Source organism: Camelus ferus, chromosome 23 (assembly GCF_009834535.1).
Source record: "Camelus ferus isolate YT-003-E chromosome 23, BCGSAC_Cfer_1.0, whole genome shotgun sequence".
In the NCBI taxonomy this organism is placed as follows: domain Eukaryota; kingdom Metazoa; phylum Chordata; class Mammalia; order Artiodactyla; family Camelidae; genus Camelus; species Camelus ferus.
In genome coordinates this window covers 9,667,293-10,244,008 of record NC_045718.1, presented here as the reverse complement: position 1 = coordinate 10,244,008, position 576,716 = coordinate 9,667,293, and the positions used below count along the sequence as shown (strand labels likewise).

Here is a 576,716-nt window from a genome sequence, read left to right as displayed (position 1 = left end):
GAATTGGAAATTCGGTATTTGCAAATACTAATTACTATACGTAAAACAGATAAAAACACATTTTTTCTGTATAGCACAGGGAACTATATTCAATATCTTTAGTAACCTATAATGAAAAAAATATGAAAACAAATACATCTGTTTATGTATGATGGAAACATGATGCTGGACACCAGAAATTGACACATTGTAAAACTGACTGTACTTCAATTAAGAAAAAAAAAAAAGATACTGTTTGAAATTGGACTTTTTCTTCACAAGTATGATTACATGTTTTGGGCACATCTCTCCAGTTCTTTTCAACCTCCTCCTCAGCTTTCTCGTCCCCGTATCTTTTCGATACGTTCCCCCATCTCCTCCTCATCATCCTGTTGTTTCTCTGGCTGCATCGTTTTTCAAAACGTCTCAGCATTCATGCCTCTGTCCTCACCAACACCCACCCTGCTAGGACGGCTTCCATTTAAAATGCACGCACATCAGATACCAGTCCACAAAAGCTATTTTAGGTACAATGTTCAACCAGCACATTAAAAACAACAGAAACAAGCGCAGGCCGGGGAACTTTTATGGAATGGTAAAACATTTGGGCAACTACTTCCACAGAAGTAAGCGGGCTCGGGGAGGCCATGTCTGCTCGCGCAGGAGCTCAGATGTTCTTAATTCTTTTCCTCTCAGCACATTGGATAGCATGCCTCTTTCATTTCTGTACCCAACTGCCAGGCAGGAGGCTAAATCAGACTCTCAGGGCCAGGCTGTCTCTGAACTCACTTTCCTTTCCTTCAGTCTTAGCCTCCATCGGCACAGGGATATTTTTTCCAGCATTTTCTGCAACACTGTTTCTATTTAGTTGCCATGTATTCTGTACGGTTGCACGCCATTCCTCTTGATAAACTTCTGCAGTTTTCATTGCTGTAACTTAGCATCTGCAGTCTTTTCAGGGAAATGGCTAACTTTTTAGAGAAATACATGGTCTGGCTGTCATCGCACAGAAGTAGACTTGATCACGTGTCCGTTGAGAATTTTCAGACAACTCCCAGAGCAAGTATTGTGACGCTTCCTCTGCCTGACTGAATTCTATCAATAGCCTTTCCTGGGGCCCAGGAAATATGGAAACTGATTAGAAATTATGAAAACAGTGTGTTTAACAATTTTTAAAACACCCTCAAAAGAAAGGCACTGTTTAATCCATTGTGCAGATAGCTGGAGACACAAAGAACCCAGTGGCTCAAAGGACTGTCTTGCATGATGTTCAGGTTTCCTGCCATCTCATCAGTCAAATGTCCGAAGGGAGCTGATGTAATATTTTTAAGTGGCCTAAAATGCCAAAATGATCATTTTTCAAAGAATTATTTCTTCGCTTAGACACACTGCCCGGGGTCCTTTCATGAAGGGGTCTCTCATTACTGCTAGAGAGTATTCCTTTCCAAATCTGCTCTGAAAGAAAAAGATTATTCATGAGAAACTTCTAATATTTTATAGTGTATAAAAGTTTTCATGGGATTTTGAATGACTTCAGATCAAGAAGGCTGCAGAAGAACACATCCCTGTTTAACCCTAATTAACCCAGAAGAAACTGGGTTGAAATGTTTCTTGCTGTTTTATCCATTTGGATGCAATGAAATTTGAGACAAATACATGGGCTTAGGAGTTCAGGCTCAGGGTTCAGCCAACTACTGGGCAATCCAGGACAGGTTTCCTCACCTCCAGAGCTTCAGTTTCTCCATCTGTACGCTGGGGACAAGACAAGCCTTGTAGACTTGCTAAGGAGATAAAATAAAATAACACACTCAAAGCAGGGATCACAGTGCCTGACACAGCAGGCATTAACCAGTGGGGTTCACGTTACAGATTTAAACCAGAATGTCCCATAATTAAAATGATTTGGCCTCGACTTTCAAAATTGAGAGAGAGATTTTTAAGAAAACCTTACAGGGCTCTAAGCTTGGTCTATCAATATGTTCATAAACTTCTGTATATCACCATTATAACTTTTATATAAAAAGTATATGAAATAAAAACAAAACTGTTTATCTGTGGATGAAAAATGTCGCCTGCCTTATCAGTAGAAAAGGGTGCTGCAGCCATCAGCCATCAGCCGTGACCACCGCCCCCGATGGTGATCCGGAGGGAACTCCGGGCAGAGACAGGCAGGGAGCCCAGCCTCTGCAGCCACCCCCAACGGTGCCCCGGGGGGAACCCAGGATGCGAAAGAACAGGGGACCAGCCCTGGGCAGCAAAGGTGCACATCAAAGGGACGATTTCAACAAGTCCAGACTTTTGCGTCCTCCCATACACAGAAAAGCACTAAATTCCTTAACTTGAGGTATCTGATTTTCCTTAACTAACAGTAATAGAGACACAACATTGTAAAGTGACTATAACTCAAAAAAAAGTTAAAAAAAAAAAACAGTAATAGAAAACAAACTTATGGTTACCAGGGGAAGGGGGTGGGGAGGGATAAATTGGAAGTTCAGGATTTATAGATACTAACTACTATATACAAAATAGATTTTTTAAAAAAAACAAGATCCTACAATACAGCACAGGGAACTATATTCAGTACCTTGTAATGGCCTATAATGAAAAAGGATATGAAATGTAATATGTCTGTATGTATGTATAACTGAATTGCTCTGCTGTACACCAGAAATTGACACATTGTAAATCAACTATAATTCAATAAATAAAGATAGATAGAATTAAAAAATGGTAATTTTTGGTGATCTGACTACCTGGTCTTTGTTGCCAAAGCCTGTGCACCAGGACGCCCCCCCCCTTTCTCTTCGCAGCAGTCTCTCGGCGTGATCCGAGAGGCTGCGCCCCCGGCTTGAAGTCCTCAGAAGCGTCCACCGAATAAACCTGTCAGCCTTTAGGCTGTGCATTTTTTTTTCAGTGGACAGTAATTGAGCCCTAATTCCAAATGGTTTGGTGTGAGAAGGGGTCCCGTGGAGAATCTCCGGGTATTCCAGGTACGTGTCCTTGTCTTAGGTGCCCCAGAAGCAGACGCCGCCCCGAGATGAGGAAGTTCGTACAGGGGGTTTATTAGGGAAGCCCTCCCAGAAAACAATCCAGGGAGGCGGGGCGGGGAAGCAGGACAGGACCGGACCCTGAAGCACAAACGGGGTGTGGATGGGCTCGTGCCTGCGCGAGGCGAGTGGGCGGGGCTGGGCATCCTTCGGTCTCTGGCCGCGGGCTGCGGCCTGAGGGTCAGAAGGGAACGTAAACTTCAGGCGCTTCAGCCTCTGGGACAAGCGGACAAAGCGGCTCCAGTGGCCCACAGGCAGGCCGCCAGGAAGAACGGCAGGTGAGCTGCACAAGCCCCAGACACGAAGAAGGGGGCGGTGGGTCGTGGGGGAGCGGGCAGGGCGCGGAGATGGGCGCTCAGATGGGGCGCAGGGATGCAGGGATCGAAGGGAACCTGGCGGGGCCTGACGGCGTCCACGCCCTTCACACGGCTAGCCTGGCGCCGGTGAGCCCAACTCATAAAGGAGCAGATTTGCAAACATAAGAGGTTAACTGTTTAAAAGTCAAATAAGGAAATAAAGTAGCATATTTTTCCTGGCTGTCTGCTTTGCAGTCCTTCAACAATGCCCTCCCTTAAAGAAAAGACTGAAAATAAAGCCGGTTCCTGCATCCACTCTGGCCCCGATGTGCCCACTTCGGTTCCATTCCAGTCCGAGGATATCAGCCAAGGTGCACGGCAGAGCTCTGGCGGTGACACTGGAGCCTTCCCATTGCAATGCGCTTTGTAATTCACAAATCATCACCAAACGTGTTACCTGACCGTCAACAACTCCATGAAACGGGTGTGACAGGCATGACACGCTACGCCATTCCCCATTCTGTAGATGCAAACCGGAGGCTGGGAAGTTAAAGGCTGTGCCCAAGTCCTAGGGCAAATAGAAGAACTGGAACTCAACCCCAGGCTTGCTAATTCCAGCGCTTTGTCTAACACACTGGCGTCTGAGTGGGGACATGCCAGGCAGCTGTAAGGCAGTGCTGCAAAGCAGGGAGGGTGCAGCTCAGTGGTGGAGCGCCTGCTTAGCATGCACGGCGTCCTGGGTTCACTCCCCAGGCCCTCCATTAAGTAATAAATAAATAAACCACATTACCTCCCCCTAAAAAAAACATTTTTTTTTTTAATGGTGCTACAGTAGGGAGCCTCTGCTGGCTGCCTGACTTTAGATCCACTCTGGGCCCTAAACAGTCCTACTGGTTGGAGACTCTAGATTGAGTTCACTTGTAGACGTGAGAGGGGGTCAGGTCCTCTGGGGCTTCAGGGTCCCCTGTGATGACCCCTGGTCCTTCACCTGCTCTTTAAAGGCAGGCTTTCTGCCTTTATCTCTGGCTCTGGGTACCCTCCTGAGGTCACCTTACCTACTCTCAGCTCTCCACCCTTTCAACTCTTAGCAGTCATATTTTGATGACCTCTGAATCCATTCTTCTTTAGGTGAAACTACTCTCTGGTCCTTAAGACTTGTGTATCCAGCCACCTACCAGCTGGTCCAGTGGTGCCTAAAATTTAACATGGCAAAATAGCTTTTTGCCTTAAACCTGTCTTCATCCCGAATCCCCGCTGTCAATGACTGCCGCATTCAGTGACTCCAGGCACTGAAGCCACAGACCTGGGAGGCATTCTCAACTCCTCACCCGCAGGAGGGGATCCACTGCTTCAGACGCTGGATTCCACACTTCCAGCATCTCACTCATTTATCCCTTTCTTCCCACCTGCAGTGATATTTGCCAGAGCAGCAAAAGGCAGCTCTGGTCATTTTGTTTCCATACTTAAAATCTTGAAATTCTCAAAACTAATTCAGAAAGACACATGCACCTCAGTTTTCACAGCAGCACTATTTACAATAGCCAAGACATAGAAGCACCTAAATGTCCATTGACAGATGACTGGATAAAGAAGATGTGGCGTATACATATATATTATATATATACAAATGGAATATTACTCATCCATAAAGAAGAATGAAATGCCACTTGCAGCAACACAGATGGACCTAGAGATGATCATACTAAGGGAAGTAAGTCAGAGAAAAACAAGTATCATATGATATGACTTATACATGGAATTTTTTAAATGACATAAATGAACTTATTTACAAAGAGACTCACAGACATAGAATACGAACATGTTTACCAGTGGGGAAGTGGGGGTGGGATAAATTAGGAGTTTGGGATTGGCCGATACAAACTACTACATATAAAAATAAACAAACAAGTTTCTACTGTAAAGCACAGGGAACTATACTCAGTACCTTGCAATAACCTGTGATGGAAAAGAACCTGAAAAGAATATACACATGTATAACTGGATCACTACACTGTACACCTGAAACTAACACAACATTGTAAACCAAATATACTTCAATTTTTTTTAAAGTTTTTTAAAAAGTTAGGTACTAATAAAATTTGACTTTCTTTAATAAAAAAATTAGAATTCTCCATTGCTCCCACGATCTAATGTCCGGACATGGCACATTCTCCAAGGCCCTCCATGGCTGAGCTTCCGTCTACACCTCCAGCCCCAGCTACATACACCACAGACAGTCCCCAAACACACCTCTTCTCACACTGCGCCTCCTCTGATGGTACTCCCTGCCCTCCCTCATCTACCTGAAGAGCTGATTTTGTGATTTACTTTGAGGAAGTGTCCTTAATGTATTTCAACATAGGATGAATAGCACCTGTACATTTATTTAGTTCACAAATCTGCCTCCTCTTTCCTCTCGTCTCGTTCATCTGTTGTTCCTTCCAAGGTGGGAGTTTAGTCTTATTTATTCTTGCACTCCCAGTGTCTAATGCAGTGTTGTCATTGGTGCCTGATAAAGTTTTATTGAATTAATGACTTAAACATCAACTTAGAAGGCTAGATTGGTTACATAAACCATCTGATGAAGATGTGACATGTTACAGCCACGGTCTTATCAAAGTCTGCATTCTGTCCACTTAGAGGAGAAATATCCCCGTCCTCGTAAGGGACCGTGCCCATGCAGGGGACCGTGCTAAATATCTGAGAGATGCTTGGCGTCCATCTCCCGGTAAACAAATTCTTTTTCTAAGAAGTCACTCTTGGTTTTCAGGTGGCAGTTCATGATGAGAGAGTAGAGAGATTTTTAATAAACATTTCTACCGAATGAGATAAACACCTCTACAACATCAACTCCAAGCCACAGCTTCATCTCAGCCGACAACAAAGGCTAGACCCTGCCAGTTCCACAAGACTGCCATGTGTCCACGTCCCTGCTCTGTGACAGACCACGTTAGTCATCCAGTTCTTCAGACACCACATGTTATAAAAATTATGAAAAACTTGTGATTTCTTTAAAAAAAATCATATAAGTTGGGGCCACTAGGAAAGCGTTAAGGTGTGTTTATATGTTTCCCAGTGTGATTTAACTTCACTTTCACTGGGGAGTGGGGCATCTGAATGGTCGGTTCCCCTCTTGGTCCTCTGCATGGCCCTGGTGCCCAGCACGTGGCTTTGACCTCGAGCGCTCCCTGCAGGAGACGGCAGATAAATTAAGAGCCATAAGAGGAAAGTCAAACATTGCCCATCATAACATGCGTTTTCAAGTATTTGTCTCTAGTGGAGGAATTAGGACAGCTTCTAATGTATCTTAATGATTAATTTATCCCAAATCTTGATTGACCCCAATTTTGTTGAACACTGTAATTTCTCACACTATACGTCAAGGCTAGACCTCTAGTCGGGTGCCGTGTGGGAGGGAAGACGAGTCAGCCTCATTCACACAGTGACCCAGGCCTGTTCACATGTCCCTTCACAGGGAAAGCAATGACTTTGTTTTAACTAAGACCCCATTAGACAAACTCTTTTTCATTTCCCCAGTCTTCTGCCCTGAAAGTTCTGCAAAGACATTGCAGTAGGATAGTGAACACCCGTAGAGCCTCACCTAGGTTCACCAGTTTCCAGCGAGGTGGTATTTTGCATTATGTCTCTCTCAAATATTTATGTGTAATTCATAGGCAGATATACACACACATGCACCCATACACATGTTTCAATTTTTTCTCAACCATTTGAAAATAAGTGGTAAACATAATTCACCTTAAGTTCCCCAGTGTTTCCTGAGTAAAGACATGATGATGACACCACAGAAATACATACACAGTAACATGTTCAAATGTAAGTCCTCGCTCAAACTTCCCTATTGCCCTCAAAATGCTCTTTATAGCAGCGTGTGTGTGTGTGTGTGTGTGTGTGTGTGTGTGTGTGTGTGTGTGTGTGTGTGTGTGACATCCAGAACCCAATCAAGGAACACACCCTACTTTGGCTGCCACGTCTCTTTTTAGTCTCCTTTAACCTAGGGCAGTCCCCTGCCTCTCACTGTTTTTCATGACACTGATATTTTTGAAGAATCCAGCTGACTGTCTTGTAGGTGTAGAACGCTGTGAGATCTGGACTTTTCGGATTCTCACCTCATGACAGCGTTCAGGCTGAGCGTTCTTTGGAAGAGCACCACGTGGGTGATGGCATATACTTCCCACGCATCACCACAGGAGACACGTCGTGTGAGTCAATCTCATCATGGGTGACCGCACGTTTGATCTCTTCTCTAACGTGCTCTGAGCCAGACTTATATCCATTTTCCTGTTTGTATTTAATTCATCATCTGTAGGTCACATGTTGAGACTGTGTGACTCTCATGTTCCCCTACACACGTTCACATAATGGGTTTTCTAGCCATTGATAATCCGTGCCCGAATTGCTGATGTAGGTCGTTGCAGAGCAGTGAGTTTTAAAATTCTATCGTTCATTTACATTTGTAAGCTGGCCTCCGTCTGCAGAGAAGAGTCCCTCCCACCCGTCTCTTTAAGCATCCCTAGGCACCCACACATTCTTTCTCATTCGAGGCTATGACACAGCACATTTTCCTTTTTTGGATGCTCAGCTTGTCCTACGTTTGGCTTGTTGGAGCCTTGTCCCACCAGCTCCATGTCCCGTCCACACATACCCCTCATTCTCCGTGTTCTCTCTTGCTTGCTGAAACAACAAAATGTTCCGCATCACCCTGTGCTTTTCCCTGTTCCAGGCATGGAGTCAGCCCTGTCTCAGCAGAGCCCCGATTCCTTGAAGAGGGTAATGGAATCGGGAAACCAGGAGCTGCTGGCGTGCTTACTGCTACCACTTACACTCCCTAAAAACAGAGAAGGCATCTGGTTTGCGTGTCTCACCAGAGCCGAAGCACACAGACTCTACAGCGCACAGCGCGCTGACATCCCAGCGAGACGGGCCCGCTCGCCACAAGCGGTGCGTGTTTCCTAAGGGCATCAGGGTTCGGAATATCTTTTGTCCTCAAGGTCTCTGATCACACTTCCCTACATGATGCCAGCAACCACAGACTTAGACTCTTCAATGACCTTACTCTTTCTTTTCATGAACATCAGTCAGGTCACAGGTGTGCTCCACCGGGAGCCATTTTTAACGACTTTCTCTATAAAAACACAAACATGTCAATACAGGGGACCGGACGCACATGCAGCAAAAACCAGGCAAAAGAAATCTGGGATTTCATGTTAAATTGTCTCCCCCCCAAATTTACAGATTCTAGCATTTGAGGTCGCCCATTCGTTCGTTGTCTGCTGACCCTCCTCTGTCCGGATACAAGTGACAGAATGGTATCCGTTTCCCTTTTTTAACAAGAGCTGAGTTCTTTAAAATTATTCAGTTCGAACGGCTACTCTGGAGGCTATGACGAGCCTCCGCTTCCAACAAACGTTGAAAGGGTTTTAAAATAGGAATCTGGCGTCTTTTCTGCTCGCCCACTGCTGCTGTCCTTACCTTACACCTCGTTCCAAGGGGCTGAGTGAAATGGCTTACTGGGGTTTTTCTTCTCTCAGAAAGCTGCAGCTTTCCACAATGGCAGGCTGCCATCTAAAGCAGGGCTGTTACGCGTCTCTCCTGTGGATTTAAACTGGCTGCTGATAAAAGCTAAAAGAGCCATTTTTCAAGCAGCCCTTAGGTTTTAGGAGCCAAGAGGGCCCTAAAATCTAAAGTGTCTCTACTTTTACTGGCAGAAGAAAGCTAATTTTTTTTTTTTTTTAACCAGGAGAGAGGAGATGTTTTCCCTGGTATTTCTTGCTCACAGTCATCATAATTAAGAAAACCAGTCATCACAGGGCTGGGCTGGCCCCTCCTGGCATTATCAATATACTTTTCTGAAAATGCCACCAGCTTATAAGCCATTCTTCACTATTCCTGTCTGAAGCCTGTATAGGGCTGCTTCAAACAGGCAGCTTTTAGGATTTTGATTTTGCCGAGAATATTTTGTGTAAAACTTCAATATATAAATATAATGCATTTTAATTGCTTATAAGGGCCTTCATTTGTAAGCCAACAAAATATACATTACTGACATTATAAAAAGCATTTTGTTTACATAAGGAAAGGTGCAGCCTATAATGCTAAAACAACATATTTTAAATAATGTTTTTGCTGTAATGTACTGCCTATAGCCCACAAGTGACCCCCTAGGACTTCAACACCTTATGAAAGGAGCGAAAAGAGAGCCTCACCTTCTTCTAAAGAAGACACGGAGATGACTATGATTCTAGGCCAAATACATTGATGCCATGCTGTTATGGTTAAATGATTTGAAGAAATCGTTGCATGCATGTGTAATCTACAAACAGCAACCTTCATTAAGTCTTCTGGACAATTCAGCTATTCCTGGTGGTGTGAGTCAAGACATTGCCTGAGCAGAGGTGGCTCAAGGTTAGAAAGTCATCGTTCATACTGTCGAGGAACTTCTTCCTGGGTTCAAATGTCTCTTATCAGAAATGGCCTCTTCTGGGGGAGGGTAGAGCTCAGTGGTAGAGCACAGCTTCGCATGCACTAGGTCCTGGGTTCAATCCATTAAAATAAATCAATAAACCTAAATACTCCCCTCCCAAAAAACCCCCCCCCAAAAAAAGTAATAAGGTAAAAGAATTTTTAAAAATGGCTCTTCGAGTGGTATTTATCTCCTGGGACTGCTCTTTCTTGGCCCCTATCTCTCCAGATATGCCTAAAAAAGTTCACTAAAAAAGGCTGTAGTTGGCAAGAATCTATTGACTATCAACAGGTACATCCACCTGCACCAGCTGCCTCTGATCTCCGTTGCTTCTTTTTTTACTGCAGTGAAACTGGTCTGTCTGCTTTAGCTAGAAGCACTCTGCACTTTCTAGTGATCAAACGCCTGTCATCCAAGGGGAGTTCAGCCTGAGCCTTAATTATAAACCCCAGCAACAGTGGACCAAGGGCTGAAACGTCCTATTACGACTTGCTGAGGATGAGATAATGCTTCTTGATTATCCTCAGTCCACTTAGACCTCTCAGAATCAATCTAACACGTGGTAGGTTGGGATGATTCAAACAAAATTATGCAATAGAAATTGGGATTGGTTTATTTTTTGTGACACACAGAAATGATAAGAAACAAACATTCTAGGAATTACAGAAGGAGTCTCTAGGGACTATATTCCACCTGAAATGCTGTCATTCACGCCCAAAATATTTGATCAGCTATTCATTTGGCAATCTTCGCAAGAAAAAAGAATTATTAATAATGCAAATGTCCATCTGTTTATGGTTAATTCCTAACTATTAATTGAGACTGATTCATGAATAATGGTCTACCACACAGCCATGGAAAAATAGCTCTATATAAATTGACTGGTTCAAGGTACAGTCTGTAGTGAAAAATGCAATTTATTAACTAGCATGTATCATATGATCTCACTTCTGTTATTATATGCGTATATAATTATAATGCATATTTTAAATCTGAGATCTAATACACAGTTAGGACATACATGTATACAAAGGCAGTGCTTACTTTCCACACATACACATAATGAGCATGTATTATTATCATAATCCAAGGCAGAAATCAGTTAAGATTTTATAAAGAGGATTCTTTAGTGTCATGATAAAATACTGACAAAACATCAACGCAGGGGGAAAAAGTCACACAGCAGCACACACGGTGTGATCCTAACACTGCAGAAGACACGTGCAGCGTGCGTGTGCACATGCGTGCAAGCAAGCAGAGGTACCTACAGCGAAAAAGCTGAAATAGCCACCAAGCTGTGGGAAGTGTGGGCACTTCCGTTTCCGGAAGGTGGAGTGCAGTCAGATTTTTCCCCCTTCCTCGATATTTTCGTCTGTATTTTTAATTTATTTTCTTTTTATTTTCCAAAGCTTCTATAATAAACATCAATTATTTTGCAATCAAAGTAACTCTTTTTAAAGAAAAAGACCATGTGCAAGGGAGTTTATTGAAGTGTTGTTTGTAAGAGCCAAAACCTGGCCAAGACATACATGAGACAGGCAACGCTGGTTACCTTGACGGGGGGGTGAGGACCGGGATGGGGCAGGAGGACAGGAAGGGCAGAGAGAGATTGCACAGTGTAGGGGTGTGTGTGTGTGTGTCTGTCTGTCTGTCTGTCTACCCTGTATCTACCCTGTATGCACACATAATGCATGTTTCAGCTACAGGTTAAACACGCCAGGGCCAACATGCTCTATTCTCTCCGCCCTGCACACTGGAGTCTCCCCTTCCTAATAGCAGGGGTAGGAGCTGATGAGGTGAGCTGGCTCAGTCTGCCCCTGGACCGTCAGTCCCTAGAAGTCTTCCTGATGTTCAGGGAGTCAGCATCTCCAGGCAGCCCCCTGCACAACTCCCACCAGCCCATCTGCTACCTAGCCGCTCCTTTTCAGCGCTCCCACCACACTGGGAAATTCTACTTGATGGCCGGCCCAGCTTGTACCTTCCCCAGCACACTGTGTCACCTTCATCTTCGTTGGATGCCCACTACCTGCACGGTGCAGTGCGTGGTAGGAGCTCATTAAAGACAGGTGTGGATTGATCGATTAACTGAATAACTGGATTCATTCATGGAGATGCCTGCCAGAAGGTGGGGAACTCACAATCACTCGTGACAAATTTAAATGCCAAAGTCCATCCCAAAAATCATGCCTAAAATCATGACCTGATATCTCTCTAAATAAAGACACCAATTCAGATGTTACACGTCAAGGCCTGAAGTGCTTTAAAGTATGTGTCCTCACCTGGGGAAGCAGCATCCCAAGAACAAACTCTGCTCCCGGATAGGGGTGAGCAAAACATCCAGCTGTTACAGCTTCCAGGCTTCCACGTCTTCATTCCACCAGACAAAACCTTATTCCTCTCAAGAAGAGGAACTTAAATTAAATGTATGTTTAAATTAATTTTTAAGTTACTTTAATTGATCAACTTAATTAGTTCTCATGAAGAATCACTGATCTAAAGTCAGCTGCACTCTGCCTGAATGAGGACCAACACTTCCCTCCATGGTAAGAGATAAAAAGTAAATTGCCTAGTTGATGAATTCCCACGTAGTTTACTTTAATTAGAAGGAATGTAGACTCCAAAGTGTAGATCTGGATCTACAAAGTACTCGTGCATTTTGGGGGAATCTCCTTGTCACACCTGCCACAGGGGATCAGCAGGACAAAGACAGGGACGTGGAAGAGGCAGGAGGCGGGACTCCACAGAAGCAGGAACAGAACACAGGAATGGAGCAGTGGGCTGAGCAGACGGTCCAGTGAGAGATTTGTGTGCAAACGAAGTAACAGGACAGGGCTGTCCTGAGGCCAGCCCAGGTGTTCCTTGGATCATGTTCGAAAATATTACATTAGGAACCATGTTGTTGCCACTGTCTTGACTTCAAGCATCAACTCTGCTGGGAAGCCGTGTTTCTATACGTCCCGCTCCAGAGTGGGCCAAGAGGAACGTGCACACCACGGGGGACCAACACTCATTGGTGTCTCTGACACATTCCTAAGGGGACAATGCCAGTCGTCTGGCCTGATTGTTCCTCTTGGCCTTAATTCTCCCTGGTCTTGGCTGCTTCCTCTTTTCCCCCTGCCCATCCCTGACATCTCAACAGTCCAAGTCTTGGCACTTGAAGGCCCTTCCAATTACGAGATGTTTATTGGGTGATACGTTCCTTGGTCATTTCATACCACGCGAACTCTGCCCTCTTATAAATGATCATGTGTTACTCATTCCACACATTCTGGATGTTAAACAAGTGAGGGCTTACGTTCGTCTCAAGTTCGTTATTTCCCAAACTGTGTTCTGCCGAGAAACGTGAAAGGTGTTTCTTCAGCACAAACAAAGGACGTGTGTGCTAGCTACCTAACGGGCAGTCCTGAGGACACCCCTCATCACACGGGACCACAGGAAGAAGCTGTCCAGGGGCCCCATCTCCACGTTGTTGTGATTTCCCAGATGGTCGTGGGCAGATCCCTCTCCTCTCTGGCTCCTGCTTGCCTGCTGCAAAGTGACAGCTTGAACCAGGTCCTCTGTGGTCACATCCAGCCAGGAGTCTCCAGGCATTTGAGTAAAGTCCAGGACAGGAGCTTTTCAGATATCTTTCAGATAAAGAAATTTTTTTGAAAAGCTGTGTGTAGTTCCCACAAAGTCCACTAAACATCCTATCAGAGCATCTGATCTTTAAAGAGCAAAGCGTGGCCCTTGAGTAACAAAAAGAAATCTGAAAAGCGAGTAACCAAAGCAAAAATGTGTTTTCCGTGACGTATTTAAATTAGTCTATGAATCTAGATGTAATAAATATTAACTGCTTGGTCAAACCCTTGAATTTTCTGCAAGCCGTGAAGTTTTAAAATCATGTTTCTTTCTTAAGCTCATATAACGACGCTATATCCAACTCTGCATCCTAAAAACCAGATTTCAGAGAGATTTACCCAGTCGCTCATTAATTCATTTGAGAACTAGAAGTGTGGAAAACTGGGTTTGATTCACAAGTTCTTACACTTGGGAAATCCATTCAATTCTTTCCACCCAAATATCATCATTGTAGGAGCAACAGTGTCAAAACCTGGAAGAAACTAGCTGAACAATAAATGGTACTTGTTTAGACAAAAAAAAAGATGCTTCTTCAAAGAATTATGAAGAGATTCAAGATGCCCATATTGTGGGAAAGTTTCCATAAAGTCTCAGGGTGAAGAATTGCCAACCCAGTGATTCTCAAGCTTCTTGTTTATTAGGAATAACTCTTCTTTAGTGCATCACCTAATACCTTATGGGACGCGAGGGTGCCTTGGAGCATCAACTGGAAAACGCAGTTCTAATTTTGTCACATAACCATAAGCTCAGGCTGCTGAAGTCCAGGCCTCAGGTGTTGACAGGGCAGGGGCGAAAACCCTTAGTACCATCCCAGACTCCGCATCATTTCAAATCCCCTTTCCTATTTATAGTCAATCTCCCTGTAAAATATGACCCACTATCCTGACAGGCCAAGAGTAGGAAAGATTACACTAATAATATTCTTATGCAGGTGTATTAATCTCGGTATCCTAATCTTCACACTGCATTGGAGTTGGTTAATAAAGGAAGGGCTACCCTTTACCTTCCCGCTCTGATCCTGCCTGAGACACTTTCTGACAACTCATCCCCCCACAAGAGATGTTTTAAAACTATTAGACGAAAAACGGAATCTAGCATTCCATTATTTAAAATATCATCACATCAACACCATCAAACACAAACGAAATGCCTTCCAAGCATTTGAAATCAAAGAATGAAATCACAGGGAATTTCACAGTTTATGTCTTGCTTGAGGACAATGTTTCAAAATGTGGGGACCATTTGGTTTTTTAAAAGCTTCTTGGCAAGATAAATAGATGAGCCAAAAGGCGTGCAAAACTTGGAGAAGAAAAACAATTACTAAATTTTATTGCCAAAATCTACTAAGTGAAAACATACTCTATTACGAAAAGAGACACTCCCCTCCCCAGCTTACTCTCAGCAGAGAGGGTGTGTGAAGCATCCCAGCCCGCAGAGAGCAGTCTTTGACTCACAGCAGACTCCACGGTTTCACACGTTTGTCACCAGACTAATCCAAACAGACGCAGGAGCACAGCTACTTGTTTGGTGAAGGGTTTCAAGGTTATTTAGGAAATCCAGAAATCTTCCATTTAAAAAAAGCAATGTTTTTGGCTTTTTGTTTCTCATGTTCATGGCATAGAAACATGCTCCTAAGTGGGCCTGTGGTCAAATTCATTGAAAATCTTTTGTGCTGCAGTTTCCTCAAATATTTAGAAATGTATTGAAACTGACATATTTAAGTACATGTTTAGTAAATTGGTGACAATATGCTCATAGATAAAAGAAAAATGAACTTTCCCTCAGTGCCATCCGTGAACCCACATCATTGCACTCGAGGGGTCGGGGTAGGGGGGTGGTTCCAGAAGGCAACCGGACCCTTGTTTACTAGGGGTGGGCTCTACGCATTAAGACCATGTCACCCAGAAGGCTTCTGAATACGAACAGCGACGCACTGGCAAAAGAGCCCGGCCGAAGCAGCAGTTAGCCACGACCTACGGCACCCCCAGTCCTCGCAGGTCTCAGGAGAGCTCGCTCAGCACGTCAACAGGATCGGAGTCGTGCGAGAATCGAAGCACAGTGCAGACTGTGCATCTGCCCAGGTCCAGTTCAGACCAACCTAGTGCTTTAGAGGCATCCACGTTCTCGCTCGTGGAGTGTCGCCCACCCACCTACAGGGAGAAATTCAGCCTCTGGTTTGCACCATGTGATCCTGCCTCCCTGGTGTGGCCCTGACCACAGTGGGTCCAGTCAGAATCTCTCCCCTCGAGTCTGGAATTGGGAGACAGGTGAGTCGGCCGGCCACTCTGGTCCTGGATCCCAGCACATGCACACACAGGTGCATGTTTGTCACATGTCCAGCAGCCAAAACCCAACTGGAGAGAGAGAAGCAGGGGCAGAGGCCGCGACCTGCTTCCTGGCATCACCCCTATCTACTTCCGGCCCCCTGACTCCGTCTTTCCTTCCTCCACTCCCACCTCCCTGGAGCCGCTGGCCTGCGTCCTGCAGCTTGGTCCAGCGCAGCTCCCTTCCCCTCCCCTCTGAGTCCTCATCCTCTCCACCTCCTGCCCCCGGGTGAGGCACATCACCTTGAAATAAGAGATTCTTCTTTCCAACTCCTGCCTTCTCATCGTTTTTTGCTAGGAAATCTTTAAAAAGGTCCCCCTGGGTATCTATTGCTACAATGAATGAGGCCAGTTTTAAATAATCAATCTTTGTCTTCACTCCTCTCTTGCACTGGGGGCTGTTTGGACCCCTTCACTGAAAAGTATTTCCTTTTCAAATCGACTTAAGTTGAATCCAAACCAGAAACCTGCAAACACCAGACCACAACCACGATCCCAGCAGCAGCCACAGGGCCTTGAGAAGCACTGCTCCCCTTCCACTTTGATTTCTGGTTAGTCTGTGTCTGGGGTGCTTGCTGCCAGCCTTTAAAAAAAAAAAAAAAGGAAAAAGAAAAGACTCTCTATCTAACTTTCCATGTTTTTTTTAATGATTTAGCACATTGACCTGCCAAAAAGCCCAAGGCTCAAAACCCTAATAAGGCCTTATAATAATAGAGTTTCTTCTCCGAACAAACTTCCCCTCAAGAGCACCTGACTCAGCTCGCTCCCTCAGTAACACGTCCCTAACAAGCTGTCCCGCCACACATCCCTGCAACCCCAGAAGGAGGGATGTGTCCCCAAGCTGGCGACCAGGCAATTCCAAGGATAACTCAGGCGGATGCCAAGAATTAGCAAAGAGACAGCTCCAAACTTTGACACCATATGCATTATTTTTTAAAATATAGTAACATTAGAGTTTTAAACATTTGAATCTTACCTTTTTTTGAGACATGGGGCCTCTTGATTTTTCGGAGTGAGAGTTCATGCTATTGTGAATGCACCTGAAGTTCATGAAAGTGTTTTCTGTTTTAACAAGGAGGAGTGAGGCATTCCCAGGTCAGAGCCGTGTAATGAGTTTCCTCTTGGGCCTTCTGCCAGGAGAGGGCTCACTCCACCTCTCGGCCAGGTGAAAACCTTCTGCCGGGTAACGAGCCGAAAGAACCAAACTCTAATTGGAAATTGCCTCCCGGTGTTTAAGGGCTATTAAGCAGATAAGAGCCTTCTCTTCTCTTGCTCCCCTAGAAGGAGAAAACATCTGTAGGCTTTAACTTCAGTCAGAGCACTTTACAAAAGCTATAACCTCAGAGACTTCTAGAGAAAGGGACTGAGTGCGGTGTGGCCTCTCCTTGCCAAGGCGTTTGGCGTTGGTGGGAGGCTGCGAGCTGCCTGGCCCCGCTGAAGCTGCTTCCGGGCATGCGGTCTTATTTTAATAACTTCCAAGAATACATTAACTGGTTTTTTTGCCTGCCCTCTGTGGAAATAGTCACAAATAAGAAGTCAGAGCCATGGGGCACTTTTAGATGTTATTTAAAACTGGTCTTAGTGAATGAGCTTTCCCTGCTCCTCAGAGGCCCTCCTGTAAACTGGATGTGGAAGATTCTCCATGTCATGCACACCATCTCCATTCTAAGAACCTCGCTCTCCGGCCTCCACCGCCTCTCACACCAGCTGACTTCCTCCACGACCAGGACTCCGACGATTCTTTGCGGGGCCAGGGAACCTCAATCTGTTGATTCTGCCGCCTTTTTGAGGTCCCTCAGCCCGTCCTGTCATCACTCTTTCCCTGTAACAGCTCAGCTTTCGTGGTCCATTGTGGTCCTCACTCCCCTGGCCAGGCCTTCTGCCCTCCCAGGACCCACTCTCACTTCGCCTTCCTTGGCAAACCGCCAGCTCCCGCCTAATCCGCGCCTGCACCTGCCCGGCTGATGGTGTCTGAGACAGGCCGGGCTCTGTTTCAATTCACCACCATAACCTTCGGGGTGGGGGGCCCTTCCGGCCAGCAGGCGAGGCTCCCTCACTTCCCAGCCCACTCTCCATTCCCAGCCCCCGTCTCATATCTTCTTTTCCAACAAGCGTCCAACACCTCCTTCCCTGGTGTCTCTCTCCGCTGGGCGCCTCACTTCCTTTTCCACTGAGAAGGCTGAGCTGATGGGTGGAGAACGCCCACCGTGACTCACCCCGACACGCGTGCTCCAAGCCGGCCTGCTTTCCCACGCCTGCCAAGGCGCCGCCGGGCTCCTCGCCCCGGCCGCAGTGTCGCCCCCAGGCCTCCCACCCCCACCCCGCCCCCGCCGCCGCCAGCGTCCCCGTCTCCGAGAGGCGTTCCCGCCAGCAGACATGCAGGACACTGGCCCCGTGCCGCCCGCGCAGCGTCGGTGCTCCCGCAGGCGCTGCGCACGCGGCGGCCGCACTCGGGCGTGTGGTCCAAGTCCAAGTCCAAGCGCGCCCCAGGCCCGGGCACTGCCCCGCGGCCGCGCCAGCCCAGCTGCGGCTTCCCCCTCCTCTAGCCTGATGATGAACATTTTCAAGTAACTCCTGACCCCTTGCCTTCACACCCCTTATCCAACCTGTCGACCCGTCCTTTCAACCGACCGGAACACACCGCGCCTGCCCGCGTCGCCCCGGCCCGCCGCGTCCGCCTGCCTGCGCCCGCCTGGCACCCCAGTGGGACGGTCCCGGTGGTCTCCGGGCGCGGCTCTTCGCTCTTGCCCGTCCCTCTCAGCGTAGCAGCCCACGCGACTGTGGTGCAGCGTTAGCCGCGGACACCTCTGCTGCCAGCCCTCCCGCGGGCCCCCCTCCGCTCCTTTCCGCGTCGGGGCGCACCCAGGGCGTCTCAGGCCAGGAAGCCTCTCCCGGGCAGCCCCGAGGCCCTCGCCCTCCCGCTCACAGGCCTCGGTGCGCCCCCGGCTCTGCGCGCGGCCTCGGGGTCCCTCCGGCCCTGCCGGGGCCCCTTCCTCGCCGCGCTCCTCTCGCAGACGTCGCCGTCCAGCGCTGTCTCCACGGGGACCTGTGTTTGGGTTGGTGCCCTCTTCGGCCCCAAGAGACAATGAATCGGAGTGCAGGCTTCCCGAAGGCGGGGGTGCTGGCTGCCCGCTGCTTTATCCCCGGCCCTGGATCCCAGCCTGACTCAAGGAAGGCCCTCAGCAAACGTTTGTCGAGTGAATTAAGAGGCACGCGAGGTCACGGCCTCCCCTAGTTTGCAGGGTATCCGTGTCCTCCGGGCTGCCCTTTCGTTGCCTTTAAAGCAAGAACAGTGAAGTGTCACTCCCACCAGCTCACCTGGGCGGGGGTGGGGGGCGGGATAGACAGAAATTAGAGCAGAGGGACGACTGGGAATGTTGGTGCCACGTGGCCGTATTGCACGGCCCCGGCTGCCACAACGAAACACCGCAAAGTGGGTGGCTTAAACGACAATCTGTTTTCTCAGTTCTGGTCCACGACTGAGGTTCTCGCTGAGTCAGTTGCAGGCGAGAGCTCGCTCCTTTTTGCCTTCTCCCTGCAACCTCACATCCTCACCGTCTGTCCTTGGTGTGGCACTTGGGACAGAAAGCCGTTTGGTGTCGCTTCTTTATAAGGGACCCCAATCCCCTGGAATCAGGGCCCACCCTTATGACCTCATTTAACCTTTACTTCCTTAGACTGCTCTGTCTCCAGTGACTGCCCCGCTGGGGTCAGGGATCCAGCGTGTGAACTTGGGGGGATAAACGTTCGGTCTACGACATGGCCCCGTTGAATCATCTTGCCTCAGGTCTAGGACAGAGTAAACCCACCTCGATTTTTCTTCGTAAGTCTCCATGCGTGTGCGATTCAGTTTCTGGGATGTACTTCCATGTGTCCTCACACACATCTTTTTAATGGACATGATTACGCCTTTCCCTCCTGATATGACTATTACGGGTCTATTTAATATTCAAATCTGTCACAACGTCTCATTCAGAAAAACAAAACAAAAGCCCAGCCTAGTTGACTGATGAGGTTGGGGTCTCAGTCTCTTTCTGCCTCTAGACGTCAATGGAAAGGCAGTGCTTTCTGGATCCTGAGTCTGCGGGCTGTCAGACTGGCCCGCCCACCGTCAGCCCTCCAGACAGTGGGACTTGCCAGCCTCCCAAATCATGTGACCCATTCCTTCTAATAAATCAGTCACCTTGTCGCTGTCTCTATATCTTATTGATTGTTTCTCTGGAGAACCCTGACTTGTACACTCATATATTACTTTTTTCGAGTTTTACTGAGATAAAATTGACATATAACAGTTGTATTAGCTTAAGGTGTACAATGTAATGATTTCTCTTGCAGAATGATCACCACAGTAAGTTCCGTTAATATCCATCATCTCCCATAGTTACAATTTTCTTTCTTGTGACGAGAACTTTTAAGATCTACTCTCTTAGCAACTTTCAAATATATAATTAAGTATTGTTAACTGTATTCACGCTAAGGCTCATTTTAAGTCCTATGAACTGTTTCTATAATCAAATCAATCTCAAATGATCTTTCCTTTTTATAAATACCAGTAGCAATTATTGGCCCTAAAATTGGTCCAGCAACCAATAACATGCATCAAAATACACAATAGGAGGGGAGGGTAGAGCTCAGTGGTAGAGTGCGTGCTTAGCATGCATGAGGTCCTGGGTTCAATCCCCAGCACCTCCATTTAAAAAACAAAACAAAACAAAAACAAAACTTAATTACCTCCCCCCCAAAATAAATAAATAAATATATTTTTTAAAAAACAGCAGATCATGACATGTCTTTTCCAGTTCTGCCTTCCACAATTTTTAAATTCTGTATTTTTAATCAAACTTCTCTTATCTGCCACTTGCACCTGAACAAAAATTGTAAATTTCTTGAGGACAGTTGACCATGTCATAATCATGCATTTAATTCCCTAAAGCAATGGTTCTCAAATTGTGGTCCCTGGCACAGCGACATCAGCATTACCCTGGAATTTGTCAGAAATGTAAATGCTTCTGTGACACCCATGGCCTGCTGAATCAGAAATTCCGAAGTGGAGGCCCAGCAAACTGAGCTTTAACAAGCCTCGAGATTATTCCCTGTGCTAAAGTTTCAGAACCAGTGCCCTAGAGCATCTAAAACGGTGCCCTGAAACTAGTATTATTTATTCAATCCACATTCATGCAATAAATATTTATAGAGTGCCTACCGCATGCCAGGCATGATGCTAGGGATACAGTGCAACAGTAGAGACGTCCCTGACTTCATGAGTTTGTAGGCGAGTTGGGCAGACTGACGTTAATTAAGTAATCTCACAAATAAAAGATGGCAGCTGTCACAAGTCGTATAAAGGAAAGGCACATGAAGCTAGGAAACCTCACGGTGGAGAATTGATCATGTCTAAGGTGTGCTTCTGAGAATGCCACGTACACTAAAAATAAAGGCTAAGGATGTGTGGGAGGGATTGAGGCACATTCCAGGCTGAGGGAACAGCATGTGCAAAGGCCTGCGTGGAGGGAGGATGTGGCCAGTGGGGCTGGAGCACAGGAGTCAGGAGGAGAGCGACAAAAGATGGGCTTCCATTCCCAATTAAAAACCAGTCTTTTTTCTAAAATAATGTGCAGCAATATGAGAAAGGTCTACAGCAGGAGGACAGGGGTGGTGCCAGGGTGGTCACGTGATTGGAGTTCTGTGTTGAGAGGATCACACGACCTGGAAAATTAATGAGGGGACAGGACCTGCGGCAGGACCCGCGAAATGCAATTGCTTTCATCCAAAACAGGGCAGAGCTTGGACCACAGTGGGGGCAAAGGGGAAGGTGGGTTTGAAAAGTATTTTGGAGTAAAAATTGACAGAATGTGATGATGGTTTGGATGTTAGAGATAAAGAAAACTAAGCATTAAGAAAATGCTGGACAAAGGAAACCATAAGCAAAACAAAAAGACAACCTATGGAATGGGAGAAAATATTTGCAAAAGATGAGACTGACAAGAGCTTAATCTCCAGAATATATAAACAGTTCATATAACTTAATAAGAAAAAAACAACCCAACCCAAAAATAGCAGAAGACCTAAACAAGCAATTCTCCAAAGAAGACATATGAATGGCCAATAGGCACATGAAAGAATGTTCAGTATCCCTAACTATCAGAGAAATGCAAACCAAAACTACAATGAGGTACCACCTCACACCAGTCAGAATGGTCATCATTTAAAAAATCCACAAACAATAAACGCTGGAGAGGCTGTGAAGGAAAGGGAACCTTCCTACGCCATTGGTGGGAATGCAGTTTGGTGCAGCCATTATGGAAAACAGTAAGGAGATTCCTCAAAAGACCAAAAACAGGCTTACCATATGACCCAACAATCCCACTCCAGGGCACATAGCCAGAGGGAACATTAGCTCAAAAAGACACATGCAGCCCAATTTGCACAGCAGCACTATTTACAACAGCCAAGGCATGAAGCAACCTAAATGCCCATCAACAGATGACTGGATAAAGAAGTTGTGGCATATGTGTATATAATGGAATACTGCTAAACCATAAAAAAGAAGAAAATTTTGCCATTTGCAGCAACACGGTTGGACTTGGAGGGCATTATGCTGAGTGAAATCAGTCAGACAGAGAAAGACAAATACTGCATGATATCACTCATATATGGAATCTTAAAAGTACAACAAACTAGTGAAGCAGAAAGAGCCAGATGCACAAACTAGTGGTCACCAATGGGGAGAGGGAAGAGGGGGACATTCCAGGTGTAAGGGGATAGGAAGTACTGTTGGGTGTAAGACAGGCTGAAGGATGCAGTGTACAATACAGGAAATACAGCCAATATTTTGTAATAACTGTAAATGGAAATTGCATAAAAAATTTAAAAAGAAAAGAAAACTAAGCTTTCAGGTTAGTCCAAGTTTTCTGGCTTGCATAATGGATCAATAACAGTGCCATTCCCTAACATGAAAAGACATTCAGGAAAAGGGGGTGTGGAGGGATAAATTGGGAGTCCAGGATTTGCAGATATACATCACTATATGTAAAATAGATAATCAACAATTTTCTCTACCATATAGCACAGTGAACACTATTCGATATCTTGTAATAACCCATAATGAAAAAGGATATATATGTGTATGACTGAACCACTATGCTGGACACCAGAAACTAACACACCGTTGTAAATCAACTCTAATTCAGTGAAAAAGTAATCACAATAAACAATCAGATAATTTGACAAGCAAGAGTGAGGAGGAATGAACTGTTGTGTACCGCCCCTGAAAACACAGAGAATATGGATCCACAGATGGAAAGGGAAACCTCCTTTACTGTGACAGGAGGGAAGGGAGGCTGAATCTTGATGTGGCTTGGTTGGTTCGTTTTAGCGGGGGTTGACAGAGTTCCCATTCTAATGGATTCCATTTCTAGGAAATAAGCCAGGTCTTCTGTTTATACAGAGTGGAATGTCCAGTGGGTAGTGTCCTGGGGGAGGTGATGTTAGAGGTTTGACAAGAATGGAGCAGCTCTGTAGAGTCATTGCAGAGGAGGAGGGAGGAATTCGATCACAGGGATTCTTGGGCGGCCAGGAAATACTGAGGTTTTGTTGTGAATTTATCACAACATCCATCTGCAAGATCCTATCATGCAAATTTCTCCAGCAGGGCTCCACTGTTGAACTGTGATCATGGGGGGAAAATAACACAGTTAGGCTCAAACAAGCTTGACTTTTTGTCACTCGAATATGATGAAAAGACAGAGAGACCTTGGAGGATTAGCAGAAGCATGTGGATGAGTGGATGAAGGAATGAACGAGTGCATGATGGAAGGGTTCTACTGCATAAATGTTTTAAACTTGGAAACTGATGTATGAAAATAACCGTAGCCAGAGCGCATCACATATGATTGTATGTCATTGTAACCTCGCACTCCATCTTCTAACCTTGCTGGCAGGCAGCCCTCATCTAACTATCCCATCATTTGCTGGGGATATTGGCTGTCACCTCCCCTCTTCATATATTCCATCTGATGAGCCAAAATTGCAGTGAGCTGGACTTTAACATCGGGGGCTGACCCTGGGGAAAGGTTCCAGGATCTCATTACTGGTGACCTGATTGGGAATGAAAGGGCCTTGTGGCATTGATAAAAGCCGCTGTGTCCCTTCCAATGCTGCCCACATCTCAGCAGGGGTTGAAACCAGCCTCGGCCTCACACAGGTTGTAGGCAGCTTCGCTCTGAGTGAGAGAAAAACAGGAGTACAGCCCTAGAAAAGTTTTTTTTTTTTTTTCCTTTTTTAAAGTTGAAGAGAGAGGGATGGGAAACCCAACAGGCTAGGGATCACCTGAAAATTCATTAGGCAGATACACAAAAGTACAAAAATTCAAGTTCTTGGTATACTCAGTTCTTCCATCCCTTCCTTCTGTCTGGCTCGCTCCTGCGATGTGAAGACCCAAGCAGAAGACTTGTTTTTGAGAGAGAATATTCCAACTGACAAGGCATTTCTGAGTAAATGTGGGGATTGGGGGTGTTCAGCTTTCAGAGCACAGCTTCTAGACTCCACAACAGCCTTCACACGCCGGGTCCTCCTCTGAATGACCTTCGGGTACCACTACTGTGGCTTATGCAGTGATCTGGGCACATCCTGACTCCTCTGGGGTCCAGACAGCACAAACCAGAGTCATTCCGAGAAGAGTTTCCTTCTCCCTTCCTGTGGAATCCCCCCAGCCCCTGTGCCCATGATCACCACTGCGTGAGGAATATAAAAGGGTGGTGGGTGGAACCTCTCTTCTGGACTCTTGGACCACCCTCATTGGACCAATCCCCTCCTCCACTCCTCCGCGCCACGTCTACTCCCAAAGCACTGAGATCTCGTGTAGATTTCCTAAAGATTGCCCTTAACTGAAGCAAAACGCATACAAGTTTCCATGAAAGGGAATCATGTCATAGCTGCAAATAAATAAAACAATAAGAACCCAAAGAGTCCTACAGGCAGGGCAGGGTGGTCACTTTTCGCATTCCTGATGGACATTCATGTGACAAATGGTCACAGAAACGTAGAGTCAAGGGAGGAATGAGAGCGACCAACCTGCTCGAGGAGGAAGTTTTGCTACGTTGGTAACCTTTTAGAACATCTGTTCTCAGACTTTTTGGTCTCAATCTTTCACTCAATATTTATGAAGGACCCCAGAGGTCTTTGTCTTTTGCAGGTTTATATCCACACTTACTGTGCTAGAAATTAAATCTGAGTCTCACACTTGCTTCCGTTTTCAGTTACAGGATGTTGTTTTGGTTGCAGTAGATGAAGAAAATTTGGCCTCATTAGGATATGTAACTGGAAAAGAGGAACATTTTAATAGCCTTTCAGAGCATTGTAAATAATCTTCTTTGATCCAACCCCAAAACTTAACAATGGTAGTTTCTTAGAGGTTAGCTGTGATGCATGATTAGTTGCAATATACGCTCTGAAAACATTACCACGAATTTCTCTCACTCTGTACACTTGCGAGAGAGTGAGAGTGAAAATGGCAAATGACATCCTAGTATTATTACGCAAATAGTTTTGACCTTGTGGTCAAAGCAAGCACCTAGGGAACCCCCAGGGGTCCCGGCACCCCACTTTGAGAACCACTGCTTTAGCATTTCCCTAAAGAGTTTGTGCAGTTCTGACCTGGAGCAGATGGATTCAACTGTAACATAACACATTAGGTATCATCACCTCCGTTTCTAAAAGGCAAGTTTTCACCGACTAGGAACTGTCATAGAATTGTGAAGCACTAAAGTTGAAAAAAACATTGAGCTCATCCCATCCAGATCACTGTTTTTAAGAGGAGAAAATGAGTGTTGAGGGGGGTCAGAGCCGAGGTAAATGATAAACGTGATTCTAGCCTCTAATTTGAGAGACTCAAACCCACTATCCAGTCCTGGGTGGACTGTGGAAAGAACACGGGAAACCATGATTATGTGGAGAATTTTCATTGCCTTTGCTACTCTGTTCACACACCCCAATGAGAAAACAACACACTCTGGTGTTACTACAATCCTGTAAATCCTAGAGGAACAAATATTTCTTTAATTCATATCATTTTCAGCCATACCCATTGGTGTAGGTCTGACCCTAAAAGAAGCCAGCTTAGAGTTAGTTCTGAATGGCAGGAAAACTAAAGGAAAAGTGGGAAAAAATTAAGGGGGACAATGTGTTATAATCATAATGTTCTCTGAAAGTCTTGTCCTTGGACTTGCACAGTGCACAGCCTGGACAGTCATCTGTGACATCCCTTCCAACAATCTGGACCAACAACCAATCTGGACCAAGCTTCCAACAGTGACAAAATGTTTATAAAATAGCACAATGCAAAGTTACAGCTTCCAGATGATCACAGCAGTGTGAAAACATCGCGTCCCTGTGTGGTTTGTCCAGCAGAGACACGTTCCCAGTCTTACTACTCCATTAAACAAGCCTCAGATAAAATCGCGCGTTTGAGGGACCAACCGCGTCGCACTGTGGGCTCCTAGTGAGTCTACCTGGGAGTAAGGCTGACCAGGCTGTTTTTGCATCTGCTCCTGCTTAGCCGTGCCCCGTCCTCCCACCCCCTTCTCCCCTCACCCACCCACTCCATCACCCCAGAGTCCAAGAGTTTTCAAACCACGTTTTACGAAACCTCCTCCGGGGCCGTGAACAGAGGTGATGAGGAGTTGGGGGCTCCCCAGTTCCTCCACTCCCCCCTCAACCAAACTAGATTGCATCTTACGTAAGAGAATCTTGGTGAGCTACTGTGAGATGAAAGCGATCCATGACAAAGTATGTGTGAGGACCTCTCCCAGAGCTTGGACTTGTGCGGGTGGATTTAGGGTCTACATGTTGCTTTACATTTTCTGCCCCTGAAATTTTCTCTCTTAGGTTCAGATCAGCATGCTAACTTCGGTATCTTTTCAGTTCGGATTTTGCCGTTTGCTGTATTTTCTGTCCCTCCCAGCTCTGCACCATCTGCAAGTGTGGCTGTCTTGACAGCTCCGTCCCAACTCAGTAATGAAAATGTTGGGAAGAACAGAGTCCTTCAACAAGCCCCCAGGCACCTCCCTCGGAGGGGGTAGTAATTCGTTAATTGGCACTCTCTGGGATTGATTTTTCAAATCAGTTCTCAGCCCACACAGCTATGTACAGGGGCTCTCCCGCCCTGAGCCCAAATTGAGATTCAAATATGCCAAATCAGTTCTGGCAAAATGGGCTCCAAAGAAGAGGAGATTTGCAGGAGTTGGTTGTCTCGGGACTTTTGTTGGAGGCTAAGAAGGAAGGAAGGCTTCGCTCATCACAAGTGTTAATGAAGACAATTTTCATGGAGATAGAATTAGAATAATTTAAAGAAATGATAGTTTTGAGGTTCAAATACATTGCCATTTATTGATGCTTATCATGTGCCAGGTACCATATGATAAACTTTAGCAAAATTAGTGTAATTTTGTAAAAACAACAAAAAAACAAAAACTGGAAAAGAACTTGAAAAAAATAGAGAGAGATATTATATGATGGTTTGGAGATTGTGGGTGATTGTATTTCTTCTGAAAAATTATTCTTTACTTGTATTATAGATGCCGTAAGGAAGGAAGAAAAAAGAATTTGTAAGATACAGGAAGATAAGAAGTAATGGGAAAATTTTGTAATTAGAGAAGATGCTGTGTTCAAAAACAGGACAGGATACAGCTCATGCTACAGACAGGGAAGGGTTAGTTTTGGGGAAAAATAAACCAAACAAGTAAGGCCGTCTTTGTCATAATCACTGAGGCCCTTGACTGTCTTGGGGGGAGGTTATATTTGATCACATGCACACAGCGAGCTCATTAAAGTTCCCGGGAAGGAAGGCCATAGCTGAAAGACATGCTTAGGAAGACTGCTCTTACAGTGGACAGGAAAGTTTTCAAGCGGAGACACATCAGAAGTAAAGGACCCACAAAGCTGTGATTGCAGCTTGAGGAACATGAGCAAATCAGAGTGTGGACCAGAGCTTCGTGGAAGAGGCGGAATGTGGACTTGGGCCCGTGTGCCCGGAGTCCACGCTTCTACCTCTTCTCACACCTGCCCCATGTGGCTGGAGCCACAAAGGACCTCGGAGACCGTCACCTCCTCTGTGTCTCAACTCGCCCACTAAAGCACTCCTAGGGACCTGAGCTACAGCCACGTGCAGATCAGAATTTTCTTTGAAATAGAAGATTTTACGATTCCAGCAACACTGACTTTCTTCTATTGCAGATCCCATTTGTTTTGATATGAAATTAACATTTTTTGCCACATAAAGTAAATGATAGGTGTGTTCTACTCTGATTATACACTGACTGCAAAGCCCCCTCCAGCTGTCCGAATAAACGACAACTGGGGTCTTTCTGAATCCCCACAGAGAAGAGTCATTATCTTCTAGATCATAGGATTCTACGTTAGTGAGCAAGCTATTTCTAGAATGAGTTTAAATATAATATTTTAAAAATTGCTGACCATTGGTTCTACTCATATGGGGGATCAGGGTGCAGGGATGGAGAAAGCAAAACAATGTCTGGAAGAATTCATGACTTCCACAGAGTATCTTCCTACGAGTCAGTTCTGGTTCTCCTCCCCACAAGTTCTGGTGAGTAGAGAGGTGGCATGACAAAAAAAAAAAAAAAAAAAAAAAAAGTCTGTGAAGAGGGTTGATCAAAGACATAGAATACAGAAAGGATCAGTAGGATTTGGTAACAGAATGCTACAAAATGTTGGGTTTTGTAAGGGAAAAGGTAATGGAGAAATTGATGATGGTGACTTCCAGTCTGGGTGATGGGAGTAGAAATTAAAAGGCCCAGGAACTTCTTAGCCATTAAAAGGAATAAAATAATGTCATTTACAGCAACATGGATGGACCTGGAGATCGTCATTCTAAGTGAAGGAAGTTAAACAGAAAAAGAAAAATACTATATGATACCACTCATGTGGAATCTAAAAAAAAAAAAAAAAAGACACTAATGAACTCACCTACAAAACAGAAACAGACTCACAGACATAGCAAACAAACTTATGGTTGGGAGAAGGGGATAGGAAGGGATAAATGGGGAGTTCTAGATTTGCAACCATTAACTATGATATATAAAATAGATTTTAAAATTTCATCTGTATAGCACAGGGAACTATATTCAATAACTTGTAGTAACCTATAATGAAAAAGAATATGAAAAGGAATATGTGTACATATATATGTATGACTGAAATACTATGCTGCACACCAGAAATTGGACACATTGTAACTGACTGTACTTCAATTAAAAAAAAAAAAGCCCAGAAGTCAAGTTTGCTAAAGAGAAAAAAAAAATTAGTTCAACATCATTTCTGCTGCACTTCAACTGAGAGAACAGTCTGGGGAAAATAGCCCAAGAGATATATTTGGAGTCATCAGTAAAACGATGAAACTTTAAGTAAGAAGGCTGTTTCCAGGGAGGCCCACCGAGCCGGGCAGAGAGGCCCAGGAGCTGCACGGGAGTCAGCGAGCCCAGGCAGCGTCAGCAGGTGCACTGCCCGTGGGAAACACCGGCCGGGCATCATTATAAAGAGACGTGAATAATAAGGGCATAAAATCTGGCACAGAAGCAAAGGTGAATAAAGACAGGGGGGATGCCATGATTTTGGTAAGAAAAAAAAAATCCCTGCTAACTTGAAGAAAGATGGTTTCAGGAGTGTGATGGGAATGGAAGTGAGATGAAACAGAATTTTAGAGGCATCGGGTTGAGTGGCTGAATAGATGCTGTGAACGGTATAGAAAATTCCACGAAGTAAAAACCATCCGTATTCTGTTACCATCGTCATCTATCTAAATGGCACGTACGTTGCACTAACAAAGCAGCAGCAATAAATAGGAAATCCTAGTAGTGGCCAAACTGCGGCAGTGACAATGTTTCGGCATTGGTTGGAAAAGAAAAAAAAAAAAAGTAAACCTGCAGAGATTAAACCCAAACTCTCGATGTCCACATCTTTCTGAGGGATGCCCACCCTTGTCTCTGAACTAAAAACAATGCACATCTGTCCAGGTGCTTTCTGTTTCCACCGCAAAAGAAGGTGTGCGTAGGATTTGAACCAATTTACCAAGATTCTTTCCAACACACAGTGATTCCATGCATTTATTCATGTCTGAGTCGAAACTAGAACAAAAACAAAGCCTACAGTGATCATTTTTGTTGGTGATACATTCTAAAGCAAGGTACTCTAGAAAAATAGAAAATGCCAGGGTTGATACCAAAATTTCATAATCCAGCCCTTAGCAGGTATTCGGGCCACGGGAGTTGCAGAGGTGGTGAAATGGCTCTTGGTAAGCCTCAGAGTCCAGCTCTCTCACACGATATGCATACTGAGCAGACTGTCATGGATATTTACACGTCCCCAGCTATGAATGTATAGAAACTTCATGATCCCTATTGAACGCATTGAGGTCTAGCCCCTTTAACAGACTCATCCTGCTCAAACCAAAATATCTTCTTTAAATTGTAAAAGAACCTTTTGTTTCTAATGTGCCTCTTTTAACAGACGAAGGTAAGTTAAACTATTCATTCCAACAAAACTTGCCTTTTTGGCTGTGGTGGTGGTTGTTTGTGTTGAAACGTAAGCATTAGTCAAACTTTGTTGAACAGAAAAGTCCGAACCAGCAACATAATTCCAGTAAAAAGCTAAGTTATGGCCAAGCTCAGTGAAGACTGTCACCTGCGTGGACCCCACAAGGGTCACTGGCATCAGCAGGGACGCTTCCGGGAGTGCAGCTTCATGTGAGGCTAACAAAAAGTAGCCTATTACAGTATCTCCAACTTAAGGGAAATGGCCATTATTTTGCCTTTTTGTTTTGCTTTTAACTAAAAATTGCTTTGAAAGAGCTGAGACTTGTTTGTTAAAAATATATGTCTTTTCATGGGTGTTAGGAAGAAAAAATACCACATACACACTCACACACTCATGCTGCTCAAGAGAAAAACTGGGTAAAGAATTCTATTAGAACCCTTGGAAATATAAAGATCTCTTTGCCATTAAAATATTTAGGGGGAGAACTCAGATCTGCACTGAAATAATAAAATCACCATGTGATTTTATTCATAAAATAAGCTGTCTCACTTTACATGACAGAAAAATACCGCCATTTAAATATTTACATCATAACATTTTGGAGGTCTTTATGGCTCTTTAAAATTCCTACAGAGTATCCAGGTACAACCTGGTAAAATGCTACAAATATTATATTTAAAATAATTTTCCACTATATTTCTCTTCTGGAAAACCACTCGACTTGTTTGTAGAATTCGAACTGCTTCAGTTGCTTGAGGTGGTGAAATACCTTTGTGCTTTGCAAAACTCACGTTTCATAAAGGGCATTTACCTCTCTATGGAATTAAAGTTTACCGAATAATAAATATGACTTTAAGTGATGCAAATTGTCAAGACCCCTGAATGTCAAAGTTAAAGCAGGGAGCCCTCCATGATTTCCTCTGCTTTCAAAAAGGAAAAGGCGCAGAAAGAGAATGATTAAAGAAAGGCAACCTCACCTTTGGATTTCTTCATCTTTATGTATTTATCATAAGTAACAATTTAAATATCCTTTGAGGTCAATATTTTCTGGTTCAGTGGGAAAGTACAGGAAAAAATTAATCTATTCATGCATAATAGGAGACAGCAGAGACTGGTGTGTCTTATTTGTAGCAAATTTTATTTTCAAATAACCATAAAAGGTATGCAGTTACTCTTCAGATTAATGTATACAGGATCATGCAAGGTGTAAACATGGCATTCCAAAGGAAAGTTGTTCCCGACAATTTCAGTAGGTGAGGAAAAAGCACACAGAGATGCACCAGGGACTTCCTATGTGTGGCTGAGACCTGGGTCTTCATTCTCGCCTGCTTTTTGTCATTTCAGCACATGATAAATGCAGTGCAAGGAAGCAAAAATTAATAATCCGAGGGAAGAAAACCTTGTCAATGTGATGCACGGTGAAGGAGGGTTTACTGTGTCAATATTCACAAAGGAATGTTGAAAGCAGGGAGTGATATTAGATAAAAATATCTAGTTTGCAACACTGTTAAAAAGAGTTAGTTGTAGTGATTCTACTGCTACTTACGTCATATTTATAGGCTTTCCTGTGAGTGCCATGCACAGTTCTGATTTTTTTTTTTTTTTTTTTTTTTTTTGCTATGGGGACTGATCAAATGAAATGGAAATCTTTCCAGAGGGCATTCAAAATATCAAAATAACATATTAACTTAGAGTTATAATTTATTTTGAACATATGGTAGACGGTAATATTATTCTAAAAAATGGTTTGTGGGCAGAATAGGTATTATAAAAATATTTTAAAATCCACAGCACACTGGAAAGAAAATCACTTCCTATTTTTGACATTGACTGCAACACAAAGGTGTGCAGCTTTACATCAGAGGGTTTTTATTTAGTTGAATATCCAAGTCGGTTCCTAATTACTAAATGTATAAAATAGATCCAAAAGGCCAATCCAGAGTCTACCTATCGATACGCATGGTTTCAAAGAAAACACAATGCCACTTCTGCAACTTGGACTAAGTCCCAGTGTCCTCATCTAACCCCAGTGTCGAGCGATCATTAAATGTAAAAGGTTCTAAATCCCCTCGAGAGGACGCAAACTCTCCACAGGTAAAGCTGGCTTGGTTTGCAACATAGTTGAAAATTAAATAGCAAAACTCCACACAGAATCAGTTGTTTACATTGATCTTTATAACATTATCCCTAGAATGTTAAGGGATTATTATCCCTTAAGACCCTAGAATGACATAACTCCAAGTTTCCATTCCAGAATTTCCCACTTCGAATGCTTCTCCCCATGACACCCTTGTAAGCACACTGCAGCCGAAAATGAGATGTTATTTATATATGTGGCTTAGAAAACGCTCCAAGTCCAAAAAAAAAAAAAAAACCAACAAAGGTTATTGTAAAATAACGTGCAGTAGGTTCTACAGGGATTTGTTAAATAAAACTGTCTACTTTGTAGGTGATGAAAAAATCACCGAGGTTTTAAAAGTGTTTGCTTTGGGTCCTTTACTACGGAATTTTGTCCTTATCTGAGGTATTAAAAAACCTACCCACTCTGTAAAGTCGCAACTCACCAAAGCTGACAGACGCTCTCAGTGATGCTTTTTTTATTTTTTCCCCCAAGATCGATTTGCAAGCAGTTGGGCTATTCCAGGCCTCAGGGAAGCAGAAGCTATGAAAATGTAGTGCCCTGCTCCCAACTGAGAAGCCCACGTGGTTCTCCTCCAGGTCAAGGCTCAGTGCCAGCTTCGGGAACTCCGGCCACCATGCTGTCCATCACAGAAAAGCACCGCGGACCTTCGAGTATCAGCATCCTGGGCTTTGTTGCTCTTCTCGCTCACCTAATGAGCGCTCCTTTCTTTGACACTTTAAAAATGTGCCTGTTTCAAATTTGTCTCATTTTTTTCAGATGTCTAATTTCAGTCATGTTCTTTCCCTCTTTGGTCTCTTCCCACATTTCACATACCAGACAAATATTTAAAGGTCTGTAAAACCAGGCGAGGTTCCAAAATATTTCTAAACGAAGCTGCCGTAGGTGACAGTGCAGGGAAGGAAGGCAGAGCTGTAGGACAAGGACTGGAATGAACGGGCTGGAAATGTATTGGAAAATCTATTTAAGTTGCTACAGTCATGGAGGAAGTTTCAATGAGGCATAAACATTCAAGTTACTGACAAAACCAACATGTTTCATGAACACTCAAAATAGTCTGTCATGGTGTATTGCTTTTTTTTTTTATTAGAAAGTTGCTGTCTATTTTTTAAGTTCTTTTTCCTTTTTTAGAATTCAGGAAGTGAAAGCACTGATGAAAACATTCAAAATTCTGCGAATACATGTCAGTGAAATATTTAATGTCTATCATTCATAAAAGTTACATCATTTACATAGGGTTCATTTGTATATAATAAAAATTTCATCATACTGAAAAATTTTCTGGAAAGTTATGTTAATTTGTTTAACATATGCTTTGGATACACAGCTAAATATGAATAGTTTAAAAATTCTTTCTTCAAATATTCCCTTTAACAGTTAAAAAACCTCATTCCTAAATACTTGTTTTTCCTCCCACTCACTCATTTGTTTGTCATGTCATATGTAATTTGAACTATGTAAAGACTGAGTCTTGTCATAGTTCAGAATATATTTGTATACTTTCAATAAATTTGCTCATTGCATAGTGAACATGTAAACTTAGAGAGGATCTATAAATTTTACCCTAATCATCTAAAAAAGTGAAATTTTACATGACAGCTTATTCTGAGGTTTATTTTTGTTGTAATTTGGGTTTTCTTTGCACTTTTTACATTTTTAGTCCATGTGTCAATTGAATACAACAAATAAAAAGCATGAGAAGTTAAAAACCAAGTAAATAATTTTATCCTAGACTACCAGAATTTAACCTCATTCTATCCTTTGAATTTTTTCCTAAGTGTAAGTTGGAAATGTGCTGCCTCTTAAGACAGTGTTCAAAATTAATTTCAACAGTGTGTGTTTAACATAAAGTTAACTATATTTGCATCAAATAAAATGTTTATTAAGGAAAGCTATTTATCATACAAGAAACAGCAAAGATAAGTCATCATACAGAGATGTACACTGGGAGTGACAGATGTCAAAGTGCATGCAGAGGTTTCTGTTTAAAAAGGAAGTAATAAACAATAATACTCAAATTACTGGGGTTTGATCCCTATGCTCTTAAATGAGTGACAGCTTTTCTTTGAATTTACAATTGGAAAATGCCATTAGCAGACAGGACTAGTACACATTAGCAAGCAGGTGAAATGGATGTTTTTGGACTTTATTTTACAGTTATTGTGCTTGACAAATGTGTGGGATTTTTTTTTAATAATAATTTTCTTCAAATATGGGGTGGGCATATTACTGCCTGGTTAATCTGGTTTATACATGGTTTCTCTAATTTTGTTTAAAACCACATAATTTTAAGCCTCCATTTGTGTTAGACACCATAAAGAACAGAAGTTTTGTTAACATTCAGTAAATGACATTTAAGTCTCTCTCTCTCTCTCTCTCTCTTTCACTCTCTGTCTCTCTGTCTTTTTTTTTTTTTTGGCTCAATAGATTTTTTAAATGTATGATTATCATAACCTAATATTGTCTTTGTCTTCACTGCAGTGGATTTCCGATCAAACTTTTCCCCTTCTTTTAATACTTTAGGGAATTTTCAAACGTCGGGATGTTTGGCTGTAATGCCCCAAGATTTGTTCTCCCTGAAAAAAATCATAGTGACAATTTATTAACTACAGAGCAACTTGGCTTTTAGGGGTCTGCAATTTCTATTTAGATTTACAAATATCCATTTGTGCTCAATAGACCTAACATTAAACTTAATCATATTTAAGATTTCTTCCCATGCAATTACTTTATCTGCTAATTATCTTTTTTTTAATTCTAAAAATTGGACTGAGTCAAATCAGTGGGGCATTACTTTTATTGCAGGAAAATATATTTAAACGTAATTCACAGTTGAATTACATTGCATTGCAATGGTGTATAACTTAAAATGAATCAGAAGTTTGGAAATCTAAACACTATTTGTATGCTTGCATATTTAAAACTTTTCTGCATTACCACTTTAGTACCTTTTGCAAATAGGTATTAGAAATACACTAGTACAGTTAAGCTGTAAATAAAACTGATGGGAAATAAAACTCCTTAGATTCAAAATGGTTTATTCACACAAATTTAATAGGATATATCACAATTGATTGGTCCATAAATATTTAGGGGAAATAGTTTCTATACAATGCATTTATCAATAAACAAAGAAACATGGACAATTCTGCTAGACCACTTACTGTACTATAAACACGAAGCTCAAGATATAAGAGTATTGAATTTCTCAACTATATTGGAAAGAGTGCACAGCTGCTTTCTATGACACGTTTGTCCTCTCTAACAGGTACACCATAAAAAGAGTTTCAGAAATAAGAGGTAAACCAGTACAAAACTAGTGAGGTGTCAAAAGGGCTTAAAACAGTTAATTTAACAAACAACACATATATCCTGATTTTTCACAAACTTACTTCCAAGTTATATCATAAGGCACGTAGGAGAACTGAGTTATAATCAGTCTACTTAATAAAGTAGATCTATAGTACCATATATTGTTCTGTCAAAGAACAAAATTTATAAGTATCAATATTTTACCTGTAAAAGTGTATTAATAAGATCTCAGCCTTACCAAGGTTGTTTGGTCTGGTTAGTGGTAAATGCCCAAAATGTAATAGAAATATGAAAAGTCAAGATTTAAGCTCCACAGAAGATGATAACCACACTTGCTAAATATATAATGGCAAACACACCTTTCTTCTGTTACAGTGTTAACTTATCTTCCATCATCTTTTTTTTTTTTAAAAAATAAGCTACTTTCTGTGCTAATTTTCTAAAGACCCTGAGCAAAAGTTACAATAATGCACTTTAATGTGGGCAGTGAACCTCAATATGTAACCACACATTTATACAGCCAGAAGGACACCTTTAAAATCTATTAAATAGCCACTTCGACCGCCAGAGGAGATTTAAGGGGTCCAAAAAGTGGGGAATATGTGCAAAGTTATTCTTAACAATCCACTAAAGCAAGACATTTATCTTGACTTCTTTTTTATTTTTTATTTTTTTAGGAAATCCACAATCTAATTGGTATTTAACTACAACAGAAGCGTATACATGAACATTCACCACTGCCCAGACCGTTAAGATTTTAGCTTCAATTAAAAGGAAAAAAAAAAATGCTACTGTAAACTAGGAAACATATTCAGATCCGCATCCACGAGGCTTCTGAGTTTATCTAAGTTTAAAACTAATAAGTTCAAATCTCTGATGTCAGAAAAGGGTTTTTTTTTCCTGACAAATATATCAACCTGTGTCAAAGTAAAAGGAAGCAAAACAAAACCAAAATAAAATGTTCACTGTTAGTGTTAGTCTAAGTTCTTTTGAACATTATTCATATGGAATGCCAGGTACAATGTCATGGTACAGCGGAAGCCAATTAAGAGCTATTAATTACACTATACTGATTTTTTAACTTCTTAAAAAATTATATTTTGCTTATTTCCATTTTCCCTGGGGAAAAAAAAAATTTAGAAAGAATGGTTTTGTAACTATCACTTTTAGCTTGAGAAGGTTAAACGTGTAGAATTTCAAATTCTATTTGGAATTTTCATGGATACACGAGTTTTAAGTATTTTTCAGATGTTGAAAAGCAAATAATTAAAAATGTTTTGTTGAGATGTACATCTGTAAGAGAAAAAAAAATCATATTCCTGGAATAGATTTCCCACCTAATTAGTATTTAGATTTGCTACAGTTAATATTTTTGTTTAGTCATATTCCTCATTTGTAACAAAAAGAAGTGATCAACACATTTTTTTCAGTTTTAAAATTTTAAAAAAGCAATGTGAAGGTTTCCAAATTCCGTCAGTTCACATACAATTGCAAGATCTGAAAAAATAACTTTAATTAATTTTTGGATTCTTTATCAACCTAATTATTTAACTGCAAACATGACTTTTTTTGCCCATCGTAATACCACTCTTTTTTTCTTTTTTCCTTTGAGATTCTGGAAATAAGTAACATACAATTTTAAGAGGCACTTATTAGATTCCAAAACTCCCCTTACCGACTGAAAGATCTAATTAAATTTAAAAGGAAAAAAATCCAAATACACTTTGTAGACACCTCCCCCCCCCAAAAAAAAACACTTCGTAAAGGAGACAATACTGTAAACTCATTCGCCAAGTGGCTGCAGACGCTACACACCAAGCTTGTTGTTTTTATTTCCCAAATATCTTGTGGGTTAGGGAAAAAAAAAATAGTCTCGTAAATAATAAAATAATTCGAATAATAATAAAAAGAAGAGGAAGAATTTAAAAAAAAAAAAAACCAATGTTAGAAAAGGTTCGTTAAGGTAGTTTGTGAGGGGCTTCCGGATTCGTGGCTGTCCATGTTAGAGGTCACGGCTGTCACTACAGTGATAGTGGGATTGGTCAGGTCTGTTAAAGTGGTCGCAGTGCCGGGTGGACTGAGAGCGCCGCTGTCTGCTGAGGGCGGGGCGGGCAGCGAAGGGCCATCGGCTTTATCAACACCCCCGTTCTCCTGCCGCAAAAGGTTCCTTCTGAATTTGGCTCGTGCGTTTTGGAACCAAACCTGCAAACCAATCCCAATGTATTTCTTTACCGATGTTTATTTTTAGACTTCTTTCTCGCTCTTTCTTTTTTTTTTTTTTTTTTTTTTTTTTTTCTTTTGGGATATAAGTTTCTCTTTTTAAATATAATTATTTGCTTGGGAGAGACGTGCTTTTTTTTTTTTTTTTTTTTTTTTTTGCTTTCTTTTAAAACAGGAATTTCAGTACTACTACGGGGAGCCTGTCACCTGCACGTAGGCTCCCCTCCCCCAACATTAGTAAGTGCCACTGGGGGCCACAGATGTCTATGTGGAGATACCATGGAAAAACGAAGGCGCAGAGAGAACGAGGGGAAAATACAGCCTGATTCCTCAGCTGCTGTCTTTTGAGAATGAGGACCAGCGAGGTCCTGGAAAGTTTCACAAAGTAAGAGTCACTCACGTGAAATGAACATCACTGAAACAGACTTCATGCTATTCTGGAGTCTGACACGTGGCAAGTACTCCTTGCAAAGGAAATACCTCCAGGGCCACAGACTCCAAGCAACCTGAGACTGACTGGTGGGCGGAGTTTAAAATGCCTGCTGTTTGTCGCCGGGAAGTGACCCACAGCAACCCGCTACCATTTCGTTAGTTGGGCATTCTTACCACGGTGAGTTTAGGAAAGGCATCGGACAGCAGATCTCACTCCCAGCATTTAGTTGCTAAATGGGGTTTGTTAAAATAGAAAAATACTGGCTCCAGTTGGTTGCCGAGACCCTGACCCTACTTGTGGCTTTTCAGGAGTTGAGGGAAAGGGTCGACTTGAATTTGAAACCTCATAATACGCAGTGAGGCTGCCAAGAGTTGGTGAAGTCAGACAGCACCGGAGGGTCCCCCCCACCCCCACCCAAGTCTTTGCACTGAGCCTAACGCGAACGGAAGTCCTGCAAAGCCACAGCTCGCGCAGACAACGTCCCCTGCGTTTGCAGAGCAGTGAGAGGAGCTGAGCTGGCTTTGATGGACCCAAAGCCTCCCATCTGTCGGGAGAATGTGGCTGCATTTTAAAGGACCCTGGGTCTCTCTTTGGGCACTCTCCGGGAAGCCCCTGCAAAGTCTCAGGACGCTCTCTAGGGAGGTCACTAAGGGAAAGCAGCGAGAAGCAGTGCAGGAAGTATCTGCAGCACTCCAGACCGGGAGAACTGTTTTCACAGCAAGGGGAGGTGAATGAACGCACAGCTGACGATGGAGGTTTCTTACCTGCAGAACTCTCTTGGTCAGGCCTGTTTTCTGAGCAAGCTGCTTGAGGTCCTTGGCATCAGGGTTGTGGTTGATGGCAAAGTAGGATTTCATGGTCCGCAGCTGGTGGTGCTTGAAGGAGGTGCGCATGCGCTTGGTCTTCTGCGAGGGCGGGTAAGGCTGCTGATCCCGGTCCAGGTGGTCCGCCTCGTTCTCGTTACAACCTGTTGCAGTGACAGTGGACAAACAAGCGCTCAGTGGAAAGTCCTGCGTTAGCTGAAAGGATGGCAGGTGGCACAATGATGCTCTGACAAGACAGAAACTAGGGGAAATGCTGTCGACCCAGTTGTGAGCGGGATCCGGACAAAAGAAAGAAGTTAATTGCCAAAGTCCATCAAGCTAGTCTGTTAATGTGGACATAACCCAAATTTACCTAGTAGAAGAGTACTAGATAAATCCTCTCTTTTGCTTAATGGTTGCTAGAAAAACTTGAAAAAATGAAATAACCTGTAAGTGTCAAAGTGAGAGAAATCTCAAGAGTAGGAAAAAAAAACTTTTCTAATATATTTATGGAGATCAGCACATCACCCCTCCATATACACAGTTTTGAGAGACTCCACATTTTGTCCTTATTTGTGAAATGAGATATCCTCTCTGAAAGTATTGCTTTTTTGTCTTGTGGGGTATGCAAACAAGTAATTTCAGCTTTCTCTCAAATCTGAAAGTTGCAGAGAGAGACACTCCTGCCCCTCAAAGGAAGAGTGTAAGTCAGTTCCAGTTTTTAGCTTTTTCTGCTATTCCTGGAATCTTTTCCATCAGGAAAAAGTTAAAAAGTGGCTGCAGGAGGGAGAAAAGTTACAAAACAAAAAATTTGCAGGAGTCTTATGTAACCATAAGAATATTACTTTTAAGGGCTTTTAGCTATAACTGGTTCCCATAGGGCTAACCAGGGTGAAAACCATTTTCCCTTGAGTTATTTTAATACTTATTTCTGAAAGAGAAGGAGCCCAGACTTGTCTTCACTCGGTTCGTGCCCGAGCACTCCCCACAGCTCACAGCTCAGAGGCACTGCGTCCAGGCTCAGATCTTGGCCCTTTCTGCTCTGGCGGGGGTGTGGGCTGTGCCCCAGACTGGGGGGCCAGGAGGAGGGTGGCATCTCCACCCCCACTGTGCAGCCCCCTTAGCACTGAAGGCCAAACAACCCAGCCTTTGAAGCCAGCCTGAAAGTCATTGTCCCCAGGATGTGGAGATGTGCATTTGAAAGGTCACCTCCAGTAACCTACTGGCTCTGCATAGGAAATATGATTACAAAATGAAACTGTTTTGCTAAATATTTACTGATTCAGCCAACTTCACAACTTAAAGGGCATGGCAATTTTGTCCTGTAAAATCTTACTTCAGATGTTTATCTGATGTACATTCAGTCTGCTCATCTTGCATTTTAGTGCATTGTAATGGAATATCTAAAATCAACCTGATGGGTCCCTGGGGGAGGGGTGGAGAAACTTGGATCTCAAAGAAAGTGAGCCATCCCTTACTATTAGCTCTTCCCTTTTGCTTGATAAAATATTATTTGCCTGCTATGCTCTGGTTAGAATTACTTTTTAAAAACCCTTGCAGGGGGAAGGGTATGGCTCAAGAGGTAGAGCGTGTGCTTAGCATGCACGAGGTCCTGGGTTCAATCCCCAGCACCTCCTCTAAAAAATAAATAAATAAACCTAATTACCTCCCCCTGCCAAAAAAAAACAAAAAACAAAAAACAAAAAAACCTCGCAGTAAATCAGTATATATACAGAAAAACAGTAGTTTTATAGTCCTCAACAGGAGGTCAGCTGCATCACAAAAATCCACTTAACAAGAAATTCTCCCTAATAACAAGACTAGGCACAAACTAATGTCTCCTTTGTTTATATTTCCATAAATTCCGCAAGGAGGGCACCCTTGGCCAAAGAGCAGGTGCGTTCATTAAGGGGAAGACTATATCCTGTTCACCGCTGGGTCCCCTAAGCCAGAAACAGGGCCAGGAGCTCAACAAACATTCAATCAAGATTTTGAATCTTTGTTCATCCATAAAATCATGAGCGACTATTAATGCAAAATCAAATAAACTTCAAATGGAATGCAAGAGAGAGAGATGCATCCAAATGTTGAACAAAGCCTTCTTAAACTCCACCAGAAAGGGTGACGGGTACCCAGAAGTAGGAGAGAGAATATGCTTTACATTTTATGTTCTTGCATCCCCGTGGAGAGATGTCAAGTTCAAATATTCTACAGAATTGCACTCTCATAGCCTCAAATGGATGAAATGGCATCTTATGACCTACTATAAAACTGTACTTATCTCCAGTAAACTGAGCTGCATCTCACAACCAGATTATAGATGGAGCCACACCAAAACAGTCAAAGAGGCACACCTGAGTCACTGGAGTCTTCTTCAAATAAGATTTCAGTCCTATCACAGCTGCGTAACATGTAACCCTTCCTGAACTGTATATTAAATCTAATGTTACACTTGAGGTAAAAGATTTAATTGGGTACTGAAAAATGCCCTTAGCCATCCCCCTACAACAAGTTAATATTTCTTAAGAAATGAGCGTGATTCCTAACTTCACTATATACTCATTAGTCTTTAAAATGAAGTTTATGGAAAGTAATTATAGGGAGTTTTGGTAAATTTGCTTTTCTGAATATGCATTCTATATCCATTATAGATGTTTCTATATTTCATTATAGATGAAAAACTCAGCAGAGAATTTCAGCTTATGGGACTGGTTTTTACATAGAATACAATTCAGTGTGTACAAAGATTGTTAGGACTTTATTAAACGGATATTAAGATAAACAGATAAACCATGCAATCAGTTATATGAGGCAACTTGATAGAGCAATCTGTATCGTCTGCAGAGTAACTGAGTGTGTTATCCTAAATTACTTATGTTTAACTACAAATGCATTATGTAAACTTGCAAGTGACTGTGGTTCCCCAGAGTCTACTTTTAAAGGTGTAGGGTTTTCCCCAAAAATTATGAGACAAAATGACAAACTGCCTTAAACAGACACCTGTAAGTACACATCTGGCATTATAAAGTTAATGAGAAAAATATGAAAATGAATATATGTATGTATATGCATGACTGGGACACCGTGCTGCACACAAGAAATCGACACATTGTAACTGACAGCACTTCAATAAAAAATAAATAAATAAAGTTAATGAGAAGATCTAAGTATCTTATTCTCTGGTCACTTGTGAAGTGGTCCCCTACACTGAAGTGAGTTTCTGTTCTGAAGCTGTGTAACCTTCTGAGAACTGATCCCTGAGAGACCACTAGGGGTCAGTGCCAGGCTAATTTAACAACTACCAGGAGCTTTTGAAGTTTGGAAGCGAAGAAAAGAACCTGAGGGAAATTTTGAGAAGCGGCAAAAATTCAGGTTCTCAATCAGTGCTAAATTACCCAGACAAGAGCTGCCTGTCCTGGACGAAACCTTTTCACCTTGCAGGGCTTTGCTTCAATACCGCATTCCAAATAAACTTTCCATTTCTCTTTCTAAAATATCTGCCTAAAATCTCTGCACAAAGAGAGAGAAGCTAAATTAGGAATATTCTCATTTAAAGGCATGTGCCTTATATCAAGCGCTAACTGATCTTTGCCAAGTTTTACATCTCCGGAACTCTGAATCACAAACATATTTTGTGTACACGTTTTTGAAAATACGTCCATGTGTAAGTTATATTTGTTTCATATCGTTATTCTTTTCTGAGACTAGTTTACGTTTAAGCAGAGACAGCAATCGAAGATCCAGAGAAAGTTAAAATAGGGAGCTAAACCTGTGGGTCCATTTTCTTCTCTGCCCTTTAACATGTTTTTAATTTACTGAAACATTTCCTTGGCGAGTTTTCTAACAGCAAGTTGGTATTTGATTCATAAACTCTTTTTAGATGGCGGGTTGATTTCTGGTCAGGCATCTCTAACCCAGTTTCTCTAGATTATTTTCACCTGATGTTAAAGAAATATATGCTATTTACTCATATCTCTGGGCAAAAGTCCAGAGAGGATAGAGTGGCCGTTAGCTAAGAGACCCCGGCTCTGCAGTGGTGACGTGCGAACTCCCTGGGGGGAGGGAGGCCTTGGCAACTTTTCCCTCCTTGACGAACAAGGGCCTTGTAGCAGCAGTAATTTACAAACTAAAGATCTAAGTGGAAAGAGATTTTCATTCTTTTTAAGAAATAAATTTGTACTCTCTATTTCTCCTCGGAGAAGCAGGAATAGCAGCATTTTATTGTCCTTCAGTCTCCTCAGATCTTTCTAACATAAAGTAAGATCCAAGGTGAAACCAAATTTAACTAATTAGGTTAAACAAACAAGCATAAAACTCGGCTTGCGGCGTTTGGCTAGAAGTCTCCCCACACTTCTGGACCTTCCTGGGCTGAGGGCCTCTCTGCAAGGACTGGCTGTTTTCTCTCTCTCTCTCTCTCTAATTAGGGCCTTGGTGAGTGGCAGAGATTCCAATGCCATCTTCTATTAATGAAGAACAATTAGTGCCCTGCCCGGCCTGCCCCGGGGACCACGCATCAAAGGAGCCCAAGTAAGCACACTGGGAAACGTGGCCCTGAACCAGAGCCCCTGCCAAGGCACAGCAGGGGTGAGTGCAAGGCCCCGACCCCGGGGCGGGGGGTTGGCAAAACCGGGGGATGCGCCTGCCGGGTGACACAAACCCATCCGGGTGGGGTCTGCAGCCAGCCAGCGGCCCTCTTCCTCTGTCTAGTGACCGGGGCATGAACTCCCTCGGACAAGTGCAGGGTCCTCACTCTCCTTAGGTCCCCATCCATGGAGTCTTTTCTGTGAAATTGGCTGGAGAACCCAGGAGGGAGCTGAGGGGAGGGCTGGGCTGAGCTGCTCAGCCTGCGGGGCTCCCCTGGAAGCTGTGGGCTCCCAGGTGAACCCTGAGTTCCAGATCATTCACAGTGGCTGTGTGACCTTGAGCACATCATTTATCTGGCAGGACAGGGTTCCTTTACCATTGGGCAACAGCAGGCTGGGTCCCCACATCAGATACTTGGGGTCCAGAGGGAAAAACAGGCAAGATCGATGCTCTGGGACTCCCACCTTTGGCTGGTATCTGGGTGCTCCAAGTAACAGAGTGGGGTTGTCGCCATGAGGTCCCTAAGGTTCTTTCCAGCAGAAGGGACTCCTCTAGCCTGAGCCTCCTGCCTGCTGAGATGCCAGCCTGGGTTGGACAGGAAGTCAGAGCCAGGAAACCAGTCCTTAGGTTTCTGAAAAGTCAGCCCAGGGCATTCTGAAACCTCCTTTCCCAGTGGGTAGGACTCCTAAAAAGAGTTTCCATCCTGCTTGGAGTTAGACTGTGGTCCTCAGGGTCTGTCACCATCCTCACCTGACGGGTGGCTGGTGGGAGCAGGCTGCCCCCAGTGGGAGATCGGTGAGTGAGAGATTGACAAGTGATAGGTGCGCCCCTCAAAGCAAGGAAGAAAGCATGCTCTCGCCTGCTGCCTGCATTTTGTTTTTAATTAAGAGAGAAGGCTGGCAGGGGACAGCCTGGGACACCACTAAGCCTCTCGGAGGCCCTGACCTGGAGGCTCTCCCAGTCTTCTGGGCGGTCTGGGAGTTGGGAGGGTTTATCACACAGGGGATGAGTTGGCTGGACCAGTCCCCTGACCCATGGCACGGGCAGGCCAGCTCAGCCGTGGAGAGTGACTCCCGCCCCGCGAACTGCTTTCGCCAAGATCAGGGATTTGGTTTTTCAACACTCTTGCCAACTGTTCCCCTGATTAACTCTGGGCTGGTGACCACAGCCTCTGCCCCCTCTAGACAGACTGGGGTTGGGCTCTGAAGATTTCTTTTCTTTTCTTTTTTCTTCCGTATTTAGGAAAACCTCCTTCAGGATCTATAATTTGGCCTCCACACAGGAATTGCCCTGGGGCTATTTTGCTCCAACTGAGAGCCAGAAACTAATGGGCTCATTAACTAACAGGCAGCAAGGAGTTGGCGCTGCCTGTTTGGGGGAAGTCACTGCAGCCCATGGTTATGAATGTGTTTTTTGCCACAAACTAAAGAAAGGTCTTTCTCCTTCTCCCTCACCCTCCCTCCTCCACCTCTTCACTCCTCTCTCTTTCCACTCTCCATCTTTCCTTATTTCTGAGTGAAAGGGAGTGAGAAAGGGGACATGCTAAGGAACACACCCTCTTGCAGCCAGGTCTTGGACAGGGAAGGAGCTGGATGGACTTCCCCCGGGCAGAGAAGGTGGGGGCTGCGGGGCGGGGAGCGATGTGTGCCCACCTGAGTTGTAATTGACGATGTCCACTCCCAGCGCTGGGCTCTTCCGCTTCCGGGGCCGCCCCTTCTGCACGGTGCCCGTGCCGTTGAAGTAAGGCAGGGCCAAGCCGCCGCTCTTGGCCGCCAGCTCAGTGTAGCTCAGCTGTGGGGGGTACTCCCCTTGCAAGAGGGTCTCGAAGTGGGCGCGGCAGTACACCAGGCTGTCCTTCATGCCAAAATGGTCACCCGTGGTCAGGGTCTTGTTGCAGGTGGAGCAGGTGAAACAGCTCAAGTGGTAGACGGAGTCTCGGGCGCGCATTACCATCTCGGAGGCGGAGATGCCAAGGTGGCAGCGGGCACATCTCTGCACAGAGAACCTTCTGGAAGGAAACAGTCGAGTCAGAGCGTTGGTGGAGGCAAAGACAACTGGGTCTTGGTCAGCAGTGGCCCAAGTCTGAGACCTGGGAGGGATCCGGGAGGGGGAGACCTGTGCCCACTTGGACATCAATTTGATTTGCCTATTGACCTGCTCTGGTGAACAAGACAAAGAACCCTTACATTAAAATCAGAAGACGCAGGGAACTGATCCTCAACTTTCTTCTCTGTAAATTTTCAAAAGCAACCCCCCCCATAAAACTCTGCCCTGGCTAACTCACTATACTATGTTAAAAATATTACATTGCGATGCCAAGTGAAAACGTTACCTCGATTACGGAGCATACAAACGAAGGGTGCTGTAATTATTTATGGAAGTGTGAGTGTGCCTGAAAGCATTCGGACGGACAGAGCCTTGGCAGGGGGCAGTTTTGCAGAGGAAAGCACGTTCATTTTTTTAACCACTTCTCTGTCTGCGGCGGAGAGCGGAGCTGGGTCACCTGCACGTAGCTCCCGTTCCCAATCCAGAAACAGAACTGGGAAGAACTAACAAACACGCGGCCACCGAGTTTGCTGTCCGGCGTCTGGCGTGTGGCGCGGGCAGGTTCTAACCAGCGGCAAGGGCAAATCTGAAGAGTGGCCTGGGCTTCGGCAACGGGAATTATTCCTTTCATGGTCATTTACTCGATTTCCCACCACCCTCGCGAAAACCTGACAACCAGTTGCTGGTGCCCTGGCCACCGGTTCAGTTCCAAGGCACCGGCCTTGCCCAGTTCGTAGTAAACGGAAAACAAAACCGCTTTAGTCTCGGTGGACGCAGACGTGTTCATTTACCCTCGCGCGATTTCCCCAATTCCCTCAGCTGAGCTGCCAAGGGCCGCCAGTGAAGGACAGTCACTGATCCTTGCTCTAGACCTGGGGTGCGCCCTCCCCGCCCATCCTCACCGCGCATCTCGGGGCGGGGGCTGCAGCTTGAAGGCTTACGCGGTGGACTTCCCCGGTCTGGGGACTGGCAACCGTACCACCGAAGGGGCAAGGGGCAGGGAACAGGGAGGGGACTCGGGGGCTTGGGCAGGTGGCCCCACCAAGTGTGCCATAAGTGGTAAGGATGGAAATACCTGTAGTAATCCTCCTTGCAGTAAATGCTACCGTCCTTGGCGAAGCAGGTGAGCTCGGACTCGAGGGCCAGCTTACATTCACAGCACTTCAGGCACCTCAGGTGCCACTGCTTGTCCACCGCCAGCAGGTAGTACCTGTCGGCGATCTTGCCCCCGCAGCCGGCGCACAGAGCGGGCTTCTCCGGGCTCAGCGGGGGCATGCCCTGCAAGGAAGCACGCGCACGGTCAGCGGGGCGCGGGGCCGCCCCACGCGGGTCCCCCCAGCGTAGCGCGGGTCCTCTGCACCGGCGAGCATCGCAAGATCAGGGCCACTGCGCAAAGGCAAACGTCCGGGGAACGTTGGCTGTTATTCCCTCTTCGACTCTCACCCTCTCTGCCGCATCTGCCTGAACCCGGCATTCATGTCCTCCTGGGACTTAACCTAAAGACAGGCCGGCCACCTCCAGCCTTTTTAAAAAGGCTAGGAGCTCATAGGTTAGAGTTTGGTGGATGTTCCCGAATTCGAATAATTAAAAGCTAAAAATCGTGGCTTTCAACGCACACGAAATAAAAACAACGGAGATTGTTACTGGAGAGTGGAAAGGAGATCTGAACAAGCATGTATTGTTTTAAAATAAACGCTATTACATTTCTATTTCTCTAAATTCTTACAAGCAACGTTGAAATTGAAAGGAGAGGTTTTTACACTTGTATTCATAATTCGGTCAACATTGTTTTGATCGGGTTGTATTGGGCAGATCTTGCTAGTTTCAGGGATATTGGCCCTTTTCCTGGTAAGTGTGTGCAGTGCCTGTTCCCGGGGACAGTCCGTTGTCACGATCCCCTCCGCATGGTCCCTCTTTCCCTGACATCGCTATAGGCAGGAGATCTTTGTCCTGAAAATCTGTTTAATGCCCAAATTAAGCTTCCCTCCTGCGTCGCCACGAGGCACGAGGATGGGGAAACTTCCCCGTAACAAGCGCAGCCCCGCGGTGAAATTCAGGTTTGGATTACTGCTTTTTGTTTTTAAACAGTATAGCCACAAAAGAGGGGGGGGGGGCTTAACCGCTGGACATTTCCCTCAGGACTAGCTGGAATGGGTTGGACTTCCCCCACGGAACTCTGGCGGGCCTGGAAAAGTAAAGTCTCCCCCTGTGATCGGACTGGGCCTCCGCACTGAATTCGTGTTGCAAACGTAGAAGCGCCCACCGACTCGCTACTTGTGGACGCAAGACACCGCTGACCCGCCCGGGGCCGCCTGCCGGGTTAGTTTGAACTACGGTTCCCGGGCGATGCCTGAGGATCTACTCGGCTCTGTTTGGCAGAAATCATTTCCGGAGACCTTTGCAGTTTCCCCCCTCCGGCTCGTTAAGTGGGAAAGGCAAGCACATAGATTATTAATTGGTTTTCTTTATTAAACAGGCATGATTTTTGTTCTTATGAATAGTAGTAACAGAGGTGGTCGATGACAGCGTTTAGGGTTAGAAAGTTCTCGCGCTTGGGGTGGGTGCCCCGCTTCTCCGGGTTTTCTATTAGATTGCCCTGCACGCTACAGCCACCCGGCCCGGGAGCTGAGCGCGGTCCTGTCTCACTCAGGGGCCGAGCCAGGCGGTCGGAGACCCGGGAAATTGCGATGTTTGGAGGTTCTGCGTCCCGAGCGTCCGGAGAACTGGAGGGAGCCCCATCGGTCCTAGTCGGCTCCAAAGGTCCGGCCACCAGACCCAGAGACTAGAGGCACCGGGCTTCAGCCCGGCCCAGACGCTCGGCCTCGCGCCGGGAGGCCACTGCCCGCACCCAGCTCGCCCTCGGGCTGCAGATCCTCGGCGGGGAGGCGCCGGGAGCCCAGCCGGCCCGGAGACCGAAGCCTGAGGTCTGCAGAAGAGGATGTCCGCATCCTCCCGCGCCGGGCTCTCCCTGCTTTCCCGGGACCAGCTGCGGCAGAGGATAGCGAGCTCGGGGTATCAGCAGTGCAGACAATTCAAGGCAGAAAGGGGCCGTTTCTTACCTCGCAGACTGGCAGACGGGAGATAACCCACCCGCCCGTCTGGAGCGGACGCCCCTACGACCCGCCATCCTCGCTCGGCCGGCCCGGGAGGCTCGCCTCGGCTTCCCAGCGCGCGCGCGGGCGCCCGGCCACCGCCGCCGCGGGCCCTTCCTTACCGCGTCGCGGCCGTTGAGCTGGGCGCCTTTGGCCAGGCGGGCCTCGGTCTTGGATCTGCGCTCCATCTCCTCCATGATGCCTTGGATGTGGCCTCCGGAGATCCCGTGGAAGAGCATGGCTGGTGGGCGGAAAGGACACGAGTTGTCTTCTGCTCGGCACCCCACTATTTCCATATACACACGCCCGGGGCTCTCAGCTCATCCGAGGGAAGGAGCAGAAGGGACCGAGAGGCTGCACGATGCGGGAGTGCGGAGACGCTCGGGGACAGAGGGGGAGACGGAGAGAGGGAAGAAGAAAGGCAGACGGAGTGGAAACTGGTCTGCTCGGAAAAGAAAAAAGGAAGAAGGGGGGGAGAAGCCCCAGCGGCTCCCTGAAGGAGATGTGCAGAAAACAAACAAGCACTGGCGGAGGGGAAAGGAGGCGAAGGCAAATCTTACTGCTCTGAGAGATCGAGTTACTAATGAGAAACAACTGCCGCGGGGGGAGGAAAACAAAATCTGGTGAAGAAAGAAAATAGTTTTGAACACAAAGAAAGAAAAAGAAGTGCTATTTTCAGCGGTCCCTGCTTGCTTGCAAGTTCCCAGTGCCTGTAGGTTGGGTCGGGGACTGCTCCTGCCGGAGCTGTGTCCAATTTGTTAAGAGACTAAAGCCAGCCCATTTTTGATAATTTAGTAGGAGGAGTTCTCTCCCTGGAGCTGCCACGGATTTTTATTCAGACAACAAAGACCTGTCATACTCCTCTCAACCCCCTGGTGATGGGCCAGCGGGGACAAACATGGGGGGGAGGGGGAAGGCAGGAGGAGGGGGCATTTACTTCCCCCCAACACACACACACACACACACACACACACACACACACACACACACACACACACACACAAACATCCTTCCAAGAGTTCCCAGCAATCACGTTTTAAAGGGGAAAAAGGAGCCCTTATTGTCCACGCCCTGGCGCAGGAGGCAGAGGGCCGGCCTGTTTGGTCCAAGTTCAAGATCAGATCCTGGCTCAAGTCGGACAGAAGGTCAGCTCCAAACTTTAGGTCTCCTCCTTGTGGACTTTCTGGTCCCCAGCTGATGGGGACCCCAAATAAGTACATATTTGGGGACAGATATTTCTTTCCTCCCCACCACCGCTGTCTCAACTCACTTTTTAAAAGCAGAGTGGCTTCACCTCCTCCTAGGGCCCCCGACTCTCCCAGGGGCTGAAGCCACCTCCAAAGTGAAAAGGAGCTAGAAGAGCCTATTATTTCTAGAGTTTCCTTTTGGCCAAAAGATTTTCTTTGAAAAATTAGAGGCCAGGACATGGGCTTGGAGACGTGAACCATGACCAAGGAGCGATGTATTCTCTTACCCAGTTCAGGTTTGAAGGGAAACGGCTGGCGATTCCACTGCCCCATAGAAAACTTGTCAATGTGGACAGTGACTCGGAGACACCCACGAGCTGGGCGCCGCCCCCGCGGGACCGGGCGCGCGCCCCACGCCCCGGCTGGACAAGGGACTTGTAAAGCTGGACGCACTGCACACTTGGGAGGATGTGAAGGGGGCTCCTCGCCGTGGAGGAGGGGAAGGTGCGAGCTGACAAGCAGAATGGCAGCCCTGAGCCTCACAAGAGGAGGGGTTGTTCGCTCTCCCTCTGTTCCCATTAGCCTGGGCCCCTCCTTGGCCCTATTAAAAAGTGGCCACAATACTCTGATATTGTCGATTCATTCAAACCACCTGAAGCCCCCTGGGGACCCGAAGCGGGGAGCAGCGGCAGGAACCCACCCAGCTTTAAGCAGAGAGAGGAGGAAGCTCGAGGCTGCGCTCCGTTCGGTACACCCCCCACCCCCACCCCATCCTGCCTGTTTCCCACCGCGCCCTGGTGGCTGGCTCTACCAGAACCACCGGCTTCTATCCGGATGGTCCTGGACACCTCGAGGAGGTCCCTCGTGGCAGGCTCGCTTCCCCTCGGGAGGAGCTCGACATGGAACAGTGTTCAAATCTAGAGAGATGAAGGGAGAGAGGGAGGGAAGGAAGGAAGGAACCAGAGAGGGAAGGAAGGAAGTAGCCTGGAAGGGAAGGAAGGAGGAGAGGAAGGAAAGAAGGTAGAGAAAGCATGGGGTGGAAGAGGGAGTAGAAAGAAGGAAGGAGACAAGAATGGTGCAGCCTGACTTCCTGCTTCAGAGCATCCCTTCTGAAGCTGCTGGAGTGACCTCTGCCATGAAACCCAAAACACCACTGCTTCCTTCCCCCTTGCTCTTTTATCAGGGTCAAAAACAATGTTATTTGCAGACTGGTCGCTGTTATGGTCCTCCGGGTGCCAGAATACAGCTCATAAAATACAATTTCACACAAAAATGAAGCCAATCAAGTGAAGTAAGCTGGAGATCTCCCCCCTCACTTTGGCAGCTCTACTGGACAGCAGGGCTGCTATTTACTGTAAGTAATGTAATTAGCCCCTTTGGATGGAAATCAATGAGCTTTTCAAACCCACGTGCACAAACGCAGGGGCTGGGGGCAGCAGCTCTTTCAGAGACAGCAGGTCCTCTCACAAAGGGGCAGACTGCCTTCCCACAAGACGGTGACTGGGACCCGAGGAGGTGGGGAGGAGGAGGAGAAGGAGGAGAAAGAGGAGGGGTCTCTGAGAAGAACATCAGTCAATTAACCCAAGGATGCTCAAAGGAAAAAGTAAATATGGGACCTCAATCCAGGGACCTGCTTTGTCTAGTTTCCAGGCTAACTTCTCCCCGCTCCTCCTCATGGGGATGTCTGGAGTTGGGTTTGGCTGTTGTAGGATTTGGGTCCTGCTCGGCAAAACCAACAAAGAACCTAAGAACACCACCGCCTCCTTGCAAGGGATGAAACTTTGGAGACTTCCTTAAGTGAAAGTTTAACTAACAACTCCAGGGAAAAGCCAGAACTTTGTGAAGAGTCTCCAGCGAAGCCAGGCACAGACGCCCTCCCACTCTTCCTTCCTTCCTCTGTCTACTGCACACATATTCGTTAATCACGAATCAGACACAGGCAGGTCAGAAGACCTCGCGCCATCAGCTTCCAGGTTGGAGCCCAGCTATCCCTGCTTTTTCTTATAAAACTCGGGTTATAAGATGCAGCACCGGGTAGGATTTGCTATTTCCCATAAAGAAGTGAACTGCCAGGATTCTTCCTTCTCAGCCAATGCAGGAAGTTTGCAGAGAGCTAGGGGGTGGGACAGGGGGCCGCTGGAGTTTGGGAGGTCCTTGTTAGTTCTGCAGAAATCGGAAATCGCTCCGCATCGGTCCAGCCTCTTACAGTTCCGGAAAAAGGAAGCCCATAGGGAGGTCTGGGTAGGGGGGATACTCCAAGAATTGGGGGTGTGACCTGGGACGTCCTAACCTTTTTGTCTTGCAGCCTCTGGGAGGTTGCGTGAGTGCCCCCACCCCCACTCCTTCACTCTCAAAGGACGGTAAGCACTTTAAGGAGAGCGTCTTTGTGGCTCTTCCTTCTTCCGTGTCTCAAGAGGAGGGGCTAGGGCCCCGGCCCGCGGAATAGCCCTTGAGGGCTCGGTAAACGTTAGAGTGCTGGCTTGCTCAGTTTCTGGGGCTGAGCCGCCGCATCTCTCAACGGGACAGGTGCAGGGACCTCCCCGCCCGCGGCCTGGAGTGAGAGCTCCGGTCCCTCGTCTAAACACAAAGCTCTGTTTGGAGCAATGCGGCAGAACTCTGGCCAGAGGCTGCCCCCCCTCACGACTGAGCGCACTTCATCCACTCTTTTTTCTGCTCCGCCAGCCACCCAGCCGGTTACTGTTGCCGCTTTGGAAAAAAGCAGGCGGCTTGGACCCCGGGGGCAGAGAGCAGGGATCGAAGGTCAGGGTCCCGGAATCTCCACGAGGGCGGCAGCCTTGTCCCGGACTCCGGCTCTCGAGAGGGGATAAGAGGGAAGTAAAGGGAATGCATAGCTTTACCAAGGTGCAGAGGAAGCTTTCGTGTCCGGAGAGGAAAACCCGGCTCTCTTGAGAACGTTGGCGATTCAAGGGCTCTTTAGAGGATTTTGGAGGCCACGATCCTGTGTCCTGAATCTGCCCTTAAAAGGGCAGATGGCACCTCTCCTCCCTAGTAAGCTGGTTGAAGAGCCTCCTCGGTCTGAAAGGCGCAGCTCTTGAAGCGGTGTCCAGCTTTTGGCACCGTCCTGAGCACCCCAGGGCCCTGTAGAGTCGGCGCCTTCCTAGGGGTGGGAACCGCTCGCCCAGCCCTGGATGCCGGGGGTTCTGCGCTGGGCGGGAGGCGAGAAGACGACCGGAGGCGCGCCAGCCTTTCTCTTTCCTGCGCGCCGGGGCACAGGAAAACTCTGCATGCGAACCTTCTCCCACCACCCAGGGTGACAGGTCCGGACTGGCGCCGCCGCGAGGGCTCACCTCGGATTCAGTCTTTCTAGGAGGGCCTCCCTCCAGACCAGATGGGAGCGGGCCGAGCGGCGCTGGGACGCGGGAGCAATATCGCACCGAGAGGCAGGCCCGCGGCCGCGCCGCTGCGCACCTTGGCCGGGAGCTGGTTTCGCGCGGCGGGCGCAACCTGCCCTGCCCGGGGTGCGCTCTGTGCCCAGGAACCCCCTTCGCCCCGCAAGGCCTCCGGCCCTCTTCGTGCAGTGCTCCCTTCAAACCGCTTCCTCCACCGCCCTCGAGCTCTTCTCCAAGGGACTGCTGCCCAGTCGCCAACACCGCGCTTCTGAAATCTGAAGCCCTTTTACCTGTGTTTTGCTGGGCGGCGGGCACGCAACCGCCGCAGGAATAAAGGGAGACGTCCCGCCCCGCGTCCGCGGAGATCGCCCGCAGAAACGGCTGCGGGACTTCAGCTTGAACAGAAAAAGGGGGTGAAGGTAGTTTCCAGTTAAGGCCTACACGGGTGAGAAACGGTGTCTTCCCGACCCCCGGCCCCATCGCTTCCAGTGAGGAGACACCTCCAGCAGCTCCGCGAAGGACCCGGAGCGCATCCCCGGCGCCGCCGGCAAATCGCGGCTCAGTGGCACCTAGACCTCCGCCCCCAGCACCTCCACCCTGAGAAACTCAGACATTCGAGAGAAGTGCAAGAGGAGGGAAACCGCAGGTTTCAGGAATCCTGAAGGAGACCGTGTATTTCAGAGCCAAGGAAGCAGTTTAATTGCTAAGACAAGCGCAAACCCGTCTTCCTTCTACCCAACGAAGGCGTGCACACGCGTGTGCGCACACTCACACACACGATATATGTACTGGCTTAAGAAAAAAAGCAAGAGAAAGAGCCTGGCACGGAACTCACCTGCCTCTAGGGTGGTGCCGTTCAGCATTCTGACAGAGGGAGTTGATCACGCTGTGATGGTGGCTGCACCGCAGAGAAATCAACCCATCAGCTCAGAGGTGCGGCCCCGGGCCCCGAGCGCCTCCCACCACCCGGGGGAAGCGTCCCAGCCGCTCCTCCCTCCGAGGCCACGGGTACCGAGCGGCCTAGAAGGAAGCCCGGCAGCCTCCGGTTGGTGCCCGAGACGCTCCTGGGCGCCCGGCGGTCAGGAGCACACCCAGGGTAGAAAACCGCTCCGACTAGACAAACCCCATTGGTACCTTGAGGTCCGGAAGTTCCCCTCAAGAACCTGGTCCCCGGCGAGGGAGGGCGGGAGGCCAGAGGTGCGGGCGGGTCCCAGGTCTTGCCAAGGAGTCCTCTGCTAATCCAAATAAATAAATAAACCGGTGGATCGTTCTCTCTCTCTCTCTCTCTCTCTCTCTCTCTCTCTCTCTCTCTCCTCTCTCTCTCTCTCTCTCTCTCTCTCTCTCTCTCTCTCTCTCTCTCTCTCTCTCTCTCTCTCTCTCTCTCTCTCTCTCTCTCTCTCTCCGCCTCCCTCTCTCTCTCTCTCCCTCCCTCTCTCTCTCCCTCTCTCTCTCAGTCTCTCTCTCTCTCTCTCCCCACCCCCCACCTCTGTCGGAATTGACCCGAATCCCTCACCTCTGACCGGCAGCTCCCTCCACCTGTCTTTTATTTTCTGTTTATATATGCTTCCAGATCGGGAGGGGGAGGAGGAAGGGTTGGGCAGAGGGCACAGACGCGGACCGATGCCGGGAGACAAGCTCTGAGGCTGCGTTCAGCCCTTCCAGCCTTTCAGTAATCAGGGGAGGTGTTAATGGAGGACTCGGCCGTAAGGGAACCTCATAAAGCCGTGAGCATCTTGAGCCTTGGGCGCAGCGGGAGAGCTGGAGTCCCGCGGCGTGCCCTGGGCTCCCAGGGCCCCAACCGGCCTTGGCCTTCCCGGTGTTCGTACCTCAAAGATGCTGCTGCCAGCTGGTGCCTGCATAGACGGTGAACAGGCGGCAGCTCCTGCGGGGAGCTGGGCTAAGCCATTGACTGCTCCCTCGCCACATCTCCGCCTTTCCCTCCCGGTCCTCCCTCCCACCTCGGCGTTCCCGGGCTGGGCGCCAGGAACCCAGCACTTTGAGGTGCGTTCTGCGCTCGAGAGTGGCGTTCTCGGCCGGGTCAGCGCGAGGACCCGAGGTATCTTTGCAGCCCGGCTCCGGCTAGGAAGTGGGAATGGCCATCCATCCGGGAGAGAACCAACTCAAACCCTCGGAGACGAACGTTCGCGGGGACACAGACTCCACACCCGGGACTGGGCGGGCGCCGGGTTACCTGGGCTCAGCTTCCCGAGGGGCTGCGCTGCCCCAGCAGCCCCGGGCGCAGTCAGGCCGCGGTGAAGGGGAGGAAGAACCAGGAAGCCTGGCCCCTGGCCAATTATTTACCCGCTCCCCCAGCCAGTGCGCCCCTCGCAGTCGGGGTGGGGGCGGGGGACTCCTGGGAGGCTCCTGCGCGGATGGGGAAGGGGTGTGAGCAGCGAGACTGACCTCTCCAGCGCGCGGGTCCGTGCGGTGCTGCCGCCCTCCCTACCTGCCCCTTCCCCGGGCCACAGCAGAAGCTCCTCTACAGGGCGTGGGCCGAGCGCGCAGGGGGCCCGGGAGCCGCCGGGGACCCGTCCCCGGGTAGGGGCTCGTGGGGCTGCGTAGGGGCAGACCCACCTCTTCGCCGGCCCCGCAAGCTCTGACACACTGTTTAAGCGGGCAAGGGATCCAGCTGGAGCCTCTGCCTTTCTCTTTCCGTCCCAAATCCCAGAATGGAGCTCAGAGCAACCCAGGGAGAGCCCCTCTTTCTACTCAAACCCTTGGTTTCACTAGCCAGTCCCACCAGCCAACTAGTCCTACTGGTTTACCGTCTAAGTTCCCCTCACCCCCGACTCTTCCCTTCCCATCCCGTCCTCTTCAGTTTTTTTCACTCCTCGAGAACCCTTCGAACCGCGGTTCGTTTTCGCAGCCGGGGAGGGGACCCGCCTCCCGGATTCAGCTCCTCCGCTCGCTGCCGAGGCCATCGAATGGAAGGACGGTGACACCGCCCCGAAAACGTTCAGGTGCTCCCCCTCATCCCTGTCCAAAGCAGTGGGTTTTATCCTCTTTGGGGTCATGAACCATTTTAGGCATTTGACAAAAACATGCATTCTACACACACACACACACACACACACACACACAGCCTGGAGCTCACTGAAGCGCGCAACGAAGCTCACACTTCAGAATACAAATTTTGGGTGGGAAGATGCTGTCGCCAGGAATCTGCCAATACCCCAGAGCCCATGATTCCAGGTTGATAAGCTTTTACACCCACAGTCTCAGGAAGGGGGTGGGGCGTGAGTCTGGAGGTTTCGTGTTAATAGCCCAACCTGGAAACCGTTTGTAGGGGCGAGGATCAGCCTGCGCGAGGCTCGGGCACCCCGCGGGACATCCCGCGGGCCTGGGTGGGCTGCGCGTCCCAGTGACCGCCCACCCCCAGCAAGAGATAGTGGCAAGGTCTTCCACGACATTTTCTCAGCAATCGGGTTTTCCAGAGGGTGCCGACCCCGACCCCGCCCCCACCCCCAGCCCAACACACAGACACACACACACACGCACACACACGCACACACACAATGACTTTCTTTTGCCTGAGGGGAGGGGATAGTTGGGGCACCCAGAAGTACCTTTTAATTGTTGCAGGGTAGTGGAAAAAAAAAACAGCACCGAGTTTTAATCCTCCATCACGGGCAGACAACCCGTCCACAATTCAAGCCTTTGCTAGGAGGCAAAGATGAAGAGGCAGGTGTTGGCAGGCAGTGGAGGGGGGCTCCTTCGGGGAGGCCTGAGAGTGCTCACGGGAAGGCGACATGCCGATGGCTGTTCCCCGGGGTCCTGAGCCTCCTTGCCCAGTCTTGTCTGGAGACCCCGCTGGAGTCTGGCAGAGGAACTGGACGCGCGGGACAGACTTGGCGATCGCCTTAGGACACCGCGCGCTGGCGGAGGAGAGACGCGGTGGGGATGGGGGGACAAAGACCCGCATCGCATCTCCCCTTCTCGAGCCCCCCCCCCTCAACTAAACACACTGGTGTGGGAGCCCCAAGTTGCACTCGGGGCGAGGGAAAGCCCTTCCCTTCCTTGCTCAGCAAAATCATGGGGCCGGTGTGGCTTTTGAAGAGAGAGGAGTGTGCAAGTCATCCACCTGCTGCGAGGACGCCCCGCAGGCAGGGCCCTTCCCGGCCAAGGGAAGGACCGCCCGGCAGGAACCCATCACCAGCCTCCACCCTGCTAAACCCCGCACAAGACCCCCAGTTTCCCTTGGGTCTTTCCGCATTAGAAACAGTCTGGAAGTCAATCTCCCTTGGTTTATGGTGCCTGCCTTGCCGAGGCAGGAATCTCCAGGAATCTTGAAGGTGGAGTAGCACCAGAGTCAGGCTTAATCTGCGAAGTCTCTATTTCTCGGCGTCCACATGCGTTTGGACACACAGACCCCACAAGAACCCTGACTTTTTGCTTTACAATGTCCGAATACAGTACAGCTCGAAGCTCTTGAAGGGAGGCCCATCTATGTGGCCATATTGAGTTTAATGTGGGAGGACTCACGGCCGCCACCCCTGACCTATGGTTCCGCAGCATCTCCCCAGAACCTCAGACCTTGGCTCTCTGGCTCCAGAAGCAGGAGCGAGTAAAAGCGTCACCCCTCCACCCCCAGCAACAGCTCCGGAGCTGTTGATGTCAGGAAGGCTAGAAGTTCCTCCAGGAAGAGCCAGGAAAGTCCTATATAAAGATCCTCCCTGATGGACCTGGAGTCAGTCCTCTCTTCTTCAGCCAGTTCCCCACTGCAGGAAGTGTCCTGGGACTGGGAAAGAGCTGCCTCCAGGAGGGTGGCACTCCTCACCGTCTTTCCATCTGCCCAGGGGCTTACTCAAAATACACTGTCTTACAAGGGGGTGATCTTCCTTTCCTTTTTCTCTTGTTTCTCCAGAAGGATGGCCTTTAAGACTACATTTCCTTCTCTTTTTCCTCCTGGGACTGCTGGAGCAAGTCCCAGCCAGCCGGCCAGCCCCTACCCAGAAAAAGGCTTGGGTAATCTTCAAATCTATTGGGAAGGATGGAGCTAGCCAGCTGCTCCTTGACCTAAGAGTGGAAAGGAAATTGGCTTCTGGGAGTCCATAAGCCTTTCTGGAAACACTGACTGCCTCCTCTGTCACAATGCCAGGCCCCTAATCCTTTTCTCCTTCTTTTCTCTGTTGCTGGAGAGGGTGACACCAGACCACGGGGACGGCTCTTCACATCCATGGAGGCTGCTGACACTTCACAGAGTCCAGGGAGGGTGTTGCTTTAGGGTACCCAGTTAGAGCATCAGAAAGACTGGGGTACCAAAACGGCTGACAATTTTGGGAAACAATTTAATTTTTTGATATAAAATGAACAACGGAAGTCACAGGGCGTATCACTTACTGGGCCCCTTTTCACTTCTACAGTTTAGAAGGGCTTCTGTTTTGAATTGAACAAGGGAGCAGGCACCAGACCCTTCATGTCTCTTCCGATTGTTAGAAATCTTTAAACAAAACCTTTACTGGGGACCACAAGCAGAGGCTAAGGCAGACCCCTGAGAAGTTGGAGAACCATTCAGATTCTGTCAGGAGAGAAAGCTGAGGGTTCGCTCTGGGTAAAGCCAGCCTTCCATTTCACTGACCAGCACAGAAAAGGCGTCCTGGGTGTTGCCGTCCTCAGAGGGAGCAGAGGAGGAGGTGTCGACATGAGTCCCAGAAACCGGGTTGAAGACTGAAATCTAGGGGCCTCGCAGCAGTGAATGCAATGGGGGTAAAGCTAATAAGATGTACCAAGACAGATTTGCCTGCAATGTGACATCAGAGCTGGAGGAGTAAAATGTGGGGGAGAGAAAAGAGAATGGTTTAATCGAGGCATCTTAAGTGGCCTGACCCTCAAGTCAGAATGATTTAAAGTTTTTATTAGGAGAACAGATGGAAGATGAGAGCATTGCTGGACGCAGACTGGCACTTCTTGGGTCCTCACATGCTGCGTGGTATAGCCTTATATCCACCTTCTTATAGCTCCAGATATAAATAAAATGAAGAACGTATTCAAACTGTTCTATTTGCCAGCAACCTCCCTTGGGTTGTTAGCACTGAGGAGAAAACAGTAGGAGAACTGAGGCTATAAAAAAAAAAATGAAGAGCTACTAATGTGACCCGACTGCTACCATTTATTTAGTGGAACAGTCATTATTTTCTGTCTTCAACATATGTCTGATAATGAAGCAAAAAGAAAGGAAAATAACTATCAATGTGCCGCTTCAGAAACACACAAACATTTGCTAGCTTTTTCATTTTATTGATGTTCTTTTCGTATATGGACTTCTGATTATGCTAGTTATCAAGTGCTAACAGCACAGAAAGCAATCCTGGATTAGGCTTTTATTTATTTTTTTAATAAGGCTCAATTAGATGGAGAACAGAGATGAGACTGTTGTCAAACATAAAAATATGAATTGAATTGCTTCTTTTTAGATGGGTCTTTAACGTTGATTTGACCATATGGACACTGCAAAAGAAATAAAATACATTATTGTTGAATTATTTCACAACCATCTTGAAAAAGTACACTTCTCACGGTGAAAAAAAAAAAGAGACTGCTAATAATGCTGTATAGAATATTTGATCCATCTCCTGCAGGCTAAGAGGAGAATGATGGCACCCTCTGGCAAATGATCCTAATTAGGGTCCAAGAATCACCTCCTAGATGCATCCTTCCAACGTTAAGAATTCTACTGTCAAAAACTCACCCTTCAAAAATCCTCCAGTCCTCAATTCAGGTGAAGCTCTTACACATTTGATTAGAAACAGCCAATGTCACAGGCACAAAAGTGAAGGCTTAATTTTTCAATACTGGTTACTGTTAATTACCAGCATTTAGTGTCTACTCCTTGATTATAAAGTGGGTAAGTTTAAGGAAATAATACCTTCTTGCCCCAAAACATACAAAGTGGTCTACAATCAGAGGTTATCTGTTTCTAATCTTAACTATATCACAATTTAACTTACTAGTATGCTTTTAAAAAGTTACAGTGAAGAACCCGTTCCCATTTAATTTTTGCTCAAAATAGGGAAGGATCACATAGTTAGTTCATCTTAATCAGCGAGCTCAGAGGTAGATGGTCACTGAAATGTACATTGTGGGAAATGTATGGCACTTGAGTTTAACGCAGCGAGTTTCATGGTTATTTTAAAGGCAGAGTAGAAACAACCACAGAAAGATGAAATGGGGTGGGGCTGGGGGGGGGAAGAAAAGGAGAAGCGGAAGGGGAGGGGGAGGAGGAGGAATAATAACAACAACAATAACGATAATAATAAAGAAGGAGGAGAAAGAGGAGAAGAGGAAGGAAGGAAGGAAGGAAATCATTATCATTTAAAGAAAACCCACTTCTCAATGTTGGGCAAGTTTCTATTTATTCAGCTAAAAAATGAAAAATAAATGCTTCCTGGAATAGTTTGCAATATTCTGAATTTCTTTTCCTGCCCTCTTTGTACTTGCCCAGTGAACACAACTTATTTGCAACCTTGTGAAAAGTTGCCTTGTAATAAAGACCTGCCATAAATTTCCCATCACAGCCTTTCAAGCAACTGATGCTCACAGTGAAATGTTACTAAATTTCATTAACTTAAAAAAGTCCTGTGTTGATCCTAAGGACTTCAATGTCCTGAGCTAGAGTAGCTTGTGAAAAGTGCACTCCTGGTCTATTTAGCCTGGTAAATATTTGATTGGTTTTTCAACTACTAAGTATTTACGAAGTCACAGAAGCACCTAAAACGGCCATAGTCCTGCAGAATTGGTACCCACGTGTCTGCAGGCGGAGCCGCAGCATTCGCCTCTCTGCAAGTGCGCCAGCTGTGTGAGCACCAGGTAGCCGGTAGCCGGGTCCTCATAGTTCAGCTGGCCGGCCTGCAGAGTCAGGAAATCAAACCATTCATTCATCTCAGTACTCATCATATCTCGTCACCAGAACCTCTACTCATAAAACGCCGCCACATTTTCTTTAAACAATATTAAACTTCTTCCCCAGAAATTTTAGTGGCACTTGCAATTAAAGACGGAATGCATTCCAACACTAGACACAACCCAACTTTATGTGACAGAAGGAGAAAATATACAGTTCGAGAAAAATGAGAAGTTGATGGAAAAACAAGAAAGCCTCTATATCCAATAACTATACAGCCGTGGCTCCGGTATTTTTCATTCAGTTTCTAGGGAACAAGTTTAATAACAGGTGATTTAGATGACTTGAAGAGCTTAAGAGGCTGAAAATGAACTTTCACTCAGAAGTTGCAGTTGCAATTTCACTACTTAAAATATGTGGATAATGATTTAAACTTACAGAAAAGGTGCTAATCAAAACCAACCGTCCTCACAAAAGAGTATTACCCTCGGTTTTATGGAACACTTTTCCTTACCTTCATGATGTGTTACTCCACTGCACATTTTAACACTATTTTCTTTTTTTTTGGAGTGTTGTTAGTGCCGTCTTTAAGCAAAATAAAAGTATTGTTTTAACATGTTAACACTCACTGCTTTCACAAGTTTGATCAAAAGCAACTTTCCCTGCAACACTTCAGATGCCAAAGAAGCAGGCTCTACCTACACTCAGACATGGTTTTTAAAAGGTGTCGCAAGATAAAGTAAATAACGCAGGCTCTTCTGTGGATCTGGGCCACGTGGGTGATGTTATTTAGTTTAGCCTTGAGATTCTGAAGAGAAACTTTCTCCTGGGCTTTTCATATAACCCTTCTACCACGCAGTCACTCTGCACGATTCCTGCATACAGCCTCTTCATTAAAGCACATGTGACACTCATATGTCTTCTAACATATATTTTTGCATGTGACAAACTACATCTTCAGGGTGTCTTCCTTAATGTCTGGATATTTTGCCCTAGTTCGGGTTTTAATCAACTACGCTTCGTGAATAAAGCGTGGAGCAAAAGGACAACTGGAGTTCAAGTCTAGGTCTCCTCTGAGACCCTCCAGCAGAGCGAGCCCAGGGCAGCAGACACGCAGCAATCAAGCCCCAAGGCCAGTCTAAGGGGCCTTTGTGACCACAGAGGCAGATTACTTGAAACCAGGAGCACTAAACACTACTTTAGAATGACTGATTGTCAAGACCTCACTTCTTTATTTACCAAGCCCGCCTTGGAAGACTTGGAAGAAAAACAAAAGAATACTAGGAACTCTGTTAGCCAGCTTCTTTCCACGTGTCAGGCTGGGGGTCTTCGGAGAGCAATTACCTGGAACCCGGGAGTCTAACCAATTGCTTCTGAGCCTGGGCCTCTCTCCTGCTTTCCATGTTGATGGAGAAACTTTGAGCTCACTGGTGGCCCACACAAACTTAATTCATCCTCAGTAAATGAGTCTTAGGTAATGGCAGCAAAGATGTGGCAAGAATGCCAACAGTTTGACTGCAGAACAGACGTTCAGGGATGCACGTCAGCCCAGGGAGACAGGTAAGAGAGCTGCCTGGAAATGTGGAGGAAGGACCACTGGGAGGGGGCCCTGATTTGTGGACAAATAAAAACAACCTTGTTATTGGGTTTACTTACGGTCTCCTGGATGGTCATTTAACCTGCAATACTGACACTGATCAAGTAAGTGTGGATTCCCCGAGTGAGAAAAAGTTTCTTTCCTTTCCCAGGCTGATTGAACCTCTTTCCAGGCCACTGGTGTGTGCTCCAGGGAATAAAACTTCCTGCTCTATTTACCACATTTATATCGTGAAGAATGGAAGCAAATTATACATGTTATTTTTAAGAGTATAAAAATTAAAGAAATAAAAAAGTATAAACAAGAACAATCAAAAGCTGTCAGTCATTTTCTAGAGTCTTTGTGCGGAATATTCAACACTTGAATGAGCCCAACAGTGGATCTCAGGGATTACTGTCAGTTAAAAAAAAAAAAAAAAGTCAACTTTAGGTAACCTCCAAGGTTTTCTTCTCTGCTCCTTTGGCTCAAGTTGGACCATAGAATACTAGCCCTAACAAGTACTGGCCACACGCAGTGTATTCAACAGGCTACTTTCATATCTCTTTTGTGTCTATATTATAGAACTCACTTGCTCTCTCAAAAGGATAAAAATATAAACACGCTACCTTTAAACTTATTAGTCTGAGGTGTTAGAAAGCGTGAAGGAAGATGGTAAGTTTTGATACTAGTGCTAACAAGCAATTGTCAAATCCTCAAAACATAAGAAAACATAGTTCAAGAATTCTCTGGGAAGAATGGAAAGGCCTGATTACAGTGTCCTTTGTAACTGTGCTCCGTGAGCGTGGAAAGGACAAAAGGATGGTAGCAAAATTAAAATAAATTAAAAATAAGAACTTTTTTCATTATTGAAATCACTGTAGGCAGTGTTTAACTGATCCTGCAGATAAACACACGACATATTTTTCCTGTGACTTCTCGGCTCCTCTGCCTCCTCCCCCAGTGCCACACACACACACCCCCGCCCAGAAACAGTCGCATTCATACGAGTCGAATTCATACTCAGGACGGATACAAGTTAACTCTTTGCGCGGAATAGGAAACCGTGGCCAGTTTTCAGGCGAAAAGTTCTGAGCGGGAAGCGTGCGCGCTGTCAGAGGCCTTCGGCCAGGACAGTCCAGCTCGGGCCTCCAGCAACCTCTTTCCCCGCCGGTACGCGAAGGGTCCCTGACCCAGGGGGTGCTGTCTAGGCGGGGCTTCCAGGAGGGGCGGGGCTTCTTGGAGGGGCGGCACTGCCTAGAGGGGCGGGGCCGCTGGGGCGGGGCAGGGAGGAGGGGCCTCACCGCGCAGGCGCACGGCTCCCCCGGCAGCCGTCCGGGGGGGGAGGCCTGGGAGGGGCGGGGCGGCCAGGGAGGAAGGGGCGGGGCCTCACCGCGCAGGCGGCCTCGTGAAGCTCCGCGATCCGCCGCTCCGCCGCTGTTAACTCTTCGCTCGCCAGAATCCCCGCCGTCGGCTTCGGGCCTCCCTGCGAGTCGGGCCCGGAGCCGCCTCGGTCCCCCTCGGAAGAGGAGCAGAGGGTGAAGCTGAGGTGCTGTCGGAACTTTGCTCCGACCCGGGGAGGTTCTGCTGGCGGGGCGGCGGGCGGCTGCCTCCGGAGCGCGGCGCCCGCTGACGCCGGGACCCGCCTGACCGCCATGGCCGCCGCCTGTGGGAGGCGGGGCGCGGCGCCGGGGTCGCGGGGCGGTGCCGACTGCGCCCGCCAGGTCCTCGTCCCAGGCCCCAGCCCCGGACCCTGGAGCCCGCCCCTGAACCTCGCCGCCGGGCCCTTGATCCCCACCCCGTCCCGGCCCTCTGGACCCGGACTCCGAGACCCGACCCCGGACCTCGACTCCACGGCCCGACCCAGACCCCGCCCTCGGGTCCTGGATCCCGACCCCAGCCCGGGCTCACTGGATCTGAGCCCTGACCCCCTAATCCCGCCCTCCGATCCCTGACCCCGACCTCCTATCCTGGACCCTTGACCCGGACCAAAGCCGGCGCCTCTGGACCCCGCCTTCCCTGACCCCGCCCCGCCCCCGCCCTCCGGTCCTGGACCCCCGATCCCATCCCCGCCCTCTGGACCTGGACTCGAGCCCCCGCCTCTGCATCCGGACCTCGACTCTCCGGACCCCGACCCCCGGGCTCAGGCCCGGCCAGCCCTACGGGGCGGTCGGCGAAGGGCGCGCGGACCCGGCCCTGCCTTAGAGATAAAGTGCAGCTGGGGAGGCTCCCACAGGAAGCGGGGACGGGGAAGAACGTGCCATTCCCACTCACGGGACCTACATTCCAAGTATTCCATTGGTCTTCTGAGATGACACGTGGACATCTTTTCTCTTGTCAAACTGGACTTGGTATCTTTCAGCATAATCGCCACAACTATTAAGATTCCAGAAAGTGATCAGAATACCCCAGGTTTGTTTACCACCAGCTTGGACATACCCAGAAAGGCTGAGTATTTACAGGTGGTCTTTGCCAGGAATGAGGCTGGGAGCCGAGCCTTCCTTTGCGGCTTGGTTCTTTGGCCCAGAGTAAAGTGAGGACCAAAAGCGAGGGCTAAGTATTTGCGAAGTCCAAACTAAAATCATATTTCCGGTCTGAAAGATGAACGTTATCCTGCTACCCCCACAAAACAGTATTCGAGAAAATTAGCTCAAACCCAGGAGGTAATTTCAGGCGTTAGAATTAAATTAACACCACTCCCGCCTCCCACTCTCAGCCTGCGTTTCAGGCTTGAAGAGTAGTCGGTGGTTAAGTGTTCTTCAGTTTTGGAGGAACCCAGCGCAGGAACTGATCCCTGAGGACAAGGGTAGACTTGAGTGATGCAGGAGAGGAAGAAGAGACCATCAGCACCCCTTTTCTGACACCAGCATTTACCATACAACCCCATAACCATACTTGGATGTTCAGGAGGTGCAGATTAAACGGCCCCGTTGGTCCTTTGTAAATCTCACAGTGAATGAATACATTGGAATCCTATTTTGCAAATCTGTTTCCTTTGTGTTAGAATAAAAAATCAGCTCTCAGGCTCTGGAGACAGCTTAGTGATCTGAGAAGAGTTTAAAACCTGGAAGGCTGAAGAGGGACCCTCAGTAAAGCTAGGGAAAGAGCAGCTGTGAGTAGAAAAGGGAATTCACCATAAATCACCTGTGTGTTTTCTGTGTTATTTTGCCAAACCGAATTCTCAAAGGAAAAATCTAGAAGTTCTGATTGATTGTATTGTTTTTAAAATTGAGGATGAGGACCTATTAATAGTTCATGACATTAATTCAAAGGATGGGAGCTGAATTTTACAGAGATGAAATAGAAGTCTTGTTTAATCGTATTCATTAAACAGCATTGGGCCCTTTTTCTGACAAACTGGACAGGTGCACACATTATCGGACTGTCTGATCTAAGCCCCAGAAAAGATGCCTGCCTGTCTCGCAGAGTCAGCTTTTGGTGAGTTACAAGTGTTAGCGTGCTATCAGTGGGTGAACTGGTGCTGGAGTCACAGAGTCACCCGAAGACATGTTGTCCCCATACTGCCTGTTTTGCACAGTTGTTTTTGGACACAAATTTATGTATTTGATGTTTTTCAAACAGCCGAATGGTGTGTTATGACCTGTTATGCTCCTCAGCCAGCGCATTTCACTCCCAGTTCTTGTGATTGAAAGCAGATGTTACACGCCCCCAAGGTTGCCTCTAGGGAACCTTTGTTTCATTTAATGGGACTTCCCAGAACACACTTTGTCACAGGGCCAGTCTTAGAAAAGTCTTTGGGGGAATGATAACCATTTATGTTTGCAAGCCCCCCCCCCATCTTGGCAGGAGGGCTGCTCTGCCTGCCCAGAGCTATCTGTCCTTGGCCCCTACCTTCCTGCTTTGTGTCTGTCCCTGGGATGTGCTGTGTATGGGCCACCTGAGCAGGTGATGCAGCTGTCTTAGGTCCTCCTCCATCCTTGGGGTCATTCTCTACCGAGAACTGGACTGGCTTCCCCCCCACTGCCCACAGAAGGTTGCAGGCTGGACTCCATTGTTAATTCTCACTGTACTCCGGGTCCTTACCTGGTTTCATCTTCACTTCTTATCTGTTACCTGTCTGCTTACAACCCCCAGGTCTCTGTGTAGGGGTCGCCCCTACTGCCCATCTACCTGCTGTACTGAGCCGCTTACATATGCCCCCAAGCTCAAAACGGATTCAGTCATCATTCCCTTCAGAATCCTACTTGCCTGTTTATTTTCTCTTCTAAAGGCACAACTAATTCAGAGATTTTTTTCCCCAAGAGTGGTCCTTGACTCTTCATGTCTCCCCATCCAGGCGATCACCAGGTCCTTCCTGCTCTCCCTGTGTCTCAGCTCTGTCCTCCTCTGCTATCATCATTGTTCTAGTTTGTTATCATTTCTCTCCCCACGGAGAGCAGGGCTCATTGATGTAAATACAAATGACAGGGACTTAGTCTGGACCAAACCCCTCTGCTAAGTGCTGGGGATACCTTGTTCATACTTGGTGCGTGACATTTATTCTGACAAAAATCTCCCTCATCTCCTTGGAGGGGTGAAGTTATACCCGTCCTTAAAGCCTCAGCCCCCATGCTCCCTCCTCTGGGAAGCCCTCCGTGACTGCTCACTTTCCTCATTGTTTCTTCTGCAGGCCGGGCTGGATACCACCACCTCGGTGCTCCCGTAACATCCAAAGCATGTCTGTATGTTTGCCCTTTCTTACTGTATGGTTTTGTGTTTGTGAGGGCTTTTATAATGGCAGAGTGTGAGGTCTTTAAGGGTGAAGGTCTATCTTAATGATCTTTGTGTCCCTAGCAGCACAAGGACACAGAAAATGCTTAAAAAAAAGAGAGAGAAATGCTTGTTGAAATGAACAGATGAATGAGTAAGGGCAACCCACATCTGAGTCGCACAGTAAAGAAATGATACGAATGCACCTCCCCCCCAATATTTTATGGTTAAGAATCAGCTTTGGGTTTTGTTAACACATCAGTTGATCTCAGTCTATTGTTTTCTGAGACACAATATACTAGGATAACAAGGTAAGTGTGATTTTATTAACAATCTATTTAGTAAGTTCCCCCCAAACAGTCATTGAATTAATGGTAAGTGCAGTGTACGGGCTGCATTTCAAATGAAGTCAGTTTATGTTGACAGCGAAGTACAGCCTTGTTAACCCTGAACAATCACTCCAATTATAAACTCCATGCACCGTCACTGTCACAGAAAATATCCAGACTAATGACTTCTGGCCCCTTTGTTATGCAAGTATTCGAGAGGAAACCCACTCTTACGTATATTCAGTATTAACTGTATTTCCCAGAAAGGACACTGCCAGAAAGCTACCAAGAATGTAATTCCATTTGTGCCTTCTTACAATACATGGATTAGTATCGTGCTTTCAAAATTATACGGGCAGCCACTGTTTTGTAGGATTTCCCACATACCAACACAGGGGCACAGAGATCTCGGCTAAGGCAGTAAATACAACATACAAATCAGAGCCTTGTTCTCTGCACTCGCTGCTGCCTGAGGGAGAAAGCACATCCACTGTTCCATGACGGAATGAAAGGCACACTGACTTTCAGGTCAAATACCCGTGACATGGACGCGTCTGACTAGTCGGCTGAGTACCATCCATGTTAATATCTTCCCAGTGGTGGGCACGGGGCTGCGCCTCAGTGATCAGCACAGCACAAGCATTTAGGTCTCCTGCAGGTGTAAACTCGATGCACCTGTGGAACCCCGTGGACTGTGGATCGGATCTTGATGTGCAGTCTAACGGCACCGCTGCTGTGTGAATGGCTGCGTTTGTATAATTCTGTACAGATGTCATCACCACGATTGCTCTATCGGATGCTGTCTCTGGATGGCACATTTCAGACAACATTGTTGTGAGCTAACCCTGTTAGTACCACATCTTGGGACCAAGGGTACCCGAAAAAGCAAAGCATCATGACTGAGCATTGCAAAATCACAGCACTCGCTCCATAGCAGGATTTTTACATCGCGGCACATTTGGAACACGGGTGGGTGGGGTCATTCACCCACGAGTCTAATCTCCATGAGAGTAGAAACATATATACTCTGCCTGACATTTTATTCTGCCATCGAGAACAGTGCCCACCTCATAACCCAGTGAGTAAATAAATCCTTCAGTGGTAGCAGGGCATGTGGAAAAAGCACTGTGTGTGAAGGCACACAGACTGTAGTGGAACCTTACCCTATCCCCATTCTAGTTCTGTGACACTGAGGTGGTTGAAATTCTCTAAGCCTGGGTTTCCTACTCTGGAATGTGAATAACATCTCAGAGCTGAGTTCTTGTGAACCTTAAATGAGATGCTGTATATAGAAGACCCAGCACAGTGCCAGGCTCACAAGTGTTAACCTGTGTCATTACTGAGCCGGGAGGCCACACTCCTGCTTTCAGCCCTTCTGCATGGCAGCCCTCAGCTGCTTAAGGGTTCAGTTGCCTGTTTTCGCATCAGTCCTTCACGACATGAGGCTTAGCTTGGTCGAATGATGACTAATTTTTACTTGTAAATGACAAAAACTTGCCAGATCTGAGCATAATTAAACAGATTTTTCAATGAATTAAAAGAAAAACCTACCTCAAACGAAAAACCTTCTGTACAGCAAAGGAAATAATTCACAGTATGAAAAGGCAGCCTGCGGAGTGGGATAAGATATTTGCAAAACAAATATCAGATAAGGGGTTAGTCTCCAAAATATATAAGGAACTCATACAGCTCAATAGCAAAAGACCAAATAATTCAATTAAGAAATGGCCAAGGGCCTGAATAGGCAATTTGCCAAAGAAGACATAAAAATGGCCAATAGGCATATATGAAAAGGTGCTCAACATCGCTAGTCATCAGGGAAGTGCTGGTCGGAACCACAGTGAGCTATCACCACACACCTGTAACAAGGCAAGAACTACCAAGCGTTGGTGAGGGTGTGGACAAAGGAAACCCTGGTGCACTGTCGGTGGGAAAACAGTATGGCGTTTCCTCAAAAATTAAAACTAGAGCTACCATAGTATCCAGCACCTCCACTTCTGCGTATTTACCTGAAGAAAACAAAAACGCTCCACGGAAAAGACACACGCACTTCCACGTTCCCGGCAGGACTAGTCCCAGCAGCCAAGACGTGAAAGCAACTAAGTGTCCACCGATGAATGAACGGATGAAGAAACTGCGGGCGGGCTGTACACAAGCGGAAGACCACTCGGCCGTAAGACAGAGGGAAATCCTGCCATCTGTGACAACACGGAGAACCCGGAGGGCATCCTGAATTCTTCCGTTACCTTCACGAGATTTGTCCATTAATTCATGTGGCTCCAGAACATTCATCTTCATCATGTAGGGGATCCTATTGTCTAAATAGACCTCAGTTTATTTCATCGTTTCATGTCGATGGGTTTAGGTTGTTATTAATTTATAGCCACTATAAAATTATAAAAAAGGCTCTTTGGAGTATTCGTTTCCCTGTCTCCGTAATGCATTTGTGGTGTGATTCACACAGATCACACGCCTCCGCGTGAGCGGCGAGCTTGCAGGTCTGTGCGTCTGTGACTTCCCTGGTTATGATCAAGTTGTTCTCCTAAATGGTTTGCTACCTTACCTTCCCACCAGCAGTATATAAGAGCTTAGAGAACTTACTAGATGTGAGGACGAAACGCATACACATGCTACTGGTGGGTATCGCTGGGCGGTGGGGATTGTGGGTGACTGCTGTCTTTTAATGTATGCTCTTGTGTGTTCCTGATTGTCTGCAGTGAACATGTATTGCTTCTAAAATTTGAAAGAAAAAATGTCATTAAAAATGAAAAACAAAAGAATTTAGGTAGCCCTGCATATTGTCAACTCAAAAATTTTTTGCTTATCTGATGGGTGTAAAATAGTGTTTCAGTGCAATTTCAATTTACATTTCCCTGATTTCCAGTGGGATTCAACGTCTTTTTGTGTTCCTTTGTCCCGTGTGTTGTTTTTCTGTAGAATACTTGCACATAGTCTTCACCTATTTTCCTGCTGTGTTGTCTTTTCCTTACTTATTTGGAGGCATCATTTACATATTTGAGATACTAATTCTTGGCCAGCTTTATGTGCATGGATATGTGATCTGTTACCTGTTACGTGTGTGTTCGTCTGATTGTCTCTTTTTAAAAAATAGCATTATGAGGTACAATTACCCTACAGTGAACTGCACATACTTACCGTGTGCAGTTTGATAAGCTACACCCATGAACCTGTCACCACCCTTGAGATGTATCCATCACCCCAAATTCCTGGGGCCCTTTTGTGGTCCCTTCCCCCCACCCCTCCCTCCACCTCAGACTTGAAGAGATTGTGGGTTCTGCCTTGTTATTAGGTGGATTGCTCTATAAATAACCATTAGGGCAAGCTATGTGTTAGTGGGTTCAAGTCTTCTATATTCTTCATAATTTTCTATTCATTCTACCAATTACTAAGCAATGAGGACTGAAATCCCTGGAAAGAGTTTTGGATTCCTTGCGATTTGTTCAGCTTTTCCTTCATGTTCTTTGAAGCTCTGTTTTTAAATGTGTAAATATATGGGAATGTCATGTCCCCAAGATGAACTGACCCCATTATCATTGAAAAAGTTCCTTTTTATTTCTATTTTTCTTTGTCCTGAAATTTACTTTGTCTGATATTAATATAACCACTCCAGCTTTCTTTTGAGACGTGTTGTCATGGTATGTTTTTTCCTATCCTGTTTTGGGGGGGAGGGTTATTTATTTATTTAATTATTTATTTATGTATTTATTTTTATGGAAGTACCGGGGATTGAACCCAGGACCTAGTGCATGCTAAGCACGTGTTCTACCACTGAGCTATACCCTCCCCCATCTCTTTTCCTATCCTTTTAATTTATTTGTCTTTAAAGTGTATTTTTTTCAGATTCTTTTCCATTATATGTTATTACAAGAAGTTGAATATAGTTCTGTGCTATACAGTAGGTCCTTGTTGTTTAGCTATTTTATATATAGTAATGTGTGTCTGTTAATCCCCAACCCCTAATTTATCTGAAAAGAAAAAATTCATAGGTATGTATATGTATAACTGAATCACTTTACTGTACACTTGAAACTAAAATTGTACACACTTCAATAAAAAATTAAAAATTTAAAAAATAAGGTGTGTTTCTTTTAGCATCAAATAGTTGAGTCTTTTTTTAAATCCAGTTTCACAGTCTCTGATATGCCTCTTCCACCAAAGTACATGTCCAGGTTCTAATCCCTGGAACCTGTAAAAGCTACCTTTTTTGGAAAAAGCATCTTTTCAAGTATAATTAAGCTAAGGATTTTGAGATGAGGAGATTATCCTGGATCATGTGAAGTGCGAGTGCTAAATCCTCGAACAGGTGTTGATAGGACAACGGAGTCAGAGATTGAGGCCAAAAGCCCAGGAAGCTGGAAGAGGCGAGGGACGGGCTGTCCCATGGAGCCCCTGAGGGATGGCAGCCCTGCTGGATTTCGGCTTCTAGTCAGTCCCCCAAACTGTCACTTCATGCCTAAGTTACCACGAAAGACTCCTAAATTGTAATTACTGCCTCTGCTCCCAACCTCCTCTACTTCATTCTTAACACTGTCGTCAGAATAGCAGTGCTAACACACCATTCTCATTGTCATCTTCTGGTTCAAAAATCCTTAGTGTCACAACTTTACATGTAGGATAAAATATGAACTCATTAGCCAGGCATTTTTGGTACTCCTTCAATTTGACCCCTGAAATACCTTTCTAGTCTTGTGTTCTGTTACTCTAGGTCAAGCATTCTGTAGTCAGACTAATTTACCCAATCTCCCCTAAATTATCCACATTTCAGGCAGGATATTTTGTCTCCACAATAGTTCTTTCCTCCTTACTCCCCAAATTTGTTTCATTGTCCATTCCTCCCCCGTGGGGCTCTGTGATGAATTCTGACCAGTCTAAGGCAGTCTCGGAAATCCCATTCTTCCTGCGCTGATGGATTTACAAAGGCTCCCAGCCAATGAGATGTGAGGGAAATTCCGCAGGAAAGCTTCTGGGAAGGTTTTCTTTATAATGAGACTAAGGGGACCTCAGTTTCCAGGCATATGACATAGTAGAGATCTTTAAAAGTATTCCTTACAAAAAACCTAAGTGGAAATATGAAACAACTGTACTTTTAAATGCACTGGTAAGCCTGAAAAAGGAGGAAAATTCTAGGTACCAAAACCTGAAAACTGAGCTGAACACCAGGGTTGTCATTTGTCCCCGGCACTGCTGGTGTCCCGGAGAGCTTTCCAGTCTTGGTCCTTGAGTTTTGTGGCTGCATGGAGTTGGGAGATGTGGCCTTGGCCTGCACTGGATGAATGTTTGAGCCGAGGTCCTGCTGTGGAGTTGGGACATGCTGAGAGCCGTCCCCTCAGGCCCCTGCCGTTACTAAATGGGTGGACCATCCAACACGTCTGCCCACCAGAAGGGAGAGAAGGCAGGGCTCCTGCCTGCCTCTGCCCAGACTTCCTGGGAAGCTTGTAAAGAGACGTCTGCTCACACACAAGTCAGAGGTTAAAGTTTTGCTTCCTAAGACGCTAGTCCGCCAGGATGGCCATGATGAAATTCCACAGACTGGACGGCTTAACCGAGAGAAGTCTGCCTTCTCACGGCTCTGGAGGCTAGAAATCCAAGTCCAGGTGTTGTCAGGTTTGGGTCCTGCTGAGACCTCCCTCCTGGGCTTGTAGATGACTATCTTCTCCTCCCCCAACCCTCCCACCCCCGTGTTCTCACACGGTCTTCCCTCTGGGCGTGCAGCCCTGTGTCTCCTCCTCCTCTTGTAAGAACACCAGTCCTACTGGGTTAGGGCCCCACCTTTATGACTCACTGAACCCTAATACTTCTTCGAAGGCCCTGCTACAAGTACAGTCACAGTGGGGCTTAGGACTTCAACAGAGGAATTTGGTGGGGGCACAATTCAGTCCATTATACCTACTAAGTCCAGTAAAACCCAAGCCAGGGTAAGAACAAGAATTTGCCCTAATACAGTACAACCCCTGGTTGCCTAATGAAGCAAAAGGAGAGAAATATGTTCTTTCTAGAGACATAAAACCTCAATCCTGGTTCCATAAGATTCCCACAGAAGAAGTCCTGCTGACCAGGACGTCACAACACAAAATTATGAAGCAGAGGAGGAATCAAGGTATTGCAAACAACAGCAAACACAAATAGCAAATGATACGATCTGACCAACCAAGACTTCCAATTATTGGTTAGAGGATACAAAACAAGGCCTAAAATGTTTAAGAAAATAAAAATTAGAATCGAAAATATGAGATGGAAATAACACAGGAGGTTAAAAAGCAGAACAGATTGGAGAGACAACTGAAGGGAAATTCACAAATGAAAAATGGAATAGCTAACATTTAAAACGCAACGTGTTAGACAAACTACAGAATGGGAGAAAATATTTGCAAACGAAGCGACTGACAAGAATATACAAACAGCTCCTACAACTTAATAACAAAAGAACAAACAACCCAATCCAAAAATGGGCAGAGGACCTAAACAAGCAGTTCTCCAGAGAAGACATACAAACGGCCAATAGGCACATGAAAAAAGGCTCAATATCACTAATTATCAGAGAAATGCAAGTCAAAACTACAATGAGGTATCACCTCACACCAGGCAGAATGGCCATCATTCAAAAGTCCACAAACAATAAATGCTGGAGAGGGTGTGGAGAAAAGGGAACCCTCCTACACTGCTGGTGGGAATGTAGTTTGGTGCAATCACTATGGAAAACAGAATGGCGATTCCTTAAAAAAATAAAAATAAGTCTATAATCCAGCACTTCCACTCCTGGGCCTATATTCAGAGGGAACTCTGATTGAAAAAGATACATGCACCCCAATGTTCACAGCAGCACTATATACAATAGACAAGATATAGAAACAAGCTAAATGCCCATTGACAGATGACTGGATAAAGAAGTTGTGGTGTATTTATACAATGGAATACTACTCAGCCATAAAAAAGAATAAAATAATGCCATTTGCAGCAACATGGATGGATCTGGAGAATATCATTCTAAGTGAAGTAAGCCAGAGAGAAAAAGAAAAATAATATATGATATCACTTATATGTGGAATCTAAAAAAAAAAGACACAAATGAAGTTATTTACAAAACAAACAGACTCAGACATAGAAAACAAACTTATGGTTTACCAGTGGGGGAAGGGGGTGGGAAGGAATAAATTGGGAATTGGAGATTTGCAGATACTACTATGTATAAAATAAATAAACAACAAGTTTCTTCTGTATAGCACAGAAGAACTATATTCAGTACCACAGTAACTTATGGTGAAAGAGAATATGAAAACAAATATATGTATGTTCCTATAGACTGAAGCACTGTGCTGTACACCAGAAACCAACGTAATATTGTAAACTGACTAGACTTTAATAAAAAAAAAGAGAAAAAACCCTCAATGTGTCAGTTAAAGGGTAAATTAAGCATCACTGAAGTGAGTGTTTTATATACATATACACATACATATATATGTATGTATGTATGTGTGTGTGTGTGTGTGTGTGTGTGTGTGTATCTCCTAAATAAATGCATAGAAAGATCAAGAGATGGGAATTTGAAATATAAGGAGACACGGAAGACAGAATCAGGAGGTCTATCAGATGTCTAATTGGAATTCCAAATGCAGATAACAGAGTTGATGGGAAAGAACAATAAGAATTGTTTCCTGTAACTGATAGAAAATGCAAATTCTCAGACTCAGAAGTACAATGAATCCCAAATAGGATAAAAAAAAAGTTGTGATGAACATCATGGTGAATGTCCAGCACAAATGTTAAAACAGGGAGACCTTGAAAATGGCCAGAGAGGAAAGTCACCTCCCCACTCAGGAATCACAATTAGACAACAGTCAGCTTGAAATCAGCAGCCTTAGAAACCTGAAGGCAACAGCTTAATCGTTTCAGAATGCTGGATGAAATCCCCGTCAACCTGGAATCGTACATCAAAGCACACTAGTGTGTGAAACAAATATTTTTTCAGACAAAACTCAAACTACTTACCATCAGTAGAAATGTAGTGAAGGAACTCCATGACAACGTGCTGCAGAGAGAAGATGTGAGGAGGGAAGATGAGCAATGAAACATGAAAGTCTCTGAGTAAGGCAAGCTAAGCAAGGACTAAGTATTTGCAGTTATGATACTAACGTCTCATTAATGCAATTTAAAAACACTATTGAATAAAGCTCAAACAATGGTCAACAGGAGGCTGTAAGCCAGGTGGAGGAGAAGCAGAACTGATGTATTGTGTGGGAGGAGGAAAAAGCTCTAGAGTAATCTTGATCTAGTTAAATATGCTTACCAAATTCCAGATAACCACAAAGAGAATAAAATAGAGTGTATAATTTTGAAAAAAAAAAATGACATAAGGGGAAAAAAATCAATCCAAAATATGGCAGTAACAGAAAGAAGCAGAAAAAAAAAGTAATCCCTGAAAATAAAATTACAAAAATAAACTCAACTGTATCAATAATCAAATAGAAGTGAAGTAACCTCTCACTTAAAAGATAAAAATAATTAGAATGAATTTTAAATCTATATACTGCTGAAAAGAAACATAGTTATATTCCATATCTCATAGCAACCTGTATAAAAAAGAACATGAAAATGAATATATGTATATATGACTGACACATTATGCTGAACTGACTATACTTTAATAAAAAATAAAGGAAACATAACTAAAATATTAGTGCAACAAGGTTGAAAGAGAAAAGATAAAAATATGTATCAGACAAATTCTAACCAAGAGAAAGCTGCTGTAGTTACATTAACATCAGATGAAATAAGCTTTAAAGCAAAAAAGAAAATTAGAATGTAAAGGGATATTACATAATGATAAAAAGTCTAGTTCACTGGGAAATTTTAATACTTCTAAAACAGTAGGCACTTGGGCTTAGAAAATCACTTTCCAAAACTGTTTAAATGTAGCTCTAGAAATCTACAGCAAATACGATACTAGATGGCTAAACTTTAATCTCCTTTGAAATGTGAAATAAGAAAAAGATGTCTACTATTGCCACTTTTATCAACAGTGTACTGAAAGCCCTTATCAACATTAAGACAAAGAAGAAAAATAAAAATCATAAACTTTGGAAAGAAGTAAAATATTACAAAATTGTCATAAAAAACAACATGAAAGTTTCATTTCATTATGAGAACTAATGAGAGAATTTAACCAATTATGATCAAAATCAATGTTAAAAATCAACTTTATTGTTTTTATGCATGTTATAAACAATTAGAAGATAAAATTTTAAGAGAGAGATTTATAATGCGTCAGAAATATAAAGTACTTACGCAGACATAGTAAACAATCTTATGGTTACCTTAGGGATAAACGTGGGAGTTTGAGATCTGAAAATGTTAGCCACTATATATAAAAATAGATTTTTTTTTTAAAAAAAGCTTCTTCTCTGTAGCACAGGGAGCTATGTTCAATATCTTGTAATAACCTTTAATGAAAAAGAATGTGAAAATGAATATATGTATGTATATGCAGGACTGGGACATTGTGCTGTATGCCAGAAATTGACACATTGTAACTGACTGTACTTCAAGTTAAAAAAATTTATATAAACTACCTAGGGATGGATATAACAAAAGCTGTGCTAGACCATTACCCCATAAGGGGTAAACTATAAAACTTCGTGGAAAGAGATAAAAGGTGACAAAAATTACTGAAGAAATATTATGAACAGAGACTCCATATGACAATATCAGTTCTTAAATTGATCCCTATATTCCATGCATTTCCCATTATACAAACCAACAGGGGTTTTTATTGAACATGAAAAGCAGATGATTGAAAAAGAAAAAGGAATCATTTTAAATAGAATTATTTTATAGGGAAGGAAAATGAACTGATTACCACAGAAAATTTTGAAAAGAGATGTGGATGGGGCTGTCCTATCAAACACGCAGGCAGATTGTAAAAGAAAGCTATTAAGACCATGTGGGGTTGGAGAAGTGATGGGCTAGGAGTCACAGGAACAGAACAGTCCGCTCAGAACAGCTGGACACAGATACTGGGTACAACACAGACGTGGCTCGGAAGATCAGCAGGGAATATGTGGACCAGTCAGTCAACAGTCCTAGGACATTTAGATAGGTGCATATATGCGAAAAGCAAAGTAAGATTTCCATCTCACACCATGAGCAAAAGTCAGTTTCTGATGAATAAAATACTTCAAAGAACTTAAGATAGAAACCTATAATGAAAAAACTATGGACAGGAATATATGATGTATATACATGACTGAAACATTATGCTGTACGCCGGAAACTGGCACAGCATGGTAAACCGACTATACTTCAATAAAAGTTAAGTGATAGTAGTTATTTTAGCTACTATTTATTTCTGTACATATCATGTGCAGGAACTGTCCCTGCTTAAAGTAAGGGCTGTAAAACTGTGCTGCTCAAATCTCCAGGGAGCACAAGATGGGGCGCTCAGTCGGGCATGGATAGTCCTTTCCATAACGGTGGCCCAGTTGCTAAAGATTTCACCTGTAGTGACCTTGCAAGACATCACCAGGGAGGGAAGTGCCCTGGCAGGTGTCCTGATTCAGGTATTTGAAAGGTCTGGGGGAAAATACTCACAGGCAGTGGTGCTAAGCTGAACTGGTGCTCTGCAGAAGGAAAATGAGAAACTGAGAGCCATTAACAATGGGTTAAAGGCCGAGTGTGAGAACCAGAGGGACTGTGGACGGCTTCCTTAGGAAGAGGTCCTTATCTCCTGCACTGGAGGAGCACACACAGCTGAGCAACAGGCTGCGGGTCTCAGGAGCCGGTTTGGATGCTTCGCCCAGGCGGACTGAAGTCAGTACTCTTGCTGGGGATCCCCGGGACCCTGAGACACAGGGCGGTAGTATCTCCGTGGGTGCCCCTCTGTGCTCAGCAAAGCAACCTGAAACCTCAGCGCTTGCAGAGGAGCCCGTCGTTCTCCTGTAAGAGCTGGCAGTTCCCTCGCGCTGGAAGATGCCCTAGGAGCCTCTCCTCCACAAGGCGACCGCGTCCCCTGCCCAGGAGCTGCCCTGCCTCCTTTGCTGGCTACCAGGTTGACGTGCAGGGTTACACTTCAGCATAACCCAGCTGAGGACAGCCTGATACGTGAGGAGAGAGGCTACATCCCAGGAGGTGAAGAATTGTTGACAAGATGTCCCAGGAGAAGCCAGGTGAGTATCCCCGGGACTGGATCTTCACTGCCAGAAACAAGACTGGGTAAGTAAGAGTCAAGTCATCTTTGACTTGAAGGATGACCCTTCTTGGAATTTAACACCCTGTCAAGGAAACTAGGATGTGGCAAACTCACCAAGAGGGTGGCTTTTAAAGGCCTGAAAAAAAAAAGTGAAAAACAGAATAAATTCTCATGAAAGCCCAGAAAAAGGAATAAAGCTGAGGGAAGTGAATGAGTTACCGACCCTCCATAGTCGGTCCCCAACAAGGGTCCTTCTGCTCCATGTCTTTCCAGCCCACAGAACCAGACCGAGTCCAGTTCAGAAGCAAAGGACAGCTTCCTTCTTTGATCAGAGGATGGGGAACTGTCAGCTGGGGATCCAGAGCACGGGGTCTCCCCACAGGCGGGGCGGGGGAAGGGGCGGGGCTCCCCGGCAGGCGCAGCCGTGCTGACCACGCTCCAGCGCGCGCACACGCGGTGCTGTGCGCAGGCGCAGCGCCTCTGCACCCGCCCACCGAGCAGCCGTCCTGGGCACAGGCGCGCTGCCCGGGGCTTCTGCCCGCGGCCCAGAGCCGGGGCGTTCGCGCCATTTTGCACCGGGAACTCTGGTCTGGAGGGCGGGGGCGAGGCTTCTGCGCACGGCCTCCTGTGAGCCAATGAAACTAGACCAGACACAAAGGAAAAGAAAAAAAAAAAAGGTTAGATTTCTTTATTACCCAGATTCTATTTTTTTTTCCCGGGGAATGGTGAATGGGCTTTGCTGGTGACAGATGTGCGGGAATGGGGATATTTTGTGAGGTCAGAAAACCCAGGAGAAGAGTGTGTTCAGCGGGGGTGACCAGAGGACACCCTGTTCCCGGAGGCGTTGGGCGTGCCGCTGGGGGGTGGGGGCTTGGCGGCTGTCCTCTGCGACCAGGGGAGAGGGAGTGACATCCCGGACCCGCACTGCTGAAGTCGGCGGAGACGGAGGCGCTGTGATGCAACAGAGCAGCCAGCGCTGATGCTTAAGCGCCCGGAGCCGCAGCGAGGTCACGATTACGGTGACGTCTGGCCTGGCTGCAGGGGCAGCCCAGAGGGTGTGAACCACAGGAAGTGGTAGAGATAGTTGCTAGAACATAGCACCCAGAGGGACAGGCAGCCCCCAAACTGCTTTTTAAAATGTACAAACAACAAAAAATGACAAGAGCGGAAGGGAGGAGGCTGAGAGTGATCACCCCAGCAACATGTTCCATCTCTTGCTCAGTCCCTGGACCTGAGCCCAACTTGTATCCGGAGTTCATTGATGAAGCGGTTGCCAGGTTCCTAGGAAGAACCCTGCAACCCCATGACAGGTGTCCACTGTGATGACTTGTCCTCCCCCCATGGGGCCATTTCCTTCAGTGAGAGGACACTGGGTAGACGTGAAGGTCTAGAGATTTTTGAGGTCTGGTGGATGCAGGGTCTGAACTGCCTTCACTAGGTAGATCTGAAGTGTCGTCGCTGTAACTGGGGAGAGTAACTGCCCGACAGCTCAGCTGCTGAACTCCAAATCCACCCCCATCTTCCCGCCGAAGCTGTGCTTCCCCCGCTGCTTCCAGCCAATGGCTGAGCATGGCAGCGATACGAAGGCAGGACCACTCCTGAGAGGTGTGGGACTTCTCCGAGAGGCCACTTTTGGCTCAAGGATCCCCAGGGCCTTGCCCACTCTGCTTAGGACTGCAGGGCTGACACTTCCACCAGCTTACCTGCCCTCTCTCCTTCCCTTGGCGTCTCGGCTTTATTGTCTGATGGTTCTCCAGGCCTCTCCTGGCTCCCTCTCCATTTTTTTTTCCTTACAAGTTGTCTCCTGAAATAAATTTTTGGCATTTTTTAAATGTGTGCTTTAATTTAAAATATGCATAACATAAAATTTATTATTTCAAACATTAATTTTTTAAAATTGTGGTAAAATACAGGACCATAATATTCAGAATTTTACACAGGCATTAAGTATAATCGCATTGCACAACCATTACTGCCATCTGTCTCCAGAACTTTTTTCATCTTCCCAAATTCCATTCCCGTTGCCCCGTCTCCCCTGCCCCAGGCAACTTCCTTTCTACTTTCTGTCTCTGTGACTCTGCCTACTCTGGGTATCTCATGGAAGTAGAATCATGCAGTATTTGACCTTTTGTGATTGGCTTATTTCACTTAACCAATAATGTCTTCAAGGTTCATCTACATTGCACGTGTGTCAGAATTTCCTTCCTTTTTAAGGCTGAATAATAAACATTGTATGCATGCGCCACAGTTGGTTTACCCACTCATCTGTCCATGGCTGCTTTTTGGCTACTGTGAATAATGCTTCTATGAACTTTGGTGTAAAAATATCTCTTCAAGAACCTGCTTTCAGTTCTGTTGGGTTTGCACCAGAAGTGACGCTGCTGGATCATATGGTGATTCAATTTAAATTTTTTGAGGAACCGGCATGCTGTTTTCCACAGGGGCTGAGCCACCAGCAGTGCACGAGGGCTCTAATTTTTCCACATCAGCAGCCTTTGCTATTTATTTAACAATAGCCGTCCTAATGGGTGTGAGGTGGTATCTCACTGTGGTCTTGATTTGCGTTTCCTTGATGTTTAGGGACGTGGGGCATCTTTTCATGGATTTATTGCCACTTGTACATCTTTTCTGAAGAAAAGTCTACCCCTTTTTAAATTGGGTTGTTTGTTTTTGTCACTTACTTGTAGGAATGCTTTATATTCTGGATACTACGTTTCCACAAGTCCCCACCCTCCAATGGTTTAAGATAATAATTTATTTCTCTTTCATGTATTTTTTTAAATTGAAATATAGTTGGCCTGGAATATTCTGTTAGTTTCAAGTGTATCACATAATGATTTGATATTTGCATACTTTATAAAATGATCACCACAATAAGTCTAGGAACCATCTGTCCCTGTACAAAGTTATTACAATATTATCGGCCATATTCCTTATGCTGTGTATTACATCCCTGTGACTTCCTCATTATATACCTGGAGGTTTGGACCTCTTAATCCTCTTCACCTAGTTCACCCTCTCACCCCTCTCACTTCTAGCACCTACCCTTTTGTTCTCTGTATCTATGTGTCTATTTTCATTTTGTATTGTTTTGTTTTGTTTTTTTTAGATTCCACACTTAAGTGAGATCGCACAGTATTGTCCTCTGTCTGACTTATTTTATTTAGCATAGTACCCTCTAGATCTATTCATGTTGTCAATAATGGCAAGGCTTCCTTTTTTTTTTTTTTTATGACTGAGAAATAGTCCATTGTCTTACATCTTCTTTATCCATTCATCTGTCAACACTTAAGTTGCTTCCATATCTTGGCAGTGAATAACTGTGTAATAAACATAGGGGTGCATGTATCTTTTTGTATTAATGTTTTAGGGTTTTTTTGGTAAACACTTAGGAGTGGAATTGCAGGATCATATGGTAGTTCTATTTTTAACTTTTTGAGGAGCCTCCACATTGTTTTCCATAGTGGTTGCACCAAATTACATTCACATCAACAGTGTAGGAGGGTCCCCCTTGTCCACATCCTCTCCAGCATTGTTAACTGTGTTCTTTTTGATGATAGCCATTCCAAGAGGCGTGAGGTGATATCTCCTTGTGGTTTTGATTTGCATCTCCCTGATGATTGGTGATGTTGAGCATCTTCGTATGTGTCTGTTGGCCATCTAATTTCTTGCATGTTTAATACCATCTTGGTTTCTGCTTCTTGGAGGAATTGTACCAACACAATTATCATGTTTCTGTTTGAGTGAGGACATTTATAGGAGCTAGGTGGCTAAGTGTGGAGTCACGGCTAAGTCTGGCTCACAATGGGTCTGGTCCACTGTGGAGACAATGGTCTGAAGATCCATCCAATAATCATTTCCCCTAGCCGTGAATGTATTACCAGCATTGTTGTACTTGGCAACTGGAGTAACGTTGGGTTCTAAGTCTGTGGGGTAAGAGCTGTTACAGTGATGAAGGCTAAGTGGAAAACTTTGTAACAAAGCCCTCTCCACTGAAATAATTAACCAAGAATATTATTGTCAGGAATAAAGCTCCATGAGCCCTCAGCCTCACATGTGTGCAATTAATTCAGCAGAATAAAAGAGCTACAATGTTAATATGGTCTGGATTCCAAGAGATTAATTTTATTTCCCTTTCTAAAAGTGCAAAAAATAGAGGAAAATTAAGAAAAAATAGTCCTCTGATATAAGAGATTATAAATGAAAAATACAACCTAAATCATACGTGTTTTATCAGTGAAAGAAATATGGTTAGAGAGAGGAAAACTTTACGTTAGTATTTCCTTGCTCAATTTGACCGACATACCAGATACTCATGGGTGTATTTTACCTCCATTGTGCCATGTGATTTTGCTTTCAATTTAAATTTCCACTGAATCGACTCTCTTGTGATAATGTGGAAATTTTTGTGCTATGAATGAATGCTACTTTTATTATTGTACTTCCCATTATCTTTGAATTCCTGTAACTGAACCTTATTAAACTTGTCCCTTGTACCATACTGTCACTTATTATTATTATATTCCTAAAACATTTAATCCTAGATACATACAGAACATCCCATCCCAAAGCAGCAGAATACACATTGTTTTCAGGTGCAAATGGAACATTCTCCAGGTTAGATCACAAGCTAGGTCATAAAACAAGTCTCAGTAAATTTAAGAAGACTGAAAATGCAATCATTAGGTATGTGAGGTATCTCATGGGGGTCTTTTTAGGAGCATGCATTTCACGGATGGATTTGACTGAGACTTCAAAAATATAATGGTATTATGTTCATCTTTCCCATTAATGTTTTGTGTTCTATTGCTGGGTACTTGACCCTTCCTCTGGAAACTTTTAGCCCTGTATCTCATAAAGACTCACAGTTGGCTTGAATTGGGGTCTGTAATAAGTAGGAGTTACAGGCATGCCATTTTCTCTCTGTTGCCATTGGGTGAGTTCTGTGAGCTGAGCTTTCTCAGGTTTCCATTAAACATACTCTGAAAATATGAAAATGAATATATGTCTGTATATGCATGACTGGGACATTATGCTGTACACCAGAAATTGACACATTTTAACTGACTATACTTCAATAAAAAATCATAATAAAATAAATAAACACACTCTGGTTTCTAGAACTAAAGGCTCATGGAGAACCTCATAGCAGCTTTCAAATATTTGTAATATTTTCTTATGTAAAAGATTTTAGGAGAGTTTGTGGAAATTAGAACTAGAAGCAGTAAAACAAAACTACAGGAAGAAATGTAGGTCTGTAATGAAAAAAAGGTTGGCGTTCAGAATTTTATAAACCTGCCTCTGGGAGGCAGTAAGGTGCAGAGATTGAAAACGACTTCTCATGGACTTCAAATCAACTACAACCATCGCTGTCCCTGTGACGTGTGCCTTGTTGCGTCATGTTGTTCCCTGATGTTCCAAAGTCAGACTTTCATTCTCTGTCAGGGACAAATTACGTCAAGAGCTATTTCTCAAAATATAGTTGTTATTGCTAAACATATGTGGCTTTGTTCTAAGACCTTGGGAGTCAACCTTAGAAATATTTGCTCCAGTGTTTGACAGCAGCATTGTACCTGGTCATAGACTCTTGAGTACAATTAAAGCTTCTGGATCGTAAGGACCCTTGCATTACATTTTTTGTTAGGTTTTCATTTGCTCTGGGACTCATTAAGTCTTCAGCCTTTTGGTCAATTCAGTAAATGGATGGGGAGCAGTGTACTTAGATACGGTATATGTTGCTTCCAGAATCAGAAGATATTTACCAAGCACTGCGCCTCTTTCTTAATGTAGACGGTGAAAAGGTGCAGGAACTTCTTCTCTTCAGAGAGGACAGATAGACGTGCTCAGTTCCACTGGATCCCCAGGGATTTTACTGGAGTGGCTAATCTCTGTATTTTAGTGGAACCCATACCTACCCCTCGGCACACAAGTATTTTATCAAGACACCTTGGACAGCTGCCACCACATGCTTTCTAAAGCCTATCAGCATAGTGTCGTCAGCGCAGGGACCAGCACGAACTCCGCTGGTGTGATGCGACAATGCACGCTTCTGTGGTCTCAGTAACAGCACACAGTCCGTGAGTTGTCACCACTCTGGGGCAAGACAGTAAAGCTGTCCTGCTGTCTGGCCAGGTGACAGAAAACCGCTGTTGTGTCTCCCCATTGTCAGCCAAGGAAAAATACCTACCACCTCAACAGCTGGCCTTCACAGGCCAACAGTATAAGTTTGTTCCAGGGAAGAGACACATCTGTAGCAGTTGCTGTAATTGGAGCGGTGGATTAACAGAAACAATGTTTTATATATTATATAAAACATTAAAATGTAGTAGACATTTTAGACAATTAGATACTGAAGTTTTTATTTCTTGAGTTTTTTCTCTGATGTATGTGTTCATTAATCTGAAAGTTTTCAGAGTAAATTATATTTGGTATAAATTATTTAAAAACACACCAACAACAGAAAAACAAAAAACAAAAACAACAAAATTATTAATAATTGAATTTAACATAAAGAAAATCAACACAATCTAGGGAACTTTCATGTCATCTGGTTCGTTGTCCTGTATGGCTCTGAGAGACTACTATGAATGGCTCTTTTTAATATCTATTTTGAAATGATAACTCAATGTGTATAAAAAATGTAATTCTCACAATATAAATTATATCTTTTTTGCTTTTATTTATTTTCTGATTATTTTTAGCACATATTCAAAGAGTTAAAGTTGTATCAAACAGGAAATGAACTTTAATTATCAATTTTAAGAAACACTAGTTTTAGGGCAGAGGTCGTTTGTTTATGTGTTCAATAGCAAAAAATCTGGTTGATATTTCTCTAGACATTTAATATAATGCAATTCCTTACAACAGAATGAGTTTCCCCTGCCTGGGAAAGATGAATATAGTCATTTACCTGTGCTGTTTTTTTGTGGAAATACACTTTAATCTGGTAATATTTTATGATCTAATGCTATGGTTTCTTCTACTGTACTTTGTTAAAAGGACTTCTAACTGGGTAGTTGGATTGTTAAATAATAATAATCTTTCATTTTCTGTGTTTTCAATTACCTTGCTTTCAATTACAACCCCTGGTCATAAAAATGCAAATTTAAGGTGCAAATTATATTCACTTTAAAATATATTCACAGCAGCTTTAGGTGAAAATGTAACTGCCTTTCAGCTAATGCCAAATGTAAATCATGCCACTTATAAAATGAGTATCCATAAATATTTTTAGAAAATGGAAATATGCACAAAGAAACTAACTCTGATCTGTCTGGAAACTGACATTTGTGAACGAAAAAGGGCGTGGATTGAAATTTAGATAAATTGAACACACTGATGAGCAGACACATAGCTTCAGCGACTCTTTGGACAGGCACAATGTTGAGCTGTTGCAAGAATACAAGTAATGGCTAAACATTAGAACAAAAGCTTCATAAAAAAGCCAAGTGTGTGGGCAACAAGAGGTGCTGTCAACAATACCCAAAATGGCTGTGCCAATTTAACAAACACTTAGTGGGGGAGGGTAGAGCTCAGTGGCAGAGCACGTGCTTAGCATGCACAGGGTCCTAGGTTCAATCCCCAGTACCTCTACTTAAAAAACTAACTAAATAAATAAACTTAGTTACCCCCCCAATCCCTTGTCAAAACAATAAGTAAATAAATTACCAAAAAAGCCCAAATATTTATTGAACACCTATTAGATGCTGAACTGTGTTGACACTAAGAATTCAAAAATGAAAAAGTCATAAAGTCTGTTTCTGAACAGCTTATTTATCTACTTAGAGAGAGAAGCATATAATAAATACTTAGAATTCAGTGTATAGCGATCAGATGTTAAGTTTATGGCCATTGTGGGGAGGGACTGACAGATTGCATGGAGAAGTTTGTAAAGGCTCCAAAGAGGTTTTGGATCTGAGCACTGGAAGATGCAAAACTATGGCAGACATACTGTTGCAGATACCTGAATCCTGTCGAGAGACCAAGCGACACTCGGAAGGTTGGAGAACTTAGGTTTATTACACCGGCTGGCTCAGAGGAGTTAACACTCCAAGCTCTGGACCCCGTCTGTAGATTTACACAGGCTTTTATAGGGTTTTAGGTTTCAATTAAGTTCGTGCCATATGCAAATGAGGCGTTAGAAATGGACCAGTCAGGAATGAGCTTTTGGGAACCAATGGAATTTTAGGGGTAAACGCAAATGAGGTGTTAGAAATGGACCAATGAGGAGTTAGCTTTGGGGAAACCAATGGAGTTTTAGGGGTAAGTTTCATTTTCCTAGAAGCAAGCTGTTTTACAGAAGCGCAAAAACGGGAAGGCAGTGGCCCTGCCTGGGAGGTCTTGCTGGTCCCTTTGTGGGTTTTTCCCCTTCAGTACTCCATGCCAGCATTTAGAAAGGTGTTTACATAAGGCATTAGAGGGGTGACATGATAAAGTGTGTCCCTTACACTCTTGCTGCAGAACCAATCACCCAAAAGTCCATCGGCTTTAAACAAAAATCACTTATTATTATAGGTAATGTATCTATAGTGAATATCTACAGAATTACCTTCCACAGAAAGGTAATTACTGTATTCTCTATTCCATGTGATAGCCTTACACCAAAGCCAGTTGTTTCTTTTCTAGACAAGAGCTCAGCAAACTATGGTCCACAGGAAAAAATCTGACCTGCTACCTGTTTCTGTAAATAAAGTTTTATTGGGTGACAGCCACGTCCATTCCGTTACTTAGTGTTTACGGCTGCTTTTACCACGGCAGGGTTGAGTAGTTGCCACAGAAGCCATACGGCTCTCAGAGCTTTTCTGCAAAAAACCCTCTAGACCAGTGCTGTCCAGAAGAACACTCCGTGGTGACGGAGATGGGGCTCACAGAGCGTGAAGTGCGGTCGCTGTGACTGAACAGCCGACTCGTACCTCTCATTTAGTTTAAATTAATTTAAGTTTGAATAACTCCACGCGGCCAGCAGCTGCATCTCAGCCCACCCACCCATTTCTGGACAATAAGTTCCCCGAGGACAAAGACGTGTTTTGGATTATCTTTTTTTACCCAATTATATTTTATCATGCCTACTCTACTAGCAGGCTCAATAACTGTCTCAACAAAATTTTTGTATTTGTGTGTGCGTGTTTAATGGAGGCACTGGGGGTTGAACCAGGACCTCATGCGTGCTAAGCATACGCTCTCTATACCCTCCCCCTCAACAAATATTTATTGAGTTAAATTTATCATGGTTGTTTTTCCCTTACTTTAGGCAAACTTTATGGAAGACGTAAAGCTAAAATATTTCTCCTGGGAGAACTAGGATTGGGCTCTGCTCAGACACCCATTGGGTTCTTCCCAGTATCTCCAAGTGTTCTGGTCTGTGGGAACTTTGCTCTCTGAAGGAGCAGCTGTTTTTGAGGGTCTGGTCCATAGCACGGAAAATCCCACTAAGGCTTTGCCACTCTCTCAGATGCTGGACAAGGCACTGCCCCTCCAGAGTCCCCTAGGAGGAAAGGTGACTCCTCAGGAAAGAAGAGCTTGCTTGGGACCACAGGGCCAGGCTGTGAGTTTCCACACAGTCGTATCCCCCAGAGCTGAAGTCAGCCTCCTCTGTGCTGGCTGCAGCAACCCCAGAACTGCACTTCTCTGTCTCTCCAAGACTCAGACTCAGCACTGGAACTGATTTTTCATGCTCTTCCTTTGTCCCGGCATGGAAGCTTTATTTCTAAACCCTTATCCCTCTGCGCTATCCCTGGACCTTGGGAGGAACCAATCCATTTTTAACCCCCTACAGCTCTAGCAGACTTTGAATCTCAGAGAGTAGAAGTTGGGGTGCAGGTCATTCCTTCTTGGGGGTGTTTAATGCAAATTGATTTTTTTTTTTTTTTTTGTATTCCAAGGGGAGGGGCAGCCTTGTCAAATCAGACAAAAGATGCTTGAAGTTTCCCCAAGGCAGGGGCTTTCTTGCCTACATTTGCATAACTAAATGGTATCACTCAGAAGACCTCAGAAGAGCAAAGTTTGCTTGGAGGCAAATTTTTTTTTTTTTTAAGTCTGTATTACAGATGCTTTAATGGGTGAAACTTGGCTGGTTCTTCTGCTCTAGGGAGGGGCGGGCTGATAGAAGCGAGGAAAGAAGAAAAAATTAAAGAAGTAGAGGAAAGAAAGAAAACTAAAAGTGCTTTCGCTTAATGAGTCTATGTATGTTCAGCTTTTTCTCTGTCATTCAGAGAGAATATTGCTAATGTTTTCTTCACATTTTTTTAACCAAATACACTTGATACACTGATGGTGTCTGAAACTGCACAGATATACATGCATCTGTTCCTGCGTGAGATTGTAATACTGACTGAAATAAAGGTAGTGTGGATTGTGGGTTTATCTTCCACTATCCTTTAGAATTCATGACCCCAGCATCTCCAAACTTATAATTGGACTTGAATCCCTGAGGCACTTGTTTTCAGTTTTCCCCTCTTGTTGTGTTTTTATTTCTTTATTGAAAACCTTAGATGCAGTCTATCACTGGTTCATTGATGGGCAACTGAAGAGTTGACCTGAAAAAACCACGAGGAGATACCACCTCACACCTGTTAGAGGGCTTTTATCAGAAAGACAGGCGGTGGTCAGGATGCGGAGAAAAGGGCACCTTTGGGCAGTGCTGATGGGGTGGCAAATTAGCGCAGCCGCTATGGAGAATAGTGTGGAGTTTCTGCAACAAAATTAAAACTAGAACTGCCGTGTGATCCAGCCATTCCACTTCTGGGTATTTTTCCAAAGAGAATAAAATCACTACCTCAAAAAGATACCTGTACCCCCATTTCACTGCAGCGTTGTTTGTAATAATCGTGTGGAAACAATCTAAGTGCCCATGAGCAGATGAAGGGATAAAGAAGATGTAGTATATACAAATAAAATGGAATATTCCTCAGCCATAAAAAAGAAGGAAATCTTTCTATCTGTGACAACATGGATGAACCTGGAGGGCATTATGCTAAGTGGAACAGCTCAAGCAGAGAAAGACCAATACTGTACGATCTCGCTTGTATATGGAATCTAAAAGATATAACATCCAAACTCACAGAGAAAGAGATCGGATCTGTGGTTATCAGAGGAAGAGGGTTGAGGCAGGAGGCACTGGAGGAAAGTTACAGCGTCCAGCTGTTAAGATGAAGTTCTGAGGGCATGACGTACGGCCTGCTGGCTGCTGTCCACGCTGCTCTTCGGTGCCATCGGAGGTTGTTATGAGAGTAAATCCTAAGGACTCGCACCACAAGGAAAACTTCTTTATCTTTTTATTGTGTCTATATGAGAACAGTGGATGCGAACTGAACTTACAGCCGTGATCACTTCACAATATATTATGCGCCGGTCAAGCCGTCATGCTGCACACCTTACGCTTATGCAGTGGTGCATCTCAATTATATCTCAATTAAACTGGGGAGGAAAAGCATCCTCAAGTAATTGTATATTTTTTGTCAGTAGGTTTTTTGGTCTTTTTTTGAAAAAAAAAATGTGCTTGTGAGTCTTCTTAGCATAATGTTTTACTTAGTTGATACATGATGTGTGTTTAATATGTTAAATACTAAATCATAATTTCTGTCATTTCTTTGGTCTTCAAGTACAAGTTTTATGTGTGTGTCTGTGTGTCTGTGTGCTTTAAACTATTCTGACATACTTCAATGAGAACTGCTGAAAATACAGTGTTAAAGAAAAGAACTGTCAGCCCAGAAGCACTGCTGTAAACTCACTGCGCATTTATTGAATCAACCTTTATACGTGTGTTGGTTTTGCAGGGAGAACCTTACACAGCGCCACAAGCTGGATGGCTTAAACGACAGACATGTGTTCTCTCACAGTTCTGGAGGTAAGAAGTCCAATATCCAGCTGTCAGTAGGATTGGTTCCTTCTGAAGATTTTGAGAGATAGTGTTGCACGCCTGTCCCCTGGCTTCTGCTGAAAACCTTGGCCTCCCTTGCCTGGTAGATGGTTTACCACACAGTCTGCCTCTGTCTTCACAGGGAGATTTCCTCTCGGTCCGAGCCTCTTCTCTTCTTAGAAGGCATTAGTCATGTTGGCTTCAGGTCCACCCTAATTCGATCTGACCCCCTCTTAAGTTGATAACACCTGCCAACAGCCTGTTTTCAAATCGGGTCACAATCACGGGGATCAGGGTTAGGACGTGAACACGCCTTTCTGGAAGACGCAGTTCGACCCACAGCAGTAGGCAACACTGCACTGTTGTGGTTACTTTTAAGTTTGTAGTTGGCTTTGACATATGTTTTCTCATTTGATTTCAGATGTGTCACTTCTTTGACAGTATGTCTTCTGCCTCATGATGATATGAAAGAAATGATTATGACTCATGTGTTTCGTGTTTAATCCTAGAACCATTAATATTTACTGTTGGTACCTGCTTAACTAGTTACCCCAATGCAACGTGAAGTTGTTTAAATAGTCTGAACATTTACATCAAAATGTTAATCACCTGATACTCCAATTTAACTCTTCCGAATCTCTCTCAATCTCTGGTTGGAATCGCTCAATATAGGAACTGGACAATTACATTATTTTCAATTTCCTTATTCTTAAATATCCCAAAGCCATGTAGGCTTTAGGTTAAATTTCCTGTCTTGTTGCAAAGATGGCTTTCTTAATAGCGCAGGATCTTGGTAAGTGCTCAGACACAGGAAAGACTAGCTGTGTGGTAGGAAGGGCACAGGCTTTGGCAGGACTCGGATTCAAGCCTTTGTTCTGCTACTATGAACTTTTCAACCTTGAACGAGTCATTCAACCTCATCTGTAAAATGGTGCCAGCCATTAGGAGCATGAAGTGACACCAGCTAGTGTCCTTTACTAGCTTACGTGCTATGCTAGCAACGTCTGTAGCATTCGTTCCATGCCAAGCATTATTCTTGGTGCTTTATATATGTTAACTTTAATTTTTACACAACATACCTATGAATTAAGTACTATTGTTACGCTTGTTTTAAAGAGGGGCAACTAAGACGCAATGCAGTTTAGCAGCTTCCCCACGGTCAATTAGCTAGTTGTGACACAGCTGGAATTTGCACACCAGCATTTTGGTTTCAAAGTTCACACTCTTAATAACACCATCCTGCCTTTCCAGTAAGTCATTTACTGCAGAGCCCAAGCCAGTGGTCTGTGTGACTTTTGGCCATTCGCGTGGAGAAGCCTTCAGACACCTCTTGGTATCTGTGAATTAATGGAAATTTGGTTTTTACTGGAAAACTAGAGCAATCAAAGCACTGAAGAGCCTAAATTCAGAAAAAAAGATTTTACATTTTAGGAAAAATCAAGCATGGTATCTTTGGAAGAACGTGTAAAGTGTTCTCTGCCTCTGACCAGTACTGTTTTCTTTTTAATTAATTTAATTTTGAAGATGCCCAACTTCCGCCACGTCTTTTGTGAGTGGCCACCAGGAGGGGGTCGTACAGTATTCAATATGGACTGATGAATATGAGTGTGTGCGCGTGTGCACATGGGGGCGTCGGGAAGGATATACAGTTTGCATGGAGAATGTTTAAATCACCCTCAAAAGTTTGGAAGTATTCAGCAAGACTTAAGTGGCCTGATAACCTACAGACAGAACAGATCAGGAAGACACCCTCTTCACAGACACAAGAGACTGGAAAGGAAATTTACCTGGAAGTGGCAGCCTCGCGGCTCCGCTGAGCAGCCGTAGAGCTGAGGCTTGCTTGTTTCAGCGCAAGGAAGGGTTAACTTCTGGCTCCTGGCACTAGACAGCGGTGGCCGCTATCTGAGGGGGGCCGCGGCAGTCTGGTGGGAGGTTAACTCAAGGGTCTGGCACGCACGAACGGGAGGCTGTGCGAAGCCCCAGTCTCACGGCTGATAACTTATCTCTCCTTCCCCGGAAGCCCGATCGTGGTATTTAAAATATCGTCAGAGTAAATTTTGTTTGTGATACTTTGGAGGTATTTATGCAGATTTAAGTCTTTTAAAAGTTTAAGTTAGGTTGTATTTCAAACTAACCAAAACATACAGAAGATAAAATGACACTCAGTTAGATGTAATAGATGTTAAACCACCTAGTGAACAGATTGTTTTTCTTGTTTTTTCCCTTCCTTCTCCTCTAAAAAAAAGTATATAAAATTTCAAGCACATAGAAGGAGAAACAACAGTCCTGTTTCACCTGTATCTCTACCCATGTGCCCCAGCAGCCCCCTCCAGATCATTTGCAAGCAAGTCCTAGCCATCATTCCATTTCATCCATGCATTTTTTGAACATTAGTATGTAAAAAATAAAGATTATTTAAACATACCCACAATATCATTAGTTCACCTAAATAATGGATATCTTCCCGTGTACCTTCAGTTTTCAAATTTTCCCATTTTCTTCCTTAATTTTTAACAGCCTATTTGTTTGAGTCAAAAACCAAAGTAATGTTCTTACATTGCAATCGATTGATAGATCTTTTTTCATCTGTAGATTTCTCACCCTGCTCTCTGTCGCCTTCCTTGTAATTCATTGGTTGAAGAAACCCGCACTCCAGGTTTTGCTGACTGCATCCCAGTGGCCCCATTTAACATTGTCCTTTGTCCCTGCTTTTCCGTGAATTGGGAGTTGGGTCTAGAAGTTTAAGCAGATGTAAGTCCTCTTTTTTAGCAAGTATATTGCACAGGTATCTTGCATATTTCTATCAGGGGCACATCATGTCGGCTTTTCTTTCTTTGTGATTAATGCTCAGATTATCATTTTCTCTTTAGAAATAAAATGTTACAGACGCAGTTAAAGTTCCCGCCCACCTCTCATTCCCTCCCCAGAGGTAACTCCCATCTTGAACTTCGTGTGTTTCAAATCTAATTTCATAAACTAGATTTAAAATATGTTTGTGTGTTTTAAATTTTTGCACAATTAGTACCATACTGCATGAAAGTATTTGCAGCTTCTTTGGGGATTGATCTATGTTGATAAATGAGGATCTAATTCATCTTATTTTATTTTTAACCAATTTTAATATGGCATTATGTGAATGGACCCAAGTTTATTCATCAGTTTGTCTCATTGTGAACAGATATGTTGTTTCCACTTCCTGTGTTCTCTCGTGCCTGAACCCTCGTGCTTCTGTGCTCAAGTTTCTCCAGGATTGGCACCAAACAGGGAAATTTCCAGTTTGTAGTGAACTACTGGAGCTGGCTTGGGCTGGCTTATGAGAGCCTGTTGTTAAAATTTTCAAAAATTTTGTGAACCAGATTTTAACCACAGACATCATTAAAGGTTAAATTATATAAACTTACAGGTTAATTACATTAAAAACAAAAGTAATAAATACCCAAGGCTCGCTGACCAATGGCTTTGCTGTGACTGACTGAGCTCCCGTTGTCCGTGCTCCCGCTGTTCTGCCCGAGGTTGTTTACACCTGCTTCATCTGCACGGAGGAGACACTGCACAGCAGTGTCCTCCTGCTGTCTCCTCCCAGCGCTGCGCTGAGTGGTACCACACTGGCAGCTTGAAGTCAGTCGTGGTGGGAGTGTTCATGCCGCAGAAATTGGACATTACTGCAAATCAGGACTCAATTTATTGTTCTGATGATGGTCTAGACGTAAGAAAGTAAAGGGGGAAGCATTCATAATGCAGACTGATCTGAAAAACGTATTATGTCTGCAGCCTTTATTGTGAAGAGCCCCCAAAGTGAGGAGGGCTTCTTCCAGCCTTCAGGAACCACCGTCCAGTAGCACATCCAGAGTCGCAGTAAATGGTCACATTAAAGTCCGTGGAAAGCGATGCGCTTGTCAGTGAAAGGGCACCATTTAGAGGCTGAACGCACACCGCACCCGAAAGTAAGCTCCTCGTGGATTAAAGCTCTCAATACACAATTAGTTTTCTTTTCAGAGGAAACGTAAGAGAATATTTTTGTGGCTGAAAGAGGAGACGGCACCCAGATCCATTCTGGAGGAAGATGTCATTGGCGGGCCACCGGCACTCTGGGCAGCTGTCAGCCCCCAGCCGGCAGCTCTGTCTGCACCCAGCTCAGCTTTTGACCCAAGTGCACACGTTCTCGAGGGGGCCACCAACCAAGGACTGAGCAAGGTGGTAATTCCAGCCACTTCCACCCAACCAGGGACTCCTGGGATGGGCCGTCTTTGCCAGGACTTCCCGTCAGGCTGGTGGCGTCGCTGTCAAATCTGCATCGTGGCCTGATAGACCCCTGCCCAGTCCTGCTTTCTTGTTCTTTCTTTCGTAGGCGTTATGCCCCAATAAAACCTCTGCACACCTGGCTTCATCTCAGGGTCTGTTTCTCCTTGGGGAGCCCAACTGCAATGCTCTTTATGACTGACTTAGAAAAGGGTTTTCCTTTATGAGTTAAACAGTTCTGCAGTGCAAGTCCATCCTATTTTTGTTGGAATTACTGATCATGTTATAGTATGGCTTGTATTCAATTCCTCTGAGTTTGGAATTCTGAACCCCAAATTTAGACTGGGTTCTAAACACTTGTATTTGCCAAAATGTTAAGAGTGGTTGCCTTTGGGTGGTGAGATACTGGCTAAAAATGTTCTATTTGCATATCCGTGTTTTTTCTTTGCTTTACAGCAAACTTATTCTACTTCTATATGAGTTATGCAAAAAAGTATATTTCTTTGCTATGAGTGTTTGCAGCGGTGGCTGGGAGCTTAATCATTAATTCTACTTAATTAAGGAAACATTGTTGAGAACCTACAAGTTGTCAAGCCTTGTTCTAAAATAGCAGGAGAATTAAATACGAGGAAGGTTATCCTTGTTCCCAAGGGTCCTACAATCGAGAACAAGACAGGAGATACTTTGCAGGGCTGTTTTGCTCAATTGATTGTATTTTATTCTAATTTGTTTTGGTCAAATTAATTTGTGGAGAAACTTTTTGTTTCAGTTTTAGGTGGTAGCAACATTGCATCTGGAAACAACCTCTGCATTTACTTAAGGGAAGAGGTCACTCTTTTCTGGTGAAAAGTCACGGGGTCTTTCTCACTCTATTTCAAAATAGCAGTAAATTTGGGTCTGTTGTGCGAGAGGGACAATTTCTTCCCGGACGAGGCCGGTTCGCTGGCGCTCCCCTGTGTGCGCCAGCCACGTCCCCGTTAGCAGGGGGGACTATAAATAGAAAGTCTGCACAAAAACACAGGGATGCTCCTCTTCTGAGGCCCTTTTCTTCATCTCCCATAAGATTAAGCCCTTTCGGTCCTGCAGTGACAAGGTGAGCCCCATATGATTAGAAATGAGAGAAGGAACGAACACTGCAGCCATGCTTGGCCGTGAAAGACGACAAGTTTTTAAAGAACTATTTAGATTCATGAGGAATGAGGAATGTGCAGGAATGAAAAGGAAACAGTTGTGTTCTAAAACTTGGAAATCAGCTGACCCCAAATCCCTTATGACAGAGAGAAATATGTGTCTGATGAGGCCAGTGGCACTAGACTAAACTGAGTGATAGTGATGATTTAGAGCCTGGCGTTGCAAAGTTTGTAGTTTTGAGTGTAAATTGTAACACCCCCACATGCACTGGATGTGAATCAGGAAAGATGCTCTAACTCATCTCAGCCAACCTTCAAAGGAAAGCTAATCAGAAGGCGGGCTGGGGGAGAGGAGAGGGGCCTGGGCTCATGCGTCACCTGTCAGGGCAGTAGTCTCCGAATCTCGTCTCTCCAAACAGAAAAGATTGCTTATTGTTTTCCTTGCAGACCTATCACACATCTGGCAATGACCCAAAAACTCAATTTATTCTCTCAGGTTTTAGAACCAGAAAAAGACAAAGAAGAGCCTTTTTTCATGGTCACTCAGAGGAAATGGGATGAAAATCTGGTGCAGCTGTAGGAAGAAAGGAAACCCCTCGAAGCCTGAGAAGACGTGCGCCCGATGTCTGCGTCTGCGCCTGCGCCGCCGCCGAGCGTGAAGCGGAGGGCCCTGAGCCAGAGCACCAGTGTAACTAGTTCAAGGGCCACCTGCTCTAGTTGCATTTCGCTGCATTTTGTCGAAAGTCTCCTGACCAGTGTCCACTGAAGAAGAACACACAACGTAAAAGGTGTGAGTCGAGTTTATTCGGTATCTTACTGGGAGCCAGGCGCTCCGCAGCTCTGAGACTCTTCCTACAAGGTTGGCGGGGCCGGGGCGGGGTGGGGGGGGACAGCCAGGCCAGGGGCACACGTGCGACCAGCATGCGTCTTGGTAGAAGGTCGTCACAAGGCTTGTCACAAGGAACAGACATCTTAGCTAAAGCTTTTCGTGCTTTTCTAAGGATGGAAAGAGGTGAGAACCCAGGTTCATAAAACGTTTCTCCTGAAAACATTACCGACCGGAAGGCCTGTCCTGCCAGTTCTCCCAGAGCACCGAGTGCCTCGCTCCTGACCTCCGCCCTGGGCGCCTGTCGGCTGTGCTGAAGGTCAGGGGCTGCCGTGGACAGTGACTCAGTCCTTGCTCGGACTGATGGTGGCTTTCTTTTGTTGGCACCAGATAATTGGGGAAGAGGCAGTTATGCCAAGCCATGAGTCCCTGGGAGCTTCCCGTGGGGCTCACGGGGATTAAAAGGGTATCCTCTCACATGGCCAGGCGTGACATCTCAGAGTCCAGGGCCTGAGACCCTGACAGGCCCAGGGACTGCCCTTCACCCCTCTGCAGGCTGCCTCCACCTCCCAGGCCCGGAGCCTCCCCTGGAGGTTCGCTCTTTCCTGATCCCTTACTTAGCAAAGCGCGTGTCTTTCGTCTAGTTGACGCTTTTTCCCCCCCACATCCTTGTTTATCTGAAAAGCAAATATATCTTGTCTTGCTGGCCTATTATTATGTAATTGACAACATTTCTTTTTGTCTTGGGGGTAAACAATGGTTCCTTGTATAACAGATTAGATAAATAATAAAATAATAATAATAATATCAGCTCCATTTTTGAGGACCTGCTTTGGACCAGTCACTGTGCTCAGTGCTTTGCAGTTAGTGTTTATGTAACGCAACTCTCACAAAAAATGTATGACGATTAGCTTTATCTCCTGTCTCTGAGAACAGACTGGGAGACCCTTACCTTAAGAGAAGCAAGGGCTTCCAGAATCTGGGTCTATCTGGATCCAAACTCTATTCTCCTTCCACTATGTGATGGCTCCTCTCGGGACAACAACAGCTGCTTTTTATCCAGCTCAAATGATGATGATGATGATGATGATGATGATGATGATAATAATAATAATAGCATAATTATGATTGCAGCAAATACTCATGTGGCTTTTATACAACGTGTGTCTGTATAAATATATATCAACGTGTGTGTATATATATCCTCATTTAATACAACACACCTCCATAAAGTCCCACTTGCCACTGTTACCCTCATTTCACAGAAGAGGACACTGAAGCACAGAGATGCTGCCCGGGGCCCAAGGGGACACGGCTCCTCCGGAGCAGAGGCAGAGCTGATTTAGGCAGGCGCTGGGCTCAGGGTCTGGACAAACCCACCTCGCTCCCACACCGGGGTTAACAGTCAACACTGGGGAGCTCTCCTGCCAATAAGAGCTCACAGCCAAGCATCCACAGGCTTTGAGAACAATCCACTCACCTGCTTTCAAGAAGCAGATCAGTTTATATTCTAGTTCATTATCTTTTTCCCTCAGGACCCATATGCCTCAATAGAGAGGCTCTGTGTAGGTTGCAAAAGAAATGTATATAATGCTAGTCCTTCAGAGGATTTTACTAAAGTGCCAGGGTGTAAATGCATCAAAACAGCAGAGAAAATTATAGGGTAAAAGAAAATGGAACTAACATATTTTGTACTTAACGTGTGCTAATAATTATTTTTTTATGTTACACCTGTAATCCTCTGAGCAATCTATCCTTCATCTCTCGATACAGACGAAGATGCTAAATCAAGGGAGACATGTGAAATAATGTGGACAGAGTCACATCAGTAGTGACAGAGCAGGTCTGTCTGTGGCCAAAGTCGTGACATGCTTGGCAGCTGAAACTTACAGGGTCAGTGAGGGGAAGGGTAGGAGGAGAGAGAAATCTGAGTTGGAACAGAATCTGGGCCCCTGTGGTGGGCTTGACTCAGTCTCAAGGAGAAAGGGGGTTTTCTGGGAAGGTACAGACACCATATGAGGAAAAGCAAAGAGTAGGAGGAACCTGCCATGTTGAGGAGGACCGTGGCCCCACAAGGGGTGAAGCTGTTTTGCACAAAGGGGAAGTGAGCTCAGCTAACATTTTATTTCATGATGCTCAGCTTTAAAAGACCACATAGCAAGTCTGAAGGTGATGAGAAGAAGTGGGGGGCCATTCATGCAAGTCCCCAAGGAGGGTCCGAAGGCGGATATCCTAACTCATGAAATGAAATGCTTAGTGAGTGAATGTGAGCAAGCCCATCCATTCAGCCACTGCTGAGATCAATGGAAATTTTACAGTTGCATTTCAAAACCTGGCAAATGACACAGACAGCTTGGCCAAGCTTTAACCACAAATCCGTCACCTTTAAAAAAACAGCCAAATGTTAGCCACTATATATAAAAACAGGTAAAAAAAAAAAATTCTTCTGTAAAGCACAGGGAACTATATTCAGTATCTTGTACTAACTTTTAATGAAAAAGAATATGAAAATGAATATATGTGTGTGTGTGTGTATATATATTTATATATATTTATATAAATCTATATATATATATATATATATATATATATATATATATATATATATATATATATATATATGCATGACTGGGATATTGTGCTGAACACCAGAAATTGACACATTGTAACTGACTCTACTTCAATTAAAAAAAAAAAATAGTAGCCAAAGATCTGCAAAATAATGCCCAGGCAACTGAAAAAGCCAGCATGTGATTTACAATATGCCACAGCATTCGAAGAGCCTTGGAAGGAGGTTTGCATAAACCTCATGAAGACAATGATTTAGAGGAAGGAAAGGAGCCACCCGTGTGGGCAGAAGTGGGAAAGGTTATTGCAAAAACAGCCTGTCTGCTCTTGAGTGGAGAGAAACCAGAAGCAGGGAGGCTCTGTAGTCAATCAGCATGTCTAAGTGACACTATCACCCTAAAAAATGCAGGTCAACCCAGCACTTTTCAAAGTTAAAATGGATTTTCCCTTTCTTCCTCCCTCCTTCCCCAGCTCAGGGCCCCCGCACCACCGTCCTCCGTAATCACGACAGGACAGAGCCTGCAGCGAGCTGGAACTGAGATTTGGAACAGAGCGCTGTAAAAATCAATGCGCCAGCTGGAGCAGAAAGTCCAAGAAACATAAATTTCTTGGAAAATGACCCTGGTTTTTGGCAATTATTACTGTGAATGAGAATACTTAACAATCTCAACCCAGAACAAAGTAGCAGGATTTTTTTTTTCCCCTCCAAACTCCTCTGCAATGTGTTTTACTCTTGTGTTCATCCCTGACTCACAACTGCAAGGAAGTTTTAATAATGCTGACTCCCGTGTGACTTTGAAGGGGTCTGTGCTATAAAACGATGTCAGACTTTATTGTTCACTGTTTATTATTGAAAATCTAAACCTTTGATTTTCTCACTCTGAAGATTTTTCTTTTGAAGAAAGAATGTTGTCCATGTATTTTCATGGAATGTTTTAAAAATAAAAACAGTAATAGTGGGGTGTATGTATCTTTTTGAATTAATTCTTATTTTGTAGTTGGCTTTTTTCCTTTGATAACTATGTAAGTTTAAAAAGCTAAAGCTCTAAACGTTCTTAGAAACAATGTGCAGTACATATATGCAAATTTTAAAAAATATGTGCAGTATATTGTGTATATATATTTACATGCAACATATTGTATATGTGCAGTCAAATTGTAACAAGTCCACCTAATGAAACTGAAAGATTAAAAAAAATAAAAACACAATCAACTTAGCATCCACAAGTGTTCACAGTGCAAACATTTCCATTTTAGGTGTGGTATTAGTATAGCAAGTCGGCCTAACCTAGAACCTCCAGTAATCAGGACCCCTCAGGGTAGACAAGAGAGGCCAGTGACAAGTGACATCCTTTGGGCATTTTGCTGACTTATTCCTTTGGGCAGCGTACAGTAGGGACCCTGAATAATTCCACCTTATTCTATAGTAAATAAATTGTGTGAATCCTAGGATCTTTCTCCTGCAGAGTTCTTCCTTAAAAGTTTAGAAATAATTTTTTGTGACCTGGAGTTTGGGCAATTAGAATAAACGTCCCGTTTTTTCAATGTAGGGAATTTATTTTTTGCCTCCATGTATTCTTGGATTCTCTCCATTGACCCGTAAAAAGCAAATGGTGAATATATGTGGAAATAACTTAAGAATGGGAACTCCTTTTGTAGTTAAAGACCTGAGTTATACTCACAGCCTTGCCATTTAACACTTTGGTCTTGGGCAACCTAAACCTCTGAGCCTCAGTTTTGTTTTTATTTTTTATTTTTTTTATTTAACTTGCTTATTCAAGCTGCATTTGCTGTATGTCTGCTTGTGCCAGGCCCTGGGTTACACACTGGGGTTACACAAATGAACACTGTGCATGCAAAGTCCGCCTTCATGAATCTTAAGAGCCCAGGGAAGCCAATAGACTTACACAAAAAATTGCGTTAATAATCAGTTGACTAGAGATTTGGTAAGTGTTAATAAGGAAGAGTAGAGTATAGATTGACACCTCCCAATGGAGACTCACAGTCTTGCTTTGTGGGTCTTAGATGATAAGATGGACCGATCAGTAAGTGCTAGCTAAATCTGAAAACATGCCGTTTGGCTAATGGAGAAACTGGCCAAAAACCAGGATCAAAGTTCTCTGATTCCGATTTCATTCCTCTTGCTTATACAAAAAAAACTGATAGCAATCTTATTAGAGGGCTGGCAGAGGAAAAAGGAGAAATTTCACACAGGCTGTGTTTTACCTTGAGGGAGAAAAAAGGACATACATCTCTTGGTAGACATAAATCTGGAAGAATTCATATAAAGAATTGATATAATTTTTTTTCTTTTTTTTCACATTGCTTTGGGTTCTTATTCAAAACTTAAATCCTTTGACAATGGTTTTGGGGTTTGTTTTGGGGTTTTTTTGTTGTTAAAAATAAAAGCTTAGAACATGAAGTCACGATTCACGTGCCATTGGGCAAGGGATTTAATTCAAATGAATTTAACTCAGTTCTGTGCAACTGACCACATTCTGATGTGGAAAAAGAGAAGAGCAACCTGTCCTGGTAGCGGAATAGAGCCTTGGGCTGGCACTGCTCATCGCGCACGGGTACTGGCGCTGTCAGCCCAAGTGAGAATGGATAGGCCGCCGAGGCAGCGTGGGGGGCGTCGCAGCGGCCCCCCCACGCTGATCCCTGAATCTCTGAGAGAAAATACTGCTTTGTGGGCAATGGTCTTGGTTTGCATTTCACTGGCCTGAGATGTTTAAGATATCTTGTGTTTTTGTGGCCATCTTTAAGATCAAGAAAGCCAAACAAAAGAAAGGAAGAAGTTATTTCCTTGGGGAAACATTATGTCAGAAGTAAAGTCAGAAACATCGTTGTCTGACTCACTCTGGCTTCAGGAAATGGCACGCTGAAGTCTGGGGGAAGGGATGGGAAGAAAACAGAAGCCCATGCAGAAAGAGAGGAGAAAAAAAGCCTCTGCCATATTATTTTACAGTGGCTCATAATGCTTTCACAGAAATTTCAGTGAAAAAAAAAAAAAACTTTCGGAAAGTCTTTCTTTTATTGTTTCTCTGATTGTTTTTGAATGAAAATGCTGATTAATCAAAGGTTCAGATAAAAACCCAGAAAGGGTAAGTTAATAGGATAGAAAGTAGAATCAAGATTCAAAAAATTTTACAGGTTGGAAAAATTGGGTCAAAACCAAGAATATAAAGAGACAGCAAATGCTGGACGTGGAGGAGCGGGAACCCTGTGCGTTCTTGGTGGGGATGTAAATGGGTGCAGCCGCTGTGGAAAACAGTATGGAGGTTCCTCAAAAGATTTAAAGTAGAATGACTGTCTGATCCAGTAATTCCACTGCTGGGAACATACCCAGAAGTAAAGAAAACACTGACTCAAAAAGATATCCGCACCCCCATGTCCACAGTATCTTGTTTATAAAAGTCATGACGTGGAAACAACCCACATGTCCATCGATGGGTGAATGGAGACAGAAGTTGTGGTGTGACAATGGAATGTTATTTAGCCATAAAACCCAACAAAATCCTACGATTTGTTACAACATGTTCAGACCTTGAAGGCATTATGCTAAGTGAAATACGTCAGACAGAGAAAGACAAATATTGTATGATCTCACTTACATGAGGAATCTAAAAAAAAAAGAAAGAAAGAAAAATGCAAACTCACAGAAAACAGGATGAGATTTGTGACTCCCAGGGGTTTGGGTGTGGGGAGGGGAAAGGAATTGGAGGAAGATTGTCAAAGGGTGCACACCTCCAGTTTCGGGGTAGTCAGGCCTGAGGCTGTGATGCTCAGCAGGGTGGCTGGAGCCAGCGCTGCTGTGTGTTAGACATGAGCGTTGTTAAGACAGTGAAGCGTGAGCGTTCCCGTCACAAGGAGAAATTTGTTTTCCCTTCTTCTTTTCTTCTTATGGAACCTACATGACAAGATGGATGTTGGCTGAGCCTATTTAGAGTCATTTTGCAATATTTGTAAATCAGATCATGCTGTTGGCTTTAAACTTATACAATGCTGCATGTCAATAATTTCTCAAAGTACTAGTAAGAAAAAGAATGCAGAATGTAAAATTGATCACTTAAAATTTGACGTTCAGATTCTGAGTCTAAGGACACAGATCCTGCCGTCCTGGCTTCGTTCAGAGACCAGGATGATGATGTCTGTAGGCTCTGTTCACTTTCTGCTTGGCCTCCAGGGCTCATGAATATTAGACTTGATAAGGTGCTTGTAGCTCCTTCCATCCTGCCTGAAGTGAGTGCAGGTCAGTGCGCCGGAGGATGTGCTGCATCTCGTAGCTCAGAGTGTGGGCTTGGAGTTCAAAGAACTTTTCTTTGAGTCCAGGATCTACCTCTTCACCTTGTAATTTGTTGTATGATCTTGAGAGGAATCGCTTAACCTTTCTACTTTCTGCGTTTCGGTTCTCTCATTTAGAAAGTGTGAGTAATGACAGTCCTAACTTAGAGGGTTGCTGTGAAGATCAAATAGGACTGAACACCATAGTCCAAAGTGGACTTTGGAGCCAAACTGCCTGAGGCTGAATTCTAACTCTGCTCACCGCTGTCCACGTGATGTCCGGCACATTGCTGCCCTGCTCGTGTGCCAGCTTCCTCCCATGCAGTACAGAGGCGATGGACAGTGTCGACCTCGTAGGTTGTAAGTGCAGCATAAGGGATCACAAGGAAAGCGCTTGGAAGAGGGCCTGGAGGGGAGAAAGCATCCAGTAAGGGGTGGCTTTTATTATTACATAACTGATGAACAAATGCTAGCTACTAGCAAGTGTCTTTGTTTCTAACATTATTATTACCTCCCTGAGCGCCAGTGGGAGTGCGACTCACAGCCTCCCTCTCCAATGACTGCTTTATGTGGCAGATTTCAGTACCTCTCTGCCTTATTTCTGACTTAAATTCAGTTGTCTTCTGGTCCAGGAGCCTTGCCAGGAACCATAATTCTTCCTCTCTCAGTTGGTCCAGGATCTCAGTTTCCCTCATCCCAGTTGTAGACACTAATTTCAGGATCCTCCAGCTACGGATTGGCCCCCACACCCATGAAGACAGATGTCCATGCGGTGATAACTCAAACCCTCCTGATGACAAGAATCTTTCTTCCTTAGAAAGCCAACTGTCTTAGTCCTGTCAGGGCTGCTGTAACGAAGCATCATCAACCAGGTGGCTCAAGGACAAGAGGCGTTCATTTCTCAGAGTTCGGGAGGCTAAGAAGTCCAAGACCAGGTGCTGGTGGACTCCGTATCTGGCGAGGGACTGCTTCCTCAACGGCTGTCCTTTCACTGTGTCCTCACATAACAGGAGGGGGAGGGAGCTCCCTGAGGTCTCTTTTATAAGAGCACGAATCTCACTCATGAGGGCTCCACCATCATGACCTAATCACCCCAAAACCTTACCTTCTAATAACCACGTAGGGGTCAGGATTTCAACCTATGAACTTGGGATGTAAACATTCAGTCCATAGTACCACTCACTCCCACCCATTGTAGCTTTTGGATGTGTGTGCTGGTCCAGACCAAAGTCAAATTCCAGAGGCTGTAATTTAGAATTCTGAACCTCTCTCAGGAGCCCTCTCCACGTTGGGGAGGCACGTGGCTGGTGAAGGGTGAATTCCTCCTTTTCACCCACTTCAACTTCTAACAGCCATTGCTAATATCCAGGTGGTTCATAGTGACCTAAGAAAAGGTGTGTGTATATGTCATTTGTTGGGGGAGGGATGGTGGATCTTAAAAGATCCTGTACATAAATTCTCAATTTTAAAATTCTGAGCATCAGTTGGACCAACAGGAATGATTATCTAGGAGTGTATCTAGTTCACTTTTTATATAAAACTTGCATAATCATGTCCAGGTCTTAAATATCAGTGAAGTCATTGTATTATCTTCATTTGTCTTTTCTTGTCTCTAAAATTTTGTTGTGATTTATTTCTTTAATATTCCATTTTGAAGTTTCTATAACCAATGTGCATTTATATTGCTTCCATGGCAATATATTGGAAAAGCACTGAAATCCACTGCCCAATCACATTTTTACCTACACTCTATTTTGTTAAGAACTTTACCATAATTTTAAATACTTAAAATACTTACAACTTTTTTTTTTAATGTTTCTACATTCAAAAAATGAAAGTCCCCAAAAGAAGCGTTCTTCATAAAGGAGGCAACTTTCAGTTTGGGTCAAAATAAATGTTTGGGTAAGGTCATGTCACAGAGTACAGTACCTTACAGTAGCATTTTTAAGGATGTGCTTGCAATGTCTTAGGTTAAAGGTTTAAGTTTGGTGTAGGTGTTCTTACATTATTTTGTTCTTCCCTTAAAATTATACTATATTCTAATTGTTTGGTTACTTTTCTGTTGTTGTTATTCAGCCTTCCAATTTAATTCAGTTCAAACAATGCTTAGGTAGCTCTAACATTGTCATAGGCGTGCCCAAAGAGATTCAGGAGGAAACTTGGAGTGAGACATGTTTTCCGCCTTTACGAAGCTTCCATGCAGGAAGTGACCAACTGCCCCACTTTGCTTAGTTTTTTAAAATAAAATTTCTCCCTTAGTAAGTTTTGGATTTACAGGAAAATTGTAGAGATAGCACAAAGAGTCCCCACATAGTCTACACCTAGTTCCTTTTACTAACAGCTTAGCTTAGCATAGTACCTTTGCCATTAATGAGCCAATACTGACACACTACTAATAACTAAAATCTATACTGTATTCAGGTGTCTTTTTTCTTTACCCAAGTCCTTTCTGTGCTCCAGGATCTAACCTAGGACGCTCCATTCTATTTATATTCCTGTCTCCATAGGCTCCTCTTGTCTGCAACAGTCTCCAACTCTCCTTGCTTTTGATGACCTTGACGGGGTAAGCATCACAGGGCAGACGTTCTGTAGAATGCCTAACTGAGGCTTGCCTGATGCTTTTCTCGTGAGCAGACTGGAGTCATGAGTTCGGGCGGTAAAGACCACGGCTGTGACGTGCTGGTCTCAGCCTGTCACACAGCCTACGTGCTGTCAGCTAGACTGACCGCCTGGATGTTGACCTTGATCACTCAGCTAGGGAGGTGTCTGTCAGGTTTCTCCACTGTACTTGCTTTTTTCTTCCCCTTTCCTTACAGTGCTCTCTGCAAGGAAGTCAGCATGCATGCACAGGTCACTCTTAAGAAGAGGGGAGTTTTGCCTACATAGGTTATTTGGAATTGATTATCTACATAAATTATTTGGAATTCTTTTGAACGTGAGGTTTAGCTATTCCTCCCCGTTTATTTACTTACCCGATCATTTACTGTATCGATATAGACTCACGGGTTTTTATTTTATACTTAGGTTGTCACTCAGCGCAGCTTTGTCTTGCTGTTTAAGTTGTTCCGGCTTTTCGGCCGCCGGGGGCTCTTTCAGTCGGGTTTTTAAAATTTTGTTTATTAAACATTGTGCCAGTTTCTGGTTTGCAGCATAGTCGTTCAGTCGTAGGCTCGTTTACATACATTTGTTTTCATTTTTTTTCAGTATAGGTGCCTACACGACTTTGAAATAGTTCCCTGCGCTCTACGGTATGAACTTGTTGTTGATCTATTCTATATGTAGTAGTGAGTATCTGCTGTTTCCTCTCAAGTGCATGTGGAACTTTCTCCAGGATAGGTAACACAGTAGGCCACAAAACAAGTAGCAATACATTTAAGAGGACTGAAATCATATCAAGCATCTTTTCTGACTGCAACAGTGTGAAACTAGAAATCAATTACAGGAAGAAAACTGGAAAAACCACAAATATGAGGAAACTAAACAACATGCTACTAAAAAAAACAATGAGTCAATGAAAAAATCAAAGAGGAAATGAAAAAAATACCTTGAGATGAATGAAAAAAGAGACATGACTTTCGAAAATCTATGGAACAAAGCAAAATCAGTTCTAAGCTGGAATTTATAGCAATACAGACCTCAAGAAACAAGAAAAATCTCTAATTAACTTCTTAAATTTCCACCTAAATGAATAAAAGAAGAACAAACAAAGCCCAGAGTTAGCAGACTGAAGGAAATAATAAAATCAGAGCAGAAATAAATGGAATAGAGACCAAAATAGAAAAGATCAATGAAACTAAGAGCTGTTTTTGTTTTTTTGAAATGATAAAAAAAAATTCTAAACCTTTATCCAGACTTATCAAGAAAAAACAAGAGAGGGGCCCAAATAAATAAAATTAGAAATGAAAAGGGGGGAGTTAACAACTGATATAATAGAAACCCAGTCATAAGAGGACACTGCAAACAGTCATATGCCAACACATAGAACAAACTAGAAGAAATGGGTAAATTTTAAGAAACATACAATCTTCCGAGACTGAATCAATAAGAAATAGAAAATGTAAACAGACTGGTTACAAGTAATGAAATTAAATTGGTAATAAAAAGAACTCCCAGCAAACAAAAGTCCACAACCAGATGGTTTCACAGGGAAATTCTACCAAACTTCAGAAGATTTAATACCTAGACTTCTCAGACTATTCCAAAAAATGGGAGAGGAGGGACCACTCCCAAACTCTATGAGGCCAGTATTACCCGGATACTGAAATCAGACAAATATACTACAAAAAAGAGGAAAATTATAGGCCAATGCACCAGATAAACATAGATGCAGAAATTCTCAGCAGAATATTAGCCAACCAAATCCAACAATACATTAAAAGGATCACACCCCACGATCAAGTGGGATTTATCCTGGAGAGAAAGAATTTTTCAGCATCTACAAATCAAACAAGTGGCTATTATCAAATCATAAGTGTTGGCAGGGATGTGGAGAAATGGGACCCTTGTTCACTGCTGGTAACACTAAGTTGGTACAGCCACTGTGAAAAACAGGATGGAATTTCTTCAAAAAAAAAAAAAAAGTGGAACTACCGTACAGTCCATCAGTTCTACTCCTGCGTGTTTATCCAAAGGAAACAAAAACACTAATTCTGAAAGATACATGCAGCCCAGTGCTCATAGAAGCTTTTTTTCCACAGTAGCCAAGGTATGGAAGCAGCCTCAGTGCCCATCAACAGACGAAAGGATAAGAAAGATTTGGTACACACACACACACACACACACACACACACACACACACACACACACACACAGGAATATTACTCAGCCATAACAAAGAATGAAATCTTGCCATTTGGGACAACATGGATGGGCCTGGAGGATATTATGCTTAGTGAAATACGTCAGACAGAAAAAGGCAAACACTGTACACTTTCACTTATACGTGGAATGTAAAAAACAAAACAAATGAGCACATGTAACAAAACAGAAACAGACTCACAGATACAGAGAACACATTAGTGGTTACCAGAGGGGAGAGCAGCAGAGAGAGGGGCAAAATAGGTGAAGGGGACTAAGAGGTACAAACCTCCAGTCGTAACAACAGATACGTGCAGCACAGGAAATACAGTCAACGTTTTACAGCAAGTTCATATGCTGTGTAAGCTACAAAGGTATCAAGTCTGTTGCAGCCCTGAAACTAATGTAATATTGTGAGTCAACTAAAGTTCAATAAAAAATGACTAATAAATAAATAAAGTATGGTCTAGTAAAGAAATCAGTAGACACAGAACATGTAGAGAATTTTAGATGGTAAAAATTGCTGTTTTATTAATCTACTTGATCTCTTTTAGTTAAACTTTTTTGATCTAAATTTGGACAAGACTCATTTGACCAACTAAGTAGACGGGAAAAGTACAAGAATAAACAGAAGATGGGTAAATGTTCTCGGGACTCCATTTTTCCCTGACTTCCCCAAATGTTTTCATTTCTATTCTGTGCCCCGCCTTTCCCTCTAGGATAAAGCCCCTCTTTAACCCAGCAAACAAACATTTAAAGGAGGGATTAAGACCAGATATAAAGAAAGGCATGAGAATTAACTGAGAGCCCGGGAAAATTTTGATTGCCAGCCTGTATTTCCCTAAATTAGAATGTGGCCACAGCCCCCACGGTTAAATCCCAAATCCCAGAGTGGCAGCATGGTAGCATCTGGGTGGGGATTATCTGATCCTGGGTTTATGCTGAAATCCACCTCAGGGAAATTACATCTTCCTCAAGGACTCTGAAGCCATGTGTGAATTGTAACAAAGATCCACATAGCAAGATTTTTTAAATTATAAAATTGTATTATTTTTGTACAGATTAGACAGGAAATATTTAAACTCTGCCTTAAAGCAGAAAGAGGGCTAACACTTTGACCATTGCAGTGTTGTGGCTCTAGGTATAATGTATCGGTTGTACACGTGAGTCATAAAATTGGAAAACATCATGTACAGAAATTTAGGTAAGAGATAAATTAGGGAGTAATTATTTGTGTGTATGTATGCGTATATAAATATGTATTTATTTTGTTTGTTTTGCAAAAGGATTCATAGTAAGTAACTGAAATATGATACTTGCCTAATTGGCGAGTAACATTTAAAAATCCCTTTTTCCATCCCCCCCCCCGGATTTACAGTCTTGTCTGAATTGTGGGCTGCTCAGGGGTGACTGCACACCGGCTCCGAATTTCTAGCCCAGAGATCTCACCCACTGAAGATGCCTTTTGCAGAACTGCTTGTGTTGGTCAGAAGGAAAAGTAACAGGGGTGGACGGGATACCAGCATTAATTACTAGAAAAAGGGTGTGTGGATTCAAAGAAATACAAATGGGTTACCAAGTTGGCGGAGGAGGACAAAATCAGGAAGAGAAACTCTAGAACGCTTGCTTTCTTTGAACCACAGACGTTAGGTGAGCGAAATATTCAGGTAGGTCAGACTTTCAGTAAAGACTGAATTTAAAAATCCTTCTCTCCCAGCTGCCGTGGCAGAGGCCCTCACCCTATGTTAATTATATTAAAATGACAAAAGACACAATTGCAACATTATTAATAGCCAAGATAGGGAACAACCTAAGTGTCTGTCTACAGATGAATGGATAGAGAAGATGTTGCATGTATATACAATGGAATATTATTCAGTCCTGAGAAAGAAGGAAGTCCTGCCATTTACAAGGACAGGACCTTGAGGGCATTATGCTAAGTGAGGTAAGTCCGACAGGAAGACAAAGACTGTAGGATCTCACTTGTGTGTGGAATCCAAAAAAGCCAAACTTGTAGGAACAGAGTAAAATGGGAGTAACCAGGGGCTGGGGTGGGGGAAACGGATGTTGGTCAAAGGGCACAAGCTTCCAGTTATAAGAGGAATCAGTTCTGGGGATCCAACGTGCAGTATGGCTTATCATTAATAACAGTGTATTGTTACATAATAATATTTATATTCCACATAATTGACTATATATAATTATGGTTAATAATACTGTATTATATACTTGAAAATTACTAGGAGAGTAGATCTTAAATGTTTTCATCACAAAAAGAAATAGTACTTACGTTAGCTAATGCTATAGTGGTAATCATTTTACAATATAGAAATGCATCATATCAACACAGTAAACACCTTAAACTCACACGGTGTTATACGTCAATTATATCTCAACAGGGCAGGGGGAAAAAAGAGAAAAGATACACGCCAATGAAGCAACTTGTTGTTAGAAACAGAGCAGCACATGGTTTAGTTGGCTACCTGTTGAAAGAAAGTCTTTACAGGGGTGTCAGTCCGTGAGAGGCACGTGCTGCAGACAAAATGTTAAATCATGAAGGAAAGAATTCAAGTTATGGAAAAAAGGGTGAAAGAAAGCCCGCATGCTTCAGTGCTTCTAGGAGACTGGAAACGCTGCCTAAGTGGTAGTGACAATAAATCTTTGGGTTCAGTATGCATATGCCTTGCCTGGACTCGGTCACCTGCACTTCTGCTCGGCAGTAACCTTGGTCTGGAAAGTTGAAACTCACTCTCTTGGAAACCGGAGCAGTTCGGTGGAGGGTTGCAGAAATTGTCTCAGCCTAGGGCTAGCAGTGTTCTGTCTGCCCCATATGGTGTCTCCCAGAATTGTACCAACACCCCCACCATTCACTGGCCCCTTCCTGACCGGCTGGGGGAGCTTAATCCTTAAGGTGAGCAATTTCCCAAAAGGTGCCTCTTTGAACCCTGATGTTCTGCTCTGGAAGTCTCTCACGCTCCCCCAACCCCACCTCATCCTGTTTCGTGTGAATTAAGGCTAAACCTGTTGTGAACAGAAAACAAACTGTGTGTGGACTATGGACCAAGGGTTCCTCCTTACTGATTTTTGTATGTTCATACTTTTGTAACCAACTATTAGGCCTTTCCACCTTTAAGCGGCTCTGACAATTCTGGAAAACATCTGTCACTACAAACTGAGCTCTTCCCCTAACTTCAGTTGTGAACCTCTGCATGACAACTTGGGGTGTAGAAAGCAGTAGCTTTGTAGTTAGAAAAGCATGTATATGTGATAGTCTTTTTTTTTTAACTTAGTAAATATTTATTGAAGTCATAGTATGGGCCAAGTATTGCATGTATGTGAACTACTGGACACATTGTTGCCCAAAGTCTTTCAAGAACATACTTTCAAAATTAAGTAATTCTTTATAACAGCACATTAGTTATGGGAACAGGATTGCTTCCAAAGTATTTAAAATATTTTGTACTATATAATAGTTCAAGCTTTCTCTTCTAATTTTGTTTATAGTATTAAATGTTCATGAAATTCTTTTTGTTTTTTATAGATAAAATAAAGGGACAGTCAGCCACATCTTTACTGGAATTACCACAACTTCTAAATTTTTGAAAAGAGGCCTGCATTGTTACAGTGGCTTTCTAACTGGTCCTGTGGTTTCTGCTCTTCCCATTTGCAATAAACCCCACCCTGAAGCCAGACACTTTTCTCATAGTATTAGTTTACACCACTCCCCTGCATAAAACCCCCCATTGTTTCCCAGTTGAAAAAAATTTTGAATCTTTATAAATATTTTAGGCTAATAACATTTTGTTGTGTGCAGAATATTTACCAATCAAACAAAAAAATTAAGATACACAAGAATAAAATTGAATCTGATTAACAAGCACCTCTAGCGCAACTGGCTACTTAAAAGAAATACAAAATCCTGTTAATCTGCATATGTTAAGAGTTTTGAGACATCGGTCCAGACTTACAATGGATCCAGGAAAGACATGTGGAGAAAATCCCAAAATTTTAGAACAAAATCCAAACGTCCAACCAGGCTTCTGGGCTCCAAACTGTAGAGAAAGCGAAGTGATCACCCACTTCTCGCTTTGTGTATTGCTTCTCTGGTGATCATCTCAGCCTTTGTACCGAGGTGTTATTTACAGACGGCACAGGGCATGAATAATTAAGAGCAGAGGTGAGTGAATTTCTGCGCGCACGCACTCCCACGCGGCCGCCAAGTGCCCTCCAGATGAGACCGTGTCCAGCCCTGCAGACGGTTTCCTCCTGCCCCGTCCCAGTCGCGACTCCCTCTCTTCACAGTTCCATCTCCATGGAGTGGATTTCTCTGTCCACGGGAAGGGAATCAGAGAGAATTTTCTCGAATCTGCATTCTCTTGCTCAGCATGACGCCTGTGAGATTGGCCTTGTCGCTGGGCTCGGCCGTGGTGGAGTCTCTGTGTTGCTAGGAGGCTCCCATCGCACGAATGCGCCGGGGTCGCGCTAGGCCGGCTCCTGTGCGCTGACGTTTGGGTTGTTTCCGGGCGTTCGCTCTTGCGGGTGAAGCTGCTGCGAACGTTCCCGGACGCGTCTTTGGTGGACAGTGGGCCGGTCTCTCGGGGGGGAACGCCTGGAAGTGGAGTTTCTGTGTCTCAGGGTGTTGGTTGTGTGTACGCTGTGCGCTAGCAGATGCTGCCAAGGAGCTTTCCGAAGGGGCTGCGTGTGCCACGTTCCCTTCGCGTTCTCAGTGCCGTGAGGTCCCGGCGTTCAGGTCTTTTCCAGGACTGAGCAGTGTCCAACCTTTCATAAGTTTAGCCTCGTGGTAGCTGTATTGTGACACCTCTGTGGTGTCAGTTTGCGCTTCTTTGTGACCAGTGATGCCGAGCACGTGTTCGGTCGCGCCACCCGCAGACACGCCGCGGTCGGAGGCGCTGCCCTCTCCAAGCTGGCCCTTCTCTGCCTGCCCACGGCTGCTGCCTTGCGATCTCTGCCACCGTCACTCTGGGAATTCCTTTAACGTCCCCCCATGCTGCGCCCCTCGTTCCCCAGATCACCTGGCCCCCCCTTTCTCGGCTACTCCAGTCAGTGGGGCACGTTCTCTAGTAGCTTTCTGAAGGTGGGTGTGTGGGGGTCAACTTTAAGACCTTGCGTTTCTGAAAATGTCTTTGTTCTCTTTTCGTACTTGGCCGGCAGCTTGGTGATGTATAACATTTTAGAGTAGGAACCATTTCCAGGGAGTTTTGAAGGTACCTTTCCATTGTCCTCCAGCTTCAGGGATGCTGAAGGGAGGATCCTGGCCTTTTTATGGGATTTGGTTTTTTGTTTATTTGTTTTTTGTTCTTTTGTTTTTTGATTCCTGGATGCTTTTAAAATCTCCACGTTGACCCTGGTGTTCTGCATCCTCATGGTCGTGTGAAATCAGCCTCTTTCTCCTCAGTGAACTGGGAGGGGCCCTTTCAGTTCTGAACCTCACATCCTTTCGTTCCAGGAAATTTTCTCGTTCTATTTCTTTGGTGACATCCTCTCTTTATCTCTTTGTTCTCTCTGTCAGACGTTGGACTTCCTGTCTTGACAGTCTCCGTTCCTTGTCTATTCTCTTTCTCTTTCTGTTGCTGACTCTTCATGCTGGTTAGGGGTATTTTCTCAATTTTTTCTTCCAATCCTTTTATTGATTACTTTTTCACTTTACTTTTGCTGTTGTTTGCTTTCAAGAGCTCTTTCTTATTCTCTGAATGTCCCTTTTTAAAAATAGTATCTAATTTTTGTTTCAGAAACTTGATAACTTGTCTAATAATTACATGTCTTAACAATTTTTTCCCTGTTCCCTCTTTGTTCCATTCTTTCATTTATACTGTTTCTGCCTTTTATGTTGGAGACTTTCTGCAAATGTTCATGATCCTTTGCTAAGCAATTATTATTACTAAGAACAAGGCACTAAAAAGCTGATTGGAAGCTCTGCGGGCTCAGGATGGAGCTTGTCCGCTGGTGGGCTTTACCATCAGGCTGTTTCGTGAGCCTCAGAAGAGTCAGTATCTGTATGTGGTTCATCTCCCTCGGGCTAGTGAACTTTCCTAGAGAAGAGTCTTTTCATTTCTGCTTGGAGGTTATATACCCTGGCGGCTGAGGTTTTGGGGAAAAGGAGCTGGAGTTTGCACGTTCAACATGTCAGCCTTTTTTAACCCTCCTCCTAAGACTGCAGTCTCCCCTCTCCCCGCCCCCAACCCAGGCACCAGCTCCCCCTGATGCACCTGAGTCTCAGCGCCTCTGCGCCTCAGTTGTCCCGGGGAGGGACTGTGTCTTCTCTTTGAGAAAGCGTGTTTGCCTTGTGGCACGGGGTGGGGGAGAGCAGAGTCAAAATGCCATTTTTAAAAGACTTTCAAATAGCCTTGTTCTCGTCAGCCTCACCTGCTTTCAGAGGTGCCCGTCACCTCTTACCCCTTTGTGTTTCCACGAACCTGTCCTGGGAACTGACTTGCATCCTTTGGACGTAGAGGTTGAGATTTCAGCTTTCTCTGGCTAGCTGTCAGTTCCCTTCATTTCCAAGATTTTTTTTTTTTTTTTTTTTTTTTTTTTTTGGTATGCTGGCATATATTTTTCCCAGGAGAGGGTGTATGTGTGTGCGTGGGCACCATTTGTCCTCTTTGCAATCATTGCTGTAGGGTTTAGGGAGGGAGTGGAGATGATATATTTTTATTCTTTCTTCATGTTTAAATGGCATCTGAGGGAGGGGACAGGGAGCGTCTCATTTTCTCAGGGCAGCCACGAGAGCACTACAGAGAGTGTCGCTTCCACTGAGAAGAATACGGACTCCGATGTTAGTGACCAGCCTGGTGATTCAGTATGATTCCGTGTTAGGTGACTGTGTTGACTTAAACCTCCAGTTATTTCTCCAGCAAACGCGGGTATATTTGGGATCAGCGGATAATGGAAATCTGCAACCATAGTGCGCCACGTGCAAGTCCCTAGCAAAAATGAGGAGAACTCTTTGATAGAGGGAAGGGAAGGCGGGAGGGCCGTGTGAACAGAGGTCGTGGCTTGTCACTGGCTGAATCCTTAGCCCGGAGGGGCGCCTGTCTTCTTCCTGTTGGGCTCTGCTGCTGCCACAGGGCGTGAGAGCTTCCGCTTCTGGGCTCCACATTCTATTTAATCGATGGTCCTGTTTATTAATTTTTTACAGTTGTTACCTAAGAAGGCCCCAAAGTGAGAAAGTACAGGCTAGATTAGAGGACAGCATGATGTTCGACATTCTTCAGGTGATGCAGAGGAAGCCTGCAGGACATGAGGATGCAGAATCCAAAAGGACAAGTCGTAGACTAGCCCGTCTGAGGGCTTGAAGGTGCAGCGTGAGTACGCACACCAACAGGAAGACGTTTGCCCCGTACCTTTCCCCCTGGGGCCCTGCCTCCATGCCGGCTGACGAAGAGGGTGAGTTAGACAAGCGAGTGTGCTGTTCCCACTGCAGTACACTGCAGCTCAGGATAGGAGGTGGTTCAGTGGGTGTGAAAATACGAACTGGGCGAGGGGCTGAATAGCTTCTGTTTTCCCCTCCAGATCAGTTCTCCACCCTTCACTCTGCTTCTTGCCCTGGGAGACCGACTCAGACAGGTGACGTCAACTCGGGTCTTGGGCCACCTGGCGTTTTGCTGGATCCCACCCCAGGGAAGCACAACAGGAGACCCAAGGTGGTTTTTCCCCGACTCCCTCCTTGCAGTACCTCCTCCAGCTTTCTCACTGAAGCTGACTGCTCTTTTCAAGGCACTGACTCTACAGGACTCTCTCCTTCCCCGAGTCAGCAACTGGGAACCCGCCTGCTCTGTAATCCTGGTGGGGAGTACAGCCATGACCCTCCCTGAACTTCCAAACAAACGCATAGTGTTGAAACAGAAGAGTTTTAAACAACTTGAGCTGTTTGCCTTTGGGGCTGAAATACTGCAGGGTGGGAAGGGCCATGGTTTTATTTGCTTGGGTGTTTTTGTTGCCTCTGGGCTCTTGACTGAGGGATAAGTTGCCAATATGTGAATTTAATGAGTGTCTTTTAAGGACCCGTCTTTCACATCCTTATACTTAAAACCTAAACTAAATGACTGTGCTTCCAGTTTGCTGACACTGGCTGAGGACTTAGTATTTTGCAGAGTGTTATATGCACTGATGTGGCTGAACTAAAGAAAGGAAAAAAAGAACTGTCTCTGAAACTAACACTGTAAATCAACTACACTTCAACAAAAAAGAAAACTAAAAAAAAAAAAAAAAGGAAAAGAAGTCTCCAGTCTTGAAGATGTGTCATATCCCAAAGAGGAAGTCTTGCCACCTGTTTCTATATTTACCATCTTCTTAGAGGCTTAGAGGGGAGGCTGAAGCCACACTGATCCACATAAATTATGCTGTACATCCTGAGAATCTAACATCATGGTAATGAAGCCAATATCCCTGTGAACTGATCTGAAGGCAAAGTCTTGTTAGAAATTCGAGACTGTAAGACAGGATCCTGGCAAAGTGAGGCCTGAGGCAGCCTAGATGAGATGAGTGGTATTCACAAATGATTCAGGTCAATTTCCAAAGCCTCAAAAGCTTTTCCACATTCTCTGTGTAGGCTATTCAATACCATAGCTAGTTTTTCAAAATAATTAATCTGTAAAAAACTTTCCACAAAAACATTTGACAATTAGTAGATGCTAACATATCATTTAGGAGAAAAAAACAAGTTAACATTTAAGTTGTGTTAAATCAGAAATGAGAGGCCCAAGCTGGAGTCACTGCCCCTGCCAGGACAGCAAACCAAGACTTAATTGCAGTTTCCAATCTTCCGCAAAAATGAAGTCTTAATCAATCAGTCTGGAATTTTCTGGTCAGCACCAATGAAGGAATCTGTAATCTGTCACGGGGGCCCTCTCCACCCGTGGGCCCCCTTCCTGCAAGAGGCAGTTTGCTTGCAAAAACCCTTGCTTTCTCTTTCTTTCAAAAAGATGTTCTGACCTAAAAATAATGCTTTTTTTTCTTTCTTTTCCTAATGGCTCCTTTGCCCCACCCTTCTTCCAGTAAAGACCTTCTGTGCGTACAGCCCCTGGGAGGACCCGTCTGGCTGCTAGATGGGGTGCCTTCCCATTCATGAATCATCAAATAAAGTCAACTGGATCTTCACATTTACTCGGCTGAATTTTGTTTTTTGACCATTGGTAATTTTCAGCCCAGAAAGTGTGAGTTCAGGCAGTGATAGAAATACTGCTTTTTAGAGGTTTTTGTTTTTTTTTTTTTAAACTGCCAGGAACATACCAGGGGTCTGATACATTGTTTGTGCATGGTTATCTCGCCTGGGGATGGGATGAGACTGTATTCATCCTGTCAATTTGTGAATATAAAACTCCATGGATCGACTAACAGACACACATTACTACATATGAAATAGATAACCAACAAGGACCTACTGTTATATTATAACTATGTATTCAATTTCTTGTAATGAGCGCTAGTGGAAAAGAATCTGAAATACATATATATATGTATCTCTGTGTGTAACTGAATCACCTTGCTGTACACCTGAAACTAACATTGTAAATCGACTACTTTTCCATAAACAGTAAGAATTAAAAAAACATGGACCAGATTCACAGACGCTGTCCGGTGGACAAGGGTTTGGAGCGCAGACCCCACGGCTGGAGGTGACGGGTGTGCCGGGAGCGTGCGAAGCGATGGACCTGCTCCGTAGTGCGCGGTGAGAGACCGTGGTCCCTGAGTCGTGCTGCGCGGGGAGCAAGGCTGAGATGTCCCTGCAGAGGGAGAGGAGAGTCTGCGCAGTGAAGTGCTGAAGAGAAAGCAGTCTTCCCACACACTGGGCGGCAAGGGCAGGAAGGCTTTTGTGCCTCAGAAACAAAGCACCATCTATGTGCAGGCACAAATTGTCAGTGGTCGCATTGGTCAAAGTTCCCTTGAGGGTTGCGTAGGGTCCTGAGGTCCTGAACGTCAGAGCTCGGCTCCTCTGCCCATAACTCATGATTGTCCTGAGAAACCACGAGGGGGGGCGGGCTGCAAGCTCCGAGGACCCTGTGACAGGAGAGGATGTTTCATTAGCCCGCCTGGAAGAGGCAGGCAGCCCGGGAAGCGCGGGGGTCCCGCCTCTGACGCGGGAGGCGCTCCTCCCCGCCCCGCCCCGCCCCGTCCTGCCACGTCCCAGGGCGGGGGCTCTGGGGTGAGGCGGAGCAGCGCCGGGATGCCCCGCGGTTGTGCGGTTGTGCGAGGTGGCAATTCATTCCCTGCTTTGTGGAAACGCAGAAAGAGCATTTTGCAAACCAAATTTTATTGTTCTCTAAAAACAAATCCTAAATCCAGGCAGTTCACAGCCACCATGGTCTTTAAATGCCTGGGAGCCAGGGAAACAAGCCCTCAGAAGCCTGTGTCATTATTGACTAGAGGAAGAACTGAAGCAGGCAGGAGGATTGGTAAATCTCAGGAGGTGGGAGGCAGAGTGTGGGAGGGACCGAGCCTCGTGCTAGACCACGCCCCGGGGGGAGCCCCACCTGCCAGGGAGCCTCCCTCATCCCCTCCCCTCCCCTCCCTCCAATTGTTGGGGATAATATAATTTCTCAAGGACTCACATTCGAAGCCATTTAAACTTTTCACAGACCTATTTACTCATGTTGGATGTATTTTTCATTTTCTTTCAGCTTTTTCATTCCTTCAAGCATAATTTTATATATTGAGGCAAATGTCTTTTTTCTATCAAAATCTTATGGAAACAATAGTTTTGCAGATGGACCCAGCCTGAGAATAGTAACATCTAGAATCTTGAGACTTCTAGAATAACAATAATGTGCAGTTAATCCCTCTTCTCTTCTCTCCCTGGTGGTCATGGCATCATTGTATCAGGCAATCAGTAAATACTTACTGAAAACCAAGTGGCCCCCACATTCTGGGGGGTATTAGAGAAGGCCTGCACACACACAAAGCAGAAACTGCAGTTCCTACCCTTGTGGTGTTTATAGTCGGAAGCGCTTAAATGATCACATGTGAAAAAGAGCTAAGAGTAGTTAAATACTCAGCAGCTGGAAACTGGCTGAAAGTGCCATGGGGACACAGAAGGGAGACATTCTTGTGGACCAGAACCAGTGGGAGGAGTTTTCGTAAAGGAGGCAGGACCTGAGCTGGACCTTGACGGTAGGGCAGGAGGGAGAAGAGGGGTGCCTCAGATGGGATGGATAAGCAGGTATGAAAGATGGAAGAAGAACAGTGCTGACAGTGCTTACATCCGTGTCAGAAGCCAAAGTAAGATGTGACTGTCGCAGCAAGGAGCAGGCTGTAAGGACCAGGCTCGCGTCACCTGAGGAGAAATGCTGCTCAGGACAGTGACAGGTGGCACCGTTGTCTGGGAATTGATATGAGGCAACGTTTTGTGCCTGCAACAGGTGTGCTGTGGAGACTGCTGGTTACAGTCGCTCACGGGGCGTAGCTGAGCTGCTGGGTGTCCTGTTTACAAAGTGGGTGAGGAATTTAGAGCGCTGGCTAGGTTTTTGACATTTAGGGAATTCATTTCTTGATTTCTGATACCATCTGGCTTGCTTCTTTAGTCTCACTGTGCTGCACCTCGTAAAATCCTGTGTTCTAATGGCTTAGGATCCAGAAGGATTTGGGTTGGAAGCCCATTTGCGTAACTTCGGGGAAGTTCTTTTTCTGAGTCCAGTCTGTAAGAGAGGGAGAAAAACTGGCCTCACTCAGTTGTGAAGATGGAAGGAAAAATATATTCAAAATACGTAATAAGTCTCTCAGCACATTTTTTTCGTTTTTCAGTTCAAGTAATAGGCAACTATATGCAAGAAGACCACAGAACTCACCGTACAAAGCCGTGATATTTTCTGGTGTAAAAGGGAGCATTACTGGGTAATTACACTGGGAAATTAAAGTATTTAGTTAAATATTAAGCTGCGACGGACCCTCATTACACTTCTTTCTGAAAAGCGGACAAAGGAAGGAGAAAAAACTTTTTAAAAACCTTACAAGCCATTGAATAAAAAGCTAAAAAGCTTGCATCATGAGAGGTGGCCCATGGGTTTCTCTACATGTATGTCGAAGTCGAAACCTCATTGTGGGGGTGCCTGACAGCTGTCTCTGAAAACAGCAACGCGCACATCGATGAACTGCAAACCCCACTTCTCTGTCGCATTCTTTCTTCTCAGACTTTCTGGCTGATGCATCATGACTGTCCTGAGAAATTAGGGAGACTAGTAATCAGGGCCTAAAAAGGCCAGGTTTGTGCCTACCTAGATTCCAGAGTGAGTAAGTCTGGGGGCAGAAACCAAATTCATGGGCTGGCCTTTGCAGAGCAGGGCGGCAGGGGCTGCTGTGCTATGTGGTACGGTAATGCGTGGGGGTCTGGGGTCGTCGTCGTTGTCAGAGAATTTCTGCCATGTCAACGTTACTGTATTTTTATGCTCTGAATTCCTTCACTGGAAGCAGGGACCAGAGATATAGTGAGATTGCCACTGAAATACTGCTGCCTCCTTTCATGGGTGCTGCAAAGCCTCCTGGTAGCATCTGGTAGCATTTAATACTGTGTTTATAAGCACACCGCAGGAACCTGATTCTATGTTTGGCAGACAAACTACACGGAGAATCTCAGCCCAAGCAGCTTTTGTCCTAACAGGTTAGTCAGCACAGGCCCGAGTCTCACCCGACAGCCCCGGGCACACCGAGTCCGAGGGCTGGGCTCCCACCCACTCTGGGCTTCCGACAGGAACCCTCTGGAACAGGGGCATCGGGTACAGTGTGGGGACGCCTACCCTTCGGTTCCTAGCACTGAAGGACTGATTTCAGGACATGTGGCGGGTCATCCTACGAGTCACTTCCACAGATCCTGTGCTGATTCCATAGGTCCTGTGATCCCCAAGAGCCTGGCCTGGGCCAGGAGGCTGCCCGGCTCCACCTGCGGGGCCGACTCAGTGCCACAGAATGTGGGGCAGCAGGGAGGTGACACAGCTTCCTGGTGAGTGCCAGGCCACGGCTCCCTTCCTCTCCTGCTGAATTTATGCCAGCTTTTCTTGCTCTGTGTTTTAAGCTTTCTGTCACTTATCATCAAAATAATTGGACTGTATTTTTCACTTTTGCACAGGGTCTTCTGGGGCAAGGAATCATGAAAAAAGTCCAGAGAAGATGAAGAAGCCACTAACCTGAGTCTGAAATTTTAACCAATCCCTGGGCTCCGAGCATGTGGGTCATCTCTATACAGGGGCCGAAAGGACACCCCTCCGCTTGAGTTGGCTGCCTCCAATGCCTGGGTATTGTGATGGTGTGACGGTGACAGCCCAAGGTCATGGGCTGGCAGTGTGGGCTGGTTCTCCTGAGCAAGATCTGCCTAGACCCCCTGTGCATCCCGGTGTTTGACAGGCTTCAACCTTTCAATGTTTGAAGCAGAATTTGGGGTTCCTTCCTCACCCTAGACCATCACATTCCTTCTGTCCCTCACCAAATGGCCCCAAAGCTCAGAGCTACAAGCCTTTGAAATCTGACGACTTACCGTTCTCAGTGCAGCAGGAAAGCAGAGCCCGGCTTCTGCCGTGGGTTGTAGCAGCGGCCGGATGGAGAGCTGCCTCCTGTGCCTGTATTCCTTTAGTAGCTTCACTGAGAGGAGAACACAATTCACAGGCTTTACCATGACTTGCAGAACCCCTTTGCCATCTGGCCCCTGCCGACCCCTCTGACTTTCTCTCTCACTACTCTCACCAGCCACCCTGGTTTTCCTGAAATGTGCCACACTGGTCTTCAGGGACTTCAGGGACTCTGATCACCTGTTCTCTTGGCCAGGAAGCCTCCCTCCTGGATCTGCGGCTCAGACGTCCCGACCTGAGCGAGGCTGGCCTTGGCCATCCCAGCTGACCTGGCCCTCCACCCATCATCACCTCAACGTTCTGTTTATTTCCTTCTTAGTGCGCATTACTATCAGAAATTTTATTATTGATGCACTTACATGTCTATTAATTAGACCGTAAGCTCTATGAGGGCAGGAATCGCATGGTCCCTAGTGATAAAAATGATACAAGCTTAGGCAAAGAATCCGAACGTCACCAAAGAGCAGTGCCTTGTAACCAGCGAGAGAACACGCATCACATACTCCAACTAAGTCAGCTCGGAGCCAGGACGCACAGAGCCCTCCGGGAGGGGCGTCGCACGCGGGGCAGGTACAAGCCAGCTTAAAGCAAAAGGACAGCATCTCGACGGGCTTTGCTCACTTAAAGGAAGTGGGCAAGACTGGACAGCACAGTGGTGGCCGCACCTCAGGAGAGAGCAGAGCCTGGAGCCGGACGAGGAGCAGGAAGCCCAGTGGATGCTCGAGAGGAGATACGAGTTCAGGGGGCCTCCGGCCCAGCCCACCATCAGATGATCACCAGTTGCAGCCTCCCAGGCAGCTCTTCCGAGTCCCCATCTCCTGTGACACCCAGCTTCGCAACGTAAGACAGCTCACCTCCACTGGCTGTGTTTTTTTTCCATAGGTTCCCACCTCACATAGAAAATTCTCACTGCAGAATTTTTTTTCTAATACGTAATTTTAATGTAGTAAGTCAAAAGCCTTGTGTTGAATGGAGACTCATACAGCAAATATACAATCTTAAAATAATAGGAATCCTAAGGTCTATTTTGGATTTTGATGGTTACAGAGAATTAAACTTTCGTTTTGCTTTTTTATCTTTGAGAACCAGGAAACCCAGTTTCTAGACCAAGACGTTCCCTAAGGACCTTGTTTGTCTATGAACAAATTACACTAAGAAAGGTTCAAGTTTAGCTTTCATTATCTATAAAATGACGGAGTAGTAACAAGGCTTTCAGCGTATTTTAGCTCTGTGTAACTCAGTTTGTTATAGAAACGCTTTTGATTATCCTACAGCTTGTCCAAAGGGCTTTTAAAGAAAGGTATGACCACAAAAACACTTAATCCTGCTTATAATTTAGGTATGGAAAGATATCAGGGAGGGATTTGCTATATGATCCTATGTTTGAACTGAAATATAGACCGGCTGAAGTTAAGCAAATGAGAGAGAGAGAGAGAAGAAATATGTGCGCTTTATAAAGAAATTTGCTTTTAAAAATGGCTCAGCAGTATTTTCCAGGCTGACTTCTATTTCCTGGTGCCTCCGGCAAGCAGGGGAAAGTGCGTTCTTTCACACAGGCTTTCCTGGAGTAAGATGTCCCTGGAGAGTTTGCTTCCTGCCTCATCCTGTACAGGACCTGCTTTACCTTCTAATCTATACCTCACAGGACTATGGAGAGACCCAGCTAATAAAAAATGGTCATAAAGCACCTGGCAAAATCACAACAACTATAAAAAGGATACATGCAAATGTGGAAAGGCTTGTCTTTCTGGTACGTACACAAAGTCTTTGTGCGTGAAATGGTCGAGTGACTCAAATGGGAAGGCTTTTTTTCCCCCCGCTTTCATGAATTGGAAGTCGTTTTGCCAGCTGGCTTGCTGGAGTGAGTTGTTTTGAACTCAGTCATAGGTCACTTGATTTAAAACCTTCCTTCTAATTCTAATCTTAGGCCTCTCCTCCTGAATTCAAGCAGGCATGGCTTAAGAATTCATACCTGCTTGTTTAAAGGGGAAGAGGAAGATGTGTTAAAAATCAGAGAGGGAAATAAATGGGTCGTGTGGGGATCATGGCCTTGTGTCATCATGGAACAGGGATTACTGGCATCTATTTGGTAGTTTATTAAGGTACTGTGGTGAGAACACAGCATAGTTACCTTGCACAGGGCACCTACTAGTGTCCTATGTTTCTGATCCACAGTTCAACCCAGGGGAGGTGAAGGGACGTCCAGGAGGTGGCTGTGCAGCGCCGCTGGCCCACGCTGGCACAGGGAGAGCAGGCGATGGGGTTGGGCCATGGGTCCTGGTCCCTCCTCCATTCCTACCAAGCTCAGCCATCCTGTCTCAAGAGGATAGGAAAAGGCTGCTGGAATTGTGCACTGAGTCCTCTTTGCAAAGGAAGCAAAATTCCCACCAACCTAAGAAGGCCCCGATCAGCTTCATAAGCCGTTCGCTGTCCCCTCCTTCCCAGCGAGGACTGCAAGCTGAGGTGGTCTTACCAGGAACCTGCCGGTGTCCTGAATCTGCGGCATCAGAAACGACACAAAGATAAGAAAGACATCTGTATTTTGAAGCCTGGGAGAGACCTCTCCGTCCTAGCTTATCTGTGTCTTGTCCTTACTTACACCAGTAAGGAAAGGGGTCAAACATTTCAGAGTTCTGAACCTCTGTTGATCATTTCAATGAACTTCTGCCGTGGAACTAGCCCTTCTGACCTGATACTTGACGGAGTTCTTTCCGCTGGCATGTAGCATTTTTCTTTTTCTCCCTAGAATGGATCAGATATAAATGCATGGACTGTTTGCCTAGTTGTCTCCTTGCATTTTAGGAAAGGAGAACTTGCTGTTCAGGAATGTGTCTGGATTATTTAGATCAGGATTAGGGCTTCTTAGAGGGGATACTGATTTTGTTGAACTTTTTTTTTTTTTAATTTCAAGGTATTTTATTTAGTTAGTTATGTACTAAAGAATAGTCAGTTACAACGTGTCAGTCTGCGGCGTGCAGCATAATGCCCCAGTCACACGTACACTGTTGAACTATTACCACCACCTCAGATGCACTTGTGTGTCCTTCCAGTAAATTCTAATGCCATCACTCACTGGCTGTGACTACTCAGGCTCGGGGAGGATTAAATGGGCGTTAGCAGAGCCGCCAGACAATGCAGATGGCTTGCTTTGTGTGGAGTATCTGGTGGGTGGGGTCAGGAGAGCCTTTCCCACGCAGTGCCACAGGGTTACACAAACACTTCTGGGTTTCTGGCGACCCGAGTGCGGCTCCTGAGTCACGAAGAGACTCCATCTCCTCTGATCACAGTCTGTTGCTGATACTTTGCTTCCAATATTCTTTTTTTCCTTAACTCCAAGGACTGTTTTGAGTTTTCCAATGTCTGGCAGATTGAGGCACGAAGGTACAAGTGGACCAAAAGAGGTCGGTTGGAGGTAAGAGAATCTGATTTTATAATTTGGGGTAAATCACTTGAAACAGGAAGGCGGGGAGGGGAGAGAATATCTTTGCTGTGTTATTGTTGAGAATTTTACTATCTTTTTCACCAAAGATTTAACAGCAGAAGAAACAAATACTGTCATTTCCCATTTGCATTTTATAAATATTGGGATATGTTTAGATTTGGTAATAAAGATATTAGGAATGACCCGAGCCCTTTGTCTCCAAATTGGAAGACAACTTTTTTCCTTCTTTTTTTTTTTTCCCTTAAGACAACTTCTTTTCTTGAAGTTGGCTTTCAAATTAATATAGAATGCTAACTGTGTAGGCTATGCGGTGTGAGAGCCACTCAAGGGAGTGTGGAAAGATATTGCTCCCAAATCTTCCCATCTCTCTCTCTCTATTTTAAAAGTACTTCATATGTCACTTTGAAGGAGAATTTTACCTTTAGAGTCAAATTCATGATAGTGCTGCTGGGGATAAAAAGAATAACATACTTAGAGAATGTTCTTTTTAACAACACTCTGAGTTGGCCTTAAAAAGCAGGTCCTCCTGAAATATTTTCAAGATGGTTTTCTAAAGATGTCAAGAAATTTGGCTTGTTAAATACTTTATATAAAGGATTTTTCTTCCACAACAAACGAAGGTGGTGCCACTATTGCTGAATTTCTCCAGGGAGGCAGTAACAGGCGGCAGCGCAGGGCGCGCCTCTGGGATTACCTGACTTGGACGCACGCTGACTGTAGCTCACCAGAGGGCTGTGTCTAAAAGCTCGTTTCTAAGCTAACTGTTTGGAACTCAAAACCTTGATATTAATTGGTGAAGCTCACAGCCTACATGAGCCTAGTTAAGTTGTATTAAATTTGAAGCATTATTACAGGGGTTATTTTTGAAAGTACCATCCTAGAGGTGACAATACTGCTTCCCACTCCAAAGGGGGACGAGCTGTCAGGGAAGGCACTCCTGGGTATCAGAGTCTCTTCATTTCCGTCGAAGGCATGTTTCCTCATGGATATGGGGTGTGAGTGGGGGCTGGGGGCCCAGGGGTTACCTTTGCAGTTACTATTATACATTGGGAAGCAACACAGTTGGCTCACTAAGGGCCTGAACTCACATTTCCCCACACCCCTAACACATAAGGATGGGTAAGTCAGGGACCCTCTGCAGACGGGCTGAGGAAGGTGGATTACTAGGTGGATAAAAAGCTGTTTATTAGTTCATTTTTACATGATCGTATAATCAAAACTAATCAATCATGATGTCTAGTCAACACTTCGACTGAAATTAATGAAAGATTTAGAGTGAAAGATTTTGAAAATTATTAAAGGCATTTGAGGGCAGTCAAGGAAGTGAGCAATACTCGGGGGTGGGGGTGAGGAACAAGGAAGGTAGCCACCAGAGCCACCTTTCATCCAGAGGGGGTTTGTTACACTGCATGAGCTTGTGGACTTGTTAGTGTGGCCGGAGCAGAAGTAAGGCCCTTCCTAATGTGGGAGGTCCAGTAGGCCACCCGTCAGAGAGAAAAGTAATACAAGCTGAAAACTAAATGGCTGACTTAACTGAAGGTGAGACAAAGCCAGAGAAAGAATTAAGGAAAAGGAGATATTTATGAAATTATCCAGAATTCAGCCTAGAAAAAGAAAGAAAAAGAAACTGTGAAAGACATGTGAAGAGAGTAGTAAGGAAGGCAGAGAACCTGTGTGTGATCAGAGATCCCGAAGGAAGGAGGAGAAGGCGTGGGTGCAGCATCTCCCAGAACCGACGAAAATCACCCGTAGAGTCAAGAAAACCAAAGGAACCAAGGAGGATGGAATAAAACAGAAACTTCATCTCGATTGTCATGCTAAGTGAAGTAAGCCAAAAAGAGAAAGAAAAATACCAAATGTTGTCGCTCATATGTGGAATCTAAACAAATGAGACAAGGGAACTTATTTACAAAACAGAAACAGACTCACAGACATAGAGAACAGACTTGTGGTTACGGGGCCAGGGAGGGGGAGTGGAGGGTAAGTCGGGAGGCTGGGATTTGCAGATACTAACTACTATGTATAAAGTGAATGAACAGCAAGGTCTGACTGTATACCAGTGTATACCGACTATATGTTCAATACCTTGTAATAGCCAATAACAAAAAAGAATATGAAAAGGAATATATATATGTATGTGTGTATAACTGAGTCACCATGCAGTACACCAGAAATTAACACACTGACGTTGTAAACCAACTATATTTCAATTAAAAAAAAAACTCAGGCAGTTAAGCACACACACAAAATCTTCACGTCAGTGCTTCACTGTGAATCCAGAAGACTAAATACAAATGAAAAATCTTAAAAGCAGAGAGAAAAGGCAGATCACACTTCAGATTACTTTCAAAATTGTAACTAGAGATGCTAGAAGACGGTGTAATGACATTGAAAATATACAATTTGGAAGTCTTTATCATTTTGCAAGAATGGGAATGAAATGCATACATTCTTCATCCAAACAGAAAGTGAGAGAACCAGTCAGCAGCCACGGCATGTGTTTTAGGCAGAAGGAGGGCGATCACAGATGGGCGATCTGGGACTCAAACAAGAACGAAGAACAAAATAAGCTGTAAACTTCTGGGTGAATCTAAACAAACATCGATGGCCTACAACAACATCAATGATGTATTGTAGTCTGGGAGGGTTCTGACAGGTTCTTGTATTGTTTGGCAGAAGGGTTGACATACTGCTAAACTCTGGATTTAATCAGATAAATTTGCCTGTTAAAATTTCTAGGATAATCACTAACTGAATAGGAACGGAGCACATAACTTCCAAACTAGAATCGAAGAGACGAGGATGCATTAAAAAAAAAAAATCAACCTTAAAGAAGGCAGAGGTGAGAGAAAAAAAAAACCGACACAGATCTGGAGAAAACAAATGGGAAGTACAACATTAGAGAGTAGAAATAAATTCAAATTTGTCAACAATTATAATACCTGCAATGGTCTAAATGTGGGATCTAAGAGTCAGTGATTATCAGACGAGATTAAAGTCACAATTAACATTTCTTAGATAAATCTAATGACTTGCAAAGGTTTGATGTAAGAGGATGAAGGGAGGTACACTAATACTAGGTAAATGCTAATCAAAAGAAAGCTGTTTAGATACTAAGGCAAAAGCACTGCTGGAGTTTAAGACAGTCACAACAATGATACGTCTACCAGACAGATGTAATAATTATGAACCGGTTTGCATATGTTAACACAGCCCCAAACTCTAGAAAGCAAAAAATGAAAGAACTACAAACTGAGGTAAGACCAATCTACCATCCTATTGGGAGATTTTAATTCTTCTCTCCCATTAATCGAATTGTGTCAAGCAGATGCAAATCCAGTAATGGAAGATGTCAACCACACAACCATAAAATTTGATCAAGGACATATTTTTAGAGCACTTACCCAAAGCTGCAGAATATATACACACAAAACAAGTTAAAATATGCTCAAAACATTTTAAAAGATTACTAGCTTATAGACGATGTTCTTTGAGAACAATATAGACCAAAGCCTTTGACTACTGCAGTCCTGAAAAATGTTAATATCAATTGTCAAGCAGAAAATTTTCCTGAAATATGATCTTGGGAGACTTTAATACCAAACTGAAGGCTTGCCCTTTTAGACTTCTCTACCAGTCATGTTAGAAGTTCTACCAGAAGAGAGTACTGCTGAAATTTTACTACTGGTTTCAATAAACATCTCACCAAGATAACTGTATACAAAATTCTTTTTTCAGTAATTTTAAACAAATCAGGCAAATTGTGTTCATCTGTGTTTCTATTCCTTTTAGCTCAGTAATATCAGAATACAGAATAGACAGATAAACCTCTTACTATGGTCAACCTAAAAGCTGGTTTAAAAAGATTTGTATGTACATGTGTAGTATTTCCCTCTCATGTACTTAAACGGAAAAAAAAAATATATATATATATATATATATATATATTATGCAGGGGTATGACTGCCACTTAAATCCCAATGAATGGTTGGGGAAAACAGCTGTGTTAATATTTCTTCAGCACAAATTAAAAACTCCTGAAGCAGGCATCCTAGGTAGGCTGGCTGGCTGGCTGGCTTTCTTTTCTTTTCTTTTCCTTTGGTTCCTTTCTTTGGAGAAGAATTAATTATGAAAGGGGAAGTTTCAGACATTTAGTGACACTTGGAGCAGAAGTGGTTTTTTCAGTTTACAGATTTTTTTCAAGGCTTTGGACTATGGTAACTTCTTAGGTAGAAAAGAGTTTTATTTGGGGAAAAAATGATGTGGTATATTTTACCTCATAGTGAAACTGAAATCCACATAATGATTTCTCAAAAGATCACACAAATTGGTAGCACTTTTAAACTTGAACATCATATTGTTCATGTAATGTACAAGTAATAATTCCCATTTTACAAATGTAGGAACTGAGAAACTGAAGTTGTATGTCACCCCAAGTCAAGCTATGACAACACATAATGCTAAATTTTTTTTATCCTCCATTGTGTCCTGACATCATTTTTGACTGTTAGGTCTGTGGCGATGCAATATGTCTTGTTTTGTTGACCAGGTAACAACCATCTTTGGCAAGAACGTTTAAGATGGGTATAATTGAGTTTAATTTTAGGTTCTTGATTCTAAATTCTTTATTTAACTCCCAAGACGTCTTGTTTGACTTTTATGTCTCATGACTCACACTCTTCATACCACATTCGGTTTCCTCTCATCTCTTACCTTTTGCATGAATAAACTCTGAAGCAACCCCTATTTGGATAAAATCCACCGAGGCCATGTGTCAAGGGTGGTAAGTCTTCTGCGGAAGATCTCTGCAGCCCAGCCCTGGACGACCTGACCTTTCGAATGTCCATCCTGAGGCTTTTCCTCTTCTCTTAGTAGATCCTAGATAAGAGGCAGCAGATCAGGGAGGGAGGCGGTATAAGGTAGAGGTCAACTCAGCATTAGGTGGCCTCCCTCTGAAGTTCAGCGTTACCACTGCCCACTGGGTTGGCTTGGCCTGTTTCTTCGTCTATAAAATGCTGATCAAAGTACTCACCCAGTAGAGTTACCCCAAGTACTGAGACGCTGCCTATAAGCTGTGTGCCCTGAACTAAGGGCTCTGTGCACTTTAGCTCTATCTTAGCCCCTCTGGCTCCCTGCTCTCCTCGCCCTCTGAGCTCGTGGGCTCCCAATCCACGAGGCCTGTCACTGCCTGAATGTGTCCCCAAGGGAGTCCCGGGCCGCGCTGCAGCCCGTGGTACAGGGAGGTCCGTGTCCCATGTGTGCAGGCAAGATATTTTGCTCCTTGACAGGCCTATTTGGCAGGTGCACACGTCTGAACATTCCTTAATCAGGAGGGGGCGGCTCTGGATTTCCAAGCGGTCACCGGGCCCAGCCGGAGGGAGGGGGAGCAGGAGCGTCTCCTGGAGCTCGGATTTTGCAGTGTGAAATGGAGTGAAACGCCCCAAACCCACCGCGAAGCTTCCAGCAAACGCTATCGATGAACGCTCGGATTCCGGGTGGGTGCACACGGGGCGGGGAGTCCTGCGGGGCGAGGTGCTTTGTCAGTGACTCTGCTTTCCGGAGGTGGGTGGTGGCGGGGAGGTGGCGGCGGCGGGGTGGTTTGCAGCCCTGACTGGCCCCGGGGAGAGTAGCCGGCGGGTCCGGCGCTCAGCACCCCGGGGCACCTGGCGTTCCGGTTGCAAAGCGGCCCGCGGGCCATCGGGCGGCCCCCGCGCCCCCCGGCCCCCCAGTCCCCGCGGCCCCCCGCCCCCGCCTCCACCCCCCTCCCCCGGCTCCGGCCCGCGGGCAGTGCGGCCCAGGTGAGGCGGCCCCGCGCGCCCGGCCCCGCTCGGGGACTTCCTGGTTCGCCGAAGGTGCAGGAACTGAGCGGCCCGGCGCGCGGGGGGGGGGGGGGGGGCGGCGGCGGCGGCGGCGGGACGGCGGGGGCGGCGGCGCTGTCACAGAGGCGCGGGGGCGGGGCGGGGCGGGAGCCCGGGCGCAGCCGACGGGCCGGCGGCCGCCGCTGTGACTCGGTGCCCGCGGCGGCCGGCGTGGGCGGGCCGGGCCGGGCCGGGGGCGCGCGGAGCGGCCCCGCCGCGACATGTAACCATGGACTGCAGGACCAAGTGAGTGCGCGCGGCGCGCGGCGGGCGGCGGCGGCCCCTGCCCGGCCCGGCCCTCGGCCCGGCGCCGGCCCGGAGGAGGCCTAGGCCGCAGGCCTGCGGGGCTGGCGGGGCCGGGCGGCCGGGGCGGGGGCCGGCGCGTCCCGGGCCGCGAGCGTCCGACGTGCGGGCCGGGCGCTTCTCGTCGCGGCTGTGTTCCTGCCGTGAAACCGGCCGTTTCCCCTGGAAGCGCGTCTGTCAGCGGGTCCCGGGCTTTCCTGCTCTTTCTCTTCCTGTGAAATTAGAGGGATTATCTGGGCGCCGGAGCCCGCAGAACGGTACCCAGTGGGGAGCGTTCTGGTGTGTTTGCTCAAGCATCCCGCAGGGCGGGTCTTCTTCAGGTCATTAGTTAGGTAAAAAGCTACGTGGATGTGTAGTGATTTGGTTTTGGGGATGGTAGAGGCATGAGTTTTATATTTTTTTCCCCCAGAAACTTAGTTTGCAAAGAATTCTTTCTTCCCCTGCCCCTGCTTCACACCCCAGAGTGTAAAACAATGAGTGTCACCCCCCATGAATTCATTACTAAAATAATGAATATCCGGTGTGTTTATACTAGTGTGAAAGGCCTTTAAAATTCCCCACTATCATGGAATCAGTATTTAATTTTTACACCTAAGAGAGGTTCTAAAGGATATTAGGCAAATAGGAAAATTTTGTAAGCTAGAATTGTTTTTTCGGTGTTTGACATCTTGGCGGTGGGGGGCAGGCTGCGGAGGGGGCAGGTATGTAACTTAGAAAGTACACCTTTTGACGTTAACTGAATTATCAGGGAGGAGGTCACCTGAATCCAGATCATTTTCTTTGAAACAAGTTAACTAGTGGGAGCGCTGAGGAAAAGTATATTTGCAAATCAGTTTATATGGCTTGTCACTTCCTATGTTTCTAGATTCTTGTAATAATTTTTTTAAAAGAGTGTTATTTAGAAGCCAAAGCTGGCATTAGTTTCTTGAAGGAAGTACATACTAAAAACAGCCCATGTACACAGACACTAAGATGTCCTGGAGGAATTACTGAAATATATTAACACTTTGGTCACATGGACATTGTGGTATCAGACTTTGCTTGATCTTTTATCTTTTGGCAGAAAGAGATTAAAACAGAACTGTTTTTTTCTTTAAAAAAAAACCAGAACTATGTTTTTGAAAAACGTCTCAATAGGTTTCAATTCGCTTTTTGAATTTAAACCAAAGACTACGTTGAACACGTGACAAGTTAGCAAAGACATTGATAACTTATGAATGAAGCAAAGTAACCTTACCGCTCCTAGTGGGAAAATCTAATACTGAGGCAGATGTTCAGTTTCCCCGAAGGTAACTGACATAACATAGGGCTTTTTTTGTTTTTTGGTTGGCCTTGGAGCAATGTATAGTTTGGTACTTTGAACATGCTTATGTACTGTAATTACACCTCAATAAAAGCATATGCAGAGTATCACGTTTAAGGAGCATTGTAAGTGTTCTAAGGTGGGTGGTCGAGGACAGGGCAGGTGGAACCAGGTGTTCATTAACCTCTGTACTGCAAGTCCTTTGAAGGAAGCCTGAGAGCGTGCTGTCAAGCTCTGCTGGTAGGGACAGTTAGGGACACTCAGGAACGTACTGGCTTTACAATTTTGATTCAGTAAGATAGGCAATGCTTTATATTCATGCAGCTCTTAATACTTTATAAAGTGCTTCCATTTATATTATTTGATTTGTGATCCTCACAGTTATTCTGCGAAGCAGACAAGGCACTTTATAGGTGAGAAGACAGGTTCAGAGATTCAGTGTTTTTCCCTAAGTCTCAAAACTTCTAAGACTCAGCACTCTTAAGTGGCTGAACTAGGAAAACACTTTTATTTCTTCTACATTGCGGTTATAGCATTACATGGAATAGAGACAAGAACAAGAGTAGTTTTTAGGGTTAAGAAAATATAAACTTTATTAGAGATGCTTAACTATTTGTCGTGGGACATAAATGTAACAAAGTTCTTTTTTTTTTTTTTTAGGGAAAATCCAGAAAGAACCTTTGACTTGGTATTGAAAGTGAAATGTCATGCCTCTGAAAACGAAGGTACGTGTGTTTTGTTAATTCAGAACAACTGCTGTTGTAGATACCGGGACATGATCGTATCAGGGTAATACTAGTGTTAAATGTGTGTTCTCTGTCTGGTGTCTCAAGTTCCGGGAATGAAATAGATGCCAGGTCTTTGCTGTGAGACGGTAGGAGTCATGGATGGTATCCGTGCAGCCTAAATTTCAGTGGTATGTTAAGGACATGGAACTTACAGCTTAACTTTGCTGTTTGTTGACAGAGTTATTGCTAGTTTTAGTGGATGCATGCCTTTTCAGTTTCTTTCATTCATTTTTGAAAATTTGGCTCCGTTTTTAAGCACTAGGGAAACATTGCTCGCCTGTTGAAATGAGAGCCACACCAGTTTGCTTCAGATGTTCCCCAGATGCACATGTTTCCCAAGGTGCCGCCTCTGTAGGGTTTTCTGCAGGACGGTGGCACTTTCAGAGGGCGGTGAGCGGCCACGTGACATTACCTGTGAGGGTTTCAGCTGCCGGTTCTACGTGATTTCCTGAAATGATGAACACGCTTCAGTGTCATGATCTCTGTCAGTTTCCCCCACTTGGCTGGGTGTGTGTGTCCGTGGCGGGGACGGTGGTGGAGATGAGTGAGGGGTGACTCCTCCGGCTTATTTCCTTCTTACCGTATGCTCGTGTCATCGTTCCATGGGTATCTCCAGTGTGTGGTGTCCCTGGCAGTTTACGTAGACCCTGGATAGCGTGATGATTCAGCGTGGGACTTTGTGGAGACCAGCTGTCCCTTCTAAAGCCTTGGTGGAAAGTCTGCTGACACTCTTAGCTCCAGAAACTGGCCAGCAATTATATGCTCTTCAGCAATTTGGAGCTGCGCACCTTAAAATAGAGGAGCCCCGCCCAGCTATGGTGACCTGGATGGGGCTAATTTTAGGTAGGAAGTCATGCACGTTCCTGGCCCCACCTGCCCTGCCTGCTGCACCTCTGGCCTGTTTGAACTTCAGCTGTGGTCAGGTTTTTTCCTGGGCAGGAACTGATCCTAGGTTGTTGGTGAGCTTTTTCGGATTAAAAATGTTATCTTTTGTTGTCCTGGATGTATTAAAGTTGGTCTGTTTACATCTTTCCGGGCTCAGATAAGGTCTCTTTGGAGACTCAAATGGATGCATTTTTTTTCAGTTCCAATTTAAATCTATTCTATAGTGTATTTATGGTACGAATGAATCTTCAAAATATCTACCGTAACATCAGCTAATGTGCATGGACGGATGCTGACCTGATGTGTTCGTAAAGCAGGCTGAATTCCTTCGAGAAACATGGTTTCTCTATAATTTTTAGTGCATGCTAACGTGGTCTTTTTCTTTTCTTTCCTTTTCTTTTCTTTTCCTTTCTTTCCTTTTCTTTTTCTTTTCTTTTTCTTTTCTAATGGAGGCACTGGGGATTGAACCCAGGACCTCGTGCATGCTAGACATGCACCCTACCACTGAGCTCTCCCCTCCCCTCCCCAATGTGGGCTTGATGACAGGTGGGCCTGCCTTACACAGCACCTGATCTGTGCGTGTCGAGGGGCCCTGCCTTCCCACACAGACCCTGAGGGTGCTCCTCCTCACCTCCTCCCTCGGCCTTTCCTGTTCTTCAGGAACTGGTCATTTCAGTTTGTTATTTTCTTCTGTCTTTTTTTTACCTTCTTGCTTTTTTGCTTTTGTTATTGTTTAAATCACTACTCATCAGAACCATCATCATTTGCATTTTAACAGTTTATCCAGCATGATGAAGTTGGAAACATAATAAATGGTTAAAATAAACACCCTTGGCCTCTCTGTAGGTTGCCATTAATCCATTCTACCCAGGTATTCTGTGAAAATGGCTCATTGATAGCAAATTCTAAAGATTTTTTTAAAAGCTAATTTCTGCTGTGTAAAAAGCATTAACAAGTACTCTTTTTTATTGTGACTTGAATAACATGAATATGACTAATATTTTTGGGTCTAACAAGTTGTATTTTTTATGCTCTAAAAAGTAACGCTACTGTATAGCATTGGAATAGCAGCAGTAAACAGCGGAGAACAGCAGTGTCAGGACACTGTGTATTTTTGAGTTTACAAAATTTGTAGATCCCATGCTCATTTTTTAAAAAAGGAAGAAGTATATACAATGTATGTAAATGCATGCAAAAATACACAGTAAAGACACTAGAAGAAAATACACCAAAATATGGACTATGAGTGACTCTGGGTAGTGGGATTAAGAATGATTCTTTATCTTCTCCCTTTGCTTCTCCAAGTTTAAATTTTTGTCTTTAATAAATATATGCAATTTTGGGGAAAAAAGTAATGCTGCTCTATAACTAAAATTTTATGGCAAACTGAGAGTTTGGTGTTTTTAAATTTTAAAATTTTCTGCTTTACTGACCAATATTAAAGGGAAAATGTCTAGAATTATTAAAGAAAGTTATTGGAATATTCTTACTTAATTGTAAATAAAACCTATTTACTTACGAGTCTGATACGTGCATCATTTAAAGCAGGATACATTTCTTTCTGCTAACGTTTAAATGAACATGGATGACATTCTTATGTAGTAATAGGACTTGTGAAACAAAATGTGTAAATTGGGGTGCTTTAGAGTACAAATATAAAACCAATTTAAATTGTAAGAAAACTTGATGGTTCATATTAGAGAAGTCAGGAAAGTAGGTCAGCAAAGGTCTGGATTTTTTCTGCATCCCGGCTCAGCCACCCACGGTAGCTGTGTCATCAGAAGGCTGAGCTTCCTTGTGGTAGTAGGATGGCTGTCAGATCACCTGCAACTCTGCTTCCTTGCTCATCACTCTGGGGATGACAGACACTGGCTTTGCATGGCACTCCCTTTAGAGCCAGAAAGTTTCTTCCCCAGAATCCCCCAGAATATTGGGTCCTGGTGGCCCAGGTTGACGTGGGCCTGACCATTCCTAAAATCGTCTTTGGTGGGGTAGTGGTGGGGGAGTGAGTGGCAGGATTATTGTCATAAATTTACTAAACAACGGGCAAGGAATAGACGCTGGGAAATTAGTTAAAATGCTCTTTGCAATTCTCAGAATATTGGTTTATTTTTTGAATATTGGTTTATTTTTTGAATGAATTGTTTATTTTTCAGAGTATTGGTGTATTTTTGATAACTGCTTGATCCAGTAGAAAATGTGTTGCTCAGGGTAAACTTGGTTTATGCTAAGATTGGGACTATTACACTAAGTACGGTATTTGGCATGTTTCTCATTTACTTTTTAATGGAGACGTTTCTCTTTGTCCCAAATAACTTAGGTCATAAATATCTTCAGAGATAAGTTATTATTAGCTAAGTTTTAGCTGGTAGGCGGAAATGCACTGCCGAAGTGTAGCTTGGTGCGGCTGGCTCTCGTAGGTAATTCTCTTTATCTTATCTGTTGCTGTGTAGACTTTTTGCAAAGGCATTACACTGATTTTTTGAAAACAGCACGTTTTAGAGCACTGGGGAGTCATTTCATGTGAAGGGCCCCACAAATGTAAACACTGCTGTGAGCAGGGTCGATAGTGTCTCCCTACGGTGATGGCAGTTCCCCTGGGTGCTGGTGGGGTCCGGCATCTTCCCACGGGTGTGTTCCTGGTAATGTCTGCTTCAGCTGCCAGTCGGAGAGTGAGGTGCCAGCACTTCCATCTTGACGCTCTCCCTGTTAGATTCCCAGACTGACGGCAGTCATCACCCTTTGCTGTCTTTCTTGCTTCCCAGCCAAGGGTGATGGCCTGGCCCCAGTTCCCGTAACAGATCTCACTGTTACGGTGCTTCCCCCAGTGAGAGTCGGGACCACGTGGGGAGATGCTGGAGTATAAGCTGTATGTGGTGCAGGTGCTTTTTTTTAAACAGGGATACAGTGTCTTCCCTGAAATTAATGCACGAAGCAAAATCCACATGAAAGAATTGCTGAGCTCTTTCCTCGCGGCACTGACGCTGACGCTCGTCTTTTTAAGGGTTTACATCTCCACATTCAGTGACTCTTTGATCTAACAGTTCTGCTTGTTAGTAGTTTTCAACACGTCTTTTAGGAAACCTTGTTTTCTTTGAAATTTCTCTTTAGCTAGAAAAATTTCTCTTAGGAACAAACCCGTCTTTGCTACTGACTTTCCATTTTTATCAGCCCGTCTTTGTGATCTCTAGCTTATGTGAACAGTTTAACTGTTCTTAAATCAGAAACTTAGGCCGAAGAATCCTAACTCAGTCAGTGTCCTCCATGCTCTGAAAAAAAAAAAAAGGTGTATTCTTAAGGGCACTTTTGCATTTGATAAGCTTTTGTCTATAGGGACCCTCTTTACACAGACCTGCAGCCTTTTCCTCATGCCTGTGTTCTGGCGCTGCCTGTGTTCTCATAGGTATGTCTAATACAGTGGTAGATGCACATGCAGATTTATCTTAGTGTCTGGCATATTTAGTGAATATTTACAGAATGGTTAACAGAAATTGGACCAAGCATCGTGCCTGCCCATCCGTCAGATGAGTGCTGATCACGTGAATTCACAGAAGCCGCCCCTGTAGAGGTGATCCTCAGGGTGCACTGGGGTGACGGTAGCGGGGACATCAGCAGTCCGTGACATCTGCACCAGAGTGTTTGGAGCTCCTGCGCTCAGGCTCTCCCGACTCAGGACCCACGTCTGCTCTGCCCTGTGCTTATGTCACAGGGTTGGTCTCTGGGACAGTTGCTGTGTGTGTGTGTCTGTGAGGCTGCCGTGACCCCCAGTTACGCCCGTCCGCAAAAACCCGAGGGAGCCCTACACCTGGAAGGTGGAGCTTTGGTGAATCATACACACAGGAGAGTGTTCAGGAGACCTGCCCTGTTTGCTCAGAGTGGCCGCCGTGCCTCTGCTCTGGCCTTATGTTCATGAAGGAGCCCTGAGTCCTTCTTCCAGGTGCTCGAGGGTGAATTAGAGTCATCTGGCCTGAAAGTTCTATCTTTATGTCCTACCTTGTTGAAGAAGGAAGAGAACTTATTTTCATATACTTGCTAACCAAGGACGTTTTAAAGTGCACATCCAGTGTTAGCAGTAGACATTTTTGGGGTACTTGACGCCAGCAGCCATGGAGGTATTTTAGATAACAATGAAAATCAAAGGGGGCTAAATGTGAAGTGTGTTCTCAGTCAGTTCCAAAAGCATCTTTCTTCCGTGGAGATAAGTTTTAATATTTAACATTCAGAAACTTTTCCCTCTTTCAAACTCCTCAGCTTTTGCTAAAGGTCTACTGTGGAAACTAGGAGAGGTTTTTGCTTTGTTTTGTTTTTATTCCAAGTAGGAAGCGTTCAGGACAGCTCTGAGGACCTCCTGCCGTGGGTGGTGCTCCTGTGCTGGTAGGTGGGTCGGTTTTCCTGCCGTATTTATTTTCAGCACGGTTGGACTCTTAGTTTATACGAATTAAGGATGTTAATGTATTCCAGGTGGTGATTTAACTTTATCTTTGGGAAAGGGCGTATTGTTTCCCGTTTCTGCGGTAGCCAGTCCTTGGCCTGGTGGGCGAACTTGCCAGAGGCTCTCCTGAATTGATTTTCTAGGGGTCTTAGGCCACGTTGCAGAGGAGAACAGTAGCAGAATAGAACTGGAGGTTTCCGCACGGGTCACCCAGTGCAGCCCACGAGAGGGGAATCGCTGTGATGTCTTTTATAACTCGCGGGCCCTGCTCTTGCCATGCAGGCGCTGTGCTGGGGTCATCATGCCGCCCTGTGATGCCCAGAGGGTCCCAGTGAGCATCACACAGGCCTGCCCACCACTCTTCAAATAACTTCTTTAAGTAGGTGGTGTTGCTTAATGTATTTATCTGATTAAAGTAATTCACAGTAAGGTGTGAACAGCCGATAGACAGCCCTCGAGGGAGCATTTTAATTTTAAAGAAAGCCTTGTGCACTTGACTTAATTAAAAAGATGCAGCTTGCTGGGGTGGAAAGATCTCTGAACTAAGGAGCGAATGTCCTTCTGTCAATTTCTATTTTTTTTTTAACATTTTTTAAATTGAGTTATAGTCATTTTACAATGTTGTGTCAAATTCCAGTGTAGAGCACAATTTTTCAGTTATACATGAACATACATATATTCATTGTCACATTCTCTTTCTCTGTGAGCCACAAGATCCTGTATATATTTCCCTGTGCTACACAGTACAATCTTGTTTATCTATTCTACATTTTGAAATCCAGTCTGTCCCTTCCCACCCCCCGTCCCCCTGGCAACCACAAGTTTGTATTCTATGTCTATGAGTCTGTTTCTGTTTTGTATTTCTTTTTTTTTTTTTCATTTTAGATTCCACATATGAGCGATCTCATATGGTATTTTTCTTTCTCTTTCTGGCTTACTTCACTTAGAATGACATTCTCCAGTAACACCCACGTTGCTGCAAATGGCGTTATGTTGTCGGTTTTTTATGGCTGAGTAGTGTTCCATTGTATAAATATACCACATCTTCTTTATCCATGTTCAATGTCCATGTTGATGGACATTTAGGCTGTTTCCATGTCTTGGCTATTGTAAATAGTGCTGCTATGAACATTGGGGTGCAGGTGTCATCCTGAAGTAGGGTTCCTTCTGGATATATGCCCAGGAGCGGGATTCCTGGGTCATATGGTAAGTCTATTTCTAGTCTTTTGAGGAATCTCCATACTGTTTTCCACAGTGGCTGCACCAAACTGCATTCCCACCAGCAGTGTAGGAGGGTTCCCCTTTCTCCACAGCCTCTCCAGCATTTGTCATTTGTGGATTTTTGAATGACGGCCATTCTGACTGGTGTGAGGTGATACCTCGTTGTAGTTTTGATTTGCATTTCTCTGATAATTAGTGATATTGAGCATTTTTTCATGTGCCTATTGATCATTTGTATGTCTTCCTTGGAGAATTGCTTGTTTAGGTCTTCTGCCCAGTTTTGGATTGGGTTGTTTGTTTTTTTCTTATTAAGTGTATGAGCTACTTACATATTCTGGAGATTGTCGAGTCAGGTTTTATCATTTCCCATCTGTGTGGAGACTCTGGTTATGATTTGTGATGAGCAGCTTTAATATGTGTGTGAGTGCACTTAGAGTATCTGTGCAGTGAATTTCATTAAGACGTTTTTTGTTTGTTTGTTTCTAACTTCCCAGTTAATGAAATAAAGCTGTAGCATCATGGTCACAATGCCTTATTTACTGATTTCTCTGATTAGGCTTCCAGTTAGATGTATTACAGGCATAGAAATACGCACTATTCATCTGATGTTTGCAGTGTGTCAGTAAGCGTGCCGAGAGCCTACCTACCCTGTTCATCCTCACTACAACCGCACGGAGTGGGGACTGTTACCCTTTTCAAAAAGGTGAGGAAATGGAATCTCAGAAAGGTTAAATAACATGCCCGAGTCACACAGCTCGTCACAAGGTGGGGGGGCTGCAGTTTGAATCTGTTTTTCTGATTCCAGAGCCGTTGTGCTGTGCTGCCTTTAAAGCAATCATCTTTCTAATAGCATTGAATTTTTCTTGGTGGCAATTTTAGAAAGCCACCCTTTTAGAAAATCCCTAATTCTAGGCCTGACCAGAGTTGTCGTGATATTATGTGACAGTTTTTAACAGACATCAGAAGACGCCGATGAGAAGAGCACACACACGGCAGGAAGTGTTCAGCCTCTTTCCATTCATTCATTCAGTGAGTGATTCTGGGCGCGGGTACGTGTCAGACACAGATGCAAAGCAGTTGAGAAGAGGACGTTCTCTGGGAGGGAGTGTCAGTCTCAGTCAGTGACGGTGACTGTGCCGTGAAGGCTGTGGTGGGGCTTGCACGGGCATAGCCTGAGCTCCAGGGGCGGGGCACCGGGGACCGCAGCGGCCAGAGGTGGGGGAGGGTCCTGAGGTGACGGAGGGAGGGACAGCCAGAGACCTTGTCAGAAGTCCGTGAGTGCCAGGTGGTTATCTCTTTCTAAAGTTAGTTGTTGTACTTCTTTTCCAAGATCTTGTGCAAATAATTAAGAGCAACGAGTTAAAGAATGTGAAAAATAGTATGTGTATCACTGAATAGCTGTGCTGCACACCAGAAACTAACACAGCATTGTAGATCAACTCTAGGTCAATAAAAAAATTTTTAAAGAGAATATATTTCTTTTTGGTCCAAATACTTCTAAGTAAGGACGATGGTTAAGAAGCGTTCTCTCTGCTACGACATGAGCTGCCTTGGCAGGGGTTGTTGGGTTAGTTTTGTTTGCTCAGAGCCTGAAACAGTGTCTGATCCAAAATATGTGTTCAGTGAGCATTTGTTCAACTGTTGAAACACAACTTTTAAGGTCCTAAGATGGCTTTTAGAGAAGAGGAATGGAAATTGTGAAGGGTATTGGGAGATACTGTTATTCAATTTATTTCTTCTATAAAAATCAAACAGCTTTATCAAACAGGTGGAATCTGTGAGAGTGAAGCTACCAAAGTGGACAGTGTAAAAAGAAGTTGCTGAGGATAAGTATCCTCCTGCTGCTTGCCTCGTGGCAGGTATTTTCTGTCCTGAACTTGGTCTTTGTCACCCTGACTTGTGCCAACACTGGATTTGAGGTTTGTAAGGACGAGTGTCTCTTTGGATCTCTTGTAGATTTTCAGAGGGTGTCATCCATGTGGACGATGTTGAGTAATTACTTGTTGAACGTGGTGCCCTGTTATTAAGGTGAAATTATTAGTAGAAGGTTGTGCTCTGTTTCCAACACCTAGTTTAGATTTCTTAAATCTTTTAAAAACTTTAATGTAAAGAACTTTGAAAGGTGACAGATTTTTATCATCACAAGTAATAGGTGCTTTAGTTAAATTTTTTTTCGAGCAGAACTGTTGATAAACCACAGGCTCTGTGATTCAGTAGGCAGAACTGGTGAAGATCAGATAGAGCCTTTTCCTCTTTCAGTTCCTTCTCCTTTATCATCTGAATCTGAAAATGCAGCACACAGCTGTCAGCTTAGTACCTCTGATGGTCTTCTGCAAATGTATAAGCGTCCAGAAATTAGTCATTTCAAAAGTAATTTTGTCTTGGTTTGGTAGCAGAAATGCACCAGCATAAAGATGTGGCTGGTGTTCAAATTTATCATTAATTAACATGGAGCAGTCCTTTAACATTCTGTCACCTGAGGAGTTGTAAAATTTAGACTTCAGATTAGTTTTGATGAAAGACTATTTTAAATAACTTAGGAATTTGTGCAGAAAACATTGGTTGAAATGAAAGACACATAAGTTCAGACGTGTTTTAATGCCCTGGCACCCTGTATGTCCTCAAAGTCTACACACTGAGAATACGTGGAAGTGGTTCAGGAGGGGTTCTGAAGTGGTTTTTTTTGTCTGTTTGTTTGTTTTTTTGAGATTCCAGTGTATTTTGGATATGATGTTTGGAAGAAGAAGTCGTGTAATATTTGGGGAATTTTTTTCAAGGTCTTGTTTATTGTTACTCTTTGATATGAATTAAAATGGCCTTTTCTATTTAGTAATTATGAGCGATTAGTGAGTTTATTTTCAGAAAATACTGTTATCTCTTTTTATTTTGTTCTTATAACTGCAGAAGACATGAGCACTAAGGTTTGGAGCTGTAGTCTTGCTGTGGAGCGTGTGGTTGGTGCTGAGCATCTGCAGAGCGATGAGTACCCTTCAGGAGCAGCAGAGTCTCCCCAGGGTTGCGTGTTGGTGTGCTCCCTGCGTGCAGAATTGTTATGTACAAAAGTGCCAGTTTCCAAGTTTTTAATGGTTACTGTTGTGCTTATTTATAACAATGTTTACTCCAAAAAGCAGAAATATTAAAACAGATTACTAGTTGAAAGCCAAAATTTTAATTTGTAAATATCTACTTCATTTTTAGCTTAACAGTTGAAGACAAATGAATCTACGGTGTAATCCTGTGTGTGTGGCATTGCTCTGCATTTGGTGTTTGAGGCTGAGGTCACTGTCCAGAGTTCTTTGTGAAGCCATTGTAAAATCCATTTACTTACAGTTTAACTCAATTTGGGAATTTATAAAATCTAATTTTTTGGACTCATTTCCCTCAGATATTATCCAGATTGGCAGCGACCACTTTGTTTGTAGATGGGTGGAAAGGAGAGTGGGGGTGCTCTCACGTCAGACATGGTGCCCAGGCCTTGCGCCCCACCCCACGGCTCTCTTCCCTGTGGTGTGGGTTCAAAATGGCCAGAGAACCGACAGCGAGGTCCCGGAACATGTGCGAGTCACCTCCTCAGCCGTCACAGGGAGACTGAGTTAGGTTTACCGTGGTTTACAGTTTGTATTTTTATGGTATTTTAATTCTTTGAAAATGCATGCTTTATATTATGTTTAATATGTATGACAGGTTTAACATACATAGTTTATATTTACTTGAAAACAATTTTAGATGTGACTAGAACTTACCTTGTTTGGGTACGGTTGAATTCAGTTTGGTTAGAACACAAAAATTATCCATGCATTACTATTGAGGGACTTGTCAGTTCTTATTCTGAGTTGTAACTCATAATTCAAAAGCTAGGCTTGGGGAGGTAGTGACGGTGCTGTTGCTTGGTTGATGGCTGGCCATCTCCGAGGGAGCCCTTCCTCCCACACGGTGGGGGTGACCCGGAGGGAGGGGGCTGTTGAATCTTCGCAACCAAAGGAAAGGCCAGAGGCCCTGCTTCTACCCCTGGGATCTGTAACCAGTAGCCCAGCCCAGGGAGGCCTGCTGGCCGTTTGCACCACCTCATGCCGTCTGCATGGAGGTATTAAATTCTGGAATTTGTATCTGCCTTGTTTTACTTTTACTTTCTGGTGCTTTTGATGTTTAGTCTTTCATTTATTAGACGGTGAATATTTTTATATTCCTTTAAACTGAGCTTAATTCTGTAGTTTTAAAATTTTGCTTTTATTTGCACTAGCTTTTTTTCTTATTATTTTGTATTAATTTCTTTTAGTCAGTTTTTTAAATGTTTTAGTTCCTTTTATTGTTTAAAAAACCATTTATTTATTTATTATTTTTTCCTCATTATGTGTTTTTTTTATTGCTCCCTAGCTTTTTTTAAAAAATTTTTTTATTGAGTTAGAGTCATTTTACAATGTTGTGTCAAATTCCAGTGTGGAGCACAATTTTTCAGTTATACATGAACATGCGTATATTCATTGTCACATTTTTTTCACTGTGACCTACCACAAGATCTTGTATATATTTCCCTGTGCTGTACAGTATAATCTTGTTTAGCTATTCTGCATATGCCTGTCAATATCTACAAATTTTGAACTCCCAGTCTAGCTAAAAAACCATTTAATGAAATACTTTGTTTGAAAGAAGTTTTGTTCTTTCTTGTTCTGGTACAGAGTGCTGTTTGTATGCTGCTGCTTTTCCTAATGAAGAGACAAGGAAAGCTGGTAGGGGAGAGTGAACACTATTATTGTTTTTCCCTTAACCTGATTATTTTCTTTGCATGGGAAATGAGTATAGTATGGCATAGCGTAATATTTTCTTTTTTCTTCCAGTTCTGTTGAGGTGCAGTTGACACACAGCACTGTGGAAGTTTAAGGTGTGCAGCATAATGGTTCGATTTACATGCATCATGAAATGATTACCACAATATGTGAACATCTATCTCACATAGATACAAAAGTAAAGAAATAGAAAAAAATGGTTTTTCCTTGTGATGAAAACTCTTAGGATTTACGCCCTTAACAACTTTGTAACATGCAGCAGGGCTGATTGTATTTATCGTGCTGCGCATCACGTCCCTGGTCCTTACTTACCTTACAGCTGGAAGTTTGTCCCTTTTGGCTGTCTTCGTCCAGTTCCCCATCTCCCACTCCCTGCCTCTAGTAACTACAGATCTGATCTCTTCTTCTGTGAGTTTGTTTGTCTTTAGAGTATAATTGGATTACAACACTGTGTTAGTTCCTGTGACACAGCACAGTGATCTGGTGTTCCTGTGCCTGTCAGAGTTATCACCAGGGTGGGTCTGGTGGTGGTAAGGCACCGCAGAAAGATGTTCCACAGTTACTGACTGCAGTCCCCACCCCGTGCATTTCGTAGCCGTGACTCATCTGTTGTGCACCTGGAAGTTTGTACCTTCTCATGTTTTGGAGACTCTGATCCGCAGAACAAGGTCTACATTTAAGCCTGTTTTAGATCCTCCATGACCCAGGCTCAGAAGGAGCGTTTTAGACTAACTTCATCGCTCCAAGTCACTCACCACTCACACCAGTCTTAGGAGGTCCTCAGATGCCACTGCTTTTCTGCCTGGGGTGCCGTTCCCTTCCATTTCTGTATGTGGTCGTCCCTCCGTGTCCACAGGGATTGGTTCCAGGGCCTGTCGGGGATGCCAGAATTCCAGGATAGTTGATTTCCAGTCCCATGATTGGCCCTCTGCAGCCACAGATTCCGCATCCGCAGATCCGCAGGGCCGACTGCGTGTTTATTGAAAAACCTCTGCGCGTGGGCCGGCCAGCGCATGCCAACCCCACGTTGTTCACGGGTCAGCTGTCGCCCACTTGTGCGTCTAATCACAGCTCGGCTCGTGAAGTGCCCGTCATCCCTAATGCATGTTAGTGTGCTGAGCTTTCTGTCATCAGGTGATCCATTCGTTTTAATGATAATTCTCTAAAAATTTATAGTTGTTTGAGTAGCAGTTATTTTAAAAGGTTTTAAAAGTAGTAGTCTTTTAAGTTTGAAAAAAATAAACACAGATGATAAAATGTTTACTACCATTATACAAAGGGGAATACAAGAAAGAGTAAGTCTCCGCCCGCCTCAGATCCGAAGTCCCTTAGCTCCGCTCCCTGGAGGATACAGAGTTGGCTGGTTTTTGTACATCATTTTGGGAAATTTCAATGCATTGGCCAGCATATTTATGTAAGTGTTCCCTTGGACATATATGGATGCATTCCAAGCAAACTGTTACCTCTGCTTCGTTTAGTTTAGTCTGCAGATTCTTCTAATTCCTCACGCAGAGCTCTGGCTCATTGCTGTGTTTGTGCTCACCCAGTGATGCACTGTGAGCTGGTTCAACTTCAGTTTCTTCCCTGGGATCTTCTGTCTGTAAGAAAGCTTTTCCATCTTTAAGTTAATTTTGATGTAAATGATGTGTTAAAATTCTTGAAGTCTTTTATTTTTAGTTTTTTTTATTTATTATTAGTGCCATGTCAGTTCCATAAAGTAGAAATAGTCAAGCTTTTGCTTTGATGGAGAAAAGATTTAGTTTGCCTGTCTCTTATCATGTCTTTTCATCATATATATGTAAAGACCGTTTTCCCCTAAAATTGCACTTTGAAAATATTGTTCTTTCATTAAGAGTATTAGTTTATTGTGAAATTTGGAAAATCTGGGCTCAAAATCCATTTGCGTCATCTACTGTCTTTGTGACTTTGGGCAAATCACTTACCCATTTTTTATGTCTCTCTTTCCTCATCAATAATATGGGTTTAATAAATGTATCCATTTCACATTATCACCTGAGAAAATGTATGTGAAAAAAATGACAAATTGTAAAATTCTATACAAATGTTCTGAGAAATTAAAATCATCTTGCTACCTAATATTTAAGATTTTCCTCAATATCTATCTAGAACAAACCAAAAGTAATATTTGTCATCAAGTATTTTCTCTTTGTTTTCAAATTGTGTGCAGTTCTTTAGTTTTTACCTTAGTGACCAATACAACTCTTAATGTTTCTCTCTCTTTCCCTGTGTGTTTTGGGAAGTCAGTCGGTGATGTGGTTTGTATTATACTATGTTTAACTTTTTAATAATGCCAGTTCTCTTCTGCATTTGTGAATAAACATAATATTTTTATTGAATCCCTCAAGTAAGATAAGAGAAAAAGCATGTCTTCCGTCCTGAAGGGGCATAAGACTACTGATTCTGTTTAGATTGCTCAACATTGTTCTATTTACTTTTTTTTAAATTGAAGTAGAGTCAGTTACAATGTGTCAGTTTCTGGTGCACAGCACAATGTCCCAGTCATGCATGTGCATACATAGATTTGTTTTCATATTCTTTTCCATTAAAGTTTATTACAAGACAGTGAGTATAGTTCCCTGTGCTGTACAGAAGAAATGTGTTTTTCATCTGTTTTTCTATATAGTTGTTGTGTTCTGTTTCCTTTTAATGTCTCTCCTTGTTTTGTCTTTCTGTTTTCCTTCGTTAGTTCATCGTCCTTGCCTTGGCTCTTCCCCGGCCTCGTGCCGTCTCTCGTGCCCCTTCCTCCGGCCGTGTGGCCGCGGAGGCCGTGTTGTAGTGATCATGTCTTCCTCCCCGCCAGCACCATCACATCCTGCCTCATTTCACATTCTCAGAACCTGTCTGCAGTAACCAGCTAGTTTCCCAAACATGCAAAGTACCCTGTTCAACTCCTCATCTCTGTGGCACACATCTGTTTGTCCTGTGGCTTATTTGTCTGTCCATCCATCCATTTCTCCATCTGAATGTATAAAATGTACTGCTGATGCTGAATGGAACTAAGATGATGCTGGTCCAAGTCATCAAGGAGTTTATAATCTAGTGAGAGAGAATATATAAAGAATTTATTAAATTTGTTAGATTTTGGACTCTTTCTGAAACTGCTACTCTCAGTAAGAGAATGAATACTTGAGAAGCCAGTAATTATAACCAGATATAAAGTTTTAATTTTTTAAAAATTTATTGAAGTGTCTATGTTAATATCCTTCCTGAATGTGACCACTTCTTATTTGAAGTTTCATTTATTAATAAGGAGGCTATAAGGAGGAGCTATTGTGAATCAATCAATGATTAGTTTTACTTTTATTTTTTTTGAGGGGTTAATTAGGTTTATTTATTTTTTAGTGGAGGTGCTGGGGATTGAACCCAGGACCTCATGCATGCTAAGCACGTGCTCTACCCCTGAGCTATACTCTCCCCCTTGAATCAGTCAATGATAAGTACTGGGTTACAACTGGTCTTTGATTTTTCTAATCTTTTTTTTTTTAATTATTTTTTTTTAACAAGTTTTGGAATGTCCTCCAGGCTGTTAAGAAATTACCCCTTCAAGCTTTGTCTTTTTTAAATTAATGCACGGGTGAACTCCAGTGTCAGGCTTGTAGAGAAGCCATTACTTCCTGCCGGCTTCCTTTTCCTGTCAGTTTTGGCAGCATTTCAACAGGAATCCGACATTGACCAGGTGGTGTACTGAATGACAACTTATTTAATGTCTAGCGTGTTATGTCCAGCGCAGTAATATCTGGGAACCAAATAATTCCAGTTCCCTGGCCCCGTCACCACCAGAAGCAGGAGGAGCTTGGCTGCACTTCCACTAACTGTGTTTCAGCATCACGTCGCTCCTGACGCAGTTGAGATACAGGTGTGGCGACTCAGCATCTTATTCCTGGGCTGTGGTTCCATTCTTCCCCCTTTGTCATGTGGGTCTCAGTTCCTATAATTGGGTTTGTGTTTGTGTCGGTACTCTAGTCCCTTCCCTGAATAAATTATGAGGTTTCCAAAAGCAAGAAATAATGTCACGTGTGCCTTTGACTCCTGTGTGCCTGGCATGGTGCTCGTTTAGCGGCATTTAAGTGACTGTGCTGGCGAGTGCTGCTGTTGCTGGTTTATGTTTTATGTGCAGAGTAGCTGTAAAGCCCTTTGACGGCAGGAGCTGCCTGTCACATTCATCTCGTGCATTAAAAGTGTATAAGGTACTTTCACAGGGAACTTATATTTCAAATGCTGTAGGTCTTAGCGTGTGGTGGATAATGATCAAATTTTTATTCTCTTTGGCCAAGTTATAACTTCTTGTTGTTTTGTCTTTGAGGAAGTCTAATCAACTGTCAGTGTTTTAAAATGGAAGTTCTTCTTAGTGTGAGTTCCTTATCTTTTCTCAGTGTCTCTATGTATTCACACATTCTTCTTAAAACCAATTTTCTTCTCATTTTTAAAATTTCTGATTTTTCTCTCTTTTCATTGTTTTGGTGTCCTGAGCCATTGTATTTTTTCTGTTTTGCAGTATACTGCAACTATTAATATTCATTATTTGGAAAGTATTTTGGCAAGTATTTCCCCCAGGAGTTACTCATTTGATCCTCCCGCCAGTCCTGCCATAGGATGGAAGTGGCCAGGCTCACACAGAAAACTGACCGCCTTGAACCAAGGCTTTAACTCCAGAACTCACTCTTTCCAGTCCACCTTGGTCTTACATCAGACAAGGAGAGTAAGTGGAGGAACTTGCCCCAAATTACAGCATCAAGTGGATGATTTCCTGAGGTAGAATGGACTTTGTTTTTGCCAGGATAAGTTGGAAGTTAAATTAGAGCAGCTAAGTACTGTGTGTGTGTGTTGTCTCTGTGTGTTTGTGACTGTAAAGGCCCTTATGTTATGTTTTGGGAAAAGAGGTCCAAGCCTGTTGTAAAAAATTCAAGTAAAAGAAGAAAATAATATGAAGAGACTAAAAAGTCACTGAATCTCATTATGCAGAAAATACAATGGTTCATATTTTGTTGAACACCCCGCTCCACATCTCTGTATAATGTGTAGTCTATGTGTGTGCATTAACATTATGTACTTTTTCCTGAACTGGCTTCTCTGTCCATGGTGCCCTGTGATCTGACTTTACCGACTGACAGTTTATCACGATCGTCTTCCTGTGTCTGAAACTAGCAGTCTGCTTCATCAGATTTAATAGCCCCCTGAATTCCACTGTAGGGACTCACAGTGCACACATCTCACTGCACTTCCCTTATTATCTACTTTGAATAAATACATCCTTAGCAGTGTCATTGTTGGATTTTTGATACGCACTGGCAGATTATCCTGCAAAAAGATATATATTCTTATCACCAATGCCAGAGAGCATTTGTGCACAAAAGTTTTCAATAATACCAGGTATTACACCTCTTTTAAAAATATTAATATGTTTTGTGTAACTCAGCATATTTGAAACATCATTGTTACAATGTTCAGTCAACGTTAAAACATTACTAAAACAATTTACACTATTTTTCCAATACTTCAAAGACTATATGTATTTTTTTGAAAAATAGATTATTTTTAAGAGCGCTTTTAGGATCATAGCAAAATCGCTTGGAAAGTACAGAGTTCCGTGTGCCTCCCACACACGCCCAGCCTCCCCCGTTATCAGCATCCCCTACCAGAGTGGTTTATTTGCTACAGTTGATAAGCTTACCGTCACCCAGTGTCCATAGGTTACCCTGGGGTTCACTGTGGGTGTTGCACATCCTGTGAGTTTGGACGGATGTACAGTGACACGTGTCCACTGTCACAGTGTCACAGAGTCCTTCCACCGCCCTAAGACCCTCTGTGCTCCCCCTGCGCCCCCTCCTTCCCCGCTAACCTCTGGCAACCTCTGCTCTTTTCACTGTCTCCACGATTTTGCTTTTTCCAGAGATTATCTCCCCTTTTACATTTCTGAGAACATTTTTACCTGTCTTCAATTTATATTTCTTTTGATTGATTAGAAACATTGGCATTGTTTCCTGTTGGCATTATTATTTCTTTGGTGCATTTTCTGTTTTTGTTTTTTGCACATTTTAGGTAAAGGCTTTCATTTTACTTGTATCAGCCAGTTATTTATTGATATTTGTTTATTGTTATTTTTCCAATTTAACACTTTAAAAAAATTTTTGTTTATGATACCCTTTATTTGGAAGTTTAAATTTTTTTCTAGTCAAGTTAGTCTTTTCTTATGGTTTATATTTTTTTGGATTTTTGCCACAGAGCTACTGAACCCAAGAAAGAAGTCAGGAATGAGTGTTTTGAGTATATTACAGTTATATTCTTTTTAGCATACAGAGAGAATAGTTAATTGGATCACACTGACATTTCCTTAAGTGTTTGATAAGAATTCACCAGTGAAGCTGCTTGAGCCTGAAGTTTTTATATAGAAAGGATTTTAATTATGATTTCAGTTTCTTTTATTTATTTTTTTAAATTGAAGTACAGTCAGTTACAATGTGTCCATCTCTGGTGCACAGCACAGTATCTCAGTCATGCATATACATACATATATTCATTTACATATTTTTCTCCATTAGAGGTTATTACAAGATATTGAACGTAGTTCCCTGTGCTATACAGAAGAAACTTTAAAAAAAACCCTATTTTTATATATTGATTTCAGTTTCTTTATTACACGAATGGCTATTCAGAGTTTTTGATTCTTGTGTTAGTTTTGGTAATTTACGTCCTTTAAAGAATTTTTCTGTTTCCTCTAATTGTAAAGTGTAGTTGCACAAAGCTGTTCATAATATTTCTCCTTATCTTTTTAATTTCTCTAAGACCTGTAGTGATAAGCCCCCATTTTCATCCAATGTTGGTAACTTGTGTATTCTCTCTTGTTTTTCTTGATCAGTCCAGCTCTAGGGGTTTCCCAGTTTCATTGATGTTTTCAGAGAACCAGTTTAGGGTTTTGTTGATTTCTTCATTATTTGTTTTCTGTTTCACTGATTTCTGCTCTTTATCATTTTCTTCCTTCCACTTATTTTGGATTTAACTTCTCGCTGTTTTTTCTTCTTTTTTTTTTTTAATCTTTTGGTTTTTTATTTGTTACTTTGCTTTTTTTTTGCTCTTTTTTAAAATTGAAGTATAGTTGATGTACAATATTATATAAGTTACAGGTATCTTCTAGTTTCTTAATGTGAAAAGTTAGAGCTTTGGTTTTTTAAACTTTTTTTCTAATATCATAAATGTACAAATTCACCTTTAAGCATTGTTTCAGCTGTGTCCCACAAATTCTGACATGTTACGTTTTCATTATTAGTAGTTGGAAATATTTTTTGATTTCCCTTCTGACTTCTTTCATGATCCATGAGTTATTTAGAAATACGGTGCTTAATTTTAATACAGTGCTTTCTGATGTATCATTGTTACTGCCTTTTAAGAAAATTTAGCACATTTAGTAATCATAGTTTCTGTTCCCAGCTACACTGTAAATTCATTCAGGACGGGGACTTCAGACTTCATTATATTGCCGTTGCCCTGTGTATCACTTAAAAAAATTTTTTTGGTGGGTAATTAGGTGTATTTAGTAGAGATGCTGGGGATTAAACTTAGGGCCTTGTGCGTGCTAAGCATGTGCTCTGCCGCTGAGCGTAACTGTCCCTTGTGTATCACTTTTGAATGATTTTTAAATGAAATCCCAGCCCCATCTGTCAGTAACACTCTGAAACAACCTTGTCTGTTTCTATCCAGTTCTATGTCTCAGACACCTCAGGGCCACTGTGGTGTAGCCACCGGCCCTTGGATTTGGGATCAGAAGTTTTGACTTCCAGAATGAATTCGGTAACGTAGGCTGGTCTACTTTATAAAACGAGAAAAACCCTGTCATTCTCACAGGTCTGCAGTAAGGCCACGTGCGATACCCGTAGAAGGGCTGTCGGTCCCTGGCATGTGTGCATCTTCCCCAGAGGCTGGGTGAGCTGAGTGCCTGGAGCGCTGCATTCCCACAGCACTTGACATGGAAGGTGGGCAGGGGCCCAGCACTCTGCGGTCACACCTGCACCCAGGGCTCCCGGCAGGTGCTGCCAGCCTGCCCTTCTGCCTGTCCAAGCCCACGTTGGTGAGCATGGTGCCTCAGCCCACTTCCGAGTGCAGACCCCCCTGACTTTAATTCATAATTTGGCTCAGAGAACATACTCTGTATGACTTCAGTACTGGGGGTGGAGTGAGGTGGAGGGGGGGGGCAAGGTTTGTTTTAGGGCCTGTAATGTAGTCTGTCTTGGTGAATATCCCATATGTGCTTAAACAGAGTGCATATTGTGCAGTTGTTGGATGTGTTGCTACATAAATGCCAATTAGGTAATGTTGACTGATGTTGTTTTCAAACCCTTTATATTTTTACTGATTTGGGGATCTATTTCTTCCAGCTCCTGGGAGAGGAGTGTTAGCGTCTCCCACTGTAATTGTGGATTTGTTGATTTTCCCCTTTTAGTTTGATCACTTTTTACTTCATGTATTTTGAAGCTCTGTTAGGAGACACACATTTGTTTTTTATTGTTTCCTTGTGAACTAACTCTCTTAACATACGGAATTTCTTTCTTAGTCTCTGGTCTTGCTTTTCGTTTTCAAGTTTACGTCGAGAGTTAAGAGCTGCTCTGCCTTTCCTATGATTAGTGTCTGCATGAAATTCTTTTCCGTTCTTTTTTCCTAAACTATCTGTGTTCATTTCTGTATCTGTATTTAAAATCTGTGTATTTGGGTTTTCCTTTTCTGTCCAGTCTGACAATTCCTGTCTTTAATTAGTGTTTAGGACATTGACTTTCAGTGTGATTATTGGTATGTTTGGGTTTACATCTATCATCTTGTTAGTTGTTTTCTAGTTGTACAATTAAGTTTTCAAAAAAACTTTCCTTTTTCTTCCTACTTTCCTCTGTATCAGTGGGTTTTTAGAAAGTATTATTTACCTTTCTCTTCTGTTGGCTTTGTTTTTAGTGGCTTGTGGATTGCACTATACATTATTAAATTATCACAGTCTATCATAAATTTAAAGTATACCGTGGTGAGTATAAGAACCTTCCGACAATAAATTGCACTTATACCCTCCCTTCCTTTGTGCCTTTCTGTCGTACGTTTTACTTCTGCCTAGGCTAGAATCCCCACAGTAAATGATTCTTGTTGTGAACAATCAATCACTTTGTAAAGAAATTAGTAAATATATAAAATACTCTTCTGTGTTCACTTACGTGTTTATCATCGCTCTAGCACTCTCCCTTTTTTTATAGATTTGAATTTCTGTCTGGTATCACTTTCTTTTAGCTTGAAAAACTTCTTTGAATATGAATTTTAGGTCAGGTCTGTTGGTGAGGAGTTCTCTCAGCTTTTGTTTATCTTAAAATGTGTTCATCATTTTGAAGGATGATTTATTTGGAAATAGAATTCTAGTTTGACAGTGCTTCCTTTCCATTTTAAAGATGCTGTGCCATTGTTTCCTGGTCTGCAAAAGTTTTTGGTGGGATCTCAGCAGAAACGTTTAATCATTATTCCTCTCTATGATAATGTGTATTTTTTCCCTCTGGCAGCTTTTAAAGTTTTCTCCTTTTATTTTGGTTTCCAGAAATTTGGTTATCATGTGCCTAGATTTAGTTTTCTTTTGCATTTATTCTCCCTGGGGCTTTGTTGAACTACTTGTGTGTGTGTGTGTGTGTGTGTGTGTATGTGTGTGCGTGTACGTGCGCACGTGTTCAGATTCAGAAAGTTATTGACCATTATTTTTTCAAGCTGTTTTTCTGTTCACCCTCCTCTGCATACTGTTCCCTTTGAGACTGCAATTCATGCATATTAGCTGTTTCACTAATCACAGAAACTCTGTTTTACATTTCTTAGCATTTTCTTCTCTCGGTGCTTCTGTTTGTATAATTTTCAATTATTCTGTATTCAGGTTCTCTAGTCTTTTATTCTGTAGTATCCAGTCTGCTCTTAAGCCCATTCAGTGAATTTTTTGGTTCAAATAATGTATTTTTCAGTTCTATATTTTCTGTATTTACTTTTTTTTGGTGGTTTCTATTTTTTCACTTAGATTCTCTATTCACTCATTCTATCTTTTACTTTAAATCCTTAGACATACTTTTAATAACTTGTATTGGTTTTTTTCATTGCCACTGTATTAAATTACCACCAGCATAGTGGCTTAAAGCATCACGGATTTGTTATCTTAGTGGTTCTGGAGGTCAGGAATCTGAGCAGGGTCTCACTGAGCTAAAATCAAGGTGTCAGCAGGGCTGTGTTTCTTTCCAGAGGCTCCAGGAGGTTGTCTGTTTTCTTGGCTTTTTCAGCTTCAAGAAGCTGTCTGCATGCCTGGGTTCATGGTCTCCCTCTGTCTTCAAAGCTGGCAACAGCCAGTGAGTCTTCATCACGGTGGGTCATTCAGCAGGGACACAAGCTTCCCTCCTCCTCATGTAAGCATTCTTGTGCTTATGGGGAGGCCTGGACAATCCAGGTGCTCCTCCCCTTTTAAGGCCAGCTGGCAGCAGCCTCAGTCCCCCTTTGCTGTGTCACCTACCACGCGGCCCCGTGCTAGGGGTTAGGTCACAGACGTCTCTGAGGGGCCGTCTGCCTTCCGTATATCTCTTGTAGAATTGTTGTGTGCTCGTTCTGGGATCCGCCTCATTTGGGGCTTGTTTCTACACACTCCCTCTGCCCACCTGGCTATGGGCTGCTTTTCGTTCCAGCTGTGCGTGTCTGATAGCTTTTGATTATATGCTGCATGTTGTGGATATCGTACTATTGATAGCTTACAATTTGTTACCTCATTTTAGTAAATGCTTAGTTTTATTTTTAGGGGCGTCAGTTTTTTGTTGGCTCAACTTGATTCTTTCAGGATTTCTTTTTAATCTTTGCTTGGGTGCATCTAGAATATTTTACTTCCGAGGTCTATCTCCAGAACTGTGCAGGGGCTGAGGTTTTACCATATTTAAATGCTGATTAGTTAGCCCGTTGCAGTTGCATGGATGCTGCCGGATGATGTGAGTTTCCGGGCCCAGAAACGAAGGACTTTATTGTTTATAACACATGGAGCAGTGCGTGCACCTTCACGGCTGCATCCCTCTTCCTGACTCTAAACTCCATGCGGGTGGCACGGATGGGCCTAGGTGGACGCCTGCAGGTGCAGCTCATTCTGTTCCCGGGGAGGAACCCTGAGCTTAGGGAACCCAAATAGCGTATGGTGTGCAGCAAGCGTGCCTGCCCTTTGCTTCTGGAGGGAGATTCTGCGTCCTCCAAGGCTGTTAGTTCAGGTGCCCTCTGCTCGGGTTGGAGAGAGACAATCTCGCCAAGGCTGTTTGCCTTAATCCCATTGGTATGGTGTTAATGGTGTGAAACTGCTTTGATGATTACTTGCCGTATTAATCAGACATCCTAGAAAGGGTAGTTTGGAGCAAAGCCTAGTCAGTGCCTCTGCTCTCAAGTGCAGAGAGAGGAGAGCCCCGTGGCACTGCCTCCTGACAGCGGGACCTTTCTGGGGTGGTGGCCGCGGAACTTCCTGTGTCTTCAGTGTGGCTTTATCTCCCGGTGCTGGGTGACCTCCAGAGTCTCCCCTCGCCCACTCGCCGGTAGGCTGTCGCCCTGCTCGCATGCAGCCTGGTGTCTGGCTGAAGACTCACCCTGACCCTTAGGCACATTTCTGGAGCTCCTTGACTCTGGTGCCCTGTCCCCAGACTTCCCCCTTCTCCCCCTCTGCTGGGTGCCCCGCGGTGCTGAAGGTGCTGGAGCTTCCAGGGCTCGCGTCCTGTGTTTTCTTTTCCCTGGGGACCATAATCCTGCTTTGCCTGTTGCCCAACATCTAAAAATGTTTGTTCAAGTATTTGGTACAGTTTAATTTCATTTTACATTGTTTATGGTGGGCTGGCTAGTTTTTACCTGTTCCTACCTCATGGAAGTCTCCCCTCGCCGTAACTGCTTGATGCAGACGTAGTGTTGGGGGGGCCCAGACCGTACGGCTGTGACAGCAGGGGTCTTGTCTTGTCTGCTTTTTATTCTTCGGACCGTTATACAAGCAGGTGCTCAATAAATGTGTCACGTTCCACCAAACGCAGCTGGACTGAGATGGAAGTACAGAGTTTGTCCTGAAGTCCCTTGATATAATTGTGGTAATAGTGATAATGAGGGTCTTATGTGCCAGACTGGTTTATAGCCGTTTACCTGTATGTAAACATATGCTTAAAACTGATAACATAAAGCTTTTTATGCACTGCTGCTCTTTTTTGGAAAGGAATGGACATCACTGGAGAAATTGGTAAAAATGAAACTGCTGTTTGGATTTCTTTTTGCTGAGACTTGAGATTGTGCCATTGTATTATATTTGATATTTCCCTGTATAACTTAAATTTGCATAGTAATTTACAGAACAGAAAGGAATTTTACACACATTATGTTACTTTTGACTTTCAGCAGCTCTCTGTGTTGGGGTCATCAGCTAGCCCCAATTTCCTGATGAAGAAATTAAAGCCCAGTGAAGTATGTTCACACTTACGGTTCCAAAGCTATGACGTGAAAGGCCTGGATTCTCCGGATGGAATTTAGTGGCCTTTCTGTGTACCCCATGTGTGGGCCAAGTCAGTTTTATTTATTTATTTATTTATTTATTTATTTATTTATTTATTTATTTATTTAATTTATTTTTAAACATTCTTTTAAATTGAGTTATAGTCATTTTATAATGTGTCAAATTCCAGTGTAGAGCATAATTTTTCAGTTATTCATGAACATACATTGTCACATTTTTTTTTGCTGTGAGCTACCACAAGATCTTGTATATATTTCCCTGTGCTACACAGTACAATCTTGTTTATCTATTCTGCATATGCTGGTCAGTATCTACAAATTTTGAACCCCCAGTCTGTCCCTTCCCCCCCTCGCCCCTTGGCAACCACAAGTTTGTATTCTACGTCTGTGAGTCTGTTTCCAAGTCAGTTTTATTTATTCATTGTTTGAGTGTGTGCAGTGTGTGTCCATTTTATGTTCCATGATTTCTGTATGGAACTGAAAATTAAAAATGCCTAACCTGGGGGGATCGTGTAGGCACAGATGTTGTGAACTTTGTGTAATTCTGTTCTCCTACAAGATTCCTGTGTCTTTGTCTTTTGAGGAGGGCGATGTTCTGTTGGAGTTCAGCAGGTGCTCTGGTTGGCTGGGCGGGTCCGGGGATGTGAGTTTTGGTGTAGTTGTGGGAGAGGGTGAGCTACGAGCGTCCTTCTACTCCGCCATCTTGGCACCGGGGGTGTGTAATTCTAAATACTTGAGCCTACTCAAAGGTTTTTGTTAACAGTAAAACTTTAGTAAAGGCATTGGAGTATCTTTTTGTGTTATTTTGGTCCGTAAGTATTTATTTTAACTTGTGGATTTGATAATTAAGTTGAAACTACTGTGTAAAAGCTTCCTAGGAATTGTTCACTGAGACAGTCTCATATTAGGCTTATTCTGCTGTAGATATTAGTGTTCTGACATTACAGTCTGCCTGGAATCATGCTGATAGTTCAGAGCTGCGTGAGTGAGGATTTACTTTATTGGTATGTGTAAGGATGACATCACTGGGATCCGTTATGTTCTTGTTTGGATAATGTAGCCTTAGCTGAGTTGAGCTGGAAATGTTGACTGGAATGTATGCTTGAATTATATAGGTTACTCTGTCTCAGGGTATTTCAGAAGTACTGCTGCTTCATTGAGAGGCTTTTTTTGGCATGAGATGTTAATTTTCTGCCAGCCAGTGGTGTTTGTACTTGATCTGAGAGAGGCTAGCTCTATCAACACATAGGACAATGATTTACTTGCCTTATCCTTTTCTTTGTAGCCTTCAGAAATTCCAGAAAACAAGAGTCTCTTTGTTAGGAAGGAAATACAGCCTTTATATGAAAAGCTTTGAATGCTTTTCTTATCAAAACACAGAAGGCCCTTTATCTTTAGATCCATTGGATTCACTCATCAGCGTAGGTGTGAGCTTCACCCCTCACCCCCTCCCTCAGAATTGCAGGGCAGGCTGAGCAGCTGGTTTGTTTAGAAATCATAACAGCAAGCAAGTGTGACAAACGTTTGTCTGCTTCGCAAAAGTGGTTTATAAGTGCAGTCTTCTCTCAGCATACCCTTCGTACCATTGCTGTGCTGGGCTTCGAATAGAAGAGAACTCATTTCTAGTTCTACTTGAACCAATAATTAGTTACATAACCTGGTATAAACCGTTTCCTCTTTCTTGGCTCAAATTGTTTTGGTTAAGCTATTGAAGCCATGCTCAACCTTCTTGCAGTTTAAACTTTCTGGTATTTTAAGCGTGTTTGTGTTTTAGGTCTTCAGCTGGGTTATCCACTCACCAAAGACGAGGGTTTGACCTTACTTTGGCAGTACGTGCAGTACATAGCACGGCACATCACATGTCATAGTAGAAATGTGTTCGCAACCTCAGGTCTCAAACCTCAACCTTCCAAGGCTCAGGTTCCCCGTACAGGAGTGTCCTGCCCAGAGTTCTCTTTTTTGCATCCCTCTGCCTTTTCAAATCATTCGAATAAAAACTAAAAACCTTCCAGGGACTTGCATGGCCCTGTGTAATCTGGTCGGAATCCCCTCTGGATGTGTTTTCAACCTCATCCTCTGCCGTTCTTTTCTCTGCCCCCTCAGCTGCCCCAGCCCGGCCTCCTGCTGTACCCGGAACCCGTCAGAGATGCTGCTTCACAGCGTTTTGTTTCCTCTGCCGCCAGAGCTCTTCTCCAGGACGCTGCACGACTCGGTCCTTTACCCTCTTCCACTTCTTGCTCGTTCTCCTCGAGACCCACTTTGACCAACTTACCGATAACTGCACCCTCTTTCCCCTGGCACCCGTGACTACGGGCCCAGCCCCGCATCTGACAGTAGCTCACGGTTGTCGCGATTGGCTCTGCTGACACAAAATGGAATTTGATGGTACAGGCTCCCCCTGGAGTAACTGAGTGAAACTGCTAATAACGCCTTAGCACATTCGTTACACATTCTAATTTAGAAGTTACGTCTGATTTCCTAGAATTGGTAGAAGCATTTGTAGACTCAGGTATGTTCTGTTGAAATGAACTCCATTCTAGGAATTGGGGTGATGGGATAACTTTGGAACCCCATGGCTCCCCAAATGGAAATCAGAGGCCTTTGGAAAATGGTGTTATGGGTTCTGGTGCAGAAACTGTATGTTGTGTATGTCCTCATGTTTTCACAGGTACATGCCTGTTAATAGATGCTCTTTCGGTCATGAAGCTGGTATTAAACTTGAGAAGCTGCTTACTGATGAATGCATATGGGGGTGTGTGTGTGCGTACAGACATACATATGCACATATATTCCTGTGCTTCCTCGAATTTCTGATATAAAATGGAATTTGACAGTACAGAGTTCCTTAGGGTAATGAAATGGAATTATGAGTAATATCTTAGCACATTACACGTATTCACGTACAAGTAAAGGTCTGATTTCTCAGAAGTTGGTGGAAGCATTTTGGAGACTCAGCTATGTTCAATTAGAATGAGGTCATGTGCTTACTTGCCATCTGTGTATCTTTGGTGAAAAGTCTCTTCGGATCTTTCCATTGTAGTTTTTGTTATTGGGTTTTTTATTACTGAGGTTTAAAGAAATATATATATATGCGTTTGTACACACACACAGACACACACACACACAGACACACACACAGACACACACACACACACACAGAGGATACAGCTTTTGTTGGATTTGCAAAATTTCCCTCCTACTCTATGTCTTGTCTTTTCGTTCCCTTAGTTCAACAGTGTTTCTCACAGACGAGTTCCTAGTTTTGGTCCAGTGCAGTTTATCAGTTTCCATTTTCATTTAGTTCAGTACGTATCTGGTTTGCCTTTTGGTTTCTGCTTTGACCCATGGGTTATTTAGAAGTGTGGTAGTTAGATTCCAATTATTTGGGGAGTTTCCAACCATCTTTCTGTCATATTTTGATAATGTAATTCATTACGTTACATTATATGTTGAGGATAATTACACGTGAGAATATATGGTGTATGATTTGAATCCTTTTGTATCTATAGAGACTTGCTTTATGACCCAGAATATGGTCTTTCCTCTTACGAGTCCTGTGTGCATTTGGGTTTTTGTCTTAGGGCTGTTCAGTTGTTGGGAAACATCCTTTCAGGCTTGCTCTGAAGCGTTACTGGGTGAGACCTTCGGTCTAGTGCCGACCGGCTTGCTCTGGTGCAGGGCTGCCTTCTGGGTACTGGGCCCCTCCCCCCGTCGTCGTGAGTGTTTCTACTGGGAGGTGTGAACGTCAACCACTCCTGGGCCAGGGCTGTTCCTTCTGCTTCCTTTGGGTGGTCCTTTCCCAGCTGCGGTAGCTTCCTCGGATGACCCGCTGGTCACAGCCCGCTGAAGACCGGGGCAGGACGGGGGTGGGGTGGTGGGGAGCCCTCGGTCTCCTGCGCAGCGTCCCCTCCTCCACGCTCTGTTCTGTGCACATGGGCTGCCCGGCCCCCGCCTCCCACACCTGCCCCGCGTCTCCAGGAGACCGCTGGGCCCTGCCCGGGCCCGCCCTGCTTGAGCTCCGTGGAGAACTCTCCAGACCGCACGCTGGGGGCCATTGTGAGGCTTGCCGTACTTGTTTGCTCCCTGTCAGGGACCAGTGTCCTTACGGACTGAGGTCTGGAACATTCGTACGGAGGGAGGGTAAATTGGTCCTTGGTACTTCCTCGAGCCCAGAAGCAGACGTCCTGTTTGTAGGTTGCAGAGGTGCTGCCGAACACTCCGTGCCTGTGGTTGGAGGACAAGCGATGGGAGCGAGGTCTGTGGGCTCAGTAACATTTGGAACCAGAGTTCCCCACTAGTTCTGAGGATCGCCTCGCATCTTTCCACCAAAAAAGTGACTCTGCATCAGCACCTCCCGTTTTGTGCGATTCTCATTTCACAATCCACATTCCCCTTTGAGAGGGAACTGGGCCCAGGTTAGGCCCTGCATTTGGCTTATTCAGCTCCAGCCCGAGGTCAGACTGACCCGGGATGGGTGTGGCTCCTGGGCCCTAGCCCAGGAGAGGCTGCAGCTCCCAGGAAACAGGGAATTGTTATGACCTGGGCTGTCACTCCCTTTGTGGATTTAATGCTGTTATTTTTGGTTTTGGGGGAAAAAAAAGATTTATAAGTCCAATGAGAAAAATAGCACCTTAAACCCAGAAGCCAGCATCGTTTCAAAATAATGGTTCATGAAGCTTCTCCAGTTGCAGTTAAATTAGATGCTCCCCTCTGTGCTGGTCAGCGGTGCTGTGCTTGCCGCTCCGTGCTGGATGACAGACAGAGGCAGTGGGCTACCAAACGGGCATCAGAGAAGTTAGTGTAAAAGCAGGTGTGAGTCGAGAAAGTAAATCAGAAAATGAGGGAGTAATGAGCCCCTGCTGGGAGAGGGTGGGCCGGCCGGGGGCGCCCTCCAGGTGAGTGTCCACACGTCACCTCTCTCCTCTCTCACTGGTTTGAGCACTGTGCTGGGAATCTTGGCATTAGAGGTAAGTAATGCCTTATTTATTTCTGCAAAGTCTAGTTGATCAGAAAACACAGCTCTGCCTAGACTAAATGGAAACAGGTGAATGAAGGAAGGAAGCCAAGACTTTTTTTTAAGTTGAATTCTAAATATTTATTTTGAAATTGACCAAGTTTTATATAACTGGAATCTAGAAGCTTTGCAGCCTTCAGTAACTTAGATTCTTATTATCTTATGAAGGTCTTTCTTGTCTAGCTGAGGAAAGGCCTAAAAACTGGTAAGGATGATGGCTGTTCCCTCACTGTGGTGATTAAGCAGGGTTTCCTGTAATACTTGGTAGCAGACGGAGGCAGACGAGCTAGCGAGAGAATGCAGACACCTCCTTCTGCTGAGGGCCTCTGGGGTGTCCTCATGTCCGCAGGTGGACTGTTTCTGGCTGGGTGTCCACAGCTTCTTTAGAAGAGCTGTGTTCAGTGTTTGTCAGTGTGTGTTTTGGAGCTACAGATTGGTTGACGGATGATGAATCAGGTTCCTGGGGTACATTCTAATTATCTTCATGGGAGGAGGGAGACAGAATTGGAACCTGCATTTTTGCAGAAGTTTCCCTGGGTGACTGTCATGGATCTGAAAGTTGGAAGTCATTGTCTAACGGAGCCCGGCTGTGGTGGTGCGTGGATCCAGCGGCCTGGGCATGGGGCGGGGGGCTCAGTCTGAACCCAGCTGCTCTGCGGGAGGGCTGCAGGTGTGGCAGGGCAGCTGATCGTGGTTGCAGGAGCAGGGTGGTGTCTCCTGCAGGCCCTGCGTGTGCAGCTGGAACAGCTGGGATGTGGATGGGGACGGGCAATGGGTGAGAGGGGGAAATAGTGTCACGGACCAGAAAGGACCAGGGAGGATTTGGACTGATAATAGGCCTTTGTGTAATCAGGCAGTCGGGCAATTTTTGGGAGAGGTGGCAACAGATTTTTGATGTCTTACATGAATGCTAGTATTAATAAGTCTCATTTATGAACTAAGTCTCAAAGAGACATTCACGTAGAGGCTTGGGTGTGTCCTCAGCAGTTAACAAAAAAGAGGAAGCTGTTTTCAGACTGAGCGACACCGCACAAAGAAGGCAGGCCGTCCGAAGTGGGAGTAGACGGGAACTGCAGCGTTGAGCCCGGGAGCGGCCGTCCCAGCAGACGGGCCGGAGCATGGGCGTTTGCAGGGGCTGTTACCGGAACAGACTCACCACTGATCATCTCGGGGATGATTTCCAGGACATACAGAATTTATCACTTCAACTTAAAATATAAGAATTGGGCAAACCATTTAATCTCCCTGGATCTCAAAATGAGTGGATTAGTTTAGATAACATCTTTGGTTCCCTCTCACTCAGTATCTTTACTATTCAGATTCAATGAAAGTTTTAATCCGTTCCTGCTCAACTCTCAAGCGAGGGTAGTTTTGCAGTTGTTCCAACCTACATTTTCCAATAATATCTTTTAAAATTGATAAATGTCTAGATACCCGTTGTAAATGGAATGTCATAGATCACACAAACGTGGGCATGGACTGTTAAGCAAAACTCCGGATCCCTCTCCCAGAAAAGGAAGTGTGCTCATGAGCCCACGAGAAATAGCCTCCGAGTCATGGTTTTTTTTAATGTAATGGGTGGAGATGCTGCTCAGCCTGGATTTTTTAATTTCAGTTTTATCTTCCTGCCAAAAGCCAGGGTATTTTGTCAGACTCTTCTCTGGAGCTGAGTAGCCGTCTCCAGCGACATAGGGAGGCAGAGGACAGCGTGAAACAGAGCCAGTCTCCCTCTGGCATTTGGGTGGATGTACGTGGCACTGTAATTAGGGAGGAACAAAACAAATCCGGACCTAGACCTGCAGAAACAATTGAAGATTCTACGCCTTGAGTTGTGAGCAGGCACAGAGCAGAAAGAAGCAGTTTCCTTATTTAGTATGTCAGCTTCGGTATAGACAAGTGACTCCTCCCTTTTGAATCAGTGTGGATTTTTGTGCTGTTCGGGAAAGAACTGTCTGTACCTATTTTGCCCATTTTCTCTCCTGTTAAAAGACCTGTCCGTTTCCTTACAGAGACCAGTTCGTTTGTTCATTCAACAAACGTTGATGGCCCACTTAGTTCCAAGCACAGTGCCAGGGACTAGAAGTGTGAGTTTTTGAATCAAAGTTATGCTGGACGCCAGGCGAAGCTTTGTGTCTCTTTCTTTTTTCTGGTCCTTTTTTTCTCCCGTGAGTTCTGGCATAATTCCCGAAGCTGTTCTCTGTATCAGGTATTCCTCTTTCGAAACTTTTTTAGTGCTCTATTTTAAAGAATAAAGGCCAATCTATTTTTTTGTTTTTTTTTTTTTAAGACCTCAAAATGTAGAGGCCTTAAGTTAACGTAGAAGTGTCTGGCTGAGGGCGCTGTCCTGGGGAGTTACTCTGGGGCTCACGTTTATAGTTCTGCTGCTTCCTACGCTGTTGTTCTCATCTGCAGAGTCAGAGCAAGGTCACTGCTGTGTCCAAGTTCAAGCCCACAGGACGGGCGAGAGAAATAGCTCAGGCAAGAAGTCTCTCCCGCAGCAAGGCAGGGGCCGCCTCACAGATCACTTTCCCTGGTAAGGACTTGGTGCTTGGCCATGCTCGGCTCTGGGGGAGGCTGGCGAAGGCAGTCCCAGCCCCTGGTCATGAGGAAGGAGGGGAGGAGATGGGGAGGTCCCCTGGTGGTGGGCCATTGGTGCCCATGCTGAAGTGGCGTCTTTTATGATCTCAGGAGCTCACCCCCGTCCAAGGAGCTTGTGAGGGAAAACCAACACATTGTAGGTCTGAACTTGTTTTCTGTTCTTTCCTTCGTCCTTCATCCCTCACCCTCAGTGCGGACACGTCTGATTTCCCAGCATAAGCTGCCGTGCACATCAGTGGGTTAAGGAAACACCAGGGAAAGAGAGGTGGGGAGGACGTCACCCCTTTTCCTCGTTAGGTGGGGGCCGGCGCAGTGGGCCGTTCTGGTGGAAAAGCCTGAACACTACGAACAGGCTGTGTAGACACGCGCTCAGGTTTTAGCCCTAATGTGTACGCTTCGGTTCTCTCTTATGGTAAAAACCTTGGCTGGTCACCATTGTGTCACGGCTGCCTTTTTTGTGGCCCTCCTTCCCTTTTCTGCGTATTTCGTTTTCCCATCTTTTTCTTCTTCTCTGTGCTTCATTTGCTCATGAAAGGATTTATTTCTAACGTTAAGCTTTCTTTGATTTTGAAAGACCAGAATGTTAACGTATTAATCCTAAACCTGTCAAAATTAAATTTCTAAAGGAAATTTTGAGTGAGATTCTTATTTAGGATTTTCACTTTGATTATATGCTGGAGGACATGACTATGATATACAGACGTACTTCTGAGTGAGAATGTTTTGTTGTATTCTTTTCAGAGCTAAGATGCAATAAAATAACTTTATTAATTTTGATAGTAGTCTAATACTGATATGTAAATATATCTATTGTGTATGTATGAATACATGTGTATATATGCATATTGACGAAAATTTGGAAAATAAAAAATGCATATATCGGAAAATGTAAATCACAAATAATGCCATATTCTAGAAATTACCATTATTAACATTTTTAGCTGTTTCCCTTGTGTCTTTAATATGTATGATGTTGGTTTTTAAGAGCCATGGGCAATTGGTTGTCTTTTTTCTTCATTTTATTGTGCCATAATTTATAAATAAAAAGGATATTTAATAGAGGCATGATAGATAGACCCATTCAGTCTTGAGTTTTGTATTTTTATTTTTTATCAAATGTTAAGCTTTTTAATTTTGTTAAATTTTTGTGCATTTTTTATCCTACGGAAGTCAGAAAGAAATATTTAACATTTCTCGCCAGTCATTGCCTGCGCACTTTGCTCCAGAGTCTTCAATTTAAATGTTTTCCTTTGCCAAGCTTAGATTTTTATGTGACTTTTAAGAGAGTAAGGACATACTCCTCCAAGCCAGACATCTGTTATGTATAAGCGTTGATCCCCCCCCCCCCCAAGAATAAATGTATTGCTTTTGTTAAGCTTGTTGGTCATGACCTCTTGACTTTTCAGGCTAATCAGCATCATGGGTTTGAAGGAAGCACATTTTATTTCTCCTAAAATTTGGGAAATCAGTTTATATTGCCGTATGGGCTGTGTGACAGAAATGATTTATTCCTTAATTCTGAACGCTTTATACAGAGGCTGTGTGGCTGTCTCTTACTCATCACTGTCCATCTGTAGTCTTTTGAACTATTCTGATTATTCTGTAGTTTCTTCTATTTTTTTAATTATTAATGTAGTAAGTAACGGGCAATTTTGAAAAAAGAAAAAGGTTATTCTTTTTCATACAAGTAACATGAAAATACTCATTTTTGTGCAGTCTCTTTCAGATTTCAATGGGAGCTTATTAATGTGGTTGTAATCATATACAATAGAGTTTTTACTTAATAACTTTCTATATTGCTTGCTGCTGTGGATGTGAATTACAAGATTATGTATATTTAAAAATCTGCGATCCTCCCCGCAGCCATTGTAAATATTCATGAACTTACCCGTAACTTAACACGCTTGAGAGAATTCTTTTATTGCTATGATATGACCAAATATAAATTTGTCTGATGTGTTTAATAATTACAGATTTAAAAAAATTTACAAATAGTTTTTATAAGTATGGCTTGGCTCATGCACCATTATACTTCCCATTTCTAAATTTTAATCAAATACATGCTTTGTGGTTTACTATTTCTCCTTTGTTCAGTATTTTAAAAAAACTTGTAAAATAAATAATTATGACATGTGAAAAGATATGTTTTCTTTTGACTTCTGCATTTTGACCACTATTTTCATGAGAAATAGCTAATGTAAAAACTGGAAATAACAAAAGTCTGTTGTAGTTTTTTAGTGTGTCCTTTAGTCAGGCAGATTTTTAGGTGCAGGGGATTAGACTGTTGTAAATAAGCCCACGTATTATGTTAAGAGAGTGCACAGAGGAAGGGGTGGTATGTCAATAAAATGCATTTACTGACCCATGTGTGAATTGGTGACCGAGATTGTTAAAGCATTGAGTTCTAAAAGTTTTTCTCTTATCTTTATGCTCGACAATGGAAAGTTTCACCGTATGGTCAAATAACATCTTCATCAGGTTCTCAACAGGGCACCTCAGTTAGTTTTCAGCTGAGTGCTTGACAGGATTTTCTCGGGAGCCGGCTGCATGGGCGTCTGGACGCGGGAGCCCGGGCTGGTTCTGTGCGTGCTGAGCAGGAGCAGCCCCTCTGATGCCGGGGCCCCACGCTCAGGCCACGGGGACAAAGACGTGCCTTTTGTTCCCCAGGAGAGGGGCTAATCCGACTGCTGCCCACTGGGAAGAACCTTTTATGAGAGGAAAAAAAACTTTCCTGGAAGGTGAAGGGTGAGCAGTTTAACCTCTGACCGTAAAATAAAAAAGCCAGTAAGGGGGGGGACGTGCTGTGCAGGGGAGGGGGCGAGGTGGGGGGACAAGAGGAGGAACCTCCCCCGGGGTCTCCATACGGGGGTTTATAAAAACAGGTCAAGCAGATGACTGTGAGAGATGGGTACTGGAGTTCTGGTAAACCAGGCACATGTCCAAAGGTGTCTTTCAACTTAACACGCTTAAACATAGGTGTTTAATGTCTTTATTTGAAGAGTACTCCAAGACTAAAATACTTCATTTGAAATATTTGAAGTCTTGCAGACTATAATATAAATGCAAGAAACAATGGAAGTGTATTATTATTATTATTATTACTATTATTACTATTATTATTATTATTATTACTATTATTATTTTGGCTGTTTCTCCCTAAATTAAGAAGCTCCATTAACAGACTTTGCTCAGTTCTGAATATTTATTTTCTTGCTGCATGAGGATAGGAGCCCGCTCATCCTTTTTTCGTGATGTTCTTTATGTGGTATGAGCACGTTATCTTTACAGACAGAGAGCAGCAGGGCTGTGTGCATCTCTGAACGCATTAAGACGCCCTTCCGTCTGATCGAGGCGTTCTGGTACCGTTGTGTTAGCCCTGGTCTCTGGACGGGTGGAGTTAGTCTGCAGCTCCAGACAGGAGCAGGTCACGGTCCTGGTGTTTCACAGCCTCTGAGTCTGTGTCTCCCTGTATTATCAATACTGGGAATTTAGTTATAATCCAACTGGAACTGACAGAAATTAAGTTGTTAGTCACTGGGTCACCTGCCCTCTTGAATCAACCGGTCTGGGCTGCTTGCTTCCCTGCTCCCCTCAGTCAGATATCAGTCCTGGGTAGTCATTAAGGTCCTCTGCGTCAGGGCTCGGTGCTCGGCTGTCCTGATGTGTGCGTGTGCGGGGGGCGCTGTGGAACCAGCAGCCAGCTCGGCGGGTGGGGGTCCGAGGGGAGAGGAGGCAGATTTACGTGACAAGAAAGAACTAGCTCGTAGTAACCTCTCTTTGGGCTGATGCATTACCTTCGTTCACTGTGGCCACATTTCCACATCTGTATCTCAGTGTTTCTTCCTTCTTGCCTTTGTTAAATAGAATATTGCATTTGAGGCATAAAATACCTGCCACATTTGAAGAGTTGGGTCTTGTTAGCATAGGCAGTGGGGGGCCACTGAACATTTGTTTGGAGGGAGGCATAATAAAGACACTTTTTTGCGAAGATTAATTTAGTGGCAGAGGGTTGAGAAGGCTGAGCTGAGTGCAGGGAGACTAGGTGGGTCATAAGGCTGGAGAGCAGGGGGGACGCGGAAGAGGAGGGGTGGCGACAAGCTGCCGTCACAGCGAGAACTAGCGCGATCAGGATGCAGGCTGGACGGAGGACGGAGGAGGCACACTGGGGCTGGTTCTGGGACTTTGAGAAAGCTCTGGGGCCTGGGTTCCATTAGCAGAGACGGATGGGACTCAGTCTTAGGTGCTAGTGTGAGGTGCTGGTGTAGTGAGATCGCTGGAAAAGTTGGGCACGAGATGCAGAGTTTTGCTGTGTGGATGCTGGTGAGCGACTCTGTGAAGTGCTTACGCTTAGATGTGTCCTGTGCACACATCTGTCTGTAATCTCACGTGACAAGTTGCTCTTGTGAATCTGCGTTTGCTCCTGCAGCCTACTTAGAGAGAATCACTGTTTTCTGCCTGAAATACATGGCAAAGTCTTTTTAGTACGTCCCCAGTAACTTGTTACATATATGGTTTAAGGAAAACCAGTGAAAATTACTCTAGGGCTTAATTATTTGCAAGCAAGTTCAGACTAGTAGCTCTCTGCCCCTTCCGCAAAATGTTTCTTGTTGCCAGTATCTGTGTTATATTTACCAATCATAATATTGACCTCAAAGGTTAATGATGTATGTCCACGACTACTTCAAAGAAATTCTCGCCACCAACTGGGAAGACATTAGACATAAAACAACGGACGTGAGTTAGAAACAGAATGTTTCTTCGCATCTCTGCTTCTTTCATTTGTTCTTTTATAGTCTTATCAGGAAAGACCTAAAAATTCATCTCGTGCGACTGAGAGCTGGAATGTGATATCTAGGTTACGCACACTTTGCTTATCATTACACTTTTCATTGCAAAGTTTCTTAGTCTTTACATTTTAAAGGTGTTGCCCCAAAGTCCTTAGGCTTCTCTGGCTTGAGGGCACAGGTGACACCGTATTTAAACTTAGATGTCGACTGCTCGAGAACCCCTGTGTGAGGACCCTCCAGGTCTCTGTCCCGTTTTGAAGTGTTCATTCTTTTTGAATATTCTGTGGGCCCCTCTGAGGTCTCCTGGGTGTGCCCCAGCTGCTCTGCTCCGTGTCTTTGATCTCGATGCCTGCCTGCGGTCGTCGCACATCACTGGTGCACTCAGTTCTCTAGACTTTCGAGTGCTCCGGCTAGGATGATGCTGTTGACGCTGGTTGGTGCCAACAGTGATGACATTTGCCCTCGTCCTGGGCTGCTTGCTGGTTTCACTGTTGCTGTTCTGGGTTCCTGGATTGCCATTCGTGATGGCGTCACCAGTCTCAGCTCTTTGCATTTTCAGTGTCACTTCACAGGCTGGATTGCAGTTCTGCGAAGTGAGTAAGGAGGTGGCCCCTAATTGTCTCTGTCAAAGGAGTTCTGCAGAACTAGAGCACCTTTAGATTTTACAAAACACTGTTCTTCCCTTCCCAGAGTACTCACATGCCGCCAAGACACTGGGTCAGGTCAGAGTCATAGAATGTCTGCTGTAATCTGTTGGGAGCATTTCCCTTTGACTCTTCAGCCCTATTGCATTCAGTCTCAGGACAGTGGGGCATCCTGTTCGTTTTATTTTAACTTCCCCCTTCCCTCCTATTTTACCACAAATTGTCCATATGTGTATGAATCCCAGTCCCAGAATACCTAAGACCAAAGTTCTTTTCCCAGGAGGTTCATTTTATGTGCTATCTGAATTACTGCAGTAGTTATAACTGGCTTTGTTAACTTTGTTGTCTTTTGATTTATACCCAAAACAGCAGCCAGGTGATCCTGTTAAAATATGTCAGAGTGTGCCACCTCTCTGCTCAAATTCTGGTGTGGGTCCCCTCCCTGGGGGGGCGAGCCGAGTCCCTTCTCGTGACTGACGAGGCCCTCGTTCTGCTTGCTCCTCCTTGTCTCTCTGACCTCCTGCCTCCTTGCTTTTATGTTTCGTATGAACAGATATAAGTTTTTCAAGGCCTTAGTCTTTTTCAAGACTATATAGTGTTTCATAGCATAATAATACTGTAACCATTTCCATTCTAATGGGCTTGTACATTATTTCCAGGACTTTGTTAGTTGCACAGTTGCAAACAATGATTCAATAAATATTGCTGTGTGTGTATACGTGTGTGTGTGTGTGTGTGTGTATGTCTGAGTACAATAAATATATCATTTCTTGCATTTCATACTTTTCTTTTGGAGAATTAACTTTTTACTACGCTACAATCTTTCAAAGTTCTTTAGCAAGCATCCATATTTGGTAAATATCTTAGTTCTGTCTGTCTTAAAGTATCTTTATTTTACTCATATTCCTGTTCATACAGTTCTCAGAGGACATACATACTTTTTCAAAAGTTTCAAACACTTGACTCAAAAGTCTAACCTGCTACAGATTATATTTTCGTAAGATTCCACTGTCTTCTGGATTCCATTGCTGTCTTTGGGAAGTCTGCTGTCAGTGTAATTACATGTATGTGTGCATGTGCGCGTCCGCATGTGTGTGTATAAATTTAGAGTTATCTCTTTTCCTCTAGGATGCTTTTGAAGTTATGTATGTCTTTTTGTACTCTGTAATTTCATTATAATGCCTCTCCATGTGTCTTTCTTGAGATCTTGCTTGGGTTTGCTGTGATTTCTAATTCTGAAGATTTATGTCTTTTACTGCTTTTGGAAAATTCAGTCATTATTTATTCTAATATTATTTCCATCTTTTCCTTGTTTTGTACACCCCAGCCTCTTAGATCTGATCTTTTATAACTTACATAGACCATATTATCATTCTAGTCTCCATTTTTCTTAATCTCTTTTATATTTCTCATTTTGGGAGGGGTCTCTGTGCCTCATTCTGTTTAATATCTTTTGTGTCTGATTCATTTTACTGTTTCCCTTTTAGTTTTATATAATCCATTTTTTATTTCATCTATTGAGCTTTTAATCTCATAGATTATATTTTTTCCATTTCTGAAAGTCCTGCTTGTTTTCAAAATTTGGCTTTTTTTCTTTTAACTAAAAAGGAATCTCTCATTGTTTGCCCATGTTTTGAATCCTTATTGTATTCTCTAATCATTTAACAAATCCTTATTATATATGCTGTTCCAAATAACTTTAAAATCTTAAGTCTTTGAGGGGAAGGGGTTCTAATCCTGTTGTTTGTTTCTGATGGCTTACAGATTTTCTGTAGTAAATTTGAATTGCAAACATCTTTGGCAAGACTTGGGTTGAGTGTTTCTCCTAGAGGGCAGATGTGCTTGCCCCTGTCACAGCCTGGGGACACCATGTTTCTGGGATGACAGAATCCATTCTTAGACTCTGGAGGTACAAAGATAAGTAAGATGAGGAGTCATTGCATTTACAGTAAGTCTCTATGAATTTAGGTGTTCATTTCTTTTACATTTAACTTGAGTCTAACTTGAAAGTATTCTGAATAAACTGAAATGCATGATTTAATTTGGTTTTGTTTTGTAGCTGTGTTTTTCATTTTAAAATTCACTTTTAAATGTTTTCAGTAGTTATCCTTAATAAAGCTCACACAGATTTTCATTTTAGTAAACTCTGAGTCATTTTAATAGTCAGTATGTTCTACTCATTAACTTTGGCTTATTCGCAAATGATTGAAGCTGTGTTATATCCAAGAGGACCAGGAGTCTGCTGTGTTTCAAACTGTGTATCAAACAAGAAAAGCTTTGACCCAGTTTGCCCTTGTGCTTGCAGTTATTTTTTGGTGGAGTATGAAAAGTATTTTAAGCGTTATAAATAAAATGAAACTGCTTTATGAGTTTCAATTAATTTTACATTTCTGAGGTTTCTTGTTAATGCTATTTCTTGAAAATCAATTTTAGTTCAAAGAGTTAACTATAATGAGTACTGTGAATATAAACACGTCTTTTCATTTAATCATATACTTGTAGAAAGAATATATAAAAAGCGACGTCTCAGGCGCTGGTCCGAGAGCTAACTTGAAGCGTGGCCTCTTGCCTGCTCTCCTCTGTAAGGGAATCATAACAAAAGCTGTTGCCTTAGGACATGATGAACATCTCAGCTGCCTGAAAGGTGTTTCAGTTTTCGTATGAGAGATCATCTTTCTGTAAGCAGTCTATTAACTTTTCTCCCCCCGCGTTCTAATAAAACTTTTGTGTCGGCTCTTAATGATTGGTATCTAAAAAACGTCAGAACACTGATTCTCAGCTGTGTGTTCCTTGTCATAGATTAATCAGGGTTGAACATCTGTGGTACAGCATTTCTTTCCCTTTTTTGTTGTTGAGGTTTTTTTCTGAGCTCAGGAAGGGCCCTTGGGACAGATGGCCCCTCACTGATGATGGTTCGATTGCCACGATCACCCACAGCTTCAGAGGAGTGCGAAGGAAGGAAATTGCTTTCTTTGTCAAGGTGTTTTCAATTCAATTCTCACCCATTAGCCCTGTTTGGTTAAGTTTGGAATTACTCTATCAGGTGATTGATGAGGGTTTCATTTTATCATAATAGGTCGTGTTTAAAAGGAGTGGAAGCAGCAAAATGATATATCAAACCTGCTATGGAGTATATTTTCTTAAGGTTCTTTGAAGTTCCTTTCTCATTACCATAGCTAGAATTTGCTTATGTATAAGCAGAAAGAGCTTCATTGTTCTGAGTTGTGATGCTAATTTTAGATCGTCCTGGGAAGAAACATTTATAAAGGCTAGAACTATTCCTTGAATTGCTTCTGTGGTTTGAATTTCAAAAACACCAAAGTAATCTTACAGTAGTAGCTGTTTAATTATTCAGATGATTCTTCAGCGTGAAGGTAACAACAGTTGGGTCGTTACATTAGATATTTCCATACCACTGCTCGTATACATTTTAAATTGCTTTTAAATTTAAAGTTAAAAGCTCACACTTGCAGTTACCATTTTGTAACTGGTTATAAAATAAGTAATCTTGAAATAATAATTCCATTTCCTTAAGGTTTTTGTATATGTAAGTCAAACTCAAACAAGTAAGTGGAGAACTATTTTTGTTCTAGAATGAAAAGACACTGATTTGAATCTGTTAGTAATTAATATCCTGTTTTAGATTTCCTCACATACATATTTCCAAATATTGTTCAGAGAAATTCTATAGGGTCTAGGCCATTAATTTATGAAAATGTTTAAATATTTAGCTTGCTGAAATATTTTCTAGTAGATAATAAGGAAAATTTCTAAACTTGTGAAAATATGCCTTAAACTGCTGTCCATTCAATGAACTATAAAATCACAGATTGAGAAATTCGAGCAAATCGGGCTTATCTGTAGTGTGCTTTTATGGGCAGCAATGTATTTTGGACAGTTTGTGTATTAGAAACAAGGACATCTGGATTCTAGTCTTGGCTCCAGCAGATCTAGCTTCTGACATGAATACAATATAACTTCCCAAGTATGAATGGTAAAAAAGGATCCTTAAGGCCCTCTTTCATCCAGAAAATTCTGATTCTATCCATACATAATGACCTATTTTTGAAAATTCCAAAAGAAAAAAAAAGGCCCTAATTTAGTTTTTACATTCACACACATTGACATTTATCCTGTCTGTTGTTCAGTTTGGAACTAATTGCTTAAGTTCTGTGAAAGAAAGACTATAAGAAAGCACACACAAAAAGTATTTTCTCAGACATCATACATGGTGAGGGACGAAAAGACGTTATCTTATTTAGATGTGGACTGTCGGTGTGTACATATACGGCGTAGAGAGAGAGAGAGGAAATAATAGACCTTGTATCTTTATGTCTGTCTAGCTGTAATTCCCCACCCTTTTCCCTTAAATCATGGAATTCCAATGTCATAAAATACTTGAGTTTGAAATAAAATTATTCCCATTGTTACATTGTTACATAAATTATTCCCATTTAATAGTAACTATTAGCACTGAAATATTTTAAAAGCATTTTGGTAGCATCTTTCTTGCTAAAATTACTTCCTGCTGTCACTGTCATGGTTAATGTTTCTTCCCAGCCCTCTGAAAATAGACCTGTTGCCAACTAAAATATATACGTACTAGACGGAATTCTGAATTCCTCACTGCCACATTTTAAAGAATATCTTCAGTCAACAAATACCAAATTCTTTAACGTGTGGTTCATGTTGAGGGACATGTGGTCTGTGCTGTTAGTTCTCAAAGTGTGGTCCTCCCATCATCAGCATCAACATCACTTGTTAAAAGTACAGTTTTCAGACTCCCTTTGACCTCTTGCCTCAGACGTTCTGCAAGTGGGACCCAGGCATCTGTGTTTTAACAAGCTCTCTGGGCACTTCTGCTGCACACTAAAGTCTGAGAACTGCTGAGCTGGTCTTTAAGAAGATGCTAACATTTTACATTAACATCTATTAACTTGAAAATAATTTATCCAAACACCTGACCATGTGTGCTTTATTAAGATTAATTAGACGTAGTCAGAATTTAATATTTTTCAGCAGTGAATTTGTTTTCACTTTTACTGGTGCTAGTCATCTTTAAGTTTGTAATGTTATACAATCTCTGATACCTTTTTTTGGGGGGGTGGATCGATCGGCAAAGACTTTTATTAATGTCTCATTGGAATGAATGATTATCTTTCCACCAATGCTGTAAATCTGTTTTTCTGGAGTGCTTGCCAAGGAAAAATGGCAGGATACTGGGCTTCTGGATCTCTGGCTTCACTAAGGTCATCTGTGGCACTAAATGAAGGAGTGAGTTGCTTCCTTAAATATATTTTGTGTGTGTGATCAGGCTGGATATTAATAATTACTGAGTTTGCAAACGCTTTGACAGATGTCATGAAAATTTCAATTTTAGGAGTCTAATGTCAGCAAGATGGTGGAGCAGGAGACCCCACCCTGTACCCCCCCAACAAAGGCAAACGATTAGACAGCTGTCCATAAACGGGAACAGTTCTGGGAGAGCTCTGGAGCTCACTTAACTTCAGCAGCGCCGCGGGACAAAGACTCGAGAGTAACCACCGCGGGAAGGCAGGAGCCCCGTTCGCCTGCGTCCCCACGTCCCGCAGGCCGGCACTGCTTGGTACCGGGAAGGAACTCTCCAGCGAGAAGGTGTTCCCCTCGTAGGGAAGGAGTGGTGGGGTGAGTGACCAGGTTACCCAGCCTTCCGGGGCACCGCACGGGGGTCCTGCTTCAGTCCCAGCCACCCAGAGGCCGGCAAAGCCCAGAGACGGCTGGGAATGAGGAAGAAAAACAGGCCACCGAGAGCTGCCACGTGGTGGGAGCACTGTGGTTCGCCTTCACGGGGGTTTGCAGGTGACCCGGCTGGTTTGACCCCCTGCAGATTTTAGTGGCTCTCACCCAACAGGTGTTTGTGTTTGCTGGCACCAGCCACCTCCATCCCTCCCCTGCTGGACCTGGGAACCGCCCCGGCAGCCAGCCCAGGCCTCTGAGCTGTGCAGTGCCCCGGCCGACCCCCACTGCTGTGTGAGTGGTCGCACCGGCATGCCACCAGCCTCCATCCACTGCTGTGTGCACGCCTGCGGGAAGGCCACGCAGCCCTGAGGGAGCATGCGGACAGTCAAGGCCCCGCAGCGGCCTGCGGCCTGGGTCAGGCCCTGTTCTGTCCCTGGCCTGTACCACTGTGCTGACCCAGCAGGCTCTCCAGCTGGACCCTCATTACCAGTCTTCTCCGCTGTGTGCTAATGGAATAACCCATCAGCCAAGAGCATACCACTGGTGCCGGCTCCTACTGCTGTTTGTCCTGGTCCCTAGTCACTGGACCGGGAGGCGCTGTTGAGGACCCTCACAGCCCTTGCAGCCTCAGTGGATCCCCTGCAGTACTTGCCAAGGACCACGCAGTTGTACCCCAATGGCCTGAGCTGATGACCCGTCACGTGCCCCTGCGTCTGGTGCTAGGCCTGGTCACAGCACACTCCAGCCTGCCTCCACCCACAGGTTAGAGTCTTCCCTTATGGAAGTCAGTCTGTAACATCTGGAAGTAATGGCTGCTTCTTCAGATGCACAGACACATATCCAAGACCACAAGGATCATGAAGAATCGGGGAAGCAAGGCTCCATATCGATACTGTAATATGGTGATGTGTTAACCAAAGGAGCACGGTAAACCTCCAGCAACTGGCCCCAAAGAAATGGAGTTCCAGGAATTGCCTGACAAAGAATTCAAAATAATTATTCTAACAATGCTTAGACAACTACAAGAGAACATAGAAAAGCAATTTAAATATATCAGGAAGACAGTACAAGAAGAAAATGAGAAGTGTTACAAAGAGATAGCCAATATAAAAAAGAACCAAATAGAAATTTTGGAGCTGAAGAATATAATGACTGAACTGAAGAAATTAATAGAGAGCTTCAGCAGTCGGCTGGACCAAGCAGGAGAATCTGTAAGCTTGAAGACAGATCATTTGAAATAAACCACTCCATGGAGCAAAAAGAGGAAAAAAATGAAAAAGAATGTTGAAAGCCTTTGGGTCTAATGGGACACCATGAAGACAACCAGTCACATACCACTGGAGTCCCAGAAAGAGAAGAGAGGAAAAAGGGGGTAGGAAACATATTTAATGAAATAATGCTTAAGAACTTCCCTAACCTGGAGAGAGATTTGAACATCCAATTCATGAAGTTAATAGTAATAGGTCACCCAAAAATTTAAATCCAAGATGATCTTCTTCATGTCACATTATAATAAAACTGTCTAGAATCAACAACAGAGAGAATTTTAAAAGCAGTAAGAGAAAACCAGTTCCTCTCAGGAAAGGCAAACAACAGAGTTTTCAGCAGAGACCTTGCAGACTAGGAGAGAATGGAATGATATATTCAAAGTGCAGAAACAGACTGCCAACCAAGAATACAGCTGATCTTGAACAGTGTGGGCGTCAGAGGCCTCCCCACACCATGCAGTAGAAAATTCATGTGTACTTTACAGTCGGCCCTCCTTATCTGCATGCAGCTCTGCAGATCATTTAGTACTGTAGTATGTGTTTATTGAAAAAATCTGCTTATGAAGGGATATGTGCAATTCAAACCTGTGTTGTTCAAAGTTCAACTGTACTATACCCAAAAAAGTTGTCCTTCAGAAATAAAGGTGAAATAAAGACTTTCCCAAGCACACAAAAGCTGAGGTAGTTCATCACTATTATACCTGCCTTACAAGAGAGATTGAAAGGACTTCTGCAGCCTGAAATGAAAGGATGCTAACTATGAAAGCATATGAAAAGGAATGACACACTGTTGAAAGCAAGTGTATAGTCAAACTCAGGATGCTCTAATACTGTAATATGGTGGTGTGTTAACCACTCGACTCTAGAATAAAAGTTGAAAGACAGAAGTATTAAAAATAGCTATAGCTACAGTAATTTTTAAATAGATACACAGTATAAAAAGATGTACAGTGAGACATCAGAAACATAAAATGCATGTGAGGGGGAATAAAAGATAGAGTTTTTGTATGTGATCAAAGTTAAGTTGTGATGAGGTTAAAATAACTGTGATATCTCCTAAGATTTTTCAAGGGTAACCACAAGACAAAAATCTATAGTAGATACACACAAAATAAAGACAAGGAAATCAAAGTATCTTACTATGGAAAACCATCAATTCACAAACAAGACAAGAAGAAAGGAAGAAGGGAACTACAAAACAGAAAGCAATGAACAAGATGGCAATTCTGTGTCCTTATCTATAAGTGATTAAATGTAAATGGACTAAATTCTCCAATGAAAAGGCATACTGTGGCCCAATAGATAAGTGAACAAGACCCAACTATATGCTGCTTACAAGATGCTCACTTCCATTCAGACACATATAGGCTCAAAGTGAAGCAGTGGGAAAAGATACTCCCTGCAAATGGAAACCAAAAGAGAGCAGAGGTAGCTACATTTATAGACAGCTCTATTAGGCAAAATGGGTTAAGTCAAAAACGATTACAAGACAAGGACACTGTATAGTAATAAAGCGGTCAATTCATCAAGAGATCGTAACAATTGTAAATATGTATGCGTCCTACATCAGAACACCTTAACCACCAAGCAAATGCTGACAGACCTGAAGGGAGTGATAGACAGTGTGGTGATAGAGCACTTCCCTACCCTACTTTCAACAATGGGTAAATCATCCAGACAGAAAACCAGTAAGGAAACTTTGGCCTTTGACCATGCTTTAGATCGAGTGAACCTAACAGACGTATACAGAACATTCCATCCAACAACTGCAGAATATACATGCTTCTCAAGCACACATGGAACATTCTCCAGGATAGGTCATATGTTAGGTCACAAAATAAGTCTCAGTAAATTTTCAAAGTTTAAAATTATACCAAGTATCTTTTCCAACCACAGTGGTATAAAACTTGAAATCAATAACAAGGGGAAAACTGGAAGATTTACAAAGATGTGGAAATTAAGCAGCACACTCTTGAATACCCAGGAGGTCACAGATTAAATTAAAAGGGAAATAAAAAAATATATTGAAACAAATGAAAATGGAAATATACCAAAACTGATAGAATTCAGCAAAGGCGGTACTGAGAGAGAGGTTTATGGCAATAAGTATGTACATTAAGAAAAAAGAAAGATCTCAAACAACGTAACTTTATATCCCAAGGAACTAGAAAAAGAACAAACTAAGCCCAGAGTTAGCAGAGGGAAGGTGATAACAAAGATTATAGCAGAAATACATGAAATAGAGAATAGAAAAACAATAGAAGAGAGCAACAAAACTACGTTAATTTTTTGAAAAGATAAATAAAATCGACAAATCTAGTTAGACTTACCAGGAGAAAAAAAAAGAGGACTCAAAGTTATAAATGATAAATGGCATCATTACCATTGATACCCCTCAAATCCTGAGAGATGACTGCGGACAAGTGTATGCCTACAAGTTGGGCATCTAGAGGAAGGAGAGATGGATGCATTTAACCATTCAGATATGTAATGACCAAGTCTGAATCATAAACAAATGGAAAATCTGACCAAAGCAAGGAAGGAGATTGAATCAGTAATCAAAAACCTCCCAACGAAGAAAACCCAGGTTCAGATGGCTTCATGGGTGAATTCTTCCAAACATTTAAAGGAGAAATTAATGCTGGTTTTTATTATATTCTTCCAAAATATTGAACACTCCCATACTCACTTAATAAGACTAGTATTACCTTGATGCTAAAACCAGATGAGAATACGGAAAATAAAGAGACCTACAGACCTGCTGTGGAAACAACCTAAATGCCCATCAGTGGATGAATGGATAAAGAACATGTGGTAAATAAGTACCGTGGAGTGTTACTCAGCCCTAGAAAAAAGGAAGGCTCCCTTGCCGTTTGCAGCAACATAGGTGGATGCTGAAGGTGCTATGTTCCGTGAAATAAGTCAGAGAAAGGCATATAACCATATGACCTCACTCAGATGTGGAATCTAAAAGCATTGAACTCAAAGAAGCGTAGAATGGTGGTTGCCAGGGGCTGAGGGGCGGCGGGAGATGGAGAGATGCTGGTCCAAGGGAACAGAGTTTCATTTACGAGATGAGTAAGTTCCAGGGCTCCAATGTGCAGCCTGGTGACTGCGGGTCACAGCCCTATGTTGTGTATTTGATAGTTGCTACGGGAGTGGAGCTTTATTGTTCCCACCATAACAACAATAGCAAAAACAGCAAATAAGCAATTACGTGAGGTAAAGGATGTGTTAATCAACCTTATTGTGGTGAAGATTTCACAGTATATACGTTCATCAAATCATCTCATTCTACGCCTGAAGCTTACACAGTGTTAGATGTCAGTTATATTTCAATATAGCTGGAAAAATTATATTTTAGCTATGATTTAATTCCACACTGTTGTTTTTCACATAATAGTATATGTAGAAAATATGTATATGGTAAATTTTATATGGTATATGCATATAGTATACATATACTATTTATAGTAGTATAAAATATTTACATGGCGAACTTGAGTGAACATGTAAGACTGTTCTTTCAGATGATCCTCGGGCGGGGGGAGGAGAGGAGGGGAATTGATTTGATAATTTTCAACACCTACCTCTGATGACAGACAGAAAACATCGTCATTTATAGGTGTAAATCTGGAACTTTAGGCACCTAATTTCATAATTACAAATATTCCATTTATTTATTTTACTTTTTTCCTCAGTCCAACAGTCTTCTGATATATGCAGCAGATTTTCTACTGAAAATACACTGTTTTAAAATGCATTCGCATGATTTGGTATAACATTTAGTACTAATGGATTTTACAGGGAAAAAAAAACCCTCACTTCCCTTTTTATTACCTTTAGATCAGCAACTTACATCTGAAACCAGCCTTCTGTTTAAGTGCTTTTTCCATCTGACAGAAACCTCAGCCCTGCCCGCGTCTACTAGTCATCTCTTGCACCTTGGCTGTTGGATGACGATGGGGAAATACCGTGTCGTTGCCATTAGACACTAGGTTGCAGGCGCCCCCAAACTGAATGCTCACCAGTGCGCTGAACAGCTAATTCACAGCTCCTCCTGAAGCCGCCGACAACTTCCCTCTTAGCAGAGAGCTTTGCCCCAACCACACCTGAAATAATTAGCAGCTTTTACACCGAACTCTTACCTGTGCACCACACGTTCTAAAACCCCCTTGGATCCACGTCTCTTCTCCTCTTTTATTTTTCCAATAAGAATGGGAACCGTTTTCCAGCTTCTGTCCAGGGCTCGTCTCACTGTCTGGATCAGAAGCCCCTCTCCTGTCTCCTCAGCGATGTTTCTCTCCCCTCTTCTGCCTCTCCCGGCTCACCAGTTCCCATTTTCATTTAGACACGTTCAAGGCTGCATCAGAACGAGGGAAACCGAACAAACCCACCTGGCCTCACCTCTCTCCTCCTACTCTGCTCTCTTCTTCCCTGCACAGTCTTTTTGAGACAAAAACACTGTCTCTCCTTCCTCATACTCACCCCCTAATCTTCTTAAGAAGATTCCCTTCCTTCCCCTGGAGGGAAGGGAATACGGTTGCCATTCTTCAGTCGTCACCTTAATGTTTTGCCGCATTTGAGGATTATTTCTGACGCACTCTCTTCCCTTGATTTTCGTCACAACACACTCTCTGGCTGTCTTCTTCACACGTTCCTGGTCCTTCCTTCTCACTCGGTTTGGTGGCTTCCTGTGACGCCTTGGATGCACGCTGAGCTCTGTAGTCTGGCCCCAGCTTCACTCCTTGACATTCCCTCTCTCCTACTCTACATTCTGGATACGTGACTTTTCTTTTCTCTCAGTTTCCAAAATGATTCTGCTTTCTTTTAACCTCTGAGACTTCATGCACACTGTCTCTGCATTCTGGAACGTTCTCCTCTGCCCGCTCTGTGCCTCAGATCGTCCTTTGCTTGTCTTACTGAGGTGGTGGTTTGCGCGTGCTTTTCTCCGTGAAGTGGCGCAGTGACCGTGTGGGTTACGCTGGCTTTGCGCCCGCTGCCCTGTGGCATCCCGAGCCTTTAGCGTGACACCCGTGAAATCGTGTTGCGTTGTAGGTTCAGGTGCCCTCCTTTTCTATACGTTGTAAAGAACAGCTTTGTTTAATTCACCATTCCATCTCTGTAGGTGGAATATATTCTCGAATGATTCTTGCTCATTCGTATTTACGAGACATCACCATTCTCTCATTAGGAACGTTTTTTGAAATTATTAAGCCAGTGAATTCTCAGGTTGAGTTCAGGTGTTCCTGCAGGCTAGCTTGTTTGCACAAAAAGTAGATAGCTCTCTGACATTTTCCTCCCCGTGTTCTGTAAGGCTTTGGAAGGCAGAGACTTTTCCTGTGCCTTTAGCACTGCATAGATTTTTAAATGAAATAAACTGAACTTAAGTGGGACAGAGAAATTTATTGATCCTGGAAATTACTTAAAATAACTGCTCCTCCCATCTCAGAGATCTAGTTTCGGACATGAACTAGCCTTATAATTAAGACATACTCCTCATTGTTTTGGCTTCACTTTCCTCATTCGTAAAATTCTGGCTCTGCAACATAGGTGGATAAGCACTGAAAGCTGTAATCAAACAAAATACTAATATTCTATAGTCTGCCTTTTCAAAAGTACATAGTGTCTGAACTGTGATTTTTACAAGTATGTAATTTTAAAGATATTCATCTATGAATTCCACAGAATTAAGTAAATATTATTCATTTATGCAAATCAAGAGTCTTTTTCCTGCGGTAAAAAAATAGTGTACTTTAAATCACAGTAGTATGTTAAATTTTTTAATTTTTGTTTTTAGTTACAGGCCAGAAAATGTGAAAGGTCTGATTGTAAAGGAAATTAAAATATTACTGAACTTTTCTCACTTTACATTAAAAAAGACCCTCAGTCAGGAACTTGGAATACGTGTGTGTGACGCACTAGTAATTCATTAAATGTGCTCCTCCCAAGTGTGCTGATGTAATGATAATCTGTATTTTTCTCACTACACTGCAGCTTTCTCTTATTAAGATAAGAGATTAACTACATTTATGTAAAAGTCAAGTTATATAAACTTCCTTTCATGTTTATTTGGTTTCTGGATTGTTGGTGGCAAAGTTTCTTTCTGAAGTAAGATGTGGCGTCTCCCCTGCATTACGGGGAGGCATCAGAGGGAGGAGAGACGGTGTTTCAGCCGTCACGGGCAGCGGGGCTTCCTGCCAGGGTTCCCACCCTCTCACCCATAAAACCAGCATGAAGTCGCCCTGACTTTGCCAGATCAGATCTCGTATCTGGAACGTAATCCTCAGGGAACAGAAAATTTCAGTCTTCGTGCATAAATTTGGAAATTGGATTATTACTATTTTTTTCAGGGTCCTTCTGTTTCTTCCTCCACAGTCTTTGTAAAAAGCTGCTGCAAAGATGTGTCAGATATGGGGTAAATCTAACAACACAGGCAACAACTAAGTGAATCCATTTCAAAAGATGGGTGCACATGATTTTAATAAATTTTGGGGGTGCTGAAGTGTAAAACTCATTTAGTGAAGATAAAAGAAACAGGATATTTTCCACTACATGATTGAAGCCATGGATGCCATTTCATGTATTCACTTGTTCATCCTTTGTGGAAGAACAGACGGTACAGGGAAAACCAGCGTAGTGGGGATGAAGCAGAGCGACGTAACTGGGTAAGGGCTGCAGACACTGCGGGCAGACTGTCCAGGCTGCACAGCCCGGTGAGCGTCCTGGTTTTAAGACATAAGTGTAAGAAATCTGTCACAGTTTCTCAAATGCCAGCTGTAAAATTGAGGTTGTTTAAAAGGGATGTTTAAAATATTCACATTGAAACTCTTGAACACCGCTATTTATAAGAAAGAATTATTCTTCATTTCTGTCTGATGATTTGTTTATACGACCGTTGGTTAATATTAGTTTATCAGGGTAATAACTTTTGTTTAATATATTATGAAGATTCCATCATACACTTTTGTTTTATGAGATTCAAGTCTTAATAACTACCATTTTGGTAAAACTGCCCCATAAACACACACACGCACATTTACAACATAATCTTCCACAGGACATTAACGTCTTAGTATTTTAGATGGTCTGTAATGCATGTCACATTCATTGTAGAAAAGTATACATTTTGTTTTACGTGAAGGCATAATCATTTAATATTGCCTCCATAAATTTATAATGCCTTTTCTTATACAAGATGTTTTAAATGATTTTTATATTAATTTATGTAGAAATGTTTTATTCCTTAGTAAGTAAAAAGGTTAATTGCACAAAGCATGCTTTCTGTTTTTCAAGTTAAAATATTTGGAAAAAAGTCTTTTGAGCTTAATAAATCATACAGCAAGAGGAATCGGCTTGTGCTGAAAATGCTATGTAATTATTGAGTTTGGAAATTAAAAACTTGTTATGCATCCTCAGACTGTATTTTTAAAAAAGCAGAATGGAATAGTGGAGAGAGTGGGGCTGAGCTGTAATTTTTCACTGACTGGGCTCATAAAGTGACGTCTTTGATCCAACAAGGCCTTTTACCTGGAGTGGGGTTCAAATCCTGTGGTGTCGGTGGTACTGGTTGCTTACACTGGGCTTTCCAAGGCTTTTCGTAAGTAACGTTACCCATGGCACACCATCCTTTTAAAGCACATTTACAGTATTCAGAAGTATGTTTTTGACAGAATTAAAAAGTAAGTATGCAACCAAAATATTTATTAGTGCTAATTGAAAGGACTTCCTTTAATTGTGTTAAGTAGAAGAGAAATATTGTGAAGGAATAATGGAAATGAAAAACCAGCGGGAATATTTGTAAAACAACATTGATTTTTATCCATGAATAACTAGATGTAACATATTAGGAAAATTTCTCTGAAATATCCTGGAAATTGTATTTTAAGTAAGCTTGATGCCTTATGCCTGCCAGCTTATCTATTATTTTAGAAACTTCTGTGTAGAGTTGCAAATATGAAATTTCAAAAGTGAACCTTGGTACAAAACTAACATTATTCCAGTGTTCATAAATTTTTATTCAGGATTTTATTTTTATTTTTTCAAGTTCAATTATAGTTGATATATAATAAATGTAAGTTACAGGTTGTACAACAGACTGATTCACAATTTTAGAAGTTGTATTCCATTTACAGTTACTACAAAGTACTGACTGTGTTCTGCGTGTTGTGCAGCACATGCTCGTGGCTTATTTAGTTCATACATAACAGTTTGCTCCTCTTAGGCCCGTGCCCCTGTCTTGGCCCTCCTCCTTTCCCTCTCCCCACTGATAACTACTAATTTGTTCCTTGTATACGAATCTGTGTCTTTTTTGTTATATTCACTAGTTTGTTTTATTTTTTAGATTTCTCATGTAAGTGGTATCATACAGTATTTGTCTTCCTCTGTCTGATGTTTCACTTAGCATAATGTCCTCCAGGTCCATTCATGTGGTTGCAAATGGCAAAAGTTAATTCTTTTTTATGGCTGAGTGTTCTTTCAGTGTATATGTGTGTGTGTACCACATCTTCTTTATCTATTCTTCTGTTGATAGGCACTTTGATTGCTTCCATATCTTCACAATTAAAAGTAATGCCGCTATGAACATTGGGGTGCTTGTATCTTTTCAAATAAATGTTTTCATTTTTTTTTTGGATATATACCCAGGGGTGGAATTGCTGGGTAATATGGTAGTTCTCTTTTTAATTTTTTGAGAAACCTCCGTGCTGTTTTCCACGGTGGCTGCATCAATTTACATTCCCACCAACAGTGTGGGAGGGTTCCCTTTTCTGCAAGTCCTTGCCAACATTTATTGTGTTCTTTTTGATGATGGCCATTCTGACAGGTGTGAGGTGATATCTCATTGTGGTTTTAATTTGCATTTCTCTGATGATTAACGATGTTGAGCATCTTTTCATGTGCCTGTTGGCCATCTGCATGTCCTCTTTGGGAAAATGTCTGTTTAGGATTTTAAATGGAAACTTGAAGTGATGTATTTTGGTCTGTTTTCTGAGGGCTGTAATATATTTGATTACATATTTACCCCATTTATATATATATTTTCAAATGAAAGTCAGTGTCTTCAGTGGAAATATATATATTTATATTTCAGAATCTTAAAATCTAAGATATGTAAAAAGTGAGCTGCTAAAAGAGATAATGATTTTTAATAATCTGACCAAGCTATTAACTTTATTATTTGTTTCCCAAAAGTCATTAAAACCCTTCAAAGGGCAAAATATTTAATTTGGAACTTTATTAACTGCAAATATTTAAAGAAAAATTAAAAATTATTTTTAAAAGTAGCTCTGCCAGTTTTGAGTATTTTGACAAGACTGTTGCTGAAGGTGTGTTCCTTCCTCTGTTTAACGCCCTGTCAATTATTTGCAGATCCGGTGGTGTTGTGGAAGTTCCCAGAGGACTTTGCAGACCAGGTTGGAACCGCATAATTTTTTTTTAAAAAAATTTAAAATTGGAGTTATTATGACTGTTACTACTGTTACTGCTACCGCTACTTCATATGAATTGCTAGAAGTATTTTGTCTTGATCAGCTGTGAGAATAAAAAGCCATGTGTGCAGAATACATGGAAAATCTTTTAAAGTTACCAGGTTGACAGGGGGTGAAGAAGCCCTTTTCTTAAAACTAATAAGAGCTGAAGGTTTACAGTTTCAGCGTATTTTTACACCTTTTAGTCTATTTGTGGACTATATATTTGGAAACATTTAAACGTTTCCCCTTCACAAAGCCTTGATGATACCATAGTCTGTTGTCTGTTCCTCTGTAAGCTCTGTAAGTAAGAAAGTAAGAAGTTAGTAGTAACTGCTGTGAATCCTTGTCACGGTAATAGTGGAATCATTCGCATGTATAAGTAGAGTTCACAATATTTTATTATTTTTAATTCTTGTCTGTAGCTTATTTTCTTAAAATGGGAGACTTTGGAATAAATTTACTGTATTTGCATTTTAAATTATGTTCTTCTCTAGTTCTTTAAGTATTTGGTATGACTGAAATGAGTTATTTTGACATGATATATATGTCAATAGAAAAACTTTTATAATTTACATTATGGATTTATCATTTTGAAGTGAATTATATAGTTAATGGTACAAATTTAAATTATTATATAAATAAGCACTTTTTCTGGATATCTTTTTTTATCTGCAAAGAAATGGAATAAAACAATCTTGTCACTGTTAAAATTATAAAATGATAACATTACAAACTTTCAGTTCACAGATATGATTATCATAATTTACAAAAATGAAAGCTGATAAAAGCATTCATTTAAAGCAGTTCATTCAGAAATAAATATACAGACACATGTGATTTCACCGTGGAAGAGTTAAGTTTCTACTCATGAAAATCAGTATATAAGATTAGGAAATTTCACTATAAAAGTGAGTTAAAGGAGCATGTTAAGTATTAATTAGATCTAGTGCAATCCTTGACTGTCGTTTCACATAAGAAGAGAGTACGTGCTCTTAGCTTGCTTTAGCCATTTAGAGAAAGAATAGGTTTATACATGTCTTAAGTATGTAAACCAAGTCCCTACAGGAAGGTGTGATTTGTACGTGGGAGGCTTAATTGGGTTTGTTCCCCAGTCAGGTGAAGTTAGAGCCTTACTGACTCATTTTACCGTTTGAAATGCTGTTCCTCTGTTGGTGTTACCAATTCTCTCTTGTCTAACCTCCTGTCCAGATTTATTATTATTATAATTATTTTGGTGATTTCTACCTCTTCAGCTTCCTCTGAGAATTCCCAGGGGGTCTGAGGCTCCTGACTCTGGGTTCGCATAATGGTGCTAGTGTCCTTGTTGAGGTCTGCTGCAGTAAATTTTTCAGTGAGACTATTGCTGTTCCTCTTTGTGAGTGATAAACTGGTGATAGGAATTTCTTAGCTGTTGCTTTGTTTCCCAGACTTGTGAGGTCAGTGGAACATGAATAAGCCCTCACAGCCTTAGTGAGCTACAAAGGTGGTCAGCTGTGTCGTGGCGGTGGTGTTCCTAACCCCAGGATTCCAGTTCACAGCAGTTCTCATGGTCCTTTTGAAGGTTAGAGCTAGAAGAAGCTTGAGATACCATTTTGTCCAACTTCTTCATTTTATAGCTAAAGAAACCAGCTTCACGTGCTCGTCCGGCCAGGGCCCTGCGGAGTGGTTCTGCTGTATGCTTTCCGGTGACGCTTCTGACCCTACGGATGACACGAGCACCCTGTGTGTATTTCGCACCCTCCTCATCTTTTACTGCTTCCTGTGCTAATTGTCTGCCTCTTCCTAAGCAGCCTTTTCACTAGATCTGAGGCTGCTTCAGCAGTAATCCTACCACAGCTCTTCGTTTAGCTCTTTCCTGCACGCACCAGGCACCTTACCAGCTGCTTCTGTGGTGCTTTGTCTTCACGTCTCCCCCGTGCTGCTAGGAGACAGCGTCATCCCCCACACTGAGGCTCGAGTTAGAAACTGTTCAGGTATCGCCCTGCTTAGAAGGGGCAGAGCGAGGGTCTGAAGGCAAGTTTGTCTAACTCAGAAGCATGTGCTATTAACAAGCAAGCTACATTGTTCTTTCTGCTTGGAATGCTGAGCCAAACCCAACGCACTTATTTTAGCTCTTTTTAAAAAAAGTTTATGATGTTTTTTCCCCACAGTATCCTTACAGTTTGAAAGCAGTGTATTTTATTGTTTAATGCAAAGAAATAATACCAGCCCGTTTTCCTCCTTGGTTCTGCCGCGTGGAGCGTGGCCCGCCACGGGCACTGGTTCATCATGTGCTGCTCTGCGGGGCTTTTCCTTCTTTTGGCAGTGGAGGAGCCAGTGGGACAGCCCAGGTCACATTTCAGGAGCTGTCATTGTTTGTTTTTTTGGTACAGCAGAGATTTTTGTGTAGGAGAGTAAGAGACGAAACTATAAATGCTAATCGGGCCGGGTCTTGGCAACAATTAAAGGCCTTGCTAAGAGCTGGTCCTTCAAATGGACTCAAGGAGACTGTGATGTAACAAAATAAGTGTGTAAGGAGTGTTAATTTGGAAGTGATTCCATTGTGGACTGATTGTGGGAGAAACTGGAGGCAAGGGCATTAGTCAGTAGTTCAGCTGAGGAAGGAGAAGGATCTGGAAGAGTTGGTTCCATTAGGAGTGAGAAGGGTGCGTGTGCCCACCTGGACAGACTGGCACACGTTTCCTCAGCAAAGGCGGGCGTATTCAAGATCAGCAGAGAATTGCAGCTTGGAGTCTGCTGCCAGGACAGGCCAAGTGCAGGTCCCACAGGGCAAGGGAGGAACACTTTCCTGGAGGAGAAGAGGAAGTCGGGAGGGCTGTGTAAACAAAGAGCCCTGGCTTCGTGTTGGCCACATCCTTGGGCTCGGCTGTGGCTGCGGGGCGTGAGAGCTCCCCCTTCTGGTCTCTTAGCTCGATTTGGTGGCTGTTTCTGTTGATTATTTTTTTTACAAGTGTAAAGGAGGGAAAGAGATTGCATGTAAAGGTGTTTCAGGGGGCATGGGGTTGAGAAGGGTAAAGAAGAGAGGGTGAGTTTCTCTCTGAGTTTCAAGAAATTGTGAGTTATCTTCCGCGCAAGTGATGGAAGGGGGCTTTGGGGAGTGAGGAAGAGAGGAGAGTGTTTGCAACCCTAGAAAATACAAAGGTGTGACTGTATTTGAGATTGCCAAACAGATTTAGCTGATGTCAGATTTATGTTTTGCAAATGCATTGAGGGCTGTGGCTGAGAGGATTAACGCAGAACAAATCTTCCCTTCCATGACACTGATAATGGCAGTATCTCCTATTACATTTGTGAGAGGGTCACCACTTCTATACAAAGTGAGTGATTTTGTTTCTTTTTGGGGCTGTCAAGCTCAGCTGTCCATTGCTCTCATTTTCCTGTTCACATTTGTACTTAATAGCTTGAGACCATTTTTCACAACACTTAGCTTTCCTCCTACTTTCTACTTGTCATTTTCACGGTTCACTTTTCTGGAGTGTTGATGCTTGCATATGCCTTTGGCCTTTTAAGGCCATGGTTGGTCTGTGTTACTTGAGGGAGAGGAGTCAATCTTTGTGAGCGTAATATACTTTTAGAGAGTGGTCAGAAATAAAATCTTATAAATTCTGGGATCAGACATGTCTGTTTGAGTCATAGCTCTGTATTTACAGACTGAAGTGTTGCTTACGGCAAGATACTGAATCTCTCTTAATTCCTCATTTGCAAAATAGGGCTGATTTTACTAATCCGACAAAATTAGGATCAGAACGAATGCTCTCAAGTCCATAGAGTGTAGCACCTGCTGCACAGAAAGCACTCCACAAATGTGAGCCAGTCGTTTTATTGCTATGTTGTAAGGCCATGAATGTTTATTAATTTGTGATGAGGACTAGATGAAACTGCTTTATGTAGACTGTTGCTTTTATAGTTCAGTAACAAGTTTGAGAATTTCACTGCTTTATAGACTTCCAGGAAGATTTATAATTCTATAGTGTCAGGAAGGAGGAAACTTTCCTCTACCCCCTAAGTTCTTCCGGCTGGTCTAAGAATTACATTGACATGAGACAGACCAACAGGAGAAAATCAAACCAAAGTTTAATACCATGGGAGGGACCCAGGAAAACTGGTAAGTGGCCAGAACGGCTGAAGCCCTCACCCACCATCTTCAGCTGAAGACAAAAGAGGAAAAGAGGATGTTGAGGGTAGTGGTTTGGGACTTCAAAGAGGAGGAAAGCAATTCGCATGGAGACAGAACAGCGAATGTTTGGTAAACAGATGCTTGCTGGGCCAGGCAGGACAAGGGGGCACAGAGTGCCTCTGATGTCCAGGCCCTGCCTGGTTTTCCCCCTACACCTGGCAGGTACTCTTTGCAGATGTCTCTGGCCGTAGCTGTCTTCTGGGAGCAGGCCCTCTGTCTAAATTCCTTTAGGCAGATACAGAGGAGGGTCGAGAAAAACTTCCTGTCTTGGTTTCTTAAAAATAATCAGCCTAAATACATCCTCATGCCAAAGAGACACATTTTGGGGTGGCAAATATTGCTTGCCTGTAATAGCAGAAGAAGTATTTTCAGGACGTCTCTGAGCCGTAAGACCATGGAACCGACACAGAAATCATCAAGTCCATTTGCTTAGTTTTTAGATGGAAAAACCATGGACAGATGATAAAGATGTTCAAACAAGATGTCTGTAAGAACAGTGAGTAATAACCCTGTTTTCAGACGAGCCAGTTAAGGTTATGTCTGATTTATGAAAATAAGTGGACAGAATTTTTATGGAGGGAAGGTCTTGAGATACAACATGCAGTAATCAGCACAGTATAGCAAGCAGATGCCCAGAATATCAAGTAAGCAGATTTCGTGTATCTGGACTTGGGCCTGGGCAAATGTATTTTTCTAAAACTTCAAGGGTGTGTCTGAGGTGTATCCCCAGTTGAGAACCTAGAAGATGCAAGGAATTTAAAATAAAGAAGTAAGATTATGGCCAGGTGAATGTTGAAAATAGTAATTGAAATTATAACTGGCGATACCACACTACTGTTTCCTAATGTCACGAGGCAGAGCACTGCCGGGCTCTGACAAATGCAGGAAAACTCAACAGAACTGTTTCATGAGAGTTTTGACCCTCATTTTCTGGAGAGGAAAACATTCTGGAGACTCAGGGCATTGGCATGTCTCTAGGAATGTCCTATAAAACATATGACTTCAGAAATGTTCATATTCATAAAATTTACATGTACAGATTTAACCCAGTCTCTTGTGATTTGCTAGCTTTTTGTATAATAGTAATTATTATTATATTGAACAACTCTTATAATAATAACAACATACCAAACAGACCAAATTACTTCTAGCATCTTGTAAGTTAAGAGGACACATCCCTGCGATTTTCAGGGAACCTGTAGAAAACCTCCAAGGTAGTTTTGGTTGTAAAACATACTCTGCAAGTTTTTGATTTTTTTCTGTATTTGGAATCTGAGTTTGGGAAGGCAAGATTTTAAAAGTTGGAAGATTTATCTGTCTGATGAAAATGGGGTCCATAGGTGCCTGTGAGCCACACGTGGTTATCTGTTTAATCAAAGTGCCAATACAATACTGAACAGTAAATCTAGACGGTAACCCGATGGAAGGCTGCTTCCGTAAATGAGGAACTCCTGTACTCCTCCTCCTCCGTAAATAATAAAAGACGTAATAAAGTCAGTTTCAAGCGCAAAAAATTATCCTGCGAGGACGGAATTTTGGGCACCTTGGGGGCGCATGAAGGTGAGAATGATCTCTCCTGTTGGAGGCACAGGCGCTGACCAGTATCCAGGGCAGCAAGTCCATCAGAACTGAGTGAGCTTGACACTTTTCAAAGCCAGGGATTAGCAAACGTTTTAAGTTGTATTCATTGCACACTGATGCTCTAACACTTATCTTGACGCTTTAGGACCTATTGCGGAGATCTGCACAGTCACACTGATTTCGTTGTCACCATCACCATCGCATGCGTGGTGCTTGTGTTGGCATGCAGGGATCCATGACTGCTGTCCTCACGTGAACTCACGTGTCTTTTAAAAATTTATCAGTTTTGATTTCTAATACAGTACATTTCAATAGTTGTTATGTAAACAGTGGCTCTTCACTGTCCTCAAAAAGTCCCAAGAATATAGAGGTAAAAAAACAAAGTATAAAAGCCCAAGAATCGCTGTTTTAGGGTCAAACTATTCTTTGAAAACAAAAACATTTGCACAGTTATATTTATCAGGCATTGCTGGTCCTCGTGTAGTCTTAACCTCTCATATTAATGGTAATTTTTAACCTAAGTAACTAACTTCTGTTTCATAGGAAAAGGAAAAAAAAAAAGCAAACACTTGCAAGGTGGATAACTGAGCACCTGTGTCCTTCCAGACCTCACGATACCCATAGTACCACTTTCTAAAGCCCCCTTGCCCCCTTTACATCTTTGTAAAGTGGCAAAAATGAATAGGTTCATTATCATGACCCAAAGATACAGCCTTTTTATAGCACACAAAAATAAGAAGTATGTAAACTTAATTATGCTTAGTAGCCAGTGTATTAGTGTCCTGTCTTAGAAATTATGTAGGTTAGTAGTACAATGTATAATACAATGAGTGTACATTAGCTCAATGTCAGTTCAATATTTTGGTTACCTAAAGATTGTGGAAATTATGCTTAAGCAGATATATTATAAAATACAATTACTGTTGAAATGAAGTTCATCAGGATAATGATACATTTTGATTGACTAGAAATGTACATTTTTTATACCCTTAAATCATATGCTGTGTTAGCTTGTAGTTCAGTAAACCTGTATACATTTAGGAAAAACAAACCCAAATAGGATGAGTGTATGCTTACATTATACTTAACACTCGTAAGTCAAAGAAGTCACAGCTGTATTTATTCAACTAATGATAAAACTAGATGTTTGCCAAAGATTTACCTTAATATGTGAATTTTAATTCTCTAAGAATTTTTTTGAAGTCTAGCACACTTGAAGTAATAGAAGTTCAATTTTCTTATTTTATAGGATTTTTAGGAATAATCAGTTTATGTAGATTTCTCTCTATAGACCAATCAGGACAGAGCTCCTTTAATTTATTTAAAAATTATTTGGAAGTACTTTATTTTTCAGAGCAGTTTAAGGTTCACAGCAAACAGAGAGGAAGATGTAGTGGTTTCCTAGGTCCCGTGCCCCCGCCCTTGCACAGCCTCCTCCAGCATCAGCATCGTTTGCCGGAGCGGTGCCGCCTTCACCAGGGACAAACCTACACGGACACAGCATCACGACCCAAAGGCCATCGTTTACCTGAGGTTCCCTCTTGCTGTCGGACATTCTGTGGGTTGACAGATGTGTGATGACACGTATCCATCATCATAATATCACACACATGCTCTCACTGCCCTGGAACCTTGCTGTGCTCTGCCTGTTTGTTCTTCCCTGCCATCCCCATCCCTGGCAACCTGTTGTCTTTTTATTGTCTCTATACTTTTGTCTTTTCCAGAACATCATAATCATACAGTATATGGACTTCCCAGATTGGCTTCTTTGATTTGATAATGCGCATTTAAGTTTTCTCCATGTTTTTATGGCTTGGTAGCTTATTTCTTTTTCGTACTGGGTAATATTCCATTGCCTGTAAGTACCGCAGTTCATTTATCCATTTACCTACAGAAGGACATCTTGATGGCTTCCAAGTTTTGACAGTTATGAATAAAGCTGCTATGAACATCCGTGTGCAGGAGTTTAATTCATGAGACTTTATAATCTAGTTTATTGGTATTCTCCAGAGACAGAATAATTTCACACTAATTCGATAAGAGCAGAGACCTTTCCGAATTATAGACATATAGACTCACAGATACCAAAAATTTTGGTGGTGTTAGGTATATGTCTATATGTATGTGTATGTATGTATACATACATATACACACATGTGTATGTATATAGTGAACAGATAGATATGTAGAAGCTGAAAGATATATTTTTGAAAGTAATGCTGTGTTGCACAAGGCTTTTTTAGTTATGTTTTTGGTTGTTACTCTTATGATGTCAGAGATGAAAATTTTGCCAGATATTGAACAAATGAACTTCACCTAGGCAATTAGCATGAACCTAAGGCTGCCTTAAAATTATTTATCGAATACTTTTTTTGCAAGGTACTGGTCTGGCGACATAAGGCTGCAGACAGGGAGACGCGTGGTCCTTACTGTCTGGGAGTCTTACTAGGAGAAGGAAAATGATCTGGGGATCAGAAGTGAGCAGGTGTCCTGTCTCTGCTTCTAACTTGAATTTCGGAGTTTAAGGAAGTCACTTTTGCTCTCTGAATTTCAGTTTTCTCCTCTGTGAATGGGGGATACAGGAGCCAATGGTTGCTTATCCTATTACATGTTGCTTCTACATGTAATCCTGACGGAAGGCCAGGTGTAGCACGTGCCAGGAAAGTCACTAGCAGTGCAGCCTGACGTGCTGGGAGGGAAGACATCGGACATTTAAGTAAGCTAAGAGGTGAGTGGTTAGAGAGCAAGAGGAAGTGGTTAGTTCAGACTAATTTTCATTATGGTGGCAATATTTAGTGTACTTTTGGTAGCTTCAAGAGTAAAAAGGCTTGAGGAGGGAAGACCATGTTTATATAGGATAGCAAAAAGTCACTTTAAAAGAAAGATTGAAGATAGAAATGAGAACTAATTTCTACAGCAAGAATTAGCAGAGATGGAAAGAGGATAAGTAAGTGAATACACATTATGCATTATTTTTTTCTAACACTGGATGAATAAAGGTAAATATAAAAAGTTGCCCGCTTAGAAAGACCGCCTGGTCCAGTAGGGGAGACAGATTAATCACAGGGCACTGCGTGTGCTGTAACCGTTCAGGTGAGATTGCTTCATAACCGCGAGTGGAGGGTTTAGCTCTGGACAGTGGTGGTAGGTGTGCCTCCCCCTGTAAGATTAACGGAGAGAAGGAGGAACAGATGGCCGGGGCTTGACTGATAGAGAACGATACTCTTCCAGGAAGACTGAGTTACAAGTATCTTTGTTTCCTAGCTCTTCGTGATTGTCATTCTTACGCTGGCATGACCTGTGAGAAAGGGGCCATGGGATGTGAGTGAGGCACATTTATCCCAGAGCCTCTGCGTCCGTCCTGTCTTCATCACCGTCTGTTGCTTCCCCAAGAATTGAAGTTGGTACATACGCAACAATGACCGTTGAATTGTTGTACTCGAAGGGTGTGGATCTTCATTGATTATTCCTGGGATTCAGGGTCATCGGAGGCCAGTGTTGAGGGTGCCACTGAAAAGAAAGCCATTTACAGATGTCTAAGCCAGCGCTGGAAGGCTGTTTGGGAAGAGACTGTCGTTGTGGTGTTGGCTGCATGTTTGCCTGCATTCTGGTCGGGAGGAGTGCACGGAAGGGGATCTGTGAGCCTTGTTCGTGGACCCCTGGCTGTGTTCCTGAAGTCGGTCGTCCTTCAGGGTAAGAGTGAAGGATACTCACATACAGTTAGAGTGACTGATTATCATGCCCTGTTGTGTTAGAAGAGCACAATGATGAAATTACTTTGTGATCTGAAATAGAAGCAGAGTGATAGCTAGAGACTTTAATTTTATTTCTTGCCTTAAATAAAAGACATTTTTTGATAATATAAATTGGAGTTTGAATTCTGTCAGTTATATGCTCTGTTCCATCAAACTTGGGCAGGCATTCAGCAAACCAGAGGTGGTGGTCAAGTTCCCTTCCTGCCCTGCCCTGTTTTTCCCCAGGTCTCCCCCCCCCCCTTTTTTTTTTTTTTTTTGGTAGCATTTCTGTTTTCACTGCCCATTTCCATTCTTTTTCTTTTTTCTTTCCTTCTTCTTCTTCTTTTTTTTTTTGTGGTCCAGTTCTACTTATTTTTAAACCTTAGCTTAAAAATTAATTCTTCATTGAAGGCTTTCCTGACCTCCAAAGCAACCTGTCTGTACTGCAGTATAGCCTCTTGGGTTTAACTCTATATTTCAGTTTCCTTTCTTCCTTCCTTCCTTCCTTCCTTCCTTTCTTTCTTTCCTTTTCTTTTTTTTTTTTAGAATGTCCCTCTCTCCCTTACTCTGCATGTGTGTATCTTGAAGGAAGAGGGGCGGAGTCTTCTCATTTTCCAATCACCAAGTCTTGCCCAGCGGCTGGTACCTAATAAGGTCTGGATAAAAGGGTTTAAATGACCAGATGACTGAGTGCTGGGTCAAAGGAAGTTGAATAAACGCATGATGGATTATTTTAACCTTCTTGGAAAAATAGGAGCAGGATAATCTACTAAGTGGAATAGATTATAAGAGGACATGGAATATTAAATTTAGAAGGATATCAGACTAGTGTTATAACAATATAATAGGACTTCATCAAAATATGAGTGAAAAGATGTGGCTCAGCAGAGGCCCGGCAGCATAAAGGTTTAGTCGGTCCGTGACTGTTCGTGACGAGGCCTGACTTGTGTGTTCTCTCTCTCTCATGTTTCTGTAGAGGGGGGTAAACAACTAAAAACCAGTATATGTTGGCACACTAGTGTGTGCTCCCACGCTGGGTGATAAAGATGCCTTTAGAAATGTTTTGAGAAACATGCACATGTTACAGCATTTTTAAAAATTGATGTCTAGTCATTTACAATGTGTCGATTTCTGGTGTGCAGCACAGTGTCCCAGTCATGCATATACACACATATATTCGTTTTCATATTTTTTCATTAAAGATTATTACAAGATATTGAACATAGTTCCCTGTGCTGTACAGAAGAAATTTTTTAAAAATCTATTTTTATATATAATGGCAAACATTTGTAAATCTCAAACTCCCAAATCTACATCATTATTTTTTAATTACAACCATAATAAAAATTCCATTAATTAGGCAAAATCTTAGTAGAAACTAATTAAGAAAACTTGGTCTAATTGAAACTGTTACCAGTTTGAATTACACTTCTGAATGAATAATAGGAAGAAACTTTGCATTATGCAACAATAGAAACACATTTTCAATCGTATCCTTCAGCTTTGTCTTCACTGGCCTTTTGTAACTGCAGCCAGCTAGCTAGTTGGCTGATTCTGAAACACACATACTCAGCACTGAGAACTTCTCACGTTCAGCATGGTCTGCATGGTTTAGGAAGAATGTTCCTTATTAAAAATTTTTTATACATCCATCACTTCAAAAAATATTTTTCTTCTTTTAATAATTTTAAAGAGTTTTGGTCAAAGTGAATAAAGTCTTTCATATTTGAAGTTGAGGTGGATTGATTGCTGGGCGTTTTGTAATTCTGCTTCTTGCATCAGTCATCAAATCTAAATTATTTGGAAATAATTTATTAAATCTAAATACTTTCAAAATAAATAAATTAGCTATTTTAAAAAACCAAATTTTTTTTTTGCTACTTTGGATTTGATTCTGTCATTTTTAACTATTAGTTGATCATCTCAGACATAGAAAAAAATGTAGTTGCATTCTGTACCAATGACTGTTTTTCCAAGTGGAAAGAATGAATTGTCTTGAACCAGTTTTTCATGTGTGACGGTTAATTGTTATTTCACTATGAGTATATACATTATATATGAACATACATTTCTGAGACAAATTGATTTCTTACTTTTAATGAAATTAATTTTTATAAAGAGACGGTGGCTGATTTAAGAGAATTATAATTGTATCATGACAGCATACTTCATTTCATATTCTAAACATTTTATCAGTGATCTATCTAAATAACCCTAAAGCATCAATTATTTCTTATCAGCTTGCTTTGTCGATATACATATAGCATTATCTTTTTTGTACATTCTGTGTCTAAAAAAGAAGAATCAGAATAGTATAAATGGCAAGCATGTGGGTAAATCCTTAAAATTAAATCCAAGATCATCGTCATGATTTTGTCTGTCTATCTTTCTTCACATAGGCAAGATTCATTTCTGTTGTCAATGCAGTGCTAGAGAGCTCAAGAAAAAGTGTGATCGCATTCCTGTTTCACTTGCCTGCTTGTCTTATATTTTCTGCTGTGAAAATGTAAAAATTTCATTGCAAACAGAGAAACTAATTTGGAAAAACATAGTGATGTTTTAGAAACTTTTCTTTATAGCTGAGGTGTTTATTGGAAAATAGAACCAGCAAACTCCTATTGAAAAGGTTTTTGCATGTATTTTAGATAACAAAATTTGAAAGCCCCTGGAAAAAGTGACCTTATTTTTCTGCTGAAGGTTGAACAGGTTTTACTTTAATGAATTCTTAAAAGTGAAGGATTTTATATTTATTTTTATGACCCTGAAATTATTATATTCTAACCATGCAAATGATTCAGACCAGTCCTGGAAGGTCTAACATTATTCAGCAACCTATGGAAATTAAAAATAATAGATGATGCAGACTGAGAGAGATACATGTGGTTTCACAAAGACTGACTTTTAATTGAACAGTAAACATTTGACAAAAGTAAATTTGTAGTTCAGTCCTGTAAAGGACTTTGAGAGAAACAGAGTTAAGGAATAAACTATTTTTTCAAGGTGGTGAATCAGAAGGAATTCTCCTGAAGTCAGGAGGAAAAAGTAAATTTAACATAGTCTCTCTACTAGTTCAAAATGTTATATTTCAAAAATTGTTTTTTTCATTTTTAGCTTAAAAAGTTAAAATTAGTTAACTATGAAACTAAGGATGGAAACAAAATAGCATATTTTTAGATATTACTTGGGAGAGTAATTAAAATCTTTCAAATTGATATAAAATCAATATTAATTTACATGGAATATGTGACTTTGAAGTAATCTTGATCACTGTAACTGTATAGTGCTTTAAAAAAATGCCTGTCAGGGAAATTTCTTTTTTAGGAAGAGTGGTAGTTGGATGAGACTTGTGGGTTATAAAAATCAGTAACTAACCATAAATTGTCGTCACCTTACCTTTTTGTTTGATGATTTCCATTTTCCTCTCCTCTCAGTATGTAATTAATAGATAAGCTCTTTTAAAGTAACATTGCCGGATTGTTTACTGATGTTTACAATTGAAGCTTGAAATACAATTGGGGAAGATAACTAGATACGAAGGCACTTTGCTGTTAAAGTTTTGAAGTTTAAAAAATACCCTCTATTAGCTGGAAATGTTGAACTTGATCAGCATATGGTGCCAGCCAGCCTCATCCCCACCCGTTCTTTTGTTGTCTTGTTATTGTTACAAGGCTTAATGACAGTTGTAAGCCATAGTCCTGGATGTGGGGGTGGGTCCACCCTGGGGAGAGGAGGAGGAAACAGCAGTGTGGATTATGGAAATATGGATTGATCTAAAAAGAGACCCCTTGTGTAAGAATGGGGCTCAGAGAAAAGCTGGGGAAACTGAAGAAAAGATGATAGAATATGATGTGAAAATGATCACTTGAAGTCTTTCCTTTCATTCCCAGCTGCTATGTTTTGGAGAAAAGGAATGCATTTGTGTGTTAAGGGGGAGCCAAAAAAGGCCAGATGAATGGTATTATTTATTAGATATATTTTCATTTTGAGTGAGATAAATTATGTGCATTTTAATAGACTTTGCATATGTTAGACTTTTTAAGTCTTAAAGACATAATGTTAAGTATGCTATTTCATAGAAATGTTTCAAGTAGTAAACAACATTTGATTAATGTTTGGCCTTTGAATAGACCTAATTTCAAAGATTAACTTCAAGGTTGTTATATATTAAGTATTTTAACTAAATATAATGCTGGATATTATATCTAAAATATGAAGGGTTTTTTTATTACTTTTATAACTTAGTTTTTCAAATACATGGTTACACATGTATTCCTATATATTTTTCTGGACAAGTGGTAATGTTGCAGTTTGTCTGGGTAAGCTCCTACTAAATGGTAACATGTATCTTTATGCTTAGCCTAGCTGATCACAAAAGACAACAATGCAGTCTACTGGTCATTTTTGCTAATGCAGACACAGGTCCGTGTGGTTTTAACTAGTTTCTGATGTGCTTATGTGCATTGAAGGAAAGGTTGTTACCTGATGCTAAAGGTTGGAAAAAGTTAGGCTGGAAAAGAGCGAGCATGAAAGCTTAGGAATCTGGCGTTTGGGAGGAGGATCATGTTTTGAGGGGTGTTTTGTTTTCGGTTTTGGATATGCCAGGTGCTCTGGTAGGGATGTCTTCTAAGTAGCAGGAAGGTTCCGACTGGAGTCAGGAGAGGATGACAGTGTGGCTTCCCACGGCTGTTTGGTATCTGACCTGGGTTCTGAACCTTGCCTTCGGGCCAGAAAAGTCCAGGCTTTTGTCCATCATGTGAGGCAGAGAGACTGGACTCCCCGCGGAGAGATGGGGGCTGAAGACAGAACCCTGGGAACACCAATGGGGAAGGCGGTGTGAAGTCGCCTGAAAAGAAACGAGGAGGTTAGGAGTGCGCTGGACGGGTTGGATACGGACCTCTAGGGCAGGTGCTTGTAAGCGGACCCTTAGCGTCCTCAGGTCAAGAGGCAGATCGCTGTCCCCTTTCAATCCCAAGTGTCTCATACCTCGTAGACACTGAATAAGCACATGTTGAATGAAGAAGTGATACACGTTGCAGAAAAGTCGAGGACGGTAAAGACTGGATGACACTAACAAGGCCGAGAAGACTCGGCAGCAGAAGGTGATGGACTTGCAGAATGTTTGTCAGACCTGCAAGAAAATTTTCAGTGACGGAAAGAATTATTTTAGTTTTACTTTTTAGCCCACCAAAGGTTGAATCTACTTTACAGCATTTACCTTAGTCTGCTTCAGTGAATGTCAGTCTTGTGTTTTATAATTACTCCTTATTTTCCATATATTCCAATACGATAATACATTGTAAAGAATAAATAGAAGTTACGAGATAATTTATTTAAGATAATTATTAATCCTTAACTGAGAAAATTATTCAAATAACTATATATACATATATATATATGTATATATGTGCACATATATATAGTTTCTGGTTTATTGAGTAAAATCTTTTACAAGAGACTCAGGAAATTGTGTTTTCTCTTTAAGGTCATTTATGCCAAAGCAGACTAGACGAGGGAGTGATCAAAACTCATTGCTATTTGGTGAGGCATGTTTGGTGGCTTTCTCTGTGAAAGAACCAGTGTTCACAGTTGAATTTCCCATAGAAAGAGTTCTGCGTGACAAGAACTAAGACCGAAATTGGCACCTTTACTTATAATCTCAGCAAGGGGCCAAAGGTTACGTCAGCAGGGAGTGTGAGCTATAGGGTTTTATTCCAGGAGGTGGATATTCTGTAATGGGTGGGGCAGAATAAGTTTGCAGCATAATAGCCCACAAAAATTTTGTTCAGAATTTCAAGAAACATTCATTCAAAGGAAAAAAAAAGACCACGTATGACTATAAATTTAGTTGTAGTTTGACATATTAAAAATGATGGGCGTGCACATTTTTTATAAAATAAAAATCTTGTAAAATTTAAGATAACCTAAAAATACAAAAAAATTTAGAGTTCTTGGAGTCTTGATTTTCAGCCCTGCTTGCTAACTGTATGTGAATAAGGTTTATTTTCATTACTGAGTACTTAGTTCCTGCTTTAAATTGAAGGGAATAAAAACATCTTGCAAACTTCATGAATGGACTTGCTGAAGGTACCCCTACCCCAGGCGTTCACCATCTGAGCTGCAGTTTTCCGTGCCTTCGTCTGACCGCCAGAGAGGCGGCTTCGGCCGAATCTGCAGCTTTCTACTCTTGAGCCCAAGATAATTAAATAGCCTCTCCACCCACCATCGTCAGCTCTGTTACTACTAACCTTGTTTAACCTCACCTGCCTGTGTCAGTCTAGCATCAGTCACTTGCTCTGGTGTGTCCCTTGTTCTGATTTGTGACAGATGATTTTGTTTCAGATTTTAAATAATATACTTCTGATTTAATCCCTTGGTATTTTGCTCCTCTGTGAGAAGGAGAATCAACTTTAAGTCCTTATTTACAAGTCTGTTGTTTGAAAGAAGTGAGATGTTTGCTTTTACTGTAAGTCTAGTATCTTCAGTAGTGATAAGCACTCGAACACACGAGCAGCATTGCTTCTTTGCCTCCGGACTTAATTTCAAGGGCCTTGAACGACCTCGGGCGGGTAAGGCTCACGTTTGTGATTGCATAGGACTCCATCTCTCCTCCCAGGATTTCTTCACATTGCCGCCCGCTGCATTTTTTCATTTACCTGGTGGAACTTTGGTTCTGAAGTATGAATTGTATGATCTTAACTATTCATGTATGTGGACAGAATCCACCACATAGAGACCAAGCAGGATCAGATTTAGGCACTGCTGGTTATATGTTGGAACCTACATGAAAACACAGTGAAAAAAGTGCCCAGCGTGGGGAATGATGGCTGAAGCTTCAGCTGTGAGTTCAACTCCTGATGCTGACATTTGCTGCTGTGTGACTTTGGGCAAGTTACTCCGTCTCTTTACCACCCTCCTCCCCCCAAACCACCACATAACAGATGTAAAGTGCTTAGGTCAGAACCTGGCACAGAGTAAGCAATTGTTTTATCGTCTCTTTATTTAAGAAGATAATCAGAAAGAAAGCATGCAGACTCGTAAATCACGTTTCCTTGAGCTGCCTACCAAGGCAGATCGACTCTGATGGTGCGAGAACAGTCTCTGCACATGAGTTCCGCCAAGTTTCTCAGGGCACGGGGGGAGGGGGTGCCAGGCGCTGGCTAGGCCGGGGGCGGGGGCCCAGAGGTGAGCCCGCCCTCAGAGATCTGGAGATCCATTTCTCCTGACCAATCGCGTCAGTTGTAACAGCCAGGACTTTCACTTCGCTTCCAGCTTGGCTGATCTCTGCTCACTGATTAACGTGCTCTGTGATGGTAACCCCGGCCGTGGCCAAGCACTCTGTAACCTGTCTTGACGCCAGTCCTGAGGAAAAGAAATATGCTTATGTTTTCATCATCATATGGGAAGATGTAGTGATTTCATAATTTGGGAATTTTATAATAAAGTTGCTAGTTGAGGGGGGTATAAAATGTGAGGAACAATATCAGTTGTCCATAATAATGGACGACTGTACAGTCATGTCTCTCACTCCTCCCGTACCTTTTAATCAGTGCTGTTACCTTTCTCTGTCTTCGTCTGGGCCAGCTTGTCTCTCTGGAACAGCAGACATTTTATCCGCTACCTCCTGGACGTCTCCGCTTTCCTCCTGTTTACTTCTTAGCCGTGTCCCGCTCTCTGCGAGCCTCTGCAGCCATCTTATTTCAGGCCATCACCTCTCACCTCGATTATTGCCGAGGACTTCTGCTTTCCCAGCCCTCAGTCTTGTCCTTTGAAAGTCCGTTCCATACACTATAGCCAGAATGACCTTTCTAAAACTCAAGTCAGTCATGTTCCTCCTTAGCTTTAAATCCTTTAAGGCTTCCCTGATTCTCTTAGGTAGGCTGACCATGATTTATGGTCCAAACTGAGATGCTTATTATTAATTTTTTCACTGATAACTTATATTTGGTGCAGTGCAGATCTCAAGTGTACAGTGAAATGAGTTTTGACAGGTGCATACACTTATGCAGCACACAGTCCTTTAAAGATGCAGACTGCTTCTGTTACTCCAGAAAGTTCCCTCTGGCTGCTCCCTGGCTCCTTCCTGTGCCCGCAGCCCGCGGATACCACTGTTCTGATTTGTGTCCCCATAAGTCATGACGTGGACACTTTCAAGAGCAGAAGGGATTGCTGTTGATGATTATGGTGAGATGATAGGTACGTGTCGGGTGTTCCGGGTAAACCAGGGGGTGGTTTCCCTGCCCTTTGTATCAAGTCCGAAGTTCCTAACTGGCCTAAAGGTCTTGTGCTGTCGGCCGTCCCCTGCTTATCTCCCAGCCACGTTCTCCGTCGCTCTCCCAGCCTCCGCACTTCTCTTGCTCACCTCTAGACCTTTCTGGGCTTCCTGTGATGGGCAGACCGTCCTTGCCGCCTCTGTACTTCCCTCTCCTCGTGCTGCAGCCGGGCCAGCCTCTCTCCTCTCCTTGTTTCTCCGTGTCGCTATGACTTCCTCCCTTGGGACCTGCACTGCACTCCTCCGGGGGCCCCCTCCTGAACTCGCTTTACGCGTCTGTCTTCTAGGCTCCCTGGTGCTTTCCGCTTTCCCCACCAGTGCTCTTACCGAGTTACGTTGTCATTGTCTGTGATGGCTGTTCACACAGTAAATATTTGCTAAATGAATATGCACAAACCTACATAAACATTAACTTACGTAAGTAAGTTCACTTTAAGTTTAAGTAAATACGAGTTAGTACTGATTAGACTGTATACCTCTTTAATTACATAGTCCTCGGAGAACAGTCTGTATTTTATACCTGTGTAATTAAAATTTAATTCTCCCAGACGAAGCCTCCGAGTAGGTAAACAGACAATCAATTATGATTTTTCAAACTTCTAAAAGATACCATTTTCCCATTTCTACTAGGTGATCTTATAAACTCCAAGGGCCTTCAAAGGCATAGAGAAATAATTCGTAAGTGCACTGTTGCTCCCAGAAAAGAATAACCATCTAAAGATACATTTTTTCAAACACCTTAAAGTGTAGGGCCCCTGATTTATGCTCTGAAACTTAAAGCAGCAGAAAAACAGCAGGATTTCCACCTGGTTTATCAGAGGATTCACTATTGGGGGAAAATTAAGCAGGGCAGGCATAGTTCGAAACTGGCTCAAGACAGCTTAAAAGAAAAGGGAAAATTGTAATGAACTTCTCTAGAACACGTATCTCTGCTTGTCATCCATAACACAGAATTCATGTCCTTAACGTGTGACTTGCCCCGTGAATGGAGAATATTTACACGAACATCATGGCAGATACCATCGTCTGCACGTGGTGTAGGTGTAAAGAACGAGAGGAATAATACGAATCAAGCGTCTGGTAGAGTCTGCAAGACTGGGGGGAAGTACAAAGTAAAGATTAACAAAGAACACAGAGGGATTGACTCAGAATTGAAGAAGGTAGAAGACATGATTCAGGAATAGAGGGCAGCGGAGGAGGGAGGGCGCCTCTGCCAGTGTCGCAGCCAGGACGTTGAGCAGGGGAGGCAGCAGGACGCACTTCCATTGGTCGGTTGGCCAGTGCCTTCTGGAGAGCTGGTGATTAATCTCTAGCAAGTGGATTGATAAATAAGTACATGAAGAAGGAATTTTGTTAACAAACCCTCCCTTAAATGAAAAATGTCTGTTGGCGTGACTCTTTGAATATATTTTTAATTCAAAGGAGTAGCCAGTGCGGTAGCCCCCCATCGGCTCATGTACACACCGAAGTCAGGAGAGATGCGCAGCGTTAACGGAGTCTGCTGCTACCGTGTCCGGTTAAACAGAAGTAGCTGGACGTACTCAGATCTGTGTCTCTATCCATATGCACCTGTATTAACTAAGTATGTTAAACGTCTTCCAAGGAGGCAGATAAATTATTCAGTATGATGTTTTTCATCATTTTCTATCTCAGTATGTTAATGCTTTGGCCTAGGTAGGCCATTGGACACAGGACCTTAAATGTTGTAGTTACTCAGTAAATACTTGTCGAATGCTTAAGTATCTTCTTTGTTTGAATTCATATGACACTTAAGAGTTCTGAAAACAAGTAACTAATTAATAAGAGTTAACAGTTGTTAGAGGGTTTATGTGCCTGACATTGTGTAATCATTTTACATGGATTTTTAACTTAATCCTCATATAAATCCCCCAATAAACCCCCACTTAATCCTACGAGGTAGATAATAACTTTGTGCATTTTTCTAGAGGAGGTAACTGGGGCATGTAGCCAGCAGCTTGCAGAGCCAGATTTGAAGGCTGCCTCGTGGCTGCAGAGCGCTGTGCACTGACCCCAGGGCCCGTCCTCTGCTGCCTGCCTGTGCCCATCAGGCACGTACCTGTTTCCTCGGATCTGGTCTTAAATTCTGAAAATTAGGAGATGCATTTCCTTCGCCCTCCCCAGCATCCAGCTGCGGGTTGGCGTCATGGTAGCTCGTCAGACAACTGATGTAAAACTTGTTTCTGTCTCAAAATTGAAGCATTTTCTACTTACCTTAATTCTCCTTATCTTGATTTAACTGACTGATACTTATTTTGAAATACCTCAGTATCTATAATGCAAATAAATCCCATAGGCCATGCTCCATTTTGTTATATAGATACTTCTTCTGACCTAGGAAATGTGACTAGTGAAAATAGGGGTGTATGAGGCCAAGCAGACTGGTCTGAAAGGAATGGGGGTTATATGGTTACTAGGGAAAAGGAGGGGCGTCTTCTTAGTGGCTTGTTCTTAGAGTTGGGTAATTGTTACTCAGATCATTGATTAAAAGTTAGTGTTAACCTAGGGATAAAAATCTGAAGGTAGTTTGTAATAGAATTTTTGACCAAAAAAAACCTCTGGAAATCCATGTATATATATATATACGTATATACATATATACATATATATATATATATATACACACACACACAAACAAACACACACACTTTCCTTTCATGCCTTTTAAATTCTTCTTTTTATCTTACTGAGGGAAATGTAGTCATGCCTTTTCTTTGCCAAGTAAAGCACCCATCTAATTGTAAGGGTGCATATATTTGGTAATGTCACTCCGCCCTGCTTGGAATCTAGGCTTTTTCATTGACATTAGATTAAACTAAGGTGACTGTTTTTCAACTAAGAGGTCTCGTCACCTAAGACTGATATACATAGAACCAGAATGCTCGAAATTCATATTCCACAGTAGAGTTCTTTTTACAGCAGGATGTGTCTGCTTCATGGCAGCTATTTAAATCTTCCAATAATAAAAATTAATTAATTTTTGATAGTGAAAAATAACTTGATCAGATTTAACAGTCTCAGCAGTTTTAGCGTTAGAATTCACAGACATAGAGTGCTTTCCCTGATCGAAGGAAGAAGGGTGAGAAAGAAATCTACTTCTACCAGTGCAGGAAAGTAAAAACCAAGGGGCCGTCCCACAGCGGTCTCAGGTATTCCTTAGCCCTAAATTTAAGAGTCTCCAAGTTTCAAAAAACTTCTTTAGAAAATGAGATGATGTTTAAAGAGGCTACACATGTAATTTGCTGTATGAATGTAACTCTACCTTTTAATAAAGTTCATCCTGATCGAATCACCCTGCTAGGATGGCCATGCTCCCTTGGGCTTAAGCCGCCGGGGTCCAGGTGTGCACTAGGTGGCTGCAGCTCAGGGAATGTTTCTTTTGAGAAAAAAAAAGTTTACTCTTCTCCCGTGTAAAGCACAAATAGATGGAATGATCATATGGCATTAATCAATTCTCATTTATTTGGGGAGATAACATTCAAAATTAGGTGACCATCTTTGTAGAAATCTGTGGTCTTTGTGAAAAATTAGATTAAAATTGACAAGTCACCTCCTTTATACAAAATAATTTTGAAAGTGGTATTCAAGTGCATGAAATTATGTTTATTTGGAAACTGTCCTTATATACCAGTGTATTAGATTTCCCCTGAGAATTTTGGTATAACTTGAATTCTTACCTAATTAAAATTTTTGTGAGGAGTCTTAGGAAAGAAAATACGATACTTCACTCGAGCTTCTTTATACTTGCCTGTTCAGTGGAAAATGATTGAATTTGAATCCTGACTTTCCCTCCAACCAGGCTAAGGCTGAGCTGAGTGCAGGGACCTGTTTCCCTGGCCAGCGACGAGCCTGGGAGGGGCTGTGGCCTTCTGGCCAACTGGGGTGAGGGAGAGGGTGGCCGGTGGGGCTTCGGGGGGGAGCCTCACCAGCAGAGGAAGCCTCCCCGGGAGCCTTCACCGGACACGTGGTGTCTTCACGTGACGTAGCAGAGTCTGGCACCTCATTTTGTGACCACGAGTAGAGGTGGCTGAGGACAAAGCCAGGACCCTCAGGACGGCAGGGGGAAGGGTGGACTGGAAGACACGTTGGGCTAGTCAGTCCCTGAGCCGGACGACCTAGTCGCCTTCCGCAGCGAGAGACTCGCTGTTGCTGTTACACCTTGAGCGCCCTTATCTGATACGATTAGTCGGGTTCCTCCATCACGGAAGCCATGCAAACCACGTCAAAGAGTTGATGCCCTGAGTGTTGGCAATCAGACTATGTTTTTTTTTGAAAAACTCTCCCAAGTGATTCTTACACCCTCTTATCTTCCCTCTAATTCTTTCTACCCTCCGTGGAAAACCTCTGGGGCAAGATGGTTGTGAAACCGAGTGAACAACACCTGATGAATGATGGATTATGCAGGTCAGGGAAAGGGAGAGGTCTGGACAACTGACTGTGTTTGGTGTGGGCGGCGGGCTGGACGGCCCTGCCGGGCTAGGCGAGACGGAGAGAGGAGGAGTGTAAACCTGAAGGATGGCTGCAGTTGTGTTCATCCTGAATTTGAGGCGTCTGGGGAACACTGGTGCTGGAAGGTGGTTAGATGTGTAATCCAGGGCTCACAGAAGGATCTCAGCCGTAAGACTGAGAAATTTGGTTGCTGTGGTTGAACGCATGTGTGTGGGTGAGATTGCCCAGGCGGAAGCCGCATTTGCCGAGTGTGGACGAGAGGAGAACACGGGGGACATGCGGACAACGTTGTGTTCCAGCGCAGAGCGAGGGAGGGCGCCGTCGAGGGGGAGGGAAGACGGGTGACGATGCTAACGGTGATGCGTCTCGTTTCATCTCAGATTTTTCTCAGAGAAATTCTAAGGCTTTTGTAGTTACTGAACTTTAATCAGGAGGTAAGCTTTACATATTTCAGCTTTTTTTTTTCTTTAAAGCAGATCATTGAACGCTCCTTTCCTCTTTCATTTGATCAATTTATGGCGCTGCCTGCGGACCCCCGGGACAGAGTCGGCACACCACTCTCCACGCTGGCAGCGTGCGCCCCTCTCGTGCGGGGGTGACTGGATCGTCACGCGTGTTCGTACAGACACGGGCTGTAGGAGCGGGAAACCCCCAGTGTGCGATCTCCATCAGTCCTGGCTTCCAGGCGGTTTGTTTGCGTAGTGACTGCGTTGCTTTTAGGGCATATGCAGACGTGTGTGTTGTTGCATTTTGCTAGTCATAATTTTATATTCTATTTCGCTCTTTTTGTTATTCCTATTTTTAACGTTTGACATGTTAGTGTGTTCTTTTTGAATAACAATAAAATATTTTAGAGAACTAAGAGGATTTGAGAACCCAAATAATTTTTCTTGGCTAAGGAAATTAGTTAGGTGTTTCATAAAAATGCCTGTAGAAAGCGGAGAAACAACTCTTGAAGAGGATTGTCTTAAACCTTTCCTGTAATCTGTGGGTGCCCACCTAGAAATACGTGTGTGTGTGCCTGCCTGTGTGTGCGTGTGTGATGCCAAGAACGCTGTGTGGTGGAGACACCAGACCTCACGAACACTTCTAATAAATGTAAAAGTACAGTTTTCAATTAAGATCGTTATTAAAGGTTCCAAAGAACTGTTTGCGTGTATCTGATTGCTCCCTCCCGCTCTCTCTGTCTGTCTCTCTTCTTTTTAACCTGAGTGTGAATAGCACCTGTAATTAAGGAGGAAGCTGAGCCCTGGGAGCTAGGTGGGACCTGCAGCCATTGATCTGCGTAAACCCAGCTTATACGTTGAGGGGGGAGACAGGCAGCCTCTGAGCTGCTTTGTCTCTGACAGAAGCTGAGGGAGGACTTTTTTGTCTGTACTGTTTATACACTGGTCTGTAGACCTGCTGGCTGGTTGAATTTTAAAGAGTGCGGAGGTTTAAAGACTTGTCCCCTGAGGGTTGCTTCTGCCAGTTGGGGAGCGAGCCGAGGCTGTTTGCAGGAGTGTGTGCGTGTGGGTTGCTTGTGGAAGAAGGGGGGTGGCGTGAACGATCGAGCAACTAACTGGGAAACATTCTTCTTGATTTGAGTCTTAAAACTGATGTGGAATATATGACTAATCCGGGTATATTTGGAAGCAGGCAACGGATTTTGAATATATATTGTTATTGTTACAGAAAGTACATGCACAGCTTGGCAGGGGGTGGTGTCTTAAACTGTGCTGCAGGGAAGTGGCTTCACTTTTTGCAGCATGAGGGAAGGGCTGGCGATGGTCAGGTGGACTGTTCTCATTTGTAATGAACCGTTTTCAGTTTAAGTGATTTAGATTATTTCAAGTTTAGCAGCTCTTTTAATTACATTTAACAAAACCTTGTCAGCAGCGCATCAGTTAGCCTTGTCTAAGCATGAGCCTTGCGCTCATACTTTCAAAGACATGTTCCTGCGCAAACCAGGTACCCTGCCCCAAAGACAGAAGGTGACAGAAGATGGCTTTTTCACTTGGCACTTTTCTTTTAGCTTCAGGGACTTAAGGCTCTTGAAGCTTTCTTAGGGGTTGGCTTTGTAATTTTACACTTTTTAACGTTTTTAATTGATACCTTATTTCAGTCTACATTTAAAAAGAAAGTGAGAAATTCTGTTCTGAGACACTCAGCACCGTGTTCCTGCATGGCGTTTAGATGCTCACATATTGATGACTCTTCTGAGTGAGTTTCACTGGTAGAGACGTAGTAGGTGGGGTGTTTCTGGGGGTCCTACTGCATCAAGATAGTTGCTCTTTTTTTCTTTTTAATATGAAACATCCTCATACATCTCTGCTTTGTCTCATAAAATCACCTGACTTTGAACTTGTATGACGGCATCTTCAGTTCTCAAGTTTAACTTTCCAGTAGGAGTTGATTTTAAGTTGTCTTTCGTATGAACGAAATAGATCTTTTTCTATTTTTTGCCCAATGGCTGATGTGTGTTTGCATTTTGTTATACTGGTTAATGCATGTGATTTCTAAAATTATTGTGTAATGACTGTGACATCACTGCAGGTTTCAAAGTCAGTAAGATTATTTTCTATGCTTAATTAAAACATTGATTTTCATATTAGGCAATTCTTAAATAAAAGTGCACGGACTAGGAGCTATGTTGTTTTGCATGAAAGGCTTGTTTTCAGATCCACATGTCTTTAAGAGTGTTATCTGAGATAAAACTTCATGTGACTGCTGTTGAATTTACCAGGAGTGCAACATGGAAACGTTTGTCTAGCTATAGAAAATCCTTTTATTTTGAGCCCGTTTACTGTGGGATGCGTGGAGCTGGTATACATCTCAGCGATGCGCCCTGCTGCCAACTTCATTCCCTTTTCTCTGCCTGCATTTTAATTGAAACAACATTTATATTTTTGAGCCAGGATCTGTCAGAAGTCCCTGTGGCTGGTCCGTGGAACAGGCAGTAGCAGACCCAGCCTCCCCATATGGTGCGGTGCTTCTTGTAAAATCCATATGGCCTTGTTGAAGGGAGTCCCAGCGGGGACGGCAGGGGTGTTAATACCCTTCAGGCCAGGCCTTCCCTCCTGGGGCTTCCGCGCCATTGTCAGTGCAATCTGCCAAAGCACACACTTAATTCCTTTTTAATAATCAATTATTTTCGTCTAGGAACCTGGGCTACTTTTCTTAAGAAAAAAACAAACTTTCTTTCCCCCTAAAATATGTCTCAAGAAAGTTTTAACTGCATCTTTAAAAATATTCTAAAGCTTTTTTTTTTTTTTTTTGATTTACATTTGCAGGAGGTACTGCAGACTGTGTCAAAGTTCTGCTTCCCCGTTGACGTTGAAAGGTACAGTAAGTCGTCGTGTGGAACAGCCCCAGCCCGTCCAGTGAGCGCGCGGAGATCGTTACATGCGGTTTCTTTATAAAATGCAATGGACTTTTATTTCACTGCTTCTAACTAAAAAGACTAGAGGTTCCAAATGAAATAGTATTTGGAACGAAGGAGCCTTTAAAATCATTGTGTCTTGTTTTTCCCCCTGCGGCCAGTTAGGGGACGCCTTACGGTTCCATTTCTTCCCTTTGTCCTTCAGGGACACGTTGTAAGCACTAGCAGAAAAAGAAAATACTAATATGTCCTTTATCAGGGCCTCAGGATTGTGCCTTTTAAAATGAGATGTATACGTCCTGGTTTCTGTCTCACTTCACCCGAGTTGAAAAGACCATCTGTGTGATATTGTAAACCTCACAGCTACTTGTCTCCCAAGAATAGCTTTATAGAAAGAGTGCAATATTGTGCAAGGCTGCAGAGAAACCCTCTTACCTAGCAGTTTTGAAAATCTCATTATGTTTGTATTTTACTGAACAAATACTGAATGAATAGAGTAATACCTGTGTGTAGTGGAAATGTCACAGAATGTATAGCCCTGGGAGCACAGTAACAGATCATTTATTGTTTTTCATGTGCTGTTCACACCCTATTATCGGTTTTTTTAAGAGTGTGCTATGAGGGGATTTCAAAAGAAAATTTAGGAAAATATTTTACTTAAAGTAAAGATTGGTAAAAATCTAAAATTTTACAATATTAAAGATAAAGCCGTTTGGTCGATGGGCTGGCTGGCACCCGTTGTTTTTACCTCTTCACCAGGAAATCGTTTGTGCTTGTTGCTAAACTTGCAGCTTCCAAATTAATAGCAAAGACAGAATAAAGGAAGGAAAGCTGTGGAAGGATATTGTGTGCACTGGGCACTAGAGGCTGTTCGTGAAGTTTGTTAAAATTAAAAAAAAAAACTGTCACCATGAAAGTGTATTTGTTAAATGTTCAGCACTTGAAATGCAATATTTTCTGACAATTGAAAATGATTTGTAGTGTTGGCGCACTAGGAAGTAAATAACTTATTTCCTTTTACTTAATTTCTGTGGCTGTTTCAAAGCCAAAATTTAGGTGTCATGGAAATTTTATTTTGGCAGAAAGAAGCAGATGTTCCGTTATCATTGTCTAGGGGCAGGATTATAGCAGTAACAGGAAATGTGTTTGTGTATTTTAAATAGGAATGAAGGTTTGGTGTAATGACTTTTACTGCACCTTACGTGGCAGTGTGACACGTGTGAAGACAGTGTGATTCTAAGTTCAGAATTAACTAAAGCTGTTTGTAGTCAGCTTTTCTGTAGAAATTTGTATTCTTACTTTGTACTTGGAAACTATTGTCAGTACACAGGTAGCCCTAGAAGGGATGCTAAAAAAAACGCTAGTAGTTATCTGCAGGGGACTTTGCGGGTGACAAAGTCAGCAGAAGAAGCAGTTAGAGCTGGCGGTGGCTCTGGGAGGTTCTGAAGCAGCTGATGGGCCGCCCAGCATCCTTGGAGCCAGGGGAGCAGACGTGGTTGGCGGGTCTAGCTCCCCACTTCCACGCTTCTGTTAGTAGTGTTTTCAGAATGTATGGACTATTTGATAAGTATTTTTAAGCACGTGAAAAGTTGCAGTGAGATACCTTATGATTCCCTAGTAAGGGGTTGGCATATCCTGAATTGCTCAGCCCACAAGGTGTTACAACTCACTTGGGGACTTGATTCGTGAATTGGTTTACACGTTACACGCTCATTTGAGTCTTAGAGCACAGCTCTAGCTTTAGAACCAACAGCTCTAGCTTTAGAACCAACAGATTGGAAAGGTGAAAACAATGCCACGTACAAATGTATTCTTGCTTTAGCTTTTCTTTAAGGAAATGCTCACACATGGCTTTAAGTTTTATAATATTCCTGTGTTTCAGAGTGTCTCAGAATCAAGTTGGACAGCACTTTACCTTTGTACTGACAGACATTGAAAGTAAGCAGAGATTTGGATTCTGCCGACTCACGTCAGGAGGCAAGATTTGCTTATGCATCCTCAGGTGAGTGTCGGTAGCAGAAGGCAGGTGGGTGCACAGCAGATTAGCTGTGTCTCTTTTGTGCTTTGTTATGTTTGGGGTGCTTAAAAATATGCTTATGTACTTTTTATTTGTTTTCTCTAAATCCAACTAGGTTGAAAAATAATTTTATTTACTTTCTATATAGCAATTAGGTTAAAAGACTTACCAGTAACAGCAGCATTTGTCTTCAAAGAAAATTTTTAAAAATTAGTTGTGTGGCTTTAATTTTGAAAAATTAAGATATGAGTTCAAATAACATGTTTTCACATATTAAACAGGATGCAAAAATTCAATTAAATTAATACGTCCTCTTTTCTCTCACTGACCTAGAGCTTGGACCTTTGAAAGTGAATTGTTGGTTTAAGGCAAAGGTTGCAAACTGGTGATTCTGGGCACAAGTGTTTAGAGGAGTTTTATTTGGCCACATGGTGTTTTAAAAATTTTAGAAGATGTTTCTAACCTTATAAATTCTACTGAAATTTTGTGTGAAGTTCATGTTTCTCGCTCCTTTGGCTAAGCGGGAGCGCGCGCTGGTGCGGGGCTCGCGCTCAGCGGCGGCGGGGCTGTTGCTGAGCTGCAGGCGGTTAGCTGGTCTCCAGGTCCTACCTGTCCGCCTCCATCACTCACGTGGTCCTGTGATGTAAGGGGCTGAGAGTGTGCCTCTGTCTGTGAGCCTTGGGTTTGAGTTGCTGATGCTGAGAAGGGAGGGTCTTGAAGGTTAACTTCCCTTTAGTACATCCTGATGCCCCAGAGACACAGACGTGTCCCATAAAAGCCAGGCTGTACTGTGATTATAATATGGATTATTGGTCAAGCTAGATTCTATAGAAATGTTGATAGAAAAATAAATAACCTTAAATGTAGTAATCAAAACATTGCCAGAAAAATTTGGTATAAAATTGATACCTACTCTGTTCCTTTGCTGTTTAGCTACATTCCTATCCTTTGAGGGTTAAGTTATAAATTTACTCAGAATATGTGTTAGAGTTGGAAAATGTTTTTCAACCTTTATTCAAAAGTAATGCCTCTCTTTCTTTAGACACGGCGTTTTCATCTGGAACCACTAGATTTAGCTCTTCTGTTTTGCCTGCGTTATGCTTCAAGCTGTAGGCTGGTTCTGCTTGGAAGTCAGTGGGTCGCGTGGGGTTGGGGGGGACAGTGTGGAAAGTGGGTCGGGAGGTCTCCTTTGGTCTCTGTGTTTCACTCTGGAAGTTCAAAACTGCAGTTTGAAGGGCAGCGTGACCCTATGCACTCTGCCCAAGACGAGCTTGCCCTAGCAGAAAGACCAGAGCTGCGTGTGCTTTCTCGTTTTCCTCTATGGTTTTTAAAATCTTTTCATTAAAAAAATTAAATTTACAGAAAAGTTTGAAGACTAGTCCGATGAGCTCTTGTCTGCACATCGCCGGGACTCCAGCCGTCAGCGCGCTTCTCCCCCTCCCCCACCGCTGTCCGCGCACGCGTGTGCCCGGCTCGCTGGGTCTCTTTTCCTCTCATTACAGTATTCTTTCGCTGACCCCTTTGCGAGTACGTTATAGTTGTGATTTTTCTGTAATACTTGACTTTGTGTTTTACAGTTTACCTCACTGTCTCCAGAGTGACTTCCTAATTCTCGTAACTAGAGCCTCTGGACCGTTCTCTTTGAGCTATTAAGATACTTTGAATACACTGAGCCTGTTAATAATCAGCAAATAGTTATTAAATCTCCACAACAGCCCCTCTGAGTATGCTTGTAGAATAAGTGTTCTTAGAAATTTCTGTTTAAATTTAGGAAAGGCATTATTACCTTGGAGTATTTACACAAAATATGGACTATAGCTGTTAGTTAGGTGATTGAAGGATGAGTGCAGTGGCCGCATCTCCAAGCCAGCTGTTACTGATCTGTGGGAAACAGGTTCTGAAGCACTGACGATAATCAGGATGTTTTTATCTGTGATTGTCTAACTTGTGCATGTGCGAGAATACTTGGATGTTGTGGTACTCCGAATTAAGAATAGTTTTACTTACAGAAAATAGTTCTATCATTTAAATATAATAAAAGAAAAAGTAAAATCATCTGTGCCAATAAAGGAAACCTTTCACAATCAGCATTATTGGCTTTTTAATCTTTTTTAAGAAAGAAATATTGCTTTTATTTTTGTCATTTGACAGTGCTTTCTGGTGGATAAGAAATAGTAGATATCAAAGGTTTATGAAAAAATTGTGGAGGAGAATCTTAAATTGAGAAGATACTATCCTACAGCTTATTTTTTCCTAGAAAGTTACAAAAAGGCTGCCATCTCGGATGTTAATGGGGTATCTCAGTCTTTATCCTGGAAAAGGTATATGCTAAGGTGTTCTTTGAGAATAGCCAATTTAGAGAATAGTCAGTAAATTAAAGAACTAGAGAATTAAACAATTTAGTGCAATTTAGCAACTTATTCAGAAAGTTGTTATGGATAGATAAATACCTATTTTAAGGTGTAGTCAGTGTATGTCTGCGAAAATAATTTTGACCAATCACTGTAAGTGCTGTAGTGAAAGGAATCATGGCCATCTGGGTCCTGGTTTGTCCGTGGACCATACCAAGCCTTCACCACTTTACATGTAACCTTGTAAGTGTTGAAAGGAAAGCTGAGACTCTAAATGTACTAGAAGAAAATGTTGATTCTTAAAAGCTACTGTAGCTGTGAGAGCCTTTTCATGCCTAACATTGAATCCTAAAGCCAAAAAGTTTGGCATCTTCGACTACATAATGATGAAACGTTTGTTTGTTGGCAGATACAATAAGGAAATTTTAAATACCAATAATAAACTAGTAAGAATATATTTACAACCACTGTAACAGAGAGCTAATCAACTCAGTATATAATAAGCACCTACGGGTGAATAAGGGAAAGGAAAACAACTGATTAGGAAAAGAAGTGAAGCCTCTGAATGACATCTTCACAGAGGAAGTGTGAGCAGCGTGCACTCCTGTGCGTGATGCTCAGCCTTACTGACGGTAAAAGAAATGAGCACGTTAACGTTGGCAGAAATGACTCAAAAAAATAAGCATGAGAGGAAATAGAAGCTTTATGTGCTGTTTGTAGCTCTATAAAATGACATGACCCTTTGAGGGGAAATTTATAATTATCTATCAGATTTTTAAAATCTCATGCTCCTTGTCAGTTAATTCCAGTTCTAGGAACCTAAATCTTAGGAATGTTCTCAATGGTGAGCAGTAAAGTGTGAGCAGAGTCATTTATTACAGCATGGTTTATAACAGCGAAATATTGGACATAAATGTCTGTCAGTAGGAGTTGATTAGTTACGTTATGGTACATTCTCCAGTCTCCACTTTGTGCCTCCTCCCCTCCAGAATGTTGTCTGTTTTGTCCACTAGTGTATTGTATTCCCAGTTCCTACAGTAGTGCCTGACACATAATGAACTCTTAACAGATATTTGTTGAATAAATAAATGAATTAATTAATGAATAGTACCATGGAATATTATTTCGCTTTTAGGAAAAATTATACACATGTACAGACACTAACTTGGAGAAGTGTTTATGATACATTATGAAATGATAAAAAGTTTTAAAGTAATAATTTACAGTAGTTAATAACAAAGATTTATATATTAATATATGATTGCATATACTTGTAAAAAAGTCTAGAGGGACAGAGTGCTAATTCTTTTACTTTACACACTTCAACATTCATCTATTTTTGCAGTGAGGAAAAGTAGTTTAAATCAGTTTTTCCCTGCTCTAAAATTCTCAGATGTGAGGACTGTAAATAGCATATTGGATATTAGTGGGGATTTAGCCAGATCATCCTTTGTCAGGTAAGACACTACGTGTGTTTTTCAGTGTCAGCACTCCAGAGGCAGACAGCTGATCATTGTGGGACAGCAGAATTAAGAATGGAAAGGCAACGGTTGTTTTCATTTTTCAACCTTGAAACCTGGAATGACAATGCAAAAAAATGATCTTTGAAAGAGAAAAAAAAAAATTGCTGGTGAGATGACACCCCCCCCCCCCCCGTCTTGGAGTCAGATAGTGGTGTTTTTCTGTAGCTTTAACAGTGTTCAACATGGTGGAAATGCTTTGTGAGGTGGTGGGAGAAACGATGCTACACCTGCATTTTCTCTCTTGCTATTTTTGTTCTTCCAGCGACATTTCTCTCATTTAATTTCATTGTATCCTTGAGATATAGTAGAATAAATTTCTTTAGTTTCATATAAAACCAAGACCTAGAATTTAGGAGGGTGTGGGGAAGGAAGGTAGAATTATCTAATGAACTATTCATAGGATTGGTTGAGGCAATCAGATCTTTTTATTTAAAGGGCAGTTTTTTAAAGAAAATTCCAGGCTCTGATGCTTCCAGGGGCTTTAGGAGACATCACCCGTGCTCGCCCTGTGGGTGTTTCCTGGCGGCTGGCCAAAGCTTTGGAGTGATGTCTGCAGTCAGTGTTGCAGGAGTGTCCTGGTCCTTTTAGAATTCAGCCTTATTTCTAATTCCTAAATTCTAAGATTCTTAGCATTAATAGGGATAAAATTTGTTAAGAAGAATGACAAAATACTTGAGTAAGCAAGACATGGAAATATATGTCTTAAATGATGCTTTTCTGATAACAAAACTAATATATTTTACTACAGAAAAATAGATGCTGAGAAGTTTAAAAAAGAAAATAAAGGCACGTATATTTGTAACATAAACATTACTTAAATTTTGGTATTTCATTCTAATCTAATTTCCATGATTTCTTAAGATACATTGATACATCTTTCTATTGGGTAGCAAACTAAATAGTTAACTGTGGTCTTTATTCACAATTTGTAAAATGAATGAGTACATATAAAGCAGTTTATAAACTGAAAACCCTGCAATGGCTTATGCGTTATCTGTCCCCTGTAAGTGCTGAGGATTTGTGCACACGCTTAATCTGACAATTGGTCGTTTCACTTTGTTTTTTTCTTAAAGGTTGAAATTTAACACAAAGATGATGTTCTTTCTGATTATAGTTTTTAAAATTAGTTACTTGTATCTTTCCCTGGACTATATTATGCCTTTCAAACGTGAAAAAATTTAGTACTTTGTTCTTGAAGCTGAGCTGTCTTTTGCATAAAATTAGTACATTTAAGTTGAAACGTACTACATTTTTAGGTATTCCTTTGTGAGATAATACTGGATTGATTATTCAGGGGTCATTTTTCAGTATCAAATATTCAAGATTCTTAGATAGAAATTAATAATTTCTCCTGTTGTCTTTCTCATCTCCTGTTAAACACTTAATACTTCTTGCTATTGTGATCAGATATATCGTCATAAAAAATCTTTTCATTTGTTCCCTCTATTGTTTGAATTTATATTTTAATAATCTGAATTTTAAAAGAAAAACAGAAATGTCTTTTGAGTTTTTGTTGATATTGGACAGTCTAAAATATTTTACTTAAAGAGTAATCATACTGAAAATGAAATACACTTAAGGATGTTTAACATTTTTTAATACAAAGTAAAATCAAATAAAAATTGGTAGTGAATTTTCGTTAAGGAAGCAAAAATTAACTCTGTGTGTTGGATTTCTTGAACAGCAGAGAAAGAGGTGACAATGATAATACTGACAGTAAATTAACATAACATCATTTAGTGTTTGTTTGCTATAAGCCAAGTACTCTGCTAAGTGATTTATATGCAGTATTAATAAAGCTAAGTCTTAGAATCCTGAGCTAGAAGATCTGCACATAGTGCTTTAAAGCTGGTTTTCATCCTGGACGGTGCTGTTGTAAGACTGGAAAGTAAGTTAGATTTACCTTGAGAGTTCTAAGCTAGAAAATTTGCACACAGTTCTATTAAAAATGTGTTCTGTTTTCTCCTGGGTTTATGCTGTTCTAAGTTATGAAAGTAAGTTTATTTAATTCATATTTGTCTTGTTCACTTTTCAGGAGAAGTATTACAGTTCAGGTCTATTTACTGTAAAAGTTTATATTTAATTTTGATTTTTCAGCCACCATTGTATACTTTAGCTCTTTCTATGACATACCTAGTTAAACAAGATTTCCAAAATATCCTGACATCACTAATTGAAATTGTGTCATTGTTGGTATTTAGAATTGCTTTTGTATGCCAGCAAAAATGCAAGAAATCACGTTTTTCCCAATTTGATTAACACAGTTTTACAACTGTAAAATTGTCGCCAAGGGTTCAGAATGAAAGGCCCCCCCCAAGGAAGACAGATCGGTGTCGGGCTTTGTAGTCCCCCCGCCCCCACCCCCGCCCGTAACTCAGGCCAAACTGGAGGCTTTCACACTCTTCCTTGAGGCAAATCCCTTAGCAGCAGAATGTTTCAATTTTACACATTTTGTGTCAATTTTCCAGACAGAATAACAGCCTCTAGACGTGAGACGTTTCTCTCCGGAAAGGCAGTCTCCTCAGTTTTATTTGATTGCTACGCGCTAGGTTCCTGCTGCTCACTTAGACTGTTAGTGGTCACCTGGCTGTTTGACAGAAAACATTTCCTTTCCTTTATTTAACCTTTGACTTTGGAATGTAAAAGTTTTGTCAGCTCTGTAGTGGGAGCCCAAGTGTGGGAGAAGTCTTACTGCCGCTAAACGGACTCGTGACTTCACGTACACATCTGTCTTTTGCTTTATGTCTTTACAAGAAGTTAAGGAAATAATCTTATAACTAAACTTTGAAGAATCTCCTGCCTTTTTTTTTTTTTTTAAATTGGTCTTAATATATTATTTCACATTTATATATGTTCACAAGACTACAAGAATCACAGGAGTCCTTTGTTAAAAAATTACATTTTCAGTTTTATAAAATTCAAGTAACATATCTTATTCAGTCGTTATACATTGAACACATTTTTTAAAACTTTCTAAGATTTTTGTGGTTGGTTGTAAGAAAACAGATTTTGAATGCCTTTGGGACTGTAAAACCTAGTGGAAACTATTTTAAGTCAATGATAATCAGTTCAGGAGCTTATACATTAGTTAAAAATTAATTGCTTTGAACATACATTGTTTGAAAATTATCGAAGAAACCACAGAAATAAAAACATGAGAATATTTCTTATCTGAGCAATGTAAACTTATATAATTTATAATATTTATTATATGTGTGTGTGTGTGTTTTTTTTTTTTTTGCCACACATTTTGTCTTTAAAGTTTGCAATGCAATCTTGTTAAGCTATTTGAATTACTGACTCCTTTCTGTACCCTGGACCATTTTCTTGTGAGCAGAACTTCCTGTTGAATAGTTGCTCCATATGAGGGTTGTGATTCAGTTACCCATAGGAACCAGATAAGGGACTCCAATGAGATAAGCAGAGTGGGTGGCTGACAATGGGAAGTTGGGGTGAATATGGTGATCTAAGTAAATAGCACGTGACACATCCGAAAGCAGAAGCTACTTCATAGCTCTAGGTGTTTGTTACAAAGTAAAAAAAAAGTGTGGCTAGGATTGCCAGTTCTTTTGACTTTTAAGAGGAGCAAGAAATCCAGATTTTTAAGTGAATTATCTAATTTAGAAGTTGGCCACATACTCAGTTAAACAACCACGATGGTGTCCTGCCCGAACGAAATGTGACTGTGGGCCGGGCGCCCTGTGCACGAGCTGGGCCGCGCCTTCCGCTGTAGGTGGTGGTGCTTCTCTGTAACGGAAAGCGTCCCTGCTTCCTTGACACACCTGGGAGCCTGACTAGGTTACAGGACAGTTCTACTTCGATGCAAGTGATGTTTTTATTTAAAAAAAAACCTGAATGAATGGTGTGTACTCTTAAAAAGGAGCTAGTCATCACTAGGAAGCAGGACATGCTCATAAAGGGCACACTGTGTAAGTAAACTCAGTTCCTTACGGTGACGGCACTTGGTGTGTCGGGCAGCGCCATTGTGGAAGCTGGAGAGTCTGGGCCATCATCTCTTGTGAACAAGTTACACAGAGAGAAGAATGTTGGCGAGACAACAGGTAGTGCATTGATGAGTCTTCTTACTGATTGAAATATACTTAGATTGTTGATAGATTTGTTATTTGGAGAGTGATCTTGTACCATGTTGCAGGCCATGTCCTTCTCAAAATTTTTATCCATGGCGATGAACTCAGAAGCAGTACTAAAATCTGCACTTGGAGGCAATCACCAGTATGTTAAATGAAAGAATTAAGTTAAACAAATTTCTCTGCTGAGAAGTCTGACCATATGAGTAAAATATAATTTAAATAAAGAGAATGCTCTGAGCATTAAACAAACAAATTTTCGAAGATAGAATTGACGTCAGTAGATAGAAATTATAAGTAAGCTGATTTAAGATTAAACTGGAATGAATTTTGTCACAGTTTATGTAGCTGCCTAAAAATGTCCGGGCATTGGACAGTGTTTATTCCAAGACTGGACGTTATGGAAATGCTTGCCTGCCCCGGGTGGTGGGCTGTCTGCGGTAGACCCCTGAGGGAGCATTTGTTGCTGGGTTAGGTTGACCAGGGTTCTCACCTCAGGCTTGCCGCTTGGTAACTTTGTGACCCTGGGTACGTTGCTTTACCTTAGTTTCGTCAAAGATGCATCCCAGCATTATCATAAGGATTAAATGAGAAAACACATGGAAAGTACCTGGCGTGTTTTCATGCATATAGTTAGTGTCCTACGGTTTCTTTTCTGTACTTCTAACTATTTTAACACGTGGAATCTCTGACTCTTCTATTCTACTCTCCACCCCCCAGATGGGCATAGAACTGACCGGTAAGTCTTGCTGCCCAAACAGAAATAGCGAAGCATCGTGGAGGCTTAGACATGACTGAGAAATAGCCCACGGGTGTAAGCCTCATGGTATTGGTTTTTAGAAAAAACTGTGTTGGTCTGATTTGTAGACAAAGTCATATTAGAGGAGGTTACAGAGCGTCACAGTGTCCAGCAGTGATCTAACTGCAGTAGAGTCATGTGCGGAAGGAACAGAACATCCCGCGTACTCCGTATGGAGAAAAGCGTGGCCTGGTCTCAGGTGCAGTGCCGTGGGTGTATTCTTGGAGATGCTCAGAAATAATAGTAACCACGAAAAGATACCAAAACACCTAGCATTGTTAAATTTCGAAAAATCAACTAATGTTAATCAATTATTGATTAACTCTGCTTCATTTTTTAAAAACAGATACATAATCTTACAAATGCACTGTCTTTCTTTGTATAAGTTAGCTTCTTAGTGAAACGTTGGATTCCAGTTCATTTTCATGATTTGGAAAGAAACTGAAAGGGGAAGATGAGCAAAGAACAGTCATCATGTAAAGATGAGAAAACCAGGACATTTGATGTAGAAAAAGAAGATTCTCTCACTTGGTAATAAGTTACAGTTATGCGATGTTTGTTACATATCTTATTTTTATTGTGGACAAGGAAGGAAGCTTAAACAAGTTCTCAGATGATTTAAGGTGAAAATGACAATGTAAGGATTAACAAGTAGACATGCAACCCCTAAAATCAGTAAGTCTTGCTCTTTCTTAAGATTCTTGAGAGCAGGGTGGAAACAGACCAGCGTGTTCCTTGAGCAGATTAAGTCTTATCTGAACATACAGGTCTGCACTATACAGTACATTGTAATTTTCTTGAAATAGTAATCTCTTCAGGCCAGTAAAATTCGAAATGTGTGTGTAAAATGACTGCAGATGGAAGAAATTGTACTCTACCCAAGGAACTCTAGTGTGTCTTGGCAGGTCATCCTCCATGAAAATTATTTCATTGAGTTACAGTGAGTATAGAAAATACGATGTGGTAACTTTTTGCATAATATTGAGTTGATAATTTAAAGGCAGTATTGGTACTCTGTGAGATTTGGAGGGGTTTCTGTAAGTGACAGATATCGCAGAAAATAGAACAGCCATCTAACTCCTCGGGTTAAAAGAGTGGAGTAATTTGAATATGAACATTGAGATTAGCAGCACTAACTTCTGACTTGCAGATTTTCTCCCAAGTGTCAAAGACTTGGCGCATGCCTGCCTGGGTTTTCCGAGGCCCCCCCCGAGGCCGTCCGCAGGCTTGTTGTGACCCCCGTCCCAGCGCCTCCCTCCACGGCCTCGGTCCGCTCTCCTCGAGGCTGGCTGCTCTCCGGGAGTTTGTACAATTCATTCTTAGGCTTAGCTGCTCTTCTGCGGGATCAGACTTCGCGTCTCTTGCCCCCGCCCGGTAGTCTTTTCTGTTTCACTCCTTCATTTCGCTGCTTCCCGAAAATACTGTGGAGGAGGCAGGTTTCTGAGTCCTAGAATGACTGAAAATGCTGTTGGTCTGCCCCCACGCTTGATGGATAGTTTCTCTCGACCAGTAATTCCAGGTTGCGAAGGCTTTATGCTCTGCACTTTGAAGGCATTATCGTCTGACTTCCCAGAATTGCTGTTGAGAGAGATGTTCAGTGACGTTTTGGATTTGACGTCTTTGTCTGTGATCCGTTTTGTCTCTTTGGAAATTCTTAGGTGCTTTTCCATCCCCTGTTCTGGAATTACACTGTGATTCTCTGACATGGCTCATTTATTTTACAGTTAAGCCAGTGGCGCTTTCAATGTGGAGACTCATGTCTAAAGTTTCAGGATTTTCCAGTAATTTTTAAAAAGAAATTTTCATTTCTTTTTCCCCCTCTTTACTTTTTCTTTTTTTTTTCCTGGAACTACTGCTAGTCAGCTCCGTTGAGATTGATGCCCTGGTATTTTAATATTTGCTTTCTTATTATCTGCCAGTTTTTCTCTTTATTCTAGTTCCTAGGAGATATTCTTGATTTAGTTTCTACCCTTTCTATTGGTTTTAATTTTTTTCAGCTTCTATATGTTGAATTTCTAAGAACTCTTTCTTCTTGTCTAATAATTTATTTTTTCACTTCTTTCTCCTTTTTTCGAGTTCATGTTGTTTAAGAGCATCCGGTTCTTTATGCTGCTCCTAAGGATGTTCATGATCATTTTTGAAGCTCTTATCTGATGTTTGTATTCTTTGTTTTCTTGGAACTCTTTTTATGTTTGTATTGATGTCTGTATTTCCTCAAATATCTGGTGGTCGGACCGCTGGTTTATATTTAAGGTAGAGGTATGAAACTGAATGAGAAACGTGGTGTGTGCAGTGGTGGGCTTCACAACAAGAAAAGAGGACCTTTGCAGTGTTTATTTCCTTTGAGAGATTCCCAGGTCGGTGTTTCAGGATCCTGTGGGGCCAATCTATTGGTTAAGGGTCAGCTTCCCTCCTGCTGGCCCTCAGCTTTCAGTTTTCTCTCATCTGCTAAGTCGGTCATTCTTCGTTTGCTTACCACCTTTACGAAAACATTCACCTGTCTTGTTTTCTGTTGCCTTTTTCTCCGTTTCTCTTGCCCTCATAAATTTATGCCCTTTTTATTCATTTAATGTCATTTTAGTGACATATCTAAAGGGCACAGAGATAAATGCATGTATTCAATATGCTCGATTTAATGAGAAGTTGGTAGATATTTTTAAATATGACAGGCACCTTTCATGTCATTGCTTACGATGGTACTGATCACCTTTACAGCACTCTATGAACTTCTTTTGAGTAAAGATACTGTAGGTTACCTAACTGTTCTATGACTTTAGGTAACTCCTGATTAAAAAAGCGTCCTTAGCAGTCACTAACAATCAGATGTTGTGAAAAAAATGCAGAAAGAATGCTGCTTTTCTAAGCTCTTTTCATTGATTTTTAAAAGTTTTCAATCTGCTTTTGGTACCTGTACTCTTGTCAGTATATAATTTTGTAGGAAAAGTATCACACTATTTTCTCTTAAAAAGTAATCTGTTGTTGTAAATCTCTGAAGAAAAAAATGAGTATTTGTTAATTGATAATTAACTACACTGGTGTGATTTGTGATTTACTATTCTTATATATGAAAAGTATACATTTTAATAAACAAAAATTTTGGATAGATTTAAATATACTAATACCTTAATTTGTTGACAAGTGTATTATGTACAGTTGATTTTTATATTTAGTATTTTGCTTTCATAAAAAATTAATTATATTTGTGTCTAGCAAAATGAATCTTAAATTATATTTGTTTTTGATATTTAAATACTATTCACAGTATTTACGATTTTTGAAATAGACTTTCTTACTGGTGTTGATACTTATTTTGAAATTTCCTGTCCTACCTAAAGATCAGTTTCTGAAGAACTGATTATTTAATAAGCACATAATTCTATTTTTATATCTTTGTTTTAAAAGCTTCTTAAAATTAGTTTTATATTATCATTTATTCCAGCAGTTGGCTTTTATTCTGTGAGTGCCTTTGGTACCCTCGTGCTGTGCCTGCCACGCGAGGGGAGTCATTTTAACTACTTAGATACTTACATACAAGTGCATAATGAATACACTCTATAATAGAACTTTGGACTCTGATTATTTGTGAAAACAAATAATAGATGAAATGTAAAATTTTACTGTAACAGTAAAGAGAACATGGGTTCAGTTCTTTTTGCCCTCCAAGACCAAGCTGTTTGAAATAATATGAATTTAATGTTTATTTGGCCATCTTGTTTCTTGATTCCAAATTATATATATATACATTTTTTAAGTTGTGATTTTTTTTTTTTTACAGTTACCTGCCATGGTTTGAAGTGTATTACAAGCTTCTAAATACTCTGGCAGATTACTTGGCTAAGGAACTGGTAAGCAATGTTTTTTCCTCCATTTTTTAAATTGTGGTAAAATACATATATCATAAAATTTACCATTTTAACAATCTTTAAATGTATAATTCTGCCATTAAGTACATTAGCATTGTTCTGCAGTCGTCAGCACCATCATCTTTAGAACCTTCTTACCTCCCTCCCACATTGAAACTATTCTCAGTAAATAATAACTTCCCGTTCCCCTCCCCCGAGTCCTGGCCGCAACCAGTGGGCTGCTTTCTTCTGTCTGTGTGAACTTGACTGTGTACTTATGTAAGTAGAAAGGTATAGTATTTATCCTTCTGTGACTGGCATGTTTTCAGGGTCCATCTGTGCCATCGTGTGTGCGCTAGAATTTCCTTCCTTTTTGAGGCCGAATAATATTCCATTATTCACACACCATGTTTTGTTTATTCATTCATATGTGGATGAACATTGCTGCTGTGAACGTGGGTATACAAATATCTGTTTGAGTCCCTGCGTTCAGTTCTTTTGAGAATATACCCAGAAGCAGAATTGCTGAATAATACGGTAATTGCATGTTTAATTTTTTGAAGACCTGCTATAACATCTTCCACAATGGTTGCCTCATTTTACGCTCCCACCAGCAGTGCACAGGGTCCCATTTCCCCATGGTCTCCCCAACACTTTGTTATTTTCTGATTTAGTTTTGTTCTGTTTTTAAAATTGTCATTCTAATGGGTGTGAAGTGGTAAATGATTGTGGCTTTGATTTGTGTTTCCCTAAGGGTTAGTGAGGTACAGCCTCCTGTGCTTTTTGGTCACTGGAGGTCTTCTTTGGAGAAATATTTATTCAAGTCTTTTATCACTTTAAGTTACGTTTTCTTGTTGAGTAGTAGGAGCTATTTATATATTCAGATATGAATCCTTTATCAGATGTGTGATTTACAAATATTTTCTCCCATTCTGTGGGTTGCCTTTTTGACGTTGTTGGTAGTGTCCTTTGATGCACAAAAATTTTTAACTTTGATGGAGGTTAATTTATCTATATTTTCTTTTGTTGCTTTGTGCTTTTGGTATAATGTCAATAAATTGCTTTCAAATCCAGTGTCATGAAGCTTCTTTTTTCTTCTAAGAATTTTATAGTTTTAGCTGTTACATTTATCTTTACATTTTCATCCTTTTTTCTTAAAAATAAAAACAAAACAAAAGCTGAAGTTTGCTTTGAATTAATGAACTCCTCTGGCTCATAATTTCTAAAATTTCCCCTGAATCATTCTTTGATATTTTAAACAGGGATTAATTTACTAAGATTTTAGCTATGCTGTTTGATGCAGTTTAGTACAAATAAAAGTTTTCAAAAAAATCTTTAATGATTGCCTATTGCTAGTTCTAATTTTCAGTTTCATGGTGTATTTTATGACCGCTGGCCGTCTATTTAAATTCTTGTTTGATGCTGCCTCACTCCTGCGGTCGTGTTTTGCTTGGTTGTCCCGACTGTGTGTTTGTAGCTCTAGCCTGTCTGTCTTTAAGCTTCCCCCGTCTGCAACCTAAAACTGTGGTGCTCTTGTGTTATAGTCTTAGTTTTCTCTTCTCTTCTCTATAGACGTTATTTATGGGCACTTCTTACACATGCTTAGTACCACCATGTTCTGATCCCCAAGAATGATCTTTCTGAAACTTCACTGCTTGCAGTCTGGTCAGTGGCTCCCTTTTCTCCTGAGAACAGAATCTGAGCTGAGCTCAGCCCGACCCAAGAGAGCCTCCAGGATCCGGCGCCGGTGCTCCTGCCTGGCTGGTCTTCTCCTGCCTTCCCGCGTCCTGTGCACTCCTGTCGTTCTGAGCTACTTAAGCTTCCCAGGAAGTAAAGAGCTCTGCAGAGCTGTCTTCCGGGATTTCAGGTCGCTCACTCATGATTACCGCTAGGTCACTCGTCTGTTAAGATTGCGTGTAGATGTCTTTAAAAACAAACCTAAATTCAATACAAATACCATCCTAGACACCTTTCATTAGACAATTTAAGTGTATTATTAACAAATAAAGGTGCTTCTTTTACTCTTCTAGTGCACATTCTCCTAATTTGGCAACCAAATTTTATTATTCGAACATATCAAGTTTTAGTGTTTGTCAAAGTCCAGGGTGTGTGTGTGTGTGTGAGTGTGTGTGTGTGTGTGTGTAAATATTTCCCGCTCTACACTTGATGTGCCCAGCTCTGTGAACTATTCATTAGAAAGTCATTTTACACTTGAACAATTTTATGTTTAAGCTACTCAATCATTCATTTTCCTAAGAAAATAACTGGAAATAACAATATTAATTACTGCATGGAAAACTCAAAACCAGAATTCTACTTAACGATAATTTCTTAGTCTTTGTTTTTTTGAGTAAATATGTGGAACCAGTGTTAATTGTATTAGTTGTCCAAATTTTGAATACTTTCACCTTTAGAAACTCTTGTTGGTAACTTAATACCTGTGTGCTTATTATACGTCATATGCTCCCTGAGACCACCAGTGACACTGGGATATAGAAAAGGAAGTACTATGAACAAATTGATATAGTTTTGGTTTTCTGCGAAGAGGATATAAGAGAGGCTACGTTTGTGTCCCTAATTAGAAGAAACCAATATTATTAGAAGTTCACAATATTAATTGAATAACTGGAAGTAAATCTGTGACTGTGATCATTTTTCTTTTCGTTTTTAATGCAGTGCTGCTGGTTATTTACGTTGGAATTTCGATTTTATGACCAGTTACCCTTAACGCAATCAGCATCAGGCAACTACAAAGCTAGGCTTTTGCAGACTTACGTAGCCACAAGCATTTCATAGAGACAGAACATCAGTACCATCTGGAATATTCTGTGGTGTATGTCATTGCTTAAATGGTCAGGTGATAAATACTTTAGAGTCCTTTTTAGGTCATTCTAAAGAGAACTTCAGATAGGCAGTTTTGAATACATACTTTTGCAAGCATTTATAGAGATCTGAATTATTAAGTTTTGATAATTAAGTTATAAGAGAAATTGTGAGATCATGTGCCTTAAAATTAATTACTGCCATCCTTGAACAATTGCCTTTTGCCTTTGGTTTATTCTTTCAACGTCAACATTTTAAAAGAGAATAAAAATAACTATGTATATAAAAAGCTACCTTCATATATTTATTGTTGGATTTGTGTGTGTAATTCAGAAAAAGTGCACATCAAGGTACATTATTGTTGTAGAGATCCTGTGAAGTAGGTGTGTCATATATTTAACCTCATTTATCATGGGGCGAGTAGTGATCAGGAGGTACTTAGAAAAGAAGTATTTAGAATAACCTCTAAGTTACGTCTTTTGTGTGTGTGTGTGGCGGGGGGTAATTGGGTTTGTTTGTTTATTTATTTTTAATGGAGGTCTTGGGGATTGAACCCAGGACCTCGTGCACACTAGGCACTCGCTCTACCACTGAGCTACACCCTCCCCCTAAGTTGCATCTTAGTATAACTTAACTTCATTGTGTCTGTTACTTAAAAATTAGGTTTATGATTTTAAAATTAAAATGAAAATGGAAGCATTTCTGATAAAAATTTGCATTGCCATCTTTATTCAGTCCTGTTACTTTTGGCTTTAACGACTGAACGGCTTCCCTCTGTGGGAGGCGTTGGTGCACAGGTGTGCCTCCGTGTTCTGCGCTGCACTTCATTGTGCTTCAAAGATGATGCATTTCCCCCAAGCTGAATGTTTGTGGCAACCTCGTATCGAGCAAGTTTGTTGGCCATGTTTTCCCAACAGCATTTGCTCACTTTGTGCCTCTGGTCACATTCTGGCAGTTCTCACAGTATTCCACACTTCAGCTGCTACCATGTTTGTCGCGGTGATCTGTGGTCAGCCGTGTTTGACGTTACTGCTGTGGCTGCGTTGGGACGCCATGACCCCAACCCACAGCAGACCAAGGACTTAGTCCGTAAGGGCTGTGTGTTTTCTGACGGCTCCTCCCTGACACGCAATACTGAAATTAGGCCGGTTCATAAACCTACCACAGCCTCTCAGTGTTCAGGTGCGAGGAAAAGTCGCACGTCCCTCACCATAAGTCAAAAGCTAGGAACGATGAAGCTTGACGGGGAGGCCATGCTGAAAGCTAGGCCACCAAACAGTCAGGTTGTGGAGGCAAAGGGAAAGTTTTTGAAGCAAATTAAAAGTGAACCCACTGATAAGAAAGCAGAACAGCCTTATTGCTGATACGGAGAAAGCGGTAGTGTCTGGATGGAAGATCAGACCACACACAACATTCTTTTAAGTCAGAGCTTCACTGAGAGCAGGGATGAACTCACTTCAGTTTTGTGAAGGGTGGGGCAAGTGAGGAAGCCAAGCCTGAAGCCAGCAGAGGTTGACTCCAGCCCTCACGGATGGCGTTGAGTTGAGGGATTCACGACCTCCGTGGAGGAAGTCACTGCAGATGTGGTGGAAACAGCAAGAGAACTGGAATGAGACGTGGAGCCTGAAGACAGGGCTGGACTGCTTCACTCTCAGGATGAAACATGGAGGGGTGAGGAGCTGCGTCTTCTGGATGAGCAGAGAAAGTGGTTTCTGAGATGGAATCCACTCCCGGTGAAGATTCTGTGAAGATTGTTGAAATGACAACAAAGGATTTAGAATATTACATAAACTTAGTTGATGTATTTCAAGAAATTGCCACAACCACCCCAGCCTTCAGCCGCCACCGCCCTGATCAGTCAGCGGCACCATCGTGGAGGCGGGACCTGCACCAGCAAAACGGTTACGACTCAATAAGGGCTCAGATGACGCTTCAGATTTTTAAGCAATAAAGTATTTTTAATTAAGGTATGACGTTGTTTTTTTTTTAGACATAATGGTATTGCACATTAATAGATGACAGTATGGTATAAATATAACTTACGTGCACTAGGAAACCAGCAAATCCATGAGACTCATTTTATTGCCGTATTCACTTAATTGCGGTGGTCTGGAACCAACCCTGCAGTCTCTCCAAGGTCTGCCCGTGGGTAAGACGTGCCTAACATGAGAAGTTTTAATTGTATTTATTTAGTTAATATTTCACTTATAAAATGTACTTTTTTTTTTATTCTAGGAAAGTGATTTGAATGAAACTCTCAAGTCGCTCTATAACCACCCGGTACCAAAGGCAAACACCCCTGTCAGTTTGAGTGTGGTAAGTATTCTGTCAGCAATGGATGTTTTGAGTCATAGCAGTTTCTCATTTAAGAACACATGCACCTTCAAGAAACTCTGCCGAGTCACCTCTGCCCCCAGGAAGGCTCTCCGGCTAGGACTGACGTCCCTGGATGGTGCTGTTGTCTGGTGTGCTTTCCCGTCAGAACATGATGCATTACATGTGTATTTTTGGTATTTGTTAAATCATAGATTTTTTTTTTTAATCATACACTTTACCTTTGGTAAAGGTAACTAAATCTGTGGGAATATTTTCAGGAAATACGGAAGTACACATCCGCCCCCACACATACACAATACCAAAGACCCCACGTAAAATGAAAACAGTACATAGTAAGTACTGCAGAGACAGCATGCAGCATGTAACCAGCCACATGATGAGAGTTGCGGGCGAAAATCTCCTTCTTTCCCCATGCTTCAGTGCATCTTTTAGTATAATCACCAAACACTGGATATGTGATTGAAGTTTGTCCAGGCGGTAAGCCTGTGGTCGTATAGATTATTTACCATTAAAACTTTCACTGAGCTGTGCCATCTATAACTAAAATCACAGTAGTGTTTGGTGAGATTTTCTAAGTGTTCAGAATAAGTCATCGTAAAATTAAATGTTTTCATTAATTTTCTTCATTAATTTGGCATACCAAGTAGAATGCTAAAATTTATGTATGTTGATTTTGGTTCTTCCAAAATAATAATAAAACTGTCCTAAGTAAGGCAGACGATGTATAATGATGCTAGAGAAATTGAAGGAAAAAGTAACTTGAAATCTATGTAATAGTATTAATAGGTCTTTTGTGCTTTTTGTAAAATAAGGAAATTGTTAGCCCAATTATATTCTTTCTTTGGCAATAACTTTCTTCTTGCTTAAATGTCCCGCTGTAATTTTGTGTAATAATAGTGTCTCTCACATGATTCTGCTCTATTTGTGGTGTCAGCACCCAGTCCAGATGCTCAGCTCTGGAGTCCTTAGCCTGGAGTCTCTCCTTCCAGTCCTTTCTATAAAAGGCTGTCTGATTAAACTTCCTTAGACTATGTAAAGTTCCCTGATGGAAACCGTTAATAGCTCTCCATTTTCTGTAGAATTTGTCCAAACTTTTGGCCAGGCTTTCAGCCTCAGTCCAACTTTTCATTTTCCTGTCTCCCTTTTTTTCCCCTAAATTGATTCTCTGCTCTGGTCATCCTGCTCTGTTCATCTCCTTGAGTGAACGTGTGCTTCCTCAGTGGTGCACCTCCCTGCGTTCCCACAGCCCCTTGGTAGACGGCCCGTCTGTGGTCCAGAACCAGTGTGGTCCCCAGCTTTGTGAAGCACTCTCTTGTCACGGCAGCGTGGAGTGTTCTCTTCCCATGGTCTCTGCACCTTTGTGTCTGCCTCCTCTTTTGTTGCTTAAAGCCAAAGTGGAAATGGTTAGTAGTCATTTAGAGGTTGAGGGATGGAAATCTAAGGATAACCTGGAATTTTTAATCCAAATATGGGAGTCATCTGCAGAGTAGTGCAAGAATAATTGAGCTGTTCAAAGGGTGGATGTCAAGTGGACAGTGCAGAGGCTAAGGTCTAACTGCCCAGACGGGTTGCATGGAAGGGAGGGCAGGTGGAGGGAAGGACTGTAGGAAGGAGCAGTTAAGAGGAACTCAGATCTGCGGTCATCGAAACCCAAAGAACGCAGGTTTTTGGTCAGTGCGAATGAAGTGGACGGGACAAGGAGGAACTCCCAGGAGGAGTATTTATAAAGTGATTCTAACCCTGTCTTAAAGGGTTAAGGAACTATCTGCAGATGTTCAGGTAATAGAGACAGCTATTGTAGAGTGTTAGTGAGGAACAGAAGTGTGTCCTCTCTTCCAATTTGACTGTCATTAGTTCAGGCATAAGTAAGTATCTTCCAAGAATACATCTCAGAAATATTAGGTATTGAAACTTTGTTAATAAGAACCATTCAATCAAAGACTTCTAGGCCTCTGAACACCTAAAGACTAGATTTTGGTTTATATCGCGGTCACTGAACGTGTGATGTGAGGCAAAAAAGTTAACCTGTTTTGATGACTCCTTTTCTCCATTTGAGAAATTGAGTGAGTCAGTTTTTGAGGAAGCTGTTTGGGGGAGGTGCATGAAATGATACATTTAGATATACCATGAAAAGCCTCTTGCATGTTGGTTGTTAGTGAATTGAAGTTTCATTTGATATGGAGAAGATTTTGATTGTATCTGAAATATTCCTGGTAACAGAATTTGAGTGACTGTTTCTGTGTATGACAGTTATTTTTATAAATTAAGCCTCACATGCAAGCTTTTGAATCAGTAGTCTGTGATGGGTTTCAAACACTGTTCACCTATTCTCAATACAGTATCTTAAGTATTGGTAAATTCAGCTGGTTAATACACCTTTGTAAAGTCCACTTAGTAATTTCGTTTGACTTCAACAGCAGGTTACTAAAGTCATGCACCTGAGCTGTGCCATTCATGGATGGCAAAATTGGGATAAAAATACCTGTCTCCCATTACTAGCAGAGGTTCTAGCTTTATGATGCCAGATTAGAATGGATGATCATAGGAATTTTTGTTCCTCCACAAGTGGAAAAGAAGTTTTTGTTTGCAGAATTTGTTAGTCACGTATGACAAGTCTTTAGAAACTGCTGTGATTTTCTTACAATTTCGTATTTCAGGAATGTTCTATCTTGTGAATTTTTCAAGACTTGACTTTATAACCACTAGAATATCACAGAGATTTTATGCAAAGTTAGTATCTAATGCAAATACTTATTTTGAAATTATATTTCAAAATCATTAAATATCCACAGAATTCTCTACTCTCAGTCAAGAATGAAAGTACTTCAAGATTTTTCTAGCATAAAATCAGCAAATCGGCATTTACAACGACATTTATAATTAGTGCTTTTCAGATCTTTTCAGTGGATAGTGTTGACTGCATGGGTTTGTCTCAGATACACAGCACATTGGTGTGTTAACTTCTCCCATGAAAGTAAATATTCATTTTTTCTCTCATGTATTGTAAGAACCAAGAGGTATTTATTGCCAGTGAGCAAGTTCTGAAAGATCAGCCCTCCCTGGCAGCGGTGAGTTGAAAGGGCATTGGCTTCTGAAAATCACTATTAAATTGGGAAAATAATTACTTCTTTCACTACGTCTTTACGATTCACTCTAAGATTCAAGTCCTTTGGGAAATGGGAAATGCCTCTTTTAAGAAAATTAATCATTTGTCTTATGTTCTCTGTTTATACTATCTTTTAAAGCATAGCTTTATGAATGCAGTGCTATTAAAAGCCCCTCCACATAAAAGCAGCTGACAGAGACTGAATCCCTGCATTTCCTCGCGGTCACTGGCGTTGGCGTCAGGGTGCGCCCACCACGTGGGGTTTCTGCCATGGTTTCTGTCACAGGGCTTCTCTCATACTGTTCTCCTCTGGAAAATTACACGTTAGGACTGTGTTAACTAACCTTATTCTGACTAGTTCAACCTTGCTCAGTATTGCCTAGAATGCTTTTTCCCCCCAGTCTTTAATTATAAGACAATATTAAATATATCCTTATGTAAGATAGTAAAATAATTTTGGAGATTAATATGAATAGAAAATAAAATAATTTTGGTGATTGAGTTGTACTCTTCTTCTGTGGGGTAAAGTCTGGGGGACATTATGTGAAACATAAAGGCGTGAGCGATGTGCTTTTTATATAAATATGTCTATGAACTGTTGTGTTGCTTTGAATATTGTAGAAGCCAATTAATGTTTGTTCAGTAGGTGTATGAAAGTCATATTTTGGGATGAGTAATTACATTTTATGAAGTTTTTTGAACATTTAGAATTATTTTTTATTGCTGCTTTCTAAATAACAAAGTATCTGACAAGTACAAGAGAAATTTGTGGCGATTTGCCAGAAAGACCCAGAAATCTTAATCAGTTTTGATATATTCTTGGCTAAACAAGTCTTATTTTTCCAGCCTCCCTAAAGTAGCAGGATTAAAATTATCTATCTATCTATCTATCTATCTATCTATCTATCTATCTATCTATCTAACTTTCAGTAATATACCTTGTCTTAATAAACTTTTCCCAGGATTCTTATTTCAATTTTAAAATGAAATATTTTAAACTAACACTTAACTCTTTGTATCAGAAAATTATTGTTAAATCTCATACAAATCTGCTATCTCATTTTAAGAATCTCTCAAATTCAACAAATCTTGTCAGTCCTTGGTATTTATTAATTTAAGTGATGTATTTAAAATTTTTATCTCAAACTATATGTAATGCTACCAGATTTTAATTCTTCTTTTCTTACGTGATTTATTTCTGTTGATCGGCAGCCCTACTTCATTGCCCCTGATAGAACTGGACTCCCAACGATACCCGAGAGTGTAAGTTTTTGATGTTTTTTATTCTACTGATTTTTTGAGTTTTATTTATCTTGGTCTAAGGATTTCTTTATAGAGAAGTAGAATATGTTGTAACTATCTCTGTTTGTTGAGAAATAGTGAAAAAATAAGGAATAGTGTGTCATCTCTTTTCTTCTTTATGTGTCTGCTACTTTACTTCCTTCTTAATATCTGGTTGTTGGTAAGGAAAATTATATGAGAAAAACTATTTTTACCATTGGAGATAGTTCAGCAGAGTTGTATGTATTCAGTTAGGTCCCAAGCTGCCCAGATCAGGTAGATGAGATGTCTCAGGGGATGGCTGCTGGTGGGGTGTGAATGCAGTGGGAAATGTTTTCACACAGTTACTCTAGTGAACTGACCGTAGTGCTCTAGTGAACTGACCGTAGTGTTTTAGATTTCTTGTATCTCTCTTGAGATCTCAGATGTCCTGAACCTGTGGATTTCCTGATTTTAAGTAACACATGTTTTATAAGGTGTGGGTACTGCAAGAGATTATAAAATTACTACGTTTGCATTTTATTTAGAGTCCTGATTGTGGCCTTACTGGAAGTATTTTCAGAAAGAAAATTAATAACAGTAACAGTAACAAATTAATATTCTATGGAAAAGCTTACGTGGGTATGTGAAATTGACAAATATGCTTTTGGATGCTGTGTGAAAAGGAAGTAGTCCCTTTCGTAATATTTTTCTGCTTCTCTTGGAAAGATAAAATGAATCAGTAGAAATAATTCAATCAAAAGTGAAGGAAACATCCACAGGAGAAAAATGCTTGAGGAATATTTATTATTTCCCTCAGAACTCTACTGTTCTTCCACAAATGCTTTTAAAACTACTGACTGACTGGTTTCCAGAAGCACGTGGGTTATGAGTGGATGAGGTCCTAGAAGGCAGTTGTAAATTTCCTAATATCAAACCCAGACTGGCAGTGGTGGTTTTAGTACAGTCTGTCCAGATAACTCATTTGAATTAGAAGACATTAAACGGTTCCTAACGTGGGCCTGCAGTAGACCATCAAAACGCGCAGGTCCTCTGTGCCGTCTGCAGGTCAGTGCCCTGTGAGGTCTCCTGGGGGCTGACTGACCGTGATCTGACTTACACCACCCTGTCCCTCCATCCACTTCAGGGCTGTTAATACAAGTCAGAGTCACTCCCTTCTGCTGTCTGCTATTGGCCTTTCTTAAATTTACTAATAAACAGCTAAGAGCTTGATTTAACAAACCTCACAATTTTTAAGGCCTATGACTTTGATAGTTTTAAAGAACCATTCTAAGGAAAAACTGCCACTGAGAATACACATTTTTACATCTCCATTAAGATATTTTAATTCTAAAAAGTTCTGTTTAGGGAAGAGGAAAAAAAAAAGCAAGGACCTATACATGAGGCAGCGTTGTGTGTTGAGAAAGAATTTCCCGTTTAGAAATTATCTTTCTTTGAGATTATAGGAAAAGCATTAATGCTGAATGCCGGAAACGGAGTTTTGCGTACAGAGGGTTGAAATGGGAGGTGGGAGAGGCTTCGCATAGAAAGAACAGGAAACGAACCTCCCCACCAGATTCAGCATCTCTTGCCGTTAGTGCCAGGTTCTGTTCATGCACCCTGCTGTGACTGCGTTTTTTTCTGGTTGAGTTTCCACCTTACAGAAATCGAAGAAACAATTGGATTTCTGATTTTCTTACCCAACTGGACGTTTTTGCCTCCACCACAGTCCACCCGACACTACAGACTCAGTTTGTCACCGTGTGTCTCTCTGTCACTTCGTTGCTTTCTGATGTGCTTAAGTTTGAGCACAGAAGCTCACAAATGAGTAAGAAGGAGAGGATCTAGACGTGGACGTTGATGTGCTCACCCCAAGTTTGTCCTTATGTGAGGGAAATAATTTAAAGTGTTAAAGCAAGAAATCAAATTAAACTAACACCAGATTTTATTTGGTTATGGGGGTATAAAGCCAGCCTGACGTGGGGTAGAAGCAAGAGGTTTTCCTTGATAAAGAACCAGAGGCCTGCTTTATGGACCCGTCTCCTCCTGTGGGTGCCTTGCATGTGGGATGCGCAGTGACTGGCAGACAGAGAGACTCAGGTGTGGCTTCTGGAGCCCCAGCTCTCAGAGTTTGGTGTGTGTGAGAATCGCTTTCATGTCTGTTTAGAGAACAGGTGTCCGGGACTGTGGTGTGAAGATGACACTGGGAGCCAGGAAGTTGTCTCCTTTTACAGAAGCCTGGGGAGGGAGGTGGGAAGATGTGACCCTCTGATTCCCCCCACTGAGATCACGCTCCTACGGTCGGTCTGGGTCTCAGTAGCAATGGCAGGGGCGGCACTGCCTTCCGAGATGCTGACGAACGCCACTTTCAGCGCTGACCTCCTCAGGCCTGTAAGACGTTTCGGTAAACGTATAAAGTACTTCCCCTCACAGCCCCCCGAACTGACACGGTGGTTTTTGCTCGCGCAGAGAAACCTGACGGAGTACTTCGTGGCGGTGGACGTGAACAACATGCTGCAGCTGTACGCCAGCATGCTGCACGAGAGGCGCGTCGTGGTCACCGCCAGCAAGCTGAGCACCGTACGTACTTCACCCCCCGCCCCGCCCCCCCAGAGGGCGCGCCCAGCTCCGAGTGCAGGCCGTGGGCCTCCGTGGGCCGGGCCTGCTCGCTGTGCCCCCACGACGGTGGCTGCGCGCCTTCTGGCGTCTGGTCTTGCTCCGGCTCTTCAGGTGCAGAAGTGTGATTTACAAAAGCCCTCGTAGGTGCATTAAGTCAGGTTAATTATTTTTTCTTATTGGAAGATGAGGGTTTTTTTTCTTTCTAATTCTCGAGTTCATTTTAGTGCCTTGTACCATGTAAAGAATTCTTAAGAGCTATTATGAGATCTTTATTATTCACTTGTGGCTTTTTCCATTGGAGCTACTTGAAAGAAATCAAGGGGCCGTGATAATGGCTTCTATCCCAACCTGGTAATGGGCAGATTCATCTCTGCTGCCAAGTAGTGGTTTGGGAGCAGATTCTATAATAGTTCTGATCTGGAGGAGCTCTTCAGGCTGATAATAACTTAAAAGTCAAAATAGCTTTTTTTTTTTTTAATCACAGGTTTTAAGCGACTCACTAAAATGTTCTTTCGGAAAGTCTTCCTTACTGTGGTAAAGGCAGGGAGAATAGAAGGAGTTTTCTTGGGTCATAGAAAAATATTCAAAAGCATTTTGCTAGATTTCCTAATTTTTTTCTAATCGAGACATAAAAATTTTAAATCCCTATGTAAATGTAGCTTTGAGTAATGTATGAGATATTTATTAAAAACATTATTTAATGTTTCATGAACTAGCTTCCTTACAAATTTGGCTAGTTGATAAACATAAGATAATATTTTTGTGTTTTTTTCTCCTAGGGTAGAAATAAAAACCGTATTCTGTAAAGTTTTAGTGTTTAGAGTAGAACGAATTTCAGAGTTCCTCTAGGACACTTGTTTGGCACTTAACAGTGAGAAAAGGGATTTCAGACACAGTGCAGTATTGATATGCTCACTTTTCCAAGAAAATTGAAATTATATTATTTTACATATCGCAAAACACATAATGTACATTTGAAGGAGCTGATGTGGAGAAATGCTGCAGGTCTGTCAGAGGAGAAGGGCCAGTCAGCAGCACAGGTAGTTACCTGCGTTTTCTTAAAGCAATGTTAAGAAGCTCAACCTGAGTTGCTTGGTGCTTTTTATATGTTTGCTTTTCTGCTGTTTGTCACTTACCATCGAGGTGAGACTGTTCATGTTCCTCCTCCTCCTCTCTTCCTCCTCATTTGTAAGCATGATTTTTTCAGGATTTTAAGGAGTATTTCTATATAGATGCTGTCTGAAAGATGAAGGAGATTGTGCAGACTGTCTTGGGGGCCTAGGAACTAAATTCCTATCCAGATTAATTCATGTAGCAGAAGTTTATCATGCACTTACTATGGGCTCGGCACTGAGGGTTCAGCCGTCAGCAAAGTCCAAAAAGCACTCTTAGAGCTTGTATCCAACTAATGAAGCAGATGAAGAAAAGAGTAAATAAATCAGTGTTATGCTGAGTACCACGGGACAAGGGAGAAGGTGAGTGTGTGGGGGATAAAAGGTGAGGGCCAGGTTTCAGTTTTGTGCAGGGTGGTCAGGGAAGGCCTCTCCAGGGAGGGCCAGGTTTCAGTTTTCTGCAGGGTGGTCAGGGAAGGCCTCTCCAGGGAGGCAGTGTTTCAGCAGAGGTCTGAAGAGTGGGTGGGAGTGAGCTGTATGAATGAGTGTGTAAGCTGGTCTGTGTAGGAACGTGTTAGAAATAAACCTGATAGAAGACAGTATGGAGGTTCCTCAAGAAACTAAAAATAGAACTACCATACGATCCAGCAATGCCACTGCTGGGTATTTATCTGAAGAAAATGAAAACACTAATTCAAAAAGATATATGCACCCCTATGTTCACTACAGCATTGTCCACAATAACCAAGATATGGAAGCAGCCTGAGTGTCCATCAATAGAAGAATGGATAAATGCGATGTGAGATATATATATATATATATAATATATATGAAAAGGAATATTATTCAGCCATAAAAAAGAATGAGATTTTGCCATTTGCAACAACATGGATGGCCTGGAAGGTATTATGCTTAATGAAATAAGTCAACAGAGACAAATACTTTATGATCTCTGTATGATACTGTGGAATCTAAAAAACAAAACAGAAAAACAAACAGACTCATAGATACAGAAGACAAACAGGTGGTTGCCAGAGGTAAGAGGGGTGGGGGGATGGGCAAAAGAGGTGAGGGGATTAAGAGGTCCAAACTTCTGTTATAAAATGAATAAGCCACAGGAATGTAACATACATCATAGGGAATATAGTCAATAATACAATAACTTTGTGTGGTGACAGATGGTGGCTGGACTTAATAGTGACAATCATTCCGTAACATATAAAAATCCCAAATCACTATGTTGTACATCTGAAACGAATGAAATATTTTGGTCGGTTATACTTCAGTTAAAAAAAGAAAGAAATCTTAGTATATAAATATTTTGTGAAGTTTTTTTCATAAATATTGTGAAGTATTAGTGTTCCTCTGTTGTAATTTATAAACACCTCTTCATGGCTGGGTAACCTTTCTTCCACTTCATGTCTTTACATGTAAACTGGGAGCATGGGAGCAATAGTGGTCTTAATCTCATAGAGATGCTTTAAAGATTAATAATATATATGGTAGTCAGTATCTGCAAGTCTTGAACTCACAAGTTATCCCTCCCAAGCCCCCTTCCCCCCGTTAACCATAAGTTTGTTTTCTGTGTGAGTCTGTTTCTGTTTTGTGAATAAGTTCTTTTTTTTCTTTCTTTCTTTCTTTCTTTCTTTCTTTCTTTCTTTCTTTCTTTCTAGATTCCACATATAAGTGGTATCATATGGTGTTTTTCTTTCTCTCTCTGGCTGACTTCACTTAGAATTGAGAGTTCAAGATTTGCAGATACTAACTACTATATATAAAATAGATAAACAGCAGGTTTCTACTGTGTAGCACAGGCAACTATATGCAATATCTTGTAGTAACCTATAATGAAAAAGAATATATGTGTGTACATGTGTGACTGAAACATGATGCTGTACACCAGAAACTGACACACTGGAAATTGACTAGACTTCAGTAAAAAAGTTAAAGAATATGTATATACACACAGGTATATATGAAGTGCTTAGGATTTTATCCACATAAGAGTAAATGATTTTTAGCTATAATTTTATAATAGACTAGATCTGTAGCTTGGAGTAAAAATTGACATGCCTACCCTTTAACTTTATTTGAATTAAAAAATAAATTATTTTAATAAAGCCTTGGTATTGCTCAGGGAGTTGTTTCCTATGTTTGAGGTAAACTTAATGCCAGTTGCTTAATGATAGTTCATAAAAACTTGATGGTGATGTCACTTCTCAGTTAAGAGCTTCGTTTTGGCTCACTCTCTGGGGCAGCAAGACTGATAACAGAAACATAATTCAAGTTTGCTTTCATGAGCTCCTCATCCTTCTTATGTGGGGGAAGCTGCTTTACTTGAATCTATCTCAAAAAATACATGTGTGTACAGGCTGTAAATTCCATGCATAGTAACGTTTAAGGTCAAAGACTAGTACCACAACATAAGTTAGAAATGAACTATTTTTAGAAAGAGTTTAGTGAAATCTCTGAAACATCCAGGGAAAGAAGAGTTGAAGTGTCAGTGAACTGAGGTTTACACTACTATCCATGAAGCTTTTTACATTCTTATTTTATATACTATAAAGACTATAATGTACTTAGTATTAATGCAAGAAATTGTGTTTTACCCACTTTTTATTTTTCAAATCTATGGCCAAAGTTTTAATTATTGAAAGAAGATGTGTAAGTTATCTTCACATTCATAATTTTATTATAGTTCTAGGAATTTTGTTTGGGTTTGCTCTTTGACATTTGTAATTTTATTAGAATCATATTAGTCAACCTTGTTTATGGCCTGCTGGGTCTTAGTGATGGCACACTGGTCGAGTCAGCTAACTTGAGGGTCACTTTCTTTAGATGCTGTCTGTAGTTAAAATTATAATTCAAAATTATCTTTATAGAGATGAACTTTAGAAAAATTCGTATTCAGATACATTAGCAAAAATAAGAAGTATTGTTATATTTTTAAAATTTTAGTGGATTTTTCCTCCTTATGTTAAAATGTGGTATTTTGTTAGGACCCACTGTTATACTTGTATGTGTTTTGAGTTTAATGAATCGGGGCATCATCAGTTTTGTGTTCCTTCTGTTGATGTGTACATCGTCAAGTACACGTGGTAGGGTTCCTGGTGGTCCTGCACGAGGACACTGATTCTGTATGTGCGCAGGCAGGCCCTAGGTGTTCAAGCCCTGAGTGAATCTCAGGTCTACCAGTGGAACATCATACCAGAGCTTTGTGCATTCAAAGCAAAGGAATAAATCATGATGTTACAAGGGTGTATCAGTTGACTTATTGCTGTTTTGTGACCAGAGGTAGGGAAGGAGTGCTGTTTAAAGTCATGTCATCTGCTCTCAAAGCAGTCAGGCATGAAGCCTTGTCATGTGCCTCTGTGATCATCCCTCCCAGACGTCCTCTAACTAGTCAGCTGGGGCCGTGCGTTTCGTCTCCAACACTGGCCGGCCGGCGTCTGACAGGAGCTCCCGTCACCGTGCCCGTGATGTGTTAACCAGAGTGTGTCTCTGTGGCCCGTGGAAGCAGGTACAAGGGATGCTGTTCTCCCGAGCAGATGTCTAAGTGTTGGCTCCCATTTTGAGCAGTAATAGTAAATATCACCCTCTGAGAGTCTGTGAGCACGTCAGGTACAGAGATCTGGTTGTGTGGTCCATGTTCCTTCTGGAATACTTACAGCAGCGATGTGCACAGAGTGCCGGAATTGTGTTAAAAAATTGTAATTTCTTCCTTAGTTACAGTTGCCCCCAAGCATGTAAGCATTTCCTTCTCTCCTTAATTCCATCCAGGGCACATGCAAAAGGAAATCTTGTGATCCCCGGAAAATCAGCTATTAAAATGCAGATTTTACAGGTTTTGTTCGATGGAAGGGGAGTCCAGAGGATTTTAAGCTCTCCATCTGGATTTTGCACAGTCTTGATTCGTCTCTTACTGGTGCCACCGTATCTGCGTTTGATCTGAAACCTGAAGCCGAGATTAAGGACTGGGCAGTCGGTGAAGAACAGACTCCCCAGGTCTACTTCCCATCAGGTTACTGAGGTGTATTTCTTCCCCTCACGTTTTGAGAGCTGTGGCAGGGAGGTGCAGTTAGACACTGTCGTCAGGATTTCTAGGGAGAGAGCTGCTAGGGACAGTTTTAGGTTTTTAATTCTTTCCAAAGCCCATGGCAACCAATTACGTCCGCTGAAACTGCGGACAGGGGCTCTGCTCACCGGGGTCTTATTTGACAGGGACTCCGCCATTGTGAACATTGTGCTTCCATTTGCTGCCAAGTGAGTGTGACTAGGGTGTGGGAACAGGACCCTGGAGGTCGTCGAGGGGCACTTGGTTGGAGGATGTGTGTGGGGGCAACTTCTAAGGCAGGAAAACTGGAGACGTCTGTTATCTTCCAACTCTTGGAGTGATAAGAACTCTGTTTTTTCATAGAAATGAGTGCATAAAGGTTAGAACCATGTGCTCTGTGTGTGTGTGTGGGTGTGTACAATAAATTTGTTTAAATTGTGGGTATCAGAGGAAAAAGTGTTTAAAATAAAATTTTAACAAATTATGGTATGAAGTATGTAGTGTTCATCTGATGTCAAAAATGCCAGGGTAGAAACTTGTCTCTTTAATAAGTAAAAATGTGTCTCTTTGGTTGTCCCTTTGAAACTTGTCTATTTAGCTATAAACGACAATAGTAATAATGATAGTAAAGGTTTTTTGTAAATTCAGAAGCTTATAGGTTAGAGGCTGATTTCCGTGTAGGCCTTTGTCTTTAAAAAAAAAAAAAAGATTTGTGTTCAGCTCCTTTCTACTAGAAAATTTAAATTTTCTAAAAAGTCTACGCCAAAATTGTAGCTCCTCGCGGAGAACGCGGTCGGTGCACGCTGAGCCCTTCGGCTTCGGGGGCGCCTGCCGCCGCGGACTCCGGTGAGTGTGCGCAGGCGCTCGGCCTGCCGGCCCCTGCCGCCGTCTGGTCCCGAGAGGAGGCGCACTGTCCCTTCCCACGGAAGGCGGCGTTCTGGTTCATCCGCTGCCTAGTGCCTCACTCACGTGTCTCCCGCCTCTGGCCAGACAGGGTTCTACACGCAGGCAAGACCGGGGCCACAGCCTCCGAGCAGTCCGGGTCCGGCCGGGAGAGAGAGGCTACGTAATTTGAACAACGGACGTTTAGTGTGAAGAATTTAAAACTGTAGCATGGGGTCGGAGCAACAGCGGGTGGGCCAGCGTGGAGCTAGGAGCGCGGAGCACCCCGGGGGGCACGGGCGCCATACCGCGCACGCGGCACAGCCTCCTCCGCGCGGATCCCCTGCCCGCAGGCCCCGGGCGGCCTCGGGCTGGGCCGGCGGGCACGGCCGTGGCGCCCCGGGTCGGGGTCGGGGGGGCTGCTGGGGCGCCGCCCTGGGAAAGCGGCCCGCGGAGGGACACCGTCCCCTCGAGCGGGCTGGCCGGGCGCTGTCCCCCCTCTCGGCTCGTGCGCACCGCCCCCTGTGGCGGCGGCCCCACTGGCGGGACGCCCCCCCCCCCTTCCCCCGAAGTGAGAAGCGCCGAGAGTCAGTGTGTCCGTCTCCCCACGTCAGTCACGGCCACATTTGATTTTCCGTTAACCACTGACAACACGCACGGAGCCTGAAGACGAGGGCGGAGGGAAGGAAAACGGTTAGCGCGGGGACGCACGAGAGGAGAGTCAGACCCGCGCGGGGCCCGCGGCCCTCGTGTCTGCAGCTGACCGAGAGGCCGTGGCCGGTGCTTAGACTTCTTTCTGTCACTTTCCCCTCCGGGTTCCCCTCCCTGCAGCCGGAACCTCGGCTGTGCGGGTCTCTCAACCTGGTGCAACGATAGACGCTTTCGTTCCCGAAGGTCTGGATTCTTAATGGTTGTGCCTTTTTTCTGGATTGGTGTGTTTTCCCACTAACCTTTACTGCCCGGCCTGGAGCACCAAGGGGTCCCCCAGAGAATTCCCTGGCTCCAGACACATTTTTCCCTGCGTCCATTTGCCTTTGGTTATTGAGGTCAGTCTTGCCAGCCAGTAGATTGACCCCAGGCTTTAGCCTGCTGCTGGAGTGGCACTAAGGGCCTTGGAAGGGCCAGGTGGCCCTCGTCTTCCAGGTGAGGGGGACGCACGCCCTGTCGGGCGGTAAGATCTCCAAACCAGAGGGCTCTGAACTGCCGGGACCGGACGTGGGACTCCTGCAGGTGGGACGTTAAATGTGAGAATGCTAGGGCCAGGGCCACACCCTCTTCCCCGCGCGCCTGATTTCTGGTCCCTTGGGTTCTGTCTGTGGGAGAAACAACACTTTGAAGTGGTTTCTGATTCCAAGCATATCCAGCATCATGTAAAGCAGAGCCCCACCCTTTCAGGAGGCTGTTTCCCACCTGGTGCCATAACTGAATCTTCGGGAAGCTGGTCCACCTCTCCATTAGGCCCATGGCTTCTAGGTTCTGAGTGTAGGTGAGAGCAGTTAAGTTCGTAGACATGAACCCATGCTTGACTTTGCCGTTAAAAAGAACACCGTGCTGATGGATGTGTTGTTCCACAGCACTGGTGGGAGGATCGTGGGCAGAGAAGACAGGTCCTTGCCCAGAATATTTACTCCAGGGAGGATGACCCTCTGGCTCCCTGCAGGAAGAGGCTCAGTGCAGTTCACCTGCCCCGAGGTAGCTTAGCTGCCTGCCCTGGGAGGTGTCTCGCTAGAAGCCTTCTGCTGCAGAACCACCTGAAGGAGATTCCTGGTGTTACTGCCAGGTGCTCCTGACCGCTGTGTGTGACAAGAGCCAGGCTCCGGAACAGGTCCCGCAGGAGCCGGCCTCAGAGCACAGAAACCGGGAGCCCCCTCCCTTCCTCCCGCAGTGTGTCTCTAGTGTCCTCTACTGATCCAGCTCCTCCGCCCTCCGTCTGGGAATAGAAAGCATGCTTCCAGGGCCCAGAGTCACAGTTGCAGAGAGGTAGCAAAGAGTGGGTTTGGAGCTGAGAGGCAATACTTTGAAGGCACCACCTCCCTGAATCTGATATTTTATTGTGATTTACTAGAGTGATAAAGGAATGTTATGGAAAGAGTTAAAAACTTGAGAAGAAAAACCAGACTCTTTTTTGAAGGAGCAATTTGACATTTCCAAACATAGGGTATAAGGGTATTGATTTATTCATTTGTGTATTGTTAAATACCATTTGCCAGATATTTGGAATTTCAACATTAACGTATGGTTCTCTAGAATCATAAATATAAATTATAAATTATATAGTGCCCATCAAGGCCAAGGTACCCAGAACTCTGATATAGGAGGGGAGGAGGGAGGATGGCAGATTAAAGAGTTGACCTCAGTATCACACTGGTTCTTGAAGGGAATTTGTGTTTTGTCTAGAAAACATTAACTTGTTTCATGTGTGCATGTAGAGACAGTGATGGAAATCATGCTACAGAATCTAGTTGGAGAGAGAAGCCGTGGCCATGTTGTAAAAACTCACGTTTGCTAAATGAAGGGGTCTGGACTTTATCCAACAGATTGTAGGCAGACAAATGAGGTACATGATACAGGCAGTTTTGTTTTGGGGCAGATAACACTGGGGGCGTTGTAAAGGAAACACATGGAATAGGGAAATGCTGACTGACAGGCATCTAGTTAAACGGAAGGTGCAGTAATTAAAACAAGAGATGACCAGCTCCTCAGCTAGACAGTGACCATGAAAGGTAGATGAAATTGGATTTTAGAAACTTTGCTAATACGGAAATGTCTGTTGGATGTAGAGTCTGCTTAAAAGTAGGTAGAGAGGAGGGAGAAGTTTAGAATGACACACCAAGGACAAACCTCCGCCAGGTGTTTGCTTAGTATCTGCCCCGCATGTAATGGGGCAGGGCTTGCTGTCATTTCTGACTAGTCAATTGCAACTTTGTAACTATATATATACATACACATACGTACAGATGCATGCGTGCATCTGTATATAGATGTACGGATTTACATGCATTTGATATGTATGCTAAATATCCATATATGTATATTAAGTGTATATGGGAATATTGCATACAGTTTTAATATTACAGCATGCCATATATAATTATTCATTCTCATTTAATTACATGTAATTTACAAGTTGTTAGGGTCACTCAAGTCCACTTATCAAGACTTAGAAAGTCCTTTGGGACTGCTGTGCACTTGTGCTTGTCTCTGTTTTAGTTGCTAATGGTTTGTTACCAGTTTTGTTTTGTTTCTGGTGAGAGATATTTTAAGTTACGACTTTCAAAGTTGCCTAATAGTTAAAAAGTAGGTTCAGCCAATTGGATTTTACTTACTAGTTATTTGAAATGTGTTGCCAAATATGGTAGTAGAGTGATTATATCAATAATATCTTTTAAAGTAGAGATTTGTGGTTCAGTCCTGACTTTCAACTAAAAAACTGGATATCTTTGTATAAACCATTTTTTCTTATATCCTGAAGTTTATTTTATAAAAAGTTAAAGAATTGAACAAGAATGATCTCTAAGGTTCTTTCTAATTGTTAAATGTAATGTTTATTTCTTAAATAATTGCCTAAATTATGCAGTGAATATATAATTCACATGAACTTCCTAATTTATAGTCCTTGAGAAACTGGGGTCTAGAAGTCTGTGTGGAGAGGAGACAGGTACAGCCGAGCTGTGCTGCAGGATTACACTGCTGAGTTCTGGGGGAGGGCGGGTGGGCCTCGCCCTGGGGCAGCAAGACTGCTGTTGGATTGACTTCATGAGTACGAACTAGAGAGCAGTAGATCTGGTTGGGGGGAGGGTAGCAGAGGGGAGCACGTGTGTTTGAGGGCATGGGCGCTCATGTGTAACGTGACAGCTGCAGAAAGTCAGCGTTGAGGTGGGATGGACGTGACAGTCGTGGTGGCATGTGGGGGCGACAAGAGTGTGCACTCCTTAAGGGCAGACGGTTTGTCCCTTTTTTTCATTGTCGTATCTTCAGCACCAGCCTGAGACACATTTGGTGTCGCACGTACCAGTTCTGTGATCTTGGGCGATTGGTTTAACTTTGCCTTGGTTTCCCTGTCTGTGAAGTGAATGAAAGAATGAGGACATGAAAGAAATAAGCCAGCAAGAAAACACTAGAATTGTTCAACGTGGGAGAACTAATAACCCAGGGACCAAATGTGAGATGAACAGAACTTTCCAGAGGACGTGGGTAAGGTGCACAGAGGTCAGGATGAACTTTCAGTCATGAAGTAGCAGAATTTATATCCTAAAAGGATAAAGAAAGAAAATGAAATATAAGATAATATTTTAGTATAAAAAAGCATTAAAAAAGAAAAATGTACGAAATATCTTTTTTTCATTATATAAAGTTGCTGTTTTTCTAAAAATTTCTTTATAATTGTCATTTAATTTGACTGCAAGAGTTTTGCTCAAGTAAGAATATTTTGTAGTTGGGATAACGTTGTAGTTTTCAAGTGCCCTGCTGCTTCCTTTTTTGGCCTAAACTTTTAAATGTGAATGTAAGTTAAGTGTGTATAAGCAGATGATTTCTTTATGGTTTCCACCAATTTTTTTTTCATTCCATGAGGAATTTATCACATTCCAAACTGCAGCAATTTATTTTGTATACCTGTAGTTATTTATAGTGCTTAAATTTCTGATAAGTATTGATCCAGTTAAAAATCAAATGAAGTCTCAATATTTCTTGAATTTTGTGCGTAATACATTCTTAGGGGCCATAACTGTGCCCTTCAGTAAGTCACACAGAACTCTAGTTGAGGGTGTAGCACTTCTGCATAGAAGCGAGGCGCGATCTGCGGAGGAGTACAGAGCTGGAATGGTGGGGCAGCGATGTGTGGGGGGAGATCTTTCCTTGTAAAGTGTGTGAATCAATCCGTTGTGGTCAGCACACTGGATGGATCGTTTTTCTGTCTCCTTGGGAATCTAATGTGTTTTTTTCCCTCTCAAAATACATGTCTATTTAATTGCTTAAAACATGTGTAGTTTTATTAGTAGGCGGATGTCCTCCAATAAATATGTAGATTAACTTTAAGAAAAAGGTGTAAGTGAGGTTTCACATCACAAAGGCAAAGAGCTTGGGTTTGGCTTCCAACTAAATATAATTGCAGATGCAGATTGAGATGATGGTTTGTAGAGCTTTTGTCAATTATCTTATGTTTTTGACATTTTTGAGGGAACCTGTTCTGTCGCTTTCCTGATGAAGTTCCAGACTGTGATGCCTGAGGAAGGGTTTGTAAATTGTATCTCTATCATAGACCCTGCAGTTTTCATATAAAGGTCAACTGTTCTTATTTGTCTGTTCAAAGACTCATTCTCCACTATATAATTAGGGTAAAATACTTTCAGCCAGTATATATTATTCAAAGCCTTATAATGATGGCAGTTTTGAATCTTTGTATATTAAAGGCAGGTTAAAATAATGGTTACTGTACTCTGGAGCCTGCTGGGATTAGAGTCCTGGCTTTGCCATTTGCTGGTTGCATGATCTCAGGCGATTGGTTTAGCTTTGCTGCAGCGTCCTGGTCTGTAAATGGGGAATAATGATAATAGTACCTATTTTATAAGGTTGTTGGAGGATTAAATCTGTGCATATCGAGTGCTGAGAATAGTGCCTGGCACGGGGCTAGCATCAGAGGGACGTTTGCTGTTGTAACTGTCATCAGTGACAGCATCTCCGTTGGACCTGTGGCCTGGGACTGGACTGCACATTCCAGGTGCCTTCAATCCATGACTGAGTTCGCTGTTAGACCAACCTTTATTGCCAGGTTTCTCCCTCGGACTTCACAGGCCCCAGTTCTTGTCTCTTTCACACGGTGTGCACATGTAATTACCTTACAATTGTAGTGTGTGGGAAATTAATATCACAGTGATTTTTATTTTGTATTAGTCAATACTTAATGGGACTTTATCAGCTCAACATACTGAGTGTGCTTTATGAAGTTATACATGCATTAGAATAGTCCTGTACCACTTAACAAAGATGGTAGGGATATCCTTTGCGTAAATCTTTATTTGGTACATTTTTTTTTCTCTGAAAATGTATAGCAGTGTGTTTGTTCAGTTTCAAGGATGTAATGCCAGGCGTATGTTCCACCCCAAATACTGAGACTCTTTCTCCGCCTGCTCCGCTTTTGTGAAAACAGCGGTGGTATTAGAGAGGCAGCCGACAGGAGGCTGGAAGAGTGATGCCGAGTTCTGGCCCTGTTATGAACCAGACGTAGAATCTTGGGTAATTCTAATCCAAAGAAATATGGTTGTCATTTCCCTTTGAGTTTAAATATTCAATATATCATAGATAACCTAAAAGTAAGAAGATTCTTCTTCTTATTTGGCTTATAAATGGATCTCTTTTTTTTTAATTGAAGTATAGTTGGTTTACAACATTATATTAGTTTCAGATGTACAGCATAGTGGTTCAATATTTTTATAGAGTGTAGTCCATTTGATCTCATTTCTTTGTAGTACTTTATTGTGCAAACGGATCTCCTGAAATATGTCATTTATTTTCCTTAATTTGCATGGATCTGGAAATGTTCTAGGTAAATGGATTGCTGTGACAGCTAGCACTCTCTTCAGAGATGTGAACTGATCTCATCCAGAATGAAATCTAAGGTCTTCTCTGAGTCCCAGGAGACTCTCCAGCCCCGACCCCGCTTCCCTGTCGGAACCTCATCTCCCTCTGTTCCCCCATTTCCTCGAGTCTAGTCAGCTGGCCTCCCCGCTACTCTGGGAAGATGCCAAGCACACGCCCACCTCCGGACCTCTGAATGCAGTGTTTCGTCTGCCTGGGACGCCCTTCTGCAGGTCCTAGGCAGTTCGCTCCCTTATTTCAGCACCTTCTCAGTTCAGATGTGGCTACCTGAGTTTGTCTCTACTCCTCCCCTCTGTCAGTCTCTGTCCTCTCACTCTGCTCTAGGTTTCTTTGTAGAATTTACCTCTGACTGACATAATGTGCATTTCACTTGTTTACTGTTTGCTTTCCTCACTGATATGTAGGCTACATGAAAACAGAGGCTTGTTCTTGTGTTCCTGTTGCCTAGTTGAGATTTATGATAGCACAGAGCAGATGCTCAAAAACTTTGTTGAATTAAGCAAGTAAATGCTTATAGTAATTCCAGTTGTACAATTACCTAATGTGCTTTAAAGCTTTTAGAGGTTATCTTTAGATATAATTTGAAGGTGGGTCTGAATTATAGTCCAATTAAAATGCTCCATTAACCCCTAGCGTGGAAAAAACAACTCTTAACTGTTACTGAAAATATAGAATGTTAGAATTGATCTGATCTAAGAATAAAGAATGTTGGATCTCTCAGAGACAGTGTCTTCAGATCATCCAGTGTATATTTCTTGTTTTAAGGGCCAGGAAACTGAGATCTGGTTATGTTTGCAGATGTGCCAGAGTCCAGAGTCATGCACCTTTAGTGGCAGCGCCTTAGTTTGCCTGAGATACACTTCATTGTTGTTACCTTATACAACTTACGTATAACTCTGTTTAATTTTCTAGTAGGTTTATTTTTTATTAATTGTATTTTTTTACTGGCAACTTTACTATCTGCCCTACAGAGTATGTGCTATAACAGTATTGCCTCTGTTCTTTAAATCACATAGTTACAACAGTTATTACACGCTGCTAGCTGGGGATGGGGGCTATTTTTTGGTATGTGTTTGCTTTCTTTGGAAATCTCCACTTGAATGGCTCATAATTAACAGAATCAATTAACTCATAGTTGGCTCATAGTTAACAGAAACAGTATTTGGAAGAGCAAATTCCTTACTGTTCCACCTGCACCTGACACTTTTGTTATATTACTTTAAGTAATTTATTCTAATGGCTTAGACCAGAAACTGTGGCTTAGAGGGTAGTATTTTTACCTCTCTCACCGACCTCCTGTAGCTAAAAAGTTGCCAAAGCGTGTAGAGCTTCCTTCTTTCCTGTAGATCTTGATTAGCGGAGGTGACCCTCTGCCAAATGCCGGCCTCTGTGGGGAGTTTGTGACTTTGCTTCTCGCAGAAACTGTCTTCTAAGAAACTGGCCAAATTCATCAGGTGGCGCGGTGCCTTAGTTGTGAGAAATTCCTGGCTTCACTTAGGGGTGACATTAAGGGCATAGGGGAGGCAGCTGTAGCATTGAATAGAGTGCTCTGGACTCTGGGTGTGCTCAGTAAAGTAAGTTACCCTTATTACAATTCCTCATTTTTGAGAATGCATTTTCCCTCTTGTTACACTGTTAATTTTCTCAACACTAAAAATACTTTCCTTTTTAAAGAAGTTTTAAATGAGCTGTTTTAAAAGTCATCTATGTGCAGATGGAGAAGTTGAGTAAACCAAGCTACCTTTACAGCTCCATTTCCAGTGCCTTTATTTAGCCCATCGGGTTGCACTGAAGCACGGAAAGCTGCCTCATTTATAGTCAGGGGTACGTGAATGCTCTCTAAGAACTGACACAACTTAGATCGACCCTATGTTCATTAGTTCAGATATGTAAGATAAATAAATCATGACCTGTAATTGTTGAATAGAAGTATTTGAATGCCTCCTAGTGGTATATTGTATGCTTTAATTAAGGAATTTAAAAAATTGTATTCATTGAAGGCATGCTGCAGATAAACTACTAAAATTGTAAAGTACTAAAACCCTTAAATGATAGCATTCTAAGTGGAACAGAAATACATTTTTTGCAATATAGAATTAATTTAAAATGTAACTGGAAAAATATATATATTACGAAGATGAATATACTTTTAATCAAAACATTTATGTTTTTGGTCCAGATTTTATTATTTTAATTGATTTTTTTAATTTAGTGGAACTGTTTTGCATTTAAGTATAGACAAATGTTGCTATTAAGGTTGAATTGCTTTGTTTACATTTGTCCTTTTGAATTAATTTGATTAACGTGTAAGTTTTAATTCATTTGTGTAATAGAAATAATGGTTTATAGAAATTCTGTGGTTCATTTTCAGATGTTTATTTTTAAATTCTGATTTCCAAGTTGAATAAAATGACTTAATTTATTCATTACATGTCTTGAAAATGCAGACTGGCAAAACTTTAAAATGATGAAGAATGCTGATTTAATTATTGCTTTAAATGCTAAAAAATGACCACACTTACAGAAATATAATTTAAAATGGAAACGAAGTCACAGGGAGAGAATTCTGATGAGGGTCAGTAGGAGGGAGGGGAAAAAAAAGTGATGTCCCTTTGTTAAGCATTAAAAAACATTTAATTAACCGCTTGCCAAAACAGAACAATTAAAATGGCAGTTACCTTTAAAGTGGCATCCATGTGTTTGCAGCTGTTGTGGTACAAAGCTAGGAAACACAATGTTAATCTGAAATGAACAGTTTAAATATGAAATTATGATGTCCTTGGCTTCCTGGAGTACAGCTGTCAAGCTTGGGCAGTTCGCTGGTCAATAGTGACATTCTCTGTGTCAGTGCACAGAGTCTCCTGATACCGTAACCCGCGGTTCACACGTTACTGAGGCTCCAACTGTCGAACGTCAAGTCCCCTGGTGCTGCCGCAGCTCCCAGCCTCTCCTGACTGGCTCATGTTTCATTCTTTGGCAATTTGCCCTAATGATATCCCCCAGGAGCTTTCAGCCCCTCTTCCTTTCCATATTTAATCGACGCGCATTAATCTGAGCGATGTGCGGACTGCTGCACGGGCTGGAGTTCCCTACAGTCCCTTCCAGGATGCTGCCTGGGTTTTCAGTTTTACTCTTATTTATGTCCTAGGTTTTGACCCTGAACACTATATATTCAGGTGGTTATAACTGTCTACATAAGGTGCCCAAGAAGCTACTTTGCTGTTTATATATTTTTTTCCCGAAACATAAGACTTTTTACAGGCAGAACTGGTCAAGATAACGTGATTTAGGTCGTTAAATAGTTTTCTGATCACCATCAGTCTCTGGTAACTTGAGCGTGGCTTTGTTCCGAGGGTCAGCGGCCACTTACCGTTGTTCTCCGTTTGCAAATTTCAGTTAACTGCCTGTCTGCACGGCTCGGCCGCCCTGCTGTACCCCATGCACTGGCAGCACATCTTCATCCCAGTCCTCCCGCCACACCTGCTGGACTACTGCTGGTAAGCTGGCTTCCGCCAGACTCCCCTAAACCCAGGCTTGGCGGTCAGAGCTGATCCGTTTGTTCGGAGATTAGGTAAGCTTGGAGCACAAATACACATATATATGAATGGAATCTCTGAAACTTGACTTGGAGGTTAGTAACAAATATTAAAAGGTGGTTTTACGAAGGGCAGAGTAGTTCTTTCCAAAGGTACAAAAATTTATACTTGGCCAACATAAAGTTCTTTAGATTTTGTGAGTTTCTTCTACAGCCATTTTGATAAGTAAATGCATACATAGAAACGGGCACAGTCTTGGCTATGGTCAGGACAATTTTACAGAAGTTACAGTGTCAACCAGAGAACCCACATCCCAGGTGTCAGGACGTGTCTGCAGTCTGTCAGAAACCAGCCTGTCTCTGTCGGAGCGCACTTCCGCAACCTGCCCCCCGGGACCCACTTTCCGCTGCCCTCTTCCCTCAGTGGCACCCCCAGTACCAGAGGCTGGCGGAGGGGCTGCCTCTGCTTCAGGGATTCCCTGAGTTCCTCGTTTCCATCCGAGTGTCAGCCTTGAGCCACTATGAGAAGCAGTGTTGAAAGTGCTGGGAGGAATTCTGAGAAGCTTCTTGGCGTTGGACATGTCTCCCAGTGATCTCACCCAGTCTGAATTCAGCCGCACTTCTGGGACGCCCCTGTGTACCCACGGTGAGCTTAGACAAGGGTGAGACCCCCAGACAGCGGCCCGGGACCTTCCTCAGGACTGCAGGGTAGTCGTTTCTGCAGGCGGAGCTCAGTTCTTAAGAAATCAGATGAGAGTTTTTTCCTCTGAACCTGCATGTGCGCAGACACAGACACACACACACAGACACAGATACACAGAGACACACACACAGATACATACACAGACACACACAGATACACACACACAGATACGCACAGACACACACACAGGAGGAAATGATTTTGACCGTAATGTGTTTGTTTATATCACAACTAATGTTATTAAAAAACAAAGCTCTTTTAGAATCAAAGAATTTATTTATTTAACTTTCTTATTTCATGAAAAGCAGATCACCTAAAGTGTTTAAGGATTGAAATGATTTAAGTTCATGCATTGAAGTTACCTATCTAGTTTCCATGATTAGCTAGCCCTTTCTAGAACAGATGATTCTAATTACAACACATGTATCCAACCACATACTGATTATGCCAGTGTGTTGTGTCCACAGCCCAGTAGCATCAGTAGTCTTGATAATACTGGGAAGGATGTTTCCAACGACCTGCCGCTGCCATCCTGCCCTTGGGGTCCCAGGAAGGAGAAGCACCCTGCAGGAGACTGTAGGTGTGCAGTTTCGTTACATTGCGAAGCGCCACACACGCAAGGCTGAGAGTAAAGCTGGATCTAGAAGTAGCTCTTTGGTATTCATTTTAGAGTTTCTTCCTCCGACCAGCATACCTAGAATGGATTAGCATCCTTGAAAGCAGGAACCTCAGTTCTTTCACACCAAATGTGTGCAGTAGATCTTTGCAAGTAGTACTCAGTAATTAAAACGTACTTATTTTAAATAATTTTGACAAAAGTATTTGAAAAAATAGTGATATGATTTTTTGTAAATCCACGTCTAGGTTGTGGTTCAAGAACTAACACTCCTAATTATAAGGTTTAGAATTACATTTTATCATATGTAAGGTTAGTGCCATTTTAATTTTCCTATAAAAAAATGTTCCAAAGTCTTAGGAGGCAACCCCTTTAATTTCAGTTCTCTGTTGTGATGACACACTCTGAAATACTGTTATTTAGAGGCTATTGCTGACTCTCTCCGGAGAGGTCTTCCTGACACTTAGTAACCCTGCCATCAAGTCCTTTCTCTGCTGCTGCTACTGTAGTGAAGGAAGCTTGTTTCATATTTCAGTCTTGCTGGTCTCTAACCTCTGAGACAGCCCCTGTAGGACAAGTCCTCACAGCTTCCAAGCCAGACACTGCCCTGGCCCAGCGAGTACAGCAGTGGCGGTCGCGGAGCTGCCCGGAGGTCCCGAGCCCGGAGGTCCCGGGCGCAGGCTCGGCTTCTGGCATGGGAAGTGCGCAGTACACTAGAGTTTTGTTTTGTTTTGCTCTGTTTTTTAGATAGCTGTCTAAGACTCCAGCTCTCTTCCATTGTCAGCAAACCCCATGGACCAAACTGTTTCGTGGGGAAAATGGTTTTTCTTCCCTTTGATTCTTGGCAAATGGTCCTAGAATTGTACTGATCTGTATGCAAAAGGCAGAAAAACACCGAGGTTACCCCTTCAATCTCGGGGTTTTTGTGTGAAGAAATTTTGTATTCCACTCCAAAAGTAGCGTCAGGAAGACACGCACGGGGTAGAGGAGTATGTGCCCGCTCCCCGAGGTGACTGGACTTCGCAGACGGGGGCAGCCCTGGTCCCGGGGAGCGAGTGACAGGTGTGACACCCCCTCGGAGAGCCGCAGCGCCATCTTGTGACGGTGGCCGAGCGGCGCGCCCTGGTCCGCTGACGGGGGCCTGCTGGCTTGTTGGCACACTCATTCATTCATCCACCCACTTGTACATCAGGCATTTAGTAAACGTGTATTTGCCAAGTCGTGAGTACGTCGTAATGGATGAGACTAAGTTTCTGCCCCATCAGAGCCCTCGGTAGGAAGAAATCCACACGTCCGTGCACACATGCACAGGCACGGAGCGCACATACCCTGCACGCGCACACACGAGGAGCAGAGGAGCACTGTGATGGGATGAGGTGCGTGTCAGAGGCATGCAGAGCAACGCCCGTCTGAGCGCCTGGGGAGAGGCACCCACCTGTGGGGGCAGGGGGTGGCAGGGAGGGCTGCTGGGAGGAGGTGACACCATCTGCATTTCCCCCTTAATCTACCAGTGTTAGTGTTAGGGCGGAGCGGGGGTTCCTGTCTAACAGGTGCAAAGTTTCAATTATGCAAGATGATTAAGTTTTGGAGCTCTGTGTAGCACTGTGCCTATATATAACACATACTGTGCTGCAGACCTAAGGTTTTCTAAGAGGACAGATCTTGTGTTAGGTATTGTTACTACAAAACAAAAACAAAACCGAAACCAAAACCAACCAGAAAGTGAGAGCACTTTAACGCAGCAAGTCTGTGATGTGCCAGACACACTCACCTTCCAGCCCTTCGGCCCCTCAGGTGGCAGGACTGCAGTAACAGTACAAGCGTGACCTGCTTCTGTGTTCAGGGTTGATTGAGTCACTCTTTTATTTAGGCTGTCTGTCTGATTCTTCTTTCTACAAAAGGAGCAGATTCAGCTTCTAAGAGAATAGTTTTTTTTTTTTTAAAGGTGGAAAACTATGTTGTTTAGAGAGCCCTGAGACTGTAACTGCTGTTACAATCCACCCACCCCGTGGGTCGCCTCCGTAAGAAAACCTAAAACCAAAAAAAGCTATTACATAGTAATTATTTTTCAGTGAAGATTAATTGCTACCAAAAAGAAGCAGCAGTCATGTTAGAGCCTTCTGTATTCTATTTCTGCAAAGTAACTTCATTGACAGAAAGACCTAGGACAGTTTTGTGCACGGGTGATGAGACATCTGTGTTGCCAAGGATCTCTTCTGACTTACTAACGCCCTAATCTAATCGGGCGACTCCAGCTAGGAGAGCGAGATTACTTTCCATGAGATCTGGAATGTGCGCAGTCCAGTTTCCATGAGAAAAAAAACAACTATTTAGTTAAATCTACATTCTGAAAACGTAATTGCTTTAGGAAAGTGTGCTCTAGATTAATGATGTTTGCAGTCTAACACCTGTATATTTTGGATTTTTTAGATATTAGTGAGATAAAAACACAGAGACCCAGTGATCTCATAGAAGAAGTTCCAGGTTACTTTACTATTTAGTTCTGCATGGGAATTCTTTACTGGACTTTTATCCTAGTTTAACAATTTCTGTATGTTTCAAGAGATAACTAGCCTTCATAAAGGTTTTAAAGTGTTATCTTCAAAGTGTTTTGTAGGACATCGGTTGGTTAGTTGTTACTTTTGGCTCTGATTTTTAAAAATCTGACCCACTCCCATGTTCCTTCAACATATGTAAAATGGGTGTAGTAGTTATTTTTAGAAGGCTTAGATGTTTTTATTAGCACTCATACTAAAATGTGCTTTGAAATGTGAGATGCCACGGACTACCTGTGTTATACATCTTGAGGGCAGGATAACCTAACCTGAGGCCAGTGGGAAAACCACAGAGTAGCCTTAATTAATTTATGCTGTTTTAGGTGTGGGCAAGGCTGCACATGTGAGAGAGCTTGGGAGTCGCCTGCCTTGTTTTGTACAAGTCGCCTGAAGCCAGTGGTGGGATCCCAGAGTGGTTGGTGGCACATGTTTTATATCTTTTGTGTCCCAGAAGGAATTCTGGAGATGAGGGCTTGAGCTCGGGAAGTACCTAGCCTTCCTTTCTGTGAGCGGAAGTGGAGCAGGCCACATTCATTCCTTCTGTTTCATTTTGAAGCAGAAAATCTGTTAGGTCTTAAGGGTATCAAGCCCTATAAATAGTTCTCAGCTTTCAGTCAATTGAAGTATCCAGAATATCAGATCAGTTCCAGATGGTCAATTGCATAAAAATAAAAAAATTTAAAAATAGGAAGGAACAAAACTACAGAAGACAGAGATAACTGGGAATTAGAATCCAGTGCAATGTGACGTATTGAGAAGGCTAGTGAGGAATAAAATGAGAAATTTAAACATTCTTACTTTTTGAGAATTCTGGATGTATGCATTAGTGGCTAGCCATCCTTAAGTAAATTAGGAACTGTTTGAGGTTGCTTTGGAAACTGGATCTGTCGAGGTGCCTGTTAGTTTTACCTGTTTCTGGGTCTCAGAAGCAAAGTGGACATGCAGGAGTCTGGACAGCTCTGTTCTAATAATGACAGTGATACTTGGGAAATTATGCAAATGCTTTGAAAAAGAAGATTACCTATTTTCATTAACAGAGAGGGTTTGCATTAAATATAACACAAAGATGTATATAAAAGAAATGCCAAAAATGTCTTATTTTTAAATTTCTTTTGTGTTCTAGGAATTCCAATATATTTTATTTTTTATTATTTTATTTTATTATTTTTATTTTTAAAATGTTTTATTTTTAAATAACTATCTGCATATCTTCTATCCCATCTGTAGACACCTGTTCATGCTCATGTTTTCTTGTTAAATAATGTTTCAGTTTTGAAATGTCAAGTTGAATAATTCCCTACAGGTACTTAATGAGAAATCTTTTTGCAATTACTAGTAGGTCTGTTGTTATAAACTGCAAAAATTATTTTCGTCTGTATTGTTTGTGCCGTATAAGCTCTGTGTTCCCTGCTAGAGGGTGAGCTGCACGAGGGAGAAGGTTCCGTCTGTGTGGTTTATTTTTGTGCCCTAACCCCTCACCCAGACCCTGGCACCTGGGTATGCTTCAAGTACTGTGTGAATTAATTAATTCAGTATCATTTTTAAGCTTATTTGAATATTTTAAAATTTATTATTTATTTATTATTAAAGTTATGTTATTAAAACAATTGAAAGTGGGATAAAATGAACAGGTAAAATTTAAACAAAAGCTGAGGTATATGAGTAGGGGGATGGCATGGGAATGATAACGGGGGGGTATATATCTTCGCACCTCTGTTCCCACCAGTGCTGGCACACAGTAGGTCTCAGTGAGCATGTGGTGGCGTAGTAGGTGTGAAACAATGATGACATGTAGAGAAAACCATATAAGAATGTAGTTGAATAAAAAATTGGGCAAAAGAAATGTGAGTAAGTTAGATGCTTATTGAGGATATTTGGGATAGAAGTGTATGGAAAAGATTCAACTAGACTAATAGTTGACCTTAATATTCTTCTTAAATAAAAGCAGGTTTTTTTAAACATTATAACTCTTGATTTAATTATAAATGATTTTGTAATTTTTATATAAATCAACCTTAATTTGAATATATTTATGGTCTCTAAGGTTAAATTTGAGTTCTCTATATTGAATAATTTAAATGCCTATGATATGTTATATTAGAATTATGCATTTAATAAATTTAATTTTTAAGCTTTCTGAATGACTTATATTGTTCCAGTTTTAATGAACCATATGAATATATACATGTGTATTTTTAATTTAGTGCCCCAATGCCATACCTGATTGGAATACACTCCAGCCTCATAGAGGTGAGTATCTTTCTGACATGAGATACTGATAAGTTCATCCATAAAAATACTAGTTCAAACAGTTGTCTTTTGAAAGAATAGTAACTGAATAGTACCAAACAGTGGCAAGTGTCATGTTTAGAATATTCTTACAGGATCATTTTCAAAAAGGTAGTACTGAAATAACTCGGGTCTGTTGCATCATCATCATCGTGCCGGCTGATTTCCATCTTGTTCAAACACGTTTCTTTTTTCACTGGTTGTGCACACTGTGCTCTAACCCAGTTTCTGATTTGCAGCCTGAATGAGTTAGATCTGGTTTTCTGCTTCGGTTTTGTCATGGTGTGCACCATCAGTCCGCACTTTGCTGATTGGGGAAGATCCTGGTGATGACTGTAAAGCACCTGAGCACCAGGTGTGGCAAGAGCGCTGTAGGAGGTCCTGAATGGTGGAATTCTGCATGTGCTCTAGTTTTGGTCACTTTACTTTTTCCCGAATGCTAGGGCAACATTTTTTATTTGGGTTAGATAACATTATGACTCTATATTTTGTTAATTTTTAGAAAACTTGATTTTACAGGCTAGGGTACTTGCACTGAAAGGACTCACAGTCTGTGTCCTAATGTTATTTTCTTATTTGTGAAGAAAAAGCTACATTCTCTTTTCACATTTTCTTTCTCTTTCCCCATCCAAACAAGTGTATGAATTTTATGAGATATAAAAATATGGGACAGAGAAAGTCATATCAGTTTTATATGCTGCATGACTTTCCACTTCTGTTTAGGAAAAGAAAGATAGTCTGATTTGGAGGGAAAACATAGATAAAATGCATTAATACAATTTTAAAAATTTAAATTACGTACTATTTCCCCCTTTTTGCTTATGTAGAATTATTCTCATTTCAGAGGGGCTGAGTGTATTGATTTATTAAAATGGATGTATTTTCCATTCTTATTGAGTGTCTCCTTTAACAGATTTTAATATTCAGCTACTATTAGACTGTTTAAAACTAAGAGAAACTTTGAAAAACATATACATTTCATACTGATACTAATTTAATTTCTTTTATTCAGAGTTTAGTGTTAGTGTCATAACAAACATTTTGAGGGTCTAACCATTATTCTAGGCTATTTGGGTGAATTTATTTTACCCCCTAAATAATACATCAGGTTTCTGGATTATCTTTACATCTCCTGTTAAAAGGACAACTTAGAATTGAAGATGGAAATCAAAATTATGATACACTTTTTCCCATACAAATGCCATTAATATAAACATTTTTGCTCATAAAATAGGTTATTTTTGTAGTTATGCTATAGTTACTTTATAGGTAGCCATATTTTTACATATGTAAACTTTCTTACCTAGGTGTGTACACGTGGAAGGGACCTGAGTTTATTTATGACTGTTTTGGCGATAGTGTCACTATTATAAGTGATTCTCTGCTAATTTCTTAGAAACGACAGTCTTCTGAATTTTGCTTTGTAATACTTACAATGTCTCTTACGGGACAGAGCTTTAGAATCATGCATCTCCCCTGAGAATCCATATTCCAAGTAGACATCATAGCTTTCTTAACACATAAAAATTCCTTACTCTAGACTACCTTTTCCTAGCAGATTTCACATTCTACCTAATGTGCAGAGATTGGAAATCCTAAATGGATCACAGAAACTTCAGAAATGACTATTATTCTAGAATGTCAATTTTAAAACTGCTGCACTGAAATGAATTGACCAATTGCTAGTTGACCTATGCAATTACGGACTTCTGGAGTAGACGGATACATTAATATACACCTTGCTTATTTGCATTAGGGAATAATACTATTTTCCATCATTGAAATAAGACTAATAGAATTCTATAATTTGTTTAAGTAAACATTAGTTTAAGTAGGAAAAACAAACTAAATATTTCCTTTCTTTAAGGATAAAAAATTTAATAAATTCTAATTTACTATCATTTGTGTATATATTGAGATAACTTGACCATTTGACTAAGCTTTCAAACAAATATTGCAAGTCAGATAGTTAATCTGATAGGTTTTTAAATTTGATCCTTTTTATTAAATTCATGGGATAAATATTACTAGCAGTAAATTCCATATTACTGCTGTCATTTTTTAATGCAACTTTTACTTGTCATCAACATACCAAATTGATATGAAAATGTAGAGAAAATGTTTATTAATTTAAAACTTTGTTTAGTACTTATTAGTCATACATATTGATTTCTGTTAACCCTGCAGTGTGATTTATGCTAAAAATAGCTCTAAAACTGGCCAGAAGCTCCTGTAACATAGGGTTGAAATTCAATTGATAAAATTTGAAGGATATAAATTTTTATGGTTTAATATAGCTGTGCCTATTGTGTGAGTCTTTGTTGTAATATGTCTTCGGTAGTTAAATTATATTCAGTATCTCCAGACTAAATCGATATGTTTAGATGAGCCAACATTCCATTTTTAAGCATTTTTACTCTGTCTTTTTGAATGGTTATAGACAGACTTTCTCATAAGGCAGAATTGTTTATATTCTTTTATGATGTAGCGTTTCTTTTTTCCTTTTCCCAAGGCTAATGCATTAAGGTAATTTTCTCTACATGTCTAAGTTCATTATAGTTTTGGAAGGAAAATATACTGAAATGTTTATTTATAATTGTGTTTTTTAAACAGAGAGTGAAAAATAAATCACTGGAGGACGTGGTTATGTTAAATGTTGACACAAACACTTTAGAATCACCATTCAATGACTTGAACAGCCTCCCGAGTGATGTGGTAAGTCTGGGGGGTATTTTGTGGTGAACACACATGTACATGTTTTCTCCTGGACCTTTGAGTTACTGAGTTATCTTCTACCTGGAATAAAAGGGTTGAAATGTGCATGTGGTGTGAGAGGAATCGGCGCAGGTTCTGCATTTAACATTTCTGCCGTTTGGCAGCTGAGGGGATGCTGAATGGAACGTCGCACTCCTTGTAGAAGTAAGAGCGTAATTAAAAAGCTGGATGCATTCATTAGGCAGAGTTTCTCTAAACGTAAGCCTCTTCATCTCATCTTAATCATTATATTACAAAGTAGGCATTTCTGTCTGCCTGGTGGCATGTCTTGCAAAAGAATGAGAGAGTTTTTGAAGGCAAGAAGAAGAAGGGGGCCAATTATCGGCTTTTGCTTCCCTGCCACCTGCCAGCGCTTTTCCTTTTAATTAATGATCTGATGGCACTGGTCAATATAATAAGAAATGCTTGTACAGTTGGGGTCAGAAAATTCTGTCTTTGATCTCCCTCAACTTTCTGAAACATTTATTTGTTTTCTCTAGATTATTTCAGTTTTATTTTAATCTTTTCTATCCTGCTGAGGGCCGCAAGAATGAAAACCTACACTGTTTGTCATTTGCTTTGGCAGCGCAAAGACTGCTAACTTAGAATTCTATTTGTAAATTAAACTGCAAACCCAGTTTGTCATAAAAGACATCTGATCCTTTTGAAATGACGAAAACTGTCTTTTGTCTGTAAAGGCTGATAAATTAAGTGCCAGCTCTCTTCTGGTCTTTGATCTTACAGAGGTTTGTGTGCGTGTGCGCATGTGTGTGTCTGCAGCTCATAATAGGGTATATTCTGTATTTTGTGTTAAATAGTCTCCAAAGTGCATTTTTCTGGCCTTCGTATTCCTTAGAACAGGGTAAAAATGCAGATTGTTCTGTTTCTGTATATATTCTAATGACGCTTTTAAAATATCTTTATAACTCAGTTCTAAGTTAATTAAACTCCCCTTTAAAACATCCATTTTTTTTCTGGAGTGTTAACATTTTGGAATAAAAAACCCTTCAAAATATATTTTTCTGTAATATTTCAAGTACTTTGAAATCGTTATTAGGGAGTTTGAAAAAAAGAATTTAAAAAAATCTCAAACTCAAAAAATACAGGAATACTAGCCTTGATTGTTTTTATGGCTAGTGATAGGAAAAACCTAATTTTAAAGTCAAAATCAGATTATTTATGCCCATAAATAACCTAAAATACTTGCTGACCCTGAAGCAAATTAAATTGAACTACTTTATCTTACTGTAGTAAAATTTATGCTATGTATGAGCAAATCCAAACCCAGGCCAGTGAAGAATTATATTATCTTTTTAGCTCATTATAACTAGATTGCCTCATTATAAAAATTTTGCAGAAGCCGCTAGAAAGGATTGCAGTTGTTCATTTAGAAATCCATCAAAGTATTCTTCATTGGATATAGAAATAATTATGAAAATAAAGCCCCAGCTTTTAAGAATGTTTTTCTTATGTGTATGTGGTTCCTACTATTAGTGCCCTGAAAAGAAAGGATGGTTTATTTTTTTAAAGATGAGAAAGAATAAGAGAAAGGAAAAAGAAATCAGCTTTTTTGTGTCATGCTGAAAATTTTATATCCAGCTTCAGTGACAGCTGATTATTTCTTTGAGAAAAACAACCTTTAGTAGTAATTTTTTTGATGGGTGATTCTTTTTTAACTGGAAACTACTACCTTCCTAGTAGAATTAGTTTAATATTAAAATATTTATTTAAGGATGTGAAGAAGTTAGACAGTATTCACAAAATGTAAAGCCTTGATATGTAAAATGACAAGAGGGACCGTCTCATTGTTTACTTACAAGCAACAGTTAACGAACGACTCACAGCTGAAATAGCGAAAGATGTTCATAAAAAGGAGCACTGCCAGGTGAGGTAGGTGCAGCTATCTGTAAGTTTGAAATTAAGGGCCACAGATCTATAGACAAATTTGAAGAATGAGTACGTTGAAGTGGTTCTGAGGTGGAGCTGGGACTATTTATTGAAAGTGTGAGATGTTCTAAACTTAGTTATTTTCTAAAAATATCTCAGGTGATTGTTTAACCCATCCCTAGTAAACTTAGCTTTTTCATCAGTTTTCCAAAAGCTCTCCCTCATAGTAGAAAAGACGGTGAAGTATCAGTCATTCTTGCTGTAATTGTAAATGTTTAAATGAGACATGTTAAAATCACAAATGATCTTACTGAATTTCTTTGTGATTTGAATTAATAAAAAATACTTGATGCCTGAAAAATATTACTATCAGTATTGCTTGATTATTTAATAAATTAACTGATATTTAAATGGGGCCTTTTAAAATCATTCACCAAAGCATTTAAATTATCCGCACAGGCCAGATGACTTTCTGGGCATGTGTGCTTTATTACTGCATCAGCCTGACCAGTGGTCCTGGCTGTTCCGAGGTCAGTGGTCACAGTTGTCCTGAATTACTGGTTCTTTTTTCCTGTGGACCCTCTGCTGTGTTGCATGCTGTAATCTTCTTAATGGCTTCATTCCAATATTCACACGTAATATTTTAGATTTATTGGCTGTTAGAAATACTACCACGCCAGTAGCAGTTCCGCTGCTCTTAAGGTATTTAAAATTGGAAAAATAAATCAGGCCAAAGCTTTCAGGAATCCTTTGTTTTCCTTAAGGGAGGGGAAAAAACTCTCTTCCTGTCTTCTGACAAGAACACTTGTTTTTCGATTTCATCATTTCACTATAGATTTGGATCATTAAAGGAATAAAACACACATTTTACTGGGAGTGATTTTAACGATATTGATTATTACATGGAATAACTTTTAAAAGCAGTAGATCCATTAAAATACACTTTTGTAGTTTTTGTCTATGAATACATTGTGATTTCACTTTCTAGTGGCTTTGCCAAATATGGAAACCTTCAAGCATACGTAGTTTGTGTTTTGAAATAAAGAAGTAAATTTTCGGGTTATGTAACAGTATCAGTTGCAATTAGTGTTATTGTGGTATGTTTTTAAGTATGGGGTAAAAAGAGCCGATTGGATTAAATATTAACATTTGAAATCTCATATGAGTCCATTTTAGTTTAAGAAAATCTATTATTGAGACCCCTTGTTCCGAATATATACACAAATTTAGTTTCAGTTACATAATAATTTAAAATGTTGTATTTCTAAGGTATTACTGCTCACTTTATTTTTTATCATCAACATTTTAGAAAGTAATTTGGAAAATTGTTACTATTTCAAAAATAAATAGGATGCCCCACTAGTTGGAAATTAAGCTGAAGAGAATTATGAGATTTAGGAAATCTGTCTTCATGTGAATATTGTTAGAACAATGACAAAATAACTCTCGCAGAAGAAAGCAGTAAGAATTGACATCTGGGAAAGTTACACCCATTAGAATAGTCATTACTTGGAGAGCAAATTTTGACCTATATTGGTTAACTGTCTTTAAATAATTTAACTCATTAGATTGTAAAAAACAATATACTCTGAGACAGGTCAGTGTGTTTACCTGTTTCAGACAAGAGGGTGGGTCACAGCAAGTAGACTGCTAACGGTTTGTCTGGAGTTTGAGTTTGTATAGGTTGATCCTCAGACTTGTCCCCACACACCGGACCGTGGTCCCGCTCGTGTAAACGTGATGTGCTTGTAATGAGGAACTCTTAAAATTTAGTATAGAAGCTTAGTCTGCATTCTGATCTTGTTAGAGAAATAATCAGTATGACCTATTTGACTTAAATGAGGATTGTCAGCACTGTTTTAAAAACTCATTTTCATGTTATATAGAACATTATTGGAAAACAATTTTCTATTTTCTATTATGAGGGTGCGTAGAAAATATGGTACACACGCTGAAGGGTTCTTGCTTCGTCTCGGCAGGCCACAGTCTGTCCTAGGACAGCTGCACTGAGTGTGAAGCATGTTTAATTACTGCAACATTGGAAAGATCTTATAAAATGCAATCCTCTGAAACACTGTGCATCTTACAGTGAGGCTTTCAAGTATCACACCAAGGACTCGGTTAGTGGTTTTACTGTGATATGAAAAGGAGAAAGATACGGATCGCTCAGATTCACTAAAAATCATCACAAGCCTAAAGAACTAGAGGAAAAAAACCCCCCAAACTCTGATTTTTAGATAGCTGCATTCGAGTGAGCTAAGTAATTTGGAATAAATTTCAGAAAGTAATTGGCTTTTTCAGAGAATTATTAAAGTCAGCTTAAAAATTCAAGTATATAAACAAATTTAACTCTTACAACCAAGCACATAAGTCAATAGGTATGTTTAACTCATTGGCTGTTTCCTCTAATCTAACATGAAGGTTTAATGTTAAATTGTCATAGTATATGTTACAAAGGAAAAAAAAGACCCCAGAGAATATTGTATCAATCCCGGGTTTGCCACAGCTCTGCTAAAATCCTCATCGTGTTCAACAGTGCACGATGTCCCCAGCAGGTTTCTAGAGTGTCCAGGTGAGAAGGGTAACACGCCTTCACTCAGGTGCTGGGGTCACTTAGAGAAGCCTGTTTGTTGTTGTTTACTAGAGTGGACTCCAGGAGACACATCCTGCTCTCAGTTTGCCCCCGGGGGATGCGGGCATCTGGGTGGCTCTGCCCGTCCACGCAGCCTGGCGCCAGGCGGAGCCGGGGCAGGCACTCAGTCCTTGGCCTGGAACAGCAGTGTGATCACATTTCTTTTTATCTTTTGCAATGGAGGCTGCTTTTAAAGGCCCTGTTTAGAGTTAACTTCCTAGAATGCTTTATAAGGGAATTTCCATCTGACTTTCGAAGTAATGAAAGGAAGAACCCGGAAGCAGGCTTAATGGGCACCTCTTGGGCTCCAAGTGCGACTTGTTATTTCCTTTCCCTGGAGGCGAGGCCGGGTTGCAGTGGCGGCCCCTGGCCCCTGCACGTGACCTGAGGGTCCGTGGGAGTCTCCGCTCTCCTCAACACTTATTCCCAGAGATGGGATTGTTTACAAAAAGGCTTTCTGTTTGTAAGTAAATTAGTAACAGATTCTGCTGTTTTTTTAAATGCAAACTTTAAATACAAAAGCAAAACAAAACGGAAATTTAAAAAACTCAAATTTTGATTATATTGGGCCTCCAAACATCTAAAAGATCTTCGTGCTCTTCTGTGGGCTGCGTGGGAGACTGAGCCTCCCGCTGCAGAGACCCTCCGTGGGGCCTCCCAGTGTCTCTGCACCTCGGCCAGTTTAAAGCTGATTTATAGTTTGTTACTCAGTAATTTTAAGTGCTCATGAATTTCCTTGGCTTCCTCATGGCTTTTCATTTCCACCTAAATTACCTGGTCTTTCTCCTAATGTCTTTTTTCCCCACATCATCTTAATAATGTCCTTCTCTCTCTTCTTACTGCTAATGTGTGCGTGTATTTTAATGTAAAGACCTGATTTTGGCTTTAAAATTATTTAAAACTGTCTTTCTTGTTTTTTAAGTTCTTGACTTTTCCATATTTGAGAGACTTTTGTGTGTGCATGATACTCTATTGTGAGCATTGTCACGATACCAGTTCCCAAGTCTTGCTTATACCTTAATGACTTGGTGAACTTCTGAATGAATTATGTTCTTAGACACCATCACAAATAGTCTGATCCAGTTAACAAGAGACATTGGTGTACCTTGGACAGGTTGTTAATTTGTTCATTCATTCATTCATCAAATATTGACCAAGCACCTACTATGTGCTGGATTGTGCTAGGAACGGAGTAAACAGGAAAACATACACGCTGCTGTCCTGGAACTCATATCCTGTTAGTCTGAAGCCAACCACGTGGCCACACCAAGTCACAGGTGTTGCTGGGAGATGGCTGGGTTAACCCAGCCCGGTTAACCAAGCACCAGTCAAAACTTAGGATTTCTGTTACCAAAGAGAAAGAGAGTGGTAGACTGACAGCTATCTCTGCCGGTAGTGAGCTGAGATGAAGATAATTTTAGCCAAGCTGAGATACAATTCTTACCAGTGTACACTCAGATCTGCCTTTTATGGTTCAGCCAAGGTCAACATGTCAAAACATCTGTTTGCAGAGTTGTCCTGAATGGTGAGGATGAGTAAGCCATGCAAGGTGGGAAGAGGAGGAACAGCAGATACAAAGGTCCTGCTTGGCAGGAAGTGGAAAGAAGCCCTGAATCTCTGTAGTCAGATGAACAAAAGAGAGGCTTACGCCAGGTGAGGTTGTCCAGACAGGCAGGCGTGAGATTGTAAAAGAGCTGTGGTTCTTGTTGAGGACCTTTGGACTCCATTGGAAACTCAAAGGAGATTTTGAGCAGAGGAATAGCAGCGTGATCCAGTTTGACTTCTAAAACTATCATCTTGGGTTCTGGGTCCTGAAGACCACTGGGTCTAACGAAGCAGAAATGAAGCAGGAGGGTCAGTCAGGGGACTGTCTGAGGTGTCTAGGTGAGAGCTGAGAGCTGCTTGAACTTGATGGTGGCAGGGATCTGGAGGAAAGTGGACAGATTTGAAATCTCTGTCAGAGGTCGAACTGATGGGGCTTGCTGATGTCCAGCTTGTGGAAGATGAGACAGGGTGACGTGCAGAGGATGTGGATGAGTGGGCGTGATACTGGTATTAGAGACGCTGGCAGGACACTGGGCCTGAGGTGCAGTCAGAGCGGTTTTGAGTGTCTTCGTTTTCAGATGCCTCTGGAGGGGAAGGAGCTGTAGATGACACCGTATTTGTTAGGTTTTGATGGGTAATTTAGGCAAAGAAACCATGTCATGATACCCTCTGTGAGTGAATCGTATGTTTTTCATTTAATAAATGTTAAAGGTTACTGCTTTAATCCTTAAATAGAAGCATGCTAGAAAATTATATTAAGAGGGAAGGGTTAATTTTGTTTCTTAAGAAACTGAACATTAGAAGATTAAAGAAGGGTAGGGATTTAATATCTGATTCATATGATAACCATAACATGTTTCATGGAAGAATGAAAGATTTTAACTTTGTGACTTCTTTCTAGAGCAGATAATTACTTGAAGCAGTAACTTTTCTAAATGTAGGATGTTTCTAGAGTACAGCTTAGTTATGTGAAAGGATATTGAAAAGCATCACAGAGGTGTTTCAGGTCATATAAGTTATGCAGATATTTCTGAACATTTATTTTTACCTTCTGTTCTTTACCGTGGGGTTTCTCTTTGTGATCCTAAAAAATAAAATTAAAATTTCTAAGCTATAATGGGCAATTTATTTTTCCTGAGAAGACACATCTAAAAATCAAGTGAGAGGAAAATCAATCACTTCTCTGAAAACTCAGCTCCTTTGTGTACCCTCCCTCCCTAACCCCCGGTCGGCATAATTGCTTCATTACTGAGGCTGTGTGCACGTGGCTGGCAGTCTTTTAATTTATACCTGTTTGCTGTGTTTACTCATGTAATTCCCTCCTTTTATTCAGAGTCACTTGGTGCCAAGAGGGTGAAAGTGGAGAATCAGTAGTAGTATCACTCGTGTTGCAGTGAACGCCCACTGCGCTCAGACCCAGGGTCTAGTGCCCCCCGCGGACGGCTGCTTACAACCTGAATCCTCCTTGTATGAAAGGAATTTGAACGTTTGATAAGAGCAATGAAATGATATTTGTTCTGAAGTTTCTGTTCACTGTTTAACTTTTTTGGGGGTCTAGTAGGGTGCCTAATTAGACAAAAAATAACTTACTTACAGGCTAAAGAACGTCATAGTAAAATAAAATGTCAGTTTCGAAGTAATCTTTAGCCATTGGAGATTGAAGCTTATTTTCTTGAGAATAAAAAGAGAAAGCAGTTGATACTGTACGATAGGATTGTGTGATGACAGCCATGTGACCAAGGTTTCAGATGCCTTTCCGAATTCAGCTGTATGTGAGTGTGAACTTCAGGATCTCAGAGGAAGAGGTACACTTACTCCATAACTGAACTGGGAAGTTTGGAAATTAAAGCAGCAAATGCTGTTTCCCCAGACCAAGTATTTAAAAAGTGTGGAAGAGACAGCACCATTCTTATAGATAAAAACTGCTAAAAGCTAATTAGCACTGCAAAGGGCAGTGGTAACTGGTGATAATTTGCTCCGGTGATCTGAAAGACAGGAAAATACCAAGGTTGACACAAGTGTTGTCTATCAGAGCCATATCCTTAGATCCAGAGCTATTAAAAACGTCTCATTTTTTACAGGCCATTTTTGAGCACTCGTGGTGCATAGACAAACAGCTCACTCACTTGCCCTTCTGGTTTCCGAAAAACAGGAACCACCTCAGATCTACTGCCAGTCGAAGCCTGCCTAGAGTAGGTCAAGGGAAAACTCTTCATGCAGTTTGTAAAGGCTGAAATGATTTAGAAACAGGCAAAGGGAAAATGTAACCATATTCCTCGCTAGGCAGTTTTTTAGCCTGTGTGGAGTGAGACAGGATGCTTGTGCGGGTTGGGGCTGTCCAGCAGAAATGCAGCGTGAGCCGCGCCTGCAGTTAAAAACTTGCTAGTAATCATGTTAAAAGGTAAAAAGAAATAGGTGAAATGAATTTTTAATAATATGTTTTATTTAACCCAGTATGTTCAAAATACTCTCATCATGTAATCAATAAAAATTAGGCATTTTTAGCTTTTTTATCGTACTGAGTCTTCAAAATCCCATGTATTTTTCACACTAACACAAGTCTCAGTTCGGACGAGTCGCGTTCCCCGCGCTTGTGTGTGCCGTGGCTGCTGTGTTAGACAGCGAGTTCTGGAGCAGGGGTTTTCCTTTCCTTCCCGTTTTCTGTAGAGCTCTTGAGGGAACTCAGGACTCATCACTCACCAATTTTGAAAGTGAAGGCTACCTATTTATGACTTGGTTAGGAAAGGCTTGTGCCAGGGTGATTAATATCCTGGATAACTTGCACAGCCGTTAAGCAATCCGGGGCTTGGGGTGACAGAGGCTGCGGGGTGGTCTGACTTGCCTCCAGTCTCTGCGAGCACATGGCACGACCGTCCCAGGGCTTCTTGATTTGTGGGGGACTGAACTGTCGATTTCGGGTTTTATAGGAAGATAACACTCGGAGGCATTTTCTTCTGCAGAGCCACAAGGCATGCCGTTTTAAAACGTTATTTTCTTATTTTCTAAAGTAAAATGAAAAAATGAGCCAGTCATTTACTTTTTATAATACTTTGAAAGACTGGAATCATATTCTTTCCCCCATAAGCCTTTTTTGGGGGCAGTAATGAAATACATGTATTGACTTTCATTCCTATTGGGTTTTCTTTAAAGGCACTTGAAACTTAAAATAGCAGGATTTAGGATAACGGGCATTAAGGCAGAAGATTCGTTTTTACATCCTTTAGCTGCGTTTATTTTTGAATATGTGGGTTACGTAAAAATGTGCATTTATTGAGGTTAGATTTTAATAATAAAAACTTCCTCTTAAATGAACCCTGGTTTATGCACTTTGTGGGCTAAATGAATTAGGCTCTAAACTTTTATCTGAATCTGCGGAGCTTGGATATAAATTGAAAAGATCACAGCTATGCGGAAAGACCTATACTGCAGAGGCCTTTCTGCATAGATTATGAACATCATAACTCAATAATTTTTTTCAAAACTATGGTTATAATTGGACCCAATGGGGGTCTCTTTCTTTGATCAGATCACAGTAACTGTGACTTTACACTGGAAAATGTCACTACCGTGAAGGTTTATCACCTGTAGAGCTGGCCCTTCCTCTGGTGCTGTGCTCACTTCTCATTAGCAATATTCGAAGTTTAGTTGTTAATTAGGTTGACGCTTCAATTACAGTCTTCATCTACAAGAGAAGTCAGGACTGCCTGTGTAAAGAAATAGACATATTTCTTCTTGCATGTCTATGTAAAGGAGAAATGACCTTATTTTGTTGTTTGGTAGTGTAAGGATGAGACCATGCTCTGATAAGGGGCCATTCCACCCAGAATTTGTCCCATCAGTTTTTTCTTAAGAAAACAGAACTTTTACATGACTTCATATCCCCATGTAAAGCATTGATAAGGAATGTATATGAGCATTGATAGTATTTTTTAAGTATACAGAGTGTAGTTTTTTTATTATGTGTGAAAGGAATTGGTTAAATGACTTGGATGCATAGGAACATATCACATCACCTCCCCCTTAAAAATAAGTTATACTTCGGGAGTCTGATGACATTTAGAAAATATTCATCTAAGTAAAGTCTATCCATAAATAATACGTGTTCTCTAAAGTACACAAAACCTGAAGTTAAAGGATGGAAATGTATAAAAAAGTGTAACAAATTTAGGTGCCTTTTGAAATTATGCAGATTCCTAGATAATAAGTTTTTCTTTGATTTAAAAATATTAACGTATTAATATGAGTACTGGTTCGTAAAGCAATAACATTGATTTCAAATCCTGCATGTGGTTGTGGGAAAAACTGGACAGAACTGGATTGAAATCTCAGTTTTGCCACTTAGTAGCACGTATTGAAGGCAAAATGATTCACATGTTTGAGCCCCTATTTCTTCATTTGTAAACATGAGTACCTTTCGTGAAGACTGAAGATGAGATGGGGCAGTATGTGAGTGCAGAACGCAATTCTCTGCCCTTGGTAGGTTCTCTGTACCTTAACCTCTCTCCCCTCTTCTCCCCTAATAATGGTGAAAACTATTCCAACAAATGATGGGAAAATTGCATATACAAATGAGGCTTCCAAAAATAAAATTAAATAGTAAGTGATCCTGGAGGACCTGTAACGAATAACCTTACCTAGCAGAAATGAACGACACCCAGCCGGCTTCATCCCCAAACAAGGAGACGCGTGTTGTGATTGCTAAAAATCTGCGGGAAAGTGGCTCCCAAGCAGTTTACTGTAAAATAATTAAAGCTTATTTATGTCAAGAGGCCTTGGGAAAAAAAGAGAGCATAAACCAATTTGCATTAGCACATTACCGTGGGCCCCTGCCTTTCTTTCAATTAACAGAGCAGCAGGTGCCCTCCACAGCGGCAGAGATAAGCTCCCAGGGAGGAGGATGAGGTTTGGGCTGACCTGCAGACACTGCGGTGTGCCTCCTGATTGGGTTCGTACCTCGCTGTACCAATTTCCGAGGTGTTAATTTAACTGTTCCTCTCCGTCACGCAGGTCTCGGCCCTGAAAAATAAACTGAAGAAGCAATCCACAGCTACGGGAGATGGAGTGGCCAGGGCCTTCCTCAGGGCGCAGGCTGCTTTGTTTGGATCCTACAGAGATGCACTGAGATACAAACCTGTAAGCGCTTTATTTCATCACTCCTTGAGTTTGCTTTTTGTGATTCTTTGGAATGGGCAGAGAAAGAAATGGTTTAATATCACACCCTTTAAAAAGTATCATAAAGATTTTTTAAAATCCCACGTAATATGCTGTCAAACATTACCTTGCATCTCCAGTTTCTTGACTCCCTGGTTTTAGTTCTTTCAGCAATCTTTAGTTAGTGTTTCCCACATTCTTTCCCATATCACCTTGTTTGTGGTGCTAAAATTGGAATACTTACCTCTTCACTAATTAATGAATGGCGTTAATGCATTTTAGAGTAACTCTGCTCAATCTTGTTAAGGTCATTAAGAAATTAGCCAGATGATTGGGTTTATTAGATTAGAGTTTAGAAATGACAAATGTAACACAGAAGTTTAAAATCATTAGCAATCAAAAATTTTGCAGTATTTGGACATTTATTGTCTTGCTAATTCATAAGCCTTTTCTAAGTGGGCTTGTCTATTGAGCATATCCTAGCTCATCTTGCCATTGCTTTTTTGTTTTAATACCCCCCAAATGATTATTACGTAGAATTGTAGCCAAGTAGTTAGATCGTCCAGAAAGGTATAAATCAAAATGTATTTGTTTCTCTCTCTGAACTACTGGTTAAGTGTGTGAGTCTGATTTTATGAAGGCGATTCCAAGGCCCTTTCATGCCCAGGTGAATAAGTTGCAATGGATTAAAAATACTGAATTAGTAATAAGTCGTAAGGCCTGTTATCGCATGGGGATTTCATCACCACCAAGCTGTGTGACCCCAGCCCGTCTCCTTAGTCTCGAGGCTTCCGTCTTCTACTTTGTGAAAGGAGAACTCTTGTACCTTCCCTGCCTGCCTCTCAGGATTGCTGTGTGAGTCCTGCCGTAAACTGTGGAGCGCTGAGTAAGTGTGAATGGGTGAGACGCTTTCTGAAGTGACTTCCATATCAGCAGCTCCCTCCCAGTGGCTTCTCTTCTGTTGCCGAGGAGTAATGAGCTGTCAGGAGAAACCCTCAGACTGACAGGCTTCTGTCTCTAGAAAAGTACACGTCTAATTTGCATGCTGATCTTTTTGAAATATGTGTACATTTAAAAAACATGATCTGGAACTCGTAGTACTGCACATAGTATGCGTTTCTCACGTGGGGGAGTCTCCAAAAATTTTTTACAGTTACAGGGTCTCATTCTTTGAAAGACTGGAAACCAGTCACCCATCCTGCAGTAGGTCATAGTCATTAAAGCTGTTGAACGTCCATTGAAACAAGAATGACTCTGAAAGACAAAATCAGTGATTGATTTTAGTTACCAAATTTTGAGGCAGAGAGGTTGGTTTTAAGTGTACAATACAGGAAGAAAGTTTAAAGTATCACTTTGCTTGAATTTTGCCGCATTTAAATAATTATTGACTTTATTGGCTACCTTTTTCTTTCCCTTTTTAAATTTGCAAAAGCCTTTCGATTTGGGAAGAGCGCACTGAAGGGAACATTTTTATAAAAGATTTAAATGGTCGGTGTTACGTGCCAGTTAAGATTATGAAGATATCCCGTCTTTACCATTTATTACTGTAGTTTTTGTAGCTTAATTTTCTCCCTGTTTGAGCTTAATTGAGCAGACAGGAGTGCAAGATTTCAATGCCTTTGACTTTTTTTTTAAACATCTTTCAGAGCCAGAGTCTCAGTCTCTGTGGGAAAAGATACAATTTTGTCAGAGACTAGCTCTCCTGTTTATTGCTCACATCTTACCAATGTATTGGCTAACTTACTTACATTTTTCCTTTTTGTGTTTGATGGTTTCTTCTTCCTTTTTGACTGCTGGTCCTTTCTGGGAGTTAGGGCACAGTACTTTTGTTCCGTGAGCATCCACGTTTCTTTTGACTCAGCTTTGAATGAAAGCTCAAGTTTTAAAAAGTTTACTGAGTGTATTTAGACACTTTTTCTATATATTTTCAAAATAAATCATTTTGAAGAAGAATTATTTATGTATTGTGTATAAAATATCTGTTGCTGTTGTTTTAGGCGTGATCTTTGCAGATTACCCTGATTCTTCTTTACTGACAGCACATTTGCTTTTTGTTCTGTGCACTCTTTTTGGACGTTTATCTAGTAGCCATGTATCTTTGGTATGTTTTCTAATTGATGTGGAGGAAGGAAGCCAAGTTTAGAAGTCGTGATGATTTCGTGGTTTTGTCTCTTTTCCCCGTGAGTGCACTCCAGTCGCATCCCATAGCTCCTGGACGACGGCTGGAAAGGGCAGGGCTACAAAGTAGCTTTAAATTAATACGGATTTTTTAACTAGACATTACTTTTCAACATGTCATGATTGTTTAGACACGTATGAAAATGAGCCACTGCTTCCCTGCGTTTGACAGAACTGCACCTGTCGGTGAGGTCTGTGACGGACCAGCCCCAGGGCCCTCCCTCCTCCTGCCAGGCAGGGCCCTCACTATGGGCAGGCCGTCTGTGTCTGCTTTTACTTTTTTTTCCTAATCTTTGACCTCAGTTTAGAGAATTCTGCTGGAGGCTCCAAATGCCCAGGCTCCCAGACCCTTGGTTCGTGTGTTCTTTCTTCCTGGCCGTGCTCTTATCTTTCTGGCTTCAGCGGCATCTGGTCTCTTCCTGGTCCTTGAGGCTGTAGTTCATACAGACCCCTTCTTTCTATGGATTGATTATGTTTACTTCCTTTAACACATTCCTCTTCCTTTTTTATATATTACTTATTATAGTTCTTATGTTATTATTTTTGCTGATGTTAATGATTTATCTATTGTTATTAAAACAATAACTGACCATTGGAAGCCCACTGGGTACCACGCACTGAGGGGCCCTTTAAAGAAACTCTCTCATTTGATCTTTACAAGCCTTCAAAATATTACCCTATTCATTTTAAGGATAAGAAAACTAATGCTCATAGACTTTTAAAAACTTGAGTAAGTTTCCCAGCTGGTGACCCGTGGGGCCTGGGTCTGGATCCGTTCCGTCCACAGGCCTGCTCTTGCTCTGTGTGGAGTGGTCCCCCTCCATTCGGCCCTGTTGGCCTATCACATGCTCCTTGAGGTAAGTGTTCTGGACGTGCATGTCTTCTAAATGAAGATGCAGGAAGACACGCAGTGTACGTTTATGTACAGACTGAACGATACAAAATCTTAGGAATTCTCTCAAAAGGAGCACCTGGTGTAGACATCTCACAGTGTGTGTGTAAGCTGGGGAGGCTGTTGTTCCTGCTGTAAGTTCCACGTGTGGCTTTGTCTCCTGGGGTGACTGCCACTGCTCAGACCGCTGCCCTCTTCCGTCCGGTCCCCTGCGGTGGCACTGGGGAGCCAGTCGGATGTCGACTGGGAGGGAAGCCCCTCAGGATGATCTGAATATTCATTTTCAAATACACCTGCTAAATACTGCCAAAGAGTAACTTATTTTATAAAACAAGCACTTAGGACGTCTGAATGGCCACTCCTAACACGCTGCTTTTCTCACAGTGCCCAGCCTCACTCTCTGAGTGACACGCCGGCACGACTGACAAATCAGTTGTACCTGCTCGTAATTACAGAGAAAACGACGAAACTCCTTAAAGTTTCTGGAAAGTGATTTAAATAAAACAATTCTGCTGCTTTTGGATTTTAGCCAGCAGCAAGTTAGCTACGTTTTAAAAATTCAAAAATGGAAGATCAAACTAATGTGCTAAATAAATTTAAGGAAAGTTATAAGGGTGCAGACCCTGAAACCAGATCGCTTGGGGCTGACTCTTCATTCTGTGACAGTGGACGACTTTCGGCAGATTACCCTCTTAGTGCTTTAGTTTCCTCACATGTTAAAAAAAAAGGGGGTAATAATACTTCTTGGGTTATTTAGAGGATAAAATGAGTTCGTATATGTAAGCCACTTAGAACAGTGCCTGGCATATAGGTAACGCTCTCTGTATTAGCTATGATCATTAAAAATGAAGTAAATTTGGTAAGGAAAATTCCTTTCACATAACTAAAGTACCCTCCTTTGATCCTCGAAAAGATGAACATTGTCATAAACATGAGAGCATTTTTAAATGATTACACTAAATAACTAATAAAGGGGCGTCAGTTGTATCTCTGTCTATCATTTATCTCACAAGCTCTGCTTCTAGTGCTAAAGAAATGTTTGAGTTAAAATGTTGCTTAATTTATTCAAAAGCATACACTTTGTTACCCTAAGAGCATGGAAGTGATACTTAAATCTATTCCTCTGAGTATTTAGGATACGATGTCATTTGTTTCAAGCGCTCAAGCTTTTCTGGGCTGCCGTGAATCTTGCTAACGGATAAAAAGGGAATTCTTTTTAAAATAAAGATGAGTTAGTCATCGGGGCCGCTGCTGGAGGAGCTGGAGTTGTCTTTCAGAAATTTTTTCGTATTGGATTCCTTTAAAACATTATCAGTAAGTAATATTTTGCGATTAAGTCCAGGCAACTTAAGTAGAGGATTGACGTTCATAATTTAAATGGCCATTTACTGAATCTTCACCTTAAAGCTGCCATCTAGTACATTTGTAACTGCCAGCTCGTTAGAGATTTTAAAATACAAGCTGGAAAGCTTGTTTACTCATCCCTCTCGGTGTGATGGTGACTGAAGCTCACCCATCACCCGAGCTCGAGTGGATGCCTTTCACTCGGTAGATGGTTTCTACACGAGGGATATCTGCTGTGGATTTGGCGTCCTCATGGAACGTGCTTGCTTTTACAGCACTCTCTCGTTTTTATATCAGCAGGGAGGAAATTTTGCTCAACTTTTTTTAGCAAAAATGTATAAAAGTTGTGCACCACTGGCACGAGGCAGGAGGGCCGGGGACGGGGTAGTGAGGGTTCCGTCTTCACATCACTGGTCGTATGTTTCATAGAATAGAGACTCTTCTTCCTTCAAATCTGGGGAAGAAAAGAAGTATTTTTTTCATAGTATGTGTAACATTAATACATAAATTAATTAATCTTTTAAAGTGTGCAAGTTTGACCAAAGTGCTAAAATCAGCTGTCTAGAAAGATCAATTTCTTTTCCCATCTTAATTTGCAGAATCATAGCCAAATGCAACACTGAAACCTACATTTTTTCAAGACATATCTGATAACTTTAGGAGAAGTTCATATATGTACATAAGATGTTTGCTATTAATAATGACTAAAGTTTATGATTTGAATGAGATTTTTCCATGAATGATTTTCAGCAGTAGGAGAACGTATTCTGTTTGTGGTTCCTCAGCTCTAGGAGTAAACGGGCAGGACCTTCCATAGTCGTAGCAGTGGCACACTTGGAAGAAAAATGCTGTCTAACCCGGGAAAAATCTTTCATTCCTGTTTCCTGTTAGAACCTAAATATATTTTAATATTCCCATGAGAGAGCTGGGAGCAGAATCTCTCAGAGATTTAACAGTTTAAATAAGCCATCGCTGCGCAGACTTTTTTGCTTAGTTTGTTTACATCCTTACATAACAGTGAGTTTGCACGTTAAGTCCGAACGCATTAAGGGAAAGAGTAAGCAGTGTGCCGACACTTCGGGCGGTGTTACATCTGTCTGTACGGCAATACTCTTCCTGATACCGTAACTTTTTTGCACTGTGAACTTTTGCTAAGTCGTGCACCTTAAAGCGTGAAGACTGTCTGTTGTTTTGGACTTTTTTCTTTTTTTTTTGCCAAGTTTCCTGTTCCAGAGGATGATATAGAACCTGAGACATAGCCCTTCTTAAAGACAGTCTAACCTCTTCCAGTCCTCCTTCCCTCTGGGACTGTCTGTCGCTTGCTCCGTTAGCCACTAGGCCTCAGCCGGCCTTCCATTGCCTCGCTGTGGTGCTGCCGCTGATCCGTGCCGTCTCCAGACTCACCAGCCACTTCCTGTCCACATGCCTTTTCCATGTCGGTGTTGTGAAGCTTCCATTTGTTTTCAAAACTAGCTCCCGCTCCCGCGGTGGAGCCACGGTTGCCCCCATGTTAAACCTTCCATCCTGCAGGCGTGCGCTGCTGATTTACGGGCAGCACTGGGCATAAAGCCTCCTCCCTTGGAACAGGACAGTTTCTGAGAAGCATTCAGTCCTAATCCCGGCCTGTAATCAGATCCTCAGTAAATCAGAAGAGCCTCAGCAGAGTTCCTTCTCACCACGCCCTTCAGCTCGACTGGGACTTAAAGGGACTCGCATGGGGAGTCGTTTACTGTCTGCCTCCTAGGACACACCCCCAGGGTGGCAGTGATTGAGATTCTTGTGTGTTAATATATAAAGCTTGACAGCGTTGTTAATCCAGACTTACTTTCTCCTGAGATAAGATTCTAAGATGTGTCTTCCTCATTATCATTAAGACTCGTAGTGAACAAACTGTCAGTTGTAGGAGGTTCAGTTGGAAGCTCTGAGCATGACTGGTGTCATCAAAAATGGGTGGACAGCAAATCTGAGCTTTCTCCTTACTCCTTCTCTTGAAAGATGGCGGCAATTGCTGGAAGATTAATGAGGGCAGGGTACTCCCAGGGTAGTTCTCTTTGGCTAGTGACTAAGTTATGCCTGACCCTTGAGAGAGCACAGGTCAACTTAGCTCCCCTCCCCATCCCTTGCCTGGACACCCTCTGCCCCTGCCCTCCCCGCCCTCCAGCCAAAAGATACTCCTGCTCGGAACAGGACGTCTGAAGTTTTCAGTTGGAGATAGAACTTTTTTTTTTTTAATTGAAGTATGGTCATTTTACTAGGCTGTGTCAGTTTCTGGTGTACAGCACGGTGCTTCAGTCACATATGAACATGCGTATATATTCATTTTTATGCTCTTTTTCACCATAGGTTACTATAAGATATTGAATGTAGTTCCCTGTGCTGTACAGAAGGAACTTGTTGTTTATCTGTTTTATATGTATATTAGTTATTATCTGCAAATCTTGAGCCCCCAGTTTATCCCTTCCCAACCCTTTCTCCCTCTGGTAACCATAAGTTTGTGTTTGAATACAAGACTGTTCTGCAGTATTAATGACAACTTTTAGACAAATCATAGGTGGTAATAAAATCTCTCTCACATGTTTGGGGAAAAATCTATCAAAAAAAAAGCTAAAATTTTCAGTCGTACTGATTTCTTTGTAATAGCAGTGATGTAGCTGGAACTGCCATTAGAGGCAGTGGTTTTGTTTATTTTTAAAACCTGTATTTGCTTTTGAGAAGCCAACGTGTCATATGGAGCAAAACTTAAACTCACTTGCTGTTTCGATTATTCACTCCTAAAATGTTTGTCGGGCTCCCAGTGTGACCGGGTGTGTTGCTGATACAAAACAACAGATCTTTACCTTCGGTGGATTTGCTTGTTTGTTGTTTTCTCCCCATTACATTGTAAGTTCTGTGATAGTGGCAAATAAGGTATGTTTTTGATTATCCAAAATATATTTCTGTAAATTAATCCAATTTTTAAAATAGGTATTTAAAAGTCATTCTGAAGCACTTAACAGTGGCAACAGTCAATACGGAAGTGTGTGATGTTAGTTTTGTTATGGCTCGTTGGCTTCTGGCTGCTGGTGGTACAGGTGACACCAATTAGCAAATTATCTTATTATCTTCTCTAATACTTTATTTGAATTTTATTTTCTCCCCTCTACAGCAAGCTGTCCAAGAGGACTTTTTGTGATGAAGGAAATACTCTGTATCTGTGCTGTCTGATTCAGGAGCCACTAGGCCCTTGTGGCCACTGAGTATTTCAAATGTGACTGGTGTGACTGAGGAACTGAATTTAGCTTTAATTTTAATACATTTAAATTTAAATAGCTCCATGGGACTAATGGCTGCCGCGTGGAACAGCGTGGTTCTGTGGTGTCTTTAACTTCCATCAGACAGTGATTTGCTTGGATTACATAGATTTGGTCGTCTTATTCTGTTCATGCGGGAACCAGTTTTCAGAATTTTACTTACAACTACCTAGAATCAAGGCATTGATGCTTCCTTAAAATTAAATCATAATTAATATTTTTTCAAAGTTTCTTTATTAAGGTAGACAAACTCTTTTTTTCCTTTTTGCTGCAGTGTGAAGATTGCTACAAGGTCTACTATAAGGACCAAATCACTGTCACTAATCTGTTTTCACTTTGATCGTAAAGTCCAGTCACTTATCTTCATCTGTATCGAATGGGCCAAAGGACCCTTCAGGCTGTTGAGGGAAACAGCAGGTGGCAGGGACCCACCAGTGAGGGACGGGCTCTGAAGTCACGCATGGGATCCACGGGACAAGTGGATCTGTGTTTCGAATTAGAGTCCTTGTTACTTGAAGGAGGAACATCTAACAGAGGCTCAGCCACCACAACACATTTGCAAAGTTGTGATTACTTAGCAAATAGGATCAATTAAGGCAGATGCCATGTGGAACTTGTCCCAGAAAGTACCCAGTCCGAATTGTATTTGCAATCGCCAAGAGAATGTGATTGACAACTGTTTAATTAATTTAAAAAGAAATGCATGATCATACTATAAATGGCAAAAATCACGCAGTGGTTTTTATAGTAAGACTATTTTCTAATCAGGATGAAATATAATTGTTGGACTTTTTCAGATGTGTGTGCTGCTTTCAATGCTCTCCACACTCCAAGCCCCTCGAAGTTGGTTCTGTCTTGCACTCCCTTGTGAGCCCCATGCTTCTCTTTAGGTGAACACGTTCTCTCTGCCTTTCTGTTGACATCCTAAAATCCTTTATTTCTCTCCAGGGTGAGCCCATCACCTTTTGCGAGGAGAGCTTTGTAAAGCACCGTTCAAGTGTGATGAAACAGTTCTTGGAAACTGCAGTTAACCTCCAACTTTTTAAGCAGGTAAGAGTGGACCTCTACATTTTGTTCTGTAACGGAAGATTATAGGAATCTAAGAGAAATGTGTAACACGTTTATCACTGTAAAGTGTGTCTAAACTTCATTGTTAAAAAGTTCCTCATCGAAAGCTGTTCAGCCAATGGTCTGAGAGGAGAGGTCCCCCGCCCAGCAGGGTGGCAGCGTGACCGTGTGATGTAAGGTGTCTCAGAAGGGCCGTCCTGGAGGGGTAGACCCATGCGGCAAATGTGCTGCGTTTTTATAGGACCAGTGTAGTCCAGCTTGTGAAAACAATTCATAAATAAGGTACTTTTTAAGCGTTGTTAAGACTTTTCATAATCACAAATTCAAAGTTCAGAAAAAACTTACAGTCATACTGTGCATCTGGACTTCTGGCTCAGCAAATATAATTGTGATTTCAAAAAGCAGCAGCTTCACATGAGAAATCGGGCGGTTTAGATGCCCTGTTTCCTTCCCCGCACTGTGCGACCACAGCGAGTCTCTTCATCCAGGTTAGTGTCCGTTTAAATAATTTAAAGTAAGTTCTTAACACTTACTTTTCTTATTCCACATGACAATTTAAGTGTAAAGTTAGCTCTCTGAATTCGGCGTTCAGTGAAGACCTGCGGTGTGTCATCAGCTGTGCGCAGGGCCAGGGCACAGACGTGAATAACAGCTCAGCAGTGCCTTTGAGAAGCTGGTGGGCTGATAGCAGTTCCTTTGGCTAAGAAGAAAGAGACAAAAACTCAAAATAACCTTCAACTTAGATAAGTAAAGAAGTCAGCATGGTGACCAGTCCAACACTGTTTATCTCTGTTCTGAGGGAGCTTTAAAAATGATGTGAGTGGGAAAAATGCTCTGTGGGGGATATACCTGTCTCCCAGCACGTGAAGGTTTACCCTAGGTTTATCCGATACACAGCTTTAAGGAGCAGAAAGAACCTGGTTTGATGGGTTTCAGGATCAAAGATGTCTTGTGAACTTCCAAGGATGGAGTGGGTTACAGTTGGAGCTCTCGGACCCTCGAGGGCTCCCATATACACTGAAGTCGTTCCCAGGCTGGAACGAGGATCAGGTAATGGTCTGTAAGTGCTGAACGGTCAGCCACACGGTGCAGCCCCACGCCGGTTGTCCAGGGCACGCTTGTTGTGATAAACACTGGTACCCTTTTGTGTTTGTATCCGTCAAGTTCTGCCTCCCACTGTCAAAACTGAGTTGTGCGGATCACATTCTGTGTGGGTCAGGGACTGAACGGGTGGGCAGAATATTTAACTTACTACTTCCCTGTGATCATGAGAGTCTGTAACTAGAGGCTTATCTTTCAGTCAAGTTCACATGGGGTCATTTTTTTACGTAGCTACAAAAGGCATGTGTATCTTGGGAGTCAGGTGGAGTGGGTTACACCAGGGCTTTATCACTTCATAGCTTTTTGTTCGTAAGTATCTGTCTCTTTTTCTACAAAGTAGCAACATCGCCACCTGCCACACAGTTGTGATAAAGTCGATGTGAGTTAACACCTGTGCATTCTCCGGTGACCGTGCGTGACACTTTGTAGAGCTTGTAAATTTCAGGATCTGCCTCGTCCTTAGAGCAATTATGTTAACAAAATATATTCTATGCAGGTTTTTTTAGAAGTATAATTTGGTCAAAAAGCCTAAATGTAAAATATGAAAGTCAAAGTGGAACTGATGGTGTGGACAACTTGGACAGTTTTACATACAACTGACCATGTTCTTGTACTTGATATAATTTTATGAAACTCAAGAAAGTGATACTTGAAGATATCCCTGAAAGGATTTAAAAGGTTCTGTTGACAGAGTTTCACAACTTCTAAAGGTTAGTAAGTTCCAGCAATCTGCTGTACAATATAGGGCCCAGTGTTAGCAAGATAGTATTGTGCACTTAAAATGTGTAAAGAGAGTGAATCTCGTGCTAATGTTCTTACCACAAACAGAAACGCAAAGAGATACAAGGAAACCTTTGGAGCTGATGGATATGTCTGTTACCTGGATTGCTGTGGTGGTAACAGGAGTGTATACATATGTCCCAGCACACCAAGTTGTCTGCATTAATTATGTGCAGTTTTTGGTACAGCAGTCCAACTTCACCAAAGCTTGGGGAAAAAAGGAGGAACAAAATAAGAATCAATTGGTAAAAAGGTATCAACATAGATGAATTCTCAAAGGCACTACTGATTTTTCTGAAAGAATAGAAATATATTTAATAGTACAAATGAGGAGTAGTTATTACTCTGAATTTGTTGTGATCGACTGTGGGTCAAGAACTACCCAGGTCCTCTCTTCATTGGCAGTTCTTATGCATCAAAATTTAGAGCCATGAACCCAGGAGAGACTCATCTAATTTAAAGGTAAGAGTTAAATTCAGCTTTATTTCTGGCAGTGTGGCGGGGAAGGGCCCAGTGCTGACTCACGTACTGAAACCATTTAAAATGCAGGATTCAGAAGATGGTTTGTGGTGAGGGGACAGGAGACAAAGGCCAGTGCTGACCCTCCAAGCTGAGAGGTGTCGCAGGAGACTCAGCGCCCATAAACCTGGGAAGACCCAGCATAAAGGTAAACAGGAAACAGTGGTGCCCCTCCCCGGCTGCGTCTGTGTCTTGGGGATTGTACATCCGAAGCCGAGTTGGGGGGCGAGGAGAAAGCGCTACTGAGAAGCTTCCACACACCAGCTTGCACGGGAACGCGAAGCCTGAACTAATAACTTCCGACTTGCTCTGACGAAACTCGAGCCAAGTGTAAAGAGATTCTGAATGGCTGTTGCCCTTGGGCCCCAGGCAGAAGCAGGCACTCGCCCTCTCTCGAGGGCCTTCATCCAGGCATCAAAGAATTCTCCCAGCTAAAGTCCCAAAGGCAAGTTTCACTGTTTGAAGTCATTAAACATCCAGGGAAACAAATCACGAATGAGAACTGGCAGAAATAGCAGACAGGAAAGACTTCAGATACTGGCATTATCAGAAGCAGACTATAAAACAGCTATGGTTAAGATGTCCAAAGTTATAAAAGACAAGCTTTAAAAATGTTCAGGGCATAAAACCTTTAAAGACTGTGAAGCCAATTTTTAAACATACAGCAAATAAACTTCTGGTAAGGAAGCATGTAATTTAAATTCAAAGAAATTGATGGGTTTAATAGCCCATCAGATCTAACTGAAGAGAGACTTGCTGAACTGGAAGATACATCTGAAAAGGAAATTATCCAGAATGCAGTACAGAGAGGTGAAGAAGCAGAAAATGTGAGAGGTGTGTGGACATGAAGGGTAGAGTGAAAACGTCTGAAATCCTTAGATCAGCTCTCAAGGAGCGGACAGAAGCAGAGGAGAGGGTGCTGAAGGGGCAGGGCCAGGACCAGTGAAACGCAGCACTGTATAGATGTAAGAAATCCCACATCTCGAAACTGAGGAAACTAGAAGAGACCTTCATTCACACAGCGTAGTCAGCTCTAAAATATTTAATAAAGAGGAAATGTAAGAAAAGTAAAAGACAGATTACTTCCAAAGAGCAGCGTACTGACAGGTGACCCCGCACCAGCCGTGGAGTCCGGAGGACACTGCTGTGCCTTCAGTGCTGAGAAAAGTTCCCAGGGCCCTGTGCCAGCGGAAGTGCCCGGTGAGAGTGCCGTGGAAGCATGGCCTACAGAAGTTCAGCTTGCCCTCTGCGTGGCTGTGACGGTGTCTGCTCAGCTGGGCTGCGGCTCCCAGTTACTCAGCTGCTGCCCTGGGTGTTGCTGTGAAGGTGTCTTACATACGTAACTTTCACCCTCAGTCATTTGGCTTTAAACAAGGAAGCGTATCCGGGGTAACCTGGGCGGCCTGTCTGAATCAGGTGGGGGCCTCTGAGGTTTTCCTGGAAGGGAGGCTTCCGCCTGTGGACAGCAGCGTCGTCCCTGCCCCGTGGTTGCAGCTGCCACAGTCTCACCTGCTGCCCGTCCTGGGAACTTCAGGCCTGCCTGGCCAGCCTTCATAGTCACGTCAGCCAGTTCCTTGTAATAAATCTCGGGTGTCTGTCTGTCTGTCCGTCTGTTAAATCTCCTGCTAGTTCTGCGTCTGGGTGAGCCCTGACTATGACATCGGCAGGAGAAAGAAATCCTTAAGGAAGTATTTTCAGAAAGCACTTCAGGGAGAAAGTTTTCTCAGATCTAAGATGGAAGGTCTAGATGCAAGAAGGAAGAAGAGCAAAATAAGTGGAAAATACGTGGATTAGATTTAAACGGCATTTACCGCAAGTCAGGCAGCTTCCTCCACACACTCAGGAATCAAATGGTTCCAATTCAGATTCCAAAAAATTCTTGTTTTGATTATGGCAAAAGGGAGGCACTCTTCAGTTTACTTTGGAAGGAAGGCTGGACAGTCTCAATTCTAAAACCTGGGACAGCATGAGAAGGAAACAATACACGCCAGGCTCACCATGACCACAGGTGCAAAAATTTAAGCAAAATATTTGCAACCGATTCTAACAAGGTATGAACGGTCCTGTTTCACAAGCAGGTTGCCTTTATTTAGAAATTAAATAGGACACCTGTGAATGCGATTCACAACATTAACTGATTATAGGAGAAAAATCCCTCTCAACAGATGCAAACTTTTTCATAATCCTCATGATAAAAGCCAAAAAGGGACAAGATTAAAGGCATTTTCAATAAACATCATACATAATATTAAAACACTTAATATTTAAACACAGAAAAGGTGCCACCTGTTCCCTAATGTGATTTAGCCAAAAAAGAAGTATAAAAATTTAGAAAGGAAGACACCAAACTGACATCATTTTATTACTTTGAGTATAAAGACAAGTTTCTTAGGACATAAAGAAATAGCTAAATAAATATGACTTCATCGAAACGAAGAACTTTCGATCATCAGAAGGCTTCCTGTTTGCAGTTCCCGTGAACCACGCCAGAGTTTAGCATCTAGAATATAAAAAACAAACTTCTACATGTTAGTAAAAAAAACACATCCAGTATAATTGTGCAAAAGACCTGGATAAGCACATGCGAATGCAGGAACCTGACTGGCTAATAAAAATACATGAGATGCTTAGTCTCATTTGTAGTCAGAGAACGTCAAATAAAACACACAATGAAATACCAGCTCACACTCACCAGATTGGCCTAATTTTAAGAACCTGAAAATCTCAGATTTTGGCAAAAGCCAGAGCAAAGGACCAAGTTTCAGCTGTTGATGGGAGTGAAAATTTGCACAGCTTTTTGAGAAAACACTTTGGCGCTATGACTTAAACATGCAGATTTTTTTATGACCCAGCAGTTTCACTCTTCGTTGTGCACCAGAAGTCATTTACTAAAATTGCTCACAATAGTGGTGGGTAATGTCACTTGTTCATTAGTATTAAAATGAATAAATTGTTGCATTCATACATTAGAACATCTCTGTAGCAGGGAGGTGAATGAGCTGCAGCAAAACTAGATGTGAATGAATTGAATGAAAAGAATGAATCACTGAAGAATTAATATGATGAGTCATTTTATGTCATGTTCAACGGTGAGAAAGATTAAATAGTATATTATTTAGGGAAACGTCTCTGATAAAACTATAAAGACAGACAAGGGGTACGCTGAAGGGATTGTAAGCTTTTCTGTGGAGAAGGAGAAGCACCCAGGGAGGGGGTGTTCTAGCAGCTGACTTTATCATTATTAAACTATTAATTATTTAAGTTATTATTTAAATTATCTAAGTGTTATATAAAACACATTTTCTAGTATTTCTGATTTATCCAATAATGAGCTGTGTTTTCACTGACGGTTGACTTCCTAGCCTCTTTCAGCCTCAGTTTCTACATCTGTAACATGAGTTGGACTAAAAGGTCCGTACATTTGAGATACCTTCAGGCTCTAACATTCCATGATATCAGGAAATAAACATAGCTTAGCGGATGATAGGACGTTCCATTTGGATAAATTCCTCTTCAGATAATGGGTTTGGAAGGAATCCCAGAAACGGCTTCTTAAATCCACAAGTCTGACAGTACCATCTTCGTTTAGCTAGTAGCTTTATGAAGATCTGAGCCATTACTCTTAGGTCTCTTACCTTTATCTCGTGTTACACTAACACAATAGAGGAAATTATTTTCCTGTGTGTTACTTGTTTTTAAGGCCCCTGGAACTAAAGTTTTTTCTGCTCGTTTTACTATACACTTTCCATGGCTAAGGACCATGACTGACCTTAGTGTGGGGGTCCTAGAGCCCCACCCAGCACCACACACCCACGGGGGAGCCAGGAGTATAGGCTCTCTGTTAGCTGGCAGCCTAGGTGACTGGCAAGAAATGTCGAGCTCAGATACACTACAGCAGGCACACTTTTTCCCCCAAATAATTCTGCTTGTTTGTGTTCTGACTTTATCAGGGAGTAAACATAGGGACGTTCATACTGGATGAAACTCTCTTAGTGTTCCTTCAGGCCTCTTCCCTCATCTCATGGGATAATACACGTCTTTCTCAAGCTTTCCCACCCGGCAGAGTGCCCTGTGTACTGGAAGAGAACACGTGTTTAGAAAGAGCAGGGTTGGGGAGGGGGGTGGCTGCGGGACCACGGAGAAGCCCACGTCACAAAGCCTTCCACGCGCTCCTGAAACTTGTGCTTCCCACACCGCAGGGCATCTGTGTTTGTTTTAAAGGGGCAAGACCTTAAATTTCCCTCCTTACCCTCATCTTTGAGTAAAATTAAGTTCTCAGACACACAGTACGTACCCCTTGCCCTGCGCTCCTGGCCTCGTCATCGTGGACTGCTCCTGGCGGGCTCGCCCCGCCCCGGCAGCCCCGGCTCTGGGCTGCAGCGCGGGGTGTGCCCTGGCGCTGCCACCTTCCCAGGCAGTCGCGCGGTGTGAGGGACGTGGTCGCTTCCGGCTTTTAATCCTCCAGTTTCTTATACTAATGCAGGATCCATGCACCTTGACTGTTCCTTCAAACATGTCTTTCACAAAGTAAGGTTTTGCGTACACTGAGCATCCCGCCAGCATGAACGTGCTTCCTGTCGCCGTCACTCAGATGTCCCTCCACACCCACATCCTTGCCGTTCCCCTAGAGCACTCTCATACCTCAGTTACAGCAGGTACCCTGTGTTACTATAACTTGTCTCTATCTAAAGCCTTCCCTGCTTTTCCTCCCCATCACTGTGTTCTGCACTCCTTTCTCTGTGCCTGTGTTATTTTGAAAACAATTCTTCTGTCAGTTGTGTGTCGAGGGCGTGTCCAGGACGTGTCCATGCACTTGAGGCACGGAGCTGTGTGACCTGCCTTCATGGGTGATTTCTGTGAAGGGAATGGATTAACAGACAGGCAACAAATAAACAAGAAAAATATCTAGGTGTGAGATCTTGGTTGGATGGCTAGTTTACTTAGATTGGATGATTAGAAAAGGCATTACTGAAAAGGAGATATTTAAGCTAAATTTGAACAAAGCTTTGAGAGCATCAAATAGGAGCATCATTTCAGGTAGAAGAGGAGAGAACTTAGCATTTCCTAGGATTGGAATTAAATCTCGTGCAGGCAGGGAAGGGGGCTCTGTGAGATCTTCAGCACTCTCAGGATTTTGTGCTATGACCCACTTTCTCTGACTTAATAAGACACTGGATAAGGGAGGGGGTCAAAAGCCAAATGTTTTCCTTTTATGTTAGCTAGAGATTTTAGAAAGCTTTTAACATAAATAATAAATTCTTATACATTTCTTCATTTTCCTATTAATCTTTTTGAAAGAAACTTGATAGTTACTTATTTATGGCATGTCATCTGTAGCTAAGACCAACACATGCATTACTAGTACTAAAGACGCAGTAGTTTTGGAGTGTTAGGAAATATTTGATATATGAACGGATGGGAGATGGTAGTTGCATCAAGCACATATTTCATCACATGGAAAAAGGATAGAAATAAAAATGTGACATAGGGAAGATACGGCCTTCTTGGTAGAGAGAAGGAATGTACAAGGAGAGAAAGCTTGTTAGGGTAAGGAATACACTTCTCCAGCATCCTTTGTTAACTGATTTCAAGTAGTCTCCCAAACTGTTTCTCTAAGTGTGGTCTCAAATCACCTGTGTCAGATTTAGCTAGAAAGTCTATGAGAGGTGCATATTCTTGAGTCTGATCTTCAAAATTTGTGATTTAGGAGGCATGGATTAAAACCCAGAAATTTACCTTATTAATGAAATGCCATAAAAACATGTAAACTAAAATTTTAGAAATACTCATTGAAGTATTCTTTATTCATTCTCTCAGTCAACAGTATAATTTGAGTGTCTTCTGCGTGCTAGGAAGGGGTCTGGGTGCTGGGCAACACTGGAGAACAAAGCAGAAAAGAATTTCTGACTTTGTGAATTGTTTATTTCTAGTGGGGAGGGGAGTGACAATAAATTAATTAAATTATGTACAATGTTCAAAGATGACAAGTTCTTTGGAAAAGTAAATAGAACAGGAAGTGGGGACTCCCAGAGTCAGGTGGGGTTGCAGTTTTAAATAGCGCAGTCAGTGTAGATTTCACGGACAGCGGGGCATTTGGGAACTTCCTGTCGGTTGGCCAGAGATGGAAACAGTGAAGATTTAGAAGCCATGGTGTCACCTTGGTGAGGAGAGACGGGAGAGGGGAGCTGGCCTGTGGAAGGTAGGGGAGCTGGTCGGCTTATGGATCTGTGTTGAATAGAAGGTCAACGTATGTCCTGAAAGGGTTGATACGACGTGTGATAGAAGCAGAGTCAGGAATGACTGTGTGATTCCTCACCCAAGAAACCGGCAGGATGTGATTCTCACTTTATTGAAATGGGGAAGATTGTGGGCAGGAGACATTTTGGTGGAAAGAGTAAGAGGTCATCTCCAGACACGTTAGGTTTGAGATGAGGTGCCTGTGAGACATCCAGGTACGATGTTGAGTAGCCAGATGGGCAGATGAGGAAGAGATGAACAGTAGATCTGAGATCTCAGCCTGGGAGTCATCAGCATATAGATGGAAGTCAAAGCCGTCAGACTGGACCCAGCATGAGGACGAAGGAGTGACTGGGAATAGGAAAGACAAGAGGTCTGGGGACGGGAGATAGCAGCGGGCGACAGCAGAGGAGGCCGGGAAGGAGCGAGTGACCCGGGAGGCAGGAGAGAATTCAGGGTAGTGAGTTACCTCTGCGGCCAAGTGGAGAAGGCATATCCCGGGGAGGGCCGGCTCTGAAAGGGCTTGTGACAAGTTGGTTCAAGCAGGGACTTGGGTTCAGTGAGGTGTGATCACCCCCGCAGGAGCTCTGGTGCTGAAGGGTGAGGAGGGGACCAGTGCTGACGGCCCTTTGGGGTTTTGCGGGGAAGAGCATCACAGACGTGGACAAAGCCAGAGAAGGAGCGGGCTCAGGAGGAGACCGGGTGCATCTGCAGGCTGTAGGGCAGGTCTGCCAGGGAAAGAAAGGTAAATTGAGAAGAAAGGGGAACAACTGTGAGTGGAGCTGGTCTTTGTGAGGAGCCCGGAGACTTCGTGCACACAGGAGTGGGGGCTTAGAGGCGTGGAGAGGGAAGGAGGGTATGTGTGATGCTTGGAGCTCTCAGAATTCCTCTGTTAATTGCTTCAGGTTTTTTTTCCTTTCCCCGGTGAAATTAGGAAGCAAGGTCGTCGGCTGAGAGTGGGGTGGTGGTTGGCATTTGAGGAGAGAGAAGATATGTGGTCGATGGGAGAGTGAGTGGACCAGACAGGAAGGGGGATTGCTCGGCACCACGCAAGGTAGACGGAGATTGCGGACGGCGGGTCGGGGTGGGAGCAGCCTTCTCTCTTGGGGCTCCACACCTGGACCTTCGTGGAGGCCTGCTGGGCGTGCGGCTCCTGCCCCGCTGTCTTATTTGTGCTGGCGGCGGGTCCCTCTCCCGGGATCCTCTTCTCCCCAAAACCACGGGGCTCACTGCCTCCCTGCCTTCAAATCTCGGCTTGTGTCATCTTCATTGTGATTTCTGCCCTTGACTACACTGTGGAAAACTGAACATTCCTTGCCCCACACTCCCCGAGCTCTCTTATGCAATTCTAGTTAATTTTCCAACACTCATCCCCATAACATACTGCATCCCTTGCTACATTTCTTATTTCATGCTGTCAGCCCCGCCTTGCCCCCTTCCCCCACCCCCTGCGAGATGTTGAAACATCATGAGGGCTTGAATTTTTGTATTTCATTCACTTCTGCTTTTCCAACATCTAGAAAAGTGCCTGGCATATAGTAAGCATTCAATTAAATATTTATTGAATGAATGAATGAATGAATGAATGAATGAATGAATGAATGAATTCTTTGGTGGTCATGATGTTTAGAAGACTCAATTCTGTTGCAAGTGATTTAACGTCTGTTGATACATCCTGGAAGGACTATTACTGTCCCATTAATGCCGTTTTAAGGTATTCGTTCCAATAATAAATTGCACGTGTGTGGAGTGGGCTTTTTATACCCTTGAGTGTTTTTCCGTTCAGCATGCTGTGGTAATCTGATTGAGTGTACTTACAATCATATGACCACCTCGTCCTTGAAATGGAGTAAAAATAACTTTTTGTTCCTTCACGTACTTAATTCTCTTGGTTTGGCTTTAAACTGACCTGCCTTCTTCCCACTTGTTACAGCAGTCTGTGTTGGTACATAGCTGCTGACCAACTGCCTGGCATTTAGCAGATATTTGTAAATACCTGTCAGTTTAATTTACTGTAACACTTTAGTATAGTTTCGACTAACCCGTCGAGGCTCACTGAGCCTTTATAAGAAGAAATATTTAAGTTAGACTCTTTTTTTTTTTGCCCAAAACATTATATAGAAAGGAAATTTTAAAGATCCATAAGAAATTACTATATTTTAAGAGTGATTTTTTTTACTGTATTTAAATTTTCCTTTAAATTTCTAAACATTTCTGATTCGTTAAAAAATGTCTTTCTCTCTAGCTCTCAAGACTTCAGTAGTTACCCTTGTGCCCAGGAAGTTTCTAATATGAGGCAAATTCTTGAGACCCGGTACTTTTTCCTTCCGGCTGAAGGAGTTTGGGATGTGGCTCTGTCCACCGGGCTGTGTATCTTGGTGACAGGACTGACACATTAGCACTGAGAGCAGCACTCTGTCCTCCTCCCCAGCTCCCCGAGAAGTGCTCCCTGACCCCTCTCCCCAGAACAGTCTCCTTATGAGCTTTTTAGGACAAGATCCGTCATTTTTAAAATGATATAAGAATCTTGCAGTTTAATTACTGTCATCCTTAGAGTTCTGATGGGTTGATTGCAGGTATATGTTTATAGTCCATATGTCTGGACACTGAAGTCATTAGAACACGGATTAATTGCATAACTTGTTTTGGATTTTTGGATCAAATACCAGAAACACAGACTGGTGTGGAATGAAAGAACTATGAAAACATACACTTTTTCTCTCAGAGGGAAAATACATTCCCTCTGGCCCACTGGCCACCTATTCGAGTTTAAGCTGTGAATCTGATCAGAACATGTTTTTCATACTTTTTTGTAAAGAAGGTTGCTGTCAAGTCTGTTCTTTGTATTTTATTGCATTTTAAAAACATTCATTTTATATTTACTTGCATTTTAAAAATTGAAATGGTGACTATTCATTTCCACTTAAAATATTGCTTACTGAAGTGCCTTTACAACAGGTAATTTCTTGAGATTGGCTCAGTCTCCTGTTAGGGTGGTTGTTTGAAGATAAAAATGCTTTGGAAAACCGTAGTGATGGCAGGACCAACAACAGGCAGCGGGAAGCAGTTTTGCTGCTTAAGTGACGTTCATCTCGTGACCTGTCTGTCACACGGCTTTCAGGTCATGTCGTAGGAACAACAAAAGTCAGTTCTTGCAATTGTTGGTGACTTAGAGGGAATAACTACTGATCTTGAGAATTACATTTATTCTTCTTTCATAAATTTTATCTATTTATAGTTTATAATTAAATAATGGAATTTATGCTATGGGATTAAATCTATGAATTTCTTTGAAACTTCCAGTTATGTTACTTATGTTTTGGTGTGATTATTTAGCATGTTTAGTTCCAGGTTTTAATTTTCACTTTTGGAATACAAAGCAAAATATTAAGCTTTATATAAAAAGCATTATCTTAAAGCATCCTCATAAATTCCTTTAAAAATCAACTTGCAGCCTAATTTTATGTTATATCATAGGACTTTCATTGTTATTACCAGTGTTACGTGTCCTTATCTGCAGAACGAAGCTAATTCTTCCAAAACGTATGTCTCCTAGTTACCTAAAGATATGTGTTGACTCAGTGATGCGGGTTAATCAGCACATTATATGGTCATTGCTTTTCCAACAGATAACACTGGTTAGTTCAAAATTATTCCTATACAGCAGTGATCTTATCTTTTTCACTTGCTGTGAACTGCTCCAGAGTTATTAGAGTGGTGTGACCGTGAACCAATTCTACTTGGGGAAAAAAAAAAGCTGTCAGTGAATCAAAAATGGAAAAAGGAGTTTAGAGAACGGTTACCGTCAGCGCCGTTCTCCACTAATACGCCTTCTCGGGTATCCCTGGTGTCTGTGTGGGTATGTGTGTGTATGCAATATACGTGTGTGCACAAAGCCAACCTTTTATTTTAAGAACAAACATTTTCATTAAGTATGTATGCTGATAAGTGTCGGTCACTGACAGGACTGTTTGCAGAGTCAGTGATAACGCGTGGCATTTTACCCAGTGATTAATTTCTATTGGCTCAAGTCACTAGTTCAGTAACACAAAGCAGTTACTCCTGCTCAGAACCGCATAATCAGTAAATAGTTTGGCGATTTATCTCTTTTTAGACTTGAGCTGTTCCACTCAAACTGGAACGGATGGATTATTTCCAGTAAACACAAAAAATGAAAACCTTTTAAAAAGTCTTGTGGTCTTAATCTTTTAAGGCAAATTAAGTCCTTTAAAAGGATGTCTTAAGTTTGTTCCATCTGTCAGTAATATATTACTTTAAATTTATCATTTTGCTTCACCTTATTTTTTTAAAACCCCATCAAATTAGATCACTTTAGTTTGATTTATAATACTGTGTTGAAAATGTGTGCAAGTCAAATTTTGCAAGCATTTTAAATGACTTTGTTTTAAAATTAACCGTTTATTATGTGTGGCGGAGACGCCCAACATTGTAAGTTACCACCTTTTATCTCAAGGCAGAACGAAGTGAGTAGTTCTGTAGGTCACACTTGTTTAACGTTGAGACCGTGTGAGGCGCGGGACCCGCCGCGCCGTCTCGGTGGGCTCCGTCTGTCGGGGAGCACTCCCGCCCAGCCTGGGGGCGCCGTCTGGGTGGGCTCCGTCTGTCGGGGAGCACTCCCGCCCAGCCCGGGGGCGCCGTCTCGGTGGGCTCCGTCTGTCGGGGAGCACTCCCGCCCAGCCCGGGGGCGCCGTCTGGGTGGGCTCCGTCTGTCGGGGAGCACTCCCGCCCAGCCCGGGGGCGCCGTCTCGGTGGGCTCCGTCTGTCGGGGAGCACTCCCGTCCAGCCGCGGGCGGCGGCTTGCGCGCGTGCGGGACGGAGAGCGGCACGCAGGGACGGCGGCGCGGCGCACCGGCTGTTTCGCGTTTACTCCGGGCCGGCGGCGTCGGCCCTTCACGTTATTTTAATTAACCTCGCAAACCCCACCGGGTGTTCTGTGTTATCATCCCCATTTTACTGAAGGAGAAGCGGAGCCTCAGGGACGACGGGTTGCCCGAGGCCGGGAGCTGGCCCGTGGGGAGCGGCCTGCGGCGCGCGGGGGCCCTGGTGTCGGGAGCGCCTCGGGCTGCAGCAGAAAGCCGCCGCCGCCCCGCTCTGGGCTGTGCCTGTTTAATCCCGTTTTACCGTATTTTCAGCCAAAACCATCTTAGGGTAATAAGGTAGTTAAAACACTCTAAACAGGACTCGGCTGGCTCATTTGCCGTCCGTCCTTCGTTCTGGTCCATAGGAGACGGCTGTCTCGGAGCCTTGCAGCTGCTCGCAAGCTGCGGACGGAGTCTGCGGCCCGACCACACCGCGCGGTCTGCTTCGTCCCTTCACCCTTTAAATAGAAAACTAGGGCAGATTGTGAGAAGTTTTGTTTTTTTGTTTGTTTGGTTGGTTGGGTTTTTTTTTTTAACATTTTTTATTGATTTATAATCATTTTACAATTTTGTATCAAATTCCAGTGTAGAGCACAATTTTTCAGTTATACATGAACATATATATATTCATTGTCACATTTTTTTCTCTGTGAGCTACCATAAGATCTTGTATATAGTTCCCTGTGCTATACAGTATAATCTTATTTATCTAGTCTACAATTTTGAAATCCCAGTCTATCCCTTCCCACCCTCCGCCCCCTTGGCAACCACAAGTTTGTATTCTATGTCTATGAGTCTATTTCTGTTTTGTATTTATGCTTTGTTTGTGTTTTTTTTTTTAAATTCCACATATGAGCGATCTCATGTGGTATTTTTCTTTCTCTTTCTGGCTTACTTCACTTAGAATGACATTCTCCAGGAGCATCCATGTTGCTGCAAATGGCGTTATGTTGTCAGTTTTTATGGCTGAGTAGTATTCCATTGTATAAATATACCACACCTTCTTTATCCAGTCATCCGTTGATGGACATTTAGACTGAGAAGTTTTTAAAAGACAAGTGACGTTGTTTTAATTTAACTAAACTTTACATTTTTAGGCTGAGAAAATTGTGGTCGGGATTGATTAATTCCAGGATAAAAGTGAGCATTTTAGGTTAATCCCCAAAACTCCAAGCCTACTCGGCAAGCATCGTTTGAATCTTTCTTATGTTATCCTTTGTCTCTTGTGCGAGAGAGCCTGAATGACACTTTACCATCATAGTAAGTGGAGAAAGCTCATAACACTTTTAAGATTTTTCATAATCAAAGAGATACAAGTTATCAGATGCCACAGATTAACAACATAACACTAACCAAGTGCTGGTAACACGTACGCATGTGAAGCCCGTCAGTGATGTGTGCCTGAGGTGGGCAGCAGACTAAACACCCAAAGATATTTTTTAAAACCCCACGATTCTGATACGCTGTGTATGTAGGAAGCAGGGCAGACAGGATGGAGGTGCTCCCCAGGTACTGCGTTTTGAAAAGGATCTCCAGGTGCTTTTGCTAGTCTGTTTCCCACCCCAGTCTCTTTAAGAGTGCTGAAAAATTCTGTTTAAAATGACCTTACGCTAAAGGTCGAGTCAGTACATGTTTACCTGGACTGCGTTCACGTTCACGGCTGTAGCTCTGACCACGCGGTCGATGCATATGCCTGGAGTTGTGAGAGTTGTGTGTATTTTATCGTTAAATAGTTAGAATCCTCTAGTGTGCGTTAGGACGTGGCGGTGTCGCTGAGGAGTGTCACTTTCCTAAGCGAAGTTAACAGCAGTCTCGGAACTAGTCTGCCTGGTGCTTCTTGGACGCGTGCTGTTTCGGGGCCTGTGTTAATGCGGTGCGATGCTCACAGCAGCCCCACAACGTCTGGACGGAGAGGGTGTGGCCTGTCGGGTCGCGGCCCGCGTGGCGCCCGGCTTCGCGCAGGCCCTCAGCAGAGGCTGGGCCTGGAGCAGCAGGCCTGTGATCTTGACCGCTCCGCTGTGTCATTTCTTGTTAATGAAGGTGGCCTGTGCTATGCATTTGTCACTTAACTAATTAGCTGCTATTTACGGAGCACCTGCTATTTCAATGGTTTGAGAATGTTATGTGTATGTGTGTATACGTACATGTGTGTAATTCATAAGTATCTGCTATTAATATTTTTGATGTAAGTAAACAGTTAATCTTATGAAGTAAATGAAAATTAACATATTTGACACTTCTTAAATTTCAGTTTATTGACGGTCGACTGGCAAAGCTAAACGCAGGGCGGGGCTTCTCTGACGTATTTGAAGAAGAGATCACTTCCGGTGGCTTCTGTGGAGGTAAATGCTAGTTCCAGTGTGATCATCACTCTCTGAATAACAGTTATCTTGGTTTTTGCACTTGTGTCTGATATAATTACTTCATAAACAACTTATTTTCTCCTAACCATCTAATGTCTGAGATACAGCTTTTCATCTTGTAAGAGCTGTGGTCATAACTTGCTTTGCCTCGTATCTGCTACTCCAGGCGTTAAGATGGTCTCGTGAGTTGGTCATTGTTTGCATGGATAATCTCTTAATATTAGTGTAAATGAATATCACAGGAATGCCGTCAGTTGATGTTTTCCAGCCTCTGCTCCTGAGTGGTTTCCTCTGCTACGAAGCTACTAGTGACGTCTGCTACTGAGCAGGAATTAGAGAGCCGAGGTCCGAGTTGAGGTGGTAGATTGTAGCGTAATCCCGAAAGACGGGTTCCAACCGCACTGCCACAGCTGCATTTTTAAGCGAGTGGGTCGTTGTAGAAGTCTGTCCTTTTTTTCCGCGCTTTGCAGCCCGCTGCAGCCTTAGGGAGAAGAACTTTCAGTTCATTGACCCGTGTGCTTGTATTTGTCATGGTGGAAAGCAAGCACTCAGTGGAAGCCATGGAAGCAGGAGTGTAATTTTGTGTGTGTGACACATCAGTTTGGCGAGATCCCATTTTTATTGAATGTACTTAACTGTCATATAATCAGTCAGTTACATTGTTTGAAATGTAAATAATTCGAACAGTGTTGCAGTATCTAGGCAGTCAGTGACTCACAGATGGACCGGTGCTTTGTCCGTGGCGTTCCAGTCGGAGTCCCTCCTCTGGCAGAGAATTTTGCTTGAGACCTTGAGTGTCCTTCTCAGTCTCTCGGCCAGTGTTTGCTGAGTGTTTCCTCTGCACCAGGCGCTGCTCTAGACTGGGAGTGAAGTAAATAAATAAAAACCCCTGGTGTGTTCGTTTTCACCTGGGGCGACAGCAGTTTTTCCCACTTACTTGTAAGTCTGATTAGGGGAAAAGGTCTTTCGTCTGTGTGTGAGCACATAGTTGCTAGGACTGAGGAATGCGAAAAGACCAGTAGTAGTAAGCACTCATTTGCAAATTTTCCCCAGTTTACTTTCATCCGTAAGTAAGATTTCTTTTGGCACCACAGAAACATAAAAATCATTGAGAGGATTTCCTCATTCAGAGAAGCACGGGTCTGACGTGAGTCTGTATCTCACCGAAAGCTTTTAGCTTTGGGAGGAGCTCAGTTTGCTTGACTCAGCGAGTGAGCTGAATGTGGAGTCACTCAGCGCCTTGCTTTCCTCAGCTCATGGGTTAAAATTTAGCTTCCATGAACTTTTGTGTTAAAATAAGGCTTTTCTGCTTTCCAACTCAGACAAGCAGAATATTGCCAACTGCTTGAGGCACCCACTCAGTGTTTGCATAGCTGCTGCTCATTGTCTTTATGACCCATGGGGCTGGTGTCTTGTGTGGAATTGAGGATGGCATCGTGTGATAGTCCCGGGGGAGAACCGTCCCTCCTTCTGTAGTTTGTCCTGCGGTCTCAGCCGTGGTCCGCAGTAGAGGGCGCGCGGCTTTTCTGGTGGGCAGAGGGTCACCACGCTTTCCATGGAAGGTCTTAATATTTAGAAAAGAAGAGAAGAATGCTTATATGTTGTTATCTGACTTAGAGACTGCTGCGTTTTCAGTGCAACCTAATGCCAACCACTTTGTTGCTCTTTCTTAAAACGAAAAAAGCTTTGACCTCTCATTTGAATTTGGGGCGGCCAGGACCGATCCCGAAGGAAGGCGGCAGTTTTACAAGTGTTCATCTCAGTAGGTGCAGCAGCACCTTAAAAGTTACGCCTGGCTGTCAAGTGTTATTTTTTAGTTATTATATTTTAGGTTACTATCTTACACATGCATAGAGATTGTTCTTAGAAGAACATAAAGCAAGATTCTGAGGATTTGAAAGAAAAGGATGAATAATAAAAATTAGCGATGCTCTTACTAACGAGGAGGTGTGTATGTATGTGTATGGTTCCAAGAAGAGTTCCTGGAGGCCGGCTCCAGACGCGTGGCGTCTGGAATACGTTTGAGAGGAAGAAGTTCCGTGATCCCGAGCTGTTCTTCAGCGATGTCCGCTTGGATAACTTTCCTGTTTGCGCTCAGTTGCAGTAAAAATTATGATGATAATTGTTCGTACTCACTGAGCATTAGTATGTGGTAGGAGCTCTTAAAAGACCTCTCCGAGTATTAGCCGACTTCCGGGGCTCGGGGTACCCTCGCTTTTACGACCGCGCTCCCCTGGGTGACTTGCTCCAGGTCACAGCAGTTAGTGGCAGAGTCTGAACTCAACATGTGACCGCCTGGCTTCAGGGCTTCTGCTTTAATGACGATGAAATACTGCCTTGCTACGATAAGAGAGCCTCTCAGCTGGGAGACCCTCAGTAAACAAGAGCAGAACTCAAGCCTCTCTGCGCTGATTGGATACAGGCAAAATTCCTGTCTCTGTTGAGTAGCCTCTGAAGATTTTTTTAGGCATGAAACCCTTAGAAAGATCGCTGTAGGAGAATCAACATTTGCCGAAGCCGAAGAAAACATTACCTTCCTTTAAGCAGAAATAATCAGGGAATTTTAGACAAGCATCGAATTTCCCCCCTTTCTGTGCCTTTGCACTGGCAGCTTATGTACTGTTTTTGCTGTGGATACACATGGTTATGATCAGATGAATGTGAGTTTGGTGTCGCTCCACAATTGTTGTGGCCCTGACTTCACACGTTCAGTGCAGGGCGGTCACATTGACTCCAGAGCTGTGGTTAACGGCTGTGAGTGCGTGCAGATTTCCCAGAGCTGTTCTCAGTCCTGCGAGTCCCCATGTCCAGAAGCCGTGTGACTCCTGATTGCTTTCGTGGGACCCTTGTCAGACACTCAGCCTCAACCTGAGAGGAGGGTCTTGACTTTAGAATATTAGTGGCATTTTTCTGGCCTCACTGAACAATTTAGACCAATGTGCAGTTTTTGATAAGCAACTGCAGATTACTGGAATTCAAACAGATACATTTGAAGAGAAAAATCTTTGCAGAAGTGAGAAAGATATTTTCTTTGAATGTGAGAAAATCACTTGTTTGATTAATAAGAACAATGTTAAGAATTTTCTCAATAATGCCAATTATTTCCCTAGTCCAGTTACTTTAAAAGAAAAACTGAGGGATGTTTTTGGCATTCAGATTTATTTTTGAGAAGAAAAAGAGCATTAAAAAAAAACACATTATCAAAGAATAATGTGCTTGTCTCATAAATTCTGTAGAAGTAGGAACCTTCAATCTTAAAAGCACTAAAATTTAAAGAGACAGCCTTAAAAAAATTTTTTTTAACAGGAATCTACCTAAATTGCCCCACATGTTTCCCTGTGATCGTAAGCACTTTATTTGGGGCCCTCTTGTTGGCCCCTGTGCCACGTGGCTCCACGTCACTCCTGGTGAGCCTCCCTGTTGGCCGTCTCTCCCCTGGGTACCAGCTCTGAGCCACCCCCTTCCTTGCTGATGTGACTGCTTTCCAGGTGACACAGAGGAAGTCTCTCTTACTATCTGACCCAGGTTTTACCATGTTTTACTTCACAGTCTTAAGCGTTGAAGCACTAATGAACCAAGAATTAAGTTTTTCAAATGGACCCAGTTGTATAAAAGGGCCAAACTTTTACAAAACAACAGAGGCATGAATATTGAACAATAAGTTTGAGACGTAAGAAATTTTGGATTTCAAGAGAGAGACCATATTATTCCCTCTGAAAATAATATTAAACCAAAGAAAATAGAATACTTTAATGAGTTATCTTCATATGTGAGTGAAGGAAGGAGTATCTATTCTTAAAAACGCTAGTTACGATGTTCCTAAGAGAGCGATTTATTAGTTCTTACAATGAATTGCTTCTGTTAAGACATTGCAGATAAATAAAATTTGGCTACCGAAATCCTGGAAATACTGGCTCTTGATGAATTTTGGTTTGTGGATTTAGTTTTGATCAAATATTCCCAACATCTTGTGTTTGTACATTCCAGGCAGCTCGAGGTCATATCAGCAGTGGGTGCATACGGTCAAGGTAATAACAAGCCTTCGGGTCTTTTTTCCTTTCACTCTAATTTATATGGGAAAATGTTCAGTTCAAGAGACTGTTTATATTTATGCTAATATTTATTGGCAGTGTTTGAAATGCTTCTATATTTTCTCACGTTTTAAGTGTTTTTATTTTATGCTTATAGTTGTTGCTGTTCATAAAGAAAATTTTAAAATGGAATCTTTTGTCTTCCCAATTTCAAGATAAATGGCTTGATTTGAAAAGCAAGACTTCACTGTCACTTTGTGGGATGTTCCCGAGCAGGGAGTTAGGGCGCCTGGCAGGTTTTGGTGGGAAATTTTATCATTTCTGGTGGTGTGCTTTTGTTAATATGATTTTTTTAAATATAAAACTCTCTTTGACAGATTGAGACTTTATTGGCCAACATTCACATAGTTGATAAACAGTTGATTGTATTTCTTTTTTATTAGGCTTTAACTATATACTGGTCCTATTGTCCACGTCTGCCTAGACTGTAAAGATGAAAGGATTTTTAAGTGGTGTGTTCCACCAACTGAAAGAACAGAGTAGAGTGTCCACGCTTTGTGTGAAATTACTGTACTATACATAAAAGCTTGAAAGCACTAAACATGAAATAACTTCTGCAGGTCTTTAACTTGTGAATAAAGCTCTTTTTCTATACTATTAATAATGCTTTGTTTTCGGAACAGTCTGGCCGGAAATGTTTAGAAATAACGTTTGTTTTACCTTTGCAGAAAGGAGGTGCACTGTTCAACACAGCAGTGACCAAAGCAACTCCCGCTGTACGAACCGTGTATAAATTTGTAAGTTTTCTTTTGATATTAAAAAAATCCTTTGATAAAAATTTATAACATTTCCCTAGATGATAGACATGTAAGTCTAGAATATTTTCTGTTTTCCTTTAAATAAGCTTTAAAAGAAATTAGAGTTAATATTGACCAAAGCAAATTCAGCTATTAAAATTGTATCATTGCATAGACAGGATATGTCCTTTAATCTAAGAATGATTCTTCAAGGGGCTTGGGTACAGCCCAGTGACAGAGTACATGTTTGGCATACATGAGGTCCTGAGTTCAATCCCCAGTGCCTCCTTTAAGGGGGAAAAAAACCCCACAGAGATCATTTCATACCCACCAGACTAACCCCCAAAATAAAATTAGAAAGTTTTTTCATTTTATTTCAAAGCTATCAGCAAAATTTTGCACTCAGATTGAAACAGTCCATGATGAAATGCCATTTTAAAGATTTGATTCTTTCATTTGAGACCAGATTTTCAATACTCATTGGGTACTTGAGGCTTAAGCAGAAAAACGCTTTTAAAAATATGGCAGGTTCTCTTCCATCAAAGATTCTTTGACTCTCCATCGTCAAGAGTCTTCAGTGATGCTCCATGGCTTATAGTAAAATAACACCAGTATCAATAGCAACCACAATAAATAAATAATTAGCAAAATAAAAGTCTCTTTAATGTCATGACCGAGACCCTTCAGGGCGTGGCCCCTCCTTCATCCTGTTTCATTTCCCCGAATCCCCCGCCTTGCTCTTCTGCAGACTCTCAGCTCCTGCTCCTTTCAGGAACGCCAGATGTCCTCTCTGCCTCTTCATTCTTCACAAGCCATTCCTGCTGCTTGCGGTCATCCTTTTCTTGGCTTCCATCCACCTGCTAAACACCGATTCATCCTATAGACTTAGTCTAGTTTAGGTATTATTTCCCCTCAAAAACATTTCCCAGCCCCACACAAAAAGAATGCATATTCCTTCTTGTGTGCTTCTGTGGGGCCTGTGGGCGCCTGTGTCTCAGCCCTGTGCCTGTGTGCATCTGTGTCCCTCATAGGGGACCAGCAGGAGTTGGTGCTTTGGTATTCAGTCAAGCTTTTTTTAAAATTCAGTGGCTCGTATATATTCTGTATTTCTAGAAATGTTCCAGGCATTAGTTTATAAGAATTTTATCTTCAAACACTTTCTCAGTCAATACATCGATGTGATTGAATTAGTAATAGAACAATATATTTTGATGACTTTAGAGCTTACATTCTTCTCTGTGTGTCGGATACTCTGCTGCGCCCTGCAGACACTAGCAGGAGGGACACAGGGTCCATCCCTCGCCCCTCAGGGGACTGGGGAGACTCTTCCTGGAAGGAACCTGGCTGAAGTCTGGCTGAACGTGCTGAGCTTCCACGCCTGTGGACTGAGACTCCTGAAGCCTTTTCTTTCGGGAGGCTTAGATTCAGTGGATGCACTTTTAAACCCTTAGTTTCTCCTTCTGCTTTGAGATGGGAAGAAGTTAGATTTAGACATGGATTTGACTCTAGACCATGCGGACTTACACCCTTGGAGCCACTTTTCTGTTTGTAAAATGTCATAATGATAGTACTAACTTCACAGAGGTGTCACGATTAAATGAGATCAAGCACGCTTGATACTCCACACACGAACACCGAGGAAACACACAAATAAATGTGAATTTCTCCTCTCTTTTGGGTGGGAATTTCCAGTGCAACAGAGGTTGAGCTTTTCTGAAAGTCCCAAGTGGTCCTTGGCTAAGTTGTACCCCCCGGAACCACAGCAGGACCTCACAGGCTCGGATGCTGGAGCCAGAGTCCCTGTGGAACGTGAGCACAGCCTTTAAATTGTTACAGGACTTCTCCGTTTTCCCAGAAAAGCTGTCTATGAGATAGCCACAACGTTAAGATAGCTCTGCCAATGAAAACTTGTGTCTGCCTGTAAAAGCACTTTGTAAAGTTGCCTGAGTTTCTTCAAGTCCAAACATTTACCCAGTAGCCTGCTGCTGTGAGCTGCTTACTTTTTTCCTCCCTATTTTTGTCACAGTTTCAGGTTATGACTGGGCAGTAGTGATCTGGTTGACTCGTGGGTATTTTTCTTTTTAGTAAAAAGGCCCAGTGTTATTAGCCTCTGTCTGATTTCCATGCAAACAAAGTCAAATCAGGTTTTCACCACCTCACTTGGGTGTGATAGTGGGTGCGTGTCCCTGAAACCGAGTTTCAGATTATCATTTGTTCTTTTCCTAAATAATATGACCGGTTAGCAGTTGACATTGAGTGAGATCTCATGCACTCATTCTCTACATGTACTGGACCCCGGCTGAGCCAGACCCTGGTGTTCTCATTTTCTAGGCTAAAAATCACGCCAAGCAGGGGATAAAGGAAGTGAAGAGTAAGCTGAGACACAAGGTACGTCCAGGCTTTTCCTTCCGCCTCGCTTCCCGCGTTGGTGTGAAGCTTGTACTTTACAAATCACACGAGATTTATGTTCTTAATGACTTTTGAAATATACTTAGCCCTTTGTTCACGAATGTATTTTTCATAACAAGCCCTCTGGCAGCTCTCTGCCGTGCTATACGCACCCACTGAATAATCTCTTTATTGTTTGCATGTTTTATTACCGAGCGACGGAGATCTTCAAAGATGCTTTAACAGGATGTATGTTTTCATAAAGTTGATTGCCTTGATATCACCATTGAAATTCTCGCTTCAAGCTGAGAATTTTTTTAAAAAAGATGGTCTTTGGTGCAGAATTAAGACAGGCTTTACAGGGTTGTTCCAATAGTAGCTACTTTAAGTGGAAGGGTGTTCTTCACTTACAGAAGATGGTGTTTGAGGATGTGTATTTGAATCTGTGAATACTGCACATATATGAATATTTATGTGTATGTGTGTTTGATTTGACTACATATTGCATCTTCGCAGATTTTATCAGTTACATTTTGAATTTCTACCTCTGGAGAGAAGATGCTGCTTAAAACTCGCATTGTGATGATGGAGAGTGAATGCCCTTCACACAAAGTTTATTCAGATTATTCAAAAGAATCAGAGATTATTTTGGAAATCATTAATTCATAGTATAGAAGAATGCATTTTCTTCCTAAATAGTTTCTTTTAAACTTATACCTCAAGCATGACTTTGCTATTTGCATCTGATTCAATACTTTGTCTCTTAATCATACAACTTTAGTAATGAGTGTTTTAAAGTAATTACTTGCATGTTTCTTCACGTGCAGGAAAACGAGGAAGATTATGGAACTTGCTCTGGTTCTGTGCAGTACACACCAGTTTACACGTTACACAGTGAAAAGGGGGAAAACCTCGCAAGGCGTAAGCTTGCCCAGGTGAGGTCGTTTACCTTCCTGTCTCCCAAATTCTGAAATCATGTAATTCCAGTGAATTCTTTAGGAACAGCTTTGGACCCATCGATTTGTTATCGTATGTTAAGAAAATCCGTGATTCCGGTCAAGGAGGTGAGCAGGCAGCATCCAGGCAGGTGCAGGGGGCCTGGGAGCCCAGTGGCTCGGGTACCAGCCTCTCCGTGTACTTCACCAGGTCGTGTCCTCCTGGTCCAGCGAGCGGAGAGAGACAGTGCGGCTGCCCCAGAGTGTGCGTGGCTTAGTGATGAGAGCAAAATCACAGCTTTCCTTTAGTCCAGAAATAAGATGAAACTCATACAGGGGATCTGACCGTGAAGGTAGTCTATGGAAATTAGAATATGAAGTAATGTATATCTATCTTTTTCTAAAATTAGATATTTTATTTGCTATAAATATTTAAAGCTTCTGCTTCTATCTAATGCTACTTAAAATGTTGTCCTAAAATTTTGTTTGTTATAAATATTTAAATCTTCTGCTTATTTCTAATGCTCCTTAAAATATTGTCCTAAAGTAGAAGATGTCCATAACCATAGCTGTACGTATCTCTGATTTTGCATCACAAATATCTTGCTACTGTAGGTTTGTCTTTTAAGTTTTTTTTTTATTAAGGTATAGTCAGTTTACAATGTTGAGGATGTGTATTTGAATCTATGAATACTACACATATACGAATATTTATGTGTGTGTATATGTGTGTTTGATTTGACTACATATTACATCTTTGCAGATTTTATCAGCTATGTTTTGAATTTCTACCTCTGGTGTACAGCACAGTTCTTCAGTCATACATAAATATACATGTATTCATTTTCATATTCTTTTTCACCATAAGCTACTACAGGATATTGAGTATATTTCCCTGTGCTATACAGTATAAACTTGTTTATTACTGTAGGTTTTAAGGAAGCAAAATTGCTATACACCAAATCATACTTTAAGTGGCCTTAGAAAACTAGCTCTTAAGAGGAGCTCGCAAGTGGATTATAGTCCCAGAATCTTAGCGCTGGAAGCAACTGCAAAGCTTGACTCCTTGCAGCCGCCGCAGCCTGCAGTCGAGGAGGTCGGTGGCCAGAGTGTCAGTCACTTTCCCTACATCTCACACCGAGTTAGGGGCAGCGCCGGACAAGGAGCCGGCGCTGGTGCTCAGGGAGCTTCCATGGACGTGCAGACGCGGCAGCGGTGGAGATGCCCTAAAGTGCTTCCTGTGTCTTTAGGAACGGGGGAGCCAGCCAGGGAGGGAGGCTGCCCTGCACCTCAGCCTGTGTAAAGGAGACTCATGCGTTCGGTCATTTCAATAGCTGTTATGCACCAGATGCTATTCTAGGTATTTTGGGAAAACATTAAAAAAAAAAATCTCTGCCTTCAGGAGGCTTATTTTTATAACATACAAAGGGCCTTCTCTGTGGTTTATCCATCTGTTAAGGGTCCATTTCCATATGTGAGTGTTGCCTCCCTGCGGAGTATGGGTGGTGGGTGCTGACTGTATGCCCCCAAACAAGCCTTTCAGTGAGAGAGTTTTCCACAAGTGTAGGAACTTCTCACTGCCACCGTTAACTTGGAAACTTTTATTAACTTGTAAATTAATGATGGATTGGCATTTAGTTTCTTAACTTTTGTCCCATCACTAGAACGTTCATTTCCTGTTTGTCTGCTCTTAAGCTTTGCCATCTTAAAAATTTCTCCAAAATGTTTACTGCCTTTATATTGGAACACTTAAGTTATATTTATCATGATAAATTAGATTTTTATGTGAAAAAAGTGGGATTTTTTATTACCTCTAGGATGCTTTAAGATAAAAAGAAAACACTCAAATTGGAGAAATGCCTGTCCTAAATATCACTTTTAAATTAAGAAAATTATTTTTAGCTCTTCATATTTAAATTTTTAAATCTTCCCTTTTTTAGCATGGGATCATATTTTATGATTTAATTATAAAATATATTAGTGATTTCTGGTTTTGTTTGTTTTCTTTGAATTATAATATCATTAATTTAGTTGTCTGCATTCATTATTTAACATTTTATGGTTTTCAGGTAGACATGACATGCTGACTTTAGCAAGAATTGAAAGAAGTGAGGCTTATTCTTTTAATAATTATAATACGATTTTCCTACTTGGTAGATTGAATTTGCTAAACCAACATATTTAGACTTACTGTGCAGATGATAATGTATGAATAATAATCTTTATTTTTAAAGTGATAAACACTTGAGTTTCAAGCAATGTGTGTATGCAGTGTATATGTTTCTTTGTATACGTGAATCTCATTATATACGTAGGTGTATGTATATATACATATACACAGACACATCATATATATGTATTTTAACAGCTAAATTTTTTGACTTTCCATTTTCAACCGTTTGCAACCCAGTAGTATAATTTATAATATTTTGCTTTTGCTTAAATTTTTTCTATAATTAAAATTTGATTGTTTAGCAAAGAGGTAAATTTTGGGCCCGTTGGCAGTTTTTTCCTTCATACTTTCCACGCCTACTTTTTTTTTCCCTAAAGCTGCCAGAATGTGTGTTTTCTTGCAATACGAATTTTACCTCTTTGAGTGGATAGTTACAGGCAGCTTGTGGTCAGCGGCTTCCTTGTAAAAGCAGACCATGGTATCTTCAAATTGAAATTGTCATCTAATCCCTGATTGGAATGATTTCTTTAACTTTCTAGTGTCAGCAAACACACACGAATGAAATAAGTCAGTACTAGGGCATTTACTGTAGGGAGAAAGGTGTTCCTTAGGACACCCAAGCGCAGGGGTGGATGTAAGGCGTGGTGGGATGGGAATGAGACGTGGGAAGTGGTCCGGGAGGGGTGTGACACCGTCTTCTCTCGATCTCTGTCTCACCTGCTCTGTGTTGTGCCTTCGGTTGCATGTCTGTACACGCTGCCATCTGTAGACTGGCTTTCGCAGCTTCCCTCTGCCGCTGTCACTGAGCTTGCAGGCCCTCAGTCCAAATGACGACTGAAAAGAGGCCACAGTTCCCAAATCCAGTTTCTTGTGTGTAACCAGTCCACACGGATCGCGCGTCAGCCCGCGGTTCAGTCTGCTCCAGCCAGAGAGGCAGGGCGAGGACCACGTCACCACGACACCTGGGGGGACTAGGTGTGCACAGGGACAGCAGGTCTCGGAGAAGGCATTTTAAGGACTGTGACAGTCTCTCAAAGGATTTCTGCTATTTCTAATAGCCTTATGAGGCTATTTGCCAAAAAGCCATCTTTGCAAAATAAAAGAAGAAAGGAAAATCTGTATTTTTGAGCAGTTAGAGGCTGGATCTTTGTGCCACACATCTGAAGCTTGGTAAGTTTAAGGTCAGCCTACCCCAGGGGGCTGCCGCGGCCTCCGTTCTCACTGGGCAGATGAGCCGCTGGAACAAATGGAAGGACTGCAGTGCAAGTGAGCTTAGGGTTCACCACCTGCATTACGGGCAAAAATCAAGAGGGTCCGACATAGTCTGCTGCCTTTTGTTTTGTTTTTCTTTTTTCTTTCTTTTTTTTTTTTTTTTTTTTTTTTGTGTGTGTCTGCAGACCTCTATGTTATTCTATTTATTTATTTATTTAAAATTATTTATTTATTTATTTTAGTTTTTTTTTTTTAATTGAAGTACAGTGAGTTACAGTGTGTCAATTTCTGGGGTACGGCACAGTGTCCCAGTCATGCACATATGTACATAGATTCATTTTTGTTATTTTTTTTTTTACTGCCTTTTCTTTGTGGTCTGATATTGCAGAAGCTTCCTTGGTTCACTTTTTGGGGATAATCCATTTCATTGATTTAATAAAAAATATGATCCAGTAGATTGTGGAGGAGACAGAAAGCTGGTGCTCAAACCGTGTGCATACTGTGTTATGACGATTTCCCGGTCAGTAAGCTCCTTCACTCCTGTCTCTCAAAAAAGTGTAATGATGGTAGCATCGGAGCACAGTAAGATTTTCAACTTAAGTTGTACACAGTTCTGGAAATAGTTAGATGTGGTTAAAGGGAGAATCTAGATATCAATCAATGTGTCAGAGACACTAATGTTTGTTTATATTCTGCCTATTTCCAAAATAAATTGATATCTTACAAAGAATCTTAGACTAAGGAATTAAAATCCAATCATCTAGAAAAGATCCAAGGTAGAGGGAAAGTGTGGTAAGAAGCCAAGGCCCGTTCCCTTGCTTAGCAGCCAGAGTAAAGAGAAGAAACAGAGCCGCCAGGAGTCGTGATGCACAGAGACTAAGAAAGCTGTTCAGGAGATGGGGCTGGGTGCTCGGGTGCGCAGGTGACTTCGGTTCCCCGAGAGCTTGCAGTCGGGCGCAAGTTCCTGGTGGAGCGTGGCCGTTTCAGGAGGAGGAAGTCCGGCTTCTCTATTTGGCCCCTTCAGCGTGAAGGGCTCGGGTTCGTCAGCATCTTCAGAGACCCCTCAGCTTCCCAGCTGCTGCCTTAGCTTTCCCGTGACAGTTGCACTGCTTAAACAAGGGGCAGGGCTACAAGCAGAAGTCAACTGAGAATGCACCCTTTTCTTCCTGCCGTGGCATCTCTGCCTCATGTTAGTGCTGGGGTCTCGGGAAGGAACCACGCCTTGGGCCCCTCCTTGTATTTGATTATTTACATGACCAGATTCTCTTAAAAGACTTGCTATGTGGTAAATACAGTTACCAGAAAGCAAGATTATGTAGAGGCCTGCGGGATTTGGTGATCCAGGTAATTCTGATGTTCTTGCTACTGTTTTCCAAACCTCAGTTGTTGCTGAGTTGAAGTAATATCAAAGTGCACTTGAGCAGCCCTGGAAAACATGAGGGGAAGAGACAGTCCCTTGATTAGCAGGCTGTCTGTGTAGGTTTGTGTGTGTTATGTGATTAATTTAAAACTCCCAACGATCCAAGCAGAGTGGGAACTATTATCCCCATTTTTCAGATTTAGAAACGGGGTGTGGGGGGAGGGATCAAGAAATGTGCCGAAAGTTCTGCAGGTCGTAATTAGCCGAGTAGGGGCTGACAAGCCGGCAGACTGCTCCTGGAGCGCCGGTGCCGAGCACGAGCGTCCGCCCTGCCTTTGTGCGGAGTGGAGGGCTGGTGGGCGAGCGGCAGCCGGGCCGGGGCGCGGGGCCTGCAGCCAGAGAGGCTCGACTCTGAAGGAAGTCCTAGCATGTAGCCTGGAGAGAACGCACCTTCTCTGAGCCTTCGTTTCTCCCCTGGTGAGTTGGTGGTAGCAATACGTGCCGTTTTCCTAGGATGCTGCTGGCGTTAGTGGTAATGTGTCTAAAGTGTCTGCCACGCCACAGGCATTAAGTAACCGGCAGCTGCCCGTCACCCATGTGCACGTATCTTGAGCTGCGGGTGTTTTACAGCAGCGGCACCCTCTGCCTTTCTTCGCTCTCCTGAGTTATGTCCAGAGTCACTACTAACAGTCCTGCAGCCGCTGCAGCAGTGGGGACCCCCAGATTGTCTGTCTTCATTCCACGTAGGGACCTCAGTTTGTGATTTGGAAAGAAATGTACAGCTTTCCTAGTTTATAAGACCTTGATTATGTCATTTTATTGTCGGACCCATTATCTAAATGCAGAATATGGACTTGGCTGACATCTCTCCTAGCTTGTTTGCTTGTCTGTTTGAGAAGTCACTCTGGGCTGCGTGAAGAACTTTACATTTCCAGTTTTCCAGCTAGACTTGGGTAAATGAAACACTTTAGTTTTATCTGTTTTTCAAAAGAGAGAATTGAGATTTTGGTAATGTAAATTCCGAGAACGTATTTTAAAGTAAAAAAATAAATAAAGTTTTATTATCTGGGTTCTGTAGAAAAGAACAAGAATCAAACGTGCTGTACTCAGCCTGCTTTCCGTTCCTGAGCTTGCTTTTGCAGTAAGACTGTGAATCTCTGTCCATTCCTAACGCGCAGTCACTTGTGTGGCTCTGCTGATGAGTGTGGTTATTTCCCGTTTTGTTGACGAGGCTCAAATAAACGTCAGGTGCAGCTGTGAAGGTCTCCCAATTAGGCTTCCCCGTGTAAAACCCAGCCCTTTCCCCTTTTGTGCGGCGATGACAGTTCCAGCAGCAGCCCCCGCCTAACAGGACTCCAGGGACAGGATCCTCCTCTGGTTTTATTGAAAACAGGGCCCGTTTGGGTCCAGGGAGAATACCGCACTGGTCATGGTGCAGAACCGTTTTAATCTCGACTGCGTACTTCCCTTCTTTCATCAATTTTATTTTAGAACAAAATACTGTAGACTTAGTGAAGACTACATCTATCATCTAAGATTATGTCTTAAAATACTTACTTGTGAAAATGTATTGGAATTTTCTAAGAATGAGAAACTAAATGATGCAAAATTTATATGAGCTGAAGATACCGCTTCATATTTGATAGTATGAGCCATTAGTATCTTACTCTAGTAGCTGCAGTGTCTCTCACGCACACACGCACACCAGCTAGACTCGTGAACTGCAGGCAGGAACGTAGCTGAATTACAAGTCAGCATTAACAGATGGATGGCCCTAAGCAAGCAAAGCCACCGCGGCAAAATCTAGTGACAGCAGAGGATTGAAGCTTTTTGTCATTAAGCCCCATTGAAACCTCGGCACACGCATCACCCTTAACTAGTTCGTGTCTGGGACAAGGAGCAATCCACTCAGGTTCATTCCCAACCTATCCAATTAGTTACATAAAAGCTGCATGAGAAAATATGAATGAAGATTATTTTTGCATTTGTTCTGTAGTATAGAGCATGTGACTGTTGACAAGAACCCACACTTGGAATGAAGGCAAGACTTTAACCCAAACACAGTGTTTACAAACAGGAATATACTCAGTAGTCATAATTTTCCCTAATAAGACCATATAGACAAATTCACATACAGACAAATAGTCTGAGATATGAATAGTTCTTTTGAGTACACAAATAAAGATGTTTATTAAAATATGATCTATGTGATTTTCCATTTTTTACCTGTTAAACAAGGTGATATGTACACTTCAAATGAAACTGTTATCTTTTTGAGTCCTTGTGTATTTACTGGTTTATAAATCATCCTAATGGATTTGGAATATAGCACAACAGCAGTGACTCATTTTACAACTGATGAATAATGCAATTTCATCTTTAAAGAATGCTCTTAGAAGTTCCGTATGCCTTTTTGGCACGTAAAGACTTGCAGGTCAGGCATTTCAAAGCTACATCTCAGTTGAATGGGAGCTTAAATCCCATTATGTAAGCATGTTTTAAATATGTGCAATCAGGTGGTTTACATTTTACAGATAATATATCTCATATTTTTGAAATACTACCAATGAAATTAAGTTTCTGTGAAATTTATAAGAAAAGATGAAAATGCAGATTCTCTACATTGCTTAGTTCCTAAACACAGTATATGACAGGGTAGTCACATCTAGCAGGGTGTGGTTGGTGCAGTGTGTCTATGACATACTTTGCTTCCTTGAAACTCAGTGGAATCTGGGATAAAATGAATGTAACTGAGGACAGTGTTTCTTGCTCAGGTGACATCATGGACTTCAGAAAATGACTCACTCATTGGGATCTTTGGAAAAATACAGTCCATTGAATAGCTTTGCTTTATTGGTCAAGAAAGAAAAGGCATAGTCATTGGTTTGTAAAGAGTAGTAGCCACTCGGTTCTTCTGACCAAGAAAACAGTGGCTGTAAATCACAATGAGAAAAATAATTGTGACCTCCGGGGGGGGGGGGATGTGTGTATGAAGGGGGAGGTCCAGACACTTGGAAAAATAATATAAATCTTACCAAATAATAAAAATAGGTTTAACCAAACTATGGCAGCCAAAAAAAAACCTTAATTTTTTATTTTTAGCGCTCTGTTTACTTTGGCTCAGTGCTGAGAATTCTGCTATTATGATTAAGCTAAAGTGTTGAATTTAAGTGATGAGAAGTACTAGAGAAGTAAACTAGAGAAAAATTAGAGAAAGTATTAGAGTTTCAAATGATAAAATGTTTTCTAAAATAATTTAAGTGCATTTCTTTTCAAAGATGCCCACAAAAATTACTGCCTAAATGAAAACGTGGTTGGTCAATCTTTGATCCAAAGTCACTCACATAGCACACATATGGTCTAATTTACACTAATGTCGCTGATTCATAGGATTGCTCTTTTAAGTCCAGTTTGAAAATATGGGTACCTTATTGTTGTTTTAAAGAAAGTTACTGTTCTCTATTGTTTTCTGTTGAAATAACATTAATTTCCAACATGTCAAATTTGTGGTTAAATCTGTGCCCTCACCCACCTCCCCTAAATTTCAGTTGTGGATTACAAGGGTGCCCTCTAGTGAGTATTAGATAATATTTTCTCTTCTTGAAAGAAGATGGTTGTGTAAGACAAAATTTATAGGTATAAAATTTGCCTTTCTCTTTAAAAACTGAATAGAATACACATTTGGGACATTTATATTATCATCAAATCATTCAAGGACATTATTCTTTCAAAGGAATAATCAAAACCAACTCCTTTCAGCGACTGGCCGGGACTTCATTTTTATAATGTTAACCCTAAGCCCTGCCGAACAATACCTAGTGTATTAAAAAGGCTTGTATGAACGTGTTCCCTATATTTTATAAGATATTTTTAGGTTGAAATGTGCCTTTTTAATGTTATAATTTTACTCTTCCAATTTATTGCCACAAATGGCTGTCACAAAGTCTTGAAACAAAAATAGAGGAACTTAAATTTTCCACTTGGAAAATATATTGAGTATTAATTACCATTCTAGACTTTGCATCAGTAATCACCAGTATCTTTCTGTTCTGTTTAATTTTGTGAGAGCTTTTTCTTGTTATATCTTTAATTATTTTAAGGGCGTTTGGTGAAATTAACAACAGCTCTCTATTCTAAAAGTACTCAATTTTTATAGACAGATTCTTATTTCCTCCCAGGATGCCAGGGATACAGAAATGATGGTTTTCTTCCTGTTTTGTGTGTAATAATTGCTTTAAATGTTGGTCAGAGAACAGCATTAACGCCGATGAAAGGAAAAGCGAGTCTCGTCTTTGGAGGGGTTACTGCTGCTGTCCCCGAGAGAGGAGTTGCCAAGAACGTCGATAGATGTGCAGCTGCAGAGAATTAGAGCATCTTAGTCTGATCTGAACTGTATTTTTGTTTTTTACACTTGGTTGTATTTCCTGATACAGAACATAAAATATTAGAATAATGCAGATGTATCTTAACAGGAGACAAAATGGGGCCCCTTGGGGTGCAGACTTCTCTGGAAGCTCTTCGTGTTTTTCCTAACACTTGGGTCTAATCCTGGTCATTTTGCAGAACCCCCTTCCCTCTTTGCCCTTATTAGTATCTTTAACATTTGTAAAATAATGCATTTGGTGCCAAACTATAATTGCAATTTCTGTCAAGGTTCTTTCTACAGTCAATACTGACACCATTTTGAGACTCTCCACACGTACACACACATTTATGCTAAGTATATATTATGGTAATCTGAAAAGTGAGATCCAGCTGTAGTTATTTTAGAAATTAGGTATTTTAATCCTTAGCTATGCACGTTTTGCAAACATAGTTCATTAAGTTGAGTGGAGACGCGGTGGGTGTGTTATGGTCAGTGCCGGCGTTTTAGTTGCTCATTCTGCCCAGCGTAGCCATCTTCACATCAGCCAGAGAAAGGAATCGAATTCTAGGTTTCGCTGAAACTTCAGTGGACTCGTTGTGTATTAAGAAACCTTTTAAAATGTTAAAATATTGAAACCCTGTCAGCAGAAGTGAAATTGCAGAGAGTGTGCCATTTGTCAAAGGATTATTTATTTATTTAGCTTGGGAATGATGTTTTGATAGTCTTATATAATTTCTTGTATTTACACTAATCAATAATCTTTCAGAACTGCAAAGTTACTGCACAAGCTCTTTTAAAATTTGCTTTTTCAAACATTAAAGAAGAGGAAAATAATGAAACAATATATTTTAAATATTTATAGGTAACATAATTATTTGGCACACCAACAGTCCTTAAAGGTTGGCTTAAAAGTCTTAGTTCACAGCTATACGAACACGGGTGAGTCATGAGACCTGCACCCGTCAACCGCAGCAGGGGGGAGAGTCCTTCAGAGTGGCTGGTCCGCTGCCGCCGTTGGGCGGGGGTTTTGTTGATGAAAGCACAGTTGGCTTACGTTGCTCTGCTTCCTGGTGTGCAGCATAGTGACTCAGTTATACATACAGAACTGAAGGTATAATACATATAATACATATAACTGAGTATATATAAGTGAATATATATGTTCTTTTTCAGATTCTTTTCCATTATAGGTTATTACAAGGTATTGAATATAGTTCCCTGTGCTGTACAGTAGGACCTTGCTGTTTATCTGTTTTATACATAGTAGTGTGTCTATGTTAATCCCAAACTCCTAATTTATCCCTCTCTCCCTCCCTGCCTTTCCCATTAGGTAACCATAAATTTCTTTTCTGTGTCTCTGAGTGAATTTCTGTTTTGTAGATAAGTTGATTTGTGTCATTTTTTTTAGATTCCACATATAAGTGATAACATATGGTATTTGTCTTTCTCTGCCTGACTGACTTCACTTAGTATGATAATCTCTCAGTCCATCCATGTTGCTGCAAATGGCATTACTTCATTCTTTTTTATGGCTGCATAGTATTCTTGTGTGTGTGTGTGTGTGTGTGTGTGTGTGTGTGTGTGTGTATGTATCCCACAGCTTCTTTATTCATCTGTTAATGGACGCTTAGGTTGTTTCCACATCTTGGCTGTTGTGATTAGTGCTGCTGTGAACATGTGCGGATGTCTCCAGGAGACAGTGATTTCATTTCCTTCTGATGAACACCCAGGAGTGGAATTGCTGACATACAGTAATTCTGTTTTTAGTCTTTTGGGAACCACCATATGGTTTTCCACAATGGCTGCACCAGTTTACATTCCCATCAGCGGCGCACACAGATTCATTTTCTCCGCATCTTCTGTCTTTTTAACACTAACCATTCTGACAGGTGTGAGATGTTACTCACTGCAGTTTTGATTGGCATTTTCCTGTTGGTTAGTGACACTGAGCACCTTCTCATGTCCTCGATGACCTTTTGCATGGCCATGTCTTTGGAAAAATGTCTATTCCAGTCCTGTGCACATTTTTAATCAGATAATCATTATTATATTTGCTATTTTATGCAGTATGTGAGTTTCTTATGTATTCTGTATGTTAACCCCTCCTTAGATATGTGATTTGCAAATATTTTCTTCCATTCCATGAGAATGGGAGACATTTTCATTCTGTTGATCATTTCTTCTGCTGTGAGGACGCGTGTTAGTTGGATGTGGTCCCACTTGTTGACTTTGGCTTTTGTTGCTTGTGCTTTTGGTGTCCTCGCCAAAACATCATTTTCAAGTCCAACGACAGGGGGCTTTCCCCCTATGTTTTCTGCTGTTCGAGGGGTTTACAATTTCAGGTCTTACATTTAAGTCCTTAACCCATTTTGAGTTAACTTGCATGAGTGACGTGAGATCAAGTTCTTCTGCATGTGAATATCCAGTTTCCCAGCACCGGGTACTGAACAGACTACCTTTACACCACTGAGTGTTCTCGACTCCCCTGAGCCAAATGTTACTTGACCACAGTGCATGGGATTATTTCTGGGCTCATGATTCTGTTCCATTGGTTTTCACACCAATAACATACTGCTTTAATTACTGTAGCTTTGTAATGTAGTTTAAAATCAGGACTATGGTGGTTCAACTTTGTTCTTTCTCAAGATTGATTTGGTTATCCAGGGTCTTTTGTGGTTCCATATGAGTTTTAGGATTTTTTTTTCCTGTTTTTGTGAAAATCACCATGGGAATTTTCATAGTAATTGCATTGATTCTGTGGCTGGCTTTGGGTGGTGTGGACATTTTGACAGTATTAACTCTTCCTGTCCATGAACATGGGATGTCTTTCCATTTATTTGTATCTTCATCAGTTTCTTTCATCAGTGTCTTAAACTGTTTGTTGTATAGATCATTCACTTCCTTGGATATATTTATTTCATAATATTTTATTGTTTTTGATGCTGTTGCAAATGGGATTGTCTTTGTTTCTTTTTAAGATAGTTATATCATTGTTAGTGTATAGAAATGCCAGTTTGGATAATTTTTATTGGCCTGTTTTAAATTGCTGATGAGCCCATCAAAAGAATTCTTCATCTTTTATATCATGTGTTTTAAATCTCTATCATTCAACTTGACTCTTTCCTCAATTTCATCTCTCTGCTGTCATCCCATCTGTTCATGTGCATTAGACACCTTTTTATTTTTTTCTTTTTACGTTTGATAGTTCTTGAGTGATGGACCCCCCATGTAAAAAAGTAGTAGAGAGTAAGTTCAGTAGTGCTCACACCTAGAAATGGTGGGATGCCATTCGTGCACACGGTTGAGTCCGTCACAAGCTGAGCTGGTTGGGGTTTTGTTGTTGACGTCACTACCTGCCGTAGGCGGCTGTTATCCCGTGTTTAGAGTGCAGGACCTCCGGGGAGGCCCTGGAAGTGTCTCCTTAGTGTTTCTCCCTTGCCCTCAGTTGTCGGCAGTCCCTGTGCCCCTGAGCCACAAGGTGGCTCTCCCAGTGTTGACCCCCTCCCTCAGCCGTTAGCTTCTGCACTGGTCACTTGGTCCTCACTTTATGGGTTTTCTGTGCTCTGGTCCAGCTTCAGTCTCAGCAGGCCAGGTGCCCCTGTGCCTCAGGCACGGGGCTTTCTCAGCATCCCTCCCTCCCCTCCCTCCTCTCCCTCAACCCCGTTACACACGTGATTGGTCCTGGGCACTTTGCGGGCTGCCTGCCCCTCCCTGGGCGTAGACCTGTGCTGGTTTCCATGTAGGACTCTGTGCCTGACAGGGTCTCCTGCTCCTCCCTGGGATGTAGAGTTTGTGCCTCTCTGCCTCCCCCGTGGTCTTGGGGTTGAGTTTGCTGACATCTGCCAGCAGCTGAAGGCTTTTGCTGTGCACAAATGAATGTTCTTCGAGTCAGCGGGGCTTTGTGCTGGTCCCTGCAGCAGCATCTCACCCGCTGCGGGCCTGCACCCTTGAGGGGAGCACTTCAGTCTCCTCTCTCATCCCCAGACAATCCCTGCAGCACCGGGCGGGAGGGTTGCCTGGTTTGGCAAATAAAGTTGCAGGACTGATCTGTGGGAAAGAGCTCGCAGGTGCAAAGGGCTCTTGTTTTGGAGACTCCCAGCTGTTCCAAACGGCCTTGTTAGTCCAGACTCAGTCTCTAAGACGCCAGTGCATTTTAGCACATTTCTCCTTCCCTGTGTATGCGCCAGCTGCCCAGTGTGCGTGCGCACGTGCATGCCCACTTTTCCAAGGATGAAACAAGTCCTGTTTCTTACCTCTCCTCAGTGTTACTCTGTGGGATTTACTTCTCTTGGTTGCCTTACAACTCAGCATTCTGATGGGTTCAAGAAAAGCTATGATTTTTTTAAAGATCATCCAGCCTTTTCTCATTGTTAAGATGGGAGTTGACATTGTTTTGCTGCTTTTTGCATTCAAAACAGGAGTGGAATTAGAAGCAAAATGAATTAAAAGTTATGATTCTTGGTCTCAAGGATTTGGTAAGACAGGAAAGTACTCAAAAACACTGCTTTCATAAGAGAGCATGTATCAGGTGACCGCTGAGTGATGGAGAATGTGAATGAAGCTGGCAAAGGAGGTGAGACCACCGTGGGCTGGGAGCCCTGATTGAGGGTTCTTGGCTGTGTCTGGACCACTTCAGAGTCTCCACTCCTGAGCGAGTCCCACGTGGCACTCACGTGCTCAGAAGTAATTCTGATGCTTCTGTTCAATCCTGTTTCCTTAACTGAATAATAACAACCCTCGTCACCTGAGTTCATCAGACTTCACCAAGCACGTGCCTGGCCAACCTTTCCGGTGTCCTTTTCGCCCCGACAGAAGTATCTCCGGAAAAGTGTGTTCCTCCCTCACGTCGTCACCCTGCCACCTCACCTACCTGGAACGTTAGCGCTCGCCATCATTCTGTACTTACCACTGGTTTTCAAAATGAGGTTAAAGCTTGCCATTTAAGAGTCTTTCTCAGGTCAATTCCCAGACATTTCTTTCCTCTGAGTCTCTAAGGACTCACTTACCTGGCGTAATTAGAAGGAAAAGGGTTCCCTTCAGGGAATCAGATCACCTGGGTTGGGGTCTTCGGTCCGTCACTAGTTGTCTAGCCTTGCCCAAGACAGTTTACCTTGTTAGGCTGTTGGTTCCCTAATGTGTAAAGTAGGGGAAATGCTCACCAAAGTCTGTGGTGAAGTAGATGTTTAAAGCGTGGTATATAAAGCATCTAACACCCTCAAGCAGGCCAGTCATGGGTAAGTCACTTACAACACACGTGTTTTTAAGCCTCTTTTCAAATTGTAAACTGCATTTTTAAGGTATCGACTGCTTTATCATTTATTCTCGTATTATTTCACACAAGGATTTTTTTTTTGTCTTAGGCTACAAAATGCATGAGCTCAGGGGGTTGCTGTAGACTTCGGTGAGCATGGTAACACTCTGGACCTCAGTTACTTCAACTCTGAAATGGGGCCAGTAGCACAGAGAATAACTACTTTCAAAAAATTCATATATTACAAGTATATATAATAGAAACATATATAGCAACTTTATGAAGTGTAAAAAATTGTATTTTCCCATTCATCTGCCTGAATCCCTATTCCCCGACCCTTGAACCCCCCTATGGATTTAAACTTACCCAGCACCTTGCCTTAGTGTTTGTCTGCCATCTAGTGACAAAAATGGTAACTGCAGGACTAACAGACTCCTTGGGCATCCGGGGACAACGGGTCCTCACCCTCCTGCCCTCTGATGTGCTTTGGGGAGACCATCGTCAGGAAAAGGAAGGAACCGCTGGTCTTGCAGTTGTACCTTCTTGTAACCGGACCACACCTACTTCCTGACGCCTCTCCGGCGGACGTTTGGTGGTGCTGCGACCTACACCTCCAGCTGGCTGTGCCAGGCCGTTTTCTTGGCTTCACTCACGGCTCCCTGTAGGCTGTGCTTCTCCCATAGGGTGTCTTCTCTGAGAAGTTTCCTTCCACACTGATAGCCTTGGGGGTTTTTTTTTTTGCACGAATTAAGGATTTTTTACCTTCTCAGTAAGCATCCCTTGCTATACAAGTGCATATTACTCCCCCAATTATGTGAATGTTTCACATAGACTAGATTTGCACTTGACATTTTACATTTCCATGCAAGAAAAATTTTATTTTATTTTAAAATTATATGCATTGGGAGTCTGATTGAGGACACGTGACATCCAGTTCCCCATCTTATTTTTAATTCTTTGCATCAGAGAGAAGTAAAACTCTGCTTATTTTTTCTTACAATGTGTTTTTGCACCCAAAAAATGGCACCATTTTTTTGTGTAGTGCTGGCTCCCAAGAGAGTTGCAAATGCCAGTAGTTGTTTGCTGGTTGGCATGGCCTCTGGGTCCCTCGTGAGTGACCACGGCTAAAGTTCCAACTGCACCAGGTCTGAACAGTCCAGAAACTTCTACACCTCCTGACTGGCCCCAGAGTTTACTGTTACTTGTAAGATGTAATTATAGTTCTGTGTTGTTAGTTTTTTCAGTCTGCTGACGGAACTTGCTTCTTAGGAATGTTACACTTTGACATTAACCGTGATCGGTATTGATGGTCAATTACAGGCGTTTTTATCTGTGATCAGAAGGCTGAGTGCAGTTGTATCAAGCAACAGTTAGTTTATATTTGTCAGTGTTTTGTTGTATTCAGTATTTTGGCATGTTCACCATGTCTTTTTTGAAAATCTCAAGAAGGGGAAGTTCTGTTTCTTTTTTGTGTGTGACTCACAGCGTGGAAGAAGCACACGAGGAGTAGGTGCTTGATGGATGTTTGTGGCGGGAAGAGGTGCTAAGAACTAAAACAGGTGAGACGTGGCTGCTGCCCACTTTGAAGGCCTCTACAGAGGGTAGCTTCTGGTAGGTCCTCCAGGGACGGGACCTCTCCTGAAGGAAAACAACAGTTGCCAGTCGGGGTCTGTCCCCTGCCTCTGCCCGCCCCCACTCTCTCACCTCGCACTCTTCCCTACCAGGTCTCTGATCTCCCCACTTCTGTAACCCTCCATAGATTGAAATCCATCCAGCCTTTTGCTGTCTTAGCATGTCTCTGCCATCTAGTGATGACAAGGAGAACTGCAAAATTAACGGGCCCTTGAATAACCCCGTGCACTGACTCGGGCTCCAACCCACAGGGCACCAGCAGCGTCTTTGAGTCCATTGAGCTTGCTCTGACCGTCCCACCACAGGACCTTTGCACATCTTGTTTCCTCTTCTCATCTTCTTGCCTACTACCCTCCAGTGCTCAACTCAAATGTGCCTCAGGGAAAGCCTTCCCTCGACCTCCCTGAGCAGGTCAGACTCCTCATAGTAATCATAGTTCAGTACAAGTTGCTGCAGTCGTAACATTATGCTTGTTTTATGATTATTCGATTTAATTCACGTTTTGTTTACTAGACCATGATCTTCCTCGGGGCACGGAGCCCTGTTCTTGGCCATCATCGCACTGGCACTTAGCCCAGTGCCTGGCACGAAAGGCATTTCTTTAATCTTTGTTGAATAAATGAACGCCCTACTCCTCTGTGCCTCGTGGGTACTGGAAGGGCCGATATCAGTCAGCTTAAAACTGTCTTCTTTGTGTGATTTTTTTTTTATCAGTTTTTAAGTTCACCTGAGTACTCAACAGAAACTACCTGCTATGTATGGAGATATTCATTTATTCAGGAAACACTAACTGCCTACTTTAAAGCAAAATTTGTCTTAAAGGGTAGAATTATAACTCCCCTATTTGATCTGGTTCATTGGCTGATGAGGAAACCAGTGAGCTGTAAAAAAAACTGGTGCAAAGGAGAGTCCAGAGAGCAGCACCCCGGACAGGCGGGCGTGCTGAGCGTGCGCTGACCACGCCGACGCTGTCGGTGTCCACGCCGTGGTAACTGCGTCTCCACTGGGCAAAACTCGCTTGCATCTCTGCAGAGAAGCATTTGCATTACCATCAGTCCTCAGTTACCTTCTGTCTGTACAGGGTTATAAATAGTGAGTGTGGATGGTGCGGCCCTCCCAGCCTCAGCTCATCCTGCAGAGGAGTGCTGGACCGCACCCACATTCCTCAGAGAGGAAACCAGCCATTTGGGGCCCATTTCACTGTCTTTCACAATTTTCCTGACAGTCTCCCCACTTGTGATCATCATGATCTCAAAGATGATTCTTGATCACAAAAAGCAGGCTGTTGTGATTGGGTCTGGCCTGATTATTTACATGGAGCAGCAAGAACATCAGTTAACTGTGTACAGTACTTGAGTTTGCTTTGTGAACTGAGAGGAAGGCAAGCGGGGAGCACTTGAGTCAGGAAATGAAGGATAACTAGAAAAAGAGGGGAGAAGCCAGGGAGAGGGAGGTTCTACTGGACACACAGCACGTGGGAAGGGCAGGGCAGAGGCCGGCGAGCGGAGGGCGGTGTGATGATGCTGGAGCGAACGCCTGGCAGCAGCTGAGGTTCTCAGAGAGGTTGCCTTGGCCAGGTCCCTCCGGGCTGAGTAAGGCCTGTGAGGTGGAGCAGAGCACTGTCAAGCTTGCCTCTGAAAAGATCTCAGCTTAGGGACTGTCGCAGCAGATGGGAGAGGCTCAGGGCGTGGGCAGTTACAGATCATCACGTGAGAGTAGCTGTGTAGTGGCAGGGACAATGGGGACAGGAGGAGGGATGAGTGTAAGAGGGGAGATTTCAGGCAGGGGAATCAGTCCGTGCAAAGGTCCTGTGGTGGCACAAATGAGGGCAGGTATCAGCAGTGCAGGCGGACCGTGGCAACACCTCGAGCATCAGAGCAGCGGACCCAGGAGCCAGGTGGGCAGATGCAGTGCTGGACTGCACAGCCCAGGAACGAAGAGCATCAGCAAGGCATTTGTCCTTCTGTTTTCCTCCAACAAATTTTTATGGAAAGCCTCTGCCTGCTGTGGCTGTGCATGCCCTGAAAGTGGGGCTGCGGCTGGTCTCTCTGAATTTTTCTCTGAATTTTTAGCGTTTTTGGTGGTAGATCTGGACCGTGTTTGGCTGGGAGTGTCCTTAATGCCAGGAAGTTTCACCTTTATCTTGAAGGGAACTCAGGCTTTTAATCAATCCAGGGAGTAAAAGGATCAGATACGAGGTTTTAAAAAAGTAACACATTGCAGAACGTTCTGACAAATGTATATTTAGGTTTTAAAAATAAAATTTGATGCTGGTGCGTCGAAGGATGGAGAGAGATCCTCTTGACTGATTTTAGTTGTGTTCTGTTCCATGTATGTTGTAAGATGTTTGGGTGGTTGAAGTGGTTGTGTTTCATTTGGCAGAAACAGCATGTGTGCATTTTTGAGAGTTGTTTGTCTAAGTAAGGTATTACTTAAGGGCCTTTATGAATCTCCAGGTCAGGTCTGATTACTGTTATCAAATCCACTAAAGTAACAGACCAAAGGAAAACCAGTGCGGGACCAAGGACCAAGATACGTACAATGTCACTTTTTTCTTTTTCTGTAATTTCGTTATTAACTAAAATACCTTCATTTCCTAAAATGTTGATCAGTTTTAAAATGTCAGAACTTGAAAAGCTTGAATTTGAGAATTAAAAGAGGCTGATTGCTAGTTTTACGGACACTCAGACAGTGTCGTTAGCGTCTGACTGTTAGCGCTTCCTCGGGATTGGAGGTGGCGGGAACCAGTGTTACAGTCTTGTTTCTTGTGGCAATAAATTTAAGAAACCTGATGATTAGTATCCTGATCAAGAAGAAAGGAAAAAGTCTTCCCCCTTTTTCATAAAAATGTATGGAGAAAACCTCCAAACATTTCAAAATACAGAAAAGAGAAAAGCTCACATAACGGCAGACACGCGGGCGATGGGAGGCACCTGTGACGTCAGCCTGTGTTCCAGGCGCCTGTGTCATGTCCCGTCCTTTAGCTCAATTCTGAAAGAATATTTATAGGGCTTTTTTTTTTTTAATGGAAATCAACTTATTTTTTCTTCTCATTTTTTTCATCGTGTTGACTGCCTTTAGCTCTCTCTCTTAATCTATTTCGTGATCACTTTTTTTTAAAAAGCCCCTGTTCCCAAGTGTGAGCCGTATTATAACTGTCCTGGTGCCTAGTTTAGGGAGTTCTGGCTAATAATTTATGTTGAAAGTGTTCATTGGGCCTTAGAAACATTCCCGTCGTACACCTCTTACTGTGAGATTTCTGCCCAGATCTGAAACAGGATAGTGTATTTTTTCTGAATACATATAATATACAGATTCAGTCCACTGGCATCTGCAACTGTTAATCCTTATAGAAAAGGCACGTGGAAAAGTGAAGATGTGCACTGCTTTGCGAAAAGCTACAGTCATGTCAAAAATGTATATATAGTTTTAATTTTATTGTGTGTGTTGAGATTATTTTTCTATTTCTTAGTCGTTTATATTTTAGTTTTGGTGCAGATTTTTGGTAATGACCTATCTGTGGTGTCCGGATCCGGGTAAAGGTGTTCCCTTACTGGCTGTGCACGACACGCCCTGAGGAGCACACAGTCTGGTCTCCGCAGTCCGAGCTCACTTGCTCCGGTTCCCCATACACTTCTGTGCGTGAAATTGTGACCAGGTCTTTTGCCTGGGCCGTGTGTTCTGGGCAATTCTTGCCAAAAACAGAGGGAAAAACCCAGAAACTTAATCTAACCAAGCTTCCAGATGGAATTGCCAGTCTAGAGGAAATGGGGGTAAAATAACATGGAAAAGGACACAAATGGCGTCGAGGAAGGAGGAGGTGGGACGGGTTGTCCTCAGACCTGAAAGGTGTGTCGACTAAATAAAGTGCAACCTTGCTGAGACTCTGGTCCAAATCAACCAACGAAAATATTTTGGGGTGTAATAAGGGAATGTAAGGTATTGAAGAGTAATTATTAATTTGTTATGTATGATGATGATATTTTGGTTGTGCTGAAATATCTTTCTGTTAAAGATACTTAGTGAAGTATTTACAGGTGAAATGATGGGCTGTCTAGAATTTAATTCAGTGCCTTGCTGTTCAGTGTGTGACATCCAGATCCACCAGCACCAACCTCACCTAAGAGCTTGTTAGAAATGCAGAAACTCAGAACCACTATGGAGCCAGAAACTACATTTTTACCAGTCTCCGAGAGATGCAGATGTGCGTTAAGGATTGAGAAGCATTGCTTTAAAATACCTGACGGGAGGGAGAGTGTGGGTGGGGGTTAAAAAAAAACAAAATTGCGAATACTGCTTATTATTGAAACGAGGGGATGAGTGGCGGGGTGGAGTGAGTGACTTTAAGTCAGGTGTTCCTAGCTCGGGAACTGACAGACCCAGTGACTGTGTGTGTTTTCCGTCCAGTGATGTGGTTTTTGTTTATTGGTTTGAGGTGCAAGTAAGGGTTGAGATACAGATTTGCCTGGTACCGTCCCCTTCTTCCTGCCCAGCTGGCCAACTTACGGGGCGGTGTTCAAAACCCTGAGTGCATATATCTTAGTATTCCTCCCACATCAAATTGTTCCCTAAAATGTTTGGAAGAGACTGACTTTAACCGCTAACGCCAGCGTGTCAATCCCTCTCTCCAGCCGCGCTTAAGAAGGACCCTCAAGAGCCTCGATGGTGCTCTGTGTGAGGATGACGGTGATGACATCGAGAGGGCGAGCAAGTAAGACGCGGGCGTGGCGTGCTGTTAAGGGCGCGAGTCCTGGGCCGCAAGAGGTGTTTCAAGGCGCGTGCGCCCTGACAGGCCACGTTTGGCCCCCTTGCGGTCTTCAGCGAGAGGGACCGGTGCTTGCTGGAATCTCACGGGGGATAGATCTTGAGATGGGAAAGCAAGATGGACCGGACGTGTCTTGTTCCTGGGAAGCTCGAAGGCCTGCAGAAGTATCTGGGCCAGTGGCGAAGGGGGAATAGGCGCCCCGCCGCCTCCTGGAGAGGGTGGGTGCCGTATGGGGCAGTGACAACGCGCAACCGCGACAGCTCGGATCCAGGCAGGGAGGGGCTCAAGTCTGTGGTGACACCAGAAGGGAACACTTACTGCAAAGTTTTAAAAATTAATCGTAACATAAAATAAGGGAAATAATAACGGTATATGTTGAACTTTCTAAACAATTTTAAGATATCTGGGGATGACAAAATTGACATTCTTTTTCTCCCCGTTGAATGTATCTTTGTTTATATAAAGAAATACGCATTCTCTAAAATGAGTGAATAAACAAATAAAAGGAAAACCATATAAAAATACTGAAAGTGAATTTGGACAGGAGCAAACTTTCCAGGTGTTCCGTCTGAAATTTCCAAGCCCAGTGTCCCCAGTCCCACAGACCCAGACTGTGTGACGAGCCTGTTGTGCGTCCGCAGCGAGAAGGTGCCATACCCTTTGGTTTCTTTGTTCTCAGCGCACCTGCTCTCAAAAACCGCCGTGTCCGGGTCGGTGCACCAGTCACTGGGGAGACTTGGGCCGCGAACCGGTGATCCGAGCTCTGCTCCTCCACAGCAGCGGCCGTGGGTGTGCAGAGCCTCTCCTTAGGTGAATGGAGTCGGGGAGAGGCGCTTGGGTGTGGCGTGCGCGGCCGTGTGACTGCTGGTGCCCCTCGTTTCCCTCCAGGTTGTCTTCTGAAGATGGTGAGGAAGCGTCTCCCTACTTTTACGAAAGTGACGACTCCCTTGAGATGAGAGCGAAGGCCCCGTACTCGGGCGAGATGGACTTGCTGGGCGAGATCCTCGACACGCTGAGCACCCACAGCTCGGACCAGGGGAAGCTGGCGGCGGCCAGAAGCTTGGACTTCTTCAGGTCGATGGACGATATTGAGTACCAGCCCACGGTGCGTTGATGTTTCGGCCGCTAAAATTAAGTGCAAACTTTCTCCCCCTTCCTGGGGTTGCCAGATGTTACATCTTAGTTGGTAGGAGTCAAACTCCAATGTCAAAACTTCAGAAGTATGATGAAAGTTAGCCACCAAGGATTATTCCTAGCAGCAAAATTCCAGTATTTTCCCTTCATTTATCCAGTGCTGGTGGTTATTGCCGTTAATTGAAATTCTTTCGTCAAGCAGCAATATTCTCTTACAACCTAATTTTATAGTTGTCTTTTCTGGCGGACTTCCAAACGTGAAGTGTTCCCACTTTTTCCCTGTATTTTCTGGGTCTTGAAAAACTTTTAAGAAATATATTTATTGAAGTGATGTTTCTTTGTATTGCTTCAGAAATGAGCAGAGTTTTAATTTAAATAGGTTGAACTGGATGCTTTAAAAACAGGAGAGAAAGAAGTTTAAGTGATTTCAACCCTGTTTGATTATAATAATTTGGGAACTTGGCATTGATAATATGATATAGTTTTTGCCTATTTGGTTTTTTCTGGTTTTTTTTTTTTTTTTGCAACTCCATTTTATTTTATTCTACTTTTCAGATTTTTTGGGTAGTATAATGACAAATAAAAATGTATATGTTTAAGGGGTACAATTTGATGTTTTCATACACATACACACTGTGAAACGGTGACCACAGTCACGCTGACTGATGTGTTCATTGCCTCACAGCTTCCTTTCCTTTTTATTTCCTCTTCTCTTCTCTTCCTTTCCTTTCGTTTCTTTTTTCTTTTCTTTTCTTTTCTTTCCTTTTCTCTTTTCTTTTCAGTGAGAACACTTAAGGTCTATTCTCTTAGCAAATTTCAAGTATACAATACAGTATTGTTAACTGTAGTCACCATGCTATAATTGGATCTCCAGAACTTTTCCTGCTTTTCCAGAACCCTCCAGCGTCTCCCCATTTCTCCTACCCCTCCGCCCCTGGCCCCTGGTTACCATCATTCTACTCTCTGCATCTATGAGTTTGACTATTTTAGATTCCATGTACAAGGAAGGCCATGCAGTATGTGCCTTTCTGTGTCTGGCTTATTTCACGGAGCATGTCTTCCAGGTTGATCTGTGCTGTCACAAATGGCAGGATATCCTCCTTTTTTGTAGCTGAGTAATATTCCATCTTGCATATTCTCCACGTTTTCTTTATCCATTCATCCATCAGTGACATTTAGGTTGTTTCCATAGCTTCACCATTGTGAATAATGCTGCAATGAACATGCAGCTGTATCTTCAAGATACTGATTTTATTTTCTTTGGGTATGTACCTACAAGTGTGTGTGTGTATATTTTTTTGGCTGGATTATAAATCCATATATATCTTTCATATATGTATATATCAGCTGATTTCCGTAGTGGCTGCACCCATTTACATTCCCACCAACGGTGTGCAAGGACTTCCTTTCCTCCACGTCCTCCACCATCACTTGTAATCGAGCCTGAGTTTTACAGGTGACAGTTGCAAAGACGTGGAAGCCAGTGTCCCTCTCACTTCTTTGCTGTTAACAGAGCCGGGGGAGGTGTTCAGAGATGACGTTGGTGCTGCGCGCCTGCTGGGAGGGACCTAACCAGCCTTGGGAGAGACGAGTAGTGATTTCCAAGTAGAAAAAAAATATATTGCCTAAGTAATGCTCTCAGCGTGTTAAATTTTTTCTGAATATGTTCCTTCCCTCAGAGTAAGTCCAGCGCCCCAAGCGAGAGCAGCCTAGGCCCACTCTGCAGTGGCTCAGGGGACCAGGCTGAGTGGCACCTGGGGCAGGACGACAGTGCCCTGCACGGCAGGCACCTGCCCCCCTCGCCCAGGAAGCGGCTGTCCTCAGGTGCGGCGACCGAGTCCCTGTTCATCCTGAAGGAGGAGAGCAGGGAAACACCGGGGAAGCCGGCTCCGCCGTCAGGGCCCGCTGTGCAGCTGGCCTCGCCCGAGACCGCCACCGCGGAGAGCAGGGACACACTAAGCCAGCCTCCCGATGACCCGCTGGAGCCCAGCCTCGGACGGCGCTCTTCCACCTTTGTTCCTTGGGAGAAAGAAGGGAGAGGAGCCGAGGATGCGGCAGAAGGTGCCGGACTGCTCCAGGAAGTGGTGTCCCTGTGTCACATCACATCTGCCTTCCAGCAGGACCTCAACATTTCAGAAGGAAAAACAGGTGGAAACCAAGCCTGAATCAGCAGTGAGAGTCGGACACTTGTCGCAGCGCCGCCGGAGGCGTGGGAGGCCCCGGGGTAAATCTGCATCGCCAGCAGTGCTGTGCGGGAATGACCGCCCTCACTGCTGCCTGCAAGTTACCTGTCCTTTGGAGCGTTCACTTCCCCACCTCGTTCCCCTTGTGTGTAGATTAGCCCTTAATTCTTAAATGTAAAGCTAATTGTTCCATGTGGTCTTGAATCAGGTACTAGTTTGTACGTATGTTGGAAGTATATACTGAACACATGATTTCCCAGTATTTGGTGCTTAATGCCACCTCGCTTGTTTAAGCTAGTCTGCGTGTGTGACCCTTGCACATAACCAGTAGCTCCTGCACTAACCTGGTCGAACGTGAACTGGCCAAGATCTCAAAACCTCTCAGAACTAGCCTGAAACTGCTGAGAGTGTCAACCCACTCATTGCCTTAATCTTAAGCCTATACATTAAGCATACTTACATAATTTATGGAAATACATACAAATTTTGAAAGATAAGTTATAAGTGTTCTGCGGAGCAATAATGCCTTTTTCTAGTCATTGAGTCAAGGACAAAAAATTCATTTTTTCGAAGTTAAAAAGCTCTCTTGTGGACACTGCAGCCATGTTTTCCAAAATACGTAAAGGTACACACTTACCTGTCACTCAGTGAAGTATATGAAGTGCTGAATTACAATGTGAAATTAATGACTTCTGTTTACAGATGACACTTTAAATTTTTTCACGTCCCTCTGCTTGCCTTTGCTAAGTAAGAGTCACTCCCAGAAAGCCAAATGCAACATGAACTGTCCTGATAAAAAAAAAGTTCCTATCTTTTTTTTCCCTTAACTAATAATTCTCTATCAGAATGCTTTATATCATCTCAAATTTACTTCTTAAAATAATTGACTGTCTGTTTTGGAGGTTTGGGATTTGTAGGAAGAGTGGAGAGAGCCCGGAGTCCCTCTGCAGCCCCCGCCGTGTCCCTGTGTGGACCTTGCCAGTGCGGGGCGCTTCGCCACTCACGAGCTGCGCCTTCTGCACATGTCCCTGCGTTTTCCCGAGCGCCCCCTTTCTGCCCCGGGACTCCACGTCCCATTTGGTTGTCACGTCTCCGTAGGCTCCTCTCGGCTCTGACAGCTTCCCGGACGTTCCTCGTGCCCGACGACCTTGACAGTTCCGGAGGGTCCTGGCGGGGGAGTTGTGGCTCCTCTGTTGGAATCTGGCGGGTGTTCTTCTCACTGGGATGACGGGTGTTGGGGGGGGGGTGCTGCAGAAGAGCGCAGCTTCAGCCACCGTGTCGCGGGCACGCGCCCCCCCCCCCCCCCCCCCGCTGTGGGACGGTGGCGGCGCCCTTGGCCGCCCGCCGGGCGGGGTCTGCCGGTGCCCCGCGTCCTTGCCTGGCTTTGGAGGGACGTCACTGCACGCGGCCCCCGCACCGGCTCGCGCCGCTGTCCCGCCGGGGCCTTGTGCTGCCGCCTTCAAAACTGACCTGGGAGGGACTCGCGCCCCGATTGCTCCGCGATTGGCCGGGTGGGCAGGAATCGTCAGCGAGAACGGCGTCTTGTTAGTATGTTCCGGGCACAGACTCTGCACATCCCCAGCCATGAGTATTTTTTTTTTAATTGTCATTTTAGGAAGGGTGTTTGAGAAACCATTTGAGAACCCCCGTCAAGACTGTATAAAATATTTGCTGAAGTCAGAATTTAGTTTTCAGTTTAAAAAAGTCCTGGAAGGGGTTTTGTTAAAAACATTGCTTAAAAATAAGGTAAAGAAAATGGCCAAGTCTTTCTTTTTTAAAGTACATTCCAGAATCTGAATGGGTATGTTTTATTTGGGACAGTTATTCGTTTGTGTTTATGAAGGAAGACAAATCTTGTTTTCCTTACAAGGATGGACTTTGTATATATTAAAAAAATTTTTAACCCTCTTTTTAACATGAAAGTAAAACTCGAGGTTCTTGTCAGATTTTGCCTTTATATGCTCATTACAAAATTCCATTTTGCTTTATTGAAGTATGTAAAACAGAAGTTCATTTATCAGAAGGGCTGTTTTAAATGAGAAGGAAAATCTGTCACTCTGGTTGTTAATCTGCTGAGCAAATGTTCGTCATACTTTTTGAAAAGAATGTACAGCAGCCCTTTAATATGAATACTGGAATGAGATATTCTTTTTCTTCAGAATTCGTGGTCTGAAGGATGGGATAATTGTGAGTGTAGCAGAGGCAAAATTTGGGTTTTAGTCCATTTCCTGAATAAGCTTCACGGCCTCAGAAGCGGGAGCTCTTTCTCTGCCTTCCCGCCACGTCCCCAGACACCTGGGGGCGCTGCTGTGCGCGTGAGAGGGCAGCCACCGACACGTGCACTTGTGTCGGGCTGTTCTAAACTGGACGCGTGCCTTATTTTACCACACTAAGTCAGCTGTTCGATTCCACGTTGAAAACAAAAAGTCTACATGTGATTCCTGGAAAACAACACAAAAGACTAGTAGCAAGTATTAGTATTTCCAACCATTCCCGTTCTGAGTCTTCAAAGTCTGATCTTAAACGAGCCTTCCCAGGACCGCGGTGAATGTGGGGAGAATGAAGTGCAAGCGAGTTCTGGAGGATAAGTATCATCTTAGTTTCTCCTGGGTTCCTACTTTCTGTTGTAACTAAACCAAGCATTTGTATATTCCCCTGCTGTTTGAATTCCTCCCCTGCCCCACCTCGAAGGACTACACCTGTTCTCTGACAGAATCGCATAAATGAGCAAGACCTTTGGCTCCGGTCCGCGGTCTCTCTGTGGCCTCCACACAGAGTCACGATTCTCCCTGAATCTCACTCTGACTTTTATCTTTTTCCCTTAGATGTTGCACCCGTGGTATTTCAGGGGCTAAAGAGTATGTGTGGATTTAGGAGCTCTTGTTTGTTAGGTGAGAGTGTTGTTAAGCGGTTTATTTTAATGGTTACGTACTTAGCCTATTTTAGAAAGACACCACGATATAGCATGATTACTCTTCTGATTCAAAATTAAAAGCTCATTCATTTGCGAAATAGTGCTTGACTCTCTGCCCAGTCCCAGGCAAGGCACTGTGACTGCAGACGCCGGGACGCAAAGGAATTGACCTAGTCCCTGCTCTGAAGGAACCAATTAAAAGGAAAAAGAATTGCAAATCTTTGTTAATGATAATGATAATATATTTTGCTTGAAAGTTATTCAGCCAAGATTCTATCACCAAAAAGAAGTCTTTTAAAACTGCTTAATCTGAAACATGCTCTGAGTACAGAACCATTGTAGCATTTCTGATTTCGTTCACTCTCTTCCTCTGTTCTACGAAGTACAGTAATGCTGCTATCTGGGACGCCTGCTTTTAAAGGACAGATCCAGAGACTCTTAGAAATGAAGTGTTCTTGTTTATCTGATTGGTCCCACGCTGCTCAGCCGAACCAGGTGGCCAGGCTCCTTTGCTCAGCTTAGGTCCCTTCCGGGGGAGCGGAGTGGGGTGAGTGGATGCGTGTTGGTGGGAACCTAGTCTTTACCATCTTTATCTTGGTAACAGCATTCTCTAGAAACAGTTCCCCACCCCAGACTAAAACCGTGTGTGACAGTGATGTGGTTAGATTCTGTGCTCACATCCTCATCAACAGGGCCCAGGAGCTTACAGATTAGTTGTTTCTGAAATCAGGTGGAGAAGCAGACTGCTGATCAAGAGGACAAAACTGTGACTATTCTCATTTCGTCGATCATACTTTTCTCGAAAATCTGGATTTTCAGGAAAAGATTATTTCCATGAAGAAATTTTCTAATGTGAATTCCATTTTGTTTAGCATTAAAGATATGGATTCTGGGTAGATATTTGTAGATCAGAATATAAATTTAAGAATGTAAAATGAATACCCAGAGCTAATTCCCCCAAAGCACTTCTTATGATAGGAAATGGGTTTTACAGACTGTGTCAGCGTTGACATCTTTCCTGTGTCGAGCCCAGGAACTTGTCAGCGTCTGTTTCTTAAAGCTTGTTGTTTTGAGCAAATCAGTTAATATTGTGATTTGGTCAACATAGAGAATTATATGTATTTAGAAAGAAGCATATTTAATTTTGAGAATAATAGGATTTTGTGCAATATTTTTTTCTTGCATAATTTAGTTCATATAAACATGCACATCTGCTTTTCCAGCAGGTGCCTTAAGGTCAAGTTTTTTCAGTATTTGTGTAATACTGTATGTACCAATGTTCTATGTGATTTTAGAAAAAAAGTATTCTTTATACTATCGGCAGGAGAAATGTTTTTGTTTATTTAAAATAATTATGAATTATGAATATTGCATTATTGTATCACGACTAACTGCCTCAGCAGCAATAAATATGCAATAAGAAAATCCTGAACCTTAGGTTAGCATTGACGGCACTGTTACTTCAGAAGAAATGTATATAGTCCGAAGTGCTGACTCTCATGTGTACTTTGAACCAACATTCAGTCCTGTACCACGTGCATCTCCACGGCGTTATGTGGCGATGACAAAACACGTGTCAGCTCTAAGAGCCCTTGTGGTGAGTCTTTGGTCATAAGATTTATGAAGGGCATTGCCGATACTTTTTGACTGTCTGTAAATTAAGTTAATTTTTGTATGATGTACAGTTTGTTTAACCTTAGAGCTTCTATGGATTTCTACCTTTATTATACTTGAATGAGGCAGAAAAGCACTGTGGGAAACCTGTAGCTCTGGGTGAGATACACAGACATACCAAAAAAAATCAAACAAGGTACTGAACAGCAAAGACAGCCGGATGCTTTCCATCCAGACAGCTCTGCTTTTTCAAACCGTACTTCAGTTAAGCCAAGTAACTTAAAATACACAGTATTTTAAGAGTCACAAATGATTACCTCTTTGATGCTATAAACCTCTGAGTCTCCTCGTCTGTGTCACCCCATGTCTCAGTAGAGAGCCTTGTTGAGGTACACTGACAAATGCGCCCTTTGGTTCATTTTGTGACATCGAGGCCAGGACAGAGCTAGAACCCTATGCATGGTAAGCGCACCCATGTGTCAAGTCACCATCCCTCAGAGAGTGTCTTTTCCATATGGTTATTTTGAGAACCACTTAATAATCATATACGAAAATGAGATTTCTTGATAACCTGTTATGATTTAGTACTTAAAGCAACGCCTAAAACAGCAAATGAGTATAAACTGCATGAAACCTACAATTTAAAATGCACCAAGCATTTTTACACAAAAGGTACATGAGAGGTTAAAATGTGAATTTTTCCAAAGCTTACTTCTCTTCAAGTGAACAACCGTTTGAAAGGACTGACCATCCGGAGCTTTGTGCTACACGTGGTGACAGGTGTCTGTGCAAAGCTCCCCGGCACCGAGACACGCTTCCTTCTTGCATCCTTGAGACTGCAGCCTAAGTCACCTCTGAAGCCGACTACTATTGGGAGGACATTGTGCATAGAAGTCTTGTTTGGGGAATTAAAAAAATATATATGCAAAAGTAAATGTTGGATGAATGACACATTACCATAAAGTGCCCAACAATGCAGGTTTAAAATAAAATTGGTCATAATCAAAACTTCCTGGTGGTGACTCTTCCTTTATGATCGGCTGGCTCTCCCCGGCAGCGTCCAGGTGAAGTGTTGTAAGGACCCCGCCACCTCGTCCCGGAGCAGGGCAAGTGCCGCAGTGTAACCTGAAGCCTGAGTCTTTCTGAGGGGTCTGCCTGAGAGCCACCCGCTCCTTCGGGTCCATCAGGCTCTGGGACCACAGGAGAGGTGAGCAGAGTGTCCCTGAGTACAGCAGAGCAGGGCTGCCCAAGCCAACACCTGTTTATGGACCTCCATGGAAGAGTCAAGGACAGACGTGAAATGTAGTCGTGTGTGTGAACAGCGCTGCAGAGGCCAGGGGTGAACGTCCTGCAGGGGCTCTGAAGGGCCGCCCAGAGCACAGGGCAGGTCTGAAAGCAGCACAGTTTCCCTTGCGTGCGGAACTTCTGGGAAGAAGATGTTGAACTTTTCTTGTTTCCATAGAGGAAGCAAAGGTCTGACTGTAAGAAAAGAGGTGTGATCCTTGGAAGCCGAAGGTTTAGCTAACTTTTACTGATCTTGATTTTTAACACTTTGCCTGCCGCCTTGACCGGGGCTGGTCTCAACACCTCTCAGTGTCTCTGTCGGAGAAAGACGCCCACATCTTAATTTTATAGATGCAGATTTTAAAAGCCGCAGCTGGATTTTCCTTATGTATAAGTGAAAGAGAATGCCCTTTTTGGAGTATTATTTTATAGTGAGTCTGAGCACCTTTTTGCCTGGAAGTAACAGTGAATTACAGGACGCGTAAAAATGTAGACATTTATGGAAGATACAGTGTTAACAGCCTGAAAATGAAATAGTGTGCTGTGGGAGTTTCTAGCTGAACTAAAATCTCTCCCAAGTTCTGCTGTTGATTTGTCCTGTTACCTGATTTCCCTGAACTTTTATTTCTCTCTGTGTAAAACAGAAGTGTCTGTTCTTAGGATGAAATAGGAATATTGAGAAACTTCCATCTGCATCGCAGCTGCCACACACAGCCGGCGCTCTGTATCCACGCGTCCACAGCCACAGATCCAACCAACCCAGATCGAAAATGTTTGTCTGTTTTTTATTCTAAATTCCAGAGCGTTCCAGTTTTTACAGTTTCAGGTCTTACGTTTAGATCTTTGATCCATTTCCTTTGTTGGGAGTGGGCAGGGGCAGGTCCCAGGGGGGCGGGCTGTGGGTTCAGGGCTCCCAGGGCGGCTGCCTGCCCGCTGCGGGGTGAGGCTGGGTCCTGGGGCTGCTGCTGGTCCCCTGGTAGGCAAGGCTGGTTCCCAGGGGTCCTGGGGCGGGCGTTGGCCAGCTGGTAGGCAGGGCCAGGCTCCAGGGGTTCCCAGGGCTGCTGCTGATCTGCTAATGGGTGGAGCTGGGTCCTGCGGGAAGCTGGTGGGTCCTGGAGCTGGTGCCAGCTCACTGGTTGGCTGGGCCAGGGACCAGACAGTCCCGGGGCTGGTGTTGGCCGGCGGACGATGGGTATGGCTGTGTCCACGTGAGGCTGGAAGCTTGGCCTGGGGCATCCTGGAACGGGTGCTGACTGGCGGGTGGACAGGGCCGCGTCCTGGCGCTGACGGCTGGAGGGAGGACTCCAGAACCGCACTTGCCTCCACCTGGGTCTTGACGGGAGAATCCGCTCCCCAAAGTGGCTCCGCTGGCATCCGTGTCCCCAGGGTGTCTCAGTGGCCTCCCGCCTCTCTGGGAGGCTCTCCAGGACCAGAAAGCGGGTCTAATCCATGCGCCTTTCAAATGGCTGCTTCCACGCCGCGTCTCAGAGCAGGCGAGCTTGTGAGCGTATGCCTTGAGAGTGGCTCCTCTCAGTCTCCCAGCACAAGCCAGCCGGCCTTCAAAGCCGGGCGTGCTGGGGGCTCATCTTCCCGATGCAGCAGTCCCCGCCGGGGAGACCCGCGTGGGGCTCAGACCCCTCGCTCCTTGGGGAGAAGCTCTGCAAATTTTGATTATCTCCCGGTTTGCGGGCGGCCGCCCTGGGAGCTCTGACTTGGCAGCACCCCCACCCCCCTGCCCCTTTCGCTGTGGCTCCTTCTTTGTGTCCTTCCTGGCAGAAGATCTGTCCTGCTAGCTTCGGGGCATCGTCATCAACAGTTGCTCTGTAAATAGTTGTAATTTCGGCGCCGGTGGGAAGCGGGGAGCTCAGGGTCTTCCTCCTCCACCGTCTTGGCCGCCTCTTGTTCAGTTCATCTGTGACCATCCAGTTCTCAGCACGACACTCATCTCACAGCAGATGCGTAACAGCGGTGAACAAAATGGAATCGAACGTCACTACTCAAGATGGCAGAGTTTTGGCAAGACCTTACACCGGTTAACTCTCACAGGAGTATAATGAATAAACTAGCCCCTCTTTTGGAAATGTCTGTCCACTAAATATTCACATCAGACATGCAAAACAAACTCAAAGGAATGGTGCTGAGCTTAGTAATAGCAGAATTAAAATCTCAAACTAACTCTGAAATTACAGAGGAAGTGGGACAGGAAGAAGCAAGCTGTCGGGAGCTTCTTCCTAAAACTCAAAGCCCAGGGGCAAGTTAACCCTGTACCATTTCTGCATGAATTATGGATAAATGTTCTTTAATAAGAATGTAGGGAGGTATTACTATAGGTTCTTTGGAAAGATACACAAACCAAAGGATAATTTTACTGTTTGACCAGCCCCTCCTGATGGGATGGATGAGTAAATGCAAAACTTTTCATTAAGCACAATCTCTTTCTTCACGTATTTTTGTCCATTAATGAAGTGTTAACAGCGGACACTATTGTGTATTTTAAGATTTAAACTGGATAGTCTATACGAGCAACTGGCATTTGGTTGGTTCCAGCAGCGGCCCTACACATTTCTTTAATGATTTTGAAAATGTTAGCGTAACAGAAAGGAATTTAGAGGTTATTTAAGGCTTATTTGTCCTTAAATTATTTGATAGACTCCCAGCCATAGTTGACCTTTGGCACATTGAAAAGCAGATCCCGTTCTCATTTTTGGTATCGTGACTGCTCTAAAGGACATAGCCACGTCGGAATCTCAACCTAATTAATTGCACCTTATTTTGCGGTCTGTCTTGGGAGCTCTTGCTTGCAGGACGAACTGTTTTTGGTAACGTTTCTCCTCCTGTCTCACTGTAAATGCCACCAGGCCAGCATTTATATAATTGGCTTCTCCCTTTCTTCCTGTTCCATCCACTACCCGCTCGGTCCACGCAAGAACGTTCCTGCTGCAGCGCCAAGGCTCTTCTGCCCGGGATGCAGAACCGTCTCCCTTCAGGATAATCGACTCCGTTCAGAAACTTCTGTCTCTTGTGTTTCGTGCAGTCTTCTCTACCATCGCAGTCTTTTCTCCAGCTAGGTAAGATCTCTGATGATATTTTTGATTGCAGTGAATTATGTTGTGCTTGGCACCCAATGCAAGATATTTGGTGATTATTTTTTCATGAAATGAGTGAAGTGAATAATTCTGCTGTTCAGAATGACTGTGAAGAAGTATTATTATATGTCCCATTTTAAAACCAGATTTGTATGTCCCAGATACGTTTGAGAGATTTAAAACTCATGCATTTTGAACAACCTCACTTTGGGCTCAGGAGAGATAAAAGCCTTGGAGGTCTGGGCGTCTGTGACACCATCAGCAAAAGCAAGCTGGGGGAGGAGGAGGGGACCCTTCAGAGAGCATCCAATCGGTCCATTTAACTTCAGTGCATCACTACATAGACCAGGAGAGCTGCGGAATCCGCGGGAGACCCAGGTGTCACCAGCTCAGTTTGCTTCCTTGCTTTTGATGGGAGAGAATCAGCAAGAAAATGATCAAGAAGCAGATTTCAAACCCCACACAGAAGAAACTCTGCTGAAAAGCAAATGGTACCAAACAAGAAAAAGTCCGGTAACGTGTCTTCTCCCAGGTCACCAGGGGCGATTATGCTAATGCACAAGGAAGTTCCCTGGGACACAACAGTTTGGGGGGAAATTTTTAGCTCAATCTGCCAGACACTTATCACACGGCAGCTTCTCGCTAGACCGATTCGCACCACCCACACAGCCGTGCAGGTCGCCAGTTAGAGTCAAGTGCGCGGGGCTGTCGGGGACAGTCCTGGGGAGAGGCCCTGTCTCTTTGTCCTGAGACTGGGCTGGCCTCGGGAGCAGGTGGAGGGCGTTGCTTGAACTCTGGGGGCGTTGCTGCAGGTGCCTGGGGAGGGTTTTCTGGAACAGAGAGAGAAGACGCTGAAGGGAGGGGAGGTTGCGGATGTGGCCCTGCCGCCCCTGCCTCCCCGGCCAAGGGGGGGACATCTGTGAGGTCAGCACATCCAGGGACTACAGAGACCTCCCCTCCCCCATCATCCAGTATGTCACCCACGAGGGACACGAGGGGGTGCCTTTATCTTATAAAAGGTGAGAGTGGAGATGACTAAGTGATATTTCTTACTAAGATAAAAAAAGCAGCCATGCATAGGCATATATATATTTTCATGTTCTTTTTCATTAAAGGTTACTACAAGATATTGAATAGAGTTTCCTGTGCTGGACAGGAGAAACTTTTTTTTAAATCCATTTTTATATATAGTAGCTAACATTTGCAAATCGCATGACTGGAACATCGTCCTGCACACCAGAAATCGACACATTGTAACTGACTGTACTTCAATAATGAAATAAAAATTTAAAAAAATTTTTTAAAGATAAGAAAAAGCAACTTTGCACCAAGAACACGGTAGGGGCTGGAGTTTCAGAGGATCTCTATGGGGCTTGAGTAAATGAGTCCTTCCCTAATAAATAGCAAGAGAATATGACCCGGAAAAGAGGGTTACACTCAGAAATTTAGTGAAAAACAGAAGTTACAACACACGGTTGGAATAAATTAAGTTGATCAGAAAGTTCATATTTGTGGCCAGTGTTCCATTTCTTCAATTATTGCTTCAACTATTTAACAATCACCGATCCTCGTTTTTTAAATTAAGAGGGCTGTTTCTGGAGAGAGACGACCTGCCTGGATTATAAGTCTTCCCCCACACCTGAGGATGAAGACTTGCTAATTCCTCCGCACATCCTGATGGGCATCTGCCAACAGTAAAGAGACACTTTCATAGTCTTAGGGAGAAAATAAACTGAATTTTAAGAATTGAATTTTTTACATCTAACTTGTAACAGTGGTGAAAAATACCACAGGATCCCAAATCATCTGTTTTTACTTTGTCTACATAATTGATTAAATAATGTGAAATCTGTTTAGTATCCTGCCAGCAACCATCTTCATGCAAGGTGATCAAAATTTATTGGTCAAATAAACTGGGTTTTGACCAAATTTATTCTTAAACACTGTTAGGATTTACTTTGAATTTTGAGCAATCAATTAACCTGCCCTCTTGAAATATTTTTTACCTACTTATATCATCTCTAGTTTTAATTTCTTGCTCAAAGAACACAGAAAGAAGTACCCTCTGAGAAGAGACCCAATCATCCTCTTCAAAAAATGTTTATTATACAGTTTTAAGATTAACTCTGCATGGCAATGGTGTGTTTATTTTTATAGCCCCTCTGAGCCTTTTACAATCGTCTTATCTCTGAACTAGTAACCCCTGAGGGCGGACGTGAGACCTGCTGAAATGTATTCAGTAGGTCAAAGCTACTGGAACTCCAGTAAATCTAAATAAATGTAATTTTATCCCATGGATGTGTTTGGTTGGTTTCTTTAAGAGAGAGGCACTGGAATTAATTTGGATGTCATTTCAAATGATTTAAGGTGGCCTCTACCAACTCAGATGACAATATCATATTTTACTTCCTAATTGGAAACAATGTTTGCTTTATTCTTTTTTTCCCATGACAGGGCCTCCCATCCTACGAAAGTCATAACCTCCACCAAACACTAAAGAAGCCGACATAACTGGGGCTCCTCTGATCAGTGATTCTGACCATTGGATGCTTCAGATGTGTCACAATTATTACACCGACTATCCTTGTCCCCTTCAGTTTGAGACCTTTCATTCCTACTATTGCAGACTCATTATTTGAGCTAGATTAGTATGTGGCAGTGCAGGGATATCGAATTGGAATCCGTGTACAATTCAGATCACCAGTCAAGAGGACCCTTTGGCTTCTGTTCTGTCTTTCAGAGACTTAAACACCAAGGCATTAGAAAACTAACAAAGACTTTTAGGAAAATTTGAGCTGGGGCTCATGTGGGGATGTGTATATTTTGGACCTCAGAGACCTAATAACTTCGGGAACCTCATAAAAGAAACCTTCAGAGTTAGGCTTAACTGAATGTTTCCACATGACAAAGTATTTTCAAATTAAATCTCCTCTTGGTGGTTAGTGTTGAGTTAATTGCCTTTTTGCAAAATTAAACGTTCTCAAATTATTCAAAGGGGGAGCTTTTTTTTTTTTTTTTTTCTTCAGAAAATGAGACTGGCCTGGCAAAATAAGATTTCTGAGTGATCAGTAAAAGGCTTTTGGATGTTGACTGCCATTGCATAAGTTGATCTACGACATCTCCAAATCCACGACCTGCACAGCCGAGTCACAGCGGGGGTTCGGGAGCATCTACGCTTTGGGGACTTGTAACAACACATATACTTGCCTCCATTCAGTGATTGCTTTGTTTCAGCCCTGAATGAACTTCAGTCTTGCAGCCTCAAGCTGCCAACCACGGGCACCTCCAAGAGGTGCTTCTGAGGGCTGGACGAGGTGGATTTGGGAGCAGTTTCCCAGGAGGGGTTGTCACCCGACGCATTAGGAGACCCCGTGGCTGGTTCTGAAAGTGGCTGTCCTCAGGCACATACTGCCAGGTATATTTGATGGAATGTCATTCCCAGGGTTCTGGAACCACAGAAAGCGAAGCCTGGGACCAAATCACAGAAAGACGAGCTTAAATTGGAAACATGCATTTTTGTCATCACTGTTCAAGGCGAGGCACAGAGTAATAGTTGCACTTTTGCTGGAAGCGGGTCAGAATGTGAAAGGTCGTATATGAATAAGGAATTAAGGAAAGTCTCCTGATTTGAATCATAGCCCTGCAGAGCATAAAACCAGGTGAAGTCGGCTCACGAATCAACATCATCAAACGACAGTTTAAACCGAGACACGTGGGTCGGTATTGCCTGCTGGCGAAGATCGTAGACGATCGTGATTCCTTAACAAACGAGGTTTAAGAAGTAACCCTAAAAGGCTGAGTATAAAAACAAAAAAGTCATCTCTATCAAGCAGACCTTGTTTTTTCCATCTTATCGTCGGCTGTTTGGGAGACTGATACACCCAACCTTTGAGTGATTTCCTGGCGGTTCTATTGAGAACATACGGGTGGTCTGCACAGTTCGTGTCCGTCTCACAAATGGAGTGATTTCCTCAGTCGGATGGGACGGCCGTCACAGGCGGCGGTCTGAGCCCTGAGAATGACATGAACAAGCCGTCGAGAAGGACCGCACCAAACCTGCGTGTTTTACAAGCACATCCAAAGGTGGGTGGAAGAGGATGGGCACCCACGGCTGGTTTGGCAGGTGGAGTAGGAGGTGGGAGCAAATATGACCTCTGACGCGCCCCCATCTCAGAATAATGGTAAGCGACGTGACACGTGGGGCTTCACACTAATGACTGTTACCCTGTGCCTGTGAGCTGGAGGTGCGGTCCCATTTTTCAGGCCAAGTTCACGTCTCCTGGGTGGGGCAGAAATTTAAACCTATGTTTCTTTGTCTCCAAAGGCTCTTGAAGTGAGGACAAGGGTTCCTCTTGCAGAGAGCTGCCCGAGGGCTGGATGAGCCGCGACGGCCGCGGCCGCGGAGTGAGTACGGCACGAGCGCGGGGCCCCCCGTTAGCGCTGCGGCGGCGGAGCCTCATTACCGCGCGCGCGTCTCCGTCCTGCGACAGCTGCTCGTCAGTGCCTTGGCTAATGCCGATAGGTGACAATAGTAATTATGCCACCCAGGGGCCGCCTCCATCTCGGGTGATTTAAGGAGGTGGAAGCGGGCAGGTTGGACAGTCGATTTACGTCATGGTCCTCTGTCACCTCCTGCTTCTGTCTGGGGTCCCTGAGCCTGCAGAGGATGCGTGGCAGGCCCTTGGGAGGGGCCTTCCCGTCGCTCCTGGGACGCACCCTCCAGATGTACATCTTCCTTCGGTGCCCCCCGCCCCCGATCCGGGCAGGCAGTGGGGCAGCTGTGTCTACTCTGCTCCCCCGCCCCCCAGCCTGCAGCCCGGGCCCCCAGCCTCCAGTCCTGGGCCTGGAGTGACCAGATGCTCACCTGACTTCCACTGAGAGAAAACTGACCTACGTTTGTCCTATTTTATTAATACTGGGCTGATTATCATTGCTCTGCAAATGAATACTGCATAATCCATCAGTTCCCAGAGCAGCAGCTTTGGAAACAAGAAATTAGCCACAGAGGAGTCCCGCGTTCCACCGCATTCCTGCTTTGCCTCGTGGGTGTGGACAGGTGTGACTCAGTCATGCACCGCCGTGTAACAAACCCATCTAGCCTTAGTCATGTTGAACAGTGATTTATTATCTCTCTTTGTTTGATTCTGTGGCTCGATTGGGTTGTTCCTCTGCTGGTCTCACAGGGGTCGCCCTGTGGCTGCGTCTGAGCAGAGCTGGGTCTCTCTCTCACGTGGCTCTGTCACTCCAGGCTTCACGGTGTGGAAGCCTCAGGGCCGCCAGCCAAGAGAGGGGGAAAAAAACAAAGTGAAACCGCAAGCCTCTCGCACCTAGCGGCATTCCCATGCCATGCTGTTGGTCAAAGTCACAAGGCCAGCCCCGACTCGGGGGAAGGCAGACATACCCACATCTGCTTACGAGGCAAGCAAGCACGAGGGGCTTGTTTCCACCACCTTTGAAACCGAGTTAACACAAACTGCAAAATTACACATGATGTGAAAGTTACACCAACACTGGTGATGCAGGCACCAGACTTTCTGTGTAAGATAAGGTTTATCTTGTTAAAGATGGTTCAGTGCAAATTCTCCATAGGGCCGACTCAGAAGCTTTCCCCATGAGACACTGTACGATCTAGGTTGTTCAAAGATGCGGATTTGACTGGCTGGGTCAGCCTGTAAGTGACCTCCCGTATGTTGGCAGCATCCACGTGGAATCATTCGTTCATTCATGCCTGCAGGCGTTCATTCCTATATGTGTTTGAACACGCATTCCTATGTAAAGCCCTGAAGTAGCCACTGGAAGAGGGAGAAAGCCAGATTAATGACATCTTTTCAAAACGTAACATATTACCATTGAGGGTTATCTTTTTCTTCTCACCTGTGCTGATCCCGACAGGACCAACTTCTGTAATTTTTTTTTTAGTTTGTAGTCTTTTTTAAGTCAGCTACTTATTTTTTTCCTTTAAGCAAGCGCTCTTTCTGTCCCTTCCATGTAAGGCTCGATTAAGAAGTTGTAACTCTAATGGGACGTAAGAGTCAAAATGTCTTCGGGCAGGCTCCAGCTGCAGACACCCAGGGACATCCGTCTTCATGAGCAGACACTTCAAGCAATATTAGGAACGGAGAGAAAGCCAAAAAAGTAGACATTAATAAGTTACCCAGCTGTGACGGTTTAGAAGCCAGAACATCCAACAACAGCTCACACGAATCTTGGGCACTTTGGGGTTTTCCATTCATTATTTGTTCATCTATGCAGAAAATATGTATTGTGTTTTTAATGTACACTAGGCCTGTCCTAGGTGAGGGATTTTTGCCAGGAAAGACCAAAAAAACCAAGTTCTTGTCCTCATTTAACTTAAGTCAAGAGAAACAGCAAAAAAAGATGTGATTTGTCCAGTTGTGATAAAGAGCATGGAAACAAACAAACAAACAAAGGAGGGCTCAGGAAGCTGAGGCAAACACGCCACTGTGATGAGGGGTGTTGAGGGTGGGGCAGTGTCTATGTGTGGGTGGGGACGGCTATGTGCAAGCTCTGTATATTTGCTGTTCAATTCTGCTGTGAACCTGAAACTGTTCTAAAAAATTGTCTATTAATTAAAAAAAATAAAAATTAAATTTAAATTAAAAAAATTTTTAAAAACCAGCCAAAGAGACTAGGGAGACGGGACACTAGGGTGAGGGGAAAAGCAAGATGGAACGGTGTCCCTTGGGTGGCAAGGATTTTGAGAAAGGAATGACAGTTGTATCAACGGCTGCTGAAGACAGAGGACGGGCCGTTGTGTTTGGCAACGTGGCCATTGGTGACCCCGACACAAGCTGTTTCATGGAGAGATGCAGAGGGAAGCCAATTAGTTTGCGTTCAAGGGAGAATAGCAGGAGGGGAGGGGGAGGCAGAGAACGTAGAGAACCCTCTTCTGGATGTTCTGCTGAAAGGGGTGCTGAGAAGTGGGATGGTAATTGGAGGGAGATGGGGCCCCAGGAGATAATTGTATATAATAGGAAATATGGCGGCATGCTTGGTGCTGTTGGAAATGGCCCAACAGGGTGAGCAAACGGGTGACGTGGGATGAGAGGAGCGATTTCTGGAATGATGTCCTGCTCTAGAACAGATATAAAAGTTCCTGTCATTGATTTTTTGAGCATGTATCCAAAATACATAGGCATGTCTTTAAAATTTTTGTTTAAATGCTACTTTATTTTTTAAGTTTTTAAATTATTAAATTATTTTATTTTTAATTTTTTTGGTGGGGGAGGTAATTAGGTTTACTAGTTTATTTTTAGAGGAGGTACTGGGGGTGGAACCCAGGACCTTGTGTTTGCTAAGCATGCGCTTGGCCTCTTGAGCTATACGCTCCCCCCTTTATGCTACTTTAATAGCATGTTATATGCATTTCAAAACATATATAAAATTCTAACCAAATTTTTGGGAAAAAGTACATAAATCTTAGAGTCTGTATTTCCCTCCATACCATGTGGACACTCGCACTCACGTACTCCTTCCTTTGGGGTTCTTACCTTTAGACGAGGTCGTGGTTTGACACCAACTTCTCAAAAAGCAGTTGGAAGGAAAGACCTTAGTCTTTTAGATTTGAGAATCTGAGTTTTCATTTATCTTGTTTTCTGTCCAGGGAACTGTTTTGACCATAAGCAACACCTTACATAGAGCCATGACTTTATAAATAATGCTCAAGGTGAGTTAGTTAAAAGGTTCTTCACATGCTCCTAGAGGTTACTTTTGTCACATGTAGTGTCACAAAATGCACAAAATACTCACAAAGGAGAACCACCACGTTTCGACTTTTATTTGTGGACGCTGGCTCGCCCTTTAACCACAGGCCACGCCCATGTCTCTCTGGAATCCGTGACTGAGGGACGGGTGGGTACATCATTTCCTAGGTGGTAACTGCAACTTTTTGCTACATTATAGGAAGAGTGAGAAGTGTGCCTATTTTCCCCTGTCGTCTCTGTGTTAAAAAAAAAAAAAAATCTCAGTAGCCCACTAATGGGCAAACTAAAAACGTGTCCCCAGGTTGCAAAGTGTGAAGTCTAACTGACAGGCACTGGGGCTTTCTGCAGAAGACGCTGTCCCCTGGGAGGTGTTCTTGCTAATTAGGAGGCTGAAATTCCTGGCGCAAAAAAACACTGTTCTGTGATTGGCTAATATAACATGATAAAACAAGGTGACCAGTTGAACCACGATGCACGTCTTTGTGGTGGTCAGAGGAGCGCTTCCCACAGATTCAGTGTTCCCAGTCGTACACTGATGTCTCCAGGGGTGTCAGAAAAACCCGTGGGTACCATCATCCCATTCACGGGTGCGGATCTCTTCCTCCAGAGACAGGATGCCTCTAAATCAGCCTCTCCGTCGCAGGGGGAGCCAGCACGCTCCACATCTCCACTCGAGAGCCGTCCTTTTCCTGACGGCTCGGGCTGTAGGACCCCTGGGTTGCCCGTTTGTTGGAGGCGATGATGGAAGCAACCACCGCCAGAGAGAGGACCACCAACAAGGCCAGCGTCACGGAACCGACGGCGGCAAAAACATCTGCGAGCAAGTCATCTGCCAGCTGCAAGGACGGAGACAATTGTGATGTGAGTCACAGAGCAAAGGGGACCGTCCAGGACGAGGAGCTACCCCGGGGTGAAGGCCACGCAGAGCACAGGTGACCCTCAATGCTGCAGAAGGACCAGGTGTGAAAGGAAAGGCAGGTGTTCCTGTTCCCCAGCTCAGGTGACATGACCACGTACCTAGCGTCTGAGGTCTGGGGTCAGACAGTGACGCAGGAAACATCCACTGTGTTTCCCCCATGTCTCGGTCTCAGTGACTGAGATCATTCGTGCTCCCTCTGGACCAAAGGGTGAACCCACACAGATACTGGTAAAACAGTTCTGCGTCTATAGGAAATACGCTGTTCACCATCTCGTGCCTCCCTGCCGGAAGTTCTGATTTTGCATTGAAAGGATGGCTGTTTTCCAGCCTGTCTTGGGAAAGGAAGCCGATCAAATGAGCTGGGTCTCGCGGGGGACATGCTGGCATGCAGGGAGGGCCACCGTGCGCTGGTTTCCACGCCCATCCCTTTGATTTGGATTCGATGTGACAACTGAACGGGTGTAAAAGCACATGAGCTCGAGGTTGAGCCAAACCTCTAGAAACAGAAAACTGCGGGTAGAGCCCCGTGAGGAGGGCTGGGTCATGGGCCTTAGACACAGGGGTGGGTTTAACGTGGACTCCAACGTGCTGGCCAAGCATGTTTTAGCCATGGGGAACGTGACGTGGTTTAGTTGCTCAGAAATATTTGATTTAGTTGCACAGAAATATTAAAGACAGGAAGCAGTTGCTTTTTGACTTTTTAACAGATCTTCAAAGAAACATTTCTGTTAGGGTAAGAAAAATCAGAAGGAAATTAGCTGACTTTCTCATTCAGATGTCTCGATGACCCATCCCCTATGACCTAAACAAACTACTCTTATCAATGGCATCTTTGCTTGCTTGCCATTCTGTGGAATTTTAAATACCTTGGTTCACCTTGGTGGGTTTTTGTTGTTGACTGTGCTGTGGTCTAAACCATCATGTAATTAATATAATCTTATCACACTGTATCTCTGCATAATTTTGTCCTGGGTGTGCTCATTACAAGCCTTGAACAAGTGTGGTTCATTAGTTTCTTCATTCATTCAACAATATTTACTGACCAGCTCCTATAAATATTTAAATGAGCTAGGAAATAGAAAGATAATCCAAAGTTTGAAACCTGGATCTCAGGTTGTGGGGATGGGAAAATCGAGGACACACACACGTACACAAATAATCACACCACGTTATAAATGCGCGTTATGATGGCGCCATGAATGAACTATGCCGGGCTGCAGCGGGACTCATATTGGAACGAGGCATGTGATTATTCTTTGAAGGATAAATGGACATTCAAATATTTCAAGCAGGAAATTCTCCTTGGATGAAACAATCTGAAATAAAAAGGGCAAGAGTACACGAAAGTCCTTAGAATTTTGGGAAATGGTAAGAAATCCAGTGTGACTAAAGGTATTCTCCATGAATCTGTGTTTGAATTGGGAAAGGATTTTTAAAAGTTGGTAAGAGATGGGGCTATAAAGTAAATGAATCTCAACCAGAAATTTGAAAGCCACAGGAAAATTCAGACTTGGTCCTGTGGTTGGTGGGAGCCCCTGAAGGGGTTAAGCCAGAGCGTGGTGTGGTCGGGTCTGTGGTTTACTGCCTTGGCTCTGTGACAGGGTGGCGGGTGGGTGAGAGTGAAGGTGGGGCTGGAGGCAGAGAAAACAGGCGCTGACCTTATTTGAAGTCATGATGTGGTGACCTGGGTCTAAATTTACCAAGAGAGTGAGACTTGAAGGGGAAGGTGGTTTAGAGAAACTTGTGAGGTAGCGCCACTCGGCACAGAGGAAAGATGAGAATGGTCACCATGGAGGTGACCGTGTGGACTGGGGTCTCATTAACTGGGAAAGGACGCACACAGCGGACACAGGTCTGCGTAGGATGAGTTCGGGTTGGGAAAAGCTAGCACCAGGTGCCTGGTGTCAGGCGTGTGGCGCTATCAGGTAGAAAGAAATAACCACTCCCCACTCTCCACTTTCACGTTACCATGAAAAATTCTGGGTCACAACAGCTTTCCCAGTTACTGGAGAAAAGTGTATAGCGTTTTCTAGAACTCAATAGCTTTTCTAGAATAATTGGTTATCGCAACCAGCAGGCAAGTTATTCCAGCCATCCTGTGTGTTACTGACATCCTTCATCAGAACAACAGCTTTGAGCCGGGAAGATGAGTAGGGCTGTAGACCTGACCTTGAAAGCACAAGGGTCTGGGACTCAGAGGGCAGATGGAATCCGACCGGCAAAGCCCCTGGTGTCATCTAGGGACCTTAGATCTTGGAACCCTCTTGCTCCTAGATGCTGATGTTATCTTGATCTGCCCAGTGAACTGGGTCATCTTCCAGAGCAAAGGCTGTTCTCCTGGATGAGTGAGGTGCGAGCATCCACACACACGGACAAGAGAGAAAGCTCTTGGTTTGCCTGTTGTCTGAACTTTTCTGGGCTTTTCTCATTCAGCCTGAGCATGACTCCCCGGGGGGAGCTAACCCCACCGAGGCCCTCTCATCTGCTCCCCTGATGCTGGAGATGGAGGGGACGTCGTGGGTGAAGGTGCTGAGTTCTCGTTAGAACCCCACTCCTGGGTATATATCCAGGGGAAACTCTAATTTGAAAAGATACATGCACCCCAGTGTTCATAGCAGCACTATTTACAGTAGCCAAGGCATGGAAGCAACCTAAGTGTCCATCAACAGATGACTGGATAAAGAAGTTGTGGTATATAAGTACGATAGAATACTACTCAGCCATAAAAAAGAATGAAATATTGGCAGTGCAACATGGATGGACCTAGAAATCATCACACTAAGTGAAGTCAGACAGAAAAAGACAACTACCATATAATATCACTTACATGTGGAACCTAAAAAAATGATACCAATAAACTTATTTACAAAACAGACAGCCTCACAGATACAGAAGGATACCAGGGCCGAAAGGAGGCATTTGGAGGGATAAACTGGGAGTTTGGGATTAGCAGATACACACTACTGTACATAAAATAGATAAACAGCAAGGACCTACTATATAGCACAGGGAACTATATTCAATGTCTTATAATAGCCTATAATGGAAAAGAATATGAAAAGGAATATATATATATACACACATATACACAGCTGAATCACTACGCTGTGCACCAGAAATTGACACAACATGGCAAACTGACTATACTTCAATAAAAAAAACTTTTTAAAGGAACTGCAGACCTGGCAGAAACAGAGGGCCAATTCCCTTCATGTGTCTGGGGACCTGGAGAGCCTGGGCTCTTGTCTGTGGAGGTGTCACTACTCTCAGCACTGCGGGGACCATGGAAGACCCAGCTCCAGGCTTGAGATGGTGCCCCCTCTGCCGCCCCGGCCGTGTGTGAGCAGGGGAGGCTCAGCCTGTCCCCTAGGGTCCTGGGTTTGACCTGTGGCTCTGCACACACCCCCGGGTGACACCAGCAGGATCTTTTCCCTCCAGAGACTCAGGTTCACCACCCGTACAGCATGATCCCAGCACCTGCTTCCCAGGATGGGAGGCAGCAGACACAGTGGATGCAAAGGCCAGAGAGAACGTCCCAGAGTAAGCGCTCTGCCCACGAGTCAATGAGCCGCCGTGAAGATGCCATGTGCCACTTCCCTGATGCTGCTGACGTCTGAAGGATGAACCAGAACCGTCCCCCCACCCCCCAATGCCTGGTGACATGCTGGCAGGAGCCAACCTACAAACCGAATATTGCGACTCCAAGCTTCAGCTGAGATGTTTGATGCCAACGGCTCGCCTGACTACATCCAACAGGGCCCGCCCTCCAGCGCGGTGAGTCAGGCTTTGCAGTCGCCTCTTGAGGGCCCTTTGGTTCTGAATCCCCATGGCTGAAGGCCCTCTTGGGCGCTGCTATTCTTCAGCCAGGCTTCAAATGCACAGCCTGGGACGGAGCATCTCATAGTGGACGCGGCTGTGACTCAGGCACAGAGAGGGACCGAGTGCGGCCGTCCTGAGAGCCAGCGTGAGTTTAAGGCCAGGCCTGTTCCAAGGCTGTGCTTCTGAATCTCCTTCTCCTGAAAACATTTCCTCCCAATTCACGAAAACTTTCATGTAAAATTATCTTTAATAGCCTATGTTGCAATCTGCATTGTTTTTAGTATCTTGTTTAGATGTAATTTTTATACATGATTCAGTTAAGCTGTGATGACTTTGAACTCTGTCTGCAGAATAAAATAGATGCTTCATTTTTTTTTGCATAGAGGAGTCGTCCTGAGACAGACTGGCTGTGGCTTGTGTGTGACCCAGGGCCAGGGGCGCACCGGTATTCCGAGATGAGACTCTCATGACTTGTTTTGAACCTTCTTACCTGAGACTATGCTGGAACATGGTTTTTGTTTTTGTTTTTTTTGTAGGGGTTTGGGGTTTTTGTTGTTGTTTCCTTTTTTTCCAGTTTATTGAAATACGATTGGCAACATTGCACGTGCGGGTTGTACAGCATGAAGATGTCTTTCAGTTAGCTGAACTGATAATTTAAGACACATAGATGCCATGAGTGATGATCACAATCAGGTCAATTAACGTGCCCATCACCTCACAGAGTTACTATTTGTGTGTGTGTGTGCCTATGTGTAACACGCACGTCGTGTCACAAAAGTAGCCATGTTAGAGCATTATGTACTTACTATTATGAGCTTTAGTGATTAATGAAAAAATACTCGAAAGATGTGTTTCTACAAGGTTGGTTATAATATTTACCTTCTATCTGTGTATCTAAAGCAAAGTGAGGACATCACTAACTCTCATCCTTCAAGTTAAAAAAAGGAGAGAGAGAGAGCCAGAGCTGACCTTGTGAATTCCTCCTGCAACAAGCAGATCTTCAGTCCGGAGGAGGGTAAAAACCTCCCACACAGACTTGGGTCCTTGAACTGTATCTTATCAGCGACTTGCTAGAAACAGCCGTTTCCATAGTGATCCTGGACATGAGCCAGAGCTCTGTTTTTAACATGAATACTCCTGCAGCAGCCGATTTTCAACTGCAAATACACTGTCCACTTTACAGAAATAAGGGGGGTGATGGGGACTGAGACGCCCAAAGGGGGCGTCTTGGGCAGGGCCCTGGCACCAGCAGGGGGCCGTCCATTAGACGCTCCTCTCACTGAGCCCATGTTGACCTTGGAAAACCTGGGGGGACAGTTGTGCCCCCCTTTTTTCTCTCCTGCTCTTTCTCTCTGCATTCCAGAGAACAGTGGTCGCCAGCTAAAGACTCGGAGTGTGGCGCTCATCCGGCACTGGGAGCGGCTCGCACTGGTGTTTGTCCATCGATGCCCTTCACATCCCTTTGCACTTGGAGCTGCTCAGAACCAAGACCCCGCCCTTCTGCGCGCTGTCTCTCTCGTTCATTCTCACAGTCACAAGCCTGGTTAAGACACTGTCTTTTACGTGAGTCGTTAACTGTCCTCTGGCCACTCTTCCTTACCCCAGAATCTACCCCATCCAGCCAGCTCTAGAGGGAAAAAAATGAGCTTGCTAACCTGGCTTGGAAGCCCATGGACACTAACTGTAACCATCCGAATCATATCAGACCTAAAATGCTAAGTTTTAAGCCCAAACTCTTTATGAATCGCCCCTCTTTGCTTGTCAAGGTCATCACGAGCTGGGACCTAGCACAGACCTGCACTCCAGCAAAGGGACTCTCTCCACTGGCCCTTCTGGAATAGGAGCCCTGCCCTCCTGCCAACGCCGCCTCTCCAGGCTGCATCACGCCATTTCTGCAGTCTGTTCCCCTTTCAGAGCACGCCCAGGCTGAGCCGCTCTCTGCACAGCCACCTGGGGAAGCCCACGGGACTCCACTGCCAGCATCCTGCACAGCGATGCCCCGGGCTCAGCACGCGTTTGAGAGCAGCTGGAACCCGGCCTGCCAGGCGCGGCCTGTCCGGTGCGCTTGCACCTCTGCTGTGGCTCGTAAAGGCGTGAGGACACGCTCTGCCCCTCCCCTCAGGACTGTACGGAGTGCGGATCTGTGTCCCCTGCAACTTTCCAGCATGACAAAGTGCAGGGCTTGGCACGAAGTGGCAGATCAGGTGTTACTGCCCCATCCTCTTGTAATGCTCATCCCTCTGTTCAACGCACTCACTCAGCTCTTTTCAGTCGTAGGAAGACTTCTGGGCAGCCCAGAAGTTCACTAGTGGTGACAGTCAGTGACCCACTCAAGACGTTTTTGCTGGATGCCTCCAGTGGACTAGGTCCTGGAGGTCGGGAATCCCAAGGCAGAGCCATCAGTCATCTTTAGAGTTCGCGGTGGCATGGTGGTGCCCAGGGCTGCGCGGCGACACAATGACCGTGGCTCAGGAGAGGGCTGTTCTGTTAGAGGCGAGCGCGAAGGAAAGAAAAACAGGAGAGATGTGGACTTCACGACATCCTGCGATCTTCTCACGGGAAGCTGCTGGGGGAATGAGGGAAGGAAAGATGTCGGAGGCGGAAGGACGGAACGTGACCCAGCGGTAGGGGGACCGGGAAGCATGACCGGGTGTTTCCTGCTGGCCTGGGAGGTTCACAGGGGCACGTGCTTCACAGAGTCACAGCTGGAGGGGACGCAGCCGCTAACCTGCCAGGAAACCTGGGCAGGTGACCCGCCAGGATCCCATTCTGGGAAGTTCAGCTCCTCTCCCTTGGGGAAGTGGAGCCCAGCCTCGCACGAGTGGTTCCGTGTGTGTCCTCTGCACACGTGACCCACACCCCTTATTAGACATCCAGCCCCGATTAGAAGCGTCTCAGCTTCGTGCGCCAGGAGTCCGGCTCCCCTGGGCTTTGCAGGCCACAGAAGGACTGGAATTTCCTTACTGCTCATCTTTGCCATAGTCTAAAGACATTAGAAGGTGATTGATAAGTACGTCAATGGCTTTTATACATAATGTTAAAAACAAGAGAATATTCAGCAAACAAGTCAAAAAGGAGGGGAACCTCTGAGGTTAAATGATTCTAAAGTGACTTGATACTAGAATGGTATCAACATGACAACTAACAACTACACGCAGTGGATTGTATCCTGGATCAAAAAAAAAAAAAAAAATCTAAAGGACAATACTGGGACAGAGGAATCTGAACGTGGATGAACTGTGAGATGGTCAGTTTCCTGAATGTCATCCCGGTACTGTGGCTGCAGGAGGAAGTCCAGTCCTAGGAGACACTGGCTGAAATACTTAGTGGTAAAGTGTTAAAATGTCTGCAACCCACTTTCTAAAGACAGAGCGAAAAAAGTATGTATGCAGAGGTGTGCAAAGGTAGAAAAATGTTTTAAAAAATCGGTGAAGCTGGATGAAGTTGGTAAACACGTGGTCACTGGACTATTTATTTTCTGATTTTCTTTCACTTTCATTTTCCCCCACCAAAAGTTGGAAAAGTAATATTTTAAAAAATGATGGTTACAGTGAACATACTTCCTCTGAATCCCCAGTTTGCAGCTCTTGCTTCTTTCACTGCGTTTGTTCCTCTGCTGCGACAGAGCTTGCTGATCTCTCTCTTCTGTACTTTTATTGCCCAGTAAATCTTACTTCCACTGATGGCTTTATCTCCCCTGCGAGACACTAAGACGTTCACGGATTGCATCACATGCCAGTTTCCTCATATATTTGGCCCTCGCCCTCCTGCCAGAGCCCAGCACAGCGCCAGACACGCAGTGGGCGTTCACGGACTTTCTCACGATCTCTTGGCATCATCCTTCTCGACCTAAACACTGCATCTTGGCTCTTTTCTCGCTCGGATTTTTGCCTTCTTACCACCTTTCTTCAGTTGGTGAAAAGCTACCATGCATTCATTCTCACATTAGGCAGGAAAAGGAATACCGAATCCCCAACATCCTCGTGGCTTATGGCACGTCCTCTGGCAAAGGCAATCTCGTCTGTGTCATCGTATTTATTGCCCCCAAATCAGAACCAGTTGCCAGAGTAATGAAAGTCTATTGGTTTGTGTCGACTTAATCCATGTCAGGGAGGGGCTGTAGGGGCATATGAGGATAATTTGACCAGCAAAAGGAAAGCCATAAAAATGATCAAAAAGCCAACAGATATACTGAGAACACCAAGTTATTTTACTGAGGATTTATGGCCGACTTATCAGAAAACTATTTGGTCCAAGTCTACATTCAAGTATGTCCCTCAGTAATTCAGCAAAGATTCCGCCTCTGGAAAAAAAAAAAAAAGAAAGAAAATTGCCTCTATAATGAGATACCCGAGTAACCCCTGAATTGCAGCACATGGAGTTTAATTTTCAGCAGTTGAGAGACTGCAGTAAATCCAGCTTTTGGATAACTCGTTACCCTTACTCCCTAGACCTGCAGAAAATGAGCAGAGCTCCAAGGCCAAGTGCGCCGTCCCTTCTGACGTCCCCGCAGAACCTGCAGACTGTTGTCAGTCAGAGCGGGCTTCCGTGTCCGGCCTCGCCGGGCGGCAGCAGGGCCAGCCCTCCCGGGCCCCCGCAGCAGAGAGCGCGAGTCCCAGGCTCTGCCCCGCGATGCCAGCTGCACCCCGGGCCCAATGCTGGAGGCTGCCTTTTACGGACCGCACCCCAGTGAGCGTCCCCTCACGTGGGGGAGGAAGTGCGGCGTCAAGTCTCCCACGGGCGATGTATCACTCTACCTCTGACAGCTTGTCCCCGAAGTCACAGAAGTGTTTACACAATCTATTGTGCCATTTACTCTCTTATTTTAAAAAGCAAACGTCGAAATAAAAACCTTTGCTTCCAGCGTTTCATTGATAAATGTCTCTACCCTGTCCTTCCTCTTAAATAATCTCAGAAGTAGCTACTTCTGTGGTCGCTGTCAATTTACATCAAATTATCAGAATTCCGGTTTAAAGTCCACCTCGTGGAAGATGAGAGAGGCACAGAGTGTTTTCGTGGGAATCCCCGCCACACGGCCTTCTCTCCTCAAGATCATCTGAATAAACAAGGACCTACCGGACAGCACAAGGAACTCTATTCAACACCTTGTAACAGCCCATAATGAAAGAGAATGTGAAAAGGAATATATGTCTGTACAGCTGAATCACTGTGCTGTGCACCAGAAACCAACACAGCGCTGTAACTCCACTATACTTCAGTTAAAAAAAAAAAAATCGTTTGATCCTTGGCTCATCCGAACAGAAAAGGATGAGCCCGCCACACTGAGGTTGGCCAGATCCTTAGTGAACACGACGAAAATCGATGAGCTTGTTGCCACAAAACAGCAGGGTACCTTACAAGCAGCGAAGATAGAAACCTTCATATTGCAAAGATTTATTAAAATAGCATTTATTGGGGGAGGGCACAGCTCAGTGGCGGAGCACATGCCTAGCAGGCACGAGGTCCTCAGTTCCATCCCCAGCACCTCCAGTAAAATAAATAAGTAAAATAAAACGAATTACCTCCCTCCAAAAAATTAAATTAAAAACAATGTTTTAATAAAATAAAATAGCATTTAGTTTGGGAACTAAAGATTTCTTTTCAGAAGACAAGCTTCCAAATTCCAAATAAGCCACTTGGTAAAACCCTATAGGTTTTACTGTTGGCAGGATTAAAGCAAAACAAGACAAAACACAAAAAACTTCTGTTCGATGTTGCTAACAGTCCCCCTAATGCCCCCAGATGCAGGTGGGGAGACGGATATGTTTACACCGGAATTGAGGATTGCACAGCAATCCTTCTCGGGGAGAAAAAAATAAGGTCTAGCAGCCTATAGCTACTAGCTTAAAAATACTGCTGAGCCAACTTGCCCTTCGTCGATGTGCACGTTCAGCCCAGAAGTCAACAGTCTGTCATAAAGCTAGATCCCAGCGCAGCCGCGACGGCTGTTCCTCACTCTGGGATCTCTGAGTGTGCGTGCACGGTGAGTAGGATAGTCAAAGTGTCTGCCTCAGCTTTTGAAATGACAGTTTAGGGGGTCCTGGCCGAAAGATTCTGTCCCTTCTCTACAAGGGCTCCAAGGATGAGAAGATCAGTGACTGTTCTGATAAGATGGGGACCAGATTCTCTGCTTCCTGCCCAGGGCAGAGACATTTTTAAAAAGGAATGAGATAGCCCAGCTACCATGTTTGGTGACATTTTAGTTCTGTAACGGGCTCCTAATAGTCCAAAAGGTAAGGCTTCCTCTGGCTCGTCTTTGCTGATTGCTGCATTCTGTGTCATACTGAAATTTTCATTATTTACATTCTTTTTCTTCCCCCTGAATTTTGGAGTCATTGCCTAAAGACTACATCCCTTCCGAACTTAAATCACCTGAAACATATGGAAGTGCTGTTTCCCAAACCCCCAAGGAGACTGAGAACTGAGAATTCAAACTAGACACTAAGCCCCTTCAGTCTTGTTGCTGCTTCTTTCCCACAGCCCCAGAACACCACCCTCCCCGCATTTTAAAAGAGATTTCCCTCGGGTCTGGGACTTTCCTATTCCACCACCATGTAGGTGACGCATCCTCAGGGATGCGGCTGTGCCGAGAGCCTCAGGAGGAAGACCGGGGTTAGTCGCCTGGCTTGCAAAATCCTCCCCAGTTCTGTTCACGAGGATGGCGGCCAATTCTCCAAATGTGCTCTGCGCTCCTGTCCTTTCCAGGGTCTCCCTGCTCACATGGCACAGATTAAACACACGGCCTCCGAGCTCTCAGGGTTGGGAGGAGAAGCGTTCACGTCCCGCTGGCAGCCCTGGGTGTAGGAGGAAGCCGTCTGCTAGGGGTTCACACCAGGAGTGGCTACAGCTCCGAGCAGAGGAAGTCACAGCGCAGCTCGCCTCAGTCCAAGCGCCCTCTCTGTGTGGCGACCCGAGGAGACAGCACCTCCACGTTAAGAGGCATTTTCACTCCTAGAGGCTCTTGGAGGTGGGTCCTCTACCCAATGGTTGCATTATTCTCTTTTACTAAAATTGCTTTGCTACCATTTTTAGGGCTCTTCTCCTAGTCTCGGGAACCTGGAATAAATCTACTATTTCTACGACAAAGGTGACAACTGGGTCTTTGAGTGTTTGTGCATTCCACCCAGGCAATTAACCCTTTTGACATCTGGTCCATTTTCTACAATGAAATTACCTGTAAAATACTTTGCAACTAAAAGGTGGTACGTAGTGGAAGAAGCAAAAGTCATTAAAACCTGGAGATTTAATAAGTTCCTGGCATTTACATGCCTCCTCATCTTAATCTTCACAATAACGACACAGGGGTTATGGCCCTTACTGAAAAGGCATCTCAAGCACTTTGTCCCAAGTAACAACCTGTGAGCAGCAGGTCTGGGACCTGGAGTGTCGGCGTTGGTTCAGTTCTGCACAGATGCACCCTAGGAAGAGCGCTAATAGCTGTAACCCCAAACCTACCCTGAATTTAAACCACGGTACCCTCATTTGACATATTTACACACTGAGAGATGAGTAATAATGGTTATTTTATATTTCAGCTCTCGCTGATGTAACCAGCCAGGATTCCTGATATCAGTGTTTGCTTAATTTTTTTAGAACTATGCGTGTCAGGTCAGAATCAGCTTCCACAGAGCAGGCTGATGGGTGGAAGGATTTTGTTTGTGACTTCTAGGCAGGTGCCCAGCACGCAGTGGGTGTCTGAGAAGCCAGCTGTCTCTGGAAACAGTGCCTGCATAGACGGTGAAAAATTCAGCAGGAGAACAAAGGAAAGGACCCATCTTTCACAACTTCCAGTCCTATGCTTTACACCCCAGCATGCCTCTCGAGAAATAAAGCAAAAAACCTCCCAGGGTTGTTGTCTGTATAAAACAGCCATGTGCTACTCCCCCCCCGCCCCCCGTTTTAACACAATGTTACCGGGCGATGATTAAGAAGGTAGCCGTCTCCTGCTTCACGGGGTCAGAAAACAAGGTATCAAGCCAGCAACCCCCTTCCTACGTGCAGCACTTAGATTGCAGCCATGTGCGGCTTCCAGCTGTAGATAGCAACGGCGAAGCGAAGAGAGAGCTCGTCCCTGGCTCTGGGCTGCCTGAGCTCAGCAGATTGCGTGACACCCCGGCCTGATTTGCTGAGATGTAGATAACTGCACTTCTTGTTAACAAGTTTCCGTGTGTTTTTCACTCCGTCAGCAGGTTCTTGAGTCCATGCCTAGATTAGGTTTGACTAACGTCAGCACAATTTGACTTTGATGGAAAGTTTGAAGTTTATAATTAAACATGGTACATCCTTTTGTTAATTTCCAAGCTCCAAAGGAGGTAATCCCTTTGGCTACCAGAGCATTTATACCCGGTTCCCCGAAACACATTGACTCCTTTGCCTCTGACTGAACGAAGTCCATAATGTTTTTAGGACACTGGGGAACACTTGGGGGCAAACTCAGGTGGCCTTCCACACTTCACCCATCACCAAAGGACGTAAGGTTTCCACAAGCTTGGGAGAAGGACAGAGTTGTTTTTATATTCCTTTTGAGACACTAAGGTTCAAAACTATTATATCGGAGTTCCTATTTTCTTGTAGAAGTTAAAAAAAAATGGCCTCAACATTGTTTACGTGAAAACATGCACACATATTTTACAAGATACAAAGTATGTAAGTATGACTTGTAGTTCCTGCATTCCATAAACACCAGATGATGAGGATGGTGATAAGTGGTCTGTAAAAGGCACTGAAGCCGTCCCATTGAAATGACGCATTACTACTCATAAAAAGTCTGAGGCAGACAGGATAGCCTACACCACCGCCTGCAAAGTCAGGGAAGACAGCATGACGTGTGAACAAGATGCTATAAAGCCTACCTATTGTTTTTAGGAGAAGGTACTTTTAATTTCTGTAGCAAAAATTCTAATTGGCAAATTCTCGGCCATGGATGCCTGGAGTTCATTACGCGCTGTGCTTCTGTCCTGATGTATGATTCTGAGACCTGTGCCCTTCTGTATTCGGAAAGCTGCGTCCACACAGACTACACCCTCTTTTTTCTCTTCTGTCACCTTCAGAGTTCCTGACATATTGTAGGTGCTCCAATTCCTTTGGACGGAATTGACAAATCGGATAGCGCTGTGAAACAAATTGCAAAAACGGACTTGACGTAAATGCCCCGCGCGCCTGACCTGCCCAGGGGATAACGGGTTCACCTGGCAGGTGGACAGGAGGGCCTCGGAGCTCTGTGCATGCAGGCCCACCTGGACCTCGCTGTGAACTCAGATTGCTCAGCAGGAGCTTGTCGTAAGGAGGGCAGTCTGCGACCACCGGAATGAGCACATCAGTGAACACATCCTTCAAAGGGAACTGGACCGAGGATGGTGTCCTGGACATAATCCGCTTTAGCTAACAGCTCTACGTGAGTCCATACGCGGGACACAGCCTCCTCTTTCCTCCCGGAATATTTCATTTGAACAGGTAGCCACTCAGCTGCTTGGCCCTTTATTTGTTTTATATTTTTTAGTTTTTAAATTTTTTAAATTATATTTTTGAGGTTTTTTTCAGGGGGGAGGTAACTAGGTTTATTTTTTTCTTTCTTTCTTTTTTTAATGGAGGTACGGGGGAGGTACTGGGGACTGAACCCAGGACCTCGTGCACGCTAAGCACACACTCTCCCACTGAGCTCTACCCTCCGACTATGGCTTCGCCCTTGTTTTTATATCACCTTCACGACTCTCACCTTCACATCCCAGGATGCCTCTTCACAATGGTGCGCTTCCTCGCCTCCACCTCCCCCACCGAGAGAGCAACGGCCTGTCCTCCCCAACCGTGGCGGGAAGGCTGCCCAACACGCCACCATTTCTGGTTCAAGGCAGAAGACAAATTATCCGCAATTACACAGAACCTGTACCCCTTCAGCTCACCTCACGAGGTAAGTGGGAAGCTTGAGGTCATCACTTAGGGCTCTGCAAATAAAACATTCAATCCAGAGGCTTATATTGGTTTCTGTAATTCAAGAACATTTATATTGGTAATTAGGTGGCAGTGGAGTGATACCAGCTCAAACACACTCGACATTCAACCTGGAGAAGCTGCAAATGCGGACGACTTACATGTTGCCGCCTGTGACTCTCTTTGGCACTCACAGGACTTACCGGTAAAAATAACCGGGTCCTGGGTTCCATCAGGGCCACAGAGCGGCTGTACAACCTCCTTCCATTTAGTTTTCATGTTCTCCCTGGAAATGTTCTCCACAAAGTCCCACAGTTCCCTGGATATAGTTTGTCTCATGAAAACCTTGCATTTTTGTGAACTATACGTAGTGGCACCTACTTTAAACACCCATATGACAGTTAGGAAATGCTAACATTTCTAAAGTGTAGGGGTCGGGTGGTCTGCTTAAAACAATCTCCAAGTGTTACATTTTACAAATTAGGAAACAGAAACCCAAGACTGTATTTTGGAGAAAAAAAAGATCAGCGAGGACTCTGGGTAAGTCACTTAACACGCCTGGGCCTCAGCTTTGGCATCTGTAAATGGCAACGACGTGCTTCCTGAAGGTTAAGGGAGGCGCCGCGTGTCGGACACCTTGGTCATCAGGACAGCTCGACGTCAGAGAAGGCCCAGCTCTCGGGGGAAGAGACACCACCAGAACCCGGTCACCTGCTGCCTGGGCCAGGGGGCTTCCTGTGTCCTGAGCTGGTGACTCTCCTTGGGCAGTTGATGGTCCACTTTCAGAAACGTCTGGCTTCCTTAGCTCTGAAAATAGATGGCACTGACCACAGAAATGCTCAAACCATCTCCTGCGGGGCATAAGGTATATTTTATAATGATTCGCACAATTGGGACATTTTAAAAAGCGAGTAAAATGTGTTTCTTAATTTCACGTATTGATGTTGAACAGTGACAACATTAGTCTGTCACCTCAAAGAATCTTTTCCAGCGGTGCTGGTGCAGGGAATCTGCTCAAGGGAGACTTAATCTGATTATGCTTGAACCTCCTCAGACCAAAGCTTGTCTTTGGTCCTTTGAGAAAAAAGGGAGAGAGCATCACAGGCCTGAAAATCCTCAGTTAATGAAGAAGCATGTTAGAAAGATTCAAATGGAGGTAAAAAATAAAAAAGAGAGATGCTTAAAGCAAAACTTAGTAACAAAACTATGCCTAGAGAAAACTTTTAATTAGCAGAAATCAAAAACTGGGTTAAAGAATGTGTGCCTTTAATAAAACCAGCCCTCCACTCCACCAAGTCCATTCAGCACAACTTCCTGTCTGAACAGCATTCTGGAAAGAAAAAAAGAAAGAAAGAAAGGAAGGAAGGAAGGAAGAAAGGAAGAAAGAAAGGAAGGAAGGGAGGGAGAGAGAGAGAGAAAGAAAAGAAAGAAAGAGAAAGAAAGAAAGAAAGAGAGAAAGAAAGAAGGAAAGAGAAAGAGAGGAAGGAAGGAAGGAAGGGAGAAAGAAAAGAAAGAAAGGAAGGAAGGAAGGAAGGAAGGAAGGGAGAGAGAGAAAGAAAGAAAAGAAAGAAAGAGAAAGAAAGAAAGAGAGAAAGAAAGAAGGAAAGAGAAAGAGAGGAAGGAAGGAAGGAAGGGAGAAAGAAAAGGAAGGAAGGAAGGAAGGAAGGAAGGAAGGAAGGAAGGAAGGAAGGGAGAAAGAAAAGAAAGAAAGAAAGGAAGGAAGGAAGGAAAGAAAGAGCCAAGGAACAGTTGGTATTGGTCTGGGTTCCAATCAGAAGGAATATCATTGAAGTGTTTTCTTTAATCAAATAAAACCGTCACTAAAGAAAGACACTATTGTTTTGGGTGTCAAAGTGACAGCTGACATCTGATCACAACCTACTGGAAATAATTTAGAGGAAAACATGGCACACACCTAAGTCGCATTATCACGAAATGACTCTTCCTTCTCCGGCTGGATTTCAGCAGAAGCTTGGACAGTTTAATCCACACTCGAGCCCAACCCTGAATTCATCTGATTTTATACCCATCACGTCCCGGCAGCCTCTGCCTGTCCCAGTCACCTCGTCCAAACTTTGTCCCCGCATCTTGGCTTGTCACCTTTCTTCTCTCTCGAACGCTCTCCCGTTTTCTGTCCTCCTAAGAATCGTCTTTGTGCTTTACGGCCTCACCGAATTCCCATAACCCCCATGAAAACTTCCCCTCTGGGAACAGCAACTTGTGACCAAGCTTTCCTAAAGGCAACAGAAGCCTGTCAAGAAGAAAACCCGTATGAGAACCGACACTTTCATTTTTGAAAATCAGGAGAAACTAAATTCACATTACGTTAAACTAGACAACAACATGGTATTTAAGTGCATACCAGCAGCCTTCAGTTTGATCCGAACTCTATTTTAATAGATAGAGCCAATGCCCAGAGTTCTCCTTGAGTAAAAAACAAGGGAATAACTCAAGAACATGGTACCTAACAGGATGCAATCACCTTCATCATTCACTTTGAGTCATTTGCTTAGTTAATTGCTGTGTAACAGGGAATCCTGATTCCTGAAATGGATCTGTGATAGACTTCAGTTACATTCTGAAGAAGACGGAGGTGCATTCTCCAGGCGGGCAATAACTAGGAAACATCTCAGCTTGCCTAGAGCGACGCCATGCTGGGCTGTTGTCCCAGCATAATTATCGATAGCGCTTCCTTTCGCTCTCAGAGTAGCCCACTGGAACAATAAACAGCATCGTCAGCCTCGTCTTCGCCAACATACGTCATTATAGACCCATTTTAAGGATCTCCACGATTTACCAAATTGGAGAACTGTGTGGGTGGAGCTATACATGGAAATCACCCAGTTCCCCTGATCTAAGCTTCCTGGGAGCAGAAACACACCTGTGTGTTTATTTCAGTTTCTCACTATGCTTGGCGCAGACAGACTTGCTTATAACAGATCCTCCATAATGGTGGATGAATGGATACATAAATTATTTTAAAAATCAGTTTCTACAAAGACCAGTATTGTAGCAAGGCAATGATCACTTCAGGGAGACTGTTGTAAATGATGACAATAATTTGACAGGTAACTGAAAAGCTGCTTGATTGGATTGGCTAGTCAGCTCCGTGCCAAACTTCAACCTGTTTACTTCTCACAGTTGTCTGGGGCTTAACACCAGCCAATTAATTCACTTACACCTGTGATCCAGGAGCCCCACTCTCTATGATCAGCTTCTGTTTTACTTTGGACACATGAAGAAATGTGTTCTGCAGGTGAAACTCCATGTTACATGATTTCTGTGCAACTGGTGGCAGTGACCTCACATTAGGAAATGAAGAGCATTAATTATACTTGGTGAAGCAGAAATCTTAATGATGTGTGAAAAGATGAAAGGAAAACAGATTAGTGAACTGAATCAGACCTGCTTTCAGTGATTGAAAGACATCAAAACAACATTTAAGAACCTTTTTCTATGTTCGTGCTATATTTACTCCTTCCTGAATGCTAATTAGTGGAAACTCAATGATAAGTGACAGAGCTTTTTAAGATTGTGATTTGAAGAGGATGTCATTCTGGGTGCCTGTTTCCTGAGAGCACAGAGACTGCCATTCTGAGGGAGATGCTCGTGCCACTGGCCAGTGCTCTGTTCCCAACAGGGGCCCGAGGATGTGGGCCATTCCATCATCCTTGATGTCATCCTTGGGGTGACATCCTTGACCCATGATATCATCCTTGACCTCAGCCTCAAGGATCAAGGACAACCCTAACCCACTCAGAAACCACATGTGACTCTGTCATTCACAAATGACTCCAACTCCCTGCTGAGTTTAGTGTTCTTTTCTGCTTTACTCTTAATTTAATTAATTTCTGCATTACTCTCTTAATTTAATTAATCTTGTTTAAGGAGAATTTCCTATCACTTGCTAGACTTACTATGTCTTAGTGAATGGGTCCCCTCCTGAAATTCTGGGACTTCTGGAACAGGTTCCCTCAATCAGGCTATCTATTCATTTACATGTAAGTTCAGACTCTTCATTGAGCCAGCATAAAGAGTATTCCTTACTCCTCAAATCCCCTATCATATATTATATAGTTACCTTCCTCTGTAGCATCTCCGCACGTGCTACTGCCTTCTAGAGAGGTTGCAGACAGCTATAGGCACCAAAGTTTTAGGGTTGAATTGGAAAGAAGTTTCTGTTTGTTTTTTCAAACCATTCTTGATGATGATTAATGTATTTTGTTTTTGTTTTGCCAGTTTGGACCACAATAACAAAGGGACTCCTGCTAATTACTCCAACATCCCTCTCCTAATTGGTAGATCTCAAACTGTTCTTTAGCATGAGATTTGGAAATAGAAGTCTTGGCGGAACCCTAGCTCTGATGCTTCTTGGACATTTGCCCTCGAGCAATCCAGGTGACCTCTTTAAATCTCTATTTATCTCTAAATAAAGATAATAATGCCTCTCAGAGAGATTACAAAGGGAAAAAAACTGGAGGTATTAACATGAGAGCCCCTCTTAAAAACAGTACTAGTGTATCTGTGCTTATCACTTATTCTCAATTTCCATGGGGTCATGTATTCATTTTCCTTCTCTACCTTTTCACAGCAAGTATTTTGATGGTAGAAAATGTGGTAACTTTTAACCTCCCAACAAAGAAAAGTCCAGGACCAGATGGCTTCACTGGTAAATTCTATCAAACATTTAAAAAAGAATTAACTCCATTTCTTCTAAAACTTTTCTAAAAAATTGGAGAGGAGGGAATACATCCAAAATCATTTCATAAGCTCAACATTGCCCTAATACCAAAGTCAGACAAAGACACCACAAGAAAAGAAAACTGCAAGCCAATATCCTCGATACACACAGATGCAAAACCCTCAACAAAACACCAGTGAGCCAACACCAACAGCACATTAAAGGGATTGTACACCATGGCCAAGATAGATCTATCCCACAAATGCAAGGATGGTTTAACATACAGAACTTAATCAATGTAATACACCATGCTAACAGAACTAAAGAAAAAAAAATCACACAATCATCTCAATTGATGCAGAAAAAGCATTTGACAAAACTCAGTATTGTTTAATGAAAAAAAAAAACACTCAAAAAACTAGAAATAAAATAAAATTACCTCAACATAATAAAGACCATAAATTAAAAGCCCACAGGTAACATCATACTCAGTGGTTAAAAACTGAAAGATTTTCCTCTAAAATCTAGTAAAAGACAAGAACTCCCATTCTTGCCACTTCTATTCAGCATTGTAATGGGAGTCCTAGGCAGAGCAATTATGCAAGAAAAAGATTTAAAATTCATCAAAATTGGAAAGAAGTAAAATTTGTCTGTTTGTAGGTGACATATGTAGAAAACAGTAAAAACTGCCCCCCCCCACAAATTTGTAAAACTAAGAAACAAATTCAGCAAAGTTGGAGGATATAAAATCAACACACAAAAATCAGTTGAATTTGTATACACTAACAATGAATAATTGGAAAAGAAAATCATGAAAGCAATCCTTTGTGTGAGAGCATCAAAAAGAATAAAACACTTAGGCAACATCTGAAGGCAGTTTCACACTTTCCTTAGGTCTTCTCTTTCTTGAGAAAACATCCACTATCCTTAAACTGTTTCTAAAATGCCTTTCTCTGGTCCTGGAAGTCATCCATGTTTGCCTTTGAATGTGGTGCCCAGAAGTAAAAACTGCTCTTCTCAAGTACCCGGTCAGTACAGAAGTCGAAAGAAAAACAACGTCCCTTCTTCTGGGACCAAATGCTTATGTTAATGCAGTCTAAGGTTACCTACTTAAAATGAGAGTTTCTGCTTCTAGTAATGACAATGTAGCTTCTACAGATGAACCCTTCAGGATTTCTCATAAGTTGAAAAAGCAGTATTAAAATTTGGATGGAGCCACTTTAATAGCCAAAGCAATGTTAAAAATGAAGAACAAAGCTGGAGGCATGACACTTCTTGATTTCAAACTATCTGACAAAGCTATAGTAATCCAAACAGTATAGTATTGCCATAAAAATAGGCACATAGATCAATGGAACAGAATAGAGAGCTCAGGAAAAAAACTTGCACATATATGGTCAATTAATTTATGACAATGGAGGCAAAAATATACGATTGAGATATCTTTTCAATAAATGGTGGTGGGAAAACTGGACAGCTCCATGCCAGAGAATGAAACTGGACCCCTATCTTACACCAAATTGGATTAAATCAACTCAAATTGGATTAAAGACTTGAATATATAACCTGAAGCTGTAAAACTGTAAACCTTCTAGAAGAAAACATAGGGGTTAAGCTCCACGACATCGGTCTTGGCACTGATTTTTTGGATTTGAAACCAAGCAAAGGCAGCAAAAGCAAAAGTAAGCAAGTGGGACTATTTCAAACTCAAAGCTTCTGAACACCAAAGGAAATCATCAACAAATTGAAAAGGCAGCCTACGGAACAGGAGAATGTATTTGCAAATCATATATCTGATAAGGGACTAATATCCAAAATATATAAAGAACTCATACAGCTCACTAGAAAAAAACCCAAACAATCCACTTAAGAAATGGGCAGAGGATCTGAATAGACATTTTTCCCGAGAAAACACACAAATGGTCAAAAAACACATGAAAAGATGCTCAGCATCACTAATCATCCAGGAGATTAAAGTCAAAAATGAGAAATTAGACGAGAAACAATGAGAAATCACCTCACACCTGTCAGAATGGCCATCATCAAAAACTCAACAAATAGCAAGCATGGGTGAGAATTTGGACAAAAGGGAGCTGAAACACCCCCGACATTCCAACCCTCCTGCCACAGCCTAACACCTGTTCACCTTTGCGTCTCAGCTGAGGCTTTGGGGCTTTCTTTGACCTTCTACCTTTAAGACTGGGCAAAATGCCCTCCTGTCCGCCCTGGACAGCTGGCACCTGGCTCCGTCCTAACGCTGACCTAGGAATTCGCCATCTCTGCATCCTCCACGAGACCCACAACTTGTGGGCAAGCACTGCCTCTGATCCCCGGCTGTGTTCTCAGTGCCCTGTCCAGGGCATGACACACGGTAGGTATTCACTGGGTATTTGTTGAATAAATCAAAAAAGTACAGTAGAGAAATGAAATAATCCATGTGCATAATAATTTCGTTAGTTTCTTCGCTGGATTTCTTTCACAATCACTGTACTCAAATTTGATGTATCACCGTTTCCAGAAAAGTGCAAGCCTGGTGATGTCACTTCTCTGTTGGAACCTCGCGGAAGACCCTCCGCTGCTCTCGCGAGAAAAGCCCAGGCTGGGCGTGGCTTACGAGGACTCGCTCCGCTTCCTCCGCAGCCTCGGGCTCACTCTGCCCCACCCCCTCCGGCCCGCCTCCGCCTCCGCCCGCCGCCCGCATCGGCGGCCGCTCCTGCCGAATGCCCCGACACTCCCGCCCGTTTCCAGGAGAGGCTCCACTTAAATTCTGCAACACTCAAGCTGAATAACTGCCATTTTAAAACTCAGATATGGAAAAAAAAAGGGGGGGGATCTTTAAACACAATTTGGTGAAGAATTTGGAAGACACTGATTGCCTTATATCGAAAAAACATGTGTAGTTAAAGCAGGCTTATCACAGCCCGTGGCACAGAGAAGGCTCTCAACAGCGTCCGTTGAATCTGCCTTTTCACGCTGTCAAAACATGAATCTCTCCAAACCTGCCTGTTTCCTCTACTTCCCTGTTATCCCAAAAGGAGGATAATAAAAAAAACCACTCCCCGGGTCCACACATAAAGGAGGAGGAGGCATGGCCAAAAATGGACATCGCCTTGTTCAGTTCAAATGTTCAACCTTAAAAATGAGCAAAATTTAAAACAAAATTTAATTCGACTAAGACAGGTCTTGTTTCAGAAGCTGGGTCTAGAGGAGTTCGTGTGGATTTCTATCAGTCAGGTGAGATGGCCCCTCCCCCGAGCAGGTGAAGCTGGTTGGTGCTGGCGGGGACGGCGGAAATCGGAAATCGGTAGTGAGAACAATTAAGGGCGTAATCAATTCTAGAATTCCAACTGGAGGAGTGCTCGCCACAGAACTTTGACCTTGGACGGCCACCTGTTTACCTGCAATTACACATCTGGGGAAAGAGACCACGATTCAGGACCGCCAGCACAGGTGCTCCTGTGTCATTATGTGGTATGTGTGAGCGCGTGCGTGTGTGTGTGAGTGCGTGTGCCTGGCTTGTGGGCATCTTACCTTGCAAGACACAGTCAAGGCGAATGAAGACAGTCATCAGAGGATGAGAAGCAGAGAGACAGAAGCAAAGGTTTTATTTTTCTGTGCTCATGGACAAAAGCCACACAGTGTAGTTGAAAATACAGAAGACAGAGAAAAGGGACAGTGTGTTTAAGTTGGATATCTCACAAGACATCTGGAAAACAGAAAAGCCATCGACAGTGACAGTGACCACAGAGCCATCAGAATGTGTACAGAGGAGGAGAATGTGAGTGATTCTGAAATGTATTTGGAAGGGAACACATTACATTTGGAACGGCCTGTAAGTTTATAATTACAGATACGTCCAAAAGGGGGCAAATGTGAAAACTGTACTTGTGGTCTTTGGCTGCCATCAGCTTTATGCTTACATCGGATAATTTGGGAATGCAGAAGTTGGTGGGGAGGTTTTTCCCGAGTCTCTTGTCACAGAACCTAACTTTGGGGCAGGTCCCCTGAGGGGGCAGTGGGGCCTGTGCTGTCTAGGTGTGAGGGCAGTGCGTGAGTGTAAAATAAAGATCGCAACATTAGATTCTCCTGGTTTGAAATGATTGCCAGTCCTCCCAGGATATAAACTTGCCGCATAAAATCTTCTATGACCATGGAAAAATAAAACTGAATTTATTTCCTTTGCTTTTATGATACACTGTTTTGTCCTTTGGATTGGCAAGGTGTATTTAAATTTACCTTGATCATTTCCACAGAAAAACAAATTTCTTTAAACAATTAGAACTAAATGAATCTTGCATATCACCCAGTGGATAAATTACCCTCCTATTATCAGACCAGGGCAGCTCCTAAAGACATAAACACATTTACAAAATGGTATTCGGCAAGCCTCTGTTGTTATAATTGCTTTCTAAGCTAATTCACAGGCTCTAATTCTTTTTTCCCTGAAAAGATCACACATAACGCCTGCTTTGGAAGGTAAACCCACACAAAGAGATTTAGCGTAAGCGATAACATGCCAGCAGAAGCAATAAAAATATTAGCAAATAAAGTTATTTTCTGATTACTATGTTATACACTCTACTAAAGTTAAGTAAGAATGTATTAATCTTTGTGCATCTTATTAATTAATTCACTTTGTAGATCCATCATTTCAGTTTATTTATTTTAAAAGATCATAACGTCAAATATATTTTGATTGTAATAGGTACCGTGCTTTTTTTCTGAAAGATAGCTGAAAAGGATAAATGTACTTGCAAATTTTAGAAAAATATGCCACCAAGAAATTCAAGTTTTATAACTTATATTTTAGTGTATACACATACGTTAGTACTTATTTTTTATTAAATATGCTTTGAAAAGCAACTGAGATTAGTGCATTTGATAGGAATGTCAGTAGGCTCCTAAATTATAAGCAGTTAACAAGAAGTCATTCTAGTTGTGTAAGAAGTATTGCAAGGAAAAGGAACAGACAAAGGTTTTATCCGCCATTTTTTGGGGGGGGAGAGAAGGTTTTAAGGAATTGTAAATTATACTGGTGAGGTATAACTTGAGTATTGATATCAATTACATCAGAACATTTTCCTCCTCCACTATGAGGGACTTCCTATAATCTCCCATGTTTTCTTTATATATACATATGTTTTTTAACTTACCAGAGGACTGGCAAACACTTCATTTGAATAGCTTCGTATAAAAGCATAGTTGGATATAAAAAGTTGAACGAGTGAGTTTCAGATTGTCACGTCGTGAATAACAGATGAGAACAAAAGAGCATAAATAATGCAGGGTCAGGATGAGTTCGGGCCACTTACCCTCTGCAAGTGCACCCGCGAGGATGGAGGGGGCGCGGTTTCTGACCTCAGGGTCATTCAGATTCGGAAGCGCGAAGAATGACGGCCCATTTGTACACATGCACAACCCGGAGCTGCTTCTGCTTGTATGGAGACCAGCCTTTTTTTTTTTACAGTTAGAGCCAGTCATAGGTAAATATCTGATATACTCACAGAGTGCTTTCGAGATGCTTAAAACAGCCCTTGATTTTAATTTTCAAGATGCCTTTGATTTCAAGGCATTTCTTGAAATTCAATGGCTTTCAAGCTGGGGGGCGTTCGAAGGAACGTCAGTAGTCGTCCTGCTCCCCCCACTCGACCACGGGCTCGTCATTCATGCGCAGAATGAGGTAAGAGAGAAGCTGGAAGAGGTTTTGCCAGAGCAGGAGGGACACGTAGAAGGAGAGGCTGCTTACGTCCATCTCACAGCGCGGGCCGGCGAAGGCCACGTCGCACACGCACTGGAACCTGTCCAGCAGGTCGCGACACAGGCCTCCGTGGAGGCAGGGATTGGAGGCACACTCGTCAACGTCCTCTTCACACCTTGAAAATAAACAGAGACAGCAGAAGCCCGGGCGCCACATCAACAAACTGGCCGCGACAGGAACGGGGAAAGGCGACACCTGCCGTGTGTCCCTAGAGCACCCCCTTGTCTCGGTCTATTCTCATGACGTGGGCGCGTGCCTCTCAGTTCCTTACCAGCTTTGGTTTAACGGAAATAATTTGTACACCCGCCTCCCACAGACACACACACACCTACACATGCACGGTTCATTAGAATGAGAACACAGGGGCAAATATTTAGACACCAAGAGAAAACAGGGCCACGCTGAGGTCAGTTTCTCCCTCAAGAGTGTCAGTGTCCTTGTCACCTTACAAACGCTCAGTTTATTGGGGTGCACGGAAACCACGAGGGTGAGCTGTGTTTTTCAACCGAGTGTCTGCAGAGCAGACCTCCACTCGAGCTGTGAGGGTTCTGAGGCACCAGTGCCTCCCAAACAGGAAAAATACATTTGGTTTATTCAGGGAGATTTTGGATTAACTTCCTTGGGAATCCCACGCTTAAACAAAAACGTGGAAGTAAATAACTAGATTTCACTTGCTAATCAGCTGGCTTCCTAGCTAAGTGTAATTTTTCATATTTGGGTAGGATGACTTCCAAAAGCCAAATTTGCCAAAACAAGTGATATCAATTCCAAGGTGAACTGCTATTTTCCTCTTCCCTGGGACACTGTCATGTTTTCACCGAATTTTGCATCAACTACTTGTCCTTTGGTACCTTCACTGACCGGCTCCCCATCACTCCCTCAGCGGGTGTTCATTTATACCTGCCGAGTGTGGGGCACCCTGCGAGGCCTTGGGAGAGAGCGGGAACCAGGACATCTCTCTTATTTTGGCAAATTCGTAGAAAATCTTAGCTTCAAGAATCTCTACAGAGCCACAAGGTTGAAGTCTAATGTGAACGATTTTTCATTCCCCACTTCCTAAAAGGTAAACGCGCCCGCCTGGGTGGTCTACGAATCCCTGGGCTCACACTGAGAGAGGGTGAGGGGGTGGGTGGGGCAGGGCCAACCCGAGCCAAAAGGAAGAAAAGATTTCTTCCCAGAAAAACAGCTCCTTATCCCGCTGGATACCAAGCATAGCTGAGACATTTTGTTTTCCTTTTTTTGGCTCAGGCTTCTGGGCTGGAAGGAGACTCTGATTAGATCCGACCAGAACTTGACAATTCGAGGGAACCTGCCAAGTACTCCCTGTCCCGGGTGGGCCAGTGTGTTCACACCATCCATCACGTGCAACCTGCAGGGCGACAGGCTGGACTTGGAGGGCTACCCCGATGGAAGAGAAGGCACTTTGTTAGAGGACAGCTTTTCAGCATCTTTGGACTTCATGGAACGCACATCCCCCTTGGCCTTGGGAGACTGCCCAGTATTTCTCAGTTTTCCTCTAGCTGTTCTTTCTCTGTTTCTTATCTATTTCTCTTTTGAACTAAACAGTGCACAATCTGCACACATATCGTTGTGAGCATTATTGGAGCTTTCAGTAGAAAGGTTTTTTAATAGGTAGAAAATCAGGTCAAAATACATCCATCAGCATCCAGTGGATTGACTAATGATGGAGAAGGACTTTGAAAGCATAAAATCCCTTGAACACGTGTTCACTACTTTAAAAATCCTTTTTTCAGCAGCGTTTATCCAGATGAAAAGTCTCCTGGGAGAGGAAGGAACACAGTGAGCTTCCTCTTCTTACCCCATTTCACATAGACAATTTGAATTTAAATGCCAGATATTTTTTTTTAAATAAACGTTGGAGGAAAGGGAAACGTTTGTTGTAAATAGGAACAATGTGTGAGCAGTGGAGAGAAGTCATCCAAGGCTTTGAATGAGCTCCGTGCATTGCGCCTTTAAATGTGACATTAAGCATTAAACTGTGCCATTGACGCAGGAAGTAACCAGCACTTAAACATATAGTTAGATCATTGTCCAAATTTTAGGGCAAGAAAGTCTTTGCAATATTTTCGAGGCATATGAAACTGGAGGCCAACAGAACGGTCTCTGGGTTAATAACATGGTGCATGAAAAACCTGGGGAGCAAGGCTCCATCCCTCCGTGCACATCTCTGCTGGGACTGCCCGCGCGGCTTAGAGCCAACCACTGCAAGCAGACTGCGAAAGCAAGAACTAGACTCGTCACTGAGTGTTGGGAGGGGGAAATGCAGTGTAAGGCTGCCTATAGTTTTGTAAAAATGGCAGAAGAGCTGTATGTGTGAAGCCCAGGGAACCGGCTGAAATGAGGACATTCAAATTAATCCAAACTGTAACTGTCATGGTGCAAAAATATACCATTATTTTATTAACTACTCTCCTGGGAAAAATCAGTCTGAATCTCTTTGTCCAATGCATTGGATTTGGTCTAATTTGTTCAGTGGAGGATGTTTGATCAGAGCTCAACACGTCCTGCCCTGGATGGTACACTAAGTGGAGGAGAACTTTCTCTTTTCTTTCAAGTCACACACTTGCGCCGGCACGTCCGCCGGGCGAGCGGAGGCTCCAGAGGCAGACAGCCTTGCTGCAGCCACGCCTGGACTGGCACCTGGCCTGCCACTGGCCCTCTCTGCTGCTGGGTGCACACACGCGAGATGGAAATGACAAAAGTGAGAATATATAAGGTGCCTGGCACGGTGCTCGACAAGTGGTTAATTATTTATCTGCTTTTAAAGTATCTCTATCTTTAGCACCCTGGTCTGTCACCATTCTGGGGACACTGGTCCCTTGGGGAATCTGATCAAAGCTATGGAGGATGTAGCTTTTCACCCTTGACCTCACTTCAGCCAGTCAAATGCATGTCCAAACTTGCCCGCATTTCCAGCAGGTCACAGATTGTCTGAAGCCAGTGACCAACCCCACATCAACAATTCTGGCATCAGGTGGAGTTGAAGGGTTTCTCTGGGAAAGGTAAACTCACCTGGATCAGGTGTGTACACTTTCAGGGGTCTAGGTAATTCTAAGGGGCGATCTTTAAGGTATATTTTATTTTACTTCAAGAACAACCACATTTGAATCATGTATTAGAGTTAGTGGGACAGAAACACGAATCCAAAAGTACTCCTAAGAAAAATATCACATTTCACATTTTTCAAAGACATATTCCTCTAGTTAAAGTCTTGGCTAATAAAGTGTTCCTGACTTTGACCTAAACTGTCATTTTTCTTCTTTTTTATTGTTTGACTCTGGCCAGACCATTATTTCAGCACAGATTTTCCTGTGGGAACTGAGATGAAAAATTAGAGGAGAAATAAACTTAGCGTACTCTCGCAGTTCTTCAGACCAGAATTTTCTCCCAGAAAAGCTCTGAGGTGACTCACCATTGCCCAGCGAAGCCTGGCGCGCACAGACACCGTGGTTCACCCTGGGCCTCCGTGCAGTTGCCCCCGTTGTAGCAGGTGAAGTTTGTCCTCTCGTTCCCACAGACAGCGGAGGGTAACCGGGTGTGTCTAGGGAGATCGAAGCAACACCTTGTTCATCTCATCCCAGAAAAGCTCACGTGTCTAGCCCCTGCCTGACGCGGGAATAGGGACTTGGGCCGGCTGAGCCCCACACGCGAACCTGTGCTGTGAAAGGCAGGAATCGCCTGCGAGGGGCGCTGCCACGAGCCCCGCTGCCACGAGCCCCGCTAACCATCTTCCATCTCTACACTGTGTTCATCCGGAGATAAGATCTACGCCCGGCGGTGGGCGGTACACTCAGGGCTGGAAAGAAACTTGCTGGATTTGCTGCTGCTTTGCTGATCAATCAACACGGGCCGTAGGAAAAGTGCATCTCTCTGCGGGCCAGAAAGGACAGGACGGCACGCTGGTACCCGAGCACTCATGCGATTTCTGTAGCTTTTCAGAGCTGAACTCCAGTTCCCTCGCTGCCCCCATTTAGTAATTCATCGCTTATCAGAAGGCAAGCCAAATGCTGCCCGGGGGTTTAGCAGACGCACTCAGAGCTAACTACATGTGAATTCAGAGAGTGGCTCTTCTGTATAATCACTAAGCTGTATATATTAAGGAATCCTTATAAAAGGTGGAACAAATTGTTAGAAGCTAAGCAGAACTTTACTGGTAGATAAAATCCAGCGGTGTGAAGGGACTGATTAAAAAGATTTTCAGGTATGGTGCAGGTCCTTGGACCCACTGGGCATGGTGTGGGTGGAGCTGGATACATAGTTAATATTCAGGAAACAGAAGATGAATTTAATTTTGTCCTGCCGTGTGTGCTAAGATGGAGAAACCGGACTACAAGATGTTTAAATGTGTCTCTTCCCGTAAGAGCTAATCAAATCGACTTGAAAAAGGAAATAGCCCAACGAGTCTTCAGAGGAGCCCAAAGTGTCAACTGGCTTTGAAAGAGGGTAATTAGCAACGCAAATAGGGACATTTCCTATACATCTACCTGTAGTCAACAATTTTTAAATCTCAATAGAAAGTACTTTTGAAAACTTTAATCTTGGAGAACTTGACTCTGATGAATTAGGCAGAAAAAAATATGGGAGAACTGGTTACTGGGGCATCTGTGTTTATGTTACTTATCCAAAGTCGCCATGGCAGCGCTATTATTAATTTGGATCCTGAATGTCGTTTGCTTTCAAACAAGCAGTTTACCTGTTGGCAAATGAGTCGGTTAACTTGTGAGAGGTGACGTTTTATTGGAATGTCAGCACTCAGCACCTAGTCTAGTGTCACGCCTTCCTAGGCTCTGAGCAAGAATGAATATTAGGGAGACAGATGCATCTGCCCATGGGGATGCCTCCACATTCTGTCTGCTCGGAGATTCGTCCAGTTAAGGAACAGCCTCTGAATCAGCACAGTGTCTGCAGGCGGCAGCCCACGCCAGGCGCTCTGGTCAACGCCCCGGGACTTTGTATTCCTTGTTAGAAACAACCCTCCCACGTCCCTATAACAGTGAATTTAAAACAAGTCTAAGTTAGGAAGACAGCAATGGGTTCTACTTACATGGAAATATTAAAGCCATGTGACTTAGCAGGAAAACCTCCATCCTTATTTCTGTTTACATAATATGAAATGGGGGTGATTACCAGAACTAAAATACTGCTTTTATAGTTTTAGGGGAAAAAAAATTGTGAAATGCTTTGAAATGGGCAAAAGAGATCACTGTGCTCTTTTTCAATGAAATGCTGAGTTTATATAAAGGACCCACTAAATTGTCGGATTTTCTAACGTGTATGCTTTAGATTGTCTTTTCTTTTTTTTTAATCTTTTTTTGGGGGGAGGAGATAATTAGGTTTATTTATTTACTTTTTTATTTTTTTAATAAAATTGAACCCAGGACCTCCTGCATGCTAGTAGCAAAGCACATCCTCTACGGCTGAGCTGTACCCTCCTCCCCCTTTCAAAACAATTTTTTTTGGGGGGGGGAGAAATTAGGTTTATTTATTTAGTTATTTTTTAATGGAGGTACTGGGGATTGAACTCAGGACCTCACGCATGCTAAGCATGTGCTTTACCACTGAGCTATACCCTCCCCCTCCTCAGATTTTCTTTACCAAGCCATTTTATAACTCTGTAAGTTATAGAAAATTATAGTAATACAAATGGATCTTGTTCAACGAAATGCAAATAAGCCTGTAATGATACAATCAGTTGTCACACTATAGAAAAGATGGTTTCAAATACTAATTTTGTTGCCCTACAAAATACTAAACAGTTTTGCATTTATTGCTAAATTCATTTCCTCATCGCTATTTACAAATCTATTTCTATATGTATATATTTTATATATAATTAGATTGTCCTTCACAATTTTGATTTTTATATCTTATTGGTTCCCTCATTAACAAGAAATAAAACCATTTATATTTGTCTGAGTGTCATGACTTCGCCTTTTTGAAATTAAACTTTAAGACAGTCTTTTCAGAATTGTCTAAGTTAGGCTGCCTGAAATCATCAAGGGCATTGTTTCAGGGGGTCAGGCTTCCCCCAGCAATTCTAAAATTCAGCTCTTGCATTTATGGTAAATGTGTCTGTTTCCTGAGGCCATAAGGCTGTCAGACTCTGGGGCTGTAGTTCCTGAGACATATTTGGACAGAGTTGACAGAGAAAACATTCTGCTTAAAGTCTGCTTAAAACCCTCCCTTTCTTCTTTGTAGAACATGCCAGCAGGTAAGGTCCTGTCCTCACAGGACCAAATCATGATAGATGTGACCAATGTCACTCCCGCCCAGCCTCTACGTGCACACCTGGGGAGAGAGCCAGCCAGTCTGAAGATGCAACAAACAGCTCCAAAGACCAGGCTGGATGTGGCTGCTACACTCACCTGCAAAATTTCCCCGTGAAATTTCCAGGACAGCGGCAGGAGTAGCCCTCGGCATGGCTGACGCAGGTGGCCCCGTTGGCACACTGGTGACTCTGGCAGTGGTCCACGCCCGCCTCACAGTTCACACCGGTGTATCCAGGCTCACACCTGCAGTGATAGGCTGCTACCCTGTCCGAGCAGTTGCCATGGATACAGGGGTCTGAAAGACATTCATCAATGTTGCGTTCACAGTGGGGCCCTGACCATCCCTCAGGACAGGCGCAGTGATGAGAGCTGTACGTGTCCTCACAGTGTCCTCCGTGCAAGCAGGGGTTGGACTTGCAAGCGTTTAACTGCAAACAGCCAGTGGCCACCGTATTTACCGAGACTTTGAGAAACTGCTCCTCCTGACGCTTATTAAGGAAACCCCGGACGTTTTCGAAGTAAGAGAGGTGAACGCCACTGACCGCTATTGTGCTTAGACAGCCCTGCAGGCCCTGCATGGGGCCGTCCGCTCTGCCCCCCACACAGATGTCCACATCCTCCTTCAGGAAGCTGAGGCTCCCAGTGGCGACCACGCTGGTCACCGGAGGTGTTTGGTGGTCCATTTCCATTTGCCACCTGGAAGCCTGGGCCAGTGGGTCGGTCATGGAGAGAGTCACATGGTGCCACACGCCATCATCCACAGACTGTGAGCTCGTCAGACTCAGCCTGTAAAAACTGTTGCCACTTTGCAGCTGAAATAATAAGCGGGAATCGCGAATGCTAACGTTAAGGAATTCAGGCTCCTTCTCGGCGTGCAGGATCTCCGCATTTGCAACCCTTGTTCTGAAACCGAATGTGATGTTGGTGAGTTCTCTGGTAATATTCCCGTTGCTCCTGAATACTATTTCGCTGCTTTGCCCATTAAAAACAGCATTTGCAGTACCTGAAAAGAGAAAGCAGTACCAACCAGTACCTTGATTAGATCTGGAATGCTTGCTTAATCACCTCCATCGGGGTTAGCGAGCACCACATGTTGCCTGACGCGGGCCAGGAACTGTATTGCTTGCTTTTATATTATTTCATGTACAGAGTTCCTGAATACAGCTTTACTGTGATTATGATAATCTCAGCTTTATAGAAGAGGAAACTGAGACTCACAGAAGTGAAGTCATTTTCTCCTGGTCATGTGCCTAATAGATAAAAAAGCCAGGATATCAAACCTGGATGGTCTCATACCAAAATCCAAGCCATGCATTTCTTTTCCATTGAAATCCTAACATATTCTGATGGTATCCTATCGGTTTACATCGTCTCCCTTAAGATAAGTCGTACTTAACCAAATGTTATTGAGACCTTTGGAAAGGTCAGAGGTGAGCTTTCTTCTCTTTCTGTGGTGGCAGCCCAGTGGCAGAGAAGAGTCACCTACGCCTTTCTGACACGGGGCACCCGCATCCTTGATGCGGACCCCGAGAGCAGAGTCTACCAGTGGGATGGTCCCTGGACTGCCACTGTTCCTAGAAACCCTCCTCCTTTTCCCCTGTGAAACGCTGAAAATGATTTAAACCATTCTGCAGAACATAACTGGGACTAACAACTTCAGTGCTGCCCAAAGGTTAACAATAAAATTACTAACCAGCGAGCGATTTTAAGCAAACCATTCAGAAGTAGAGCAACGGAAGAGGCTGCACTTGAAGTTCTGTGCCACTTCAGAGACCCGAGCTCATCCTTTACACCAATTCATTGTGCTTTATACACGTGTGTAGCATATTGTTTCTTAAATATGAAATATAAGAGTGTAGATATGCTTCTAAAAACCTTCCCCAAGTATACACATGGTGCATTACATTTCACATACCACTTTGACATATGATTTTAAAATGCAGAAACATAAAAGTAAATACATTCTTGTCCTCAGTCACTTTGGGACTCAGTCCAAATAGGATACTGGCCTGAGGTCAGTCAGTCCTCTCACTCCAGTCTGCTAATTTAGTGCAATGCTTTCCAAGGTATCTTATGCATTTTTCTGAAAAAATTGTATGCAGATAACGTACTTAAATTCTAGAGCAGTTAAGTAAAAATACTGAGTTAAATTGAAGGAAAAAATGATTCATTTAAGAAGCATTTACTGACAACTTCCTGTATGTTTGGCACCATTGTAAGTGCCAAGAGTAACGTGAGAAGCCAAATAGAAAACGTCCTTCCCTTTGGGAACTCATATTCAATTGAGGAAAAGGTGGCGAACAAGTGAACAAACATGCGTACAACAAACATCCAGGGATGGTAAGAGACACGAAGAAAAAGGAAGGCAGGCAAGAGGACATTTAGGTAGAAAACAGAATGAAGTGATGAAGGCTGCTGGTGAAGCTCTGGGTTGAGAGGATTCTGGGGTGTCTGGGAGCCTGACCGATGGGGCAGAATAAAGGACAGAGTAAGACATCGATGCATATTGAGGACAACTCTTAGAGGATTTCTCCCGCTATAAAGGGCACAGGAGCATGGGTGGTGGCTAGAGGGGGTGGGGGTGGGGTGTCAAGGGAAAAAGCCTATAACGAGAAATTGTCAGTCTGTTTATAGGCTGATGGAGAAGTTGATGATGCTGGCAAGGGAGAGAAAAATTTTAGAAGCAAAAGCTTTGAACAAGGAGAAGAAATTAAAAATGAGTGCAGACACCGATGGTTGCCTACAGACTGAACTCTGCATTATTTGAAGTAGGAGAAAAGACAGAATACAAGTAAAAGTGTGGCTAGTATGTAGATAGGTCAAAATTGTGAAGATAGGATTTAAATTGCTTACATGGGGGAATTTGTGCTCGGTAGTACTGAATTTGGGCAGGAAAATCGTTCAGATTGAGGGAAATACTGCTGACAGGCATTAACTGAGCGCCTGATGCGTTTGGCTCTGTACACACGAGGTCATGTCATCATCACACACACACGGATGTATCTTCCATCCTTATGCTACAGAGGAAGCCTCAGACTACGGAGACGCTTCCTCCCAGGTGGCCCTTGGTCATGGGCTCACACTGGCACCTTTATTCCGTGCTGCCAGCAACGAGAAAAGCAGAGCCAAATATCACCCGGTTAATTCTGTCTTCCCAAAGTTGCCTTAAGTGATCGAGGATCTCGGTCTGGTGGAACTCAGACTCCACCTCCCACCCCGAAGCCCAGGGGCAGGGCGAGGCCCAGGCGCCTCTGGTTCGTCAAACTCCTGTTTGGTCTGCTCCACTGCCACTTGCTCTGGGAGAAGCCACCCATCTGGTGAGCGGAATTTGTGTTCGTTTTCTGGGTCGAGTCATAGGACACGTGAAATGCCAGCTTAACTGGGTGGGTGACACGTCTGAACTCCACCTACATTCAAATCCTCCAGGCACCTGCTGGCACCGGGCGCCGGGGGGACACGGGCCGAGCTCGCACCAGCGCAGGTCCTGGCAGGTCTTCCCAGCTGTGTTGGCGGGGCAGGCACAGGAGAAGTCGTCCCACAGGGCGTAGCAGACACCTCCGTTGTAACAGGGGTTGGGCTGAGCCGGAAACAAATCAAAGGCGTAAAAAGCACTGGCAACTAAAGATGGTGAGCAGTCAAGGCAAGACCCACATCTAATGCTGACTCCCTGCATGTTCACATCTCTGCCTCTGTATGCCCACTGGTTAGCGAAGATGTGCTGCGACCATTGGGAGGGAGGAAATGAGAAAGAAAGGAAAACACGTGACATCGATCCCCTATGACACAACTTTATACGGTGTTTTAAGAGGTGTAGTAATACTCTCTGTAATTCACAGGCTACCAGACACTTTCAATGACACTGATTACCATTTAAGTTGGAGATTATTACTCCTGTTTTTAACTGACGAGGAAGCTGAGGTCCCTCTTGTTGTCTGAGATCAATCAAAAGTCAAAGAGGGCAGCTTGGGACTTGGATCCTGTGGGTCCCCATACAGTGACCCCCCCCCGCCCCCGTTTTTCTCTGCCTCTGAATCAGAAACAGATTATTATAATTTGACTTCTCCTGAGGTTTCTCACAAAGTCTTCCAAATGAAAGTATTTAAGAAGGACTTTCTGAGAGCTCAGTCTGTACTCATCCTGTTCCCCTGTCACCACGTGATCTAGGGACACAACCTTCCTAAACGCCAGTCTCCGTATCGGTAATTAACATACACGGCGATGATGACGATGCCTGCTTTGCACGGGAGTCCTTCCACACAATGAGACGGACGGATCCGTGTGAAATAGTACCTGGCACGCTGGTGGTGCCCCTGTAGTAATGCCACAATGACCCATTTCTGTTTATTTAGAAGTGAGCCCAGTGCGTGACGACAGTCAGAGCTCAGTAAGTGCTCAACAGATATAAATGTGTTTCCTTCTCTTGCTTTGAAAGGTCATGCCAACAAATTCACATATTGAAGTAGATTTTAGACACGCACACAAAATATAAAGTAAAACATGGGCTCTGAGTAATTACATTTCAGAGAGATTATTTCAAATCCAACTCCCAGAAGGAAGATGCCTTTTAGATTTTTTTTTTTATTAATACATGTTCAGAACAATGGTCATTGGGCACTTAAGGTAAAGTTAACAGTATGTTTCAAAATGAGTTCATTCAGTTAAACCTCTGGGATGCCATCAAGAATTTGGGAATTAAAATATGATTATTCTTAAGTAATTTGGTTGTTATGTAGAATGTGTAGATCTCTTGGTTGGTTAAACAGGCCATGATGACAACAAGGTCAAGGTTTTATTTTTACGGTTCAACATAAATCCCCCAGACTTGCCAGGAAAACATTGATGCAGAATTATTCTGTGGCTGGTGGGTCAGTGACATCACCGTCACATACAAAGAACAGTTACAACAAACGATCTGTTTAATGAAGTGCAGCCTTAGCACATAATATGGACACGGCTGGTATGAATAACCCTACCTCACACACGTTGTCCCCAGGACAGCCTTGGGTCACGTTGACAAGAACTGCACTGTGGGCTGCCTTGCTCGTTGAATTTGGGAAGAATTCCAGGTTTTCGTTGTTTAATCTTATATCTTGAATACAGCCTTTGAAGAAGCCACCATTAACTTCAGTCTCTTGTCTGTCAGGCAGGCCACCAATATAGAGGACATCTCCGCTTTGGAATTTCCATGTAGGAGCAGAAATAAATCCTAGGTTTTGTGACGCCTGATACAGCTCAATTTTATTTGGCTTGATTTTCAAAGATATCAAGTGGACATTTCCATCGCTGAGAACAAATTTTGTTAATAATTTGGAAGAACTCGGAGTCAGCATTGCTAGTCGGCCACGTTCCAGCCAGACACGGAGGTGTCGGTAAGCGCTGTGTCCCACGGTGAGAAGTAAGCCTGACGGGCGGTGTGTTCGAACAAACATGGAGAGGGTGACGTCCTCTCTGTAAGTCTCGTCCAGATGAAAAGCGGCGTATCCGGTGGAGTCATCTTGGCCAAATCTGCCTGCCACGTACTCTGTAGTATCAAAATACAGGAGGAGAAACAAAAGAGAAACACCGTAAGACTCACAAATAAACAGCAGCAAAAGGTGAAATATATATGCGTATATATATATATATATGTTATATATATATATATATAATATATATATGTATATGTATTTCTGTAGTGCATATATACATACACACACAAGTACATTCATATTTTTGAAAGTCCAGGACAGGCTTATTCAATAGAATGACAGTTTGGCCTGACTTTCTGAACTTCAGGATTTACTTTATTCTGAAAACAACGAGATTTTGGTTTATAGCTTATAGGTGAGGTCCACTGATCACGAAAGAGAAAGAGAAGATTTCTGCACAGATAAACTTTTGAACCTCTATTAAATTGCCCTAAAAAGGTGGGGCTTAAGGTGGAATATCAGATACGACTGTACTGCAACTTGGTTTGGAGAAATTTGGGGGCAAGAGCTCTTCCTGCGACACCTGGAAGCCGACGAGTCAAGCAGGCGTCATCTTTCCTGCTTGGGGCTGTGCTCAAGCGAATGGCGTAAACCTCATCATTCCTCGTAAAGGGCAGAAATCAAGCGTTAGATCTGCATGTCCTCTTCTGGGATAATAATCGTGAGAGGCAAGGCAGCTGAACAAGGGACGACAAGGACTGTTCCTTCTGTGGTCCTGGGGGGAGGAGAGGCTTGGGGACAGGGGACTAGGGCAGAGCGGAGCGCTGAACCCACCCAGCGTTTCCTGGGATCAGAGAAGTTTGTGATGTGGTGACGTGGCAACACTACCGACATGCGGCATGACAAGAAAATTGGAGAAGTATGAAAATGAACGCTGACCTCCCAAAGCACTGATGAGGTGGTAGGAGCAGAGTTCTTGCTCTCCTAGAGCTGAGATTCCAGTTGGTGGAGAACAGACCAGATCTGGGTAAAGAAGCAAACTACACAGTATGTCAGGTGGAAGCAGATTCTCTGACAGAAAGTCAGTCAGGCAGAGAGGGGGTGAGGAGAGCTGGGGGTGGGGGTGCAGCTGTCATTTTTAAGTGGACTAGTCAGGGAGGAACTGTCCAAGAACGTAACATTTGAGCAAAACCCTGAAGAAAATAGAGATATTATTGCAGAAGTTCAAGAGAGAAATGATGGTGGCTTGGGTCAGTGGTAACGGTGAAGATGGAGGGAGGTGGTCAGATTTCAGAAATGTTTTGGTAGAACCAACACGATATTCTGGGGCAAGTTTGTCTCCAAGGTTTTTGGTCCAAGTAACCAGAAACTGCTGCGTTTCCATTCGCCGAGATGGAGAAGAACGCAGGAGGAGCAGGTCCGAAGGGAAGGCGGGAGTCCGTGTCAAATCTGAGACACCCTATTAGCCCTCCCGATGGCAACGCCCAGTAAGTAGCAGACAGAGCGGTTCGGGGGAGACGTTCCGGGCTGGCCATAGTAATTTTGGATTTTTCCGTATAAATATGGCATTTAACGCCATAAGGTCGGAGGAGAGCACCAAGAGAGTGAATGGAGAGAGAGAGAGGAGGAGAGGTCCAGGAACCATTCAGAGGTAAAGGAGACAACACAGGAGTAAGACGGAAAGAGAACCCAGAGAGAGGGATGTCCCACAACCCTCGTGCGGAAAGAACTCTCAGGAAGAGGGAGCATTCAGCTGTGGGGACTGTTGCGAGAGGTCAGGTAAGATGAGGCCTGAAAATTGACTGTTGGATTTTGCAATCTGGAAATCACCCAAGAGCTTGACAAGAGCATCGTCTGAACGATACTTTCATCTTCAAGGCTTTACATCCCAATCCCAGCCAGAAAAAACGGGTCATATCCCAGCGTGTTTTCAAGGGCCGCCCTCTGGTTCCACTGAGGACTGAGCACAGGTAAGATGTGTTTTAGTTCAGCCGAACTGCAGTGAAACTTGCTTAGGCTGCCATCTGTGTTTTTGATGACCTCCTGCATCAAAGGCTACATTTTCAGAGTTCTGCCTTGATTCTGACAGGCACGTTACATTTGGGATCTGCATTTGGAGACCACCTGCTCCAGGCAACTATAGGTAGCTTTCAAAGCGCACTGCTAGGCGTACCAATCCGTTTGAAGAGGCGAGCATCTCTGATGCATGGCGGCACTTTCGCACGAGATAAAATGCTTTAATAGGAGAATGTGGCTCTTGAAGTTCCTGAGGTTTGAGAACATGCACAGAGTCACTCTGCCTCAGGGGTGGCGGGTCCCCACTGGTCATCCCACGATGCCTGCAGCGTCACTTTGTGGATCCAGATGAAAAGACAGAACACAGAGCTGGTTTTTATTCTCAGCTGCTCGACTCTCCAGCAGCAAGCCTGTTCTTCAGAAATCACGAGCAGGCAGTCAGAGCATGTGATTTACCGCATGATTTTTGAAACACCCAATGCAATATATGACTTGTCTGTGGACGTGGGAAGAATGATTCTCGTATGTGTTGTTGATAAGTCATGAAGAGGGATGACAGATACAGATGAAAAATAATCCAGGTTTTAATGGTTGGCAGAATACAACAAGAAGAATTGATTGAGAATAAATAAAAGCCATTTGTGTCTAAATAGACCTCACCAGTTTAGGGTGGAAGACACAGAGGTCTGGGGCACCATGAGTGAGAACAGCTCAGAGTGATCACAGAACGTGGCTGCTGAGAGGTCAACCGGATATCAGGCTGCAAAATAGAAGAACGTTACCTAGAATGAGGAAGGTTACAGTCCTGTGTCACTGCACCGCCAGCTACATCGAGGAGCCAGATAAGCAAATTGAGTCCAGAGCCAGCAGGCAGCTGATGGAGTGTCTGAAAACGATGTCCTGTGGAAAGTGTTTAGCATGGTGGGAGTGATGGCTTGGATAAGATAGGATAGGACAAGACACTTCTCTTCAAATATTTGTGTTCTAAAGAAGAAGACATGTAAGATTGGTATTGGCTTCAAGAGTGACAATGCTGCCAATGCATGCAACTTATGGTGACCATGTTTTATTTCAGTACAAAGAAACAACTTTGTGGGGATTTCTGGGAAGATGGAGTCTGGGTGAGTTCCCTGAAGGTGTGTAAGCAAGACGTTTGGGCCACTTGGCAGGCACAACAGTGTGAAAAAATTCAGTCATGGGGTGAAGCCCCTTCTGCATCTAAGAAACTATAAGAGGTTAAGCATCTCAAAGCTAAGGTGTATTCTGAAGACAAAACATGTGTAGACTGCCTCTATAAATCAAATCTTCTCTAGAAGGCAAGAGGTCGGTGGTGCATTTATCCTCAACAGATCCTGGGAGGCTCCACGTTCTGCTCACATGCTCATAGCCAACGCACCAAGGGACACTGAGATGACATTTCTGGGAATGAAGCTCTAAGGAATACTCTTCAGAACTCCTTATTGAGACACTTGATTATTTTTAAAAAGATCAGCCTTAAAATATAGAAAGTCTGTCTGTCTTTCACATTCAGGCTGCCAGCGAACTCCTCTGCCCGGTCTGTTTGCTCATGGCAGTGGGGACCACGTTTGGGAAGCGCTGAGCTGAGATCATGAGTTGGGTGAAGTCTTTCTTGTACGTTTTAGCACATCTCCTCCCTCTCGAACATCCGTGTGAAATGACAGAAAGACTCCGAGTTCTCAAGACAATTTCTAAGGGTCTTTTGTGGTGGAACAAACTCCCCAGCAAACATTCCTTCAAGATGACAGCAAAAACACAATATTTTAATTTTATGACTAAGAGGTGACATGAGAAATATAATTTTCCTTAAACTTCTACCAAGAATCTTCAGAAAGAGAAGATTTTACAGAACTTAACTTCCTAAAAAGCTATCTTTTGAAGTCAAGCATTTTCATGAAGGTTCAACAGTTTCAAATAGTAGGAGGTGGGCAGTGGGGGCAAGGAAACTGCAGGAAGAGAGGGGACAGGCAACCAGCCCAGGAACTGCGCTTAAAAACTTTGTGATTTTCCAAGTTGGGGGGAAAAAATAATAAACTAAAGGAAAGCAGAACCCGCTGGATTGGCATCTCTTGAATCTATTTACCAGGACAGTTAGCATCACCGTGGTCGGTATTAACCTCAGGGGTCACTGCATTTGGAAGCCAGTCAAAATGAGTCCGCATCTGTTTGTTATTTTGTATATGTAGTAAAAATATTGCCTTGGCTCAATTAAATTTTTCTTCAAAAAGTGAACACTGCCCCCATATAATTTCCCCTTTTCTTCCTTTTTTAAAAAAATCACAAAACAACCTGCCATTCCACTTAAAATATTGCATAGAGCTAGTAGATGTCATAGCCCATTGCCAAGCAGGTCCATGATTTGTAATGAATATTGTGGTCAGAGGGAGACCCGTGAAGGTTTTCTAATAACTCTTAGCCCGTCTACACGGAGCAGGGTATCCGCTAAGACTGGTTTCAATTTCTCTTCATACGAAGCAGAGAAGACTATTTATCAGAGGTTGTCCCACTTCAAGTGACTCTAAAATCGTGGGGTAAATTACAGCTGCACTTCAAAGCAGTCTGTTGCAATTACCTTTCCGACATTTTCGATGCAAGATAATAATAATAAAAAGAAAGAAGAACAAGTTCATACTGTAGGGCACGGAGAACTATATTCAACATCTTGTGGTAACTTGCGGTGAAAAAGAACATGAAAGTGAGTATATGTGTGTTCATGGATGACTGGGGCATCGTGCTGCACACCAGAAACGGACACAACACTGTAAACTGACTAGACGTCAATAAAAATACATATACAGATACAAAAAGTAAAAAATAAAAAGGAAGAGGTATGCACTGATCACTAGCAACAGCAGTCTTTGGACCCATGTTGGAAGTAAGGCTTTGGAAGCATATTTCAAACTGATTTGCTAGAGGAATCAGCCCAGTGAGTTCATGGCACCTGCCAACTTTCAGTGTTGTTAACTGTCCACATTTTCTTTTACTTTTTTTTCTTTTTTGCTTTAGCCTTGTACGTAGAGTACCTGTTTTCTCCAGCGCAGCTCTGGAAAATACACCTTTGAATAAAACTGGTGGTTTTTTAAAAGTTCTGAATGTAAGCGTGATTTGGGAGCAAGTGTGAACTGAGCAGAATGGAGGGACAGGAGGTAAATACGTTCTAAGAGCCTACTGTGCGGAGGACGTCGTGCCAGCACCTGGCATTGACTAGTTTCAGCTCTCAGGGTCCTCTTTCTCCAAAAGATGATTTCTCTTTCAAATAAGACAGTAAATTTCCGATACACAACAAAGGGTCAAATGGTAACAGCATTTTGTACACACCCAGATGAAAACCCACTTGGATAGGAGCTATGGGCTTATTTTTCCCTTCTCTGCAGGAGCGAGACCTTGGGGTCCTGTGAAGCCACTCAGGTTTACTGAACCCCCATCAGTAGCCTCCTCATTTTCCCCGGCACCGGGTGGCTGGCCACAGGGTTCTGAGGGGTCGTTCTGCTTCACGACGGGCAGGACCAGGCTGGCTGTCTGGTCACTGCCCTGCTCGGAGGCCCCGCCCTCCTGGGTCCCCAGGCGCGCTCACCTCCCTGACAGTCGGGGCCCTGGTAGGGCCTGTAGCAATCACACCGGTAACTCAGCCACAGGTTGAAGCAGCGGCCTCTGTGCTGACAAGGCTGGCTTTCACACTGGTCCTGTCTCACGCAGCCCGCCCCGACGTTCAGGGAGGCCCCGGGTGTGACGTTCTCCGTGGTGATGAGATTTGAGCCCATCTGAACGTCTTGGAGACAACCTATAAACGAGGGTGTGGGTGGTACGGTCGAGACATCCAGGTCCAGCAGAGCCACACCACTGGGGGTCGTTCCCTCGGGTAAACCCCCCAGAAAGGAGTTCTGGAAAGCACATGTGGACCCATCCCTTTCAAATGGAGAAGGAGCCCTGGTGATGCAGGTCCCCCTGCAGGAGGGGTCCAGTAAGGCAAGGGTCACAGCCTCTGCGAACGTCACCTCCACTGAATGCCACTCTCCATCGCTGGTGTCATGGGAGACGAGCAGGACCACCTCTGACTGGTTACTGACTTGAACTGATAAGTGAACGTAGCCACTTAGCAACTCCAGCATCATGGACCTGTCCCTGTCCCCTCGGAAAAGCAGAAGAGCTGTTGGCTGGATAGTCTGAAACCTGAGGGCTATGTTACAGCCTGAGTCCTTGGCTGAGTCACTTGTGACCCACAGGAAGCTATCGCCCTCAAAAGAAAGTGTGGTGACAGTTTCACACAGTGACCCGGTGTAGCCAGGTGGACACAGGCAGCGGAAGCCGTGCTGGCCGTCTTGGAAGTGAGGGATGCATGTCCCATGATGCAGACACAGGCGATCGGTGCAGCCCAGGAGGATGTCAGAACAGTCCCGTCCTCCGTACTGTGCTCCAGAAAGGGTGTCGAACGGGCAAAGGCAAGTGTAGTTCCCTGGCGAGTTCTCACAGGTACCACCGTTCCGACAAGGGCTCGAAGAACACTCGTCAATGTCCTCGTCACAGTGGATTCCTGTGCAACGGTAAAGAACAGACTGGAATTACATCTCTTGAGAACAAAATAGAAGCTTCACTTAATTTTCATGTATCATGTTGTGGAAGTGCAGAGCCAGCTCAGGTTGAGGACAGCGATGGATTAAAAAAAAATGTGAATAGTTATCGAGGAAGCTGACACCAATGCCACCATTCTGCCTGGACAGTGCAGCGACGTGCAGTCAGGGCAAACCTTGAATTCTTCCTCTAGAAACAGAGCATTTACCAAAAACAGTGGTTGACTCAAACTATCGTTTTCAGACACATATGTGATACTGAATATCTTAAAATTTTTTTTTTAAAGAGAGAGCGAGATTGCTCTTGGCAGCAACGCTAGATACAGTTTATTTGCTTGGGGACATGTTTTTCCTTCCTGGGCTGCTAATTTCACTCTGTTCTGCTTGGAAACACTGATCTGCCTTCTACAGGTTTTGCGCCTTCCCACAACCCCTGCACACACAGACAGTCCAGACAACTCTCTGCAGACAGTTTCCGAGGAAGGTGGAAGGTCCCAGTTCCTCCTGGCCACAATTCTAGTATAAAATGAAATCTATCCCATAACAAGCTCTGGGGTCTAGTTCATTCACCTTCCTTTACTCTTTTTTCCTGATTCTAAGTCATAAAAAAGATACCTAACTAGAGAATTGTTAGAATTCAGTTAATCAAAGTAACAAAAAGAAATATAACACATTTTAAAAGAGTGCTGGTCATTGCTTTTCAATGAAGTTCCAATGAACAAATAATGTTACCAAAAACTGACACATGTGTAGCACTTTAGGTTTCGCCAACACCGTCGTGCATGTTACGTGTTTGTGTTTACTGCAATCTCCTGACGTTTTCAAAGCGGAGAGTCCTAGCTCTCCTTCACAGGCAATAGTGAGGCTTAGAAAGATTGACGTCTGAACTCCAAGGCACTTCTGCAATCTGGTTTCTAGGTTTTTAAAATCCAACTGGACACCTTCTGTTTTTCACTTGATATTTTAGTGCAGTCTTGTTTATTGTGACTACTAATGGGTCTTTCTTTGGATATCTACTCATAAGTGGGATTGCTGGATTGTATGGTAGTTCTATTTTTAATGTTTAAAAAATGATTGTTAGGTTTATTTATTTACTTAATGGAGGTACTGAGGACCGAAGCCAGGGCCTCGTGCATGCTAAGCATGTGCTCTACCACTGAGCTACACCCTCTCCGCTTCACATGTATTTCTTATTTTCCCATTTAGCTGTGCTTAAATGTGTGCTCCTTTAAATTTAATCAGAGGCTCCTACATGGATGATGTTGGCTCCGACTCCCAGCTGGGCTGTGAGCAGGCTGCACTTGCTTTTTGTGTCTTGGTTTTCTGATCTACAAAATGGGGCTAATAATAGTATTTACACCACAGGACTCTTTAAAGATTTAAGTGAGTTAAGACACATAAGATGCTCATAACATTGCTTGATATATAAAGAACTTCTCAATACGTGTTGGCTGTAATTAAAAAGTAATAACCAAAGGAATTACCCTCTAGTGACAAACTCAAATAGCACGACCATCATTGAGAGAGAAAGTGTGGGCATCTCGAGTGATCTACAAATTGCATAACTTTGCATAATGAGAGATTTACCTGCACAGCATATTAGGCTGGAATCTCATTAGATTGTGCTCTTCAAGAGAGAAGGGGAAAAGTCTTTTTATTTACCAATGTACATCTGAACCACAGCACAATGCCTGGCCCACATTTGTTACTTGGTAATTAATTTTTGAATGAGCTGATTAGTGACGACCTTTGTAAGGCAAGTAAAATTTTTACATTGCATTTAACCTGATCTAATCCAAAGCCCAAAGTGCTCTCCTAGTGTATATTTTCAGGTAAATTTACCCAACGTTAATCTTTGCCCACGGCCGTTTACGTACTGTCCATCTAGACCCTTGATTGGATCATATCGTGCTTATATTTTGCTCTGCTTGGATTGCTTTCATACCATCTTTGTTAATCCCAAAGTATTTCAAGTTCTGTGAAGAGAGGGAACATATCTCACCGGCTCCCATGGCACCTGCACAGCGCTGAAAAAAACAAAACTAAATTGAACTGATTTATTGGTTGTATAATCACCCTTACAGGTAACAGAGGACTGACACAGGAGCTGCAGGCTCTATTCTGATGCAAGTTTAATTTAACTGAACTTATGAAAATTTCAAACTTTTGTATTAGAAGCCATTTTACTTAAATTTGATTTTCACAGGGTTTAGAGAACATAGAAAATAATCAGCAAGCATTTAATTAAGAGGGATACTGAACAACTCATGAGTCGCAATCAAGGAAAAACATTCTTTTTCCTGCCCATTGTGCTTGTAAACATATTTAAGGCAGGATGAAATCTCTGGATAAAATCTCCAGCAGACCCCAAGTCTTTTCTGTTCAGCCTTGAGTCATAGTCTTAAGATCACTTTTTAAAAGCCTACAATCAGCAGAATGGCCGGTCCTGATAACCGCAAGCTTCAGTGCAGTTTATTACTGCATCTTCTTTCCTCGTCTGCTGGTCAACTTCAGGCCGCCTTGGACAAGGACTTGGAAGGTTGCCCTGCTCTTTCTTCCCTCCCTCCCACCTCCAGACTTCTACCTGAGTGTTAGAAGGGTTCAGAAAGTTCCACCTGACGGCACTGGCGTAGGACGGTCCCATGCGCTGAGACTGGCCGAAGTGTCACGGTGACCGTTAGTCGAGGTCCTCGCATCCTCCTGGCCCCTTGCTCTGTGGGGCAGTCTCTCCTCTCCTTGGACCAGCGGCTCTCATAGTTGCCCCGCCCCTCCCCTTCACTATGGGTTCTCTGAGGCTTACTTGACCTCCACAGACTCTGCCCCATGGGGTTCCTGCACCTGCTGACAGGGACCAGGGCCCGTTTACATTGGCCACTGACTGATGTTCCTCCCGTGAGTCCCCAAAAGACCCCAGGGTCCAGGTGCCTCTGCCCCCCTGGGAGGGGGACACAGTCAATTTCCCACCCCACCGGCAGCAAGTCCCTCCTTTCTCTCTTTCCTGCTGCCTCAGGCTGGGAGTCACGCCCTTTCATCTTTAGATTCCGCAGGTGGGTGGAGACTCTAGTCTACGTGGCCCATCCCCTCCTCCCCCCGAATTTAGGTGAGACCAGAGTTCTCCTTGAAGCGGCTCTCGCTTCCCATCGCGGGGTCAGAATGTAGCCTCCATCCATCCCCCGGCTTGGGGGCAGGGGCACAACTCCTACGGCAGCAGCGAGTCTCTCCAAGGAAACTTCTTGACAGACACCCTCCTTCAGATTGCCTCTTAGGAATGTTCACACTCCCTCAAAGTGAGGAAACATTTAAGAAGCCTAAATTATGTTGTCTGTCTTGATACGGACATTCACAGAGCACACAGTCGATCTCAGCATCCACTCTGGTACCTGACAGCAACCGTATTTTGACTCTTGGCTGAAACGTCAATTTACTGTTTAGTTAAATTTACAAAATACGTCCTCCAGACCCCACCGTCGCAGAGGACTGTGAGAGATGCCAAGTCGGAGAGACAGACTTGGCCTCAACGTGCTTACAACACGGTGGGATAACAGGACGCATGTCTATGAAAAGACAGAAAATACTCTGTACACAGCAGGTTTCTCTATGAACGTGTGGATAATACGGGAGGATCAAAGTTGAGGGGGGCATTAGGGAAGGTTTAGCCAAGTTTTAAGGAAAAAGCACTGAATAAGAGATGATCATAAATCTTCAGCAGTGAAAACTCAACATTTTAAATTAAATCAATAGACACACACTGATGACATAGCTAGCATGTATAAAATACCATGGACGGCGTGGAGCACAAGCTGGTCCCGCCCTCAGTGAGTCTGACGGAAAGGCAAGACACATTTGTGAGAAATTAAACGACGGTGTAAGTCAGGGCAGCGCTGAAGAGAAAGCACTGAGCAGCGTACGCGGGAGTCCGAGTGACTTGGTAAGCAACATCCCGGTAGCTGTGCAGAGAGAGCTCTCTGGCCGGGCTGGGCTGGGAGGCTTGGTGGAGAGAGGATTCAGTCTAGGTCTCCATGAATGGCTGAGACTGACCAAGAGGTCTGCGGAAATAACTGACTAGAAAAAATTCTCCAGTGGAAAACCGTACGGCCTTTAGAGTGAGTTTGGTGATCTCGTTGGCCTGGAAGATTTACGTCGGAAAAGCAAGTCAGAAAGATTAGAGAAAGCCAGACTGGAGAAGGTCTGGAAGCGAGGCAGCTTTTATTGTTTTGTTTTATTTACATTTATTTGTTTGTGTGTTTATGTGTGTATTTTCTGAAGGCCAATAAACTGGTAGCTGTCGGATGGAGGAGCAACATAGTTTCTCGGAAGGACCAATCCCACAGGACTGTGCCCCAGAGTGAAGTGGGAGGAAACCAGAGACGGGAAGATGCTGCGCACTTACTAAAACTGTCCGCGCCTACGGTCTGCAGGCCTGAAGCCCGACATTTCTTTCCTGAGCGTTTGCGGTATCCTTCATCTGTCCCTGGTGGGCAAGGGAGGCCCGATGGTCACACATTCTTTCTTGTTGCTTTACTGCATTTTTCCTTGTAATTCCTAACATTTACACATTTAATCTTTCACAAAAGAACTGCCAATCACTTGACTATGTATTTCTTTAAATATACACAGGGAAACTAGTTTTAAGTTTCGCCATCCTGGGGGAAAAGAAGAGAGCGAAAAGAAAGCCTGTATTTGGGTCAATGGTCTAAAGGAAAGGTGTTGAAGAAAAGACACTGAAGTAGAGCGATACACAGTGACTTAAGCTTCTACCTGGCTTAACGTCAGCTCTGTGGGCATCTCTAGTGTAAAGTAAGGTTGGACATGTTTATTTGATGAACCTGGAAAACTAAAGCGGGAAGACTGGAATTTCTTTTATTGGCCGTGTGGCTCGTCCAAGGACAGCAAGCTCTGCTGTCAGTCAGGATAAACGGATCAGGGGACATCGGAGGGATTACTTGCATCACTCAGGCTCTTAACTGGGTGCTTCGGCCGACAGTGAATTGCCTATTTATGTCCATGTATTTATACTGTGAGGTGGATTACTTGACGCTGACTGTTGTTTTGTTTATGAAGTCAGTTCACTTAATTAACTAAAAATGATCACTTCCTTTTATTTTTCGAAAATTCTTTTAGTTGAATATCTGATTCTGTGATAAAGTTGTATTTCAAAAATAATCACGATGGGGAAAATTCTTATTATCTGGTGTAGCCTACACTTACATCAGAATAAATTACATTAATGGAGAAGAAGGCCATAAATTTTAAGTTTATATAAATATCACTGGCTATTAAAATGACCTTTGTCTTATTCCCACCTTATTCAAAGTCATACGTAATGAAACATCCAAGAGAAAATTATTTCTACAAAAACATATATGCAAATAAGTAAGTTTCATCTTTCTCTGTTTTAACTGACCTAGGTGTTTAATTAACAGAAATTTTAAAATATTAAAATATAAAGACCAAGGGCTCAATGCATAAGTCCTTTCCTCATTACATTGAGTAACATTCTCTTACTTAAAAGTTCTAATTTTCAGCTGGCAGTCGTGCCTAATACAGCATTAACAGCAGGTGCTAAGTGAACATCTTAAAAACTCTAACAACGGTACTAATCAGCTTCTACAAGTGATGAGAAAAGAGCGCGTTACCTATGAGCATCGCCATTAAAATGTGAAGACCTTGTGTCCCAGCGCCAAACATCTTTCTGTAGAAAAAGAGGTATCCATCCAGACACCTCTCAGGCCAACAGGACCAGTTTCTGATGCTTTTCTACCATTTCCAAGAGTGTGGGCTTGTCCTTCGGTGTCACCTTCTTCCTTCAGGCAGAGAGTGTGAGGACTTAGCTCGGTTCACACCCCCGCCCCGACCAGCCAGGCTTAGGGTAAGGCCGTGTGTGCCCTCGCCAAGCAGCCTTGTTTATTCTTAGCCCCTGCGTGACACCCGGGGCCTCGCTTTTATAAGTCACAGCAGTGAACGCTAGGACGGTCGCATGCTGAACACGGACGCTTTCGTCACAGGGAAATGAGTTTGGGGGACCCTGCATGCAGATGGGCACTTTGGGTAACTTCTATTACTTGATTTTATTTTTTTCTTCATAACATTGGAAATGCCGGGTTTTGGGGGGATTTTTTTGGTTTTGTAACTTTTTTTTTCTGCTTTGCTTTTAAATAGTAGCTGAGAAATTCGTGGCAACTTCAAATCTCTTCACTTATGCGTGGAACTGCGAAGGAGAAATTAAAGAAAACAGCAGGGGTTTCAGTAGACTTAACGGATTGTGGCAAGAGTTATTTGTGTGATGCATCCAGGCTTAAATCCCACTCTCTGTGAAGGAATAACTAGATTTCTCCAAGATACAACGGTGTTTGACTGTGTACAGCAGGGTGATGTGAAGAGGTGAGGTGTTGGGGACATACTTAAAGGACTTGGTGCTTTTTTTTTCTTTTTTAAACATTTTCTGAGAGGCAGAGCTGAGGATGTGCAGAAATTTCATCCAGGCAACATGGACTGAGAGGTCGCTGAGTCCCGCAGGGCTGCCACGGGACCTGAAATTCTTACCGTTAGAGCAGTTTCTCTAGGTTGAGCCGTGTCTCTCGGAAGCCTTGGAAAAGAGGCAAGTATCACCTGAGAGGTGGTGACTACGTGACGAGGCAGGTGTCGGTGCCCGTCCATGGACCAGCACATGCTCTTAGAACCCTGGCACGGAACCGAGTCAGGTCAGCGGCGCTGGAGCCAGGTGATGGGGCAGCAGGAAGGACGCAGGGCAGGAGACGCTGCACTTGTGCGCTCCTTCACTCGTTGATTGTTTGCTCTTCCTCTTAGCTGTGCTGGATGAATGTGCCTCACTCATTTATCAGTCACTCATCCTTTTAACAGCATTCATAGCACGGGGCATGGCTGTTTCCTCAGCATCCACTCCTTTGATCTGTTTTATTTTCACACGATTTTTAAAGTTTTGCTTACACACACACACACACACACACACACACACACACACACACACACACACACTCTTAGACCTGACATTTGTTCAGAATCATACAGTAGCCTGGATAAAAACACTGAGCCCAGAGGAAGATCTGATCCAGTCTGTTGTGTGAAAAGTACGCTGAGGTCCCTCAGACGAAAGACAAAACAGCGGTACAAGAGCCTCGCATGCAGGTCTGCGAGTCACTCGACTTCGCACTTCAAACGTCGCACTTGGAAGCCCAGCGGAGAAAGGAAGGTGATTTTTGGTTATTTTCCGGACTACCACGTAGAAAATACAGCAGCCACATACTCACTCCTGTCGTCTTTACTCTGAAAAGTCATTTCAGAGCAACTCGATCGAGGTCAGCCCGAGCGATCCTAGCTGCCTTTGGGCAGTAAATCACCGGAAACGGCTGTGCTGTCGCTTAGCCCTTTTCTCCCTCTTCTCGTCACAGTGGGCGCTCGAGCCCCGGGCTGTGGGGAGCCACGGAGACCCGCGCGGGCCGGGCCGGGCCGGGGCGCCGACCCCCGCCCCGCCCGCGTTCCCCTGCCGCGGTGGGACTGTCCTCCCTCCGTGCTGGTGGCCCTTTCTCTCTCACACGGTTATTAAGATTTTGTTCTGCACGGCCACGAAATCACGCCCGAGGCCGAGTGAGTTCCTGACCCGGCAAGGCCTGACCCCCACGGCCTCACAGTGCGGCTTTCGTGTTCGCGCCCAGCCCCGGGCCCGCGCTGCGCGGCCCTGGGCCGTCGGGGGCTGGTCTCCACGGCCCCGGCTTAGACGCCGCCGCTTGCTGCCTAGCGCGCCCCCCCCGCACCGTCAGGCTCGCAGGCGCGCGGCTGCCTCCGGCCTGGCTTCCCCGTGCGAGGTGTTGCGCAATAGTCCTGCGTCCTGTACGCTGTCCTGTACACGGGCCAGGATAATGTCTGTGTCTCGCATCCAGTGTGTGCAAGGCTGTCATACGTTTCCAGAGTTAAAGTAAACATGCATTCAGTCTTTTTCATGAATAAAAGGAGAGTCTAATGCATCGGAGGGCGACTCTAGTCTTCAGGCCTCTGGACCTGGCGTTCACAGATGCCCGGAGCCTCCGTGAACGGACGCCTAAGGCCTAACAGTCTCCAGAAAGAGTCTGAAGTATTTTGTGGTTTGTTATTATTGCATTCCCCACCCCACCCCCCTGGAGAGCATTCATAGTAGTGACTTTGAAATTTAATGTAAGTATCACTTAGTAGGGGTACGTGTTTTAAAATGCAGATTCCTAGGACAAAGGCCCAAATTTGGGTCTATAAAGGAACAGGCAGAACATCTTAGAAGATGGCACTACGGTCGTGACAAGTCACAGGAAAACGTGGTTCCTCTACGTGACATAATAAAGCACATAGATTTGGCCTCTACCCCCGGTGCCTGCACAGAGCTTCTGAGACTTGTAACCGCCTGAGGTATGGGCTTGGGAAGAGCATCTGCACAGAGCCCCTACGTCCCTTGGAATGTCCTGGATGACAACAGTGGCTTCTGCTCTAATGACACAGTTTCTGGGGGGCTCCTGGGTGGCTTCAGGATGGGGAGCGGCCACCAGAAAGGCCAAGGTGAGATCAGAAGCTTGGAACTTCCAGCCCCAGCCCACATCCTCCAGGGTCACCTGAGGTGACAAAGCCTCCATAAAAATTCCTGAACTCTGGGGGCCGGAGAACTGCCAGGTGGGGGACCACACCGAGGCGCCGGGAGGGTGGCCCGTGCGGAGAGGGGTTGGAGCACCTGTCACCACCCCTTTGCCCGTTGCTTCTCTTCCATTTTGATGTTTCTGAGTCGCGTCCTTTACAACAAACGAAAACGAAAACACACCGAACCAAGATTTCTGGGATCAGCAAAAACGTGCCAAGAAGGCAGTTTCTAGTGATAAATGCCTACATTATACAAGAAGAAAGATCTCAAATAAACAACCTAAACTTGCACTGCAAGAAACTAGGGAAAGGAGAACAAACTCAGCCCAAAGTTTGCAGAAGAAAGGAAAGAAAGATTAGAGCCGAAGAAAACAAAATAGACAATAAAAGCAATAGGAAAAAATTGATGAAACTAAGAATTGGTTTTTTGAAAAGATAAACCAAATCGACAAACTCCCGGCTGGACCAACCAAGGGAAAAAGAGACGAGATTCAAATACGTGAAGCCAGAAATGAAAGAGTGGCCATCTGAGCCTCCGCCGCAGCCTCGGAGAAGGGGGAGGCCTGCCACGCGTGACCACGTGGGCGAGCCCGGGGGACGCTCCACAAGGGAAGCGAGCCAGAGGCAGAAAGATAAACACCGCACGACCTCCTTAAATGTGGAGCCTGAAGTAGTCAAACTCTCGAAGCAGAGAGTAGAGAATGGTGGTTTCCAGGGGCAGGAGTGGGGGGGAGGTGGGGGCGGGTATCAGTTGCAGGGCACAGAGTTCAGTTACCCAAAATGAGTAAGTTCTAGAAGTTTACAGCACAAAGCCTGGAGTCGTTAATACTGTATTTTATACACGAATTTTCTAACAGGATAGATCTTATGTTCACTGCTGTAGCAACATTTTAAAAATCATTGGTAAGAGGGTAGATCTCATGTTACATGTTCTTCCCACAATAAAAAATGTAAATGGTACATATGCGAAAACATCTAAAATGGCTGAAGCTGTTTTCTAAAGCAAGTCATAAAAATACAATAAAAATAAATACCGTTTACATTTTAAAATTTAGAAGTAAAAAATAATAAAAGATCAGAAGTGGTAAACAATACAGATGAAGGCAGAGATCAGTGACAGAAAAAGCATAATACACAGGGGAACTGAGAGGTTCAAGAGCTATCGGTGTTTATTTCCGTGGAGGGAAAAAAGATATAAATAAGATAAATAAACAGTTAATAAGTTTACTCAAGAAAAAAATTTAATTCAGAACAAATACAAACATACTGTAAAAACAGGGACAAAATTAAAATATATAAAAGAATATCATTTATAATTTTAGAGTAATACGTTTGAAAATCTGAGAACAATGTATCATTTCCTGGAATATAAAAAAGCTCAAACTTGACTAAATGAGGAGCAGAGCGAGAGAATAGCTGTGTCTGTTTTGTTGTTAACAGCGAAAGGTTCAGTCACTAAACAGTTTTTTATAAATTAATAATAATCCCCATTTGATGATCTCTTCCAGAGAAAAATGGAAAGATACTCAAAGTGGTATATTTACCCATCACAAAATCAGCATCTCAATGTAAGATTACCCAAAAAAGAAGATTATAAACCAATCTTATTTATGTATGTTGATTCAATAGTACTATTGTAAATAAGATACCAAATTTTTTTTTCTAATTTCCGACAAACACTACTTTCAAGGCATGTGAGCAGAGTTAACATCGACATAGTCCGTCATAGTGATGATGTGCGTCTTTGATCTGATGTGATGAGGACATTTTACTTCTGGGGTCCCGCTTCGAAAAGCACTCTACCCCAGTTTAATCAAGAGAAAAACACCAGAGAAGTCCAAACTGAGAGACAGTCTACAAAATACCTGACCAGTGCGCCACAAGACTGTCAAGGTCATCAAAAATAAGGAAAGTCTGGAAAACTGTCACAGCCAAGAGGAGCCTAAGGAGGCAAGACAATTAAATGCAATGTGGTGTCCGGGATGGGGTCCTGGAATGGGAAAAAGGCATTATGGGGAAACTAAGGAAATCCAAATGAAGTACAGACTTTACTTAACAATGGTGTATCAATAGTGGTTCATTAATTATGAAACATGTACCATACTAAGGTAACAGGTCGGTAACAGGAAACTGGGTGTGGAGCGCAAGGGAACTCTGTACTTACTACCTTTGAAATAATCTGCGATGTGCAACATTGTTCTAAAATAAAAAGTGTATTTGTCATGCATTAAGGGAAATGCAAATTAAAACCACAATGAGGCAGCACCTCACCCACTAAGATGGCTACTGCCATAAACAGAAAGTAGCAAGTGTTGACAAGGATGTGGAGAAGTTGGAACCCTGTGCATTGTTGGTGAGAATGTAAAACAGTGCAGCCACTCTGGAAAACAATAAAAAACTGAAAAAAAATTTAAAAATAGAATTACTGTATAATCCAACAATCCTACTTGGGGTAAATGCCCCAAAGAATTGTCAGCAGGGTCTGAAAGGAATATCTGTACATCCATGTTCACAGGAGCATTCTTTATGGTAGTCAAAATGCAGTAGCCACCCAAGTGTTGCCGATGGGTAGCTGAAGCAACAAAATGTAACACACAATCCATTCACACAATGCTCTATTATTCAGCCTTTAAATGGGAAGAAATTCTGACACACGCTCCTGATGCCTGAACTTGAGGACATTATGCTAAGTGAAATAAGCCAGTCGCAAGACAAGTACTGAATGATTCCAATTATATGAGGTTCCTGGAGTAGTCAAATTCATAGACAAAGAAAATAGAATGCTGGCTGCCGGTGCCTGGGGTGGGGGGCACTGGGGAGTTGTTACTGGGTATGCAGTTTCAGTCTTGCCAGGTGACAGGCGTTCTGGACATTGGTTACACAACCACATGAATGTATTCAACACTATGAACTGTCCACTTAAAAGTGGTTCAGAAGATACATTTTTGTTACGTGTATTTTATCACAGTTAAAAATAAACATAATAAAAAAGAGTTGAAGAAATCTTTTTGAAAATATATTAAAGGAAGCAACTCAAAATTATGATCAGTCCAGAAACACAGATACGATTTAATCTTAGAAAACTTGTCAACAGCCGGCATCAATACGTGTGAAAGACAAAAACATGATTCTTTTAGTAGGTGATAAAAATCATTTCAGCAAACTCCAACCCATTTCTAGAAAATAACATTCTGTGGGAATAGTGAGATGGAAGCTCGCAAGGGCAGCACAGCCGGCACCTCTGTCTTTTACCAAATACGTAAATGGTGGTGACAGACTAAGGTGAAACCAGGAGCCCAGCCTGAGTTAGCACTCGATTACATGCAGTTATAATTAATTAACACATTAGTTAATCTTGTCACATAATTACACTCAAATATACCTGATGAGGTTTGTCAGCAGAGTTGGTCATTTTAAGAAAAGATGAAACAAAAATTGTAGCTGTTGGAAAGAAGAACTATTTGCAAACAAAATGTAATACTTTTTATGCAACATTTGAAATTGAGTCACTGCACTGGGCCCTGAACACTGGCTCATTTTTTCCTATTAACATTTCTGAAGGAGAGACACACTGACGCATTAGGAAGCTGAGTCTCAGAAAGGCTAAGTTCACACAGCTGGTAAGGGACAGAGTTCTCACTTGAATCTCTGTCCACAAAATCCTAAAGGGTTACTTTCTTTATTCATCGTGCTGCTCATTAAACTGCAACTCTGATTTACCAAGGCAGAGCCTTCTCTGCAGAGCTACATAGTCCAACCAAACCACGTTTTTAGAAAATATTTGAGAGAGAGAGAGAGAGAAGAGGGAAAAACAGGAGAAATACATCAAAATATGTCAGGGTGTGGGATTAGGACCGTTTCCAGTTTTCCTCACTTTTTTCTGTATTTTCCCAATTTTCTACAATGAGTATATTTTACATTGCTTTAATTTAGAAAATGTAACAGACATTGCATTTCAAAAAGCAAATACAAAAGCGTCCAAGTCTCTGGGAGTCAAATTTTAAAAAAGAAAACTTAAATCAGGGCTGAATGAGTATCTGAGTGAGAAATCTCATACATCAAAGTGAGACTAAATGGAACTTTCATTTCTTCTGTCTGCGTGGTTTATGGTTTACTCCGGAAGAAGAGAGCAGGACAGGTTTTGCAAGAGCACTATAGGGACTCAAGAGCTTCGTGAGGTGCTTAATGCTTCTGTTTTTAAAGTGGTCTTTGTTTATTCCATCATTTAAAATGATCTGCTTTGGTTTTTGCTGGCGGCTCCTGCTTTCAAAACCTCGGACCCACCTTAATAGACACAACAGACGCTGTGAAGCATGCAGCACCATCTAGTGGTAACTCCGGCTAACTGCAGAACCACCGCACCAATTCATTCATTAGTTCGTTTACTGCCCCCCCCCCCCCCCTTTTTTTTAACCACTTACTGAGCTGTTTATCCCTGTGTAGATTCGGGCTCTTGTCTGACATTACATCCTTTCTGATGGAAGAACTCCATATAACATTTTTAGTAGCTCAAGGCTGCTGGCAATGCCTTCTCTTAGCTTTTGTTTGTCTGAAAAAAGTCTTTGTTTTGCCTTCATTTTTGAAAGATATTTTCACTGAGCGGAGAAATCTGGGTTGACTCTTTTGTTTGTTTTTTGTTAGTATTTTAAAGATGTCACATCAGACGTAAGACCTGAATGTCTCCTGGAATTCCTCTCTTTGCTCCTCTGTTCGTACTCTTTCCTCTGGCCGACTACAAGATTTTCTTTCTTTTTGGTTTTTAGCAGATTGAAAATGACATTATCTAGGAGTGTGTGTGAGAGAGAGAGAGACAGAGGTTCCTTCCTAGGCTTCTCTGAGATTCTTTAGCTTGGGATTTAGTGTCTTTCATTATCATTTTTAGAGGATTCTTGGCCACTTTCCTTCATACTACTTCATTCATTTCACCTCCTTTCCTGCTGTTGCTACAGTTACAGGCATGTTAAACTATCTGACATTGTCCCAAAGCTGTTGGATGTTCTGCCTTTCATTTTTTTTTTTAATTCACTCTTTTTTTTTCTGTTTATGTTCAACTTGGATAATTTCTATTTACTTGTCTTCAAGTTCACTGATTCTTTCCTCATCTGTGTTGAGTTTATTGATGAAGTCGTGGAAGCAACTCTTCATTCCTGATAGTGTATTTAAAAAAAAATTATTCCAGGTATAGCTGATGCTTGTTGGAATTGCCATCTCATTGCTGAAATCCGCAATCTGTGTGTGTGCACATGGTCTGTCTTTTCTGCTAGATCTTTTGACATGCTGATCAGCGTTATCTTCAGCCCTCTGCTGGTCCCAGCATCCGGGCCGTCTCTGGGCCTCTCGTTCTTAAGGGGTTCCCGCTCGCCTGAAGCAAGGAAGTCATCCCTGTTCTTGTCCGCAGTCCCCTGACGGCGCTGGGCCGACTGGACGATGAGAAATGCTGCTTATAGGCTGGGGGGCGGGCCGGTGGCTGCTCACGACGCAGACCTTGGTGCTACCTGTGTCCGCCGTCTGCCTGCGACAGGCTCACAGCCTGTCACTCTGAGCTTCAGACTCTGCTCTTCTCCCCTCATTTGAACTCAGCCCTTTGCTGTCTTTCAATTTGCATCTGATTTTGTTTTCTTTGTGGATTCTCCCTATGTGTCTATATCCCTTTGGGTTGTTGACTCCATTTTAATAACTTAATATCTCCTTCAGATCCTCACACTCAAACATACGGACAATTAGAGTCCCTGCTGTGTTTGCTCCTGCTCAGCTCTCCGTATCCCAGCTGGGAGGAGTCAGGCACACAGGACGGCTTGGCCTCATCCTTGGACTATCAGCAGTATCTTGTTTTACTCAAGGTGGTTATTCGGCATCAGTTAAAGAACAGAAAATGTACACGAGCCGTGAATGTATGTGTGCATGTGTGAGGGTGTGGAGAGCCTGGAGGACTGGCCAGCAGAAAAAGGGTACTGAGCAGAGGATGGGAGCACAGAGACGATCGGGGATTCTCTGACGATGAAGAAAGGGGAACGTAGAAACCAAACCTCTTATTTTCACACAGTGTTTCTCTCCTGTGCCAACTTGGGGCTTTATTTCGAGGTAATCTTCTCTGTTAATTGTTACAGTTCCTTAGTGAATAGTATGCAATCTCCCAGACAACTCAAAGGCACCACCTGAGGTGGGAAAATATTTCTGGCTTGTGAATAATTTGTTTCCTGTCTCCATTTACAGAAAGTTCCAGGGTTTCAAATAGCTTCAGATAGAACATACATTACTTGGGGTCAGAAGAAACCCTTCTAAGAAAGTTAATCCATTCAGCTATCACTTGGAACAATGTTGGATTACACTTATCAAGTTTCCGAGATGACCTTCATTGATGGCGTTGGGACAGTAATTTCTTTCACACAGTGTCTCTGCTGCATCTGCTCTGGAGACATCCGTCAGCAGTTCTGTTCAAATTCTGGCTTTAAGTGGAAACGAACTTCAGGTGAGTTACTTAGCCTCTGAAGCCAGACTTTCCTTCTCCCTACAAGGCTGATAATAGTAAATGACACCCCAGGGTGGGTATGAAAACTAAGAGGTGTAAACAGTGCTCCTTGACCGCATAGTGAGTCAGAGTTATTTATCTCTCCAGTTGCCTTAGGAGCTAACAAAGCCATGGAACAGAGACACGACTTGGAGATACTCCATCTCGTTTGAGCGGAGCCTAATATATGTGCTCTCCTGGTATAAAACGGGATTCTGACAACCTACGGAATTAAAATGTTAGCACCACCTTGGGAGAAACAAAGACTGACAGCTACTCCTGTCACTGACTGCAAATGGTGTCCCTGTGTTGAAACCGACTTAAATAAAACTGAAATCAAGACGACTTCTTGTAATTGACACAAGTTTGTAAACAGACTATACTTCAATAAAAATACATATATACAAAAAAAAAAGAAGATTCCTTGAAAGGAAATAGCAAAAAGCAAATTTGAAGATTAAGGTCATTAGGGTTTTTTCATAAAATAAATTATAATTTATAATAAGTTAACATATAATTATAATTAATTTTATTAATTGGTACAAAATAAGTACTTTTATAATAGCTACACCACATAGACGTTATAGATATATGTATAATACCATCCAAAACTGCATAAAGGTTGTGGGAATTTTTTAAAAGGATGCCTATGCAGTACTTATATATAGTGAGATTTTAAAATTGAGATCATCATTGCAGATTTGAATGAAAAAAAAGTGACTTAACCTTCATACAAATTACATTCTTACTAATGGCAATAGAGTTTGGCAAGGACTGTGGTTGTTAATAAAATGTCATAACCCAAACACTTTAACTTCCATTGGGGGAAACTTGATCTGTAGTCATAGTCTGAACCATTTGGGTAATATATTTTTTAATTTTGGGGGGTAAAAGTTTGATTACTTAAATCCTTTAACCGCTTAGACCATTTTTAGGAAAATAACAGTATTTTTTCCCATTGGTTTCACCTCTCAAATAGTGAATTTTTATCCTTTGGAAAAATGACCACTTTTTAAGCAGTTCGTAGTGCTGAGGTACCTGGTGTGTGCATCCAGGTTTGCAGAGGAAAATGGAAAACACCCCCGCTCTTTAACAGCAAATGTGAGCTCTCAGCCGCCGCGGCCCCCTCCTCCTGCTGTGCCATCGCCGGGCCCTCGCTTGTGGCTTCTCACCCAGCACATCACACAGGCTGGCATCGTGGACCTATTAATTTAGCAGCGGCAAACCTCGCTTTAGGAGACAGTAGTTTATATTAGTTGCTGTGACTACTTCTAGAAATAAAGAGAAAACACTGAGCAAACAATTCTATTTTTTGTCTTGGGTTCATTCTTGGGCCTCCGTTGCATGTGCTTTAAGAGTTTCATCCGCTTTTAAATCTGTATCTTTAACTCTATGGGAAAAAGTTTGCTTGACTTCCAGTCCTGACTGATAATTCTGTTCTAATAGAGAAATGCAACCAGCCAGTTGCCTTTGGATTTTGTCTGGATCCGACTACCCAGGAGATGCATTTGTTCACCCCGGGGCCCGCGGCGAGGACCTCCTTCCCCAGGCATCACTGTGCCAGGCGCCAAGTTTGAGGGTGACCTGCGTTTGTAACCTGATCCCCCCACTTGGCTACCGTGGTGGCAGCCCCAGAAAATGAAATTCCCAAATCTGCAGCTGCACCTGCTCATTTCCGGTAGGACTTCATTTCCTCGGGAGGGCAGCCTCCCTGCTCCACCGGAGACCTGCCGAGGTTGTCTCCGGTTGCACGTCTTATATTTGATCCATGGTATTTTTTCAGGTTATATTTTATTACACTCTCTCTGTGGTCACACTGATTCATTTAAGTGAGGCTTCAGTGCCCCACTGGTCTGTGTACCAAGCTTTATGAAGCCGTGGTTTCGAGAAAACAATCCACCCCCTTACCCTTTCTGCTTTTCGTTTTTTGGGTCCTTTCTGGGCGTTCAACAATATTGCAGCGGAGTTTGGAAAAGGGGTATCTAGTAACAGCAGCAGGAGAAATAATGACTATACCTGAGGAAGAGAAGCTAACCTCCCAAGTATCAGTGTGAAATGGATTTGCTTCCATTTGGACTATTTTCCAAAAGAAAAAAAATTTAATATATGCTTTTTCCAATCTGGCCAGCTCCCAAGTTGGGCTTATTTTTACATTGTGCTTAAGCCCGTAATTCCGTATATTTTTAATGGAACCTGTTTCTTTGCTGTTCAGAGGGTGCCCATGTAGAAAGGGCTGAAATATGGAAATGATGGAAGCAAATGATCTGTGCTCTCATCACGGTGCCAGGCGCCAACCAGCCCCCGCCTGCTCCAGCTGTCGGTAATTAGCACCCAGCGACCCTGCAGGTTTCCCATCCAGCCGTGCGATCTCTGAGGTCTCAGCTAGAGGAAGATATTAGGAGCGATTTTCCTCGCTTGCTAGTGGGAAAATTATGCATTTAATACATATTTTAAAATATAAAAACCATATATATATATATATATATATATATATACACACACACACACACATACACATACATATATATACAACTGTACGTATGTGACTTTGGTCCTTTGCCTTGTCATCAGAGAGAAAAATCAGCACCTCAGGTGTGGAGTAAGAGTAGACGGTCGCCCTCAGGTGTCAGCCACACTCTCCGGATCCCTCCAGTCGTACGTGGTGGGAAGCCACCAGGATTCCTGAGCTCCTTTCTCCTGGGATTCAGGCACCACCGGATGCTGTATCCAATATCTGCTTTGAAAGCCCTCCCTGGCTTCATCCCTAATTTCTCACAGCTTCTTGAATACGTCCCTCGGAATAAAATGTGCCTTTGAGGGCCGCTACAGTGAGACACCCAGGTTTCAGCCGCAAACCCTACAAGCAGATCGCGCTCCGACCTGGGCCCTCTCAGATACTAATGCCATCCAAGGCTTGAACTGGACTTGTCACCCTGGTGCCCCTTCCTCTGAGAGGGTCTAACCCTTCCCTCCTGGCAGTTTTCTTAATTCTGGTGTGTTCTGGTTTGTTGCACCCGCAATCCAACTCACCAGCATCTCTCGGAAAGCCTTTCCGTCATGGCAATACGCTGCTGGGAACGGGCTAAGCTCAACTGCAATAAACAAGAAGTCAGCAGCTCGGATGTGCAAAACCCAGGAGTGGGATTAATTGTAAAGTTTCAGGACGCGGCCATCAGGAGCAAAGCCGCCTGCTGGTCTGTGGAGTTATACATGGCGCTCGCTTTGCTTGTTAACAGGAAACTACAAGACAACTCCAAACATTCTTTTCCATTTGAATGTCTTCTGATGTAATCATCTTCCATTATGGTGACAACTTCAAGGCAGAAGCTTGGTTTGCTTTCTTTATGCTCTTCAGAATGATACCATTAACAACCCCTCTGAAGGGATCAGAGGAAATCAGGAGAAATTTATGAGGCTCTGTCCAGCCGTGGACCCTCGGCCCCTCTATCAAAGTCGGGCGAAAGCCGCCTGTGGGGTCAACAGTTATTACAGCAGGTGGACAGGCCAACAAGGCAAACGATCTTGTGAGGTTCCCTGCCCGACGATGCCGCACTGCAAACAGATTCGTTTTCACTCCGACAACCTCTTAAGGGAGTCTCAGAACGCTGGCTGTTGATGAACGCCCCTGTAGGGGGAGATTGGGATGTCTCTAATATGCCGTGAAAGGAATTGTGTTTCTGGTCTCTAGGTGAAGCCTCTTGCTTGTTCTAATTGCAGTTGGCATGTAAGTCTGCCTGCTGTCTGCTGGGAGCCTGTTTCTGCCTTCAGCTCTTGCCTGGGGAAATCGTTTCTTGGGGAAGTATTTCGACAATTCCTAGGAATTTTTTAAAATTTTGCTCCAAAATATATGAACCTGCAATGGATAAGTAAGCATGTTTGCATAACCTTTCCATGAAGGCCTGTCCCAGCGTGTTCCACAGGCCTCGGGCTAGAAAACCATCATTGCCGTAGGAAGCGTTTTCACGTACAAAGACACCTGAGCACCGAGAATTAAGGAGAGCTTCCTGGGTTGTCACTTTTATGAGAAAGAAAGGGGATTTAAATATCTTAATCAGCCTACTTTCTTTCTCTTCGCCAGCTTCACTGAGATACAAACGATATAAAAGCCTACGTGAGTTTAAGGTGCACAACATGACGACATGATACACGTACGTCCTGGGAGATGGTTACCACAGGAGGGTTCCTGACGGCCTCCAGCACCTCACGTCATTGTGTGTGTGTGTGTGTGTGTGTGTGTGCAGGTGTGTGTGTGTGTGTGTGTGGTGGGACTTTTAAGATCTACTCACTGAGCAACTTTAAATTATATAAAATAGTCTTGTGAACTACAGTCACCAGGCTCCACGTTAGCTCCCCAGGACTTACTTATCTTCTAACTGAAAGTCTGTACCCTTTGGCCTCCTTCCCCCAATCCAGGAGAATTAAAGGTTGCCTAAAAACTGTAAGAGTAATAATAACACTAATAATAACAATGGTGTATTTATAATAGTATAGACGATAATATAATTAATATTAATGAAAATAGCTCTATTAATGTCAATATATTAATAGATCTATTATCATTAATATGTTACATAGAATGTATAATATTATAGTATAATACATTCTCATATATTATTATTACTATTATAAATAACTTGTTGAAACTGGTACCCTGAAGAGTTGGGATAATAGGAGGAGAAATACTCAAGAGAGATGAGAAACCTGAAAACTACTTCCTACTCATAATTTTACACCTTACATCACAGACGTATTTTTTCTGACAGACCCTCAAAGAGAATGACAGAAACCAGTTTCCAAAAATGCCTCGTTTATCTTTACATTTAAAGACAGAGCCATTGTTTTGGGGAAAGCAGTTCTCCACCGCCTTTTTCATTTACATCACAGCTTCAGAACCAGTAGCACAGCTGTAACAAACGATAACGTACAAGTGTACAACTGATTCAAGTGACTAACAGCCGCGGTCTGTCTCAGAGGCCAGAGTGTGCGAGACGGAAGAAAATGTCTGCAGTTGTAACATTTCAGAGGGAAGTTCCCTTCTTAGAAACAAGTTACCTGAATTAATGAGCTTAGCCGACTGGCTGACTAAATCAAACCCTTTCCTCCCTGGCAACTCCTCAGATAGAAAGCCCTTCAAAGGTTTCTGCGGATCCTCTGATGTACAGAGCAAGTCCCATTTTATTAAAAGTCTCTCCACCTTTAATGAAGGAGATTCGTTTTGCTTTTGTTTTTTTCTGTGCGAGCATCTCTGCGGGAGAGGAGAGAAGTGACGGGACAGGTGGCACACATCTCTCCAAGGCAGGGACTCCTGCACACGGGCAAGGAGCAATGTGAAGATGCAGATGCGGGCATCCGCGGCCTTGCCACCCGTAAACGCTAGGCAATTCAATGTGACGTTCTCTGGGGAATAATTTAGGTAAAACTGCGTTTATGTGGCACGAGCCCCGCAGTGAAAGGCGGCCCTGTGCTCATTTGGCCATTTTATCGTCAGCGCGGAGGACTTCACCAGAAGCCACCAAGACCCCAGGGACTCGTGAATGCTAATTAACTTCAAGCAGAGACACCTACAGAATGTAGAAAAAGCATTTAAGATGCCACCACTCCCATCAAAAGATAATACGCTGTAAACTTAGAACTTGGGCAAAGGTCGCACACTGAACCGCCCGCGGACACCTGGGGACCATCTGAACAGGCAGGGCAATTTTCAGTTGTAGCTACTGATGCCGGGGGCCAAGAGGGGGCCGAGGGCCAGGCTTTTGGATTTCTCCCTTCAGGTAACAGCATGGCAGACCTGGGAGTGTCTGGAGCCTGGTGGTCTGGGTCCAGGTCCCGGCTGGGCCATTTGCTTTCTGGGTGACCCTGGAAAATTAATTACTGAATCTCTCTACGCAGTCGTTTCCTCATTTGTGAAACGTGAATCATGGGGATGACAGGACTTTAGAGGAGAGAGAAAAATGAACTCTGAGCTTCATGGTGGCCAAGGCAAAAAGAGAAGTGTCTTGACTCTGTTGAGGTCACTTTGTCCAACAGAAGGAAGTGGCATATCCCACTGTCCAAAGACATGTCTTCCAACTTTGAACTCTAAAATTTCTAAAAAGGGTCTTCGTACAGGAGACATTTAACAAAGAGCAACTGAAGTAGCAGTTCTATTGAAAAAGTGAAGAATTTCTACATGCATCAGATCCCCAATTTGGCCCTCAGGACCAGCGCTAGGCACACTCAGCTTACTTCCTAGTCTCGTAAAGGAATTTGGAAGAAGCAGGTGAGTGGAGAGGCGGAGAGGGTAGCCAGGTCACGTGCATCTGTCTGTGCTCATCTGGCAACACAGAGACAGAGCTTAGAAAGTCTCCAGCAGAGAATTGTCAGTACCTCCCTATTTTAGCTTTCCCAAGCATCAGATGACTTTCGTTTGGGTTCATATGGAAATGCCATTGTGATATGGACATCTTACATGTTGACTAAAAGAAGATGCATTTGCTGCACAAACCAAGGATGTGCATGGGATGGGTGGGGGAGGGGTAAGCAAGTGAGATTGGGAGAAGAACGTGGGCCAAGAATTCTCAAAATGTGCCTTTGGGTCCACTGAAGTCCTTGAATGATTCTGAAACAGAGCTCCAGAATTCTGCACCAAAAATAACCCTAGCCTCGGAGATTTTTCAGGGCAGTCATCAATTTTCTACTTCTGCTATAGCAGAACCTAAATCTAATTCCTGTAGAAAGGTTGATTTGGGGCAGGACTGCATCCTGAGAGGTCAGAGAAGTTTTAAAAAGCAGCAAAATGTACCCTGACACTGAGTTCCTTTGTAAGAACCTTTATTTTCTTTCTGCCCCCCAGAATGTGAGTCGCACAAAGGGAGAGATTATTGTCTGTTCTGTATTTTCAGGACATATAACAGTCGCTGGCGTGAAGTCTGCTGTTAATAACTGTCTGTTGAGTGCATGATCGTAACTGTTTTTTATTGTACATCCAGATAGATACGTGTGTGACTTTTTTTTTATTCAATGAAAATTTTGGTTTTGGCACATTTTTTTGTTTTGCAGCTTCTGCTGGATATAATTGAAAAACAGGTTTATTTGACATTAAAAACAGGCTGCTTAATCCACAGATGGTCCTTTGCAAAACACCTTCCCATCTTAGAATCATCGCTGAAGCATCTTCTCTGAGATTTGCCTTCTTATGCCAATAAATAAGGAAATCAGTAAGTAATTAATACATTTGAAAAGTCTATCTGTCATTAAAAGAAGTGAGACTTTTTCATTGAACTCATTCATTCATTAATTCACTGTTTGTTTGTCGCACATTTTACTGGTTATCAAGTCTGCATGAGATGCGGTGCCGGGTATTGGAAACAGTGAACCTCACCGTCCCTGCCCGCACGTGCTGGGGGACACATGCCGATGGAAAATACTTACACTGGGCTTTCTCTGCCCCAGGAGCTGCTCCAGGCACTTTGCACGTACTAACTCATTTACTCCTTACAAGCGCTGTGTTGTACGTTATATTTTGTAAACGAGGAACTGAACAGACACAGAATAATTTGCCTTTACACCAAGGAAGTTTCTGGCCCCACAGAACGTACTACAATCTCCATCACAGTTTCACTTCCCTCTCCTGAATAAAGGAACGCCCAGCGCAGGGCCAGGCACACCGTGTGCATTGGGAAATTACAGATTGAGTCAAACCTCTTACAACCTAAGGGAGGAGAGGCCCTTGGGAGAGCATCAAACCCATGAGGTTGGGGAGAGGTTGTTACCCGCTCAAGCCCATCAGTCACTCAGCGTCCTCACATTAAATAGGACAGAGCACTTGTAAGGAGTTCGACTATCTCACTGATCGGTATGCACTTGACTCTGCCAATCAGCGTGTAAATTTCCAAGATTCTTCCTGCGAGTTAAGTGGCCGTGGGAAGTTTTTACGTGAGTTTAAGACAGGAGCGAGCTCGTTACTGCCGTTGCCACGAGCGCGCTGTCGTCTGGCACACCGAAGTCTCTCTGCGTAATCTCTTGTGCCTTTAACCACTTTCTACAGATTCCTGGTTTGACCAAATCAATTTCATACATTTTACACAGCTAGAGAGGTGATGATGCAGGGACAAAAACGAGTGATGTTCATCAAGGAAGCCCTTTTAGTTACACGCATACAAATTAAATTGACGTTCTGATTCTCCCTGGGGAAAACCTTGGTAAGGCATCACTGTGGGCCCTAGAGAAAATAATGATTTATTCTGGGCATCTGAAAGTATACTAGATTTGTGTATTTTCTCAGCAGTTAGAACCTAAATTTGCCTATGAAACATGTAGTACACGGGGGTTAAGCAGACAACCTGAGTGACCCAAGTGTTGTCATAATCCATTCTCCTCTTAATTCTTCATTATAATAATATAGTCCTTAAAATCACTGAAAAATTCTCATTACTGCCATACACACTGCTGGGACAGGCTAAAACATTAAATGGGGGGAAGGATGAGAATAAATCAGGATGAGGGACCCGCATAATAGCCGTTGACCAAAGGCACTAGTGAGGCGCTGCTTACATGAACGCGTAAAACTGACAGTAACAGACGATCTTTTAGGATCTCAGAGTAATAATTCAAACGAGAATGGTTGTCAGAGGAGATAGCGGGATCATGAAAAGAAATATATCCTTCACTGGAAGCAGGGAGGTGCTGAGGAACCTCCTCCCGTCTCTGCTGCTTTCAGAGGCGTGATTTGCATGCCAAAAATTTCCACCAACAAGGACAAGTTCATCGGGGAGAGATGTGCAGACGTGCATTGCGTTGGCTCCTGGGCCCCCCTCGGTCCTGCTGGGCTGCTTTGTGCGACTTGGCGTGGTGACGCGTTCAAACAGGATGGATCAAAGCGCCCAAGGGCCAACTGTGAGAATTCAAAGGCTTTAAAAAAGGCTTCAGATGATCTGGAAGCATCTCGGTGCAACGCTTCCCAGTGTTTTAATTTCTTGCAGCATTTTGCCTTTTGGGCTTCGCAGAATTTAACTGTGGCTGAAGTTAAGTGCTCGGCTGGGCGCTGGCTTCTCTCGCGTTCCCTAATGAAGGCACGGTGAGAACCTGGATTATCTTACTTGGATTTGCTTACCTACTTGTCTAAGCAGTTTAAATCTTTCCACTGGAACCAATTCTCTGAGCGTCTTCCTGCTTCTGGGGGGTGCGGATAAGAGATACAGGGATGCCCTTCGCGGCTAGATGAATCTAGCGCCTTCAGTGAAAGGCCACAGCTGGATGGCCGCTCCAAGCAGTATCAGGAAAGTGGGTTAAAAGAAGAAATACAGGGCCTTATTAAAATTTCAAGGGCAACTGAGAAAGGCAAGATATAATGAATGGTACTGGAGTTTGGCCAGGTCAGCGGTGTTAAAACTCACTCAAAGAAATAGATAAATCCGAGGCCCTGGCCTTTGTTTAACCTCCCACCCAAAAAATGATTCTCCTTTGCTAAACCTTCTGATGATATTCCAGGATATTTGTTTAATAGGTGACTCAAAAAGGAAAGCTGCCTTCAATGTAATCACCGTGGGCTCTGCAGAAGCCAGGTGTTAAGTAGAAAGTTAGACAGTTCTTATCTTTATTGGCCTTTTTCTTCCTGTTTGTTAAATCACTGAAGCAAAGTAGCATTTTAAAATATTTTTTAAATCACAAAATGAAATGGTCACATACGGAAGAATATTAAAGAAACATGTTTCCACATCATGAAAAGGTGCACAAAATGAAATCTTCACTCTATTGCTGAATACTGGGGGGACAGTTACAAGAAAGCTTTATAGTCACCATCTTGGCAACATTTTTATGCTGAAATAAAATTGTTAGCTTTAATGAAAAGAGACATAAAAAATCCACTATTTGCAAAACTGACCCAAAGAATGGGATTAGACACAAATTTTCCATCTTATGAAACTTACTCTAACCTTCAATCAAGATGTCACTCTGTAGCCTTAACTTATAATAAACTATTTTATAAACAAAACCAAGATGTCATTCTGTATCCTAAACTTATAATTAAATATTCTATAAATATGGAAACAAAACCCATTCCACTATTCTTTTAATGTGTTTGCTAAAAAAAATCATCTTAAAGGATCTTCTAAATACCATCTTCACCAATAATTAGGAAACAGACTTCCATTATGTATGTTTATTACTGCCTTGATGCTACCTCTAAGACACTGATATTCAGTTTGCTTTTAGACGCATTTTTAGAGTTGGAAAGAATCAAAGAAGTCATTCAGTTCAACCTACCACCCGATGCACGATCTTGTCTTTCCTGTCCACGAACAATTCCAACCCCATAAAACCTTGCTTCTTTGTAAGGATGCTTATGCCGTTCGTAAGATAGCTTTCATTGTTTGAGAGTCATTCCTTTGACTGAACTGAATTTTGTCTCTGTGGCTGTGTACACTGGCTCTAGTTGCTGCCTTCAAAGTCAAGTAGCATATGTTTAATCATTATCTTGATCCAGGTTCTTGACACACAAGTGTGTTTCCTTTACAACAACTTCATTGAGCTATAAGTGTATATAACATGTGCACTTTTCTGCATGTGGGTTATGCTTCCATAAAATGTTTACAGGGAGCAAACACAAAAAGAGGAAGAGGAATCACCATATCTGGATTAGTGTGGTTTTATCAGGAGAAGGTAAACTACAATTTTGGGAGGGAGACTTTTAAAGAAAATCCATGAGGAAGGCTATATATATATTATATATACATGTATATATTTCATATATACACATTATATATGTATATATAAAATATATATTATATAATGTATATAAGGCTCTAATTCAAAAGGATACATGCACCCCAATGTTCACAGCAGCATATATATGGCATTAGCAGCAAAGTGTCTGCAACACTTATGAAATGTTTCATTCAGACCTTCCCTGTCACAGTCAGACTACCTCGAGAGGAGCTGAAAAGGAGATTGAGATTTACATAGCTCATCCCAGGGCCATCAAAAGTGAGTCTAGTCCCTCTTCCGTCAGGAAGGGTTGGCAGAGTTTGGGATTAGTGAATCAGTCATACAATTTTTAATGAATCTAGTAAGAACTATTATAATAGAAAGAGAGAGACGTGTGCAAGAGTAAGAGTGAGAGAAAGAGACTGAGATGTAAACCAGGCTAATCTGAATCTATAAGCAGCTATGATCACTCCGTTTATGGAAGAGGCTGTCTTTTCTCCATTGCATACTCTTGCCTCCTTTGGGCTAATTACCTGTAGGTGCCCAGGTTTATTTCTGGGCCCTCTATTCTGTTCCCTTGACCTATGCGTGTGTTTTTGTGCCAATCTCATACTCTTTTGATGACGGTAGCTTTGTAGTGGGGAACATGGTACCTCCAGCTCTGTGCTACTTCGTAAAAACATCAGAGATCAGCGGGTCGGTCTGAACTCCCTGGCGTGGGTCGCTGCCTGGCTGCAGACTACGCCCTGCTTATCTCAAATAAGACCTGCTGGTGCCCGTGGGATTTAGTCACAGTTTGCTGAGTCCAGGACGCTGGGGAGTGCACTTGAAGTCAATACGGCCAATTGATCTCATCCTGTTACCAAGAGCTCTGCCGATAATACCCTTAACGAAATGCCGCATGAGGGAACCAGGACAGATTTGGTCCCGGTCTCTGCCAGCCAGATTAATCAGGCTGTCTCGTGGAGTGCCATATTCACATGAAAATTTGAGTTCACCCATGAAAGTGTAGGGCCAGGGGGTGGACTAGTGGAGGAGGCCATCCAGCATGGAGCCTGGGCATCCTTGCAGCTCTTGCCAGGAATGCCAGATTGCAAGGCCCTGACTACTCTTTACCCAGGCCATTTCTCAGGGCTGGAGGCAGTAAGCAGCTCCGAGAGGTGAAGTAATGTCTCCCTCAAGGACGAAGAACAGGCTCCACACCGTCTGCTGTAAAAACAGTGAATTCCTCAACTCAGTGTAACCCAGTTGTGCTTCTAGTCCTCACCCGGGCCCACGTGGTGTCAGCCGCACGGGGCTTGGATGCAAGAGAAGTCAGTGTAAGCAAGACGCCCGTGCTGACCGCCCCGTGTGTCTTTTTTTTCTTACTCGAAAGTCTCAAGTCTTCTGCCAACATCCGCGAAGTGGTAACATGCTAAGTTATGAGCTCATAAGTAGGATAAAATCAAATCTCAGATCCAGCAATAGATTTCAGTGGAGGGAAGATGAGGTGGTTCTTCTCTGAGTGAAGTTAGAAACCTGAGCGTCAACTTAGGGTAACAAAGAGGGAGGAGGCAGTAGAAGTTTGAAAGAAGAGAAAACACGAGAAAGTCATCTTGGGAAGTAGAACTCTGAAAGGATTGTTACCTAAGCGCTGAGTCTCCTCAAAACTTGTGGTCATAAATTCAAAGTGATATTCACCAGTGAAGTGTGTGACTTGTGAGTTTTTCTCCAGCAGCACTCAAATGGCTTGTAGGTGTGGAGAAGATGAAGTGTTTGGTTTAATCACACGTGGACTTCTGCCAGGTCAGTACCACAGAGAGAGACGGGATCAGGGGAGCTGAGCTTATAACCGAGGGAATAATTACAGTTTTAGACCACGGACTCTTAGCTGAGACCGAGAGTGAGGCAAGGAGTACGATATTGGTTGGAACAATTGACTCGATGCAATGGAAAAAGTGTTGGAGTGTAAGTGAACTGGGGAGGTAGAGATGATGGTCAGAGAGTAGAATGGTGGAGAGTGAGGTTTCCGGTGAGCTGCTGGTGATAAACCCGCCTAGGCTGTGATCACAGGAGTGGGGAGCAGTTGCTGCATGGCAGTCAGAGCCATTCGGAAATCAGGAGGTCAGATGACTGGCAGATGCTATTTGCAAGGACAGTCCACGTGGGGGTTGAACCCTCCAAGAATGATGAGGGGAGTGAGATGCTGAAATCTTCAGTGACTGAGCAGGGGTGTGGGAGTGGGAAGAGGACCGCAATGAGGCGAGGCAGCGGGCGGCATCATCCAAAGATGCGTACTTCAACGTGAGGTGGGGTTTTGAATGACGAGGGGAACAAACGGAAGTGAAGTGAGGACACTGAGCTTACTTGGGGGACCAGTCACACATGGGATTTGGGAGAAGAATAAAAAAACAACTACCATTTGAGAGGGTCCCAGAAGAAAGTATTCTGAGACTATCGCTAGACTGTCGCTGCAGCACGTGGGTGAGGGAAATGCTTGGAAAAGAGGTTAAGGATGGTGGTGATTGAGTTTATAACACATTTTGAGATCCTTAGCGTATAGTGCGCAGTTCAGAAAAGGGTGGGAAACCGGGTGAAATTCAGCAATGCAGAGAGCACTTGGCATCAGAGCCCAGGGCTTCCTGGGCCTGGATCAAGAGAACCGGGCTGCTGGGACGTCCGTGGGTGACAGGGGTAAACTCACTCAAAGTCATGGTGAGACTGTCCCTGACAGACTTCAGAGGAAGTTATAATCAATTCTGATTTCAACCTTTTTGAGAATTGCTGCTTAAGGAATGCCTAGGGAGAGGTGAAGAGGACCACTAGGGAAGGAAGGGTGCTTTTTACCAAGAGCAGGTACAACAAAGCCTTTTATGGGAAACAGAGATCCAGCTTTTCAGTAAGAGATTTGGTGGAGCTCAGGTTTTGGACTGGGACCTGAGCGGCTCAGGGCGGAAGTAAAGTCCCAGACAAGTGTGTATGCGGAGGTGGTTAGGGAGGGGCATGCGGTGGGGGAGAAAGGTGTTTTTGAAGCGTCTTCTGGGTTAATGTCAGAAGACGGAGTCTCTCCGTGAACAACCAGAGCAGAGGACCTTGGTGAAAGCTATAATCACTGACTAGGTCAGGTCGGGGCACTAATCCTGTGCTGTCTAATGATTAGCACGCTTCAAGAAACTGTTGGGGATTTGGAGCAGCAAGAGACAGAATGGGGTTTCCAGACGGCCATCCTCACAAGCAGCAAACCCACACAGGACCAGGTCATCTGCAGGTTTGCAGTGCAGACTTCTGGAAGCACAGTTCCTAGTATCTTCAACCTCTGCTCTGAACATCCTTTCCAGGGTCTCGCTCTAACGAGCACTGAGCTGCTAGTAGACCCTGACAGCACTTTCGGGTGGCGGTGGCTCCCTCTCTCACACAAAAACAGAATCTCGGTGTGAAAATGTACCGTTCGGGTCCCCCAAGGGCAGACACAGTGCCTGCGGCATGACAGTGTGGATCGCTGACAATTATGAACTTCCCAGGGAAGGACTTGCAATGGTTTTATTCTCTTGCTTTAGAAAACTGCCTTCTTTCCCTAGTGCACATTGGCCAGAATACTTGACTTGGAGAATCGGCATCTGTCTTCTGATTGTTCCTTTGAGAACAAAACAGTGCTGACCCAGGAAAGCGGCCACGGCCCGTGAAGCCACTGCCACCCATCCCTGTCCTAGGGCCTCACAGACACGTCCATCTCCGTATCAGGTCTGCATTCAATCCTCCAAATTATGACTGTTAAATTTCCCTAGTAGATGTAATATCTTTGCAGGCAGCAGGTCATAAGCACGTAATAAACAGGATTTTCAACATCAGCCCACATCTAAGGAGGTGGCACCGCCCCCCTCCCGGCTGCTGCTGAGAGCGCAAGATCCAGAGTGGCGCGGGTGGAACGGTGCCCATACACGCTGCGAAGAGCTCCGTGTACAGGCATGGGTGCTCACAGCGCCGGAGCAAAGGTGAATGAACTGGGTGAATCCCTTGAAAATATTAATAAACATTTTATTAAGTAAATAAGGATGGAAGCAAAGTTGGATCTTTCAAGCTTACAGCTTTATGCGTGTATCAAATATCCGTTCAAGTTATTTAGGACCTGTACTCTCCAACTGGACACTGCAAGTCAGGAGAAAGTGCATCTCTAAGAGCCGTGAGCCTAAAACATAAACTCAGCAGGTGGACCAATTCCACAGAAGATTTCTCTGTAGGCAGGAGATACGGACTGTCCCATATGCTGGCTCCATTGCTTCACGGACCTTCCAATGTCCCATGCTTGGTCATATACGGCTATTTTAGTTGGATCGAGGTAAAATGACAGAATTTAACTTCTAAGGAAAAGTGAACACTTCATTTTTAGCAACATTGTGCTGGAGGCAGATGCATGTGAGACACCCCGTGTGCAGTCACTCTGCCAGGTGGCTCTCATCAGGGTGTTTATTGTTAAGAACCCCGCTATTTCTGCCTGGGGTTTGAAGCCAGGACTTCACAGGCTCCCCTGCTGCACGGCTCAGTTCTTCCCATACAGAGAGCAGATGGGTGAAGCAGAATAAAATCCTAGCCTCAGAGGCAGTAAGGAAGCGTTCCAGAGACCAGCGATGGTGTGGCTCTTCATTGGAGTAAATACTAATTGGAGCTGGTGAGTGAAAGTTAGAGCTGAAAATTGGACTTGGCTTAGGAGCAGCTGGGAATCTTGTTAAAGGTATTATCGCCACCACATTTCATAAACAGAAACAAAATGTTCACATTCAAAACATAAGTCAATTGTTTCCAATTTAGCTCTGTTGGTTAGAACATGATGGATGGTCGGGGGTGGGGGCAGTACACAGGTCATGAGATCCTTTCTTAATTTTTAGAAGTAACATGATCATTTGTATTAAAAAATGCTGACTTCCCAAGTCGTTTGGATTCTTACAATTGCCACTAAATTCTACCTGGCGTACATAGCAGAAATAGGCCCTCCTTACTGACTTCTCTGACTATCTTTTTACGGCTTTGCTGTGGCAGTTTTGTCTTGTGTTTTTGTGCATCTTTTTCCTCACTCTCCTTCACTTTCCTCTGGGAAGAGACCATGTGTTTTCATCATTATATCCCTAGAACTGAGCCCAGTGCCCCAAAGTGAAAAGTCAAAACATAACAGAGAGAAGCAGCCAACATTCCTCCTAGCAGCGGTCAAGGACGGTCGCGCAAAACAAAGATAACTGACATCTCTGGAATGGACTGAACGGTGTTATTCAAATACAGGCCTCCTGCAATTATAGGCTTATTTAGCGTACCACTAAAATCGTGTGAACGTGTGGGTTTAAGTAAACGCACAGACCTCTGAATCAAGTGTTCATGTACCTCTTTCAAGCTGAGCAGCCACAGGCACAAAGTGGTTATGACAGTTATGTGAGGATATTTTTGCCAAAGATTATTTTTAATGATTTTGAGATAATTAGAGAATAATAACCATTATTGTATCTAGACCCAGGAGTTTCTAAGTTTCAATTCGGCTCATTAAAATACCTAAATGGATCTTCAGATTTTTGCTCAGTTATCTCATTGGATGAGACTTTTGGTTTCTCTGGGCTTAGCTTGCTTTACTTGCTGAATGTCCCAGAAGACAACCTGGATAAAAGGCTAGTGTCCCTTTGGCGGGGCTTGGTTCCTCTCACTAGGATCCTCTGCCTCCTTATTACCATGTTTCAGCCATTTCTCATTTTCCATGGCTTTAAGCTCTCTTCATTTCTATCTCCCTGAGTACTGTCTTCTGGGACTCTCAGTTAATTTCTACTCTGGTGTATTTCACTTTTACACTGTAAAAAGCTAAAAAGTTACACTAAATATGTAACCATAACCATTTTCAATACGGAAAGTAACTGTACATGTAGGGAAGAGTCATAAATACATCCTTAATTATAATTTAAAAGCTGGAATAGCTTGTAGCTATATTCAACAACTCTAATGGTTTCCTTGAATAGAGCTGTCACAAATGTATTATACACAATACATTTTTATCATGATGGAAATTGTATTTTAATCTGATAAGTGACAGAACGGCAAATATGTATAACTTGCAAAAAGTAAACCATGTCATTTATATCATCAGCAGAGATGGGTGGGACCCCAGAGAAACCACACAGACCAAATAACCCCGCCGGAACCCTGATCATTGGACCTACACGGCCCACAAAAGCAGGCCAGGACCTCTTTGACAAAACTAAAGGGTGATTGCCTGCAAAAATGAAAAAAATTCAAACAAGACTCAGAGTTTTCTAACATAATATCCAAAATGTCCCAGATACAGTTGAAAATCACCCATCATACCAAGAATCAGGAAAACCAAAACTCAAGTGAGAAAAGAAAATGAACCGACATCATCAACTCAGTCTGAGCTGAATCAGATGTTGGAATTATCTGATAAGGATTTAAAGTGAACATTATGAAGAATAAATAAGCAATTACAAATTCTCTTGAGATAAAAGGAAAACTAGAAAATATCAGCAAAGAATTAGATATAAAAAATTGAAATTATAAAACTGGAAAATGAAATAGGAGAAATATAACCAATTCCCTGGATGGACTCAGTAGTGGAGAGGAAATGAAAGAGAATAAAGTTAATGAATTTGGGGTCAGATCAACAGAATTTACCCATTCTAAACAAAATAGAGGGAAAAAAATGAACAGAGACTCAGGAACCTGTGGGAAAATAGCAAAATACCCACAGCTTATATTTTTGGAGTTGCAGATGCAGGAAAAGATAGTGAGGCTGAAAGAGACATAAGTACACAGACGTGAAAAGCTGAGTGAATTCCAAATAGGACAAGCCCAAATAAACTGACACCAAGACCCATCATAAATAAAATTCTGAAAACTAAAGACAAAGTTGAAGGTATCATCACTACATTTTTTTTTCTCTGCAAGAAGCCAGAGAAAGGATGTATTCATTACCTATAGAGAAATACAAATTTCAAAGACAGCAGATTTCTCATTTGAGACCATGGAGTGAAGAAGGAAGTAATGCAGAATTTTTCAAGTGCTGAAAAAAAAAAAAAAAAAAAAGGACTGTCAACCATGAATTTTATATTCAGCAAACTAACTTTCAGGAACAAATGGGCAATTAAGTCTTTCTCAGATTAAAAAAAAAAGTAGAAGAATTGACACTAGCATCCTACTCTTAAAGAAATTGTAAAGGAAGCTCTTTATACAGAAAGGAAATGGTAAAATAAGAACTGAGGCAAAAGGAAGGAAGAAAGAACAACGGAGAGGATGCAGAGGACAGGTAAATAAAATAGATCACCTTTCTCTTCATGAATTTTCTAAATCGTATGTAGTGATTAAAGTAAGAATTATAATACCATCAGATCCCTAAGACAATAATAGTTCAAAATGCAAAAAAAAAAAAAAAAAATAAAGGAAACTAAATGGAAATGGAGTTATTCCACTTCACTTAAAATGGTAAACTGTTAATACCAACAGGCTGTGATGAGTTGTGTGTTTATATTATAATACCCAGAACAACCGCTATGAAAACTGCACAATACAGTATATCCAAAAATACTATAAAGTCAAGATAAAATCCTTTAAAAAATGGACAAGTAAACCCACAGGAAGGCAAGAAAAGAGAAACAAAGAAAACAGAAAAAAAAAATTAAATGACACAGTTCAGCCCTAAAATATCAGCCCTAACATATCACTTAAAGGCAAATGGTTGAAATATATCAATTAAAAGGCAGAGATTGACAGAATGGTAAAAAATCAAAGCATGACTCAATAATATGCTTTTTACATTGCCATTTACAAGAAACTCACTTCAAATTCAATGACAAGTGGGTTGATAGCAGAAGAATGGACAAAGGCATACCATACAAACAATTTTGTAAAAGGGAGCAGCATGATCATCTATGTAGAAAATCTGAAAGAACTCACAAAAAAATCTCCTGGAAATAATAAATGATTATAACAAGGTTGCAGAGTACAAGGTTAATATACAAAAATCAATTGCTTTCCTACCTAACAGCAATGACCAAGTGGAATTTGAAATTAACAACATGATACCATTTACACTAGCACCCCAAAAATGAAATACTTAGATATAAATCTAACAAAATATGTATAAGATCTATATGAGGAAAACTACAAAACTCTGATGAAAGATACCAAAGAACTAAATAAATGGAGAGATATCCCATGTTCATGGATAGGAAGACTCAATATTGCCAAGATGTTAGTTTTCCTCAAATTTGTGTATAGAGTCAATGAAATTCCAACCCAAATCCCAGCAGGTTGTTATATAGACATCAACAAGCTGATCCTAACGTTTACATGGAGAGGCAACAGACCCAGAATAGCCACCAAAATATTGAAGGAGAAGAACACCGTTGGAGGATGGACACTACCCAACTTCAAGATTTCAAGACAGTATGGTATAGACAAAAGGACAGACAAATAGGGAAACAGAACAGAATAGAGAGCCCAGAAATAGACTCTTGTAAATACAGTCAACTGGTCATTGACAAAGAAGTAAAGGCAATATAATGGATCAAAGGTGTTCTTTTCAGTAAATGGTGGTGGAACAACTGGATAGTCACAAGCAGGAAAATGAATCTAGACACAGACCTTACCCCTTCACAAAGATTAACTGGATCACAGACCTAAATATAAAATGCAAAACTACAAAACGCCTAGAAGATCACATGGGAGAAAACCTCGGTAAACTTGGATGAGTTGACTTTTTAGATGCAGCACTGAAGGCATGACCCATGACTCCATGAAAATTAAACACTTCTGCTTTGCCAAAGAAAACATCGAAAGAATGAGAAGGCAACATGGATAACTGTCCATGGACAGTTTTCTTTTCATTTTAGGTATACCACAAAACTAGATTTCTCAGTCTCTGCCACAGCTGAATGTGGTTGTATGACTAAGTTTGAATAATGGTACGCACGCAGAAGACACAGTCACCACTTTTAGGGCTTGGTCCACAGAAACCTGCTAGAGGCCATGCTCCATTTTCTTTCCTCCTCCAGTGGGTTGCTGCAAAAGAGTGTGGTAAACTTGGAAACCACATTCTGAAGATGGAAAAAAAAAGAGAGGAGCCCGTGACCTCAGATCATCACTTGAGGGACAACTGATGATGAGAACCCATTTTTGGAATTCACATGAGTGGAAAATAAACAGTTTCCTTAAGTCATAGAGACTTGGGGCAGCCAGGACTTCTTTCTTGTCTGCTCTTCAGAAATCAAGGCCAACACACTCTCCGGGAACATTTCATTGCCTCTCCTGTTTGGATCCACAGATTCATTGGTCAAGCACGTTCTTGTATCTGATGGGGCAATATTAGCAATGGCCCTGACTTTGATAGATTCTCCTCTTTATTATTCTAAACCAAATCAAAAACAAATTTATAACGCCCTTGCCTTGTTTCAAAAAGGATTTAAAGTACCTGGCAAAAATAATACACTATACCAGGATCAAACAATTCAGAAAAAAGAAAGAAAGAAAGAAAAGGCAACTGCAAGAAACAGAAACAGGAAATTTTAATAATCCCAGGTGTGGGGTAAAAAAAATAAATACATTCCAGAAAAACCTATATGACTGTAGAAGCCACTTTACCTATAAGATTTCTAGCATCTTACATTGTTGGGAAATGTGATGTATCGCAAGGTTTATTTCATGCTTTTTTGCATTTATCAAAATTTATTTGCATGCCTTTTATTAAAGGTAGAAGCTAGAAGCTACTCAGGAAAAATAATACTTATCCTGATATTGACACTGGGGGGGGGGGGCTTTTCTCCCATGCATGTTGGTAGAGGGGACAGTGAATAAGGAAATCTTCTCAGCAACCTTACAGCAAACACTGCAGTGAATCAAAGGTCATTACACTTAAAAACTGAAACATTAAGAGAAAGGGAAGGAGAGGGGACAGAGTATGCAGTTCAGTGGTAGAGCACATGCTTAACATGCACAAGGTCCTGGGTTCGATCCCCAGCACCTCGTTAAAGATAAATAAACAAATAAACCTAATTACTTCCCCCCCAAAAATAAAAAATTAAAAAAAATTTTTTTAAATCTTTTAAAAAATAGAAAGGGAAGACTAAGTGTCAGTAAGCCCCTCTCCTTTTTTTTCTTATTCCTTATTTGTTTTCTCAGAAATCCCCCAAAACAACAGAAATATTTTCCTCGGGTATCACTGAATCTACTGAGAAGGGACTTATACAGAAATCTAGACTGTAATTCGTCTTCTCAGTGGTATCTCTGCACTTGTAGGTAAGTTGCTTCTCATTACCAAATACAGAACCATCTCCAAACTTTTGAAAATTTCGAGCAGTGGGAGCAGACACAACACAATTGTTTACTGGAAAACATACATGCAAATCTCCTCTGGGTTTTAGAGTAAAAATGCTGCAGAAAAAGCTAGAGTCGCTGAAATGGGACACACGGAAAAACGTTAGCCAGAGAACAGAGGAAGATGACTCCTTGAGACTAGATGACTGTTCTCAGGGTGAGTATAAATAAGGATGACTTTTTTTAAAAGCAAATTTGAATAACATAAAATTTAACATTATGACATTAACATAAAAAGTCCCAACATTTTCTCTTCATAAGCTGAGGAATCTGAGCTGGCGTCCAGTTCCCAGCACAACGTATACAAATATTCCCCCTTCATCACCTCTGCTCTGCCTACCTCTGATGCCTTCCCCCTGGTTTGAGGAATGAGGACACGTGAAATGAGGTATTTTTCAGGCTCACCAGGAGGACCCTTTGCACCACCGCGCAGAGTTCAGCGCCCACAGCCCCTCCTGCTGCGGCCCCGTTTTGGTGAAGGCAGCATCTGCCATGGAACGCCAGAAGCGCAAGGCCCCTCCCCGTCCCGGGCCGCGGCCTCACCTGTGAGTCCCGGCGGACAGACGCAGGCGTAGCCGGAGGCCTGGGGGCGGCTGGAGGGAGAAGGCCGCCGCGCGCTGCGCCCGCGCGCGCTCTCCGAGGACAGCGCCACGCACTGCCCGCCCGACTGGCAGGGGTGGCTGCTGCATCCGTCCACGTCGGTCTCACACTGGGCACCCGTGTATCCTGCGGGGGACAGGTGCAGAGAAGCTTCTCAGCCGCTGAGCGCGTGCCGGGAGGAGGCCAGCCACCGCGCTGGCTCCGACCAACAGGACGATGGGCGCCGCTCGAGGAGCTGGGGAGGGCGGTCTGGTAAGGGAGGCGCCCATGAACTTCAGACATAATAGACTGGGAGTCACCGGTGTCATGTCCACCAATGCTTTTAATAAAGATTATATGCAAAATTAATAAACAAGGTCCTACTGTCTAGTACAGGGAACTCTATTCAATATCCCATAATAACCTCTCACGAAAAAGAATATATATATACATGTATAACCGAGTCACTATGCTGTGCACCAGAAGCCCACACAACATCATAAATTAACTATACTTCAATTTGAAAACAAAAAAAGATTGGATGAATAAGGTTTGAAATAAAATGGAACTTCTGGATAACCTTGATTTAACCTGGACATTTTAACTAAATATTCCAACTCCTCAAATATTCCAATTGTTTGCATTTTAAGCAAGAAAAAAAGATACATTTTTCCAGAAAATAGCTGTAAAGTAAGCTGTATCCACACAATCCACCTTAAATTCTGCTTTTAAAACTCAGAATAAAGGTAAATGACAATTTCCTAGCACTCAGAGAGGCAGAATAAAAAATTACTTTGTATTTGAATGGATTCAGCTGGGTCATTTGATCAGGGAGAAGAATAAAAATAATAAAACATGGATGATTTCCTACTTCATAAAACACTTAAATATTAAATACAAAAAAAATCCATACCAGAACGATTTCTTGGTTTGATATACATATCCATCTCTTAAATAGATCCATGTAGATATTTGTTGTGTGTATATTAACATAACTGGAACTGTACCGCACACATTCCTCTACAACTTGCTTTTTTCACTTCCTTGCACAATCTATCCATGTTCATAACAGATCTAACTCATAACTTTAAATTAGCGCTAAGTATTCCATAACACGGATGTGCCCAATTTGACCATTTCCATTCCCTTAGTGAGTTTATACACCTTTTTGCTATTAGAAACAATGTTGCAGTGAATATTATTATATACACGTGCTCGTGCAAACGTCTAACCCTGGGGTCTATGCCTAGGAGTGGGGACTTGGGGTTATAGGTTATGGATTTTTTTATTTTAATAGATGCTGGCGCACCTCTAGGGCAATTGTACAATGCACATGCTGACCAGTGCTGGAAGAGTGTGTAGGAGGCCCCAGACCTCTGCTAATATTTGCTACCACCAAATAAATGTGTTTGACGGTTAGATTAAAGAAATCATACCTCATTGTTGTTCTGGTTTACATTTTCCCCAGTTACTACTGAATTCAGTATTTCAAAAATTATTTTATCGTTTCATATCTTCTTTCTATTTGTCCACTAGGTTGTTTTCCTCATTGACTTGGAGCATTTCTGTGCCCTGCTGAGTGCTCGTCCAAAAGTGTGAATTCAATAAGACGCTAATGTAGCACTCGGGAGTGTGACCAGGGCACCATCAGCTGTGCTGTGAGATGGTGAGGGAGATGCGTGAAGTCCTTAAATGAACACAGTGTGACTTTGATACAAGTGACTTCACTCTCAACCAGGGATTTTGTCATGTCACTTAACTGCTGAGAAATACGTTTTTAAAATAAAATTTACAATCCTAAATTGTAAAACTTATAAATCAAATCATGGAATTTCTTAAGTTTAAAACTATTCAATGGCTTCACTTTTCACATAAAAGAGAATTCAGAATCCTTAACCTAAATGGCCCCTTATTATCTGCCCATTCCCACCTCTACTAGGATATTTTCCACCCCAGGGCCTTTGCAACGTCCCTCTCCTACAACACCCCCTCCCAGACCATGCTTGGGTAACTCTGCTTGTCAGACTTGTGTGACTTTCTCAACATGTCTTTGCCTCGTGGACAGATCTGAACAGCATCCTTTTGTCTTCTCTCACATACCCAATTCTTTTCCTTCATTGCTTTACAATGATTTTTCTTGCAAACTTTATTTTTATGGTTGTATTTTTAAATTTATTTATTTATATAGATGTCTTCCTCAACAGATTGAAAACTCCACAAATGCAGGGACTCTGTTTTTTTTTATTCTCCACTCCAGGACTGGGCAACGCCTGAGTGGCAGACCTCCAATCAACGCCTGACTGAGAGTCAGACAGTTCTAACCAACAACTCAGATTATAATCCTAGTTTAGCAAATAAACCAGAGAACTGATGAACTCTTACAAGCAGATGATGAGACTCTGATGTGACAGCTCATTTTGTAATGTTAATAAAAATCTGGGTGGAGTCCTACATCAAACTGTAACCGCCACATAAATTCTGTTGCTTAGCAATACAATATCTTTGTCACATTCGACCCCTGGGGTCTTTCTTACCCATCCGAAGAAGGAACTTAGAGCTGAAAAAGGAAACTAAAAGCACATGTCAGATCAAGATCCCACATCCCTCTGGAGTGACCCTGCCCGTCTCCCACAACTCAGTCTCTTAAGCCTGAATGTCTACTTTTAAAGAGCTTTTACTTCATACTTGAGGATCTGCAAATATTCACTAAATAATGGTTTTTGCAACATGTTTTTATAAACTGGTATCTGTTGTGCTACAGTTGGCTGACTAAAGAAAGTTCTGACCATTTTTCATTTTCTTCTCATTCTAAGTTGCAAGACTCACACACAGGCCAGGTTAGGAGGTAATTTAGAACCTTCATAAATTCTTCTCCGCTCTCCAGCTCACACGTCATCTTATTCCTGTTCTGAACGTTAGGAAGTTTCTGATTTATGGCCTCACCAGTCCCGTCCCCACCACGAGGTCCTGCAGGGATTTTGTTTACTGTTCCTTTAACCGTGTATATAAATAGATTCCTTCAGTCAAGGCTACATTCAATAGTTTTAACAAGTTTTTCTATAGAACCCTGTACAAAGGAAACAATATGATGCTGAATCAAGACCCCAGGGTTTTTAAATTATGTTGTTTTTTTTTTTTTTTAAAAATTCCAATCTTCCCTGGGTAACAGGAAATCTTTCAAGATAAGCATTTAAGGTGACTGACACTTCTTGTGATTAATTACTTCTGAAATGAGGACCCCAGGCAACTGGAGCAGTGAATTCGTGCCATCGTGGGGTTCCGTGGCAGTGGTCCTGTGACCAAAGGAGTGGTCTCCTTTCCTTGGATGGAGGGTAGCTGGTCATATTAAGTCTTCTCTAACTTTATATATAACTTCATATGTAACTGTGGGGGTTGGTACAAAGGCACTCTGTGTTTCCTCTCTAGGCAAAATCCTCATCCATCATCACCCAGGAGAGAAACTCCCAAGTAGCACTGTCCTAAATCTGTGCCCGTTTCTCCATCCCCGTTCATTTCCACCCCCAGGGGCTCTCCTGGCCATTCACGCCCTCGTCTCCACCCTCACCACCTGCGTCTTGTCCCTGTGTGAACCGCTGCAGGGCTCTCCCACTGGATCCTCTGCCATGAGCCCCTCCTCTCAATCGTCCTGCACTAAAGGGCCAGGAAGCTCGCTTTAAATTAACAGGTCAGACTGTGTTACTTCCTGGCACCCGAGTCTGCAGGGCAGACAAGCAGCGGGCGAGCTGGCTTCAGTCTCCTCTTGCTCCCAGCCCCGTCTCTCCACCGTTAGCTGTACGTCGTCCGGCACTTTTGAACAATCAAGTGCTCTTCTCCACGTCCGCCTGCTGCCCTCTCTTTCTCCCCTCCCTCTTCTGCCCCTTCCGCTCTTCTCTCCTTAAGTAAGCAATGAGCTACCATTGTGCTGGCCATGGGTCTAGAATGGTCAATCTCCTAGTCTGCAGACATCTAGTGGACATTTCTGGAGGGCTTGCTGGGGCGCAGGCTGAGCTGGGAGCTCCTTCCGTATTGCTGGACTCAGCTCCACAGCAGCACTTTTGGCGGGGGTGGATATCATTCCATCATCTCTGCTTTATCAGTCCATAAGGAAGCCGAGGCGCAGGGCGGTAACGAGGCCAGCCACCCGCTGGCGAGCAGCTTTCTGGGATGTGCTTAGAGGTCTTCCAAGTTTCTGAGCTGCTGCCTCTTTGCTCAAGCCGTCCCAGAACTTCTCCCCTTACTCCCATCCACAGAATGTACTAGGGCTTTCTACTGTGCTTGAAACTGTACTGTACACAGTTTTTTCACACTATATCCCTCCTAGAATTTAAGTTCCTTGGAAGAAGGCGCCACAGCTTTTTGATCCCCAGGGCCCTGGTGTATCTATAGTTTGTGCTGAAATCCGTGTCGCTTGAATGAATGGAACACACCCTGGTCTTTTTCAGACAGCTCTTCTCAACTGCCTGACTCCCTCCCAGACCCTCTGAGAACAAAGGTCTCTTATGCCCAGTTTCCACCTCCTGGTGCAGAACTCGGTATTACTAACCAGGGTGCCCCCCCTCCCCTTACGTGCGAGTACCTGTTACCTGCCAGGCTCTATTTTAATGATTTTACTCCTCACAACAGTACTCTCAGTGGTTTCTCTACCCTTTGCTGGCAGATGAGGAATTCCAGAATCAAGAAGTTCCTCAGCTGGCAAATGGTGGACTTGTCCTGCTCCCAGACTGTGCACCCAGCCTCTGCTTCTGGACAGAGGTCCTCTCTAGAGTGTTGCTTGAATGCTGAGTGATGGTTGGTGACAAGAATGTGCAATAACACGTTTTGAAAAAAATTCAGTATTATGGATGGCCTGTTGATTCAAGTGTTACCATCCTACTGACCGCAGCCAACGAGCAAAGGATAACAGGTGTGCACACTCTGTTACCTGGACGTGGGAAGACACGTGGCACACAGGTTTCTGAGCCACAGGAGGATTCCAAACTTCCTTTTGTGTGTTCATGTTTGTTTCTTTGTTTTGTTTTTTACTTACAAAATATATTTAACCAAAGCATGTTAACTGTTCCTTAGGCAATGAGACAGCTTTCCGTCGGAAGCTACTAGTGACCTGGACTGAGCTCAGCCTCCAGCTTTCCTCCCCAGCCCTGCCTTGCCCCCTCCTTAGACAATCAGCTGAGGTGGGGGAGGGAGGAGACAGACGATCAGCAAGCTTATAACAGCTAGATTTTGAATAATCATAAGGTTATCATTTTTTTCCAATGGCTCAAAAAAGAAGAGGAGCGAAATGCTTTCATTTCCAGCCATAAAATCCTGGTAAGAATTTGGTGAAAATACGTCAAGCAGGTTGTTTGCCAAAATTAACATCAATATTTACAGGTGGCTCTTGGATTCAACGTCACATACTCTTTCCTACCAATTCTGGCATCACCTCTACGCTCAAGTCTAACTACCTTCTCAGGGTCATTTTTAGTTCTGCTTTATATATGCTCAGCTTATGTTTTCTTCACGTTGTGAGTGGCTAGGAGACTACACCTATTTCTGGAATGTCTTTCTGTCCCCTCTACAGGGACCAGCATAATCATGTTGACTGACTCCACGAATTCTAATACCAGCTCCTAGGATTTTAATATTATTTCATGAGTGTTAATATTTTCTAGGTGTCAAAGCAATCATCTTGCAGGAAAAGGAAGCATCTTCCAGTGAATCTTTCTCCATGAAGACCATGCTGAAACTGACCCTTCCATTGAATTTTTTTTCCCCTCTCTGTTTCTTCTAGAAAATTCTGATCACTGGGCAGCTTGGTAATCTGCTTTAGGCATTGCACAGCGCAGCAGCGAGTTGGTGTGAGCACTGAAGGGTACAATTAAATGACGAGAACTAGAAGAAAGACTTGGTTTTAAACGTTTATCAACAAGAACTTTCAGTTTATTTTCCGTAAGCGATTAGCTTCTATTCTAAGCAAAAAACAAACAAAAAAATATTGTGGAAGCTATTTTGTCACTTACCAGGCCAGCAGTGACAAGTGTAACCGTCAGCACTGTCCTCACATGTCGCATTATTGTGACAGGGTTTTGACCAACATGGAGGTATCGAGGTCTCACAATGCTTCCCTGTGAATCCACTTCCTGTGCAGTTACAGCTGTAGCTGGAGAGTCAAGTGAAATTTTCATGTCATCTCTTGGTCATATTGAGATCAAATATCTGTATCCCGTCTCTTCACCTGTCCATCAACTCCAGACCCGTGGCCTGGTTTTAATACTTATCAAAAACCTCGAGGAGTTATCGCCACAAGCCTGAGAGCATTATGCGTTTCCGTATCAATATCTTACTATCTTTGAAAATTTATAACATAGCTTTCAGTCAAAATTATCTGGAAACCGTGATTGTTTACTTCAATTTCATCATCATAAATTGAAGACACTCATACCTTTGTTGGAGTTGTTGGGATAATTACATGTGCATATAAAGAACAGACACAGCATGCCAAACAGCAGAAAATACTGCCTAAAACTACTAAACAGGTCAAAATAAAGTTGTTAATATTTGTGAGGGCGGTAGAGAATGATTTATACCATCACGGCACGTTTTTATAGAGAGAGCCCAGTAATAAGGTCCCTTATGAAAAATGAAACAATAAATTATGAAAAAAAAACAGGAAAAGTTCTCATTCTATACATTGTGACTTACGTTCTCTCATTTTTAGACTACAGGAACATTTTAGTCTTGCTGTTTATAATCACTCATTGACTGAGCGGGATTATCTGACAGCCCTAAAATACGAATCTGATGGGGAAAGTCGGTCACTTTATCAAAAGCTGGCTTTCAATTTAGACAGCATCTCCTCAAGGACTTTGTGTCACAAAAACATAGGCTTACACACCCAGCTTAGATAAAGTGAGGGTCTGGGGGCAAGGACACCTATGGTTTTTTAAAGAGGAACAGTCCTGTTCACCGCAGCTGTGTGTCCATTTACCTCTAACACGGATATTAAGACTTCACTAAGGAAACTGAAATATTAGCAAATACAGTAAGTAAGTGGCTATAATTTTTATACATCATTTTGCTAGTTAGAGACTCTCTATTCACTATTCCATTTATCTAATTAAGAATACCTACTAACAATCTACCATATGGGAGACATTCGAGACAAGAGCCCCGTGCTCAAGGCTGGCAAGTGGACCTCAGTTCATGGAACCAGAGTCTCCATTCATGTCTTCCTTTGTCTGCAAGAACCTTCCATGGGGTATAGTTTCTGACTCGCCCACGTACCTCACAGCGAACGTGTTAATTTTTTGTTGTGGGAACATTAAGTCAGGTTGTATTTGCTGCCCTTGCCGAAATCCGGGCAGTAAGAGAGATACAGACACAAGAGAGTAATTACTGTGTCGCGCATCCAGGTGAAGAGAGGAAGCTGGCCAGGTTTCAGCCTTGATCTGTCTGCGTTTCTGTCACTTCTGTCCTGACACTTTCTGGAAATGGTGAGGCAGGGCTGGGAGAGTCTCCTCTTTTCATCTGGAGCAAAGGTGTGGAAACTGCCAATCTGTCTGTCTATGTGTTGGCCAGTTACCTGTCTCCAGGAACGATCTTCGTGACACTGGAGAATGATTTGGGTATGACTGAAAGTCACTGGCGAGACGTGGAATATGATCAAACATGATGCTTTATCGTTTACAAAAGAGATGCTCTCCCATGTTGCTCTATTTTAAAATCTTATGACTTTCCTGTATCTATTGGAAGTGCACATGCCTTTTATTGCTACCCTTTTGAGTCTGATTCATTGCAAAATCCAGATTTGGTAATAAATTACATCTCACTTATTAATTAAGGGTAGCTGGATCTGAGTCCTCCTTTTGCAAAGAATTAACTGGCTGGACTTGTGGGCTCACCTAGCTTCCCAGCACTTCAGACTCACTGTCACGTGGGAGTTTTAATGCCCGCCTTGTCTTCTGGCTCCTGAAGGAGCCACCAAAAATCTGTTAAGGGCTGATGCTGTTAAAAGCTGTCATGCGTTTTATAATGCAATACCTGCATTTTAAGTAAGTATTAGAAAGTTCTTTAAAAAAATATTTTATATGAATTCAACTGCTGTTACCCAAATTTATTATATGCATGCTATTAAGGTGTACTTTATTGTTTTGTTTTTGCTGAAAAGCCAATGATAGACTCTAATTTGAACAGAATCACATGGCTACTTATCATTCTGCTGTCTCAAAAGTATTCACCAATTCCCCAAACACTTAGAAATTCAAGATACAATTAATTTGCTATCACTGACCTTTCCAACACTGTTTGTATAAAATTCCTAAAGGATTTATTTTTCGTCGCTTGATTTATGTGCTTGCTACTATATAAATGCAAGCTTATATTCACATAGAGAATAATCTTTCGCTTTTGTTTTGTTTTGTTTTGCATCTACAATGGAAAGGGAAGAGAGATCCCTTTTGTTTCATGGATTTGGAAAGCTGGCACTTTTCTGTCATAGAAGCAGTTCTAAACTGTTATGAAAATGACTTGGAAAATGCTCCTTCTTGAGACTGATGACTTCCAAAGAATGCATTTTTTAATAAAATCTGAATGTTACAACTTTTGGTCATTTAAAGTATAAAGCAATCTGAACACTTCAGGCCGTGGATGCGAGAGCTCTAGGTTCATCAGAGCGGTGTCAGCTAGGTTCATCGGTCAGCAAGTCCTCTCCATGCCAGCGACCCAAACGCAGGAGAAAACCTACCTGTCGGCTCCGTCCACGCACAGCCCTCCGTGGAGACACGGCTCGCTGGCACACTCGTCGGTGTTGATTTCACAGCGCTCACCCAGGAACCCGGGGGCACAGTCACAGAAATAAGCCCCCACCGCATCCTGACACGTCGCACCGTGCAGGCAGGGCTGGGACCAGCATTCGTCAATTTCCAGCTCACAGTTCACACCTTTTTCAAAAGTCAACACAGAAAAAAAGAAAAGTTTTAGTCAAGTGTTAACATTTTCGCTCTTTGGCAACGTTTCATTTACCAAAGCCCTTGTCAAATGTGATGTTGCCCAAAATAATTTTCCTCCTTAATTGTAATTGACGTTAACTTTCTGGCATGCCTGTGGGAAGTTACACAAAGCAGAGCAGCTGTTACTTACAAAGAAAGATCCTGTTCAACAGCTTGCGGTTTTTGAGTCCAGGGAAACAAATCATTTTTAGAACAAAGTTATTGTTTACTGTACTTTTGTTGGGAGCCTGAAAGGGATTGGCCAATGTCTTTAAATTATTTTTAAATTCTTAGTTTAATGAGGCACCATACTGAGCAGTGGGTAAAAAGCTCAGACTTCAAAGCCGAACAGCCTGGGTGGGGTTAGCCTCTGTCAGCTGTGTGACCTTGGGCAAGTCCCTTAACCTTTCCTTACAGCAGTGTCTTCACCTGAAAAGCAGGAGAAATGGTTGTCACTGCCCCCAGAAGATAATGATAACAATTGCAATGCATTCTACAGTGCTTATGATAGTACCTGGGGGGCACTAAGTGTTTGCTGGAGAAAAAAAGAAATACTTGTTCTTTTCAAACATTTATTGTACAAAAGTGATGTGCAACTATTTCCTTGAGTGCTCCTTTTGCATAGAAACTTTTAAATTTAAATTTTTCTATAGTGTTGTAAAATACGATTTTTAAATGGAAAATCGGTCTGTGACTTACATGCAATGTGATGAGTGATATTAGTGGAAACTACTTCACTTTAGGGTAACATTACATTTAATCCCCCCAAATAGTAGACGAAGATTGTTTACTAAGCAAACAAAGTTTAGGATTTACAAAAGTTGTCGCACTGAGAGAGCAAACTGACTTAGTGAATCTGTCAAAATAATATTTGATACACAACGATCAAATCTGCATATAGGTTTTAAAAGACACAAAAGGGAGGCTGTCTGTATTTGTCCATCTTTATTTCTGTGCCTATTATCCAGGGCGGTGAACTGTGTGTTAAAATGATATTGAGGGATTTTCAAATGACTCAGAAGTTTTTAGTAGTTTGATGGATTTCGTGGCCCCCTTCCTGACGGAAGATGCAGCAGGACATTCTCCCAGCACCTGGACTTAGAACAGTGACTAGCCTCTACAAACCCCGAAGTGAGAAGGGACGGCAGCATTTCTGAGAAGAAAAAGAACTTAAATTCCATGTCAGTGAAGATGGAAAGTTGTGGGATGGCACTGGTCGCAGGGTAAGCGGCTTGCACGGGGGCCTGGCTCCTTCTCACTGAGCCTTTGAGCAAGACTTTCTGTGTCTGTTTGACGTGGCATCCGTGAGGCTGAGGGAGAGCGCCGAGTGGGCCAGTGGATGATCTGGGTCCTCATTTCGTCTCTGAAACAGCTTTTCAGTCATACTTTAGTATCTATTTCTGCCATGTCAAATAATACAAGAACAGGTGCCTCTTTTTATTTTCCAAGAATGTATGAAAGACAAAAAATGATCAATTCTTTTAAAAAATGTTTCACACAATTTTTTTTAACATATATAGCAACTCAGGCTGTAATGTGTTGGTCCTCTACTGAAACAACACTGAACAATGACGACTTTAAGAACAGAACTCTGCTCACCCGGGGACGTCCGACCCTCCGGGCTCCCTCAGGGCTCCCTGAGTGGGGGCAGCTGGCACTTACTAGACCCCCACCGCACGTGAGGCAGGCTGAGGGGATGTGACATCGGTTATGTCCCTTAGTATTTTAGTCATCTGTATTTGCTGAGAAGTATTAACATGTAGAGCCAAAACAGTGGTTTAAAAGTGGCTAACATTTCTTCTAAATTTTTAAATTTATTTCTAACTGAAGTATAGCTGCTGTACAATATTATATAAGTCACAGGTGTACAATACAGTGAGGCACAATTTTTAAGGGCTTTTCTCCATGTATAGCTATTATAAGCATTGGCTCTATTCTCCGTGTTGTACCATATCTTTGTAGCTCATTTTATACCTAACAGTTTGTGCCTCCTACTCCCTTGCCCTCGCCCTCCCCTCGCCTCACTGGTCACCACTAGTTTGTTCTCTGTATCTGTGAGTCTGCTTCTTTTTTTTTTTATTATTATATTCTACTAGTTTGTTCTATTTTTTAGATTCTACATATACGTTGTATCAGACAGGATTTGTCTTTCTCTGTCTGACTTATTTCACTTAGTGTAACACCATCCAAGTCCACCCATGCTGCTGCAAATGGCAAAATTTCATCCTTTTATATGGCTGAGTAGTATTCCACGGTGTATACACACCACCTCTTCTTTATCCAGTCATCTGTCGATGGACACTTAGGTTGCTTCCTTATCTTGGCTATTGTAAATAGTGCTGCTGTGAACATTGGGGCGCACATATTGCTTCAAATTAGTGTTTTTGGCTTGTTTTGGATATACATGCCAGGAGCGGGTCGCTGGGTCATACGGTAGTTCTATTTCCAGTTTTTTGAGAAACCTCCGTACTGTTTTCTACAGTGGCTGCACCAGTTTTCTGCAACCCTTTTCTAAATTTTATTTCATAACTCAAATAAAATTCATATCTTCATCTTCTATACACCCAGGTTACTTCCAAATTCTTAATGGTTATAAACCATTATTTTAAACACTGCAGCTCCATTTGTAACAATGCAGTTCAAACACTTTAGCTGCAAAGTGATCCTGATGCAAATGTAAGAATGCGTTTCAGTAGCTCAGATACAATTTCAGTTCAAACAAGTATTTGCCCTGGATTAGTGTGATTTGTTTGTATGACTCTTAGTACTACTAACAACGTGATTCTTACTGCAGCTTTTCGCTGCTACTAATGTAGGAACAAGTGATTTGGTCTATGCCTGTGTGAGGCCAAAATAGCTGGGAGAAAAGCGGTAACTAGTCAGTCACCCAGATGTTTTTGTATTTCCAGGTGCTGGGCTTCATAGATAAAACATCTGGAAACCGCACTGTGATTTTCGTTTTTCATTTGGATGTTTATCATTACATGCGTACAGCCATTCAATACAGACAATTAATTGACCTGCAGAAACATAACTTGAACTGTGTGGTCCAGCCTCTCTGGAAACATGCATTTTATGGCTACTGTTCCTATGTAACCAGACCCTCACCATCTCTCATCTGGTCTGACTGCTACTGGCTTCTCTCTTCCAAACTCTACACTGTGGAGAGTCATATGTGTAAAATACACATCTGATTTTCCCATTGTCTACATAAATGTTTAAAATAGTTTCCCCTTGTCTCCAGGAAAAAGCACAGTTGCCCTGGAATGCTGTAGAAGCTTCTAAAACACGTGGACTCTGTTGGCATCACCTACGGGGCTGGTGCTGCCGTCAACTGTCCCCCCTGCCCCCAGGCTGCACACGGCCGTCCTCCTTACTGGGATGCCCGCCCCTCACTCCCCACTCTCCCTGGCCGTTTCCAGTTAGTTCCCCAAGACTGAGTTGTAGTACCACATGATCCTGGGAACTGTACTTAACCACTTATACCTGCCTTGAGTGCCACTCCACTGAAAAATAAAAATATATGTTGTATTTTACAGAAATTGTTTGTCAACTTTATTTACAAAATTGTTAGCTTTTTGAGGTCAAAGACTTTGTCCTTTAACACCAAGATCTGCGGCATTTAGCACATATTCTGGAACATAGGAAATGCTCAGTGAGTTGTCAATGATTGAATAAGCCACTACTCCCAGCTCCAGAATGACCCACCACTCTCATGGAAGATGTAACCTGCCAGGACGGGACATCTCAGTGCTTCCCCAAGCCTGGGCCCTCTCAAAATCAAAAGCCACAACGCCAAATTTACAGCTTTGGTAAATGTCTAAAGCAAAGCATTGTTTCTGAATGATTGTGCCCTAAGCTTCTGATCAGCATTTAGAGATTTTGCACCTCAATAAGAACCTTTCAGCGATTAGGGATTGCAGGTAACACTGTGCAGGCTAGATAATTCGCATCGTGGGTTATCAGCCTGGAGCAGGTCTGGCCACTGATGCCATCACCACTCATCACAGTGGGGAGAGAGTGCACTGTATACGCCGTGTGGCATTGATAGACCGCGCTGGTCACCTTTCTCATTGTCTGCAGGGTCTACGCTTGGGAAATAATTCTTCTCTGGCTTTGGGTTACCATCCTAAGTTTCAGAGTCCACCCAATATATTTAATATCTAACAGGCCTCCATGCACAACGTTTTCCTTTAGAATAAGGATTACATATGCTATTTCCAGGTTCCTTCAGGAATGATGTATGGGGTGTCCTTTACAACAGTTATCAGTGCAAATCTGGACCAAGGGTCGTGCAAAGAGGTAGTGTAACGTGTAACACACGTTTCCATGACAGCCACAGATTTACAGTACGTTCTATACACATCATAGTTGTGATGTTGTAACAGCCAAGAGCAAGGAAAGGGGACTGTGTGACTTCCTGCTCTGATTAGTAGTGCCAAGCAAGTATAATAATAATTAGCAAGATGCTGTGAGAGATTCAAGTTGGGATTTTTATTTTCAGTGGGAACATCTTTGGGATTTTCATCCGATAAGATTTCTGGCTTGTGCATTTAGACACACCTTTTCTAAGGATACCAAAAAGGAATAAAACACCTTTTGAAAAAGCTTTCACTTCAAGTAGACTTTACACACCGGGGACTCATCTCTGAAGGACAACTAAACTTCCTCAATTCCAAGGCTGCTCCTTTCTCCCTTCATGTTTTTAACTTCTAGACACTACTATGGACTTCACCATCAATAGTGTCTTGGGGTTGTGTTATATTTTAGTTGCAGAATTTTTCTTTCTTACCGTATATGAAATGAATGTAAATATCAGTGATGAATTTAACACTGATGAAATGCAAAAATCCCTTTATTATTTTTAATACTATTTATTATATTTTATTATTGCTTACTGTTTCTATTCCTAAGTATTATTAATACTCTATTACTCCCACCAGACTCCACTCCAGAGACGAGGGTTCCCTCAAGTCCCTGTCGGAGGCCCCTGGCCAGACCACATGCTGGCTGAGGCAAGGCAGCGAGTTCCCGCCAGACGCACCTGCAGGCCGAGTGGGCACCGTGGCGTGGATAAGGGCTTGTCGTCGGCAGACACCTGTTCCCTCAAGGGCCTGCTCTGGCGACCTGCCTTCCCCAGCCCCAGGGCAGACCCCAGACCCCGGACTACCGTGGCCCACGTTAGTCGCGCACGTGCAGTGCACACTTCAGCCGACAGGGGCAGCCGCACAAAACTGAAACTGCAGCTGCAAAGCTGGAGACAGACCCCATTTGGGTGTGCTGCCTGGTGGGGACCCGGGCCTCTCCAGGAACCAGGCCACCGGTCCCACAAGCCAGGCCTCAGGGCTCCCGAGGTACCAGGCCTTTGTGTAGGTGCGGGCTTGGACACTGGCAGATGCCTGGTTTCCCCTATGAGTCCAGCATAGGGATCCGTCCTCTCCTGAACCGGGTTCTGGCGCAGATTCCCCGTTTCAGGGAGCTCTGAGCGGGGCGCACGCGCACTTTGCTCCCAGGCGCGCAGGTGTCTCTCAACGAGGATGTTCGCCGCCGGACCGGCGCATCCCCGGGCGGCTTAGGAGGTCCTGCCACACCTGCCACCAGGTGGAATAGGCTCCTATGGGTCGGCTAGGGCTTGGAATTAAGCAGATTCCTTGTGTCTTCATGACCCTTGAACTCTCCCTGGACCCTGGCTACCCTCAACCACAAGAGACACTCGAGTAATAGGCTCTGTCCCATTTATTTAACCGATTTTATTATTTTGTTTTATAGCTATCTGAATCTTTTTTGTTTCTATAAGTTATCTTTCAGCGAGAGTCGTAACTGGAATAACCTCTGCTTTCAATATGAAGCATGTTGTTTGCTCGTTTCGTTCATCCTTTTCCTACTTTGCCCTGTTCCCTCCTTTTATCATTTGTGAAACAAGAATGTTCTTAATCCAGTTTCATCCTCATCTTTTCAAAACATTCATGGAAGCGAGAGCTTGTTCTAGGAAGAGAAAGAATAGCTCCTTTTTTTGGTCAGCCCTAAGGGCGGAGACTGGGGAGCGCCTTCCTGTTCTTCCTCGTGGCCAGTGATCCTCGCTGGGGTGCCGTCTGTGTTTGGAAGGTTCCTTCCCCTGCGCTCCCCCCTCTCCCAGCTCTGACCCACCTGCTCCTCCTTCCTCACCCAGCCATCTTTCTCTTAGTCCATCTCTGTGCTCTTCCTCCCGTCTTAAATGTCGTAACATGTCCAAAGACGTTATTTGATTTTAAAAATATTATTTCCAGGTCAACAGGCATGACTTCCTGAATCTACTGCCTACATTTGATGTGCGTATACATGTATTTTTTATGTGTAAAAATAAGAAAATACATACTAAGTTTAAGTTGGAGCAACCCCATTTCAGGGTCTCCAAGATGCTATGTTTGAAAAACACACCACTTTTATGAATGGTTTATAGCTTGCTTAATGTTGTAAGTTTCTTGGGAAGATTATAGGAAAATTGTTAGTGTTCACATTTTCTGTTAAAGATGCCAATATTATATATTTCACGCTTCTGTAATTATAATCTTTTAATCGTAACAAATGTCTTTCTTGTGTTTCTTTTCATTAGGATAATTGTTATTCCTGAGCATTTGAAATGTTATAATGTTAATAAATTTATGATATGGCAGTTTCAGAAATTAAATTCTTGCCTCGGCATACCATAAAATTCCAGTTTAAACTCATAAACAGGGTGCAGAGATTCCAACCTCAGTTAACCCATTCCTGGGTATGGTTCTAATATTTGCAAAAAGAAAGCAATTCAAGTACAGGGAAACGACACCTGTAGAAAGTATTGGTAACGCTGCGTAAACCGAATCGACACTGGCAGCAGTGGTGACGATATTAAAACAGTGACAACCAACATATGCACAGCCTTAAACCACATGAAAAAAACTGCCACTAAATCGTTTCATTCTCACCAGGACCCTGAGGTTAGGCGATGTTACTATATTTATATGTGAAAGTGAGGGAACAGAGGCTCAGTACTGCTGTCATTTATCAGTACCCAGCCACCAGGGAGCTTCAGAGCTGGGCCTGGGGTCCTTGTCTCCCACGTCTTTCCATGACACCCATTCCTCATGTTACATGCTACTGTTACGTACGACTGTGGCCCCTCCTCACTCAGACCCACGCACACAGCCTGCTGACAGCTAGGAAGGTACGAAGAGGAGGAGTCGGGGAGAGAGGGAGCTTAAGACAGGGCGCTGCATCCCTAACTGCTAACTACACCACCAGCCAACAGTCAATGCAAACACGCGGGGAGAGACATCACCCCTGCCTAAAACGTCTCTGTGGTCCTTCCCCCTTGCAGTTCAGCTCATTGTTATTCACACATGTAGCCAGAGGACAAGAGCCTCAGCTCTCCGTCCTGGACGTGGTGCATCTTTGCCCTGCTCATGGACCGCTTTTTCTCTAGAGCCTTTCCTGACTCTGAGCAGCAGCTTTCTTTGTGCTTCCTTAGCACTCTGTTCAGAGAGAGATTGTAAAGTTTGTTTACACGCCTCCTCCCTGAATAAGCTGTGAGCATTTTGTGAGGGATAAATTTTGTCTTCGTCATCTTTGTCTCCACGGGCTTGCACCATGTCCGGTGCCTTGAAAGGATGTGATAAATGTTTGCTGAGCGAACGGCACCTGTTATTTTGTGCACTCGTTCAACAAACGTTTGTCAAAAGCCAGAAACTTTATTTCTCCATAAAAACTATTTCCAGTGGCTCTAGTTCTGAGCAAAAGCCTGAACAAGTGTTTAATTGCCTTTCTATGACACTGCCAAAATTGATCAATTTCATAATTAAGAGCATATAGAAAAACAGCCATTTTCCTTTGATAAAATAAAGATACAACCTGTGAAATTAAAAAATTACCTTTAGGCTGTTACACATTATTTGCCTTTTGGGTTTGAAAGATATTTGTTATGGACATTATGTGGTGAGTAAAATTTGAGATTTCTAGATAGGTACCCATTGAATCAATATTTAAATGTTCTTCAAACTGGTGTCATACATTGAGTGTACTTATACAAATATGGGCTATTTATTAATAATTATTCCCAGTAAATTGATATAAGTTCATCAAAAGTTCTGTCTTAATTTTGCAATCAGGAATATCGTTTCAGTGAAAAAAAAATCCGTAATAATGGTAATGATAGTAATAATAGTATTATTTCTCATGAAATAAGCTTATACTTTACAGTATATAATAATTTTTCCTAGATTATTTTCATGACCATTAAATTATCCATTTGATCTGTCATAGATGTTTCAAAGTGATTTAGTTGATCAAAAATACATTTAGAAAAGTTGGAACATCAAGCCCAGATTCAAGTCTCCACAGTGACTGAAATTCAAAGTATGCCTTTGGTAAACGCCAATGTAACGGCAGTGTCGCAGTTAGCTACCTCTTAGAATCCGAATGCGTGAGGACTGTTGGAGAAAGCTCAGAAAAGAACACGAAAAACTATCGGGAAAAGGTCTGACAGGAAATTTTAAATGAGTATCCATCATGTAATGCAGAGAAGAAGGGTTAAGTTTCAGGTGTGCACTTTGGAAAGACTGCATTGTTAGAAATACTCTGAAGGGCGGACCTGGGCTGGATGATTCGGACTTCCCACCAGAGGGCGGTAGAGAGCAGGCCCAGGAGGCGGGCTCTCATTTTGTTTGCATGGTCACAACATTTTTGTGTTAATTTCTGTCCTAAATTTTAGAGGATAAAAAGGTGTTATTGTTAAAATACTTGTCTTGCACTCCCTCCTCTCAAATAATATGGTCCATTTACTTGGATTATGGCATTAATCTCCACTAGGTACCCTAATTCTACTCTAACCTCTCCCTGCACTGCGTCTTCAGAGTAACAAGCAGAGAGATATTGTTAAAATGTGAGTGGAACCATTTCAGTCCTCTGCTCAAAACTCTCCAACAACTTCCCTTCTCACTTAGAGGAAGAGCCGAAGTCCTTACCATGGCCTTCAAGCCCCAATAGTCTGACCCATGCCTCCTTCTTGTTCACCCCACCCAAGTCACAGCAATCTTACTCTGCTTCCCCATCATTCCAAGTACCTCAGGGCCTTTGCACCTGCTGTTCCTCTGCCAGAGGTGCTACTCCACAGGACGTTTGCCTGACTCCCTGCCTCCGCTCTCTCGAACGTCGTTCACGTGTCACTTCTCAGCTAGGCCTTCCCAGCGAGGTCATTCTATCTAGAGTTCAACCCCTAATTCCCGCTTTTTGTGTTTTACATTTTTCCACTGAATTTATCACTATCTAATGCCACCACATATTTTATTTACCTACGACTATTTTATATGCTTCTTGCTCTTCCCTCTTGAATGTAGGGGCACTTTTACATTACTATTTCTATTGGTAGAAAAAGTCTGCCGCTGTCCCGTTCAGCTGACACGGGCGTTTGCGCCAAGGCGGTGCGGACTCTCCGGACCCCCGGGAGCCTCTCTACAGTTCAGCGCTGGGGCGGGAGGCGCAGGGCAGGATCCCCGCGGGGCGCGCTCTCTCCGAGCGAGCGCTACCACTCTGTCCTCTCCTACCTCCCTGTCTTTTAAAATTTATTACATTTCCTGACTTTGCTGCTCAGAGGAATGCGGGCTCTCTCCTGTCAGCCGGGTTCTTTATGATCGCTCTAAATTTGGAAGCGGCACACCGCAGCTCGGTGGCTGTAACACGGTTTCCAGGATTCGCGATGCCTGGGGACATTGGACCAGCTGGTGCCCAGCACATCCACGCTGAGCGCTCCAGCTGGCCCCTGGACCTTCTTTGGGTTTCCCATTAATTGGCCTGAGTTGCCACGAACACTGGTAACCATGGGACAGTGCCCCCCTGCCCAAACCCAAACAAACAAACAAAACCAAGCCTCCTTGGGGCTCTAAAGGATGGGGCAGGGCAAGAGAAGTTTCCAAATGAGGCTCAAGTACACTTAGCTCCTGGCTCCTGGCCGGGCTGTGAATAGAGTCACCGGTACACGCGGCTCTCCAAAGGCAGAAGCTGACCGCCTGCGGTTCAGAACACCCTGGGGAGTGACTACCGCTGAGTCAGGGCTGAGGATGAGCCCAGAGACCCCGGACCAGGCTGGTTTACTCGGGGAGGGGGCTGGGATCAAGGCGCCATCACACCTTTCTATCTAAACAGGCCTAACCAGCTGATACCTGGCTCTTACTGCTGTCAGAGTCTTCCATTTAAATTCTATTTGCAGGTACATTGTATATATGCCACCTGAAAAGCTGAAATAATAAAATGTGCCTGCTTTCCTGGGAAACAAAAGAAAAACAATTCAAACAGGGAGGGACACTATCAAAACAGGGTTTGAGCAAAGGGAAGCCTCCTCATTGTGGACGTTGTTACAGTGAGAAGAAGGCCTTGACCCTTACTGGGCCCCAGAGATACGAAGGATCCACAGTATAAATTAGTTTACTCCACAGTGAAATGCCTTCCTATGGGGTTCTGCTGCATTTCACATTTGGGATAGATCCTTGACGTCGTTTATGCCTTAATTTAGACCACTTAAAGGGTTCATTAAAATCTAATTAAATGAAAATGTAAAAAGTAAAAAACGCATACACCATAAAACATAATTTTTTCAACCTGTGTTTTTGCAATGAGATGACTGTTTCAGAACACTGCTGTTAAAATGGCTGAGACACTCGATCTCAGGTCTATTCCTTTGAGTCACCACTCACAACACTGTGTTAGCAGCAGGAAATGGAAGATACTATCTTAATAAGCTATAATGGTTTTTAAATGTGACCATTTTAAACAGAAGCGATCCCAAAGCATCCCCACAAAAAGTTACTTCTTATTTTTATTCAAAAATTAATAAGCTTGATTTTGGTGTAGAGCACACTGCGATGTCTACAGCAGTAGAGATATAATGCTGAATTCATGAAACATATAATGGTATGAATCAGTTACCTCAAAAAGTAAGTTAGAAATTTAAACATTGAAATTCAATTGCTATAACTCAGTTAAAAGAATGGACATGATAGTATAGCATACGAACAAGGAGTTTTTCACATGGAAGTACTGTTTCATAAGCTCCTTGACTATGCCCCATAACTTTTAGCATAGAATTGGTAATTAAAAGGCATTCGATAAAATAATTTTCCACTTGACACAAGCATTTCGCCATCATAAATGATGCATCAAGTAGTAGAGAAGGTAAAATCTAGTTTAATATCTATATGAGTTTCATCGCCAGGAAGGGTGCCCAGAAACACAGGGAAGAATTTAGAAAATTAGAGCAATCCAGTGACAGCTTATTAAGCCACCATTATTCACTGTGCTGAGTTCTCCTCTTCTTAATTCACTAGCTGACGTCACAGAGCTGGGAGTGAGGAGGCCAGGAGAGCGGTGAGCCCAAGTTGGAATGAATGAACGTGACAGAGCAAAGACCTCTTACAGTGGACGGAAAATCCACGGGGTAAAGCCACGGAAGGAAGACGGTGGCCAGGCAGAACTGACCTAAATGCGCCGCGGACTCGGGACAATGAGGGGGGCGCGGGGTGCTGAGCGCGAGAACAAGGCACAGCAGGTGCCCTTGCGATGCATCCGCCCCTTGTTGCCCCATCACTAAATCAACATCCACAGAAACTTCGGGAAGAGACGGTAGGGAGTATTGTTTGCTGTTTCCAGGAGATTCTGCAAGAGTGAAGTCTGCATTGGTGACGTCATGACTGCTCCCATCCCCTGTGCCCCGTCAGCCTCGCTACCCTCGGTGTGTTCACTTCAGCACTGGTCACCCACCTCCGCCGTCCGCCCCGTGGCCCCCTCCCCAGGCTGCCCCGGCGGGAGCGGGCACCGCAGCCAGGACGGCGGGAGTCGGCTCCGACGGGGAACCTGCAGGAGCCGCCGGAGAGCGAGGTCCCGCGGAGCCCGCTGCTTCCAGGCGGCGTCTGCGCGTCCGGAACAGGCGAAACCGCGGCGGCGCAGCGCGCGAACGCGACGCCCGGGGGCCCCCTGCAGCTCCGTGCGCTTTCCGCCGGCTGATCAGCCCCTGTCTAGGCCACGTTCACAAGCGAGCGGAAGGGACATAAAAGGCCAGGGCTGCTCCTGTCACGTGGACGAGAAGGCTACTTACGTCACCTGGGATTCAAGCGGGGGCACACTTACCCGAGTAAGGGCGGGGACACAGGCAGGTGTATCTCCCGATCTCATTGAGGCACGTGGCCCCGTTCCCGCAGGGATGTGACACACACTCGTCCACCTCCAAGTCGCAGTGGCGGCCCTGGTAGCCCGGGACGCAGAAGCAGGCGTAGCCGTTGGCCCCGTCCAGGCACATGGCGCCGTTGCGGCAGGGGCTGGACGCGCACTCGTCGCGGTCCAGCTCGCAGAAGCTTCCGGCAAACCCGGGAGGGCAGATGCAGGCGGGCTGCGCGGGGCCGTGGCGGCAGACGCCTCCGTGCTGGCAGGGGCCCGCGCCGCAGGCGCCGACGGCCGTGTCGCAGGCGGCGCCACTGGACCCGGGAGGACATCGGCACAGAAAGCCCCGCTCCCCGGGGGCGCTCACGCACGTGGCATTGCCGGGGCAGGGGCTGGAGACGCAGGGGTCTGGCTCCTCATCACAGCCTTTGCCCAAACGAAGGGCTGTGTCTGCGCAAGGGCAACTGTGGTCTTCTGAAGCATCCTTGCAGGTAGAATTGTTTTGGCAGGAATGTGAGAGGCACTCGGTGTCATTTTCATTGCAAAAGGAATCTGCAAGGAAATAATAATAAAAAAAAGAAAAAAAAAAAACCAGGATGAATATATGGAGGGTGATAAAATTAAAGAGCTTCCTCCTCTCCGCCCTTGGTTCATTTCAGACACGCTCATTAAATGGAATACAAAGTTGGCTGCATTCTTATGAGGAATTCGTCAAATGACGTCTAACAATGAGTTTTGTCACTAATGATGATTTGTCACTGTTTTCACAGAGCTGCTAACGAGAAACAAAAATGGCTGGTTTGAGAAGCTTCCCAGCGCTTGCGTTTTCCTTTCTCAGGTGGAAGTGCCGTCGAGCAACGGGGTGAATTGAAGCAGCAGCTGAATTGTCCCGCATACACGAAATTTTGAAATTCACATCCTCTCATGGAGGGTTTTGGGGTGTGTTAGAAGATGAGATACAAAATTGTCTCTGAATATACGGCCTAACTGAACCTAATACTGGAATGAACACTAAACCTTGGCTGTTGACTGCTTTATCGCAATCACTGTGGACGCTCTACAAAGAAAAGCACGGAAAAATGAAAATATAAAAATAAAATAAAACATCAACTGTTGAAAGTCTACTTTGGTAGCAAGCAGTTCAGTTGTTTCACAGGTATTACTTCTAACCCTCACAGCAGTGCCACATTACTGCGCACATCTTAGAGACGACGGATTAAGCCCCACCGCGAGGAAGTAGATGTTATAAAGTTTCCAGATTTTCAGTTTTCTGAAAGATTCTCTGTTCTGGAGACACATTTTTGAAATTCTAATTGGAATGATAACCTGCCGGAAAGCAATAATTCTATGATTCTTTTCCAAATTCACCGGATACATTCATGTGTATAGATTTTCCCTGAACATACACACATTATGACCACAGCACCATTATTTTCTTTTTTTATTCTTATTTTTTAAATTGAAGTGTAGGTCTATTTACAGTGTTAGTTTCAGGTGTACAGCAAAGCAATTCAGTTATAGATATACATACATACATACACACACACACACACATATTTTCAGTTTGTTTTCTGTTATAGCTCATTACAAGAAATTGAATATAGTTCCCTGCGCTATAAAGCAGGTCCTTGTTGTTTATCTATTTTATATACAGCAGTGTGTATCTGTTCATCTGAAACCCCTAATCTATCCCTGCCCCCCAGCCCTGTTATTTTCTTAATCGTGTATATTGAGAAGCTTTACAATTTGGCAACTCAATCGTACCAGTTCACAAAACACTGTCTTTTCCATGTGGATTCATCTAATACATCATGCTCTTATTTTTATTTCCTTTCTCACAATATTGCTTATGAATACAATAGTGGCTAACAGGATAGGCCTGTAATTTTTTAAATTACAAAATGAAGCGTTTGCTCTTATGATACGAGACTGTACATCAATGACTGTCAGGAGACAGTAGCACGCACACCTCGGGGAATCTGCAAGGACAAGCCTCTCCCCTCTCAACGGCAGAAGGCGAAGGGGGAAGAACTTAAAGTTATGACGGAATATAAAGAACGCTCCTATAATTAAAAACAAGTATATAGACTTGAAGTTTGTATGAAGTGCCCTAGAAAATGAATGAAAAGCTAAATCCACAGCAAATCCCTGAGGTGGGACAGGAAACAGCTCATTCACAAAGCCTCAGAAATCGGAACAAGAATTCGCCTTATGGACAGAAACACTGGAAGCTAGAGGACATTCGAACCATGCCTCAAAATTCTTGAAAGGAAATGATCCCCGAATTAGAATTCTGTGCCCAGCTAAACTAGCAATCATCCCCGAAGGGAGAAGAAAAATATTTTCAGGGATGCAGGGATTAAAATTTTCAGCTTTCATCCTCATTTTTCAGGCAGATATTTCAAAATATGCAGTCCGTGGAAATGAGAGTGTAAAGCAAGAAAGAGAGCATGGAGTCCAGGGTACAGGGGATCTAGCAAAGGAAAGGAGCGAGCAATGTTACTGACAATTGCTCCCTGGATGGCAGGTGTGTTACCAGTGGGTACAGAGATTAACCAGTCCTGAGAGCAGAAAACGTGGGGCCCCAGGAAGGTTGCGTAGTAAGGAAAATGCATGGAGTGTCATGTAAGAGAAGTGATGGAAAATTAAACAGAACAGTTGGGGAATAAAAAACCTCTCACTGGCATTACTTCTAGGGAAAATTGTAAGTTGTACAGGAAGGAGATGGAATCATAGTGTTACGGAAACGACAGGCCAGCCAAGAAACAAGCACCACTCGGAGGGTTGGAGTACTCAGATGTATTACGCCGGCGGGCTCAGAGGGGCTTCTGCTCCGAAGCTCTGAGCACCTCCAAGACATGCACATGAGGTTTTACAGGGTTAAGTACAAGCTTGGGGTATTCGGCCAATAGGCATGGAACAGCTTTAGCAGCATCATTATCACAAAAGTGGAGGCAGGGAGGCAGCAAACCAACATTCCAAAGCCAGATATATATCTTTGAAAATCCAGCTGGCTAGCAAAAAAACATGAACAGCAAACCAATACTAATTAACCTAGATTTACAAGTTAGTCCAGCAGAACTCAGATCAGTATTCCGATACTTAGATTTGTGAGTTATCTTGTTAGCCCAGCCCAGCCTCTCCTTCACATTCCTAGACTTGTGAGTTATCTTGTTAGACCAGCCCGGTTTTTCCTTCACAATAGCACACTACGGAGCTGAAGGAAATTCTCTATAATAGCAATAATAGTAATAAAGTGATGCTTTCAGGTGGAGCTGAGGGAGTGAGTGTGTGGGTGCCCGTGTGTGACTGAGAACTGTGGGAAAGCTCAGTCCATGTGTACTGCAGGAGAATTCCAAACAATTATGCCAGTATCTAAAACTGAAAAAAGAAACCTAGCCTATGATTTAGAAATAGAGAAATAAAAACTGTAAGAAATATTTAGAAGAGTTTTAAATAGTTGCATCTTGGGGGGGGGGTGCAGGCTGGGAGTGGGGAGCTGGAATGGGATGGTAATAAGGGTATGACTCTTTCCCTCATAACCCTAAGTGACTTTTAAAGGATTACTGAATAAATGTCATAAAAATAATTTTCAAAGCAGAATAGGTAGATGTATACTTTAGTCACACACACACCTCCATCACTTTGTTGACATGTACACTCTGAATTACGTTTTCAGTGCTGGTCCTGGACAAGATGATCTATCAAGCACATCCTTTTCCTGGGTCTTCGGGGTGGATGATGTCATTGGCACTGTTGGTACCGTTTGCTGCCTGGGTTTATGGGTGTGTCCACAGGTGAGATGCTAACGGGCCTTCTTGGAAACACAGCCTGTGACAAGGCATCATTAACTGATGCTTCAGCTGACTGTACTAAACAAGCAAAGACATTTGCCTGCCAAGAAGAAACTCATGGCGGGGAGGGTATAGCTCAGTGGTAGAGTGTGTGGTTCAATCTCCAGCGCCTCCATTAAAAATGAATTTTAAAAAAACTAATTACTTCCCTCGCCTAAATAAATAAACCACAAATAAAAAATAAATTTAAAAAATTAAAAAAGAAATCATATTTTTCAAACATATAATGGAGCTGTGATTTACGCCTTATTAAAAATAACTAATTAAGGAGCCAACTAAGGAAATAAAAGCAGAATATGCACAGACCAGTGAGGGAGTGTCATGAAGTAAGGGTTATGATTATTCCAGTTCTGAGCACCTACACTGAGAAGAAATCTGTCCTGTACACATTACTACATCGTAACCTAGTACACTGTGTGCACCCTCAGTGAACGATAAAGTAATTTGCATAAGGATAATAGCTTTAGAAAAGACATACATGGACACACACAAAAAGTAATTTCAAGTCCTTGCAGGATTACTTAAAATTATAGTTGAAATCTAGTTCCCAGAGAAATGACCACAGATAATTTCGTTTCTGGCTTTCCCACGAGCCTTAGATACAGGATAAAAACTGTACTGGTTGTGACGTGTAAATTGATATTTTCAGACCAGTTCATCTAGGCTGCCAAACTGTTTTCCTGCAGTAAAGTCTGCCATCTACTGGATGTTACAAGAAGTTCTAGAACAGTGGGTTTCAGACTTTTTTTTTTTTTCTTTTCTTTTTTTTCCTTAAAGGCAGCAGAACTCCTCCAAGGAAAATGTCACGAGTAACCCCAACACACAAAACCGGGATGTGGGCCAGCCCAGGCTGCAGAAAGGGAGACCCCGCGGCCCAGCCGCTCAGCCTCCTGGCCTTCCTGGAGACGTCTGCAGAGAGCCCAGGGGAAAATAAAATATCTCACACAGCGGCTGCAAGTGATTCTTTTTGTCTTTGCTCTTTTAGTATAGCTAGTGATAAAAATATGTGTGTATATTTTAATATAAATATACATTATATATAAATGTAAATATATAATGTGTATATATATTTGCTGAGAAGTAAAAACTAATTTGACCAGTTTTAAAGGCGTTGAGCACACAGTGTAGTAGTTATTGTGTATAGATGTGTGTGTATGTGTATTTTCTTATAATTTGATCTACTTGGAAAACAGCCATATTAGTCATTTAGCTTAGGTATAAAGGAGGAATATATTTATTTCAGAGTAGTGAAACACTACAAGGTGACTTCCGGGAAAAAGCATTTCAATACCTCAGAGATTATTACAAAGAGTATGTACTCTTTTGTCCTTCATGGTTTTAATGTGCTCATCTTTGAAACAGGCAGGTAATTCTCTGATTTAAAAACCGTCAGTCAAGAATCTGGAAGCTCCAGCAAAGGGTTTTTTTTTTTTTTTTTGCTACCAGTATTTTTGGCAACGTTTGGACTGGTTAACCACAGGACATTTGCCAGAGAGAGACAAGGAACAGAGTCCGCGAAGTAAGACGCACCCTATCAAGGCCGGCTTTGCCAGCTCAGCCTCAGTTTCCTCAGCTGCAAAGGAGGATAGAGCAGCAGAATCCACGTCTTCGGGTTTTCATGTGGATTAAGTCACCAGATCTAAATGCTTGGCAGACACAAGGCAAGTGCTCAATAAACGTTAGCTCTTACTGTTATAAGATGCTTAGAGAGAGTCTGGAGTTCTTAGCAGGAAAGTTACTGGATTAATAAGAAATACAGCAATAACAATAATAACCAAAAAAAGTACCACTTACTAACACATTTTCACTGCAGGAATTTTATTTAGGAAACACATACTAATATAGAGTCTAATGCCAAAGACACGCTTCCATCAAGTACCTGGACTTGCCCAGGATCAAACCAAGGTGACCATTGTTTCAATTTAGAAAAAATCTGAGGTTCATTTTTCACACGAATATATTTACAATCTCACTATAAATGCTGAACACCATTTAAATGTTTTGGCTCGGAGAAGTATCACATGAAGTGAGAGTTGTGATCGGGCTAGAGAAGCCCGGAGGACCTGCTGTTTCTGTGTGTTCCCAGAGCACGCCCAGCAAACGCTCAGCGAATGCTCTGTGGGTGCTAATCGTCAAAGCCAGGATCCTGACCTCAAAGACGCCCCCTGCTGTGTAAACTTTGCATGAGTGTATGTACCCGTGCGTGTTTGTAGGGGTAACGACTGACCCCTTTTTTAAATTTTGCCTTCTCGTCACTGCTACTTTTAGTCTTTTCCTAGGATTTGCTAACCTAATTCCCCCCGCGTCACTCACTCTCTAGTCCTTATTTTTACTGATATTAACGTCAAGAATGAAACCTGCCAGCAGAAGGGAGGCGGGTTGATCGATGGCTATTGCTCGTATCTGGGTTAAATTAGCAATTTTACATACTCCTCACATTTAAGCAGATCAGACACGCATGTATTCCCACCTCCTGCCAACACAGCGTTTTAAGCTCATTGCCCCAGGCAGGTATTTTACTGTTTTTCCCTCAAAATACTGAGATGTGGGTGGGGACCTGGGAAGGCTGCTTCCTCCGATGGGAGAGAGGATACGCTGGCTGCGGGACAGGGCAATTTTTTAAACATGCAAAGGCATAGGTTTTTTTTAAATTTAATTCTATTTTTAACATACATTTAACCTAATTTCACCCAAATAAAAATGGGAGATGAATAGAGGAACAGGGAGCACACAGTTTGATATTCCCAGCAGCATTTACTGAGTGGTTTCTGAAACTCTTCCGTATAAAAACCTTTTCCTGTAGAAGAACAAGGAGAAGACGGGCTGCCTTCCTTTGTACCTGTGTTTTGCTTTCATTAAAACAACTACCAAGTCTACTGTTTTATACAGAACTTTGGTTTACGTCCTTGATACGTTAAAAAGTTAACATAAATTTCTATATTTCATTAAACTACATCTCAAAAGCCACTATTGATTTCTATAAATTGGAACAGCCATTGACTTTAAAAAAGAGGGTTTAATTCAGCTGTCGAAGAAAAAAAATTTTTTTACTCAAGATATATTGTCTCTTCCGTTCAGAAATTTGGAAAATCAGATGGCCCTTGACAGTTTGGTGAAGCACATAACAATTTCAATCATGGTTTGGATTTCAAACAGCAAATATTTGGGATGTGCAGGTTTCAAATCACCCATGATGAGTTGTTTTTAGAATGAAACAGAGGTTACACACAGCGCTACTGCAGATAGAGGAGAAATTTCCAGATCGGAGAATTTCACTGCATTAGAGGAAAGGGGCTGGCTGAATTTTCCTGAGGCTGGCTTTCTGCAGAGAGTGACGTTTAATTCCAGGGTTGGGCCCGGCAGGGGAGGGAGGGGCACATCTTCATTCAGGAAGTAGCCAGAATGGCTTGCACGTGGTAGGTAATCAATAGAAATTTGATGAATAATGAATGAGTGAGCAAGAAAACCTGAATTCTCATTTAAGCCTCGCTGTGAAGTTCTTACTCTCACCTCTTTTGATAAAACCAAGCAGAGCAAATCAGCGGGCAAATCACTTACTTTGATGTGCAGTCTGATGGGTCTGCACGAACAGTTAGACGCAGTAAACGGGCTCTTTAAGACCATTTCTTTCCTCTGCCTCCCCGTGGCCTCTAAAAAACTAGGCATTCTCTCTCTTACACGTAGCTATTCCTGTAGATGTGATTTTTAAATTCTAAATTGAGGCCAGTTTAGTGTAATGGCCAGAGGACAATTTCACGGTAAGACAGACAGAGGTTTACGTTTTAGTTCTGCTATTTCCCACATCCGTGGTTTCAGCAAAATCAGCGTCACGGAGCCTGTTTCCTCATCTCTAAGGGAGCTGACATGTACACACAGGGCTTCCGAGCAGGGACTTGAGCCTGGGTCCGCATCCTGGCTCTGCCACTCACTGACGCCAAGAGCTTTATTAAGTTACCACCTCTGGGCCTTAGTTGTCATTTCTGTAAAAATGATTCCTACCTCATAGGTTTATTGCGGATATTAAATTAGCTAATGTGCATAAAATGTCCAACAATGCTTGGAACAGAGAGAGCACTGTCAGCCAATTTGTGCTATTATCCTCATAGTAACAAACATAAAGTTCCTTATTAAAAATTTGGAATAAAATAATTCTCCAGTCAATATTATTTTTATTCCAAAAATTGTATTGACTAAATATAAAGTAATTACTTAGTCATTCCTTCAATGCAGGGTCCAAAGCATGTACGTCTTGGTCCCCTTCTACTAACCAGCAAAGCACCTTGGCATAGTGGTGCTTGGTAACCACATTTTTAATAAATGAATCAATCCAAGGAAAATGAGACTTTACCACACTGGAAAGAGTTATTCGTTTTGTGTTCTAGGAAGTACAAGTTCACTGTCATCACACACTCCTGAGAATCTTTCCTCCTGAGCCAGGCAGGAGCCCAGCATCGCCGACTCCGTACTTGACTCACATGCAAACTCTGAAACACAACTTCCCTGCTGCAGCTGAGAAGATTGTGCCAAAGCTCCCTGGTGTCACCTGCATCTCACCTCCTCTGCCGGGAGTCTACAGACTTACTGGGAAACTTTCCCACAAGGGTATTTTAAATCCCCTGTGCACGGCTGCCATCTTGCTGGGTGCTCTTATATATAATTTTCCATCGTTAACACTGTCACAGGTGAAATCAGGGCCCTGCTTCTCCAAAGCTTTCTTTGCTCTCCAAGCTTCCCCAACAGAAGCCTCTGGGTCCTCCTGAGCACCAGTCTGGATGGGATCAGGTCTCCATCAGGAGGGCTGGGTAATGGACCACGGACATCCTGCCTCTGGCTGCAGTTACACACACTCACCCCAGAGAAAGTGCCCTGCCCTTTGTCATCCTTAGAACATGACTAAATAATGCAAATCATGAAGGTCATTTTTACTGAATGTCAATCATTGAAAATTTCAATGAGGGTCTAATTATGTTCCTTTGACATTAAATTCATTTAAAGCTAATCAGGCCTGGACGCTCTGACCTTATTACAATCCATGTACACGTTAATAAGGACAGGCTTTTAAATGACCCTTTTTATTTAATGGGATACTTAATGTTTTACTAACTCCTTTGAGCAAATTGAAGTTCTCAGAGTAAAGCTAAAAATGTTCTAAATGAAGAGAAAGAAGTGTTTTTCCCCACTCCATAAAGCCATCATTTTTTAACTGATCAACAGACATAATTTCAATATTAATTATAAAACCATTGTGCAGAATAATTTAGCTACACACATTTTTGTTCTAAAAAAGCACCTGAAAGTTGTAATATTTTCCATTGGATTGTTATCAGATTTTAAGTAATTGTACACAATTAAGATTGAAGAAAAAAATTAACAAAATTGGCAAAATAAGTGAAAACAGCCCTTCAAACTCTAGCCTGTTTCACCATACACCAAAATAGTATGGACAATATGAGAATGAGAAAAATTAGAATAATCTAATTTTCTAATTTTTGTTATTCATATTATTAAAATGCCTCCAATCTATTGGTCCCAGGAAAAAATGTCTCAAGTCTTTCCTATAGAAAAGTATGGGGTAGGAGGTATTATATCCAGTTTATACGTAGAAACTGAGGTTCAGAGATGTTAAATAAATTCCCCAAAGTTACGCAGCTAATATGTGGTAGATGAGGATGCCAAGAAGACTTCAAAACATTTGTTTGAAAAAAAAAATCCAAATAAAAAAGAATATAGATTCGCACAGGGAACTATACTCAATGTCTTGTAATAATTAACCTTCAATGAAAAAGAATATGAAAATGAATATATGTATGTACATGCATGACTGGGACACTGTGCTGCACACCAGAAACAGACACATTGTAACTCACTGTACATCGATAAATTTTTTTTAATTAAAAAAAAGCATGACAGGCAAAAAATTAAAAAAGGAATATAGAATCATAAAAAAGAAGCACTTAAGAAGTATCTAGATAAGCACTCTCCAAACTTTATCATTCAGATGAACCACGAGGGTCTCGGGGAAACTGCTGATTCTCTGACTCAGCAGTTCTGGGGTGAGGCCTGAGAGCCAGCATTTCTCATAAGCTGCAGGGGTCCTGATGCTGCGTGTCCGTGGACGACACTTCAAACAGTGAGCACTTCTACCCGCCTCATCTAACAGAGGTACAATATGCAACATGTAGGTAATGTTAGGTCTTCCAGTGAAAAGTGCAATTAAAAATTAAATTAAGAATTATAAATAAACAGGCAAAATTAACTTTAATAATATACTTCATTTAACCAAATATAACTAATTATCATTTCAAATGTGTAATGAGGGTTAAAAACTAATGAGATATTTACATCTTTTTTCATACCAAGTCTGAAATCCTACGTGCGTTTTACACTTACAGCACATCTCAGCTCTAGCTAGCCGCATGTTAAGTGCTCAAAGTCACGCTACGGTGACTAGTGGCTACTATATTGGACGAGGCAGATCTCAACAGTTTCCTCATGTTTTGTACAGGAAACTAATGTCTAGAATAATAATGTGGAGTTGTAAGACCTGAGTCCTCTAGTATTTAAATTATCTTCTTTTATGACATGATTACAGTAGTAGGCATGAATAAAGATCTTTCAAGGTACTTTCTAACAGTTTATTAATTACTATGTATATTCAAATCCTGCACATCCTTAGAAACCTCCGGTTTTCTCTGAATCTTCTCCAGATCTCTGCATTCATTTTGATCTCCTGGCCTGAGCAGCCACAGAACTGACCCTTGTTAAGACAACAACACACTTATCTGTGTGTTTCCTAAAGTGTTCTCTGTTTCCCATATGGAGACTTGTCTTTACAACTAGCAAAAGAACTCCTTTTTTTTAAACTGAAGTACAGTTACAATGTGTCAATTTCTGGCGTACAGCACAGTGTCCCAGTCATGCATATACATACATATATTCATCTTCATATTCTTTTTCATTAAAGGTTACTACAAGCTACTGAATATAGTTCCCTGTGCTATACAGAAGAAATTTGTGGGGTTTTTAAAATCTGTTTTTACATATAGTGGCAAACATTTGCAAATCTCAAACTAAAAAAAAAAGGGGGACACTAATGAACTCATCTACAAAACAGATGAACCCTTTAAGTTCAGTAACTGTCACAAGCATTTCTTTGGATGTCCATGTACATGCTCTGTGTTCTCAGTTCCTGTCACTCTTGGAACGCTAGCTCCCGAATGGGCAATAACAGGGGCTGACTGAGTGCTTTGCTGATCACTTGGTTTCCCCCTAGAGACCCGTGCTCCGCTCAATTTAAGGCTCACTACACTTGAAGAGAGAGAGGATGGCTTGCTTCTGTTTGGCCACTCTAAGTGGGGAACCAGATCTGGGGAAAACCCAGGTTACTGTGGTTACTAGATAGCTTGGAAACCATCGTGAATAGATTTCATTTTCTTTTCATCCAGCCAAAAGCCCCAGGGCACTGAGCACAGCAAGTACAAGGCTGTGGTGCCTTCAGTCTGGGTAAGATTTTGAAGCGTGTATAGCCCTGCACATGCTGTTCTGAGAGGGCCCTGGTGCACACAGACATGCCTCTCTGCACGGCCCGGGACACCCGGGGAGAATGGATCTCCTCCGTCCCCCAGGAACCATGTGGCACATTCTACCCCAGAAGCTATGGCAAGTATATACATAATGAATTCTGCGCCTTCATTCCCGAGCACAAAACACCAGGGAAAGGAGGGTACCGCTGCGCTGTTGGAACACTCAGAGGGCGACGTGTGGTTGCTGACATCCTTAGAGTGTTGCAAGACAATATCTCATATTTGGAGTTGGTAGCTTAACTGAACAGAAGATAATAAAAGCACAAGGACAATTCTATTGTAGAAAATGCCTAGAAGCGAACTCTCACGTGGACGTAAGACGTGGTACCTTAGATGAAATCACCCCGGCTCAAATATGCCCAGAATCATCTCTTTTAGGAAAACACGGCTACGTCTTTGCACTTAAAACATTGGGAGGAGAGGTTAAGTGGGGAAAGAAGAAGGACGAATTCAAGCAAATAATTCATGACTTTCAAATCAATAAACAAGTAAATTAACAGCCTGCTTAACAATAAAGAGTGTTTTTACTGGATATGATACTTGAGTTTTTAAAATAAATCCCATGTATTTTTCATCATCGTGTATGCCTCCTGTATCCAGCATAGAGCAGATGATCAATAATTCATAGCTGAGCTGCACCAAGCAAACTCAGCCCCTCTCCCTGAGTGTAACGTCGTGTGACTGCATTCAGGCTTTCCGTATTTCTTTCTCTTGGCGGTGTCTGCCGCCCACCGCCATCGCTTCCTGTATCAAATCCCAGGCACACACTCTCACCGGTCTTTCACTTAGAAGGGGCCCCTGGATGACACTTACATGTGAAACGGGAGCCTTTATTTTCTTCGATGTCATTTTTGATCATGCTTAAACAATACATTTCAATAAACTTCCTTTTACAATACCTGGTAAGTTGTAAGTCAGATAGAAACCGTGCCTAACTCGGAGCACCCTGAAGGGCGTAACGAAGGGTGAGAGTCCAGCCCCCCTCGGGAGGGCAGGAAGACCACTTGTCAGCGAGCCCAGCAGGTGTAACCACAGCGCGACTGAGGTGTCACTAACACACGGCTTTCTGGTGCGCGAGGGGAGAGCTGGGGGATGCTGCGCTGAGGGAAACTCGCTGCTTCCCACATCTGGGGGCAAAACACTGAAAGAAGCAGCTTTACAGACTATCTTGACTTCACGATGCAGAAATAGAATAAGGACGCTATCAATTATTTTCTGAAAGGGAGGAGCTAAGACCCTATCGGTTAAAGCCAGGTCTCTACAGAACAATTAAATGTTTTATCTTTATAAAATAAAAGCAGTATTTTAAAGGGTCCCATCAAGTATGCCAACTAATATGTATCCTCCAGAAGCATGCTAACCCCGTGGCACAAAAGGGGTTGAGAGACCCTTAACGGACCTATTTACCTCGGGTCTATTTCTAAAGCACCCTATCATGTTGTTATAGAAACTGCTGCAGCTGACAATCTCCCATCTCGATTATTGCTATAGTAACCACCAAACGACGAGACGCTGGCTTTTCATCCATTTGCCGTCGCTGCCCCACCCCTCTCTGAGATAGTTTTGCTTTTAAATGCTCCCATGTCGCTGGAAACAAAGAAGAAAAAAAAGTAAATAAATTTAGTTAGTGGGAAAGAATAAAAAGGCAGAGAGAATGAGAAAGAGAGAGAAAGAGAGGAAAACGGGGGAACGCGACAAGCAATAAAGAGATCCTAGGTATTTTAGTTTTACTTTGTAGAGAAAAGAAATACAATCAGAAAACCAAACTATCTTTTCAATTGGTGACCAAATCTCTTTATTTCCATCTGTTCAGACTCAAAGTGACTAATAAAAAGTTAGATGTAAAATATTGCTATTCTATTTTTAAAACCGCCATTGGACACTTTAGAGAATTTCCCAATAGGACCTATGCCCTTGCCTGGTGCTGTCTCACCCAGTTTAAGTCAAATTAAATATAAAAGGTAATTTTCTTATAATAGTTTCTTATAAGAGATTATTAGGTTCTAATACAGCATTGTATTTAAGTCATGCTATAATAACCATAATCTAATTCATCTCCTTCCCCACAAGCTTGCAATCATTTTTAAAATTCTCATATGGTATTAAAGTTTGGCACTGTTTTGTGTGAAAAAAAAAAAAAGGCCTACATACATTAAACCAAACAGAATTACTTCTCTCCTTTATCATACCTCAGACTTAATCGTTTCATATTGAATTGTCCTGTCTGTTAGTAAATAGCAAATTTGTTGGTTGGATTTACGATTTTTTTAGTTTCAAAATTCCAACAGACAAACACATCAAAACTGACTTTGAAATAACTCGAAATCAGATTTTTTGGAAACAAGAACTCCTGTGCTGAGAAGATGATGCAAGGATGAGAATGGCAAAAACATTTAGAACCTTCTGTCACCCTGGAGAAGATCTCAGAAATATCGCGGGCTGCTCCTGAGACCAAAAGCTGCAGCAGTGATGTAGAGGGGAGAAAAGGGTGCTGCCAAAGCAAAGATTAAGATGCAAACACACGAAGTCGGGGGAAGCATCACGCACTGTTCCCAGACTCGGCTCACTGCTGCTAACCTCAGCTCACCGCTACACTCAGCCTCCAGAATGTCTACTACAAAGCACAGTTGTTATCTGCTAAATGTTTTATTTGCAAATGGATAATTTAGATTATTCAAAGGAGTGTTGGCCGTTTTCAGAAAACCAGAATATACCCCAAACACAAAAAATGCACCTAATTAACCTCTCAAATAAGAGCAAGTTACTTCCTACAAACTGAACAACTCAGCTCATGGCACCTGAAGGTTATTCTTAATTAAATACATTGTTTAGAAAAGTCTAAGCAAATATATGGAAGTTGATTCAAAGGCTTCTCTGCTTCAGCTGGTTGCTCTGTTTGGATATTTGTATTCATGAAGTTTAATTCCACTTTTAGACAGTCTATGTGAACAGGAAAATTAAATTTTGTTTATGATACTTTTCTCCGCCCATGTGGAGTTTTGTTACCCTCAGCACTTTGTGTTACCCATCTGTTTATTTTAGCTTTGTTCAGGCTTAGAGCTGAAAGAAGGAAATTCTCTGAAACTGTGTCTTTGGCAGAACAGTGTTGAGATTTATAGTCAACTCCAGGCTCTTCCCAAAGTGGTTACAATATAATAATTGACAGTATGGTTGTGCCAAATAGTGCAAATACTTAGTACCACTGTGTGTGTGTGTGTGTGTGTGTGTGTGTGTGACTAGTTTGGTTAATTTGATTGGGTCAGTTAGGTACCAAATGCTTTTCCGGGACTACTCCAACCAGCCGGAAAGATCACTCTCACTGTGAACACAGGTCTTCCTTTTCTAGTCTTGAATCCCACTCCTCTTACACCTTACATCAATTTGTTTTTTTCTGTTTAGCAAGCTCCTTCTGAGTGTCTAATGGTTTTAAAGGACAGCTGCTTTTCACCAATGCCCACTTCTGCCCAAGACAGAGCAGCTGGCACAATGCTGGGACACTTGTCCTCCTGGTGTAAACACTACAAATGTAAAAACGTATGGGGTAACTCTTTTCAGGCACCGAACACAGTTATCACAGAACTGTGATTTGTGTCAGCAGTGAAATAAAGATGCCCATGGTCTTCTGGGCTTTATGCTTGGAACGACTTGAATGGGGAGAGGAATACAGTCAGAGGTGCAGCGACGTTTCTGAGCTCAGGAGGATGAGCTCAAAGTCGCAGGCTGCAGAAGCAGTTACAGTTCGCAGGTCAGAGCACTGGCCCAAAAGATTCATCATTCATCATGGGTTTTGGGGAAGCTTCTCAGAGGTCATCTGCTGAGAGACCTAGAGAAATGAAAATACCAAAAAATAACCACTGGAGTTCTAGCCCAGTCAGAGTGGGCAGACTTCACTGAACATCTCGGGCACTGAGAAACCAGAAAGGACTCGCTTTAGGAGTAAGGACCACACCACTGAAGAAGGAAGATGCCATAAGCTCAAAACCAAAATAGAGCTACTCAAACAAAAAATAAAATAAAACCAAGATTTATAAGGAAAAATCTTTGCCTGCCAGAACAAAATTTCAAAGCCTTTAAAGAAAGCTCACATAATCAAGAAGCCCTAGAATCATCACCTGAATTTCCAGGATGTAATCTGTCCTATGAGGCACTTTAGAATCCAATACTCGTATCACAATTAAGAGCTAAATCTTATTCTCCCAGTTTTACAAAGAAACACACCAAGCATTGTCACTAGCATCCTACTAAAAATAACCACGAGCAACAATAGATAACTTTTATTGAGACTAAACTGTTTGCCAGGACACTTCTTAGCACTTTACATAAATTAGCACCTTGGATAATTAGATTGGCTTCGCAGGAATTTTATGATGCAGGACTGATAGTTAACCCCCATCACAGAACAGCATTTACGTTAACTTGCTCAAGATGACGTAGCTAAGTAGGTGGAGTTAAGGCAGGGTGGGCTGAGCCTGACCCAGCCCCGGGCTCTTGCCTGCTGCACCAGAATGCTCTGTGACCATCAGATGCATGAGTAACCCGTTATCCACTAGTGCAAGTCAGCCACCCCCCAGTGACAGCTGATGGGCATTTCTGTTCATTGTTTTGAATTTTAAAATAATTTAAATAAAAAAAGTCAGCATTTATTCAGCACCAACTGTGGTCTGGGTGTGGGGATTAACGTCACCCTCCTGCCGGCTCCTCTCCATCCTTGCCTGGGAGTTCCTGCCATGTTCCCTAACGACGTTCGTGTGGATTTCTCTCTCCTCCTTTAGACTCAAGACCTCAGCAGCTGGAACCATAGCTTCTCTCCCTTTGCATCCCCAGGGCCTCGCGTGCTGTCTGGCACACGTTATTTTGTTAATAAACATCCATTAAACTAACTGAGGCACACATGTGAAAAACCCTTTAATCCTGTCATTCTTGTAAAACAGCTTTCTATTATCCTCATTCGCAGTTGTGAAAACGGGTGGCTGGGGAAATAACTTGCTGAAGGTTTCTGCTACTTGGAAACAGCTCTGAAGCTCGAACCCGGCCATCCTGCCTGTGGATCTAAAGCGTTCACTCCTTCTCAGCAATCCTGGCACTTAGTGAGTTCTACAAAGACTTGCGTGAAATATTGTAGGTAAAGTGCGAGACAAATAAAATGTGCTTAATAGATGTCCGTTATTATGGTACTGGCCTCCAGGCAGCACATGGATTCAAAAGAAATTTGAATGGAACAAATAAAGGTAAGTAGGCCTCCATTTTACATCTAAGAGTTAGCTTCACGGTTATGGGAGAAAGAAGGTCATCAGGCTACACAAATCCAGTTTCTTTTTTAGCACGCTGCCAAGGGCACAGCTGACAACGTGATGTGACTGGCAGATGGAATGTTCTGTTTGGTTGTGCTGGCTGCCCCCATCTGCCCTGCGTGAGAAGGGAGCTTCGTTGCCAGGCAAAATGAGAGGATGGCAGGGAAGCCCGGGCAAGCCTTCCCTCTACTTGACTTGGGTGTTTAGGTCATTACTTTCTGTGCCATTTTCCTTGTGGTGCAAGTACATTTTCAGCAATGGACCGATTTCTCTTCCTTCTTTGATCCTTGTCCCTTGAGACTCCTGTGCCCAAGTCCTGCTTGAAGCACAGAATAATTCCCGAAGGTCAAACACACATTAAATTGGAGTCTTAGAAGAAGTGGGCAGCAAGCTATTTGAAGCAATTATGGCTGAAAAAAATTCCAGGTATGATGAAAAATATCCACACAGATGATATGGAAATAGGGAGGGCAGTTACATTAAAAAGAGCAGAAAAGAAGTGCTAAGCAGATAGTCTTATGCAGAATCAGGCTTGTCAAAATACAGTTGACCATGAGCAATGCAGGAGTGAGGGGTGCTGACCCCTGCACACTTGAAAATCTGCAGGTAAGTTATCGTTGGCCCTCCTTATCTGTGGTTTCACATCTGCAGATTCAATAAACTGCAGATCGTGCAGTGCTGCAGTACTACTGAAAAAATTCATGTATAAGTGGATCCATGCAGTTCAAACCCATGTTCGAGGATCCATGTGTACTATTCACATAAAGTGCTATCCACGACAGCCAAGAGGTTGAAAAAAAAAACCCAATATCTGTCAGTGCATGAATGGATAACCAAGTGTGTTTTATTTAGAAAACAGAATATTCTTCAGCCTTTAAAAGGAGGGAAATCCTGTCACATGCTACAATATAGATGACCTTGAGAACATCATGCTAAGTGAAGTAAGCCTGTTGCAAATGTTACACACTGAATGAGTCCACCTGTAAGAGGTAACTGGCCACACCCATGGGAAGAGAAAGTAGCATGTTGGTTCTCGGGGACTGGGATGCGGGGCGTTGCTATTTAGTAGGTATAGTTGCAGCTTTGCAAGATAGAAGTCCCAGAGATCTGTTTTACAGCAACGTGAATATACTTAACACTGCCGAACTGTGCCCTTAAAATGGTTAGGATGGCAGATTTGGTTTTACCACAATAAAAAAAGGTGTGTGTACAAAATTCACTTAACACTTACAGCAACCCTGTGAGGGGAGACGTTATCAAACCACTTCAAAGGTGTGGAAATGAGGTCCAGCGAAATCAAGTGATTTGTCTGCAGTTATCCCCCAAAGAATAAATAAATAAGATTTTGGAGATTTATTACATCCCAAACAAGGACTATGAGCATAAAAGGGTCAGGGGTAGTGGGTTGCTTCTGCTTTTGACATTGAGTCCCTCAGTATGAACACACCTGCATCTCCTCGTGCTCCTCTGAGCCTGGAGAAACACCAAGTTCATGCAAACTTTGAAGATACATGAAGGAGAGTTGCAGCCAACCTGCACACGATGTGGGTGGGAATGAGATGCAACCCTTTGTGTTGTAAACTGCTAAGGAGTTGAGTCTGTTTGTTGCAACATAACCTGATGAAGGCTGGCTCATACAGGGCAAGATAACTAAAAATACTCTTTACTTGTCCAAATCTGTGATCCCATTACTTAGAATAGTCACAGAACCATCAGCTATCGAGCTCAAAGGAGCTGGATGATTACATAATCTGACACCCTCATTCCACAATGGAGAAATTAGAGGGCTTAAAGGATGCGTAACTAACAGTGGGCCAGGGCCCAAATCTGAATGCTCTGACTCTACTTATTTTATAACTGATGCTGAACATAGATATTTGTTCTTCAACTACATTAAAAGGAAGGATCACTAAAATTAACAGGCAGAGATGAAATCAGAATAATGAATTACCTGCATGAAAAAGTGCTTGCTGCTGACTCAGCTGCTATTCCCAATCGTGATGCTTGATTTGCTAAGAGCTACTTCCATTCTCTCTCCTTGTGCTCAAAACTGCAAATCTGAGCCCAGCTGATCAAACCAAGCAGCACTTGTCACACACACTTGTTCTCTGTGCGAAGCAAACGGAACTGCAGGGAGACTGAACCGTGAACCCAGCCTCATTAGCACTCCGCTCTCACTAATTTGCCTCAAGTGGACTTATTTTAAGGATCAAAAAATTTTGGATTCAGAGAAAAGAATCATTCATTTGGGAATGATCAGGACAATTATGTGAAGAACCAAAAAGACCACAGCAAGGTCAATCTAGGTCACACAGGAGCCGGGCTTCCCTCTGCAGGTTCTAGTCCCTGCGGTAAGAGAGCAGGGGAAACTGTAAACGGTTTTAATTTGGAAAAGTTTTTTCGGTGGGGTGGGGGGAGTAATTAGGTTTTTCTTATTTATTTATCTTTAATGGAGGTACTGGGAATTGAACCCAGGACCTTGTGCATGCTAGGCATGCACTCTACCACTGAGCTATACCCTCCCCCCTTAATTTGGAAAAGTTTTAAAGGTGAAATGGATATTTAGTTACCTAGGACTAATTTTTTTTTCCCAAAAAACACAACATAACAAAACAAAACCTGATTTGCAGTGCTTGCCAATTCTGTGATGCAGTTACTTCCACCATTGCTCATTGAAGCTACCAGCAGTTTAATAACTGGCTTGAAAAATTCCTCAGTGTTTTCCTTTTGGTTTTTGTGAGCTGGTGTGAGACCTAGAACCTGACAGCCCTGGGTTCAAATCTCAGTTGTAACACCTTGTAGCGGTGTTTTAAGTACATCATGCAAACTATCTTGCTTTTAGGTGTCTTAATTGGCTTAATGATAGTTACTTTGTAGGATTCGAAATCCGGAGACTAAACCCCCGAGGCCTCTCCTGCTTTGTTCTTTGTCACTTCTTCCAGCAGTGCTGGGAGTCTTGTGGCACCGCAGATGCTCGGGGCACCCTCCTGCCTCCGGACTGGCTGCCGCTATTCTCTTTGCCAAAGTGGTTTCCACCCAGACATCCTGGTGGCTCACCTGCGCTCTGTCTCTCATCCTTTGCTTTTCCCTGAAGCACCTGTTGCCATCGCAATGCGATCGCACATTGTGCTTATGTACCTGTTTCCTGTCTGTCTCACCCCCTTAAAATATAAACTTCACAACAGCAAGGATTGTGGGCCCCTTGTTCACTCCTGTGTCCTCAGAGTAGCAGCAAACACGGAGACTCAATAAATAAAGGGGCAGATGAAGAAATGACTGAATAAACGGTAAAGCTTCAATGTTTATTAACTGCCCCTATCTTGAGGACAGGGACAACTAATCTCACCTTGATTTCCCTCTAGACCCAGTACACTTTCTCCTCCAGCCAAAACATTTCAGCCCCAAATAGCCAAGCTCACTCCTGCCAGGTACTTCCAGTCTTTTCTCATTTTTTTGGTCCTATACTGTTATTATTGTAAGTACACTGGCTTGACTTTTCCTTGTAATAGCACTTTACTGAGAACAAAGAGAAATCTAGGGGATACATGACAACCTACATAACATGTTGCTGTAAAACTCTGGAGAAGTCGTTGCTTTTTATTAAATTGGGGAGGAAACTCTAGAAGATTGATAAAAGGTTTTAACAATCTCAACCAATAGGATCGAGTTCTAGATGACTGAATACCTTCCTTCCTCAGATTTCACTACTGTGGAAAAACGTAACAGGAAAATAAAAATGGCATTATATTAATAAATATTACATGGACAACAAAGTAATTTACAATCAGTGTTTTGAGTTGATAATGAAAGACATAGAATCTTTGGGTGCCCCAAGTAGTGAATGTAATTTGTGAAAAAAAAGTAGGGTAGAGTACTGGACTCTCATTTAGGGATGAGGGCTACGTCAACTGCTTCGAGAAAATATGAAAACACATTTATACCCTGGCCTAGCACTATTCTCTATACTAATTAGGACCCTCATTTAATTTCATAAGGCAAATCTATGTAGGAGGAAATTTCTGAGCATTTAATCCAAAGCAGAAGGTGTAACAGTGTAAAAGGTGGGGACAGTGAAAAGAAAGAGGAAAAATAAGAAAAAAAATGGGCATATTGTACTGAGTGCTTACCAAGTTAAAAAAAATCCTTTTATAATTCAATTTCACACAAAGTTAATTGTGCCCAATAAAAGTGATATTAATCAACAAGTTTCATCATATATCAGAATTTTATTCATGATAGATATTATGGGTTGAACTGTGTCTCCCAAGAAGATATGCTGAAGTCCTCACTCCTGGTCCCTGGTCCCTGTTTCTGTCATCTGTAAACAGGGTCTTTGTAGATGTAATCAAGTTAAGATGTTGTCATTAGGATGGACCCCAATTCAGTATAACTAATGTCCTTTTCAAAAGAAGAGAAGAGATCCAGACAGACGAAGAGGGACCACTATGTAATCACAGAGGCAGGGCTTGGGGTGACGTAGCTGCAAGCCAGGAACTCCAGGGACTGAAGACCACCATCATGGTGGTGATGCTAGGAAAGGGCAAATATGGAGTCTGGCCAGGGTCCCAGAGGGAGTGTGCTCTGCTGACACCTCAGTTTCAGACTTCCAGCCTCCAGAGCTACAAGAGAATACATTTCTGTTGTTTGAGCCACCCAGTTTATGGCACTTGGTTACAGCTGCCTTAGGAAGCTAAACCATAGCTCCAAACTAGAAGCAACCAAGATGATCTTCAACAGATGAATGAATGAACAAACTGTGGTACATCTACACAATGGAATATTATTCAGCAGTAAAAAGAAATGAGCTATCAAGTCACAAGACATCATGGAGAGCATTTAAATGAATATTGCTACTTGAAAGAAGCTAGTCTGAAAAGGCTACATATTTTATGATTCCAGTTATATGGCATCCTGTAAAAGACAAAACTATAGAGACAATAAAATGGTCAGTGACTGCCCGGGGGTTGGGGTCAGAAAAAGAGGGTGAAAAAGGTCAACCACAGGGGACTTTTAAGGAAGTGAAACTACTCTGTATAATATTACAATGGAGCATTTGTCAAAACCAAGCAAAAACAATGAACTTCATTGTATGCAAATTTAAAAATAATCATGTCGGAGGTCAGGGCATCCCAGGAAAGAATGCTGATTGTGACATGACAAATGTATAAAACAATCACACAGAAGCAGGTGGGTGGTGCTGACTGAGTGGCCCTGGAAGCAAGCAGAGCGTTAAGACTAAAGACAGAAGGAAATGCACGTATGTAGTGCTCGCAAATAGAAAAGTTACCTCTACAGGATTATGGGCTAGGGATTTGACACTACTATACACTTCATATACTTTAAAATGACGGTCACTGAATTTAAACAATGAAGTAAATGGACGAGGCAGATAGCAGGTTTCTCACCGCTGGAGGGGAATTTACGGATAAGCAAGGGGAGGAAGCCAGAATGATCCATGTGGTAATGAAGTTAGAGGCGGCAACATAAACTCCTGGTTAGCGTAATACACATACCAATGTACACACAGATACACGTGTAGAAATGTGTATATACACACATACATTCCTGCACTCTGTCAGCTGAGACGGCCTGCAAGAAGTGACACCCCACTGGCACCAAGCACCCTTTACACTCAGATCTTGGTTTCTATTGCCATTCACCCGTGAAGAGGAACCAGGGCTCACCAGGGCAATGCCTGGTGGTGGGACTGGGGCAGGAAATAAACAAAACAAGCCTGGAACATCCTGCAGAGCCAGAATGTCAGGAAGTAAAGCACCTCACACTGAGAGGAAGGATGTTAAGAGGACAGGAAGCAAGTGAAGGAACTCCCTGTTGCCAAAGCTGGAACAACCCGAGTAACAAAATAGCGAAGCAGTGTTAGATGATAGCCCTGAGCACAGAACAGGTACCCATGACTCCACAGTGACAGAATTACTTGAATAAATTAATAAACGGAGGACAAAAGCATACTTCTCCCCTCCTCAGGTGTGGACTTCCTTCCTGAGAGCAGAACACAGAAGGGGGGAAGAAGCAAGCTGCAGAGGAGAAGCCTGACTGGCAGCAACTCCCGGGTGGCCGGGGTCGACACCGGAATTTACGAATCGCAGTGACTACCTATCCTCGATGAGGTATCGAGAGAAGGGCACTCGACCCCTGTCGTCTTCCCCCAGCGCCCCATCACTCCAGCCTTCCCATGAGAGAAACATCCCGCAAAGCCCTATGTCGGAGGATCCTGTAGAATACCTAAACAATGTCCCCCAGATCGTCAAGGTCATCAAAAACAAGGCGGGAGAAACCGCCACAGCCAAAAGCAGCCCAGGTGTACTCGACAACCAACCATGACACGGCACCCTGACAGCCAGTAAAAACCTCAGAAAATCTGAACAAACTACTGACTCAGTTAATCATAATGTATCGATACTGGTATGTTAATTGTGACAAATCTGCCATACTCGTGCACGATGTTACAAACAGGGGAGGCTGAGTGTGGGATTAGGGGACCCTCCTGCACCATTCTCTCAATTCTTCTCTGGCCCTAAAACTAATCTAAAATAGTGAAGTCTATTATTAAAAAGTAAAGTAATGGACGAGTTTAAAAATCATGCCAAAATGTCCATGAGGAAGGAGGATACTCAATCCTTCCTTATAGCAACTGCTGTAAAGTTCCCATCATCCTTTTACTCATTTAATAACTAGTCCTTGAGTGACCACCCCAAGCTAGGCAGTGCTACCCACTGACATAGGATACGTCAGTTAACAGAACACCCACGGTTCCCACAGCCGTGTCTCACAATCTCATAGCTAAAACATACATAAATCAACACAAAAATAATATTTTCAAATTTTGGTACACATTACAGAAAAGAAATGCAAATTGCAATGTAAGTATCTAGAGCGAAGCTGAATCTAACGTGAACAGAGACTGATGTGAGCGGGAAGAGTGATGCTCTCATTTTCATTTCCTAAAAGGAGAAAATTGGGCTTCTCGGAGATTTTCAGTAAATCAGCAGTAAAATTTCAAAGAGAACTAAAAACTCTGATTGTTCTTATCCACTCGGATTTCAAATTTTCATATTGTAATACCATGCGTTGTAATTTTTGAAAATCACCAAAGATGAAAAAAAGGAACGAAATTCTGAAAAATCTGATTCTCCTAAGATATGCATTAAAAAAATACAAGCCAAAATTAATTCCACTGTCTGACTCAGGAAACAGTGAGTAACCATCGTGAAGGAGAGACTTTTGCTGTAAGCTGCTGAGACCACTTTTATTTATGAAAAAGCAACCATATCCTTTTCTCACTCTGATAATTCTGTAGGCACTTCACAATATGTTGCTGCAAAGATGTGAATTGGCACGGTGAATATCAAAAGTTTCATATGTTTCTAGGCATGGAGAATTTTAAAGAAATTTTACTCCCTAACGGACACCATCAGCCTTCACTGACCTATTGAGCAAACTCAATTATTTCTTGATCATGGTATTAAGATTGAATAAATCTGACCATATTTTATCTTTATAGATTCTATTTGTTCTTTCTACTTTGGGTAAATTGAAAAGACAGTGTTCTTTAAAACAACCCTATTCAAATTCAGCTACATAATAATTGCTGATTGGCTCTGGAAGATTGGATAGTATCCCAAAGTCTATGAAGTTATTCAAAAAACCTTAATAATGGTTTTGTCAAACCACATTTCATTTACCTAGTATGAGCATCCTTTGAATATGGGTTAAAACAATTAATTTTAAATTAAACTAGTTGTGGAGTTTACATTGAAAATATTCAATTTACCTCCAAATGCATAAACAAACTCATAAAATATGTTTATAAATGAACTTTCTAATGCATAGTTGCTCTAACATAGTTTGTTTCAAGACTTTCACCACGGATTCATGTATCAAAGTCACAAAGAGAGTCATTAGAAGATGCTCTCATTTAGATCAGCTCCATGGACTGCATGGACCATCAGAAAGTCTCACTCCAATAAAATTCTCTCAATACAGCAAAAGTGAAATATTATAGTTCTTCTTGAACTATCAAAATTCAATTCATTCCATGAATTTGAACCAGTTGTGTAAAACCGTGGAACAGGTATGAAAACAATTGGGAGCATGTAATTGCAAAGTCACCGCAACGCCAGGTAAAGGGGAACGTCTCTTCTCTCAGGAAGTGGACGTGACTACCCCTTCCTGAGCTCTGCTCTGAGGTTCCTCATGTCACGTGTCCTCACCCAGAAGGAAGCAGAGCTGGAGGGCAGTGGCCAGTCAGCATAAACAGCGTGCCCCTGGCTGGCAGGCGAGCAAGGCACGGCTTGTATGAAGAACACAGAATGGAGTCGGGGGGGGACTCTTTTCTCTTAATTTAAAAGAATGTCTTCCAAAGTTCAAGAGGAAAAAAAATCACTGACTTATTATACTCATATGATCCAAATCACTGGACATTTCTGTGTGCTTTTACTATGTTCTGAGCATCCTGCAAGCCCCTTCGCATTGTCCTTTCAAGAGGATCAGTACATGGAGGCTAAGAGCGCAGAACCCAGAGTCAGACCTCTGGTCCTGGTCCCAGGTCCACCCTTCACTGCTGGATGGCTTCGGGCAGGCAAATGACCTCTCTGAGCCTCTGTTTCTTCAGCTACAAAATGGGGTTAATGACAAATTCTACCTGATGATAGGGCGGTCAGGTATGTGAAATGGAAACGACGCTTGTGAAGTTCATAGGCTTTACTTTCTCTCCTAAATAACCCCTTTGAAGAGAGAGAGAGAAATGTTCTATCTCATCATTCTAATGAGTCCTAGCATTATTATGTTCTCAATAAAGTTCTCGGGAAAGATGTATCGGGCAGTGCAGAACTTCCGATAACATGCATTTGAAAGCGAGAGCTTGTCAAAGCGCGTACTCAGAACTCACCCAGACATACTAGCTGTTTGGGGCTGGACTGGAGAGGCTGTGCCTCCCACAGACGCTCTAGCTCTGTGACACACACCTGCCTAACGACCTGAATCGGTGTCTTATTCTATAAAAGACACATGATTATAATCACATCTACCTCATGGGGGTGTTGTAAGAATTAAATGAAATATAGTTCATTTATATCAAATGTTTAACAATGTTAGCCACTTTTATTATTAGCTATTATTTTACTAATTTGGCTGGAACATGGGATTTATGTCATGAGTACTAAGAGGTGAGGGTGGAAAGAAGGCTGAGGTTGTGAAAGTTTTCAAGTCAGGTTTAAAAAAAAAAACCAGTCTAAGTGTTTCAACTAGGAAGGCAATATCATCACATCCTGCCAGCAAATCTAATAACACAGATAAAAGTCTGCCTGCTTAAAAATTAAACAAAACGGGACTTCAAAAAAATTTTTAACCAATAAAAATAACCGTGCTAGAGAATAAATCAGATAATTACAGAGTACTGGTTTAGAGTCTGTCAGTAAACTCACCCACTCAAAGAGAGAGAAAACAAATTATTTGTATGTAGTTATAGTTTCACAGTTATGAGACCCTTAAAAAGAGATGATACTTTGGAAGTTACGTATTCATCTCTTTAAACTCAAACTGCATCGAATGCTAGGTATTTTAACCCACGCTGCCTTGGAATTACAAAGCTCTTTGCTATAGAATGTCCTGTGAACCCACTTCTCCTTGCGGTTTGTGTGTCCTGTCATTTCTTACGCTCCACTTCACGCTCCTCACCCCGCCCCAGCCCAGCATAACTCTTCTGTGCCCCCCTTCCTCCTGCATGGGGCCCACTTGAAGCTTCAAGAAGGATGAGTAACTATTTTCGTAAAAACTCTTTTCAATAAATTCACTTCTGGGGAAAAAACCCTGAGTGAGTGTGTGTGTCCCAATGTTACTACTCATCTATTTGAAGTTTGATTGGTTTTCCTTTCCCTCTGCTTGCCTTCAGCTGCCTTAGCTACAGCATCTTCTCCTGCTTTGACCCAACCTCTAATACACGCTCAGCTGTGAACCGTACAAGTAACTGTCTCGCTGGTGCAGACACAGAAGGTGACCCAGATTACACAGTACCGTGCTAATGACAAGGCGTCCGGGTCAACAGCAGCTGCTCTACGCTTTGCCTTATTGGTATTCAGATTTGACAGACACAAATCACACGGCCTCTCTGACAGACGAACACACACCCTGCCTGTTTCCATTTCCAATGTGTTCATAAAACACCCAGCGGAGGCCCTCTGGTCTCCTCTGATTTTTCAGATTGCTGTTCATCTGACAAGATTACCCTAGAAACATTACTCTTGTTTTCATTTGGGGAAGTTTATGGACTATGATATCCCCACTTACAAAACAGAAGCACATACAATAGAAAGAAGCCCATTTCTCTCCGGCAAAAGAGATGCTTTGAACTATAATCCTTTGGGGAAAATTGAGACTCTGTTCCCTTGGTTATGAGAGCGAAAGCTGGAATACAAATTTCTTTAAAAGTGAAGATAAATGTGTAGTACAGGAAATAAAATGCAATATAGCTTATGACTAATCTCCTTTTAAAGGACATCAGTTATAAAGTGCCAGATCTATTTTGTAAAAGTATAAACACAACAAAATACTTCTCTATGTGGCCATTTCAGCCTCCTGCTCACCACTCAAAGGGCTGAAAAGGAACATTTTCTGTATCTAAACGCTTACTGGAAGTCACTGAATCAGCGAACTGCTCGCACTGACTGGTCCCCCTGATTTGTTGAACTTGCTCATGCCAAATTCTTTTCCCTTTTTTTTTTTAAGCTTTGTATTTTGTAGAACATGTAACACTACAAACTATGCCCACAAAATATTCACAAGTCAGGAAAAGTGCTAAAAGCGCAGTAAATGCAAAAGGCTTACTTCTGACGGAGGCGAGCAGGGCCAGACCCAGGTAGAGGACGAGAAGGCAGCGAGTGGCCCCAAGCGCCATGGTCTCACGGAGCGGACATGCCCCGGCGTGCCGCTGGCGCTCTGGTCCCAGGCGGCTCCCAAGCCCTGTGAGTCAGAAAGGAGCAGGTGCGCCGGAGCCCCGGGTGCCCCCCCCCCCCCGCCCCCTGCCGCCCCTCCCCTCCTGCAGGTCCGCGCGGGAAGCACGGGGAGGGGACGGGGACGTCTATTCCAAAAGCAGCTCTGCTTCTTAGCATCTTACTTACACAGGAGGATGGGGTGGCTTTTCAAACCCGGCGCAGATTTTTTTCCTGCTGGACTGGATTCATCCCCCCTCAGACCTTCCGTGATACTTTCCTTCCATGAACAATGCCTCCTCTAAAAGGCTTGCTTTAGGTTAGTGTCCTTAACCATTCTTAACAGAGGAATTAATTTCTGGTAACTGTCTTGGCCCACAATTATTATAATCTGGCAACTCTCAAAGGAACACCCTCTTTTTCTGTCTGTTTACTCTCATCTTCAGAACACGGTTCACAGACGGGTCAATTTCTTCATTCATAAACATACTCTCACAACTCAGATTATGGTTGTTGATAAAACGGACAGAGTTCTGGAGATTATTTAGGGGCAGTTTTTCTTCATAAACCTAGAGCCCGTTTTTAATCCTGTTCATGAATGAAATTTATATCTCCAGGGATTTCTTGAATTTTCACTTTACTGTAATTGAATGCAATTATGTTTGCTTTTTTTTACATATACTTAAGGTAAATACTACAATATTTTTCTTCAGATTAAATTGATCCAAGCCCTTAAGACTGGATAATCCTTGGACGCTTCAAGGAAACATCTGTTAGTGAACATCAGATGCCTTATTCTCTCGGGCTAGTGCTGGACCTGGCCTTCCTCTGCTGTTAAAACTGGTTACTTGTTACCCTTTAAATAAGCAATTTACATTTCAGATTTTGTTTAAAACCTGAGCGCTCTCCAGGCTGAGTGAGTGACAATGCCTAGGCCACTTGATAGACTTGGGAGAATGTGAACAGCTCCCAGTACAGAATCGGACGGTATCAGGAAACTTTCTGTAAAGTTGTGTTAGTTATGAGTGTCACAAATTAAAGAGAAAATGAGAGGTTTTCCAAAGACAAAAGTATCAAAGATAATAAGTGGCTGGGAAAACATATTCAGCAAGGAATGGCTGAAGAAACTATATGCTGAGCTTGACAACAGGAGAATAAACAGACAGAGTATCGAACACATGGGTGAACAGGCGCTGCCACGCGTCAGACTTGGGGTATTTGTTGGAGGAAACCTTTACAGAAGACCTAACATTTAAGCTGGATGTTCGGGTGTGAGCACAACAAATACACAGAGGGACCATGGCGTCTAAGGGCTTCTTAAGAAAAGGGAGCGTGCACAGGAATAGAGGCCTACAGTGGTTGGCAGATGAAGGAACTGAAAATATTCTGATGTTGCAGAAATACAAGTCTGAACGGGGCGACGTCAGCACATAAAACTCCGTAAACCACAAGATCAAGGGACTTTAACTCTTAACATGAAGAAAGGAAACCACTTACAGGTTCTGAACAGTGAATCAGCATAATTAGATTTGCATCTGGGAAGGAAGCTCCGGGGTCCTGTGGCAGTGGTTGGAGAGGGCCGACGAGAAGCATGGACACCAGTGGAAAGGGCACTGTTGGAGCCCACAAGAGAGGTGATGGGGCCCGAACTAAATCAGACAGTGGGGACAGCAATCAAAAATGGAATGAAAATAAACCAGACAGATCGAAAGGACCGGGGTAGAGAACCACGCAGCAGGAAAGCTGTCCTTTTCCAGCTCAGGCACTTGGACGGACAGTAATGTGCCCACAGAAGTGGAGACCACAGACAAGGGCTTCCAAGCGAGCAGCAGCAAGCGCTCTCCCCAAGCCAAACACATTGAAACACACGCATTTAGATAAAATACAACTTCTGTAAAAATACATAGGTAAGCTCCAAAAAACGAAAACTAAAGAGAGGAAGATATCCAATTGGGATAGAAATCTCCTGCCCACTCTATTGTTTAATACTCACAGAATCTCTGCAAAATATATGAAGTTATCCTGATTTGACAAGTGGCAAAAGAGAGATTAAGAGATCCAGATTAAATATATAATAAGTGTTAGACTCAGATTCAAACTCAGTTTCGTCATTCTGCCGTCCTTAATCCTTGTTATGATGGTGCTTACTTTTAATCATACAAGTAAATTATAAATGCATTCTTGTAAAAATACTCTAAAAAATCTTTGATGAATACCAGTCTCACACTCCACCTCAGAAGTGACCGTTGTTACTGTTGGTGAAGATTGTTTGATATCATTCTAGACTATAGGTTGACAGATAAATAGCAGACGGAGAGATAGAGAATAGAAAAATTCTTCAGCTTCTTTTCATTTTTCCTTTTTAAAGGATGATATCATGCTATGCGTATTACTGTATTACTATGCAACGTGTGTTCCTCCCCCAGCATCATGTCCTGGGTGTCCCGGCACACTGTTACATCTGTCTGGCTTGCATGTTTAGTGGCACATGGTATTCTGGAATTTGGATGTACCACTGTTTCTTTCTTTTCTTCTGGGCATCAGTGTTGTTTCCAATTTTCTTTATGCAAACAATGATTTAACAATAATCATTTTACACACTTTTTTGTACAAATGCACATCAGTTTCTCTAGGATAAATACTAAAAGCAGTAATTTGGGAGGTTTGATTATGTTCATTTTTAACTTTAACAGATACTTCACAAAACGAGGTAACCAATTTCAACTCTTCTCAGCTGTGTGTGAAGGAACCTGTTTCTCCACATTTTCCCCAGTATTTGATAACATCAAAGGGTAAAACGTACCTAAGTCTCAGTGGGTAGGGGAGAGAACATATGAAACAAGATTGGCCATTTGTTGATGAATTTTGAAGCCGACTATTGGGTATGTGAATGTTCATCATACCATTTTATTCTACTTTTACATAGGTTTTTAAAATTCATAATCAAAATTTGAAATCTTTAATTTGAATATTTTTCATACTTAAAAAGATTGAGCATCTTCTGAATATCTGTGTTTTCTCTTCAGTGATTTGCCAACTCATATTTGGTTCACTTTTTTACTAGCTTTTTAAAAATTTTATTTAATTGTAGAATGTCTTTATAAACTTGGCTCTTAATTCTTACTCTCCTGTAAGTGTTGAAAATACTTCTTCCAAAATGATTCTTTTAATTTTGCTTATAGTTTTCCTTTATGAAGTTTTAAAAATGTATCTGTCTTACACATGTTTATTTATCTTATTTTTTATGACCTTTCATTTTTGTCTTATTGAAGAAACGACTACAGGCTTATTAATGTAGGATTTGGTGTCTTATTCCAACATTTATTTTTACTTTTAAAAAATAAGTTTATTAAAAAATTTTTTCTTTTATGACTTTAATTTGTATACAATCCATTTTTATGAATGTGTAACTTATAAATTTAATTTGATTCTGACATAGCCAATGGTCCAAAAAACTCCCATTAAATTTCAAATTTGAAACCATGTATAAAACTCCCATCTGAACATGAATCTGCTTTATTTCACTGTTCTTGTGTGTATTTCTTTGCCCATGAACTGAGTTAAAGTTAAAATAAGTCTAGTATGTGGTCTGGTAAGCCTGCTTGAGTCTTTCTTTTCAAAATTTTGCCTTTTCTTGCACAATCTCTCTTCCAGGTTAATTCTATAAGCATCTTGTCAATTTCCATTCAGCGGTCCCTGTTTGGATTTTCATGGGGATTGCATTCATTGTATAAGTTAATTGACGGATAATTTATATCTTTTCAATATTGAATCACCCCATATCTGAATAACCACAGAACATTTAACAACAGTATGTCACTATTATATGGCAAACACTTTCTCAGGCCTTTGTATATATTTTTTCTTTTAATCTTCATCATAGCACTATAAGGTGGATTCTAATTTCTGCCTTTATACAGATGATAAAGACACAGATTCACCTCGCGTCAGGGGTCACAGTCACTCTGGAAGAGAAGAGAACGTAAAGTAAGAAGGGGGAAGGCCAATACGCCAATGTGTAATGATTAGAGGGTAAGTCAGAGATTTAAGAGGAAAACCAGGAGAACGTAGGGCAAAGGGAGCAAAGACAGGAAAGAGGATCAGGAGGGGGAGATGGTGGACAGTGAAAATGCTGCAGGAAAGCTAAGAGGACCCGAACTTGCCAGTTGGCTGCAGCAGTAAGGAGATTTTTATTGACCTTGGTGAGAAGAAGGTCAATGGGGAATTGGGACAGAATTCAACTCTCACTTATTTTTACGAGAAAGTTGAAAGTTAGAAAGTAGGGATAGTGAATGCAAGCTACACTTTTCAAAAATCTGGTTGTGGACAGTGTTGTGAAAGAGAAACAGAGACAAAGCACTATTAATTACTAAACCAGGGCACACCCAGTACCAATGCCAAGGCTTTCTCCTTATTTGGTACGTTAAATCATATGGGAAGCATTGTCAAATGAGCGGTGATAAACCTTCTTAGCTTATATTGTATGGGTAAATGCTATTAATATAAATGTTCTAGAAATTATATGAAATTCATAAAATTCAGATATGCCCTAGTGTAAGTCAGAATTTTAGTTATCTTAAAATACTGCATGTCACAAAAATAACCAAATTTCTTTGTCAATTGCATTGTAATCAGATCTCTAACCATGCCTTTTTAAGTCTTTTGTCATTTATAGACCATTATTATTTTACTCTAATGCTTTGGCAAAAATACTTCATCTACAAGAAGATTCATTGAAAGGATTTTTTGACAAGCACTGGTTCCTGATAACCTTCACATCACAGCTGGGTATGCACTGGGTAACCAGCTAAAGAATCCTAATGAAAAACCGGATGGCTTCATAAACTGCTTACAAAAGATCAAGATTGACAAGGATTAGTTACCTAGGGCTGGATAACAATTTTTATGATTTTATGTCTCAAATATTAGTGGCTTTAATCTTTGTTTTCCAGATATAAGAAAACCTTTCCCCTTAAGCTAATGATGACTTGCAGCAATTTGGTAAATTATACCTTGGTAAGAAAAATTGAAGCATTTATCTTTCTCTCTATCTGATCCCTCCAGAATTTGGAAACTCTGAGCACTTATCCTTATTTTAATGGCAATATACTTATTTGGGTAAGCCCAGTATGTTCTTATAACAGGACATAATGGGAAGCAGGGGCTTTGACTGGAATGTCTTATTTGAGAATATGCCTAGACTTAGATATGACCAGACAGCTTTAAAGAACTAAGGTGGACTTCATGGAGCCATAAAGCCTCTTGAAAAAACAACCTGGTACCTTGCTTACAGGGTTCCCAGGAGCCTCACCAGGTAAATAAAGAAGGTCTCTTCCTGGCAAATGCAGGAATCTCAAAATATCTTGAGGACTCCCTATTGAAGAGAGGGCCCACCACAAAATTACTGAATACATTAAAATGTACTGATGGGTGTTGCTGAGTTCTGCAAAAGTTTGAGTGAGAGACATTTTCTAGAATGGCAGAGAGAACCCAAATATAAATTTGAGAAGTCACATTTAATAAGATAGAGGCAATTACTTAATTAATTTATTGGCAGATATGAACTTATTTATTCAAACCCTGTAATTGCCTTGAGAAATTATTACACTTCATAAAGATACATAAAGACATCTTCTTAAAAACTGATTTACTGAGTTCAGGTGGCAGTTCTGGTTCTACTTAATCTGTGTCCCTCCTCAGAAATTGAAACAGATGAGGCCTTTTTGCTCCCTCTCATCATTCACTCATCACCACCACAGGAAAGTAGAAATAATGACAGAGCCCGGGATTTGAGTAGGAGAGATACTATGAGAAAAAAAATTCTGTTCCCATCATAAATCATTCTGACGCCACTAAGAAAAGACCACGGACCATTCTGAGAAGTTGTTGCCACTGACATCAATACTAATTTCTAAAATCTTGGCAGACCAAAGCCTTTAGCACCCTATGGTAGTTTTTTCCTATCTCTTGCTGTAAATAACAACTGCAGAGAATTTTGTGTGCATCGCTCATGACAAGCGGGGACAAGGAGGGCAGAGGGATTCCTGTCTGTCCCTGGTCCTCAAGGGGCCCGGGTCACATCCCAAGTTAATGGTCCTAAGGTCCAGGAGCCTGCCGTCACCAGACAGCTTTTTATCAAACACAAATGCCCAGGCTTTCTCCCCATTAACTATGTTTATATCGTAAATCAATGTTTCTGCTTCCTGTAGAGGAGGAGATATTTTTGAACAGGGAGGCTGACGAAAGCACAGTGGAAACTCAGAGTTTGGAGCCGTGGTCACCCACAACTTTTCCACCATCAGCGTCTCTAGGACATTCGGGGTGAGCTCTGAGAATATTTCTGTACATAAGTACTGGAAAAAAACTCCCCAAACCTCAGATCTACGATTCCAACTTGACTGTAAGTGGTAGCAGAAGCTACCAGCACAAAGGGCTGTTCACTCGTCACAATCTTGATAGTTTTAGCAAATGAAAGTATAGCCTTAAAAATTCAAATCTGCTAAGAAAAAATTCAAGACACATTTGAGTAATTTTAGCTTGCCAAGTGAATCTTCGCTTTGCGAAAGGATAAACTCATATACTGTTTTCCTTCTAAAAGTGTTATATATCTTTTTTTTTCCTTCCTTAATAAAACATATTTTGTGTCAAGTGTGACAGATGGGAACACTCAAATCTACTTCTGTTGTCATAGTATTCAGAATCATTTGTCAAGTCCCAAACATACACCAGGTTTTAGGAAAACAAAGATAAACTAACCCAGTTGCTTACGTTAAGAGCACATAATAAGGAGGGAGGGTACAGCTCAGTGGTAGAGTGCATGCTTAGCATGTACAAGGTCCGGGGTTCAATCCCCAGTACCTCCGTTAAAAATAAATAAATAAACCTAATTAACTCCCCCGACTAAAAAACAACACAAGAGCACATATTGGTGTAGGCAACCACGAATTAGAACATAATGAGATAAATGTTTTAAAACATGTTCAAAGTGCTATGAAAGCATGAATGCAAAAGTGACGAATTCTGCCTGAAAATTCCAAGACAACTTCCTGGAAGAGATGCCAATTTAGATGGACTTCTTAAGAGCAGGTAAAAGTATGCCAAGAAACAAAGGTATTTAAGACCCAAGAGAGGGCAGAATATATGAATGCATTTGTGGAATCAGCGAACAACTGAGACTGGCCTGACCAAGGGATGCTGAGAGGGAAAGACTGCAAGGTGTGTCTGGGAGAACTTGTGACCTGGAATGTCATGTCAAGCAGTCTGGAGAGTCGAGGGAGGATCACAAGGAAGGGAGCAATATAATCAGATGAGTGGCTAAAATTTAAGGGTGATAATTCCAGATGTGCTGTGACGAATAAAATGGGACCACCTGGATAACAGGGGCTGTGGTCATCTGAAGCAGGAAAAGGGGGGGTTCAAACCATGGTCTGTAGACCAACTCTAAACAGCTGCCTATTTTTATATCACCTGCAAGCTAAGAATGGGTTTTTACATTTTTAAATAGTTGAACACTCTTAATAGAATAATATCTAACATCTAAAATGTAAAGATTATATGAAATTCAAATTTCTGTGTCCGTAAATAAAGTTTTATTGGAGCACAGCCATGCTCATACGGTGGAAGAGTTGAGAATTTACCACAGAGACCATACACTCCACAAAAACCTAAATTATTGATGACCTAGCCTTTTACTGAAAAAGTCTCCTAACTTTTGGTCTAGAATGTGAACAAACTGGATGGCTAGGTCTGATAAGAGTTATGTTCAGAGAGACTCTACCAGCATCCCCCTGAAAATATTCATGGTTCTGGATATTAACCTAGTTCAATTTCTGGTGACTGATAAGCACCCTGAATAGAGAAAAATACCACGAGAGAATATTGGGTAAGCTGGCAATAAGCAGATAACCTAACTCCTTTTTCCCAACATCACAGAACCAACTGAAATAATTTTTTGTTAAAAAAATTAAAATATTAGAAAACCCCATACTGCACTGAAAGTGTGGGGAGGAAGCTAGTTCTATGAGACAAACTTCAAGGAATTTCTAACAGAATGTTGGGGTTTTTTTAATTGAAGTATAGTCAGTTATAATGTGTCAATTTCTGGTATACAGCATAATGTCCCAGTCATGCATATACATACATACATTCATTTTCATATGTTTTCATTAAAGGTTATTATGAGATATTGAATATGGTTCCCTGTGCTAGACAGAAGAAGTCTGTTTTCTATATATTTTTATATATAGTGGCTAACATTTGCAAATCTCAAATTCCCAAATTTATCCCTTGCCACCCACTTTCTCCCAGCAACCATAAGATTGTTTACTATGTCTGTGAGTCTATTACAGAATGTTTCAAAAATGAGGCTAAAAAGGTAGCCAGGGAGAGTCAAGCACACAACTTCCATTCTGGAGAAAGGGGTTATTTGTCAGCAAATAAGTAGAAGAGATATTTTGAGGAATCGTGATTAAAAGCACAAGGCTTGATATCAGCCAGTCCTGTCTGTAACTCCATCTCTGTGACTTCATTCATTCAATGTATATTTAATGCGTTCTGATTGTATACCAGGCAATTACCTGATATTGTCCAAGCTTAACATCTCTCAGCCTGTCTCTTAAACAGGCACCTTATAGGTTTACTGTAAAATAAAACAACAGCATCCCCGGCACTCTACAACAGGGATGACAACGAACACTCCTCCGGTGCTGCCCGTGTGCTCAGCCTTGCCCCAAGCATGTCAACATATGAATTTGGGAGAACACAATTCACCCAGAACACCTGCCTAAATCAGAGCCTCCTCTTTATAGTCTTTCCTCAGATACCAGGAAAATACTCCTTTCCTCTGTCCCATCATCAGAGATGGACTTTTTACAGTTCTATGTGCTATTGTTTTATTAATCTCAACCTTCTGTACAAAACTGTAAGCACAATCAAAACTGAAATTAACTCAGTGGCAAGTGGAACATCATTCGTTTGCCCACTCAGTGGGTAGTTTCTCTGTGCAATGAATGGCCTGGGTTAGGTGTCAAGTATCGAGCAGCATGCAAGTCAGATGCAGTCCTTACCCTCGTGGACCAGGCGTTTTACTAGAGAAGCAGAGGACAGATGCGTAGATACACAGATACACAGACACGGAGTAGACAGATACCTAGGTGCACAGACTGATGAGAGAGAGAGGCCATGAATGCCAAGTACAGGGACAAGAGACGCACTGCTGAACAATGCTAGCAAGTCCATTTTACTTTCTGCCCTAGTTTTTCCTTTTGCCCTATAAACATTTAATTCCTGGCTCCTCCAGCCTTTGCTCCCTGCAGGCTTAGGCGCTAATTAACAGTCAGCAATGAAAGTCAAGGTTATCGGTACACTGGAAGCTGTCTCTGTCTCTGTCTCTGTCTCCCCACCAGCCCCCTCCACTGTGTAGTGAGATCCAGCACTAACTTTCTGTTTCTAAATTCAATCTCCGGTTAAAATGTATGATCCGAGTACTTAATGGAATGCTAAAGAACTCTTTTAAAAAGGATAAAAATTATTTATGAACGTGATCATAAAATTCTCCAAAAGATATTGTGAAAAAGCAATGTGGAAAATGGTGTGTATAGTAAGCAGGTAACATTTGTGTTACAAAAAGAAGAGATTGTAATCACATGTGTCTACTTACATATGCATAAAATATCATTAGAAGAATTAAAAAGAAAAATCAGTAACTTTATTTCACTTTGGGAAGGACACCTAGGTGTCCGGGGGACAGGAGTGAGCCAGGGATTTTTTTATAACGTGTTTTTTTATGGTTACATTTTTAAATTTTGAAATTGGTTAACTATAGTACTTATTTAAAAACTAGATTAAGAAAAAGTTTCATGATTTCTGTGGCTTTTAATCACGTTTTGTTTAAAAAGTAACATTTTGTTTTAATCCTGTACCGGAGCTTAATTGTGGTGAAGACACTTCAAATCAATAATAAAGATATAAATTACAGTTTAAATGTACCTATCTGCAGGGATCTCCTGAATTTGCAAACATGTAGACAATGCTGACTGTACCATAATTTAATCTTTACCTGATTTTTTTCACCATTTATTTTACTGTCGTTTTCAGAAACATTAAAATGTAAGATAATAATAAATTTATTACAAGAGATAGAGCTTTTTTAAGGCTTAGCCCAAGTGTCCCCTCCAGGGGGCTTTTACATGTCTCACTGAATTCCTTCTTATCATTTGGTGTTTCTGTTTTTGCTTTGTTTTGTATTTGAAATATTTACCACACAACCGAGAGTTGGCTACAATAATCACCATTTATCTAACCCTCATCCCGACCCTGTATGTCACCATTTTCCTACTTTACAGATAAGCAGACTGAGGCCCAGAGTAGTTAAACAATTAAAAGAATTCAAAATCACGTAAGTCTGACTCCAGAGCCTGGATGCTTCCCACTCAGTTATATTTTGTTTTGTGTAATTTCTAATGATTTCATTTGCTAATTTTGTAACAAGTTAGCAGTGAGCTTTCTGCAGATGGGAAAACTGTCAGTGCTCAGTTTTGCCCTTCACAGCACCAAGCAAAACTCTAGGAACTGAACTACTCTTCATAAAACGCTTTTACATGCTGAGGGCATATTTTGTAGAAAATTGTGACATCTGGGAAGAGTCATTAAATACACATATATAATTAAAATGTGAAAATATCTTTCCAGGCTTCAAATATATGCAATTTTGATTGATATGAATGCAGTAATCCTTTGGGTATCACAATATTTAAAATTTTATACTTAAATTATACTTGTATTTAAAAATGGCAATATTTCCAAGAAGTGACAACATTTCTAACTACTAGATAGTCTGTAGCAGCATATTCCCCTGTGCTTACAGGTTAAAGTTGACCTAAGCACCCACTCACGGTCACTTAGATTACCTGAGGTCCAGATTCATGTGATGACTGCTTTTCCTGAGTTCCAAAGTTTAAGCTGGTTTTCTTTAGTGTGCAAACTTCCCCTGAGCATTCTGCATTTTACAGACCAAACAAACTGGTTCCAAGCAGACACTGGCTATCCTCGGGGGAGCTCCTGAAAGCAATGGTGTGTGGTACAGCTCTGCTTACTTTTGATGAATTCCTCCATGAAGAACATGTTTTCCCTCCCTTGCCTGCACCCGATACCACCAGGGAGCAATTCCACTGTCACTGATGAATGCTAGCTAGGTCAGACCTTGTCAGCGCAGATGAAAGTCTTGTGATTAGTATTCTGTACCTTCTTACTAATGAACCTTCTAATCAGGAAATCTGTCTGCACTTAGAATCCTCTTCTAACTGCTAAGTGCCCTTGAAAGGTTAGACAAGTGGGAAATAGTAGCATTGTTTTGTTTCGTTTTGTTTTTTCTTGCAACATGTCTTTCAAAATTAGTTATGATTCTGAGGATTAGAGTTGGTTGACTTTGTGACAGTGACAGCCTTGGTTATACCATTCCAACACACAAACAGAAGTTACAAAAGACACAAAAATTATGTATAATCACAATGAGAAACTTTTCTGCAAATATTCAAGTTTTGAGGGGAACATTTTGACAGTAGAAAAAATATTTGAGTATTTGTACCACACTTTGCTAGAAGAACATTTAATTGGAAAAGTTATATGTGAAAAAGATTTTGCACTAAGAAGCATAAAAAAAGGAGTGACTTCGAGCTCAGTGTTAAAGGAAAAGTTACTCAGCATAACCTGAGTAGCTTTTGGCTTAAATGCAATAAGGTATATGGTCTTAACGGCACGAGGATGCACTTGTGACTGCTTCGGATCAATCATACACCTCATTCAATCTGACAGCAGCAGCTAGAATGTGCATCATTATTTTATGTATCTCCAAGAAGAAAAATGCTGCCAGTCTAACTATGACAAGGTATTGATTGCAAGTCACATCAGAGATGTTAAAATGTAGGGAAAATATATTTCTTAGAACTGATGAAATAAGTACTGTGAAATATTAAGTATGTAAAAAGCACACAGCCCGAGTGCAGGAGTGCAGGAACCCTTGTATACTAGCACCGTCTTTGCTAACCAACATTTCAGCCAAACCTGTGTTCAACAGGGCCCACACCTGAGCAGAGTCCGTCTGAACTTACACATTCTTCCTTCTCTGTTTTGATTGAGGAGGTTCTCAACACAGCTCTGTCAATAAAATTCTAGTAATTCATTTTGCTATGTGATCCAGAGGTCAGCAACTTTTATGACGGATCAGATGTGAAATATTTTAGGGTTTTTGAACCATACATAGTTTCAGATGCAACTACTCACCCTTGGCCACTGTAGCCCCAAAAGCAGCCATGAAAAATTAAAATTTTATTTACAGACACTGGATTTTAAATTTCACGTAGTTCTCATGTGTCATGAAATTTTATTCTTCTTTTGCTCTTTTTTCAGTCACTTAACAATCTAAAAATATTCTTGGGGCCTCTTTCAGGAAAATGGGATAGAACTATATTGTCCTTGTCCTTCTGAATTACAACTCAAACCCCTGGACATCATGTATATAAAGCAGACATAAGGAGACACTGGAAGACAGAAGACAGCAGACTGGCTCGTGGATTCAGGGCTCAAGAAACGAAACGATGATGAGCTCTTTGGGTGTTTTTTGTTGTTGTTGTTGTTCTTTTGGCCTTTTACATCCCAGACATACACCCAAAGAAGCCAGAGACTCAGAAATGCTGAAGGGTGTGGACAAAGGTCCAGCAAAAGCCTGCTCTCTTCAGTCAATGGTCCAGAAAAGAGGCAACCTAGCAAGGCAGACATGTCACGACTGATCAGACGGCCAATAAAAAGGAGTTCCATGCACAGCTCTGTGCCCACCAATGTGGTAACTTAGATAAAATGGGCCATTTCCTTTAGAGACACAAAATTCAAAATCCACACACGAAATAATAAATACTCTGAACAGGCCTATATGTATTAAAGAAATTGAATCAATAATCTCTAATAATAATCTTCAAAAAATAAAAGCACTATGATCAGACTGCTCTACTGGTAAATTCTACCAAACATTCAACAAAGAAATGATGCCATCTCTCTACAGTCTTGGCCAGAGAATAGGAAACAAGTCTAACACCTAACTCATTCTACGAGGCCAACCCTACACAGTGTCTAAACCAGGCAAAAACATTAGGGGAAATGAAAACCACAGGCTGATATCTCTCATCATCATAGATGCAAAAAACTTCAATGCTAGCAAATTGAATCAAAGATTACAAAGGTAAGATTTATACAACACGACCACAAGGGGTTGGTTCCACATATGCAACCCTGTCTCAACATTTGAAAATCAATGTAATCCACTATATTAAAAGGCTTTAAAGAAAAAAAAGTCACGTGGGCCTATCATTAGATGCAAAAAAAGCCCTTGACAAAATGTAACTCCCGTGCGTGATAGAATCGCTTAGAAAAATAGGGACGGAGGGAAACGCCTTTGACTTGGTAAAGAGCCTCTGCAAAAACCGCACCGCTAACACGACCCTTAATGATGGAAGATGGAACGCTTTCACCGTGAGATCAGGAACAATTTCAGGAGGTTCACTCTTATATCTCTTATTCACCACGGTGCTAAAAGACTGAGCCAGTGTGATGAGACAATAAAAGAAATATAAGCCGTACAGATCACACCTGCACAAGGGGTACAGGGCTGCTTCTCAAGTTCCCCTCACAACACACAAGGTTATCATCACAGCCGTGTTTCTGTCCGTGATGCGTCTGCACAAGAGCCCCTAAGAACACAACTAGGTGAAAAGGCTGAGGAGTCCACGCGGAGCCAAAGCTAGAACCAGGGCATGGCTTCAGGCTTAGCCTCACACAAAAGAGGAAAAGTCATCCTGAGAGTCACCAGAAGGGTAGACGAGAAAAGGATTTTATTCAGAAACTCCAGTAATTAATAAATGTCTGTTTTTATTGAAAGGCTCTTTGGATCAGGTAACATCTGAGAAGAAGGGATGGCTCAGTAGCCTGGTTTCTAAAGCCCTTCTCCTTGCAAGTTACTTCTTGTATCCAGACTCTCACTACTTAACAAACTACTTTAAAACGTAGGTACTGAGACACCAGAAATTGACAAACATTGTAACCTGACTATACTTCAGTAATAAAACATTTTTTAAAGATTAAAAAAAAACCTTAAACTCTCAAAAAATAAAATTAAATTTTAATTAGAATAACAATAATTGATTTAACTTGCAAGCCCGTGGTCTGAACCCCTCGGCTTCTCTTCTGGCCAGCTCGTGCCTCCTCTGCACTCAGCTGGCGGTTTGGCTGGTGGGTCAAAGCTAAGATCGTCTCACTCATATGTCTGACATTTGGCGGCTCACCCACTGGGGTTGGCGTGGATAACCGGGCCGTGTGTCTGTCATCACAGCAGGTTAATATCGGCTTTGTCACGTGGTGTTCACAGGATTCCAAAACAGCAGGTGAGCCAGCCACAATGCAGGAGCGAGTCTGAAACCTCTGAAGCCCAGCCTTTGCTTGGTGATCAGGTCTAATCACCACATCAAGATGCTGACGGCTCTACCTGCCTTCTTGCCCCCTACCATGAGAAATCCAAACGCCCAGCAGGCAACGGCAGCTTAGAGTTAATGAGACCCAAAGGAAATGATTCGCTCTTTGAAATGAGGTCCTCAAAACACCCTTCTAAGTCGCAGAGTCGCAGGGACAGAAAGCACAAGTCCTGTCCCAACGGGGTCTCCACAAGGCAGGCAGGTCGGGCCACACATGCTTCCACCTCTTGGTTCCGCCAGATTTGCCCAGTTGGGGACACAGGACCACATACTCTCACTGATTCCAATTGTGCACTGTGTTCTCTGGGAAGAGGCTCCACTCTTGCATTGTAGATAAGCTCACTTCTGAGCTGTGCTTTTGGGAGACTTTCCCATCATTCTGTCAGGCCAGCGGCTGCTCAGTGACACAGGGCGTGATGTAACCGGTATGACCTGTGGATTCCAAGGGCACACGCCCCTCTTGCCCCACAGGGGAAAGGCCTGCGTAGCTTCCTCAGAGAAAGTTTCAGCGCTGTTCCCACCGCCGTCAGCTGGACCTCCAGGGGCAGCAGCACTGGACCGATGAGCCTCGGTGAATGAACTCACCTTTCCCACCTTTACTTCCCTCATTCGTTCTTCCCGCTCCCCGTGTGTCTTCCCCTAGGTGTCTTCACTGTTTGTTTGCCGCTTCTCCCAGTTTTAGGCCATTTTGAAAGGATCTGATCTGAGAAGGTGGGAGAGGAGCAGAGCCAGCTAGAGGCTCTCTCTGTCCGGCTCCCCTCCCGAGGTCACAGCTGCGAGTGGCTGGACTCGCGGTGAGAGGTGAAGTGAGGGGGGGTCAGAAATGGAAACTGCCACCCCGTGCTCATCTTCCCTTTGACCGAAAGCTGGCTGCCTGGCCCCGGAGGGCTGGACTAAGAGATGCAGAGGCTTCCACTTTGTGGGGAAGGACTCCCACTCCTCGCAGACCAGGCTGGGTCTGCCCTGGCCCAGGAAGACACTCCGCGGACCCGCTTTATGCCTTGGGATCCTGCTGCCACAGGACAGCCGAGCAAGTCCAGACCTCGTATACATTTCGGAGTCAGCTCACAAAAGTTTTAAGTATCATATTTGTATCATTTTATGAGTTTATAAATGCATGATTTTAAAAGGATACGCTGGGAATTGTAATCTAATTATTCAGTATTTGAGATAGAATCTGAAACCTCTTTTATAAAAACATTTTATAAATGTCCTGTGTTTGTCTTGGTATGGGAACCAGTTCTAAACTGTTGACAGTGTATACATTTTACACTACCTCCTGTCCATACTGGAAAAAAAATCTAATTAATAGCAGCTAACAATTATCTAACACTTAATAGTGTGCAAAACACTGCCACTTTTATCATTTGATCCTCGTAACACTTTTATAGGAGACATTAGCTAATTTTACTCATTAAAAACTTGATCCTCCCAGAGGTGAAGTAACACATCCAAGTTTTCTTGTTAACGAATTGCAGAACCAAGATTTGACCTAGCTCTCCTGACACTACGGTCCATGATCTCTACAGGTTTACTGATACCTTTCACTTGGCTACGTGATTTTGGTCAATTTTTTGGTCATCTGGACCTTATTTTTCTCTGCAAAACTACAGGGAGTTTTTAATTGATTTTAAAGGATATTACCAGCCCTATGTATCATTTTAACTAGTCTTGGCAGACATGGAACTGGATAATTCTTTTTTAACCTACAGGACCAACCATAAGTGAAGAGAACTAGATATAATCAACACCTGATCAGATTGAGTTCATTTGTCACATGGTGATTCTTTCCCAAGACTGAATCTAAACCTGAGTTATAACATCTATCCTAACACTTATATATATTGAGGTCATAGAAAAATAGAAAAAAATAATTTTTTTAATAACTACTGTGAATGTTTCCTTTGGAAATCATCTTAGTAAAAAAAAGAATTAAAAATCTAAAATTATTCAATATTAAATTATTCTAACACTAATTCAAAAAGATACATGCATCCCAATGTTCACAGCAGCATTAGTCATAATTGCCAAGATATGGAAACAACCTAAGTGTCCATCAACAGATAACTGGGTAAATAAGAGGCATATATATATATACACACACACACACATATATGCATACCATGGAATACTACTCAGCCATGAAAAAGAATGAAAATTTGCCATTTGCAGCAACATAGATGGACTTGGAGGGCATTATGCTGAATGGAATAAGTCAGAGAAAGACAAGTACTGTATCATATCACTTATATGTGGAATCTAAAAAATACAACAAACTAGTGAATATAACAAAAAAGAAGCAGACTCACAGACGTAGGGAACAGACCAGTGGATCTCAGTGGGGAGAAGGAAGAAGAGAGAGGTGCGGGGTAGGGGTCAAAGAGCACAGGTCCCAGTCCTGACACCTCCACTTTACTGAGTGACCCTGAGCAAGTTATTTAATATCATGATTCAGTCCCCTCAACCATAAATTAGTACCTCTCAGCACGCTGAAGAACTGAATGACTTAAATGACTTAATACATACAAACCACTAAAGCACTGTGCCAAATACATCATAAGTGCTCTGTGTCAGATGGCATTATTAATAACCATATTATGTTGCTATTGTTATTATTACACGTGGCAAAGCCTTAAAATCTGTATGATAGTCTATCTCCCATAGACCTTTGCTCATCTTCTAATCTAGAGTAAAGTGTTATGTATTTTTATCCCCAGACCTTGATTAAACCACAGGGAAAGCCCTTAAAACAAACCTCATTTAGTCTTTTCCCCTAAAATGAGAGGCAAGTAGCAAGTTTAAGGAGTTGTCAGCAGAATTTAGGCTTGAGTCTGAGCAAAGAGGAAATGCCTGGAAACTGGGAAGTTTGGGAGTTTCTTTATAGAAAATGGATTTTTTTTCTGTGTTATCCACATTCTTTCCTGCAAAATCATGTTACTCATCTCATAAAAATACTTTTTAACTTATTGGACCTCAAGAAGAGTACACCACAGTACTCTTCTTGGGCACAAAAAGGGAAATGCCATCTGGCACAAAGTAAAATATTTTAAATAACCGACAACATAAAATCAAGTCACAAGTTATTACTTGAGGAGAATGAGTTCCACAATCAATTTTAAACCATAGGTAGAAATGATCTTTAAGGAAATGACGGTGTAGGATGAAGCAAACATGTTATCACCAGCTCAGTTAAACATTCACAGTGAAAGCAGCCTGAAAGGGTCGTTGATGGCCTCACGGTAGGGTCACACCTAAAGGCTGAGGTCTGGTGTTGACTGAGGATCAAAAGATACACAACACGGGCTTTTAAACCTTGTAAAAATCTATAACTGTGATTGTGATCAAAGGCAGCTGCAAAACAGAGGCTTACGGGACACCGAAGTCCCTTCGCTCTCCTGCTCTGTCACCCTGTCGTCTCTCCTCAGGGTCCAGAAGGGTGGCTTGAGCTCCAGCTGCTCTTCACGTCAGCACCGCAGGCAGGAGGAGAGAGTGAGGAGGAGTAGGTGACACAGGTCACAGGCCTGATTTCTTAGACTCCCTGGAAGCCCTGCCCAACACTTACTCTTAACACTTCACTGCCCGCTGGGTTACGTAGCAGAGCGTACTTGAGAGCGCACGAGACCAGACAATGGAGTCTTTTTTTTCCCCCACATTATTTTTAATTAAAGTCTAGTTGATTTACATGTTGTATTAGTTTCTGGTGTGCAGCACAGTGATTCACATATACACACACACACACACAAACACACACACACACACACACACATATACTCTTTTTCATTACCGGTTACTACAAGCTGTTGAATATATATTTGTTGAGGTTGTTGTGAGGATTAAATAAGTTAAAAATGGAAAGTTAATCTCTGCAGAACTCTGCTGAGACCCAGTTGGTGTTCAATAAATATTGGCTACTATTATAATTTATGTATTATTAGTGTTACATCTAAGGCACACATTATCTAATAGACTTCACACTATACAAAGGTATATAATAAAAACAAAAAATTCAGTTAAATGTATATATTATTTTATGCTAATTAAATTTGCATTTAATTTAGATCACACATTTTTACTGTGTGTAGAGTCTAAATGATCTATATTTTATAGAGTATTTTAAATAAATATAGACTGCTATAGAACACAACTGCAAAAACTTAATAATATAAGCAGATTGTATTTCCTTTTATTATGAATTGTTTGCATATATTTTTGCAGTATTAATAACCAAGAAATCATACATAGTATGGAAAAAAGAGAACAGAAGAATAAAATACACTTAGCTTAAAAATCATTTGATCCTAATTAAATCATAAGTATATTATAGAATAAAGCCCAGATTCCTATTAGTGAAATTTCATTTATTTAAAGTTTCATAAAATCCACTCAGCATTCTACATTAGTGACTTGGAAATAATTAGCTCTCTGATATTATTTGTAAAGTACACTCATGAGAGGAAATGTGGAAATATTGATATATTGATGAATTGCACCCTCCAGTGGGGGAAAAAATGTTTATCCGAAAAACTTAGTGTGTTTCTGCATTGCAGGTTTAATATATTCAAACATGCTTTTACCTACAAATTTCACTATAATTATGTTTTAGGACCTGCACTAGTGCATATCTACTGCCATTTATTTCTTCTGCGTCCCCAGGAAGCTGCTCTTAGTTTCAGAGTTTATTATGTACACAGGACATTTATGTTGGGAAAGTAAAATAGCTTTAAAGGAAAAATTTAAAAAGAAAGGTAAAAGATAAAGTTGGACATGCACATGCATATATTGAATATTTTCTAAAAGAATAGCATTTACTCTGTCTTTGATGTAGAAATATTTTAGATATATTATACCATGTCATCAGGCAAATGTTTCATTCTACCTCAAAATACATATTATTTTTTCAATGTGACAAATGTGAATTCACTGCTAGTAAAATCAGTTTTCCGAAAGAACTGAAAGACTGAGCACATCTCCATGCTTTTCACTCTAATCTGAGAAGCATAAGAGCAGACAAAAACAGGATGTAAGAGGTATGTTTTGAACACAAATCAGTTTGACTCCAAAACTGAACTCTTTGCCCAGCGTATGTGACATGCTCTGACTTTGGAGTCTAAAGTCTGTAAGAGTCTGTAAGTACTAGGACATTGTCTGACACCTTTTCTTTATGGTAATTTATTACATTTTACTTTTCCTCATTATAAAAATATGTGTTCATTCCCTCATACCATTCACAAAAATAAACTCAAAATGGCTTCAAGACTTAAAGATAAGACAAGACACAATAAACCTCCCAGAAGAAAACATAGGCAAAACATTCTCTGACGTGAATCTTAGCGATGTTCTCCTAGGGCAGTCTACTCAGGCAATAGAAATAGAAGCAAAAATAAACAAATGTGACCTAATTAAACTTATAAGCTTTTGCACAGCAAAGGAAACCATAAGCAAAACAAAACAACAACCTATGGAACGGGAGAAAATATTTGCAAATGATGCAACTGACAAAGGTTTAATTTCCAGAATGTATAAACAGCTCATACAACTTAATAACAAAAAACAAACAACCCAATCCAAAAATATGTAGAAGACCTAAGCAATTCTCCAAATAGGACATACAAACGGCCAATAAGCACATGAAAAAATGCTCAATACCACTAATTATCAGAGAAATGCAAATCAAAACTGCAATGAGGTACCAGCTCACCCCAGTCAGAATGGCCATCATTCAAAAGTCCACAAATGACAAATGCTGGAGAGGCTATGGAGAAAAGGGACCCCCTCCTACACTGCTGGTGGGAATGCAGTTTGGTGTAGCCACTGTGGAAAACACTATGGAGATTCCTTAAAAAACTGAAAATAGACTTACCACATGATCCAGCAATCCCACTCCTGGCATGTATCTGGAGGGAACTCTAATTCAAAAAGATACATGCATCCTAGTGTTCACAGCAGCACTATTTTCAATAGCCAAGACATGGAAGCAACCTAAATGTCCATCAATAGATGAGTGGATAAAGAAGTTGTGGTCTATTTATATAATGGAATACTACTCAGCCATTAAAAATAATTAAATAATGCCGTTTGCAGCAACATGGATGGACCTAGAGATCATCATTCTAAGTGAAATAAGCCAGAAAGAGAAAGAAAAATACCATGTGATATCACTCATATGTGGAATCTTAAAAAAAAAAAAAAAGAAAGAAAGAAAAAAGAGGACAGTAATGAATTCATCTACAAAACAGAAACAGACTCACAGAGATAGTAAACAATCTTATGGTTACCGGGGGAAAGAGGGTAGGAAGGGAGTTTGAGATCTGTAAATGTTAGCTACTATATATAAAAGTAGATAAAAAAAAAAATTTTCTTCTGTATAGCATGGGAACTATACTCAATATCTTGTAATAACCTTTAATGAAAAAGAATATGAAAATGAATATATGTATGCATTTGCATGACTGGGACATTGTGCTGTACACCAGTAGTGACACATTGTACCTGATTATACTTCAATTTTAAAAAAAAGTTATTACCAAAAAAAACCCAAGAAACCTTAAAAAAATACATGCTTATAATAGAAGAGTTGAAATATTTTTTTGAAAATTAAAGAAAACATTACATCACCCCCCAAACTAGAGAGAATTTCTGTTAATAATTTGGTGCAATGTTTTCCAATCTTAACGTGGTATAATTTTTTTATACATGTGACCATATCATATGAACAGAAAGTACTCTTTTACACATTAAAATTATTATAGAAGCATTTTCTATGCTACTACAATTACAAAATGAACATATCACTTTTATTGAGGTATAACCCATGTAACAAAAAGTTTACCATTTTAAAACATAAACGTCGACGATTTTTAAGTGTATTCACAACATTGTAAACTATTACCACCATCTAATTTTAGAACCGTTTCCTTACCCCAAAAGGAACCCTGTCCCCATTAGCAGGCAATCCCCATCCCCCTTTTCCCTAGCCCCTTACAGCTACTAATGTACTTTCTGTGTCTGTGAATTCCCTATTCACTTCATATAAACGGAATCATACAATGTGGTCATTTATATTGCACATCTTCCTTAGCATAATTTTCAAGATTCATCCATGTTGTTACCTCTATCAGTACTCTATTCTCTTTCATGGAAGAATAATATTTAACTGTATGAATATACCAGATCTTATTTATCTATCAGCTAATGGACATTTGGGTTGTTTCCACCTTCTGACTATTATGAATCATGCTGCCATAAACATTTGTGTACAAGTTTTTGTGTGAACATGTGTTTTCAGTTCTCTAGGATATATACCTAGGTGTGGAATTGCTGTGCCCTACGGTAGCTCTGTGTTTAACTTTTTGAGAAACTGACAAAATGTTTTCCAAAGTAGGCGCCCCATTTTATGTTCCCATCAGCAAGGTATGAAGGTTCCAGCATCTCCACACCCTTGCCAACGCTTGCTGTTATCCGTCTTTTTCATTATGAACATCCTAATCGGTGTGAAGTGGTAGGTATGTAAGTGTGGTTTTGATTTGCATTTCCATTCATTCTATGACGCTGAACATCTTCCAGTGTGTTCATTGGCCTTTATATATCTTCTTTGGAGAAATGTCTATTCAAATCCAATGCCCATTTTTAAAAAACTGGGTTATTGTGTTTTATTTTTTACTCATAAGATTTAAAAATACACTCTGTATACTAGATCCTTATCAAATTCATCATATGCAAATATTTTCTCCCATTCTGGGACTGTCTTTTCACTTTATTGACAGTGTCCTTTCTTTTTCAGTACTTTTACGAGATGGAGGGCTTGAATGTCACCTTCCAATCATACTTTTCTTACTTTCTTTAAATCTTCTCTGTTGTTTCCTGCAGAAACTAACGGAGCCTGACTACCAGGCTGAGCTCCAGCCCCAGCATCATAATGCAGAATTCTGCAAGGTGGACTTGAAGTCAATGGAAAATAATAAATGGCACATAGGAAGGTCAGAGTTCCTATAGGTTTATCAGTTATATGTTTGTTTGTTTCTTATAGAAATAACTTTTGAAACTGTTGAATCTCTCTATTAAGTGGTTGTTTTCCCATTTTATTGATACTTGTTCTCTGTTGTCTCCAGTCTTCTAATCTCTTTGGAATTTGGGGGAGGAGTAATTTCTTCAAATTAATTCATAGATCAAGGATTTTCAGTCTTCCTTCATTCCTAGTCTAAGCATTTAAAGTTGAAATTGCCTTCTAAACATGATTTTAGCTGGATCACATTGTTTCGATATTTTTTTTTATTATTCAGTTCAAAATATTTTCTAAATTTTATTGTGATTATTTTCTTTTCTCTTGGGCTACTTACCTATTGGCTACCCACATACTAATGGATTTCCAAACATTTGGGGTTTTCAGGTTATCTTTTTGCACTAATATGTATTATAATAATGTTATATTTAATGTATAAAACATTATACAATAGTTTATCTTTTAATGTAAGTAAACAAAATAGTATATAATATGCACACACCTATAGATAGAAATTCATAAACATATAAAATATATACATAATTTAGTTCAGGCGTACATATTGGGAATTGTTGCATCTTCTTCACAGAATGCAAACTGTATTATTGAGACATCCTTCTATCTCAAATAACTCATTTTATGTTAAAATCTACTTTAATATTAATATAGGTGCAACAATCTTTGATTAGGATTTGCATAGTGCATCATTTCCCAAATATTAACATTTACCTTTTCTTTAAATTTAATTTTTGTCTGTAATAAGTTTTTGTAGTAATCAATTCTATACTAGCAAGTTTTTGTCTTTTTATCATCCAGTCTGTCAATCACTGTTTTTTTAATCGAATGATTTGGTCAATTTACAGTTAAGTAATTAATTGCTACATTTGGTTTTAAACCTACTATCTTACTATATTTTTCTATTTGTTTCACATGCTTTGTTTCTTTTTCTCTCCTTTTCTTCTTCTGGATTCTTTTTTCAATGTTCAATTCCCTCCCCCTCCACACTAGCCTGTTTATCAAACGTTTGTTTAATTTTGATTTTAGTAGTTACCCTAGAGATTACAACAAACACCCTTGAGTTATTAAACTTGTGTAAGTTAGAACTTTTAACATGCTGGACAACACAGGACCTTAGAAACTCTTTAATTCCATTCAATATATCTTGCTTTTTGTTATTATTTTGTTAACCCCACAGTCATTTTTATCACTATTTTCACAGTAAATATTTATTTAGATGTATTCATGTTATTTTTTATTCTTTCTTTCAATACATTGCCTCTATCTTATGATCATTTTTTCCTTTTCCTAAAAGTCTCTACTTAGTATTTCTGGAACTGTGAGTCTTCAGTGAATGAATTCTCTTGGCTTATTTCAACAGGTTTTTACTTTTGCTTCTTATTTGAAGGATCTGTTCACTGGATACTAATTCTAGTTATTTCCTCTGAACATCATTAAGATATAATGAAGATGTTTCTTGATTTCCAAGGCTTCCAATGGGAAGTCAGCTCCGGTCTAATTTTGCTCCTCTAATGCCAATACTCTTTTTTTCCCTATGGATGCTTTAAAATGTTTTTCCTTATCTCCAAACTTCAGCAGTTTTACTGTGACAAACCCAATTTTACTTTTCTTTGAATTTATCCTGATTGGAGTTCCTGGTGTTTCTTGAATCTTTCATCAACGGGAGATTCTCAGCTGCTGTATTTTAAAATACTGTCTCCTCCTCATTCTCCTCTCCTGCTGCTGTGGTTCTATTGAGATTTATGTTTTGTCTTTTTCGGTGTTCTACATATTTTTCTCTTTTCTGTATTATCCATTCTTTTCCTCTTTGTGTTTCATTTTGGATATTTCTTCTGATTTATCTTTTAATTCAATAGTTTCCCTTCAGCTCTTCCTAATCTTATGTTAAAGACATCCATTCTTCCTAATTTCACCTACTCTATTTTCCTGTTCAAGAATTTCTATATGATTTTCACTTCTTTGTTGAAACTTTCAATATTCTGTCAATTCCTTGAACATATTACTCATAGAGTATTGGTCCAGTAACTTCACCTTCTTGATTTCCTGTGGATCTGTTTTGTCTGTCTGTTTTGTCTCTTACTCTCGGAAATGTCCTTTGTGTTTGTGTGTTTGATGCTAGATACTGTGTATTAGAAATTAATGAGTTAAAGAGTCTGGATGATGTCATCTTAAGACAGAATTTGGTTTTGCTTCTGGCAGGCAGCTTGGCTAAGAGAAGCAGCAATTCCTGATTGCCTTTCTCAAATGAGGAATAAAAATGTTAAGGGGTTCAGTGTTATGGTGGGCAGTTTATTTCTGGTCCATTCTTACTCACTGGTGAGGACTTTCAGAGTCCCAGCCAAAACATGGGGTGTTTATTAGGGCCCTTCCTTGTTTGGGGTTCTTCCATTTCAATGTTTATCTCCCTGCCTCATCCCATCGGCCTCTCAGTTGCTTTTTTCCAATCAGTAACTGCTTTTAGGCAGAAGGCCTCTGCTCCCCACCCTACACCTGCCCCCAAAGCCAGGATCATCTGTTTGAGCCTCTTTTTCTTGCAGATCATGAATTCCTCACACACAACCTTGGTAGCTATGCCATGCGTTCAAAACAGAAGCTTTTGTTAAAAAAAAAAATTAGTGCTAGCTGATCACAGCAGGAGAATTGGTTCAAGCTACTTAATATACACCATTGCTGATACTGGAATTCCTCCACGCAAAAAATTTTAAAGTTTATATGGTTGATTTAACAATTTTTTTCCCCTTAATTGCTTCTGAATTCTGATTCATGGTGAGAGAGACCTTCACCATTTTACTGTTATTTAGAAGTTTGTTTGCCTGTTGTTATAGTTCTGTCATGGTTTCAGTTTTTACACTGAAACTGTTGATCCATTTGGAATTTGCGATTTGCTGAGAAGTTTATATACAACTTACTTTTATTTCTGATGCCCACCTCTTTATCTAGACTGATTTATTGGAATGTCTATCTTTTTGTCACAGACTTGAAAGTTTACCTTTTTAATATAGTAAGTTAACCTGGGAATTTGGATCTCTGAGCTTTCTATTTTTCTGTTGTTTCATTGTATGTTTATGAGTCTGTGACATTTTTTTAAATGACTTTATAAGATTCTCATGCAATACTCGACACATACTTAGAGGATATAATTTGATCAGTTGCAATATACATATACACTACTGAAACTGTCACTACAATCAACTAAAGAAATCAAATCTTCTTGTGCCCTTTTAAAATCTATCACTAACTCTGATGCCACCAGCTGTCACTAAGCAACAGATTGTCATTTTAATGTGCAGTTTCTAGACTTTTGATAAATGGAATCATGTAGAATATGCTCATTTTGTCTTTATTCAACGTGGCTATTTTAAGACTCATCCACATGGTTGCCTTTGGCATTAGTTGGTGCTTTTTTATTGTTAAGTAATAGCATTCTATATCTTTGTTTATACATTCACCTGTTGGCTTTCTGCCTCTTTGCTTTCCTTGTGGGCCTCCACCCCACTAATACTTCCTCTGACAGAAACTTCTGACACCATAGGGGCATGGATGTTGGTGCTTTATGACTGAGGAAAATATAAAGGCATTATTTAGTTTTATTTTCTGACTGTTCATTGCTGGTGTATTAGGGTTCTCCAGAGAAACAGAACCAACAGGACAGATAAAGGACAGACAGGTAATTTTAAGGAATAGGTTCACATGATTGATTCTGGGGGCTGGTAAGTTTGAAACCCACAGGGCAAGCCCGCAGGTTGCAAACGCAGGTTAAGAGTCGTTGCTCCAATCTTGAGTCCAAGTACTGCAGGGCAGCAGGATGGAAACTCAGGCAAGAGTTTCTATATTGACGTGTTTGGGAGAACTACTCCCATGGAAAAGCGCAGTCTTTGCTTTTAAGACCTTCAACTGATTGGATGAGGTCTAACAAAGGTTCTTTCCTTGAGAAAACTTTAATCAGGCGCCCCTAAATTCTCTTCTCAGGTAGGCTCGGCTGTGTTTGCCTGTGCATCCCTCAATTTTACCAAGAATCCTGCTACGTCAGTTTAGCCAGAATCCCCCCTCACGACTGTTGTCTCAGTTTCCATCACTGGCACGCCAACATCCCAACCTGCTACCAGGCTATAAAGTCCCACTTCTCCTTGCCTAGAATTGGGCCCAATCTCTCCCCTAGTACGGAACTCCACTGTAGTAGACCCCCATGCATAAAGTTTGCCTTACCGTTCTTTAACAAGTGTCAGGAATACTGTTAACAGGTCCATCCACAGGGGAATGGGGACCGGGTTCACCAATCTGGTCACCCGTCCTACGTGGTTTCAGCCTCTTAGTTTCCTCGTGTCTGCACACTCACAGGACTAGGACCTCGCTACTAAAACGCTGGTCCTCGGAGGCGCAGGATCACCAGGGGCTGTGTCAGAAATGCACAATCTTGGGCACTGGCTCCAAAAGTTATCCTCGTGGGTTTTTTTTTTCTTTTTGTTTCGGTTTTCTTTCCTGTCCTACTAGCTGTATACTTATATGTACACTTTTCAACGATTCCTGTGGACAGTAAGAAGTGAAAAAATAATTTCAGGAGCAGCTGCGTTAGCTGTTTAAATCAGAAAAACAACGAGACGGCGCCCAGCGCGCTTCCTCAGAGCAGAGCGGCATGCGCGGCGCCGCCCGCAAACTGCCGCGCGCCGCGAGGATGCTCCCTGCCGGTGCCGCGGGGCCTCCGCCCGTTCCGACCAAGCTCCGCGTCAGTCTTCCCCGTCCCAGGCCCCGCAAGGCTGCCCGCAAGGCTCCGACCGGCTCGAGCCCGGTGGCCACGCAGCGGACCCCGGCAAACGGGGCCCCGCGGGCGGGGCGGGTGACGGAGCATGCGCGCGGGGGACGCACATGCGCAGTGGCTGGCGCAGGGCCGCGCCGAGTGTCCCGGCGGCCGCGAGGCTGCGCGCGGTTGACGTGTTCGGTGGCGGCGGCGGCGGCTGCGGCGGCAGCGGCCGGGCGCGGGGAGGGGAAGGGCGGGCCGGGCGGGGGCGGGGGGCTGAACCCGGAAGTGGGTCGGCGCCGGAGCGAGCGCGCCGGATTGGAGCTCGGCGGCCGGGAGCCAGCGGGGAGCCCTGGGTTCCCGGTAATGGATCCGTGCGTGGGGCGTCCGCGCGGGGGAGCGGGTGGGCCGCGCGGCTGGGGTCCCCTCGGCCGGCGGGGCCTGCGGGGTGCCTGCCCCGGGCACCCAGCTCCGGGGCACCCCGCTCTCCTCTCCGCGCCCCTCCTGGGGCCGCCTGCCGGGCGCCTCGGCCCGTGACGCTCGTCGTCCTCGCCCTGCGGAAGCGTGTTGACGGGGACGCGGACTCGGCGGCCGCCAAGGCCTTATTGTCACCCTCCTGGCACCCCGACCCCGCGAAGGTGGCCGCTCCACCTGCGCCCTCGGGCCGCAGGGCGCCGCCCTCCCCGTCCCTCCTTCCTCACCCTGCTCCTGAGTCGGGCCTGCAAGGTGCGCGCTGGCTTCCTTTAAAATTATTCTTTTGTTGCCTGTCTTTCCGAACCCGGCCTCCCCGTTCTCCGCCCTGAAACCTTAGCGGCGAATGAGTGCAGGCGGTGACTGTCGCAGTGTCGGCATCCCTCGGGCAGGGTTTGTGGGGTCGCTGTGCCCAGGGGTGTCTTACGTGTTCTTACTCTCTCCGCAGACCATGAAACCCTCGGGCGCGCCCCTCCCCCAGCTGCTGGCCAGGACAGTCTAGTTCTCCGTGGTCCACCCCGTCAGACACTTATGAAGTTTCTTGTTCTGGAACTGTTGTAGTGCAATGAAGAAAAGGAGAAAGGGTACTTCACATCTCGACGAGAAGATCCACCTAGGCTATCATAAAGAGTCTGCAGAGGGACATGTCTCGGTGGAGTGTGGCCCAGTAACCTGTACTCGCTCCACCGAGAGACCGGCTCCCGAGGGTCTTCACTGTTACCAGGAACTGCCTCCCTCTCCGGACCAGAGAAAGCTTTTGAGCTCTTTGCAGTACAATAAGAATTTGCTGAAGTATTTGAACGATGATAGGCAGAAGCAACCGTCTTTCTGTGACTTGCTTATCATAGTGGAAGGGAAGGAATTTAGTGCCCATAAAGTCGTCGTTGCTGTTGGCAGTAGTTACTTTCATGCGTGTTTGAGCAAAAATCCAAGCACTGATGTTGTCACGCTGGATCACGTAACGCACTCAGTTTTTCAGCATTTGCTTGAATTTCTTTACACATCAGAATTTTTTGTGTACAAATATGAAATACCTCTTGTGTTAGAGGCTGCAAAATTTCTGGATATTATAGATGCAGTTAAGCTGCTCAATAACGAAAATGTTGCCCCTTTTCAGTCTGAGCTAATTGAAAAGTCATCACCAGAAGAAACCCTCAGTGAATTGACTGGAAGACTATCAAGTAATCATCAGTGCAAATTCTGTAGTAGACATTTTTGTTATAAAAAGTCTTTGGAGAATCATTTGGCTAAAACCCATAGGTCCCTTTTGTTGGGGAAGAAACATGGGTTAAAAATGCTGGAGAGAAGTTTTTCCACAAGGAGGTCAAAAAGGAATCGGAAGTGCCCCGTGAAGTTTGATGACACCAGCGATGATGAGCAGGAAAGTGGCGACGGGTCCGACAGTTTGAATCAAGGCAGCTTTGAGAAGGACAAGGCAGATAGAAATGATTCTGAGGATCCTGGAAGTGAATATAATGCTGAAGAAGATGAGCTAGAGGAGGAAATGTCAGATGAGTCCTCTGACATTGAAGAACAGAGTGAGAAAGACCAGAATGATGGGGAAGAAGAGCCCGAGGCCAGGGATTCCGTAGGAAGCATTCAGGAGGTGTTGACCCCTGTGGTCATCCAGAACAGGAACAAAAAAATACTGCAGTGTCCCAAGTGTGATAAAACATTTGACCGCATAGGTAAGAAAAGGAGGCTCGTTTTCTGTCTCTTGTAACTTACTCTTCATGGATATTTTAAAGGTGGTAATTAAACACTAACCTTTGAAAGTAACTTTTACCAAGAAAACTTAAGTAGGGAGGATATTTGATTTTCAATATGTATTTTATCCTGTTACTTTAAATTTGTTGATTCCGGAGTTAAGTATTTATATTACCCTTTATTTTCTCTTCGTCACGTCTCAGCAGTAGATGACAGATCATTAGTTCATGTGTTTAGTATGAAAAATTCCAGTGTCAGTAGTTACGAATGTAGAGCTTTGATTTATATGCTAATTTTAATTTCATTGAGTCATTATAGAAAATTGAATTAGGTTATATTAGATATAATTTAATCATTTGTATACTGTTTCCCCTTGAGCATGGTAATCTGTGACTTAGTCACTTTTCCAGTATCCAGTACTGTTCAGAATTGGGATATTTCAGATTAGTCTAATATATAGTTAAGAATAAAACTGTCCTAAATGTGATTTCATTCTGTAGGCAGAGACTTTAGGGAGTGTCCTAATAGTATTCTTGGGTTATTATAATAATGAATAAGTCAACTTTTTCTTTATAAAAAAGCATATGTAGGAAATGTCTATACCCTTAAGTTAGAAATTTATCGGTGAATATTTAATTTCAAGAGTTAGTATTTGCTGGTAAGATAATTTTTGGAGGTGTCTTCCATGGACTTTCTAATGTGAGCTTTTAAATGACAACAGTTAAGCTATTTACATATAAATCGAAGTTATGAAATTGGAAAGAGAATTCTACCATCTATGATGATAAAAGGAACAGATAAGTGTAATTCGACCTTGTAAAATTACTTACACAGTTTAATACATCCCCACGTGTCTCGCAGCTTTGAGGTGCTTGTGTTATTGGCACAGGTGGACGTTGGTTATAGGAGGTATTGGTGATCATTTGCTCTCAAAATATTCGATAGTAGGAAGTATGGCAAAGCAGTGGTAACCTCTTTTTGCTTTTTATTATGCCTTTGAATATTTTTCTCTAAATCAAAATACTTTTGGCAATCCAGTTTAATAATTATTTGTACTATTTTTACTGTGCTTGAAGTTCCATACAAATGAGTAAAATAACTTTTTGAGTAACTCAGTCAGTTGGGAGGGCCTGTGTGTACCACTCAGGCTGGGCACGTGCTCTTGTAGAGCTGTGAACATGTACTGGGAGGGTAGAGAGAGGACAGCATTTTTAGATTGAGATGCCTGAGAACATTTCATCTTTCCAATTGATTCTGCTTTTTAAGACTGTAGTCTGAGCATCTTCTTTGTGTATTATGCCTTAATTTGACCTAATTTGACTTGAGATGTGTGAGCAGTGGTTAGTTTGCACATGACATTGATCAAGAAATGTCCTGTTGGACACTAGGTCTGCGAGATGCTACATGAGAAAGGGTTCTGTGTTCAGGTAAGACTGGGAAACTATACACAGTCTGGATTAACGCTGTCAAATTCACTAGTAAAGAAACCTGTTAATTTCAGTTAACTTGGCATTTCCTCAGATAATTTTACTGCAAGACACTTTTGGGGAAACTCCCAGGAGAGTTCTGTGCACGCAATTGAGGAAAATACTGCTCAAGATTGAAGTCCTGATGGACTGAGAAGAAGGTGTTTTGCAGCTTTTTTAACCGAGGTCAGCTCAGATAATCAGATAATTGTGGGACTCAGTAGGGCACCTTGTAGGCTTATTCCCAGCCTCCCTTCTGAGTGTATTTTACATTATACCCCTCTTATCCAGACCATCTTTTGCTTAGCCTCCTTGGGGCTGCTGACTTTTCCCCAGTAGAGGGAGAGAGAGTGAGATTGTGATTTTATCACACTGGTTGGAAAGTATGAGCTGGGATGACGTCAGACTGCCTGCATTTTTGAATTCAGGTCTTATGTGAGTTACTTAACCTGATTGTACTTTCATTTCCTCACAGATGGAGTGGGATGATGCTAACAGTACCTCCTCATGGGGGTGATATTGAGGATTAAATGGGATAGTTCTCGTGAATCACTTAAAATATTGTGTGAGATTTGGAAGGTGTGCAAGGAATGCTAGCTGCTGTTAGTAATCACTGGTAATTTGTGAGTGTCTCTACTATACAAATACAAAATGATATATTCTCTGTCCTCAAGAATCTTAGAGATTAATGAGTACATGCAAAAACACAATTATATTACAATAAAGATTATCTTACCAGGATAAGTGCAGAGGACTAGAGTAATTAAGAAAGATTTCACAGAGCAGGTAGCATTTGAGCTGGGACCTAAAGAATCAGGAGGAACTTACTAGGCAGAAGGACCAACAATTGTTGTGCAAAGGCACTGGGGTAGTTGTATTCTGGAAATTGCTAAGGGCAGCGTGATTTCAGGTGGGCAAGGAAGTGAAATGTGAAAGTGACAAGCAGTAAGGATTGGCTAGTAAGCAGAGGTCAAGTTCTGAATGGTTTATATGCAATATGCAGGAGGCTGGATTTTATCCAGTAAGTGATAGAAACGAGAAAACTTTGACAAAGGAAATGGCAGCCTGTAGGAGTTCTAGAAAGGTCACGCTGGCTTCAGTGCAGGGAAGGAAATTGGAGAGGACCAGGGAGTGTAGAGGCTTGGGCAGGGAAGATGAATGCATTGGGAATGGGATGTGGGATGAGGGTGGATCAGAGTTGCACTGAGTGTGGACTGCAGTGGGCTGGTGATGGATACAGTGAAAAGCATGTGCCGATGGCAAAGACCCATGTTTCTTCAGTGTCCTCCTGTATCATCTCTGTCAGAAGTCCTGCTCTTACACAGCTCAAGGCTGCTGTCCAGTCACCCTCATATCACCCACATTCCTTTCATAGGATTTTAAAATGCCCATCTCGATTTTGAATTGTTATTTATCTATTTCATTGTGAGCTTGAAGGTTTTGTATCTCCGTTTTGGTTGGTATCCTTTGTAATACCCCAGGTCATTTCAGAGAGTAAGTTTTAGTTAAACTCTTGTGTGATTGAACTAAGTTGAAAGGTTGACGTCTGACTCTGGACTTAACAAGCCTTAGCTTGCTGTCTCTGAGTGGGTAGATGAGAGATAATCAATAAGCCCTGAGACCTTCTGCTGGAACTATTAGCTCCACAGTATGTATTTTACTAATTTAAGTCCATCACTTTGGATCTTTTATCTTTTCTGGTGTATTTAGTAGTTGCTCAGTGAGACTCCTGATCCAGTTATATTTTTCCTTAGGCCACCAGCTGGCCTCCACTCAGCCTATTCTCATGCAGACAGGAGTCCTTTGACCTTTTCCTCTTTTACCAAAAACCTAGTGGGTGAAACGTTGAAATAGGGAGAAGATGACTGTTGGGTAAGAGAAAAAATTTGGATAATTTATCTTTTTTGTCATTCTTACTAGGAACTAAAATCTATCCTTAGATTTCATCTCTTCTAGAGGTAGAAAATGCTTTGTAACTTAAAAAAAAAAATGGGACTCACTACAATATTTTGACAGATTCCACTTGGTTCTGAATCAGGAACAGTTGTAACAGTGGCATAATTCTCTACTTTAAGGTTAAATATTTTAGTTAAGTATTCTTTAGGGTATGCCAAATTAATAAATTCAAGGTATAATTTAAGATTTATCATGTGAGATATATAATGAGCTAATTTGGTGATGTTTCTCTTTGTAAAAGCTCCATACAGAATCTGATAGTAATTTTGCATGACCCACATGGAATGAAGCAGAAGGTCAAGTTTCTTCATGTGAAAATATTTGTATTTTCTGTCTCCTCATTTGGGACACAGTTCCTACTGGGACTCCATCCAAAGAAATGCTGTGGATGAAATTTCTTAATATTATGTGTTTTCTATTGGTGATCAAGAATGGTTGGTCATAGTTTAGTATTCTGTGAAGGAATAATGGGTTTCTTTTTTAATTGGAACTTTATTTGATAACTTTGAAGAACGTTTGATTTATACAGTATTGGAATCCGGCGCCCCACTCCATAAAAGAAGAAGAAACAGTTGTAGAGGTTTCTTCTGAGAGATGTTTATGCTGAAGAGAGCCCACCCACGTCCCTGCCAGCTGATTTAAACATGAGGTTTCTTTGGACCTTTACCTGACTTTCAGGTTCAGCATTCCCTCAGAAGCTGTGTCTCGTCTGTTGTTCAGAAATTCAGATCCATGTGGATCACAGGCACTACCAAGCCTCTCTGCATGAAATTTGAATTAATAATACAACAAATTTTTTTTTTACTTTAGGGATTCTGAATGTTATAATGAATTATTCAAATTTATGTATTTTCATTGATCTCCTTGAATTTTGCTCTATTTATTTTAAATAATTTTTTTAAATTTTGGCTATTTTGGTTTAAATGTCCGAACATTCTTTTTTTGTTGTCGTTGTTAAATCTTATGAAATCTATTGTTCTGTCAGGAAATGGAAATTTAATAGGCAGAAGTGGTTTTCATTTTTAATTTAACTGCCATTTGATGGTTTTAATTTTCAACTACCTGTAACTTAATTTTTATTTGCAAGCAAGCAAAAATATCTTGACTTTAAATAAAGGGAAAATTCTACTAATTGTTAATTTAGCATCTTTCCAGCAAAGACATTTTTGTAGAAAATAAAAGATTTGGTGAAAAATTTTTTTAATAATTTTAGATTTTTAAGTTCCTCTTCCTGTTCACTTGGGTATAAAAATCAAGAGACTTGTACTTTAGGGAGTTAATAAGTTAGCTTTCAGTCTTGAGATTCTGTGCTAAGCAAACATAGTCAGTCCCCAGGTAAGAGTGGTCCTGTTCAAAAAGTCACTTATAAGTTAATCACTTAAAAATCGTACTGTATACTCTTGATTTACTTATCATTTCTCCCACAAGTGTGTATGTATCATTTACATCATTTTAAAAACAAGTTTATGAAAAATGTGGAATGTGAAAACTTTCACATTGAAGTAAAACTTTTTTTTTTTAATTCTATACAGTGACCCCTATCTTTGTCAAATTAAAATTGTGGGTTATTAGTACATATTGATGATGTTTGGATTCTGTACCTTTTCTCATATCCAGTAGATGTGTAACAGATGTTAAGGAACCCAGTGTAAGCATGCTGTGTTATAACAGAGACTGAAGTCAACTTAGAGAACATTTCTCCAAAGACATTACGTTATAGCAGTGATGGGCTGGTTATACCCTGCAGAAGGTGATAGAAATCAGTGCTTTTCCAACTTTTTTTTAGATGATTCAAGGTCAGAAATACATGTAGTATTATGCATATACTTATTTTTATATGTATATGTGCTCATGCATACATTGAAGCAAAGTAATTGCATGAATCCAGTATGAATGCACTCTGATATTTCCTACTCTGTTCTGTTCCCTTTTCCTCCCCAGTGCTAGTTACAACCCAAAGAATTGATTTTATGAACACCAGGGACTTTTAGTTTGTAAAATAGCGATCTAAGCCAGTGTGCAGTTCACTTCTTGTTTTAGAGAACCTACTTGCTATTTGTGGTGTTTGTGAAGAGTCATCACAGACACATGAAAACACCTCTCCCCCAGGGAAGCCCCGTATTAGCTCTGGTCCCTTGCCAGCGGAGAAGGTGGTGGCAAGGTTGGGGTGTACACACACCTGTGTGGATGGCAGTCATGCCCGCAATGGCAGAGAGAGGACGAGGAGATACTGGGCGTTTTTAGCAGTGGCCGGGGACGAAGCCAAGTTGTTGCAGGGTTTGCGGAGAGCTGCAGTGCCAGTTTGATCTGTTACAGCATATTCATAAACCAGGTGTATGCATATTTGCATTTGAGATACAGCTATGTGTCCATCCTGTGGCTAGTAAGCCTAATAATAATGCTAACAACTAGTATTTCCTAGTGCTTGCTATGTGCTGGGGTGTTTTAAGTGTTCTGTGTATATTTATTTGTTACTTCTCACAGCCCTGGAAGTGTTAAGAACTCAGGTAGACAGAGGTTGAATAAACTACTAGCTGGACTGAGATCACATAGCTAATTTAGTAGGTGCCCAAACATTGAGCACGTTGCCTGACTGCATGCATATAAAAGGTGCATAGATCATCAAATGGTCTGTGCGTAAATCCCTAGTGGATTTTTATCGTACTTTTGTTCTTCTTTGCTTATGATTGTCATCCTTCCACCCAACCTTGAAGGGAAGGTTCCCTTCCCTCGGTATTCTGATGTAAGTGCAGTGCAGTTAATTTTTAGATAATATACTATGTGTTTATTAAATTGAATCATATGTAGTTATATACAATAAATTGGTAAATTAATTTATTAAGTAGACGAGTAATTATGATCATCTATTTTTCCTCAGTGGCCTTGGAATATTTTGGGTTTTTTTCTAATCTCCATGGTTTGTATAGGATTTATCTTTTTTTCTTTTAAGTGTATGGCCGAAATGCTATACTTTCACGTTAACTTTGGCCTGAAGAAAAATATATACATTTATTTTTTCAGGACAAAGCAAAGCTAAGCTTTTCATTGAAAACTGCTCTTTATATTATTAGTATTTTTTCTTATTTTTTGTTGCCTTTTACTTCAAAGTTGACATTTTTATTTTAAGCCACTAGATGTGCACGTTCACAACTTTGATGACGGAGTAATAGTAATAGCCAGCGTGAACTGATAGCATGTGATTGGTTAGACACAGTTGTAAGCATTTTATGTGTATTAATTCATTTGTTCTTACAACAATCCTCAGAGGTAAACACTGTTATTTTGCTTTTATTTTTATACATTCTTATCATCCCATTATTATTTTTTCAGATGAGAAAGATTTGAGGCTAAAAAGGTCACTTGTCCAAGATCACATAGCCCGCAATTTAAAGTCAGAGTTCTTACTCATGTGCCTCGATCCAGGGTCTGTCCCTCTACCTGTGATACCGTTCTGCCTCTGTTATGTAGAAATTTATATTCTAAATAATGGTGTAAAAGAATTTTAGTCTCAGAAGGAATATAAACAAATATTAAACCAAAGTGTATCCTTTTATTTCATTTTTTATTGTAACTTTTCCCTTTGGACAGTTTGTATGAAAATTTTTCTTCTTTTTATGTTTTTATTGAATTGTAGTTGATTTAAAATATTGTTTCAGGTGTACAGCAAAGTTATTCAGTTATATGTAATTTTACTTTTTAAGATTCTTTTCCATTATAGGTTATTACAAGATACTGAATATAGTTCTCTGTGCTGTATGGTAAATCCCACTTGTTCATCTATTTTATATATAGTGGTGCATTTTCTGTTCATCCAATACTCCTAATTTATCCCTCCTCCCACTTTCCCCCTTTGGTAAGTTTGTTTCTTATGTCTGTGAGTCTGTTTCTGTTTTGTAGATAAGTTCATTTGTATTATTTTTTAGATTCCACATTAATGATATCATATAATAGTTGTATTCATCTGATTTGCTTCACTTAGTATGATAGTCTCTAAGTTTATCCATGTTGCTATAAATTTTTTTAAAGGCTGAGTAATATTCCATTGTGTGTTGATACCTACATCTTCTTTATTGATTCATCTGTTGATGGACCCTTAGGTTGCTTCGGTGTCTTGGCTGTTGTAAATAGGGCTGCTGTGAACATTGGGGTGCATGTGTCTTTTCAAATTAGTTTTCGTCTTTTCTGAATATATGCCCAGGAGTGAGATTGCTGGATCATGTGGTAGTTCTATTTTTAGTTTTTTAAGAAACCTCTATACTGTTCTCCGTACAGGTTGCACCAATTTACATTCCCACCAACAGAGTAGGAGGGTTAAAATTCCTTGATTGTCCCCACAGGATATACTTGTAATATTTGTACAGCACTCGGGCATTCAGGACATAATACTGATCTCACATTAGTTAGCCTCTGGGTATCTGTGCATTATCCCTGTTCATTTTGTCCTTTTCCTGCTTTCCTTGGTACTGCCCATATGTGTTGGCTTCAGTGGCTTAGTTTTAAGCATGCAGTCAATATAGGTGACTTACTTGTGTCCTAATGTCTTGTAAGTTGGAGAAGTCTCATGTCAGTGGGCTGTAGTGACATATAAATTTTGTTGAGTATTCTAGATTTGCAGTACCCTTTCCAGATTACTTTCTGTGGGAAGAGAGATGAAAATATGTAAGATACATAACATTATATTGCCTTTTATGATATTTTTAAAAGGCCTTTCAAATCTGAGAATTATTAATTCATGGACATACATGGTGAAAGTAAAATATTAAAATTCTAAATTTTAAATGAAGAGTAGATCTTTTGCTGAAGGTCATTTTTAAATTGGGGTAAAAAAGACATTTCAAAGTCTTATTTAAGTTCAGAGAATTTGCCAACAAAATTTTAAGAAAATTTCCCCAAACTTTTGATTTTTAAACTGTGTAAACATGAATAATTGTTTTTTTAAAATGCCATGTTTTTGAGGAAAAGGTATATATACTCTGAGCAGTAAGCTCAAAGCAATAAGGTTTTAAGATTTATCAGACAGACAAAGCTAGGTAAACTTTTTTCAAGTTTGGGTGTGGATGTGTCTGTTAAGTATACTATTAATCTTGAGATTTTATTCCACTGTCAAATTTCAGTCACTATGTAGTAAATGTACTGAATTTAATTTTGATTTCTATCTTTTTGTAGGGAAATATGAGAGCCACACACGTGTTCATACAGGTGAGAAGCCCTTTGAGTGTGATATTTGTCACCAGCGCTATTCGACAAAGTCTAACCTAACTGTTCACAGAAAGAAGCACAGTAATGAAACAGAGTTTCATAAGAAGGAGCACAAGTGCCCTTATTGTAATAAACTTCATGCAAGCAAGAAGACTTTAGCCAAGCATGTTAAGAGGCAAGTATTATCTTGCTTCCGTAATATATTTTATTGTGCTTTCTAATTTAAATACATAGTGAGCTGAAAACATCTATGGAGTGCTTGTCTCCAGTTCTTTCTAACATTACTACAGATTTATTAAGAAAAGAACAGCAAATGTTGGTTTGTTCATATTTTTTACAAACGCCTTTGAGAAATGAAGTTTTTTTTGATGTTGAAACAAAAACTATATACTATAGATGTTTAAGGTACAGCCTTTTCATTTCCTCTGTTTTCTGTCTTGGGTTTTGGCAAGTATATTTTCAACAGATACAGTTTTAGAATGCTAGGAAACTTACTCCTGATGCTTAACTTTGCATTTAGTGTTTAAAATTTGTGAAAGAAAATGCTTAGTATGGTATTGCATATTTAACTTTGAGGAATAAATTTACTAAAATGTGGACTAAAACAAATCCAATGAGGATTGTCTGTGAATAGATAGGTCCTGTACATATTTAAAATATGATTACACTTTACTTTGACTATTTCTGCATAACTTCAGGCACACACATTCATATATTAAAATGATACTGATACTTGTGTTCTTAAAGTGCTCACATGTGCCTGTCTCTTTAAGAAAGGAGTCAGTGCCTAATTCTTGTATCACTGTCAACATATCATATGGAGTATTTTCTTAACTAATATGATCTTTTCCTAATAATCTTTTAATTTTTCTCTTATAGATTCCATCCTGAAAATGCACAAGAATTTATTTCCATTAAGAAGACTAAGAGTGAAAGTTGGAAATGTGATGTAAGAGATTTTAATTTGTAATAGAAAACCAAATTAAATGTAGTGTGCCCTGTTGGGGAAGTAATTAGATTTTAAAGTAATATAAACTTAGCTTATGTTACTTTTAGAATCTCTTTTTTATACAATGTTATCCTAACATTTTTGTAAATTAAGCCTGATATGAGTTAGTTTTTTGATGATGTACTTGAAAAATAGAAATCTTAGTTTTTTATCTTTATCGTAATCACTATACCGTGGTTTTATATTTGTCTGCATAAACTGTCACATTACTGTTGCACAGAATATAAAATGTTAGAATTTTCCCTGCGTTTCTGGTTATCTGTTGCAGCATATCACACCACCTCAAAACTTACCAGCCTTAAATAACCATTTCATTGTATCTCATCATCTTGTGAGTCAGGGATATAAATGTGGGCAGGATTTTGCTAGGTAATTCTTCCGTTCCAAGTGGTGTCAGCTGATGGATGGTCTGTGTGATTTGGTCTGGTTTGGAGCTGTTTCCAAAGTGGCTCACTCACGGGGCTGGGAATTTAGTGCTGGTCGACACCTAGGAGCCCAGCAAGGACAGCTGGCTGGGGACCCCTTCCTGGGGCTGCCTAAACCTCCTTCGGGCATGGCAGCGAGGTTCTGAGTGAGTGCGTGTTCCAGGAAGCCGAGGGAAACACTGGAAGGCCTTGTATGGCCCAACCACTTCTAACATGGTCTGTTGGTCAGACAAGCCACCCAGCCGGGGAAGATTTAAGGGGAGTGGAATTCGTTTCCATTTTTCAGTGGTAAGAGTAGCAAAGAATTTGCAGATATTTTGATTCTGCCACATCTTCTAAAGCACTTTTTCATTATTTAGGTAAATATTGTTTAAATGAATCACCAGCTGTCATTCTATCTTCCTTACTCCTAGACTTCGATTTATATATGTGGCAAAATTCTTAACCGTTTCTCTGATTTCAGCTTCTAGGAATTGAAGTTAATTATTACTTATTTGGATCTACATAAGGTGGTTTCTTCTCCTTACTAAGTTGCATCATCCTCAGCTGTAAAATGATAATAATCATCATATCAATAATCTGTCTCTGAGGGTTAGTCTGAGAAATAAGTAAAACCCTCTGCGTGTCAAGTTAACGTTGTACCTGGCACGCAGTCTGTGCCGTGTCATCGCAGCAGCCCCTCCTCCCCCTTTCCAAATCTGCTGCCTGCCATATTTCTTTAAAAAGTTGCGTCTTTTCTTTCTGACCACTTCAGGACATAAATTTTTAAGCAATTTTTCTGAAATTTCTCATTCCTATTCCTAATCAGATATATGGCAAGCTTGATAAAACCTTTTTTTCATGACATGTAATTGATTTAAAACATAAATTTAATGGATTTAGAAATATTGACTAGGATTAAGATAGGAAGATTACTCTTAGCCTATTAGAAATGTAAAGCATTGAAATTCAGCCTCCTTTAGTACTAATTTCAAATAACTGTTTTAGTTCGTTTGTTTGTGGGGGTAATTAGGTTTATTTATTTTACTTGGGGTACCGGGGATTGAACCCAGGACCTCAAGAATGCCAAGCACATGCTCTGCCACTGAGCTCTCCCTTCCTCCCTAAAATAATTTCTTACTGTGACTTCTCCAAGGCATTTTTTCTACATAATTAGTTGATTACAATTTTGATAAGTTTTCTCTTTTGGGAGAAATTTCTCTGTAATGATTTGAATTTTTGTCTTTATTTCTCATCATGAGCTTTGTATTTTTATTTTAAATTCAGGTTCCCTTATGTTGTGTATGCATTTTCTTTTAGATTTGTAAGAAATCTTTTACTCGGAGACCACACTTGGAGGAACATATGATTCTACATTCTCAAGATAAACCTTTTAAGTGTACCTATTGTGAAGAACATTTCAAATCACGATTTGCACGATTAAAGCATCAAGAAAAGTTCCATCTGGGTAAGCAGATCACTTTTCTAGAGCAGTCATAGCAGTTACTGGTAGTCATGTCAGGCTGCAGGAGGCTGCTGCTGTCGGACCACAGAAGGCAGTTGCGTTAAGTTGGGAGAAGAGCTGGATTTGCTGCCCTTCTTGGAGATGAGTAAATATGGGGGGTTTTTGTTTGTGTTTTTGGTGGCAGGTGTGTTTGTGGTCGTAACTGTATTTACTTACAGTTGATTGTTGGATAGGTTTGTGAGTGGCTGGGAAAGGCGTTTTTGTTTTGGAAAAACTGATTTTTCCGAGAATGTCATGAACTTAGTGTATTTGGAATTCAGTGCTGTATTTGATGAATTCTCTCCCTAATGCCTATGGCCAGGGTGGAGACTTGTGTTCCTAGTGGCAGCACAGTTAGGTTACAGGTATGACAGTTAATCCCAGTAATGAGTTACTGTCATCCCAAGTGGCCTCTTTGCCGTCCTAGTCAGTGTGTTTACGCAGGCCTGCGAATACGATGGATGACATGAAGCTGTGGCAGGGGAAGCTGACGCAGCAGAAAATAAAAAATGTAAAAGAAAAATATTTCTGCACTATTAAAAGAAAGTTAAAACAAATTCAGTTAAAATTAATTAACAGTGAATACACAGCTGTACGCGTGGGAATGACCTGATGCTTGGTCTCTGGGGCCGCAGAGCTGCAAGATGGGCAGGTGGACTTATTAACAGCAGGGGCTCCTTAGGCACAGTCACATGACTGTGACTAAGCTAGTAGTGTCACATGACTGACAGAGAATGAGGAAGGTAATTGCCTCGCTGACTTTAAACTGACCTGGAATACTGCGTGCATTTATGGATACCACAGCCGAGATGGATATTGACATGTATTCTAGAGTCAGGGAGTATGGCAACATAGGGCCTTAAAATCGCGGCACCTGGATAAACTTTTGAAGGACCTTGAAATATTTTGTCGGGGAAAAGGAGACAGACCACCTGTCTTCAGATATTTTCAAGGCTCTGTTGTGCAATAAGAAATACAGTTGTCCCTTAGTCTCCATCGGGTATTGGTTCCAGGACCTCCCCAGATAGCAAAATCCAAGGATGTTCAAGTCCCTTATGTAAAATGTGGGGCTGGGGCTGTTTGTATATAACCTCTGCACATACTCCTGTATACTTTAAATCATCTCTCGATTTCTTACAATGCCCGATACGACGTAAATGCTGTTTAAATAGTTGTAAGTACAATGACGTGCTATGTAAATGGTTACCAGTGCAAAGCAAATTCAAGTTTTGCTTTTTGGAACTTTCTGGAATTTTTTTTTCAAATATCTTCTATCTGCATTTGGTTGAATCCACAGATGTGGGGTGGGGCAGGGGGCACAGCAAGCCAACTGTATTTCTTCCACATATCCTTTGCCTTCCTTTCGGTTTGCCCTTGGTAGAACTGTCTTCTCCCCATTGTTTATTTTGTGAAATTATGGTGAAATTTTAAATCCAGCTAATGTCAATATTACTGTGAGAAATCTGTGTTTAATTGTATAAGAGTAAACAGAAATGTGCCACAGCATTTTCAGTCTGGATAGTATCATTAAGAACTTTTATTTGTAAGGAGCAGCAGAACATTGTCAAACTATGACCTCTTTTAAGTCCTCTGTTTACTCTTTGAAAGTTTCTCACTACTTTGCTTCCCCCCAGGTTTGGAGTGTAACACTTTCTACTTTGTCCCAGTCTGATTGCAATTTATGAACTCAGCTTACTCAGCATTTGTTGTATTAGATGCCTGGGGCCACGCTTGGCCCTTGGGATGCAGAGACGATCGTGCCCTGTCTGCTGGGAATAAACAGTCTAGAAGCGAAGAAAAAACTATAAATAAATAGTTGAATGTGTTGTGATATATATTTACTAGCAGTAGTAGGTGTGAGTTTGTCACATACATATTAAATTTGACTTAGTGTCTATTCATAGATGCACACCATTTTTTCCTTTTAGGTCCTTTTCCGTGTGATATATGTGGTCGCCAGTTTAATGACACTGGCAATTTGAAACGCCATATAGAGTGTACCCATGGTGGAAAGAGAAAATGGACTTGCTTTATCTGTGGAAAATCAGTACGGGAAAGGTGAGGAATTATCTAAACATCCAAAAAAATCCTGGTACTGTATGTATAAGTAATTAGTGAATGTATTTTATGGAATTATGCTTTAATTTGAAATTTAAGGCTAAAAGGAATTATGTAAAATGTTACAGAAGGTGATATGAAGTCAGGATTTGCAGATTTAGATGGTGAATTTAACATGGGTATAAACATAACGTAGGATGGGGAATGGCGACCACAGGATGTCAGTTGTGCAGCATGTGTCCGTGACGGTATTGGGTCCACACTCGCAGTGGCAGTGACCCAGCATGTGTTGAGGGTTGTTAGTGCTAAGCTCTCTGCTGGTGTGTTTCCTCTGTTAGCTAAGGGACAGAATGCTGGAGTAGGTCTGACGCAAGAGCGTTACGTTTTTACTGTGCTAAGAACACTGAACACAGGAACTACCCCCTTACCGAGTGTGTGAGCACACAGCGCGGTGCTGACGACACAGGCACGGAGTTGTGCGGCGCATCTCTAGAACTTACTCACCTTGCACAACTGAAATTTTCGCCACTGCACACAACTGCCCACTTCCCCCTCCCTGGCCCAAAGTTTCACTGTGTTCTGCGCCCATGCACCGCCTGCATGCTGAAGAGTTTCCTGCTGTGTGCCTGGCTGCTTGGTTTGGCTGAGGATATGCGCTTCATTTCACAAATAGAAATGTTCTTTTTTGATCTACCCGTGAGAAACAGAGGTGGGTCATGGTGCACCTCAAAGCCAAATATACACAGCAGGCTACTCACTTTGGCCCGTCTCTGCCAGACTCCCCGTGCCGGGTCCGCCCCAGCCAGTCAGATGCTCCGGTCATGGTGACCCCCTTGCGGTCGTGGTGACCCCCGTGCGTTGCAGTATTCAGTCAGGACCTGACCCCCTGGCGTGCTGGGAGCACAGGGGAGGTGCAGCCGGGCTGACGGGGAGTCGCTGCTCGTGCCGCCTCGTGGGCCCCTCATCAGTGGTGGGGATGTGGTTGGGTTTGTGCTCGCTACTCAGTCTTTCAAAAACATGCAGCGCATCGTTTAGCGGTATGTACTGTATAGGTCGTAAAACAAAAAAGAAAGGGGATACTTACATAAATGGTTATTTCTGAGAGAGGGACATGGGGAGGGTGATATCAGGGAGGAGCAGGTGGAGGTGTTGTGAGGGAAACTGCAAGTATCTGTAAAGTTGTATTTGCCTTAAAACAGTCTTTTAACAAATTTTGAGCACATGTTTGAAAGAAACAGTACTGATAAACTGGATTTCTTATATATTATTAAACTCTCTCCATTAAAATTTACATGAGTTTTACCTAACTCAGTAGTGACAATTGAGCATTTCTCATTTGTACTTTTTTGGACATTTACTTAAGCTATATATTAAATCTTTGAGCAAAACAATAGCAAAGGAGGCCAAAGTTAAATTGTCTGCCTTTTTTAAGGAGTCAGACATAATAAACATGTTTCTGTGCTGGTGCAGATGATCCAATTAAGAGCAAAAACATTGTAGGAAAAAGGGGACAATTGCATAGTTTTCTGTTAGCTTGAACACCTTTCTAGTAAGCTTGCTGGAAATCTGTGTTTAATATGTACATTGGCATTAAAAAATCTGTAGCTAAATATATATATACGTACATATGTTTTTTTTAAATATAGAACTACTTTGAAAGAACACTTGAGAATCCATAGCGGAGAGAAGCCTCATCTTTGTAGTATTTGTGGGCAGAGTTTTCGTCATGGAAGCTCATACAGGTAGATCAAGCCATTTTTAGCCCCTATATTAATTAAGATAAAATTGTATCCCCATTTCAGTTCTGTTTCCTTATCATTGCATTAGTTGTTTGATGAATTAAAACATGTCTTAGACCTTAAGATGAGCAAAGTTGTGCAGAAAACTCTACTGTATAGACTTGCCCCTACATTAGAACGTTTAATATTTTCTTCATTCTGTAGTATAAAATATTTTTAAATCTTTTCTCATCACTAAGTTTGCTGAATGCTTTACTGTCTAAGTCATTGTCATTTAAATATTTATTTCATGACTTTTCTTTGAATCAAAATTCATTAAAACTCCGGTGTTCTAAAACTGGTGAATTTTTTCAGTGCTAATTATCAAAGAATATTTTGGTATAAAAATATGACAAAATTGAAAATTCTGGGATTCTCAATTTTAAAATGTCTTCTGTGTGTTAGTTGTAAATTACATAATTATTTTTAAAGCTGAATGCTGACCACATTTTCAATCTTTGAAAAGTTTTTAATGAATAGATGACTACTTACTGTTAGTGTACCATTTTAATTTTTATTGATCTTAAGAATTTAATTTTTAAACTTTCATTTATTATTTACCTCTTTTTAAGATTAAACAGAAAGCTTCCCCTTTAAACGTGTGTAGTCCAGTCCGTTTACTGGTTTCAGTCAGAGTCGAATCGATACCTGTTCTGACACCTTGTATGGGAAGGGTATTTGTTTCTTAGAATATACATATAGATGGAAGTTGTGGGGATAAAAATAATTGAACTTAAGTGAATTTTAATAATCTGTCCTTTATAATAACCTTTCATAATCTGTCTCTGGGTTACTATAAAATGAGCCACACTTTGTTTGGTTAGTGTGAAGCAGTAAAATAGAATTGTCAGAAGGTTGAGTAGTGATAAAATTGATGTAACTTCTCAACTGTCAGTTTATAAGTGGTATCAGTTGTCCAGAACAGGACTAATTCTTAATAAGTTACTGTCCTCATATGTTCAGTCACTGTGCACTTCCCCCATTTGTGGTTCTGATTCCCCCAACTCCCCCCACCTCCTGCTCCTGCAGCACCCCGGTCAGACGGATGACGACCCTAGGCGGTTGGTTCCGCGAAGTAGATTTAGGATCTTAAAAGTCAGGAAGAGTGGGAGCATGTGCCAGATATCAAAGTGCTTTTTTGAAAAAGGTGAGTAGGAATCCTGGAGTCAGGCAGTGAACGTGGGAAGGACCTGAAAGTCAGAAATGAAGTGAATAACAGATGAGCGTGGTTGAGTAAAGGGCCCAGCTCTCGTTACTTAGAGTTAATCAGGTTTTTCCTTCTGTGTCACCAGTGTCAGTTGTCTTCAATTTTTTTTCTTTGTAGACTTCACTTACGAGTACATCATGATGATAAAAGATATGAGTGTGATGAATGTGGGAAAACATTTATTCGTCATGATCACCTTACAAAGCACAAGAAAATACATTCAGGTGAGGCATGTTTTGTAATGATGTTTCCAAAATCCTTTTCAAAAGACCTGAGGATATACCACATCATGTTTATGTTGGCTGTAATTTAAATAATTCAGTATTTGTAATGCTGATTCTAAAAACCTTTTCTTAAAAAAAAGCATCTGAAAGGGACATAATTTTGTGACATGTTTTTTGGACACTGTCATTTTAATCATTTGGTTACCTTTTATAATTACAGACTGTATTTTAAAGTTTGTTTTAATTAAATTCTCCAAATTTGCATTTTGCATATTATGTGGATATGTGCGGTAATTGCCCTTGGCATTTCTCTGAAGGGAGAAGCCAAGACATTTCTCATTTTAATTGGATTTGAAAAAAGTTAGCAAAACTTAGACTTTGAAGAGAATTATCACAATGTGGGTGTTAAAGTTTATGAACTAGTGAAGTTTGAAGCCCTGTCTTTGGAAGAGTGCCTTAATAATCCTGATCAATTTCAGATCTTTGTACTGTGTTTATAATTTTTGTACTCTGGGGATTTCTTTCATATTTTCCCCTCAGACTGATGCTCAGGAAGTGCTAAGAGAGCCAGCTCTATGAGCACAATAACGGGAGAGAGCCATCTCTGTGCGTGCGGTAGAACAGGTGATTATTACTATTATTATCGTCAACAGTTTCAATATAGTGTGCAGTGGGTGTGATGTTTTCTCAGATGACCTTAATGAGGCAGGTTGCGGTTGTTGTTACCACTTTTAAGAGATGCTAAAGGCCTGATGATTTTTTTACTGGAATTATGCATTTTCATTTTCAGGAGGAGAATCCTAAATTGCTGATTCTAGAGGTCACATGGTTTAATCGCATTCAGGTATTAAGTTGAGACAGTGGTTTTTAAAGGCCAAGTCTTTGTAACAATATAAGAATAGAAGTGACAAATTGGACTCATCTAGAACTTTCCTTCATATTTGTGTTTTGGCTCATTGCAAATGTAAGAAATCCCCACAGATGAAAAATCTTTTCAAAGTAAAGTACAGGGGGAGGGTTAGCTCAGTGGTAGAGCGTGTGCTTAGCATGCACGAGGTCCTGGGTTCAGTCCCCAGTACCTCCATCACAAAAAATAAATAAATAAGCCTAATTACCCCCCGCAAAAATGTGAAGTACAAAGATCTGAAACTGTTCAGGTCCTTTTTGTAAACAGTACAACAGCCTCATCTTGATTCAGTGTTTTTTCATTGGAGGTGTTTGATATCCAGACTGTGTCTTCCTAAAAAACAGTCCCAAGTTTTGAAGTCCTTTCATTTATCTTACTCTGTTACACTGAAAGTCAAGGTTTGAGGTCTTCAGCAAGAGGCTACTGATTCCTTCTCCAAGTGGGAGATTCCTTTTCCAACATCCATGAAAATAAGTACAGATTCATTGAGGAGGTGTGTGTGTGTGTGTGTGTGTGTGTGTGTGTGTGTGTGTGTGTGTAGGAATATAAGGCAAACAGCCCAGATAAAGGGTGGCTTTACTTCTACCATGTTGTCTTACTGTTGGATAATTTGTTTTGGGGGGTTAAAAAATACTGAAATGTATATCATAATCAAAATATTTGGGTCTTTAAGGTGAGAAGGCTCATCAGTGTGAAGAATGTGGAAAATGCTTTGGTCGTAGGGATCACCTCACTGTTCATTACAAAAGTGTACACCTCGGAGAGAAAGTGTGGCAGAAGTAAGTGAAGAGGCAGAGTTTCTCATCATTATTACCTTGGATAAGTCTGAGCTGGAGGGAAGTTACAACTTGTCTCATAGTTGATTTTGTTTATCTGGGGGTGGAGTAACCAGTTCCTTCTCCAGCATCTGTCGCTTCCCTGCAGACCGGAAGGAACTGAATGAAGCATATTGTTCATACTTGTTTTCAGTTGATTCAAAGGCTAGGAGGTGGAAGACGTTGAAATGAATGACTGGTATAAAATCTTGGCATTCTTTGGGAATTTCATTTATGTTTGCTTGCAGTGGCTCTTGGGGAGCTAAATATAAATAAATATACTACCTATATGTTATGCTTAGTATGACAGTCATTGGGAAAAGTTTGTAGTCAGAACTTAAATCTCTTTTTAATCACATTAAGCATTTAAAATGAAATGGTGTTTTATTTGAAGGAGGCATGTGTTGTCATTGAACATCAACTTCTTGATACAATTTAGACATCCAGGTTTAACCGAGATTAGTTGTTGAGTGTAAAATATTCAAAGAATTCATGTTCTTGACTAATATTTGGAGCAAATGGTAAATAATAGACATGGTCTGAGGTGCCAAGAAACTGAGTGTAATGATGCCATGATCCACAAAATACACACGGTATCTAAGTGTAGTAAATGGTAGACCCCTTTGAAGAGGAGTAGGGAGTGTTGATTTGTGTTTTTTTTCCATTTTCATGTATTAGTTGATTGCTTCTTTCAGTGATGCACTCATTGAATCAGAGTTCACTGTAGTCACTGAACTCTTGTGTTCATTAGCCGCCAGGAGCGCTGCTCAGAGATGGGGTGGAGAGGCAGGCACGAGGCTGTCGGGGCGGGACAGGAGAAGGCCAGCATTACTGGAAGAGCGGGCGTGAAGTACAGCTGCAGACCCACTTGCTCCAGAGATTCAGTAACTTTTTTCCTCCACCCCTTTATACCCTTTAAAATTATTTAGTACCCCAGGGGCTTTTGTATGTATAAATTATAATATGAAAATTGTATTACTGTTTAAATAAATTACATAATCATATTAGGAATTAAAATGAGAAAAAAACAAGTACTTATTTATTAATTCATTTAAAATAATAGTGTATACATCACATGCTAACATAATAAATAGCAATTTTGTGGAAAGTAACTACAAAACAAAAATAAATATAAAAGAGCAGCATTGTTTGACATTTTTGCAAATCTCTTTAATGGCTTAATAGAAGACAGGTGGATTGTCTTATGTGCTCTTATGTGTTACTTTGTTTGAAGTAAATGAAGAAAATCTAGCTTAGTCAGACACATAGTTGGTAAAAGGAGTGCAGGAGGATCACAATTTTACAGCCTTTGTAGAAAATTGTGGATGTGACTCTTTGCTCCTACACCAAAGCTAAACAAGGGGTTGTTTCTTCAAGGTAGCTGTAGGCTGGAATCTGAAACAAGATTACTGATGTTTCCCTGATCTGTCACATTCAGCCTGTTGGTCTGTCTTTAGTCTGAAATGGATTTTTAACTTACATATAATATTGTAATATCATGCGTTCGTCATTTGGAAGATACGGGTTCCCTGATTTAGGCAGATTTTCCCCACGTTAGCACATTTCACAATACGGGGTCAGCAAATCACATTTGTTAGTATTACCTTCAGTCCCTCAGAAAGGAGAGTTGGGAGGCTGTCCAGATCACAGGGGCAGATGCAAGTTTTCCAAACTTGTAACGTTAGCTTGAAAACTCAAATTTTATCATGGATGACAGATAATGTCAGTTTTTCCCTTGAAGTGACAGGCTTACTTCATTTAACTTTTGAGAAAATATCTGCCAAACACTCAAGTCTAACTGTACTTTGACGTCCAGTCTTTCAAGTAAAATGGTATTTCATGAAAGGAGGGCCCCTTCAGCTCACAGCTCGGTCTCACAGGCACCTCTGAGACAGTGTCTGGGGTGCAGTAAAAATTCAAAAGTTCAGTGAGTTAAAGCTTAAAATTAAGTGGTTTAGAGTTGAAAATCTAAGGACATCTTTTTATAGATTTGTTTGTTGACTATAACTGGAGGAGGAAGAACCAGAGATAAGGTTGATACTTAAAAAGTATTTCCATGTTCCTTTGGAGCTCTGTGCTTTAATAATGTGAGAATTATATATGAAGTTGTCAATGAAATTGTAACTTATTTTTATTAATGTTATTTACTAAAGTTACATTAAAAAATTTAAACCTTTTTTTTTAATTTTTAGATATAAAGCAACCTTTCATCAATGTGATGTTTGTAAGAAAATTTTTAAAGGCAAATCAAGTCTGGAAATGCATTTTCGGACGCATTCAGGTAAAACCTAATGGGTAGTTTATTATATATTTTTATGTAATTTATTCAAGTAATATATGGACATTTATACTTTATTGTACTTAATGAAATAGTTCTGTTTTTCCCCCAGTAAGATTTTTATTTATTAAAGCTGATATCATGAATGGGCAATATTCTGGTCTTCTCTTTCTTATATAAGCTTCAGTACTTTTGAATATCATTTTGTAGAATTTGAGGAAGATTTTTTCCTTGGGAATTTTTTCAACTTTTAGTTCTCATTTTCCTCTTTTGTGGTTGTTTAGATTCTTCAATATCTGTTTGACTCTCTGAAGACATCTCTTTTATTTTCTCCTTCTTTTTTAAAAGAGTGATTCAAATATGACCTCACTTTCTTGCTTACCAAGTTACCGCTGTGTAGTTTTCCTTTTCACGTGGTCAGTTGTGATTGACAGGTAGTTGCAGCAGAAGGCTTTGCTTCAGCTGCTTATCCAGAAGTTACCGTTTCTAATTGTTTTTTCCCGTGGCAGGGCTGCCATATTTTGAAACGTGGATTGTTGGATTTTTTTTCTTATATGTTGTCATAGTTCTTGTTTGACTTCTCATGTAAATTAACAATTTGTAAAATTTTCTTTCCTTCTTTTTAAGAAAGAAACTCATTTATGCATTTATGACTGCTTTGTTTTATATTTAGTTTGGATTTAGTCAAGCTGTTGTTCTGGAAGAGAAGAATTGATTTCTTAAATAGAATGGGAAATAACTGGATTTGGGCGATTTCAGTAGCAGAGTTGCAGTTAAAAATTTATTACTGATGTAGTACTGCTGTTAAAAATAAAATTACTCCTCCCCTCCAAATGAAAATGTCATAATTTGGGGGGGTACATAAATAGGAGTGTAAAATGAGGAAACTATATTAATGCTATTCTCCATATTAGTTGTAAGTAATACGCCTCATAAACTCATGATTTGAAAGTGATGGTGAACTTAAACAAAAGTTAATTGGAGACCACTGATGATTTAAGAATTGTAAAACTATAGGAATTACATTAATCACACCTGGGTTTATAAGTGCATTAAGTTTTTTGAAGACATTGATTTATAGTAAGTAGTTGATGACCAGTGACACTGGAATTTCCATCTCTGGGTAGCTCGCAGTTAGTTGGAATTAGGGACAAGTCCCTCAGCCCATTTAAAATTCAGGAAGTGAGCTCTATTATAGGATAAGACAAAGCTTATGGCAGTTAGGAGAGGGAGAAATTGTTTAAAGCGGGGTCAGCTCATTTTCTCTGGTAAAGGGCTGGTTAGTAAATATTTAAGGCTTTGTGGGTCAGTCTCCATCACAGCCACTCAGCTCTGCTGTTGTAACATGAAGCAGCCATAGACAAGGTGTAAATAAATGAACGTGGCCACATCCCAGCATGTAATTTACCAAAACAGGCAAGAGGCTGTATTTGGCTTTCAGGTCATAGTTTGCAAACTCCTGATTTAAACTGCAGCTGGCTCCCCAGACAGGACTTCACAGAGCGGCTGTTGCAAGAACGGGGTACCATGTCCCCAAGCCCATTCCTGAGGTTTATAGGTCCAGAAGCTCAGGTTTCTATCTGTGCATTGAAAGTCACAAGCCTTGTGAGGAGTGCTTCACAGTAACCACTGCAAGCAGACGCGCCATGTCAGCCTGCTGTTTACCACCTGGAGAACGAGCTACTGACTTGTGCTGGCCAAGGTGTTCATTTTGTCTTATCCTGGAAGCAGAGGTGCTAAATGTATTCATGAGAAGGAGAACTGCTAAATGTAGTTACAGGATACAATTAGGTAATGACTATATGGAGTCATTCAGTGAGTAAATAGTGAAGGGTGCCACGCCCTCTTTCCTGCTCCCACGGTGCACCTCTTCGGTGACCAGAATGACCTGGTTCCCCAGGTTCTTTCAGTGTGGATCCCCTGAGTGCACTGTCTGTACTGTGGATTCTTCTTTTGTGGAATCCCCTTAACCAAGCTCCATATGGACTTTTCCCTTCTTTGAAAGAGGACATACTCCTTTTTAGAAGAGGTACAAATGGATTGGTTTCAGTTTTGGCCAGGTCAGTACCCTTAAGTGTTTCAAATGAGTAGATATGATCAGTGCCTAGCCCAGGACTTGCAAACAGTAGGTGTTTAATAAATGTTCAGTGAATGAATTTATCAAATTTTCCTGTGACTACCCTCTAATCTAGTTTATATTTTCCAACCACACAATTAGAGAAATTCATTGGGAAATGGATATAAGATTTTCTACAAATGCCTTACTCTAGATCATCTCTTACAAGTTTTGCCTGAATGATTCTCAGAGTAGTAATTGAATCTATTCTTCAGCAGTAGTCTTGTTGAGACATAATACATTCAGTTAAAATGAATGTAAATAAAGCTAATACATTTAGGGCTTGATTTTCGACTGGGCGGAATTTTTATGCTGTTTTTATGGATGTGTAACACAGTACACGAGTGAATTTTTATAAATGAGTGCTTCCATGTAAGCACCACTCAGGTCAGGGTGTAGGACGTTACCAGAACTCCGAAAGCACCCTCCCGGGCCTCTCCCAGTCAGCAACCTCCTTGCAAAATCGTCATTATTTTGACTCAATATCATCAATAATTAGTTTTCTTCTTGGAACTTCATATAATAATGGAATCATATAGAATCCACTCTTTTGTCAGGTTTCTTTCAGTAATATCATGTCTGAGATTCATCCATGGAAGTACTTTTTTTTATTTTCATATGAATATATCAAAATTTATTTACCTATTATACTGTGATGGACAATTGGCTTGTGTTACTTGGGTTTGTTATAAATAAAGCTGCTCTAAACATTCTTGTCCGTGATTTTCCATCACGCATGCACTCATTTCTCTTCTGTACATGCTGTTTTTTTCTGTAACCTTCTGAAGACTTATTTTAACTTATGTATTTAGATTATGAACTTTCTCTGATTTATTTTTGTGTTTATTATTAGGTAAATGTCAAAGTTCTTCTGGGTTTGTTTTGTTTTGTTTTGTTTTGTTTTTACTTATCTAATGGCCCCAGCACCACTTCTTGGAAAGATCATCCTTGCCTCACAGCATTTCACTGGTATATTTGTTTTAAATTAAGTGATCACATATGTGTGGTTTGTTTCTGAACTCTCTTCTGTTCCATTGGACTGTTTGTATATCCTTGCACCATTTAAATTACCATGGCTTTGATAACTTGTAGTGTAAGTCCTCCAGCTTTGTTCTTTTTCAGTGTCTTTCTTATTCTTTTTCCTGTAAGTTTTTTTATGAATTTAGAAACAACTTCTTAATTTCCAAACACAGACACTTTCTGGGAATTTTACTAGAACGTCATTGAATCCATAGTCAGTTTTTCCTTAATTGATTGTCTTCACTATATTGAATCCTCCAATCCATGAACACAGTACATCTGTTCACTAATTTAAGTCTTTTAAAATTTTTCTTAAAGATGTTTTGTTTTTAGTGCGGCTATCACACACATCTTTTATTAGATTTGTACCTAGATATTTGGTGTTTTTGTACAAAATTGTGGACTATATTTTTTCTTTCGTTTGTTTTTGATATACAGAAATGAAGTTAAGTTTGTATATTGACTTTTATCCAGTGACTTTGCTAAGTTCTCTTACTAATTTTTATAGGTTAGCTACTTTCAGATTTTCTAAGATACAGACTGGCCATCTGAGCAATCACAGGTTTACTTGCCTCTTTCAAGTCCTCGCATACCCCACCCCACGCCTTACTGCTTTGGTTCGCAGCACAAGTGGTGTATTGATAGTGGAAATCCTTGTCTCCACAGAATAGCTTTCAATATTTCATAACTAAGTATGTATTTTATAGATTTTTGTAGATACTCTTTTTCAGATAAATCACCATCTATTCCTAGTTTATTTACAGGGTTTGTCATGAATAGGTGTTGGATTTTATCAGACTTTTTCTTTGCTTTTATTGAGGTGATCATGTTTCTTTTTATTACTGTAATACACTGATTTTGTTTTTGTTTTGGGGTTTTTTTTTTTTTTTGGTCTATGTTCATGAGACATATTGCCTGTTTGTTTTTCCTCGTTGTGTCCCTGACAGATTTTGTTATCATGACTATGCTGGCATCAAAAAATCATTTGGGAAATAATACATCTCTTTCAGTTAATTGGAGGAATTTATATAACATTGGCATTATTTCCTCATTAATATTTGGAAGAATTCACTGATAAATTCCTCTGAACTTGTTTTCTTTGGAGAAAGGTTTCAATTAAAGATTCTTAAAAAGTTACAGAGCTGTCAGATTTTCAATTCTTGTTTCATTTTTAAGGAATTTTGTTTAGTCTAAAATATCAAGTCTGCTGGCAGAATTAAGAGTATCATATTATTTATATTTTTAAGGATGATAGGATCTTTAATGATGAACTTTTTTCATTCCTATTACTGGTAATTTGTTTTTTCTTTCTGGGAATTTATGGATTTTATTAATATTTTCAAAGAACTACTAGATTTTGTTGATTTTTTTTCTCTTTTATATTTGTTGTATATTTTTTTCCTGTTTTCTCTTTTTTATTCTATTTTATTTGGGTTTAATGTCTGTCTTTCCCTTTCTTCTTTTTATGGATGCCTAATAATTAAATTTGGCATTTCTTATTTCTTACTGTATGTATTTTAAACTTCTAAAGTGTCTCTAAACACTACTTCAGTTACATTTCACACCTCATTTTATATTTTGTTTTTATTATAATTCAGCTAAAAATGTTTTCTAATGTCTTTTCTGATTTTTTATTTGTGATTTATTTTAAATTGTATTGCCCAATTCCTAAATGTTTTGGGATTTTCTTGAGTATTTTTATGTTACTAATGTCTAGAAATTGATTCCACTTTTGTCAGAGAATGTATTTCATTCAGATATTCTGCATTCTTACTGATATTTTTGTCTACTAATTTTGTAAGTTACTGAGAGACCTATGTTAAAATCTCTACCCAGTTTATTGCAAATTATCTATTTTTCCTTTTGAGTTCTTTGTTTTGTGCTCTGTATATTTTGAGGATGTGTTATTAGATATGTACAGATGGTTATATCTTACTGTTGACTGGCCCTTTTCATCACTGTAAAATGTCCCTCTTTATGCTGGCTAAAGACACATAAGCTCTCTTTGGGGTAATATTTATACAGTATATTTTTTCTTTTTACTTTCACTCCTGTGGACCTGTATTTAAGATGTGTGTTTTTGGAGTATTTTTTATTATCTATTATGATATCTCTTTTAATTGGAATGTTTACTTCATTCAAATTTCATGATTTCTCATTTATTTGGGTTTAGATGTATCATGCTGTTTGTTTCCTGATGCTTTTTTTCTTGTCTTCATTTCCTTGTAATCATGAAGTATTTTTATTACCCATTTTTCCTTCAGTTTGCTTGTTAATTCTATGTTCTTTCAGTATTCTTTCAGTAGAGCACAGTGTATGTTCTTAAATTATGAGTCTGTCTTAAATCAGTCCTCCATCCCTTTCTAGACAATGCAAAGACCCTACAACACCCTCACCTCTCTTACTCTTTGTGCATTGTATGAAATTTAATTCTACATATACTTTAAATCACATAAGACAGTATTATTTTGTTTGCTTTAAATAGCCAATATCATTTGTTTTTAACCATTTTTACCCCTCACTCTTCACTCCTTCCTGTGTGACCGTTCTTCTACCTGAAGTCATTTTCTTTAGCGTGCATATCTGCCAGCACTAAATTAAATTCTCTTAGGTTTTGATTGTCTGAGAATGTTTTTATTTTACTTTATGGAGAATATTTGGCTGACTGTAGAACTTATATTAGCAGTTATTTTCTGTCTTAAGACTTTTAACAGTGTTATTCTAGTGTGCCCAGATGTGCTTTTCTGATCTTTGCTTTAGGTTTTGTTGTTGTATTTGGTGAGGTCTGTAGAAATTACTGCATCTATGACTTGGTGTCTTTCTTTCATTTAGGCAGAGTCTCAGCCATTTTTTCTTTCAAAGACTAATTTTGACCTATCCCCTCTCCTCTTTCTGGGACTGCAGTTATATGTTTACTAGACTATTCACTTGTCCTATGTTATCTTTCCTGCAAGTAGCTTCCCCAGTGCAAGTTTTTGAGGTGACAGCCCTGTGGGTGGGCTGTGTGACACCAGGCACAAACCTCATGTTGGCTGGGCTGCATTTCTTTCAGGAGTCTCCAGGGAGGAATTTGTCTCCTGCTCAGCTGGGTCACTGGTAGACTCCGTTCTTTGAGTTGCTGGACCAGGACCAGGTTCTAGTTTTCTAACTGGTTGTAAGCCGAGAGCTTCCCAGCTTCTGGAGGCTGCCACGCTCCTTGGGTCCTGGCCCCCTTCCATTTTCAGAACCAGCAGGGCGGGGTGGAGTTCTCTCTGGCCCTTTCACCTTCAGTTATCTCTGCTTTTAAAGAGTCACGTGATTAGGTTGGGCCCACCTGGTTAAGATCCCCGCTTGAAGATCTTTCATCTTAATCACATCTGCAAAGTCCGATCACCGCGCAAGGTAACAGAGTCACAGCTTCCGAGGTTAGAAGCTGTACTTACTCTGCTAACTACCATGGCTACTCCAGGAATTTACGATGTTTCATATGAAAAAAGCGAAAAACAAAACTGCAGTGTGAGAACCTGACTCAGGAAGAATTGAAAACTGGCCCAGATTCCTTAGTCTTGATTTTGACCTCAGGCCAGACATCAGTATTAGTACCTCTTATTCTGATCCAAAGAAATAGTATTTCAGTTTTTACCCTTCTTGGGTAGGAGGAAATCAAATGCTTTGGTTTTACAACTTTTTTAGGGGCAATAGTGGGAGTAATAGCAAGCAATAATAGTAGTAACAGCTTAGTTTTATCAAGTATTTACTGTGTGCCGGAGTGGTGCCAAGCACTATTGCTTCCTTTTCTCATTCAGTCCTTTCACCAACTCTGTGAGGTAGGTCAATAGTATTACACATTACAGGTGAGGAAACCATGCTTAGAGGTTGGGGAGCTTGCTCGAGGTTGGCTAGTAGCCGGTTTAGCTAGAATCAAACCCAGATCTTTTTGATGATTGAGCCCATTCTCTATACCAGTTACTATACTGTCTCTACTCTGTGACAGCAGATAGTATTACTGCTTTTATTAAGTTCTTGTAAGTATTCACATGGAAAATTTACTACTTAATTAAAAACATTGTCTTACCAAGTAAGTGCATTTTACGCTTAATTTCATTTGTGTTCATACAGGTGAAAAACCATATAAGTGTCAAATCTGCAATCAATCTTTTAGAATTAAGAAAACTTTAACAAAACACCTGGTTATTCATTCTGATGCCCGGCCTTTCAACTGTCAGCACTGTAATGCGACATTCAAGCGGAAAGACAAGCTGAAATACCACATTGACCACGTTCATGGCATAAAATCTCCTGACGATCCTCTCAGTGCTTCTGAGGAGAAACTTGTATCCTTGCCAGCAGAGTACTCATCTGACGATAAAATCTTTCAGGCAGAAACGAAACAATATATGGACCAGCCCAAAGTTTACCAGTCGGAAGCCAAGACCATGTTACAGAACGTGTCTGCTGAAGTGTGTGTCCCAGTAACGCTGGTTCCAGTCCAGATGCCTGACACCCAGAGTGACCTGGTGCGCCACACGACCACTCTCCCGCCACCTCCTCACGAGATTTTGTCCCCACAGCCGCAGTCAGCTGATTACCCACGAGCAGCAGATTTAGCTTTTCTGGAGAAATACACTCTTACTCCTCAACCTGCAAATATAGTTCATCCAGTCCGACCTGAACAAATGCTAGATCCTAGAGAACAGTCTTACCTTGGAACATTACTGGGCCTTGATAACGCTACTGCTGTACAGAGTATTTCTAACAGCGAGCATCACTCATGAGTAAATCTCACATTCCACAGACTGTTCTGATGGTTATGCACTAATGGTAGCCTAGAGCTGACGGCTTTTAAATTAGTAGGGCTGCTATTTTTTCATTTTCTCTAGTTTCTCAAGTCCTCAGAACCGATTCAAATCAAGAAAAATCTGTATCTGTTTACTGAACAAATGAATATTTGGACACATTTTGAGGTATATTTGAAATGGACATTTTTGTGATTTTTAAAGATTATTTAGTGCTAATTTTAATGGTTTCTCTAACTTTTCAAAACTATTAGCTGTTGACATTAGGAGGGTATTTTTTCTTAATCATCAGTGGAAAGTTTTCTTCTTTAGTCTCAAACTCCTCTTTTCTCCCTTTCCCACCTTCCAGACAAGTGTTAAGGACCATGTAGCCCTTAAGAAAGACCATTAAGGGTATCCTGAGAATTGCAGCTGTTCCTTGTCCTGACTTAAGATTCATTATTCTTCTTCCAGATTTTCAAAAGTTGAAATCAGGAATCTGAATTTATAAGAAGGTCTTGGATAGTTCTGTGTTCTTTTTTCATCTGGCCATAATTTTAGCTTATCACTAGCCTTTGGTCTTTTGACAAACTCAAAGCCAGAAAACTAACTAATGTAAGATAAGCTTGTTAAATGAAATGTAGAATTGAAATGATTATCCAAATTACAGGTTTTTGCCTATGTTTCAGTTATTATGAATAAGAAATGCAAATACAGGTCTAGGCATTAAGTTATACAAGTTGAAAATGTGTTAAAAGCAAAACACGACAGATAATCTTTCAAGGTAAGTTCACCCTCTATTTTGCCATTCATTTCAGAAACGTTAACAATATATATCACAGCATCTATCTTCATCTTACTGTGGGGGGACAGTTATTAATGAAAATTTAATTAACAAGCTACTTTTGGTCTCATTTATGTTGGCTGTCTGAAACTCTGGGAAGCAGAACCTAGAGATTTCATATAGAATTGCTTAGAAAAAGTGCCAAATTATAAAATTCATGTCTAATTAAACTTAAATGTTGTTTACTTTAATTAAAGGGAACCACTACTTGTATACAGATTTACATGTAATCTAGATCTTTATTTTTGCTTTACATACAAGCCTAATGTCTGATTATCCTTGATTTTTATTTTTGTATGAGACAAAAGTTGAGGACTTGGTGAAAGGAAACAGCAGTTAGAGCAAAACCTCACTGATTAAAAATAAATGAGAAAAAAGTCAGTCAAAATTGTAAAATACTTTTAAAGATGTGCACTTTTCATATTTTCAAGTCAATTTAAACTTAAACTAGGATAATATTTCCTGGTAGAGCTGCTTGAAGAATTAGAGTAATAGGCAGGGTTGATTTACTATTAGCATGTCATTTGTTTGTAAACTACTGGAAAAGAGCAATTTTAAGAGTTTTCTAACAGTTTTGTTTACACTCCTAATTGCTTTAAGCACTTTTTTTGTGTAAACTGTAAAGTCTGGCTCAGCCCTTGTGAAAAAGAATCACAAATAAAATAATGAAGTTTTAGTGAATAAAATTTAACCACTTAATAATGTGGAAACTTGTTTGCTAAAGCACTTAAGAAATGAAGGTACTTTACAGGAACATTCACCGCACTAGTGGAAATAAAACAAAAGAAAAACAATGTTGACAGTTGGGGCAGTTAACCAAAGTAGCTCATATAAATAGTAAAACCAACCCAAGTTTTGCCTCATTTATTGAAGTTTGGTTAGAATTATCCTAGGACCAATAGATTCTTACTTTTGTGTGGAAATGTTCTATCTGGGGTACTTACATGATAGAACTTGACTATATGAGGTACTATTAGTCTGTCTTTCAAATTAACTTTTAAAAATACATGTCATTTTTTATCATAAAGACCTACAAAACTTTTAACTAAAAAACTTAGTACAATGAAAAGAAGTCATATTTTAAAATGTACCCTGCCTTGCACATAAACCAATGTAGAAAAGTTTTGACTTATAAAAAGGCAAAGGGTATATACGTGTGTGTGTGTGTGTGTGTGTGGTACATGACATGTTTGGTAGCAGAAAAAGGGTGATGCATTTTTACATTGAAAAGAATACTTTGCTTTTTGAAGGTATTGACTTTAGAGTTCTTTTAATAATAATCTCCTAATGCTTTAAACATATGATTTGATTGTAGGAATTGGTTTACAGTATAGAACTTTCCTGGAATACATCTCTTATATAAAGTGAAACATAATTATAATTAGTTATTACTGTACATAACTTAAACTTGAATACTGGTTTACTGTTTTCTAAAATGCTTTCACAGTTATCTCACTAAACCTCATAACCAGCTGAACTAGCGAGGATGTGCTGTATTCCCACGTGAGAGGGAGAGAATCTGAGGTTAAGCCCACATCGTCAGTAAGTGGCAGAGCGACTAACGGGGAGGAAGTGGAGCACGAATGAATGCTCACCGTGTGCGGGGTGCTGTGCTTTCTCCTGTAGTCTTACGCAGTCTGGGAGGCAGACAGTGTAATTCCTATGATGAAATAATCTCAGCAGATGAACAAACAAATCTGCTGCCTCTAATTTCCAGATTAGAATAGAAGAAATTTTATAGTTGTGAAAACCTCACGGATTTGGGCAAACTGAATGTATGTACGTTTTTGAAGTGGCACAAAAAATATGAAATGAGGCCTGCTCTTTTCAGTTAACCTTTTGTCATATTTGATTTGGAGTATTTTGGACAAATGCTCCATTAGGTCTAAAATCCATTAATTCTGTAACTGTCCTTAAAATTTTGAATCTTGCAACTAAGTTTAGCCTCATTCAGAATTTTTTACTTTATAAGCATAATTTATTGTTTTAAATTAATTTTGTAGCTGATAGCAGTTAGCACTTAATATGTAAATTGAATAATTTATCAAATGTAGAAATCTGTTAACATAATCAGTTTTTACTTAAATGCACCAAAGATTTTTAGTAGGTATTAAAATAGTTTAAAAGAATTTAAATTCTTTGTTGTTTGAATAAATATTTGTCCAAAGAAGCACAGTTGAAGTCCTAGGATTATGGATTTTTTTTAAAAAATCATTAGCTTGAATACTAAGATTAAGTGTTTGTGTTTATGTGTGTAAGAATAAGAACAGAAGAAAATACTCTGGGAATAGTCATACTGACAAACCAATTACAAGTAAGCATATGCAGTTTTCCTCAGTTTAATTAATTGAATGTTATCTTTTAAGTGAACACTATTAAATGCTAATTAATAAGCTTATTTCTTACACTACACTGTTAAAATAATTTTGCCTTAGATTTTTTTTTAAAGACAAGTTGAAGATTTCTTTGTAAGAAACTCCGTGTATTTTTTGCAGCCTGAAATACCATTTAAGATTAGAGTTTGTTCTTCATGCCAGCAAGATTTCACCAACAACTGTAAAGGCAGTGATCTTTGCATATTTTTAAGTAATTTAGTCTTTTATTGCTGGGAGAAGACAAGTAGCAAAATAGGGATTTAAACTGGTGCTTTATTAAGTGACTTCCTTTAAAGTAATGGTAGGTCATGAAGTAGGTACACTAATAATTTTCTCTCAGCCTTAAAGTGTCAAAACATCTTTGCACAGTGACTCTAAGCTGTTAGTTAAGGGCTATGATAAGTATTTAAATTTCATTGGTTTTCACTCTAAAATTGCAAACAAATTACAAACACCGTTACCTGGTACGTGTGTGAGTGTGCCTCTCTTCCTAGCAGATCACTCCCATGTGTCCTTGGTCAGACGTGGAGCATCACCTCTTTGACAGCATCCATTTATGTTTGCCCAGTCTTCTCTGGGTTTGATGCTTCGTGCCTTTTCAGTGTGCTGTAGTTGCGTGGAGTTGATGCTGGCTAGATTGTGCTGGTTAATAAATGATTAGGGTTGTTTTGTTGTTGTAATGGGTCTTATATTTGTGTTGCCTGCTGGTCAGGCAACACTTTTTTTTTTAGGTTGCTTTTTGTTTTTATAGGAAATTAGGCACCAAGTACTAGTGTGAATTTTGTTTTTAGTCTCTGCTACTGTGGCCTTTATAGTTACTGTGAAGCCACACTGGGCCTGTCTCTAGATGCTCATCAGAGGACTCAGACAAATAAAATAAAAGGAATAGTTTGTTTACCTCTCCATCTCCTCCTCCCTTCCCCCCTTTTCTTTTTAATAATCAGCTACCAACCACCCAGCTCTGCACTGAACAACTTCTTTCCCAGTTTGCCTGAAACTGAACCATAGGTGAGGGTTTCAGATGAGTCTCTCATTAGAAGCAGCAAGACTCAACCAACAGACAACTTGAGTCGATGAACTAGGGAAACATTAGGACTTTTAAAGTCATGTTTGGATTATTCTAAGATTCAATGCCAAATTTAAAGTCACTCAAAATGTATTTTTTAATAAGGAACAAGTAGCATTTCTAAAACTTTTCATAGTATTACAGTAAATTTACTGGGGCACAGTAAATGTTATGTACTGTTAGACTGAGTAATGGGTAATATGAGAAGAATTTCCTAGTAATTTCTAGGAACCAGAGACAATTCTTTTTAGATCCTCCCCTTTCTTTTGCACATTCCTCAGTCGGTCAAGTCTGCAGAATCTTTTTGGGGGGATCGTTCCCTTATTTCCTCTTAAATTATTTCTACTTGAGGCACACTTCCTGCTCTTCCTCTTTGGAAGTGGCCTTAATAAGGCTGAAGCCACAGGGTCAGGGTGTGTGGAGGGGGAGGAAGGTTCGGGGGGGGGGAGCCTGTGCTCCACTCACTCTTCATCTTTCAACTTCATGTGCATTGATCTTAAGTCTGTGACTGTTGAAAACCCCTAACAATTTAAATTTAGCCTCTGCAACCATACATATAAAGAGAAAATAAGAATTATATTCCAAGAGTAGAGGCTATACAAAGATGGACACACCCCTTTTGTTCTGCTTTTTCCCAAATTCTTAGGTAAGGAAGTAATCTCGGTGCTTGCGTTACTGTTGGAGATTCTAAAACATCTCTTGAATGAAGAGCACGTACACTTATTGTTACTTTGCTCTTTGCTTTCCTGCTTGTGTTAAAGTTGGACAGTGTACTGTGGTGTAATCACAAAATGTGTATTCCTCCCAACAAGCGGACTGTTTGCTTCCCTGTGAATACAAGTGTACTACAAGTGGCGAGCGTGGCTGCCCAAAAGTGAGCACAGAGGTGGGCCTCTGGCTGCTCCACGCTGTGTAGCACCTGTTCTCATTGCGGGGTTCATGACGTGCATTACAGTGGAAATGCCTTTGAACTTACTTTCCAGTCTCCAGCCCTAAGTTTTGTTTTCAATCATTAAGGACTCTTAAAAACAATTACAAAGATAACTCTAAAATATCAAAATTCATTATTTTGTCAACTGTGTGTAAAGTATCTTGTGACTTTATAGATATTTTGGCTGTCTCGTGTTTCTTGAGTACAAATGTCTTTATAGAAAAATTCAGTTCTCTGTGAAGACTAGGAAGTGTATTGCATACTGAGCTAGTTCTTTGTGTTGTTTTGATATTTAAAATAAATATAAATTTCTTTGGTCCTAATAAAGCATCTCTCAGTTTTACTGAACAATTTCACAGCATGGCAATGCAGTACTCTGCCTACCTCCTAAAAACTGAAGGAAAAGACCACAGAACACCAGACACAGAAAACCAGTGTCTGGGGCACAGTTACTAAACTTTTATTTATTTTTCATAAGCTAGATATCATTTTGAAATATTTAATATATTTAATGAATAACTTATCAAACTATTTAATGGTTTTTAAGTGGCTAGTTAATATAAACTCAGGTATTAATAGTGACTGATACACATGAAGCAGTCACATGCTGTTTATGGCTAGAAGTCTGCAGCAGCAAAACCCCACTAATGGGCGACTGCATGTAACAGTGATAGGGGCCACTCTTACCCCACCCTCTCATTCAGGCACCACTGCTGCTTTAAGGCATGAATGGTATTCCAGGACAATGCCCAACCCTGCCCGCTGGGTCTCCATCCGCACCATCCACAGCAGAGCCTCAGCAGGCAGCTGCTTCCAAGTGTTAGAAGACCAGTCAGTCCTACGGGGGCAGGAGCCCGTCTCTACAAAGTAAGTTTTCCCTCTGGAGGCAGTGGTGTGTAGGACACTTAATTCTCTTGCTGTGTAACAAATGAGACCAAATTTAGTGGCTTCAGTCAGCAGACATTTCTCACCTCACGGTTTCCATGGGTCAGGGCTGAGAGGCCGAGCCGGGGCTCTGGCTGGGATCTCCCGTGAGGTCGAAGCCCACTGTTCACGGGAGCTGAGTCTCCAGGGGCCGTCCCAGAGCAGGCTTGACCTCCAAGCGCACTTCTGGGAGGTGGTTCCTCCCCACACGACCTCTCTCCCCAGGGCTACCTGGTGATACACAGCTGACTTCCCCCTGCGGAAGAAAAAGAGAGAGTGAGAACACAGCCAGGACTGAAGCTGCAGTCTTTTTATAACCTAATCTAGGAAGTGATATTGCATCACGCTGCCCTGTGACTCACTGAGTCCACACCACTCAAGGGACACAAATTAAGCTTCCCCTCTTGAAGGGAGGTGTAGCTTAGACTTTTTAGACACATTTTGAAAACCACCACAGATTCACTGGCTCTAGAGAAAGCATTCTACAATTCTGTGGGTGTGGGGTGGGGGGGAGTACAAGTACAACAGTGTATACTCAGAAGATGCACCTATCCCAGAGAGGAAGGTGTCACCTCTTCCACGATAGAAAGGGTTCACTGTAACCAGCATGCCACAGGTAGCAGCTTGGTCCCACTCGGGGAGGGAGTCATACTGGGGGTTCAGCACTGGCCTCTGGTAACGGATCAGCAGTGGCACGTCAGCCCAGCCTTGGTAAGGGGCAGACAGAGTCTAAGCTCTTCTATAGCCCCCATCTCTGCTGCCACAGCCACTTCATCCATGGGTTCCCCAAGCAAGGAAAGAGGCCGACGTCCAACAGGACAGGTTGTCTTATTTGCCTGATTTTTGAGCTCCTTTGCCTTGGATCTCTGATGGGCATTTACTTGGGAAACAAACTTCTTAGCTTGCTGTCCCTCGAGGGGCCCTTTTACGTGCCTCTCCTCCCCGAACCTACTAGACACCAGTTTTACATTTTGTTTTTTCAAAGCTTGGACCAGCTGGCCAACCTGTTAGCTGTTGCCCATGAGTGAGCAGAGAGCTTCACCTTAGACATGTCTTCTTCCTTCCGAAGTGGACTAGATGCATCACCATCCACAATTGTGCTCACCTAGCGTATTCTCACCTAACCCTGGGAGGAGGCCCAAGTGTGGCTCTATTTGCATCTGGCCTCCCATACACATCCATCCATAAACCAGGCTTTTTCTTCCTTTATGAAATGGCCACAAAGAAATCTCCAATTTTCCCGAGGTACAGATTAGAGTCAGCAAAGTAGTAGGAGGAGATAGCACTGGACCCAAGTTGTCTGTGCAGCTCGTGAACTCAGGGACTGCTCAGCCCTGGGCTGGTATGTCCCACTTTGACGTGATAATAGAATGTTGCTCGCCTTATCAGTTATATGGTTCTCCAGATTAGACCCCTGGTCAGCAAACTACTTTGTAAATGGTCGAACACTAATATTTCCAGCTTTGCAGGCCATATGATTTCTGCTGGAACTATTCAACTCTGCCGTTTCAACGTGAAAGCCGTCGTGGATAATATGTACACAAATGTGTGCCACTGTGCTCCAATAAAACTTTAGTAGGCTAGAAATCTCAGATCCTCACATTTCTTGACAGCTATTTCTTACTCATCAGATTTAATTAGCAAATGTCATCAGTATATTGAAACTGTACAGGGGGCTGTCTCTCCTAGGAAGAGAGCTTTGCGTAAATGGGGAGAGTTACAAATTCGCACCCTTTAAATTTTCCCAAATATCATACTCATTCCCAGGGTCCCACTCCTCCCCTTAGCTAAGAGAGCTGGCAGGGCTGAGTATGTAATCAGTCTGCCACATTTGCCATCAGACACGTGGGCTCAGTCCTTGGCCACATCTTCCCTAAGACCACAGGAAGTGAGGGACTTCTTCAGTTTCTGTCCACACATTCTTGTTCTCAAAATACGTTCTTAGTGGTACCCTTGGATATTCATAGATTTTCATTTTTTTTCCCCTATGTATGCACTCTCTTGTGGTCAGGTGACACTCTAAGCTTTATAATCATGTGTAAATTGTTGCCATAGCAACTGTGAGCCTCAGACACTTGATCCTGAATAAACTGCCTTTCACGTGCACTTTGTTCCCTGCTGCCACCTCTGATAATGTAAGGAATCATGATGCTACCACATCCCTAAAGTCATCATGATGTGTTTCTCCCCAGCAAGAGTTTATCTGTGGGCTCCTCAAACAGGAGCCACCCAATTCAGAACTCTCTCTTAAGAGGTAATTTCCTAAGGCTCCAGTTTGAGCTAGGGTCACTAAGGAAACAGTCCCCAGTTTAGTGCAATTCGAGGAAGTTTAATAAAGGGACTATTTGCAAAGATGTGACTGGGATGCAGGGAAACAAGCAGTCGTGCAATAGCCTGGGACCAGTAATAACATGGCATTCCCACACCCGCATCCCCAGATAGGGAACCTCTCTAGGTACGTGGGACTTTTATGTCGAGATGTAGCCAGCCTAAAGGGGGGAGGGGATGAAAGTACCTTCACCTCCCCCTTTGAAGCAAAGCAGAAGCCACAGAGTAAGAAACTTTATGGGTGTAGCAAATAACACAGATCAGCATCCCACAGCAAAGAACAGGCTGGAAAAGGGTGGAGGGGGGAAGTGGAGGGCAAATTTAAAACATCCAATACAGTTCATTCTGGTGGGGGTTTTTTTTTCTTTTCTTTTCTTTTCTTTTCAATTGTGAGTCAACAGCATTGCTTTAAGAAGAGAAACTAGGAGGGGAGAGCATATATGAACAAAATGTGTTATCATGTTAAACAGACTTGAAACAAACAATGTCTTAAGCTTAAGAGGGCTTACATTTGCAATGTTATTTTGACAAATAGCATTCACAATAGGAAATATGAATATAATTTAAGTGTATTTGAAATTACTCTAATTGATATTAACATTTTGCTGAAAAGTTATGTAGTAGTTTTTCATTGAGCATCAATCCTAAAGGATTTTTTTTGTTGTTAAAAAAAAAAGCTCTATAAACAATTTGGTTTAAATATTGTTAAGGTAACAGGGTTCAACATTAGGTCATGAGGCACTGAGGATTTTTAGGGCAGTGAAACTATTCTGTATGATTCTTTAACGATGGATATATATCATTATACATTCATCAAAATTCACGGGCCGTACACCACCAAGAGTAAAAGCTAATGTAAACTTAAAAAAAAAAAAATAGGCCAAAATGGGTGTCAGTGAATATAATTTCATATGTCACCGTCCTCGTGTTGTTTTTCCACTCAGGGACGTTCCTTCCGACACACTTCACGCACCCACACACATCCCACCTCATTTTTTAAAGCTCCCTACTGTCTTTAGAGTCAGTACGGCGTAGTGGGGAAGAGCAAGACTAGCCCAACCGGCCGTGTGCCTCTCCTGGCCCTGCCACTTCCTAGCCGGCTTGGACGCCCGGCGTTGCTCGTCTGTAAAACACAAATAGTGGTACCTTCCTCACAGGGCTGAAGTGAAGGCTGAGATAAACATGCAGAGGGTTTAAAACACTCTGGCAAAAAGTAATAGCAACAGGTAAGCTGCCATCATTATTATCTGATACCTACAAGTAAAACTAAAACCAAGACGTTATTCGTCAAGGGCAATGCCTGTCAGAACCATCACTGACGAGTCACTGGGATCTCAGGTTTCGCCGGTTGACCTAGTTCTGCTCCCAGTATCCCGCGGTAAGAACCCGCCTTTAAAACTACTGCGGCCCTGCTGGGGTCAGTCACTGAGGTCAGCACGTTCCCACTCCCTGTACATTTAATTGTCCGCATTTCCCCCACTGCGGCCCCAGGAAACGCGGGCGGAAAGCTTGGGAACGTAACCCGGGGCCGGAACTTGGGGGAACAGGGAGGAGTGAACCCATTCTGCCTACTTATCGGTTTTACCTAAGGCTGTCCCGGCAACCGCAGTGACTGCTGCGTTTACTGTGGAAGTGCTGTTACTCTCTTCCCTTCAACCGACAGGTTCACAAACCGGCAGCGAGGTTCAAGTCTAAGCCCGGGTCTCAGAGGCGCCGGAAACCGCCGCCATTCTCGCCTGCTGCGCAGAAAGCGACGCGCGGCGTCGGCACGTTTAAATAAGGCGCCGTCGTCTGATTGGCTAGGCGGATGTTCGCTGATTGGTCCCCCGCGGATGTGAGCGGGCCCTGACGCGCCCATTGGCCGAGGCGGGAAGTTTAAACCGAGCGCAGTGCCTCTGCCGTCCGCTCCTGAACTGGAGTTTGCGATTCTGTGGGGCCGCTGCTTCCCCGGGGTCCCGGCCTCCGGACAAGAAAGGGGGCGAGCTCGCTCCAGGTCTCCGCGGCTCCCCCGAGGGGACGCGGTCGGCGTTCCTGCAGGTGCCGCTGAGAGCAGCCCGGCAGGGCCCGAGGCCGCCATGGCGACCCGGCGTCGGGGGCGCGGCTGCTGGGAGCGGAGCCCGCCCGAACGGAGGCCGCCGGCGGGGCTGCGGGGCCGCCGGGCCGAGGAGGAGGCGGCGGCGTCCCCGCGGGTCCTGTCCCTCAGCCACTTCCGCAGGTCGTCCTCCCTTTGCTTTGGGGACGCTGCCTCTGTTCCATAAACAGCTCTGTATGGTGGTTTATGGTTTCGGCTTTAAAACAAAACTTTAACTAGGTTTTGCTTTCCCTCTGCTTCAGGTTTGTGTGCTGATTCCACTCAACGCACGAAACCACTAAGTCAGTATATACAAAAGTGATGTTTACTTTTTACAGATTCCTTTAAACTCTGTTGCCTTGTTTAATCATCACAACAAACTCACGGGGTCATTGTCCACATTTGCAGAGAAGGCAACACTGTCAAAGGGTCTGTGTCCGACGGGTCAGGGCCAGGCAAGGCAGCAGGCAAGTTCACGTCCTGAGTCTTCTGTGTGTCTCTTTTCTCATCTGTAACCTGGAAGTCTTGCCAACGGCAGCCGTGCAGGGTGCTCAAATGAGAGAGCTTCAGGCAGAGGTCTTGACTCTATGTCCCGGATAAATGTTCTCCAAATTTTTAATGAGGAAATAAAAGGGTAAAAATACTTCTGCATGGTTTTAGTCCGAGCAATTGACAACTGGGATTCCCATCCAGGTCTTGTGGTTTGAAATGCCATGCACTTTCCCTTATACTGTTATAGGCACGGGGCATGATTCTTTCCTAAAGACGTCTGTCAGGAGGATGAGGGGGAAATTCGAAGAACAAGAAGAAGCTCCATCAAACAGCCCCTAAGGGTCTGGGATGCTCTGAGGAGACCAGTGCTTGTCAGACTTAAGAGTGCGTCAGAACCACCTGGAGGGCTGGCTAACGTGCTTTTGGGGCTCCACCCCCAGACTTTCTCATGCCTTAGGCGTAGACTAGGGCTACAGTTTGCATTTCTAAGAAGTTCCCAGGTGATGCCTGTGCTACTGGGTCCAGGGCCCGCCTTTGGAAAACCACTGTAGTGGAAAAGAAATATTAGAACATCCCTTGAGTGAAACACCTCCCCCACCCTTGGTGAAGGAGCACGTCACAGCGACAAGCAGCGTGTGTCTGAGATCAGGGCAGCCACTTGCATCAGACGTGTCTGCGCTGCTTGTTAATTAAATCAGGGAGATTTCTACTCACCACTGCAGAATTACTAACGTGAACTTCTGGGGACAAGTACAGAAAACTGCATGTTAAACAGGTTTTATGTACAAAGATAACAGCTCAAGAACCACAGAACTTTACTAGGTAAAGTGATATATTTGCCAAAGAGAGAGAGAAATTCACTATTAGTATAAAAATGAATCTACAAGGTTCACGTACCTAGGCCTAAAAAGGAATGAAGGTCAGGAGACTGTCAGTGGGGATATATTTTGTGGAGCAGGGTTATTGGGTAAACTATCTGAGGAAAAATTTTAAATGAAATTTGGGGTTTCATTTAATCTTCTAAACATTTTGTTAATTGGACAGTATTGGTGTGTTAGAATCTCCATATGACGGCCGTAGTGTATGGGGTTGGTTGGTTTGTGTTTGAACAGAATAACTTGGGTCTTTTTGAGGACATTCAGTTAAAATCGCCACCCGCCCTACTGAATGGGGTTGAGCTCCGTGGCGTTTGCTCCCTGACTGCAGCTGAAACCAGCCATTCGAGGGCCCCGCTGCAGCATCCCTCGTGGGGAGGGCTCAGGGCAGGGTCTGGGGTCTTTGCTTCTCACAAAACCCTCGAGTGAGCTCTGCAGCCTGGGCTGGGAACAACTCAGGTAGATGCTCTTTGTTTCACAGGCCCCTTGGTGCCAGTTGTGGAAATAGAAGCTCCTGCTACAGACGAGTAGGGGCTGTAACGTGAGCTTCTTGTGCTTCTTTAAGGAAATAATCCACCCGTCTTCTGTCTCCATGAGTTTGATGCTGTTTTGATGTGACTGAAAGACTTGGCTGAGCTTGCCCTGGCTCTTCCCAGGCTCCTTCACAGCCAGGTTTCTGGAAGTTGTGTTCATTGCACGTATGGCCACAAGGTGGCGGGCCAGCTCCATCTGACAACAAGCTGCTTCAGCTCACTGGTTACACCTGTCACTTTCTGACCTGTCACTAGTAAAAGTGTCCCCTTTCTGTAAACCAAGACCACAGAATCTTAGGACTAGATGGACATGTGAGAGAGCATCTTGTTTATTGATTGTCAACCTGAGATTCATTCTTTAAAAACGCTCTAGAAATTTTTTCAGAGTCAAGTATATGTGTCCTTTGGCTTGACTGCCTAAAATCTCACAAACTTAAATGTGATCATGTACATATGTTTAAGAGTAGAAGTATACCTTATTTAAGTTAACTTATTTCGTTTATGTGATTTTCCTTTTTACTACTGTTTTCTCTCCATGAAATTTTATTTACTGCCTCTATTTGACTAGCGGTGACCTCAGTTGTTTTTCACATGCATTTCCGGAGAACAGCTTAACTTCCTGAACTGACTGTTGTCATATAATCCTTTGTGAGTTGGCCTAGAGGTAAGCACCCCATTCAGGTTTTGAAAATAGATACCTTTTTTTGGTTATATACTTTTAAAAGACTATTTAATAAAATATGGTTTCACTATAAAGGCATTTGGGTAGCTTGATCTTTCAGTATGAAATTTAAGATCCTTTAACAAATGCTCATTGGGTTAATAGACCATGTTGTTGTATGTTACTGCCATTTTTTTATGTAGCAATTTTCCTGTCAGTTTCTTAGATAAATATAATTTGGTACTGGGTATAATAACAAGTAGAGTAAGCTCTTTTCTGAATATTTACCAATGACGATTCTAGGCTGTTTTAAATATATTTTCTAATTTAAACCTGTATAAAACCCAGTGAGGTGTGTGTCATTATTTCCACTTCACAGGCAGAACAGAGGCTTAGATGTTAACTGACTTGCTGAATGCCAGTGACTGGTCAGGATTTGAATTACACTGGTCTGATGCCATTGGAACCATTTTGATGGAACCCTGCTCATAAAAACATCACGGTGGGTAGAGGGCATAACTCAGTGGTAGAGGACAGCCTAGCATGCATGAGGTCCTGGGTTCAACCCCCAGTGCCTCCATTAAATGAATAAATAAACAAACAAACCTAATTACCACTTTCCCCCATAAAAGTCATCGGAATTTGAGTTGTTCACATGGTGCACAGTCCAATAATATTTAGAATGTTAAAACTAATTGAATTAGAATACCACTAGGAGGTGACTGTTTAAAAATACGCTTTTATTAAAAATCCTCACTGTTTTCATTTCCTTTAGTCTCTTCCTGGTATACTCATATTTTCTTTAGGCTTTTTACCTTTATCATGTCAGAAAATCTGATGGTCCTCCGGTAGAGAATGTTCTCGGGACTCTGCAGCAGGCTGGACAGAGAACACAGGATGTATCTGAGGTGCGTGGAATAAAACCAGGCAGAACTGACCTCTGCTGCGAGAAGTTGTGTTTACCCTGGGGGTGGGTGCACCAAGGCCGTGGCTTCAGGCAGGATGGGTAGGGTGTATCCCATTTCTCCCTTGGATGCTGATTTCATAGATTTGTTCAGTTTGTGAGAATCCCTTGATCTGTGCACTCATGGCACATGTGCTTCTCTCTTCATATGTTGCATTTTAATAAAAGTTCCCAAATTGGGAGTTTGAGATTTACATATGTTAGCCACCAAAGATAAAAATAGATTTAAGAAATAAAAAAATAAAAAATTTCCTCTGTATAGCACAGGGAACTATGTTCTATCTTGTAATAACCTTCAATGAAAAAGAACATGAAAAGGAATATACGCATGTATACGCATGACTGAGATACTGTGCTGGGCACTAGAGAGTGACACATTGTAACTACTTCAACTTAAAAAAAAAAGAAATGATAATAGTTCACAGATCACAGTATTATTTTGTAGTTTAAACTAAAACCCATTAGCATGTAAACTCCATGAAGGCCATCATTGGAATCTATTTTTTCACCTCTGTATACCCAAGATTGGAACATGTCCTGGTGCCTACTGGATGCTGAAAACATTTTCCATAAATGATAATTTAGCACACCACTTATCTCATCGGCTATCATGGCATACAAGCCTCTCACCGGCAGACACTGCCATCAATAGTATTATTGAAAGTACTCCATCACTGCTCGGGACAATCGCTTTTCCCTTTCACAGTGCAGTCTAGACTGTACCGAATGTTAATATCAGGGACCCATTATCTCACGTACCTAAGGTCATCCTTTCATTTGATCGATGATGGTGAAGAAATCAATGGCCACAAGTGAACTTTACTCTCTGACCTTACAGTAGGGAATTCAAGTGGAAAATGTGCCCTGTTTTTTATGCAGCCTGAGTTAATGATTTGTGCTGCTCTTACTGTCGCCCTCACTGCTTAGTGTGTTCTTTGTGGACGGTGGCATGAAAAGTAATGTCAGTTAACACAACTGTGTATTTTTAGTATTCTTCTAAACTATTTTAAATGAAATACAAGGCTTGTTACAAAGGGACTTAGACGTCGTAAATAATTAACTTTTTTTTTTCAGGAGAAGTACTGTGTACTTAACAAGGGGTCCCTGGTGCTGTAGCACTGGTAACACCTTTATTAAGCACACCGCTGAAGATGGGATCAAAAGACTTGGCTGTTATTATCCTATTAATCATCTCAGGAGAACTCTATGCAGAAGGTAAAATGAACTTTTTAATATTCTTTATTGTCTAAAAATTATCAAGAGAAATTCTAACATTCATTTCTCTTGAGCATTTAATATAGTCTTTCATTTATGTATACCAATTTTATTAAGAACATATTTCTTATAAACATAATTTGTTGTAATATTTAGACAGGATTTTTTTCTTTGGGGAATATTACTGAACTATTTGCAGAGTAATATAACTTTGAAAACCAAAACAAGACAAAAAGAAAAATAAAACACCTTTTGCATGTCTAGTTCCGAGGGCATAGGAAACCAGGACCCAAATACTTTAAAGAATTTCCAGGCTACGAGCGCCAACACTTGGAATTTGTATGCTAGGCTTAATTCTAATTTCAGACTAGAACCCATCCCTAACAGCGCAAAACTTGTACAGGGCCACTTCTGCGCTCCTGACGTGAGCTAACGCGGTAACTTCGGGAAAGAAGTGGCGGCAAAGCGCCAGCAATACTCTTGCCTCTTGACACCTTGGCTTTCGTCCGGATTTATTCTTCGGTTGGAGCCGTTAAGTAGTGTTGGTAGGAGGGCCGGAGGGTTGATTTCACCAACAAAGACACTTCTAAGAGTGGGAACGGGCTTTGTCAACACTCCTGTGGGAAAACGGGTAAATCAGGACCGTCCAGACAAGTGACACCCGTGGCCTTCCGCGCTGTGGAAGGCTTCGTGGGCGGACTGCCTAGTGCGTGGGATGGCTGTGTGAGCGAGGCCAGCTGGCGGTTACTTAGGAACAGTCAGTGGCGTTCTTGGCCTTCACGGATAAGAAACCAGGCAGGTCAGTGGGTGGCAGCAAAAGGCTCACCCCAAATAGGAAACCACAGCAATAAGGCTCTTTTAAAACACTTCAGGGAATCTGTTGAAATAAAATTCCTTACAAATTATAATCGTCTTTTAATTGAATAATTTACTATAAATTTTCTACCAAGAGGCCCTGAAATTGAAATTATGAAACTGAAATGAATAGCATTCATCTTAACTGATATATTTACTTCTACGATAAGAGAACTTTTGCGCGAACAGTTTCTCTTGATTTTATTTTTCTGTTTAAATAGGGGGAAAGCAGATAATACAACTGTCTATTATCTATACCATGAAAACATTGCAATATTCTGGCTGATTTTCTAATTATTATGTGGATATGATATTAATGTTATATTCTTTACATTATATGTTATATTATTATACACATTAATATTATATTAAGAATGTATATAATATAAGGAATGTAATATATAATGTAAAGAATGTAATCTTCTTTCACACAAACAAAATGTGTCAGCTTCCTGAAGACAGGGACCACCATCTCTTATGCCCATGCTTTCCCCATCCCCATCGGGAAACTTAGGGGCCAGACTGAGTTAATTGTACTTCTCATTTCATACAATCATCACTGGCCTATGAAAGGTGTCACTTTTGCTTTTTTGATACATTTTCCCTCTTTATTCCAAACCGTGAATTCCATTTCTTGGAGGACCAATTTGGACCCACTATAATGTGTTTGATCTATCCTTAAATATGCAAATATCTTTGTAAACTATGTCTGCATTTTATATATTCTCATGAACAGAAGCTTGCCGTAGATTTTATCCCCTTACTGTTTCCATTTACTTTTATTATATAAACATATTTCCCTGCTGCTGAATCTAGTTTGTTGCTCTTGGTGTTATGTCGTATTGTAGTGTTTCATATATTTGCTTATCCACTCTCCTAACGGTGGACACAGAGTTCCCTCGAATTTCCTCCTAACTACGAGCAACTCAGAAATGAATTCTGTCCTGTCATCACCTTATTTCTCTGCGACACTTTTTCTGGCCAGTATCTACTCCTTTGTGGGACAATGGCTCAATTCTTTTTCTTGATTTCCTGATTTATATCAGATTAGCATTTTTCTCTGCCTTCTGCTTCTAAATAGTTGATTTGTGGGAGCTTTGCAGATTATACATTTTAACTTCCTGTCAGTTTTAGACATTGCAGTTTTTTTCTTCCAAACTGTGATGTGTGTGTTTTGTGAACAATACTTTTCATGGAAAGAAATCCTTAATTTTAATTTAATCAAATTCAACAATTTTGCCTTACAGTGTCTGTTCCCTGCCTCCCCCCTATGCACGTCTGAATCAGACAGTGTGAATGGTGCCTTTGTAATTGTGCACATGGAGACCTTGGTGTCATAAACTTGGAATCTTCAAAGTTTATATTCTAGTGTGCCAATTTGCCTACAACCATTCTGCTACTTCCCACATTTAATGGGGCTGTTTGCATTAAGTAGCATGTTTCCGTGCTTAGAGCTTCTGCTTATTTCTTCTTTATCTCACCAGCACCTTCCTGTGTCTAGTTAAGGATATTCACTATGCAAATTTGAAATCCTTGATCCTGTTTTATTACTTGTGCTCCATTGGGCATTGATTGTCCGTTTGGCTGACTTTCTTTTATTGTGGTTCAGCTCCTCCTGTTTCTCATTATGTTTTTCTCATAAATTCACCTTCCCCAAGACATACCTGCCACTTGGACAGGTAACGAGACTTCCTGGGGCAGGACGTGCCCCTGGACAGAGAGTCTTTGAAGCCACCACCTAGGATTGGCCCTTGTTTGCTCCCCTCCCCCTTCTGTGTTCACCAGAGCACTGCTAGTTCTGAAGGGTCTTGGTTGTAAACTGTGGTGGTCTGGGTATGGAAAATGCTGAGAATCCTCAGGGTCAGGGGTGCCCCTGCACATGCTTATGATCTGCTCCGCCCCTCCATCAGATTCTGGAGGGTTCTGTTACCCATAACTCCTTGCCCACGTCCCCCAGCCCTGCGCTGGCACTGCTGTTATTTTTTGTCTCCTGGGTAGCAGGAAGGTTGACTGTGACCCCTAAGGCATTGCAGGCAGGGGAGTCCCCGCTGCCCAGCCCTTCTTCCCCACACCTCTGTGCCCTCCCAGCCCAGCCCTGAGGGACTGCTCCAGGGTTTGTTTAAGTGTTTTTATGATTTTAAGGTCTCCATCGTTAAGGATGGATTTTTTTTTAAATAAATGTCTTATTTGGAGTATAATGTACACAGAAAAGTGCAAAAATATTGCAAAAATCATAAGATCCCCTTCTATAAGTGGTTATGAAATCTTCCCGCACCCAGATCAATATATAGAACATCAATTAGCCAGAACCCGGAGCCTCTTAAATTCTCCTCTAAGGATAATGCCCAAGTCGCCATCCTGACTTCTCTGATCACGGACGACTTGGCCGCGGGGTGATGTGCCTACGGTTAGGTGGAAGGAAGCTTCCAAAGGGATGCTCTCAGGACTCAGGGCTGACGGGTCTTCCAGAACAGGGGCGGCGCTGCCAAAGCCCAGCTCCCCAGATAGCAGGGGGAAGCCTGCCCCTCACCCCCTGAGCCGGAACACATTCCCAGAAAGAGGGCAGGAGCCTCAGGAGAGCTGGGGACTGGCCTGGGCCGACGCCCTCCCCGTGGCATCCTCCTCTTCATCCTGGCCAAGGGGCAGAGGACGGGAGGAGGGCCGTCTACAGGGGACGCAGGCTCTGCAGACCACATGCCCGCAGCATGGGCGGGGATGAGCGCCAAGGGTGGGGGTCAGGGGCTCCCCTCTGCCCACCTCCTGAGGCTGGGTGCGGGGTGCTGGCCTGAGGAACAGGCGACCTGCCCCCGCCTGGCCTGACTGCCGCCTCCAGAATCTACAGTCCTCGGCCTTTGGCCTCGATTCTGGTCCTTGCCTCTCAGGTCACCGAGGGCGCGTGGAGCCCAGGCCGCTGCCAGCCCAGCCCCTCCTGAGAAGCCAACCAAAGGCAAATAAAGTTATTGCATGTTTGAGTGGAGAGAAGAAAAAAAGAAAAGATTCAGCAGAGTTTCGCAGCGGGTCTGCCGTGCCGCGCAGGAGGGGTTCCGTTAGGTCAGCGTCCTCTCGGAAAGTCCTGCCCACAGCCCTGGGCACCGGGTCTTCCTCCCAGAGCACCCCCCCGCCCCCGCCCCCGCCCCCGCCCACTGGGTCCTGCGTCTGCGCGGAGACGGCTGCAGGTGCACAGCCTGCCCAACAGCGTCAGGCCCTATGGTCCACCGCCGACCAGCGGCAGCCTCGGCTCCATCACCCGCGGGCTGACTCTGGCTCCCGCCCGGCTCCGCTCGGCCGGCACAGCTCTCGGACCGCCCAGGGCATCACCAGAGGCCCTGCGGTACCAGCGACTGGCTGCTAGTGCTGCCCACATCCTCGCTGGAGCAGGCCTTGCTGATTCCTCCTCCCATGAACGGGTTTCATGTTGCTCTGTGGTGTGGCTGGAGCCTTGGGGCATCAGAAGGGACTTCTCCATGGTTCCGGGCCCCGGCGGTGCTTCTGAGCAGCTGTGGTCAGAAGCACTGTCATCTCTGCTGGCCTTGGAGCCAGTCCATCTCCTGCCCCATCCTGGGGCTCCTCCTTCAAACCACAGCCAAGGTCAGCCCAGCCGGAGCCACCGCACACCCAGCACCCCCAGCTGGGTGCCTGGAGATGGGGGTTGGGGGGGGTGAAACAGGTGAAGGGGGTCAAAAGGTACAAACTTCCACTTATAAGTAAGTCCTGGGTCTGTAATGCATAGCATGTTGACGATAGTTAATGATACTGTATCACATCGTTGAAAGTTGCAAAGAGAGTAGATTGTAAAAGTTCTCAGAATAAGAAAACAGAACTTGTAACTATATATAGTGATGAATGTCAACTAGACTTAATGGTGGTGATCGTTTCCAGTATATACAAATACTGAATCATTATGTCATATGCCTGAAATTAGTATAAAGGTCTATGTGAATTAGATCTCAATTTACAAATCACACACTTACTCATATGTGACTGGCTTCACTCAGTCGTGTGTCTGTGGGATCTGCCCTCAGCATCCACCATCCCTGTTGCTGTGCGGTATCTCCCATGTGCACAGTCTGAGGTGCGTTTATTTTCTGCTGTCACTTGGCTGCTGTGTCTGGCTGCACAGATCTGGTTTATGCATATTCTGCTTTGACAAAAACTGCCCAACTGTTTTCTCGTGAGATGTTGCACCAGTTCATACTTACTTGCAGTGGTCTGAGAGTTCCCTCTTCCCTGCGTGTTCACCAGCCACTGAGGGAGTCTCTGTTTTCCGTGTCAGTCATTTCAGTGGATGTGCGGACTATCTCACAGTCATTTAAACTTGCGTCTCTCTGGTGACTGGTCAGGCTGAGGCTTCCTTACTAGATTTCTCACCACTTCAATGTGAAGTTCTCCCTCAAGTCTTTTAATTATTTTTTAATTGGTTGTCCATCTTTTTCTTAAAAAGCAAAACAAAACAAAAGTCATTCATTTCAAAATCTGTAACTTCAAATATCTTAAGGAGAACCTCATCTATTCTAGAATTCTGTCCAATACTGGTGGCCACTAGTCACATGTGGCTCTTGAAATGCGGCTAGTCCAAATTGGGATGTGCTGTGTCAATGCACACTGGAGTTCAGACTTAGAAAGAAAAATACTTTTAATATATTGGGTCAAATAAAACCTGTTAGAAAAATTAACTTCAACTGTTCCCTTGATTCACGTGGCTTCTAGATATTTTAAAATTACGTACGTGGCTTGAGTTATATTTCTATTAGGAAGTGCTGTTTGACAAAATCAGGAAAAGCTTCTCTGAGGAAGCAGCCTGCCCAGACTTATTCTGACTGTTAAGTGTTGGGGTTGGTGGCAGATTAATTCTGATGGAAAAGGATTGTCACAAACATGCTTCAAATATTTAGGTAATAAAAATAAGTACTGAAGTACATGCAAACACATTGAATTTTCAAATGTATTGCAGCTTGATCACAAATTGTATGGTTTTAAATGACATTTACTTGACATTTACTCATTTCAGAGAAACCCTGTGGTTTTCCAAGTGTGGAAAATGGACGGATTGCCCAATATTACTATACTTTTGAAAGATACTACTTTCCGATGAGCGTAAATCAGAATTTGACCTTCTCCTGCTTGGCCGGTCACACAACTAAAACGGGGAAACGAGAGGCTCGCACCACGTGCACAGCGGCCGGCTGGTACCCAGAACCGCGGTGCTTCAGTAAGTCGAAGGGCTTGGCTAGTGTGCGAATGTGCAAACTGATCAGCTTGTAAAAACTGGGTCCAGTGAAATAAGGCAGGTGTTTAAACCTTCGGTGGATAAGAACAAAATCATTGGCCATAGTCTTCCTTACAAAATGAAAGCATATCCTGAAATTCTGTAAATCATGTCTTTCATTAAAATGTGATCTTTTCCATCTGTTTTTAATAATACCCTGTGAAAAGGATAAGGATAATTATTGAAATTGTTGTTATCACTTTGCAAGGAACAGCACTGAGTTACTTCAAGGAATGCAAACTTATACAGATAATTGTGCAAAAGCCAGAAAAATACTTTATATTGGCCTAAGGATGAACAAATTATTATTCTAATGTTGAATCATTCAAAGCATCACCTCTCCTTGGTATGCCAACTATCTCCTCTTCGAATACCCATTGAAAAATGTTTTTTTCCTGAATTTTGAGGTCACACTTGTGAAAAAGAAGCCTGATTAGTGCATCTCAATGTTTCACGTCAGGCCGTGCTGGAGTCAGACTGTCAGCTGGCTCCCATTGGGTCCAGTGGCCTCTCTCGATTGAAGGCTTCCCGAAGCCCTGTTTTGCAGAGGAAGGGGGGGGCTTTACTTGAGTCTGTTTCATTTAGAAGAGAAAGTGGATATGGTCAGTATGGCGGCTGATATGTCCAGTAAATGTGTCCATGGGGTAATTATCCATTCTATGACCTGAGGACAGACTATAAATGTGAGCATTGCACTTTTAGTGTGAGCATGGACCATAGATTAATGCTAGTAAATAAATCTCACTTATATCTAGAACATTAGGGTAAATTAAACACCCTAGGTTTATTGACTCTTCTAGATTGGAGGTGAGAGCAGTGAAGTAGGGGCCAAAGCAGGATGAGGCGGGTTTAGCACTGTAGTGTCATGGTCAAGACACACCCTCTGCGAATGGACTGCTGTCTGTGAATCCCCCTCCACGACTGGGAAGTGGCTGAAACATTCTGAACCAGAGTTTCTCAGCTATAAAATGGGAATCATGCTGCTTCAATGAGATAATCCTTATAAAGTGCTTGCCACACAGCAAGTACGACATCGATTTAAACAAACGTGAACCTTGGGCAAGTCTCTTTGCCTTTCTGGGTTGATTTGTTATGGGGTCCATGAATGAGGCTTAAAAAATGATTGAACTCCATACGATGCTAAGGTAAATGTGATATCCAACACATGACTGTTCCAAGTCTTCACTAAAATACTCTGGACTCATATGCTTTGAGTGACACGTCTGTGATTCGGTCACAGTCTATGTGGCCTGACTCTGTCTGAAGTCCTGCCACGCAGGTAGCCCATCAGATGCTGAAAAAAATGAATGAACACAGTTTTCACACTAAGTTGTCTGCAGAATGGTTTAAGGATCCACACAGTAGGTATATGTTCTTTAGTTACATGATGTTAAAAATTATCAAACACAGTGGACTCAAAAGTACCAAGAAAGTAAGTCCGAAAGAAATTCCTCTTATTTGCCATTAATGACAATTAGTTAGAGGAAGAGCTCTGGATATATTTTCTAAAATAGTTGAGGTAGGGGTAGGAATGACTCTGAGAGCTGAAGTTAGTACATACCAAGAATTTCGGTATCAAATTAAATCCACATTTAAAGAAATTTGATGCACAACATGCAGGGTATTTCCAAAATTAAACTAAATCAAGAACTTGTGGAGTGAACATTTTTTCCTCTCTCTCCTTAAAATTCCAAGAATAATGTTAAACGTTTGAGAAACTTCATTTCATCAATTTAGAAAAGAAATTTTTTTTCTCATAGAAAAATGCCCTAAGCCTGACTTGAGAAACGGCTACATCTTTGATACAAAATTATCTTACAACGTTCAAGAGAACATGCGCTACGGTTGTTCGTCAGGATATAAAACCACTGCAGGGCAGGATGAAGAAGTGGTTCAGTGCCTCCCTGATGGATGGTCCTCTCAGCCAGCCTGTAGGAAGGAACATGGTACGTGCTTAAGAGTCATCTCCTAAATCTGTAGATAAGGGCCTGTGAGTTTAGTGCTTTCTTGTACTGGTAGGCATTTTTATTTAATATAATTGTTAATATAATTGTTCTGGATGCAGGAAGTTGTTATATTATTTCTCTCAAATGCTAAGTGTTTCCTTAATCCAAGGATTCCCAACTGCTACCACACCTACTCCAGGAGTTCCTACTTTCTACTGGTAAAAAAAGGAGTTGGAGTGGAATAAAAGGAAAGAGTCTTAATGAACATATTTTTTGCAACATACATAATTATTATTTCCTTCATTAGAGAAGAATTCAAAACAATGCACATTATTTTATACTATAAACCAATATCATATAAACTTAAAAATAATCCAATAATTTGTATATATATACACACATATATACAAATACATATATATATATATATATATATATACTTTGTTAACATGTTGTTAGTTGTTTAAATTATACAAATCCACAGATGGGATATCATCAAGAAACACTGCAAAAGCCTTCTGTTGAATTATGGCTTTTGGTCAAACACACGGGACTAGAATTGTAAGAACAGAAGACGGCTGGGGTTAGGACACAAGGTGCATGAGAAAAGGGAAGCGAGAAGCAGAGGGAAACTTTGACTGTTTTTCAATGTTGCCAAGAGTTGCTTCTGTCATATATTCTTAAGATTCAGGGAGAACACTTTTTGAGATTTCTTTTTAATTACTCTAGGTTTCATGATAAAGTTCATAAAACAAATGACTTTAATTTCTTTTTAGAAATGTGCTTGGCCCCTGAATTACATCATGGAAATTATTCCACAACACAGAAAACATTCAGAGTGAAGGACAAAGTACGATATGAATGTGCCCCCGGGTACCACACAGCTTCCGGGAAGAGGACGGAGGAGGTGGAATGTCACTCGTACGGGTGGGCTCTCCGCCCACGATGTGCCAGTAGGTTCTCACTTTGAACACAGCTGCTTTCACTCTGAAACTCCCTCTCGAACAGAAATGGGTACAAGTTGCCTGCTAATTATGTTCCTTCTTTTATACTTTGTTTCTGGTTTTAATGACGTTGATAGTAGGCTTTGATCATTTCAACGTCTCAAATAGGAAAAATTCTTTTTAGCTCAGATAATTTAAAATCAGAAAAGCTCAATGTTATTTAATAAATACATCAATTGACAAGCTTTTACTGTGAATAACAAAATATGGCAAATTTGCTGATTTCTAGTTCAGATGTGGCACATAAGTAGGAGGTGGATTTTGTTCCAGCAAAAAAAATAACACTTCTTTGTATTTTTATTCTTTCATTTTTAGAATTAAAATGCTCTTCCTTAAGATTAATAGAAAATGGTTATTTTCATCCTGTAAAGCAAACCTATGAAGAAGGAGACGTAGTTCAGTTTTTCTGTCATAAAAATTATTATCTCAGTGGATCTGACCTAATTCAGTGCTATAACTTTGGTTGGTATCCAGAATCTCCTGTCTGTGAAGGTGAGTTTTAAAATTTAATACTCACACAAACACAATGTCATGTCTGAATCAGCTTTAATTTCTATGAAAAAAAAAAAGTCTCTGATGACATCTAATTCTTGTCCCAAGTGATATTTTTAAAAATAAGTACTGCCTTTTAGATCAGTGTTATTTTCTGCAATCTTAAACACATTTAATCTGAAGAAATCTTAAGTTTTATATTAGTTTGTAGAGTGGATATATGTTTTAAACATATTTTTAAAATCTCATTATAAATTTCAAATCTCTTACTATAAAGAAAAACTTTTCTTATTATAATTGATCCAGTTGTCCCCAGTTAGCAGCTATATGAAGGTACTTTCTTATTATTTGGCCACATGTTTTCTGATGTGAAAATGCTGTTTTTAAAACAGTGGGGGAAAGAGCAGAAAAAAGCAGCAGAATGTTTCCCAGAGTGAAAATGAAAAATGAGGTCATCTAGTAAGAGCTGCCCTAAAATGGAATGTCTGTGGTTACGTTGCTGTCACTGGATGTGTTCAAGCAGGTGGTGTGATCGCCCGTTAGGAGACAGCAATGCAGTCTCACGTGATCACACCTGCAGTGCTAAATGAAGGAGGTCTTGGTCCAGCAGGGGAAACAGAGAACAGAGTAACTGATACAGTGTGACAAGCGGTAGAATAAAGTCAGGTGTAAAGTATTTGAACCAACTTTAAAGCCTCCAATTGATACTGTACGGAACAGCGTGACAGAGGTGATGGATGGTGTTTGACCTGAGCCTTAAAGGATAAATGGGAGTTTGAGGATTGGGAGGGAAGGGGTAGGTGGAGGGCTTGGTCGCCTCCATTTTCTCTGTAATGTAGAAAATAGTGCCATTTTAACACGCAGGAGAAAGATGGGGAAGTAAAACTTGGAAGACAGTGGTGAGGATCTGAAACAGTTGCTGGAAGGTGTGGAAGAGGGGTGACCAAGAGCACATAATGGGATTGCACAGAACTGCTGTTATTTCTAAATGCACTGAACAATGACTAATTTTTTGTTGTTAAAAATAGTCTTTTTAAAATTTCCAGTGGTCTAATAGTAGAAAGGAAGATTATTAGCAAATTGTCTGTAGCATATTATTCCAAAAATAAATGGCAGACATACTTCTCACCAATTCCACACTCCCCCAACCCAATTAGTCTGGTGCCAACGTTCCCGCTATGTTTTCTAGTCAATAGTCGTTAGATGCAGACTAGGCAGTGTAGTGGTTCGAATAACACGTCCTGCCCTCCCAACACACCCCCACCTCCCCAAAGACACCCAAATCCTAACCCCTGGAACCAGCGAGTGTTACCTTATATGGCAAAAGGGACTTTGCAGACGTGGTGAATGTAAGGAATGGCAGTGGGAATAACATCTGGGATGACCTGTGTGGGCCCTAAAGGTAATCACATGCATCATAAGTATGAGAGAGGAAGAGGGAGATCTAACCAGAGAAGGTTGAGTGTGAGATGTGACTATGGGAGAAGAGGTCGGAGTGGGAGAGCAGAACTGAAAAGCCCAGGCGAGCGGGCAGCCCCCCAGAAGCTTGAAGAGGCAAAGACGCAGCTTCTGTCCTAAAACCTCCTGAAGGAGTGCAGCTCTCCTGACTCTTCAGTTTCAGCCCAGTGAAACCGATCCTGGGCTTTGGCTCCCAGAGCTGTAAGAGAAGAGATTTGTGCTATTTTAAGGCACTACCTTGTGGTCATTTGTCACGGCAGCCATGGGAACTTAACATAGTCAGTATTTTAGAACAGTTAAGAGCAGGGGATTTTAATTCAGACACGGGTTCAGGAATAGATCCACCACTTACACATTATTCACTTACTTTGTAAGTTTTAGTTTCTCCATCAGATGGGAGATGTAATAGTCCCCACTTAGCAGTTATTTTAAGATTAAAGGAGGTAAAGAATGTAGAATGCTTGCTTCTTTTAGTTTTCTATTGGCACGTGAACCACACACTCAGCAGCTTAAAAACCACACACTGACGTTCTTTCACAGTTTCCGTGGGGTAGGGTTCCTGGTGTGGCTGAACCAGCTCCGTGTCTGTGTCTAACCAAGCTGCAGTCAGGGTGTCAGGCAGGGCTGCGGTGTCATCTGAGGCTGGCATGGGGAAGAGTCTGCTTTCAAGTTCACTGAGGCTGCTGGCAGCTTTCAGGGCTTGGCAGGGTGCTGAGCAGAGCCTTGGTCTCTTCCTGGCTGCTCACTGGTGTGCCCCCTGCCCTGTGACCCTCGTCATTTGGAAGCTTACAAGGAGACAGCCTGCTTCCTTTCAAAATCTGCAGGGAGAGGGTCTCTGGGCAAGAATGGTCTTGCAATATTATGTTGCATCAGCACGTGTGTGTTATCACACATCCCACCCTCCAGGCTGTGTTCACTGGTTAGAAGCAGGTCCTACTTCCTGCTCTTGTTGGGGTGGGGGTGGGGGCTTGACTCAAGGAAGTGCAGGTCAGGATGTGGGGATCTAAGGGGTGACCCCAGTCTGTCTGCCACAATTCTTATGGTCCTTGGCACGACAGACAATTTATGAAATCTTAGGCTTTGTGCTCTGTAATTATATGACCAAATACCCCGACATTTTTCCGTAAGGAAGAAGAAGTCGGTGTCCCCCTCCGCCTCTGCCTGCGAACTCCAACGTTCAAACGCACTCAGCCACTTACCGTCACGGGGCAGCGGTGCGGCTGTCGTGTGAACTGCACTTCGAGATGCAGGGGCCAGAGGAGATGCGTTGTGAAAATGGAAAGTGGACAGAACCTCCAAAATGCGTTGGTCAGCAACACCTCAAATCAGCTTTCCCGAAAATGAAATCTGTGGGTGGAGCTAAACGGTCTCCTCTCTTTAACTTGTCCCTTTTCAGAGGCAGGCGAGCGGGTGGCCTGCGGCGAGCCACCCTTCGTTGAGAACGCGGCGGCGCAGCCCTCCTCCGGGGGCTTCCACAGCGGGGATAAGGTGACGTACGCGTGCGCACCAGGGTACCACCTCCGTGGACCCCCGGAGATAGCCTGTCGCGGTGGGCAGTGGACCGCGCCCCCCGCGTGCGCGGGTAGGTGGGCTGCAGCGGACGCTGAGCCTGCGGCGAGCGTGTCCGTCCCGAGGCGCTCGCAGCGCGCTTGCAGCGCCGGCCCGTTGCTCAGAGGCCTTTCAAGTCGGTGCCTTTGCACAGCACCAGCTCTGCTGCTTTTCATGAGTGTGTGGCGCCTCTGTAGATCATAATCCAAGGTAAAGAGGTGGGAAACTAAAGCAAGTTTTGAATGTCCTGATGGTGGTACTTTTGCGTCGGGCCATGCTTGGCCCTAATAAGCCCTTCTGAGCCATATACCTGGTCGTTCTGCTCCCCGAGGGGCACAGCCAGGCCACGGTACCGCTCCCGTCTGCTACCCTTCCTGTGAGCCTTCTCGTTTCTTGATCAGGTCCGGGAGGGACCTCCACAAACATGTTTACACAATAGAGAAAAGCTATTAAGCATGCTGGAGAAATGAGCAGAATGAGGGAAAGACTCTGAAGACAGAGAGAAAAACGGAAATTTTCATCCCTGGGTTGTCTGAGATCTGAGATGAAGAAGGATGAAAAGGGAAAAATCATAATGGATAGTGACTAAGGATAGTTTTAGAACTGACCATAATCTTCAGGTTAAAGAACACTGTTTACCTTTCTGTACGTCCTAAGATTATCTATATTATGATTTCTTCATAAGCAAGAAAAGTGAAAAATATGCATACTTGTTCTTAGGCAAAACGTTTGCCATTTACTTTCACTTAGTAAATTTTAACAATACTTGAGCTGAACGTTTCTCTCATTTCTGGTGAATTTAGAAATCAGTTGTCCTAAATTACATAGTACAAATATTGAAGTGCTCTTGTATGGGTAACTGTATTATATCATGATGTCCTTGTAAGTCCACGTTAATTTTAAAATAACCTCTTTTTCTTAGAAAATACTGAGAATTGTAATGCTCCCCCTGTTGTAATAAACGGGGCTGTTGTTGGTGAAGCACTGACCAGCTACACAACAGGATCCTCGGTGGAATATAGATGCAATGAGTATTACCTGTTGAGGGGAGAAAAGGTATCTCACTGTGAACAAGGAAAATGGTCACCCCCACCTGTTTGCTTAGGTAAGACAGAGAACGCATAGAACCAAAAGATTTTTTCCCTGGCTTTATTGAGATACATTTGACATAACATTGTGTAAGTTTAAGGTGTACAATGTGATAATTTGATACACAAATATATTGTGGAATTATCACCACAATAAGATTAGTTTACATATCCTTCACCGCATGTAATTTTCTTGGTTGTCGTGATGACAACATTTAAGCTTCTGGCCACTTTCAAGGGTACAAAACAATACTGCTGACTCTGGTCCTCATGCTGTAATCAGATCCCCGGAACTTATTCTGCTTGTAGAAGAACACACTGAATTTGTTTCACCCTTGTGTTTGTATTCTTTGTAATCTATTTAAAAATTTTTTTTCCTTCCAGTTTTATAGAAATATAATTGACATACAGCATCTTTATACTTTTTGGGGGAGAGTGGTTAGATTTTATTAACAGATTTATTTTTTAAATGGAAGCACTGGGGATTGAACCCAGGACCTTGTGCCTGCTAGGCAAGCACTCTGCCATGGAGCTGTACCCTCCCCCTGTGTTTGTATCCTTATGTGATTTTCATATAATGTTTTATGCATGGAAAAAATGATTTTGTATAAATTTTTTTTCAAATATTGTCCCTTATCAGTTCTGTAAGCAAAAAATCCCTAATATCTTAGCGTTTAGGAGTGTACTAGTTGTTGCCCCACTACTTTTTTAAAAAATTGTGGCAAAATAAGAACAATAAAACTTTACCAGTTTAACTGTCATTAAGTGTGCATTTCAGTGGCATTAAGTATTTTTATATTTTGGGGTCTGATTACATTGTGTTGCCTTTCTCCTAACTGAAATTTCCCCTTAGTGCAGTCCTCAGGGTCTCTCAGCTGTCCTCAGAATGCTGAGGAGCACTGAGAAGAATAATCAGTCTACTGCTTTCCCCGGGAGAGCGTGGGGTTAGTAACTTTCTTTGCCACTGCTTCCTCAATTGAATGGTCACCTTTGTTTTCTCTTGTTGAGCAAATAAAAACATGTTTTATTCACTGATGTGTACCGAGTGGTAAGCGTTCCACAAATATTATACAACTAAATGCATTTTCTAGCTCAAGAGTTTTATTTTTTAGGAAGGAAATTATGATGAACTGTAAGTGGTTGATGGTTCTAATTTATTTTGTTTGTTTTTAACGTTTCAAATTAAGTGGTTTTAATTTATGATACAATGAAGAGAATATGAAACATAAATTCATTTGATAGCAATAAAGGATCTACTTTGTTATGTATGTGTGCAGAGAGCTTTAATGATGACAGATGGTCCATATAAAATACAGCTTTTGATGCTTATCACCATTTTTATTGTAACAATGTGTCACTTTCATATTTTTCCAGTGAGTTTTAAAAAGAGCCTTTGTTTTACAGAGCCGTGCACTGTGAATGTGGACGACATGCGCAGAAGTAACCTGGAGATGAAGTGGCAGTATGAAGGGAAGATCTTACACGGAGACTTGATCGATTTTGTGTGCAAGCAGGGATATGACTTGCCCCCACCAACTCCGCTCTCGGAGTTGTCTGTGCAGTGCGACAGAGGACGAGTGAAGTATCCCTTATGCGTTAGGAAAGGTAAACCAATAGCGCTTCCTGACAACGTCTCAGCCGATCAACATCACCGCTTGGGTTCAAGGCAGAAGTCAGTCATCTGCTGCCCGCCTTGTCTGTACAACTGGGAACCATCTGGTCCATTTCCAGTCAGCACATACACTTAAATAGGGTGGTTCTGCTGACACCCTTCAATTCTAGGAGTCAGTTTTATAAAGGGAGAAATCATGAGGCTTTGTAAATGTCGCCGGACTGTCACAGGACGGCTCGCCCTCCTGCGGGCAGTCAACACCCCTGTGAACCTCGCTCTCAGCGGGGTGTCCTGGGGAGCGGTCGCAGGGAGGGCTGGATGTAAGGGAGAGATTCTGTGTACTCCCTGGATGCGGGACGGTCACTTTTACCAAGAAAAAAGGGAAGAGAATACATACAGAAAGCATGGCTTCAAGAGGGGTCTTCCACACTTTCACTCTGGGCTGACGGAAACGGAAAGATGCAATCATGATTGTTAATACTTTGCTAGTTTTAAATGTGCATTTCATACGACAAGATTCGAATTGTCATCATAAATTTTATGGTATGAAGTTATGGCAGAAATGCCCTCAATATTTAAAAGTCACTTGAGCGTTGTCTTAAAACCGCCCTTACTGAAACACCTGCCCTTGTTTCTGCAGCAACTGTGGAAGCGCTGGGTGCCTGTCCTAGCGACTCATGACTTTAACGATTATTTTTGCAGAATCTGAAAGAACGTGTGCATCTCCCCCACTTATTAAGAATGGAGTCATCAAGGGGTCAACGGCGGGCACCTATGAAAACGGCTCCTCCGTGGAGTACAGGTGTTTCGAACACTATTTCCTGCAGGGGTCCCGGGAGGCCTACTGCTCCGAGGGCGCGTGGACTGCGCCGCCGCTGTGCTTAGGTACGTGCGCTCTCTGCTTAGCAAAACCGAACCGCGCCTTTCCCTTTCCCTTTCCGTTCTCTCTTGAGTTGCTGTAACACTAACATAATGCTCACTTGGGTGCATCTGTGTGGTTTTATTAGTGTGCCTGTTTAATGACTGGCTTCTCTTCTTTCTGGAGACCACACATAACCAGAGCCCAGCTCGATCTAGTGCTTTCTGAGCACAAACCGCACAGCGGGCACTGGTTTGGTGGGGGCTTTGGATGAAGAAGCCGTTGGTGTGACTGGCGCGCCACGGAAAGCACGAGGACGGGGCGGGGCGGGGGCCGAGATGGGAAGGGCCTGTTTTCAGGTTTTCCAGTTCTCAGGAGAAGTGCTGGTCTGGTACAGGCTTCTCTGTCACAGCTGAGAGCAGAAGTTCCGTGGATCAGTTTGTAACTAGTTTTAATTTAAACTGCATGTTTTGTAGAACAATGACCTTCTACATGACAGCACCGTTTGGCCTCATTTTCAAAACAATTTGGCTGCGACTATAAAGACCCTATTAGACTCTTTCTAGTAATCCCTGTCCACTCGTCCCCCATCTGGAGCACGTCCGGCGCAACGTCGGACACGTGGCATCTGTGAACGCTTGTCGGGAGTGACTGGGTAGAGTTCTGATGTGTCACGGTTACAGGTTTGATACGCTGTGTTAGCAAATCTGGACCTTTCATTGCTCTCAGAAGCCACGGCTTAGTGCTGAGGCACCCAGGAGGCAAATGAGAACACAAGTGGCCCCATTTTCTGAAATGATTTGATAGTTGACATTTTAAAAATACCTATATTTTTATCTTAAAAAAACAAAAAAGTTTGTTGGATATCCTTATACTTAAGTTTTAATTTTGTTTCGTTTTAATGCACAAGGAGAAGGTCACAATAATACTGTCAAAGCTTAGAATTTAAAGCATCTCAGTCCAATCTTGATATTTCTTAATAATGGGGAATTTAAAAGAGAAGAAATTGTCAATTACTTTGGATACCCTTTATGCATCAGGTCATAAAGTCTGAGTCAGTGTTGAGTATGCAGCTTATTTCTGCATTTCCAAAAAAATACTGTCTGTCCAATAATCAATGATTTGTCTCGTGGGTATTTTATTTGAACTTTCTGAAGAAGAAAAAGGAAAAAGAATGTGATTTCAGTGACTATGGGTAACTATCAGTATTCTTTAAAAAAAAAAAAAACACCTGTTTTTGTTTTCTGTCTTTGAAAAACTCAGTAACTGACAGGACGTACCCTTTTTCCAAATTCAAGGCAACAGACATAAATGGCAGACTGTTTTCTGTGAACTTTGAACATATTTTCTTTTAAATTTTTATTTATTTATTTATATTATTTATTTATGTTTTATTTTGGGGGGTGGGAATTAGGCTTATTTGTTTATTTAATGGAGGCACTGGGGATCCAACCCAGGACCTCGTGCATGCTAAGCACGTGCTCTGCCCCTGAGCTCTACCCTCCCGACCAGTGAGCATGTTTTCTGCCTTGAACATTAACCCTAACTAACTTACCGGCAGCTCTCATGCCTGGGAGCTTTAAGGTCGTCATGAAGGTGACTCAGTGGCTCCTGTTAGTGCTGAGGTGCATCAGGATAGTTTTCTACTCCTTTTTCTTTTTTTCAGAGCCTTGCACCTTATCTCTCATCACAATGGAAAATAATAATTTACTCCTGAAATGGAATTTTGACGATAGGCCTTATATTTTCCACGGCGAGTATGTTGAGTTTCTTTGTAAGAGAAATACTTTCATATCCGACTTCCCTAGCATGGGCTCTGAGCTCCGAGTGCAGTGTGACCGAGGGCAGTTAAAGTACCCGAGGTGCATTCAGAGAGAAAGGTAAGAGAGGCTCGTGCCTGCAGCTGGTTTGTTTTATTTTGCTTTGCTTTCCTTGGTCAGACTTATTCATGAGATTTATTATGTTACACATTTCAGAAATATCACATTCTCCAGTACTTTTCCTTTATGGTCATTAAAAAGGAAAAAAATTTATGTTTTGTTTAACTTTTTAAACCAAGTGAACTCCTAGAAGTATTAATTCAACAAGTTTTCTGTGTTGTCTAAAGTCAAGGCCCTGTTTGCTATTTGACATTTGTGACACTTTGGCAGTTGGGTAAATAAATCCATTTATATGAGCAATATTTAATGTGGAAAAACTAACCTATAAGTGCTGAGATAAGAGAGAAGCACATTTTCTCCCACTTCCCAGTCGAGGTTCAGGAATACATAGCAGCGAACTGGAAACACAGCTGTAGAAACGTTCTTCTGAAGGAAGAGCATGTTAGTAACAATGATTAAAATTGTGGTACTTTGTTTCAGAAACACAATTCTATACAAGATTTTGGACTTTCCTTCTGAAGTGTTTCTGATGTACCAATTTAAAAAGTAGATTTTCTACTACTTGATCAATCGAAAATAACCCCTTTCCTTTTTAAGAAAAATATTAAAAGAATGCAGTGAAATAATGTCATTCATTTCATGGGATCATATTTTGATCCTTTTGAAGATACATTATAAAATGGAAATTACACTCTGTGTTCAACTAAAATATTTTTTAAATGATTTATGGCGAAGTGCATATGGTACTTTTCTAGTGGCTATCAACAATGAACTTTATGAACTACATAAGGAGGTCAGCTTTTTAGATACTTTGAACACTAGAAAAACTTTATAAGACAAACACAGGTGGAAACTTTTATTTTTAATTGTGGTAAAAATTGTGGTAGAAAAATTTATGTGTTATTTACATGTTTTAGTATATCCTGTCTTTCTCAATTCTTAGAGAAAAAGAAATAAGTAACTTAGACAAAAATTAAAATGTTATTGTAGTTAATGAGTTTTAAAAAGAAATTGGTGGTATAATTTTCTAAGGATGGTTACTTGCTTTTGTCAGTACTTCCTTAAAACAAGGACTAATTATCTGAAATGTTGAAGGGCTAAGATTGTAATAAATACTTGATCAAAAATGATGTTTATTTCAACTCCTCCCTTTCTTTCTTATCAAGGATGTTGTCTTATCAAGAACCCTAAAAGACATAAAAATGAATGGCAGAAAGAAGAATAGTATGTCAGCACATCACAAAATCCTTTATAAAACATAATTGTTAGAAGAAAAATGTTGAATTAAAAACCTCTAAGTTTTTGCTTGCTTGAAGAGTTGAATCTAACGTGTTTATGCTGAACATTTTCTTTATTTATAAAGAAAAGGCAGAACATGTTTCATTTTTGGTCTGGATAATTTGACATGCGACCTAATCTTTGTTACATGTCTTTGATCTATTAAAAAATCAACCTGCACATCAAAATATTTCTGGTTCCTAATGCCCACTCACTGGACTATACTGTTGTCTTGAATATCTGTGCAAAAATTCACATTTGACCTTACTGTCTTCACTAATGTTAGCATTTTCTGCTACCTTCAACTTAATATTTATGTCAACACCAAAGAACCGAGCACACTTGGGCTAAGAAACTATACATTATGTTGGAGGACTTATTTTATTAAATTCAGAAGAGACTGCCCTTCAGACTTCCTAAGTGTAAAGAACTTTTGAAATCAACTGTTCTGTTAGTGCCGAGGCTAATAATCAAACTGTGAGTCAGCAAGCTGTACTGAAATGAGATGCTTACAGGGGTTTTCACAAAGACACCGCTGACTGCAGTGAGGACAGACGGGGCCGAAGGAGCAAAGTGCAGGTTGGGGGAAAAAGCTTAGGGAAATCATCATCCAAGGACACTATGACAGCTTTCCCACTGCGGGGGGGCGGGGGGCGGGGGGCGGGGAGCAGGGCTGGTGCTAGGCAGCCTGGCGCAAGAGAGACTTAGGATGTGAAATCGTCACAGATGATTAGATGGGGTGGGAGGTGAGGTGGAGGACTGAGGTTTCTGGCTTGACTAAGGGGATGGGATGCCCACTGAAGCGTGACAGGAGGAGCTGGGGGAAGACATGATGTGCGGGAGCGGGGGTTAGCACGAAGATGTTAGTTTCAGAAAGGTTCTGTTTAAGCTATTTGTGGGGTGGTCAAGTAAATGTTATGAAGCAAGCCGTTGACTCCTGCGGTCAGAGCTGTGGTCAACCACCCAGATTACCTTCACAAACAAGACGTAGCTCTCAGCTGCTGGGAGCTCTCCACGGTCAGCTCCGGAGGAGATGGCCTCATGGAAGAGAACCTTTTCTCCCAAGGTTATAACCTCTTCCCAGAGTGCCTGCACCAATGGCTGGTCAACAGGCGTTATAAAGACCCCACACTCCAACTCAGGACAGCCCCACTCCAGAGCTCCCCAGAGAGCTGGCTGATACCACTGGTTGAAACTTCATTGCAGCTCACCCTCTCTTACCTGCTTCCTTCCTCTCCCGTCCACAGGTGTGGATTCTAATAGTCCTCCCAGAAAACCTCCCTGGCTCTTAATTTCCATCGCAAAGCCTGTTTTCCTGGGAACCCAACGTGTTGCTTTTTAGAGAACTTTATGTTGCAGGACAGTTTTTATCACGGTGACTATGAAAGCACACTTTGCTTAGGTGATGTGCCATCCTTGTGGGACAGGGTTTCTGTGACAAAGATGAAAGGGTGGCTAACCCAGGGATGCCCCTAGGGCGTTCCAAAGCTCAGAGTGGCGCGGCCCGCTTCTGCACAGGGAAACTTTAATTTTTCAAAGGGACGTTAAGAATTCATAGACAGCTGTCTATTTCTTTGTTAAAAAAAAAAAAAGGTCAAAACATTGGAGAACATCACACATTAAAACTGGATTCAGGGCAACTCAGCATGATTTCTTCGGAGGAAAAATGGAGAAAACGGGAAGAGTAAAAAGTCAAACATAAACTGGGAGGGTTGCCTAATACTTCTTCTCAAACGCAAATTGAAGACCAGTTATTAGACAACAGGCTGGTTTCAATCTGACAGAGATTTTAACTTATTTTTATATACGTTCAAAAATAACCTGAGAGAAAAATAAGAATTCAGTTATGTATTTATTTAGCATCAAGTCATTTTTTTCTATAACCAGATATCATAAGAATTCCAAGTTTTAAACTGATTTTTTTCCCAAATATAAGAGCTACTTGTCAGCATTGTAAACAGCTCAAACAATACAAATGTAAATAGAATAAAGAAAGAAAATTTTCTTTATTCTTCCCAACACGCTGGATCTATTTCCTCAGTTCAGAGATTAGCCCTGAAAATAATTTGCTCCATGTCTTTCAGACGTAAATATACCCACTTCAGTGTGTATTTATATACACACATGCATATTTTAATTTATATATATGAAGTGAGATATATAAATATTATATATCATAGTGTGTATATTGTTCTGAGACTTTCATTTTTACCTATTTTTACCTATCACCTACAGACCTGTCACCTTATCAGTTTATGTGGATCGATCTATTCTCTGATTGATGGACTTCGCAATCGTTTTATCTTCCTCACTTCCCTCCTTCCTTCCTCACTCATAGGTTGTAAGTGGAAATCAAATAAAAATAATGTAAAGCTGAAATGAAATAGTAGAATCCTAAATATATTTAAAAGAACAAATGTAAACACCGAAAAAGATCTTAATATTCAATAAGCTTAGATGTTGGAGGAGAGGGAGGGGAGGAGAAGGAAGAAGTCGTGAGCTGATGATATTGTTTCCCAGGAGAGGAACAGACAGACGTTGCCCCAAAGTTGAGGTATTAGTAAAAGAATTAGCATAAAGATGACTTTTCTCTTACCTCTCAGGAAATTCCAAGGGTTTGGAGAGCTATGAGCCAGGAACTGCGGATAAAAACCAAAACAGAAAGACACAGAAAACAAACAGAAGAGGAAAGCGGGTGGGGAGGGATAAATTGGGAATTTGGGATTTGCAGATATTAACTACTAAATGTAAAATAATAAACAGCAGGGAACTATCATCAGCACCTTATAATAGCCTATAATGAAAGAGTATGAGAAGAAATACAGGTACGTACGTGTAACTGAGTCACTAAGCTGTACACCAGAAACTAACACAACATTGTAAGTAGGCTATACTTCAATTAAAAAAAAGAAACCACAAATATGTATTTCTCATACATTTTTGGTCATCTGAATGACCAAATGTGTATTTTTCCTGTGACTAACCCAAGCCCACTGTAGAACGCACACACCGAGTGAGCCCCAGCGTGAGCGTGGATGTTGCGCTGCCCTTGCCCCCTCATGTAGCAAGTACCCCGTCTGGGCTGAGAAGTTGGTAGTGAGGGAGGCTGCGGGTGTGGTGGGAGGCAGGGACTACATGGAAACTCTCCGCACTTTCTGCTGTTTTGCTGTGAGCTGAAAACTGCTTTAGAACATAAAGTTTATCTTTTAAGTGAAAGTAATCCGTACGATACATAGTATGATCAGCTTGTCCATTTTCCGTGCTGGACCGCCAACTAAGAACCCCTGTGGGGCCCAGCGGGTGGAGTGGTCTCTGTCTGGAACTCGCCAGATAAAGGTGTTCTTGATCTATTTTCTGCTGTGGGTTCCTGGCAGTTTTGTGAAGCTCCTGGTCCCTTCCCAGAACAATGTTTTCAAATATAATGAAACCACAATTACCGTATTTAAGTACAGTTGCTATCAAAAGTGTTCAATATGTGGTATTTTAATACACCAAACCCTTGCTTGTCCCCCACCCCCAAATTTAGTGTTAGAAAATCCCCGTCTGATCTGGAGACGTGCCTTTCCAGCGAGAGGACGTTTCCAGCCTCCCTGGAGGCTGGTGGCCGCAGGACTACCCAGCGGTGAGCTGGTCACCTAAGGGGGCATCAGATTAGGAAAAAGTAAATTTTAACAACAACCAAATGCTTGTAGATTATGTTTTGAAATGTTGTATAATTAATGTATATATATAGTTGCATTTTAATAGAAAGCTTTTAGAAAGATTATGATTTTCTGTGGTTCTTCCACATTGTGGGCATAAGAGAAAAATATAAACATAGATTTAAAATGGTGGAATGTTCATAAATTTGGAGTGTTTGTAACCACTGCTAGCTGAACGAGGAAAGGAGGAAAAAGGGCCATTTACCACATAGAATAGCTTAGCATGACCTTGCTCCGTGTGCAGTCACTACTGTGGACACTGCGTGTGTTAGAGACAGACGGTCAAGACTCTCCAGCTGAACTGCTGGGTCCACGTTTATCGTCCCCACCTAACAGGCTGTGTGACCTTGGAAAGCGTAACTAGTTTTCTAGTGTATGAACTAGGAGTAACAACTCGACGAAGACGTTGTAAGGTTTCATACAGCTTATACTTACAAGGTGCTAAAAATAGTACTTGGCTAATGTTAACAAAAATTAGCTATTATGGAAAAGAATCTGAAAAAGAATATATATATATTAAATATAGATATATCTGAATCACTTTGCTGTATACCTGAAACATTGTAAATCAACTATACTTCAATAAAAAGACTAAACATTTTAAAATTAGCTATTTAGATTGTTTCATAATCTTATTTTATCCTAAAATATTCATCAGGTTGATGTTTTATTAGTCCATAAAAAAGATTATGATTATTAATTAATTTAATATATTTTTCTACTTTCAGATCCATGTATAATATCTGAAGAAAACATGAATAAAAATCACATACAGTTAAAGCTGAAAATGACAAAAATATTATGCAAGAACAGAGGAAATCATCGACTTTATGCATAAAATAGGGTGTAGCGCAGATACGTCAATGCCACCGTTTCGAGCGGTGTGTTGGGAGGGGGTGGGGGGCTGCCCCAGGTGTGCGTAAACAGGCACTGCCACCCAAGCGTGTGGCCACCGCCCAGCCAGCCACCACGCTTACTCTCTTGCTAAGACCACTTTTGATATTTTTCTGCTGTTCACTACTTTATTGCAAGAAAATAAAACTGACATGAGTTTCTTTTTTCAACTTTGTATCTTCTCACGCATATGTTAAAACAAATTAAACCATTAAACTTGTACCAAGACGATATTAACTATTTTTACCTTAGTCCCTGATACTAGACTACTTAACAACAGACTAATGAGCTCAGGAATGGCGGTGATGACTATATGGCCTTCTCCATATTGAACAGTACATTTAGACATTCAGACAAAACCAGTGAGCTTACAATTTATTTGGGGAAATATTGCAAACATAAAATTAGGTATTAAAATAGCAAGTGAGAACATCCACACTGGGGCCTAGAAGAAGAAGGACGATCCAGTCCCGAAGTTAGCAGGACGGGAAGAGCAAAGACCAGGCAGAAGTAAATGCAATCATCATAGGTTACAAAATTGAGACTTGCTTTTTTAAAAAGATAAAATCAACAAATCTTTACCTAGACTATGAAAAAAGATTTAAATGCATAAAATCAGAAATAAAAGTGGCAACAGATATAACAGAAATACAGCAGCACGTAAGAGATTACTATAAACAATTATATAGCAACAAATTGGATGACCTAAAAGAAATGCATAAACTCCTAGAAAAATACGACCTAGAATCACAAATAAATAGAAAATCTGAACAGACCAATAACAAATTATGGTTTGAATTAGTAATCAAAATCTTCCAACAAAAAAATGCCCAGAACCAGATGGTTTCCCTGGTGAACTCCACCAAACATTTCGAGAAGAATTAATGTCAAC

At 42.5% G+C, this 576,716-nt stretch overlaps 6 protein-coding genes and 3 long non-coding RNA genes across 26 annotated transcripts; 5 read left to right on the top strand and 4 right to left on the bottom strand.

Moving 5' to 3' along the window:
- Nucleotides 1-31,392: 31,392 nt before the first annotated feature.
- LHX9 (LIM homeobox 9) lies at nucleotides 31,393-54,697 on the bottom strand. 6 transcript variants are annotated; one of them, XM_032466806.1, is made up of 8 exons: nucleotides 54,597-54,697; nucleotides 54,298-54,360; nucleotides 53,753-53,857; nucleotides 49,048-49,166; nucleotides 46,909-47,111; nucleotides 45,440-45,795; nucleotides 39,165-39,367; nucleotides 31,393-35,011 (listed from the first exon to the last, which is right to left on the bottom strand). In XM_032466806.1, the coding sequence occupies exons 2-8, from the start codon at nucleotides 54,323-54,325 to the stop codon at nucleotides 34,955-34,957; spliced, it is 1,071 nt and encodes a 356-aa protein (XP_032322697.1). In that variant the 5' UTR covers nucleotides 54,326-54,360; nucleotides 54,597-54,697; the 3' UTR covers nucleotides 31,393-34,954. The 6 variants fall into 6 exon arrangements, with proteins under 6 accessions (XP_032322697.1, XP_032322699.1, XP_032322698.1 ...); XM_032466803.1 differs by lacking the exon at nucleotides 31,393-35,011 and adding an exon at nucleotides 35,476-37,949; XM_032466808.1 differs by lacking the exon at nucleotides 53,753-53,857.
- A 4,981-nt stretch (nucleotides 54,698-59,678) lies between these two features.
- C23H1orf53 (chromosome 23 C1orf53 homolog) lies at nucleotides 59,679-64,826 on the bottom strand. The gene is made up of 3 exons (XM_032466809.1): nucleotides 64,269-64,826; nucleotides 61,206-61,307; nucleotides 59,679-59,909 (listed from the first exon to the last, which is right to left on the bottom strand). The coding sequence occupies exons 1-3, from the start codon at nucleotides 64,530-64,532 to the stop codon at nucleotides 59,838-59,840; spliced, it is 438 nt and encodes a 145-aa protein (XP_032322700.1). The 5' UTR covers nucleotides 64,533-64,826; the 3' UTR covers nucleotides 59,679-59,837.
- A 14,703-nt stretch (nucleotides 64,827-79,529) lies between these two features.
- On the top strand, nucleotides 79,530-100,693 carry LOC116659347. Its single transcript, XR_004314697.1, has 4 exons — nucleotides 79,530-79,794; nucleotides 90,892-90,962; nucleotides 96,840-97,131; nucleotides 100,209-100,693. It is a non-coding gene; the product is annotated as an uncharacterized LOC116659347 (long non-coding RNA).
- A 24,765-nt stretch (nucleotides 100,694-125,458) lies between these two features.
- Nucleotides 125,459-338,507, top strand: DENND1B (DENN domain containing 1B). Of its 4 annotated transcripts, none has more exons than XM_014564682.2 (23): nucleotides 125,482-125,801; nucleotides 133,956-134,020; nucleotides 187,326-187,369; nucleotides 212,927-212,976; nucleotides 214,898-215,017; nucleotides 227,569-227,638; nucleotides 232,694-232,774; nucleotides 235,804-235,863; nucleotides 237,114-237,164; nucleotides 239,631-239,741; nucleotides 255,822-255,922; nucleotides 262,039-262,084; nucleotides 264,737-264,838; nucleotides 275,949-276,074; nucleotides 284,745-284,846; nucleotides 300,633-300,723; nucleotides 304,732-304,772; nucleotides 305,504-305,572; nucleotides 307,904-307,960; nucleotides 308,788-308,895; nucleotides 329,521-329,600; nucleotides 330,543-330,759; nucleotides 332,468-338,507. In XM_014564682.2, exons 1-23 carry the CDS (start codon nucleotides 125,746-125,748, stop codon nucleotides 332,951-332,953), a joined length of 2,334 nt encoding a protein of 777 aa, XP_014420168.1. In that variant the 5' UTR covers nucleotides 125,482-125,745; the 3' UTR covers nucleotides 332,954-338,507. The 4 variants fall into 4 exon arrangements, with proteins under 4 accessions (XP_032322693.1, XP_014420168.1, XP_014422121.1 ...); XM_032466801.1 differs by lacking the exon at nucleotides 125,482-125,801 and adding an exon at nucleotides 131,786-131,935; XM_014566635.2 differs by lacking the exon at nucleotides 235,804-235,863 and having other exon boundaries at nucleotides 125,536-125,801.
- On the top strand, nucleotides 286,029-288,303 carry LOC116659348. Its single transcript, XR_004314698.1, has 2 exons — nucleotides 286,029-287,207; nucleotides 287,295-288,303. It is a non-coding gene; the product is annotated as an uncharacterized LOC116659348 (long non-coding RNA).
- Nucleotides 338,508-347,776: 9,269 nt separating the features above from the next.
- On the bottom strand, nucleotides 347,777-478,543 carry CRB1 (crumbs cell polarity complex component 1). 4 transcript variants are annotated; one of them, XM_032466796.1, is made up of 13 exons: nucleotides 478,420-478,543; nucleotides 450,820-451,401; nucleotides 438,444-438,639; nucleotides 435,721-435,860; nucleotides 429,686-429,868; nucleotides 392,004-392,960; nucleotides 385,961-386,508; nucleotides 384,399-384,564; nucleotides 381,084-381,990; nucleotides 378,131-378,259; nucleotides 374,686-374,812; nucleotides 349,381-350,429; nucleotides 347,777-347,966 (listed from the first exon to the last, which is right to left on the bottom strand). In XM_032466796.1, exons 1-12 carry the CDS (start codon nucleotides 478,487-478,489, stop codon nucleotides 350,214-350,216), a joined length of 4,221 nt encoding a protein of 1,406 aa, XP_032322687.1. In that variant the 5' UTR covers nucleotides 478,490-478,543; the 3' UTR covers nucleotides 347,777-347,966; nucleotides 349,381-350,213. The 4 variants fall into 4 exon arrangements, with proteins under 4 accessions (XP_032322687.1, XP_032322690.1, XP_032322688.1 ...); XM_032466799.1 differs by having other exon boundaries at nucleotides 381,084-381,282; XM_032466797.1 differs by lacking the exons at nucleotides 347,777-347,966; nucleotides 349,381-350,429 and adding an exon at nucleotides 355,530-356,897.
- A 27,485-nt stretch (nucleotides 478,544-506,028) lies between these two features.
- ZBTB41 (zinc finger and BTB domain containing 41) lies at nucleotides 506,029-542,207 on the top strand. Of its 2 annotated transcripts, none has more exons than XM_032466800.1 (11): nucleotides 506,029-506,154; nucleotides 506,711-507,950; nucleotides 516,558-516,765; nucleotides 517,470-517,539; nucleotides 519,324-519,471; nucleotides 521,436-521,565; nucleotides 523,212-523,307; nucleotides 524,668-524,774; nucleotides 526,355-526,460; nucleotides 528,689-528,777; nucleotides 536,009-542,207. In XM_032466800.1, exons 2-11 carry the CDS (start codon nucleotides 506,828-506,830, stop codon nucleotides 536,662-536,664), a joined length of 2,733 nt encoding a protein of 910 aa, XP_032322691.1. In that variant the 5' UTR covers nucleotides 506,029-506,154; nucleotides 506,711-506,827; the 3' UTR covers nucleotides 536,665-542,207. The 2 variants fall into 2 exon arrangements, with proteins under 2 accessions (XP_032322691.1, XP_006193504.1); XM_006193442.3 differs by lacking the exon at nucleotides 506,029-506,154 and adding an exon at nucleotides 506,171-506,517.
- LOC116659346 lies at nucleotides 526,890-546,943 on the bottom strand. 2 transcript variants are annotated; one of them, XR_004314696.1, is made up of 3 exons: nucleotides 546,718-546,943; nucleotides 542,852-543,060; nucleotides 526,890-527,294 (listed from the first exon to the last, which is right to left on the bottom strand). It is a non-coding gene; the product is annotated as an uncharacterized LOC116659346 (long non-coding RNA). The 2 variants fall into 2 exon arrangements; XR_004314695.1 differs by lacking the exon at nucleotides 526,890-527,294 and adding an exon at nucleotides 534,646-535,186.
- A 4,684-nt stretch (nucleotides 546,944-551,627) lies between these two features.
- Nucleotides 551,628-576,055, top strand: F13B (coagulation factor XIII B chain). Of its 5 annotated transcripts, none has more exons than XM_032466793.1 (13): nucleotides 551,628-551,689; nucleotides 551,803-551,943; nucleotides 557,807-558,007; nucleotides 559,825-560,010; nucleotides 560,787-560,963; nucleotides 561,330-561,506; nucleotides 564,093-564,272; nucleotides 564,361-564,546; nucleotides 565,435-565,617; nucleotides 567,005-567,205; nucleotides 567,915-568,097; nucleotides 569,738-569,951; nucleotides 571,118-571,417. In XM_032466793.1, exons 2-13 carry the CDS (start codon nucleotides 551,880-551,882, stop codon nucleotides 571,140-571,142), a joined length of 1,977 nt encoding a protein of 658 aa, XP_032322684.1. In that variant the 5' UTR covers nucleotides 551,628-551,689; nucleotides 551,803-551,879; the 3' UTR covers nucleotides 571,143-571,417. The 5 variants fall into 5 exon arrangements, with proteins under 5 accessions (XP_032322684.1, XP_032322685.1, XP_032322686.1 ...); XM_032466794.1 differs by having other exon boundaries at nucleotides 551,657-551,684; XM_014564684.2 differs by lacking the exon at nucleotides 571,118-571,417 and adding an exon at nucleotides 575,659-576,055 and having other exon boundaries at nucleotides 551,661-551,943.
- Nucleotides 576,056-576,716: the final 661 nt, after the last annotated feature.

Bases quoted from the DNA above. Each gene is read 5' to 3' on its own strand.
- LHX9 (XM_032466803.1), bottom strand. From the start codon at position 54,325: ATGCTGAACGGCACCACCCTAGAGGCAG. The intron at 45,796-46,908 runs GTATTTCCATCC...GTTTCCTTCCAG, and splicing joins TGCAAGGAGGATTACTACAG to AAGGTTCTCTGTGCAGAGAT. The intron at 37,950-39,164 runs GTAAGAAACCTC...ATTGGTTTGCAG, and splicing joins TGACCAAGAGAGTTCTGCAG to GTTTGGTTCCAAAACGCACG.
- C23H1orf53 (XM_032466809.1), bottom strand. From the start codon at position 64,532: ATGGCGGTCAGGCGGGTCCCGGCGTCAGCGGGCGCCGCGCTCCGGAGG. The intron at 61,308-64,268 runs GTGAGGCCCCGC...CTGACTCTGCAG, and splicing joins TTCACGAGGCCGCCTGCGCG to GCCGGCCAGCTGAACTATGA. The intron at 59,910-61,205 runs GTGGGTACCAAT...TTTCTTTTGCAG, and splicing joins GCGGCTCCGCCTGCAGACAC to TGTCCATATGGTCAAATCAA.
- DENND1B (XM_014564682.2), top strand. From the start codon at position 125,746: ATGTCTGGCAGATTGAGGCACGAAGGTACAAGTGGACCAAAAGAGGTC. The intron at 134,021-187,325 runs GTACGTGTGTTT...AATTATTTGCAG, and splicing joins TCATGCCTCTGAAAACGAAG to ATCCGGTGGTGTTGTGGAAG. The intron at 232,775-235,803 runs GTAAGTATTCTG...ATGTATTGTAAG, and splicing joins CCCCTGTCAGTTTGAGTGTG to AACCAAGAGGTATTTATTGC.
- CRB1 (XM_032466796.1), bottom strand. From the start codon at position 478,489: ATGGCGCTTGGGGCCACTCGCTGCCTTCTCGTCCTCTACCTGGGTCTG. The intron at 435,861-438,443 runs GTAGGTTTTCTC...TTGACTCTCCAG, and splicing joins TGCGTGGACGGAGCCGACAG to CTACAGCTGTAACTGCACAG. The intron at 384,565-385,960 runs GTAGGGTTATTC...TTTCCGGCTCAG, and splicing joins CTGGGGACAACGTGTGTGAG to CCCAACCCCTGTTACAACGG.
- ZBTB41 (XM_032466800.1), top strand. From the start codon at position 506,828: ATGAAGAAAAGGAGAAAGGGTACTTCACATCTCGACGAGAAGATCCAC. The intron at 517,540-519,323 runs GTAAGAGATTTT...ATTTTCTTTTAG, and splicing joins GTGAAAGTTGGAAATGTGAT to ATTTGTAAGAAATCTTTTAC. The intron at 526,461-528,688 runs GTAAGTGAAGAG...TTTAATTTTTAG, and splicing joins GGAGAGAAAGTGTGGCAGAA to ATATAAAGCAACCTTTCATC.
- F13B (XM_032466793.1), top strand. From the start codon at position 551,880: ATGGGATCAAAAGACTTGGCTGTTATTATCCTATTAATCATCTCAGGA. The intron at 558,008-559,824 runs GTAAGTCGAAGG...TTTTTCTCATAG, and splicing joins CCCAGAACCGCGGTGCTTCA to AAAAATGCCCTAAGCCTGAC. The intron at 564,273-564,360 runs GTCAGCAACACC...GTCCCTTTTCAG, and splicing joins AGAACCTCCAAAATGCGTTG to AGGCAGGCGAGCGGGTGGCC.